At 39.1% G+C, this 576,716-nt stretch overlaps 2 protein-coding genes and 1 pseudogene across 6 annotated transcripts; 1 reads left to right on the top strand and 2 right to left on the bottom strand.

The window, feature by feature from the left end:
* Positions 1–90,522: 90,522 nt before the first annotated feature.
* NTNG1 (netrin G1) lies at positions 90,523–423,120 on the bottom strand. 4 transcript variants are annotated; one of them, XM_030327471.1, is made up of 7 exons: positions 422,766–423,120; positions 240,642–241,282; positions 174,231–174,403; positions 161,011–161,037; positions 150,376–150,441; positions 147,976–148,035; positions 90,523–90,752 (listed from the first exon to the last, which is right to left on the bottom strand). In XM_030327471.1, exons 1-7 carry the CDS (start codon positions 423,009–423,011, stop codon positions 90,523–90,525), a joined length of 1,443 nt encoding a protein of 480 aa, XP_030183331.1. In that variant the 5' UTR covers positions 423,012–423,120. The 4 variants fall into 4 exon arrangements, with proteins under 4 accessions (XP_030183331.1, XP_032450239.1, XP_030183333.1 ...); XM_032594348.1 differs by lacking the exon at positions 147,976–148,035 and adding an exon at positions 134,441–134,575; XM_030327473.1 differs by lacking the exons at positions 147,976–148,035; positions 150,376–150,441 and adding exons at positions 134,441–134,575; positions 140,241–140,408.
* LOC115521942 lies at positions 392,518–392,792 on the top strand (annotated as a pseudogene).
* A 79,065-nt stretch (positions 423,121–502,185) lies between the features above and the next one.
* On the bottom strand, positions 502,186–507,787 carry PRMT6 (protein arginine methyltransferase 6). 2 transcript variants are annotated; one of them, XR_003971089.1, is made up of 2 exons: positions 506,558–507,787; positions 502,186–504,273 (listed from the first exon to the last, which is right to left on the bottom strand). XR_003971089.1 is itself a non-coding variant. In XM_030326807.1 (1 exon), the coding sequence occupies exon 1, from the start codon at positions 507,780–507,782 to the stop codon at positions 506,655–506,657; it is 1,128 nt and encodes a 375-aa protein (XP_030182667.1). In that variant the 5' UTR covers positions 507,783–507,787; the 3' UTR covers positions 505,452–506,654. The 2 variants fall into 2 exon arrangements, 1 of the variants encoding a protein (XP_030182667.1); XM_030326807.1 differs by lacking the exon at positions 502,186–504,273 and having other exon boundaries at positions 505,452–507,787.
* Positions 507,788–576,716: the final 68,929 nt, after the last annotated feature.

Raw genomic sequence — 576,716 nt, 5'->3', positions numbered from 1 at the left:
GTTGAGACTTTTCGTCTGCCTCTGACTTCACACATTGATGCCAAAAATCTTCATTTTGTTTTTTTGGTGTGGGGTGGTGGAGAAAAGAATGATACTACGATATCTCAATTTATATAAAAGACAAAAAGATATCTGAACTGCTTCTTTACCCTCTCACCGGAAGTCTCCCCAGTTCACTCTCCCCTGGAGAGCAGAGTCTAAAAGATGCCTGACCTGCACTCTGTGATATGCTGTCCTGCCCTGGTTCCCTGGGCATCCTAAGGGTGGCAGTCATTGAAGGTTATGGGTTACTATGGGCAACTTGTTTGCTTAGATCCTTTGTTTTTTTAAGTTTATTTATTCATTTTTGTGAGACACAGAGACAGGGTGGGAGGGAGAGGGATAAAGAAAGGGGGAGACAGAGAATCCCAAGCAAGCGCCAGTGCAGAGCCCGATGTGGGGGCCAAACCCATGAAACCACAAGATCATGACGGCGAAAACCAAGAGTCGGAAGCCCAATCGACTGAGCCACCCGGGCATCCCTGCTTAGATCCTTTTAATCCAATTCTTTGGCAGAGTAGGCATAGGATCTGTGTCTGTGTCAACAATGCTGATAATATTAAACTAGCAAACACAATATAGCACTTCTTTTATGTGCCAGGCACCAGTTGAAATGTTCTGTGCTGATGTATTAAGTCATTTCATCTTTACTTTCCTGCAATAGCCGCACTACTAGTTTACAGATGAAAAGACTGAGGCACATCAAGTTTTCTTTCCACGCTCAAGATCACACCGCTAGCAAGTGATCCAACCAGAACCCCAGCCTCTCTCTGTAAGCTCATGCTCTGTTGCCTCTCTGGTTAGGCTTCTATACACTGATCAGAATGTCAGTATCACAGACACAGTTACAGAGTAATTCTCAGGACAGGGTCGCTGCCACCTATGACCACAGACATGTTTACCAATGTGCTTTACAATGAATAAAAATGTATTTATTCACAATATTTATTTGTCCCAGAGAAGCTGGCAGACCCTCCTGCTCCTCTCTCTGTGTGGGGATGGAGGTATGGGTCCTCTACCTGTAGCAGGTCAGCATTTCCAGGCTGGCGGAGGCAGGTGTGTTTTCTACAGGTTAGTTTTCCTCTCTGAGATTCTCATGCATCGCTCTAGGGATATCCTCATTTGAACCCCTGCCCTGGATATTGATGCAGAACAGAATGTACCCGAACCATTTTGATTGTTTGCCAAGGTTTAGATGGATAAAAAGAGTATCATGTGATTTAATAAATTTACCAATAAAATTACTCCATCTATTCTTATTTACCTAGTATATTACTTATCTACTCTATATGAAAGAATTTTTAAGCAGTAAACCTGTAGTGATTCTACATTCGAATGCATGTTATTGTCTTCAAGCCCCGCTCTATCACCATTTCCTTGCTGCTGCCTTTTTTCCTGAAGGGTCTGGAGATGTTGGTGGTTGGTCTTCTGCATTGATTCACAGTGAAACCAGGCTGGCTATCTGACGGACCCTCCTGTCCTGAGCACAGTGGAATGTTATTCCTCCATTCAAGTGTGAGAATAACAGACGAGGCACCGTCCAGGACTGCTGGAGGAATTCAACTGGAGCCCTTGCCCCATGAGTCCTTCAAGACGGGACCACTCATTCTAAATAGAGACAATAAAATTTTAATTGCCCCAGGGTCTGTCATAAGAACCTGCAGGTGGATGATGAACTGTCTGTAGAACTTGGCTATTTTCCTTGGATGCACTTTCGAGTCTGAGAAATTTGCACATCTTTTTCCTTAGCAAGCAAGTTATTTTAAGAAAAGAAAATGCACTCACCCATTTAGCATTGTAAATTTAAGGTAAAACTTTGTCTTTTGTCAAGTTGGGGTTTCGTGATTTTTTTTCACTTACTCATGGGGTAACATCTGTCCCCCATTTGTCCACAAAGGTCCTCTTAGGGACTCACTAGGCTTGGATATCCTGTCCTTAGGTCAGCAGTGATTTTCCTGCTGTAACAAGGCCTGAAAAGACATTGTCTGATGGTGTCCTTGGTGGGCCCAGAGCAATGATTTGAAAACATGCCCAAGGCTATCCTTTTGCCTTCTTTATCCAGACTGGGGTCCTCTCACAGCCCCATCTGGAGTGCTTGGCTCAGTGTTAGAAAAGGACAGATTCCTAGCAGATGGTTTATCAGAGGATCTGGCACATGGTCCGGCCAAGAAAACCTCATCTAATACCTTTGAGTTTGGGAAGCTTTGGAGCAAATAGTAGCTCCAAGCCTTCTGCACAACCAGGAATGTTTTGCTTATTAGATTTTTAAAATGATGCCCAAGTAAATATCTAGACAACAGCAGTTCTGGAGATCTGGCACCACAGCCAGCACCAAACTAATGTATCCCCTCAGATCAGCTTTGCGACATCCATGAAGTTTGGGAAAGGGCCAGCCTCTGGGGCCTGAAAGGAATGAGGCTAATCCTAAAGGATATCAGGCATTTTGACAAGTGATATTTTAATTTAAAAGACGCAACTCTGATCAGCACTAATGTCTTGAATATCTAATAGGCTGCTCAAAATTAATATGTTCAGACCTAGACCTTCCACAGCCTTCCTCCCTCTCAGTTAATGGTAACTCCATCTTTCCATTTGCTCAAGCCAAAAACCATTAGAGTCATTCTTGATTCCATTTGCTCTCATATACAACATCCAGTTCATCAAATTTTTTCAACTCTACCTTCGCAGTGTGTATCCCATTCAAACTGTGTTATCGCCCTGGATGGAGCTGCCATTGTCTACCAACCAGATTATCAGAGGTGCCTCCTAGCTGACACTTTAGTCCCCATTTTTACTCTTCTTAAGTGTATTCCCCAGATAGCATTTTGAGTGAGACTGACAAAAATCCGTGTCCCAGCATGTCACTTCCCTATTGGGACACTCTGGTAGCTTCCCTTTGCATACAATGTGAAATCTCCCACAGGCCAGCAAGGCTGTACATGATGGAGCCCCTTGTGTCTGCACTGGTCTCTCATTGCTCTCCCTGGCTCATTCTGCTCAAGCCACACTGGCCACCTTTTTGACCCATGAACTCTCAAAGCGTACACCCATCTAAGACCTTTGAGTTAGCTGTTCTCTTTGCTGGAGTGCTCTTCCTGAAAATATCCAACTCATTCTGCCATCCCCACCCCCTTCCTACCCCCTTGCCACTTATTTTTTCCTATGGCATTTATCACCATCAAGTATACTATAATATGCTCTATATTCTTCTCTCATTTTGTTTATTCTGTCTTTCTTTACTAGAATGTATATTTCTTAAGGACAGGGTGTTTTGTCCCCATTTTTAAAAATTATTTCCATATTGCCAGCACCTATTTTTTTTTAATTTTTTCAACGTTTATTTATTTTTGGGACAGAGAGAGACAGAGCATGAATGGGGGAGGGGCAGAGAGAGAGGGAGACACAGAATCGGAAACAGGCTCCAGGCTCTGAGCCATCAGCCCAGAGCCTGACACGGGGCTCGAACTCACGGACCGCGAGATCGTGACCTGGCTGAAGTTGGACGCTTAACCGACTGCGCCACCCAGGCGCCCCACCAGCACCTATTTTTGAGCTTGACACAGAGTAGGTGCTCCAAAATTTTTTTCTTGACTGAATGAATCATATATTTCCCAAATATGTGTCAGGCACTGTGCTAATTGATAGACTTTCAGTGGTGAGCAAAATAGACAAGGATTCATGATCTTGTGGATCTTAAAATCAAATGGGCAGGGAATATGGTCATTTAACAATTAGATGTAGAAACGAAAGTTGAAGCATTTTAAGAACTTGCAGAAATGGAAAATGTTGAATGAAGCTAGAGAGTATGGTTTGAGAAATGACACTGTGAGACAGAAGTCAAGCTATGTTGAGGTTTGGGGTGTGATCCTAGCCATGAGATGCCATTGAAGGGGTTTAAGCAGGTGAATGACATAGTCCCACATGTACTTTATAAAGTCCTCTCTGGCAGCAGTGTGAGAATGGGTTGGAAGAAGTCATCAGTGGATGCAGGGAGATGTCGTGAGAGATGATTGCTGCAGTACAGGTGAGGGGTGATGGTCACAGGCCGGGATAGTCTGTGTAAGACAGATGGGCAGGAGCCTAGTGCCAGCCTGAATAGAATTTGGATGGATTTTGGTGGTTAGAGAATAGGAGGGGTCAAAGATGAACCCCCGGTTCTGCCTTGAGCAGTAGGTGTATGCCATTTCCTGCAAGGCACACTGCAGTAAATGGGATACGGGATGCAGAGTGGGAATGGGAAGAAGGTCATGAGTCATCTTCTGACACATTGAGTGTGACATATACATATGCAACAGCCCTTGGTGGCTTCCCTGCTTAGGAGCAAGCCTGAGCAGGAACAATGGATTAGAGTCCTTAGTTTACAGATAGATGGTGATCCGAGTCACTGAGGTGGATGGGATCACAAGGAAAGAGTTAAGATGAGTAAGGAAGGTGGTCTGGGACAGAATGGCACCTAACTCCACTATTCAAGGCTTGATCATGTAGGCAGAAAAGCCTACCATGGAATTAGGGGGAAATAAAACATTGAATCTGTGAAGGCAAGGGAAAGGAGGATTCTATAGAGGAGAGTACAGTTAGCTGTGCCAAATATTGTTAAGAGATCAAGCAAGGCAGGGCTGTAAGTGGGACTCATCACATGGAGGCACTAGTGAGAACAGTCTCAGAGGAGCACGTGGCATAAGATGATGGGACGGTAATGAGACGTGATGGGAAGGTGAGTAAATGGAAGCAGTGGGTAGACACTCGGCAAGAAATGTAGCTGCGAATGGGAGAAGTGGGTATGGGAATTTTAAGGCAAGGGAGACTTAAGAGGCTGGAATATTTGAGGGAGGCAGTGGTCAGGGAGAGGCTGAGCATACTTTGGCAGTCATACAAAGATCAGAGGGAAAGTGTTCCATACAGAGAGAATGGCCAAGTCTCAAAGCACATGAATTCAGCACAGGCAAGGAACAGAAAGATCGGTGTGGCTGGAGCTAGTGGCAAAAGGGTGGGGGCCAGCTGGGAGAATTGGGCTGCTCACAAAGTCTCTAGACAGCCATGGCAAGGAGTCTGCATTTCATTTTAAATGTGATGTTCAGTCATGGGACAGCTCTAGTGGGGAGAGGTATGATATGAACTCATCTGAATGGGCGTATCACACAGGTAAGGGAGAACAGCATTCCTTGTCAACAGCCCTTCTGATGTACCCTACTGCCTCCTAATGTCCCTCCAGCTCTCTGCTGTGCTCAGAGACTATTCCACACCTTTAGAAAGAGATGAGAAAAGAAATAAACCACATCACCCAGAGAAGGTAGAGAGGGAGATGATATCCCACCATCCCCGTGAGATATCCTGTCTCTCCTCTTCTCAAAAGCACCCACTATCCCCACCTCACTGACGGGGACATTCAAAGCCCTCATCTTGACTCATGATGCCCAGTGGAAATCGCCCCACTCCCAAACCCTCTCCCCATACTCTCTCCCTTCCAGCCAGACTTGCCAGATGAGCTCCTGTCACCAGGGCTTTGAACCTGCTGTTCCCTTTGCCTCGCATGCTCTTCCTCCAGGCATCCTCAAGGTCCTATCCCTCACCTTATACAGACCTTCACTTAAATGTCACCTCTAGTGTGGCTTTTCCTGGGTGCCATATCCAAATTTTCAATACCTCCAACATATTGGCAGCTCCTTGCTTTTATGACATTCTATTCTACTTAATTTTGTTTATTCTCATATCCTCTACTGAAATTAAAACTCCATGGGAATGGATGGTCTGGTTTGGTTTGTCTTAGCATCTAAGACAAGTAAGTAAGATTTAATTCTGATGGAATATTTTAGGAAGGAGACAAGGACACCACCTTATCACAGGTGGTGACTGCCTTTGTAACACTGGCACATAGTAGTCACTCAGCAATTAGCTGTTGAGTGACTGAATGAGTCATGATTGGTCTTAGGTAGGAAAAAGGACATCTCTCCCACATCTCTTCCATTTTGGCAGGAGAGAAGAAGGAAAGGATGAGTGCTTGCCAATTTGTGGCAACGTTTGAGAACATTTCTATCTGATGGCCTCTACTTTCTTTGTGGAATGGCAAGTGAACGTGGGAGTGAAGGTAGGGTTAAAAGGTATAGGGAACATGCAGGGAGAAGCTTTGCAGGGGTCACTGTGGAGCCAAGAAGAGTGAGCATAGTATAGAATTAGAGCAATGGCAATGGGCAGTGCTGAGGGCAAGGCCAATATGGGTGACTAGGAGTGTATAGCAGTGCTAATGTGCTTGGTTGGAAAATGTCCTCCATCAGCAATTGGTGGGCCAGGTGCAGGCATGGAGGAGACAGGTAGGTGGAATTTTCCAGGTGCTGTGATGACTGGATTAGTGAGTTGCAGCTATTTGAAAGAGAGTCGTTGAAAAGATGACCCCCTGAACCTGAGCTGGACCAGTCAGGGGTAAATGCAGAAGGAGGCAGATGGATGGGGGTGGGTGGAGCACTCCATGGACTGAAATCATGGCTGCCCCTCCCGTGAGGGCACAACTCGGCCTGCTGACCTTTTCAGAAGAACCTATTCTTTGTCTCATTCCTGACATCTTTCAAGGTTGGGAGGTGAGGCCACTTTGCCCAAGCTTGATGAAGTGCTTGTTGTAGTCCTTCCATCATTCCTTCATGGCGGTCACAGGTTGGAAGTAGGAATTAAGAAATAGAGAACTCTATGATAGCCTTGGGATTTGTGTGTTATGATGGTTAGAGATAGGTGTCCAAGAGGTAAGGAATATAGGAATGGAACAGGGTTGGGGGAGTGACAATGAATTCCATTTATTGAAATGTTAAATCAGATGCTTGTGAGACACCCAGAGGATAAGATCAGTAAATAGTTGGATCTATGACTCTCGAGTGCAGCCTACTAGCTGGGGAAAGAGCTGTGGTTTGAAGATGGATATTTAGAAATTATCCATATATGGGTGGTGACTGGAATAAAAAAAAAATGTAGAGTGAGTAGAAAGGGCCAGGACATGCCATAGAGAACACCTGCATTTATGGGGGCAGGTAGAAATGTCCAACCAAGAAGACTGAAAAGTAAGTGAAGGAAATTGGGAAGGGTGTTATAAAGACCAAGGGAGGAGAATTTTGAGAACAAGGGAAGATTCAATAAGGACCAGTGCTGCAGTGGATCAGGTAACATGGAGACTGAAAAGAGAGGCCATAGGGCACCTTCATGAGGGGACTCTGAGGCAGCCACCCCCCCTCCCCCCAGCTACAATGACTTCAACCTCTCTTTCTCAGGAATGAGAGCCAAAAGTAAAGAATTGCCCTCCCCTGGGGAATGTTTTCAGGCTGGTTCACTAAAGCAGTCCCATAAACAGCCTAAAGAAACCTTGATCTCACCAAGAGTCTTTGTTGTAAATCAAAGGTATATAAACACACCTCCCTGACAGAAGAATGTTCTGGATACAGGCCCCATGTACTGCCCTCTGTCCACTGTGCACCTGTCCCTGGAAGCCCTGGGTCCCCAAGGGGATTCCAAACATGGCTCACCATCAGAAGTGGATGCCGCATGGAACACTGAGCTCCTGAATGAGGCCGGATGACTGCTTGTCCAAAACTTTGTTTGGAAAAATTCAGGCAATTGGTGGCAGCTGGACTAGATGACCTCTTGGTTATTTTCAACCCAACAATTCTTGCATCCTTTGAAGGAGAGCTCATTCCTGTTACTAAGTTTGTCATATTTCCCATGGGGATTCTGTTACAAAAGACTTCTGCCCTGATTTCTACTCACGGGTCCCTCGGCTGGCTTCCCTTCCCTGCCTATGGATCCTCCTCTTTAATCCGAGGATAGGTGAGGCCCTGACCTTGATGTGCCAATCAAGCCCAGTTTCTCTCTTCTCTCAGCTCCTCTTTGGACACTTTCCCTCTCCAGAGAGGTCTTCACCATGTGGGGTTTTGACTATGTGGGGCTTAAAGTCAGGGACTGGATCTCTCAGACTGAGGGGCAGAGGGTGGGTCCAGGGCCTAGTTTGAGAGGAGGCCATGGCTGTGCAGCCCCGGAGGAGGAGGGCATCCCCCATCACACTCCTTCTCCACACTTGCTTCTGCAGCCACTGTGCTGTGGGGCAGAGTCAAGAATGCTCCATATTCTGTCCTCAGTCCTCCACCCAGTCTCCCCAAGCTTGGGGTATTGCTCTTGGCTTCCACCACAATGCTGCAGCATGATAGGAACGTAGGTGAGATAGAAGTCAAGCCTCCCATTAGGGCCCCCAAAGTCCTGGGTAGTTAATGAACTGGGTTGTAGGTGCCAAGTGCAGGAGAGGATTAGCGGTCTACACGGCAGAGAACAGTAATGGGGTGAGGTGGGGGGTGGATGAGGGCTTGAAGAGGGCTGGACCCCCCCTAGGAAAAGGGGGCATTTAAACCCGGGCCTTTTCTGGATTTTTTCTGGGAGTCCTGATAATGAGCCTTTCCCCTGTTCCCAGAGACTTCCCTCATATGTACACGCCTTCCAGTTTGTTCCTCTCTGACCCTTCCAGCCTTGCCTCATCTCAACTGCCCTCTCAACTCGCCTCTGGGGGAGCGTCTCACTTCCTCGTCCAGAGGGCCCAGCCTTCAGCAGGGGTCATGGTGGCTTTTTACCAGGGTCTCAGTCTGGTCTTACATAGTCTCAAATCCACCTTTGTCCTCGTGAGAAGTTGTATCTAACTCCCCAGTTGCTTCTGGTCAGAACTAGGGGGCGGTGGCAGGGCAGGGCAGTTCCTGCAAAATGCCCTAGGTCAGTGTAATCCCTAAAATAACTAGCCAACTCAGGGACTCCCTGTGGGTTGTGGATGGGCAGTGAAAGCAGCCAAATCTGTTGCTTAATTAGTGTGTGTCACAGCATTCTACAGTCACCAGCAGGCCCTGGGTCTGGCCTCAGGTACTGATCATTTAAAAAGTGGGCAGCAGCAGGGCAGAGTCAGGAGGGAAGCGAAGCCAAAGCAGAACCAGCTCCAAGCTGTGGAGCCTGCAGCCACCAGTAACGTGGCCATTCAGAGTGGCAGCCCCAACCAGCTGTGATGAGACAGGCCTTCCTTGTTCTGCAGATGGGGTATTTATGCACTTTTTCACCCGCCTCGCTTCATGCATGCTGTATTTATTCACACAGAGGTTTTATTACAGCCTTTATACTGCAAGCGTCTTGTGAAAGGTGAGCTATGCATTAGGTTGGTCCTCACAGTCCCGTCCCTGGGAAATGCCGGTTTCTCCAACAGGAAATCCGATGGACAGGAAAGACCAAGAACCTGTAGTCTGAAATGCTAATGAACTAAAATGAATGGTCTTGAAATAAGAAAAAACCAACCAACCAATCAAAAAACGAATGAATTCTGTCCCACAGGATGATGAGGATACAAGGTCCTTTTTGTAGTTATTACGGAAATGAAGAGCAAGCTCCTAATTTATGCTGCTTCCCCGGTCTCACCCCGCCTGAGCTATCAGCATCCATTCCGCTGTGGAGCTCAGCAACCGGAGTAAGCCGCGACACCACCTCTTGTGCTGTGCCCTCCATCTGCTTCCTCATGGCATTATGCCAGCTTTGCAAACAGTGAGGTTTAGGGGTCAATCAGGGGGAGGGGGAACCAGGGCATGGTAGCCAAGGGGCACTCATGCCATTTGCCCTCACCCTTAGCTTGCCTACGTGCGCAGTGGGCCATGACTCACACAACCAATCCATGGCAGGAAATGCTAGGTCAGCAGCAAAGGTGACAATGGGTACCGAAGGTAGGCTAGAAGGTGCAGAGCTTTTTTATAAGCCTCTCCTAACTCTGCCCCTGCCATAATTTATTCCACAAATACTTATTGAGCACTTACTGTATGATAAGGGATGAGAATACAATGAGGTGATACCATGGTATAAGAAATATATATAAGAAATATATATTTGGGTTTTGTCCCAGGTTTCTGGCACAGAATTCATAAAACTGTTGGAGTTTCTGGAGTGATAGAGATGATAGGAGCACCTTTTGTTACTCATGATGCACCCCTTTCAACCAAAGCCATGTTTATATTAATGAGATGACTGGTGACTGAGTATGGTTGCCAGAGGGAACGGTTTAGAGGGTTGGAATTTTTAGTTTCACCCCCCGACCTCCCTGGAGGTCTAAACTAAAAATTGAGTTAGTCACCAATGGCCAATGATTTATCAATGATGCATGATGTAACGGAACTCCCATAAAAACCCTAAGTGAAAGGATTGGTGAACACATCCATGTGCTGGGACAGTGACACACCCCAAACTGTACTAGAACTCCTTCCAGACCTTACCCTATCTGCCTCTCTATCTGGCTGTTCATTTATATCTTTGTCATCATTGGGTAATAGAAGGCAATGTGTTCCCCTGAGTTCTGTGAGCTCTTAAAGCAAATTACTGAAACTGAGGAAGGGTTTATGGGAACCCTGATTTGTAGCCAAGTCTGACAGAAGTTGTGGGTAACCTGGTAACCCACTGGCATTTGAAGGGGCTGTAGAGGCAGTCTTGTGGGACTGAGCCCTTAACCTGTGGGGTCTGTGAGAACTCCAGTTAGTTAGTGTCAGAGTTTAATTGACTTGTAGGACATTCAGTTGGTGCCTGCAGAGAATTGGAGAATTGCTTGGTGTGGAAAATATGCACATTTGGTGTTAGAAGTGTGGGCAGCAGAAAACAGCCCATTAAATAGTGAACAAGGCAGGCATGGTCTCTGTCCTCACAGGTCTTTAGATTTAGCAGAGGAGCCAGACTAGCAAAGAGCAAAGCTCTCAGATTCTGTCTCTTACCACTTTCCCCCTTAGTTACCACATGCCAGTCATTCTGACCTCTCCCCGGTTGTTTATACACACCACATTTGCTTTGCTCTTGCTGAGACCTCTGTCTAGAATGCTCTCCCCTCCCCACAGATCTTCTCATGTCTCATCCTTCTGGTTTCATTCAGGTCTCCACTCCAATGACACTTTCTCATAGAGACCTTCTCCAACTTGCCTACCTAAAATAGCATTCCTGTTACTCTCTGTGTTCTGCCATCGCTTTATGTTTTTTCCCCTGAGCTCTTATGCTCCCTGTTATGTTACATGTTTATTTCTTTACTCGTTCAGGGTTTGGCTCTGCCAGCTGTAATGCAAGCTCCCAAGAGCAGAGAGTTGGCCTGCTTTGTTCACAGGTGTATTTCCAATGCCTGAAACAGTGCATGGGACATGCAGAGTAGATGCTCAAAAAATATTTGTTTATTAAACAAAATAAATAATAAGTGACCTGCACAAGTGGTATCTAAATTACAGTTGCAAAAAGTACCCCAAAGGAGACATTCCAGAGCTTTGTGAGACTACATCACCAAGAGTGGGAGCAGGTCTCAGGATAGAAACGGGGGCTCCTGAAGTGTCTTTCTTATTGCGTTTGATGGCTTTCCAAGCAGGTTGGTGGGTGTGGGATTTGGCCTCTGCTGCAGACAAGCCAGACCTAGTTTCCATTGGGTCCCTACCACACCAAGCCTATTGGGCTGTGCTGTCCAATATGTTAGCCACTAGCCATGTGTGCCTATTTAACTTTAAATTAAACAAAATTAATTCACTTTCTTAGTCACACATTTCAAGTGCTCTGTGGCCCCATGTGGCTAGTGGCTGCCATATTGAGCAGCACCGTTAGGTACAGGCTATCTCCATAATCACAGATAATTCCGTGGGGCAGAGTGTGTTTCAAACCAGCAGTCCTGTAAGTATGGCATAAGCTAACTGCCACATTGCCGTCTGTATCCATTCCCATCAGCAGTACTAGAGAGAGAGAGAATGGGGGATGGGGAGGGGCGGGGAAAGGAGACCTGGTTACCAATAACCCCCATGTAATCATAATCATGTATTTTTCCTAAACTTGCTCTTTCCCCTGAATCACAAAATGACCTCCCTGCTAATCCCGACCCCACCCCTTGCCCTAAGCAACAATATAACACATGGTTGCCCTCATTCATATGCTCCCTTTTCCTGCTGTAAAGAGGATAAGATGCTTTGATATTATCTGCATGGGAGGAACAAAGAGGGGAGCTCACAGTAGACTTTGGATGGAGGTCCCTCCATCTGTAATTTGAGACTCCATTGTTGGGAAGGCAGGAAGGCGGACACATTGCCTCCTTTCCAGGTTGAAGCATAACATCTTCAGGAGAAAACTGGAAAGAGAAGGGTCCTTTAGCCTCCAGAGCTAGGTGGCCAGGGCAGGCTCTGACATCTGTACTTTGTAAGCAGACTATTTTATGATTCTTGCTTTCTTTGTGTTTATCCCTTTTTTTGTGCTCCTTTTGTACTTTTTTTGGCAATCCCAGCCAGGCTTAGCTGTGCTAAGGATAGTCAGAGACGGAAGATTTTGTTCCACTTGTGCCAGAGCATGTAAGGGGGTACAGCCATTCTGGGGGCAGGCTGGTGGCAGAGGAATTTCCTGTGGCAGGGGGAAAGATAAACCCTGGCAGACAATGTTAGATCCACCTGGCAAATTACTTCTCCCCACCTGGAGCTTCATCTTTGAGGGCAAAAGCCTTGGATGTTTTAATAAGAGAAATGATGAAAGCAATAGGATCTAAATCTGAGGTCTGGTGGGATATGCCTGTGCCACACCCAACCACCGCAGTGAGTGGAAATCACACACCTGCATATCTTACAGGACCTGTTTGACCAGAAAGGAAGAAAACTCAAGGGTGGAATTAGTAACATCCATATGAATTATTTGTCATTCCCCATTTGTAATAAAAGTTAGAAAAATACGATTGCAAATATCCCTCATGAGATTATATGCTAATGTTAATTTCTTACAGTCCTCGAAGCGCAGGCTAGATTTTCCTGAGCAGCTCAGCGTGCAAGTTTATTGGTAACTATGTGTGAATATGCTTATTTCCAGGGATCAATTACAAGAGATGAGTTCCCTGTCTGTAATAGCCTTTGTCACAGCTATTGTTTCACAGGCCTCTAACTAGATAGCCCTCTCGATGTCACTGCAGTGACCAAGGAGCAAAAAGGAAAAATGAACCATCAATCAGTTTAATGCTATCCTTTTCTTTCCCAAGAAAACTTCCACTCAGTGGATGATGACTGACATAAAAACTAAATCCATCTGTTTTATCACTCCTCTACAAAAGGCCAAGTCTGAGAGGCAGGAAGAGGACAAAATGTGTAGGATTAGTCTTACCTCTAGTCACTGGTCTGCTGTGGTACTAGGTAATCTATCACTTGGGGGAAGAAAATCAACTATTAAAATAGCTGTCTTGCAATTTAGTGCACATTTAGTATAAAATGTGCAGATGTGAATCGTAAGCAAGATCTTTTGGAGTAGGATTCTTGGAATATCCTGTTTAATATTACAGAAACGTCTTTAAAAAGTGTCTGAGAATGCAGTTAGGTTATTCATTCATTCATTGAACAAATATATTTTGAGTACCTATTATGTCTGAAATGCATGCCAGACATCGAGGACATAGTGGGGAACAAGACAAAACCCAGTTCTTGACTTCATAGGGCTTACAAGTTGGTGGTGAGGACAGATGTTTAATAAGTGAGCAAGTGAGACAAATGTTACCAGAGAGGAAGCACAGAAAGCATATCACTCCACTGACAGTCCATGGTGGTGGCAGTGAGGGATACAAGGGTCCTTTCTGAGGAAGAGACATTTGAGATGCCATACAGAGGGTGGGTAGGATTGAGACAGATGGAAGTGGGGGAGGATGAGGGGTAAAAGTGAGGAGGGCATATTGTAGGCCAGAGGGCAACAGGGAACAGGAAACATTTCAGGAACTAAGGTAAGAATGGCTGGTGCAGAGAAAACAAGGGGAGAGTGGCACATAATGAAACCGGAGAGATGAAAAGGATCAGATCCCAGATGAGAAGTTTAAAATTCTACACAGGGAAGTGGGAAAACAGAATTGTAATCATAGGAATGGAATGCTTTATAAAGATCTGTGTGCAGCAAGACTGATTAGAAGGGTGTAAGACCAGAAGTGTGGGGTCCAGTTAGTGCTGTAGTCCAGGTGAGAGACAACAGGTGTTTAGACTAGAGCACAAGCTGCAGATATTTAGAGAAATGGTCAGATACCCAGGAGACAGAACCCGCCACACTTAATGATTAAGTTTTTAAAATATATATATTTTTATTTATTTTGATAGAGCACACAAGCAGGGGAGGGGCAGATACAGAGGGAGAGAGAGAGAATCCCAAGCAGGCTCCATGCTGTCAGCTCAGAGCCCAAAGCGGGGCTTGAACTCACGAACCTCGAGATCATGACCTGAGCCGAAACAAGAGTCGGACACTTAACTGAGCCACCCAGAAGCCCCATCACTTAATGATTAATTAGATGGAGGGAGAGGTGAGAGCAGAGAAGGATTCAAGGATGACCCCTGAGCTTCTGGCTTGAGCAGTGGGGTAGACAGTGATGTTCTCACTGGATTGAGGCACACGAGGTGGGGCAGGTTTGGGGAGTTGGGAAGAATGTGAGAAGAGTAGTTGTACAAATATTGAATTTAAAATACTTACGGAATATCCAAATAAAGATGTCTAATAAATGGTTTGATATATGGGTCTGGTGCTTACCAGAAACAAGGCTGTATAGGTGTTCCACTTTTACCTCTAGTTTTCTCGACTCATTTAAACAAAGAAACATATTTGGAAAATTACTTATGAGTTGTAAAAATGGAGGCTAAAATGTATCCTTTAACCTCCAAATTCAACCTCTGGGAAATTATCTCAAATAAATTACCCAGAAAAAGAGAAACACCATATGCATTGAATTCTGGTTTATAAGAAAAAAAAAAAAAAACAAAAAACTGGAAACATATTCATATCCAACAAAAGGGGCTAGTTAAATAAATTATAGTATACCAACAAAACAGAATATTGTACAGTTACCAAAAACAGTAATTATGGATATATTATAGCAGCTTAGAAAGATGCTTTGACATTTTAAGCTAAACTGCAAAATTCAAAATTCTATTTATGCTATGATTATAATTTTGTGGGAATGATCACACATGGACAACTAGAAGGGCGCATGAATAAACAAAGGGTTGACTTGCCAAGCAATGGAATTATGGTGATTTTTTTTATTTGCTGAAATGTTGTCTGTAAAGTAAACATGCTAAACAAAATGAAGATGGTTTTCTGCTAGGAATTTACCCAAGGGATACAGGAGTACTGATGCATAGGGGCACTTGTACCCCAATGTTTATAGCAGCGCTTTCAACAATAGCCAAATTATGGAAAGACCCTAAGTGTCCATCAACTGATGAATGGATAAAGAAATTGTGGTTTATGTACACAATGGAGTACTACGTGGCAATGAGAAAGAATGAAATATGGCCCTTTGTAGCAACGTGGATGGAACTGGAGAGTGTGATGCTAAGTGAAATAAGCCATACAGAGAAAGACAGATACCATATGGTTTCACTCTTATGTGGATCCTGAGAACCTTAACAGAAACCCATGGGGGAGGGGAAGGGAAAAACCAAAACCAAAAACAAAAACAAAAAAGAGGTTAGAGTGGGAGTGCCAAAGCATAAGAGACTCTTAAAAACTGAGAATTGAGGGTTGATGGGGGGGTGGGAGGGAGGGGTGGGTGGGTGATGGGCACTGAGGAGGGCGCCTTTTGGGATGAACACTGGGTGTTGTATGGAAACTAATTTGACAATAAATTTCATATATTAAAAAAAATAAAGATGGTTTTGCTATTGTTTTGTTTTTGGTTTGGAGGCAAATGGGTTTCCATCTTAGATAAGATGGAACCATCTTGCTGAGTTGGGGACATGGAATTCAGTAGTGGGGTGTGGCTTGATGCACTTTGTCCACAAGGATCTTGTCTCCCGTCTCTCCCCACAATCACATAGGAGCCTCATCTGAGCATGTCTCAGTTTCTCCAACTAAAGAAGTCCAAGCTCCTTGGAGCACATGTGAGTCTCCCCTGGGATCCTGTGGATTCAGTTCTTTACACTCAGATCTTTCTTCCCAGTGGCTTTCCAATCTCTGGAGACCGAGGAACTTGACACACAATTGATCTCATTTTTTTTCCCTCTGTTCCTTGACTTGCCTCAGGAACCTAGTAAGAATTAATGGTCAAATGTCGGAGACAGGTTCTCATTTTGTTTTCTCATCTCCTTCATTGAAAGCCCCTCAGTGAATATTTGCAAGCGACCATAAAGATGATGTGCCAATGGTTTCCAAAGGAGAAGTGTTCTGAAGATGCTGGATGCCCATTGTTACTATTCTTGTCTATTCATTTATGCCCTTTGCAGTCCACAGGGGATGCAAGGAGCTTTGCTCACAGGAGAATCTTGTGTGATGACAGTAGCAGCAAGAGCAGAGCCAGAATGCAAAACTCCTGGGTCAGATGTCACCCTGAAATAGGCTGTGACAAGATGGCTGTACTGGCAGGATCCTTTGTTTTTCCAAAAAGAGAAGCTCTGCCTGGGAACTAGTATAGAAAATGAACTCCAGTGGCATGTACAGTAAGGACGGATTTCACGCTTTTGAAATGAGCTGGGCTATGTGGCAAAGAAATCAATGCCAATGAAATAATGAAACATAAACCCTCAGAGGTAAAAGAGCTCTTTTCATTCTGGGAGGAAAAAACAAAACCAAGCAAAAATGGATTTAAAATGTCCTTGTCTTGGGTTTATGACAAATGGAGAATTAAGGAGATTGGCTGGATCGGTTCCCCTGGAAGAGAGAAAATGGCTGAGTGTTCAGATGCTCCCTTTTCTCTAGGGAAGCCCAACAAGAAAGTTGCCGTGAATGGCAGAGTGGGGCAGTCAGGTGAGAGAGAGGGGCTCAGCAGTGGAGCCAGGCAGGGCATTGATGCAGCGAATTCCTGTTCCCACTGCTCTCTGCCCCAAGCAGGGGCCATTTCATACATCCTCCTAGGATATGATGTTTCCGTGGGAAGTTTTGTGAGCTCTTGTATCTGTTAGGATTGACGGCAATGCATCAAGTAATAGTTACCTGGGTATGATTTACAGGTGTCACAGGGATGGTTTTGTGTGGTTATAAACATTCAATAGCCTTATTATGGTTTTAACTTTTTGTTTTCAATTCATCTGGGAGTTACAGAAGGATCACAAAGACAGGACAAAGAGTGCCATGTGCCCTTCCCTGAGCATTAGCACCATACAGAGCCGGGGTCCATTTTCCGAAACAGAGAAATTCACATTGGGACAGATTTTATTCATATTTCAGCACTGTTTCCACTAATGTCCTTTTTCTGTTCCAGGAGCGAATCCAGGATGTCACCCTGCATTCTTTTGCCTGGTCCCTTTTGTCTTTTCCAGCCCGCGATAGTTTCTCCATCTCTCCTTGTTTTTTGTGACCTTGATAGTTTTGAAGAGTACTGTCAGGTGTTTTGTAGAACATTCTTTAATTAGTGTTTGATGTTTTCTCATGATTAAACTAGAGTTATACATTGTGGGGAAGAATGCCACTGAGATGTGCCCTTCTTATCATGATATCAACACGATGTTACCACAACTTATACTGGTGATGTTAATCTCGACTTGGTCTAGGTGGGACCTTCCAGGTTGGTCCCCTGTAAAGTTACTGTTCTTCACTTTCTATACTCCTTTGAAAGTGACATTAAGTCCAGCCCACACTCAGGAAGGAGGAGAGGGGAATATCAAAGAATTTGCGCACACATGCTAAAACCACCAGAGTAATTAATACAGATTTTGGGGGATTACTTTGAAGCCAAACCGTTTGTTTGTATATTTACTATTTTAAGATTAAATTTCCTTTTTTGTTTTTGATCACAAAGTGTAAAGCAGGTGACCTAAATTTCAGCAGTCTCACAGACAAAAACCCAAATCTCACTAATCACTGGGTGCATGTGGATGTATAGTGTGTATTTACTATTTGGTAACTGGTTAAATTTATGACATTGTGAACATACTTTAATGCAAAGTGGTATTTGAGAAGACCATAGAGTACGATAAGCTTCCTTCACCGTCCAGCCCCTATCAAGAATGAGTGCCTAAGATCAACACAATTACCAGAGATTTAAAAATATAGGAGTTTTAAAAACTCAACACCCCCAAAATGAATACAACAATTAAAAATGGGCAGAAGACATGCATAGACATTTTTCCAAAGAAAACATACAGATGACCAACAGTCACATGAAAAGATGCTCAACACCACTCATCATCAGGGAAATGCAAATCAAAATTACAATGAGATATCACCTTACACCTGTCAGAATGGTTAAACTAAAAAAACACAAGAAGCAACAGGTGTTGGCAAGGATGTAGAAGAAGGGTAACCCTCGTGCACCATTGGTGGGAAGGCAAACTAGAGTGTAGCCACTCTAGAAAACAATATGGAGGTTCCTCAGAAAATAAAAAATAGAACTACCCTAAGACCCAGCAATTGCCTAAAGAATACAAATATACTGATATAGAAGATGGCGGAACAGCATGGAAATTTTTTGTGTGTCTCGTGTCCATGAAATACAGCCAGACCAACACTAAACCATCCTGCACACCTAGAAAACTGATCTGAGGATTAACACAACAATCTGCACAACCTGAACCACAGAATTCAGCAGGTACACGGCACGGAATGGTGAACTGGGGGAGATAGAAGCCGCAGAAAGCAGGGAGCCACTTTTGCATGCAGAGAGAGGACAGAGACGGTGGAGAGAACACGGGAAAAGCACCCCTCCCCCTAAAGCAGCTGGAGAGAAAGTGGAAAAGTGGAAACAGCCGCAGAGACTGAACTAAAAAGAGACAAAGGAGAGGGTTTAAATTCCATTAAGACTGTAAACAAGGGGAGCACAGAGTCTGAAACTCCGTAGCACAATACCTGACGGTGCTCTGGTGGGAAGGGCGAATCCTCAGGAGCACAGTGGAGTCCGGGGTTCTTCAGGCCACATGGGCAGAGGCGGTTCCCCTGCTGGGAGGACACCTGGTAAAGGCTGTGCGGGTCCCCCAAAGGCAGGGCCCCCGTGGACCCAGGAGAACAACCACATTTGCTGGTGCTGGAACAAGGTAGTTAAGGGTGAAGCCCAGTACCAGATGTGTGTTGTGATTTTTCATAATCCCTGAAAAGCTGCTACACTACCTCCTGAACTTTTTCTGGGGCGGGCTGGCACCCGGCCGCAGTCTCTGGCCATCAGCAGCAGCACAGTCCCGCAAACGTTCCTGGATGCGGCCGACACCCGGCCATTGCTAGGTGAGACCCTCCGGCACAGGGGCAAAACGCGTCAAAGCCGCAGTTCCTCAGAAGTAAGACATCGGGAAAAACAGCCACATCTGAGACAAAACTCAGGAGGGAGGTGCTGCCTGGGGCTTGGTCACGGACTGTGTAAAAGCGGGGAGTTAACGGCAGCCGAAGACAAAGGACGGGTGCGATATTGCTGACTGGGGAGAACAGAGTTCTGATACTGGAGACTGGCTGGGTGCCGCCATGGTCACCATTCCCGCGCATGCGCATATGCACGTACAGGCGCCACAACAATTGACCCCAGTAAGCTAAGCAGCGCCATCTAGTGGAGAACAGAGCCATTACACTAAGCCCCGCTCAGCTGCGCCAACTTTGCTCTTCAGGAACACGTCTCTCTCTGCCTGCTTAGCTTATGGACTATAAAGCGCTTCATAGTTTGACTTCTAGGGGAAAACAAAGTAATTTCAGTCATATTTCAGTCTGTTCACCGGTCCGTTTATTCAATTTTCTTTCTTTTATTTACTTAATTATTTTTCTTTTTTCTCTTTTTTGTTTCTTTTTCTTGAATACAGAAAGAGAAAAAAATTCATTTTTATTTTCAATTTTTATTAAAAATATTTTTGTTTAATTTTTTCTACTATATTTTCTACTTTTGTGTAAATTTTTTCAAATTCTATTTTACTTCCATCATTTCATTTTAGTCTACTTCAGTGTATTCATTTTTTCAAATTTTCAAACAATTTCCTTTTTTTTCTTTTTTCTTTCCTCATTATTCTCTAATCTATCAAGCCCCTTTCAACATATAGACCAAAACACACCTAGAATCTAGCATCATTTATTTTATTTTTGTGTGTGTGTGTGTTTAATTTTTAATTTTAATATTTTTTTAATTTTAATTTTTTTACCTCATGAATTCTTTTCTCACTTCAAAATGACAAAACAAAGGAATTAACCCCAAAAGAAAGAGCAGGAAGAAACAACAGCCAGGGACTTAACCAACACAGATACAAGCAAGATGTCTGAACCAGAATTTAGAAGTATGATAATAATACTAGCTGGAGTTGAAAATAGATTGGAATCCCTTTCTGTGGAGATAAAAGAAGTAAAAGCTAGTCAGGATGATATAAAAAATGCTATAACTGAGCTGCAATCTCAAATGCAGGCCATGGTGGCAAGGATGGGTGAGGCAGAACAGACAATCAGCCATATAGAGGACAAACTTATGGGCAATAATGAAGCAGAAAAAAAGGGAAATCAAGGCAAAAGAGCAGGATTTAACAATGAGAGAAATCAGTGACTCATGAAAAAGGAACAACATCAAAATCCTAGGGGTCCCAGAAGAGGAAGAGAGAGAAAAGGGGGTAGAAGGGTTATGTGAGCAAATCATAGTGGAAAAATTTCCTAACCTGGGGAAAGACACAGACATCAAAATCCAGGAAGCACAGAGGACCCTCAATAGATTCGACAAAAACCGATCATCAACAAGGCATATTATAGTCAAATTCACAAAATACTCAGGCAAGAAGAGGATCATGAGGGCAGCAAGGGAAAAAAAGTCCCTCACCTACAAGGGAAGACAGATCAGTTTTGCAGCAGACCTATCTACAGAAACTTGGCAGGCCAGAAAGGAGTGGCAGGACATATTCAATGTGCTGAATCAGAAAAATGTGCAGCCAAGAATTCTTTATCCAGCAAGGCTGTCATTCAAAATAGAAGGAGAGATAAAAAGTTTCCCAGACAAACAAAAATTAAAGGAGTTCGTGACCACTAAACCAGTCCTGCAAGAAATTTTAAGGGTGACTCTCTGAGGGGAGAAAGGATGAAAACAACAACAACAACAAATAAATAAAGACCAAAAGCAACAAAGACTAGACAGGACCAGAGAACACCACCAGAAACTCCAACTCTACAAGCAACATAATGGCAATAAATTCATATCTTTCAGTACTCACTCTAAATGTCAAAAGACTAAATGCTCTAATCAAAAGAAATAAGGTAACAGAATGGATAGGAAAACAAGATCCATCTAGATGCTGTTTACAAGAGACCCACTTTAGATGTAAAGACACCTTCTGATTGAAAGTCAGGGGATGGAGAACCATCTATCATGCTAATGGTCAACAAAAGAAAGCCAGAGTCACCATATTTATATCAGACAATCTAGACTTTAAAAGAAAGACTGTATCAAGAGATGCAGAAGGGCATTATATCATAATCAAGGGGTCTATCCACCAAGAAGACCTAACAATTGTAAACATTTATGTGCCAACTGTGGCAGCACCCAAATATATAAATCAATCACAAACATAAAGAAACTCATTGATAGTAATACCATAATAGTAGGGGACTTCAACACCCCACTCACAGCAATGCACAGATCATCTAATAAAAAAATCAACAAGGAAACAATGGCTTTGAATGACACACTGGACCAGATGGACTTAACAGATATATTCAGAACATTTCATCCTAAAGCAGCAGAATATACATTCATCTCTAGTGCACATGGAACGTTCTCCAGAATAGACCACATACTGGGACACAAATCAGCCCTCAACAAGTACAAAAAGATCGAGATCATACTGTGCATATTTTCAGACCACAATGCTATGAAATTTGAAATCAAACACAAGAAAAAATTAGGAAAGGTAACAAATACTTGGAGACTAAAGAACATCTTACTAAACAAGGAATGGGCTAACCAAGAAGTTAAAGAGGAAATTAAAAAGTTCATGGAAGCTGATGAAAATGATAACACCACAACCCTAAACCTCTGGGATGCAGCAAAGGCAGTCATAAGAGGAAAGTATATAGCAATCCAGGCCTTTCTAAAGAAGTAAGAAAGACCTCAGATTCACAACCTATCCTTACTCTTTAAAGAGCTGGAAAAATAACAGCAAATAAAAACCCAAACCAGCAGAAGACAGGAAATCATAAAAATTAGAGCAGAAATTAATGCTATTGAAACAAACAAAAAAACCCAGTAGAATAGATCAATGGAACCAGAAACTGGTTCTTTGAAAGAATTAACAAAATTGATAAACCACTAGCCAGTTTGATCAAAACGAAAAAGGAAAGGAGCCAAATAAATAAAATCAAGAATTAAAGAGGAGAGATCACAACCAACACAGCAGAAATAAAAACAATAATAAGAGAATATTATGAGCAATTATATGCCAATAAAATGGGCAATCTGGAAGAAATGGACAAATTCCTAGAAACATATACACTACCAAAACTGAAACAGGAAGAAATAGAAAATTTGAACAGACCCATAACCAGTAAAGAAATCAAATAAGTAATCAAAAATCTCCCAAAAAACAAGAGTCCAGTGCCAGATGGCTTTCCAGGGGAATTCTACCAAACATTTAAGGGAGAGTTAAGACCTATTCTCTTGAAGCTGCTCCAAAAAATAGAAATGGAAGGCAAACTTCCAAACTCTTTCTATGACTCCAGCATTTCCTTGATTCCAAAACCAGACAGAGACCCCACTAAAAAGGAGAACTATAGACCAATTTTCCTGATGAACATGGATGCAAAAATCCTCAACAAGATATTAGCCAACCGGCTCCAACAATACATTAAAAAAATTATTCACCACAACCAAGTGGGATTAGGGATGCAGGGCTGGTTCAGTATCTGAAAAAAACAATCAGTGTGATTCATCACATCAATAAAAGAAAGGACAAGAACCATATGATCCTCTCAATAGATGCAGAGAAAGCATTTGACAAAATACAACAACCTTTCTTGATAAAAACCCTCAAGAAAGTAGGGATAGAAGGATCATACCTCGAGATCATAAAAGCCAAATATAAAAGACCCAATGTTAATATCATCCTCAATGGGGAAAAACTGAGAGTTTTCCCCTAAGGTCAGGAATAAGACAGGGATGTCCACTCTCACCACTATTATTCAACATAGTATTGGAAGTCTTAGCCTCTGCAATCAGACAACACAAAGAAATAAAAGGCATCCAAATCAGCCAGGAGGAGGTCAAACTTTCACTCTTCACAGATGACATTACACTCTATATGGAAAACTCAAAAGATTCCACCAAAAAGCTGCTAGAACTGATCCATGAATTCAGCAAAGTTGCAGGATATAAAATCAATGCACAGAAATTGGTTGCATTCCTATATACCAACAATGAAACAACAGAAAGAGAAATCAAGGAATCAATCCCATTTACCATTGCACCAAAACCCATAAAATACCTAGGAATAAATCTAACCAAAGAGGTGAAAAATCTATACACTGGAAACTATTAGAAAGCTTATGAAAGAAATTGAAGAGGACACAAAAAAGTGGAAAAAATATTCTATGCTCATGAATTGGAAGAACAAATATTGTTAAAATGTCAACACTACCCAAAGCAATCTACATATTCAATGCAATACCTATCAAAATAACACCAGCATTCTTCACAAAGCTAAAACAAACAATCCTAAAATTTGTATGGAACCAGAAAAGACCCCGAATAGCCAAAGCAATCTTGAAAAAGAAAACCAAAGCAGGAGGCATCACAATCCTGGACATCAAGCTAAACTACAAAGCTGTAATCATCAAGACAGTATGGTCCTGGCACAACGACAGACACTCAGATCAATGGAACAGAATAGAGAACCCAGAAATGGACCCACAAACGTATGGCCAACTAATCTTAGACAAAGCAGAAAAGAATATCCAATGGAATAAAGACAATCTCTTCAGGAAGTGGTGCTGGGAAAACTGGACAGCGACATGCAAAAGAATGAACCTAGACTACCATACACCATACACAAAAAATACTCAAAATGGATGAAAGACCTAAATGTAAGACAGGAAGCCATCAAAATCCTCAAGGAGAAAGCAGACAAAAACCTCTTTGATCTTGGCCGCAGCAACTTCTTACTCAACACATCTCTGGAGGCAAGGGAAACAAAAGCAAAAATGAACTGTTGAGACCTCATCAAAATAAAAAGCTTCTTCACAGTGCAGGTAACAATCAGCAAAACTAAAAGTCAACTGACAGAATGGGAGAAGATATTTGCAAACGACATATCGATAAAGGGTTAGTATCCAAAGTCTGTAAAGAACTGATCAAACTCAACACCCAAAAAACAAGTAATCCAGTGAAGAAATGGGCAAAAGACACGAATAGACACTTCTCCAAAGAAGACATACAGATGGCCAAGAGACACATGAAAACATGCTCCACATCACTCATCATCAGGGAAATATAAATCAAAACCACAGTGAGATACCACCTCACACCTGTCAGAATGGCTAACATTAACAACTCAGGCAACAACAATGCGGAGAAAGAGAATCTGTTTTGCATTGCTGGTGGGAATGCAAGCTGGTGCAGCCACTCTGGAAAACAGTATGGAGGTTCCTCAAAAAATTAAAAATAGAACTACCCTACAACCCAACATTGCACTACTAGGTATTTATCCAAGGTTATATAGATATGCTGTTTCGAAGGGACCCATGCACCCCCATGTTTATAGCAGCACTATCAACAATAGCCAAAGTATGGAAAGCCAAATGTCCATCGATGGATGAATGGATAAAGAAGACGTGGATATATATACAATGGAGTATTACTCAGCAATAAAAAAAATTGAAATCTTGCTATTTGCAACTACATGGATGAAACTAGAGGGTATTATGCTAAGTGAAATTAGTCAGAGAAAGACAAGTATCATATGATTTCACTTATATGAGGACTTTAAGACACAGAACAGATGAACATAAGGGAAGGAAAGCAAAAATAATATAAAAACAGGGAGGGGGACAAAACATAAGAGACTCTTAAATATGGAGAACAAACAGAGGGTTACTGGAGGGGTTGTGGGAGGGGGATGGGCTAAATGGGTAAGGGGCATTAAGAAATCTACTCCTGAAATCATTGTTGCACTATATGCTAACTAATTTGGATGTACATTAAAAAAATAAAATTAAAACAAAAACCAAAACAAAACAAGAAAAGGAATACAAAAATACTAATTCAAAGGGATACATGCACTCTGATGTTTATAGCAGTATTATCTACAATAGCCAAATTATGGAAAGAGTCCAAATGTCCATCGACTGATAATGGATAAGGAAGATGTGCTACACACACACACACATACACACACACACACACACACACTGAACTATTACTCAGCCATAAAAAAGAAATTCACTATTTGTAACAACATGGATGGAGCTAGAGAGAGTATTATGCTAAGTGAAATAAGTCAGAGAAAGACAAATCCTGTATGATTTCACTCATATGTGGAATTTAAGAAACAAAACAAACAAGCTAAGGGGAAAAAACAGAGTCAAACCAAGAAACAGACTCTTAACTATAGAGAACAAACAGATGGTTAGAGAGCAAACTGATGGTGGGGGTGGGGTGGGTGAAATAGGTGATGGGGATGAAGGAGGGCACTTGCTGTGATGAGCACTGGATGTTGTATGCAAGTGTTGAATCACTATATTACACACCTGAAACTAATATTACACTGTATATTAACTGAAATGTAAATAAAAACTTAAAGAAATATATGCATTTTTCATTTAAAGCCACATAACCGGGTACAAATAATCAAGATTGAGGCTGTGTTTACTGAGGCGGGGTTCTAGTCAGGCACAAAGAGCAGTCCCAGAGATTTCCAAGCATGACACTTCAGTCTCAGCTCTTGACCTCTGAGGCAGAGACCAAAGCCACAAGTCTTCCGCAGTGAAAAATGAGACCTTTAGACATTCAAGAATGCCAGCTTAAATCTCATTCAAGAGTGTCTAATTTTCAGAACAGAAATTGCAAATACTTTCCTCATCATTTTAGGAGCCTGCACCTGGGGGCAGGGCAGTCCAGCTGGTCACAATTAAGACTCATTTCATAAATGCCATGTTTTTGAAAGAGTCTTCATCCGATTTTTTAAAATGTTTATTTTTGAGAGAGAGAGAGAGACAGAGTGTGAGGAGGGGAAAGGCAGAGAGAGAGGGAGACACAGAATCCGAAGCAGGTTCCAGGCTCTGAGTTGTCAGCACAGAGCTGGATTTGGGGCTTGAACTCACGAACAGTGAGATCATGACCTGAGCCAAAGTCAGACACTTAACCGACTGAGCCACCAAGGCAAGCCATGAGAGAATCATCCTTTGAATCTTTTTTCTAGTATTAAGATTGGAAGAATGAATAATATAGTGAAAGATGCAGGAAAAATTAGATGGCATAGAATGTATAAACACCTTGTAAATTTACGTTGAATGTCAGCCCCAAGGGAAGCCTGGAGTTCTGTCACCATCACAGTGTAGAGTATAAATAAATCTTAAAAACTTGTGAGTGGGTACAGGCATCCTTCCCCTGTCTCTCTCTTGATTTTCTTAAGTCACTGATCTGTCCGTTGTATTGAGGGTCAGGGAAAAAACCTGAAGACAATATTGCAACACCTAAGAGACCTGTTTACTTTTACTGTTGCTCCATATTGACTGGCAAAAATTTAGATCTCTCTCTCTCTCAATTGCTCTCCCTCTCTCAATCTCTCTCCCTCTCTCCCTCTTCCCCACCCTCTCTGGTTCCCCCTCTTTAGAATCCAGACAAGGGTAAGGAATAAGAAACAATGCATTTGCTATTGGAGAGGTTTGTGGGTAACTGAATAATTCTCTATGTCTGGAATTAACACTGTTGACATTGATGTTGATGCTAAGCAAGGTTAAAGGACCAAATTAGACTCCTGACACATTAAAAAAAAAATGTTAGCCATTTCTCTTGTCAAAAAGTCTTAGAGTGGCTGAACTTGAGCATAATCACCAAGAATCACGTGGGTGACATCTGAGAAGCTTCTGTGCATCAGAACCACAAAGAGAGCTTATTAGCAAGAGAGTCTGGGCTCCATTGCCAGAGTCTCTGATTTGGTAGGGCCTAAAGTGGGACCCAAGAAGTTGCATATCTAACAAGTTCCTAAATTATGCTGATAGTTTTGGTCCAGGACCGCATTTTGAGCATGACTTCTACAGACCAAGTTACTTGCGTAGATTATTTTCTGCACAAGTAGCAGGTGCTGACTAAGTGGATATGATGAACTAATAATGCAACACCAGGACAAAACAAAATTCAGCCTGCCTTGCTACAATTTTATTCTAATTAACATCTGCTCTCTCTTGGGCTCTGAAAAACTCTTTTGATGTTTGTATTTGAAACCACCACCAAAACGAGTTGATGCAAAAGTTCATTCAATTACCAAACATTTTGTTTGTGATGAGAAAGGAGTTTGCTTTCTCTAATTTGAGACACGTTTTGTTTCATCTTCAATAGTGGCTCGCGCAGGTGTTTCTTCCCTCTGACATCTGGCAGGCCACAGTGGCTTGGAGTTTTCTGATCTTCTCTCACCCTTTGTCCCTCAGAATCTTGAGGTTATGAGGCCTGGGGCTTGCTCTGAGTTGTAGGGATCTTTGACAGTTTCATCTGTGTACCTCTTTTAGTCTCAGACAAAAATCTGTGGCTTCTGGAAGTCATCAAGCCAAATGAAATCGTTTCCGATACAGTACCAACCTTGGCATTCCTGGGGGATGTGATCCAAGACTAATCAGTTCTCCAACTGGAGAATTCCAAATACAGTCTGCTCCTCCTCATTCTTACCTCAGTGAGGCCCCCTGGAATATAGCTTCGGAGAAACAAACCAAAACAATGCTGCCACCACCTTAAGAAAGCAGTACTGAGTGTTCAGCAGACACAGAAAATGAGGGCCAAAGAGGTTTTTCTGAAATATATCACTGGTGCCTAGAAAGGAAGGGGAAATTAAATAGTGCAAGACAAGGAGTGATTCCTTGCTTGCTGGATGGATGATCACTCTTGTAGAGGGAAATGCAAATGGAGACTTGAAAGGGCTAAGTTATTATCCTTGTGTTTTAGTCATAAGCAAAGTCGATGCCCATTTTGGCTACAGAAACATCTGGTATGGAGCCAAGGGCATGGTTTGTTATGGGCCTGGGCTGGGCTAGTGTCCAGCGTCAATGATCAGGCATGTAGAGCTGAGGCTGGAAGTTGGTCAGACAAGTAAGAACAGGACTGTGGTTAGAGACTCCTGACAGAGGCAGACAGGCAAAGGTGGGACAATGATTCACTTTACTGAGCAATCCCCATGGGCCTGCTTGGGTTAGAAGTGTGTGTGTTTGGGGTCTGTGTGGTTCAAGAGCCACTTTAGGGAATGAGACAAGTAAAGGCATGTTCCCAGATGAAATACAGGACACTCAGTTAAATTCAAATTTCAGGTAAACAATGAATATTTGGGACATTCCTCTGCTAAAAAAGTGTTTGTAGTTTATCTGAAATTTAACTGGATGTCCTGCATTTTTATTCACTAAATTTGGCAGCCCTAAATTCAGGAGGCCTGGCTTAGGTAAAGCAGGTGGGCAGCAGCTCCTGGAGGCGGGCCACGTGGCGGCCAAGGCCTCTGCTCCGGAGGCAGGCGCTGCGGGTGCTGCGGGGCCCTTGGGCCAGTGGGAGAGTCAGGAGACCCATTCTCACCTGGTCTAGGGGAGAGCCGTAGGCTGTGTCCAGTCAGACTTTGGAATGAGTTATGAACTAAACAGTAATTAAAAACATTTCACATTTTTCCAGAACTTTTTTTTTTTTTGAAAGCAAGAGAAAGGTTGGGAATCCTAGGGGCCAGGAGTGTGACTTCAGGCAGAGACTCTAAATGTGAATTCTCCACAGCTAGTTGGTAAGTGTGACCCAATTGGGCAGAGGAGGAGAGCAAAGTAATGAGCATCTGCTCTGAGCTAAGCATTTTCTATTTGTTTCTCTATTTATTTTCACAATAACCACTGTAATCTGGGGGGGGGGGTGGCAGTGCCTATTAACTTCCCAGCACCCCAGCCCTTATCAGGACCTGCCTCACTTCCTTCTCCTCCTCCACCTCCATCCCTCCCTCACCACCCCGTGCACATATCCAAAGATTGGACTTGGCTGCTCTAGTTCTCATGCAAATCTTACTATCTAAACTGAGCCAACAGGAAACCCTCTGAAGTCTTGGAATGAGACACAGAGACTGAGCTCCTTATTTGTGGGAAGAAAAGTTAGAAGGTCATATGAACTCAGAAGATTTCTTTGTCCTTGCGGGTGACCAGACTGATGGGTGCAAGCATTCATAGTGCAGATAAAGCCAGTATACAGAGGGTGCAGAGGGATGTGGAAGAGAGAGGTAGAGAAGGAGAGAGACACACAGAGATAAACTACTGGCAGCTTTCCAGTTCAGTTGTCCTTGCAACTGGCCTGGCAGAACCACTCCCTTATAGTTCATCTCAATTTTGTTTTTTAATTCTGAGTGGCTTCTTGTTCCTCATAACTCATAACTAGTGTGCTCTAAACCGGTCATTATTATTAATTCTTCTTTACAACATATCACATGGCAAATAAATGATAACACCTGTAAATGACCCCCATGTGGCCAACCACAATAGTCCCTGCTCTGTATGGTTCTAAGCTGCCAGCTTTTTCTGAAGCATGATCTCCTATCATGACATATGGTGAGTGACCCATGATTTCCTCTCTTGGGTAGACCACAGAGGTGGCAAAGGTTTGCCCAGACACAGAGACCAGAAGAATATAGTTGTTGAGGTCCACTGAAAGCAGAAAGCTGAGCTGGGCTGGGCTGGTCCAGCAGGTAAGGCCAGGCTCTTCCAGCCACAAGGCCATCAGATGAGCCAGAGCTCCCAGAGAAAGCACAGATGACTGGGGCCTGGTCCTCAGGCTGCCCAAACACTCAGAAGGTTTAAGTGAGGCAGCTGCAGGGTCAATGTAAGAGGCCAGAAATAGGATGGTTCCCAAATGGTGCCATTGATTGGCCAGTCACCTGGCATACAGTGATGACACCATGCTGAAGGGACTCTTGCATTCAAGAACTTTAGTGGGAAAGGACACAATAAGCAAATAAATGTAACTAAAAATTAATAAACGCAGGTGACTGGTGTGCTATGAAGCAGAAGTTCTGGCTATGAGGACCGAGGTAACACAATCACCCAGAGCTTAGTGTGGTCCAGCCCAAGAGGGAGTTGTGGCCCTCCCAAAGCAACCATTCAGACCAGGGGCTCAGAATTTGTTTTATGGGTTGGGGAGATCCACTGGTGGGATAAATGGGATAACTTACTGAATGGGATGGTAGGAGTGGTAGATAAAGACGAAACTTGAAAGTTCTTCTTGGATTTCATTTATCCAAGTTGGTGAGGTGAGGTGTTTGGGATCTGGGTCAAGTCATTGAAAGGAAATTATTCACAATTCACCTGAAGGTTAACTTGCTAAATTATCAAATTACCAAAGTTGGTCAGATACATTTTTTTAAGTTTATTTGAGAGAGCGTGAGCAGGGGAGGGACAGAGAGAGAGCAGAGAATCCCAAGCAGGCTCCCTGCCAGTGTGGTCCAACATGGGTCTCAAACCCATGAAATTGTGAGATCATGTCCTGAGCCAAAATCAAGAGACGCTTAATGGACTGAGCCACCCAGGTGCCCCAGTCAGATACACTCTTTACCTGGCTCTAGAATGGTTTGTCACAGCCATTTGGTGGGCATGGGCAAAGATGGGCACAAGACAGGAGTAGTAGAAGATAAAGAGAAGAGATAGGCAGAAACAGGGGTGTAAGGTCTCACATTAGGATAGCTAGCTGTATTTAAGGGAAACTCATTCTATTTGCATATAAAAACTGCAACGCTTGGAAAGGTCCTGGGCATTTACGATGTGAAATCCATAGGAAATTGACATTCAATTTAGAAGAGTCTGACTAACATCACAGCTAAATGCGAAAGTAACAGCCCGGGAGAAGCCATAGCTAAACCAAAGTGTGGGGAAAGCGTCAGATTTGTGACTAGGTCGTTCAGCAAATAGATTATTTGAGGAATTGTTTTTTGGCAAATTGGTTAATCAGACAGGTGGCTTTCAGAAACGTGGGGATTCAGGGTACTGTCCTGTTTTCATTTGATTTGATTCATTTATTAGTCAGGGCTCTTTTAGATTCAAGGACAGAAACTCAAAGTGGCAATGGCAAAAATAGTAATTTACTAGAAAGATACGCGAGTATCCTATGTAATCAGAGGAAGGATCAGGCAGCTAAAGGGAAGGGCAGAGCTGCAGCCGGTCCTCAGAAGCAGTGCCCAGGGTCAGGCCAGCCCACTGCTGGTGTCAGCCCAGTCCCACTTGTGGTATTCTGGCTTCTGCCATGAGGCTACTGATAGGTCCCAGCCTCATGTCTCAGGGCTCTCATGCCTGTGGTGGACTGACTTTTTGCCCAATTGTTGTTTGAACATAGCAGAGGAGTTCCTTGGCCAGCATGAGAAATGTACCCAAAGCAGGGGGAGGCAGAGTTTCCAGAAGAAGGGGGTGATGTGGACACACAAAAGAGTTATATGTCCACTTGCTGGCCTTATGAGAAGCTGGGAAAGACGTCCTCACCGTGTGGGCCCACAGAACAGTTCTTGTTGATACAAAAGGACAAAATTAGTCAATCCCCCAAATGAACAGGTCCTCAAGCCTCTTGTCTCCACCTGCCAGCTTAAAATGGTGATCAACCCTCCACCTTCTGCTCGGAGACATCAGAGTCCCCTCCAACCCTCAGCTCAGTGGACAGCAGATGGATATTGCTCGAGGGAACAGAAAACCTGCTGGCCAGATTGGGCTCCACTTTGAACATGGCAGTGGCCGGTTACCAAATTCCACAGGGGCTTCTTATGAAGGGGACGAAAAGATGGAGAGGGCCAGGAACACAGCTGAGGGGCTCTGTGTTGCTCACCAGAACTCAGTGGGAATCAAGACTGCCTAGACACCCAGCCTGGCACTGGGAGTGGGCAGGTGTCCTGTCTGCATAATGCCCTTGATCTCTAGGAAAAATGGTGAAGAACCAATCAGGTGGCGGTCTCCTGCCAAGGACTCCATTAGCCCGCTCCGGTGGCTGCTTCTGAAGTGGCGGCCGCTGGCTCCTTCTCGCTCTCTTGTTCACGGAGGACATATGGGCCAGGCAGGGATCAACGGAGGAACATCTGGTACAGGAACAAATCAAACAGCCCCAATGACTAATTTAGGAGGGTTGCTTCTCCATTGTTCTTTCCATGGCCCCATACAAAGGTCACCCAGTGAGGCAGGCTCAGAGAAGCCACCTCTCCACCTCCAGCAGTCCCCAGGATCCAGCTTGTTTTCCTTAAAAGTGAATCGATCGCTCTTTCTTTGAGGATAGAAACAGCAGCTACCTATCACTGAATCCTGAATTCTCCCAAGCATGGTTAGCCCCTCCTTGCCAACCCCCCAGGCACCCCTGTTTCTTATTAGCTATTTATCATCTTGCCTCAGAAGGCTCTCTTTTTTAAAAAAACTCTACTGAATTCAAGTGTGACATGTTCTATTTCTGCAGCTGAACTTTTTCTCCTTTTGGTTCAAATAAAGGAAACAGCAAATATTAAAGAGCATGAGAGAAAAGGCACAAATGCCTGGACCATTAACAGACAAGATTGCCTGTGGTTCTGATTTTGGTGGTTTATGTAATAGCCAGAAATGATCTTTAAATTAAATATCCATTTCTTTTAAATTATCTCTAATGGCACAGTACAACCATATCATTTTCAGCCTAAGAAGAGGGTTTGATAGGATATCTGATGCTTCTTCTGTCCTTTTTTTTTTTGGGTCAGGATCACACATCACATAGCTTATTTTTGAAGTTCTCTACTGGAAATGTTACAGCTTTCCTTCAGAATTTATTCTCATGTGTTAAAGGTGTGCTGTGGGATAAGCCAGGTCTTCTGTGTTTGCATCCTAACCCCCAGCTGGCTGTCACATTACCAATACCTCCTGCTTCACTCCCTCACCCGGTATCACACACTCCTGGGGCTCTGGGTGTCCCCAGTCATGGGATGGTCAAGATTATTGTGGTTAGTCACAATTATCCCTGGAAACACCTAAAAATATTTCCTGATCCTATTCCCAGCAAAGAACATATTCCACTCCTAAGGGAAGCAAATGCCAGCTTTCTTCCTGCTGTCCCAGGCCGGCTGGCTCTGAGCTCCCAGAAGTGATTCTGGAATTGTCTTACTGGTTATCTCCATTGGGTTTCTTCAGTGCAGCACTAGCTTTCTTTCCTCCCTTCACTGATGTAGACTGGTGTCCTTTGTACGACAGGCTGTCCTAGGCAGGTAGATGATCACTGAGTGACAAGACAAACGGAATCTAGTTCCAGCTCAGTCATGACCTTGCTGCGTGCTCAGAGACAGGCTACAACTTCTCTGTGTCCCTGTATCTGTACCTTCTGTTAGGACATACTATAGATCTTCTGATGTGGTTATCACTTAAGGTGGGAGTGGGCAACAGATTCAGTGAAAACTATCCTTCCTAAGCAAGGTGGTGATAATGAACCGACATGTGTTTTGAGGGCCCTATAGTCTAGTGTTCAGAGCATTCCACTGTGTCTTCACTATTCTAACCTACTACAGACATATTTGTCAAATGAGACTTCCAATGGGTTCCTCCAGATTTCCTTGGAATGGGCGAGAAGACAATGCAGGGCATTGTCTGGAGCCTGTTCCTCTTGGTTGCGTGACTGCCCATTACAGCTGTCTAATAAGGACAACATGATCATCTGTCTGGTAATTACAAAGCACTTTCATTTTACTGCCTCCTTTAATGTTGCCAATAACCCTGTGGAATAAATATTATTTCCCCTATTTTATAGATGAAGAACCTGAGGTTTAGAAAGGTTAATGACTTATTAAATGATGCCTGGCTACTAAGGGGTAGAGTTGGAATACAAAACTAGGAGTTCTGATTTCAGATCTAATAATTTCCATCTTCCCAATGGTTTTCAAGCTGTTCCCTCAAATGGCTAGGTTTGGGGAGGTACCTTAGGGGAACAAGGGAAGCTAGACCAGTGGAGTTTAGATCACATGATTCAATCAAAGCATCTTTTACCAGCTTTTTTCTGTTTTATATTTATAGGATTCCACAGTAAATTTGGTTTTGAACAAATTGTTCCCAGTGCTAAAAAACAAAGTTTGTGAGCCACAACACTAAACCATATGTGTTGAAAATGAGACCTTTTATCAGTCCTCTCTTTAGTACTCAGGGGATTCTTCCTTCTTTGTTCTAACAATCCCAGCTTGAAATCCTCTGTCCCAGAGGAGCTGACCACAGGTACTCTTTCTTCTCTCATTCCAGTGAGACACATTCTGTTTTGGTGGATCTTTCTCAGGAGAAGCATTGTGGCCCAGGTAGTTGACACTGAGCCAGCTGTTGTAGAGCCCAGATAGAGGCCCTGTTCCTTTCCTTAGAAGGACTGAACCGCATGTTCCAACCTGCCTCGTAAATATAAAAAGAAAAGGCTAGTTTCCATTTTTATTAGATGAAATAATTACATGTCACACATCTCCTAAACAGTTTTGTGTTTGCCCTAACTGTAATGCTGACATTAGCATTCAAAGATGCTGTTTGCACCGTGTACAGATGTTGAGTTTATAGACTGTCATGTTCCTTGTGGCCACAAGATGTCAGGCAAATATGGTCATGGGATGTAGGCACCAGAAGGTGCCTTGGCTCCTGAAAATGCCATTGATGAGTTCATTAGCTGATTAAAATCCTTCCAATACGTTTGTTGGAAGAATGTAGGGAAAGTCTATGAAATGTGTCATATTGTTATCCTGTTGATGGAGGTACTGAGCACCACTAGCTGGTAATCAGATTAAGATGAACAAATATTGATTGTACATGCCTGCATGATTAAATCCTGAATAATTAAAGGCCACTGAGTTTCCCAGCTCTTTCTCTAGTGTGTGTTACCATGAGCAATCTCCTTTGAAAGTTTGTTTGAAAATCTGGTAAAGTGAAGAAATGGGTTTTAATGGCTATCATATAATCATGAGACACTACATACACTGGAATATGTTAAATAAAGCCACATATCTAAACATGTGCGTATATCTAATGTATACTTGTTTCCTCAATGATTTGAATAATAGGTGTTGGGGGCGCCTGGGTGGCGCAGTCGGTTAAACGTCCGACTTCAGCCAGGTCACGATCTCGCGGTCCGTGGGTTCGAGCCCCGCGTCAGGCTCTGGGCTGATGGCTCAGAGCCTGGAGCCTGTTTCCGATTCTGTGTCTCCCTCTCTCTCTGCCCCTCCCCCGTTCATGCTCTGTCTCTCTCTGTCCCAAAAATAAATAAACGTTGGAAAAAAAAATGAATAATAGGTGTTGTTAATTAATGGCCGTCCTGACACCCCACCCTTGCTATTCTTTCAGTCTCCTGAGTGACTTCCTATAGCAGCTTCCTTGGGATCTGACGGAAGGAAGCCATCATGGCAAGCAAAGGCCGGGTCCAATCAATAAGCAGTTATTGAGTTCCTACAGAGGGCCAGGTGCTGGTGGGGATTCAGAAGACATTGAGGATATGGTCTCTGCTTCACCCTTGTTTCTATCCTCCTCATTTATTTCCTTTCTCTCATTTTCTGTCTTCTGCTCCTTAACCTTTCAAATGCTCTTTACTGCTAAGCTAGAAGATGAGGAGATGAGCCATTATTCATTTACCTTTGAAATCATATTGGCCTCCTACCACATGCTAAACTTTGGTCTGAAGATTCAAAGATAAAGTTTAAAATGTTGCTCACCTTTCTGGGATGCCTGGGTTCTCAGTTGCTTGAGTGTCCGACTCTTGATTTCATCTCAAGTCATGATCCCAGGGTCATGGGATTGAACCCTGAATTGGGCTCTTTACTCAGCATAGAGCCTGCATAAGATATTCTCTCTCTCTCTCTCTCTCTCTCTCTCTCTCTCTCTCTTTCTCTCTCTCCCTCTCTCTATCCACCCCTCCTTCCCTCTGCCCCTCTCCCATGCTCTCTGTCTCTCAAAAAAATGGTACTCATCTTTCTGTTGGAGGAGTACGGTCATGGAACAGACCATGGAACAAATGAAAAATCAAATGACAGTGGTCTGGTATTAGCAATGTCATCAAGTAAATGTGCTATGGAGAGCACAGGCAAGAAAGGATTAATTCTGCTGGGTCCTGCGAGAGTCGTGGCCTTTTGCAAAAGTGATGAACTGGAGCTTACCAAGTAAGCAAGTTGGGACAGCCTGAAGGATTAGGACACATGAGGGCAGGTGCCTTAAGACAAAGGCTAAGGGCTGTATCAAAGAGATCTACAATATAGCGACTTGAAAGAAGTCTGTCACAGAAGTCTCTCACACAACAGTCTGCAGAGGACAAGTCAGTGGGACAGGGCAGCTTTGCTCTGCCATGTCATTCAGGGACCAAGATCCATTCAACTTGGGTCCTCCAGGATTGGTGGGGCATCATATGGCTTGCTGCTAAGAGCACATGCCAGTTGCAAGGAGGAGAGAGGGAAGAGAAGGATATCAAGCTAGCTCATTTTAGCCAAGTGAGGCAGAAGTTGCACACCTGTCTTCCTCCTACATTCTGCTGCTGGCTTTGAGAACAGACGTGTGGCCAAATCTAGCTTCAGAGGAATGATGGCGGAGGGGTGTGGCAGGAAAAGGGAAAAATATATTTTTAATAAGGTGAAAAGGGGAAGAGTGGGCTGTGGGGACCAACCAGTAGCCTGCTGTAGCAAAGGGTTATAAAGGGAATGCTGTGTCTATGGTGAATCTGTAAGTGGGGACGTGTAGCCGGCTTATGGCTGGTGTGGCTGGTAATTTGCCTGGTGGGGTGGGGCCAGGGTATGGAGGAGTTTGAAAGCTACATGAGAAAACTTCAATGGAGCCAACACACTGACTTTGTTTTTGGCGTATATCACTCTATTTCCCGGTGGCTCCTTTGGTACGGCAAGACTGGAGGCAGGCAGTTGTTGTAAGTCCAGGTCAGAGATGACAAGGGCTTCACTCAGGGGTAGGGACGGCTGAGTGGGATGGTAGAGTAAAGTTAAGAGACATTTAAGCAAGACTTTGAACTGAAACTGGCTAAGGATCTACCAGCACCTTCATTAAAAAGTGTTAACAAACCAGACTGATAGTATTACCGCTATTAGCAAAGCCTCTCCCACAGAGAATAGTCCCACCTCTGTCCCCCACCTTTTATGAAATGTACACACTCTAGAAATCAAAGCAGCATAGTGGGCCTTTATGCTTTACCCACTTGGATCCATGTTCTTCTTCTTTTTTTTTAATATATGAAATTTATTGTCAAATTGGTTTCCATACAACACCCAGTGCTCATCCCAAAGATGCCCTCTTCAATACCCATCACCTACCCTCCCCTCCCTTCCACCCCCCCATCAACCCTCAGTTTGTTCTCAGTTTTTAAGAGTCTCTTATGCTTTGGCTCTCTCCCACTCTAACCTCTTTTTTTTTTTTTCCTTCCCCTCCCCCGTGGGTTTCTGTTAAGTTTCTCAGGATCCACATAAGAGTGAAAACATATGGTATCTGTCTTTCTATGACTTATTTCACTTAGCATAACACTCTCCAGTTCCGTCCACATTGCTACAAAGGGCCATATTTCATTCTTTCTCATTGCCACATAGTACTCCATTGTGTATATCAACCACAATTTCTTTATCCATTCATCAGTTGATGGACATTTAGGCTCTTTCCACAATTTGGCTATTGTTGAGAGTGCTGCTATAAACATTGGGGTACAAGTGCCCCTATGCATCAGTACTCCTGTATCCCTTGGGTAAATTCCTAGTGCTACTGCTGAGTCATAGGGTAGGTCTATTTTTAATTTTTTGAGGAACCTCCACACTGTTTTCCAGAGTGGCTGCACCAGTTTGCATTCCCACCAACAGTGCAAGAGGGAATCTGTGATCTTCTTATGACAACCTTGCAGATTCAGAACCCTGAGTGTGCTGGTACATTGAGAGTATATCTGCCTCTCAGGGACTGAAGCAGTTAAGTTCACAGAGACTGACATAGATAAGTCAGGACCGTCATTTAGTCATTTGCAATGAGCAGTGCAACCAGCAAGTAGACAAATGTCAACTCGACCAGCTCTCTAGGGGGCACTCTACGTGGGAAGTCAAATTACTAGAAGGTTGCTTTAGGGTTGTGGAGTAGAGCAGGGGAAATCTATATCTGAGTATTAAATGGCAGCTTGATGCATTCATCTCCAGGGTGGAAATGGTCTATCAGGGGCACTAACTTTTTGTGGTGGACTTATCCGGCATCTCGTCTGAGATTTTGTCCAAAATTGGAAGCCCTGGTGTTTCCATCACTACATCCACACTAGAGGGCATTTTTAATTGCACCCCACATGTGGAGATTCTGATAAGAACCAGGGCCCCTCAGCTCCAATTTGGGAGCTAATGGGAGTATATTTTATTTTGGAGATGTGTTAGAAGAGATCAAAGATTGGGAAATCAAAGGCTAATCTACATTAGGGATTAGGAAGTTTTTTCTGTAAAAAGCAGGATAATATATATTTTAAGTATTGTGGGCCATATGATTTCTGTCATAACTACTCAACTTTGTAATTATGGCACAAAAAGAAAAAAAACCCTGCCATAGACAATATCTAAGCAAATGTTCCAACAAAACTTTATTTACAAAAACAGGCAGCAAGCTGGATTTGGGTTGACTGACCCCACTGCCTATCCTAGATTATCTTTTTATTGACAAAATCTTTCTTGGAGGAGGATTCAATACTATTGACTTTTTTCCTACTAAATCTTATCTTTAAGTTTACCCACCCTGAGTTTGCATCCAGACCAACCTGATTGGAATTTGGGGTGTTTCTAAAGCTACAAGTCACAGAGGATCTTCTAGTTTACTATCACATATGCTTGTCGCATCCATCATGTGAAATTCCACTAGTTGAATTCTCAAAAGTCAATCTTATTTCCCTCCAAGTTCCAGAATCGCAACTCACTTTGTACCTATTATGAAACCCATTTCACAGATGAGCAATCCAAGTTACAGCAATGCTAATAAATGGGAAAGCAGAGATTAGACACCAAATTAGCAAACTCCAGGTCCAGGATCCTTCCCACTCTGTCACAATATCCTGGGTTTATTCTAACTCTGCAAGTATTTAGCCTGGCATAATGACAACACGGAAATGTGGTAATATGGGCAGGACAGAAAATTATTAGGATCTGAAGGCTATAAAAACAAAACAAAACAAAACAAAACTGGAATGTAAACCCAAGTTCACTGCCTAACACCTTCTTATATCTACACAAACATGACCTTTGTGGAACAAAGGATTTAGTCATCGAAGCTAAAGAGGTTTATGTGACTGTGTGTTTGGATTTAATCTCTACACTTCATTAAGCATACGGCAGTAGTGAACAATGTCTGCTTCCTACTGTACTGACGAGGGGGGATGTGACCAGAAATATCCTTCAGACGTCTGTGAGCGGCTCCTGGAAGCTGCCAGGCTTAGCAGATGGAACTAGGAAAATGTTGATTCCAAGGCCCCTTGTTGTTGTGGTAGTTGTATTACAAATTGGAGGTCCTCATTCTGGCCAATGGCACTCCTATGAAATCCTTCCTGCCTGAACCCCACCCCTGTAGGAATCAGCCGCTCCCTCTTCTCTGTAAATCCTGCTCTAATAAGGCCTACAACACTTTGTGGACCTATCCATTTATGAGTCTGTTCCTCTGTCTTTTTTTTGAGGCAATAATTAGGTTGCGTCTTTCCACCTAGCATAGGGCCTGGCCCTTAGTAGTCACTCTGTAGATTTGTTATGGGAAAGAAAGCTTCCCCATGCAACTTTTTTTTTTTAACCTTTGCTCTTCATATACACTTTCCAAATAATGAGTGTGTGACACCACTTACCTCCTCTTTCCCTCCTCCTGGTTGGTTCTATCCATGTCTGTCCCTGCGGGAAGCACGGCTTTGCCTGGAGTCTCACCATGTACATGTGCCAGGCAATGTTTTACATGCTTTGTATGTCTCAGCTCCTTTAACCTTCTCAGTACTGCTCTAGGTCCTACTTCATGAAGCTCTAGAATTAGACAGCTTGCATTTGGATTCTGAGTTATCTACTACTGAGCTGTATGGCTTTCCGTGTGTCACCTCCCAGTCTGTGACTTTGAATGAGATAATACACGTAAGGTGCTTAGCACAGTGTCTGCCATGCAGTCAGAGCTCCTTAGGTTTTTAACTCTTAATATTATGCTTGAGAGATGACAGATATTAGCAAATCAGAGTCTGTTTGTCTTTCAGATGCTTTATGCTAAATAGTGTGATTATCTACTTAGCATGCATGGAAGCCATAACTAGGTGGAGATGGGACTCCGGGGGGGGGGGGCAGAGAGACCTAAAGGAGAAAGGAGAGAGGAGAGGCAGGCCTCCCTCTGAACCCGAGGAGAGCCGTAAAGATCCTGTTTGTGCCATGCTCTGGCCTCAGCATGTTTGTGATGGGCTAAGAGTAAGATTGGATTTTCTCTGGTAATGGCTCATGTGGCCTCCCAGACATTGTGCAACATGGTCACAAGATTACAAATGTCTTACTTAGGTGGTTAAGCAGTGGATCAATAATTATTTATTGCAAAGCAACCTCCTGAAAGCCTATGCCCCATACCCTAAAAATGGTCACAGGTATTCTTGTTATAATGCAGCAAAGGTGGATTGGAGACATACCCAGAAAGTTCAAGAAGGGATGGGCTCCTGCCAGAAATGACTCCTAGGTGTAGTTCCTGGGCATGAGGCAGACTGTGGAGAGGAAATAATGACAAGGGTAAGACATTTCACCACACAGAGGTCTTCTGACACATACCATTCAAATGGAAATGAAAACCGAGACAAATTAAGGAAAATTAAAAGCTCTCCTTGCTCCCTCCCCCTGCAAGATGCATTCTGTGGTGCATGGCCCACTTAAACAGATGCGAGAGGTCAGAGCTTTCCACTTCCAAATATATATCAGTGCCTCACTGAGGAGGAAGCATGAGGAGGGCTTTGGGAGGGGGGCTCCGGAGGAGATGGTGTAGCAAGCCCACCCTGATGGTGGCTCCCCAGATCTTCATCCCCACCTCACCAGCTCTGGCTCCTTTAAGCCTATGCCACTCTTCTAGCCTTTCTCTTGCAAGGGGAAAAATCGCCCTTCATATCCCACGTGGGTATTGTTGGGAAGAGGTACGCTTCCTTCTTCCTTCTTGGCTATAGAGTTGTCTGTTAGGGTATGTTATAAATAAATAATGTTTCTATAAGAGAAGAGAAGACTGAAGCAGGAAGGGGGAGGACGAGGTTTATCAGACAGAATAGGTGCCAGTTAGGAGAACCTGCAGTGGAATGTTAACATGGACTAAACAGGAAAACACGCTGCCGGCCGGGCAAGCTAAGGTGTGAGCAGCCTTGACTGGGTACACAAGGGGTGGCCTCCAGGTGGACTGCCTTAAAGGGAAGCCTGGCTCAGACGGGGCAGGAAGGAGCTCCAGTCAGTGCAGCCCCTTAATTGCTTTGACAGTGCAGGCGGCTCTGGGGGATGTGGCTCCTGCGGGGAAATAGTGCAGGATTAAGGGAACCCAGGATCTCTTGAGAATTATTTCCATGAGGGGAAAAAACAACAACAACAAAAGATACTTAAGCAACTCTAATGTTATAAAAGATAACTGTTTGAAAGACTTAATTGCTCCCATGGATCTCGGTATAGGAATGATATCTACCATGCATCTATTTTAATCAACTTGGGACTTCTGTCTAGGGATGTGTTCATTCATTCATTCAACAAAATCTTGATAAACATGCCCCATGTGCCTCTTGTGTTATACCTTTGGATAATATAAGCAAAGGAGGCAGGAACAGATGATAAGTAATCAGCATATTAAGTACAATATATATTTTAGAAGATGATAAGTGCTCTGGCACACACACACAAAACCAACAGAAAAAAAAAGAGGGGCGATCCAAGAAGGAGGTAGTTGACATGATAAGTATGGTGGACACGGTGAGCCTTATGGAAAAAGTGACACATGGGCAAGGACTTAAAGGCAGCATAGAAGTGGCCACTGAGGGTATCTGGGAAAAGAGTGTTCCAGGCCAAGGAAACAGCAGAGCAAAAGCCCTGTGGTAGGAGGAAGCTTAGTCTGTTCTAAGTCAGCAAGGGCGCCCTGTTGTGGTGCCTTTGCCAGAACAGAGAGCGGGGGTGCAGGGTGGCAGACGATGGAGAGCTTGATGGTCTCTTGCCTCAAGCCCATTATGAGAACTTTGGCTTTTATTCTGATGGCAGAAGGAGGGAATGGCAGCGGCTGTCACTGGGAATCTGCTGCTTTTCACCTGACAGGATTTCTGAGAGGCCAGCTAAGCAAAGTTCTTGTTGCTACTGCAGAAGAGGACCTAGTATGTTGTAGAGACCAAGGTGTGTGGGAGCTGAGGGGTCGGTCATCTCCATGGAGGTGCAGAAAAATCCCTGTGGTGCAAACAGCTTCCAACCATTCAAAGCCAAATGGAATTTTCTTTGCTGTTTTAATTTCTTCCCCTAGTATTTGTCCAACCAATAGGTGGTGAGGTGTCAGGTGAAAAGAATACTGGATTAAGAGTCAGATACCAGGTATCTGTGAACTCTAGTCACCTTGATTAGTCTTAGACTTTTCTTCAACGTTTATTTATTTTTGGGACAGAGAGAGACAGAGCATGAACGGGGGAGGGGCAGAGAGAGAGGGAGACACAGAATTGGAAACAGGCTCCAGGCTCTGAGCCATCAGCCCAGAGCCCGACACGGGGCTCGAACTCACGGACCGCGAGATCGTGACCTGGCTGAAGTCGGACGCTTAACCGACTGCGCCACCCAGGCGCCCCAGTCTTAGACTTTTCTTAATGAGAGTGATTAAACCCCATTGAGCTTCCCTCACAGGGTGGGGGGATGTGAACAGTCTGAAAGGGGGAAGAGAAAGGGATGGGTCTGTCAGCCACTCACTGCATGGCAGGCTACAGGTGGAGCTCAGCATGGTTTGTTTCTCCTAGTAAAAGAAAACCTGTTGAATACTGAGAGATCTAATGCAAATAAAAGGGTTTTTTTTTTGCCCCCCCCTTAAGTTGATAACATAATTAGGCTATTGCTCTGGAGAGGCTTTTTCTCTGTGTATTTTGGAGACTAGGACCCAAAGCTAGGAATGCAGGATTAAGACAAAAAACAAGGAATTTCTTGTGTGTTTTTGCCAGAATGGAAATGGTGATTATATCTCAGAGAGAAAACTCATTGAAGATAAAAATCTTCATTTTATTGATCTATTCATGACTAATAACAGTGCCTTCATGGGATAAAGAGTGAATAAATAAGAATGGACAAAGAAATAATGAACAGACGAGAAACGAATAGGTAAGGAATGGTTGCACAGGTGGATGGATGAACCGATGTTTGTGATTCTCCACAGTTCATTGCTTTTTGTTTGGTTTTGTTTTACATGGCTTTGTCACTTAAGGAGGACTCTCTGGCTTAGGAAATTATTTTTTTACTTACAGAGTAAGAATTATAAAAAAAAAGATGTTGAATATATGGAAATATGCACAAGGAGACATTACAGAATCAAGTGCTCATTTCACTCTAGGCCACATTGAAAAATGGACTTTACGTGGAACTGAAGACATGGCCAGTGTTTTTCTCCCTCAGTGAAGTTCATCTTTCAGAGCCATGGGAACAGCATGAAAGGCAGTGTCTGAGCTCCTTTCTCCAGGAGCAGAAGTACACAGAAGGTCAGGGAATGGTGCCCTATCTACTTCCTTCTTGCGTTCCCTTTCTCCTCTTCAGCCTCCTTGCTTCACTCTGCCTCTTCAGCTTTTCTCCTCTTCTTTTAATGGATGTATTTGCCCTTTCCAGGGTGCTCCGCCTTGTTTTGTCTTCCCTGAAGACCTATCTGAATAATACCTGCATCTCCCGCTCTATTTCACTACAGTTCTTCTCCATTCTTTACTCCTCTGTGAGTTTGGCATGCTTCATCCCTTCCATCCGCTTCCAGCATGTGTCATGAAGAAGTTCCTGTTGGCTCATTTACCTTGGTAAATCTTTTTTTTCAAATAGTTGTGCTTTCTGCCTCCTTTTACTTTGAATACTTAGTGAGAACACTTTAACCTATGTTAGTGGATGACTGAAGAAAAAAATCAGTCTTAACCATCTCTGAGAGAAGAATATTTTCAGTTTTTGAATTTACCTGGTAATTAGAAAGTAAGGCTTATGTGGGTCTAGATGTCAAGAAAGTTTGGGGCCATATTTTTGAGATGTCCTGGAATGAAAATGGGCCTAATCTTCCATGTTCCAATTAAGTCAGGGACTGATGGAAAAGAGCCTCCTGTAATCATGCTCTGGGGGTGGGGTGGGAGTTGGAGTAGTTGACCAGACACATTACCTGGATCATGTGCTTATTTGTTTATAATGAATGACCCTGCCTTGGAACATTATCAGTAATGATGATTTTGGCCTACTTAAATCTTTTGGAGCTTGGAGCTAGGGGTGAAGAAAAAGAAAGGAATCTGTCTCCAGGCCACTCTGCTTTCAGCCAAGTCATAGCTAAATGTTTTGCCATTTTCCTCCATCATGTGTCTTTGCTTCCTCATTTGATCTATAAACTTAAAAAAAAAAAACACTTTTTTTAGTGTTTATTTATTTTTGAGAGAGACAGAGTGCAAGTGGGGGAAGGGCAGAGACAGAGGGAGACACAGAATCCAAAGCAGTCTCCAGGCCCTGAGCTGTCAGCACAGAGCCCAACGGGGGGCTCAGAATCATAAAACATGAGATCATAACCCGAGCTGAAGTCAGATGCTTAACTGACTGAGCCACCCACGCGTTCCTCATCTATACGCTTTTAAAGTCTGAAGAACTTCAAGTCAGGAAAGGCAGAGGCCCATGGCTTCTGTGCATACTCCTTGCCTGTGCCCAGGTGAGGGCAGAGTGGCTGCACCAGCAGGGTATGTAATGGAGCCAGACCAGTTTGTGGCTTCAGTGACACTGGAAGCAAGAGGAGAGTATCCAGTGTAAGATAATTCTTATCTTTTGAGTTGTTGCTCCTATTCCCGTTCTTGTTCCACTGAGAGAATTCACAATTTCATAGTCTCATCAAAAAAAAAAAAAATGCATAGTGACCAGCAGTGAATGTGGGCAATAAAGCACATAAGGCATTTTGACTAGAAGTGAGAAAGTAGTTTTAAAACAATAAAGAAAGAAAGGCTTAGGGATTGAATGAACTAAAAACATGCATATTAACTGTGGTTGTTTCTTGTGGCGGTGAGGATCTTGGGAGACTTTTTTATCTTTTAGTTCATCAGTATTTTCTCCACTGATATTTTTGTAAACTATGTAATTGTATAATTAAATATAGTAACTTTTTTTAAAGGAATGTAGTAAAAACTGTTGAAGTATGACTGACTTCTTATTAATGTCCAAGTGACCCCAACAATCTTAATTGCTTGGAACAAAACCTTTGCAAGACATGGGTGAGACTGAAGAATGCAGTTGTATGTTGGGATGCTAAGTGTATTGGCTTTAGGGTAATCTGTGCAATTCTGAGACATGTTGATTTATGAACTAATTAATGGCACACCACAAAAATACTTAATAGAAACTTGCTCTACCCCCAGCCTGAAAAAACTTTTGAACAACAGGAAAATGGGTTTTGCATGTTAGAAAATTAAATTCAATATATATTTATGAGGCCATTCAAAATGTGGAGTCCTTTCCTACTAAGTCCCGAGTAAGCAGAAATGTACATGCATCAAAACCTAATTGTGCCAGAGTCTAAGGCTTGGGGAATAAATTAAGTCTTAAGCCAGAAAAGACATTGGACATTAATTTTATGGCTCATTATTGCTCCAATGATATGGGCATTAATAAATCCAACAGGAAGAAAGAATAAGGAAAAACAACAAATAAGACATACCTATTGGTTTTCCTTGGCAAAATGTTGATTGTTGATAATTCATTTAAAGTTGCACAGATATTTCTGCACTCTAGGGTCATGGTTCCAGCAGCTTGTTAATAGGGACCGAATAGGGTGTTGAATATTTCATGTATTTTTGATGTCCCCACTTCTTGTTTCTGAGGTGAGAAGGGAATAGAAATTATTTTATACTGTGTAGAACATTCAACATTCATCCCACAAACCTTTACTGAGCACTTTGTTTGATAAAGTAGTATTATAGGCTATGGGTAAAATTTGATGGGCATTTAGAGGAGGGAGACATTATTTCAAGCTGGAAATAGAACTGTCTTTATTTTTTTTTTTTAATTTTTTTTTCCACGTTTATTTATTTTTGGGACAGAGAGAGACAGAGCATGAACGGGGGAGGGGCAGAGAGAGAGGGAGACACAGAATCGGAAACAGGCTCCAGGCTCTGAGCCATCAGCCCAGAGTCCGACGCGGGGCTCGAACTCACGGACCGTGAAATCGTGACCTGGCTGAAGTCGGACGCTTAACCGACTGCGCCACCCAGGCGCCCCTAGAACTGTCTTTAGAACTGGCCTTTGAAATATCTGTAGGACCTAAAAGTACAAAAATGTGGCTAAGAAAGATTTCATGATAAAGAAGCAGTATGAACAAAGATGCAAAGATTGGAAAATGTGGGGCATGTAATAGAAATAGTAAGTAACTTAACTGTGTGAGAAAATAAGGTTCATAAAGGCACATAACAGAGCCAACCCTGGAAAGGAGGTAAGGGCCAGATAATGGTTAAGTTAAGAAACCTGGAGTTTATGTGCTAGATAATGTAGTTATTGAACCAATTTTTACTGAGCACCTATTAGATGGGTCTGAGTAAGATACGAATATGAATATGAATAAGAAATGCTACCTATTCTCAGAGCCTCAGGGTAATATCACAGTCAAAAAAACAATTTCAGTACAAAATGAAAAATCTATGTTAATACAATAAATGCAGGTCTATGCAGACCCATTAACAGGGCATCTAATATGTTCTTGAGGGTCAGGAAAGTTTTATTGGATAGATAACCTTAATTATGAATCTTGGGAATTTAAGCAAGAATGTATGGAAGAAAGTCAAATTGTGTTTGGGAAAACTGGAATTACTGCAGGAAGGCTGGGACGTAGATTGTTGAAAGAAGGATGAGAGTAACCAAAGATAAGCTTAGCTAGAAAAGCAGGGAACAGACCATTCAAACATGTGCAAGCTGTGGCGAACTTTTTTACTGTTCACTGAAGTCTTGTTGCCCTCTTTTTCTGGACACAGGGAAGGACTATACTTACATACACCTTGAAATTAGGCATGGCCATCTGATTTCCTGTATCCAATGGAATGTGTATAGGAAGAAGCACTTAATTACTGGTATTCAACTCTATATCTGGTTGTGTTGTCATAAGATTATAAAAACATGTGTTGACATGGCAGTGTAATACTGAGCCATCTTGTAGAGGGCAGCTTCTGTGAAGAGTCATATCAGGTTCCTTTGAACCCATCAGACGTCGTGTGAATGAAAAATAAATGCTCTCTCTCACTGCCCTGCTAACACCAGCAGGGGTATACGGTTCCTGTGCTCATCCACTGCCCTGCTAAAGCTGGTGCACATTTGCAGACCACACAGGGGACTCTCCTTGATTGCCTGGTTTTAGTGGTCAGGGGGCCTTGCATTCCTGAGTCCACAGTACTGTAACAAACAGAGAGACAGCTCTTGGCAGGCCACCACCCCCAGGACACTACACAGCAGACTGAAACATATCCTCCAGTCTTCCTGTGAAAAAGGCCTATTTACTCGTCCTGGAGCTTCAACCTGAAAGGCATGCTTTAGGTTTTCTGTACACCTAGAGGCTATGGAGTAGCTCTCAGGGAATGTAGGAATCTAAACCTAACACTAAAGAAAGTCATCAAATCTCAAGAGAAGAAGAAAGGAACAAAGAGGAACTACAAAACAATCAGAAATAAATTAACAAAATGACAATAAGCATATACCTATCAATGATTAATTTAAATGTAAATAGACTATATTCTCTAATCAAAAGATACAGAATGGATGAATGTATAAGAAACCAAAACCCATCCATATGCTGCCTGCAAGAGACTCACTTCAGATCTAAGGACACAAACAGATTGAAAGTGAAAGAACAGGAACACACATTTCATGCAAATGGAAACCAAAAGAAAGCTGGAGAAAATATGAGATGAAACAGATTTTAAAACACAGACTGTGATAAAAGACAAAGAAAAGCATTACATAATGGTAAAGAGGTCAATTCAACAAGACAATATAACATTTGTAAATATTTGTGCTCCCAACATAAGAGTACCTAAGTATACAAAGCGATTGTTTTGTTTTTTTTTTTATTTTTTTTTATTTTTCAACGTTTATTTATTTTTTTGGGACAGAGAGCGACAGAGAATGAACGGGGGAGGGGCAGAGAGAGAGGGAGACACAGAATCGGAAACAGGCTCCAGGCTCTGAGCCATCAGCCCAGAGCCTGACGCGGGGCTCGAACTCACGGACCGCGAGATCGTGACCTGGCTGAAGTTGGACGCTTAACCAACTGCGCCACCCAGGCGCCCCTACAAAGCGATTGTTAACAGACCTAAAGGGAGAAATTGACAGCAATACAACAGTAGTAGGGGACTTTAATACCCTACTTACATCAATGGCTAGAGTATCCAGACAGAAAATCAATAAAGAAACATTGGTCTTGAATGACACCCTAGACCAGTTGGTCTTAATAGATATATGCAGAACATTCCATCAAAAAATAGAAGAATACACATTCTTCTCAAGTGCACATGAAACATTCTCTAGGGTAGATAATATGTTAGGCCACAAAATAAGTCTCAATAAATTGAAGAAGATTGAAATCACATCTAGCACCTTTTCTGACTACAATATTTTGAAACTACACATCAATCATAAGAAGAAAACTGGAATAGTCACTAATATGTGGAGATTAAACAAGATGCTCCTGAACAGCCAACAAGTCAATGAAGAAATCAAAAGTGGAATAAAAAAATACCTTGAGACAAATTAAAATGGAAATACAACATACCAAATCTATGAGCTGCAGCAAAAGCAGGTCTTAGAAGGAAGGTGATAGTGATACAGGCTGACATCAAGAGACAAGAAAAATCTCAAATAAACAATCTAACTTTACACCTAAAGCAACTTGCAAAAGAAAAACAAACGAAGCCCAAAATCAGTAGAAGGAAGGAAAGAACAAAGATCAGAGAAGAAATAAATGAAATAGAGATTTAAAAGACAATAGAAAAGAACTAAAATTAAGACCTGGTTCTATGAAATGATAAACAAATTGACATATCTTTAGCTAAATTCACCAAGAAAAAGAAGGCTCAAATAAATTGAATCATAAATGAAAAAGAACTTACAACTGATACCACAGAAATACAAAGGATCATACGAGACTACTAAGAACAATTACATATCAAAATGTTGGCCAACCTTTAAGAAATGGTTAAATTTGTAGAAACATACATTCTTCCAAGACTGAATTAGGAAGAAATAGTAAATCTGAATAGTCCAATTACTAATAAGGAGATTGAAACAATAATCAAAAATCTCCCAACAAACATAAGCCCAGGACCAGACAGCTCTACTGGTGAATTCTACCAAACATTCAAAGATTTAATACCTATCCTTCTCAAACTCTTCCAAAAAATTGAAGAGGAAGAAATGCTTCCAAACATATTTTATGAGGCCAGTGATATCCTACTACCAAAACAAGACAAGGACACACACACACACACACACACACACACACACACACACACACAAATTATACTCCAATATCCCTGATTAATATAGGTGCAAAAATCCTCAACAAAATATTAGCAAGCCAAATTCAACTATAAATTACAAGGATGATGCATCATGATGAAGTGGGATTTATTCCAGGCACATAAGGAAAATTGGACAGTCAGATACAAAAGAATGAAACTAAACCACTATCTTACACAAAAATTAACTCAAAATGGATTAAAGACTTGAATGTAATGCCTGAATCCATAAAACCTCTAGAAGAAAACATAGGTGGTAATCTCCTTGACATTGATCTTAGCAACGATTGTGTGGATTTGACAGCAAAAACAGAGACAACAAAAGGAAAAATAAACAAACGGGACTACATCAAAATAAAAAGCTTCCACACAGCAAAGGAAAATTAAAGCAACAAAATTAAAAAGCAACATACTGAATGGGGTATTTGCAAATTATTTATCTGATAAGGTATTAATATCCAAAATACATAAATAATTCATACAACTCAATAGCAAAACAAACAAACATTCTGACTAAAATATGGGCAGAGGATCTGAATTGACATTTTCACAAAGAAGATGTGCAGATGGCCAACAGGTACATGAAAAGATATTCAATATCACTAATCATCAGGGCAATAGAAATAGAAACCATCATCAGATATCACCTCACACCTGTTAGAATGGTTATTATAAAAAAGACAAGAAATAACAAATATTGGTGAAGATGTGGAGAAAAGGGAGTCCTTGTGCACTGTTTTTGGGAATGTTTTGAGAGTTTAAATTGATGCAGTCACTATAGAAAATAGTATGGAGTTTCCTCAAAAAATTAAAAATAGAACTGCTATATGATTGATCCAGAAATTCTGCTACTAAGTATTCAGAAAATGAAAACACTAATTCAAAAAGATATATGGACCCCTATGTTTGTTGCAGCATTATTACAATAGCTAAGATATGGAAGCAACATAAGTGTCCATTGATGGATGAATGGATACATATATCCATTATATATATCCGTATATACAAATACTATTCAGCCATGAAAAAGAATAATATCTTGCCATTTGTGACCACATGTATGAACCTTTAAATTATGCTAAGTGAAGTAAGTCAGACAGAATAAGACAAATGGTGTATAATTTCACTTATATGTAGAATCTAAAAAACAAAAGAAACAAATGAAACAATACAAAGCAAAGCAAAATTCATAAATACAAGGAACAAAACAATGGTTGCTAGTGTGGAGGGGGTAGTTAGAGCTGGGTGAAAAGGTGAAGGGGATCAAGAGGTACAAACTTCCAATTAAAAATAAATCAGGCTTGGGGATGTATGCACAGCACAGTGGCTATAGTTAATAATACTATAGCGCACACTTGAAAGTTAGCAAGAGAATAATCCTGAAAGTTCTCATCACAAGGGAAAACAATGTTTTGTAACTTTATATGGTGACGATTGGTAACTAGACTTTGTGGTGATCAATTCATAGTGTATACAAATATTGAATATCTTGTCTGCCTGAAACTAATATAATGTTATGTATCAATTTTGCCTCAATAAAAATAAAGGAGGAAAATAAAAAGAAATGTATCATTCAGGTATGGAGACATTAGAGATTGTTTGTTACTTCAGCAAATCCCAACCTGTCCTGATTGATACCATTAAGCCATAGTTAAGAGTACATATTTTATTATGAGGGCATGAGGACTAATTGGAATGTTGGATTAAATTTTTGAAAGATTGCTTTCGTGTCAATGTATAGGAAAGCAGAAAAGTATGTTCAATAATTAAGGTGAGAGATAATATGAAATTAAAATATGGCAGTGTGATAGAAGAGATTGATGCATAGGAGAAATGTTGTCATGATGGAATTGACATGATTTGTTGAGCAATGAGCTATGAGAATTGAGTGAAGGTTCTAGGATGACTAAGTTTCCCAGCCTCACGTACTAGAAGAATTAGGTTGCCTTTAAAAGAAATAAGAAGAGGGACACCTGGGTGGCTCAATCGGTTAAGGATCTGACTTCAGCTCAGGTCATGATCTCATGGTCTGTGGGTTCGGGTCCCCCATCGGGCTCTGTGCTGACAGCTCAGAGCCTGGAGTCTGCTTCAAATTCTGTCTCCCTCTTTCTCTGCCCCTCCCCTGCTTATGCTATGTCTGTCTGTCTGTCTGTCTGTCTCTCTCTCTCTCTCTCTCTCTCTGAAAAATAAACATTAAAACAATTTTAAAAATTAAAAATGAAAGAAATAAGAAGTGTAATAGGAGAAATGAATTGGGGATGAAAGAAGAATTCAGTCTATGAGCTGATTTACAATTGAAGAATTCAAGACACTTTAGTGCTTAAGAATCATGTACTTCTAGGTGGTAGTTGACCTGAGGAAAATGACTACCTAGAGAAGAGGGTTGAGAACAGAAGCACAGTCACAAATTTGGGGGACAGGAGCATATATAGGAGCATAGGAGCATAAGAAGTTGTTTTGCTGTGACAGAAGCTAAAGGAGAAGAGATTTTCTGGAAGGAAAAGGTATTAAATGCTGTAGAGACATTGAGAGAAATAAGGGCTGAAAAAAATCCATTAGAATTGAGGTTCAGTAACCACACTGGAACTCCATGAGGAAGGGGTTTCCTGAAAGAATTGGAGGATGGAAAGAATTGGAGGGTGGGTGTTGGGAATTGGGAGGCAATGGGTATAGATGGATATTTTAAGAAATTTGCCCATGAAGGGATTTAAGAAAAGGGAAGATGGACTGGAAAAAAAATAAAAACTATAAATAAAAAGTGGAAATTTCTAAAGAAAGTTGACAAAATGGTAATGAGTGCAATTAGGACATCATAATTGTTAAAAGCGTGGGCCAGGGGGGCAGGTAGGCCTGGATTTGAGTCCCAGCTTTGTCAATAACAAGCTTTGTGACCAATTTAAAGGGGATCTCTCAGGTCTCTCAAATCCCTCTAAACAAGTGTTTTCTTGATCTGGGCCCTATCTACCTGTGTTCACCTCACCTCATACCTCTCTACCCTTTGCTCATTATGCTCCAACCACACTAGCACATAGTAAAAGGCTCCATAAATAAGAGCTATTTACAGCCCTTTGGATACAAAGATCCTCTGACCAAGGTTTGGAGTGGGCTTAGAGAGTTTCTGATCTTCAAAGAACTTGCTGAAGATTCAATTCCATTTGATGTCTATGTTTTGAGATGATGGTGGCTAAGGCAACATCTGAGGATGCAGGGAATTTATCTCAAGAATAGTTTAGGGCCTGGCCTGACTGGGGAGAAGGTGGGTCCTTGCCTGGTCATGAGAATAGGGAGAGCCCAGGTAAGGCGGTCTCCATCATCTTCACTAGATGTGATGCTATTCAGGGATCAAAGACAGCATGTACAGGCCATGCCTGACGACTGCAGGGCATGGACGAGCCTCTGTATGGGTGTGTAGTGATGGCAATGCTTACCCAAAATTAAGCCTTTAAGTTGTTATCTAGGTCTTTGGAATGTGAATGCATTTTCCCGCCATATTGTGTGTTCAGGGTGGCACTGAATGGCAAGAAATGAGATTTTATCAATAAAGATTTCATGAGCATCCGGTACCTATGAAGTACACCATTATTTTAAAGGGCAGAGTGTTGGGGCGCCTGGGTGGCTCAGTCACGTAAGCATCCAACTCTTGATTTCGGCTCGGGTCATGATCCCATGGGTTCCGTGCTGAGTGTGGACCCTGCTTGAGATTCTCTCTCTCACCCTCTCCCTCTGCCCTTCCCCTGCTTGTGCACTCTCTCTCTTTCTAAAAACAAATAACAAAATAAAAAATAAATGAAAAGTGTTTGTTTTGTTTTGTTTTTAAATTACACAAATTCTTGGCAACTACAACTGCAGGGATCAGGCTGAGGACTACCCTGGAGAATGGAGCCTCACTGATGCTTCTGTATACACTGGCCTCTCTGAATCTATTTTGTTCTTAGGCAATTCGGGGGAAATAGAAGCAACACACTACTTGCCAAAGCTGGATCACCCCCCTGGGACTTTCTAAGCCATTACTCCTCTGATAAATTATTGCACTTAAGGGTTTCATTGGAATGCATCGTCTTCATTAAAAGAGATATTACCAAGAGGATGTCATTATAGGGCCCAAGGAACAATAGTTTCAGAGTCAGCTTTTGAGCCATGTAAATCCATGGTCCCACTTCTACTAGGCATATATGAATAACTTTAGCCATTTTTACATAGCATGTATCTCTATCATCTTATAGCAAAGTAGATAAAGTTATGCCCTAAACTTCACCTAGGGCATCCCAGAAACACAGTGTGTCTTGAGAGTCAGACTTGCTGACAAGGAGATATACATGTGACTCATGACGAAGAACGAAAAGTCTGTTGTGGGGACTGAATGTTTGCTCAGAATCCCAATTGTGGTCTAAAACCTGGTCCTCTCACAGAGAGGTTTATCTGACAAAGAAAAGGAATGTTGTCTCGTAGAAGCAGGAGGCTTCTTTGGGAACCTTAACGCAGATTATAGATCCAGACCTTTAGTGGAAAAACAAGTATGTAGGGACTTATACTTTTCTTTTGGTTCTACTTTTCAGGGACAGCCTATGTCATTAACCACTCATGACACCAGGCCATCCAGGAGACACATCCATTTATTCACAAATATTTACTGGTCACCTACAAAGCACCGGACATAAAATAGACAATAAAACAAAGCCCCGATTTCATGAAGTTTAAATTCTAACTGGGGAGTCGCTGGTAGATAAATGAGTATGTGTATGTAAACATTCATGCATACAGATAGTGTTAAACGATATGAAGAAAAATAAAACACGGGAAGAATATAGTGAAAAGGGGTGCAGATTAGCTAAGCAGATATCTGAGCAGAGACCTAGGTGATATGAGGGATAAACTACATGCAAACTAGAAGGAAACGCAAAAGCCCTGAGGTATGAATATTTGTGTATTTAATGAATAAGTAAGGAGTACAGGTGACAGAGCAGCATGAGTGTGGAGGGGGACAGTAGCTGGGGGATGAGTAGAGCTTCTCACCACACTTACCCATGACAGATGACAGCCTTGGGGTTTTGTCATTCCTTGTTCGTCTTTCCTCCATGTTACCTTCACCTCCGTATCTTAAGTGATGGTAACTGTACTTGACACACAGTAAGTCCAAAGCAGAAGTAAGAAAGTCTGGAGTTTTGAAAAAGAAAGTTTGGAGTCAGAAAGTCTTTACTACAAATGTCACTCCATTACTTATTATCTGTATGTCTTGGGCAAAGCATTTAAACTCCTTCTGGGTTTCCCTATCTGGATAGGTACTAAGGATCCCAAACATGAAAGCTGTCAGATGGATGAAATGCAATACACCATGTAAAGTCCTCAGCCCAGAGCCTGCTGATGGTGAGCTCTCAATCAGTGGTGGCAATAGATGGGTTATAGATAGGTTAACAGGGTTCTGGCGGGTACATAAGTTGTTTTAGGGACAAGAGGCTGATCTTTAACTTACAATACTTGGAAAATTTGCCTGGCAGATGAGAAATAACTTGGAGGCTGATCTTTCTAGTTTTTTAATTTAAAAAAATTTTTTTTTACTTCTCAAAACTCTATAAAAAAAAAAATAAAGAGGCACCTGGGTGGCTCAGTCGGTTAAGCCTTCAGCTCAGGTCATGATCTTGTGGTCTGTGGGCTCAAGCCCTGCATCGGGCTCTGTGCTGACAGCTCAGAGCCTGGAGCCTGTTTCAGATTCTGTGTCTCCCTCTCTCTGCTCCTCCCCTCACTTGTACTCTGTCTCTCAAAAATGAGTAAGTGTTAAAAATAATTTAAAAAAACCTAGCAATACCCCTTTACCAATTAGTTTCACTGTCTCCTTTGTTAGCAGCCATGATATGGGTCATAAACTAAAATGCTGAGCTGCATAGTATACAGCTTTTGGAAAGGTTTTTTTTTTTTTTGTCTGGTCCTAGACTGTTGGCTAGAGTAACCTGGGACTGGGTTCTACTTTCAATGATAACAAAAGTTTCCCTTATTCCCTGACAGGTATAAGAGGGATGTGTCTTCTATGTGTTTTCACAAGTAGTCCATATGCTCTTTCTCTATGTGAGCAAACATGGTATGGTAATTGCTGGTCTACCAGTTTAGACTGAAAGCCATTGGATGTGTTGCATCCACACAATTCCTGAAACAGAATGCTACAGGCACCAGTGACAGTCACAACAAAGTTTATTGTAATGAGAGGCAAGGCAAACCGCTAGAGCGGGACCAACACTCTTGACCAGAGTACGGTCTCGAACAGCCAAGGTTCAGAGCTTTTATAGCCGACCACATCATCTTATTATCACCTGGGAGCAGAACAAAGGAATAGTTCCCAGGTGGAAACAGTTCAAACAGGCCCTTGCCCCAATCCAATCAAACACTGATCCATCCCTTGATTGATAGGATAAGGCTGTTATCTCTTAACCTATAGTGTTAAAACAAAGCTGTTATTTCTTAAGGCTACAGGTTAGCCCTACACTACAATTTAACCCTTACATTTCCCTTTTCTTGTCCGTGAATCAATCCCTTGATTCATCATTAGGAACTAAGGGGACATAGTTGGATCTAATCATCATAATTTTTATTTCACCAACTCACCTCTTGACATACTGTACTAATGAATTGATAATGCATGGGCCGATAGTTAACCTCAGAAGTAACAATAGCAGTGGCCCAGCCATGGTGGTGAGCAGTGATGTGAGCCAGGGGGACCAAGAGTGATACCAATTATTGCTGGCCTCCCTGGCACGTTCCCTGGCTTTAAGATTGTTCCTTACTAAACTGAGGGTCTCTAATTGCTCCAGAATTGTTGGCATGAGACACTATGCACCAACCCTGCCCTTGGAGGTCCCCTAGGGTTAAAATTGGTCTCGAACTCCAAGGGCATAATGACATCATACATTCGGAGGCCCCAAGTGTGCCCAGTATCTCAGAATGAGGAGAAAATAGATGAGCTGGTGTTGGGTTACATTTTCCTTGGGCCTCACATTGGGGGTTCGGGGTTCTAAGGAGAGTAATTAGGGGGTCAAAGTCCCGTCCTGTTAACCAGTGGGCTAGCGTCTCACAACCCCATTTGGCACAGTGGTATTGACCCTCTCCTTCACATTCATTTTTGTCTATCTGCATCTTAGCCAAATTTTGCTCTAGTGCCCTATTTCCACATCCACAATTGCTCTCCCCAATGTTCCTGAGAGCTCTTGCCCAAGTTTACAACCCCCATCCTTCTCCTACCAGGTCACACAGGTCGAACAAGAAACAAGGCATAGTACAAGAGGCGTTAGATGTTACCACCTTCCGTGTGACAGTGTCTGAGTTCCCATTGGTATGGCCAAAAAGACAAGGGGTGCAGTTCCACAGTCTCCCAAGCTTATACAAACCCAGACAATTATTATTCCCGCATCAGTCTTATCTTTAAAGGATCCTCTGGGTGCCTTTTGACCTTCCATCGCTGTTCGTTCTCTGGTCCTGTATCAGTCCTGGGTGTTTCTGCCTCCGCACAGTTTTTCTTAACCTGAGAGTGATGAATCCAGGTTTGGACACCGTCTGTCTTCACAGCCATTGGTGTAGTCAGGATCACGGTATGTGGTCCTTTCCAGAGCAGCTCCAGGGTTTCAGGCTTGTGCCTCTTGACCCGAACTAAGTCTCCTGGTTGAAAGGGGTGGGGAAGAACAGGAGGATGGACAAAGGCTTCTTTCAAGGCCTTAGTTATTTCCTTTTGTACAAGATGCAGGGCCATGAGTGAAGCCAACAAGTGGTCCTGTTCTAGCTGTTTCTTTATGTCGTCCCCTAGCCTTGGCAAGATAGGTGGAGGTCTGCCAAATAAGATTTTGTAAGGGGACAATCCCTTGATAAATGGAGTATAACGCACTCGCAAAAGGGCAAAAGGCAGAACATCAACCCAATTTTCACCAGTCTCAAGGGACAATTTAGTTAAGGTCTCCTTTAGAGTCCGATTCATCCTTTCTACTTGACCGGAGCTCTGGGGTCTATATGCGTGATGTAATTTCCAATCTATTTCCAATGCTCTGGCTAGACCCTGCAATACCTGTGCTGTGAAGGCCGGGCCATTGTCTGATCCTATGCTCAGAAGCAGCCCGAATCTAGGAATTAGTTCATTTAATAATTTAACTGTCACCTGAGCCGTGTCTGATTTAGTAGGGAACGCCTCAACCCATCCGGAGAAGGTGTCCACAAAAATGAGCAGATACTTGTATCTGTATTTCCCTGGTTTAATTTCAGTAAAATCTACTTCCCAAAACCAGCCTGGCTCAGTTCCTCTATCTCTTTTAGCTTCTGAAACCTTATTTGCACCCTGATTTACTTGGGCACAACTTACACATTTTTCAACCATCTCCTCAATCTCTTTTCCCAGCCCTTGCGCCCTGAACTTCTTCCCGCACCAATTCCGCCATCTTTGGTTTTCCCAGAGGAGTCCCTTGGTGGAGCAGATGCACCATGCGTTGCCCAAGTGCCGTGGGTAAGAGTATCTTACCTTCAGGATCCTGAAACCACTTTTGTCCCGGTATCATACTTCTTCCTTTTCTTGAAATCCACTCCAAATCTTTAAGAGTGTAATTGGGCTCCTGCGGAAGCAGGGGGTCTATCAAGATCCATAGTGCCAAAGCACTTTTACTTTTAGTTAGGGCAGCTTCCCAGGCTGCCGCATCAGCCAGGCAGTTTCCGACTGCCTCTAGGGTGTTGCCTTGTTGATGTCCTGGACTGTGAATGATCGCAAGTCTCACAGGTTCCCAGATGGCTGTTACAAGGTCTAGAATTTTGGCTTTATTTTTGAGGTCCTTGCCCTCGCCGTGAGGAGGCCGCACTTAATAGATGGACCCGTGCACATGCGCAGTTGCAAAGGCATAGCGGCTGTCCGTATAATCATTAACTGACTTGTTTTTACAGAATTTCAGAGCTTTAGTTAGCGCGATGAGCTCTGCGCGCTGGGCTGAGGTTCCCGGGGGAAGCGTCTGTTGCCATAGAACCTCGCCCTCTGTCCTAACCGCAGCACCATCATACCTTTGCCCTTGAAACACAAAACTACTGCCATCTGAAAACATGTTGATATCAGGATCCTGTAGGGGAATGTCCGTGAGATCGGAGCGAAGGAACGAAACTGTAGCTAAGGTCTCTGGGAAAGAATGTAGAGGGGGACCTAGTCCTTCGGGCAGCAAAGTAGCTGGGTTTAAGGCTGCGGGGGCACAAAACGTATCCGGGGCTGGTCGAGCAGCAATGCTCGATACTGGGTAATCCAAGCATTTGACAGCCACCGTTCTGGGGGACCCGCAGTAAGGCCTCCACTTCATGGGGCCCTGTAACAGACAACGTCCCAGGTGTAGTTTATCTGCATCTTTGACTAGTAGCGCGGTGGCAGCTATCTGTCGAACGCATGTGGGCCATCTGGAAGCAACTGGGTCTAGCCTTTTGGATAAATAGGCCACTGGTCAGCCTCAAGTTCCCAGGAGCTGAGTCAGAACTCCCTTAGCTACTCCCCCTTTCTCAGCTACAAACAAATGGAATGGCTTAGTGGGATCTGTCAGGGCCAAGGCCGGTGGGGTCATGAGAGCCTCTTGTAAAGCTTGGAAGGCTTTAGTTTGAGTCTCCCCCCATGTGAAGGACTCCGGAGACCTGTTGAGAGTGGCATACAAAGGGACTGCCAGTTCAGCAAAGCCAGGTATCCATAGTCTGCAGTAGCCTGCTGCCCCCAGGAACTTGCGAGCTTGTTTGCGAGTTTTAGGCTGAGGAATATCGAGTATAGCATGAATTCTTTGTTCACCGAGATAGCGCTTACCTTTTTTAATGTTGTAACCTAAATAAGTGACCGCAGTGCGACAGATCTGCGCTTTTTTGGCTGACACTCAGTATCCTAGTTTTTGCAGAAGACTCAAGAGTTCTTTGGTGGCACTCAGGCATTCTGAATGAGAGGTGGCTGCCAGCAAGATATCATCAACATACTGCAACAGAATTACCTGCGGTTTGGAGATTCAAAATGGTTCTAAATCCTGGTTCAGGGCTTCATTGAAAACAGTAGGGGAGTTTTTGAATCCCTGGGGGAGTTGCGTCCAGGTGAGCTGTCCAGCTTTTCCCTCTTCAGGATTGGTCCATTCAAATGCAAATAGTGGCTGGCTCTGTGGGGCCAGTGGGATGGCAAAGAAGGCGTCTTTTAAGTCCAGAACTGTATAATACACCTGAGAAGGGGGAAGCAGACTAAGGAGAGTATACGGGTTGGGTACAGTGGGATGAATATCCATTACTCTGGCGTTTACTGCTCTCAGATCTTGAACTGGCCGAAAATCGGATGAGTTAGACTTTCGGACAGGGAGAAGTGGAGTATTCCATGGCGACTTGCATGGGGTCAGAATGCCCGAGTCGTGCAAATGCTTGATGTAAACAGCGATTCCCCGCCTAGCCTCCCAGGACATAGGATATTGTTTCAGTCTTACTGGAAACACGGACGCCTTAAGTTCCACAATTATTGGGGCTTGATGAATTGCCAGTCCAGGTGGATTGGTCTCAGCCCATACCTGGGGAAAGTCCGCCTAGAGACTTTTAAGGAGGGGATCGACTGTGTGAACATTTTCATTGGGTACCCGGGGTACGTAGGCCCTCTTTCCCAAGTGGCACAGTCACTATTACTATTGTTGGGCCATCCTGGCTGACTTTAACAGGCATACCCCCTTCAGTGAATCTCAAAGAAGCAGTTTATGTAATAGGTCTCTACCCAGTAATCCAGGGTAGGGGCATTCAGGCATGATTAGGAAAGAATGTGTAACAGTTTTACGGCCTTGAGGCAGCTTTCCCATAGTCCTGGAAATGGGTTAGTATGAGACTCAGAGGGGTGGGGGTACTCTGATTTTGATCCATGACAAAGATAGGCAAAACCGAGAAGGACGCCCAGACAATCAACAGAAAGAAAATAATTAAGACACGAAGAGAACACAAGTTCGAGATCTCGAGGCCAGTAGGCTGCGGTAGCCACCTGGAAATAGGATCCTTTCTAACAAAAACCAAACCAAATGGGATCCACCGGCGTTCCGGTAGGAACCCCGACTCTGGGTCGATAGCCGCGTCCAGCAGACCCTTCTTGAGTCATTCAAATTGCGTGCCCCAATCCTTACCTCTCCCAATCCCGATCCTCCTTCCAGGGGTCGGTGGAGCAATCCAAGGAAAGGACCCTGTTTCAGACCTTTAACTTTCCCGGCCAATGCACCAAATGTTGCATCCACACGACTCCTGACACAGAATGCTACAGGCACCAGTGACAGTCACAACAAAGTTTATTGCAATGAGAGGCAAGGCAACCGATGGATCCGGACCAACACTCTTGACCAGAGTGCCGTCTAGAACAGCTGGGTACAGAGCTTTTATAGCCTACCACATCATCTTATTATCACCTGGGAGCAGAACAAAGGAATAGTTCCCAGGTGGAAACAGTTCAAGCAGGCCCTTGCCCCAATCCAATCAAACACTAATTCATCCCTTGATTGATAGGATAAGGCTGTTATCTCTTAACCTATAGTGTTAAAACAAAGCTGTTATTTCTTAAGGCTACAGGTTAGCCCTACACTACAATTTAACCCTTACAGATGGTTTTCCAATAGCTACCTGATTTTCATTATTGAATCCCTACCACCTTAGATGCATTTACCATAAAGCTAGTGTACTTTAGGCTTCAGGTTCCTAACTTGCATTGTGCCTTTACTTGGGGGGTAGGGGGAAGAGTCCTTTAACAAAAGTTCACATGACCATTTAATTTTGGTAAAAGTTGCATAAGTTAGATATTTTAATCACATCAGTTACACTGCCAGGTCTTTCCCCACTGACTTCCCCTCTGTCACACTCCCTCTTTGTGGTGAGTCGTGTTGGTGTGGCCAGGAGTGAGTTTTGGATTCAGCTAAGAGAGGGTTGAGTTGCATAGATATTTAATTTTAGTTTAATAAGATATATTTCTGTGGCTCCCATTCACTTTTTTGGTATAGCTAAGTTATTACTTGCTGATCCAATCCAAGAACAGCTTCCAGATATAACCCCATTGCCTCCTGTGCCAACTCATCTGGTGTTGGGATATAATGATGAAGGGCCAGAGGTTGTGCTTTGAAATGAGTGTATTCCTATGGCTCCAAGCAGGGGAGGCATAGGGCGAGTAAAAGAGAAACAAGGTTTGAACTATATGGTGCCTGAAGTTAGTCTATGAAAAATTCTTCCAATCATCAGTTGTATAAAATCCTAAGGGTTTGGTTCTTGTTGCTGGAAGCAAATCAAAAGAGTTCTCTCCTTGATAAATGTTTTCCCAAATTTGCTGGCAATTCTGAAATTTTATATTACACTCCTTATAATTAGTTGTGAAGCTGAAAAAAAAAACCACTTCAAATTGCCAATTATCAGAAACAAATTTTGATTAATGATATTGAAGAGAAGACTAACATATCTTCCTTTTCTGTCTACAGAAAACGATATTATAAAATCATTGTCATTGAAAGGTGATGAGGAATATGTGCCCAAAATTGTTAGGGAAAGATATTATAGAGGTGTGATAGGTAGTTAATTAACAAAAATGTTATGCTATTTTTCTGGATTTTGTAATGTCTGTGATGATTGTTGGCTTCAGCATTTTTTTGTGTTTGTTGTTTTTCCATTATTCTACATAAGTATTCACTTTTTGACCTAACTTTACATTCTTTTCTTAAACTTATATAAGCTTCAGGATCCACAAAGCTGGATCTACTCCTGCCTACTATTCAGCCTGGCACCTGGCTCATCATAGGTGCTCATTAGACACTTACTAAGTGAATGAATGAATAAAAAATATGACCAGAGGAATCAGTCTCCCTCTTCGGACCATCGTCTCTTTATCTGAAAAATAATGGAGCTAGGGTAAGAGGGCTAGAGGTGATACCTACCCAGTATTCTTTTACTGCTAATGTTCCTAATTCAGTATTCTGGAATTTTCTTTGGTGAGTAGGAGTCACATTCCATGTGCTGAGTTTGCTTATGCAATCTGTGCCCCTTGAGTGATCACCTGAGCACTGGTCTGTATTTTAGTGCCCTAACCTGCTACCCAACTCAAGCAATTTCTGAGCCGTGTGACTCTATTATTCAGTGTTTCTGTTTCTACCACACACTCAGATTAGAATGCTGTCATGCAAATCACAGAATCAGATTTTGAGCTCTCTACTTCTCCAACACTTTTGTCAAATCCATATCTTTAGCCCACTGCCTCATTTCCCCAAAGAGAGTTTAAAATAGTATCTAAAAATCTCTCTCTTCCCACATGATTCTCTTAAGGATGACCCACAAGGATATAATAACTGAATGAGGACTGACATTGATGTCTTACCTCCTATTAGCAAATCCAAAACAAAGAATCACACCACACAGAAACCTGGCTGATGTGTATTTTTTTTAAAGAACACAATTTAACTCACTAAACAGTCCCCTCATGTCAAATTCTCCATCAGCTGAACATCCTACACACTTTTGCTGAGAACATCTGTGACAGTCTGGAACGTGTTTTTTTTCCAGTGTTTGACTTAATGCTTACTCTAAGTATCAGACACTTTCCCAGATCCTGTGATATATCTTAGTACAGTTTTAGTGAAGAGATGTCAGTTATGTCTGTATCTTCAATAGTGTCAATCTGAATTGAAAATATGCCTTGTTCTTACTAACAGAGCTTTTAATTCACTGGCTGATGGTGTCAATAATGCTGTCAATTGATGGCTCAAGATCTATAGCTGAATATGTCTTCTATTTAAATTTACAGCTTCTTTAGAACTAAACAATTCGTTTTTCAATGTGAATGAGAAATTCAGAAACAACAGGAAAGCGATTGATTTAAGTCTCTCAATATGTAACTGTCACCTATGAACTCCAGTTGCATTCATTATTTATTCTACAATTCCAGTATTTTTCATGACGCGTATTCTTGTCATACTGCTCATAAGAATTAGTTTTAGCAGAATGTCTTGGGATGGAAGAATGAGGATTGTACTTTTTCATTTCATAGAGTTTTAAATATACTTGCATGCAAGCAATTTAACATTTCTATAGTCTGGCTCATTTCTTCGATGTATTGCCCATACATAGGCTGATGTACAAGAGCTTGTCCCTCCCAATATGAAATGAACCAATGTGCTTTTAGGCCAAAGCTTATTGAGAGTCAGTAAAGATTTCCTTCCATGGCCTAGTCTTTTACACTAACTTGTCGACCTCTGCTTGGTGCCCTGAGTATAATACACATACGCCAGAGGTTGTAAGGGCAGAAAGCCAAGACCTGGGAAGAGCCAGATCTCAGCAGGAAAAGGTGAGAGGAGAGGAAGTCATTTTATAATTTATCAAAGTAGGAATACTCAGAGCACGGGTTTTATGAAGAACTAAAAATTGCCCTTTTAAAAAATAAAAAATATGAAATTCATATTTTACTTAGATTGAAATAAATTAAGCAAAAATTTTTTTGCTTTCACCAAAAAAATAAGAATAGCAGTTTATCCATTGCCCATCAATAAACTACAAAACTTTTTTTTTTTTCATTCTCTTGGCTAGCTATGTCAAGGTGAGTCCTGACGAACATGGCACAAACACAGACAGAAGAGTGTCAGTGTCCAGGGGCCTTGTTTCTGATTCCATGATGACGACACAGCAGGTATCAAATATATACCTTCTAAAAAGCTTGTAAAATGGTTTGCATGGAGGCCCAACAAAGGACAGGATGAAGTAGCAGCATCCAGATTTGGATTCATGTCTGCTGGCTACTGGTGAATGCTCAATAAATATTTATTGAATGAATTCAGTGACCCAGAAATAGAGGTCATATCTCTTTTTTGATGCTTGTTCACAGATATTTCCAGCCACTCAAGCTGAAACACATTTCCTAGAGGCTTTGTACCCCCTAAACTCCACCATCACCAAAAGTTTCTGCTAGGGAAAGCTAGGAACTCCCTTATTTCAAGATTTTATGGTCAAATGACTGGAAACTACTGTTTACCCAAGGAAAAAGCAGAAGCGCTTTTCCTGTTCTTTGTTGCTATATTCCTTCCATCATAGAGGAGACTATCTGGAAGGCAGAGGTACATTTTCCCCTCGCTTTTGCTTTTCATTTGGAAAGGGGGTGGTGGTGGTCAAATGTTATATTACATAAGCTGGTATTCTTTTCTCCAGCTCTCATCTGCCTCACTGCAGCTGGGTGTATCTAGTCCTTGAGTCTTTTTTTTTTTTTTTGAACATTTATTTACTTATTTTGAGAGAGAGAGAGAGAGAGAGATGAGTGCGGAAGGGGCAGAGAGAGAGGGAGACAGACAGGGAGAGAAAGAATCCTAAGCAGGCTCTGTGATGTCAGTGCAGAGCTTGATGCGGGGCTTGATCCCACAAACTGCATCATGACCTGAGCCAGATACTCAAACTTACTGAGCCACCCAGGTGCTCCAGTCCTTGAGTCACTGGATCTGCATTAGTGCTTGGGTGCTAAGACTAATGTCTCATAGGCAGTTCCAAAGTTATCCTTCATGAGAGTGCTAATGATAGCAGGTGCATTGCAAACACTCTGGGGTTTGGGGGGGACGGAGATAGAAACGCAACTTATGCAAAATCATAAAAACAGAGTTGCAAGGTGTTTCTTTTTTTTCCTAGAGTTTTTGAAGGCCATGTATGATAAATAAGGCACCAAATACCCAACCCTATAAGTTGAGCATATGTTAGGAATAAACACCTAAAACATGTGTATGGTTAATCCCCCATCCAGGGAGTCTCATTAATAAACACGCTAATTAGGATCCTGTTTACTTTGCTACTGTCAATAGTTGTTTGTTTTAACTATTCTATTCTACCTTCATTTAAAGTAAAGCAGCACCAGTTAGTGCATGAAAATGTGTTTCAATTTTATAAGAAATTTAGGACCCATACAGAAGGTCGATCTCTACACAACTTCTGATCATTCAATATTTTAAATATATGAACAAGGTATCAGGTTTATCTTAAGAACTGTAAATGAAACTGAAAATTATAGTATCTCTTCTGTGGACATTCATTCATTCATTCATGTAATTCATAACAATAAAACTTGGCTCCTGTTTTCACGTGCCTTACGATTTAGTATAAATCAGGAACATCAACACATATAACATATATGACCCCAGCCTTACCATCTTGTGGGTACAAATGAGGGCAGAATTATATCAACACCCTAAATTTCAATGTTTTAACCCAGTAGTCAGCAAACTACTACTCCTAGGTAAGATCCAGGCTGCCACCTATTTTTGTAACGTTTTGTTAGAACGCAGCCATGTTCATTTGTTTTCTTGTCAGTGGCTGGTTTTTTGGTTTTTTTTTGGTTTTTTTTTTTGTTTTTTTGTTTTTTTTTTTGTTTTTTTGTACTGCGACAACAGAATTGAGTAGTTGCAATGGGAAACATATAGGTCACAAAGTCTAAAATATTCACAGCATGGCTCTTTACAGAAGAACTTTGCTGAGCTCCATTCCCATGGAATGTTTGCGGTTCCTCCGGGGTGCTTACATGTCAGTCATCCTCATGGCTCTGAGGATGTCCTTTCTGGGGAGCTGGGATTTTGCATGTGCCCTTTGAGGCTACGTCAGAAACTGTCAGCCTCCAAACATCCTACAGGGGTGCCGCCAACGTATCATCCAGTGCTGCTGGCCCCAGTGGCCTTGATGCCATAGCTTTCACTGCCTCCTCTGCACAGGCTATTATGTTGCAAAATGTCCTACTTGCTATTAGTAGAACCAGAAACTCGTAAACCTTATGGGGAGCTGCCAAGCAAGACAGAACAGACCCAGAGAACGTCTTGGGGATATGCCTCATCAGGTCACTTGGGTTGGCCTCAGTGAAGCTTCTCCGATTGCCCCAGTCTGCCAGGATCTTGGGGAGAAAGGAGAACGATGCTGCACGTCCTCCATGTGCCACTCTCCACTCCTCTCCCCTGCTCTGTGCCTTGGGTAATCCTTTATGTTTCCTTCAAGGATCACCTGAGCAGGCTCCTTTGCTTTCTTGATTCCTGTTGGGTTCGGCCAATGGGAGGCGCTGGCAGGAGACTCAAGTGCAGAGAAATAGAGAAGGGTTTTTCCCGCCAGGATGCCTCCTGTAGGATGCAGGTTGGCAGGCACTGGTTCCTCTGCTAAAGTCCATATCTCCCCCAAAGCTGCCCGTCTCTTCAGGCTCTGGTGACAGCTCACTCCCTTCACCTGTCAGGCCTGGGGGTGGTAGCTGCTTCCCCAACCCAGAGACCTTACCGTTTCTTTTCCCTTAACTCTTCCCATGTCTTCGAACATAGTCCCTTCGTTAACTTCTCCTTAATTTCCCCTTTTGAATGTGCCATCTGTTTCCTGATGGAACCCTGACTATACCCAGAGCCATTTCCTCAAGGCACCTGCATGTCAGGAGGGTTACTGGGTTGAAATCCAAGTTTCTCCTCTGTGTCTTAGGCTGTGGTATTGACTCCAAATTTATTTTCCTCTTATGGCACATTAAGCCCTTTCTTGAAATTTGATCTTGGGTAGGATCCATTCCAAGTCAGCATTCTAAAAAGTCAGAGACTCAACTAGGTCCATGGGGGTGGGGGGACAGGATGGAGGACTTTGTTTTATTCCACTTCTTGGTAACACCTGAGCCGCAAATACTTGTGAATTGCATCTGAGTCCAGCTCAGCCAGATGCAAAAAGGGCCAGAGAGTGGTCGCCTACTCTTCTCCCCCGATGCCTCTCAGGCCCAGATCTGCTCAGTCCAAATGCCCTGTTTCAGAAGAAGTGCCTTAGAGAACCAGGAGGCCGTGAGCCCGTGTTGTCTTCAGTTCTAACATCCACGCAGAACTGGGAGTTACCTTTTGGGTCTAGGCTCAGAGAACAGATACGTGCTGTGATTACATTATGGTATTTGCAAGTCCACGGTATAGAGGCAGAAACAAAAAACAGAAGTGGAATACTCAACTGAGAAGGCAGCCTGTCAGCAAGAGAAGCCTTGGCAAAACTTATAAACACCTACCCATTCTGCTCTTAACTGATCTCTCAGGGGAACTTCAATTCTGCTTGATTTCCCAGACTGGCCCTCTGCCCGGCTGCTGGAGGTCTCAGTCAGGAGGTGCCTCTTGGGTTTGCCATTCTGACTGATTTAGTTTAGAGAATTTCTCGCTCTTCACATGGCAGCAAAGGTCACGTGGTTTAGCGATTATGTTGTTCAGGAAACAGCTTCTTTACTGCTGTGGTTCTGTAACACTGTTTGAAATTTCCCTTTTTATGCTGGTTTTGTTTTTTTTGTTTTTTTTTCCTCTTGGGCCTGAGATTATAAGGTTCTACCAAACAGTCTTATGACCACATCTTGGAAAACACATTTTTTTCCCTGTAAGTCTTTATTGCCAAAGGGGACGAGAATGTGTATATGCACTTACATAGTGTATTTCTATCTTCGGAGACAATTTCCCATCTCATAGAGAGAGGATCAGGAAGAGAAGCATCTGGAGACTGAGTTGGTATTATTTGTAGGCAGCTCTATTAAGGAGAAAGAGGTCTTGATAAAAAGAGGAGATGGCTTGGAAAGCAAAGGACCCCAGGTGCTGTTGCTTATGAGTAGTTTTATTTACGATGTTGAACTTTGCCTGTAATTGGGAAATTAAGGTGATATCAGGAAGCCCTTCCATGGTCATTGGTTTGGTTCTGTTTTCCTGATTTAATAGCATTCCCCTAATGGCAAAGGAATTCTACATGTGTGACTCTCTTAGGACTTTATGGAATAGGAATTGTTATCTCAGTTTTCAGAGAAGACTGTGGCTCAAAGAATTTGGGTCACTTGCCCGAAGACACACAGCTTAGAGGTGGTAGAACACCATCCTGGATGTGAAAGAGTCAGATATTGGTTTTTTCACTCCCCTGGGGCAGCCTGTAAAGACTGATAATGCCCTGCTGAGGGTTTGGGTTTGTCTGAGAATTTTGAAGGAAAATTGAATAAGAATGTGTCCTGGCATGACACGTAGTCCCAACCATTCCTGCCTGACTACGGACGGTGTTTCAGGTGTGGCCACAACACCGTTCTCTTTTTCTGTCTACACCTCACCCAAGCGCTCTCCATTCTGAGATTTTTTTTGATTAAACAAAGGTGACTCAATAAAATAACACTGACAGCATTTTATTTTTTTAATGTTTATTTATTTATTTTGAGGGTGTGCACACACATGAGTGGGGGAGGGGCAGAGAGAGAGAATCCCAAGCAGGCTCTGGGCTGTCAGGCTGATACAGGGCTTGAGCTCACGAACCATGAGATCATGAGCTGAGCTGAAACCAAGAGTCAGGGACTTAACCTACTGAGCCATCCAGGCGGGCCAATGCTGAGAGCATTTTAAAAGAGAAGCCACCTCTACCTGAGCACCACTGATCAGACATGCAGGTCCCATCTGCCTTTTCTTGGCATGCTTTACTGTTGGTCCCTGCTGATTTCCCCTACTATTCTGTGGCCTGGTGCTCAAGGACCCTAGCTTCTGCAATGGTATAAAACAGAGAGGGTGCTCAATAAATATTTCAGCTTTGCTAGTGGACAGAGAACAAGGTAAGGCATGTGGATTGTATTCAGTAAGAAAATAGGCATCTGTAAAGTTTTTGTCTGAAAGGCAGAACTAGAATTCTCAGAGTGTATTTTATACAGCCTCCCCCCGCCCCCTGCCCTCCACCACCAGCAGCAGGCAGTAGAGCCAACCGCCTCGGGAAACTTGAGCGCAGGCTATTGCAATGGTTCACAAGGTAGGCAAAGGCGGCAGATGAAATGGTGGGGGCAGGTGGGTGAGAATGAAAGAGAGGGGGCTCATACAAAAACACCTGGTGGCACTAGAATCAATAGGACATGTGGACTGAATTGAAAGGGAAAGTGAGGGCGATACCCAATTCTGAGACAAGTTGTGGAGCCTGGGTGACTGAGAGAAACAAATTGTCTTGTTATCACTGCTCCTCCTTCCCTGCCCCATTCCTCACATCAGCTGCCATTTCACTGTTTACTTACTTCCTGCATCTCTTGTGTTGGTATTGGCTTTTTCCACCCTTTTGAACTCAGAAAAGAAAAATTTCAGTGCAAGCTTTGATCCTTCAGAGCCCCATCTGACAAATTTGGTGGATAGTTTTCGGACATTCGTACTGAAGATGATGTCAGGATCACCCTGCCTGACTCAACCTCTACGGGCTGCAGTTCAGGTTGCTGGCTCCCATTTCAATCAGACCTTTCCTGGCAACTCTGAGGAGGGGATTAACTAGAGGGAGAGATTGGGGAGTGACCATATAGAAGTGGAGGTCAAAATAATGAGAGTGGACAACACCACTAAGGCAACGTCATAGTGATTGCCTTAATTACCTTGCTACTTTAACAAAACAGCATAGACTATGTGCCTTAAATGACAGTAATTTTTTTTACTGTAATTCCAGTATAGTTGGCATACAGTTTCAGTTATATTATATTCGTATATATATATATATATATATTCAGTTATATTAGTTTCAGGTGCACAATGTAGGATTCAACAATTCTATTCATGACTCAGTGCTCATCATGATAAGTGCACTCTTTAAAGTTTATTTATTTTGAGAAACAGAGAGAACCAGTGGTGGAGGGGCAGAGAGAGGGAGGGAACAGAGGATCCAAAGCAGACTGTGCGATAAGAGGAGAGAGCCCAATGTGGGGCTCGAACTCATGAACTGTGAGATCATGACCTGAGGCAAAGTAGGACGCTTAACCAACTGAGCCACCCAGGTGCCCGATAAGCGTATTCTTTAATCACCTTCACTGATTTCACCCATCACCCTCCCCTCCCCCCCACCTCTCTTCTGGTAACCATAGGTTTGTTCTCTATGGTTAAGAGTTTGTTTTTTGGTTTGTCTTTTTTTGGTCAGTATGTTCGTTTGTTTTGTTCCTTAAATTCCACATATGAGTGAAAGCATATGGTATTTGTCTTTCTCTGACTGATTTATTTGACTTAGCATTATACTCTCTGGATCCATCCATGTCAGTGCAAGTGGCAAGATTTCATTCTATTTCATGGTGGAATAACATTCCATTGTATGTATATGCCACATCTTCTTTATCCATTCATCAATCAATGGACACTTGGGTTGGTTCCATAATTTGGCTACTGTAAATAATGCTGCAATAAACATAGGCATGCACATATCTTTTCGAATTAGTGTTTTCATATTCAAACATTAGAAATTTATTTCTCACAGTTCTGGAGGCTGGATGTCCAAGATCAAGGTGCTGGCTGATTTGGTTCCTGGAGTGAGCTCTCCCTGCTTTCTAGATGGCTGTCTTCTTCCTGTATTACTACACAGCGGAGAGAGACATCGTGTTACTTGTGTTTCTTCTTATAAGGTCACTAAAATTCCATTCACGAGGGCTCCATCCCTAATTATCTCCCAAAGGCCTCACTTCCTAATACCATCCCAGTGAGATTAGGACTTCAACACGTGAATTTTGGGAGGACACAGACATTTGGCAGTAATAAAGCAATAATGAAAATAATGATGCCAATACTAAATATTTAAGGATTATTATGTTCCAAGCTTAAAAGATGTAGACATACATTCAATTCTTATAACAACATGAGGGAGATATAATTTTAAACCCATTTAGCAGTGAAGAAACTAAAAGTTAAAGTTTGAAGTCAGTGCCCAAGCTTAAGAGCGGAGAAGCTGGGCTTCTAACCAAGGCAACTTGACTCTGAGCACATCCTCCCAGCCAGTCTGGGAGCGGGAAGCAGCCAGCAGGGAGGAGGCTTGGAGTATGATGGGTATTGAGGGCCTGCTGGCAGTGAGCTGGTGCCTCTCAGGTCTAACAGCCAGCCTGCTCCTTCTGTGAGCTTAACACTCCCATGGCTCAGACTTGCCCACTGCCATCCTGGAGGGCTGGCTTTCTGCCCCTGAGGGTGCTGGAAAAGTGAGGGATTGGAGCTGCCGAGAGAGGGTCGTGAGTTCTGCCCTGCCCTGGCCAGAGGATGGCAGCTGTGGGTAATTGAAAGAATACGAAGCCTAGAGTCAGTCCAAGACTGAGCTCCCGCCACTTCTTTGAGCCACAGTTCCTTCATCTGTGAAATGAAACTGTCATGGGACTGAAGGAGATTGGGTATGTGAATGTACCCAGCGCAATGCCAGGTGTGTGGCTGGTACTTGGTAAAAGCTGATTCACTCATTGCATCACTCTGAGAATAAATGCCCGAGGGGCAGGGGGAAGCTCCCCCTAGCTCCTGTTACTCCCAGGGCAAGCTCTGATTTTGTATGTGTTCGAATGATAATGTTAGAACATTCAACCATGGCCCAAAGAGACGTGTAAGATTTCCTCACAATGGCAATGCTCATGCGTTACCCCCAGTTAGAGCAGAGCAGGAGTCAGCATCTAGAGGAAACTCCTCTTGTACTTGATGTGTTCTATGAAGCATTGTTTCCTTTTATTTGTCTCATGTAATGTGCTGATAATTTCATTGCACAAGTTGGCATTTCCAACTAATGTAATTACATTTGAAACTGTTATAAGAGGCTATTACTAAAGAAATCAAATGTTTCTCCTCTTTATGTAAAATGGGGATAATAATTTCTCTTAATGTTCCTACCATGCTTGGAGAGCCCTGACTTAAAGAAATTTTGCAAACACAAAGCAGCATTTTCTGTCTTGCTTTGTCCTTATTTAGCACCTATCACCAAGAATGCCTTTCTGGCAAAAAGTAAGGCAGAAAGCACAGCCTCTCAGGACCTATGGAACCTTCTTGCCACCTGAGTGACTGAGTGTTCACAGTAGAAGACGGGAAATGTCAAATGTAAATTAAGGTCTCCTGTCAGAAATTCCAACCATAATTTCCTAAACAGGTACACATAAGCACAAGATAAAGACAGTACCATTTCTTATCTTATCCCTGCAATTCAGGGAAAGATGTCAGCATGAAGTGACCACCCCCATCGCTCCAGTCCACACCAGGGGAGGAGGCTCTACTGATGAAGACAAGGATCCAGACACTCCTCCCTGGAGCCAGCTGCTTAGTGCCCAGTTAGCCACCTTCTCCTTCCTTCCAAGCTGTCAGAGCAGCCCTGGAGGAGACGGGGAAGGCACACGGGGCCTGGGGCCCAGTGCTTGACACATATTTGGTGTCAGTAAAATATTGGCAGAATTCAGCTGGGGCTCCCATATCACCACTTAGTTATTACATACGGTGAGGCACAAAGCCATCGCGTGGACTGCTCTTCGTCTCCTGAGCCATGAGTGCAGCAGACACCATTAAATGCCTATTATCCCAGACACTGTTAGGCTTGGGCAATAAAGAGACAAAACAGTCTTTGCTGTGAACAAAACAAAACAAAAGGAAAAGCATCCCATGGTTTAATGCAGAGACCGCACATTGTTTTCATTTCTTGAGCTAAATGCTTTCAGATTGTTGGTCACTTGGAGCCCCCATCTGAGGGGTTCCAAGGCCTCACCCAGGTTCTGCAGGCAGGAGCGCTGCCATCAGGGTCTTCCGTGAGCGTTCATTCACTTATTCATTAATTCCACAACTATTTATTTGGGGACCTCTATAATGCCACATGCTGTTCGGGATGCTTGGAAAGCAGCAGCAAACACAGCAGACATTCTAGTGGAAGGAGACAGACAATAAACAAATAATATAATGTCAGAGGTGGTAAGTGGGAGGAAGAAAAACAAAGAAGGCTAAAGGAATAGAAGGGGATTGGTGTGGAAGAGGGACCTCTCTGATGAGGTGACATTTAAGCCAAGTCCTGAATGAATTTTGAAGAATATCCAGGAAAGAAGATTCCAGGCAGAGGAAAGAGCAAGTAAGTAGGGGGCTTGAGGCAGAGCATGCTTGAGGGAAAGGTGGCGTGGGTCTGACGTGGTGTCAGTGAGGGGTGGTGTGGTAGGACATGCGGGCAGCAATGTAGCGCAGGGCTATTCCTGTAGGGCCTTGTGAACAGTAATCCCTTTGGACTCTACACGTGAGGAGAAGCCATTGGTGGGTTTGAGAAGAGGAGGGACATAGGCATATTCCCTTCTTTAAGGGGTCACACTGCCCGCGGAGGGGGCCATGAAGGGGGTGAGGCTGGATGAAAGGAAGCCAGTGAGGACACGGTCGCAGTAGACCAGGTGGGAGAGGTGCTGCGTCTGGGATGCCACGTGACCTGAGGATGAAGCCAGAAGGTCTTGCTAACTACATGTATGAGGAAGAGAGAAGATGCCCATTCTGGGGGTCTGAGGAACTGGGTAAAAGGTGGTATCATGACCTGAGATGGGGAGGTTGCTGTGGAGCAGATGGGGTTGGAGGAGGTGGGCAAGTGAGGATTTGGCATCTTAGGCATAATGGTTGAGCATTCCTATTAGACATTAGATGTCCATGCAGGCTGGACTCCAGGGAAAGGGGGAGACAGCAGTGGCACAGGAGAGTGACAAGATTGTCTGTGCCTTTTTTAATGTTTATTTTTGGGAAAGAAAGAGAGAGAGAGAGAGGCAGAGAGAGTGGAGGACAGAGGATCCAAAGCAGCCTGTGCTGAGAGCAGAAAGCCTGATGTGGGGCTTGAACTCACACACCGTGAGATCGTGACCTGAGCCGAAGTCAGATGTTTAACCGGCTGAGCCACCTGGGCGCCCCTGTCTGTGCCTTTTGACAGCCCTGGGGTACTTGTCGTTTTAGTTCATGGACACGATATTTCCTTGGACAAAATTCGCAGCATTGGCAAAGTTTCTCCTTTGCTTGTGAAGGAAATGCAAGCTACTCTGTACAATGTATTGATAATATTTTCTGATTAAAACCTGGCACAGATAAATAACAGTCTTTCAAAACTGAGACTGTTCAAAAAGTCTGGGTGTATTATCACTGAGTTGATTAACTTAAGGTTCATGAATTCATACACACCACCACATTTGTTGAATGGCTCCTCTGTGGTTTGCTAATTTTTTGTGTAACCTGCAACACAGAAATAAGACTAAAGCAGAAGAACCCTATAAGGGGACTACTTTCCTCCTTTTATGTCCTCTGGGCACCAGAAATCCTCACTCAAATATTCATATTAAGTTTATATGTCAGTTTGAAGACGAAATGGGTCCTGACCCTCTCTCACCTCATCTACATCCCCCCCTTGGCTCAGCCTATTCATTCTTGCAGCTCCTCACACATACTCTTGCCTCATGGTATTTGTCTTGGCTGTTCCCCCTGCCCATGATGCTCTTCCCCTACATATTGGCAACGCCCACTTCCTTACTTCCTTGAGGTTCTTGCGTAAGTGTCACTTTGTCATGATATCTCATCTCAGGGCCTCAACTTGCCAGTGCTCTCTGCCCTCATGTCATGTGTCACCATCTGACACACTCTGTGCTTTGGTTCTTGTTGGTCACCTGCCACTAGGATGTGATGTGAGCTCCGTGGGAACTGGGTTATCTTTTTCTCCACTGTATCCCGGCACTGGCACCCTAACCATTCCTGGCACATATTAAGTCCTCTGTAAACGTTTGGAGAATGAGGGACTGCACTTAGTAGTGGTCTTTTTTTTTCTTTTTAACACTCAGGTCTTTGGTGGCTTATTAGCTTGCTAGGGCTTCTATAACAGAATCCCATGGGGTAGGTGGCTGAAACCATAGAAATTTACTTTTTCAGAGTTCTGGAGGCTGGAAGTCCAAGATCAAGGTGCCAGTAGGGTTTGTTTCTCCTGAGGCCTTGCTCGTTAGCCTGCAGATGTCTGTCTTTTCGATGTGTGTTCAATGACTTCCCTCTTTTGTGCATGCATTCCTGGTGTCTTTTCCTTTTCTTTTTTTTTGTTTATTAATTTTGTGTGTGTGAGAGAGAGAGAGAGAGAGAGAGAGAGAGAAGGTGTGTGTGTGTGTGTGTGTGTGTGTGTGTGTGTGTGTGTATAAGCAGGGTAGGTGCTGAGAAAGAGAGGGAGAAAGAAAGAATCCCAAGCAGGCTCCACACTGTCAATGTGGAGCCCTACAGGCTCATGAACTGTGAGATCATGACCTGAGCCGAAATCAAGAGTCGAATGTTTGGCCAACTGAGCCACCCAGTCACCCCTCTTCCTTTTCTTGTAAGGACACATCAGTTCTAAACACTGATCCTAATGGTTTAGGACCTCACCCTTATGACCTCATTTAACTTTTAAAGGCCTTATATACAAAATCAGTCACATTGGGGGTTAGGGCTTCAACATATGAAACTTGAGGAAACAGAATGCAGCCCCTAAGAGAGGGGAATGTGCTGTGCTTACAGTGATAGACTCTTTCCCCCTGGCCTCTATGATGGGATTAGTTTTCTAGAACAGTGCTTTTCATATCAGGATTCCATGCCTTGATGCTGACACCAGCCATGACTGCAGCTAATGGGGGAGTTCTCTGTGCCTGGCCAGCATGAACCCTCTGCCCCGTGCCCTGTGTTATTCCTGTCCCCAGATACCTCTGCACTTGGAAGTCTGCTCTTTGCTTGGAGCCCTTGGCTTGATCACTGCTGGTATTTGTCTTCGAACAAAACAGAGTGGGGTATTACTCACCCCACTCTGGAAACATTGTGGGTGGTGGCCACTGGTGGCCTCTCTCACTGAGAGATCTGAGTCTATGTTCTCTTGGCCACCATGCACCCTGCCCATAAACAGCACTCTTCCATGTGGCATATTGGGACTGTGCTGGGGAGCGGGGAGGTTACATATCCTTTGGTGGAGGAGTTTCTGCTTGGAATCCAAACTTAAAACAGACCCTCTGTGTGAGCAATGCTCAGAGTGGTCTCATTAAGCACTTTTTTTTATCCACTATCTTATGTGAGCTTTGCTAGGCCCTGCGAATACAATGATGCTAGGAGGTCAGGGTCTAGTGTGGAAGCCAGTGGGCTAAACAGCCACACAGCACAGCCTGAGGCAGGTGTTGACAGAGACCTCAAGGTACAGGGGTAGGCAAAGAAGAAAGTACCACCCTATATGGGAGGGGTCAAAGAAGAAACAGGGTCCCAAATTCTTTGACACTTTTCCCAATGAGAGGCAGAGTCTGTGTCCTCTCCCCATGAATGTGGCTAGCTCGGGACTGTGTTGAGTGATGGAATTTGACAAAAGCAACACTATGTATTCTGAAGCTAGGTCATAAAAGGCATGTGGTTTCCATCTTGTTTGCTGGAATACTAAACCTTTCCATTGGATGTTTGGCTACCTGACAGCTGTTATGCCAAAGAGACCACATGCAGACACTCTGGTTGATGGTCCCAGCTGAGGCTCAGCCTTCAACCACCCCCAACGATACGCCAGACATTTAAATGAAGAAGTCATTTGGGAGTGATCTTCTAGTTCCAGCTGCCAGTCCCTCCAGTGTTTGAGTCACCCCTCAAGTGATGTGCCTGCCAGATATTTTGGAGAAGAGACAAAAGATCCTCACTTGTCTTGTTTTACTCCACTAAGTTCTAGGGTGGTTTGTTATGCAGTGATAGTAATGGGAGCAGGGCATCAAAAAGAAGGCACTTCAACTGAGTCTTAGGAATGAGCTCGCCAGATGGACACAACGGGGAGGTACATACCAGGCAGAAGGGACAGCAAAAGGAAACACACATAGAACATCCGAGCCTGGTGTCTTTGGGGAATCGGCGCCATTGGTACTTAGCTGGAGCACAGGCTGGTAAGATGGGGCGGAAGCAATACAGACACCAGAGGACAGGGAGTCTTACATGCCTTGCAAAGACCTCATCATGCTTGATTCCATTAAATCTAAATTTGCCACCGTTCCACAACTGCTGATGATTTCCTCAGGCAGTGATGACTTATTAGTGAAATTAACTGTTTTATAATACTTGAGATGCTATCTATAATACAGTAAATAAAGTCGCCTTTATTTCCTAAGTCATTGATCACAGATTTTAATTTTCCTGTGTTAACATTTTTTTGAAGTTTATTTATTTATTTTGAGAGAGAGAGAGAGAGAGAGAGAGAGAGAGAGAGAGAGAGAATGAGAGCATGAGCAGGGGAGGGGCAGAGACAGAGAGAGAGAGAATCCCAAGCAGGCTCCCCCATGTCCATGAGATCATGACCTGAGCTGAAGCTAAGACTCAGGCACTTAACCGGCTGAGCCACCCAGACACCCCTTGTTGTTTTAACATTTTAATCATGAGTGTTACTGTTTGTCCTCGAGTGTCTATTATGTTGTCCCCAAAAAGAAAAGGCACAGGTGTCTGACTTCTGGAATGCTATCACTTCCAGGGGACAGAGTGGACTGGAGCTTGGGGGTCTCCTAAGGGGACAGTTAATTCCCTGTGCTCTCAGAACACCTCTATTGCATTTTTCCCAACTGTACTTAACCACCTTCTTTTACTTTTCATGGGAACAAAAGCCTTTTCCCTCCTTGGAAAGGAGACTCACCATCCTGTATTCTTGTTGAGGCAATTTTAGAAGTACCTCGCTCTGTGCTGCAGGATATTGTAGTGCGTTTCCATAACATGTTTAAAGGCTCACTCCTTAAAATTGTCACGTCTGGAGAGCCCTAGATAAGTCAGCAAGGACACAGACGTGATCACTCTCTCCTGCCCCTAGTATTACAAGCAGCTATCAATTCCAGCTCATTTAGACTGATCCAATCCCGGCACCAAAAGCCATTTCCATATTATTACACCAAACTGGAAATTACAAGGCTGTGTATTCCTCTGCAAAGTCTCCAATTTAGGCTTATAACTTAGCACCAGGTTATTAGTGATATGCATCATTATTCTCAAGATACATTCTATCTGCAAAATTCTGTTCTCAAATCCTTTGGAAGATCTCAGCTGTGCTGCCCTGACTTTCTGAGAAGCAAGCTGCACTGTTCATGTTAATGCTCTCTTACCAGGGGCTTTAAAATTAATTTCTGATCATTGATTCCTTGCATTAGCCACCCCCTGATCCTTTCTAGTGGGCAGAGAAACATCACAGAGTGAAGGCACAGAGTGACTCAGTGGGCAAGCTGGCGTCAGGAGGAACTAGGCTTTCATTAAGCGGGAACTCACAGGGCTTCCGAGCGTCCGTGTGGAGGCTACCGCCATGACCTGACAAGAAAAAAGAGAATCTTATTTCTATTTTTCTTTTAGTCTGGATGTGTCTTGTTTCAGTCAAATAATTCAATTTTGGAAAAGCCAGATATTCAAGTTGAGGAATGACACATGCAACCAGTTCAATTGTTTTGATTGCTTTATTGAATCAAGAAAGTAAACAAAAAAGGCTTGACAATTTACCTGGTCCAAAACATTTAACTGCTTGCTCCAGAAAAATCTCTGAGGTCTTTGTCAACTGTAGGGTTCTATTATTTTATCATTTTGTCAGTGAAATTAGTTGAATTTAGAGACTGGAATTTCTCACAGATAGTTAGAATTGCATGAGTGGGAGAATCTAGTGAAATAAATGCTCTTGCCTTATTTTGTGGCTAAATTGAAAATGTGTGGCTTCAACTCACATTTCCTGAATGTGAACCTCAGATCAAACAGTTACATGTACATGATGTCATTCAATTCTTGCCATAGTCCTGTGGGGTGAGAGTGAAGATGGCCACTTTAATGTTAGGTGACTGAGCCTCCGTCCAGGAAGGGGAGTTAGATCAGCTTTGTGAGATTCTCAGTAAATTGCAGTGAAGGTTTTAACTACCTTAAGCCAATGGGTCTCAGACAGTGATGTCTCAGACCTGCAGCATCAACTTCATGTGGGCACTGGTTGCCAATCATACCCTCCGGCTTCACGCCAGACCTATGGAGTCAGAAACCCCAGGGGTGTGCTCCACCACACTGCTTCACCAAAGCCCTCAAGGTGATTCTGATGCATGTTCAAGTCTGAGAACAGTTCATTCAAGGGCGACGTGTGACAAAGATTGAGAAATACAGGTATTTCTATTTTAGGACAAGGAAATGTCTCAAAATGTAAATGGTAAATTAGGATACATTGATCACACTGTAAAAGACTGCTTACTTTTTAGGAAGCATACCTCACAAGTTTTAATTGGGGGTACTCCTCTAATGTTTAAACTGATTTTTTTAATGTTTATTTATTTTTGGGAGAGTGAGGCACAGAGTGTGAGCAGGGGAGGGGCAGAGAGAGAGGGAGATACAGAATCCGAAGCAGGTTCCCGGTTCTGAGCTGTCAGCACAGAGCCTGATGCGGGGCTTGCACCCGTGAACAGTGAGATCATTACCTGAGCCGAGGTCGGACACTTAACCGACTGAGCCACCCAGGCACCCCTTCCCCTAATGTTTTAAAAAGGAGATTCAATCTGCAACTCTTAAATGTAGACAACATTTTCTCTTTGGGAATTCAGTTTGCTTTAGTTCTTATTTATATTATTTCACAGAATAGTTTACTTGAATTGCTTTATTTAAATATAATGTGAGGGCCACACACTCAAACTTATATTAAACCCTGTTGTTTCAGTCATTTAGATCAGCACCTGGTATATAATAGGTGCCCAACAAACATTTGTGAAGGAATGTATGGAACACTACTCTACAGAAAGTCTTTGTGTGTGTGTGTGTGTGTGTGTGTGTGTGTATCCAATGTTAGTCTTAACAGTGATAATCTACTAGGAGAGATAACAAGTAAGTCATGGTATAAATCACATATAGCAAGAGCTAAGTGATGAGTCAGACCCCTAGAAGCTGTGGGGATAATTTGCCAAGATTTCTTCGAGAGGTGGAGCTTGACTTGGGGTAGGATTTTCATGGGTGAAGAATGTTTAAAGGCACTCCAGATTTTTAAAAAGACCTAACTAAAGTCAAGAAGATGATAACGGGCAGGGCATTTTCAGGTCTTGTGCACTGGAGAAATGCACCGGGACAACATGAAGGTGTCTTTTCAGTCTGAGGCTGTGGAGTGAGCAGTTTATTTTGAAAGATTGTTGAATGGAGGGATCATGGAGGTGCTATCTCATGAAAATCATTGTTTAAGCAGGTAAAATTTAAAGTAATTAAAGGTTTAACCCTTCTAACAATAGAAATCCTAACACCCTTCCCATTATAATGCTGTATCTCTATCATGCAGCCTATGTGCACATTATAGACTCACATTTGGCCTTTGTCCATTGGATTGCCACACTTTGCCATCTTCCATTCATTGTATGCATACACAGCTTAACAGAAGCAATTAAATGTACAGAAAGAAAAAATGTGGGTCAACAATATGCTCGTAAGCTGCGTTAGTAGAAATGTGGTGTATTATTTAGAATAAAGATGGTAAAAACACTTACCACTGCATCTAGCTCCAGGCTTTCAGTGAAGACTTGCTGTGTTGTTGCTAGTACTATTATTTTTCATCACCATTAGTATTCTTGTTGATTCTGTTGCTAACGTAAGATCCACGTTCAGGCTACATGACTCGTTTAAAACTCTAGAAGCCTAGGGGTGCCTGGGTGGCTCAGTTGGTTAAGCTTCCGACTTCGGCTCAGGTCATGATCTTGTGAGTTCAAGAGCCGCATCGGGCTCTGTGCTGACAGCTCAGAACCTGGAGCCTGCTTCAAATTCTGTGTCTCTCTTTCTCTCTGTCTGCCCCCCTGCCTTGCTTGAGTGTGTGCTCTCTTTCTCCCTCTCAAAAATAAATAAACATGAAAAAATTTAAATAAATAAATAAAACTTTAAAAGCCTAGCATTCGTTGTTGCAGAGTGCTTTTAGAGAAAGACTTGGTAAGACCTTTGGCTGAAAATTTTCCAGAAAAATCTGGAAATGTGGAACTGGAGCTTGAAAACATCAAGATTTTCACCATCAGATTCATCAGCACAGTCATCTTCCTATACTTTACAATTTACCAAGTAATTTCATGTTCCTTAGCTCATTAACTCTGGAGAATGAATTTCATGAACCCCATTTTAGAGATGGGAAAATTAGGTGTCTAGGGCATCGCTGTCCGATAGAAATATGACATGAGCCACATATGTAATTTAAAAATCTCTGGTAGCCACATTAGAAGAGCAAAAAGATACAGTTAAAATAAATTTTAATAATATATTTTATTTCACCCAGTATATCCAAAATATTATCATTCCAACATGTAATCAATATGAAAATTATTAAAAGAGAGAATTCACATTCTTTTCTCATTTATTTTGTACTAAGACTTTGAAATCCAGGGAGTATCTTACATTCACAGGACGTCAGTTTCGACTAACCACATTCAAGTCCTCAATAGCCATCGGAGGCTAGTGGCTACTGATTTAGATAGTGCTGGTCCAGAGGACAGGGTGGGAATGAAAATCAGTGCCCTGAAGAGTCAGAATAATGCCAACAACTTAAAGAACCATAGAGACACTTAGAAAGACCTTTGCTTCTGATGTAATGCTTGTAAACTAGAATAACCATAAAAATAAAACAAACCAGATGAAAGGAAAATGGTTTCATGCCATTCAATCCAAATGTGTTCTGGTGTCACATGTACTTTATTTTTCAAAATGTTAGGACAAGTATGGAAAAGAAAAAGTTTGAGCCCATTCCAGCAAAATGTCTGCAATAGAGAAATCAGGGTGGGTTGTGCTTTGCACATCCCTGAGAACAGAATCAGAACCCACATCATGTCAGACTTTTTCAGAGTGTTAAGAGTATTTTAGGTGATGGAATCTGACTAATGGGGAGGGATTTAAATCTATGTGGTAACATCCTATAATAGGCGAGTCTCAAATTAACCCAGTGCTATCTGCCTTTAATGAGAGGTAGTCATAATGTGATTTTAAATGCTAATATGTTGTGTGCATTAACGTGAAAATTTACATGGAAATATGCACATATTCAGATCAAATGAAAAATGGTATGTGTCCAATTGGCGGAGTTTAGTTATCATTTAATTGGAACTGAATATGCAGTATAGGGCCTTTATTATAAACATTTTTTTAATTGTTTAATTTTTTAAATTTTAAACACATGCTTCCATGCACACGCACAAGAGAGACAGAGAGAGGGAGAGAGAGAGAGAGAGAGAGAGAGAGAGAAAGCTGGGGAGGGGCAGAGAAAGAGGGAGAGGGAGAATCCCAAGAAGGCTCTGAGTTGTCAGCACAGAGCCTGACACAGGGCTTGATCTCACAAGCTGTGAAATCATGACCTGAGCCAAAATCAAGAGTCGGACGCTTAACCAACTGAGCCACCCAGGCACCTATGATAAATATTTTAATGCGAGTACTTAAATTACTTAGGAACAGAGATTCTCCAAGAGCTTTATTTAGTGGCTCTTTATGAAGCCACCAATATCCTTCAAACCCTAGAGAAGGTCTCCCATCTGCAGATACAGAGGATGTGAATCTCCATTTGTCTACATGCTGCCATGAGAAACACTACATAAAACACTACACAAAAGCTACCAAGACACTTGGATCATTTGTCCATGACATTACACTCCTGCTCTGGGCCATTTTCACTTTTACTTCCTGCCTGGCTTCCAGAACAACCACGCACATGTTAAAATAGGTACCTACAAAAGGGAATACAGATGCCCTTAGCAGCTTGGGAGAGATAAGGTCGGTATGAAATGAATAAAGAGCTGATTTCTGGAAAACATGTGCTTTCAAATACCTTCATGTTATTTTCACTCATCACCTGCCAACAATTTATTATTTAAAGAGAACTTCCAGGGGTGCCTGGGTGGTCCAGTAGCCTGGGTGGCTCAGTGGGTTAAGCATTCGACTTCAGCTCAGGTCATGATCTTGAGGTTTGGTTTATGAGTTCAAGCCCTGAGTCCGTCAGATGCCTAACTGACTGAGCCACCCAGGAGCCCCATTCAAAAAATTTTTGTAATTCAGTTCCCTGTGTATATATAGAATATTTGTAAATTTGGATAATTATTGCTTTATTTCAAAGAATAAAGTTCTTTATAACTTATTTTAATTATAAATTATGAATGTACCATAACAAATGTCCTGTACATATCTCCTCCAGAAGTTTCTTAATTTATTAGGAAATTTTTTTTACCATATAATTATACTACATAAAATTTGTAATCTTATTATCTCCATGAAAAAATGCCTCTTCAGTGTTCACCTTTACAAATTAATTAACAAAGATGTGGGTTGCCTGGGTGGCTCAGTCAGTTAAACGTCTGACTACCACTCAGGTCATGAACTCTGTGAGTTCAAGCCCTTGTCAAGGACTGTGCTGACAGCTTAGAGCCTGGAACCTGCTTCCGATCCTGTCTCCCTCTTTCTGCCCCTCCCCCACTCACACTCTGTCTCTGTCTCTCTCAAAAATAAACACTAAAACAAAACAAATTTAAAGAGAACTTCCATAGATAGGGTAAATCTCAATCTTAGGTTTGGGAGCAGTCATCCTTATACTTTTAGGCCTTTTGTAAATTAAAAAATAAATAGAGTGGGGTGCCTGGGTGGCTCAGTCGGTTAAGTGTCTGACTGTTGATTTTGGCTCAGGTCATGATCTCACTCAGGGTCATGAGCTTGAGCCCCATGGTGGGCTCGGTGCTAGGAGTGGAGCCTGCTTAAGATTCTTTTTCTCCCTCTGTGCCTCTCCCACATTGCTCACACAGTCTCTTTCTCAAAAAAAAAAAAGAAAGAAAGAAAAAAAAAGAGTGTAATAGCTCCTCTGCCAGAAAAAAATATATATGTATGCACACATATATATGTATATACATACATATGTGTATATACATACATACACACATACGTATAATCTTACACGTAATTTAAAGCACTTTACTGCCAGAATTCCTCCATTGCCCTCCCCAAATCTGGTTTGAAGTCTAGAAAGAAGTCTCACTTTTAAGAGTCCCTTGCTATAATGTGTGCTGCTGGGTCTATGTGGCAGAAAGGACCATTGATCAGAATGCATTTCGATTTCACTGCTTTCCCAATTATGAATTGTAATTACACAGGATGTAAACACGAGTTTAAGTGGTTGTAAAACTGCTTCAATTCTTGTCACACTATTAATTTAATAAACCTAAATATTTAGCTGGGGTCTTCATAATTAGGCATCAACCGACCAAAGGATTCTTGCAAATGTAGTCCTCCCATATTTGGACCCATTCCCCGCCCCCCCAGCGGGGACAAAAAGAGATAGAGAGTGATGACACTAATCTCTGCCTGTAGGTGTTTATCACACACCATGAAAGCCAAAACAATTACTCAGGGCTTCATGGGGTAGGCACGACTGGTAAATTTCAAAATGCTATTTCCTTGGAGAATGTTTTTTTGCGTGTTTCACACCGGCAGAGGGAAAGTCATTCCCCCACAGGAGCAGCCCCCCTTCAGAGCGCAAATACAAACGAACAAAAATGACATTATGTTCTTCCTTGCCTGGGGCAAAGAGAATCACCTATTCTTAACAGGACTTCAGGTGTGTGATTTTCTGCCATTTTCCTTCTTTTGTTAGATTAGAATGACTGCTCCTTGTAAGAGTAAAGCTGTAATGTGGTCATATCAGGGCAGGGCGGCTGGAGGATACACAGCATGGCACATTATGTCTTTAACGTAACTTGACACATTCTTGCCACACAGGAATTTTCAGTCTATTCAGACAGGTATAGGAGAGGTAGTCATTATGTTTTCTCTCTTCCAGGAGGGTTTTTTTTTTTTTTTTCACATACAATTCATGGTTCGCTAATTAAATAATGGTTAAAAGGGATGCCCCTGCAAAACTGGGACAGTGTTAAGAAAATGGGTATTATTTTTACTTCCAATTTTCTGCAGTTCACTTGAATCAGCCTAGCTGAATCTTCAGTGTTAACATAATTAGGTCTCACGGAATAATGGCCCATTTTACCAGCTATCATTTCAGGTTAATAAAAACATCACATAATTTTAAATGCTACTACTCCATTTTAATTCATCCATCAATTAAAAACAGCTCTTGGGTGACGGGAGAAGGTAGAAGAGGGATTCTGGCATCTGTTAGATGCTTAACTTGTACCATTGTAAACGATGCCCTTAAAATCATTTAGGTCTTCTTGACAGGCTTTTTCAGGACCTACTCTAAAAACGTGTTAGGAGCAGAATTTTTCTGCAGTAATCTATCTTAAATAATTGCATTTAAAAAATATTAATATGAGTTTTTCACAGATATCGTTTTCTCATTTCTAGCTAAATGCAATAATATGATTTATACAAGGGATATATCTGTTTCTTATATTTCTTATATTTGATTCTTCAGAAACAAAATGAAGATGATAATATGTGAGTCACACCTTCCCAGGTGTTGTGAAGATGAAAAGTTCTCCATGTTCCCAAGATTTTGGTGAAAATTCAAAACCCAATAGTAGTCATTCTGAATTCTCTCTGACATCATATTATGTTTATGTGTAGTTTATGCTGGGAGCTTATTGGCATCTGTTTTAGGTAACTAAAGGGAAAAATTACTTTTTAATGTAAAAACAAGGGAAAATGTAGTTAAAAGTGAAAAACTCTTCTCTATGGAACTGGTAAGAATTACAGGAATATTTGTGCCAGATCAACATTTGATATTTCTTAGACAGAAAATGGATTAGAATCTAGTCCTGATACCCTGAGGCACAGAAGAGATTGCTCACAACTAGACATTTGGATCAAAATTCTGGGGGTGTTCCTTATCTCTATGTTTCATTCTTACATATCACTAAGGCTGTCCAATTGGATTTCCAAAAAAAAAAAAAATCTACTTTTACCCAGTTGATCATATTTTGCTAACATGTAGCTTGATTGCTGCTACCATTCCCATCCTTGCCGATGAAGACTGGGAGGGACATGGTGGGGAAGGAATTCTAATTCAGATTTCTGAAGGTGAAACTTGAAATTGCCCCAGATCATAAGGTACAGAGTCCCATATGTAACAAATATATAGAACATGTAGTCCAAATTTCCCACATGTGCAATCCTGTGATCAAAGAAACTGTTGAACAGGTATTTTTTTTTTTTTTTTTGTCTTTAACAACAGATGAAGTACAACAACCCATATCCCACATAGTGCAGAGCACCTATTTCAGAATATGGGGTCTTTACATCCCAGCAATACTGGGTTATTGATGGTGGAGAAGGAAGGCAATGGGACAAAAGATCTGATTTTAGGGTTCCCCACAGCTGCCCCGTAGTCCATCCAAACTTCTAATAATTCCAGTAAGTCCATAGGTCTGAGAAAAGGTGAGGGAGAGCATTCATGACAGCAATGCTGAACTGTGGCCCACGCCTTCTCCAACCTGTGCCTTTCTGTTACCTGGGTGAGTGATTTGTGCCAACTTAGTGATTTAATGCAAGGGCATCTCGTGCAGTGTTTACCTCCAGGTAGAGCCACCAGGTGGGGGCCAGGACAAAAGTACCAACGGAGGCCCATGTGCCATATGTCTAAATATTTAAAAGTTATACATTAAGCTAACATAGTGTTGAATAAAATACATTCCAATCTGCCACACTGATGCAAATGCTTTCCTAAGAAATGGAAACCCAGTTGTAGATTTATAGTCCTTAGTCTGCTCAGGGTTCTGTACCCGACCATGGCCCTGAGGCAGCCCTAGTCTCTCTCTCTCCCACGTTTTAGACCCTTTCCTTCCATTTCTGAGCTCTGGTTTTCACTGCAAGGGGCTTCTTCTCACTCATGTGTGAATTCTCCCATGTACACTCCTAGGACCGAGTCACTTATCTACCCACACAGATTCACTGTCGGCCACCCCTTGTGTCCAGGAATATGCAGTCATGGTGCTGCTTGCCTTTGGAAGTTTGGACCCATAGAAGAGGTGCATACATGCCCTTTAAGTGGGTAGAGGCCATCGGGGAAGGGAATACTAGGTTCCTGGCTACTGAGATGAAGTGAGAGGAGAGTCAGAATGGACTCCTCTTTGCTGAGACTCAAGTACATGCTCTAGGCTGGTACAGGGACAGAAACGAATCACTTCCATATCACAGCAGGGCAGTCTAATTACTGTCCTAGAAATAGTGACCCTTTCTATAGAGCTGAATATTTGGATAAAAATTTTGTTGAAGTTTTATGCTCATTAATGGTGTTGATGGAATGAATTATATTTTTACTCTGTGGGAAAGTTGGGGAAGCAAGAATTGGGACCTTAAGTATGTGAACAACTCAGTACCCACTTTTCACCCCAATCCTGTTCTCAAAGGCATAATATTGCAGGTGAAACCCACATGGCAAGAATGCTGGAAAGCAGCAGATGAATAAAAATCCACTGAGTTGGGGTTTCTTCAAAGGAATAAACCCTTTAGAAGAACTTGAGAATCCAGATTAAAAAGAACATTTCATTTCCATTTGGTATATACCTAAAAGTGAATTTTTATTAAAAGCAGATCACATCACTTCAGGAAATTCAGAAAACTATATCTAAATACATGGAACGCAAGATATTCCTCATCAATTTAGATTCTTATAGCCTCATAAAGATAAAATGCAGATGAACTGATTTAGATCAAGCCTTCATTAAATTTTAGAATTAGATTTGGAGTCCCATGTATTGAAATGTGTGGAGTCTGATTCCTGAGCACTGTGACAAAGCCATGAGTGGATAATGATAAAGTGCATCGTTGCTAGAAATAACACAGTCTGCCTTTGGTTTGTGCTAATAAACTATAAGACAACGTAAATTCCAATTTTAATATGAGGAATCCACCTCATTAGAAGTAATCACAAACTCTGTATGTTATCAGCATTTTCATGTGTATTCTTTGGTGAGTCTGAAATATAATTTGCTGTTTATGCTTCTAACGTAAATCTCCAATTTCTGGCACTAAGCCAGAGCTCTAATTTATTTCCATCTTTCGTTATTTCTTACATCAAAAGAGACTGTTGGTTTGAATAACAAACATTCAATCGACTTAGACATGGGGTGGCAGGCAGCACAGGCATTACCTGTTTACCTTTTATTGCCTTTTTTGAATTGGCTTTTCTGGGAACAAAACCAGTAAGACATGATGTTCCTTCATCTAGTTTCTACCCAGGTTATCAGAAGACACCCCCCTCCCCGCCCCATGGTAGGGTAAAGAATTCAGACCAGAAGCGGGCTTCCAACCTAACACTATCATGGATTATTGCTCTGCCGAGTCAGGTAGGACTTGGTTGTCCTTAAGACTCTGGCTTGGGCTGAAAATTGTTTTTGATTCCAGGAGATGCTGCTGCTAACACGCTTGTAACCTGTAGGACAACAGTGTGCCTGGAACGGAACACACACTCTTTGAGCCACTGTGAAAGTTTGCGAGGGTTCTCCCGCACCCACCTCCCCTTGCTGCCTTGCACAGTAATTGGCCTGATAAAAGGCAGAAACAATTTATTACACCTCGGGTGGTACTTAAAACAAACTTTATTCTCAGGAACAGCAGTCATGTCTACTTGCTGCTGTATATTTTGATATTTCCTCTAAATACTAAGTCTGAATATATTCAAATTGCTAATCACTCAAATTCCCTGCGAATTTCCTGGTTCTCCAGGTTTTCTCTCATGATACTCCATGTAAACACTGTATTTGCAAAGATACATAGATCAGCATCCCTAGAGTCACACGATCACATCAATCTGTGAAAATAGCATGACTTAAAAAATCAAAGTCTCTTAGTACTCTGCCAACAGGCTTTGGCATAATCTTGGCAATCATTTAGACTTTTTTTTTTTTTTTTTTCTGTTATAATTTTTTCCCAAGTGGAAATAGTCTCATGTTTTGCAGAAGTTGTCCAAGCTAGTGAACATCAATCCATCTTCCTGGGTACTAAATTCATCAGCTGAATGTATTCAGTCCACAGAGAAACCAGTAAAGTGAGTGTGGAACTGCTCGCTGGCTGCTCCGTTCATCTTAAGAAATTGCAATACAAATTCCTGAAATCATTTACGCAGGAATTTTTATTCTTTAAATCTTCCAGTGTTAAAGCAACAAGAAAACACTTAGAATGTCCTTTGGTGGAATCTTATTACACTTGTTATTATATGTAAACTGATATTCTTTGATGCCAGCACGTTCGTTGCCCTTACAGAGAAATCTCTGCACAATGAAACAAAACAGAACCGAAGAGGACAAAATAAAATGTCAGTCTTTGCTGATTCGAATTAGATACATCAACAGATTGTCTGGTAACACAAATTGGCAAGAATACAAAAAATCTACATATTACAGTATTTCAAGAAAAATAACTTCATTTGAATACAAAAGGATAGATACACTTTCTTTTTTTTTTTTTTTCTTTTTTCTTTTTTTTTCCTATAGCCACTCTTGGACAGTGGATGTGTGCTTGCACTGGGATAACAGTGCTGCTAAGATATACGGGGTATGACTGGCTTGAGCTTTTGGAGGGGGTTGTTACACATGTGCATTACTAACATCAGACAAAGAAATCTTTCAACCAACAAGGGTTACAGAGCAACGTTCACTAAAGCACAGGTTGGAAGGGGTTCAGGGACTGAAGCAGGCCAATATGGCAGCTTGTAACAGATTTCCTTATACCCACAGTGCACTGCCAGCAAAGAATGCTTCTATTTGGTTGGTCCACACACCGGGCCAGTGGTGCTGGGGCACCCCGCGGGAGAGTAGCGAATGTTTTTAGGTTGCTTGATTTGTTTGTTGTCCTTCCTGTTTCAGGGGCTGTCACAGCCTTTCCGATCGGCAATATGCTCTGCAGCTGGCAATGTGATTTGCGGTGATGGTATCAACAGCTGCCAACTCCTCTGGAGTCAGAAAGTAACAGTCTTGACTCGGGATGTGCTGTCCACGGCTGATAAATATGGCTTAGTTCAGTTAGGCCTTCTTAGTTTGTACACGGTGTTTGAATGGGGGTGTCTGAGTGTGTGTTTCCTATGTTAGCAGCGAATGCTCGCGTTGCGTTGGCTCCCCCTCCCGGGCGGGCACGCGCCCCGGCCGGTGGCTGGTGGCCCATCTAGAACAGCAGGGGGCTGGCTGTGCCCAGCACCGCGGCTAGCAGCAGCAGCGCCGGGGAGCCGGGAGGGGGCGCCCCCTGGCCCGAGTCGGAGCCGCAGCTGCCCGCCTCCTCGCACCGCAGCTTCTCGCACAGGATGCCCGTGTACGCGGCCGGACACAGGCAGCGCACGTTGTTGTGGCACGTCCCTCCGTTCTGGCAGTGCAGGAGCTCGTTGTCGCAGACATTCGCTGCAGAACGAGGGGTGGGGGTGGGGCGGGGCGCGGGGAGGAGAAGCAGAATCAATTTAAGTTCATCTAGTACATCGTGTTTTTCAGCTTAAAAAAATCTCTATCGATCTTGTGCTTCCCCCCTCCCCTCCACAAACTAAGCATGTGACTCCAATTTCCAAACGAATGTAGTTCGCTGCCTTTTTTTTTTTAATTATCATATTTGTCCTTTTCGTATAGATTTTTGCTGCAATCCTGGATGGTATCATTGTCCATTTCAGGCTATCGAATACGAAGGAATGTAATACTCCTGGTTTGGCAGTATCTTCTCTTCAAAGAACTGGGACCTGTTGTGACCTCCCGGTTTTCTAAAGGGCGAGTGCCCCGTACAAGAATGCAGAGTTTTGAAGCCAGGTGAATGGAAGTTAAAATGCAAAGCAGTATTGCTGAAATGACCAAGAACCTCTAAGGGGTGGGCCATTCTCCCTGCAGGTGATTCCAGCCGCTGCATGCAGGAAGACCGAGCCAACAGGGAAGCACGAGGGGAGAGGGGACCGGTCAGGGGACAGGCAGCATGCTCCAGGCAGGCGGGCAGCCAGATCAGAAGAGAGAAAGTGGTTTTGTGGGAGGAGAGGGAGGAAGAGCGGTCATATTTGCCCCTGACAGCCCTATTAGGATATTCATTGCCTTGTAAATATGGGAAGTAGAGTCCAAGGTTACCTTGATTTCCCCGAATAGTAAAAAATGCGGTGATGAAACCCTGATTACCAAAATTTCACTCTGTCCATCAATTAATAGAATCAGTTTGAATAAATCAAGCAAGCAATTCCAGATACTGCAATTCATTCATGGTCCCTGTCATGTAATTTTCATCTCTAATAATTACTTATTTCAAAGTTCTGGTTATCCTCATTAATTCCATGTCTCCTATTCTTTTAGATAATCAAGGTTTCACTGATTTAGCAGAATGTTAAATAGGACCCAGGGAAATTAAAATAATAACAAAGAGTAAAAGAGCCAAGAACACTTCCCAGCAACATATGCTGCTTAAGCACTTAATATATAGAACCACTCTGGAGTTGGGGGTAGGGGCAGAGCAGAAAAAATAGATTTTTATAAATTATAACATTTTTCATTTTTAAAAAATGTCATGGTCAAATTTCCCCAGGGGTACCACGTGAATTAAACACAGACACACACATACACACACACACGCGCGCGCACTCACGCACACACTTAATATTACTATCAAGTGCAAAGTATTAAAAAAACCCAAAAACCTCCCAAGTAGTAATTCAATAGAGAATGTTGCTTGTCCATTAATCATGTTCAGCAGTCATGTCACCTTCAAAAGAAGCTTCTTACCCACAAATGTGCTAATGCCCTGTGTGCAAATGAGCTGAGGAATGATGGTAGCGGACACTCACAGAGTTCATAACAAAGTGCCCTAAACAAGGCCTTCTTTTACCTTCTTCCACAGTAACTCTTTGGCAACCTCTAAGGCAGCTGCATCACTCACTGGTATAATTTTCAAATGTACCCACATTTGCTGTCTGTAAATGTCAGAAGTGACTATTAAGGCCTACCAAATCCTTGAGGCTCAAAATATTGATATACACGGTAGTGTCTCAGGGGTTCTAATGATTATTTAAGCTACCTCTCATTGGGTGGTAGAAATCTTTAATATTAGACCCAAATGATGGTATTTTATGTGTCATGGTTTAAAAAATGCCAAGATCTGTGGCTGCGAGGCAAAATCTACAAGGGTAGAATGGTTACACCCATGGTCAGAGATGGTTGTTGTTAATTTGAGAAGCATACCTAGGTTTTCAGGATTTTGTTTTGCTTACACTTCAGGAAATATCTGTTTAATTGGGGCAACATGGAATAAACAGATCCAAATAACTGTTTCCATTTAAAGTTAAAGATTCTCAGCATTTCTTGTTCCCGGCAGCAGATTGCTGAATGGGATATTTCCTTTCATTTGGGCACTGGAGGTAGGGAAATATCTGTTCCATCAATATCGATAATTGCTTGCCTTGAATAATTGAGAAGAAATCAATAGTTAATTAAATATTGCTCCCCTTAAAAAAAAAAGCTATTTTTCTTCTTGGACTTGAATGTAAATCAGTTGAACAGAGGTTTCTTTCTTTCTTTCTTTTTTTTCTTTTTTCAAGAAGCTGGTGATTAAGTTCAGATTCAATACCTTTCCTACATTTAAATAATCTGCTAGTTGATGTTGGGAAGTGTGAAAAATTCAATAAATATGCAAGGAAGAGATGTAACCCAGGATTCATAATACCGTGAATTGGGGATATCTATTTTTCTGTAAGAGGTAAACAGAAAAGAAATCAAACCTAGAATATATTTCATCACTTTACAATTCACTATAAGACATTTTACATTTAGTCTCCCGATTGTGCTATTCAACCAACACAGAACTTCAGCATATGAACAGCACTCTGTTGGAGTCATGTGCTAGAAGCACGTCTAAACCTAACTACAGATCTTACCTGCTCTTCATACATCTATCCTCCATCTTCATGTCTTTTTGGACCAAATTTGTGATGCTTAACGAATAAACTAGGTGGTTAACAAATATCACTGAGCTCTTCTTCAGCATACGAAGCCTTGTACTGAACACCATGAAAAAATTTTTAAAAAATATTATAAAGCGTGAACTCTGCTCTTATGGAGTTCAAGTCTGGTTGGGAAGATAAAATATGTACAAGAAGTGATCTAATATTAATTTCATTGACATGCCTTTATTGATTCCATCCATCTCAGCCAACATCTGTTGTGTGCCAGGCACCCTGCTCCATTCTATGGTTGTAACTCTACCTGCCCTAAAGAAGTTCACAGTTTGGCAGAAAACAAATAAAATGAACATACACAAGTAACTGTGAGACCAAAGAAGACTAGAAAGGAAATATTTGCAAAATGCTAGTGGAAATAATTATTTGGGGGAAGATTAGAGAAGATTAGAAAGGAGATTGTATTTAAACAATGGTGCACTCCAGGCAGATATTGGTTGGAAGAGCATTATGGATGGGGAAGCTGTGTGAGTATGGATAAGGAGACGGGAAGTGCAGAGTGCTGGTTATTAAGCAATTGTCTCTCAACTCTAACCCACCCTTCCTTCTCCAAATTGTCTCCTGGCTTCCACCAACAGGGGGCACTAAAGGCACTGGAGAAGGTGAAGAGATTTCCCTTTTCCCATTTGATGGCTCTTCCTAACATTGTTGCCCCACGATGGCCCTTCATCCCAATAGCAGCATTTGGTCCCAGTGCATAGCTTTACTCAGAACCAGCTTTATCTCACCCTTAGAAGGTCCCTGCACCAACCCAGCAGCATTCCTTCCCTAGAGGTTTGAGCTCGGCTCCAAGGGGCCCTTGCCCATGTTGCAGAGGTACTAGGAGCAGCCAGGCATTACATCTCCTCAGAGATGCAGGTTCCATGTCTGTGTGGTCTCCCCCTGTACTTCTAGTTTCTAATAACCCATCCCCTTCCCTGTAAGCCCTCTGCCTGGGAGTGGTGCTGCTCCCTGCTTACACGGTTACTATCTCTGAGTGACTTCAGGGGCTCTCATTTCTAAATTCCAAAACACCTGTTTAATGATTTCCTTTGATAAATTCTCTCTGTCAAAATGCCTAGTGTGGTTTCAGTTTCCTGACAGGAGCCTGAGTGAGAGATGCATGGGACACGCTAGTGAATGGTGAGTGGACTGCAGTGGCTGGAATGTTGGATGTGCAAAGGGAAAATGGAGACTGGAAAGGTAGGTTGTGGCCTGATGACTGTGTAAGCTCTACATAACACACAACACAGTGTTGAAATAACAGGCAATGGGGAGCCATCAAAGACCTATGACCAGGGTGGGGTTTTAAGGGGGAAATAGACAGATGAGGCTTGGCCAGAGAAAGGACAGACTGGAGGCTGACCTTTGCATGGAGCCAGCCATGCAACCCAGATGCTTCAGTACAATGGGCTTGGTCTGGTTAGAGCACTGGGGAGAGAGAAGGGGAAGATTTGGACACAGGTGATTTGAAATGGGTAATTTTCAGTATTTGGATGCATTATAATGTAATTTATTAAGAAATGTAGATTGGAGGAAGACTTCGGTCAGGGATGAAAATGCACTTTTCTTGGACCTATTGACTCTGGGGGGTCTGTAGGCTCTTCTTCAGGGGTCTTGTTATTAGTTGGAAAAATTAGTTAACCATTCAGGAGGTGGGTCATCTTGGAGATACAGGTTTGGAGCAGGAGTGATGGTGGTCATCACCAAGACCTGATCTTGGTGGAATACACAGCAAGGAGAAATGAAGGCACCAGTTGGAAAACTGAAGAATATCAGCATTTAGGCCACAGGAAGAGAATGAAAGATCATGAAGCGTTCTGAGAAGAAAAGATGTCAACAAAATGCAGTGATCATATGAGGGTATAAAATTAAGCCTAGAAGTTTTCCTGCTGTGGTTGACTCTGTCTAGGGATAAACAGACTGGCAGAGTATGAGAGGAAGGGCACTTTGAGTTGGGTGAAAGAAATTGAAAAATAAGCATTTGATTCTCGATTGAATCTGGTAAGAAGGGATTTCAGAATAATTTAAAAAAGGATTGAAGAAATTTAAAGAACTAACATTTCACCGAGGTCTTTGGTTGTCAGTCTAAAGCAGTAGTTTTCCACAGTGGATGACATTGTCTCCCTGCAGACACTTGACGATGTCTACAGATGTTTGGCTGTCACATCTCAGGGCCCGCTACCGGACAGAGGCCAGAGAGGCTGCTAAATATCCCTCAATACACAGGACAGCCCCCACAACAAGAATCTCTCTTCAATTAATGCTGATGGTAACATGATGAATTTCTGAATGGGGGTGTCAGCCAGGCAACGAGGAGGAGTTGTCTTTACACATACTGGGCAAAGGAGAATGAAGATGTCTTGGTGATTCTAGGTCACAGAGGATTGTGAGTTTGTAGGTGTGCAGCTCGGGAGTTAGAGGCAACTATAAGTACTTGAAGTCGAAATGTAAGAGTGGATTATCCTTGGAGGGGAGTAAATACAGAAGCTTGGGATCTAAGACAGACCCTTGAGTACTGTTCATAATTAAAGAGTAGGAGAGAGGAACCAAAATCCGCCTTGTCATGTAATTTGTTCTACTTTGCCCTGTTAGAAACAGTAAAATCAGAGCTTGAGGAGACTCCAGAAACTAGGCAAGTTCTAGATGAGGAAACCAAATGCAATTTAGGGAAGAACTAGAGCTAAAATCAGGTCTCTTGATTTGCAGATTACTGCTCTTTACATAGAATAGAACATTCAGGAGAAATGCAGTAAATGGTGGTGTACAGTGTCCACCCTGTGCTCCTCAAGACAATATAATTCACCTCTGTAATCCTCAGTAGGTTGTCACTTGTATTGACCTTCATATTGTATTGTTGGCCGTTTTGCTGTCAGACCACATTGCACCTAGGTTGAGGTGTTTGTTGACAGGATCGAATCTCACATCTTCTAGACTTCTACCACATTCTAGGAGAGCCCCAAATACCAATCAGCTCAGACATAAAATATAACCAAAAATAGCAGAGGTCTGGTTTGGGAACAGCAAATATGCTGCATATGCTGCCATTTCCTCTTCCTCCATGGAGAAGACATAGCTACTTATCCACGGCACTCTCTTGCATCACACTTCCGGATTTCTTGCAACATAAGGTTTCAGGCATCCACCACCAGCTGATAGAACTGGCATGAGGATGAACAGCCATTTACAGTCCTGTCATCATCGCCATCTTGTCTGGCATGTCACTGCAGATTAAAAATCCAACCGGGGAGTTTTTGCAGTTATCACTTCCTTTACTTGGTGCCCTTCTGTGTGGATTTGTCTCAAACGAAAAACTCTGACCTTATTTTGGGAAGTATTTACATTAAACATGTTCTGATTTTTTCCTTACCACTATTGATAATCTAAGAGTGTGTGACCTCGGTAAACAGGGAAGGTTTGTTTTTCAATCCCTTTTCCAACACTTGATCCAGTATTGGATGCAAATTGCTATTTGCTAGACACCATTGTTTTTATTATGATACCTTTTATTATGATATCCTTAGATACTGGATAAGCTAATCCTTCTTTGGTAATAGTTTGGCCATATTCTGAAGGATAATTTTACAATTGATAAAAATAATTCATGTATGGTGTGTGCAATATCACACCATATAATCTATAACCCCCTGACATTTCAATATCAGGAATGCTTTCAAGTAGAGTGACCCAAATGATCTGTGGCCCTTGATAGAAAGGTTACAGTATTGTTAGACCCGAACAGTTACACGGCTAGAAGATGAAGTGTGGAATCCTGGTGGAAAGTTTGTGGTTGGCAAGGTGTTATAATAGCTCTGATCACAGCTTCAGTAAGCAAGCTACAATGGTAGATAAATAGGCTTCCACAATTGCTATGAGTTTCTAAAAACACTCAGAATTTTCAAAGTGAAAAAACAGGAATGTGCAGCATTTCTTTCTCCCTTTTTCGCTACTTATTTTTTTCTAGCTTGAATAATAAGCCACAGGGATGTAGTTAACTATTCAATTTTTTTAAGTTTTTTTTTTTTTTTTGAGAGAGAGAGGGGGCAGGGGAGGGGTGGAGAGAGAGGGGTAGGCAGAGGATCTGAATTGGGCTCTGTGCTGACAGCAGAAAGCAATGCAGGGCTCAAACTCACAAGCCGCGAGATAATGACCTGAGCCAAAGTTGGATGCTTAACTGACTGAGCCACCCAGGCACCCCCAAATTATTCAATTCTTTAACTTTTTTGTAGGTTCCTTGTCATACACATTTCCTATTCCCAAACTGCAATCTCTTGTCAAAATGTGCATTATGAGAGTTTGATTCCTTTTCCCTCTATTAGTCCTTTCTGGAAGGAATGGAAAAGCAGACATAGAGAAGGATCCCTATGCTCAAAATGGGCACCAGCCAGAACTTAATGCTGCTGCTTGCTCTAGTCTTCTTTTCTTTTCTGACCTGAAGGGTCACTTATTCCTGTTATGGTCATGATGATCCATTACATTACAAAAGGGAAGTTTTCTTTTCTCTGTTTGGGTCTTGTTCAAAGCTATACATTTAGGTTCACCCTGTCAGTGAGTTGCTATGCTTGAGCAATGCTGGGTCTGTATTTATAGACTTGAAAGTTTCTCTTTTTGGCTTTGTCTCAGGCACTTCAAGGGATCGATGCAATGTGTTGCCATGACAGCCTTCCTTGATGGTTGTATTAATAAAGTGACCTCTACCTTCACCACCTGAAACAAGCCCAGGATTGCTGAGGGAAAGATGTTCCAAATTGTTCCCGTCCTTTTCAAAGAAACGTCAAAGAGTGAATAACCTCTACCAAACAGGCTAATAACAAAGGCATGTGTGAAACATTCAATTCTGATTTAGACATTTGAGATTTTGTGGCAGGGAGATGAAGAGCTATGATTATGACCCATTTATTTAGCCTTGGTGGCTGTTATACTAACTTGTGAGCTGGGAGCTATAAAACTGAACCTACAGGTTAGCTCCTGGGGTATAGAAAAAACTTTGCAGACCATGGTCTAATGGGCTTTTTTTGAATTCTGCGTACTCTAACTGCATTTCCCTCCATCTCTTCTCACTTATGTCTGGCTATGACTGGTACATGTATGGTGGAGAAAACATTAAGAGGCATGAAACATGAGTTTTGGTTCTGACTAGCCATCATTATGCTGTGAGGATTTGGACATATCATGAAGCCGCTTAGTGACATCTATCCATCCATCCATCCATCCATCCACACATTCATCCATCCATCCATCCATCCATCCACACATCCATCCATCCATCCACACATCCATCCAACCATCCATCCATCCATCCATCCATCCATTCATCCATCATCCCACCAGTCACTGTTCTCGACGATGGGAACATAGCGGGAGCCAGGTGGACAATGCAGCTGCTTCTGGGGAGCTTACATTCTGATGACAGCTACAGAGTTAGGGGAAGAGCTTGACATAGGTATTTCTAAAGTTCTCTTGAACTTTATGATTTGCATGCATATTATCATGGTAAGCCTATTGTCTGAAAAGGCAAAAAGTGAGGAATTCCTCTTCTTTTTGATGAAATACGTGATGATTGTTGGATGTCTCCAGTATTAGTCCTGGTGATGACTCAGGTGGCTTTTTTTGCTTGACTGGTTTTGCTTGTCAGTCTTGTCTAGTGCAGGAATAGTTTTTCTCCTGACTTGTACTATAAGCATGAGATGGTATGAAGAGAATGAGGCAAAGAGAACTTGTGATTCAAGACTGGTCTCTGTAGTTAATGGGCTGCGTGAATTGGGGAAATCGTTTAACCTCTTTGTGGCTCTCTTTCCTCATTTCTGAAGCAAGAGTAATAACGCTTGTCCTGTTCACCCACCTCACAGTTGTTGGGACCCTCAAGATAAATTATGTGGAGGTGGTTTAAAAAAATATAAAACATAACCTAAGTATACTTTGTTAATGTTCAGTACCTTTCCAATCCCTGCCAAGTGTTAGAAGCCCGGGTTGAAGAGTGAGCTGTTGCTCCTATCTCTGCCAGATGAGGATTTCATCACTACCTATTCAATTCAAGGCACTGAAGTGAAAAAGGAAGCAAATGTCCTCCCTCAAAGATGCATCTATGTGTCCCCTGTGGGGTGAAATGTGCAGTCCTTGAATATTTATTTATATCCAACTGTTGTGTACTCCACAACAGTTCTGTGAGTTGGCTTGGGTGCACAGTTCCCGTCTGTTCAAAGGTGACTTGTGTACTCACAATGTGCCTTCTCGGGTACTGATCAGAGTACAGAAGGTGTGTTTTCAGGGGAACAGGGAGGGTACCACCCCACAGCCCACCTTTAGCCTCTGCTTTGGTGAGGCAGGGATAGATACAGATGCAAACCAGGATCTAGACTGCAACGTGGAGGCCATCCATTGGAAACATTTTTGCCTTCCTGCTCTCAGCCTACCTTGCGTGCTGCATCTCTATCCATCTGGGGACAGTGGTGCTGGTGGCACAATGCCTGTGTGACAGCATCCAGTCTACTTGGTTTCGGTGTAATGAGGCCAAGGAGCAGAGCTGAAGGGGCCGTCGGGAACGATGTGGGAGCTGTCAGCTGGGTGCTCAGACATGTGTGGGTAATGAAGTACAGCAGGTTCTGACATCAGAGAGAAGCCGTTCTATTCATATTCATCTAATCTCAAGGCACTGATTATGGGAGTGACACTTGCTCTTGTCCAGTTCAAGGAAACACTGCTCAAAACATCATAAAAACAGCCACGTTCATTTTGAAGGGGCCTGTGTTTGCAGCTTGCAGCAACACAGCCAGCGTGAGAGAAATCACAGATGACTCCAATGCAGGAGCGAGAGGCGCTGCCCAAACACCCCCCAAGTTTTCAGCTTCTGCAACCACCCCCTCCAAAAAAACCCCTCTGCTGATGTTGAGAAAGAATTAATTCACTGAGAATCCCACAAGCCAAAGGCTGGGTATCTTTTCCCAAAGCGATCACTAATGATGTATTGAAATCCTATTTAGGTCAACACCTTCAGACACAGACACAGGCAAGGTGCTCAAAAGACCGTGCTGAGAAATCACACAGTTTCTCATCTGGTATCAGAAAACACACTTGTCTAGTTTAATAAAAAGGTGCAGCCTCTACTCTTTTGCCCGAGGTGAAAGATGGCTCCTGTTGGGAGGCTTAGTCACACACGATGCAACACACATCAGGGTCTAAACCACCATTTCAAAGGGCATGACGCTATGTCAGGAGGAAAAGCAGCACAAATGTTTATCCAGCATGATCTCCATAAGCACAGACATACACCCCTACACGTGCCCTATGTAATACAGACCTTACAAGAAGTACTAGAACAAACTGTACCAAAATGCGACCAGTGTTTATCTCTGGCTGGTGGGAGTATGGGTGATTTTAGTAATTTTAATTTTCATCTTTAGACTTTTCACTTTTTGCAAATTGTCTAGAATATATAGTCCTTTGAAAGTATTAAAAATGTTAATAAAAGGAGCTATTGTTACTTGAGAACATAAAAGGCATCTTTTACAGAGATGATAAAGGTGATTCATGTAAGAAATGATCTGTGTGACCAAATTTTGCCACATTTCAGTATTTGTGCTATTCATATATATTTCTAGTCAAACTGCTGGTTATCTTAAATGTCTCCAAAAATTATCTTGGAGTACGTTAACTAACTGGGATTTAAATAAAAACTTGAAACTACAAAAACAAATTATCTCATAAAAGAAAAAAGAGTTCCTACATAGTCCCACAATCCTAAGAAGGCCGCAAATGTTTTCACTCATGTGTGGAATTTGAGAAACTTAACGGAAGACCATGAGAGGAGGGAAGGGGAAAAAAATAGTTTCAAAAGGGAGGCAAACCATAAGAGACTCTTAAATACAGAGAACAAACTGAGGGTTGTTGGGGGGAAGGGGAAAATAGGAGATGGGCGTTGAGGAGGGTACCTGTTGGGATGAGCACTGGGTGTTGTATGTAAGCGATGAATCATGGGAATCTACCCTGAAAACAAGAGCACACTGTATACACTGTATGTTAGATAACTTGACAATAAATTATATTAAAAAAAAAAAAAGAAGGCCCCAAGCACTGAGATTCCTTGCCTTGCCAAAGACTAAACAGTGCCAGGTATGGATGGAAGCTGTAGAACCCTTGGGGTTAAAGGGATCTGTAGCCTGAGGGCCAGCTCACTGCTAACCGGTGCAGATGATATGAAATGCATGGACATTCTTGTATTGGCAGATCACAGTGATGACTGTAACTGAATTCTCCACTACCATCCCAGTATAGGGGCTCAGAGTCCAGCTTAACTGCCCTGGAAGAAAACATATTTCATGTGCCTTGAGCCTGTGGGAGACTCTTATGGGCTCCCCTTGTATGTGTCCGCACCACATCTAACAGTCAGTAATGGGCACTGTCCCTGGCACCAAACTGATGCCCGATAAATTATTTACTGAACATGTAAATACAATGTGTCTTTTGTTCTCTGCCTTTTTCTGAACAGTGGGCATATATCTATTTTAGTAGACAGACAAGTAGATTGGTAGATAGATATTGATACACATGCATATAAAGCTTATTGGCTGGAATGGGAAGTGGAGGTAACTTTCCCTTAATGGCCTCATTTTGTTTCTGGGCAGTAAGAGGTAAGACTAGCTCCTGAGCTCAAGGAGACAGAGAGAGGTAAAGCGAGACATTGAAGGTAGGGCTGGAATATTTGGTAGGGAGTAGGACAGGGAAGTAAGACAGGAAGCTAACAGGGACACCTGGCAAAAGTGCTGAGCAGCTTTGACGTTCCAGCTCAGCCTGCATACCATGACTGGTCAGGCCTTTCCTGCTTTCCTGATGGAGAACACTAGAAGGAAAGGCATGGTGACTTATTTGGGGTTTCTTCCTTCGATGATACAGTTTATGCCTGGGGAAGGGATGGAGGGAGGTGAAGAAGCAAGAGTGGCCACCTGAGCTCAGTCATCAGAAGCACCCCTTCAATTTTCATTAGGCAAAATGGATTGGCCCTTAGTATCATCTTGGCATGTGAGTAACCCAAAGGTGGAAAAGACATGGCCCTAAAGGAAATTAGTGGCTTTCCTTTTTTTTTTTTTATACAATTTTATTTCAATGCTTATTTATTTTTGAGAGAGAGAGAGACAGAGTGCGAGCAGGGGAGGGTCCGAGAGAGAGGGAAACACAGAATCTGAAGCAGGATCCAGGCTCTGAGCTGTCAGCACAGAGCCCAAGGTGGGGCTTGAACTCTTGAACCGCGAGATCATGACCTGAGCTGAAGTCAGACGCCCAACCGACTGAACCACCCAGGCGCCCCTCATTTTTTTTTTTTTTGTTTTGTTTTGATTGGAAGGTGACTAGACAAATTCAGAACATAGGCTAAAAAAACATCCAGATGGAACTGTTCTATGTGGAACTAGGATGGAGGTGATACACCATCACAGGCATATGGAAGAAAGCAGGTAAAAGGATTTGGTGTTCTTTGAAATGATGAGGGAATTGTGAAAGACAATCCATATAGCCTCATTCCATGCTGAAGGCAAATCTGTAAAACAGTCCACATTCTGAGGAGAAGGTAGAGCAATACTACAGTAGGCCTTTGATATTTGGCATTAAGAATCCAAGTATCTGTGACTGAGAGGAGATAATTGTGTCATTAATTCACATGCATGTTTTTTTTTTTTTTGAGACAGAATTTCAATGCCTTTGAGCACTGTGTAAAGCTAAAATATAATTTGAGGTTCCTGTTTGTCAAGCTATAGCTAAATGACTCCTTAGAGACTTAATTTTTCCTATATATATTTGGCAGGAGTGTTCTAAATATGGTCTAAGCCCTCTTAGGATTTTTAAACAGCAGGGATATTTAAGTATGAAAAATAGCTACTGAAATCACACAGCAGTAACTTTTCTTAATGATTTTTTTTTTTTCCCTGAGAATCACTGTAATTCACTCTTGTCTGTTGTGGCCTTGCTGTCACCATAACCACCTCCTGACAATGTCGAACGAAGTCTTGGGAGGTGATTTTATAATTGGATGAAGCAAAGCCATTTCCCTGTTAATGCCAATGTCAAAGCAAAATGAATTGGTGTCAATAAATTCAAGGTGAGGAAAACAACATTATGGAATCAAGAGAATGTGCAGAATGATGACAGGAGTCATTTAGGGATGCCAAGCTCCAAGTAAAAATGACTGCTAATTTTCAAAAATGTACTTGCTACTGCATCAGGGACCAAACATTTAAGTGTTCTAAAGTACATTAACAAGGTTCCAAACAGACAAGGGGTTACAATTATAGATGGGTCATAAGCATATCTTTTCAATAAAGTCATTGGTGACCCATTGCAGTTCACATTGTCCTTTCCCATTGATAAAGTCCCAAGACACCTAAAATTTGAACTGCAAAATTTAGTATTTAACTGTTTACTTTGGTTTTGTCCAAAGGCCTAGGTTCGAATACTGACATCACCACTCATGGCTGAATTTCTGAGCCTCTATTTTTTCATCTGTAACAGAGGCCATCTCATAGGGCTGTTGTGAGCATGAGAGATCATTCAGCTCAATGATTATTATTAAGAGTTTTGTAAGTGTGGGCTCTGTTCAAAGTCCTGCAATAAAAACATAGACTGGGAGAGCCACAGGAATGGTGTTTATTTTTGTAGGTCAATATATTCCTTGGATAATGTAACTTCACATAGGGTATGTTCTTGTGTCTTCTAGTTCACTTTAATCATTAATAATTTCTAGCTTCTGGGGCACCTGGGTGGCTCAGTTGGTGAAGCATCTGACTTCGGCTCAGGTCATGCTCTCACAGTTTGTGAGTTGGAGCCCCGCCTCGGGCTCTGTGCTGACAGCTCAGAGCCTGGAACCTGCTTCAGATTCTGTGTCTTCCTCTCTCTCTGCCTCTCCCCTGATCGTGCTCTGCCTCTCTCCCAAAAATAAATAAACATTAAAAAATATCTGAATAAAAAAATTGTTTCTAGCTTCTTTGGGGCTTAATAAATACCTGTTGATTTAAAAAAATCATCTTTCCCACCTACAGTTCCTTACACAGAAAAAACAACTGCTTACCCATTGAAAAGATCTATTTGCTCACTTTTCTTTAATGAAGAGAAAGAGGGACAAAGCGTGTTCTGAGGAAAATGTTTTGGTAAGACAGGGATGCTAGACTAGCTCATAAGTAACTTAAATAATTCAGTGCAACATTACTTTTACCAAACCTAAACTTCAAACATGATGCAGAAGGTAAAGTTACTCAGTTCTTTCTTAACATCCAAGGGAATCTTTTCTTAATAGGTTAATAAAAAGGTGTAGGGATGAGAACAAATCCAGAGTGGATGATTTGAAAAGGGGAAATACAGTCATTGCAGGTATAGAGAAGGACATTTTAAGTCTTCTTAAATGCATAGCTGTTGTGTCTCAGGAGAGAGGTGAGCTAGTCAGCCCGAAATCAAGAGGCTAGCAAGCGACGTGTGTGAGCTGTGCCTTCTGGGGCTTTCAGATTCAGAGGCAGAAAGAAAAAAAAAAATGTAGGAATTGGTTTGGATACAGTTGGGAGGCTGTGAACATTATTTAAAACACAGTGAAAAGATGTTAGCCCTCCTCTTTGAAGCAGACTAAGGCACACCCAAAGTTAGATTAAGCAGGAATGAATACGATTTGGGTGGGCTGGTTAAAGAGAAATCACACAAGAGCCTTTGAAATATACCTTGTTCTTTTTTTTAAAGTTTTTTCTTTTTATGTTTATTTATTTATATTGAGAGAGAGAGAGAGAGAGAGAGAGAGAGAGAGAGAGAGAGAAAGCGCATGAGCGGGGAGAGGCAGAGAGAAAGAATCCCAAGCAGACTCTGCACAGCCAGCCTGGAGCCTGATACGGGGTTGAAACTCACGAACCATGAAATCATGACCTGAACTGAAATCAAGAGTTGGACGCTTAACCGGCTGAGCCACCCAGGTGTTCTGAAAAAATCTTGTTCTAACACGTTTCATTTTCTTGGACATTTATTATTCTTTTTTTGAATATACCATAATTTTATATTAATAAGGAGTTATTCTAGACTATCAATGGGATTTTGACTGTTTTGTTCCTTGATGCATGTGTGATGCCTAGAACCATGCCTAGTACCCGACTGTATTCAGTGGATGCCTGAGTATTCTCAAGTGAATGAATACATGAATTTCATAGAAAAAAGTCATATATCATATCCATTCCTCCCTTTCTACTTCTAACCTACCTTCCCACTGTGTCTATTCTCTCTCCCCAAATCAAATGTGCAGAAGTGCTATGGCCAGATTGAACTCACAGAGCTTACATGATACCCCTCGCTCACTGGGTAATGTTGTAGTCAGAATCCTTCACAATGTGCTGGGAATCTCCCTATCGTCTGTTTTTACTCCCCAACATAAACTTTCCAATGTTGGCTAATCTACTTACTGTCCTAAACACATACATATGCACAAGACAAACAAAAATAAATTATAATTAAGATACCTTTGCATATGTCACTTTGCCAAATAATTCCACTGACCTGGCAGGATAGCTATTATTATTATTATTAATTATTAATTATTATTATCATTATTTCCATTTTATGGGAGATGCGTGGATTTTACCCAAGCCCCACCAGCAACCCAGCAGCAGAGGCAGGACTAGAACTTAGGCCTCTCTGGCCCCAAGCACCATTGGTCCATTCTGACCTCCTGTTCCTTGGCTGCCACATGCTGGCCCCTGAGTCAGAGCCTCTACTCCTGGTGTGTCCTTTCCTAAACTCACACCCATCCTTAAAAAGCCAGTTCATGGACAACCCCATCATGAAGATTTCTGCTTCAGCCTTCAGACACCAGTCCTGCCTTTGATGCCTAAGATCTAGATCTAGACATAGATCTAACTCTAACTGTAGATAGAGTTTGAACAGCCTGGATTTAAACCTTGGTTCCACCAAATACTTGCTGGATGATCTTATGAAGTCGCTCAACCAATCTTTGTTTTATTCACAACAGGGAGCTAATTTAATACCCGGTATCCACTTCATAGGACTGTTACATATGTATTAAAGGAGTTAATACATATAAGGCAGCCACCACAGTGCCTGACACACAGAAAGTCCTTCAGTAAATGCCAAGGTTTGACTCTTCAAAACTTACAATGAACACCCCATTTCCACATGCATTTCTTGTCTCCTCCGTGAAAACACATGCAATTTAAGGGTAGGGCATTGTCTTGTACCTCTTTTCTTTGTCCGCACTGAGCAGCACGGGGTGCTTTGCACAGAGTGGAAGTCTAAACATTATTTCTTGAGGGCAGTGAACATCTCTTATCTTTGTATCCTAAGCACCTATTCTACTGCCTGGCACATAACAGGAGATTCTTCTTGGTGTGGTTTTTTTTTTTTTCCCTTCTCAAGCAATTCTGCATTCCTAAGATCATGTGAGAGTTAAATCACTCTTGAGAATATAACTGAAAATAATCTGGTTTCATTACTGACTCCAAATAGTAGTTTCAGCAATGTTCCTTTCCTCTGTAGTTTTTAATACCTTTTGTTTCTGTTCTTTTAATTCTTTGGAGTGAAAGCAGCAAAGACGGGGGGGGGCAGGGAAGGAGAGAGGGAAGGGTGATGCAGGGTTGGGTTGATCTGGAGGGAACCCCACACCAGAGATGTGGTGCTGGCTCTCCTTGGGGTGGGGGTGGAAGGTCTCCAGCTCTCCTTGTTTGGGAGTATGGATTGCATTTAAAGTTTAAAGCCTTCCAAAATCTTAAATTAAAACTCTAGCTCAGCTTTAGCCTCTATCCTGGCTATTTTATTCCAAGGATGAGAAGGATGAATACATCACATGTACTCCCTATAAAAAAAGTGCAGAAGGGCAAACAGGTTTTTCACTCCACAAATTCAACTTTCCGACTTCTCCTTAGGCCAAAGCCAAGACCCTGACTCCAATGAACACGTTTCTTCGCACTGGATGTGCTGCTTGGTATGCTGTGTGATCCTACGTGGGTCAATTTATCTGGCTTTATTGTCCGGGGTTCTAATTGTTTTGTACCAGTTGCTCCGTGTAGGTCTCTCAGTTAATCTAAAGTTCTTTGCTCCACTCACCCCCCTTCCTCTGGGTTCCTGCTACCTGTCACTGCTGCAGTAGACCTTTCATCTGTGTCCAGGTCACTCATTTCCATGCAATGCTTGCTTTCTACACCAGGTGCCCTTAACTAGTCACATCTTCTGAATATCACTTCAGTGTATTAGAATGTTTCAGGCAGGTATTTGACCTGTTCAATCAGGCAATTCCTTTGTGGTAATGATTGTCGGTTATAAATCTTTGTGCTTGTCAAATGTCCCTACAGTGTTTAAATGCTCTAATCTAAAGGTGCGCCTATGGCTGGCCTGGCTTCATCAAGACAAAACAGGGCAATTTATAAATAGATTGCAAAGAAAGAGAAGAATCATGAGGGTAGGGTGTGGGAAACAGAGGTTTTCTGACAATGTAATCATTTTCCCATGAGAATTCTTGGATTTTTTTTTTTTTGTCTTGGGCTAATGCTTAAATATCTAAAAATGTCTCAATTAATATTATGGGTTGTTAGTGTGCCATTTCAATTCATCAATTCTCTTTTGTGGGAACAAGTATAAAAAGAAACCCAAGGAAACAAAGGTACCATCAATTAAAATTGTGTCTTATTTTTTCTAGTATTACATAACTAATAAGATGAAAGCTTATGACAAAAATTCAGTCAGTAAAGAAGAATCATGCCAAAATTTCAAATAAATAAGTTTGTATGACCAAACCACATGATATAGATCTTCTTTACAATGCTAACATCAATAGATCCTTAACTATATGGCCAAAAGCAATTATGTGAGAATAATGTGAAAAGACTGAATGGCCACATGAAAAAGTAAAGGATTTCCAGTGATTTCCAGCCTTCATGAATTTATTTCCTAAGAAGCACACAACAAATTCCTGTTGATGATGGGTACTTGCCTAATGGCATTAAAGTGTGTCATCAATATGCACTAACCAGTCTGGGAATCTAGTCCAGGACATCCTTGATTGGAGACCAGTCAAGACACAAATGAAGACCTGAGCTGGCTGGCGTGGGGGGAAAACTAACTTCCTGGTTTGTCTGATGGATCTGAGAGATCGCTGGAAGTCACCTGGTATAGTTTGCCTCTAACCCACTCTTTAGAAGAAAGGGGAAAGGCTATGATGTCATACAAAGCTGGGTCACATTTTGGTTCTTCAGCTCTTCAGCTCACTAGTTGTGGGAACTTGGGAGGGCAAGTAACCTCCCAGATCCTTCCAACGTTGTAAAACAGGCACATAATGTTTTCCCAGCAGAGTTATTTCTGAGGGTGCAAATAGAGACTGCATATAAAAAGCTTACCAATAAATGGTAACTATTTTGATTACAGTGAGGTCTAAATGAGATATAATTGTCTATGAAACATCTGTCAAATAGCAAGAGCTTCTTCAATGTTAGTTCCCCTTCTCCTTTTAAGAAATTGAGAAAATCTCTACACAGTCTCTCTTCCTGTTTGGTAACTTAAAAGAAAAGCACATGTTGATATGTCATTTGATGTATCATTTGGTCAGGGCGGGGGAGGGGGGGAGAGAAGGGGGTTTAGTCAAACCACGATAATAGCAAAAGCTAACATTTATTTATTGAGCATTATTGAGTGCTTTTCATGCATTAATGTATTCGATCTTTTTTAACAATCTTATAAGGTAGGTATTCTTATCCTGATAGTTTTATTGTAGATGGAGAAACAAAGACTCAGGGAAGGTAAATCATGTATCTAAAGTCACATAGGTAGTGGGTGGCCAGAGCCTGGGATCCCACACAGTTTTGGGGACTTAGTCACTTTGTCTAATCTCTAGGCATTACATTAATACGCTGGAATGCTGTGACAACTACTACTTGTGTCCCTCTGTTTCCTTCTCTACCAAACAGAAACCAGTACAGCCCAACTACAAGGCATCCAGGTGGTGAGGGCAACAGAAAAACAGAAAATACAAAGCTGTGTTGCAGACCACCTCAAAATTTAGATTTAACACTGAGTTTCTCAGCAAAGGCAGGCACAGACTACAGCAGGTCGTGAATCCATCCACTTTCATTACTTGCTTTGCTGCCAATCCAGTTCACGCCACCAAAGCCTTCTGCCTAGACTACTGTGGCCTTGTTTGTTCGAAACGTGCCCTCTCTCTTTGCCCCCTCTACCATTCATTGCTCTCACTGTAGTCACAATTATTTATTATTTTTTAATTGAAACCCCCATATCATGTCACCCTACTGACTAACATCCACTGTGCTTAGAAGAAAAGCCACACCTCTTCTCCTGGCCCTTCAGGGACAGGTGAATCTGGTGTCCAACTCCCTCTCCCACCTCATCTCAGACCCTCTTCTTCTGATTCACCGCACCACACTTTCTTCTTCCCACTTTCTGAACTGGGCAAGCTCCTTCCTGCCTTTCTGCTTTTGCAGGACGAATTTCTTCTTCCCTGGAATACTCTTCCTTCAGAACTTCCCACAGTGGGCTCTTCTTGATACTTGGGTCTCAGCCAAAGTGTTACCTTCTCAGAAAGGCCCTCGATAACCACCTGTCTAAAATGGTCTACACCCACTGTTCATTCCTTGCCTTACTTCCCATCTGCCTCCCACCAGCATATGAGCTCTGGAGAGCAGGGGCTGCGTATGTCTTCCTATTACCATACCTTCAGCACCCAGAACAGCGCCTGGCACAGCATTCGTGCTCAATACATGTTCAGTGAATAAAGTGAAGGCATCTATGGCTTGTTTCACCTAGTATCCTTCCTTTAAGGACCTAAAACTATGATGGCAATACTGGATTTTGTGGAAGCTCTCCTGGCTGAGATGGATTTTAATTGCTCTCCTACTCCAGGATTAGATAAACTCTTCAGACTTTCTGGGCTTTAAGGCCCGATGATACCTCTAGAACACAATTAGCACTCCAGGCCCTCTAGAGTTACATATCATGCGATATGTCACAGCAGTGTCGTTTTATGCAGCCCCCCTCCAGCAGAATATTATGCACTTGGCAATCTGGTAGAAAATTCTCCTCAGAGAAAAGATCATTCCTCATGATGGATGAACAGTTTCCAACATCAGTTTCCACAGCTAGGCTACCTCCTAATTTCTAGTTCAGTATAAAACTGAGAGCTGAAGGATGTGGCTGCTTTCGAAAGAAAGAAAGAAAGAAAGAAAGAAAGAAAGAAAGAAAGAAAGAAAGAAAAGAAAGAAAAGAAAAGAAACAAAACTATCAAATGATTACAGCTATTATTTCCATAGAACTGCCTTTTCCCCCAGCAATATAGCTAAGATGCTAGGAATATAAATATTTGTAAGAAGTCAATATGAAACCACGGGCCATAGAGGAAATAATTTCATATCCCAAATAGGAACTATTGGATTTCTTTGTGAGATTTAATTGCCAAAGTTATTCCAAATGGTAAAATCTGTCCTGCCTGATAAATTATTATCAGCTCACCTCTTTATGAGTAACAGAGCAAAGGAGGGATGTCATGGTAAAAGAGGCTGCTAATGGCCCGAGAGTGCACTCCTGGGATGCCAGCTTGGCCCTGTGCAGGGGCACGGCTTAGTGGCATGGCACCGGGCAATGAGGCAAGCGTCATGACGAGAGCCAGGGCTAACCATCTGTGACGCTGAGATGGGTCTCAGCCTGCACGGTCATTGTGCTGAGAACTGTGTTTTGAGGTTTTTCTCTCCTGGCAAAGCAAATTGTTATCTACTCTCAATGTTCCAAAGACACAGAAAAGAACAAAGAGCAAAATCAGAAAAGACGAGCCACCACTATACTTGAACCCATCGATGCATCTCTGCTCCCCTGGTGTACCTCTGGCTAGCTGGGAGGCAGGGACCTTGATTTGTGGTTTTAAATCTCTCACTGTCAAATCCACAAGCAAATGATTTGCCCTGGGAGTACCTGGTTGGCTATGTCTGAAAATGCTGCTGTGAACCCTTTCCTTCAACATTCCCAAACTGTGTATTGGAACAGCTCCCTTGTGCCAAGTTCTAGGTTAGAGCGTTCCATCCCCAAAGGTGTTCTAACAAATTATCCCCTGCTGGCTTCCCACTAGCATCACTGCATAATGGGTTTTGTCAGAAGAAACTAGTAGGGAGGCTAAGGCCTACCCCCATCTGTAAGGAATCATTAATCTTTATTGTGAATAATTTTGCAAGACTTGACTAAATAGAAAAAAGCTCAAATTGAAAGTGTAGTTTTTTCTCTTGGCAACTTATTTTCCACTCCTGCCTTGCCTCTGTCCCCCTCCTCCTCCTCTGCCCCCATTCCTTTCCTTTTCTCAGGCTGACATCTATGTATACTGGCAAGGGTATTTGTGAATACTCTCCAACAGCAATGAATGCAGAGAATGGGATCTTCAGAAAGTGTATATTTTACTTTGCAGCTGAATGAATGGCATAACCTGAAGCTGGTAGCCTCTGTGTTCAGAAAACAACACCACACAACAGAACATGTTTGTTTTTTAAACAAAGTTTTGGGTTTTACAAAGGACATAGGCATAAAGTTATCCTAAGTTTAAGACTCAGACCAAATTTATCCAATTTCTAACTCACTCCTCTTAAACAATGTATCTTTGCAAAGTTGCCTTAAAAAAGGCAATAAACTGCTCTAACCATGTTGTCTTCAGTACAATTCAGGCAATAATAGATAGTGTGAGCCACTGCTAACTAAAAATCCAATAATGACATTTTTTAGAGGCCAAAGAGATTAATAAAAATAATCAAACAATATGCATTGAGGATGACTTTAAAAAAACATCTTTCTGCTCAGTTGGTTAAGCATCTGACTTTGGCTCAGGTCACGAGCTCAAAGGTTGTGGGTTTGAGACCTGCATTGGGCTCTGTGCTGACAGCCAGGAGCCTTGAGCCTGCTTTGGATTCTGTGTCTCCCTCTCTCTGCCCCTCTCCCGCTCGTGTTCTGTCTCTCTCAAAAATAAATAAACATAGAAAAATTTTAAAGCAACATCCGTCCTGTTTTGATGCCTTTTGAAATTATAGAAAGTACAGCAAAATTAGGCAAAAATTGAATCATATTCCTTTGTAAGAAATAACACTTCCAATTTGAAAGTAAAGTTTACATCTAACAAATAGGATTCTATATATAGGAACATTATAGAAATTGGAATGATAAATTTGGACCACTAGTTTTTGGCATGCAAAAAATGTTATGCAAGAACCCATCATATGGAAACTATAACTATAGTAATAGTAATGGTAAGATATTACAGATTTATGTTCTTTTTTTTTTCCTTCCAGAGTTGTTCAAAAAGGGCTCAAAAAGGCCATCAGGCTAACTTTTCAGTAACTGTTTCATGAAGACTATTAATTTGTGAACTAACTGAATTTGGAGGTCTTTAAAAGAGGAAGCTGTGGACCCTTTGCTCATTTCTGTCCGTGTCATAAATGATACCTATGTTTTAGTTTTAAGCCAGATGGTCAATGAAGGCAGTGACCTCAGTTATAGCCAATGTAATTACCTACTTTATTTTCACTGAGAGTGAAACTTCATTGAAAATAATTTTGTCTCTCAGTTTATTTATAGTGAAAAGTGCTTTTTACCTTTTGAACTTTAAGACTACTGGGCTGACTATAATGGCTGGAGATCTCCTTTAATCGTCTCTAATGGCTTCAGAGCAGGATGAAGTTAAATTTAAAATGATATAGAGTTCTTTGGCTTCCCCCAGATTGGCAGTACCTAATTTTAGAAGGCTGCCAGTGGAGTGATAGAACAGTGGAACCAATGTGCCATCCCTATTAATCTGACTAACAGATTTAAAGTAAGGGGACTTTTTATTATACTGTGTTTTTTAATATTTGACATCAGACGCATAAGGAATAACACTCCCAAACTTCCATATGAGGACAGATTCTTGGGCTATTAGGGCAAATGAGGTCAACTTTTAAAAGGAAACTGAAACTTTTCCTTGAATATTATGAATAAAAACATACCATCCCGGGGATGGGCTCATTTTCTAATGTCACAAAGGAGTCTGGGATAGATAAAAGTCTTCAGAAAAATTTCCTTACACTACTCATAACACAAAAAGCCAAGAAATTAATGTTCTGTTTCCTTAGATATTATGGTGAAGTATTAGATTCATAATTTTCTAATACTTTAGGAAGGCGAACACATCCTCACACTACAATATCATAAGTCTATGGATATAAATAATTTATTCTGGCAGCTTATGTATGATTCAAACTGTAATATTTATAAAAGGATGTTGCAATTTTCTTGTTACAAAAAACTTAATAAAAGATAAATTATTGTTAGATAACCCCCCAAACAAAATAATCTATTTGCCTCTAAGAACATTACATGAATAGCTGATAGACACATGTATGTCATAATTAAGCATGATATTAAACAATATTCCCAAATTTTGTTAATTGAGCATAGCACATTCAAAGTAAGCATTTGAATGAGTGCTCACATCTATGTATATCTACAGCACTGAACACAGCACTGTGCACATGAATAAATGTGAAAGGTGCAAATGGAATTCAAATGCATTGCTTCCAGACTTTTCCAAATATGTGCTGCCATAAAGTATTGGATAGAGGATTTTGTACCAAAAGAACCAGAAATTCATACTGGAAAATAAACTGAGTGATAGATGTGCGGTGTTTTCTTTCCAATCTGGATGCTGCCTGCTGGCCTTTATTTCTCTCCAAGAATGCTTTTCTAATGAAGGAGAACAGCCTGGAACAATTCTAAGTGCACGCATCTAAAACGGCACAAAAAGAATTGCGCTAGCCATACAGCCTGAGGCTTGAGATTTGTATTTTCCTCAAATGATACATCTTAGATGTGCCAGTAATTAGATTTGTGATAGAACAAAAAGGAAGACATTTTGTATGCAGAATTTCTGCAGACAGATTATTAATTCATCTGTACCTTGAGTTACACAGCACACAGTACTCCAAATGTGTAAATCTGTGGACCTACAACTTAGCATTCCAGTGCGATCTTACAGAGAACAGTTGCATGCTAGAACCTCTGATAGCTAACGGTACATCAAAGCACACATGACATCCAACTGGGGGATTAAAGTCTTGCATCATCATAAGGCAACAGTATTACAATGTATAGCCAGACAAAGGTATTTGCACACCAATATGAAAACAAATGGAACCTGTAACCCTGGGGTATAGGGTTTCTTGGTTGGTACCAGATACCCTAATCTACTTTGGGCATAAGGATTAGATGAAGCGCAGCGTGGTATCTGCAGATACATCAAAGGCTATTCTAAAATCCAGTTAGGAGTCCCAGTAAGCAAACAAGGTGGGCTCCTTGGGGGGTCGACTCACTTCTGGTGGCAGCTCTCAGAAAAGTTTAGCTGATTTATTTGACCAAGGGTGATTTTATAATACCAGGGTCTTTGGGAGTAGGCATGGACCTACAGCAGATTCCAAAGCCAGTTTGGGTGAGAGAGAACTTGCTTATGCCTATTTTGTCCAAGTCTCACTCCCTCTCCTAAAGTTTGAAAGCAGGGAGGTGGATATCTTCTTGGTGTCCAAGGGGTTTCCATTTTGCTAAGCCCAGGCAGCCAAATGAGCCAATGACTTACCAGAACAGCCCATGGAGGGCATAATTCTATTGCCTTACTACGTACCGTAAGTAATCACTCACAGCCCCAAGTGATTTTAGGATTCCCTCCATTGCACTATTTCATTTCCCCTATCCTTCATTGCTCATCCTCCTTTTCATGAGATGGTTTTCAGTTTTTGAGATGACATGAGTCTCCCATCATGATGGGTCACTGTGTCCAGGCATGGGCAATATTCTTATCTCTTCTAGAAATGGGTGCATCTTTCCAAACCTGATCGGAGATTATTCCATGACAACTACCCACGTTTTCAAAAATCCCGTTTATAGCATGTGCAGCCACTATATGGAGCCATCTCCATTTCATCTCATACACACTTCCGAAAGAGATGACAGGCACAGGACACAAGAGCTGAGACAGTGTCTGCTACCAGCAGCTAATGATTTGATGATGAAGAGATTCTTGCTATTCCTTGTCTCCAGGGCAACAGAAAGAGCCTGACCATGGAGCACTGACATGACATCATGAAAGCTGCTACCACAATCAAGGCTTGTCCACGCATTGTTCCTGCCATGCTACTCAGTGCTGTCACCTTATTTCACTGGAATGGTTGCAATGCAACAGCAGTTACTTGCCCTGCCCATCTGAGAATATTGGACCCTTACAGTGAATCAGGCATTTATTACTTTTCACAAGCACTAACACAGCTGGCGAAGAATAAGCCTGCTGCTTTAGAGAAGATGGGCGCCTTCCTGTTTCCAGCATCCAACATTCTGTTTCATTTGATCCTGAGGAGCACCACACCAGGTTAATGGACAACATTGTGAATAATGACTCTTTACTGCTCCTAAAAATCATCTTGCCAGTGTCTGGTGTTCAACAGTCTGCCTCCTTACACCTGACTTCTCACCTCACTTTCTCTGCAAGGCTCACCCCCGAGTGCCGTAGCTCAATGCTCTGCATGTGGCACTGGGCGGTGAATACACATTGGTGGCCTAGAGAGGAAGTGAACTGGGTTTGAGTCTCATCCTTTTCTTTTCTAATTTTGTGACCTAGATAGTTGGGTTCACCTCTCTAAGTCTGTAAAATGCAGGTGATATATTCTCTTACAGGGATGCCGTGAAGATTATTTGATCTTCTGCTTGGTGTCCACATAGTAAGGCAACAGAATGATGCCCTCCATGGGCTGATCTGGTAAGTCATTGGCTCATTTGGCTGCCTGGGCTTAACAAAATGAAAACCCCTTGGACACCAAGCAAGATGATGCAAACGGCTTGTCATGATGATGATGTCAGAATAAGATGATCTCTTTGGTCAGATAGGAGCCAGTGACTAAATATCTAACAGCTGTTTATGTACGCTGCTTCCTTCTTTGAGGTATTAACATGTGAAGTGACGTGGGATCAGCTACAGTTTGATGTCTTTATTTGAATTTCTGACTGGCTTGAGGAATTGGTCAGAAGGTATTTTCATGACCAGTTTGAGTGATTTTTCTGTGTGAAAAGACACAGGATTTTGACTTGAATGGAATGATTTGCATCCTTAGAACCCATCCTCTATCCTCTTTGTTAACCTCCTCCCCTACATGAGATGCTACCTCTCACCAGTTTGTATGTTATGGCAGCGCCTCTCTGCACACTTCTAGGCGCCGACCTTGAGAGCTAGGGATCTAAGAATATAGTTTGCTCCTTCCAAGTGAGCATGGGTGGATGAGCTGTGGATTCTGGGAAATAAATTCACTGCACACAGAGGGCGGCGAATAAACATTTGCTGCCATTGGCACATGATAAAGTGATACTGAGACACAGTCAGTAACCTTTGCCTGTCGATGCTTGTTTTTGTCCAGAAGGCTTTTTCTCTGTTGTGCGGTGGTGTCTGTGTTCATAAGCACTCCTATTAATGAGGACCGAGGACTGTTTCCATCTCACTGAAAGCAAACTGATCCTGTGGCTGGGCTGTGGTCCAAGACTACGACACCGCAAGTTGCTATTACCCTCCCAGTTCTGAAGGAGGATTGAGCTTAAGACTGCATCTATTTTGGACCCACAGCACTGAGTTTGCGTGGCAAACGGAACAAGGAATCAGATCTATATCTTGGTTTTATAATAGCTCTATTGCCTACCAATTGTTTGACCAAATTTAACTCTCTGAGCCTTAGTTTCCTCATGTATAAACTGGGTATACTAGCACTTCTTTCAGGGTTATAGGGAAAGCTAATTGAAATAACATGTGTGAAGTGTTCAAGCATGCTTATGGCACATGGCATGTTTATTACTGAAATATTTTGAAATACACCTATTTGTAATAGAGGTGTATTTATTTGTAACACTCCAGTGAATTTCCCTATATGGTATTCATCTTTCCTGTTATTAAAGTCATAGCAGTTTGAAAAGAAGGACACAGTCAGTGGGAAAAGCTTAAGTACATTGCAGGCATAGAATTGGACTTATGCTGGGCCTGAGGAGAGCCCCTGGGGGTTTTAGTCATGATCTCTAGTTGTGTTTTCAAACACATTTTTCAGTGAGTAATGCATACTCTTGAGCTGGAAACTAGGCACCTGCTGAGGGAAAGAAAAGATCCCCAGTGAACTCCTGTCTTCTCTTGAAAAGAAATGTGTTTTCAATGTCCTTTTTGACTGTCAGTTTCTGGATGAAGTTTTTTTAGACAGAAATCCATGCTCTAAAGGAACATTATTTTCTGTACTGATGTTAAATTTGGAGCTAGGAACAGATAGTGCCTGGCCTTTTTTGATTAAAAAGTGTAAGACTACCTTTACCTTCAGATTTATTAACAAATTTGAAGCTGACTGTGCTATTCCACAAAACAATAAAATTCTCATTTGAAACTGGGTACAAAGGAGAACTCTTTCTTCTACCACACAGATGGCTAATTCTGATGTTTTGAGATGCTAAACTCATGCCAGAGAAGTTAGCCACAATGAATGGAAGCTCTAACTTCTCCCTCAAAGACCGAAGGGGGAGTATCCAACAATCTTGAGCAAGGGTAGGAGGTTCAGGCATTTCATAGATCCTGGTCACTTCCCCAGCACAAGGGAGAAGACCTGTGATGTCAGATACCTCCTGAATATAGGACAGACTTTTCAACTACTTGTCTTTTCCACATCCCCCACAAATGAATTTCAGAACATCAGGGAATCCACGTAAAGTTCTCTGTCCCCACCCAGAGACTCCCCACTTTCCCTTGATGGCTTCTGAGCACACATGATTAATTGCCTTGTCAAATATTGCTTAGAAACCAACATTTATGATTGGAATCTCCATTTATAGCTGTAATGGCTCATTGACAGCTGCAAATCCTTCCCAGCTCTTCATCAATTGCTGTTACCTACTGCAGTTTGCTTACAGTAGAACAATCCCAATAACAGTGATCCTTCGCAGAGCTCACTGGGCCCCAGGAACTGTGCTCAGTAATACAACCATTTCATTTAATTTCCTGACAATTCTATGAGATGAAATCATCTCTTTTTTTTAGAGAAGCAACAGCTTGGGCAGAGAGGTTATATAATTTACTCAACACAGGATGAGGCAGGGCCAGGATTCCAACCACTATTCAAGACAGAGCTACTTACTCAGCTAGAATAGACCTAGAGTAGTTTTCAGTTTCCTTTTACAACCAGAGTCATTAGGAGAGAACTAAATACTCTGGATAGGAAACTTCATTTAACTCTCTAATTTATGTGCTTTACCCCAATCTCGAGTTTGATAACCTCCTTGAGGGCACAGGCTGTATTAACCTTGCTTTACATCTTATATAGCACCTAACATGATGCAGGGTTCATAGCAAAAGGTCCATAAATGTTTGGTTATTTATTGATGAATCCCTCAACCCAGGGTCTTTCCTCCAACCCTGCTTCTTTAGAGCCTGGTACTTTCACACCTTTTCTCCCTGCCCTGATAAATACTTCCTCAACAACTAGTACACTCATGTTAAAACATAAATTAATATGCCAATACAGCATACAGAGGGACAGCACATTTCAAATGCACAGACTAAACCAAGATTGGTTGACCCTGGCAGTGAGTCCCCTGCCTGTTGTGAGGGACAATCACACTTCCTTCATGTCCTCCTTACCCTTTGGAGGTTCTGTTTCCTTCTTATTTTCACATTTGGTAGTGACATTGCTAGGGCTGAAGAAATATCAACTCATCCTCTGTGCCTCAATGCCTTTGATTCACTGTTAAAATTCAGCCTTCCTTCTTTATGGGCTGGATGACATGTGGTTAAACTGTTACTCATATTATTTCTTTTAATCTTCTGCAAGAAAAAAAAACCCTTATTTCCTTAAAAGTAAGAGTCTCAACTTGAGCATCTTTGTAGTATAAGAAGAGAAATCTTTGATGAAAAAAATAGCACATAGCATGAATTTGCTAAGAATAGCAATAATAATACTAACAATAAAGTCTCCTGAGGAGTTCTAAAAAAAGGGGCGGGGGATCTGAATGTATTTCTGACATACAAATCCCTTAGGGTGTCAATAGTCACCAAGCTGAAAATGATCAATTGTCACATCCAATAGGTCTGATGATGGCACAATGGATTGTTAAGTGTCCAATCATCATCCTGAGAAACTGGTTTATGTCCAACCACAGAACCCAGTCTGCTTTGGGTTGGATTAGGGGTCACCATAATTCAAGACCTGGCTAGCAGGCAGGCATTTTAGCATTACAGGATCATTTCCAGGATTTAAGACGATCCTAAAATTGATGAAGAAGTGCTGCTAAGGTTAGGGTGAATCTAATGGACAAAAGTTTATAGTGAGAGCTTTACTTCTCTATTTGGAAACTGCAAAACTAAAAGGCACTGATGTTGGATAAAATCGTAACTAAAATTTTGCATTCACAGGGGGCAATGAGGACTTGAAAGAACCACAAGAAAATGACACCCTAAGTATTAAATCCCATCCATTTTTGAGTTTTTCTTTTTTCTTTTTTCCAGGTAGCAGCTGTGACTAGGATTGCTTTCATTCTCATGTCATTTTGTTTGTAACTTGACTGCTTTCTTAAATTTGTTGATCCAATTCCCACCATTTTCAATGAAACTTTGAGGGCGGGAACCATCATGTAGCTCACCATGTGATCTTACTGTGTGATAGAAACTGGGTTAAATATCGTTATATTATTGAATTCTCACAGATAGTGAGATGGATCTGATTCTTAGTGTCATTTTACATCAGCAAATTGAGGCTGAATAAAGCTAACTAATGGTACAGGACTGTAATGGCTGCGTATAAAATGTTCGATCGAGTCTATAAGGACTCAGGCACATTAGCCTAAGTTGCAAATGTTACATTTTGTTTCATTATCCTTAAATTTCTGTCATTGCCCAACCAAATGTTCTTCCTTCTTTATCCCAAGATTTAAAAAATTAATAGGTGTTAATGTCTTTTAATAATCCTACTCATTTTCAAAAAAAAAATAACTGAATATAAACATAATTTTTTGAAGAAAGAATATAAAGCTATCAACAGGAATAAAGCAGTCATATTTTTTATCTTCTTATACTTCCTTTCTCTCTGTCTCAGAAATATTTTATCAAGACACGTATGCAAGGGGGAAGTTGATTTAAAAAAATGGTAATTGGGAACCTTATAAAATATACTTCAGAGTAATGCTAATCATGTGTGTCAAGATAAAGGAAATTAAGGTAGCTTAAGTTTTCAGTTCTCTTCGGAAAAATCAATTATAAAGCAGTTACGCTGCTGACACTAAACAATAAATCCCTGGATTTAGTTCATAAAAAAAAGCCTTCCACTTTTTGAAGGTTTTTTTTTTTTTAATCCAACAGAAGAAACTCATAACATTGATTTTTTGAGAAAGAAGGGGCTATTTACATCAGGTATCTTGAAATCCAGATACATTCTTGATCTTAGCCTGTATGGATTAGAAATCACTTGCCATCTAGGGAATATGTCTTTATAAAGCTGCCATGGTTTACACTGCTCCTGGCCTTGGTTGAATGCCCTCTTACCTCAAACTCTAATGAAGAATGGCAAACTGGAACCCACCTTGCATTCACTTGGGGTTCAGAATATCGAGTCAAGTTCAAGGCTGGGTGAAATCTCTCTGACAACATGCAGTTACTGAAAATGTAGCCCTCAGTCCTGGCTGTATACTGTAATTGCCTGGGAAGTTTTGGAGAATGCAGATGCTTGGGCCTGCCCCCAGGAGAATCATACTTATGTATGCTAGAGGGGGGCCAGCAATAACTATTCCATTTCAATTGCAATTAACCTTTATACAGTTGCTGAGATGTTCACAGTCTTGTCACTTTCTAGTTTTGGATGATTAGAATCTTGCTGTCATTCTTTCCCTTTTGTTCTCATAAAACCAATGACACAAAGGTTAAAGCCACTGAGAGGGAAAGTTTTTCAACAAGTGCGGTTCTGCTCATCGCTTTTCAAATGAGCAATTAATAATTCATAACAATTAACTGAGTTATGAGTTTCTCTTTCAATACGTTTCCAAACATGAATAGATTAAATGGTAATTGCCATCAAATTTTATGTTCTATTTCATGTGCCCAATAAAAGTTTATCTTTCGGAACTCACTTTGTATTTCCTTTTGATATATTCATAACCAAATGCAATATACTATATTAAAATATTTATTAACCTATCAAATATTAACCACTTTTAAATTATATGGTGAAAGAAAACAAATAGGCTACTTGTTTAAGTTTTCATGATTCTCCTTCTTTTAATATGATTTGGATTTGTAGAATACATGCTGGTAAAAACTGATGACATGAGATACTATACGAGTTCTGCCCCTTATATAATTTTTTCCAACGCGTGCGTATGCCCTTGATTTCCCAGCTACCATCATTCTGTGAACACTAAGTCATAAAAACAAATAAGCAAAACACCTGGGCTGTAGAATCAGCCCGTCCTAGGTTAAAATCTACACTGACTATCTCATCCCCTAACTTCTCAAATTTTAATGCAAATATGCATATGAATCACCTGGAAATCTTGTTAAAATGCAGATCAGGAAGTCTGGGGGAGGGCCTGAAATTCTGATTTCTAACAAATTCCCAACTGCTGCTGAGGCTGCTGGCTGAAGGATCGCATTTTTAAGTTGCAAGAATCTAGACGTGCAGGGTACTTCGCCCCTTTGAGCCTCGATTCACTTATCTGTAAAGCGGGGATAACTGCTAATGGGATTTATACAGATTAAACAAGTCAGGGTAAATGGCTTGGCATAGTTCCCGGCACATAGTGCCTGCCCACTTAATAGTGGCCACTGTCATCATTAGTAAATGCAATAGGGAGAGCTTATTAAAGCCCTGAACAATTTAAAGACTAAACAATTTTCATCTATGACTGAAAAATAAGGGCTAAACTAGAAAACGTCTAAGACTCAAATCATATATAAGATCCTAAGATTAGAGGTTGGAGGAGAGATTCCTGTGACCAGAAAAACAAGCTAGGAAAGTGGTACAGGAGGTCTGTCTTCTCAGATTCCAACTAGAGTGGAGAACCCTCCTTAAACTGTCAGCCCTTAGAGGGAAGGGATCACATTTTCATTGCCTTTGGTGATAAAATTTAGCACAATTCCTGGTGCACAGTTGGGCTTTAATATTTTAAAACGATGACAGTATGAATAAATGAAGGAATGGATGGGTGAATGAATGACGGCGTGAACAAGTGAATGAATCAAACAATCCTCTAGCCAGCCTGGTTTGCTGGGGAGGAAAATTCAACAGGTTTTGCAAGACTCGGTTAAGAAGCCCTTCTATCACCTTGGTTAAATTGAATTTAGTAACCAAAGATGAAATTAAGGGTATAGATTTCCTATAGAGTATGCTACAATCTGACCCCATTTGTTGTATATGAAGGAACAGACTGACCATGATTGATTTAACCCATATTAGATGGGCCTTGTCAATAGGTGAAACAGAAACTCCTCCATCCCAAGACTCTGGACAGTCTTGAGTAAAAATGTGACTTCAGAAATCTTAAAGCCTGATATAATCAGACAGAATTCATATGTCATATCTATGTGTCTATACATAGTTTAGCATCCTTGGTGCAAAATCAGTTCCTTTAATTTTTATTTTAATTGGAAAGAAGAAGGGTATGATATCTCAGTAAAGACCTCATAATATATCCAAATATCTTCCATGTGGGCACTAGTTAAAGCTGGATTGGCAAGATCATTGAAAATGCAGCCACTGTGACATTATATCACTAATAAACTGCCAGATTAATCCTGGTAACAAGCCTTCCTACAAACTCCCAAGCTTTGTCTTTTTGTACTCAAAATCATGTGAACAATGTAGTTGTCTATATTATTGATTTTCATGATAAAGAATACAGATTAACATAAGACTAAGTCCATAGGGTCCAAATACTAATTAAAAAGAGGTCTCAAGGTGATTCTTAAAAATAATTACATCAATATTTCATTATTTTTGTAGTTTTGTCTCTGAGACATACACCCATTTTCCCCAAAGAGTTGTAGCACAGAAGAAACAGCTGCAATACATAATATTAATCCTGCACTTTTGTAGAACATGGGAAAGAATTTTGTGAAAAATACATTTTTGGCAATTGTTTCTGTTTTAAAGCATCCAGCAATGTCTGGATGATCTTGACTGCTATCTATGAGGATGAGTCGGTGACTGAAGTTGGACATGGAACAGATGAATCGTGTACGGGCCTCAATTTCTGCATGTATGTGCCTGTTTTCAATGAAATCCAGTCTCATCGGAATTTACATCGAGATAGTCAACTGTGCTGTATTAACGCATGCCTCTTCTCCCACCTTGCAGCAATGGAAAATTGAAGGTTGACTATAATTTTTAAAAACAGAAAATTTTACAAAGATGAGATGAAGAGCATATAGCCCTTAAGTCATGGATGGTCATGACATAATTCTGTTCCTGGAGGTAGAGCCACATGATCCAGAATGCCCTGGGTTCAGTGGACTCAGTCACACTCAAAAGGGCATTGGGCAGAAAAGGCAGGGGTTTATGGCCCTGACATACACTTTATTTAAAATAATTATCTCTGACATCAAAGCCGATGGTAGAAAAAAAAATTCTCAATGGGTTCTGTATGTATTTTTTTCCTGCACCCTCCGTGTTGTAGGTGGTATTATTACTATAATTCTCCCTTAGTAGAGCTTTTTGCTGATGTTCAAGGTGATGGGTTGTTCCTGTAGAATGCAACAGAATGATTCCTTACACCAACATGAGCAATCCTGATTGTATTATGGCCACCCTGACTTCTCTTTCATTAGTTGCTGATTGTACTAAATTGATGCTAAATTGACTCGGCTGGCTTGTAAGCCTTTAAACGGCTGGCACTGACTACGCCTGTGATCTTGTCCTGGAAATTATATGATTGCAGCCTTCATGTTTCTGGAAATCCTAACTTTCTTCTTAAGGTCAATTAGGGCCTGGTAAATATGAATCAGTTAGACCAGCCCCCCGTGATACCCATATCAAGATAGAAGACACACTTTAATGAAATGTGTGCGTTTTTTCTTAATGTCCTCTTCTGTCTCCTGCTTCATACTCTCTCCGCTTTATTAAACAGGTCCTCTGCTTTTTTATTTCTAACTGCTGTGCGAGCTTGAAATAAATCAAACTATGGTCTGCAGGCCAAATGGAGCCTGTCTCCTGTTTACTATGGCCTATGAACTAAGAATGTTTTTTACATTTTTACGTGATTGAAACAGAATCGAAGGGAGAATAATATTTCATGGCGTGTGAAAACATATGAAATTCAAATTTCAGTGTCCATAAACAAAGTCTGATTGGAACATAGACACACGCATTCATTTCAACATCATGTTGGGCTGATTCGGGGCTACAACAGCAGAGGTGAGTAGTTGCAACAGACTGTGTGGCCCAGGAAACCTGAAATAATTGCTATCTGACCCTTCCTAGAAAATGCATGATGATCCCTGGAGTAAATCACCAAAGTCTCTGTCTCCATGTTCGAAGTAAAAATGACAAAATCCTATAAAATGCTGCAGCAAACTCAATTAATAAATATTTGCTAATAACTGGTTTGCCATTTTGGCGGGGGCAGGGATTGCCCTCTTTAAATCTCGGTTTTTGGGGCGCCTGGGTGGCGCAGTCGGTTAAGCGTCCGACTTCAGCCAGGTCACGATCTCGCGGTCTGTGAGTTCGAGCCCCGCGTCAGGCTCTGGGCTGATGGCTCAGAGCCTGGAGCCTGTTTCCGATTCTGTGTCTCCCTCTCTCTCTGCCCCTCCCCCGTTCATGCTTTGTCTCTCTCTGTCCCAAAAATAAATAAACGTTGAAAAAAAAATTTTAAAAAAAATCTCGGTTTTTCTGTCTACAAAATATGGAAGATAATCTTAACCTCCCTTGTAGAATGAGATAATGCATACGTATTTCTGACACACATAAAATGTACAATAAATAACAACTTTTATTATTTTAAAATAGTTATTACTCCTCAGAAATTGGCCCAAATGCAAGTAGGTCAAACCATTTGTGAGGTTTCAGGATCACAGAATTTCAAACCAGCAAGGAGCCTGAGGATTTCACAGGAGATGCACAGAAAAGGCTGAGGTGTGGAACAAACATTCGTTGGAGAGCTGGTAGCAGTCACACCCAGAATCAGGATCCCTGATTTCATTGTGTTGACTTCTAAAATTTAGTTATCAGGAACCCTAGCTACCCTGGTTTATCTGTGGCTCCTCTACCCCAGAATTCTGTTTGATGGGGGCTGAGGACTGATTTTTCACTTACATAAATTTTTTTCTCCCACAAATTTCAAGTGGGGCGGCCCTTTTACAATTGGGCTGATTTACACACATAGACATTACCTTTATATACACAGCCTCAGAAGATTTTGAGATTCTCTTTCTCTCTCTCTCTCACACACACACACAACACTCACTAGTGGGTAAAGAGTGGCTCAAGGTGAAACTCCATTTATGTATTGTCTAAAGTAAGGAAAGAACTTCATGTATTGTATTTCTTCTTGGCCTCTCGATCATCTCACTATCAGATAGGACCAGGCTGTTGCTTCGAATCTGGGACACTAGTAGATAGAGTTGTACCCGCATTTCTCCATGAGTTTTGGCATTTCACACACCTTTCACTGTTTAACTTGTACAGTGGTGTAAAATTGTAGAGTTTGGGCATTCTTGTCATTTTCAAAATTCTCTTCAAATAAAGGGGGAAAATTCATATGGATTGCCAAGTAAATATGGAATGTTTCTTGTTGAGGTCAGAACTGAGGCCCCACTCTGAGCTGAGCACAGGGTAGCTGAGTAGCAGGCAAACCTCAGAATGTCAGGAAGTGGTCTGGAGTTGCTGTTAGTATACCCACCATCTGTATCTGTCTTATGCCAAGCTCTAACAATTCGAGAGTCACAGGTTTTGATTTTGAACATACTTAGGATATGATCCAACTGTGAAGGGAATTCTGAACAAGGCACTCCTTTCAAGCTGCCCCAGCCTTTGCCTCTAATGGTTGCTCCAAATGGAGTCATTAGTAATGTGAAGGGGGACAGCACTTTCCATGGCATGAGGGTAAGCCTTGGCTCCCCTGTTCATGGGTGGCATCTGGTCCCTGATGTACTGGAGATTGGTGGGATTTTTCTCCCAATCCCAAATTAAAGTTATGCTAAGAATGGAAGGGAAACAGGACTGGAATTGGAAAGTGATGGCTATTAGCATGACGGACTGCTGTGGCCACGTCCTGCTGAATCAGGAGAAATTTCACAACTGAGAGCAACCCTGGGGTTTGCTCTTCTAGATGACAAAATGAGCCTTTTCTCCCCAGGAGGACTACCAAGCCTATTTGTAATGCCTACAAATTGCCACTTTCTATCTTCTGTCGTCCTAATATTTTCCTTTTTAAATTACCTCAGGGAGGCTCCTACTGGTTCTGTTTAATGAGCACTTCCTTCCCACCCTTAGGAGTTGAACAACAGTAACATCAAGTACCCTTCCAACTATTTACTTTTCATCACTGTTATGTATGTGGTGCTCAGCAAGGGAGATGAGACTGTTGTTCAAGTTGCTAGCAAGGAAATTAAAAACTTGGATTCAGTGATGCCATTCACGTTTAGTGATAGAGATGCAAGAGCCAAAATGAGTGAAATCATATGTCTGGGCCTGCAAATGCGCTGAAGCATCACGGACATCCTTGTTTAAGTGACGTGCCACCTGTCAATGGATTCAAAATGTGAGGTCAACTGGTGAAATGTGAATTGGATGTTTTAATGTAACACAGCAAATAGCAGGTCACTGCAACTGGAGGCAATTGAAAAGTTACAAGTTAGGTTCACAGTATTTGTCCAGGGAGGTATAATCTTCATCTCAGTGAAGCAATTGGAAGCATCATCTTAATGATCACAAGTTGACAGGCCTGTAGACGTTAATCTCATACAAAACAAAACAACAATTAAAAAAGAAAATAAAAGAAAGAATCCTGATCTATAGTAGGAGAAAAGTTAGTTTCTAGAAAAAAAGGATTTACCAAGAAGTGAGGATGGAGAACATGGCCAGTGAGAAGCATGAGAATCTACCCATTGGTAAGGAAAGGCAAGAGCACAGAGGACAGCTGAATGGCCAAACTAGTTCTTAATACAACTTGAGGTATCTCATGATGCCTTCCCTTGGCCCACTGACTTGGTCTACTAGAGCCAAAAAGCTGGAAAGGTCCTAGAGGTCCTTTCACTCAACTATTCATTCAGGCAGAAACTCTCCCAAAATCATCACTCACAGGAGCCCATCCAGCTTCTCTCTGAACTCTTCCAGAGTCTGGGGATTTATCATTACCCAAGGCACTCTACTGTATATTCTTTTTTTTTTTTTTTTAGGCTGTATTATTATTATTTTATATATATATATATATATATGAAATTTATTGACAAATTGGTTTCCATACAACACCCAGTGCTCATCCCAAAAGGTGCCCTCCTCAATACCCATCACCCACCCTCCCCTCCCTCCCACCCCCCATCAACCCTCAGTTTGTTCTCAGTTTTTAACAGTCTCTTATGCTTTGGCTCTCTCCCACTCTACTGTATATTCTTAAAACAGCTGGGGAGAATAGTTGTTGGAAAACGCTGAGACCCACCTCTCTCTTTTACCTACTGGTCTCCATTCTATCTTCCTGAACCAACATGTCCACTTGTTACATAAGAGCCCTCTGAACCCTGGTTGACATGTGTCAACCTGTTTCAGCTTGCTTTATGAAAATCCCTTCACCAAAGATGGAACTCTCTTACATCACTATCTGCTGCATTATTATGTGGTCTCCCAGGACTAGACTCTTGACGTGGGCTGCTTGGGGCACATGTCAGAAGGACTATAACTTCTTTTGGTCTTTGTTCAGCCTCAAGTTGTGTTAGCTTCTTTGCTGCTCATGACATACTGCTATCTAGAATTGAGCTTGAATGTGAGCTGAGATTGCCACATCTTTGTGACCTAAGCAACTGTGAACACAACTTTATACCATCCTACATTTTTGCAACTTCTATTTTTTAGCCTTAATTTGCAGCACAGTGTATGGCACACAGTGAGGACTAAATGTTTGTCAAAACCCTGTTGGGAACCCTTGGATAGCCATGTTGGTTATTTTAGAAGTCTTCTATTTTAGGTCATCTATTGGGAACAATTTTTTCTTTTATTTCTTAAAAAAAAAAAAAAGAGCGTGTGTGTGTGTGTGTGTGTGTGTGTGTGTGTTTAATAAGGGTCTAAGATCTTACTCCCGCCCCTCAAGGATATTTTGAACTTTTCTTAAGGTTTGGGACAATGTCCCTTAAAGATTTTTATTAACATTTCTTCACTTATGTGATACTACCATCTCTGTACTAACCCAGGGGTAATACTAGTTTCCTGACTCCTTTTTCCACTCTTGTCAATGCAAGTCAACAATTAGTAGACCACATCTTTTAACAAATATCTTGGTATCTGAATTCCCTCATTTTGGAAGATTCCAGAGCATCTAGATTTTCTAATTTGGCTTTGAAAAATATCTGTATCTTCCAAATAGCTGTGTGGTCTATAATACACTTTACAATACCTTTTATATAAGCTTCTTGGTCTTGACTGAAAAATATTTCACTGTTTCTATCTTCTAATTCATAATGTGACTCTATACCTTCTCGACCCATGGCAATCTTTTCTAACCCTATAACATATTTTTTTCAAGTTAGTTTTATTCTTGCATATCTTTATTCTGAGCATCAGTTACATTCCATCTCCATGATGCCTGCGTATTTATCCTTGGCATTAAAAAATTGACATTATCAATGATTATTGTGGTAGGCAATGTTGACTGTCGTCTCAAAGATGTCTATATCCTAATAACCTGTTCTTTTACATGGCAATAGCAACTTTACAGAGAAATTACATAAGGACCTTGAGGTAGTGAGATTATCCTGGATTATCTGTGTGTGCCCAATCTAATCATGAGTCCTTAAAAGTGGAGATCCTTTCCCAGCTGTGGTCAGAGAAAGATGTAATAATGGAAGAAAGGCAAAGAGAGATAGAAAGTTCTTGGCTTTGAAAGTAGAGGAAGGGGGGCATGAGCAAAGGAATGCAGGTGGCTTCTAGAAGCTAGAAAAGGCAAGGAAAAAGATTTTGCTGCTAGAACCTCCAGAAGGGTACACAACTCTGCCAATAGCTCGATCTTAGCCCAGTGAGATTATTGTTGGACTCCTAAATACAGAACTTTAAGAGATACATTTCTGTTGTTTTGAGCCACTAAGTTTCTGGTAGCTTACTATAGTAGCAGTAGAAAATGAATATAACTATTGTGCTCTCTCTGGGAAGGAAAACATCTAAGCCATAGAGTATTGTTCCCCAACTTTCCCTTATTCTTCTGAGAATAACTGTTGTCTTCTTTTCTTAACTCTGTGGTTTGCCACAGTGTTCAGTTTTTACAGTTTTATAAAGGTATTTTCACAATACCCTACTCAAACTTAATTAAAAATCTTCTTGATCAGGCCATTGAGTCTTCTGCTAAACACTCATTTTTCTATTCACAGTAATATATGTACTGATCCCTTCCAAGAACCCATATTCTGATATTGTAGGCCATGATCCAGCAACTGAATCTCAGCCTTCCCCTTGCTATATGTACTTAGTTCTTGATTTCCTACATGCTCTGTTATCTTCCAAAATCATAACACTGAACTATGTTACCAAATCTTTGGACTTTAGTCCAAATATTCAGACTATAAGTTCTTTTGAAAGTACCATTAGTATTCATATAAACTAGGTAAAAATGGGAGATACTTGGTAGCTTAATATATACTGCATGATATTCTAATGTGTCTTATATGTCCTCCAGGGAAATGACACACCTTCTCTTCAGCCTCATTGGTTCTATGTGTGGCTATTTCCATTAAATTTTCCAAACCAAAATACCCCCAACCTCCCCTATGTCCATCTCCTTAGAACAAGTGTTTCATTACTCCCCAATACATGTTAACCCTCCGTGTTTTATGTGAAGCATGGAACGTGGTTTCCTTTTGGATGGTTTAACTTTATTCTCTGGGATGTGGTTCATCCCTCTTCACTAACTTCAGAGGGGCACATAAAAAAAACCCTCCTTCTCCTCAATATCTCATTCTTCTATTAGTAACCTCAACACTAATTTAGATTCTGCTTGGTGTCATTGAAATCTTTTTCTTTCTCCTTTCTCTCCTAGATTGGGTGTGCTCCATGCTGTCTAAAGACCATTCATTCCAATGGTTTTCAAGTGTTTCACCTTTTATGTCAGAGAGAGCAGCTTACATTTATGGAGCACACAATCGGTGGCCCCCTGAGGGAGAAGGTTCACTTACGAACCTAGAGTTCTTCATTTCGCCTGCTGAAGCCATAGCATTGTTTTTGGGGTCAGCTTTGCTTCAATCCCTTAAATCAGCCTTGCTTATCATAAAGGGCTTTTTAGAACTTCCTAAGTCCACAGTTTGGAATTTCAATAGTGGCCCAGCTTGCTGATGTTCTGCACTATCACTGTACAATAACTTTTAAACACAGATTCTTGCCTAGCATTTTGACACATCAACATGTGCTTGGAATTAAATAATAATAATCGAGTGCTTACTATGTACCATAAAGTCCACATTCATTACTTTCCTTGAATTTTCACAATTATCATATGTATTAGGTCCTAGTATACCCCCATTTTAAGATGAAAAACTGTGCTTAGAGAGTCCAAATGATTTCCTCTAAGTCTTGCAGGTAGTAGGAGGTGGAGGTGAAATTCAAACCCAGAGCATAAGTGTGTCTGCTTCCTCCCTGCTCATGGCTACCAGCACCACTGCCAGCCCTATTTACCACTGCTTTCTTCTTGGCATTGGTTTCTTGTTGTCAGGTTAATTACTGCCACTGATAATGTGGCTAACTCAAGGATGGGTTCATCTCAGTAGAAGTGTGTGGGGTAGGGTGGGGAGGAGGGTGGAGGGAAGAGAGAAAGAGAGAATTGACTTGAGGGACTTATTTTTAGTACATTCATGTGTGTGCAGACACAGAGTGATATGAAAAATATTTGTCAACCTATAATCGCCAACTAATTAGAATGATATCTGTTATATAATACTGGTGCTGGAGGCACCTTACTATGACAGGTATTACCCTAGTAGTTGCTGGATCTTGGGGGTGGTCTGAGAGATCCTGGGGAAGGCACTTAAGGATCCTCATGCCATAGCCATTTATCAACTGACAGCAGAACTTCTATATTTTTATGTAGAATATCAGCCCTATGTGGGTGGGTCTGAGGGAAGGAAGATATTTCAGAGTGAGAAAAAGCTATTGCATACTCAAAGGTGTATTTGAAATATGTTAAATTTATATAACAAATCCCATCTCATCCTGTTCCAGTCCTTCCTTTACAGAGCAGCCAGAATAATCTTTCTAAAACAAAATCTGACAACTTCATTCCTCTGCTTAAAACTGTATGATGGATTCCATGTCTGTCTCCTCCCCAGCGAGAAGAAATTCCTCAGCTTAGTGTTCATGAAGCCATATGATCTGGTCTCTGGTTGCCTTTTCAACATCTTCCCTCCCTCCCAACACATACACACATGCATGCGCGTGCACACACAAACACACACACACACACACACACACACACACACACACACACCTCATCCCCCGTCACATCAAAACTATTTGGTATTTCTGGAACATAGTGGGTTAGCTCACTCACTTTTGCTCAAGAAATTCCCTCCTGTAAAGCTCCTACTAATCCTTCAGTACTGAATCAAATGTCACTTCTTTGGGAAGCCTTACAATTCCCACCCGGGCTTCACTAAAAGCACACCTATAGGTCTTTCTTAGTTCTGATTATCTTCTTTCATAATCATTGGGTTGCAGGTTAGCCTCTTACCTCAGATTGTGAACTCCATGCCTATATGTCCACAGCAGCTATCTTTCTTCATCCTTGTAGCCTCTACTGTTACCTCAATGTCTAATTCATGGAAGGTACTCAAGAAATACTCAAGAGGATAAAGCATTCGCTTCCATAATCTCATTTATCCATACATACCAAGGATGTGAGATGCTGGAGCTGAGGTACAGAGTTTTCTATATTGCACAGCCTTTATGTGGTAGGGCCACGTGTAATACAGTCTTCCAATTCCAGAAGGGAAAATTTGATGACATTATATCGGTTTATAATACTCCAATAATTAATACAGAAAAATCAAGTTAGGACCTTTTTGGGATATATTTCCCCTAAGGTTAGATTAGTTTTCCTCTCTAATGTCTTTCTCTGATTATACTACAGGAACCCATTCTTCAGGTCCTGTTGCATCAGGAAATTTACATGGATCTTTCTTTTAGAGAAGTGTGTCTTAATTGTAAAGTCTTATGCCTTATGCCTTGAGTCTTGGACCTATTTTGGGTCCTTCCTTTGTCCCTCCTTCTCTCCTTTTGGCTGCTGGCATTCTCTGGACCTCCACATCCAGATGTTCCAGGACCAATGACTGTCCGCTGAGTCCTGGCTCCTCATATGGTCCTTGGGATCCACCAAGTCATCCATACCCCTAAGGTGCCTTCTAGGAATCTATAGCATGTAGGATTTTTAACCATGGCCTTATGCAGAGCTCACGTGCAGGTGTGCTGCATGACTTCTGACTATTTGTCTTCTAATGCTCCTCTCCAGCATGGCTGGAGATGCTCACCTCCAGCTCCTTGATCCCATATTAACCTTGGCATACTCAATGGCAAATTTCTCAAACTATCACCACAGTTTTCTGCCGCCCATGACAATAGGATGGCAGTTAATTTCACTTTGGCTTTACATTATGTAGAAGGGTAGCTTACAGATAAGTATAAATTTGACGAGTGGCTGGTGAAATATTCTGTAAGGCCCTGGACTTAGCTTTAGACAGCTTCTGCATGCTGACATTGTTTTCAAGTGAAAAGTAAGCAAAAACAAAAACAAAACAAAACAATCCCAAAAAGGCAGAAAAACAAACAAACAAAAAATGTCTAGAGCTGTGCTGTCCAATATGGTAGACACATGTGGCTATTAGGCCTTGCAATATGGTCAGTCCTAATTGAGATGTTCTGTAAGAATAAAACACACACTTGATTTCAAATACAGTATGGAAAAAACGTATCTTTAATAGTTTTGATGTTGATTTTATGTTGAATGATACTATTTGAGATATTTGGGTTAAATAAAATAAGATGTTAAACTCAGTTTCTTTTTCAATGTGGGTAACAAAACACTTAAAATTCCATATGTGGCTTGCACAATTTTCTATTGGACTGCACTGCTCTAGAGGATTTGCCTGGTGGCTCTTTAATATTAGTAAGCTAAATGTGTATGGATAGACTCACAAGTTAGTGCATAATGAAAAAGCAGAAAAGGTTATGAATGACAGAAGGAAGCTTCTGCTCACATTTTTAAATTTCTGTTCCCCGAATACACCGACATGCCACCTGCCTGACAAGCTTTTAAGAAGGTCTGATAATCCTCAGAGAAATGAGGCTGAACCAAATGGCATCTGTCTAAGTCTCACTGCAAGGTGCCTAACCTCAGAGGCTTAAAATCAATATTGATTTTTTTCATTATTTTACCCTGGCATTTAAATATCCCTTAGATTTATTAGCCTTAGGTTTCTGGTTAAGATTCAGTGACGGGTGTGAGAGCAGGGGTGGTAATAAGTTATGTAGATATCATTTAATTTATGAACTCTGGAGCTTTGAGGTAGCTTTCAGTTCAAGAAATATATTAACCACATTCACATCACCCTTCATTTTGCGGTGAGGATTTCCACGCTGGGTCCCTATTGTGCCACTTAATTTATGGTCTGGCCAGGTACATGGATCTGAGTACAATATTTCAATATAAGTTGCTCCTGCATTCAGAGGAGAAGAAGATGGGCTTCAAAGAAGCTGGCTGGACAGCTGATGGATTGCTCTCTCTCCTATACATAGGCTGGGGCTTTAAGTAGCTTTTAAAGCTTGTCAGTGGCTTGGGTCTTTTTCTGCTCTGAGAAGCTGCACACACCGGCCTGGACAAGCAGATCAGCCATGCTGCAGCAGGCAGAGGGCAGCTCCCAGAGTTACTTACGTTGACAGCCGTAGTGCCAGGAATTTCCCGGCAGACACTCATCACACTTAGGCCCTGTCGTTCCCGTCTTACACTCACAAAATCCTGAGCCATTACAACGATCATGGACTGAGCCCAAAGGGTTACAATAACACTCTGTAGAAACAAGACAACACACAGGCTGGAGACAAGTCTGCATGGCTTATAGGTTATCAACACAGGAGCGTCACTTAAATGCATCGCTTACTTAAAGAAAGATGTCCGCTAATGAAATGCTTTGGCAAATACAGCTATCTCAGGCCCCTTTATTTATTTCCTCAGCCTTCTGTGATGCTGTTTTTATGATATGGGAGGAAATTAACTGAAAACTTCCCAGGAAATAAGACATTATGCTCTTCATGGCTAACAGATCATAATAGAGATTCCATTTGTTAGGGCATTTTTAGATGGTTTAATGAACACCATGAGAAGTTTGTATATCAAGGATAAATCAATATGCCATCAGTGTAAAATCTGTTTTAAATTATTCAAATGGCCTTATCTGTTACACTCAATATTTGAGAACTGCTGAACATTTTTAAAGTGCAATATGAATGCACTTTGTTCACTCAAAGGCATTTTTACTTTATGATATGGGAAAGCACTTTAACTTATTTATATATATACTGTTTGGTATGAGCTTTTAGATACTCTATCTGCTAGGCATGTTAGTATGGTTTTTATGCAGCCTAGATTAACAATCATGAAAGAAAAATAAATTTTGTAATCCCAAGTAAATTTCAACATAGGCATAATTTGAGACATATATTTCATCATAATGTCTCCTGGCAGGACAAAACAACTTTGTCCAATGAAGAGTAAATAGAGTGTTTTCTGGATTCCTCACACACTCTTATACAGGATACTTTTGCTTCTGAAACTCTCTTTAGCTGAAAGGCTGAACCTGAAGTGGGGATTCCTTAGATTTCCTTTAGTTTGAAAGGTAATAACAGCTAGTTTGCAGCTTTGGGGACTTGGGGGCCAAAGTTTCTTTCCTTGTTACCCCACTGTATAATCTTGGACAAGTCATTATGCCTCTCTGTCTCTCAGTTTCCTTTATACTAAAAGGGTCCTATTAAAAGGTTTTCTGGTTAAAAAACCAGTAAAATCATACCAGCCAACCAACCAACCAACCAACCAACGGAAGCCCTGAGAGCTTTAGCTTAACAGCATCAAGTTTAGTGTTTTAGACTGGCAACAGAGATTCAAGGTTTAACGTTATAGAGAGGACTAGACATTTTGTTCTGGTTTTACTACAGGAATTGACTGGAGAATGTCTTCAGAAAATGTGGAAGACCTTACGATTATGATTTATTTCATGTTAGTCAATTTTTGAGTTCTGCATTATGGTGATATAAGCATTGATAAGACTAATAGTGATAGTGACATATGCAGGTAAAAATAAAACTAGATAAACTAAAATGTTCCCTCCTTGCCTGGCTTGGTTTGTATTTAATAACTAGAGTTTTATTTTAAGTCATCATTTTCTATTTTAATGTGTGTACATGGGAGTTGTTTAAAAAGATTTTTTTTTAAATTTTTTTTTCAACGTTTATTTATTTTTGGGACAGAGAGAGACAGAGCATGAACGGGGGAGGGGCAGAGAGAGAGGGAGACACAGAATCGGAAACAGGCTCCAGGCTCTGAGCCATCAGCCCAGAGCCTGACGCGGGGCTCGAACTCACGGACCGCGAGATCATGACCTGGCTGAAGTCGGACGCTTAACCGACTGCGCCACCCAGGCGCCCCTAAAAAGATTTTTTTTAAAATAGTAATTTTGTATGGCTTTAAAATGTTTTGTGTACATATTCATACTATAAGTCTGTGCTTATACTTATTCAACATTTAATGTTTCTTACTATTTCGAGTTCATAAGTTGACAGTGAGTCACCAGCATTTTGCAAACCAGGGAGTAGAGTTATATCTAGCCAACAGGAATCCACACACCAGTCTAGTCATTTAGCCCATAGCAATTATATTAATATAAGGATTTAGATGCAAAGAAAGTGAACAAATTTTTTTTTAAACATGGGACACCTAAACCAGTGATTGTCACAGGAAGGGTGATAAGTGTTATGTTATACAAACAGTAGGGAAAATAAGTGACAAGGAGAGGTTTACCACCTTATGTACAAATAACTTAGTTTTTTAAAGAATACCATGGTCAATGGTAGATATTGGTGATGGCCTTGGAGTATTATATTTTATTACATTAAACCAGGAAGAATATGCAGGACTGTTAGGCTAAAAAATAACATGAAATACTTTGGAGGTTTGATTAAAAAGTTACAGTACAATTGATTTATAGGTATTAGAAGTATCCTGTCTATAGAAGGTACCTCTGACTACCTGATCTTGGGTTTCAAGGGGAATAAAAAGACAATACTTCATAATTTGAGATACGTTTAGTAGCAAATGCTGAACCCTGTGTTTCATTCTGATGTCAAGCTTGTTACCAGAGATTATTAGCAGTGATTACCCAAGGTCATGAACCACATATCCTCTAACTTCCTGCTTAATGCTTGAGTTTATATGAAACAGAAGCATGCAAGGGTGTCATCTTCATGTAATTGCTGCGTAATACAGGGTAATTACATGCATCTTTGGAGACATGGCTGTGCTTGGAATTTGTATGAAAATGGGGAAATTCACCAGTAACCAATAAGCAGCAACCACTGTGGCAACACAGAATAGCCTGCATTTTATATTTGTCATAATATAAAATGACGCAAATAGTTTACGACATGTACTTCTATGCAGTCTATATTTTGTCGAGATTTGGCCTGTTCCCTCACAGCCAGTGTGGTGGATTTCATTGTCATTTGTTGAAGAGATGGCAAAATGCCTCTTTTCCCCCTTAAATTTGGAGAAGACTTAGATGAAGTTCAAATTTTCTGAGATTGGTGCTTAATTCTGTGAAAGTGAATTGGGTAAATATCCATTCATTTTCATTAGTGCTTTCTATACAAAAAGGTATTAAACTCAATTATTTGTGATGTATGCTCTTCAATTTAATTCTCAGTCCTGGCTCAAGCCCTTTGGGGAGCTTAACTGTGGAAAAGAGTGAATAAGTTCATGCTTTCCCTTAGGGCAAACTTTGGCAATAGGGAGCCACAGGCTACCAATGGCCCTCAGAGAGCAAACTCCAGCCTTAGCCTGGTGTGTAGGCAGCTCTTCAAGTGGGAAAGTGGAACCCATAGCTCTTATAGGACATAGCTTTTATTGTTATTGATTCATTGTACATATATATAGACTAAAGACAAAAGATAGACTATAGAATATATCAGCTAGCTACATTTTCCAATGCATTCTTTACAAACAATTTTACGCCTTAGAAAAAAGGCAGCAATTTAAGGAATTTTGGTATGTGGGGGAATATTATAGCCAATTTTAATGGTACCTAAAAGTTCTCATCTTTGTGTTTACCAATTTACTTGGTTTGGAAAGTATAAAATACTGAATAGAAACATGTTTGCTTCAATAAAATAAAATTCCCCAAAGATTTATAATTTTAACTAACAAACTGTCTAGAAATGGAGATAACAAATGCTCTTGATTTTTTTAGGCAGGAGAAGAAATGTATATTCAGCTTTTTCATATTTCATCACTAGTTGATGTTATTCAAAAGACAAAAGCTAAACAGGCTGCCTTCATGCCTGTAGATAATCAGAAATAGATTTACAACAGGACTAAACCTCTTAAAATTAAATAGTAAGTGCAGATTTTATGCTTCATAAAATTACTTTAGGACTGGAAAAAGGCCAAAGCTTATAAGAAAGAATACTCTGAGTAAAACACTTTGGGATATTGTTAAGTTACCTGCTATTAGAAATTTTATGGAATAAAATCTTTTCTTTTAAGGCCTTTTTCTCTGATTTGTTTAAAATACTATGAAATTAACACTGTAAAACATGTTAATCTTAGGTATTTTATGAAAATGATTTTTATTCCTGTGTTCCTATTTATTTTACCTTTTCTCTTGTTTCTGTATTTATAGTATGACATTTATATATTTTTACAAATGACATTCAGTGAAGTGTAGCTCTGCATTCAAAATTCAGACAGCTACATGTCTTTTGGGTTATTAATAGCCTCAAATCTTTGTAACCCCGATTGTTATAAAGGCCACTGAACTACTGTTCACAAACTCATGGTGGAATTGCTACTGTCATCCAAAAAGCATACCGTTTAAGTAAAAAGTCTGACAAGTTTAGTTTTGCTAATTATGTCAGGGTAGCTGGGAGAAGATGTTCAAGCTCTGAAGTCAGGAAGCTAACTCTTTGCTAAAGCTGTATAATTTGGTTCATTTCACCTTACTTTTCTCAACTAGAAAATAGAGGAAATTATCAGTGGAATACTTACCCCCCCCCCGGTTTTGTTAATGAGGATTAAGTAAAAACAAAACAAAACAAAACAAAAACAAAAACAAACCATATTTGCAAGTCAGTTCACAGTTTACCAAGTGTTTCCTGGGCATTCCATATGATCCCAGTTTGTTTGACTGGGAGTTCTGAAAGGACTTACCTAAGACATACAGCTATTAAATAGCAAAATGGGACTTGAACCCAGCTCTCCGGTCTCTAAGTCCAGTGATCTCTCCACTAATTCACAAATAATAAATAAGGAGGCACTTGGAAAAATAGAACATACTGTAGATATTAACAGTATTATGTAAACTTGGTCTAACTGAATTCACAACAACTTGTAGACCTAGTTTATGGGATTCTGGGCAAGTAGCCATATGATCTTGATGACCTAATCAGAAGACAATGATCTCAGAATTGCAGATTAGATTTCTTTTTTGATGAAAAAAACCATCTGTCATTTTTCTGCATTTTAAAAAAATTTACATTAGTCTTTATGTGAAAAATTCTATTTTGAAAATTAGTTGCCAATGTATTTACCTACTGGTATGGTAACAGACACACATGTACCTTGACCATTTCAAATATATGCATTTCTTCAAAGTAAATTATGAAGTGAAATTCCATTTATTGTTTCTTATTTTTCCATCAGCTCCCTTTCTTAAAGACTGGTTCCACTGTGCAAAAGGTGGGAGAAATTTTTTGTCTGTGAAAACAGGTTCTCTCTCCAGTTGACCTGAGCAGTAGTCATGGTGGGTAGGGGATAGTGCTCAAGGGAATCCTGTGGACCCAGTTTTTCCTTATTTACCTTGGAAGCTATGAGAATTCATTGCCTATAATAGTTCTGAGAAATTGCTTCTGCTTTGAGGGGCTAGGAAAATTAAATAAATGGAATTTCCTTGCTATGGATGGAAAAGTCAGGCAAACTTCTATATTACCAGTTGCTAATGATTTTCAATTCCAATTGGCAATATTTTTAATCAATCAATGTTTGTTGATTACCAGTTACGTGCAAGAGTTTATCCTAATTTCTCATATCTATAATTAAGTCCCATATAATGAGTTTCCATTTTAAAAGTTGAATGTACAACATAAGCCTTTAAGATCAGTTTGATATTACCAGGTTTTAAGATTTCATGCAAAAAAAAGGAAGAAAGAATAATTGATAGAAAATTCTTCATCTTCTAAACAAGATTTCCAGATCATCATATTTAAAGCAACAAAAACATAAGGATTCAGAATATATTCCCCAATTCAACCGGCACAAGAGAATTTTAAGTCTACCACAAGGATGTTTTCTCCATTGAGAAAGTTCATTCTGGCTCAGCCGTGGTTCAAGTTAACAGCCTCTTCACCTTGAATAGCTCCCCATAGCTCGAAAGGCACAGAACAATAGCTGAAATTATAATGGAACTGACCTATGCACACATTCTCATCGTCCAGCTGTGCAGAAGCATTTCTGAAGTAGCCCAGCCTGCATAACTCACAGTGCTGCCCTCTAGTGTTGTGTTTACAGCTCACGCAAATGACTGTATTTAGCAGATCGATATAACTGCATCGATTGGAGTGGCCGAAGCATTCACAATCTTGCAAGGAAGAACAGAAATGTATACAGAGTGTATACAGTAGCAGAGTAATAGCACACTACATGCTTGGATAAAATGAGGAGTGGAGAAAAGATGGCAGAATGGCATTACATCTATGTGATGCAACATGACACATGGCGACCACAGGTGGTTGTGACTGGCATGGAAGTAGCATCTGTTTCAAGCAGGATAGAAAGGTTGGACATTCAGAACATGACCGAAGAGTGTTAATTCTTGGCATACAATATGAACAGAAGCATTTGCAGGTGTACACCTTTTAAAATTTGGGAAGGCTCGGTCGCCATTGATGCAAAAGTCTAATTTTTGCACACTGAGAACTTTACTGTCTTTACATCACTTCCCCATTTTTTTTCTTCATATTTGCACTCTTAAAAAAAGGGAGGGAAGTATGTGAGCATCTAGGGCCTGAGCCTGCCATCACCCATGACTCCTTTGTTTAGTTTCATTATCATTTATGTTAAGACAGTAGCTCGGTCAGGGTTTCACAGAAATTGTGGCAAATTTAATAGGGATCTGGAGGACTAAACAATTCTCTATTTTTATTCCAAATGCTAACAGGAAAGAAAGCCTTTGTAAGCCTTTCATCAGGCCAAATATGATGTTTGTTTATGTGTGAGAGAAAATACAAAAAACAGAGAGATGATTTGTATGGGAAAAGTGCTCTGAAGATTTCCTTTTCATTCAAATTTCAAGCTGAGTCCACTACAAAAGAAGGATTAGGCAGCTAGTGATTATGCAGTACTCCCAGATTTCCTTTCTTTGTTTTCCCAGAATGTTGGAGATGCCTCTGAGGCTGAGGTCCTGATGGTGAGAAGAACTAGACAAGGAGATGGGGAAAGAGAAGGAGAGCAGGTGGGGAAGGATGGGGAGTGATTACATTTTCTCTTGGTTGCATCTCAGCTAAAGCAAGAAGTTGTTCATCTAATTCAACATTTTTCAAAAAAGTGGTAAAGACAAAGCCTTTACCGGTAGCAATCGCCATCAAATCAGATAGAAAAAGAAAAAAAAAAGACGGGAGAAGTAAGTAGGTGGGGAAGCTAATTTGTCTTCTCAAAATATGGGGGCAGGTGTAGCTGGATATTAATGAGGAAGGTCAACGGTGATACTGCAAAACCTTTATTTAGTTTATCCAAAAATACTCCTCTTTTTAGTGTCTGACCTTTATTTTACCTCACTAGGAAGCCAAAGACAGCCACTACTTGAACCCATTCATTCATTCATTCATTCCATATTTTATTGGGTTGATCTACCATGTGCCAGGCATTATGCAAGGGACTGAGTTACTCTTTTGGCTTAGATAAACTTTGGAAGTATCGCATTTGATGAGCAGAGTAACAATGAATAAGCACTGTCAAAATGAATAACGAAGATTAAGGAAGAGAGACTGGATTTTTTTTAAACATGCTGGTACTCATCGGAATGGTGTGGATTTATTTAGTGCAGAGCTGATTGCTATAGCAGAGGGTCAAGGTCCTGACAGAATAAAATAAAATGTGGATCAAAGCAGAGGAGGACACTGGATATAGTGACTAGTGAAAGATACCAAGATTAGGGTCAGCACCTTGGGGATTCTAGATACTCAAAAGGGAAGCAAGAAGAAGGGGAGGCTCCTGAAGACAAGCTGGTTCCTTTAGGGGAGGATAGCTCTGTCATGTGTGTGTGTGTGTGTGTGTGTGTGTGTGTGTGTGTGTGCGCGCGCGCGCGCGCGCGCGCGCGCATGTTGGGGGCTGGGATCAGGAGGAAGCCGAGGGGGAAGAGCAGAGTGGGAAGGAGGCCTATGCAGTAGTTAAGGCATGCTATATTAATAATAATAAAACAATAACAACAAAAATAATAGAATTACAGATCACCAAATTAAATTTTCTTAGAAAACAAACATATCACTCCAATACACTATATCTCCCTGAGTTACACCTTGTTTATGCTGGCAATTCTGACTTGCGAGGAAACCTAAAAGGTCTCTAGAGCCTTTCTTTGTTGAGGATTTGGAACAGGGAAAACCTTTCTGGCCTAGAGCCACCCAAGAGTAGTGGTTTCAGGAAGGAGACCCAAGTTCCAAATCTAATTGCTTCCTAAGGACTTCTTCAGAGCTGCCTGGAACTGCTGAGGGATGGGCATCAACAGCCCTGTCCTCTGGCTCTCCCTCCTGGAAGACGTTCCTTGGTGGTTGTTTCTCATATTCCCCATCCCAGGCTGGCCCTTGGTGCACCTAATATAATTTATCCAGCTTTGAAAAAAGCTGGAGCTACAAAGAAGCCCTTGTTGTCAAAAAACTAGTTTTGTGGGTAAGACAAACATATGGTTAGAATAACTAGAAAACAAAAGAGCATGTGCTAAGAAAGCCAAACAGTGACACAAAGTGATCTAAGGAGGAGGTCATTTAACTTGAGGGGAATTAGCAAAAACTACCTTAACACTGGACTTAACAATGGGTCTTCCATGAGGGCAGGTAGGGTTTGTTAGAAAAAAGAAGTTTGGGGGAGAGGGGATGAGCATTTCAGGTGAAAAGGGAATAGAACCTGCAAAGGTATGAAGTTGGGGAAAGTGTAGAGAATAAGGCTAGAGAAGTTTCATAAATCATTTCCTTTGTGGGTATTTGAAGGGTTCTGTAAGATCTGCGCAATGGCAAGAGTACATGCTGAGCTCTATCTGACAAAGTTTTATCCAAGAAATAAAACATATCTATAGATATCCAAGTTCAACACTTTCAAGACTCAGCCCATGAATCTCCATGGACACATCAAATGTCACACTATCATCTACTATTACTCTGAATTCAATGAGTAGTATACATTTCCACAATGACATTATTTGTTTCTGGGTCTTGTTTGAAGACCGATTTATTAATTTTGGTAGGAGAAGATAAATAATGTAAGTTGTATAATTATATATAGAACCATACCAGCTAAATGCCCAATATTAATAAATTTATTTTAGAAGATAAGTGGATATTTAAATATCTTTTAATCTAGGAAACAGGGTAGCAACTTGATTCTTTTAAGACTTCTAAGATTCTTCTGAGACTTCAATAAAGCTGTCTTCTCTGGCCACGATATATTTCAGAATGTAAAATGACAAAAAGATCTTTGAAAATGATTTGAAAAACATGAGAGCAGTGTATAAATGCAAGGCATTTCAAACGTAATTATTAGGCTGCTGTATTATTTTTCAGTATTCTGTTAATCTACCACTCTTTAGGAACTAGTCTTTCCACACAGGCACAGAATCCTTGAATGATTATTAATGATGTAGTCTGAGTTATATTACCATATTAAGACCCTGCAGGGATGATACTAATCGTTCAATAATTCTTTGATCTCTCAACTCATTGACCTGCCATGTCCTCCTTTCCCTTCTTACAAAGTATGGAGTCCATGGTCCGTCCTTACAGTGACTTCCTTTCATACACTCTCATCTCCCTTGACCCCGAGTGTCCACCGCAATCAGTCTCCTGGGAAAACCTGATCCTGCTTAAATCCACCTCTCCATCTCTCCATGCCTACACCCCAGCAGCTAAATGTGGCTGGAGTTTTTCTCCAACTATTTTGAAACAAGTCTCATGTTAAGTTTATAACCATAAGTCTCAAAGGGACCTTTAGGGCTGCCAGGAAATCCTTCCTAAAACAGGGGACTTCTGGGTCACCACTTTCTCTTGCTTCTTCTTCTTCTCCACCCATGATTGTTTTTCCCTCTCTTTTCCTCTTGGTCCTTTCTCCTCACAGGTACTCAGGGCTTAGCTCTTGGAACTCTTTGCCCTTTAGGCTCAACCTAGAGCCTAGGGCTCCTTACCCAGTCTCCGGACTTTACACATCATCTAGATGCTGACCTTTCCAAAATAGTTGTTTCAGCCTAGATCAACTCCTCAGTTAGTGAGACTTCCTCCAGACTGACACACTCATCTGCATTCTTAGTCTCCACCTGGACATTTACTAGATATCTCAACTTCAACATGTTCATAACAGAGCTCTTAGGTCAACCTTCCCAAACCTGCTACTCACCCAGGCAGCCCACCCTATCTCAGTAAATGGCAACTCCATTCCTCCAATTGCTTAGCTCAAAATTCCTGATGTTGTTCTTGACATGTCTTTTTTTCCTCATCCTTGACAACCAGTCAATCAGCAGATATTCTTGGCTATGCTTTTAAAATACACTCTAATCTCACCACCTCTTACTCTGTCACCTTGAGTTAAAGGCACTTGGATTATTGCAATGGTCCCCAAACTGCTCTCTTGGCTTCCATGCTAGTGATACCTCCTCTCCACACAGCAGTCAGAGTGACTCTTTCAAAACTTAAATTCAGTCATGACATCCCTTTGTTTATAATCCTAATGGCTTTCCATGCCATTCAGAATAAAACACAGAATTATATGCATTCATTCCCAATTGATCTGGCCCCTGGCCTCCCTGGTGGCTCACTGCAATCACTTTCCTCCTTGCTCTTGTACAAAGCCTCCATGTTGCTCTGCAAACATGCCAGGGACTTCCCTGGGGCCTTTGCTCTTGCTGTTACCTCTGTGTAGAATCCTCTTCCCCTAGACATCCCTGTGACTTGCTTCCTCACTTTGTGCTTAGGTTTCTGCTCAAAGAAAATTTTGTGACCACTCTATTGGAAATAACAGCAATGCCTAAACATACTAATCCTCAATTTCCTAATCCTACTTAATTTTTTGTAGAATTTATAGTATCTGGAAAGTATATTTAAAATAATTTTTCCACCATACTCTGAGTATAAATACACAAGTGTGGACTGTGTTATGTTTACAGATGTAACCAGAGAACTCAAAACATCTGTCACATGCTAGGCACTCAATGAACATTGTCAAATGAACGTATCTGTGAATGTGTGACGATTCTAAAGGTGCCATTTTTTGCAAAACACAGGCAGACACAAGAGGAAAGTTATGCTTAAACTCATGCCTCCCCCATTTGAATTCCATCAGAGTCTGGCTACATCCCTTATACCCAAGAGTTTAGAAAAACAACAGCCACACCAACAAGGTGTAACTGAGTTACTGATTATTTTAGCTGAGGGTTGTCTACCCGTCTATGCAGATCATTTTGGGAAGAAAAAAAGGAGACTTGTAAAAACTTCTATGGTTTTATGTAGTTTTTCAATCTCAGATTACACTGTAGATGATTTTTCATTGCTGCTGTGTAGACGAGCTAGTGGGGTCATCTAGAACACATGGCCATGGTGTGCAAGGAACCGCTGGCAGTACATATTTCCTGAGAATCACCTCATACCAGGGAACAACATGAGCCAGTCCTGTAGAGTCTAGGGTGGTTTCTCAGCCTTGGCACTATTTCCATGTTGGGCCAAATAATTCTTTGTTTTCCTATATGTTGTAGGCTATTTAGAAGCATCCCTGGCCTCTACCTACTGGATGCAGTAGCAACCCCCGAGTCGTGACAACCAAAAGTCCCCTGGGGGGTAAAATCCCGCATATGAATAGATGAGCTCATATGAAACAGTTATGATAAGATACTACAATACTTAGCAATTGGCTAGTTAAGACCAATTAAAGCTAGGGATACTTTAGAAGGAGTATTTTAGAAGGAGTGGTTGGTCTAGATCAGGAACGACCCAACCCTCTTAAGTAAAGGTTCTTTCTGACTGACACTGGCTGGAGAAGGGCTGGGCAAGGAGGAGTTGCCAGAAGCAAGAGGTTGGAGAGAAAGAGAATGGAAGAAAAAGAATGTTAGAATAGGAGGGGTTAAACTTCCCCTGGGTGTCTTCTTTCTTACTGTTTGCCATGTTGCCTTGCATCATATGTTACATGGCCTATGTAAATATAAGATCAAGTCCTCTGAATATGGCACAGGTCATTTTTCTTTTTGGCCAAATTAGGAAAGCTGATGAAAATTCATTAAAAAAGAAACAAAACAGATTTGGGGAAAAGAGTTTAGATAGAAAGTAAAGGAATGAGAACTCTCAAAAAGTATTTTCCTCTCACCACATTAATAGAGTCACCATGCCTCTGAGGGGCCTCCTCCAGGGGTGGCAGTGAAGTGGCTGTAGCATTTTGCTGGTCCTTACCCCACCCCTCCCCTATTTTGCAACCTTATGTAGCTTTTGAAGCTACATACAACATTTGATGACGATATGGATTTTTTTAAATGATAAGTCATTAGGTGGCTTCTTCCTGCCTCTGGAGATGTGTTTGAACCTCATTAGTGCTATGACCCCAGGAAACTGGAGATTCAATGATGCAGGGTGAAATTCCAGGTCAAGAGGCCCCTTGTATTTCCAGTGTACTTGACGGGACATAAGAGAAATGAAATCTATGAAAGTCCCTAATGCTTCTCTGTTTCCTCCACTTCCTTGGTTTCTTTGTGTGGATTTGCATTTTGGAGATAAAGAAAGATCTTCCCCCTGTGGCCTTAAGATGGGCACACTTGCCCAGATAGGCTTGATACCCTATGACGCTGTGGCCGGTCTGTTCCAAAGAACTTAGTTCCCCCAAATTCAAATACATTTGTATTCCCCTCAAAAGGGCACCATTAATGCTTGATATGTAAAAAGCACATTGTGAGGAAAGTTTAAGACATGGTATGAATACTATCCATTTCCCTTTTCCCATCTTTGGACCAGTTTCATCTTTTTCTCTTTACGTCACAGAAGGACCAACTCAACATTAATTAAAATCTGGAAAATGATCTGACTCTATTCGATAAGGAATAAATAAGCTATTACGGTCATTTTCATCAAGTGGGTCAAACTGAATTTTGACTTTGTTAATAAATACATTTCTTTACAAGAGGTGTTTCATGAAAAAACGAAGAACAAAAAAAAAAAAACCCACAAACCAAAAACATGACATAAGCCCAACAGTCAAGGGTGGAAAACAAGACACACCTGTCACAGAAGACATTTAAAGGAAAATGGTAAAATAAAAACAGAAGTCTTTATGTTTCCTGAAAAATCTTCATTCTGTGAATGACAGATGCTAGCTGGAATGGACTATTCATGAGTCACAGATGAGATACTGCTTGCTTGCATTTAAAGTAAGTAATGTAATTATTATTTTCAGGTCATAATCAATGCTAAACCCAGTGTAGATCTTCACTGGCATTCATTCAATTTCATTTCAAACAATGGAAATAGAAAATATAAGCTATTTCGTTTGTCCAAAAGTCAAATGGGCACAAAACACGGAACCTGCCATTCTGTTCTCATGAAAAGCATCCTTGAAACTCACTGTAAGTGGGTTTCCTTATTTTCAATGCCAATGGGCAACAATGTTAATACTCTAACATTCATGTTCTAAACAGGATCCTAAGCTGTTTGAATGTTTATTCACGTGTTAATCTTTCAGAAAACAAATGTTGCAGCAATTTTAATTTGCAGCAGTGAAATTTCTGAGTGAAGTTTTTTGTCTCTTACAGATGACATTTTCAGTACTATTTGATGCATTGATTGGTATCAGTCAACATGCCTCACCGATAAGCTGATGGGTACACTTCACAGATATTCCAGATTCATACAGTGCAATGTTTCACAACACATAACACCATGAAATCACTGTATGAATCCAAGAATTCCTACCTCTCTTGTGGTTTGCAACTTGAACAGAAGAAACTGTTGACAAAGCTAATTTGGGAGCAACTGGATAGGTTTAAAAGAATGAACAGAACATTAGAAACAATAGTGAAATGTTCAAACTGTAATAACTTATCATCAACCCACTTGAAAAGGTAGCCCTAAATGAAGAGACTATTTGTATCTGTTGTTTCTGGGAGATGGTTTCAGTCCCAAAGGAAGTCTTGTATTTGGCTGAAAATGGTTTTACATTGTCAGTAATAAAGTTTAGAAGCTTTATTTTCAGAGGCAAAGAGAATTACCATTTAAGAGTCCAGTTATGCAAGGATTATTCTGGTAACATTATGGATATTAGGATCCCCTATTGACCCTCTCTTAAAATAGTAGTTGTGCTGAGATAATTAGCAATCATTGCCTCAATTCACTGTCATTTTCTCTGTGTAACCAAAAGCTCGTCTGTGCCTCAGCCAGTTAGATTATTTTTGTTGAACTGATTAGACCTCACGGAACATAATCTCAGTGGCCAACCATATGGACCTTAGTCTCAGAGTCACCTTGAATCTGTCTACCTTTGAAAAATGTAGTCTCCTTCTCAATATTTATTACCTTTGTGGTCATATCAGTTTGTTAATGGCAGAGATTGCTCTGTATGCTGTCTGCCATTTCTTTTCCGATTATTCATGACGAGTTGCTTGCGAAAACAGCAAAAGCAGATAGAGCCTGACGTTCTTTGCAGATGTTGACAAGATAAATTATGGCTGCACAGAACTGGCCTCTGTTAGAAAGTGCCCCTTGAGCTAAAATTTCAAGTTTAAGCACTTTATCCCGTGCGCTGCTTCTCAAATAAATTCATTTGAACTCATTACCCACGTTCTAAAAAAACTGCACCTGGTATTAGCTGAAGGTATTTCTGAAAGTTTTCTGTGCAGTGACACTGACAGAAAACACAGCAAAATAATTAAGCAGGTGTGTTTCAGGTTTTGAACAATGCATAATCTTGTTCATCTCAAAACTCACTGTGGAGAAGTGTTAAGTCTTAGATCCTGTCTTGTATAATTTGTTGAACTCTGAAATTCAATGGGAAATACTGAGTGACATTTCACTGAAGATGCTCTCATTGAACCTGCCAAGGAATAAAGCCACTAAACCTCCCCCAAATCCTCACAGAATTATACTAATAGGGGTGAGCTTGAGCTCTATTTCTTCTTCCACATATGTATGCAGAAAGTTGAAAAAATTCATTTGGAGCAGATGATTAAGATAATTCTATTTGCTACTAATATATGTATCTAGGACAGTCTCGATTTCATCACCCTGATCAAGGACTGAAAATGCAGCCCTTCCAATTTGACTCCCCAACAAATTGCTAATATATTTTGTTTGCTTAGCAGCTATTTCCTGGTTCCTCCTTTCGCTCATTTCCTCCTCCATCTGTATTCATTAGAGTTTAAAAGGAACATCCTGTATGTAATGAAAGAAGGTGGAAGCCAAAAATGTGCCTTTTTTTTTGAGAAGAAAGAAGGCAAAAGAATACAATTTTCTATTAAAATAAACTCCTATTTATACATGTCTATATATATCTATAGGCTAGATGTTAATGTGAATTTAACATTGCACTGCCTCTTATGAATTTCATTGCCCAGTTTTTAAAAGTTCTATTTCTTCCTGTGTAATCACACTGCTGTCAGTCTCTCTCTTTTATTTATTTACTTATTTTTGAGGTTACAAGTCAGAAAATAATTACTGCTCTAAAGACAGACAGAGAGCAGGTTGTTCTTAATGCTGCTAGAAATAATTGTTAATTTGTAAAGGATTAAAAGGGGAAGCCCCAACAGAGAAAATATACTGTGATGTGGAAGAGAAAGAGAGAGAGAGAGAGAGAGAGAGAGAGAGAGAGAGAGATACAGAGAGAGAGAGAGAGATTCAAATTTCTGCCAGTCAATATGGAGAAACAGTAAAAGAAAACAAGTCTGTTAGGGGTTGCAATACTGCCTTTATGTATTTTTCCCCCCCGACCTTCAACACAACTGACGTACTGGTCAGTTTCGTTAAGAGGAGCAAAAGGGAGACATTGGAAGGACACCTGCAGCACTCGGAAGTTTTTAAGGCTTATTATTTATATTCCAAACTGTGATGGCAGCAAAACTCTAGGCTTCTCTTGGGAGAGACATTCAACCTAAATTTGATGAAGTGCTTGTAACTTCTATGCCATCTAATTTTCCCCTATATCTTTCACTCTAATATTTCCAGGGCACTCTTCATATTAGAAATAATATTTGAATCAGGATTCTTTCAAAGACATGGCATTCACAATAATGCTGTTATTCAGTGCTGAAAAATAGTATATGGGATTTTCCCCCTAAACATGTGGGGTTTTAAATTGCTAGGAATTTTACATGCTCCTACCTTGTTTTGGGTTAGAAACCTCAAGGGAAGAAATATTCGGCCATATCCTATTAAACTTTGGAAGATCTGCATGCATCAGGAAAAATCAGGGTATGTTATTTTCAGCTATAATGTCATTTGGTCTAAACAGAAACTTATATGGACAAAGACACAAACCACACATCTGCTCTTTAACTTGGCTGTGATGCACTTAACAAAACATGACTCCCGCACCAAACAAGAGCAAGCAATTGATGATTCCCAAAACATTGAATGGACATTAAATAGATAGCCCCTTCGCTAACAAAGCTATATACATTTACTTTTGCAATAAACTAGAGTGTTCTTACAAATAACCAAATAGGGACTTCGGCATTTCAAACTGTTATATAAAGCTGGTGCCTGAAACTAGAAGATAACGTGAAAGAAATAATTTCTCACTGGAGGATTCCATTCTCTGCAATTTATACTTACAGATATGAACTGGTTGCATTAGTCTTTCATGAGAGATTCTTTGGGGTATGTTTTAAGTGTGAGCCATTATCTCTGCAAAGAAGTGGATTTATTTCCTATTTTTATTTATGCCATTTCTCAGAGAAAGAAAGGGAATACTGGTGATTTCTGGCTTCTTAGTACAGCTAAGGTTTGTATGTACGGATGTGTATATGTCTTCATGATTTTTTTTTTTTTTTACTTCAACCTATGTTTCTAGAGTTTTTGGCTCCAATCCAGAGGTAATTATAAGCGTTGTTACCTTGAGAACTGATGTTCTTTCTTTCTTAGATTCACCAGTATATACATATTAAAAAAAAAAAAAGACTCTGGAAAAGCAGAACATCTAGGTTTAGGATTGGATGCTTTAAAATTATTTTTGCTAAGGTGCATAACTATTAAAGCAGGCATTTTAGGACTCCAATCTACCACCCATTCAGATCAGCTCAAAACTACACCTTCTGTGTGGTCCTTTGGGACTACCCAAGTCCACAAAAAGTGCTCTCACCTCCAAACTCCTATAGCATGTTACTGTCTGTGCTCCTGATTTCTCATTGATATGGGGATAAGGCATGAGTTTTAATATTGTTAATTTAAATTTCATAGGTCTATTTCTCATCTCTGTAATTAGATTGGATCTCTTTGAGGAAGGGCAAAGCTTTGCAGGAGGCCTCAATAAATATCTAATAATTGAATAATTGATATCAAGTGGCTAGGCCACTGTAAACAGGTATTATCAGATTGTTTCCTCCATAATTAGATTATAGCAAGTAACATTCTTGTAAGACATGGTACTTTCGCTATAACTTTGGTATTTTAATATTTGTTAGAAAAGCTGATCTACTGTGTGTGTGTGTGTACACAAAGGCAGATGAAATCTTAATATTGATATTACTCTGTCAAAACTGCAGAATGAAAAAAGTGTAATAATATTTTCCACATTTGTACCCAACTGTTACTAAATATATAGATACTTAGTAACATGTATAGGCAAAGTAGGCAACTAATGTTGCTTTTCACCTGAGCATTTTGGTGCTGGGTAGATGCTGACTTAACAGAACAAGGCTACTTAAACAGTGCTCATTACCTCTGAAAAACCATAAATTTGCATTTTGAGGGAATGAATATGATTTCTAGAAATTACTTGGAAAAAAATTGTGGGTTTATATAGAAAATATATTCCTTCACATTATTAGCTTCAAATTAAGAATATTTTAGTTTGTTGAAATGGTTCTCTCCATATTTTTCTTATAGGAGAGGCAAATACAGGTCATAGTGGGGCTGCTGTTTGTAAACTTGATGTTAGGTATTTAGTGACTTGATGAAATTAAGCAATATGATTGTTTGGTTAATAAGCTCTGCCAAGAAATTTAAGTAAAGACCGGCATTTATACTAAATCAATTTAAAAGTGAGTTTTGAAAATTAGCTTCATAAATTAAACTGTATCCCATATTCTATTAAATATTTGTTTATGCCTATTTTTAGCATACTCTTTTCCTAGTGTTTTATAATTTTTCCCCCTAGGATTCTGAGGTTCCATGTTAAGGAATGTATAAAATATATAAAAAGTTAACATAGGGCATTCTACTTTTGAATCGTTAACTACCTGACTGTATGGAATTATCGAAGTAGACAGCTCAGTCACAATCTGATCCGTACCTGGAGTGTAACTTTCTTCTGTATTGTGTACTTCAGATGGTTTCTTGGGGGGAAGGGGAGAAGGTAGCCCTTGTATTTGCCTGGGAATGTAATTAGACATTCCCCCCCCACCGCCGCCGCCCCCAAAAGTTCCATTATGTGGGATGCCTAACTTTCCTGAACACTCAAAACTCAGAACCACCAGCAGTGATCCCATTGGAAATCCCAATCTAATCTACACATATCTCTGATGGGACAAAATTTTATGTGCTGTTTTTCCCTTGGAAGGAAAAATGTCCTGAAAAAAAAGGCACTGAAATTTGTGCCCTCCCTCCCCCCAGACTCCTACAGCATGTTACTGTTTGTGCATGCATGTTCCAATATTTGGTCCCCAGGAGTTTTTAATTTAATATCTCATCTTATTTTTTAAAAATTTGATTTTGTCTTATAATTGCAAGGCTAAGTAAGAAAACAAAATTAGGCAGTTACTCTCCATTTACTCTTGTTACTCTAAGATCCTGGCTCAAATAAATATTTAATCAATATTACTAACAAATGTTTAATTCCCAGGAGTAAATTAGGCACATTGAAGATGATTTTAATAGTATAATTGAAACAAATTCTATGTTATCATAGCCAATTCTAATGAAAAATCTTTGCATAACATGTAGCTTCTGATAATTTTTAGCCAGGGGGCCACTTGTTTTGAGTAGGTGGAAATTGAAAATAGAAAAAAAAAAAAAAAAAAAAAAAAAAAAATATATATATATATATATATATATATATATATATATATATATTGCATTAAAACTATTGTATTGCCTCTTTGGGTGACCTGAGGCAGAATTTATTAATTTCACTTTTTCACAAATTAACTAAGGTATATCTTTGGGCCAACATGAAGGTCTTAAAGTGGTGGCTTGTTGCAGGGCAAAGGTCACCGTAAGTCAGAAGAATCAGGTTTGGTCCCAGTACTGCTACCAAGGAATTGCCTGGCTGTTAATTTCTCTGGACTTCCATTTCCTTATAAATAAAGGTGCTGGACTAAAAGATCTCTAAGGTTTCCCTTAGGTGTTAATTTCCATCCCTCTAGGAGTTCTCCAATGGTCTAGCAGGGCCCCCACTCAAGTTCATGGGAGGATGAGGCCTACTGGGATGAGGTACACGCTCTTTGGAGACTCTAGAGGACTAAGAGGGAAGGGAAAATTATTGCTGCATGTTTTGACAGTGGACCTTTCGACTGTCATAGTGAAACCCAAACTAGAGTTGAGAAATTATTATTGGGGTGAGGGGAAGGATCCCTCCATGTGTCCAGTGGGGTTGTAGATGGCTAGTCATTCAAGAATAGCCTTCTGTGGAAATCCCTATTTCTTAAGGATGCTGGCACAATACATCTGGGAAAATGGACTGTACTCATTTTGATAATCTCCTTGACTAGATTCCAAAGACTGGCTCTAGGAGTATAGAGAACATAATCACATACTCCACAGCTGTCCCCTTACAAAAAACAAAAATATCTGGAATGTCAATCAGATCCAATTACTCTCATTGTTGAATTTTCAAAGTGCATCTATGGGAAGCTTAGAAAATAACTATTTGGGGAAAATTTTTTGAGATATGGTGCAGGTAAGTAGAGCTTGGGCTGGATTAAAATCCCAGCTCTACCACTTGGACAAGGAACTTGTCTCTTTCTTGATCAAAAAAAAAAAAAAAAAAAGGAAACTCTCTTTGTCTTTCTCATCTGTAAGTTGGGGATGATGACACTATCTGCTGGTTGTTTTCAAGACTCAGTGAGTTAATACTTGCTCGATATTGTAATGAGCATTTAAAAAATGTTAGCCCTTATGATACCATTTGTGGTTGCTATTGTGACAAAAATCAGATTACTGTAGTATTAACAGTTCTTGCTGAATTTAATTAGAGAAAATAATGTGCTCTCCCTATTTTTTGCAATCTTAATTATTCCCAAAGTGAGTGGTACTGATAGGTAAAAAAAAGCTCACTTAAGATGTAGTTTACTTTAGGCCAGTTTTAGGGTCTCTATTGATTAATACTATTGTTCAGAAAGCAATGGAAATAGTTTGGGATACTGTGAAAAAGATTTGATTTTTAATATTAATAGTTAAATATATAATGTTAACTTTCAAATTTCTTTCAATTTGGGGGCACATCAGTTTAGGCTATGAATCAAATATATATGTCATCTGAATTCTGTTTTTCATCAGGGAGAGAATTCAGAAAACAGTTTGGTTGTGGCACTTGAAACTCACTTTCATGAATCAGAAAAAATGAGATTCTAGTTACAAGAGTGAAACTTTGGAGGAAAATTTTTCTCCTCTGTGCCCCAAGGAAAACTCTGCACTATACATAGGAGGGGACTATGTTGGAATGGCTGAAATTGACCATCTATTGCTGACGCCATAATTTGTCAAACTGGAAAACAAGCTTGAAGCAGAAGGCTGCAAATATGTTATTCACATCAAGAAAGCTTTAGAGGTAGGGTTGTTTTAGAATATTAAGTTGTCCTCTATCATCCATAGCACTCAGTTTGCATGAACTATAGGCAACTTTCAACTCACTTTGTGGGCACCCTTTAAAAACAGAGTAAATTGTGACCATGATTTCCCATCTTTTTCTAGAATGGTGCACCACATGGAATTTCATACTTTAGTAGTTTCATCAGATGAGAAGGTGAGTTCTAATATCAGGGTAGAATGTGAAGAGTCCTAATCTGGAAATTGGATATTGAGCTGGAATCCTACCTTGGTCACTGCCCTGATGACTTAGACATTTCATTTAAGCCTTCGTTGCCTTATATACTGTAAAATGATGATGTTGAATGAATGCTCTTTAAGTTTCCTAAAAATACTAATTTTTAAATAATTTTTTGGTTCTAAAATATGGTGGGAAGCCACCATGGGTGCCACCATGGATATGAAAATCGACTCCTGGGGGATGTTAGTGAGCCTTCATTAAACATCCTTCTTCAAGGAGTGTGAGAGGAAAATATCAGGTAGAGGCAAAGTCACAAGGTCCTTTGGGCCTTATATAGTTAATGCTTCTGTTACTCAGGGAATCTGGAAGCATTATTGATGCCTAGAAAGGAATCTATAGAAAACCCTAAAGCTTTCCAGAAGAAATCTCTACGGCCTTGGAGGTAATCTTACCATCTTCATAGCAAGCTGCCTACCCTCAGAACTACCATGTCATTAAACTGATGGGAAAGATATAGTTTAATGTGATAGTGGTAGGTCTGTCCTAGAGATGGCATATAGAATTTTATTTTTGCTATAAGTGACTATTTCAATAAAGAAAAAAATTTGGATTTTTACTGTCATACAATATGAACAAACATGTTTCATAATTTGCATAGAAAATTTCATGAGCTGTCTTTCTTGCGATCTATAACATACCTGACATCTATACATCTCCCCTCTTGCTCAGCATACTGAGGATGTTTAGGGGTAGAGGAAGGGCATATATTAACGTGGAGGTCACAGTTCCCTACCCCTTCTACTCAGACATGATGCTGGTAACTTCTATTGACAACATAGTGAAGTACCAGAAAATGAACTTCTGTTTTTCTCCGGGACACTAAATTTCTCTGTGCAAAAATGGGTCAATTCAGAGATCAACAGGTCTAAAGTGCAGTGTGGTGGACTAGAAAAAGTCCGAGGTAAGAGTCAATAAATCTAGAATTTTTCCTTCTGAGCTCTTCCATTTGGTGTAATGTTATGAGCATAACTTCTGGAGTCAAATGGGCCTTCCTGCTTGTATTACACTGGTCAAATGACTCGGCTCCTCTGAGCCTCAGATTCACCATTTGTAAAATGGAATTCTGTAGACATGTGGGAGCATCTCCCTCTGGTTGTGAGCAAAAGCACTGCCTAATTCTTCCTGGGAAGTGAAACACTTAGTTGACCAGCTCCATATCTATACTCCAAGAAGATGTCAATGATACCCACACTCTTAGCACAGGAATTCACAGTTACATGTTTGAGGCTCATCATGGGGCCTTTCAGAGATCTTGCTGAATCTTTGTTTATGCTAGGAATTTCCAGATGCCCCTACACAGAGATAATAGCAAAGGTGCAGATAGCAGCTCACACTTAAAAACTGGTCTGGCACTCTAAATTCACCTGGGAAAAGGTTAACACATGAAAAAAGTCAGTTTGCTCAAGGTGGGTGATTTTTGATAACATTACTAAACCTCCCAATTCTTTTTTCTTTAGGTAGGGGGTACTTTGCCTCCTTCACTGTAATACTTGATTTATTCTTCAGGATTAAAGCAGCAGCTATATCCTAATGTTCATTCAATTTTAGGATAACCACAAAGGTTTCATGAATGTGAAATGCTAGTTACACAAATATGAAATGGATCTGTGATGAGGATACTGGGTACATGATATAACAAAGTCCCAAAGGCATTTCACCTGGGACCTGAGCTTTCCTTCTAGAACATCAGCAAACAGTTCAAAATTAATGTAGCACACCATGCAATTTGCCATATAGCTACACTAGCCTGATAATTTTTTTCCTCATTATATAAAACCTAATTAGTTAAAGGGCAATTCAAATGAAACTTTTATTTGGGGGATTTAGAAGTATTAAAGCAAAGGGAAAAAAAAAACAAACACTGCAGATGTCTAGATAGATGAACATGATTACTAATAACCCTTGGGTGGGGAAATGATTAACCTCATTATTTTCCTCATGATCCAGGTTTCTACAGCAAATCGGTGCCGAACAGAAATATCTGGATGCTGTATGGAACACAACTTTTACAAGGTCTCCAACTGGCATCAAATATTTTCAAGTATGAAAACATCTCTGGGCTTTCTCAACAGGCTATTGGATCCCTGCAGCTAGCATCTCCCTTGTTCCACAGTCCCGTCAGTTAAATCAAATTAGAGATTAAGTTTAACTCCATGATGAAGGGAATGCTCATTATAAGAGAAAACAGGAAAATGGAATATTTCCTGTAAGTGAACCATGATTTCTAATTGAATGAGGTAGAGAGGAGAGGATATCCAAACACTTCCACCAATATTCTATGCTTTATATATCATGGTCTCAGCCACTTAAAAGTAATTTAAAGAAATAATGTATACTTGGGTTCAAAGAACGTTTACATCTCTCCTTTCTTTTGTTGCTTTTCTAAGAAATATCTTTACTTATTAAAAATTTTCAAGTTGTCTGAAATGGTGTTTCCTGATGTGATCTTCCATTTCAGTGGCTGGCCTACCTTTAACCTCGGACTCATCTGTCATCTGCTTTCTTAAGTGATAATAACCCACACAAAGCTATGTGCACATTAGGCCAGTTCTTATTCTAATTATGGTCTGTATAATGTTTAACATATTAGGGAAATCACTTGCTTTTCAGGACTAAAGATCAGATAATATATGCTAGAAGGTAATCATTAGTTTATCACTCTAGCAAAAACATCCACACCAAACCAACTCTTAATTTGCATCATCAGCATCAACAAATGTTCACTTGGGTAAAATTGTGAATGTTTACTTATCAGTGTGTGATACATTTTATTAAAAAAGAATGAAACCTGAATGAATTACTGCCCCATTAGGTAAAGTAGTAACAGAGATCACAAGGCTCAAATGACTATAGATATATTTTTGGGATTCATTAATTGCTGACAATATCACCAGTATTTTTTTCAGCCATGGTCAAAAACACATCAAAATGACCAAGTTTTAAATCAAGGACCTTTGAAATGATTGGGAAGCCTATTTCCTAATAAATAGACAATAGCAGGTACAACAAATGATCTTAATGAGAAATTTGTTTCAAAAACATTTTTAGCAGATGATCGGAAAGGATGACCACTCTGTCGATGCATTTGAACCGTAATACTGGTATTGACAGTTTGAGATCTATACTGAAATCTATCAGGGCTTGAAAATCTTTAGCCATTGTGTATATAGCATACGTATGTGAATTTATGGTTACATAAATCAATAATTTACATCAGTAGTATATATCATTCCCTTTCCTTGAAATATGCTTTGGTGATGGGAGTCTCATGGGTATTACATCTGTTATAATGGCATTGTCTATGTACTTGGTGGAATTATGCTCATTGCTTCTTTCTTTGGGATAAAGGCCAAAGCCCTGGGAAACACCCAAACTTAGTTAAAAACCCAAGCAACTCCCTCTTCTCTAGCTTATACCTTGGAAACCTCCTTCCTGCACCCTGTGGAATAGGCCGTGAGTCCTCTATGCAGGAATTCTTGCCCTTTGGAGAGGAAAGGAATACACTAGTGCACACAAGGAACACCTTATGAGGAGCACCACAAAGAAGGAATGTGCAAATGCCATTTAAGCAGCCTAGAAGATACAATCATGTTTGATGGTTTTATCGTAAATCTCTTGACTTTAAAGCCAGCAATAGGCAAGCTAGTTGTGTGTGATGTTGGGTGACTCCTGGAAGCTTTTACATCCTCCTGGAAGCTTTTACATCCTGTTTGCTGGAGAAATCTGAGGAAACACCCACGGGGCTCCAAAAGGAGCTGCCAAAGGCACAATGAGGTCAGGTTACAAACTATCACTTTGTTAGAGGGTTTTCGCTAGGCATTAAGGAGTTAAATTTTCCTAGGCTCCTGATTAAAAAAAGGTTGATACATTTGCCAAAGGCACAACAAAGCATCCTTTCAGGTCACCACCCATTTCAAAATAAAACAAAGCCAAACAAAAGTGGGATTTCCTGAATCAGGGTGTAAAAGGTCAACATCTGCTGATGCTCAGAGATGGGGCATGTGGCGGAGGCGGCCGAATGAAATGTCCAGTGAGCTGTACGGTCAGAGATTCCATGCAACACATGACTGACACCGTGAACAGAAACACACCCCAGCGCCAAAGAACTACTTTCCATCCATCCATTTCTGAAGATTGGATAGGCCAGACTGCCACAGCAGCCTCAATAGTCTGTGCCAGCTTGCTTCCATTTGGTTCCCTTTTGCTCACAAATGCATATGCAAATGAAATTGTCAAGGCCTGAAAGGAGCCTACTGTGGGGTATATGTATGTGTGTGTGTGTATACACACACACACATACATATGTATACACACACACACACACACACACACACAATTAGGCAAATGCCAGAGGAGATACTAAAGCAGAACCCGGAGACTACTAGAGCTGAACTTTCTCCATCTGCAAGTCTGTAGCACTGATGCCATTTCAATAAGATCATAAAGGCCATGCTGTAGCATTAGGCCGGTATCTAAAAGGATGTGGACACTACTTCTATTTACAAAGCTGCTGATTTTCATGGCATTTAACATGCCCAGTGCTTAACAAAGCTGTGTCGGGGCCTATTCACAAGCTTAAGTACACCGGGTTGCTTTACAAATTGGAAGACCTGCCTGTGCATTTGTAAGAAGGAGGAAGTTGTTTTTATCCAAATGATCAGAGTATTGCTTTCACGATGGATGTTGGGTTTTGCAACACCTCAGCGGCTGTTGTTTACACTGCAATCACCCTGGGTGGCACAGCACCCATGAGGAAGTCTGGGAGGGGTGAGACCACAGTGAAAATTCTTCCCTTCACTTACAGCACATAATCTTGGCTTTCTCAGTATTCTATTTTGAATCAGTTAATCTAACAATTGTTCAAAGGTTTTAGCCATCAGAGCGAAAGGCTGAGATATATAAAAACCCTGCTCCACAAAGCTGTGGGGCATTTCCTTAATGAGCATTTCAGGCTTGGTGTTGGGGTGTCATTATTTTCTATGTGAAGAAGGAGCTATAGTCTGTTTCTCCTATGACAGCTGGGAGGATGCTGTCTGCCATGGCAGTGGGAGTTTCAGTTGCTTCTATTTCTACTAAAAGATTTCTTGCAGGAATTCTAGTAGCCAGATTCCTAAATTCTGCATATATTTTTTAATACCCCATTCTCTATCAAACTTAAGCCTAAGTAGTCAGGAAAAGATGGATCGCTGTATTTTAGGAGGGAGAAATGGACATACATTCTTTCATTCCTCCAGAAAACTAATGGTCGCCAACCTGCCTCTTTCAGGCCTTCACAAAGACTGGAGTGCAATACATTACTAAAATTCCCTCCCCCTGGTTTTCTTGGGTTCTAATAAATATGCCTAAAGCATTTGTTGGTATTCACTCTCTGCTTTTAAAAATTACAGTAGAAATCCATACCCAGTCCTAAAGAGAAAGTTGAGTTTGTTGTTGGTTACTGAGTACGAGTACACAGGACTATTTATACTTTTGCTCATGAGCTATAGTTACCTCAGTAACTGCACCTCTGTAAAGGTAGCCTTCATTGATTAAAAGTAGTCAGGAAAACTGTGGTATTAGAGGAGTTATACATGGATAACTGTTTTATCTGTGCTCTCACCATATCTGCACAGAACAAACACAACAGTTCAGTTCACAAAGAAAATACCCTTTCCATCAGAAATGGACACTGGGAAAATAGGTCTTAGGAGCCCAACAAGAAAACAGAACTAGCCTAGACTTGGTTTGGTGATTTTCTTTTTTTTACTTACTACCAATACTGGAAATACTGGGGATACCTGGAAAGAAAGAAAACAATAAAGAAAAATTGTTAGACAGTTATTAATACATGATATCTTTAACTTAATATAAAAATCTCAGAAACTTAACACTAAATAACATTCAGATCATTAGGAAATATGCACAGAAACAGAAAGACATATATTCATCCATCAAAACCGTTTTTGCTTTCATTCTAGAACTCCTGAACTTATCAGGGTTGGGAAATTAATGCTCAACTTCAACAGCTGGTTCAAGACTGCTTCATGACATCAAACATTTTGTGCCTGCCTCTAAGGTCAATAAACATTTTGTGGCACTGTATGTGGTTCAAAACAGATTTTAAGCTAGGCTTATGTTCCGGGCATAGAGTGCCAAATATACACCGTGTGGACCTGTGTAAATATCTCCACACGTGCAACAGATCTCTTTAAATGTGTGATGAGACACATATGTTAGCTGTTGAAAGTCATTTGGCCCTTTATTTGATTAATTTCGCATAACCATCATTTTTAGCCCTCTTTTACTTGTCAGATATGTGGATTAAACTCTGTAATAGAAACTTAATTGAGCAGAATAATTCAAGAATACATTAGGTTGTTCATATTGATCATGCAGTTCATCAATTTTCTCAGCTTCCACTTTAATTTACAGGTTGTGCTAAGGTGGTGGCACCATTGCAGAATGCAATGGACTTGGTACAAAAGTGGACATGAATTTAGTCTGTCCTGAGAGCAGGGGCATGGGAGCCAGGCTGCCTGGGTTTGAAGCTTTGCTCTTACACTCACTGACTGTGTGACCTTGGGCAAGTTGCTTACGCTCTCTGTAGCTTGGTTTCCTACCTCTTAGGGTTGCTGCAAAGATCACACAAATTGATACATGTAAAATACTCAAAATGCTGCTTGGCAGGTAGTGTGGACTACATCCGTCTTTACTATGATTACTGTTATTGATATAGTGGGTTCATCAAGCAAGCAATACAATGAAAGATACTGCTAATTAAGAGTCAGAGATTTATATCTTCTCCACTAAAGTTGGGTAGGGGTATGGATGGGAGCATGAGATGGGAATCAGACAGAACTGAGAGGCCAGCTTTGCAACTGATTAGCTGGGTGATGACTTCAGGCAGGTTCCCAGCCTCTCTATGCCTGTTTCCTCAACTGAAGGGGGCTGATACTACCTACTGCATAGGGCTGCTGTGAGGATTGGATGAAACAATCCATAAAAATGTCTGACACATGGTACACTGTCAATAAGTGATAGCTGTTAAGGAGCTGTTCAGACTTGTTCTCCACATCACTGGAGTGTGCTCCAAACAGGTGGTAAATGTAGGAATCATTAAACTTCTATTTTAGTATTTATCTTTGAACAACTGCCCTCTGCTTGTTTTAACATCTGACATTTGGCATAACCTACTTAATCATCGTAACTTACTCAGAGATTTCTAGCTGTGTATTCTTTAAAACCAAGAGCCATTTTCCTATTTCCTAATGGGGAGGGGTATGAAGGAATTAAAGCGTACCATGATTTTTTAAAAACCTTGGAAGGAGTGAAATTTTATTTTCAGTTATTAAATACATTCAAAATCTCTTGATTTTTAAATGCACAGGGTTTATGGCGCTTCAGCTTAGTTACTGATTACTCTTCGACCCAAACTGGAAATCTAAGTTTCCATTTCTGTGTTTTAACTCTGTCCTCTGAACTGAATTCCATGCTGAAAGCAATCTCTTCAAAGGACTGCTGAGTTCCTGACCGATACTTTGGCAGACTATCTTTGCTGCAGCGTGACAGGGGACTTGTACTGAAATCAATCTTTTTAGGTGGGGGAGGGGGAGGGAGGGAGGGAGGGAGGGAGGGAGGGAGGGGGGGAAGGAAGGGAAGGAGGAAGTAAGGAAGGCGGAAGATTAAGGAAGGACGGATGCAAGGACTTAGGAGGACTTAAGAATTCAGGAAGAATGGAAAGTCTTCCTTCCTTGGAAGTAATTCCTGGCACTTCTTCCTTCTTCTTCCTTCTTCCTTTCTTCTTTGTCTTTCTTCTTTCTTTCTTTCTTTCTTTCTTTCTTTCTTTCTTTCTTTCTTTCTTTCTTTCTTTCTTTCTTTCTTTCGTAAATCCCCTGTTGAGTGAGGTATAATGGCAGCATCACAATTTTAGTATCAATGGCAGAAGCTCCAAATTCCCCCATGATTGAAAATCCTGCTCCATCAGAACTGCTTGCCTTTTGTAATCCGTCAATGAGAATGGAAGTTAGGATGGCAGAAAGAGACTTTTTGGGTGTTTTGAAACTTACATGGAGTTAGAGGGCCATGCATAATGCAAGGCGAAGTTCTCAGGATGTTTGGCCAGGCAGCTGGAGAGAGAGCGAACCGGCAAGACTATTTAATGCAGTACTTGCTGCAGCTGAGTACATTAGAACGATGCAGAAATGTTTCCATTCCTTTGGGGATGCTAGCGCAGGAAGAAATGTTCACTGCAGCTGTACAAAGCTTGCCAAGCAAGGCCATTCTGAGATCTTATTTTCCTCATGAAGATGTTTTCCATTACCTAACATTTTGGATGCTTAAAATTCAGCCCCTTCCTCATTTTGTGGCTTACAATTTTTTGGGGTAGTGTCAGGTGAGTCACTTTCTATTCCATTGCTGTAAAATGGGAATTCCTTAGAAAAGCCTTTTAAACTGTTTGCTGGCATAAAGATTTTTGAAGTAGAAAATATGTGAACACCAAGGGATAGCCATTAGTACATTTTTGAATGTTATTATTACTATTATTTTTCCAAATGTTCCTTATTGTACTGTCCAAACACCTTGGTCTGGGTTCTCTACAGACAACTAAAGAATTTAATAAACCCATTACAGTCATTAAAAAAGAGTAAGGTAAGCCATGAGAAGCCTTCCAAGAGTAAGACAAGAGGGCTGTCATTCATGAAAGGTGGGCTTCTTTGGGGTCTGTAAAGGATGAATAAATGAATATAATTTCATCTGACAACACAGAAAGTGCCCATGAACCACGGGGATGAGAGTCAGATTATCTAGACACATGTTGGCAGTTCTTAAACACTCCCTGTGAAGTAATAAGTATTAGGTAAAGAATATTTTTACCCTTAAAATTGAGCTTGGAAGTTATTCTTTCCCTTCTTTTTTCATCTCCCTGATGTGAAATAGCCACTCCCTGTGATCACACACCTCTTTGTACAGACCTCCCTAAAAAACTTATCAACTTACTTATAATTGTTTGTGTGTCTGTCTGAGAGGTCTGAAGGATAGTCACCATGTCTCATTCCTTTCTGTATTTCTAGTATCTGCCTGGGACAATGCCTGGTACAGAAAAGCTGCTCAAAGTATATTTGAGCAAAACTTTATCACTTGTTACCAAAATGGTTTCTATCAAATGAAAATACTTTTGGCCATAATATGATCTTGTCCCCTATAAAATGTTCAACTGAGATATTTCTCAGAGTTCAGAGTTAATGGGTACTTTTGTTCTCTCTGAACATTTACTTCATTCTGATAGCCAGAGTTATACGATATTCCTTGCCTTCTAGAAAGTGCAGTGCTTCAGAACACAACCTGGTGCTCAACTGGGTAAACTCATTTAATATTTGGCTTGTTTGCCTTCCATTCCTTCTTTCACATCTTTTTTTAACTCTCTATTTGGATACTCTTAGTTGTATTTGTCTTTTCCCCTAAGCCACCCAAGGGAAAGTACAGATTTTGTGGAGGTCTAAAGCATATTCAAATCTGGGAGCTCTCTTTGAGAAAAAGAATATTAACTTTAAAATATAAAATTAAATATAAAATTTATTTTTTTAAGGTTAGAAGGATTCTGATGAGGAATCCTAAAACTCAAGCTTCATTAGGTTAAACCTCACCTCTGAAACAACCTCAAAAATACTTGGGAAAGATAAACAGATGATAGGTAGACAGACAGGAAGCACGATACCAGGTAGGCTAATTCAGAAAGAGTAATTTAAAAATGAAGAGCAGACAGGGAGTTAAGAAATAATCTCATCGAGCTTTTCATTTTAGAAAAGAGGAAACTGAATGCACAAAGAGAAGAAAGAGAGAGCCTTGCCCAAGTCAACACTTTTAAATTCAACATTGGAACAGTTAATTCCTAATCCTTGTCTGATTAGACACTGCTGAACTTGCATTGAGGAAATGAAGCACAGGTATGCATGAGTTTGAGAGGAAGGTTCTGCAATACATGGTATATAGAAAATGCTCCTTCAGTCAGAGATACACACACACGTTGAATAAGCCAAAGGGTTTCGTGTATCAAAAGAATGAGAAGACACTTAGGGCTAGTCCTTCCTCAACTGTAGGCACTTATAGCTAGTCCTTCCTCAACTGGCCCTTCCACTCCTGTATTTAGTTTAATGTTTGTTTTAAAGGAATTTGCTACAATTAGGAGGATGAGAACTTAGTAGAATTATACAATCATTTTCTTCTTCCCGTTCTCCTCTTTCTCCTTCTCCTTCTCTTTCTGTTTTCAATTTTACTAACCCTCCCACCAAGTAAATGGCTAAAGGGGGCATAGTTAAGCAACATGATGGAGATCACAAAAATAAACATCCTAATCTTCCAAAGCAGATTAATGCAGTGCTAAGAGTCATAACTCCTTCTGAGAATCAATGCAAAGTCGGCAGCTTTTCATCAAGAGGAAATCAGAAGGGACACAGATTTGGCATGCCTCAAAATGAGAGGAAATATTACCACTGTTGTGATAGATGGTTTGAAAAAAGCCCATCAAGTAGATGGCTAGATCTTCAGGGGAAGCCAGGCTGTGGCCATCGGGAGCTATAATTTCAAAAAACCCAGTTGAAGAAGAGGTGGGTGATGAGGAAGAAAACACTCTGCAGCCTCATTTGTATTCTGGGGCAATAATTTCCAATGTCCTTCCAGCCCTAATCCCTGGTCCCACTGTGTTGATAGGAGGCACAGTGAGTTGTCTGCCGGGAACTTGAAAGTAAAGGAAATAAGGTTGCCTTCATAGAATTATAGTGTGAAATCACCATATAAATGATCCAATCAAAGATAGCTAAAGTCATCTTACAACAGAAGGACCTGAGTGTATGTGATTGACTTGATATAGGTGACATCAACCTGATGTAGCCTATTGGCAGATCTGAAGAATGGAAGACTGGCCAATCAGAAGGGGGAGGCCGAGAAAGGAGCAGCATCCCAAGGCATATGGTAGCACTGCTGGCCCAGCACTGTTTCAGGAAGAGGGAGGGGCAACCTGAAAGCTTTCAGGCCTGCAGTGTTCTGTTGGCATTAAGGAGGCTGACTCTGTGGCAGGATGGATGTGTCAGGATGTTTCAGTCTCATGTTATTAGCATTAGAGTCATTTAAATTTCCTGATGTCATGCTCACCAAGCAACCTTCTGATTATTATCTGGCTCTGCAAGGAGTCTCAATTACAAGGGAGAGAATACACTGGTCATGAGGACTTAAATATTCTGAATACCATAACAGTTATTTCATATTCTACGTGAATAAGCTGGGATCTGGACATAATTTATCTCCCTACATAGCTGTTATCTCCAAAAGGAGGATTTACACATCCGGCTGGGATGAGTCCATGTGTTAGATCTCAGTGAAATTATAATGACAATAGCATCTCATTCCATTGTGTGCTTACTATGTGTCTGCCTCTGTTCTAAATACCTTACATGCATTTGGGGCACCCGGGTGGCTTAGTTGGTTGAGTGCTGACTTCAGCTCAGGTGATGATCTCATAGTTTGTGAGTTCGAGTCCCGCTTTGGGCTCTGTGCTGATAGCTCAGAGCCTGAAGCCTGCTTGGGGTCTGTGTGTCCCTCTTTCTCTACCCCTCCCCCACTCGTGCTCTTTCTCTCTCTCTCAAAAATAAAATAAAAAACATTAAAAAATGTAAATACCTTACATGCATTAATCCATTTAATTTTAATGACAACATTATGAGGTCAACACTCAGGTTTATTCTATGGATGGGAGAAACTCAAAAACAAACAGCTTGCCTAAGATCGTCTCTTAAGGAAACTGATTTGAATCCAGAGATCCAGGTTGTAGAGCTTGCACCTGTAACAACCACTCTATACCATCTCTTAATTTATTTTAGGTCCCTATCTCTTATCTCCAATCTTCAAACAACAACTCTGAAAATTAAAAGTTTTTTTTTTCTCCCAAATTTACCTCCAGCACAACATAACATGCTCTGAACTAATTTGGTGGTAAAACCTGAGTGAAAGGGGCATAAGGTGAGAATAATCAGAGGTTTGCTGCAGAAATATTACAATGTTTTCAAGTGGTGCTACCTCATATTGTGCTGTGAAAATGGTTATAATATATGTCTACAATATATGTATTACCTTTTAAAATCCCAACAGTTTTGAATTCCAAGTCATATTTGGTCCCATGAGCTTCAGATAAAGACTGTGTGGATTGATGGTTATACATGAATAATTTGGTATTCTGGTTTTGTATATTGGGCTGACAGCTTGGCATGTATATATATGGCACATATATATATGGCTCTGAGAGGAAAGTCCTCTCTTATTGTGCTGTAGAACCAGGGGTCTCAGCCTGAAAGGCTGGTGGGCAGAATCTGACAGTGCTCAAGTCAGTGAGGCCATGAATGACATTTGCGGAAGTCTGGGAAGCTCAGCCAGCCAATGTGCCATCTCTAGATGGTCAGATGGGTTATGAGTACCCTTGAAAAAAAATGAGTCTTTTCCCTGTTGTATTTCCTCCAAGATGGCTGGCTCTTCCTGTAGGAGATTGTAGACCTTTGTGTTAGAGCTGCTGAGCTGTGAAGACCATACATTCCAGGAGACAGGGGAAAATGGATGGGAGGTCAATGTACCGCATGCACATTACAGCCTTATTTAGGTTTTCTTAGTCATTCACAAAATAGTTAATTCCACAAGCATTTATAAAGGCCAGAAATACAGTATGGTACTGTTCTTAAATTGCTAACATTTTAGCTCTTGAAGTCATATAGACCTGAGTTTAAATCTTATTCAGTAAATCAGGACACTATAGATGCTGGAGAGGATGTGGAGAAACAGGAACCCTCTTGCACTGCTGGTGGGAATTAAAACTGGTGCAGCTGTTCTGGAAAACAGTGTGGAGGTTCCTCAAAAAACTAAAAATAGATCTACCCTAGGACCCAGCAATAGCACTGCTAGAAATTTACCCAAGGGATATAGGAGTGCTAATGTATAGGGGCACTTGTACCCCAATGTTTATAGCAGCACTTTCAACAACAGCCAAATTATGGAAAGAGTCTAAATGTCCATTAACCGACAAATGGATAAAGATGTGGTTTACGCATATAACGGAATACTATTTGGCAATGAGAAAGAATGAAATCTGACCATTTGTAGCATTGTGGATGTAACTGGAGGGTATTATGATAAGTGAAATAAGTCAGGCAGAGAAAGACAGACACCATATGTTTTCACTCTTATGTGGATCCTGAGAAACTTAACAGAAGACCATGGAGGAGGGGAAGGGGGAAAAATGTTACAGAGAGGGAGGGAAGCAAACCATAAGAGACTCTTAAATACTGAGAACAAACTGAGGGTTGATGGGGGGTGGGGGGAGGGGAAAGTGGGTGATGGGCATTGAGGAGGGCACCTGTTGGGACGAGCACTGGGTGTTGCATGGAAACCAATTTGAAAATAATTATATTTTTAAAAAGTAATAAATCTTGTTCTGTGACGTATTTGCTGTGTGACCTTGGAAAAACTTACTTAGTGATCTTTGTGTGCCTGTGCTTTCTTATCTGTCAGATGGAGATAAAAATAGCACACACCCCATGAGGATTGTTATAAGAATTTAATGCAAGAAAGCACTTCACAAACTATAAAAGCCTGTGGTAAACTTAATAAATAGAAGCTACCATTATTATTATTACAGTCTTGGTCATAGAAAGTCAACCAACTGTAAGCGTACATACGCTATCAAAAATCTAGAGCGAAAAGAGCAGTTAATTTTGCGTGGGAGAATCTAGGTAGGCTTCACTGAGGAGTTGACATTGAGCAGCAGTCTTGAAAAAGGAGAATTAAAATAGAAAGTGACAGAAAGGCAATTTGGAGAAAGGAATAAATTCAGTGTCCAGCATGTGGACTTTGAGATCTTCATAGACAGCTGGAAAAACCAGTGTGGATTCATTAGAGCAATTCTAGGCTGTAATTGGCTGATTACTATCAAACCAATAATACTAAGAGCTAAAACCACAGGAATAGACAGGAATGGTAAGGAAAAAAAACTGTAGACTGAGAAGAAGCAGGGGTGGGGAGCTTGAAAATTGAAAGCAAGGGCAGATGGGGAGTCTCTGAAGGCAAAGAAATAACAAGCAGAAGTCTAGGAAGAGAAGTAGGAGAGACCAGGTTTAGAGAAGACTGACTTGTTTAAGCAGGTGTCAGAATGTGCATACCCCAGTGGAGAACAGAGGAAGTCATTAAACTTTAACCTGAGAAGCAATATAGTACAATGTGCAGTCCTTGGAGTCAAGATATATGTGGGTTCAAATCCTCCTGCTCACCCTGACTAGTCATGGAAACCTTAATACTCGTCCTCAGTAGTCTGCAAAATCCATGTCTGTAAAATGAAACTAACAGCATCTACCTTATAAGAATGTTGTGAGTTAAGAATGAGCTAATGCATGTAAAGCACTTAGGAAATTGTCTGGATAATGACACACACATGTGTACACCTGGGAAAATATAAATTGGTCAATGTGAATTTAATACTAGAGAAAATAACAGAACGATCATCAAATTATTTTCCATTACTCAGAGGAGACCTAGATATTGTGTAACAATTCAAGTTGGATTTCTGAACAAACAAATAATGTCAATGTCAGACCAATTTAATTTTCTTTCTTTGAAGAATATTAGACTGTGTAGGTAAGAAGAAAGTGAAAGATTGAATACAGTGGAACTAGATGGGCTTTCTGTCTGTCTTCATGACATTTCTATCACTAGGCTGTAGAAATTGTTTAGTGCAGCAGATCCCCCAAAGAGTGTTTTATAGAAAATTATTAAATGTTCCATGAACAGTTAATTTTGGGAAACACAGGGTAAAATAGGTTACTTTACTATCAGATTCTCAAGTTTTTAATAAGGTAATATGAATATCTTAAGAGTCAGTATAGTTTATAGCATTTTCCAAACTTATTTGACCATGGAATTCATTAAAGGGTCATAGAACACACTTTGGGAAGCAGAGGTGTGGATGGTATTGTACTATCTTTCTTACAGTTATAGTTCTTAAAAGTTAATTATTGAGTTTTTAGCATATATATGTAGAAAAATATTGTGTGTTATTCCACAGGGATCAGAAATTTAAAGATGTGCTACTTAATACTTTTATTAATGAGCTGGACAATAGCAATCAAGTGAATCATGATGAAGCATGAATTTGGACAGAGTTGCCATCTACTTTGAAGACAGAAAATAAATTAAAGGACGCTGAGAATACTATCAAAAATAGAATGAAGATCAATGGGGAGAAGATGCCTTACAGAGAAAACATAAGCTTTGTAGAAAAACAAGGAAAACATTCTGATATATATATATATATATATATATATATATATATATATATATATATATATTTGGCTTTAAAAGACCAAGAAGAAAACACACTGGTCTTGAATAAAAAACATGGTGAATAAAAATATAATCACAAGAGTTATTACTTCTGCCTCTGCCAAGCCTATGGCAGTGAAAAGCATAGGGAAATGTGATGTGTCTCACAGATGGGGTGTGGCTCTATTTTAGAATTTAAAAATTCTATTCCACCCCTATTTAAATAGGGGTGGCTCTATTTTAGAATGTTGGGGATCTGTATTCTTCTCTCCTGGCTCTACATGCTCCTTACAAAAGTGGCCTTGGAGATGCTCCAGAATTCAGGACTTCCAAAGTCATAAAATTCCCAGCAAACTCCTGGTTTATAGTACCTCTGGGTGATGGGTTAATTGTCTGTGAATGGAGATCTTCTAATTTTCTAGTTTAATGAAGTTCTCTTAGTTCTTTTGCTAAGAGTGGACAGGAATTGACCTTCCTACTAAAAAATTACCCTGGGGGCACCTGCGTGGCTCAGTCAGTTAAGTGTCCAACTCTTGATTTCGGCTCAGGTCATGCATGATCTTGTGGTTCATGAGTTCGAGCCCTGCATCAGGCTCTGTGCTGACAGTGCAGAGCCTGCTTGGGATTCTCTCTGTCTCCCTCTCTCTCTGCCCTCCTCTGCTCTCACTCTCTATCTCTCAAAATAAATGAAAACTTAAAAAAAATTATCCTGGCTGCGGAGATTCTGCTAAATCAAGAGATTATCCAGGATGCATAGCCTTTCGAAGCCATTGAGAAGTTGACGTTGAGGGCTCAGAGATTGTAGCCACTCTTTTTTTACTTCTTAGGTTTTGTACTTTTGTATTAGGATATGACATATCCTAAGTGTTCCTCTTAAATAACTGACCTGTGATGCACCACCTAGAGTTGTGTGTGTGTGTGTGTGTGTGTGTGTGTGTGTGTCATGCACACAAAAGCATGTATGCATGTGTGTAAGAAAAAGCCGGTATGAATAAGAATCACAACAGTGCCAGAGTCTTGAGCTTGGCTGACATTTTCACACTAAAAAATTAGATGACTTCTAGGGCAAGCAACCCCACAAGAGACATGAAAATCTTATTATATGAAAAAGGATGATGATGTTAACCTGGAGAAGAAAAGAAACAGGGATCATATACTCTTTCACTACTTAAAGAGAAAAAAACCCACTGGAAATTAGGAGATAATATTGATATTAATAAATAAGTTTTATAACAATGAAACCTGTCCAATAATGAACAAGCATGCCTTATGAAAAAAATTCCAAAATCAAAATTATTTTTGAACACCTATTTGGTGACAGGTGTTATGCTGAACACATTACACGCAGTAGGCCATTCAATTCTCTCAAAATCCCTATGAGGTAAGAACTGTTATTATTTTCACATTACAGGTGGGAAACCAAGTGTTGGAGAGGTTAGTTTAACTTTTTCAAGGTCACACAGCTAGTGAATAGATAAACTGTATTTGATCCAGGAACCTGTGTACTAAACCACTGAATTGTTTATTTCCGTCCTTGGACATTTTAAAGCACAGTCTGATGTATCAGAAATTTAATTTAAGGGGTTCTTTCCACTGTAAGGCTTTTCCATTGCAAGACTGAACCACTGAAGTCATCTCTAAAATCTTTCATTTAATTTCTGCATACTAAAGACTGAAAGAAACATTGACTTGGGCCCCCTTGGGCATTATGACCCCTGTCATCTTCCTACTGTAACAAAGATGGGGACAAGTCTATAAGTATACAAAAGGCCACTTGAAGAATAAGGGATTGATAAGCAATAGAATCCACAAAGAAAATTGGAAGAGGTTGCATTCCTTTGGCCAGGGAGTAATTGGTGATCTTCTGCAATGTGCAAAAGATGATGGGTAAGTAAATCATGTGCATGGAGAATACAAGAAACCCATCACAGTGAGCAAGCTTGGCTAGCACAAGAAGCTCTTCCTAGTGAAAAGGTCTTGAAATAAAAGACTTCGAAGCTCAGTTACAAGCAGAAGAAGTCATGTTAGAATAGCAACCAATGCCTTTAGTAGCAGCCCACTCCAGCTGCCTTTCTGGTAGCCTTGTCAAGTTGGTCAGCCCTGAGGATGAGCTAGAAGGCTGGCAGGTGTCTGTGAACTTTCCTCTGTTCCATCTTGTCCCACTAAAGAAGCAGCAGACACCAAAAATGAAATCCGAGCCACTTTCATTTTGGGAAACCTTTAAAGCAAATATGACTAGTATGGTGATAGGGACCCTTGGTAGGCAGCCACAGGGTCTCTCAAACAAATAACCTTGTGATTCTTTCTGAATTCATGAGTCTATGGCCCTGAACAATTGAGGATGGCCAAAAGAGTCTCTGTTAATAAAATCACCTTGAAAAATCAACATTTCTGTTCAATAGAGTTTTATGTATTAATTTTAGGAGCTAGACTGTCAATTTTTCTTTAACACAGAAAGAAACTGAATACCCTTACAAATAGGGATTTTAAAAAATCTTTTGAAGAATTTTTTTTCTGCCTCATAGAAATTTTATCATAATTTCATGCCCCCTTACTTCATGGCTTGTTTCTCGCTTCATTACTCTTACACTTAACTTGATAAGGTCCTGGTTCCTGTGATACTAGTTTTTAGATTTTGGTTTCTCACAGCTGCTGCTTTGAAGTACCTGATAACATTCTTAGCCTTGCACAGAGTGAGTGGCTTTTCAAGCCCTCATTCTCCCACTGCTCACTGTCCTGCTATTTCTGTTATTTCTCACTTACTAGGTATATTCTCAACCTCACCCCTCCTCTACTTTTGAAAGAGGGAAAACCTTTGGCTTTTACAGGTGGCTAATCGGTCCACCCATGGAATTGGGCAGTTTATTCTGAAAGTAATCATTTCTCTGCCTGAGCGTGTCAGAGTGTGTTTTCCTATGGATGTTCAGGGATTTTAGTGGGGCATACACATGAGTGGTAATGGGGCACCTGTTATGGTTCCTGTAAACACAGATAAGGCCAATGGTCTTTTCACATACACACAGACGTTCCTTAACTTAATGTAGCACCTGCAAGGCCTACAATCACACTCTGTGTCAAAAGGTGGCTTTTGCTAACAGGATCCATGCCAAGCATGACCTCAACTGCTGGAATTCGGAAAAAGCCAATTATTTCCCTGGGCATAGCTAAGGCTATGGTAAGATCAGACAGGGAAGCATCTTCTGGACAAAGCATCTCTCAGGTTACCCAGTAGGGGAAATGGGATTACAAACATTTAGAGAATTTCTGGAGTTGTTTATGGTTAAAATTAAGTTACCATTGGGAGTTTTGAACGCTGTTGTTATTTTAATTGGAAATTAATTTGGTGGAGAAAAACAAACATCTCCTGTTTCATCCACTTAGCAAAATTTCTCCTGATTTCCTTCATTTCCCAACACATTTGATGTGAATGTTGGAAGACTGAATTGAACAGATGAGCCAAGTGTGAAAATGTGCTTACAAGTGGTAAAATAGGGACTAGAGCTTCAGCTGCATTTTGAAGAGGAATGGGACAACGGTAAGAATAAAAACAAAAAAAGCACAATCGCAAGTGAAATTGAGCAGAACTCTCAGCTCATCTCATCGTGCACAAAATATGGTGTTACAGAGCAAAGCTACTCACAGGTATTTGCAGTGCCTTTGGGGATGGGGAGATAGGAGCCTGGACTCCAAGGCCGACCCTGATAATTCTTCTTGCATTTCCCACAGTCTGGACCTGTAGTGTTGTGCTCACATTCACAGGTCAATTTGCTGTTGTCATACACACACACAGTGGCGTGGAGATTACATTTGCACCTAAAGAGAGGAGAAACAAGAGTTCATTGTTAAGTCAAGTTGGTGATCACAGAGGCTTTACCCATCTATCTCCTGGGTGGTAGTTCTCACACCCTGCTGTGCTTGGATACCTGCAAGCTCTTGGCAAAATATAGATTTGGAGGCCCTACCCTCAGAATCTTTTCAACAAGTGCCCTTGGGGGAAGAGGTGGGGTTATGATACAGTCTGTATCCTCCCACACTTTGAGGAATCCTAATACCAGTCAGTCCGTTCAGTGGAGACCTGAATGTGAGGTAAGACAACTGTGCTAAAAAATCAAGGGCTTTCCAACAGGTATCAAACTACTTAGGGAGCAGTTTTCCTGTAATATTATCAAAATTATGACAATTTCATCTGGGTTGGAAGAACAATGTTATCTTCTGTTTTTCCTTAAACCAGAAAGGCAATCTTTCTTTGTTGAAAAGGAAATGTAACCATTAAGACAATTTGCTATTCAGACTATTTTATAGACCCAAGGAGGTCATAATAAGATATTCATATTCCGGGCTCAAAAATGACCTTACCCCAGATCCAAAGTTTTCCCACCAAGGCTTCTACCCAATCTGAGTAGTCCTTAGATTGCTCCCTCACAGCAAATAAGACAATTACAAAGTTCTCTCAGGAATGGTTCAAATGACTCAGAAAAAAAATGCTTAGAGGTCTAGAAAACAAAAACCTATATGTGGCTGGGTTATTGCCTTTGGTGCCTATGAATAAAACTGTGATCTATGAGAGGCCACAATGAAATATGCAATTTCCACAAAAATGCATCCCCCTATCCAAAATCCTGGACTGTAAAATTGCAAAGGCCAACTGGATATTTGTTGAGGTAGCAGATTATAAATTGTAACTTCCCAAGCACAGTTCGCATCCTGTGGAAAAGTAAAACCTAGGTTGACAGGATGACCATGGCCAGAGGCCAGAATAGTGTATGCAGGACGCCATGCATCCACACAAAGGGGAGAGCTAGGACACCCAAGCTGAAGGATAAAGGGTCAAGGTATGTCAGAGTCAGAATCGGGAAAATGTAATTTGTGTGTGTGTGTGTGTGTGTGTGAATTTTTAAATGAGTCTGGCCTCTCCCAAGAAGTAGGACAAAAATATAGAAAGCCAAATTTCATAAAGACAAAGAAATATTGTTGTGCTTTACATTTGTTTTCCTTTGTGGAAAGTGTCATGAATTAGAAAAGGTAACAGTAGTCTTTCTTAGGTAGGAAAATAAGGTTCTTTAAGAACTGATGTGGGTTTCTATGTTGTCTGTACAGCAACATCCGAGGTTCTCCCTTGTGCACTGATGATCTGTTTGGTAGGCTGGCCCACACTTATGGCAAGGAAGCAAAGGAATGGCTAAGACCATTACTGAGAGCTGTTGGGTTCTCTTCTAACCAAAAGGTGTGGCCCCTAAAGCAATGCCCACCCTGCCCCCCTCTCTCAAACCTCCCTGGGTAAAGACCATACCTCAGCTTCCTCAGGGGTCTAGCACAATTCGTAATACTTGTAGCTACACTCTGCTTCTGTATACTTATAAATTGTAGTAAATTGAAAGGCTGCTGTTTAAACAATACCTCTTCAACTTAGATACATAAACAAAGCCTTTAAAATTAACATGTATGCAGTCTCATAAAAAGATAAGAGAAAAATAATTCGGTTAAGTGAAATAGTGTTTAATTATGAGCTAGGTCTTACAGCAATCTCCTCTATGCAGGGAGGGAGTCAATTGTGCCAAATTGTATATGGAAGGATCTTTATCCATCAACATTAGCACCTTTATTTATGGGTGTGTTTGTATATATGGAAGATGTTAGAAACCTAAGTGATATAAGCACCAGCTTATACTGATTTAGCACCCTATCTGGTGTTAAAAATTCCAAATGGGGAAGAGAATAATGTGACCCCAAAGGATATGCTGGTTTCATGTAGGAAGACCAAGAATACAAGAAGTAATTGTAAGTTGGATTAAATGTCTTGTAACTGTTAATACCTTCATATACTTGTAGTCACTTTCTGTGTTACAGGCAATTTCCATTCTAAAGACCTTATATTTGCTGAGAAAATATTCTTTGAATAACAAAAAAAGGTGAAAGAGGAACGGATAAATGTTTAATCTTATTTCTTGCAGATTTCTTTCAATTAATGGTTCATCCTCACCTGTCCAAAAGCTAATCATTCAAAGGCTCAACTCAATTCAAACTCTTCCCAATCACCTATGCTACCAGTGTAGGCACCCTGAGCTCTATTCTTCTGATCCCCTTAAATGCTTCTGTGTATTTGGTTTTGTCAGTTGTTCCTTAAGGCTCTTTGAGCTTTTAAAATGTTGACTCATTGCACAAATCTCTCCCATCTTAAGCGGGGGTGGGTGGTGGGTGGGGGGAGGTGGATATCTACCCTGTACTTCTTTTCTACCTTGTCTTCATTTCCAGCTACTTCTTTAACAATCTCCTCTCCCTTCTTGAGTTTCCTGTACTTGAATTTTCCATTTTCTCATCTCCCACTCACTCTCTCTTTCTCACCACCACAGCCTCTCTTGCCATGACCTCCTTGTTGAAAATCCAATGGATACTTCTCTTTACCTCATTAGACCACCCAGGGGTATTTGAATCTCTCCCTTTGATTGAGGTATTGACCACTCCCTTTCTCCTGATACTTTGTCCTCACTGGATTCTCAAGTGCATTTTCAGAACCTTCTTCTGTGTGTTCTTTTTATATGCTGTTCTTGGGGTTCTGGCTCAGAACCATCAGCCTAAGTGAGTCTTTTCGGACACTCTTACAAAAGGCCGTCCCTTCAATTTCCTCTGTGGTACTTAACTACCTTTGGGTTACAGCAAACTTGCATTCTAAAACAAACTTCCATAATCTTCCCCACCCTGAAATAATAAGCACATGAAAGATAAGCTTTAACATTTGAAAACATTTTAGGAGATTCAGAGATTCTCTGTTACCCACAGAGATTGATAGAACCCTTCCCTCCACTATTACTAGGTGAAGATTACCTGATTGATAAATTCTGGATCTATCATGGATCTCTCTCCTGGGCATGTCAAACTCCACAGATCCTGAACTGAAGTCTGAGCCTCTCTTCCCCACTCACTCCTCCTTCTGAGATGTCTGTCTCAGTAAACTGCATCACCTTTGAGGCAGTTGGTTAAGAATGCCTCTCTTCCTTTCCTATCATATCTAAGTTGTCATTGCTCCATCTCACCAAATTCTGGGATTCCTTCCTCTTTGATAACTCTCAAATACACATGGTTCCAGCCACCCATTGCCACTGCCCTAGTTAAGCTTGTCATCATCTCTGATCTGCTTTATTACAATGGCTTCTCAACAGACCTTACTGCCTCCAGTCATGCTCCTCTCTAGCCCAGTCTCAACACAACAGTCAAAATAATCCTTTACACAAAAATATTGGGGTCACTGTGGCTTAGAACCATTTAAAGACTTGTCACTATTCTCAGAATAGAGTCCAAACTCTGTCATGTGGCCTCCAAGTCCCTTTGAAGTTGGTGTCTTCTCCCTTCTCTAGATTCATCTGCACTGCCAGCAACACTACTTAGTTTTTCAAACTTTGCCTTCAGGTAATCTTATAAGCTGTTCCTTCTGCTTGCAACATTCTGCTCTACCATTTCTATTCCTTTCATCTGCAAAATTCTTACCATTCAGGTGTCAACTTGGAAATTTCCGTGTCTGGCTGCTAACTGACATTCAAAAAACATCTGCTGGTCAATCATCTGAGTGCTTCTCTGACCCACCAGAATACCTTTCCCATGTGCTCCTGGGACACTGGGTGAGGCCAGTCGCATGATAAAGCCCACACTATCTCTGCCTTAGACTGCATTAAGGCAGTCTCATAGTTTCTTCTTCTAGCATGTTTACTACAGTAAACTCCTGGAGGCAGCAGTCATGTTTGCCTTATTTATTGCAACATCCCCAGCACATGTCAAGGTGCTTGGCACGTAGTAAGTAATAAAAAAAAAAAAAAAAAAAAATATATATATATATATATATATATATATATATATATTTGACAGATAAACAAATGAGTGTTAAACAAGTAAACTCTCTGAAAGCAGGAACTTCATGGATCTTTTCTACTATGTCTAGCACAGTAATGGACTAAAAACAGAATTAATAGGTATTGTAATAAATCAAAAACTCCTTGACATGTGCTCAAAACTACCACATGCCCTTATCATTGGTTTACATAACTAACCTCATAATGGGCAAAGAGAACTCTATAAAATTGGTAAGACCTTGTAAACACTATTCAAACTCCAGAGAATTTGCCAAATGCTGGAAACCTAACACAAGAAAAAAAAAAGCCCGAAAATAAATGCCTCAAAGACTCAGGAAAACAACACAGTTTAGAGGAGAAAGAAGAAGACAAAACAAAAACAAAGCATTTGTGTAGCATAATTATTCTGGAATGTTCATCTTTTGGCTTCAACTTCTCATGGAAGAATGGCCACTTGGTTCAGGTTCAAGTTTGGCAATCTTGCTTGGGTTCTGGCAAAAACTGGAACTTGTCTAGTATTCATTCTGCTGACCTAGCCTAGCTTCTGGACTGTGTTTCCTCCATCCTGGTGATGACTGTTGTACCTGGGCAGCACAGGTGAAAGTGGACATTGAGGTACCACAACACTGGCTGGTATTTGAAAATGATTCTCTTTCCTTCTCTACAGCTTGGTTTATTCGCATCAGCCCATTCCAACCAGCCACTAAGATTCTTTATTTAGAGCCCCTGCCAGAGTATCTTTTCCTCCAGCAGAAAGAAAAAGAAGAAATGGATGTCACAACGCCAGGAAATTGCTCTCAATTCCTGGGAATATGACCTCCAGCCTTGTGATGGGATGGAGGTCAGATTTCCAGGGCAACCACTTGTCTCTGACAGATTCATTATCTATTTCCATGGTCATCCAGCTCCCACGTCTACCATTACATTGGGCAGGGAAGGAGCTGTACAAATGGAGACCTAACAGGCTTTGCTAACAGTGAAATTATCTGATGTTCTGGAGAGCTAAAACCTATTCACTGATTCTGTTTACACACATAGAACTCACACCAACACACTCTAGATGGAATTGACTTGCTTGTACCTCAAAGATCCACTTGTGCATAAGTGACAAACTACATACACTGTCAAATAAAGGCATTGCTAAGACGGACTTACAAAAAAAGCGAGCTCTGTTCTTTGATGCGAGTGATGAAAACCAGTGTATTCTTGCTTTCAACCAGGTCTGCACTTCCTGTATTTTAGTGACCAGCTGTCATGAGTCAATTTAATCCTGCTTATAAAAAGGCTCCAACATTTAGATGTGTGCCACCTGCCAGTAGGTACGAAAAACCCATACAGTCTGCCTGTTTTTTTTTTTTTCAAGATAATTTAATATATTTATTCTGGGAAACATGTTATCCACCAGAATTTCCTGTGAGTTAGAGATCTATATATATAATCTATCACTAGTGTTTCAAATAGAGGCACCAAGACACAGAAGTTTGAAACTGGCCCTTTCTGAAGCAAAACAGGAAGGAAAGCCAGGCTTGCTGCTTTGCAGGTCAGGGATTTGACTACTTTTGTGCCAGAGGAGGATTCACCATGAAGCAAATGAAGTTTAGCATCACGGCCTTTTCAGGGCCTTAAGGAGGACCCTAGCAATGCTCTCATGTGGTCATGTGCTTTTGTATAATTTTCACAAATAAGATATTTTTGCATTTTTTAAATAGTGAAGGCTTTCCCTTAATGAGAGCACCCTTCCACTCCCAAAGGGTGTAAATTTTGGGCACGACAAAACCTGGCTCAGTCTCTGGTTGCACCCTCTGGCTTGGATTGGCAGCAGCCACACAAATGCTTCTAGAAAATGAGTTCGCACAAACACTGGAGCTTTGAAGATGTATTTTTCAAAAGGTGATAAATTACAAAATGCCTTTCACATATTTTTTCTGCCTCTGCAGCCCCTTGACCTTTCTCTTTTCACTTTGACACATGAATTGTTGGTTTCCACCTCAACAGATTATTTGAAATAGGAGACCCACAGCAACATAATTTAGAGATTATGAGTTATTGATTATTAAGTCAGATAGCCTGGGTTCAAATCCCATCTTTGCCACTTGTGAGGTCATTGGATAAATGACTTCACAAACACACACGTAAACAGAACGTGTGGAATACTTCCAAGTAGCGGGAATGGTGCTAAGCATTTTTTTTGTATAGTTCACACGGACCTCACAATAATACTGCGGGATTGGCATTAATTATAGATGATGTATTTGCATATTGACCAGCTAAGAAACCAAACCCATCTCTCTAGCTAGAATGAGACGGAACAGAGATTTAGACTGTGGGCAGCCGGCCTCCAGAACTCTGCTCTTACCACCAAAAGTGGAAGGCTGTCTAAGTACGGCTAGGTCTCAGCTGCCTCGTCTGTAAAACAGACACAATAAATGGATGTGTTTCAAAGAACGGTTTTGGGTATTGAATAGATAATGTACGCGTGCCTTTAGGATAATGTCTGACACAAAATTTTTAATAAATGTTATTACTTCTATAGTCACTACTGCTACTACCACGACTGAAATGGGCTTATTCATTCTGTAAGCCTTAATTAATAACATATTCTTGGGTAGCACCATGAGAGGGCCCATGGGATTCAAAACCAGAAGATGACAAGGAGTCCTAATGTACAAGAACATACAATTTTTGAGTAAATAAGATGAAATACACATAGACTACAAACCTTCAAGAGGGCAATACCGAGAATGCCAGGGACCATGGGAACAAGCCCCAGGTGAAAAACATTATATACCTGGGGCATTTCATGTTGACTATTATTGCTAAGCTGCTTCTCTTACAGTACAGAACTGGGATGCAGACTAGTATACAAGGCTGACTTAAAAACAACAGCCATAGCTATGTCCTGTTGGCACAGAAACCAACAGGCGCCACAAGCCTGAAAGACCCTAGCTCCAAAAGACACCAATAAACTCTTAGTTGCTTGCCAAAATCAACCAATCAGGACAAGGCACTTTTCTATCCTTTATTAGCAAAATGGACCTGGCAACTTTCAGGGGACTTTATATAAGCAGGGCCTCCCCTTTGTTTGGAGAAGTCAGACTAACTCCTGTGTGTTGGTGATGTGTCTCCTTCCAGCTAGCACTATAGCCCCAATAGAGCCTTGCCGGTGCCTTGGTCTGGCCTCATTTCTACCGTTGTGGGGCCCAAGATCTGGACTCCAGTAACAATGCTTGATCTAATCATGACAATATAGGAAAGTAGGGTAGTAACACTCACTTGTCCCCCCACTGATAATGCTGTATTTGCACAAAACAGAGGGACAGCCCCTAACGCTGAAGGCGGGTAGAAGAAAAAAAACAACACTTAACCACGTCCTAATATAGATCTGGAACTGTGATAGATGCCTTATGTATGTTATTTCACCTCATCCTCATTACCACTGGGAGAAGGAAGTATAAGTATCTGTAATTTACAGATGTGGAAAGTGTGGTGAAGAGCAGTTAAGTGATTTGCTCAAAGAAGCACTTCTGGTAAGTGGTAGTCAAGAGTCAATTCCAAAGGCCAGGTTTGAGCTAGGACATCAGTCTATTTGAGGCAGAAGAAAGCAAATTGGTTTGTAGAAGGAGAATTAGACTCATGGTTCCCAACAGCGATATTAATACTTCTACTAACACTTGCTACCTAAATTGAGGTCCCTGGATCAGCAGTTTCAGGATCACCTGAGGGCTTGTTAAAAATCTCAGGCTTTTCCCAGACTTGCTGAAGAAGAATCTGCATTTTAACCAGATGGCCAGGTGATTTATATGTGGAGTAAGGGCTAGAAGCACTGCCGTGTCACCAGCGTGTCAAAATCCTGATGAACAGGAAAACTAAAATCATGGGTGTGATCCATATACAAACCTTACTTCTGCCTATATTCTGTTGGGCAGTCTTTGGCCTAAAATCTGAGTAGTACTAAGGTGCTAGCTGTACTCACAAACTGAATTGACCATTTTTGTTTGTGAATTCTGTCAAGGCTATCAATCTGCAGATTCATATATCACAGAATACTTAAATAATTCAACTATATTAAAAACTGTTTATACTTACTAATCAAAATCATATTTCTATCCAGAATATATAAGGAGCTCTTACAACTTGAATAATAAAACGACAAAAAAAATTAGAAAACGTGTAAAGGATCTGAATAGATAGGTCTCCAAAGAAGATTTATACAAATGGCCAATAAGCACAGGAAAAAATGCTCAACACCATTAGTCATTAGGGAAGTGCAAATTAAAACCACAATGAGTTACCACTTCACATCCACTAGGATGGTTATAATTTAAAAAGATGGTAAACACTGATGATGATGTTGGTAGGAATATATTGTTGGTAGGAATGCAAACTATAAAAAAAATTTTAATGTTTAATTTTGAAAGAGACAGAGAGAGAGAGAGAGAGAGCGAGCAGGGAGGTGCAGAGAGAGAGGGAGACACAGAATCCGAAGCAGGCTCCAGGCTCTGAGCCATCAGACAAAGCCCGACGTGGGGCTCGAACCCACGAACTGTGAGATTATGACCTAAGCCAAAGTCTGACGCTTAACCTACAGAGCCACCCAGGCGCCCTGGAATGTAAACTTTTTTAGCCACTTTGGGAAACAATATGGCAGTTCTTCAAAAAGGTAAACATAAAGTTATCATAGGATCCAACAATTCTACTTCTAGGTATTTACCCAAGAAAATTGAATACATGCCCACAAAAAAACCTGTACACAAATGTTCATAGCAGCATTATTCATAATAGTCAAAAAGTGAAAACAATCCAAACATCCATCAACTGATGAACGGAGAAAGAGGATGTAGTATATCCATATAATGGAATATTATTTGGGAGGAAAAAAAAGGAATGAAGTACTGGTACATGTTACAATATGGAAAAATCCTTGAATACATAATGCTAAATCAAAGAAGCCAGACACAGAAAGCCACAAAATGTATGTTTACTTTTGTATGAAATACTCAGAATAGGCAAATCTATACAGATAGAAAGTAGATAAGTGGTTTCCAGGAGCTGGGGGGAGGGGCATACTGACAGTGACTGCTGATGGATGAGGTTTTCTTTTAGATTGATGGTAGTGTTCAGGAACTCAATAATGGTGAGCTTTGTACAACTTTTTGAATATACGAAAAACCACTGAATTGTACACTAAATAAATGAAAAAGTAAACTAAAAAAATATGGTATTTGTCCACAGAGATGGCAGAAAAACAGTGGATAAGAGTTTGGGCTCTGAGGTCAAATAGTCTGGCTTTAGCAGGAACTTAGGCAAGTTCCTTAAGCTCATTTTATTCCTCTGTAAAATGAGGATAATTAAAATACCTACCTTAGGGGTTGTGGGGGCCTTAAATGATAGATTACAAGACAGCAGAGACTGCTAATTGATGTATCTTTTCTTTTTCTATACCACTACAGTGTTAGCTGGGTGCACAGTCACACGTATTAAGACTATGTTTCCCAGCACCTCCTCTAGCTAGGTGTGGCCATGTGACTATGTCCCACCATTGGCATATTAGTGGGAGTGATGTCTGTGTGTGACACTCCTGTTGGGCTACACTCCTTCCTCCATTTCTAATTTACTTCATGGAACACGAATGTGGCGTTGATCCACTTTGGACAACATGGACCATGGCAGTAACCATGACTAGTGGAACCTGGGCCCTCAGGCAGCCTTCACTGCGGTCATAGGGTAGGTAAAGATAGAGCCACCATTCCAGCCATGGAGGACCTACCTCCCAAGAGAAAGGAGAGAGAAAAAACTTCTACTTTGTTTAAGGCTCTTATTTTTTTTTTAATACATGAAATTTATTCTCAAATTGGTTTCCATACAACACCCAGTGCTCATCCCAAAAGATGCCCTCTTCAATACTGTTTAAGGCTCTTATAATGTGAATCTATCTTACACACATCTGAACTTATATTTGAGCATAGCACCTGGCAAGTAAGCAGGTAATAATTATAAGCTATTACTATTATCACTTCTATCTCATAGCAAAAGGCCAGATTTTCAACTATCAAATGGGTCTGCTGATCCTGATCCCATGAAGAAAGAGAGAGCTCAAATCTTTCCAGCATTCTCCTACTCCTTCCTCCATTAATAAAACCTGCTAATTGCCGTCTGACAGTAGTTACCACTGGTAAGCAAAAATGTTTTCAGAAGATTTATTGTTATAAACTATGCAATGGCCAAAGTTCGATGTGAAATAGATATCTACTTACAACAATTTTTGGAAAGCAGCCACACACTAACATACTAACAAAGAGTCTGGGCATCTAACTTGGGTTTGCATTCCTGTATTATAGGAGAGGCATAGAAGAAAGAGAGGCGCTAGGACTGTAGGTATCTGCCCTGCAAACCCAGAGGACAGATTTCCACATAGCTTTTGAGCTCATTCTTTCACAATATATTGAGTATGTAATATGGCCCCGTGTTGATGGTGGCTTTCCTGTCCTGAGGAAACTAATTGAAAGAATTAGTTTTGAAAAGTTATTGGTACAGATCTTTTTTTTTTCTTTTTTCTTTTTTTTAAGCAAAGAAATATACAGTTACACAGTTTTCTCCAGGAGTGTGAAATAAAGCCAAAGATCCTTATCAAGTTCTTCACAGACACTGGGATCTTACCATCTTTTAAAAAATATGTAATTTATTTGCTCCAAAAATTGATGGAACAGGGGCTAGAAATCCTTCTTGTACATTTAAGCAATAAATGACTTAGACATCCTTATGACATTTAAGAAACCCTCTAAAATTACACTTAAATCTTGCTTGAAACCCTAAACCGACCTGTAGTGAAACCTCAGATTACATGACTCGCTAAACTACTGGTTCTTTTACATAATCTTAAAAATAGCTCTTTTCTATTTCTAAAGCTTGCCAGGGAGACTAGCATACCATGACTGTAAAATAAAATAAAAATAGGAGCTTATAAATTCGAGATAATGCATTCTCTAAGATTGGAGTAGGTATACGATGGTGCTCTGTGACCTGTTTATTACACTCACGAGGAATCTGGTTAGACAAGAGGTGCTGAAGGATAAAAGACATAACAAGATAATTATCTCAATTGAGACTGCCACTGTTCTCTGCACAACCAATCAATCTGGAGATTGGGAGGTAAAGAGCTTGTTAAATTAAAACTAAACTAATCCAAGGCCAATTAGCAACTAATAGATGGACCTAGATGTTTAATATATCCATGGTGAACCTTTCCATTCTAATTCTTTTTGAGAAAACAGAAAATTTAGGGGTCTCCGGTTCCAGAAATAGAGATGATCATTGTTCAAGGAACCAGATAAGAGAAACAGGGCAACATGGTGTTAAGAGCTTGGACTCTGGAGACAAAGGGTCTGATATCAAGTCCTAGTTCTGCCATGAACCTGGTGGGTGTCTCCATCTGAGTCTCAGTTTCCTCACGTATATTTTTGGACTGTTATTAGTACCTATCACATAGGATTGCTATGATGATTAAATGCAATAGTTCACGTAAAGTATGTACTACCGATTCTGGTAAATACGAAGTATTCAAGCTGTTATTATGGAGAGAGATGGGAAATTCATGGCTTGGCCATCTAAAAGTCCTTTTCATCCCTTTATCTCTTGATTTTTTCTACAAAACATGTGAGGAAACTACAATACTCATTTCCCAGGCTCCCTGCCTCTATGGTTGACCATGTTATATAGTCTGACCAGTGGGATGTGACCAGAAGTCACTAGGTGGGGTGTTCTGGAAGGTTTTTGTTTTTATTTATTTATTTATTTATTTATTTATTTATTTATTCATTCATTCATTCATTCATTCATTTTAAAGTTTATTTATTTTGAGAGACGGAGAGAGTGTGGGGGGCGGGGCAGAAAGAGAGGGAGAGACAGAATCCCAAGTAGGCACCACACTGTTAGTGCAGAATGCCATGCAGGGCTCAAACTCGAAAACGGTGAGATCATGACCAGAGCTGAGATCGAGAGTCTGACGCTTAACTGATTGAGCCACTCAGGTGCCCCTTGAAAGTTTTTAAACAGGGACAGCTTAAAAAGAATCATTCCTTCCCCCTTTTTTTTTCTTTTTTTTTTTTTCTTTTTTGCCCCCTTTCACTTTGCCATTTCTTCCTTCTTGTCTGGGATCCAGACAGAAATGCTAGGGGGACTCCAGGCTTTGCAACCACAAGAATGGAAGTTCCATTTAATGATGGGTAAGTGGGAGGCCAGAAGGAAACTAAGGCCTGATGGTGCTCTTATACCCTGAGCTCCAGCCTGCCCACTTCCCATGTGTTCTCACTTGAAGAAAACAAGCTTCACCCTGTTTAAGGCAGTCAGCTATCCTGTTTTTGGAAACCAAATATATTCCTGATATAAGAAGCCATTATAAAGGTTGTTGATGTAATCAGGTTATTATTTTCACACATATTCATCCATTTTGCGGTTTACAGTAAACAACTGCTAAGTTACATTTCTTTTTTTCTCTTTATAGAACTACATAAGTGAAATATTTCTTTCACCTATTTTTTACTTCCAGTTGATTTGGACTATACCATGATAATTTCTTATATACTTCTTGGATTAAAAAAATATAATTCTCCTTTTTCTAGGAGAAACTGGGACAAAAGAAAAATAGGACAGGAATAAACCTAAAGTCCTCTTATGCTCTGCAAAGCCACACTGTTCAGTAAAACTCTGGCTATAGACCTAAGAACCCTCTGACACTGTAGGATTCCGCTATCAGGTTAGATTGTCAGGTAAGCTTGGGGGTCTTTTAAATAAGTACACTCATCCATTCAAAAAAGGTCTTATTTCCTCAAATAGTTATAGTAGAGTCTGATTAAAAATGAACCAGGCTGAATAAACAGTTTTATCACATAAAAAATAAAGTCACACCTGTGCAAAAGAATACACTACAGCAACCTGATTTTATATTTTTACTTTTCACTACAAAATTTGAGAGGAAATTGAATTAGATTCCCATGGGTGGTATGGAAAATTGGGGGAAATAGCTTTCTTCTAATTCTCCCTTTTCTGAGAAATAAAATAATATCCAATAGAGAAGGGTACACCTAGCAAAGCCTTTGTTTTTTTTCCCCTTATTTGGTGGCCTACTTTTGTCAGCAAGCCTTGAAAAAGTTGAAGTTTAAAAGTAAAAAAAAAAAAAGATAGAAGAGAGAGAGAGAAACAGAGAGAGACAGACACACACACAGAGAGAGAACGGAAAGAAAAAAAAAACCCATCTGTTAAAAGAGACTGATCTTACTTGCTGTGGCCGATGACCTGAACTGTATGTCACTTAAGATTAGACACAAAGGCTTTAAAGCAAAGAAATAAAGAACTCTGAGAATAGAAATGAAGAACAGCAATGAACTCTCAAAAGATCCAACAGATAGGATGTGGTCAGGGAAAAATAACCAGATGGTAGCTACAAGATTAATAATATTGTCCCCATCACCATCTCTTCACTTATATAATGAAATATTCAGAGGTGGGGTCTGTACCAAATGTATGAGAAGTGAGGTGTTGTGAGAAGTGAAATTTCAAATAATTTAATATGGATCATGGTCATATTTTAGAGTCAAGTGATAGGTGACTTGAGACCCGGGCTTAATCACTAACTAGGTGATTCACTTTGGATGGGTTACACTGGCCTGAGGGACTAATTTCTTTGAATTGTGAAAAGTTTGGTCTGTGCTTGAGAAAAGGCTTACGTTGGCTGTGTGATTTACCCCACCTCTGGCAATATCTAAACTGAAATGGGGGGTGCACATTGCAGTTTTTGCACCCTGAAATTCCTACTTCTTTTTCCTTTGGTAACAACCCTGTGGGGCTGCCCTTTTTTCATCCTCATGTTGGGAGGTTGAGGTGGGGGATTCCAACCTACAGCTCCAGGGATGAGCAGAGAGGCTGAGCTGAGCCTACCAATCCATTCCATCTTCTTGGACACATGATGATTGGTTCAAGGATGGGAGTAGGACCTAATCCCTGTGAAAACGGACCTTTGGGCCTTTGCTGAGAGTATGAGGGTAAAAAAAGTCCTGTTCCTTGTGGTACTGCTACCCTGGTAGCAGGTGGCCTGGAACTGTTCATGGCCATCTTGTCCACAACATGGAGAATCTCGGCCTAGAATAAAGCCAAGACGGAGGAGAACAAGCCAAGAGATAGGGACAATATCCTGATGACTTTGTGTAGCTCATGCTGTCAGCCTGTTTGAATCTAACTGTGTCCCAGATTCCTAACTATGTGAGCCAAAATAGTCTCTATTTTGTTTAAACTAGTTTGAATTACTTATTTATTTATTTTTGGCACTAGCAACCAAAAGATCCTAATACAATATGCCATGTTAGTTCCCCATGATTCTTCCACCTCCCAAAATGATTGAACTAGACTGGACCTATTACCCATAAGCAGTCATTACAGAAATTGCTCAACAACCCAAAATTTATGGCCTGGCTTGGAAAAGTCTGGCCAACCAGATTTTTCTGCCAAGGATTTAGACTTGCAAAACAGACATATGTTATCATTAGGAGGTAGGCATTAGAATATGCTGGATAATTTCAAAGTATGCTGGTTCTAACCTTACATGATTTTTATAAAAAGTGTTTTGTTTTGTTTTGTTTTGTTTTGTTTTTGTTTTCTGTAAAATGAACTGACTTTTTAAGTTAAGGTGCAAAAATCGTGCTGTATTTTGGAGTTAGAAAAGACCTAGATTTCAATATCCCTATGATCACTTTTAAACTCTTTGACCTTAAGCTAGTTCCTCACCTGTAACATAGAGATGAAAGTGAATGACTTTGTTAGGCTTTATTTTATTTTATTTTTTATTTTTTAATTATTTAATTAAATTAATTTTATATCAATGAAACTAAGAGCTGGGTCTTTTTCTCTTAATGTTTATTTATTTTGAGAGAGAGTGCATGTGTGTGTGTGCCTTGGGGAGGGCAGAGAGAGAGAGAGAGAGAGAGAGAGAGAGAGAGAATCCCAAGCAGGCTTTGTGCTGTCAGTGCAGAGCATGATGCAGGGCTCCATCCCATGTAGTGTGAGATCATGACCTGAGCCGAAATCAAGAGTTGCATGCTTAACCACTTGAGCCACCCAGGTGACCCTTTATTTTGACTTTTGAATGAGATAGCATGTCAAGTGCCACCATGAACAGATCATAAAGAGGTAAACTTGGTAAGTTTTAATTCCCATCTGTCATCATCAATCATTATGAAATATTTGTTAAATGCTTATAATACATAAGATCCGGTGGCTAAGCTTATACTATTTCTGAATGATATCAGAACAATAATCCACAGAAAGAAGGGACCTGCTGTCTCACCTCAATTACTCTAAGGTCATGAGGTCTTCTCATTTTTGTTTTATATTTAACAGAAGAATGAGAAGAAACTTGAGTGCGTTGTGAGGCACTACAGTGTGAAGGAAAGGGATCAGGACTCTGAACTTCATGCGGTCAGGTGATGGGCAGGCTAAACCCCCAGTTCCTGAAAAGGACCTTTCATGGTGCCTGGTCTGGAGTAGGCTCTTTGTAAGTATTTGTTGAGAGAATTATCCAGTCCCATTCCCTCACTGTGGAAATGTGGGAAACACAAGATCAGAGAAATAATAATAGCAATAATAACAATAAAATAATAAATTGGCTAGCAGTTTTTGAGCTTAATTCTGTGTTTAAATGTACATTCGTAAGAGTACATTTTTCTAGCAGTGTTTTATTTCATCTGCATAGCAACGTTGTAAGAAAAAGGTGGGCAGGTATCACTCTCCCCATTTTATAGATTAAGATAAAACTCAGACTTAGAGAATTATATATATATATATATATATATATATATATATATTAGTAATATATATATTATATATAATATATATAATTATATATATATTAGTAATATATATTATATATAATATATATAATTATATATATATTAGTAATATATAAAAGCAAACTTATTTTAATATTCCCACTAGCAATACTTTAAACATAGTAAGCCAATATTTTTTTCTTCAAGTTTTCAAAAACTGAGCTCTACTTTGCTTTTAGTTCCCAAAGATTTTGGCTCTGGTTTTAACAGGTGATCAAAGCCTCTCCATAGGAAGGAACAGAGAGGGGGATAGGACTTGGGGTGTGAAAGGATACAAATGTATATAGTAAAAGCATCATCATTGTCCCTGCAATGATCCTCACTTCTTGCCTCCGCATGCTTGGTACTTGGCCAGCAAATTTTACAAGGGAGAGGTGAATTAACTCCCCAGGAGCAACCCCTGGGTGTTTGAGGATAAATACTCCAGTTTCCCTGCCTCTTAGGGAGCCAGTTCTGGGAAGAGCACCCTTATTGACTTTAATCCCTGCTCCATTTATTCCCCATTTCCTCACAATGCTTTCCTGAATTACTTCCCAAATATATCATTTGCATCCGGATCCTTGTCTTGGGTCACTCTGAACTAGGAAGACAGAAAAGCATTCGTAGACTGCAAGAAGAACCACAGAAAGGGACACTGCTAGATTGTTGGATCAGTGTTGTCCTAGTAGTAAGAAGCTCTCTGCACACATCATGTATGTCTGTTGATCGTTTAGTTAGCACATCGGAGCGTGTCTTGTTCCTTATGTAACAGGGTTTTACTGATTGACTACTTTTCCCTGGGGTTCTGAATCTCTCCTGGGGTGTTCAGGAAGGAGTCTTATACCTCTAGAGGCTAACAGATCCAGCTTGACAACTCTCTAGAAATAGGATGGGTAATTAGTGAAGTACCCTCATTGTATATACAGCTTGTCCAAATGCATTAGGATCCAAACTTGTATTAGGCTCTTCTGCCTCTCAAGTTCCAAAATGCCTCAGTTTGGTTTCTGGCTCTACTACCTGCTTGCAGTGTGACCTTGGGCAGGTTACCTAACTTCTACATGCATCAGTTTCATCATCTGTAAAACTGGATAATAATAGTACCTGACTCAAATGCCAAAATATTATCTTCAAAGCAGTTTTAAAAAATATTTATTTATTTATTTTGAGAGAGAAAGAAAGAGAGAGGGTCCAGGGTGGGGCAGAGAGAGAGGGAGAGAGAGAGAATCCCAAGCAAGCTCCACACTGAGAGAAAATCCTGACGCAGGGCTTGAATTCATGAACTGCGAGATCGTGACCTGAGCCAAAAATCAAGAGTCAGACAACCGACTGAGCCTTCCAGGCGCTCCTTCAAAACATTTAAAAACAATGCCTGGCACGCAGTAGATGTTGGCTGTCATTATCACCATCTTCATCATCACCATCATCTTCATTATTCTTGTCATCATTTTGGTTTTGGGAAGGGAACTAAAGGGGCACCAGAGAAAGCCAAACCTTCCAGATTCCTAACTTGTAGAGTTACATAACACTAGTGCCAAATTATCACACAAAAGATTTCTGGGTCCATGTGGCTGACAGAGAGCTCAAACTCTTATTGATAACACTAATATTTTCCGCTCTCACACAAATTGCGTAGTTTGGACAGGATTTTAAACTTTTTGGGTGCTTGAACTGAATCTGAAGAATGAAGCTGTTGATCCCTAAACAACAGCACTGGAGGCAGGGAGTGAGGATTTGTCATCTGAAACTGAGGTGGAAGGTTCCGGAAGTTGTATAGGCCCACGGTCCTTAGATTCTATAGAGATGGCCATAGAAATGAAATGACCTGTGCTTTTTCTAATAAAAACCACATGATGGTGGCAATAACTACCACAATGCAGTCTTGGGCTTTGAGGTTTCCTTTCGTTTGGGGGCCCGCCCAAAGAGCATCTCTGCAACAAAAGTAAATAAAAATTGCTTCTCCTGCAGGACTGGAAATATCAAATGCAGAGTGTGGTGCAGCCTTTTAATCCACAGGGTAGCAAAGTAAAGGTCAATTACCTCACTTAGAGGAATGAAAGGCATGTAGTAAAAGTCAAATAGATATGCCATTAGATAATATATTTCAAGCATGGAAATGAGGATTTTCTATTGCAGGGTTATATTTAATGCACTAGTAAACACAAGAGCTTTATGACAGAGAGTAAGATACGAGGCTGACAGTGAATCTGCCCGACAGAGTGCCCTCTGTTCGATGAAGGTGTCTGTGTGGGACCGAGCGGTCACCATTGATTGGTGTCAGGACCCTGCCGGGAAGCAAGCAGGCTGGCCCCACAACCTGCCAGACAGAGCCAGGAGGAACAGGTGCCTCTGCAGTGGCTCTAGGGATTTAAGGCTGTCAAGACACTCAGCTGTGCCAGACTAGTCTCTCTGTCTCTAGTCTGTCCTGATCTGTGAACCTCTACCTTTGTTTTTCTCCTTCCCTGATATTCTACTTGTGATCCTGACATTGGCTCAACACCCAGTTCTGCATTCCTGCATTGGCGCATTCGGTTTAATAACCTTATTCCCAATTCCCAGGGCTGTGACTCTATTCCAAAGCTGCTCCCCCCACCCCTTATGCATCTGAGATTCTAATCTCCACGTTTAACCAGGATTAATGTGCATGTATCCTGGTTTCTGAATTTGTTGACGATTTGATTTGGAGTCTTTGATCCTGATGTATTCATTCTGATCACTTCCAATACCCTTCTTCTTTAGGAAGGGCTCTTTCTCCTAAAGCAATCACATGGCTATGTCTCTAGATTGAGCTTCTCCCCCTAGCTATGGCCTCAGTTTTTCACCTCATCAAAAATATCCTTCAGGGTCACAGGCAATATGCTGAGAGGCTGTGTGTTTCTGTTGCTGACACAGGCAGTCCCCATGACCTGCCATTTTTTCACTTGGGGAAGCACCTTGTTTATTGGCCACCGCTTAAGAAGCTGTGTGGCTTTAGAGACGTTGTTTAATTTCTCTGAGCTTCAGTTTTTCACATTATAAGCATTCAAAAGAATCTCATTTTTCATTTTTTAAAAATAAGTACTTACATTAAATGAAGATATTTAGGAGGAAAGGTATGTTAATATTTATTGAAGCTGCAAAACTATCACCTGGGGCCTCAGCTAGAAACATCTGCAGTAGATTACATCTACATAGCAAAATCTGGAAAGCACACTTTGGTGAACTTTTCATTCAAGAAGAGGAATGCCAGGACCTGCCCACTGTTTTCAGGAAAGCCCCGATCCTGTGAAATTAACTCGAATGCAGATGCTTCAGCTTGATCCAGTAAGATTTCTGGTTGGTGTAAATTTGGTGTGTCACCACCTGCAGATCCAAGCCTTTGAAGAGCCTCCCCACTAAATCATAAGTCATGCTCACTTGCCCCTGGGAGACATGTGTATCCTTTTGCCCAAACATTTGGTCGTAGGAAATTAAGGGAGTGTATGAAACAGGAGGAATGTGATGGTCTGACCTCTTAAACACTTTCGGGATAAAATGGGGAATGGGACAAACTGGGCACACCCAACATGACTGGGTGTTGGAGGCAGACTTGAAGACACGCACTGTTGGACGGCTCATCTGTTTTCACAAGGGCCAGGAGGTGTGATCACATTCTCTAGGTAGGGGTGGGAATTTCTCTTGAAGGAACTGAATGTTCTCAGTCTTCCTGAGGCAGGAAGTTAGATGGGCTTTGGAGAGAGAAAGGAGGTTTTTCTTCCCTCTCTGCAGCCAGGAAGTGGGGAACTTGGAATGTGAGGTGTAGTGGTGGCTGGAGATTCCAGCTGGTGGTGACAGAGATGCTCCTCTCTGCCCAGGCCACCATGTCGCCTCTGAGTGACGCCTTTCGGGAAGTGGGAGCCACTTAAGATTGAACATGAACTCTAAAACTAGTCATTCACTCTCAGTGTGATTCTTCAGTATTCTCCAAATCGTCCACAGAGTGCTGTTAAATTTAACAACTTTGTTTTAAGGGAGACGGTGTCCATAATTGAGGGAAACGGGTATGTAGCAAGCACCTGATGAGCCCCTTGTAAGCAGGTGAGAGGGGTCAGAGGGACCCCAGATTCACATATATCAGCTCAGGGGACTTTAATCTCCTGGCAAAGTTGTATCTTCTAGCTCGCTCTGCCTCACTGTTAGTCTAAATGAGGCTGTGCTGTGAAACTAATAAATAAGGGGGAAAAGAAGAGGTATTATTTAATTGAGGAAGAGGTATTCCTCCAATAGTTCTGAGTGAACAGAGCTGTGAATATGAAGGGCAGGGGACAAATGTGAAGAGCAAGCACTTACAGGTGCCTGGGTTGCCAGCTGGGGAGCAGCAGAAGAAGCCTAGAGGTTGGGACCGAGAGAGCCAAGGAATTATTGAATGAAGTTCTTTGTTCAGCAACCAGGTTAGAAATCACCTCATCATACAAAATAAATTCAGAATAAAGCATGTCAGAAACTCAGAGAAAAAGCAGACTTCATGATGGATATACATTCTGAAGTGAAGAGGATCTGGGCAGAAGGTAACAGAGCAGAGTGGGTTGGGGCGTGGGCACCAGGGCAGGGTTTCCTGGTTGGAATGCTGGCCTTGGACAATCCTCTTATCGTCTCAGTGCCTCAGCTTCCCCTTTTATAAGATGGGCATAATAATAATATTAGTATTATATGGATGTTGTGATGATTAAATGAGCTAATAAGAGTAAGTGTTTACAAGAGTTACTAGCTCAATATAAATACTTAATACACATTAACCATTGCAATTACCATCATTATTTTCTAGGCAGAGATGAACTAGGAGCAACTGATTAATGGTCAAACAAATGCAGAAAAAGAGGAAAAGGAACAAAAAGAATGGGATGAATGGAAAATAAATATCAAGATATTAGACTTCAACCTAACCATTAAATCCAAATCGCAACATCCGATCACATTAAATCTAAATCCTAACAGCCTATTAAGATAGAGATCAGGGGCGCCTGGGTAGCTCAGTTGGTTAAGCATCCGACTTCAGCTCAGGTCATGATCTCACAGCTGGTGTGTTCAAGCCCCGCATGGTGCTCTGGGCTGACAGCTCGGAGCCTGGAGTCTGCTTCGGATTCTGTGTCTCCCTCTCTCTCTGCCCCTCCCTCGTTCATGGTCTATCTGTCTCTCTCTCTCTCAAAAATAAACAAACATTAAAAAAAAAAGAGAGAGATCAAAAAGAGCAACTATATGCTGCTTACAAAAGGAAAGAAAAAGATGTATCCTGCTAACACTAATCAAAAAGAAGCTGGGATGGTATGTTAATATCAGATAAAATAATACATGTGAAAGATCATAAGAATGTTGTTACACAGTGCTCAGTGAGTGCTCACTGTTAGTATATCACTTATGTGGTAGTTCTAATGAGGGAGGCAATGAATCATAGCAGACTTAGAAGTCAAACATAAGAGTAGACCAGGAGTCTTAAATTCAACTCTTAGCACTTTATTTATCATCTGTGAAACTTTAGATAAGTTACTTAACTCCTCTCAGCCCCTGTTTCCCTACCTGTAAAATGGGGTTAGCAACAATGCTTACCACACAGGAATGTTATGAAGGAAGGTGAAATAAGCAACATGTATTAAAAAATTCTGTCACCCATTCTTTTTTCTTTAGGTAAAGGAAATCAAGAAGTGTGGTATTTTGCACACCTGAGATTGCGGACTGAGATTCATCCCAGTTGCACACACTATGTTCATGTGGTGGAAAGGGGAGGGGAGGGAAGGGGAGGAGATGGGAGGGAAGGGAAAAAAGAGAAGAGAAGGGAAGGAGAGAGGAGAGACACAAGGATACACCAAGGGAGGAGAGACACAATGAAGATCATAGAAATAGGAAAATGGAACAAAAAGTAATTAGGAGATAGAAAAATTCTCTAAGAACCCTGGAAATGATGTATTTGGGATAGAATAAAGGGTTTCCTACTATATGTTGGATGGATGTTTTGGCCATTTTTATTTAAAGATCTAGTATAGAGTAACTAGGGGATACCTAGATGGCTCATATATATTGGTAATATATTTTGTTTTATTTATTATTTTATAGTTTATATTTGTACATTTATATCAATATATATTAATAAATATATAAATATAATATGCTATATTAAGTTTATAATTTATAATCATAAACTTGCCTGTTTTACAAAAGAAAAAAGCTGTCATTCTGTAAGAATACCATTGATATTCTTGGCTTGATTGTGATACACTAGGGACTTATATGTACAGTGATATTCTAGCACAGGAAAACATTTTCCTGAGGGTAAATCTGGTCACAGTTACACATAAAGTTTGCTAGGCCACAACAATAATGATTCAGTCAATAATTATTTGTTGGGTATCTGATATGAACCAGGCATACTGGTGTTCAATATTCAGAAGATTCAGTGCCCTTCTTCAAGGAATTTCAAATCTGCATGTTTCTACTTCCTACCTCCATTTCTTAGGGTCCTGTATATTTAAAAAATAAAAATCGTTTCTGGGCAACTATTAAGATCTACACTTCCTGCTTTGGGCAGGAACAAGTTTCAAATGCCCTAGTCCCCATTCAAGTTGCAGTTCCTTTTCCAATTATATCTGTAGGACAGTAGTGATTTATCATATGCCTTAATGTCATTAAACATTTATTAAGCACCCATAGTGTGCTAGACACACAGAGAACAGCTGAAAGACATTGTTCCTGCTTCGCAGCTCTTTGTAAAAGAGGACTAATGAATATATGCTTATTCAATAGATCAAGCAAGCAATATACATTTTAAGAAATTTATAAATATTCAATCAAGATGCTGTACAGTTACTCTGACAGAGAAACCAAGGCTTCTTGGATTACAAAAGTGGATTCTCAATGACTAAAAATGTAAAGGTCTACAGCTTTCATGGACAAAATGAGTTGAAAACATCTTGAAATAGGTATGTCAAAATTATTCCATATAATTTCTCCTAATTTCCCAGAAAAAAAGTTAAAAATTAGAAAACATCTTAAATCCCCAAGAGACAAGATGAATTAACTCTGCATCGTTTCAATCTAGATATAAAGTATGGAAGATTTCCTATTATCCCAGTAGCTTATATGTTAATAACTTGGAAAAGATTTGAAGTCTGACTTTATCCTTTCATTCTGAGTGACTTTAAATATAAATACTCCTACACGTGTGCACACAACCCCCCCCCCCCCCCCCGCCAGCCTTACTGGAGCTTTTGCCTACAGATCTATAACCCCAGGTTGGCATTTTGTGACCCTCTGGAATATCATCCTTGACTCTAAACCTTTTTGTTCTAAAGTTAATTTTAGCTATGAATTTCCAGGTCTCTGGAGAGAATGTGTCACAGCAAACTTTACTTTGAGACAGATTTTTGGGTCTATATTTAATTAAAAGTGCCCTTACATCTGCTCAGTAGCCATCCTATAAAAGTCCTTCTGAGATGGGAGTGATGACCCAAAACTTCCGATCTATATTTGTAGGTAGTATTCCATAGCAGCAACTGCCAGCTGGTACCCTGCACTCTTCTCCCTACCGTGCCACTGAAAGGGAACAATTCGTTGTGTGGGAGGTCTAAAATTGTAGAGATTAAATTACCATCTGACTGGACATGGTTACAATACCATTCAAAATCTTACTTAACTCTCTGCTATGTTTTTATTCTGCAACCCCCTACTCCCCCCAGCAGAACTACCCAGGAGAGTTGTTACAGATCTAGGCTGACTGCTATTGTTGCCTAGAACAGACATGGGTAGCAGGATCTTTATCTGTCATCAGCTTACTGAAGAGGTAAAGTAGAGAAGGTACTTTGACACAGTGGGGAATATAGTACATTTATGAACTGAAAGAAAATTGAATTTCTGTTGAATTGTTTACTGCTGCTGGAGAAACAAGAGAGGTTAATTTCATACTGTTTAATATAGCTTTGAAAGAATGTAAAATAAAATAATGCTTGAACATAACAGTGGTATGCTTAAAATCTGCCCTCCCCCAAGCAAAACAAACTCAATGTAGTTTTAGACCTTTAAAATACATTTTAAATTCTTATGAATTCAGATCCTGAGGGATTATGTTAAGTAGTTCTTACAAATCATACCTTATGCCAAGTGGCATATAGAAAAAATATGCAAAAATATGATTATGTTTCATTGAAGATTCTGTCTATTCCATATTATGGCTGAATTTGAATTTTTTTATTTATAGGCATCATTACATCACATATGGTAAGTGATGGTAAAATATGCATATATAAAGTTTTATTGGTTTACCTATATGCAAATGAATAAATACATTCATTCATGTGTATAATTTTTTTTATTATAGCTTGACTTCTCAAAAATAGGGCCTTTTTCTTTTTTCTTATGGGCTCTGGACTGCCAAGAAGGATTTATGTGTAGCATCAGTAAATCATTCACCACTGTGGTGGTCCTCTGGCTGTCTTTTATTGGTAGGTATCATCTTTTGAAATTTTTATTTATCTTTTTGATGAGGGAAGAGACAATTCTTATTGCAGGTTCAAGTTACGGAGTTATAGTGTGAATGAAGACAAATTCTAGGATTGACTTTGAACATTTTGAATGAAGTTTTTCAGGAGAAGAACTATGCTCCATATTCCTAGCCAATACACTGGATCTCAACTGTTTTTTAGGTCAGTACTTAAAAAAAAATTTTTTTTAATGTTTATTTATTTTTGAGAGACAGAGAGGCAGAGCATGAGCAGCAGTGGGGCAGAGAGAGAGGGAGACACAGAATCCGAAGCAGGCTCCAGGCTCTGAGCTGTCAGCACAGAGCCCGATGAGGGGCTCTAACTCACGAACTGTGAGATCATGACCTGAGCTGAAGTTGGACACTTAACCAACTGAGTCACCCAGGCACCCCTAAGTCAACATTTTGTAATAAAAATGTGGCTCACATCACAAACGCAGACACAAACACTCACATGACAAAGCCACAGACGCAAACCACATATATAACTTAGAATTTCCTAACTAGCTACATTCAAAAAGTAAAAAGTAACAGGTGAAATCAATTTTAATTATATTGTTAATCCAATGCTATTCAAGACACAATTGTTTTAATATTTTTTAAATACTCATCAAAGTGAATATATAACTGCATTGTGTAAAAATTTTTTGCTTCCCATCAGTGCTAAAGGTGCTATATTTTGCAAAATACTTTTTGAAATAATGAGTGTGGGTGATAAAAAAAAAGAGAGAAATTATTAGGTGTGTATTGGACAGATCTGGATTGGGACTCCAGGTTCTGTATTTGACGATATAATTGACCTTAGGCAGGAATGTAGTGCTCTGAGCCACTCTTACCTGTAAAAGCATAATAATAATAATACTTGATTCAAACTGCATAATCAATAAGTATTCAAAGCACTTAGAATATTGCCCAGCAGAGACAAATTGCTCAATAAATGCTAAGAATAAGATGATGGTGTCACTTTCTTGATTGGGAGGTAAGTTGTGGTCACTCCTCCAGAAGCTTCCCTTGAGAGTACTCTATATCCTGCTGGACACATTGTAAATGGTTGTATAAGCCCCTTGTGAAGCAATACATAACACTTAATATGAATATTAAATGTGTCTTCTTACCAAGTCAAGGCATTCCTAGAATGTATCTGAACGAAATAATTCAAGTGAAACAATTAAAAAAAAAAACCAACTCTTTGTTATGAAGGTCTTCACTGAAGTGTTACAAATGAAAAATAAATGGGAAAAGGTCAAAAGTTTAATAATGAGTGAATAGATTAATAAAACTATGGTTCTCTCATAAAGGGAATATTATGCTGTATAGTATTGTACAGGTAACATGATAATCATGGAGATTATGTAAAATTACTGAAGTGATTATGCCAAATACAAATGAAAATTCAGAATATGAAATGTAAGTACATTCTGATAATGATTATATAAAATATTTATAGACGTGGGAAAGGCGTGGAAGGTAATTTGCAAAAGTAGAAATAATTGTTTTAGAGTGAAGTGACTTAAACTATTATTTAATATCATTACATCACACTTTCAATACAAGAAGTATAAACATTTTATTACATAAGTCCTCATACATTCTTATTATTCAGTTAAGCACAAAGATTTATTTAGCATCTATTCTATCTATGTACTTCCCTTCACTGGTCACAGTGGGGCAATCCAAAAGAAAAAGAAAAAAGGGAAGTCCTCTACAAAATAACATAGTCAAAACAAAAATGAAAATTGTAAGACAGACATGTCATTGTGTCTTATTTAGTGATAAAAGCATTGTATATAACGTCTCAGGAAATATATATGTTATCTATATCTATACAGATGTAAGATGGTAAAGTTCGGGTAAGAAGGAAGAACTCAATGCAGATGTTATCTCTGAGTGGAGATTAGCTTGGAGCTGAAGTTTAAAGTAGGCAATCTCTGTATAAACGGAAAGAGAGGATCCACATTCTATTGGTGGAAAAAGTGAATAAAAGCATGATGTGAATGGAATTAATCAGAAAATAGACTAACGATATTAGAAAGTTTCTTTTTTGACGGGGAAAGAATAGTGGGGTAATTATTCAATTTCCTTAGCTAACATTTATTAAGTGCAAACTATAGTTCAGATAAGGAGTCATCAACTTAGGCAAGATATGGAAAGTAGCTTATGTCACAGGTTAAATCATGTGTCCTGTATTCTTTTTTTTTTTTTTAATTTTTTTTTCAACGTTTATTTATTTTTGGGACAGAGAGAGACAGAGCATGAACGGGCGAGGGGCAGAGAGAGAGGGAGACACAGAATCGGAAACAGGCTCCAGGCTACGAGCCATCAGCCCAGAGCCTGACGCGGGGCTCGAACTCACGGACCGCGAGATCGTGACCTGGCTGAAGTCGGACGCTTAACCGACTGCGCCACCCAGGCGCCCCTGTCCTGTGTATTCTTGATCCGTGATCAAGTCGGACTGGATGGCCCTCCATACCTTTCATGATTATGAGATTCTGTGAGGATACACCCCATGCCAGTTTCTGATGCAAAGACTACGTAATGCAGTATTCTCTACATAGGATTATGTCAGCATGATGCTCTACCACATCTGTACTTGAAATAGGGCTTTTTTCCATTGAGTTCTCCAGAAAACAATCCAAAATATAAGCCCTGCCTTTACTCGATCATATGCTAATGAAATTTATATGAGAATACACTTTAGTTTGAGATGTATGATTAATGATTAATGTAGATGACTTATATTTACAAAATGAAGAAAAAAACTAACTTCACTCGTTTGCGTAATTTTTTCAAAGAAGAAACAAAATGATGGAACAGTGATGGTTAATTTGACAATATACACAAAAGGTTCTTCAGGAATACTTGAAGTCAACTTCCTGCGTGACCAGAGAAAGCCCAGAAGAAATGCCAAGGCACATAAGGGAGGAAGAAGGTGAGACACTGAGATAAAACTCATGCATTTGTTCAGAAAAGTCTCCTGAGAAACTCCTCAAGTAATCAGCCATAATAAAAACAGATTGTCAAAAAAGGTAGAGAAACTTTAAAAAGAAAAATCTAAAAGAGGATCTTGAAATCTTCATCTGCCCTTATTCTATTTTTGCTTAAAATGAAAATAGCATCATTTGCCTTGTGCTTTACAGTTTACAAAGCATTTTAACATATATTCTGTGTTTAGATTTCACAACAACTCTGTGGGATTTTACAGATGACGTTAAGAGTCTCAGAGACTGAGGGACCTGCCCCATGCCTCTTTTTCCACAAGCAGTGGACATGGAGGGCTCACCTAGGTCCTTGAACTCCAAAGTTCTTTCCACAGCACCACACCAGGTGCCTGTCAGCTTTGGCTTCACGTGGGCTGGGATAAGGGACAGAAAAAGTTACTTTCCTACTTCAGTTCCTGTTTCACTGTAGTGGTGACTAAAATGAGGATCAACTAATGAATATCCAGTCTTCAGTAATGAAAGTAATAGAACTGCATAGCATTTACCATGTCCAGTCAGGGCAGTAGGCAGTAACATGTACTTAATAACCACACATTAGACATCACATGGTGGTATTCCAACGGGATCAAAAGGCATCTTGTCTGTAACTCTCTTATGTTGCCTCCTATTGCATCTAGAATGTCACCATTCAAGTTACTCCTTTGGAGAAGGCATAAGCACCTCTTTTAAAAAGCAGTTATGTTATTGAATGGAAATATAATGCAAACAGACTTGGGAAATTTATCAGAGAGAGGGCTCTGAGGAAAGCGGATAGAGGTCAGAGTAATTCTGATGGATGGGTTTCAGGGGTGGATGCTTTTGAGAGGAATATTCAATAATACCTTATATTATTGTATAATATAATATATGGTTATAATTTTATTGTGTATAATATAATATGTGGTTGTACAAGAGCACTGCATGTATGACGTGTGGATGTGAGACGATTCTTTCTGCAATTTTGTTCAGGGCTTTCCCTGTCCCTATCCTTGTCTCTGTCATATGTAAACCAGCCTGTTCTTGCTCAGCGTTCCATGGACCCTGCCAGTCACACTCAAAGATTCTACAAAATAGGGTAAGAGAAGCCATGATGCTAATTTGCTACAGCTCCACAATTATGAAGTGATCCTCAGAAGTGAAACAGCAAACACGATCTTTTATTGAGTTACTGCAGTAGGATGCAGACTTGTTTATTACTTCTTCCATATAGGAATCATTTCCTGAGCATCAAAAACAGTATCAGCTTTCAGCAGGATGAGGAAGTGTTGGCAGTGATTAAAGAATCTGTTTCCTCAAACTCATTTCAAAGTTCTTTTGCCTTTTTTTTTTTCTGGAGCTGTGAACCTTCATATTGCAGTATGCTTTCCTTTAAATCAAGGTAATTAATAAAAGAGTAAAAGGAGTGACATAGGAGCTCCATTAGAAGCAGGTTTATGTGTCATAGTTATTGATCAATAACAAAACTAAGGTTCTTAATTTGTTTTTTAATAATAGGAAGAAAAATGTAACAAACGTATTTTGGAGACATGGCAGAAAATACTCAGTGACCAGTGAATGGATGTTAGAAAATGGTGTCTAAACTTTTTGAGCCAGGCACCATGTATTAAGTAAACTTTATATTTCGAACAGAACTTAGCATAGGACTTTGCACACAGTAGGTGCTCAATAGATGTTTCCTAACATATTGTAACACTTCTCTAAAGAAGACATCCGGATGGCCAACAGGCACATGAAAAGATGCTCAATGTTGCTCCTCATCAGGGAAACACAAATCAAAACCACACTCAGATACCACCTCATGCCAGTCAGAGTGGCTAAAATGAACAAATCAGGAGACTATAGATGCTGGCGAGGATGTGGAGAAACGGGAACCCTCTTGCACTATTGGTGGGAATGAAAACTGGTGCAGCCATTCTGGAAAACAGTGTGGAGGTGCCTCAAAAAATTAAAAATAGATCTACCCTATGACCCAGCAATAGCACTGCTAGGAATTTACCCAAGGGATACAGAAGTACTGATGCATAGGGGCACTTGTACCCCAATGTTTATAGCAGCACTCTCAACAATAGCCAAATTATGGAAAGAGCCTAAATGTCCATCAACTGATGAATGGATAAAGAAATCGTGGTTTATGTACACAATGGAATACTATGTGGCAATGAGAAAGAATGAAATATGGCCTTTTGTAGCAACGTGGATGGAACTGGAGAGTGTTATGCTAAGTGAAAGAAGTCATACAGAGAAAGACAGATACCATATGTTTTCACTCTTATGTGGATCCTGAGAAACTTAACAGAAGACCATGGGGGAGGGGAAGAAAAAAAAAAGAGAGGGAGCGAGCCAAACCATAAGAGACTCTTAAATACTGAGAACAAACTGAGGGTTGATTGGGAGTGGGAGGGAGGGGAGGGAGGGGAGGGTGGGTGATGGGCATTGAGGAGGGCACCTGTTGGGACAAGCACTGGGTGTTGTACGGAAACCAATCTGACAATAAATTTCATATTAAAAAACAAACAAACAAACAAACAAAAAAGAAATATTTATGTACCACTTATGAATAAAAATTATCTATTTATTACCATATAAGTTAAATTACTTGATTTTCTTGCTGAAAATCTTCCAGTGGCTTTCCCTTGTCTTGAAGTAGCCTGTAAGACCTAAGCAATCTGGCACTTAAGTGCTTCATCACAGTGTATATCACTTTCTGCCTCCACTGCTCCACACTGGTCTACTTCCTGTTTCTCTTCAGGGTATTTACAGTTGCTACTCCTCCTTTTGGAAAGTTCTTCCCCCAGATGTTTACAAGGCTCACTCTTTTACATCACTTAACTCTTGCTCTGATATCCTGTCCTCTGAGAAGTCTTCTTAGACCATTCCTTTTTTTTTTTTTTATATATATGAAATTTATTGACAAATTGGTTTCCATACAACACCCAGTGCTCATCCCAAAAGGTGCCCTCCTCAATACCCATCACCCACCCTCCCCTCCCTCCCACCCCCCATCAACCCTCAGTTTGTTCTCAGTTTTTAACAGTCTCTTATGTTTTGGCTCTCTCCCACTCTAACCTCTTTTTTTTTTTTTTCCTTCCCCTCCCCCATGGGTTCCTGTTAAGTTTCTCAGGATCCACATAAGAGTGAAACCATATGGTATCTGTCTTTCTCTGTATGGCTTATTTCACTTAGCATTACACTCTCCAGTTCCATCCACGTTGCTACAAAAGGCCATATTTCATTCTTTCTCATTGTCACATAGTATTCCATTGTGTATATATACCACAATTTCTTTATCCATTCATCAGTTGATGGACATTTAGGCTCTTTCCATAATTTGGCTATTGTTGAGAGTGCTGCTATGAACATTGGGGTACAAGTGCCCCTATGCATCAGTACTCCTGTATCCCTTGGGTAAATTCCTAGCAGTGCTATTGCTGGGTCATAAGGCAGGTTCTTAGACCATTCCTAAAGTGGCTGTCCTGTGTTCTCGCTCTGTTTCCTTAACTGAATTTATTTTTCTTCATGGTATGTATCGCTGCCTTAAATTATAAAATCTTTTGTTTGGCTTGTGTCAGGTTCAGTACCTGGCATATAATAAGTTACATTTCAGCAACCGTTTTCCTCAAAAAGTCAATGTTTCCAAATCAATCTATTGGATGGTGTTAGACCACGGCGGGGGGGGGGGGGCAGGGAGGTGTCACAACTCAACTGCCTTCAGCTGTCAGGTAGGTAAACACACCTTGTATCAGACAACAAGGTGTGGAGGGAGATGGAACTACCTGGAAAGTATAGGCTCCATAAAAGGGCATTCAAATTTTAAATATAACTAAAACACTGTGTTGGCCACATAAAATACATCTAAGGACCAGATTGGGCCTTACCTCTTTGAGTTTATATAGTATATGAATTTATAGATAATGGTAGTTGGCTTTGGAGAAAAAATATTGTTTCCAATAAATATTTAGTCCCATTTCCCTTCCTCCCTTTCTTTTGTCTTCTTTGCCTTAGCATTTTAAGTTAGCACAGTTGATGTGCTTCATTCTTGACTATTCAGCAACCTAATGTTATAAGCAGTGACCACAAATGAAAATATCTCTAGGCTTTCTAATCACAGAAACAGGGAGCTCCAAACTCAAGAACACAGGGTGAGTTATAAAAATGAGAAGGGAAGGGGCTTGCCAAACACAGACAGAAAGCAGAAAATGCCACCTCTAACTTCTGGTACCTACTCTCACGTCTGCAGAGAAGGCTAATTGCCAGAAGAATGATCATCTTATAGGTATGAATAGGACTAATGAGGCTATGAAGGCTTCACTGGACAACTGGACCCATTCACTCTGTATTCGTGTGGTCTCTTCTTAGGAAGCTAAGATTGATTTTAGGTGGTGCTTGGATTTTCTGATGTCTTAACTGGTCTGTGATAGGGTTCAGATTGAGTCAATCAATCTGTTATCATCTGCTATTCATATTTCTCTGCAATCAATGTCCATGCCATGTTGCTTCAGGCTGTGATTCACAATCATAAACAGTGGTTTATAGTTATCAACCTTGGTTATAAGAAAAATTGAGCAGGCAGGATGTAATTACATTGTCATGAACTACTAGAAGACCAACACTGAGGATCACAGAAGTCAGGCACATTCTCCCCATTAGCTCCGTGTGTGTGTCCACATCTCTATTTCCCCACCAGCCTTGAGGGAGCTGCAATTTCCTGTGGTTTTACCTGCCTTGTTCAAGTTTCTACCAAATGGGAATAGCATTTTGTGATAGAGATGTCAGAATTTTCAATAGTACTTTATGATTTTTTTGCAAGACAATGATCAGGCTTGTAGAAGTCTGCCATCATTTAGATTAATTTATGGTGGAGCTGTCAAGCCTAGAATTAACAGGGAAAACCTAGCAAAAAATGAATCTGTCAGTTCAAGGCACAGACCTCAATCCTTTAATCACAGCTAAACTCTTACTTCTGGGGCACCAAAGCTGTCCCCACAGCAGGGTGCTATGGCAAGTTTATAATGTCTAAAGGGTAGAAATATGCTCAAATTTCAGTTCGCATTGTGTGTTTTCAAGCGACCTCAGCTTGCGGATATTGTTAAACTCTCTGCCTTTTTTTTTTTCCTGGAATGATTTGATTACCATCTCAAGGTGCTCTTTAGAATTCATTACTTTCAAAACAGATATTCGAATTTAAGCTTTTCCTCATAGGATATTACTTTGGGAAAAGATGACCACGTTTTTAGTGGGCTAAAGCAACACTAGAGATATAGCAGATGAATTGGAGATCAAGAAAAATGTTACTGTTGACAGAGTCATCCAGAACAAAAGAACAGAAAGCCCCCAGTAGTGACCAAACCTGTGTGCAAGCTGCCATGTGCTGTTGATTAATTCTAGCTTCTTCACAGACATCAAGAAAAACAAATTACATCCTAGCTCTTCACACCCATCTATTTTCCAATGTTCAACTGTGTGGAGTATCACCTTTATCAACAAGACTTGATAAACTAAACTTTAAAAATAACTCAAATTGAGGTGCTCCCTGAGTCAAGAAGACAGTATTTTCTCCCAATTACTTTTTTTCTCCACAAAGATAAAAAAGCCATATTTTGATATTTACTTTCAGATTTTGCATATTGTTGTACCCAAAATTTCTATCACATTCTTAGGATGTGTAAATATTTTCTCACAGAGTTTAAGATGGAGTTCACAATAATAGTTCATCTAAAATTCAATATATCTCAAAATCCTAATCTTATATTTGAATGAAATAATGTATTCCTTAAGAGTAGTCACAAATTTAAAAGAAGTAATTTGCCCTACATAGTTTAGGTTATAATGCTATAGATTCTACCATTAGAGTTTCCAAATGTTTCTTAGATATATGAAATAAAGCACAGCTTCAATATTCTAACTGAACAACTCCATCTATATTTCAAATGTTTTTGATCAATATTTTCCTTCATTTCATATTAACTTACCATTTTAATCACATATGATTGAAAAGCTTAGGATCAGATAACCTATTGTAAATAATTTATAGTTGTTTCTGTGAAAAACAAATTGTTACATACTATGAACAAAAACATTATGTTTATCCTTTTGTGTTAAAAAATACATTTTTGCCCAGTGTCTCTCCTTTTCTCTTAGCTTTTAAAACCAGCCCATCTTCTTTCTTTCAATGTAAACTTTGTGATCTAGAATTTCTGGTCACCTCTCAATCATATACTTGACTAGACCAGTCAAGTAAAGAATGAAATCATTTCAAATTTTTAATAAACCATGAAATGTCTATAAAAGAAGTAAAGTAGTGGGGCGCCTGGGTGGCTCAGTCGGTTAAGCGGCCGACTTCGGCTCAGGTCATGATCTCACAGTTCGTGAGTTCGAGCCCCGCGTCGGGCTCTGTGCTGACAGCTCAGAGCCTGGAGCCTGCTTCGGATTCTGTGTCTCCCTCTCTCTGACCCTCCCCCGTTCATGCTCTGTCTCTCTCTGTCTCAAAAATAAATAAATGTTAAAAAAAAAAAACTAAAAAAAAAAGAAGTAAAGTAGTTAAAATTTAAACTTGGCTAAGCTTGTGTAGGGATTCTGGAGCCCAAGACTGACAAATAGATACTAGGATTTAGGGGCCCAAAACAGATGTTATAATCTGGAATCATTTTCCACCACTGTGGAAAACAGTATGGAGGTTCCTCAAAAAATTAAAAATAGAACTATTCTATGATCCAGTATTTCCAGTATGATCCAAAGAAAATGAAAACACTAACTCAAAAAGATATATGCATTCTTATGTTCACTGAAACACTATTTATAATAGCCAAGAGATGAAAAAAACTTAAGTATACACCAATAAATAAATGGATAAAGAGATTGTGGTATGTATATATATATATATATATATATATATATATATACACATATATACCATATATACACATATATATGTATATGATACATACATATATATGCATATGTATATATACACACAATGGAATTGTACTTGTATTTAAAGTGAAAGAAACAGCCATAAATATTTATAAAGACTTCTGTTTCTGCCATTATGGCAGTCTAGTATACACTAGCCTTACAACACAAAATCTAAAAATATTTGATACATATTTTTAAAACTGTAAGAGTATAGAGAATCCACTGGAGTCAGGAATAAACAAACAAAAAACAAGGAATCAAGTGAATATCGGCACCACTGGATTATTAGATTTCTATGTCCTAGAGCTTGAAGGTGGTGGTGGTAGAATTAGACCGGTACTGAGACAAGACCTTGAGCCCGGTGGATCAAAGACTACCTTAAATAAAGATGGAATCCAAAAAGGATTAGGGTCTTGCAGAAAAGGGTAAATTCATGCGTGCATATATATGCAATGGAATTATTCATCCATAAAAAAAAAGGAAATCTTGCTATTTGCAACAACATGGATGGACCTTTAGGGTAACACAATAACGTTAAGTGAAATAAGTCAAACAGAGAAAGATAAAGTATGGTCTCACTTACATGTGGAATCTAAAAAAGCCTAAAAAATAACAACAAAAAGAAGCTCATAGACACAGAGAATGGATTGATGGTTGCCAGAGGTAGGGAGTGAAATGGGTGAAGAAAGTCAAAAGTTATAAAATAAATAAGTCACGGGGGTATAATGTACAGCATAGTGACTATAGTTAATAATACTATATATATGAAAGTTGCTAAGACAGCAGATCTTAGAAGTTCTCACCACAAGAAAAAAAATTCTATAACTATGTATGGAGATGGATATTAACTTGACTTATTCTGGTGATCATTTTGAAATATACACAAATATTGGACCATAACATTGCACAGCTAAAGCTAACATAATGTTATATGTCAATTATACTTCAATAAAAATAAATAATTTTTTATTTACTTATTTTTTTAATGTTCATTTATTTTTGAGAGGGAAAGAGAATGTGAGCAGGGGAGAGGCAGAGAGAAAGGGAGACAAAGAATCTGAAGCAGGCTCCAGGCTCTGAGCTGTCAGCACGGAGCCTGATGTGGGACTCAAATTCATGAACTGTGAGATCATGACCTGAGCTGAAGTTGATCACTTAATTGACTAAGCCAACAAGGCACCCCAATAAATAAATTTTTAAAAATAAAAATAAATAAATCCATCACACACACACACACACAGAAATTGGAGATTGATTCTGAGCCCAGATGAAACAGTCAGCTTTTAAAAGGAATTCTTACAAGTATCAATATGAAATGGAATGGGTCCAGCTCTAGCAAGGCTGATTTATCTATTTTAGGCACTCTAGTATACTAGTTTCTGGTGTGCTGTAGCATAGTCTGTGAAGAGCTTAAGTAATATTGCCTATTGATGTAATAATAAATATATTTACATAGATATTTCTTTGTCCAATTCATACTTTAATTTCTTAAAGAATAACAGATGATATCAACTTGTTTTAGATCATTTTTAATTAAAAATGAGATTAATACTAATAAATGTCATTGGATATCTATGAGATACCATATGTTCTATTTTCTACTTTATTTCCTAAATTATATTAATAGATTTATTAACCTCCTAATATTGAAAGACCTGACGTGTTAGAAAATCAGCTCTATTAAGTATGACCAAATCACCTCCCATTGGCCTTGAGAAGATAAGCAACATAATAAATATGGTCTAGCAGGCCTTGGGATGCTTGCCTTTTCCTATCACTCCATTTCCTGCTGCATATAGCGAGCGCTGCTGAGTAAGTTTTTACTATATTGGTTACTTTGACATAATTATATTTGAATTGATGTGGGATGATTCTTTAAATAAAACTCCCTTTCAGTAAGAAAAAGAAAAAGCAGTTGGAATATTCAGATCAAATACAAAATAAGTATGTTTGATAGCCTTAAGAAATAAAGAGAAAATTGAAAACACAAGTTGGGAATGAGATTATCAAAAGCATTCAGGTAGGTCTGGGGAAAAAAAAACTAAACACAATTTTAGATAATGCTCATTGAAATAAAATCAATGAGAGTTTTATCTAGAGAAAAATCCAACATAAGGCAGAAGTAGCATTGCATATCCAAAGGAAACGATGAATGTTACACACTAATCGTTCCAAGAACCCCACAAGGCCAGTTATTATTCCCATTTTACTGATGTGGAAAATATAGCTCAGAGAGACAAGGCATTTGCCCACATTATCCAGAGGTAGTAAATGATGGAGAAATGAATTTGAGCCATTTCCAATGGGTCTGTCCACCTACAAAGATGACCATTAAATAATACAAATGGTGTGACTCTGGTGTGAACGTTCTGTTCTCACTGGAAATCTACTCTTCCTGCTTGCTCTGTCTTGTTCTTGTTTACTTCCTTTGCCTTTGTCCCTAGTATATGCTGCAACTGCTTCTGGTGTACCATTTCTCAGGGTCAGTGCACCCCTAAAGAAAGAACACGTTTTTTTTTTTTTTCTAGGGCAGAAAGAGATGATGGCAGAAATAAGGGACTAAGATAAAACTCCTACTACGTGTAGGTTCTTTACATGTGCAAATACAAGATAAGAAAGTCCTGGCTGTTATGGGGCAAGATTAAAGACATAGTTAAGCAATTTGGAAGGCATGTTTTAAATAAAGATTGCCTCGCAATAACTTCCAAATGCTATTCTGGTCCCCTAAGCCTGATCAAAGCTTCTTTTTAAACCAGGCACTGAACATTTTATCTTGGATATAAATTTTTCACTTGTTTTGACATCTCTGAAGATTTTTTTTAAAACTTGCCAAAAAAAATCTAAATATATAACGCATTTGTGAGTGCACCTTGAGAGAAATGTATTCTGTATCCAGAACAGCCATCCCACCCCGTGTAGTCAAGCTGTTATCCAAGGAAGGGGCCACAGGCCGTGTCTGTGCTGCTGCCTGGAACACACTTTCGGGCTAACCTCTCACTTGACATCTGGGCTGCTTTCAAATGACTGGTCATCTTCTCAGCCTGCAATCCCCAAGGGTGCCAAAATGGCTTATTCAAGCCCCATTTTACCCCTGGCCAGCCAACTATACTAAATTCATGCTTAGAGCCAAAGAAATGCAGTTTCCTCATAGACCTGGTGTTTCCAGGGAGCAATCCTCTCCCAGAGCTGTGTTACTGATGGAGAAAACCTTCAGTCACTTTAGGTTGGCTGTAGGTCAGCATTTCTTATTCTGAGACATATCTCCTTTTTGAAGCCTATGTAAATTGCAGTGCCTGGGAAAGTCAGACTGCAGGACATCAGCCACACACACAGGGAGACTCCAGATCCCAGCCCAAATCCAGGTTTCTAAAGTGAGCCTGTTTTGTTTGTTCCTGGTTGCTACAGCTGTACTTTTTCTGATGTCCTGGGGCCTATGCAGCCTCAGGAACCCCTTCTCAGAAAACAGATCAGCAAATCACACAATGTATGCCAGGAGAACTGATGAACATCTTCAATTCTAAGAAGACTATACATACCCTCAGTCTAGAAATGGGAATCGGGTATTACTCACCATGTCAGATACATGATCTAGAAATAAAAATATTTCAATTCAGGAAGTTTTTTATTTTTTTTATTTTTTATTAAAAAAATTTTTTTTAATGTTTATTTATTTTCGAGAGAGAGAGAGAGAGACAGAGACAGAGATAGAGTGCGAGCAGGGGAGGAGCAGAGAGAGGGAGACACAGAATCGGAAGCAAGCTCCAGGCTCTGAGCTGAACTGTCAGCACAGAGCCTGACATGGGGCTCGAACTCACGGAGTGTGAGATCATGACCTGAGTTGAAGTCGGATGCCCAACTGACGGAGCCACCCAGGCACCCTCAATTCAGAAAGTTTTTAAAATAAAAAGAATAGCACTAATGTAGGGCAGTTAGCACACTTTTTATATGGGGATTTGTTTTGGGGAAGAGTCTCCAAGTTCCCTAAAAAATCTGCATTCAGACTATTGGCTATAAGGATAGTTATCCATCTACAGGTGGGTTTTCTAGAACAATGGTTCTCAGCTTGAAGGGTTGCCATCATGAATATTATGAAATGCCATCTGACATTCTCATCCCAGAAAAATGGCATTTCAAAGGATAAAGCCAAAGTAACTTGATGCCCCTTGCTGCTGTGTTGGTGACTTCTATGCCACAGCATCTCACACCTGTCCAGTAACCTGCTGATCATTGATCCTTACAGAACTGAAAATCACCCTCTGGGTTCTTTGGGTTCACACAAAGAACATCAAGGTTTGGTTATTCTGAACATTACATAACAAGATGGAGTTCCTGCTTATAACCTATTTTAAAATGTTAGCCACCCCCCCCCATTTAAATAACTAATTCTGGAAGCAAGCAGTATGGAGATCAGATACTACCCAGATTTTCCATATAGCTTTTGAACACTGGATTTTAATTCCCAGATAAATAAATCAGACTAACTCAAACATTTGGAGAGATTTTCATGATCAAATCTATGACACAATGTGTGATCCCTATTCTCTCTTGGAACTATTGAGTCTTACCCTTCTTAGAAAAAAAAAATTAGAAGGGACATTTTGGAACTACTCTATAACTATCAGTGTTTGAATGGCTTGGGACTGCTTTTCTTGTTAGTACAACAAATACACCGTTTTGATCTGTTTTAACTAGATATTTTCCTCACTAGTCAACCTTTCCTGCTATTTTAAAGCAGAATATCACATTGTAAAGGACACGGCAAGATTTTAAAAAATTACTCTTATTATAAAAAATGAATAAATGCCTGCCTTCACCTAACTAGACACCTTGAATTTGATGACCCAGAGGAGTTTTCAGAACGAAAGTGAGATAAGTATTTTGGAATTGAGGACATTGCCAGTATAAAAAAGTATTAAGAGAGGGCTATGAAATTCTGCTTTGCATCACTGAGATACCTTTGTGCCCAAGAAGAGGGCTCAAACCTCCAAAAGACAACAGAGTGACAAGTTTGCTGACAAATACCTCATCAAGTAATTTGAAAAAAAATTAAACCACCAACAGATGGACTGTGTCTGAATGCCCTCCCTGCTGGTGTGTGTGTCACTGAATATCAGCACAGTGTACTGGGGAGGCCCCATAGGATCCTGCCAAGAAGGAAAGCAGCAATGACCCAAATGCACTTCCCTATACAAAACACTCAAGGTTGATGAATACCATGTCTCTGCAACTGGCTTTTGCTGGCTCTTCATATTTCCCTGGGTGCCCTTTCCTCTCCTAAAAAAAAAAAAAAAAACAAAAAAAAAAAAACAAAAAAAAACACCACCACCAACAACTCCAGAAAATCAGACTATAATTTTGAATCAAAGAAACTTTCCATTTATATTTCCATGAAAAACTTTGGTAAATATCATCTGTAGGTTTAAAGAATCAATCCTCCTGCTCCCGGTAATTAAGTGGGAAAATGAATTAGTGAATGTTTCCAAACACAAGCATTAAAAACAATAAATATGCCTCCATGGTGAAGTTTTCCTTTTGGAGGGGAAGAAGTAACAAAATCTAAATTAAATTAAAGTGGTGTTCTGGGAGCCAAAGTGGTACTACAGCTCAATAAACTAATGTAATTAGACAACCTAAGATTTTTTTTTTCTTCTAGGCTCCAAATCTAAAGCATGGGCTTTGTAAAGGTTCAGGATCATTGTTAGAATCCAATTCAATATTCGAGCTTCTCAAATTCACAGCCGGCACACTCTGCCTTTAAGGTATTGCCTGTCTGATTATCCTGCCAGTCTCCCCATCTCCTAATGGTTTTGTGTAACTTTCAAGTGCAGCAGCCCCCTTTGGAAACTGACAAGTGTTCATTTGGAAATGGAGTCATCAAATGCACGCAGCCTTCAGGAGGCTCCTCTTTTCATGAGAACAAACAAAGGGAAATGTTTTTAGTACAAAATCCCTTTTTAACAAATAAAAAGCCTGTATTGCACTGCAGGGCTGCCCACCTCCACAAAGCCCCGGCTCTTTTTGGTGGCCCTCAGAAGCAAGCTTTTCATTGTATAATTCATCCACGGATAGAGCATCTGCTGGGCTAATGAGCTCTCCTGCAGCCTCTTCTCCCGCAGGCGAATCCCCAAAAGCACAGTCTTAAATCAGATACTGTAAAAGCCAAAAGAGAGAGGAGTGGGGGTAGGGAAGGAGAAAAAAAGTAGGGTAGAGAAAGCCAAGTTAGCAGTAAGCCAATAATCATACCTTGCATCTGGCTTTAGTGAAGTTGTATACTTAAAGATTTTCATACACACAGTTAATTTCTAAGCTTGTTCTTTCATGGCCAAAGTTCTATTTTGAGTATTGTATCACTGGAGCACACCTCCAATGGAGATTAATGTAATAGATCATCATGGCAGCTGGCTCTTAAATATACTGATAGCAACCTTGACCAGGAACTGATTAGAAAGGGCAGGATTAAGGAGCATTAACTTTTTGCCAGAAAGTGGAACGTGACATTGGAAACCTGATGGCTCTGATTCCTGTCCTATTACTAATTTTCTCATGTTTTACACTGTCATCAGTGAGTCTGGCGGACATTATTGGGAAGCTATGTGACAGCATCTAATAAAGTATGTTGGGAGAGAAATCATGGCTCCCCTTTGCACTGATGATCTTTTGGAGAAATACAGTATTGTGGATTATGGGAGGTGGAGGTTGCAAACGCTGATGATACCCATGGCAATTCATCATCAGCCTGCAACTCGCCAGTGATCTACAGCTATAAAGGAATACCTTCCAGGAGGGACGGGGATGGAGAGTCTGTCTTATTCATGTTAGCAAAGATGTTCCAGAGAGGATTGTCTGATTATTTATTGGTTGTTCTAAATCCCTGAACACAATTTTAGGACACTGTCCATCTCCGTGCAGTGTGAAGCCTCTGTAGAATGTTCTGCCTTTAGAAGTGTCCAACGGAGTTGCATTAAAACAGCACAGACTATGTTACGAGTGGTTTAGTAATGAATTTGTAGGATTCAAAAGGCCAGAGGAGCATTAGTAATGTTGGGGTTAACAGAGGCAGCTCATTTTAGAAATGTGGTATTTGAGTTTTTCAACATCATCCAAAGTAGGTTCACCACATTCTTTTTAACAAACTCTCCAGCACAGAGCAGATGGTTCCTCTATTAACAACCATTTGCATTTAACATATTGCAATGATTTATGTACCACATGCCACTGAGCAAAGCAAAAACATTCAGTAGCGACTAATTAGTTGACTGTAAAGACACATATCTCAATGTACAGAGCCCTCCTCTATGTTTTTTTCATTTTTTATAGTTTAGTATTTTATCTGTGTAAAGCATTTAAATCTGAACTATGACATTCATCTTTCAATTATGGTAATGGTGTAATTATGGTTTTATTAATGCCTTGGTTATACTCTTTTTGGGGTGGGTGGTTGAGATTTGTATGTCAAAATTTCTCTGGGGACTGATCGGTCAGTCACATTTTATTGCCAAGGTGGTAGAACGCTTGTAAGTTACTCCCAAACCCACCAAAATGCTTATTTTAAGAAGTCCACTTTGCCTTGAGAATAGAATAGAATAGAATAGAATAGAATAGAATAGAATAGAATATATACTAGAGATGAAATAAGACTACTAGTCAAAAAAGATGACTTACAAAGAGTGATTAATTTTAATTGGATTTGAGTGTCATTTATTAATACACAATACCTTTTGTATCAGATCTTCTCCACTATACTGTCTACCTTAGTGAGCTCACATAATTTTCTTCCCTCCCCTGCTAAATCCCTGCTTCAATTCCCTCACAACTCATGGGTTTGCCTCTGAACTGGATGTGGTTCTTACGTTGGTAAGCCCTGAACTTCCCCAGGACACAAGGGGTTTTGCTGCCTTTTAAAAGCAGATTACCTGAAGCCAGAGAAGAAACTGAAGTACAAATTGTATTAATTCTTGCAATCTATGGAAGAGAAGTCTTAAACTCTTTCTGTCTTAGATGATCCTGAGACATTTTCGTCTCCTTTTTGCTGACCAACAGGGTCAACGGACATTACAATACTGTCACTGTGTGTCAAGGTGACAGCATTAGGACTGTAGGATGAACCAATGAATCTTTAATATCTACAGTTTTCATTCTCAAGGGTTATCCATGCAAAATGTCAAAGTAGGCCATCCATCATCGGGAGGATACATGCATGTCTGCAACCCAGAGGAAATGGGATATAATATAACTGCATTTAGCCAGGACTCAAGGAGCCAACCTTAGAAAACCTGAACTTGCCCTGCTCTTTTTACAATTCCCAGTTTTAATTTTCATGGTGATCTCTACTGATAGAGAACCCTAGACATATGGTAATGATAAATTTAACCTGCTTAAGTCTTTAAAGGGAAAGGAAGCAATAAAGACAGAGAATGTAAGTGCATTAATGAAGGTACAATAGAATATGAATTATATATTAGTATAAACAGTCCAGCAATATAAGAAAGTGGAAAGAATTAGTAGACAAAAAAATATTAATGACTGAAGTCTATCAGGTACCAAGTGGAAGAGCTTAGATTTGAACCCAGGTCTTTCCTGCTTCAAGCCCCCTCTACTGCCTCTCCATGTAAACCAGAGTTGGTTAGAAGCATATGCTTCAACTTAATATTTTCTTATTTTAGTTTGTATCAAAAACTCAACTGTGGTGTGATTTCCTTTGGCATTTTATTTTGGTAGTAAAATAATATTGGAATCTTTAGATATGCTGTTGTTAGTAGCAAAATCTAATAGAATAATCAATATCAAGGAAAAGAGCAAATAATCAAATTGCAAAGAAGACTCTTGGTTTAAATTCATCAATGCTAAGCAAATATAAAGTGTATAACCCTGAGAGATATCTTTTTGCTTCTGCAGGACTCTAGTTTTCCATAAATAACATTTATATTTAATGAAAACAGGATTAACTTTGTATTGAAAATTGAGCCTGTCATTCAGTCTGATTAAACAACATGCGGTCTTGCAAATCCACATTTTACTCAGTATTTTTGTGTGTTTCTACTGTGAATAAATTTTCTGGATATACCTATATTAGGGAAAGAAGAAGGAAAACATGTCTTTCTAAGTGTGTACTGGTACTAAAATAGGACACTGGACAATTTCACCCATTAGATAATATTCAACCATTTTTAATCAATTAATAACAACTTCATATGGTTCAACCTAATATATGGAAGTAATTGTTTAGAAATAACCCCGATGCAGGGTGCCTGGCTGGCTCAGTCGGTTAAGCGTCCGACTTCGGCTCAGGTCATGATCTCACAGCTCATGAGTTCCAGCCCTGTGTCAGGCTCTGTGCTGACAGCTCAGAGCCTGGAGCCTGCTTCAGATTCTGTGTCTCCCTCTCTCTCTGCCCCTCCCCTGCTCACATTCTGTCTCTGTCTCTGTCTCTCTCTCAAAAATAAATAAACATTAAAAAACAAATTAGAAATAACCCCAATGCAAAAGAGACTATCAGAAGGTCCTCTAGAAACCTTCTTCCATCCCACCCTCCTCCTCCTTACTAGTGTTACTACAGTAATCTTATCTGTATCCCTATCACTACACAGATCACACGGCCTTATAATTTTCTTTGTGAAACGTCTATCAGTCTGTGCAGATGGTAGCAGTTTGAAGACAGGGACTGTGGCTTTTCATTTTTGTATCTCCAGGAATTGGCACACTATCAGGAACAAGTAAGCACTAAACATTTAAATGCTTGCATTTATTTGTATTGCATTTTGTGTCGTCGTCGTCTTCTTCTTCTTTTGCATTTTTCTCAATTCTTGAAAGGGAGGTAATATAGGTATCATTATTTCTCCAGTTACAGTGCTGGAACTAGAGTCTGTGTGATTCAATCCTCAATTAAATGATCCTTTACCCTTTTTTTCTTACATATTGTCATGTTCTCAAAAAGACTTGTAATATCACTTCTACTTAACTAAATATAACTAGTTTTTCTATTCACTTTTAAGATATAAGCAAATTATTATTAAAACTGCAAAATGTCTCCATTGCATTAGCATGTTTAATCAAACGGTTATGCTATTTCCAAAAAGGACTCCTTTCCTTTTTAAATTACCATATATTTCTGACATTCCCTTGGCTATTTGAAGTTTTTGTTATGCTTTATGGGATTTTGCACATTTTACATTCTATGTAGTGCTAAGGTTAAATAAGTGGTTGTCATGCTCTCATTTAATATCAACACTACATACTTTTCAACATGCTTTATCTCTTCCTCTAAATTGGTGACTCTGGAACTCAGCAAAGGCCCCACCTTATAGATTATGTTCTGCTGACTCCCAATCTCATAATGACTAGAGAAGTGGGCAGAGCTATGAGAAACAAAGAACATTTGAATGGCTTTGGTGAGTTGGGGACATTCCTCTCAACCAAGACGGCCATGTGCTCTACCCTTTATTCTCTCTGATGTGTAATCAGCCATGAAGCTGGCCTATAAAAAGTGCTTCTGAAGTGGATGAGATTTCCCAACTGATCTGCTCATCTTGGGTAGGAGTGCAGAAAGATGCAACATGCTATTAAAGACTTGCAAGTTTCAGCTTTCCTGAGAAACACCACAAATTTTTTTTTCTTCTTTTCAAAATGTTTATTTATTTATTTATTTTGAAAGAGAGAGAGAGAGAAAGAGGCAGAGAGAGGGGGACAGAATCTCAAGCAGGCTTCATGCTGAGTGTGGAGCCCAACATGGGGTTTGATCTCACGACCCATGAGATCATGACCTGAGCCAAAATCAAAAGTGGGACACTTAACCAAGTGAGCCACCCAGGCGCCCCTAATTTTTTTTCTTTACAAAAACTTTTTCCAAAGGAAATAAAACATTCCATTCAAAATATTTTTGTAATATACTTTCCATCTAAAATCCTATTTTTTATGCTTATGTTATTGGTATACTTTCTAGCTGAGCTGGAAGACTCATTGAAGAGTCCAACCATTGCCCTAAATACCAGTTATTAATGGTCTGAATGCATTCAAGGTTATACACAGGAAAAGAATACTTTGTAGGTATTCTGGTGTCATTCAGAATTACTGGGTTGCAATCAACAAAGATATTAATTATTGCTATCTGCTTGCTTCTAAAAAATATTTTTCCATTGATGGAATTTTAAAATGTAAAATAGCAATCTATTTTATTTGTAGGTCATCAATAAGCCAATTTGCTCATGTAGCAACTAACAAATACAAATACTTATCATATCTATATCTCCTGTTTCATGTTCTTACAGTCTCATGATTCCAATTTCCTATAGGTCATTACCACGTTTAAAAAAAAATTTTTTTTTTTGGGGCGCCTGGGTGGCGCAGTCGGTTAAGCGTCCGACTTCAGCCAGGTCACGATCTCGCGGTCCGTGAGTTCGAGCCCCGCGTCAGGCTCTGGGCTGATGGCTCAGAGCCGGGAGCCTGTTTCCGATTCTGTGTCTCCCTCTCTCTCTGCCCCTCCCCCGTTCATGCTCTGTCTCTGTCTCAAAAATAAATAAACGTTAAAAAAAAAAAAAATTTTTTTTTTAACATTTTTATTTATTTTTGAGAGACAGAGAGAGACAGAGAACAAGTGGGGGAGGGGCATAGAGAGAATGAGACACAGAATCCAAAGCAGGCCCCAGGCTCTGAGCTGTCAGCACAGAGCCCAACGCGGGGCTTGAACCCACGAACCATGAGATCATGACCTGAGCTGAAGTCAGACACCCAACTGACTGAGCCACTCAGGTGCCCCATTACCACGTTTAAAAAAAAATGTTTTTATTTATTTTTTGGGAGGAAGAGGCAGACAGAGAGGGAGACAGAGGATCCAAAGTGGGCTCTGTGCGGAGAGCAGAGAACCCGATGTGGGGCTCCAACTCATGAATCGTGTCATAAGCCAAAATTGGACACTTGACTGGACCACCCAGGCACCCCAGGCCATTACCACTTTTGAGTTAAGTTAAAATATGAGCTCACTGTAGTCTTAAATAGGTGTCCATCTCAATTTCTAAAATATTAATAATGGCCCCATGACCCTTCTAGCTCCCTGGGATGAAAAATTTGGTCATACATTGTAGATACCTCTGTCTCTTTCTACACTTCACCACTGATGTCCTCAGGTCCCCGCAGAAAGGGTCACTGCCCTGCACTCTGACTTTAGAAGGTCCCCTATATCACAGTATAGAAACATTTTTAAAAAATGTTGTTTTCTTAAAATTTTTTGAAAGTTTGGTAACAGATCAAGCAGTTAGGAATCATGGAGGGGGACTTGAGATTTTACCTGAACCTCATCAACATCTCACCAGAAGATTTAGGGCTGAGAGAGCTTCAGTAGCTATGTTGGGTGTAGGGGGAGTGGAAGGAGGGAAGAAAAATCCGAGCCTCTGCTTGTATTTTTGTTTTTACTTTTAAAAAATACTGCGCACCCCAAATTACCCAAAGTAGATGTCTAGGCAGATAGGCTCCCAGATAACTGTGCTTCTTCCCTTTCCTGACCTTGGGTGGTATAGTTTTGTCTTGATCACATATTCCATAAGATTTACATTTCAATTTGTCCATTGGTTTTTAAGATATTAAAATTATTGAATCCTATTATTTAATTATTGAATCACTGAGTTATTGTTATTGATAATTCTTCTAGAGATTATAATGTATACCCTTACTTTTTCATCACCTACTTGGAGATAACACTGTACCACTTCATGTCAAATGTAAGAACTTGCAAACATATAGATCCATTTATCCCCTCTTCCCATGCTTTATGCTGTAGTTACCTTGTTTTATATCCACATGTTATAAACCTCATATTAAAATGCTATACATTTTTTACACAACCATATATTTTAAAGAAATAAAGTGGAAAAATATTCATATATTTTCAATTTCCAGTGTTCTTCATTGCTTCCCAATGTTCTAAGATTTATCTGGTATCACTTCCTTTTGGCCTGAGAAGCTTCTTTCAGCATTTCTTCTGGTACAGGCCTGCTGGCGATGAATTCTCTTGGTCTTCTTTTATCCTTATTATTCTTTTAATAAGCCCTCATTTGTAAGAGATATTTTCACTGGACAGAGAATTCTGGGGTGAGAGGGTTATTTTCTTTTTCTTTTTTCTTTCAGCCCTGTAAAAATGTTCTTCCCCGGTCTTCTGGTCTTGCTTGCTTCTGATGAGATTTTCAGTGGTCATTTGAATTGTTGCTTGCTTATATGTAATGTGTCTTTTCACCTCTTTCTGCTTTCAAGATTTTCTCCTTATCATTTGATTTCAGTGGTTTGCATATGATATGCCTAGAGGCTGCTTTCTTGATAGTCATCTTGCTTGGGGTTCACTGTAACTTTATGCCATTGGGAAAATTTTGGACATTACTTCCTCAAATACTTTTGCTGCCCCATTTTCTCTCTTTTATCTTTCTGGGACTCCTATTACATATCTATTGGACCTTTAGATATTGTCCTAAAAGTCCCTGAAACTGGATTCATTCTTTTTTCTACCTTCTTTCTCACTGTTTTCTGATTTGGATAATTCTACAGATGTATTGTTAAGGTCACTGATTCTTTCTTCTATCAGCTCCAATCTACTATTAAGTATATGTGGTAAAATTTAATAGAAAAATATGCTTTTTCAGTACTAGAACTTCTGTTTGGTTACTTTTTATATTCTCTGTTTCCCTGTAGGTATTTCATATAATTATTTATTAACATCACATTCTCCTACATCCTTTGGTATTGTTATAATAACTGCTTTAAAATCCTTGTGTGCTAATTCTTATACTTTTGTCATATAGAGTTTGGTCTCAGTTGTCTATTCTTTAGAATGTGGGATATCTTTTTCTTTCTTCATATATTGTGTAATTTTTAAATTGTATCTGGATATTATGAATGATACTTTGTAGAGACTCTAGATTCTGTTATGTTCTTCTGAAGAGTATTGATTTTACTTATTTGTTTTAGGGGGCAGGGACTGTGACTAAATTCAAACTGCACACTGTAAACTGTCTCCTATGCGATATGAGTCAAAATCTCAGTTCAGTTCTTTTAGCTTTAGCCATGCTGCTTGGAGGCTGTCCCACACATTAGGGATTCAGGAGTTCACCAGAGATTTAGGCAGAGTTTATATATACAGTATTTGAGGTTTCTCCATCTCTGTCTCTCTCCTTTTCATATTTCTGTCTTGACATTTTAGTTGTTGTGGTGGCCTCAACCTGTCCTCTGGTATTTCAAGCCAATAAAAGAAGAGGATTTTCCATCCTGGTTTTAACTACACCCCGTTCCCTATCATGCATGGCACAGACTGAGGCCTGCCCTTAGGGGAAAAACTGAAAAGAGGTGAAAGTCCCTCAATGCCTTTGACTCCCCTCCAGTATCTGCCTGCTTCTTATCTCTCTCTAAAGTCTTCAAATAATTGTTTTTATTTTTAGTCCATAGTTTGTAGTTATTATTGGCAGGAGAGTTAGCATGATAGGAAATGCCATTACCAGAAGGAGAGCACTTGGTGTAATTTTGGGAGGTTCTTAGAACTACCTAGAAATCTTGGAATGGAGAAGTGAGAATGGAGAGAAGAACCTTCTTGCATTGGTTTGCTCGCCTGGGTAGGTTTCCATCCCAAGTTCAGGCAGATCAGTCACCACTTATGAGTCTTGGACCCAGATACAGTGTCTACTTTCCTCCAGCAGTACCATGTTGCCATCAATCTTTCACACAGCAGAACTGTCTGTGTTGAGATGGTGGCTCCTTTAATTACACATTGGAGAGTGGGCTATGGGGTCCACGGTGGGAAAATGGGCCAGTCAGAGGTGTAATTCAATGTATAACATTATTATTTAGGCATATAGTATTTCATTTGTATTCTTTCCCCACCTTGAAAATATTAGGGACAGACTTGGGTATTATTAAAACCTATTTTTCATCTCTCCTTCTATTCTGAATGACAGCTTTGCTAGGTAAAGGATTCTTGGCTACATATGTTTCCTATTCAGCACATTGAATATTTCCTGCCACTCCCTTCTGGCCTGCCAAGTTTCAATGGACAGGTCTGCTACTACCATTATGTGTCTACCCTTATAGGTTAAGGCCCATTTCTCCCTAGCTGCTTTCAGAAATCTCTCTTTATCTTTGTATTTTGCCAGTTTCACTATGATATGCCATGGAGAAGACCTATTCTGTTAAATTTGAAGGGAGTTTTCAGTGCCTCCTGGATTTGGATGTCTGCCTTCTTCCCTAAATTAGGGAAGTTCTCAGCTATAATTTATTCAAGTAAACCTTCTGTCCCTTTCTTGCTCTCTTCTTCTGGAACTCCTATGATACAGATATTATGTTTCATTGAATCACTTACATCTCTAATTCTCCCCTTGTGGTCTAGTATTTTCTTATCTCTTTTTCTTGGTTTCATTGTTTTCCATAATTTTATCTTCTATTTTTTTTTAACGTTTATTTATTTTTGAGAGACAGAGAGACAGAGACAGAGACAAGGCACAAGTGGAGGAGGGGCAGAGGGAGACGGAAACACAGAATCAGAAGCAGGCTCCAGGCCCCAAGCCTTCAGCACTGAGCCCGATTTGGGGCTCAAACCCGCAAACTATGATATAATGACCTGAGCTGAAGTTGGAAGCTTAACTGACTTAGCCACCCAGGCGCCCCCATAATTTTATCTTCTATTTCACTTATTCTCTCCTTTGCTCCCCCCACCCTTGATGTCATGCATCTAGTTTATTTTGCAGCTCATTTATAGCATTTCTTAATTCATCATGAGTATTTCTTAGTTCCTTGATCTCAGCAGCAATAGATTCTCTGCTGTCTTCTATGCTTTTTTCAAGCCCAGCTATTAATCTTATGACTATTATTCTAAATTTTTGCTCAAATATGTTGTTTATATGTTTTGAGCAATTCTCTAGCTGTCATTTCTTCCTGGAATTTCTTCTGAGGAGAATTCTTTCGTTTCATCATTTTGGTCAGTTTTCTGTCCCTTACGTGTTTTAATAGCTCATTATGTGTCCTGCACCTGCAAGCACTATTATATTAAAATGGGGTCATACACTGTCTGGGGCCTGGCCCTTCAGGAGGTGTTTTTGGAATGTGTTGCTTGTTCTCTGTTGTTGTGACTCTGGTTGCTTTATCTCCCTACTCATAATGGTGGTTTGGACCTACCACCAAGTGTGCTTTGATTTGTTTTTTGAAGTAACCCAGCTATATGACCTTGAGAAGACTACTTCATGTATATGAGCATGAGTCTCCACCTCTCAGCCTCTTGGAAGGGACTGACTAAGGTTTGACCCGAATGGGGTATAACTTAGGGTGCAGGCAGCCCAGGGTACTCTGGCCTGGATGCTGCCTGTGGGAGCTGTGTGGGTGGCCAGAGGAGTGCACAGCCCCAAATCAATGGCTCTGCCCATTTCCCTGTGCCTCCACCATGCCGGCTGAGGCTTCCTTTCTATTGTCACAGTCATCACCTTTCATGATGGTTATTGCAACAGTCAATAAGGTTCTTCTTTCAAGCCATTGTACACACAGACAGTAGTATAATCTTTTTAGTGTTTTTTAAAATATTTCCATCTTCCTCAATATACATTATACACAGACCTACAGTTTTTCCTCATTGCTTACCTCAAGCAATGAAATCAAAACTCAGTCTGATATTGAATATCCTCTACTACTATTACTGTGCCTGCCCTTTAAGCCCACTTTTGTAATTGCTCTCCATCTCTCCTGTACACAGAGAATCCCCTCTGCCCATTAACTATCTGTTTGACAAAATATGGTTTCCTCCAACTAGCATGTATTCCCTTCCTCATGAAGCCCCTTACAAACTCAAAACCCTGCTCAAAATCTTTCTTCATCTCAAAGCCAAGAATAATATTAAAAATAGCAAAGGGCTAAGAATGTTAAATATGTTAGAATTTCTGTGCTTTACTTGAGTCAATAGGTTTTATGTTTTTGCTGTTACTTAATTTTATTTACTTTTTACATGGTAAAATACACATAACATAGAATTTACTATTTTAACTATTTTTAAGTGTACACTTTTGTGCCATTAAGTATATTCTTATTGTTGTATGACATTCACATTTGTTGTTGGATTGTAAGTTTGTTATATTTTCTGGATAACAATTCCTTACCAGATATATGATTTGCAAGTATTTTCTCCCATTGTGGGGGTTGCCTTCCACTTTTGATAGTGTCCTTCAATATGTGAAAGGTTTTAAATTTGATTTTTTCTTTTGTTGCTTGTGTTTTTGGTATCACATTCCAGGAATCATTGCCAAATCCAATGTAATGAAGTTGTCCCCTTATGTTTTTTTCCTAAAAGTTTCATAGGTATAGCTCTTATATTTAGGTCTCTGATCCATTCTGATATGGTTTAAGATAAGGATCTAAATTCCTTTTTTTTTGCATGTGGATATCCAGTTTTCCCAATACCATTTGTTCCAAAGGCTGTCTTTGGCCTTTGAGTGGGATTGGCACCCTTCTCACAAATCATTTAGTTATATATGCAAGGGTTTATTTCTGGACTCTATTATATTCAATTGCTCTATAAGTCTATCTGTATGCTGATATGCACTGTTTTGATTACTATAGCTTTGTAGTAAGTTTTGAAATAAAAAAGGATAAAACTTCCAACTTTGTGCTTCTTTTTCAAGATTGTTCTGGCTATTCAGAGTTACTTGAGATTCCCTATGAATTTTATAATGAGTTTTTCTACTTTCGTAATAACTGTCATTAGGATTTTGATAAGAGATTGCACTGATTCTATAGATCTCTTTGGCTAATACTGACATCTTAACATCTTTCAACTCATGAACATGAGATTTCTTAATCATTTCTTTGTCTCCTTCAATTTCTTTCAGCAATGTTTCATAGCTTTTAGTGTTTTAGTTTTTAGTTTTTTAGTTTTTAGCCTTTTTGGTTAAGTTTATTCCTAAGTATTTTATTCTTTTTGATGCTGCTGTAAATGGAATTGTTTTCTTAATTTATGCTTTGGATTGTTCATTGTCAGTGTATACAAGCACAACAAATTTTTGTGTGTTGATTTTGTATCCTGTAACTTTGCTAAATTTTAACTTTATTTTTTTTTTATTTTTTTTTTTCAACGTTTATTTATTTTTGGGACAGAGAGAGACAGAGCATGAACGGGGGAGGGGCAGAGAGAGAGAGAGACACAGAATCGGAAACAGGCTCCAGGCTCCGAGCCATCAGCCCAGAGCCTGATGCGGGGCTCGAACTCCCGGACCGCGAGATCGTGACCTGGCTGAAGGTGGACGCTTAACCGACTGCGCCACCCAGGCGCCCCTAACTTTATTTTTAAAACTAATTTTATTCAATGATATGTCCTATGAATGAAATGTGAAAACTACAGAAAAGCACAAATAAATAATATTACCCACAATTCCATGATTCTGAGCTAGCCATGCACTATGTTCTTTCATTTTCTTCCCCCCCACCATCATAACTGTTAATAGTTTTAGTCTCATTCTGTTACTTAAGAGCATATAATGAACTTGAGTTATTTTAGTAAAGACATATGTTCATAAAAGGTCACTGCCTGTCTCCATGTCTCCTCAGCTCAAATTTCTTGAAACCCAACCCTGACTCTATCAATATTTAAAGGCCTCATTTACAAGTTGTAAGATGGTTTTTATATAATTTTTAGCTCTTTAGTTGCGGAACCCAAGAGACAAACCTCATTTGAAGACAGCTTTGGGACACATAGTGATATTGTAATTTTACTAAATATTTCTTAAGGGTGGACAAAAGTGTCCACTTCTTTTCATGGACTTGTTCTCACCCAGGGAGGAAATTATGAGTCAGAATTTTTGGTCTTAAAGCACGAATCAGATGATAATAAAAGAAACGTGTGTGTCTGGGTAGAGTGATACTCATTTATCCTGAATAGATATATGACTCTGATATCTGAGATAGATAAATTTTATTCTCTATCTTTTGACAATTGGTTGAAGCTTTGCAATTTTGGTGTTTTAGAAAAGTGGCATTACCGGGGCGCCTGGGTGGCGCAGTCGGTTAAGCGTCCGACTTCAACCAGGTCACGATCTCGCGGTCCGTGAGTTCGAGCCCCACATCGGGCTCTGGGCTGATGGCTCAGAGCCTGGAGCCTGTTTCCGATTCTGTGTCTCCCTCTCTCTCTCTGCCCCTCCCCCGTTCATGCTCTGTCTCTCTCTGTCCCAAAAAATAAATAAACGTTGAAAAAAAAAATTTAAAAAAAAAAAAAAAAAGAAAAGTGGCATTACCAAAAATTTGGGCTTGGCTCCAGTTCCCTTATGGTCTTATTAAGGAATACACAAATGTGGTCAAAGGATGTCAAGCGATCGCTTCTTGGCCTTTTGGCTAAAATCAAGTGTAGGATGTCAAGTGAAAGGGTATAGATGCTTAGAATTGTTGTTTTACATGATGTTCAAAAGGGTATTCTACAGACATTCATTCACTCTGTCAATAAGTATTTATTGAATCCCTACTACATGCCAGGCCCAGTTCTAGTTACTGGAAACAGGTCAGTGGATAAAATACAACAAGTTCCATCTGGCTCTAATTCCTGGTTATGCAACAGTATCATCCTTGGCTAATTGACTTAACCATTCTGTTTCACATTTGAAAATGAGGGAGTTAGATTATATTATCTCATGGTTTCTTTCAGTTCTAAAAGAAATTATTTCATAGTGCTAATGATTCTGACTATTTGGCATACACACTGCCTATATAATTCCAGTTCAGGAGTTCATAATGCTATCTACTCCCAATTTGACAAATTGTTGACTTCTCCTCCCATTATCTCTTGGCCCACCCTCCGCCTATCTGTTCTCTGTTCCCAGCAGCACTGGAAAACCTATAATTACACATGGATATCACCAGTATGTTATAATAGCTTCACTTCCCTGATATTCTGCTAAGACCAAATGAGTAAAAGCAGACAGGGCAGCAACACAATTCCCAGACAAGGTGATATCCCTTAGCTGTACACTATTTTTATTTTTACTGGGCTCTCATTTGTTATTCATTAGCACTCCTAAGGGACAAAAGAAAGGCAATATGCATTTAACTAAAATCAGCCCGTGGTTTCAAGAATATCTTCCAAAGCAAATGAAAAAAATAAAAAAGAATACATTAAATATGAGTTAATCTTATTTTCCTTTAAATACATGATTTTAGTTTATTGCTGTAATTAGAGTTTGAGAAGTTTACATTTGAGAGAAATAGAAATCTTCCAACATCTCTATTTATCTCTGAAACATACCAGATTGTACCACTTGGCATTTCATTTTTTACATCTTTGCTGACTCTTCCATCACAATTTCTCAAACTTAAAAACAAAACAAATATCCCTATCTATTCCAATACTGTACTTAATTTCCTATCTTAAAGAACGATACACAGTACTCCCCTAGGTTCAAAAAATAAGAGCAACAGTTAAAAAAAGAAAGGCACTCCCTATCAAGGCCATACTTTCCTTAAGATAGTCTCATTTTTTCACTCAAGGTAGCAACAATATAGGAAAGATGATAGCTAAAATTAGACTTTGCTGGGAAATATCAATCTGTTCTCAGCACTGCAAATAGTTCAAACACACACACAGACACACACACACACACATGATGTTTTCATTTTTTTCCTTATATCATAGGAAAAGTCCAATAATATTAGAGACTTAAGTGAAGAAATTTTGCTACCCACATGATTTCTACTGATGCTAGTTATATGGGGTATTAATAGAGGCTTTTTGGCTAAGTTTGGGAGGCTCTGGGTAAGTAAAATGGAAATGTTTTCCTTATTATAGGATAATCTGCTAATACATATTGTGATTCTCCTAGAAGGAAATACTGCAAACATTTCCAAAATATATTTGACCATTATGGGCTTTATTTGAAGAGTAATTCTCAGAAACTAATGTAGTGTAACATTCTTACTTTGTAGATGAGGAGACTTTGCTCACAGTTGCTGGGGCTTGCCCTGAGTTCACACAGTTATTAGCATAATAGAGCTACAACTATTTCTCTTGACTCCTAGTGAATGTTTCCTTCTAAAGAAAGACAAAAATGATTTGAGATCCTAATGTTTTGTCCTCTGTCATCTCAGTACATTCCTAATACAATATCAGTTGTCTTAGTACCAGTCACAAAGTTAGCAAGAGTTGACACAATAGCTACCCTAATTGAACAATTTTCTGGATTGGGATCTGTGAACCAATGGGATTTGTGAAGCTCCTATATCACAGACTTAAAACCTAGTCTATCCATTCACTCAATGATTTTCAAGTTGAATTTCAGGAGAAAATTCATTTCCCCAAACATAAGTATTTAAATTTCTTCCTTTTCCCCTTGCCACTGATTCAGTGACCTTATTTAGATAGTTTTCTTACCTATAAAAAGGAGGCAGAAATAGCAATGATTTATATGTGGTGTAGTCAGTTCTGGTTAAACTAAAATATTTAATTCTAAAAGTCACTTAATTGAAATACAGACCTATATTGCAATGAAATCAACATATTTTACATAATCAAATCACTATGATAAAACCCATTACTATGAAAAAAATCCATGACATTAATACATTTATTCTTGTATCTGGAGAATGAATGGAAATAGTGTCTCTACTGAACCATTGATTACTTATCTCCACACAAACTCTTGCACTAAATATCAACCAGTGGCCATGACCTCCTAATTTGTCAGGAAATACCTGTGATCCTAGGGACAAAAAGTCCAAGACCTTCCAAAGATGCCTACCTTGGAACTAAAATGAAAAGCATAGCCCCAGAAGTTGGACATAAGAGCCGAGTGCATCCCTGTCTTCCATTGTTCGGGCACGCAGATGCAGCCAGAATGTAGCTTTTTCTACAAATGCTAAACTAAGTGAGGGAGGAAATTATTTTACTTTTTAATTATGTGGTATTTTGCCTAACTATCTTTTTGTTTCTTAAAAAGGAGACAACTTTCCTTTAATGACCCACTAGTTTAAAAAAATCTACGGCACTGGGGAATTAAGGATAAGGAGACAAGCTCTTAAACTGGGTTGTTTTTCTGCACACTAATGAAGTTCATAATTTAATTGGAGGAATTATTAGAAACATTCTCTCTTTATAATGGTGCAAACCTCAGAGGAAAATGAGCTGCTTAAGCATATATTCTCCTTGTAATTCAAGAAATCCTCAAGGATTTAAGAAATATGCTCCAAATCAGAATGGCACTCAGTTGTCCACTTAAAATGGGTTCATACCATAAATCTTGATTCTAAGCATTTCCACTGGAGTTAATGCTTTGTGTTGTTTTTTATTTTCAATTATGGTTACTAAGCTTTTCATTTGAGTGCTCTTATTTACTGAACTTCATTCTCCCTTTAAAAGAAGAGGAAATTAAATTTTAAAAATTTGGATGGTAAAATGTTATTTATGTATTTAACTTGAATAAAAGACTTAAGGATAGGATCATTGACTGCAAATTTATGAAATGTTATCATATGAAAGAGGTAGTACACTTATTCACTATAGTTACAGAAGAGCTAATGTAGTCTAATACATGGAAGTTAAAAGGAAAAGCAGATCATTCTCAATTGAAAGGTAAACTCTTAAAATAAGCTGGTGTAGTTGCTAATTTCTAAGCTTATCCATTAATATTTGTGGTTTGTTTTCATGTTTGAGGATGCACCTTAAGCAGAAGTGGTTGTGGGTATTAAAATTTATGGGAAAATATGGGGAAAAAATTAACATTTAGAAAATTCAGTGCATTTCTTTATTTTTTTCTCCCCTTAGAAAATGAGACACTACCATGAGAATTTTATTTTAGCAGTGAAGCACCTAGAGCTAACACAATATGTCAAATAAGCCCAATCAAACATATAAAAATGAGTTAAGAAGTTAGGATTCAGATAAACACAGTGATCTGATACAGTGAAATACACCATATTTCAGCTGAGAGTCATGGAGAGGGTGACTCCCAGAACATTCCAAGAAGGGCAGAGCCATAATTTAAATTGTTGCCATTTAAAGATGGCTCCTTTAGGAATATTCTGGGTCTCCTGTATGGATTGGGCTCACTACAGGCTAGTGTGACTATATTAGCACAATGCAGAGAGCATGAGGTTTGTAATTAGCAACATGACTTTGTCACTTTATTATTATGTATGGGATGTTTAAAAAAACAAAGTCATGGAACTTCTCTGATCCTCAGTTTTCTCATCTGTAAAATAGGGTTAAACGATACCTGCCTTAAGTTTTTTTTTTTAAGTTTATTTATTTATTTTGAGAGACAGAGAGAGAGAGTGAGAGAGAATGAGCTGGGGAGGGGAAGACAGAGAAGGGAACAGAGGATCCGAAGCATATTCTGTGCTGACAGCAGAGAGCCTGATGCAAGGCTTGAACTTATGAGCTGTGAGATCATGACCTAAGACATGAAGTCATGATCTGAGCTGAGAGATCATGACCTGAGCCAAAGTCAGACGCGCTTAACCAACTGATCTGCCCAGGTACCCTGCCTCACAAATTCCTTATGAGGATTAAAAGAAAGAAAGAACCTGCCAAGAACCTTGTAACTGAGCGCCACACAAACGTAAAGGTTTGTTCCTTAAAATATTCATGGGGGCTATTAGAATTACTTAGTTCATTCCCCCCTTTTCTGATTTCCTCCTAGTTCTCAGATTATTTCAAAATTTCCTTCAGAAATTACCTCTTAAATGACAGTATTCCACAGAGTTCCGTAAATGTTCTGTAAGTGACCACAGTCATTTATAACTGCAAGGGAAAACACCATATCATATCATATCATATCATATCATATCATATCATATCATACCCTTGTCATCCATTCCTTAAACTTCAACCATCACATGTAAGGCATAATTTTCAAACTTATATTTCTAACTCAAACCTCTTTCTGCAACACCAGAGCAGTACTGTTAAATCCTTGACTAAACTCTCTACTTGGATTCCTACTGAAGTCTTTCCTTCAGCCCTTCCTTCCTCAAAATCTGATTGAGGCCATCAAGTCCTATTGACTTTGCAAGCAACTCTCAAACCCTCATGTGATGATGGCTTTTGTGGAACTTAGAGAGCTTTTCTGGACTCCTCATTTGGGCATCAGGACTTCGAGTTACAGCTTCTCCACCACTGAGCAATGTAACAGCTCTTCTTGTCTCTCCCACAGTTCCCTGCTAACCACAGCTGCACTGAAATATCCTCTAAAACCATTGCCTTAGAATGTTTCTCACCTGCAGGGGTGCCTGGGTGGCTCAGTCAGTTGGGTGTCTGAGTTCGGCTCAGGTCATGATCTCATAGTCTGTGAGTTTGAGCCTGCATCGGGCTCTGTGCTGCAGCTCAGAGCCTGGAGCCTGCTTTGGGTTCTGTGTCTCCCTCTCTCTCTGCACCTCCCCCACTCGTACTCTCTCTCTCTCTCAAAAATAAACATTAAAAAAAAATTAAAAAAAAAAGAATGTTCCTCACCTGCGCTTAGTTGATATGTGAGAATCCAAATAATCCAGTGAAGAAATGGGCAGAAAACATGAACAGACACTTCTCTAAAGAAGACATCCAGATGGCTAACAGGCACATGAAAAGATGCTCAATGTCGCTCCTCCTCAGGGAAATACAGATCAAAACCACACTCAGATACCATCTCATGCCAGTCAGAGTGGCTAAAATGAACAAAGATGTGGAGAAATGGGAACCCTCTTGCACTGTTGGTGGGAATGCAAACTGGTGCAGCCATTCTGGAAAACAGTGTGGATGTGCCTCAAAAAATTAAAAATAGATCTACCCTATGACCCAGCAATAGCACTGCTAGGAATTTACCCAAGGGATACAGGAGTGCTGATGCATAGGGGCACTTGTACCCCAATGTTTATAGCAGCACTCTCAACAATAGCCAAATTATGGAAAGAGCCTAAATGTCCATCAACTGATGAAAGGATAAAGAAATTGTGGTTTATATACACAATGGAATACTACATGGCAATGAGAAAGAATGAAATATGGCCTTTTGTAGCAACGTGGATGGAACTGGAGAGTGTTATGCTAAGTGAAAGAAGTCATACAGAGAAAGACAGATACCATATGGTTTCACTCTTATGTGGATCCTGAGAAACTTAACAGAAGACCATGGGGGAGGGGAAGAAAAAAAAAAAAAGAAAAAAAGGTTAGAGAGGGAAGGAGGGAGCCAAAACATAAGAGACTCTTAAAAACTGAGAACAAACTGAGGGTTGATGGAGGGTGGGAGGGAGGGGAGGGTGGGTGATGGGTATTGAGGAGGGCACCTGTTGGGATGAGCACTGGGTGTTGTATGGAAACCAATTTGACAATAAATTTCATATTAAAAAACAAAAGACAAACAAGCAAACAAAATAAAGAGAATCCATATAATTTTAGATTTCCTATGACATGGAGGGCTCAGAGGCCAAGATACAGGATTCCTTCAATGTTCTTGGAGATCCAAAGAAAGAAGATCCACAGAGAGAAGATGGAAGGGCATCTCCCAAGATTTGTCCATCCCACCAATTCCCAACTATTCAGAGGTTCTTAACATGCTGTATTGTTCTTAAACATAATTTTTGACCTAGAATATACATTCTGCCCTGGCTACTTAAAATTCCGAAGCACATATTTCAAGATACCATGCAAATGTCATATCCTCATCAAAACTTTTCTTAGGCTTCCCAGATTAAATTAGTATCCCCTTCCCTGTCATCAGGGCACTTTACACATTCACATGGTAAAAGCACTTAACCCAAGCCGTCATCATTTTTTGTTTACACCTCTGTGCCCACTCTGGTTTCAGCTCCTTGAGAACATTGACTATGCCTAGTACATCTCTGTTATACTCACTGTCTAGCCCAGCGTCTGTCCCAGGGTGGAGAAGGAATATTTTTTGGTGACAGAAAGAAGGAGGGTGTTATAAAAGCAGAATCTGTTAAGTAGTAGTACAGCCCAACCTCAATAATTAGGACTAATTGAGAAGAATGAACGAATGCCAGGTCCAGTGCTTCAAAAGCGCCTTGCAGGACGCCTCTCACAGGAGAAGTGAAAAGTAAATATTGTGGTACGTTTATTCAAATTGTGGCTAGGAAAAAGACAGAGAACTTGCAGGGTAACTGGTAAACCTTTGGTAATTGGCAGACCACTTTCATTTTACATGATTTTTCCAAATTATTTGAGAAAAATTGAAGGGATGCCCTTCTGCTTTGATACTTTTAAACTTCCCTAGTGTTCTTGCTTACCTAATATCACATGTTTCTGCACTAAAGATTTGAATGCCTAGCTTTAAGAAAGTGAATTCCAACCTCACTTCATACTAAGTACAGCAAATACCAAGGCAGTGACATTCAAAGAGTAAGCATTTGCAAATAGATCTGATTCCTCCTGAGGGTGAGAGTGTAGTGGGGGGGAGGGGGGTGTCTTTCTCACTCCAGACACCTAGTTAGAGTGGTTCTGTTCCTCTACCTTTGCAGATCTTGGGATTAGGTAGGGAGGGTGTAGGGAGGGAGAGTGTGGTTACGAGCTGGAACAATAATGAAGTGAAGGAAACACCCAAAAAGGTAGCACATGGAACTTCTGAGCTAGCACCCCCTGGCTCCTTCCTTGGAGATAAAAAATAAGGGGACAGAAGGCAAAATCAATTCTGTAAATAGTAACAGACAACCAACTACTTGTGAGGTGTTTGGTAGGTGCTGCAACGGGTAAGGAATGAATAAGCACCAGGGAGAAAAAATACATTGATAATTATTTTTAGAAATATTGTGTAACAAGGCAAGTAATGGAGATGTGGGTTAGAGTTTTCTAGGCCACTGAGAAAAGTTCTGACAATTCTGTCCTAAAGTTTTTGAGGTCAAAAATGATTTTCTAGGGGCACCTAGTGGCTCAGTCACTTAAGTAAGTGTCCAACTTTGGCTCAGGTCATGATCTCACAGTTTGTGGGTTTGAGCCCCATGTCAGGCTCTGTGCTGACAGCTTAGTCTGGAGCCTGCTTCAGATTCTATCTCCCTCTCTCTCTGCCCCTCCCCCACTCACACTCTTTCTTTGTCTCTCAAAAATGAATAAAAACATTACAAAAATTAAAAAAAAAAAAAGAATATGATTTTCTATTATCTTAAGTCTGAAACCAGTACCCTGATACATTGCTGGTAGCAAATCTTACAGATAAATGAGCACATTATCAAATGTTCATTTGTCTTTCAGATTTAACAATTATTACAATGAATCACATTACTTCCTTGAAACTGTTCATCTCAAAGAAACAATAAATTATGCTGAGTTTATATTCTATAAAATCTACACATCTGACAAATGTGATGTTCAACTTTTCAATTAATTTAGTTACAAAAGCTTGGAAGAAAACGAAACATTTAAAAATCAAAACTTCCAATTGTGCAACTAAGAAAACATTTTGGACATTATCTCTATTTAACAGCCTGTGACTTGAACTCCCTGTCTGTGTAAAAAGATGTTCAGAACAAATATCTACTCTTCATTTCTCCTCTCACCCCTCATCTGGGTAGATTTTATTTATGCATTAGATGACCTTTTTGGCCATTAGAACCATCTTGCTTCAGCAGTTAATTAACACAAGTACCATAATTTAATACAGTTAATGCTACTTGATGCCCTTTAATGTACCTTCCATTAGTGATATTATTGTAGTATTACCCTGTAAATTAAAATGAGATCAAGACTAAGAGAGCCACTCTTTAATTAAGGTACTGGCACACTGTACTTGTCTATTATTCACTAGAGAAAATCACCCTGATTTACTGAAGTAGGACATCCATAAGTCAGAATTAGTCCATGAAGATTATGAGGTTTATTGAACAATGTAAGTACTACAGAGTCGCTGAGATTGCCAACAGCCATGTTTCCTCTTTTCCTTCCATTATCTTAATAAATACACAATGAGAGGGAGTAAATGGAAGTAAAAGAAGTATGCGGCCAAAGAAGAATAAAATTTTTATGATGGGATTATCGTTTTTGTCACCAGTAAAACAGGTATGAGATGTATCACGTGCTAAAAGGAACATAAATGCTACATTAGTCTAATAACAATCAAAACATCACCTTTACAGCAAACAATACTAGTGTAAAACATAAAGGCCAGAGAGCCTGGTTCAGTCTGTTAAGCGTCTCACTCTGGCTCAGGTCATGATCCCATGGTTCATGGGTTCAAGCCCCATACTGGGCTCTTGGCTGCCAATGCGGAGCCCACTTAGGATCCTCTGTCCCCCTCTCTTTCTGCTCTTCCCCCACTTGTGTGCTCTCTCTGTGTCTCAGAAATAAATAAACATTAAAAAAATCCATCAAGGCCATGTGCACATGTTGCACAAGAATTGAGAATTGGAATTCACAGTCAAGTCAAACAAAGACTCTCCTGTTTTTGTTTCATAGCTTCATATACCTCCAGGTGAAAAATCTTGTATTGTTTGTCCACTCTTCTATGGATATTTGCCCACTTTCCCCAAATAATAATGTCAATTCCCACACTATGACATAGGTGGTAGTAGAGTGATAAGTCAATAAACATCATTATAATGATAAGATATGGACATGAAATGACACATTAAATATTGCAGCCATTTCATGGATGGCCAAGAGCAGGTTCAGGGCAACAAAGGGCTTCTTATATTTTGAAAAGTTTATAATGATGAGGTCTTGGAAAAGGAACCCTTAGAACTTTCTTTTGGACATCATCAATTAATCGTTTTGTAGATGATTTGCTCTATAAGAAAAAGTTAACCCTACCGAAGTTTTCAAGTGTAAAATGTACGTATCAGCTTCTGTGCTGAAAGGCCTGTGTACCAGAGGCAGCTCAACAGCTCTCTTTAGTGCCTCCATTTCCCTTATATAACTTAAAAGCTGGAGACACGCCTGAGCCATCAGGCCTTGCTTCCTTAGTCCCTCCCCTATGACTAAAAATACCCCAGCCATCTGGTGCCTAGCACAGTACACGCCAGCATCAGTTTTGCCCTGAGGAATTTGGACAGAGTTTAGAGGTGACAGAGAAGGACCTGATGGAAGGAGCTCACCTCTATTGGACCTTTCTCTCTTGCCCAGCTGCTTCCTCACTAGCTTACACTTGACTGGTGAACAGGAAAAGGCAGAAGAGGGGAGTCCCAGAGAAGGGAGGATGGTTCCTGCCAATTTCCCAGTCACCAAAATGCAGTTGGAGAATTCTAGTAGGACCAGGGATAAAAGAAAAGTGGTAAATCTGGTGGGAGTCTACATTTCAAACATGCCACTTTTAAGAGATAGTATGTCTGACCTCAGTAGAGAATGCATAAAAAATGCCTGTCACTTTATGGGGCGCCTGGGTGGCTCAGTCGGTTGAGCATCTGACTTCGGCTCAGGTCATGATCTCACAGTTTGTGAGTTCAAGCCCCACGTCGGGCTCTGTGCTGACAGCTTGGAGCCTGGAACCTGCTTCGGATTCTGTGTTTCCTTCTCTCTCTGCCCATCCCCCTCTTGTGCTCTGTCTCTCTCTGTCTCTCAAAAATAAATAAATAAATGTAAAAAAAAATGCCTGTCACTTTAAAGTGTATTTATACTCTCTTTTTAAATCAGAGGAAACAAGAATGAATGTGCAGTAACAGAAGTAAGTCCCAACAATGGTTATATCTCAACCAAAAGCTGCACAAGATTGCCTTCTTTACAAGTGGAAGATGACAGTGTTTGCAGAAGTTGGACTCTAAGGATTTTGGCTTGGATTAAAATTTCTCAAACTGCAAGAAAACTGAATTAGATGATACTATCTAACAGTGCCGATCACACTAGGATTCAAATTCAAATCTCAGTTTATTAATTCTGTAGCACTCATTCTTGTAGATGAACAGAATACTTGTTACTTTGTTGTGGAATGCTATTGTTAATAATACCAACATCAATTATTTTTATATATTATAGTCCCCCAAAATAAGAACTGGAAACTGATTATCTTTTGCTAAGATATTTATGAGTATGATAGCTACCTTTTATTATAAATAGCAAATTCATATTTAAGGCAACAGTTCCAGATTGCCCACTCGTGGTGCCTTGCTAATACATAAACATTCCTCTACACCCTAGAACCCATAAGCTCAATAATGTACCAATACATATTTCTCTCAGAAATACTACTTTGTTCTAAAGATATCTTCATATGTCACCAAGACCCTACTTAAAAGTTTTTATTTGTATTAATTAATTAATTAATTAATTTTTAAATATTTATTTGGGGGGAGGTGGGAGAGTGTAAAGGGGGAGAGGGACAGAGAGAGCAAGACAGAGGATCTGAAGCGGGCTCCGTGCTGACAGGCTGACAGCAGTGAGCCCAATGTGGGGCTCAAACCCACAACTTTGAGATCATGACCTGAGCTGAAGTAGGATGCTCAACCGACGAGCCACCCAGGTGCCCCCGGCCTTAGTTAAAAGTTTTTATTTTCTATTTATTTACTTATTTATTTTTTTATTTTTTAAACTTACATCCAAGTTAGTTAGCATATAGTGCAACAATGATTTCAGGAGCAGATTCCTTAATGCCCCTTACCCATTTAGCCCATCCCCCCTCCCACAACCCCTCTAGTAACCCTCTGTTTGTTCTCCATATTTAAGAGCCTCTTAAAGTTAAAGTTTTTAAAGAGGCGTCATTGCTAAAGATTCTAGACTCTTCCAGGAGGAACATGAAGCTGGAATAAAATTGAGAGTAGGTGGCTACCAGTTCCTGTTACTTCCCACAGTTAAGATTGTGAAACCTCTACTACTATACCGAGGTCATGTCCACCACTCCATTCTGTGTGCCTGCTACGGTCTTTACCTTAACATCAGTGACCTCTTCTTTATTCTCGTGCACAAGTACAACAACACTATCAAAAGATAGGTCGAGTCAACTCTTGGAAAGACTATGGAGTCTCAATTCTTCTCCAGTTTGTGAGGACAGGGTTGCCTTAAGGGATGCTGAAAGCCAGTAAACCTAATGGAGCCTGCCTTATTTGTTTGAATTTTATACTTGTTAATTAAATCTACATGATTTATGTACCATTTATATTCTTAAGTTCATATATTCTGACTTAAAGCTATCTTGGCATTGTTAGAATGATTATTGCTTTGCTTTGCTGTTTTTTTCCATTTTGCTGTATATTTCACTCATCTTTAGTTTTCCCAGCTAATTACCTCATGCTTCAGCTCCCATTAGTTGGTTATTTGGATAACACACCACACTTAGAAATCTGGTTGAACAGCTCTACGTTAGTAGCCCTGGTTCTTACTACTTGAGGTTTTCATTAACACATCCTCAAAATTCTCAGAAACTTGCTCATGTGTGTCTCTGATGTATTCTCAGAACCAACTATATGCTCAACTATGACCATTCAGGTGTTTAAACTCTGGTCCATCTGTAATTGACCCATAAAATGAAGCAAGCCTGCCTCAGGTCCATATTTAAATGGCAGCCTATCTTTTTAAGACAGTAACGACCAAAAGCCTGAAAAGTAGAGCTACTCCTTTTTAATAAATGTGTGACATTCCTATTTGCATTTGGCTCTGATTTAATATATTAAAGGAATATAACTCACATTTCTGAAACTTTTTGGGGGGCCATATAAGAAAACAAAAACAGAGTTGTACCATGCTGAAACCCTCTCTTGCACTTGAAAACAATGGAAAGACAAATTTCTTATCTTTCAGTATCTTTTATAGAGCAGCTGGCTTTGTTTCCCCTGGTTTCATTGTCTTAAAGACTTAAACCACCCCCTGGTCTAGGGAATTCCTTGGTCTCAAATAAGATGCTATTCTTTTTTCTTTTGTTTAAATTCTAAGAAATCCTGCCAGGTTCAGGCTCAGTGACAGGGAGTCTGGGATTGCAAATGACTGCTGAGTAAGAAGGGTCTCAAATTTCCCCAAACCTACCTCCAGACTGGCGTTCCTGAGAAAATGGTGTAGTAGAAAGTGACAAATGTCACTCTCCAGCTGTGGGGCCAACACACTGGCATTTTCTTTGAACAACCGTTCTCACTCAAGTCACACAGATGTTTTCTTACCTTCCGTGAACCTTTATGTCTGAGATCGCATAAAAGTAGCGTGCCAAGTGTAGCTCATCTACAAATATTTCCCCAACCGCTGGTCGCAAAAGCCGTATCCTCAGGTCTGTGACTGTAAAGAAATCTCTGAGTTTCTTGGTTGTATCCAGCTGTCCGTAGAGAGAAGCCATATTGCGTAGCCATGGTCCAGCAAAAAACGCAAACCTGTCTTTGATTTCAAAGTGGATTATTTTGCTATTTGTCATATACCCCGTAGAGTACTCTTCAGTGCAAATGATTTCTAAGACCGTATGCTGTGATAAATCCTTCACGGATTTAGGGTCCATGTGAAAAGCGTCTAAGCAGTCTGTGGCATAATACTGATAGGGCTGCCATGTTCGTCCATAATCGAGAGATTTCTCCAGGATCATTTGGTCTGGACGCCCCGATTCGAAGGTAATAACTATGTTGTCTGTGAGCTCAATGGTTTTGCTCCAAGACAGAGTGATGTTAACCTGGAGAGGCTTGGGATATTCCTTCCAAGTAGCAGACTGCCAAAATGTGGATGGATGTCTTCCTTCAAAATCAAACATCAGCTCAGGGGGATGTGCCAACTCGGGGGTACTTGCATCACACTCATTATTGCACATGTAGGGGTTGCCCTATGGAAGAAGAACAAAAGAGGGTGCATCAAAACACTGGTTTGACACAAGTCTTGCCATATTGCTGTTGCTGAGTAAAAAGCTAGGAAAGAAAGAAAGGGGGGGGGGACTCTGTCTACAGTAATCATTTTTATTTGCCCTAACTGGATTCTCCTTTTTAATAGCTTTAAAAAAAAATGAGGCAATATGGTAATTTTCTTGTCTTGTTTCCTTCCATGGGCTTTAAGAAATGAAAACAGTTTATTTATCCCATATGTGTTAGACCCATAATGCGGTCCCAGAAGCACAAAGACACTGAGCAACTGTCTAACAGCTCAATACCTCTGTGTCCTCTTAGAAAGATGCTATAGAAAAGCAAGGAAATTCCTCCATGCCTCAAGGACGTTCCTCAAGAGCATAGTTCTTTAAAAAGTCATTTTTCAAGCAAACCTTTAGAATTAGCAACGAACCGTAGATACCCGTGTCCTGTTTGGGAAACAATACCCCCCTACAACATCCAGTTTCTTTTTGCTTCGCCTCAAATCCATCATACTTAACTAGGTCTCTGCTTCATAAAGTCTTCTCTTAAAGCATTTACTTTGTTCACCACAAATCATTAAAATGTGGTATACTACAGGCTCTGGGGCTTGGTCCAAACATCTGCCATCCTATTAGCTAGAGGCAAGGGGATTGCACAGAAAAGACTTGGGGGCAAGGGTGTGCTCCAAGTTATCAGGACAGGACACCCCAGTACTTAATTAGAAGTATAAGCCATGGCTACTTGACGTGTTACTCTGTGCCGGCCCATAGTCAGCTGTCTGTCCATGGATGTTGGCCATTACTATAATTTCCCTCTCACAGAAGCTAGTTCCTTCACAGTCCACTCAGACAAGAAGCTGGAAATAAATCTTGTATCACAACAAGTTACAACACCACTTATGCTACACTTAATAGCTGCTTTCAAGCTTTCATCAGATGATTCTTTGGCAAACAGCTGGCTCCCGATTTTTGTTTATTTTGCATTTAAGAAAATAAATGGTATCATTTGGAGCCAACTATCCAGGCATTTCTCTCTAATCCTCTATTGGGTAATTATAAGCATGGATGGGTGAAAGAATCGACCCTTTGACATTGTCCTTAGGCTTTCTCTTGTAATTACAATTAGATTTTTTTTTTCTTTTTCATGAACTGAGAACTTTTCATCGTATCTGCAGGATGCATGAGCCAGGTCTCAAATAATGAATTTACACGATGGACCTTGGTGCTCAGTTACCAGCTGACTCCCATGAAATGTGAGATGGACACTGGAGAATTGCTTTGGCCTCCCCAGAGGCGATTTCTCCTACCCAGTCAGCTAATACTCTCACTCTCTCTTTCCCATTAGTGCAACTGAATCCTAAAGCTGGCAACAGGTTTGGGGGACTCAAGTATAATTGAGATGGGCAAGAGAAAGGAGAGAAGGTACATTATCTGAGGAACAGAACTGTTTTAAAAATACATCCGAGGCATCAGTGATAATGGAAATGTTTCTGTACTTCTCTCTCGAATTTCAATTCCCTATTCCTGATCCCAGCGTCTGTGGCACTATTTATAGTAACCCCTTCAAGAGGAGCCAAGGGGGGAAAATACGTTTCTGTTCCAGGTGGAATAAATCACCAAATTTATTATTATTTAAACTCTCTTAAGCATACCAGAGAGCCAAATGCAAAGCTCTGCAAACTGGCAAAGGCTTTTTATGGAGGGCTATAAATATTGTGGAATCTGTCAAGATTTATAAGTTCTAAATATATGTAAATGCACATTTTACTGGAAGGGGTCAGGTTTACACAAATCACACCTTCATTTGAAATTTACTGAAAAAATATGGTCACTTCAAAATCTACCAGCATGTAGCCATCTGCACAATCATTAACTTGGATGCTATCACCTTCCTCCTGACAAAAGTATCTTCATCTGAGGTCAAGGGTATCAAAACACAGGAAATCAACTCTGCAGGATACACCAAAGTGAGTTATCAGGCATTTGTATTAAGTCATGTTGAAAGATAGCATTTCTTCGACTTCAGCATTGATGTGCAGATCTTCTTAGATGGGCATAGGGTGTCGAGACAAAGAAGGAGGTACAGTAGACTGATTCTGGGTATGGGTCGATACTAGCAAACTCGTCTTAGGAAATATACTTGAAGGTATCTATCTAAAAAGCATTCAGTCCTACATTCAATAAAAGGCATTGACAATAACCACCATTTATTTAGCACTTATGGGTCACTTTACATCCATTATCCTGGGTAGTCCTTTCCACCCCTGCTATATGGAAGAGAAAACCGAGGCATAGAGAAGTGTTATGCAACTTGCCCAAGGTCACATATCAAAGTGAGTAAGGGACAGAGCCAAGACGAGTTCCTTCTGCCCCTGCCCTGACCTGCTTAATTCCCAAGTCAATGGGGTTACCTATGATGCAACCCAGTCTTAGAAACACAGTTGGCTGGTTAGAAAGCAAGGGCCTAAAATCAAAATAGGTTTGGGAAACAGCTTAAGAACTTCCTGCCTTAGAAAGCCCTAATGAGCATTATCATACATCTCAGATGTTAAGAATCTTCCTCAGCTTCATGTAAGACCTAGTTTCAGAAACTTAATTTGACCATGGAGCCCCTTTTTGCTTTAGTAACCTCTATTTATATGCCACAGAAGTAGGTTCTGGAGAACATCCTTTGAGATTCCCTGCTTTGTATTACTCTTAAAATTGTAAACGTGTGGATGCCAGAGAGCACTGCAAAACTCAAAGTTTTAGTCCTTTAGTGAAGACATGGCCATACAAAGCACTTAGTCTCTGCTTTTGTTCCATAAGGATACCCTTCCACAGGGGCTCAGCAGGACAGCCAGCTCAGGATAAATGCTTATATTTACATCAAATTGTCAGCCATCAAAATGCATGCCAGGACAAGGAGACAATTTTATTGCTTTGCACTGATCTGGTGCTGTAGGCACCTGAAAAATGAGAAAAAAGTTTCATGCATGCAATAATTATTTATTGATTGCCTACTATACTACTATATTTAAGGCACTTGTCTTGGCTTTCAAGAGGCAGTAGCGAACAAATCCAAGTCCCAGCTTTTAGCATGGCTTCCATTTTAGTTGGGGGAGATGTACTAAACAAATATATAATGTTCTATAATGTTACATGGTGATAACTACTAATAAACCAGTTAAAGGGGAAAATGGTGTTGGAGGAATACTGATTGTAATTTTATACTGGGAGGTCAGAGAAAGTCTCTCCTGGATAATGTGACATTTGAACAGATTAAGAGCAATTCCCAATTTACACTGGAGATGATCAGAGTTTGACCAGAATGACAGTGTTGTCCTTCATCTGACTCTACTCTTAGAGATAATTTCAGCAGCATAGCAATTTATTGAAATGGATGAGTAAACAAATCATTTCTAAGGAGATTCTACACCAAATGGCTCACCCCCCCCCCAAAAAAAATTAATTGAACCATTCTTATTTCATAGGCCTCATGCTCTTTTAGGAGATTCATGATTTGATGACCATTAACATAACTTACTGAGAGACAATGATACTGAAAGAAAATTGCTAGGGAAAAACAAAGATTTCATTTTGCTCCCCTCAGAAAAAAGCTTGCATTTGTGGTGAGAGAGAAAAAAAAAAAAAAAGAGAGAGAGAGAGAGAGAGAGGCAAAGAAGCTGAAAACCTTACTATTCTAGAAAGAGAAAGCTAGAGGAGAGATTATATGCTAAAATATTTCGTGTAAATATTTCACAAGGGTGTGATTGGTAATACTGTTGTTACAGAGAATTATCAATATGAAAACAATTGCTGTTAAAAGGATTAGATTAATTAAATTTTCAACGACTTCAACCCCACCCTAATCCTCCCTAATACCATTAACAATGAAATTTATATAAGAAAAATAACTTTCCCCTACTTGTGAAAGCAAAGAACACTTCTTGTTGCTAAATCTAACAGATTCAGGCATTAGCAAGTGTAAGTAATTATTTTGTGGCCAGCAGGCAGCTTTAAATAGATCTTAATTTAAGTCCTACAAGTAACAGATCCTTAACTGATTGTCTATGGACGAAGCAGAAAATATTTATGACTGTGTTGATAATATTTACACCATTAAGAGATGCCTAAATAATTAAACAGATATTGCTGCTAAATGTTTTTGTAACAATTAGAAGATGAAGATTGTGATGCTTAATTTCATTTAAAAAATGTTAATATGTTACCTCTGGGAGAATTGAAGTTAGTTATTAATTAGCACTTTGTAGCCAAAGTGGAATGTTATTCTTCCTTAATGCACTTTCAGAACTTAAAAGGATAAATAAAATTTGACATATTTCTATTGATGGAATTACCTTCCTTCTGTCAAGAGATACTCTGACAAGAATAGTCCTTTCAACTCAGATCTGCTAGACCCTTCCGAGTTAAAAAAGAAAACCTGCATAAGCAGTAATCCTTGTGGTTCCAACCATTTTGAACTTCTCCTTCCAAGTTTTACCCATTGGGAAAGACAGTTGGAAAGGTAGGGAATTCTCATGAGAGGTTTGCCACTGAACTGTACATTACATGCCAAGTAGGCATGTACTTACAAGTAGTCGTGAGAAGGATTTGGGTTCACACTTATACCGATTATGAAAAACAGTGAGACAGAGCTGCCTCACACCCATTTGCATCTGGCTCGTCCTTGCTTGTTTTAAGACTAGGTGCCATTAAAAAAAAAAAAAAAAAAAGACACATAGGTAAGGGAGCAGACACAGTATTCTGGGATAGCACTCCCAACCTGTTTCCATTGTGATTTTGAAATAGATATCACTATGTCGTTGCTAATGCAAGGTTTTAAAAGGGTGAAGAAATAGGTAGCATAGTCTACTGCTTGTCTCTCAGAGAGATGAACCATGAGCACCATGTTTTAACTGCTAGGCTGGGCTATCATCTTGAGGAGATGGCTTCCTTTTCTTCCCTTTCATTGGTGTAATTTGTGGTGGTTAGGAGCCCCTACTCCCCAGTCCCTTCTTGGGACTTCTTCGTCACTCCTTTCCCTGAGTCCTCGATTCTCGGTTGGCTATAACACAGAAAGGCCCCTCTTTTATGACTCCTTTTCTGAGGAGCCCCTCTCTGACTTTTATGACTACTCTGAGTCTGAGAGCTGATCATTGTTCAGGCTGAGGTGCCCCCTCCAGGTCTTACAGCTTTGTTACTCATGGTAGAAAGAACAGGAAGAAATCAGAACCAGAGGTGTGTATAATTCAAGATGGTGGATACCTTCTCCAGAAATCTGAAAGGTAAGTGTCAGCATCATCAGTACTGATAGGCCTTGCTGACCACAGCTACGGGGATAAACTCTTCATGTCCTCAGGTAGGTCCACAAGGCAGCATGTTTCCATTATCCCTCTGTACATAAAGGGTAGCAACCCCTACAAATGACAGTGCACTCTCACTTATAACCTGCCCTGTTAATTGGCATGTTGGATCCCAATGAGAAGTACACACAGGGCAACAATATAGTCTGAATATTTTGGGACTGTCCAAACTTCAGTCTGAAAATGTCGGGACAAAATTACCTATATATTTGTCAGAGCATAAGTGCCAATTTTTGCTTTGGAAAATATGGCCACTCTAAGAATAATAGAGGAGAAAGAGTTTTGTTTTTGTAACTCTGCAGTTAAAAACCAACTGCCCTGTTTTCTAATGGAACCCTCTGTTCATCACAAAGATTCCTTTCTGGCATAGACACAGGCTTAAGGCCTGATTGAAGCCATTGCTTGTTTCAATCTGCTCCCTGACGATACTAACACCATGCGGACTTTTTTACTCAGGAATAAAGACAGGAGGGCTTAACCTTTCTGCAACGAGAATTCTAGAGGCCATATCACAGAATATGGGCCATAATAGACACCTGTGTAAATCCCCACAGAGGATTATGGCCAGGATTTTCAAACTGGTGAAGGCTGCACAGATCAAGATGACCAAGCTTTTAAGAAGGAGCCAAATACATTCTCAAGCCACAGTAGCCACAAAAGTGGATTCTTATATAGCAACCCAAATCATTATTTTGCATGAACTGGAGAAGAAATAAGTATTCATGGAATCGAGTTAGTTTGAAAGTGAACGTCTATAGAAAAACACTGTAGTAATGTGACACTTTTATAACTGGTAGGGAAATTGCTTTTTAAAATTTATTGTCTTAAAAAATATTACTTAAAAATCCTTGGCACGGTGTTTTGCCTTATAGGTCATCTTGAAACAGAACCTAAGTGTTGATAACACCAAGTTGAAGTGGACTTTCAGCATTTTAAGTTAAAGTAACTTGAGGGGAGTTAAAATATCATGAAGGTGGGAATGTTCTGAGTCTGATACCATCATGCACTGTGAGAGTTGATTTGAACATTTTGAATCCTGAAAGTTCTGACTTTATTCTCAAAAAGTGGTTCCTTCCTCTCTCATATGAAAAAAAACAAGTCCAAGACCCACTTGAAGTCCATTTTCTGCAAGCCTCCAGCTTTCCTGTAAGAGAGTATAGGAAGACCAAAGCATTCTCTGTTGAAGTGATCACTAAACCATGAAAGGCATGAAGAGAACTTTCTAATGTGGCACTTTTCAAAAGTGACTGGTTTCTGGTGAGTCTATTCTGATTTCTCATACTCTATATTTCTTTCAAACTCCTCTCTTCCAAATTCATTAGCTGTTTACTGGGAACCTACTCTGTTAAAAACACTGTGAAGAACACAGAAATTATACAACAAAATGTTTGCAACTTGGTAATGGAGACTAGATCTATACACGCAACAATCATGTTTTTCCAATTGGTTATTCATGCTCCTAGAGAGGGCACTAGGTGCTCTTGAGGGTAAAAAGACCCACCAACAACATTGTGCAATTTTCTGGAGGGTTTATTTCACTACTTGCCACATAATTAAACAAATATTTATATTAAAAACAGGCATTTTAAAGTATGGAAAGAGCCCAAATGTCCATCGACAGATGAATGGATAAGGAAGATGTGGTATATATATATATATATATATATATATATATATATACACACACACACACACACACACACACACACAATAGAGTATTACTCAGCAGTCAAAAATAATGAAATCTTGCCCTTTGCAACAACATGGATGGAACTAGAGTGTATTATGCTAAGCGAAATTAATCAGTCAGAGAAAAACAAATATCTTATGACTTCACTCATATGTAGAATATAAGATACCAAAGAGATGAACACGGGGAAGGGAAGCAAAAATAATATAAAAAGAGGGAGGGGGCAAAACATAAGAGACTCAAATACAGAGAACAAACTGAGGGTTGCTGGAGGGTTGTGGGTGGAGGGATGGGCTAAACAGGCAAAGGGCATTTGGGAGGACACTTGTTGGAAAGAGCACTGGGTGTTATACGAAGGAGTCATATATGAATCACTGGATTCTGCTCCTGAAATCATTATTGCACTGTATGCTAATTAACTTGGATGTAAATTTAAAAAAAAACATTTAAAAATAAAAAAAAACAAAATAAGGTAAATGAAAAGTGAAAACAGGAATTTTATGGAGTAAAATGCAAAAAGTATTTGCAAGCAAATTTTTAGGAAAACACACAGAAACATTTCATGCCTGGGGCAAATTTGGAGGTATGTGTCAAAACCACCGAACTAGAGAAGGAGGGGATCTGGTGGTTTCTGCTCAGTGACAGTTTATTCCATTCCACCACCTTCCTGCATGTGATACTTCTTCCAAACCACCTTGGAGAGGTTGTGGCAATACTAGCTTTACCAACACTGAGAATGGTGATTTAAACAGTTCCAGCATCAAATTCCAGCCTGAAAATACTTGCTGTACTCTGCCATGGCAATCTGGGTGGGTACTCCATACACTAAAATCTCTACAAAAAATTTGCCATCCTTCCATCAAGTTGAACATACAGTATGTACTGTGGTAATATACAAACTTTAAGGTGCATAAGAAATACTTGGTGAGTCCAATCCCCTTCCATCAGGAATGCCACTTCAATAGATTGGGTGGACCCAGGAGCCTAATTTGACAACTACCCTAGATGAATCTAATGCAGATAACCTCTGGACTACACTTCCATAAACACTGGTGTAATGTTTCTAAGAATCATGGCTCTGGGTTAGATCTGCTTAGGTTTGAATTCCAGGCCTACCACTTAGTTATTAAGTAATTTTGGACAAGCTAATTGACTTCTTGAGCCTTGATTTCTTCTTCTTCAAATTCCATATAATATGTACTTCATGATATTTACTTGAGAAAAAATTACATAATGCAGGTTAAGTGTTCAGCATCTCCTTGAAATGCAGTCAGTGCTCAATAATTAGTAGTTAGCATTAAAAATGCTCCTCCTTCTGCATTTCTTGACTCTGAGAATGACATCAAATTCTTCCATGTCCTAAGCAGGAAACATGGAAATCATCTTTTTTCCTTCTCTTTCCTCAATCTGTTTACAAGCCAAGCTCTCTAGAACCCATCACTACAGCTTTCTTAACACTGCCAACGTTTTCTTTAGTTTTTTCATGTTTTAAATATTTAAAAACTATTTTTGTCCTGAATTACTGTAACACCTTCTTAAATGAACTCTCTCCAGATTATACTATCCTCTTACAATCTATTCTCTGTGTAGTTTACAAATGTACTTTTATTATGCCCCCTTCTTAAAGCTCTTTAATGGGTTTCCCATTACCTTGAGGGCTACAATTCAAATTCCTTAGCCTAGCTTGTAAGATCCTTCAAGATCTGGACTCTGTGCTTTTTTTCTTTTTCACTCACTCATGTTCACACCTTATGAGTCAATCACACCAGCCCATGAGTGTTTATATATATGCATTATTATGCAATTCATCATATTAAATTCTAATTGTTTATTTTTACGTCTTTCCAACTAGAGTTCTGTGAGAAGCATTGGCACATAAGAAGCAAACAACACAACTTTATGAATATAAGAAAAATAATGAAAGCAGAAAGACAGGAAGACAGGGAGAAAAAAGGATAAATTAACTTTGTTTGACAGTATGGAATAAGATGGGAGGGATTTGCCCATAGGTTGGTGATTAGGGATCAAACAGACCACCAAGCTTAAAGGACTATCTAACATCCTAAGTTGTAGATGAAATTAGTAATGATGTAATATATTGGGTAAAACAAAATAAAACCAGGAAAACATCAAGAAGTCCAACTCCAAAGTGCAGAGTGCCTGTGTCTGTGATTGATATAGTTACTGGGACTTCTGGTGAGGTCAGAGGACAAAGACAAATGGCATGACTACAGTCATGTCCCAGTCCTTTCCTGGTGTTCATTTCATCTTCATTTTTCTCCATCAGTCACAGCAGTGTTTCTTCTAGTGGCTTTAGGCTGAAGACCTCTTTTCTTCATCCCACCTTGCCTCACTTATCCAACCTATAGCATCCTTCTGAGTTTACAGGAGTGGCTGAACATCAAGGGTTTGATTGAGCAATTATGGAGAATAAAATAAAAATTGAGGGAAGAAGCAGTGAATGGGGAGGTTATAATTTAACAATGCTCAGGCATGGAAATGGTGCCTGGTGCAAATCCTTGGGAAATGTAAGATGTGGTAAGTGGAAATGGGTGAAGAACCAGGAAGCAGCACAGTCTGTTGCAAAAAAGGAAGTGGTCTTCATTTATTGTGCTGCAGCTTACATGGCTCTCCTAATTACAGAGGTCCTGAAACTTCTACCTGGCTCCAGAGGCTGACTCATTAGGAAGCTAATGAAGCTTACACCTCAGAGCCACTCAATTACACTAGCTGCCTCTTAGGTCTAGTACCTAATTTTGTGTTTGAAGCTTTGAATTTCTCTTTTTAAAAAAGGGCCCCCAGAACTGTATAGGCTCCAGGCTCATAAAACTTGGTCTTACCATGGTTTGGGCCATAGGTAGTGTTTCGGGGCTTGCTGAACTAAAATAACTCTCCCTTCTTCCTTCCTTCCTATTTCTTCTTTTCAATTGATTTCCTTCTCTTTTCTCCCCTAGAATGTTCTTTTCTCAACATTTCCAACCTTGAAATAAACTTTCTCTATTTTTTTTGCCCAAGTTCACACTTGAGGGGTGTGTGTGTATGTGTGTATGCGTGCAAAATAACATACCAATATTTGTTATATTAACACTCTTGGTATGTTGTCAACAATAAATGTAATTCATTTATTTGTAAGTCTGAATGACAGCTTACCAGAGCCACCATCATGAACCAGAGTAAATTAAATGACAAAAAATATCAAGCAGCTATCATGTGCCAAGCATTATGCTAGCTCTTATAGATTAGTTTATAATAAGGTTGATTCTTCCTTATCAGCTATAATGTAGTGGCAAGATAAAATTAAGGAAGGTGTATCAGTTGAAAAAAAGAAAATGTATTATAGAGGGCTATTTTTGGTAGGTTATATAGGAATGAAGTAGCAGCTAATAATATTCTAATATGCAGGTAATATATGCAAAATGTATTGTTAAAAAGAAGTATAAAAGTCAGGCAGTCATGATGAAAGAGTTAGAGTAGGCAGAATCTTAGTTTTCAAAGATGTCTCAGATTTGCATAGGTGAGGAAGGCATTCTCTTCCTGGAATAAAGAAGGGATCAATGATCATTGAATACCTTTTATGGTTAGGAATTGCAAAAGGGGCTTTATATGTGTCCTCCCATTTAATTCTCACCATTACCTATACAGCAGGTGTTATTCTAACTTTACAGATGAAGGAACTGAGGTTCAGAAATGTCATGGAATCTATTCCAGATAAATGGGATAAGTCTGTCTGTAAAATGAAGATGAACCTAGTGTTTGAGAGGCTGGAAGGTGTTAGGAGAGAATTTTAAATATACAATGTGAAGTTGATTTTAGAGGGTACTAAAATCTGGGTAGGCGTATTTGTGTGTGATTAACTGGAGAATAAAAAGCTACTGGTGGTTTTCAGAGTAAGTGACCTGTACAGTTAGCTTTCTTCATTAGTTTTCCAGATTCCTTTCCAGAGAAAATATCACCTTGAGTCCAATATTAGGAGTTAACTCAATCAAGTCATGAAGAAGAATCAAAAAGCAAGAGTTACAATTCTCAGAGTGGGCACGCAAATAGTTCTGGACACACCTTATTTATCTTTGTATCTAGCACAATTCCTGGCACACGGTAGACAGTCAATATATGAGGAGCTTACAAATGAATGTAAAACAAGCTGCTTCTCTAGCTTTTCTGTTTAACAAAATAAGAAAATTCTCAAAAATGAAGAAGAAGCAATTAAATGTCTTCTAATTCAACTATCTGCTGCGTAAATCACTTCTGGGACTTCAGGTAAAGAAGAAGCATGATCTTTGATTTTTCTCTTTATCTAGAGAGATACTGCCCAAATCTCAAACACTCGTTCGTATTTCACCTACAAATCAAGAGATTCATTATGGAACTGGAAAGGGTCCAGAACTGGCATAGGGCCTGATGACTCTATTTCCAATGAAGTCTAGGGTATGGACTGAGACAGCCTCAGAAATAGCAGAATGTCACAATAACTGCAGTGTGGGATATAATGAAAGGAGGTAAGACTGGAGGTAAGGAAGGAAGCTAGGAGGTAGCTTTAATAATGTAGGTGTGAGAACAAGGAGCTGATTAAACCGAACAGAAAGGTAATGGAAGAGTCAGCAGGAATTAGACTGATTGGAAGCAGAGAGCAAAGGAAAACAAAGAATCAATGGTGACACTGAGTTTAATGCCTGCAGACAGTAAAAATGGTGGTGATAAAGTTTTTGACTAAAACTAGTATAAGACTGGGACTCTTTTATTGCCCCATCACAGCAAAGTTCCATTTGCAAAATGTTAGCGTGACATCTAACATTACTGAAAACCAATTACTGAAAATGCCACAGAGATTCTATTCATAATGTACAAGATATTTATTTTTTATTAAAAAATTAAAATTTTTTTATCATTTATTCATTTTTTTAGAGACAGAGAAAGAGTGTGTGTGAGGGAAGGGCAGAGAGAGAGGGAGACACAGAAGCTGAAGCAGGCTCCAGGCTCTGAGCTGTCAGCACAGAGCGCAACGCGAGGCTCGAACTCACGAACCACAAAATTATGACCTGAGCCGAAGTCGGACGCTTAACCAACTGAGCCACCCAGGTGCCCACAACATGATATTTTAAAGTCCTCCATTCTCATCTCTCTCTAAATAGCCAACATGCGTACTTATTGATCTCCAAATATTTCCCACCTAACTTTAAGTTCCCATTAACTTGGTCCCAAACTTGGTCTGTACAGGCTTCCTCATCTCTCTTGATTTCTCCTCCTTCCCCTCTTTATCTTCTTTTAGTTGCTGCTTATTTCATTGCAAATCCAGCTATTCTCCTATGTACAACACTAGTTTATAAAATGAAAGCCGAGGAGCCTAGAGAGAGCAAAATAGAACCCTTAGGAGCCAGTGCAAGAAGCTATGAATATTATTAAGGGGCGAAGTGGATCCAACCGTATTTTAGACAAGAGGCTAGAGCTGGGAATTACAACCCAAGGAATGAACAAGGTATGTTATCTTCCCCAAAGTAGTCCACAAAAGAGTAAAAGGCCAAGGACAAATGTCCAAGAGGAAGGAACTTGGGTGGAAGTGTGACTAGGGCTAAGTGTTAGAAAGTAGAAACCAGTAAAAACAGGAGCAATAACTTAAAAATAAGCCCTGTTAGCTACAAACTAGTGATGCATGGGGGCATTAGTGCTGGACAAAGAATCAGCATTTTCAAGCCTGGACATTTGGAATAAATAGTTATTCTGTTAAGGAGTATCAGCCTCTTCCATAGTGAAGATGAGCACATGTAATAAGAATAATAAGGGATACTCTCACAGCATTTTTGTGAGGACTAAATAAGCTCATAAGTAAAAAGAGTTCAAGATGGTGCTTGGCCCATAGTAAGACCTCAGTACATGTCAGCAATTACTATTATCAACATTGCCATCTCTATGACCCTTACAACTTGTCACCTCATAAAAGCCCTCCTTTTCAGGGTCCATTGTGCCACCAAATAACTCAGCACTCAGTTATTCAATGTGAGCTGGTAAAATGGAGGTGTGAAAGTTAATCTCCTCATAGAATTCATACGATAAGTCAACCTCTTAGGGATGCACATGCAAAAATACCATTCCTATTATTTACAGTATAGCTTTACAAGGTCTCAAGGTACCTTTCATAACAAATATAAAAATACCTCCAGATGGCTCTTATTTTTAGAACATTTTTTTAATGTTTATTTATTTTTGAGAGACAGAGAGACAGAGTGTGAGTGGAGGAGAGGCAGAGAGAGAGGAGACACAGAATCTGAAGCAGGCTCCAGGTTCTGAACTCTAAGCTTTCAGCACAGAGCCTGATGTGGGACTCAGAACTCACAAACTGCGAGATCATGACCCGAGCCAAAGTTGGACGTTTAACCGCCTGAGCAACCCATGTGTCCCCCATGATGGCTCTTGTTGAATGCAATATCTACCTCTCAGGATCAAACCTGTTGTAGTAGCTATGGTCAATGTAGAGCAAACCCAGAATCCTCCCAACCGGACAGCTAACTCAGAACCCAGTGTAATTAAAATGAGGATCGGAAGAGGACAAGACTGAGACTGCATCCACACTCTTGAATTTATGAGAAGAATCAACCTGGGGAAATTATCTAACTTTTCTGAGCCTCTGTTTGCTCAGGTATACACTAGGGAGTACATCTCACTACCCGGTGAAGATTAGAGTATCCAACACATTAAATACACACACACACACACACACACACACTCACACACACACCCCATAGAAAGTGAAATAGAGCTGGCAATAGAGATTAATTTTCCTCTTTTTATTATTTTTTAATGTTTTATTTATTTTTATGAGAGAGAGACAGAGAGACAGACTATGAGCGGGGGAGGAGCAGAGAGACAGGGAGACAACAGAATCCAAAGCAGGCTTCGAATCCACAAACTGAGATCATGACCTGGGCCGAAGTCTGATGCTTAACTGACTGAGCCACCCAGGTTCCCAGAGATTCATTTTCTTCTACTTCTATCCATTCTGTCTTCTTTTTAATGGTTCACACCTATGTTTTCCAATATGGTAGCCATGAACCCCATGTGCTTATTAAGCACTTAAAATGTAGCCAGTAGGCAGTCCAAAATGAGATTTAATGTAAGTCTAAATTACACACTGGATCCCACAGACATAGTAAAGAAAGAAAAAGAATATAGAATACCTTGTTAATAATTTCATATTGATACATGTTAAAATGACAATTATTTTGGGTATGTTAGGTTAGATAAAACATATTATTAAAAAATTGTTTTAAGATTATTTATTTACTTTGAGAGAGAGAGCTGGGAGGGACGGAGAGAAAGAGAGAGAATCCCAAGCAGACTCCACACTGCCAGCATGGAGCCCGATGTGGGGCTCAAACTCATGAGCTGCGAGATTATGACCTGAAGTGAAATTTAGAGTCTGATGCTCAACTGACTGAGACACCCAGGCACCAAATTAAAATCATTTTTACCTGTTTCTTTTTACCTTTGATAAATTAAATATTACTTATATGGATACATTATATTTCTATCCGACAATACTGGTTTAAACAATCAACCAGATGTGATGAAGGAAACAAACATTTCGCAAGTGAAGGTTCATATGGTCCTTTTTACTTCTCATAGCCTAGATTGAACTGACTTTTGTCATTGATGCCAATAGGCACTTGAGGTCTCTTTTGGTCAGGCATCCAGAAAGGAGAATTAAGCACCCTGCCCACACACAAGATAACATTAACATTCATAATAATAATAATAATAATAATAATAATCAATATAAGTATGAAATGGCATGGAAAGCACAGCCTGACCAACTGGTGAAAACAAAGCCTAAGATGAGAATAGAGTGACAGGAGTCTTTGAAAAATTGTCTGAGCCTTGTGTTTTTCATGATTGTGAAGACCAAAGACAGATCAGCCACCAAGGACCAAAAAAATCTTTAAAAATTACATGAAAAAACAAATGAACTGGATGCTAAAAATGAAACTGCAACAAGAATGCATTTATGCCTACAGAAAGGTAATTAGAAATTCTTTGACTACAATATCAGCAAGTTATTCCAGAATTTAGGAGTATAAGAGGGAATTACTCTTTCTGGAAGAACCTCTTCTGGACCCATCATGTAGGCTATTGATCAACTCCCTTGGAAGAAGAAGAAAGAGTCCATGTATTTTGTCATAAATGTGAAAATACCATTTAGTTAGAGCTGGTTTTATTGGCAGCTTACAACCCATATTTGAGTTAATAAATGTAAGTCAGGGCTCACTAGATATTTTAATATATGTACAAGGAGAGAAATAAAAATTTAATCTGACCTTCAAGAAAATGAAAAGGCAATTCAATATCCTAGAGAATAAAAAACAAACAAAACAAACAAAAAACTTCAAAATGCCAGAAAGAAAAAAAAATTGTGTGATCAATAGTGCCAGATACTCAAAAGAAGATAAGGAGCAAGAAAAATCTTTTGCTCTGTCTTGAAAAGGGTTGTCAATGACCTTGGAAATACTTGTTATGATTGAGTGTTGATCCAGAGCCATTTTACTAGAGAATGTGAAATGCTAAAAACAAAAAGGGAAAGAGAGATTCAAAACACTCATTGGAAAAGTCTCAAAACAAAAGCAAGCAAAATGAGATAGCTTAAATGGGGAAGAAGATTAAGTAATGCACTTTTAAGAATGATCAGTGTTTGGAAAAAAAAAAAAAAAAGAATGATCAGCGTTTGCTGACAGAGTGCAAAGAAACGTAGCACAAAAAGAAAGAAGGGTTAAGTGTGAAACCAAGTTGCCAGTACCTACCCTGTAATTTTGGAAACAAAGGATATCTTCTCAATGCAAAAAACTTATGGCTAGATCTTTTCAGTGAGTAGCCAAGATGCTTTACAACTAGAATTATTGGATGAATGTCTCCTTTGTTGCTCACCTTCTAATTTCATTAATCTGCTGTGGTTAAGGCTCACTAACAGGAACCAATATAAGGATTGATTTTAAGCAATTTCAAATCTTCCTCAATATTAGTTCAGGACCATATCAGCGGAAAATTTACTTGTCCTGAATGGATTGCATTGGTCTACTCAAGTGAGTTCAGAACTGGGAAGTCAGAGATATTGAGTTTTAAATATTAGATTATTTTATATTGGACTTTGGATCTAATATTAGATATTAAAGTGTAAAATCACATTGTCCTTATTGCTAGCCTTCTTTTTTATCTTGCTGCAGGATCAGTATTATTTTAGTACAGTATTTGATGGCTCATGAGCCTACAGGGTAAGGGAAAATATTTACACTACTTACTGACTGGTGGATGACCTAAGCTTTAAGATAAATGTTGCCAAACTTCAAATGCACTAATTTATTAATGTCTGATGACCAAATCATATTTTACTAGTGTAGCAAAAATATCAAACAAAATGAAACAAATCCCAAGCTAACTTAAAGAAGTAATGAATGTGTTTATGAGTCATTTGTAATGATGCTTTCAAAAAGAAGCATTCTGCATCTATGCAGTCTGGTATGCTGACACCATAAAAAAAAAGGTAGTAAACAAAAACAAATATAGAACAAAATTATGAGGATCCAAACTTGAAAAGCAAATTGGGTCAACACTACTTTTCAACTATACTATTATGAAATATATTAAGAATAATCAGTATTAAGAAATACTTAAAATTGGGGCGGCTGGGTGGCTCAGTCAGTTAAGCGTTCAACTTTGGCTCAGGTCACAATCTCACAGTTCGTGAGTTCAAGTCCCTGCCTTGGGCTCTGCGCTGACAGCTTGGAGCCTAGAGCCTGCGTCAGATTCTGTGTCTCCCCCTCTCTCTGCCCCTCCCCTGTTCACGCTCTGTCTCTCTCTCTCTCTCAAAAATAAACATTAAAAAAAACTTTAAAAAGAAATATTTAAAATGACTGAAAGCAGAAACAAAACATGCAATTTTAGATCCTCAAATGAAACACAAATACCTGATTTTTATTGAACTGCAAAAACAGCCCAAGTCTCTTCAGAAAATACCCAATGCAATTGTTTAAAACAACAATAGTAAAAGTTTTTATTATATTATTATATTTATTGTGGACCTATTATGTGCAAGGACTGTTCTAAGTACTCTATTTCAAGTACTCTACATGTATTGAATCATTTGTCTCAAAACAAACCTGTGAGGAATATACTATTATTCTAACTTTGCTGATGAAGAAACGGACTTAATTGCCCTGCCAAGGTTGCATAGCTAGTAGTGCAGAATGTGGATAGACCAAATCTAAGTTGCTGTTGCTGTTGGGCTTTTTGGTTTTTTTTAATTTTGTTTTGTGTTTTGTTTTTTTGTTTTTTAATGACCAAAATACTGGTACACTACAGTTGTTCCTGAACAGAAGCTAACTTACATTTTACTTTGTTTGAATTCCAGATACTCATATTCCCTGTATAGCAAGGATTTAAAATATTTTTCATGAAATGGTCTGATACCAGGCAGGTTAGCAATCACCTGGTTATCATCACTGGAATAAAAAGTGGGGAATGGGTCTTAGGAATAAGAAGGTTGTCAAAAATAGGTGTTCCTATGCATGATCAAGACTAAGCAGGAAAAGTGAATTTGTGGTGAGTCGAATTGTGGAGTAGATGTATTTTAAATCCCTTTAACCAGTACCAAGATTCATCCTAGAAACTGGAGTGAAGCTAGGCTCACAAGTTTTGTCAAAAGCCAAGATAGACTAGTTTCATGGATAACAGGAAAGCTGAGGCTATGATTCAAGCAGGGCTTATTCAAAAGCATATTAGGTTCTGGGTGCAAAGGGGAAAACATGGTCCTAGAAAAGGAGACAATAAGTGAGATGAAAGGACAAAGAGGTTGGGAATTGGTAAGCACGATCTTTTCAGATTTATAGGGGAACCCCATGGAAAGAACTGGCAAACAGCAAGCAAAGATGATCTTCAGGAAACTTGAATAGATGGGGGTTTCCCAAAGGAATCTTGGAGGAATGCTAGCCCTATAGTTGTTCTCCCTTGTAAGGACTCACAAAGAGTCATCTGTATTGAAGATGGGAAGTCACATGGCAAGGAAACCTAATTTTAACCTAGCATTTCCCAAACTTACTTGACAATTACACCATTTCTCATACTTATAATGACACTAAGCTGGTGTTGCATAGAATAGACTCTGGGAAACACTGAAATGGACACCATTAAGAAGAGGGCACCAAGCCTATTAAGGGAGTTGAAGAAAATACTGGAACATCTATTTGTACTTGTGTTATCCTTTAAAATTTCTTATTTTGGTATGTTTCATAATGTACAAAATGTATTAGTGCAGTAGAACATATATTCCATTTTTATATAAATGAACATATGTATACTAGAGGCACATGTCCCCTACTTCTTACTGATTAGGTGCACATCAAGTGGGTTTGGACACAAGCAGGAGAGGGATAAGACCACTTTTCTGGTGAACATTCCCTACCAGAATGCAACCCTAGTCTATACAGATGGGGAGACTGATCTTTATTCTTCCTCTACTTCTATTTCTTTTGGTGTTTGTCTCGGATGAGTTCCAGCCCCCCAGAGTACCACCATCAGCCACCGAAAGCTGTTGGTAATAAGGAGCAATATCAACCTAACCAATGCTTTCAAAGAGAAGAATTTTTGTTCCCTCAGAGGAAATATGAAAATAAATCTAAATATTACATGGCATTTTATTGTTATTTCACTTTTTAAAGAAAATAAATAAGCCAATAATAGGACTGCTGAGTAGACACCAAGGTTACTTCTTTTCTTTCTAATACTGATATCTACTTAGGGTCTAATAACGGGTTTTAATTAGCAAAAAACCTTTTATTTTTTAAAGTATTTATCTCAAAAAGACCCCAGATTTTAGGTAGAAAAAATGAAAAAGAAAAGAAAATCCATTCAGTTACTGTAGTTATTTGAACTTAACAAAAATCTCTTTCCTCCCAAAGCCTTTAAAATTCCCTCTAGTAAGTTTGCTGGTGTGCATTTTATTTTATTATTTTAAAAAAATTTTTTAATGTTTATTTTTGAGAGAGAGAGAGAGTAAGAGAGAGAGAGAGAGAGAGAGAGAGAGAGAGAGAGAGAGAGACAGCCTGAGCAGGGAGGGGCAGAGAGAGATGGAGACACAGAATCTGAAGCAGACTCCAGGCTCTGAGCTGTCAGCACAGAGCCTGATGCAGGGCTTGAACTCATGAGCAGTGAGATGATGACCTGAGCATAAGTTGGACGCTTAACCAACTGAGCCACCCAGGCGCCCCTGCTGATGTGCATTTTAAAAATATATTCTGGATTCTCAAGAATATTATTAACCTTTAAATATCCAATTGTAGCTAGTTACTAAATCTCAACATTTTAATGTTGATCTGACATCAGGGTACCAACAAAATGTGAAAGTAGAATATAAAATCTGTTAACTTTTGAGATACAAATATAACTCCCAAATTTAGAAAGAAGTGCTCCACCGAGCACTTGCTTGATCTGGATCCCTTAAAAAACACAAAAACAAAAACAAAAAAAAACCCTACCAATATAATTCTGAACATCACAAAACAGATGTAACCACTGCTTCTAACTTAAAAAAAAACTTAAGAGTTTACGATTTGTCATAGTTTATGTTTTCAAGTACATGGCTGTCTGAATTATAATAATCATTTAGGTTTGAGGTCCCAGATCGAAAGCCCAGAGAGCGGCCAGGCAGGCAGAATCAACCCATGAAGTGCACTGGGTGCAAAAGGAATGGAGTGTTGGGGTTAAGTGAACTGGGGAACCAGAGCAACCGATAGGTCCATCGCACTGTTGCCATTTAAGAATTCAGATCCGGTTCTGCCCCAAATCCAGACTTTAGGGCATCTCTTAGTATTCAAACCTGATACAACTGTTAAAGAAATCATTGCATGTGACAGACCCACCACAAAGATAGACAGAATTGAACTGCGAGCTGCCAGTGTGTAACCTCTGCCCTGGCAACATGCTTCCCTTTGGCAATCAGTAATTGTATCTAATTATCTTTGATCAATCAAAGACCATTGGCTTCAGATGCACCTATATTTAAGTCTGCAGTCTTATTTTGCCACATACTAGTTCTGGAACTTGGAACAAGTTACCTATCCTCTCCAAGCCTTTGTTTCTTCAGCTGTTGCACAGGAAATTGGTAATGAAGCCCCACTGTGATGATTAAATAATATTATCAGCCCGACTCTTCTTTAAAACTGACTACATTCCTTTTCTTTTATTTCCTGCCAATGTTGGCAATAATGGGAAATTTGTGAGGTTGTGCGGTTGTGCGTGTGTGTGTGTGTGTGTGTGTGCGTGTGTGTGAAGGATCTGCATATCCACGATATTGTTTTTTGTTGTTGTTGAGGCCATACAAAGTAAAAAGAATGTAGAATAGGATTGGATATATTCTATCACTAACTTATTACATGCTTCTTGCTAAGATACTTAAGTCCTCTGGGCTTCAGTTCCTCACCCACATAAGTGTGAAGTGACCACTTCATCCTAAAGTCCTTCAGAGGCAGTGACAGAGTGATGACGGACTTGGCTACTGGAGTCAGACTGCCTAGATTTGAATCTTGGCTCTGCTACTTACTAGCTGTGAGATATGTATCACATTACTTATCTTCCCTGTTTTCAGTTTGCCCCTCTGTAAAGTGAAGATAGTAAGAACACCGTACTTTTAAGAAATAAGTAAGATATGTAAGGCCCTTCAAAAAGTGTCCAGAACATAGCAGATGCTTAATAAATAATAGTTATTTCTATTATTCATAGAATATAAGAAATGCAATTGTATGTATCTCTAAAGAAGAAAAAAATCACTTCAAATTAAATTGTGACACATGCTTTCTCATTAGAATTTTTATTTTACATTGAACAAAAATGGTTTGTAGGCCTTTTGTGCATCACATGCTACACTTTTGCATATATAAAGAGAAAAATATAAATTTAATTGACTAGATTGACTTTGCTGAATCAGTGCTTTTCTACCCAATATCATCTTCTGAGTAATGAAGAGTATTAGGAATGCATATCTCCTCTCCTTCTCTTCCTGCTCCTTCTTCCTTCTTCTGATTTGTGAAGACTTTTCATTTAAAAATATTTCCAAGATGCATATTAATAGAGAGAACAGTATAATGAACTCCTATATACCCATAACCCAAGGCAACACTCAACAAAGCGCTTTTACCATCTGCAGCTTTTTTCCCAAGTCACTAACATCTATTTTGCAACTTCTGATGCTTACATTTTCTTGATCTTTCTAGAAGATGCAAATAGAAGCTTTGTAGGCAAGAATCAGGACTCATATTTCTTCCTCTTATTGCCCTCAAACGGTTTGTTTTTTGAAACATCAAGGGGCTGCCCTTATTCAGTCACGTCAACAGGAATCCCAGCCAGGTTTGTGCAAGGGCAGGAAATGACAACTCTCTCACCTCTCCCACCTGTCACACAGCAACTGTAGGACATCATTGATTAGAAGACACATCCTGACTTCAGTGATGTTAAAATGAGGTGGGGGAGTGCAACTTAGGCTCGATATAGTAGAATATTATCATAAAATATGACCCAGAGGATATCAGACCCTTTTCTTGATTTCTCTTCAGTGACTTTAACTATTTGTTACCAACTTTGGCAAAACATGTTCTTGGGTAACATATTCTCTGCTACATTACATATCCGAGGATGTCTTTTTATATGAACAACTCATGATTTCTCTGTAGGAATGCTAGAATTAACCCAAAATGCAAATGAGGCCCATGAAGAAAGGTAATGATAACTCCTGTGGAAGAAATCTAGGCTTTTCTGTTCTGAAACTTATGGAATTCATCATCACCTTCTTCTGTAATTTAGAAATTATAACAAGAAACAGCGTGTGTCATTACCCTGATTACTAAGTTACCCAGGCCATGATACAGTCTTTCAGTTGCTATTTTTTGGGTCTCTTTTTTCCCCAGAATTCTAAAATACATGTTATTACATCTTTAATGATTAAGTTTGATCCATTTGTTAAGTCTATAAGCTTTATCTTCATGACTGACCTCTAGGCCCATTATATTCTGTCTCATCTTTTAAACCCATGATTTCATTTTCTCAGTATTCTGGGTATGGCTGATTTGATTATCTGCAATGTCAGGTCTGCTTTTTACTACTTTCAAATAAGATTTTTATTTCAGTTATTGTCATTTTCATTATGTAGTGTGCTCTTCTTACCCAGGCCTGCTTTTCCTCAATCGAGACAATGTCCTCTTTTATTTCATTAGGAATAAAAAGTAGATAATTTCTAAAACCATGTCTTCTATTTCATGAAATAGATCAGATTTATTTCTGAGCCTCTATAACATGGCTCTGTCTGTGCATCTTTGAGATGGATGCGTTGATATTTCTATCCGGAAGTTAAGGTTTTCTTTGGATGTCTCGAGTAGCAATTGTTGTTTCGGTTAGAGATAGATATGATCCTGCTATCTTAAATCTCAACCAGTGGTTCTTAAATATTAAAGCACACAAGATTCACCTCGAGAGCTTTCTAAGAATGCAGAATCCAGGGATTTATCCCCAGGGGTCTTGATTCAGCACAACTGAAGTGGGGTGCCAGGAACTGTTATTTATTAAATAGTTAATATGAGATTTTCAAACATACACTAAAGTAGAAGAACAGTATAGTGAGCCATCCTGTTCCCATGATCCAACTGTAATAATTATCGATAGCTTACTCATCTTGTGTCTTCTATCACTGGTGCCCTTACTTTATCTTTTTCTGTTTTGTTTTTTTAGTTTTTATAATTTTTGCTACACTAATTTAGAACATATTGCAGACATCAGTTATTTCACTTTTAAATCTGTAGAATGTATCCCTGATGAGGACTTAAAAAACAAACAAACACATAACTGCAATGACGTTATCTCAATGAAAATCACAAAAATTCCTTAATATCTCACATTGCATGATTGCATTTGAATTTCCTCTTGTGATTAAAAAATTTCTTTCACAGTTCGTTTGTTGCATCAGATCCCAACACCATGCGTAGTTTGCATTTGGTTATGTCGGTTATATTGGAGCAGCTATTCCTAAAACTTGTCCTCTAGAACCTGGATAAGATGCTGGCATAGGATCCTTCCAGAAGTGAAATGGTTTGGTTCACAACACAAGAAGATAAGGAAGACAAGGTTTGTCTTTAGCCCTGATGAAGATGGACATGGAGAGATCAATTCAAGATTTGAGTCAAGGAACACTGTCCAGGGGTACTCAGAGAAGGAACTATCAGTTCAGAACAGGCTGTAGCACAAAGGCTACTTGCTATTCATCCCTCATGCTATTAAATGATACAGTATATAAAATGTGCTTAGGATGACCTAGCATATGGTAAGCTCTCAATAAAATGCTAGTTGTTGTTATAATTACTCGGTGGGACACAAAAAATAAAGTTTAGAGGCCTGGTCAGTGACTGAAACAAAACAAAAAAAAACTAATCAGCATTTAAATGTCTTCAGTGATTTAGAGCAGAGTTTAATGGCAGGTGGCAGAGGGTAAGTGCAGGAGAGAGAGCTGAATGGAGAAGTGGGTGACTGGTTCTATAGTAAAAACAAGGCAGGCCCAGAAAGTGCTACACAGGCAATGAATAGAATTCTCTATGGTGTCCATACCTGTCCCGTTGGTATTTCAAGCACAACAGAGACACAACTTAATTCTCATTAGTTTTTACATATGCTGCTGAAGCATCTTTACTTAGTGTCTCATAGGTAGTTTAAGTGGAGTGAGGAAGGTGGAATGCCATAATTAATATGCAACACTGTGTGTTTTCTAGGCACTGGAAATGATGTGGGATAAATGATGTGAAAACAAATGAAAGTCATGCTCTCAAGGGGCTCATGCCCCAGTGGCAGAGAGGTAAGTGAGAATTTATAAAATAATGAGACTTTATGAAACAATGTGATAAATCTAATGCAGAAGGGAGTGCAGAGGTCTGTGGAGACAGAAAATAGGGCATGCTTAGCTTGGCCTAGGAACAAGGGGAGTTTAGGTAGAGTGATCAAATAATGTATCGTCCAATGCCCTGTGAGTGAAAGATGGTGCCAACATTAATCACAGGGAGACAGCAGCTAAGACAGTAAACTAAGACAATCCTTGACAAACTGGAATGGACGGTCACCTAGATTAGGCCAAAGAAGTCTTTATAAGTCAGGTGATCTATGAGCTCTGATGGGAGAGAACACAGTCACCAGGGAAGAGTGTCTTTCAAGTGCAGGAAGAGTGTATATAAGGACAGAGAGGTGTGAGAAACCTAAGATGGTTATGGGGTCAGGACATAGCTTAGAAGTGGAATAGTGCAGTATGAAGGATGTAGAATGGGCAATGATGAAAGAAGAATCTAGAGTTAGGGCCAGGCCATCAGAAAATGAAGTCAACTAAGCAGCCAAGACTGAATTTTATCTTTAGCGTTACTGGGCATCATTAAGGGGAATGTGGCACAGTCAAATTTGCATGGAAAGGTACCAGTAAATAAATTTTACTAAAGTCTCTGCCTATCATATACATTTCCAAATTTAATGTTTCAACCATCTGACAATATGCATATAGCTATCCCTATTTCACAACCATATACAAGTTCAACAATTTGCCCGTGAGAGATGGAACTGGCAAATATAGGTGTATCTAATCTAAATGTAGGTGTGTCTACCTCAAAATCTAATCTACACTCAACTGTGACTGTAGGTTTGAGAGCATTGTTGTGAGGAGCCAGGGGAGTCCAGTGAAGTGCCCGCTGAAATCCAGGTAGGAATCATGACAGGCATTACATGTGGAACAGGCAGGAGAATGACTGAGAAAGAAATAGGCATGCCATATAAAAAGAAATAAAAATCATAAGACTTGGTTTCTTGAGTGAGTAGGAGGGGCAATAAGTAGATTCAAAGAGTCTAGATTTCTAGTTTATATGTCTGAGTAAATAGTGATACCACTCACCAAGATGGCCAATTCACTGAAGGCAGACGTTTTATGAAAATTCAATAGGTTTTATTTTAAAATGTTGGTATAGGATTATTGGGTGGTACTTAGTCAGTAATTGGATATATGAAGCTGGTGTTTACCATTGAATTAACTGTCAAATCCATGGCAACAGATTATATAAAATGGAAAGACCAGAAGGCTGAAAAGGAAACTTGGATAATACCACCATTGAGAGGATGAGCTGAAGCAGATAAGAAAATAAAAGTTACAGGGGCACCTGGGTGGCTCGGTCGGTTGAGCATCAGACATTGGCTCAGGTCATGATCTCACCATTCAGAGTTTGAGCCCCGCAATGGGCTCTGTGCTGACAGCTCAGAGCCTGGAGCCTGTTTCAGATTCTGTGTCTCCTTCTAGCTCTCTGCCCTTCCCCCACTCGTGCGCTCACTCTCTCTCTCTCTCTTTCACTTATAAACATAAAAAAATTTTTTTTTAAAGTAACAGAGATAGATGAGCCAAAGGGATAAGAAGAAAATAAGAGGAATGACTCAACAGAGTAGGAAGTTTTGAGAGAGCAAAAGTGGTTGACAGGGACAAATACTGCAGTATAGTAAAGCAAAGATGTTAAAGTGTCTTCTGAATTAGGCATCTAGTAGACCAATTTGGGAACCTAAACTGAATACTATATCTTTGTACCTGTTAAATGCAATACTTGCTGAAACACGTTTGAATCTCAATTCTGTCATCTCTTATACTAGCCAGCTTTTTCTGCTTTATGTCATCCATACACTTTACACATTAATACCTATTTTACTTATACATTCATAATAATAGATACAATTCATAAAATGCCTACAATATCCCTGGTTCTTCATATAAATTATCATCTAATTTACAAACAAGCCTGCAAAATCCATATTCTCATCTCCATTTTAAAGATGAAGAAATGGGGTGTTCCTATAGCTATGATTCAAAGAAGAGGGGAAGAAAGCTAATTAGGGCAGATATTGAGGCCTGTTCTCTATGTACTTACACCACAAGCCCATCATTCTCTTCAGGTTTCAACTGCATTAAGCCCATTTCAAATGTATCTTCTTTACGGCACAGGAAAACTGGTGACAAACAGCAAAGTTATTTAATGTTTCCATTCCATGGAAGAAAATGGATTATTTAATCTACTATAGAAGCAAGAGGATCTGCTAACTGAAGCAAAGTAAACATGGAGATACCCACATCCACAATGAATGAACAAACAGAATGTACCGAAGGTACAGGTAATGAAGCTTAAAATAATCACATCTAAAGGGAACCAGAAGAAAAGAAACAGGGTTGGGTGAGACCTACAGGAAAATCAAAGTGACACAGCTCGCTCCATTGGGCTCCTTTTTAAAATGGCAAGAGCACAAATGATTCTTCCCGCACATCCCAACCAACTCAAGGGTAATTACAAAACTGCTTCCTGACACTAAAAACCAAAAACAGTGCAAAATCCACAGGATGATTTTAATTAAAAGTTATTTTCAAAGGCAAACATGAATGGATTTTACAAAAGGGCAAGTAGGGGCGCCTGGGTGGCGCAGTCGGTTAAGCGTCCGACTTCAGCCAGGTCACGATCTCGCGGTTCGGGAGTTCGAGCCCCGCGTCAGGCTCTGGGCTGATGGCTCAGAGCCTGGAGCCTGTTTCCGATTCTGTGTCTCCCTCTCTCTCTGCCCCTCCCCCGTTCATGCTCTGTCTCTCTCTGTCCCAAAAATAAATAAACGTTGAAAAAAAAATTTAAAAAAAAAGGGCAAGTAAAAAATCCGATGTGTAAGTGTTGCAAAGATTTCACTTATTGGGTGCACTTAGGTTGACACTATTTTGGATGGAAAAAACTTCTCACTCCCATGGGGTCAGCTTCATTTTATATGTTGGAACACCCTGAATTTCAGGTGAACTCATCCCTAATAAAGCACATTATGTGCTTAAGGTAATGTTACAAAACAGTGGACAAATAAACGATACCAATGAAAACATAAGGAAAATGCTGAGGGGTTCCAAATGAACACTAAACAACCATGAACTCTCACTAATCTCTATAACTCTGTTGGAAACGCCAGAGTACCCTGCCCTCTTAAACATGAACCCATTAAACTGATGACTTTTTAAGATCACCTGCTTCATCTGATCTTCATCTACCACCATATATAGCAGTCAGGTCTCATTTCTTCTTCAAACATGCCATCTTACTGTCTAGCAAAGGTGCTATTACTGACTTACCAATAACAGGACGTTACGTTTGGGGTTATTTGTTTAATAGTGTGTGGGGTGGGGTGGAGAGAGAAGGGAGGAGACAATTTGTTCCTTTCCATTCATGCTCCAAACTGGCCCAGCCTTGGTTAGACATATGGCAACAAATGGGCATGTAGCCTGCAGGCACACAAATGGCTAACTAGGGAAGTCCCTTGGGGATGATGTCTGGAACTTTGGCCTCATTAACACCATGCTTTAGCCCAAGGATTCTCAAATTTTGGTGTGATTTAGAATCACAGGTGGGATAGTTATTAAAAATTCAAGCGCTTGGATCCCACGTCAGTCCTACCAAATTAAAATCTCTGGAGGTGGGGCCCTGGCATCTCCACTGTCATCAGGCTCCACCGTTGACTCAGACACACATCACAACTGCAGAACCACTGCTCTGGCCACCAGGCTGCACCTCGTCAGCCAGGACTCTGACTACTCGCTGTGTGGCAGATGGTGCTGGCTGACAGTTGCTCTGTCCTGGTGGCCCACGTCCTGGCTTCTGCTGCCGCCTGTCTGATTTACATTTTCTTTTCAGAATCCTTTGTCTGCTTTCTACCATTTGGAAATGAAACCAAAACAAAACACAAAACCGGTATACTTTAAGAATTATGAAAGGAGAAAAAATTACGAAAGAAAAAAAATCACATAATTGCAACATTCTGAGATAACCACTGTTAATGCTGCACTCAATTATTTTCACTGTATATTTAGACAGTTACAACCGTCCTTTGGAGGAATCATGTGCCTCATTAAAAAAATAATAATTTTTATTGAGTGCTATGTGCATTGCGCTAAGTACTTTATATTCATTATTTCATTTAGTCCTCACGGCATCCCTGTAAGGAATGCACAAGTATGTCCCCTTTTATAAATTAAAAAAATTGATAGCATGGAGAAGTCATAGTAGATGGGGGGGAAGTGCTGGTTTCAACCCTGACACACAGTATCTTGTCTCATTCTGACATTTCATATATGTGTGTTTCAAAGATATTAAAAACACTTTGTAAATAACATGTATAATGACCACATACTCTTCTGCTTCAGGACTCTACCATTTGCTCACCCAATGCTTAGAATCCAACTATGGAGTGTAAATTGCTCTAATGCTGCAATACCTTCATAAATTTAGCTTTATCTGTGTTTCCAATGATTTCTTTAGGAGAAATGCCTAGAAAATGAATCACTATGTCAAAGAGTATAAATATTTAAAAAACATAATTCTTGGTGCACATTACCAAGTTGCTTGTAACAGAAAATTAGAAAAATTTCTGCATGCTTTTTTCATTTGCCCTGGCCAAAATGCTTAGGGTAGCCGTTTCTCATTTTTCCTGATTGTAAATAAATCCTAGGTGACTATATTTGTACATTTATCTTTGCCTACATTTCTGATTATTTCTTTAAGTTCCATTTCTAAAAGTGGGATTGCTGGATCAGTGGATACACATATTTTAAAATCTGTTAATACTTATGGTATTGCTGAACTGTCTGCCAAAAAGATCACAATGATACTCCCACTGGCAGGGAATGTGAGTGACCATTTCTTCACACCCTTGTCAACACAAAACATTTTGTTTCTATTTGAATTTTTAAAAGCTGAGGAAGTAGAACAGTTTTTCACATGTTTATTGACCTACTGCTTTCCTCTTTCTTTTTTTTTTCTTGTAAATTTTTAAATTTATGTTCTTTGCCTTTATTTAAAAAAAAATCTTTATGTTCAAGTCTCTTATTAATCATTTATTTGGAAGAGTTCTTTATATTAAGACTATTAGCTCTGTCAAATCCATTGCAAAATGTCCCCTGTTTCTCATTTGCATATTTCTTAGTAAAGTTTTTGATGTAGTACAGTTTAAATTTTAATATGGTCATGTCTATCAGTATTTTCCTATATGGTGTCTACCTTTCGTTTTATGTAGAATTTAGAAAATCTATTCTCACTGCACTAAATATGAATATTCACATATATTTTCTTTTATTTATGGCATCATTTAATCTTTAAATCATGTGGAACTTTTTTGGTGTAGGGCGTAATATAAAAACTCTAATATATTTCAAGTAGTTAATAAATTAAGTGAGCAATATTTCTGGAAAAAATATTTTTCCCTATGTGAAATGTTATTTTTGTATTTATGAAAAAGACCCATGCATGCACATACATATACATTGTGCATGTGTATGTATAAATATACATTGTGCATGTGTATGTATAAATACACACACACACATACACACACTTGTTTATATACATATAAAACACTTAAAAATATCTTGTGCGTGTAATAAATATTTTAAGCACCTAATTCATTGATTCATCTATCTAGACTTTCATTTATTTATCCAGTGCATATTCATGAATATATTCTACATGTAAGCACATAATTAGATGCTTTAAACTCAATCTCATTATTATTGTATTGACAGGGAAGAGGTCTTACCATTTAATGACAAGTTCTACTTTTCTCTAAACTCTATAGCACTGATGGTCCCTTCTGTTCATTAGGCACTTAATCATCTCAAGTACAACAGCATGTCTTATTTAATTTTAGACTGTTTTGGTGTGGGTCCATATGAAGAAGATAAGCTTTGTGGAAAAGGACTTTACGTATCATCTTAGTATCCCTTACAATGCTTCAGAAATGTATGCTTATGGGGTCCCTGGGTGGCTCAGTCGGTTGAGCATCCGACTTTGGCTCAGGTCATGATCTTGTGGTTTGTGAGTTCAAGCCCCATGTTTGGCTCTGTGCTGACAGCTCAGCCTGGAGCCTGCTTCAGATTCTGTGTCTCCTTCTCTCTCTGCCCCTCTCCCCCCACTCTCAAAAGTAAACAGTAAAACATTTTTAATAAAAAAAGAAATGTATGCTTATATGCACAGTACATTTTTGAGATAAATGTATTCTCTTAACTAAAAGTTAAGTGTAAATCACTTACACTAATTTTACAAATGAAGCAGATTCAAAGGGATCAAATGACTTATTCAAGATCATACAGCTAATCGATGATCATGTTAGGATCAGGACCCTGTTTTTAAGCTGTCACTTTAGGGACCCTTCTGTCACCACATTCTTTTTTTTTTTTTTTCTGGCATTTTACTTGGCTCTTCTAGATGGGCTACTCTTCTAAAAGTCTTGGCATAAAGGCAATGCCAGTGGCTCTTGAGCCATGAGTGAGTGTCAAATCATGAGGAAACTCTCCTGGGTTGTGAAACAATTCTGTTCTATATTTTAATATGTGTATACATAAGCATTATGTGTCTGGTTGACTAAGTTATTAGTAGCATAGAAGAATTAAATACACAAACTGAAAAATTAAATACATATGGCAAAGAGATAATGCTTGTTAAAGTAAATATAGAAATGTTAAGGATGGTTATATCATATGTTGAGGTCAACACTTTCTCAGTGGAAACATATTTGAAATTATAATTGTGCTTAGTGAGAAAAATGACTTCATATGAAAATATTCCTTGCTTTCCTCCTAAAATGAATGTAGAAAAATCAATTAATGTAAAAATCAATTAAATCTAAATTTATTTTTTTGATAAATTACATTATAATACATGTACTAAGGAATCTATTAATGAGAATCTGCAAAGAATATTCAACAAAAATTTTCTGAATGCTTACTCTATGCCAGCCTTACTCTATGCCAGACTATATGTAGTATTCACTATATAAGAATGAACAGGACATATTGCCCTTTCTTTATGAAACTTAGAGTCTCTTAGGAAAGAACAAGAAGTGACTAGAAGTGTAGTAGGTATAATAAAGAAAAGTTTCAAGTCTAGGACTGAGACTCTTATGAAGAAGTGACGTTGAAGACTGAAAAGGTGAGTATGAAGAAGCTCGAGGGGTTAGAGAGGTTGGGGGCAGGAAAGAACATTCTAAATATGGACATTTTAAGAAAAGGCAGAAGGCAAGAAGTGGTGCTATATGTAAAAAGTTGGCCAAATGTTATGAAGCTACAGAATTAACATCAACTTCTCTATAAAACAGGAGCTGGAGGAATATAAGGAGTAAAAAAGGGGGGGGAGGCTTTAAAAAAGTGTGGTAGAGACCTGAGCTTCCTTGATGACTGATATAAAGAGGTCAATGTGAACTTGCATATATGTGAAGTGAGGAGACGACTCAGCACAGATTCTTGAGAAGGAGGGAGGAGAGAAATCCCGTGTAGCAGGTGCCGGGGTCTGCCTGCTGCATTGTGAAAAGGGAAATGGAATAACCAGGAGACTCAAAGGCACATACGTTTCTAGATTTGATGGTGGAAAGTGGAAAGAGTCAGCATCTCTGCTGGCTTGTGTTTTCTCAATGAAGTAGATTGCCTGATGGGAATGAAGAGAAGGAAGAGAAAGCCGGAAGAATGCAGAAATTTTGAAATAATCATTGATGGTCAATGGAAGAGACAATGTGAGGCTTCTTGTGTGTATACCTGTATTATACAAAATTTAACTTGGCTTTAATATATGAGGTCATCTGAGAAATTGGGGAGAAAAAATAATACAAAGAAAATCATTGAACCCTGATTCAAAAATCACGTCAAAACAACCCAATGCGATTGAATGTATATACTTCCTGTAAAATAAATCAATCAAACCTCCTCAGAATATAAACGTTTTTTGAGCTTCCATTCACTACCAAACTTCTTGAAACAATATTTCATACATGTTTCCAACTCATTCCTCAATCCCTTGCAAGAGCAATTGAAGTTTTCAAAGGATATAGCTGAATTAAATGAAAATTCTTCGGATTCATCCTACACTGTCTTTCCTCAGAACTTTACATCCTTGAAACTCTCTTCTCTCCTACCATCTTGAAATGTCCTCATTGACTCTTAAGATTATTCTTTGGAGAAATTTATGTTTACAATAAAATTAAGAAGGATGTCCCATAACTCCCCCACTCCCCACATTTATAGCCTCAGTCTCCTCCATTATCAACATCACTTACCAGAATGGCATATTATTTCTAATGTTTATTTATATTTGAAAGAGAGAGAGAGAGTGCAAGTGGGGGAGGGGCAGAGAGAGAGGGAGATACAGTATCAGAAGCAGGCTCTAGGCTCTGAGTTGCCAGCACAGAGCCTAAAGCGGGGCTCGAACTCACACACCGTGAGATCATGACCTGAGAGAAAGTCGGACACTTAACCGACTGAGCCACCCAGGCGCCCCATAGAATGGCATATTTTTTTTTTACCAAGGATTACCAGAATGATTTCCTAAATTACAGGTGTAATCATGTTACTTCCACATCAGAATCCTCCTATGGCTTCTCATTAGAGATAGCTGTCATTTATCAAGCTCTTCCTTTCCTAAGTTCCAGTCAGTTTACAAAGCTTGCCTAATCTTACCATATATTAGTTATCTGCCTCATCATCACCTAAGAGTATCATCCCCATTTTGCAGGTGACAGTACTGCAGATCATACAGCCCAATTAATAAGAAAGCCAGAATTAAAACAAAGCATTAGATTAACTTTATTTCCTTGCTCCTAACTCTGACTCTCCTACCTGGAGAACAAAGTAAAGGCAAATTCCCTGCTTCCCATTCAAGGTCTTCAAGATGGGTCTCAAATACACATCTTCATCATTTTGTTCTACTTTCATTCTTCCCAACTTCATTGAGTTTAACTACATTTCTGGCAGGGATCTCAAGCACAGGAAAATCTTTGAGGTGCTAATTCTCCAAAGAACATGTAGTTATTAACCAAGGGCTATGAAACTTCAGTATTCTATGCTACGCCTGATTGAAATAGTAGTGAAGAACTGGTTATACTTCAGGCCAAATATTTTTAACAGTTTATTACCTCTACCTTTTTTATTTGAAGGGATATTCTAAAAGATGGTAAATAATTATTGTAATACTTTATGCAGAGTAATATTATTACACACGATGCATATTTTGTTGGGCTTCAGCTTCCACAGCTGGTAGAATTTGTTCTTCCTTTTATAGATGAATACACTTATTACTCCTTTGTATCAATAAAAATTCTACATGTGCAAGAGGAGTCTCCAACATGCTCTAGAAAATCAAATGCTGTAAGTAACTATACAGATTTTAAGAGTTTTTAGAAATGTAAAAGCATCCTTGTACCTATGTGTGAAGGATACATTGCTTAGTGTCATGTGAACACCCCAAATCTTGGTTGGCCTGAAAAGTGTATTAATATTTTGCGTAAATTTGGATGATGAGATTTACACTTTTTTTGGAAAAATCTCTGGAGTTGGAATAAAAGAGATTATGGATGTCATGATGAATCATATTGATAACCAGTAATTAATATTTATCTGTAAGCTTTTCTATACAAAGAAACCTACTATCAGCAGACAAAAGATAGCAGATTTACAAAGGCATTTACTCTGTTGAAATATTCACCCTAAGGAAGTGAATTTATAATTCATTTCTCTCTTCTTGTTTCCACCCATTTATTATAAAATCCTATTTGCTTCTCAAAATGTATAGCTGCAACAAATATTCATACAACACTGCTGCATAATCTGTGGGAAATCAGATATAAATTACAGAAAGACAATGAATGAGAAGCATGCAATCCTCCATGGTGTTCATTAATGGGTGTTTGTGACAAGGTATTGTCAGCTTTAGTTTGCTAATTTTTCCTTGGATGGTTCCTATTTCTTCAGCAGAAGTCACAGGCATTACTAAGTTAGCTCACCATTGGTAGCAGGAGTGAAATGACTCTTGTTAGAATGGACATGCTACAAAGCTTAGCGGTATAACTGAAAGACATGAATGAGGTCCTCAGGTCTCACTCAATTAGTGAGTAGGAGAAAACTGTATACCAAATAATCCTCCTTACACCTTCAGCCACTTCTACACCATTGAGTATTTCTCATTTTCCCATGAGCATTTGGATATTTACAGAATTAGCTTGGGAGTGGCTCCTAGATCAATCCAGATATAGAAGCTGAAACATAAATAACTCCCATGGCCTTACATCCTTCCTGAAAGGAATTTGCAACAAACACCTTCACAAATGACAAAGCGATTACAGGTCTCTATCTTCACAGTCTCTTTAGTGTGCTTCCTTCTTTTAGGAGGAAAAGCTGACATTTATTCTTTATTGTGAATTCTATTGCTAATTCCACTGGGTAGAGGTGAGAAGCTCCACAGATCCAGATGAAAAAGAGAACAAAGGCAAAAACAACAAATGAAGGTTCTTTCCCTCCACTTGGGATCTTTGAAAGGTACTGCTGGGATTGTCTGCAATTGTGAGCGTTATTTGTGGACTATTGATTCCACACCTGTGGATTCCATGCACAAGTCAGGTTTCTAAAATAACCACAATTTCATGGCTGATCATAAAGCTCTCATTGTTTTCGACAATTTCTGACCTGCTCCTATGCTGCCAATATGTCTACTGCCATTTTTAATAAGCTTTAGAGCTGGTGGATTAACACTGAATGTCAAGCACCACAATTGGAATTGCTGATCGTATGCAGAAACACTATTTTCATATATTAAAAAGCTGCCTTATTCTTGCCATAAAATTCAGCACTCACTTCTGTTGTATTTGATCATTCTTACATGTACTTTTTAGCTCTCAATAACCCTTGTGTGAATACAAGCCTTTGAAAGGGAAAGAGAAAGTCAACATAAATAAAACTGACAATCATAAGTGGAACCTAATTTCCTTTCACTTTTCTAAAGGGCGCATGGATTCTTTAGCTGTTCATTTTTCCTATGATTCATCATCAACAACCACATAACCCAAAACCTATAAAAGAGCACATTTGAAAGCTGGACCTTGACAGAGTACAGTACACTTCCCTAGCATGAGTTGGAGTTGGACTTCTTATATTCTCAAATTATGGAGTATATTTCTCTAGGCAGGGGTGATGTCACTTACCCACTCTACTTCAAATTATTCTAGATACTCATAGAAAACTGTTTCTGCATTTAATCCATATTTTTCTACAGCATCCAGTAGTATAAACTCAGTTTGGGGGAGAACTCAGCATTTTCCAACTATCTCACAAAAACTTTACATATGTCAAAATATTTTTGCTATGTGTGAGTGGCAATCAATGAGATACAAATTACTTATGGAGATGTCTCCATGACTAATTTAATGAAAAACAGATTTAAAGCAGAATACTATACTCCTCCCTGAGGGACTCCATTCTCTGCCATTCCAAGTCAGAGGACTAATTAACTTAACAATAGCTATCAAAGAGTTAGATTTCTATTGGATATTTTTTCTTCCCTTTTAATCCATTTTTAAATACAGTATTGTATATCCACTAAAGAAAATTTAGAATATGCAAAATACTATAACAGAGAAAACACTCATCCTTGTGGCACCACACTTAAATATTAACATTTTAGAAGTGTTTCTATCTTTCTCTCAAATCTTTTCTTATGCATATTTTTACAAAACAATCACAATTAAACTATACATACAATTTTTATCCTGCTCTTTTCACTTGCATTATGTAAATATTCTTCATGTTTTTGTAAACTATGAAGTATAGTTTTTAATGGTGATAAAATTGACCACAATGTGAATAAATTATTAGGTCAATTATCTTAAGCATAGATTTGGTAAAGATTCAGAGACAAAACAAGCATTTCTAATTTTCTTCAGTTCAAATACTGTTATTTGCATGCATATATTAAAGGCTTCTGAAAAGTATCCGTAAATAAATAATTTAAGATAAATTATTGGAAGGGTGCCTGGGTGGCTCAGTCAGTTGGGCACCTGATTTCGTCTCAGGTCATGATCTTACAGTCCATGGGTTCAAGCCCCACATCAGGCTCTGTGTTGATAGCTCGGAGCCTGGAACCTGCTTCGGATTCTGTGTCTCCCTATCTCTCTGCCCCTCCCCTGCTTGCTCTCTTTCTCTCTTTCTCTCTCTCTCTCTCTCAAAAATAAATAAATATTTTTTAAAAAGATAAATTATTAGAGGGGGGGATGCTCAAGCCTGTAGTTCAGTATCATAAGAATTAAGTTCTGTCACCAAGAGTGGCCCCTTTTCACTCCTTGCTTTAGTTCAAACTTTCACAAACCTACTTCATTAAGTGCCCATCTTAATATTTACTTTCTTGGTTCTTCCTTAGTATGTAACAATCAATAAGTAACTCACTATCTATTTATTGAGTGTTTTCCATATGAAAAATATGTTAGCCACTATGAGTGAACATTGATGCATGAAGAGGCAACCCATGCCCTCAAAGAGATAATACCAAAAAGAAAGGAGATAAGTGCACTAATAAGTAAGAGGAAATTAAAGTAAATAAAGTAGTTCAAAAGAGAGAAAGATCACATTTGGATGATCTAATCATATGAGGTTGTCCTAAAGAGACATCTGAACTGAGCTTTGGAGGATGCATAAAAACTGAATCAGTAGAAAAGGGGAAGACACATATAACAATATGAGCAAAATTAAACATGATAATTAAGGGAATGTGACTAAATAACTGAATTAGCCTAGAGTGTAGGAATCAGTGGCTGAGTTAATGATGTAGCTTAATCATCAGGCAATGATTCTTGGACTCCATATGTTATGCCATAGGGAGCCACTATAGGTTCTTCAGCACAGATATAAGGATTCATGCAGCAAATTAAGAAACTTAGTATCTCAGGAGTACATACATTGGATTGAGCAGAGAAAAAGTAACAAGATATTTAGGGGTCAGATCTATTGAAATGGCCGAGGTCTGACAAGGCCAAGTCATTGGAAATGGTAAGAAAGCAACTGATCTGACTTACTCATTCCACTGCAATTGTTAAATATAAAGGAATAATGTTACCATAAAAGTCAGTAAGTGACAAACTAAAGAAGTTATTTCTTGTAACATGACTCATGTTTCTTTGGCATTCCTAATCACAGGTATTTGTAGAATACCAATTCCTACCAATTCTACCAAGGTAGAATTTACAGATTAAAGATTTGCAAGGCTGGAGCAGGATCTATGAAGTTGTCCCAAGCAGTGCCCTGCACCAAAAAGGCATCCTGGGAAAGACGAACAGGTAGGTACCAAGAGAGAACAGAGCTATAATGCCTGAGAAAGGTCACAGAGACTTTAACCAAGTTAAACTAGGGTGTAGCCTATCCAGTCTTATGTGAACTGAGTGGTAAAAGTCTGAGGGAAAGTGGTCTCTATAGAGAAGGATTACATGCTGTTCTGTGAATGGAGTGCAAAGATGTAAGAGCTCCATTTAGAAAGTAGGCCATTCCAGGATGGTCTAGAATGAAACTGAGGACAGGACCACAACATGACCTCTGGAATCTGGAGCTAGCTGAAACCAGTGGTAAACTGGCACTAGACAGTGAGCTATGGTTTGGGTGGGTTTTATCCCTAGGAGAAAAAAGTGTTCAAGACAAGAACCATGGAACTCTGAGTGCCTACAGAAGGGGGCTGATCAGTGCCTGGTTATGCCATAGCTGTTTTCAGGAGCTAGCATCTGCTCAATGGCATTGCAAAAAAGTCTTGCCTTTCATCCATGAGGAGAGATGGAGAGATTATTTCCAAATTCTGAGAGGACTTACAATGGAAGACAGATATTGATATACAACTCACTACCCACATCACTATCAAAATAAACACAATGGTTTGTAGATGTCAGAGTATTAGTTAGCATTAGCTGACATGAAGTCTCAGGATGGGAGCTCTCAGGAAGAGATCTAGGACAGGCAAGGGTTGGCAACAAGTAGAGCTCTACAACAGTTATCACTATTGTCTCATTGTCAACTTCAATGGTTGTTTTCTATTGAATATATCAAAGGAGTTTATAAGGTTTTGCCAGACTGAAAAATAACAAAACTTGCACTGCGAGAAATTAGTAAAGTTCCCTTACTGCTTTATTAATGAGATAAGTAACTAATCATCCTATCTGTGAATGATCATGGTAGTTTTCAAATTTTATTCCAAGGAAAACATGTGTCAGATACAACATTTCTTTAATGCCTTATCTGCTAGGCACTGTTCTGATTTCTATCAGTCTTCTCAAAGTGTGGCCCAAAGATTGGTGCTAATCTGCAGACTGTTACTTGTCTGTGATAAGATAAGCAGCTTTTCCCAAAATGTTAATCAATGTGCTACTTCTTTCATTGAAAAATCTCATTAGGAAAAGATGTCAGTTAACTATGGCTATGCTTAGTAACCTAATTGATTTATATTCTGGAACAAATTCATTATATCATCATGAGTAGGTAAAAAATAACTCATGGACATATAGTAATCCACAAACCAAATTTTAAGGAGGTTTGATTTGTAAACATTATCCCATTTAGCCAAGTAAATAAGTCAAACTGAGTTGAGAAAAATGCAGGGCAACACAGACTTCTATTTACATTTCTTCAGTCCAATACCAACAATATGAAAATTCCACAACTCTTTAAACATTTGTTTGGTGGTTCAAGTTTCTCAATTATTTTGAAAACTTGAACATAATCATTGAGTTTTCCAAAAGATAAAAACCAGCAAACAAATGCATTTTTTCTTTTGATTAGGAAGACTAGATATAAAAACTATAATTACTTAATATAATTATATTGATTTAAGAAGCTTCTACATCCATGACACAAGAACAGAATACTATGAAAAAGGAACAAGTGGGATATAATAAAGAGCTCTTCAGTTTTAAAAATATATAGTCAAAATGAAGTCAACAGAAGAGTTGGAAATAAAGCTAAGAAAATTTCTTGAAGATTGAGTAAAAGGAAAGACATATGCACACATGAGAGAGAGACAGAGAGAGAGAGGTTAAGTGATACAATTAACCTGGGTTAAGTGAACCCAAGACATCCAAAGAATGTCCAATAGAGTTGCAAAAATAAGAGAATGGAAAACATGTAGAAATCATCAGAACATAAGAAATTATCAGAAATAAAAATGAAAACTTTCCACAACTAAAGAAACAAATTAACCTTCAGATTGAGAGGTTTCAAAGAATGGCTAAAATAATGAGTAAAAAGTCCAACACCATGATACATCTGTATATCTTTAAGAAATCTAAGAAAATCAAGACTAAAAAGATTATCCAAAAAGCTTCCAGATTAAAAAAGAAACACACACACACACACACACACACACACACACACACACACACTTCTACAAAGGAACAGGAATTTAGAAAGCACCAGACTTCTCTTATTAGCAACAGAAAGGCCAAAAACCAATGGAGAATGCTTTGAAAATTCTAGGGAAATATTATTTTCAACCCAGAATTCTGTTATCAGTCAAATGATCAATCCAAAATAAAGAGAAAATAAAGGTTTTTCATTCATATAAAGTTAATTTCCAAATTTCTCTTCTGAAGAAGCTAAAGATGTAATCTAGAAAAATGAAAAAGAAACAGAAGTCAGGGGAGAAAAAAAAATTATTAAGTCATCCCAGGAGAACAGAAAGGAGGAATCCCACTGTGATGGATGTGCTGCTGTCTGAGAAGCGGATCCTTCACACTGAACTTGGTAAGCAGGGCTGCTAGTCCGTATACACTAGAATGCCCTGATTGGTAGTTTATCAAGGTCCTCTTCCTTGATTGGTCAGTGATGATAACATGTTAGGTGTTAAAATTGACTCTAGGATGAATCCAAGAGGGAGGTCAACAGGAAAAGAGGGGTGACAATATGCAATAGATTTCATTTTATATTTTATAGAATGAAAATCTTCAGGCTATGATAAACAATTTCTATTGTCAATAGGAAAGCAAAGAAGGAAAGGAAAAGTTGTAAACGAAAACATGGAGATTTTATATAAAGCAGATATGAACCAAAAAAAAAAAATGTGGCATAATCTTAAGCAGTTAGACGTAATTTGAAAAGAATCTATTTGACTTTGTGGTAGAAATGCTCTTCTCTGAGTGACTGAACTGTCATGACATTGGTGCTCTAGAGAATGAAATGTAATCATAGTACTCAGTTCATCCATGATTAACATCAACACAGCCATAGTGACCCCAATCTACTTGAATTCTAACTTTTAAAAGCAACTTAGGGGTCAAGCATGAAAGCCTTGGTTATGGTTACAGCACAAAATGTAAATCTTTAGAATCCTGACAATATAAAAATAATTGGAAGGTGATCAATGCAATGAGAGGAGGAAAAGTAAAGAAAGTTTCAGGGCATTAAAACTCTCACATAGGGGCGCCTGGGTGGCGCAGTCGGTTAAGCGTCCGACTTCAGCCAGGTCACGATCTCGCGGTCCGTGAGTTTGAGCCCCGCGTCAGGCTCTGGGCTGATGGCTCAGAGCCTGGAGCCTGTTTCCGATTCTGTGTCTCCCTCTCTCTTTGCCCCTCCCCCGTTCATGCTCTGTCTCTGTCCCAAAAATAAAAACGTTAAAAAAAAAAAAAAAAAAAAAAAACAACAACTCTCACATAGGGTTAATTAAGGTGCTTACTGAAGTTGATGGAATAAGAAATCAAGAAATACACATTTTTTTTAAGTAACAAAGATAAAAAATTATTAAAGGTACAAAACTAATCAACCAAAGACTTAAATTAATAAAATCACTATCAAATAATGGGAAAAAAAGAACACTTAGTAAAAATAATGATTTATTATTAGATCTTTATATTTCATAATGGGGAATGAGTAGAAATTGTCTAAAACTTCTAATGAAGAAAGAGAGGTAAGTGCATTTTAATTATGTAGGTAAGACCACCATAAAAATGAAAACAGAAATAATTAAAAGAGGCTATCTCTGGGTAGGTAGTGAGATAGAATGAATTAAAAAACCCTCAAACTCATGTTTTTTTGGTCATAAACACTTATTTGGATTTTAAAAAGGCAAAATATAAACACAACAAAAGCATTTGTTGAGGATCTACTGCAGAATGGGAATACATTCCCTGAAGGGTTTTTAATCTAATTACATGACACAAGACATAAAACAACTTTAGGAAAAGTAAACCTGTGATTGAGTGCCCAGCATGGTTGTGAAATGTACCTGTATAGGAGTTAAAGTATGCAAGTACCTAGTGACATTATTTCCTCTTAGTTTAAAAAAAAAATTGGGGCGGTTATTTATTTTTTGAGAGAGAGAGATAGAGTGTGAGCAGGAGAGGCAGAGAGAGAGGGAGACACAGAATCTGAAGCAGCTCCAGGCGCTGGGCTGTCAGCACAGAGCCTGAAGCAGGGCTCGAACCCACAAGCTGTGAGATCATGACCTGAGCCAAAGTTGGTCACCCAACTGACTGAGCCACCCAGGCACCCCTATTTCCTTGTAGTTTTGTAGCTTCTAAGAGAACAGTTTTGTAGAAAAGACTTCATAAAAGAGAGTAGTCTACCAGCTCAAGGTATCTTCAAGGAAGTAATGGGTTCATATGGGTTGGGAGGAAATAAAAAGGCATTTTTCAACAAGATGAAACCCAGGAGAAAACAAATCCAAAGAACAAGGAGTGAACATGTGGTTGAGTGTGGGGGACAAGTAGAGTAGATACTGAACAGAGAAACCATATCATGTAGTTTTATTAGCACAACTTTCAATAAGTTCTACCTATATTATCTTGAATCATTTCTTTCTGGCATGAAAAAATGTTATATGAAATAACAGTTGGGTTTTATTTATTTATTAGACTTGAGGTTGCTTCTAAGACAGACTGGTTTATTTATAAGAATGCAAATTTAAAAAGCCTTCTGGAATTTAGAAAAGGCTTGTCATTTAAAACCTCTATAAATTAGATATGCTCTATTCTACACAACAAACTTTTACATGTTCTTTCTCACAAGATATGCAGCATCAACAATTTGTTAAATGTGATTCTTCTGAGGAAGACTTTTGAATTCAACCTCTAAAATCCAGCAAACTATGACCTTAGTCAAACATCTACTCACTAGAAACTGCATGTAAAAAAAAAAAAAAAAAAAAAAAAAAAAACAAAGAAACCAAACTCCTTTGATTGTTCTCTGAAACAATTTCCTGTAGTATTTTAAGTTTATTCAGTTAAGAATTTTATTTTTCTCTAAAATGTCAGAATTAGCTAACAGCCGAAGCATACCCAAGACTAAGTAACCTGAAATGTATTTAAGATGCCCAGTGCATTATGTATTGTTCTATTATTTAAAGCCTGTTTCATGTATTTAAAATATGTTTTGCTGCAAATCTGTAGAAGAGATAAAGAACCATCCCTACTGCATCAAGAGTTCCAAGCCTTCGTGGTCACCATGAAAATGTGGGCTCTCATATCTCTAACTGCAGGGAGTGTGATCGACCAAGAGCCTCAGCTGTTGGGCTCTAAAATCCATCTTTGAGTTTGACCAGGGAGTTTACACTTCCCAAGAGCTGCTCCTAGACAACTGAACACAGAGGGGCAATAAGGCAACCAGTTCGTGAGAGATGTAGAGCTCCTCTGTTGGATGACTAGTGACTCAGAGATTCCCCACTAACTTTGTTGAAACTTTCTTGGAACTGCACCATTGTCTAAACCTTTTCCTACCCATCCTTCATGTCTTCTCTTCCTCCTCCACAGGGGACCTGCATGGTTATCTGACAAGTTTTCCAGCCTTCCCCAGCTTCCTCTCCTTTTTCCTCCATGCAAGTTCTCCCTACTAAATTGTTAATAATAATTAGGTAATGAATATAATTGTTAATAAATGAATATAATTGTTATGCATGTTAATTATGCATCCAATAATTATTGATTACTTACTGTGTCAAGTACAGTCCTAGGTGCTTGAGATGCAGAGGTGAATAGGACCTAGTCCTTGCCCCCTACAATTTCACTGGCTGGCAAGGAAGGCCAGTCCTGGATAAACAGTCAATGGATAAACTCTAATGGGAGTAGGTATCCAGTATTATGGGAAATCATATGAAGACACAATTGATTCTTCTAGCAAGAGGAAGGTTGAGGGTAGAGGTTCAGTAGTCTGAGCCTTGAAATTTGAGTAGGAGTTCGCCAACGGAGAAGGCAAGAGGAAACATTTCCAATCAGAGGGTATGGTGTAAGCAAAAGCTGGCAGCCAGACTAGTTCATGTGATATGTGAGATGTGGTGAATAGTAGGTGTGGCCAGAACTTAGAGGGGTGTTTGGAAGGGCACTAGAACTGAGAAAGGGGACACTAATGGTTTGATGGCACAATGACTGACTACTATGCTGAATTCTAGTAAATAAATGTCTTGATACACTGTCTTCCTCTGCACACAAGGGAGGATGCCATTGATATGGAATTACAGAGTCTCCTTAGGATGGAATCAGCAGAGAGTGTTAGGGGCACAAAAGAAAAGGTCTGATCCCTACCCCTGATGTGCATGAGACTTCACAGGGATGTATTTAAATACATACACTCAAGATAACTAGAGAATGAAACAAAATTAGTTAATATCTAGATCTTATTTTGTCCAGAAAATGTTTCATGTGACTAACCTGATTATATCTAACACCTCCTATATTCTAAGCTTCCTACTAAGTTCTGGGGGATTCATTCATAGGAAAATAAGAGAGAAGCTGTTCTCCTCTGTCATTAGAGCTCATCCTTTGTGGACAGAATGAACAAAGGAAATACAAAGGCATGATGAGAGCTATAAGGATGAGGACCTACTGGTTCCTCAGGGAACACAGAGAGGCATCTATCCCACAGGTAGGAGTGGATAGTCAGGAAGCTTCCCAGAGAAAGTGTCTAAGCTGAGCCTTAGCACAGTAACTTCTATCTATAATGAAAAGCTAAATAATAAATGCTCAGGATAATGTTAATGTTACTCTAATACCTGCATAGACTCGAGTGTAAATTCCTCAGCCAATGCATCTAGTGCCCTCCACAATTTGTCAGTAGTAAGAGATAACCTGTGTCAAGTGCTTTCTTATTCATTGCCCAGAGAAAGCCCTCATATGGCAGAATATGTTTGATTCTTTCTAAACTTCCTAGATATGGCTCTCATCTGGACAATCTATCCCCACTCTTTGCTGTTCCTCTAAACCCTTTTCTCACTGGCTGGGAGACCTGGACAAGTTATTTAACTGTCTATGCTTCAGTTTCCCCATCTGTAAAATGGGCATACTATGTGCCTGTCTCATAGAGTTATTGTGAAGCATACATGAGTTAATTATAAACAACTGATCTCTGGTAAGTGCTATATAAGTGTTTCAAATTATTACTATTGCCCTTACTTACTGTTCAAACTCAAGTTCTATCTATGCAACCAAGTCTATCCAAATAACATGCCCACAGAGGCATTTCATTTTTTGGAAATCTGATGGTGCTTTAATGTGGACACTTAGCATATAACACCTTATAGTGTTACTTGTCTTCCCTGAAGGGGCCTGAAGACAGCCTGCTGGGGTTAGAATCCCAGCACCACCTCCTGTGGCTTTGGCAAAGTTACTCCTCAAGCCTGAATTCCCTCATTTGTAAAATTGTGAATAATAATAACGTCCACCTCCACAGGTTCTTGTGCAATCCAAGTGGTAAAACATACCCAAAGTCTAACAGGGTGTCTGGCACATAAGAGGTCACTAAATGTTTGATATTAATAAATTGTAAGTTCCGAGTGCACAGAGTGTGCCTGAATTCTCAGATTCCCAGCACCTGGTCTAGTTATTGATAATAATGATAAAATTGTTGTAATGGTAACATTCAGGAGAGGAAGAAAGCATTAGGAAAAAAAAAGTCATTGAGAAGTAAGATGCCAAAGGTTGGTCAGTTTATACTGAATGCATTCCATTCAGTTAACAGGTACAGTGAGCACTGACTGGGGCACTCTGGAGGACGTTGACTGTGAGTGATATACAGTCACCAAGAGCCCCACAGACCAACATATGAGATGGCCCGTGTAAACCTAAAGCCATTATAAGGAGGTATATAATTCACATTCCAAATTGAGAAAAACATTCAGAATTGTGAGGAAAAAGAAAACTTTACTCATTTTTCAAATATTGTTTCAGCACCTATTAGTCAGAGTTAAAAGGCACTCTCATGGAGATTTCATGGAAAGAAGGAAGGGGAAAGAGGGCAGGAATGGCTGCTGTTCCAGTCCCACAGGTTTTGTGTTAAAAAAAAAAAAAAAAAAAGCAAAGCAAATACATCCCCTTTGCCACCAAAACATCAAATCAAATCAAAACAAAAACAAAAAACAAAAACTACCAACAAAAATAACCATGATGCTTTAGATTTTGCACTTCCAAAGGCATACCTCATATAATTTCCTTAAAAATTCTTAGAGGTGGGGGTGCCCTGGGTGCCTCAGTAGGTTAAGCATCCGAACCTTGATTTCAGCTCAGGTCATGTGAGTTTGAGCCCCATGTGCTGACAGTGTGGAGTCTGCTTGGGATTCTCTTTCTCCCTCTCCACCCCCCCACCCCCTGCTGCTTGCACACACAGGCTCTCTCTCTCAAAATAAATAAATAAATATTTTAAAAATATTCTTAGAGGTGGGTATGAATTTGTAATAACTTTAGGGAGTGTATACCGTGCCCTAATTTACAAACGAATAAATGCTTTCACCAGGATTCAAACCTCCTAATGTCTGAATTCAAGTTCTCCCTTCCAGTTCTATGCATTTTCTTCTACACCACTCAGCTGTTCTCTTCCCTCAGGTCCCTCACAACCTTCCCGCCCTTTTCAGGACTTGCTTGTCTTGATATCTGTCAGCTCTGGGTCACCCCCACCATTTATCAAGGCTTTATACTGTTAAAAGAGAGAGAGAGAGAGAGAGAGAGAGAGAGAGAGAGAGAGAGAGAGAATAAAAAGAAATAACCTTCATAGAAGGGAAAAATAGATAAGCATTTTATTCCTTTACTAAGAAATGGGAAATTATTGATCTTTACTTCTTATCATCATATAAAAAGCAAGCTGCTTGAAATACAATGATAGTAAGGCATATGCTAAGTAATCTTTAAGTATTTATGATGCTGTAGATTAGTTGTGTACTATAGACAATTTTACTAGAGCTTTTAAGTGCTTCTGACTTTAGTGTTCTAAACTGCTTAAGCATTTATACTTAATGGTCATATGATGATAATGCCTACTCTCTTGATACAACAGCACTGAAAGCCAAATTCATACATTACAGATCACTTTTAAAGACTGGCTTTTCAAGTGACTTAAGTGAACACTATCAAACCTCAACACCATCCCTCAACAACTTTTCCTTAAATACAAATTAACTTTCACTTGCTCAAATATGTACATATGGGGGGAAATGGTTCCTTCTGGGGTTTATGGCTGCCTCTGAGGGTTTCCAGGTATTCCACAGAGCCATGCTAAAACACATAAATAACCTTCCCAAGGGTGAACTTCTTCATCATTTTGCTCCATGTACCTATGGGAATTCACCGTAACAAAATGCCCTGGAGGGCTGATTTGAATACCATTTCCCAGTGGAATTCTCTGTAAAATGCTCATTTATTAGCCACCGAGGACACTGATGCTCAGATCAGTCCAGCGGAGAGCTAAAAAGTTGTGCAGCAAATGCAGAGAGTCATCAGTTTGTAATATAAACTCCTCAGGGAAGAAACAACACCCATTATTCTATATTCTGAAAGGAGCTGCAGAGAAGGAAACATTTTACCACGTTAAAAAATATTCAAAAACAATACTGAGTAACTGCTTTTAGTTCCTTTAAGAATACTAGAATTAGTATTATTATTCAAAAAGCTGGACGACGCTATTGTTGATGGTAATAAGTAACTAGGTCATCTGTAAAGGCACAGAATTGACACCAGGAGGCACTCTATAAATATTTGTTGGAGAGTCCCTTAAAAATATTAAGGGTATTTTACTGAAACTGATTTCCATTTGACTTTTAAAAGTTCTCTACATCACTATTTGGTCAGAAGGGAGTTTTAACTAGAAGAGATGGTTTTAGCTTAAAATTCTGAATCATTGTTTTTAGAACAGGTACTAAACTTGACAGAACAAGGTCTTACCTCCCCATAATTCCTTCTTTTCATTAATGTCATTTTTTTCAACGCATTTAAAAGACAGTGCATGCCCTAGATTCTGAAGTCACTAATATATATTCATGAGCCAAACATGATTGGAGTGTTATCCTGCAAAGCTCTATACCTTATCATGTTCTTGTCTCAGATTAGCAGCACTTTTTTGACCCAAAGATGGGGAAATGTCTATTTAACCAGACTCTGGAGGGTCAACAACACATCTCTGTGTCATGTCCTTGTTCATGTTAACTTTACCTCCATTACCTAGTTTTAATTAAATATCCATCCATAACAAAATAACTGTTTCATTGGAATATATCAGTTTGATACTATAATTAAGTTATTTAGGATTCCTAGTCATCAGCAGGTTGGGTTTCTTGAGGTTTTTGGTGTCTGCCAGTTACCAAAACATGCTTTCATTATTTTTAAATACAACCTCTGAGTATCTGGTGTTCATTTTTCATAAGCTGAATCTGTAATAAAATGGAAAAGGGAAATTTGGAGGTTATAAACAAAAGTAATAAATGCTTGAAGAAGATAAATGTTTAGATCCAATTTGTTGATTGCTAACTGGTTTTGTCTGATAATAATGCTTACAATCTCAATTAAAATATATTTTGAATCGATTTATGCTACCTAGAGACTAAACTCATAATCTGTGTTTATATAAACAAAGTGATTGTAACCATTTAAATTTTCTTAGTTTTAGATTTATGTCTAAATATTGTGGTAAGCGATTAGCCTTTCAAATCCTTTTGGTTGAATATGTAGAACATCTTCTGTTGCTTAATCAGTTCTTCAGCACTTGTAATGAAATCACCGGATGTGTAGTCCATTTCCTCATTATTAGAATCATCCTATAAGGTGTATGCTTCTTATAGGTAAAGGGCGCTTTTGCTATATGAGGGCCTTCTCTTAAAATAAATCATATTTATGCAAATAAGGCAAACCTAGGAGCATGCTAACTTGTCTTCTTTTCAGAAGATACACTATCACTGAAAAACTTAATTCTTAATTTCAAAGAAATATGTCAGGCCTTGACAAGGAGAAAAGAGAAGACGCTGCATTTTACGGGGTCAAGTCAATGCATTCAGGCTGATAAGCTTCATTTAGGAAGGGAGCAAAAAGTTTGCATTTTAGAGGTGAATGCAGCCCCAAATTAGGAGCTTTTAATAAATAGTCTTTCTGACAGTATAATTAATAATAACAGAAATACTAAAAAATGCATATTAAATACTAGTAAATGCTATATACCATTTATTTCCATCACTGTAACAAACTTCCTCTTCCCATTTCATAAATGAGGAAACCGAATTTTAGAAACGTTACATAATTTTATGACTTTGCGGAGATGAGAATTCAAAGAGCATTGTTTCAAACTGAGATCTGCCTGATGACAAAGCCTGAGCTTTGAAATCACGATAGTAAATTAGCAAATAAGGCACCTATAGCAATCTACAATGGGATTTTTATATTTTACAAAACTATTTGCAAAAATGATAAAAATGGTTCTGGTTAAAGGATGAAAAACTCAATACAAGTGACAGGTAGAAAAATGTTAAAACATAATACAATAAAATGCGGCTCTAACTGGCTGAATGCGTTGTTTGTTTTCTGCTTTGGAAAGTTACTTGCTGTTTTGCATCTGTCTTCCTGCTTAAGGTGACTTGGATTTGGTTTTCACCAAATTTGGAACAGTTTGCTGTGCTGAAGCCCAACTTGAGATAAAATGGCAGTTGATGATATTTTTCATATTGGCATACTTTGTGTAATATTCAGTGGCTTTTCAATGGCATTTGGAACATGAATAGAAATTACAGAACCAGCCATCCTAAAAGCAAAACAACTGCTTAGACCATCGTTGTGAAGGCATTAATATAAGGCAGCTTTAAAGCTGCTGATGTCTACATGCTTAGTTAAATTGATGAGCAGAAGTCGGAACAAGGAAAGAAAAAAAAAAAAACCTCTGTAAAGAACTCAGAGAAACTGCTAAGTATTTTAAAGACATGAAATGTAACATGCCCAAGAGTGTGTACATGCTAGTATATTTGTGCTGCAGAGCTAGAAGGAATGACTGATATACTAATCTCCCATGGTGAACTAAGGGCCTCATTCATTCATTTGTTCATTCAAAGAATGTTTTTCCAGGGGCGCCTGGGTGGCCTAGTCGGTTGGGCGTCTGACTTTGGCTCAGGTCATGATCTCACAACTCGTGAGTTCGAGCCCCGTGTCAGACTCTGTGCTGACGGCTCAGAGCCTGGAGCCTGCTTCAGGTTCTATTTCTCCCTCTCTCTGCCCCACCCTCTGTCTGTCTCAGACCCTCTGTCTGTCTCAGACCCTCTGTCTGTCTCTCAGTCAAAAATAAACATTAAAAAAAATTAAAACAAAGAATATTTTTCCATCACACTCTATGTACTAGATATTCTTCTAGGTGTTGGGGATAATAATAAATGGGGGTGGGGATGGGCATTGTAAAGGCCCCGTCATCACAGAGTTCCCTTCATGTGGATAAAGGAAGACAATAAACAAATAATGTATCATGAAAGAGTAAGTGCTATGAAAAATAATAATAATAATAATAAAGCAGGGCAAACAGAATTGAATACGCCAAGGGTAAGGGTGGGAATACTAGTTTACTTAGGTGATCAAATAAGATTTCACTGAAAAGGTAACAAGAAAGCAGAGAACTGTGGAATAGGAGAGTGACCCATGTCAACGTGGGGGGTAAAAAAAATTCCAGGCAGAAAGAGTAGCAGACACAAAGGCCCTGGGGTGGAGGAATGCTTGAGTGTGTAGTCAAAGCCAAAAAGAGGCCTATGGGGTTGCAAACTAAGAAAAGGAGAGATAAGCAGGAGGTAAGTCAGAGAGGTAGTAGAGCCACCATACAGACTTTAACTTTGACCCTTATTTCTTAGAGACAAGAAAAAACTGGAAAATATTTTAATAGAGGAATGGCACATTATGCTTTACGTTTTACAAGAATTGCTCTGGATGTCATCTTGGTAAAAGACTATCGGGTAGAAACAGTGAGACCAGACAGGAGGTTACTGTGATTATCCATATGGGAGATGACAGTGGCTGGGACTGTTGGATTCTAGATGTATTTGTTAATAAACTGGCTGTGATAAAGAGAAGAGTCCAAGGTTTTGGAGGTGATGGGGAGAGGTGATTTAAAAAGAACCCTAAAGTTTGGTGACAAAGCAACTGGCAGAATAGAGTTGCACTGACTGGGGACGTATGTGGATGGAGTGGTTTTGGGTAGGAAGTGAGAATTGGAGTTTTGTTTAAGATAGTTCAAAATGCTTAACAGAAACTAAGCAATAAGAAGTTGGCAGTAAGTAAGTACTAAGTAAGTAAGTAGTAAGTAAGTAGGAATTCAGTGGTGAGGATGAGATTTGAGCTGTTTGGGGCTTATCACTCACAAAGGAGAGTGAGAAAGAGTGATAAGAGAATCAAGATAGAACAGGCCAATAAGCCAATGGAAGACAGTGTTTCAAGAAGGGGGTAGTAATCAACTAAATCTACTGTGTCAAAAAATCAAGAGAGGTGAAGCTTGAGATCTTATCATTAAATGTGGCAATGTGGAGATCAGTGGTGATCTTGATAAGAACTGATCTGTAAAAATGGTAGGGACAAAAGTCTAACTAGTGTGATCAAAGAGAGAATGGAATAAGATGTAGAGAGAAACACAGTATAGACAACTTTTTCAAGGAACTTTGTTGTAAAAAGGAAGAGAGAAACAGGATGATGGCCAGAAGGGCGAGACATTAAGTTAAGGTAGTTTCTTTCTTTCTTTTTTTTTAAAGATGGGATGTAGTTTAGCATATTTGCATACATGATGTTAGAGAGGAAAAGTGATGATGTAGGAGAAAAGGTAGAATGTCTGGCACAATGTTCTTCTTTGGTGAGAAGGGATGGGATCTATACATGTAGAGAGAAGTTTGTTGTGGATAGAATGGGGGTCAACTCATCATCCATAGTAATGGAAAGAAAGGCAAAGTTTGGGGGTTAGATACAGGAATATTGTTAGACATGGCACTGGGAACTTGTGGAAATTGATGGTTAGCGGAGTGACTTTTGTGCTTATATTGAAGTGAAGGACAGAGAGAGATAAACAGGCAACCAATACTATACTAAAAACTTACTGGAGGAAAAGCTTCTAGGCGCAAGTATATGTGTGTTTAGTGTGTGCTCAGTGTGGAGAAGAAAAGGTGGCTGGAGGCTAAGTGTTCTATGGTTTTTTTTAATGTTTATTTATTTTGAGAGAGGTAGAGAGAGACAGAGAATGGTAGGGGTAGAGAGAGAGGGAGAGAATCTCAAGCAGGCTCTGCAATGTCAGCACAGAGCCTGACATGGCGCTCGAACCCACAAACTATGAGATTATGACCTGAGCCGAAATCAAGAGTCAGATGCTTTACGGACTAAACCACCGAGGTGCCCCCCCCCCCATAAGTGTCCTATGTTAAACAAACAGCATGTTCAAAGCCCTTGGGGCAAGACAGTGAGGGACACTGTTGGGACTGAGAGCAGCTAAAGGAATCATGGCTGAAGAGAGGTTCTGGGAATGGAGGGGTACAGTAAGAATTGAGAGGACTATGTAAGTTTGAGACACATTTGGAAGTCAAAATTGATAGAACTTGGTAGTGAATTGAGTATTAGAGTAAGTATGAGGGGAAGAAAGGAGCTACAGTTGATACCCAGGTTTCTAGCTTGAGTACTGGGTTTATCTTGATGATGGTATTGATTCAGTTACCTCTGTGCCTTCTTCATTTATGCTTTACCTCTACGCAAACTTGGCTTCTGCCTCCATATCTAATGCACACTGTAAGTCCCTGATAAAACCCCACCTGACTTTTCTCTTCCTTGGATAATGATCAAAATTGCTACCATTGGTTGAATGTCTTCCATATATCAGGCATCGCCATTGGCGTTTAACATGCATTTCCCATTAATCTCTTTACAGCCCTATAAGGTAGATCCTGTTATCCTTTTTGCAGAGGGAAGACAATGGAGGCTGAGTGTGGACATTTTAACAGAGGTCTACATGTCTTGCAAATCCATGCTGACTTGGTAAAGTAAAAGCAGCGGAGGAGCAGTCTCTGAACTTCTACTCTCTCTATTTGTTGTACACCGTACTACAATGGGTCATGACTATAGTCAGACTGTAGTTTATGAAGGTGCATCAATGCCCTTTAACTCATCATAGCACTGTGAACATACTAGGGATTCAATAAATGTTAACATGAAGGAAAGGATATTTGTGGATGAGACCCCATATCTTGAAACTTTAGGTAAATCGATAATTTTTGCGGACACATATTAAGGTTAGGGAGGCGAAAGTGCACTTCCACTGGCTAAAATGTTAACATGATTATAATACCAATTGAATAAACATGTTAAAGTTCTGAAAGCAGTCCACACATCATCTTACTTTTGATTCTTTGTAACTATTCTCCTCATCTTATAAAATTTTTTAAAAATATTTATTTATTTTGAGAGAGAGAGAGACAGAGAGTGAACAGGGGAGGGGCAGAGAGAGAGGGAGACACAGAATTCGAAGCAGGCTCCAGGCTTTGAGCTGTCAGCACAGCGCCTGACACAGGGCTCAAACTCAGGAGCCGTGAGATCATGACCTGAGCCAAAGTCGGACGCTCAACAGACTGGGTCACTCAGGCTCCCCTTTCCTCTTCTTATAAATGAGGAAACTGGAATTCAGAAGGCTAAATGGCTTGGCCATGTGACAAGAAAGCTAAACTTGGAACAACTGTACATCCAGCACACTTTTCTGATATGTCATTTTATCTCCCAAATCACCATCAACTGATACTTCTCAGTGGTCCCCATCCCAGCTAACACACACTGGATATTTACAGGTAGAAAAACATTAAAGACATGCAGAACCTCACATTCCAGCAAAGGGAAAAAGATGTGGTTAAAACAGCATTCTGAAATGTGATGAACACAATTAGAATTATCTACAAAATATTACAGACGCACAGAGATTGGACAGATTAATTTTGCTTGGGGCAAGGGAAAGAGAAATGGAGGAGGTTTCAATTTGTCCATTAATTCCAAGATGCATTCTCAAATATATTGATCATTTCCAGTTACTGAATTAAAGAAAAGCACCCACTAGTAGTAGGCCAATCAGAACACCAAAGAGGAAGCTCTGATTTTTTTTTTTTTGCTATGCTTTCATAGTTCTGCTTTATTTTCTTATGTATTTCTTAAACAAATAATTTCTTGTACTTCTAACAAAAGAGAAGCATGACTGAAAATCTTAAGACATATTTGGGGCTCATATTTTTTACTCCTCATATTAAAAATTTAACAGAAAGCCATTTGGCCTAGAGTAAGTTGTAAACAAGTGATTTCAAAATAACTAAGGGTATTGACCAACCAAATCACCTAACAGAAAGAATGTGCTGCTTTTCAGAAGTCTCCATGTGATATTCATCTCACTGTTTAGGCTTGCAGCCCTGCAAATCTTAATTCATGACAGAGAATTTTCAATGCCTTTGATTATTCTGTTAATCATAGTTAGCTGACTACTTGGTTGACTCGCTTTCAAGAAATCTTCCCACTTCCAGACTCTCACCATTCGGAGAAGTGCTGTATTTGAATTTTCATTAAAGAAAATCCTCTAATTTCTGAAAAAGTAATTTATAGAGCCTGGAGGGATGAATCCATAACAGTGTACCAGTCTACAGACACAGAGAATTCTGGGTTCCTGTCCTTGCGCGCCCTCCTCACCCCCCCCCCCCCCCCCCCGCTTTACTATACATTTTCATCAGCTCTGCCCTTCCATAATTCTCCAGGGAACTCAAGGAGGCAGTCTCCTGAGAGAGGGCAGTGAAATCTAATATTGGAATAATGAGAAAACAAGCTATAATCACCACCCCAGGATTAGTCCTTCATGCAACATTCATTCATTTGTACATCCATTCATTCATTCATTCAGCAAATATTTGTTGATGCCTGCTGCACAGGACACTGGAGAGAAAGGTGAGTGAAGACACAGTCAAGGAAGGTGTTCCTCATCTTGTGAAAGAGGTAAATCGGCAAAATTCTCACTGCACCCAAGACACATGAAACATCTTGCCTGAATATTTGATCAAAACCTTTATGTCAGTGGAGGCAAGCCATGTGTAACGGGCAGTGCTTCCCAAGGGAATTTCACAGGTGCACAAAGGGACTGAAGTCTGCACCCAGCCACTGCTTCAGCCCTCCCTTATCACAAATGCAGCCAAACACAGAGATCAAACAGGAAAAAAAATGAGAAGGAAGTGACCCAAAGATGCTTTAAACTAATGTAAATAGAGAAAATGTTGAGATCAGCCCAATAGACACAAAATGATTTCTATTTTTAAATCTGCCAATATATAAAGAAACAAGAACAAAGAGCTATAGCCAGTAATTCTGCTCAAAGAATAAAACATGATATGGTATAAAAGTCCAAAGAGTATTCATAAAAAAATGAAAGAAAAATCCATATATAGTCTTTTAACTTCATAAGGAAAGAATGGGGGGCATCAATTACCATAGGATAGTGAAGGATTTTATTCTGTAGCTAAATGGCTTAATCCACTAGAACTCTGGGGTTGCTTTTTTAATGAAGCCATTTCTATAATGAATGGCCTCTTCAATCCTCACAAAGGAAAAAAAAAAATGGCAGGGAGGAGTAAACCTCCAATAAATTGTGTGGGAGGTAAGATGATCAATAGGACCGTCACCTTAAGGAACAACCAGCTACAGAACTGAGCAACAAGGTGGCAAAATGATATTGGAGGTGGGGGGGGTGTGTGGTTAAGGATTCTGAAAAACAGAAGGGTGTGTGTGTGTGTGTGTGTGTGTGTGTGTGTGTGTGTGTTCTCCAGGCAAAGGGAAAGAAGGTGCTGTGGATCTGTGTAAACAAATAACAAAGGGATTCTAGATTAATCTCCTGTCATCCACTAACAAATATCAAACAAGATAGTTTAGTATCTATAATGCCTTGGAATGTTTGGCAAATTACGATAAGAAGACTCCTAAGAGAAATACTGTATTTTGAAGAAAGATGTGGAGTTTTGTAATATTTAATTAAGATGCGTTTGGTTCACGATTCATATACCTTACTTCTATTATTTTTCTATGAAATTCCAACAATCCTTAAATCTAACCCCAGATTCTTGAATTCTCAAACGTTAAAGTGAATGTTAAAATGGGATTTTTTAAAAAATATTAATAAAGGCAAGTGCCGTAAGCATAACTCTCAAATACATCTTTCCCATAGGGAATATCTGGGACTGCCTCGGGTTATAAGGCTTGTAGGGAGACAAGAAACGCTAAGTGGGAAGTTACACGTACAAGACTTGGGAAGCATTTTTTTAAACTTGCCTTGTTAAAGCTAATTACCATAGATAAAAAGTGCTAGATAACTTAGAGTATTCATTAACTCTCTCACTCTGCCAAGCAGCCATCCCCCAAAGTGCTAATATCTTTCCTACTCCATTCTTAAAAGGTTTCATAGTCACTATTCATGATTCACACTTTGAAAAGACCAACTTCCTGATTAATGCCTAAATGGAAAGAGTAAAAATGTGCCTCAAAAATTAGTACAGGCCTCAAAGGTGAAAGCCTGCCTATCTTAAAGGTTTCCAGAAAATTTAAAAAAAGAAGAAAGCTAACTTAGAGATGTTACTAGCTTTCTCCACAGCTGCACTCCCTCTCATATCCATACACCCATTCTCCCAGGAGCCTTGGCAGCCACGTACTTGAGGTAAACAATTGGGATTTGCCAAAACTTCGGGCTATATGTGCTCCCATTCTCCTTGGCAACAAAGGCAACATTGATTCCAAGGCTTTTTCCCCTCCTTGATCAGAACCTTTTGCAATAGTAATTCACACATAAGTCAATAGCCAACTTTGCATTTTTTGTGCTACATAATGCATTCCAGTCCTTTGTCGCCATATCTTCTAAATGGATGGATTCTCAATCCAGTCATATCTATAGCAGTTCCCTTAATTATGAACATTCACAGCCATAAATACAGTTGTGCACCAGAGAAAGTGTTTACCACCAACAGATGGACTTACAAACAGGCCTTTATTTTGTCTTTTACCTCCCTCCTTTTTGGGGTGAAGGGAGGGATTCTTTTTCCTTCTTTTTTTTTTTCTTAACAGAAGGTCAATATGCTCCTGGGAAATGTGCATACCATATGCTCAAGTCAACATAAGTGATTTTTAAGATCTTCTAATTCATGTATTTATTCCTCAACTCCCAGCTACTACCTTGAGTAATTAAAATGTACAATGTCACCCTTGTTATGTGTGTTGCATCCAGATTGATTTTTCTACTTTGATCATAACACTCTCCTACCCCCAAACCATTGTTTAATGGCATTAACTATCAGATAAAATATAAACTCCTTAGTCGGGCATTCAAAATTCACTGCAGTTAGATCCCAATCTAATTGCGTGGTCTATTCCTTAACAATAAAATAAATCTGTATTTTAACCAACTGGCCTACTGCTCGTCTCCAGGCATACCTTGAATTTTTATTATAAAATACCTTTCATTGTTTCTCTTCCCTGAACTGCCCTCATTATCACATCCTTCACACAATGTTGCTAACCTATCTAGTTCCCCTCCCCATCTTCACTTATGTAACCCTAACTATCTGGAATCACTGATTTCATATGATTTACTCTTGGTATGACAATATGTAGTTTTTTAAAAACACCTTAATAAATCTTGATCTGTAAATGTATCAATCAGGACAAAAGTATTAGTCTATGCACTACCGTTTTTCACTTCACATTTATAGCACTTATTATGTACATTAGCTCCCTTGGGCCTTATTTCATATTCTTTGTTGGATGATTATTTTACTCTGTATCTTATTTCTCTTCCATGAGGATGAACTCCTAGAGTGTAGTTTTTCTATAGTTCACAGTGTACCTTATACAGGTCTTGTGTTTCCCTTATACAGTAAACGTTGGCCCAACAAATGTCATTCTAAAAGAGTTTACCCTTTAAAATAAATTTTCCATTTATTAACAACAGACATAGAAATAAAATATTAATTATAATATTTATTCAAATTTTTATGAAGAGACTTTTTTAATCTTATAAAACGTGCAAATGGAAAACAAAATTTTTTTTTAATTTAATTTTTTATTTTTTTAAATTTACATCCAAATTAGTTAGCATATAGTGCAACAATGATTTCAGGAGTAGATTCCTTAGTGCCCCTTACCCATTTAGCCCATCCCCCCTCCCACACCGCCTCCAGAAACCCTCAGTTTGTTCTCCATATTTATGAGTCTCTTCTGTTTTGTCCTGTTCCCTGTTTTTATATTATTTTTGTTTCCCTTCCCTTATGTTCATCTGTTTTGTCTCTTAAAGTCCTCATATGAGTGAAGTCATATGATTTTTGTCTTTCTTTGACTAATTTCACTTAGCATAATACCCTCCAGTTCCATCCACATAGTTGCAAATGGCAAGATTTCATTCTTTTTGATTGCCGAATAATACTCAATTGCACATATATACTACATCTTCTTTATCCATTCATCCTCTGATGGACATTTGGGCTCTTTCCATACTTTGGCTATTGTTGATAGTGCTACTATAAACATGGGGGTGCATGTGTCCCTTCGAAACAGCATACCTGTGTCCCTTGGATAAATACCTACTAGTGCAATTGTTGGGTCATAGGGTAGTTCTATTTTTAATTTTTTGAGGAAGCTTCATACTGTTTTCCAGAGTGACTGCACCAGCTTGCATTCCCACCAGCAATGCAAAAGAGATCCTCTTTCTCTGCATCCTCGCCAACATCTGTTGTTGCCTGAGTTGTTAATGTTAGCCATTCTGACAGGTATAAGGTGGTATCTCATTGTGGTTTTGATTTGTATTTCCCTGATGATGAGTGATGTTGAGCATTTCTTCATGTGTCGATTGGCCATCTGGATGTCTTCTTTGGAGAAGTGTCTATTCATGTCTTTTGCCCATTTCTTCACTGGATTCTTTGTTTTTTGGGTGTTGAGTTTGACCAGTTCTTTATAGATTTTGGATACTAACCCTTTATCTGATATGCCATTTGCAAATATCTTCTCCCATTCTGTCAGTTGCCTTTTAGTTTTGCTGATTGTTTCCTTCGCTAGGCAGAAGGTTTTTATTTTGATGAGGTCCCAGTAGTTCATTTTTGCTTTTGTTTCCCTTGCCTCCGGAGACGTGTTGAGTAAGAAGTTGCTGCGGCCAAGATCAAAGAGGTTTTTGCCTGCTTTCTCCTCGAGGATTTTGATGGCTTCCCATCTTACATTTAGGTCTTTCAGCCATTTTGAGTTTATTTTTGTGTATGGTATAAGAAAGTGGTCCAGGTTCATTTTTCTGCATGTTGCTGTCCAGTTTTCCCAGCACCACTTGCTGAAGAGACTGTCTTTATTCCATTGGATATTCTTTCCTGCTTTGTCAAAGATTAGTTGGCCATACGTTTGTGGGTCCATTTCTTGGTTCTCTGTTCTGTTCCATTGATCTGAGTGTCTGTTCTTGTGCCACTACCACACTGTCTTGATGATTACAACTTGAAGTCTGGGATTGTGATGCCTCCTGCTTTGGTATTCTTTTTCAAGATTGCTTTGGCTATTCGGGGTCTTTTCTGGTTCCATACAAATAAATGGAAGAAAAATTTTAATTGCCAGCCATTCTTACATGATGTTAATGAATTAATTTATTGTTATCAAATTGGCTTCTGTAAATTGTCCGGTGTTTTACGAAAATCTTAGATGTTTACATGGCATTTATCACATACGTGATTAAGTAATCCTGTATTTATTTGCCTAATGTCTTTATTTTGTACTATACTGCTCATTCCATGAAGCCAGGGACCATGTATACCTTATTTCTTTCCATATCTCCAGTACTTAGAATAGTGCCTAGTACAGGCAGGATGTCAGTAAATATTTGTAGGGTCAATGAATTAGGAATGAATAACTTTGAAAAATGGAATGAATTAAAGAACAACTAATATCACCAGGACTCCTCTTCTTTGGGTTCTGATCCATTGTCACTAGAGTAACTAGAGTTCTTCAGATGTACTTTTTTGGGCTGAGGGTTCTCAAAATCCCTTGACTCACTTGCACGCTCCCCATAAACAAAACTTGGGAAGTGGTGCCAACTGGGACCTCCTTTCTCTATGTAAAATACTGGCTTTTAAATGGTTTTGTTTGTTTGTTTGTTTGTTTGTTTGTTTGTTTTTAGAGAGCCAGTGCAGGTGGGGGGGGGGCAGAGAGAAGGGGGACAGAGGATCAGAAGTGGGCTCTGTCCTAACAGCAGTGAATCTGATGTAGAACTTGAACTGATGAGATCATGACCTGAGCCAAAGTCGAACACTCAAACAACTGAGACACCCAGGTGCCCCTAAAATACTGGCTTTTAAACACTGACTTCCAGTTACCTGGTCTATCAGGCAGCAGAAGCAGCAGAAATGCTGACAGAAGAAACCAGAGCAGTGTGTGTGTGGTTTGGGAGGGAAATCTCAATTGAGTAAGTTCTGGGGATTCCTAATCACCAGCATCTTGACAATAGTATTGCCAGCTGACAATGGTGGAGATGCTCTTAGTTTGGAGCCTGGAAAAGCTAGACAGGAGGATGTCAAAACAGAGGTAAGTCCGCCCTGGCATTCTGAGCCGTAATGTGTTCTGGAAATGATGGTAGTGACTGCTGCCAAAGATCCTGTTCACAAGTCAGAAGCTTCAGTGGGTCTATTACCAGCTGTAGTTACTTTTGTCTCGCTGCTGATGCTCCAACTGAGTTTCACACTGTGAAGGTCATTGATGCTACTACAGCTGTTGGAGGCAGGGTAGACCCTCTCCTCACTGAATAATGTCAGAGTGAAATGGGGATCTTCTTGTCCACACATTTAGCTTCTGAAGTAAGAAAAGAGGTCTCAAAGCAGCCCCCAAAAAGTATCGAATAAGAATTGAATCATCTTGTCCCCATCCCACAAAGCATCTTTATAGTCCATATTAGTAGAAATTGCTCTTGTCAGGGACCAATCCAAGTAGGCTATTTGGAGAGCTGGGAAGGTCAATAAACTCATTCATTTTTATGTGATGTTATCACAGAAAACTACTATTGTGAAATGATCAAATGAGTGTTTTCACTTTTTAACTATTGTTTACTATCATGGATACATGGCCAAAATTTTAATTTTCAATGTGTGTCTTTTGCATTCCAGAGTTATGTTTCCATAACCTAGAATTTGCATCCAAAAGGAGAGAATGAAGTGTTCACACAATCATAGTTCTGTGGTGTCTTTCTCTCATCTAGCTTAGTTTCCGACCTCAATAATAAGTTTTTGTTATTCTGGAGTTTGAATCAACATGACTATAATTAAAAATAGCAGAATTTAAAATTATATTTCTGACTCAAGATATTAAAAGAATTATAAAGATTTTAATAATTATTAATAAAATACAGACTTAGTGAAATGAAATCAGTCTAAAAAAAAACAAAAAACAATAACAAAACCCCCCAAAACTCTGGCATCTAAGGCACACACTAAAGAGAGGTAGTTGATTGATATTTGAATGAAGCAAATAGCAAGATTGAGGTTTTTATCTTGTGGGGAACATATAATGAGGGTAACATAGAGGTAGCAAACATAAATTATTCATTACCAGCAGAATAATAATGTTAGAGAGGGAAAATCAAGAGTAGAACTTAAGGGAAGAAGACCTAGAAATGAGTTCTAACAGATTCTGGATTTAGATCTATGAAAATTAGGGCACCTGGGTGACCCAGTCGGTTAAGTGTCTGACTTCCACTCAGGTCATGATCTCACAGTTCACGCGTTCAAGCCCTGTGTTGAGTTCTGTGCTGACAGCTCAGAGCCTAGAGCCTGCTTCAGATTCTGTGTCTCCCTCTCTCTCTGCCCTTCGTCTGTTCACACTCTATGTCTCTCTCTGTCTCCCGAAAATGAATAAATGTTAGAAAAAACTTTATATCTATGAAAACCACGCAAAGCAACAAGTTCAGAGTTCAAATAAATGACTTTAATAAGTGTTTTCTGTGTCTAATTTTAATGAGTATATGGGTTAGTAAATCAAAGCTATAATACATTGTATGCCTTATACAGTATGATTCCTAATATCGAGGGTCCATTCCAGGACCTTCGTCAATTTATTCCCGTTATGGATAACACTGTTTTCCACAATGAACATATTTGTTACCTTGACCCAAGTGAGAATTTTAGTGTGAAAGGTCCAGTGATGCATATGGAAACAACTGGAAGTTGTAAAATTGCAATCTGCTTTGGAATTTTGGTTGCACAGAAATATACCAGAAAACAGAGGGGAAAAAGAGAAAAAAAGAAAAGAAAGAAAGAAAATGGCAATAATAAGACTCATATAAAAATTATTGGTTTCCTTAGAAACTAGTGTTTACAATTTTAATGGCTTTCTGGTTTTTAAAACCCAACAAATTTTTATAGTGCATTATTTTAAGACCAGCATTTCCTAAATATTTTTATTTCCTGTCCCTAATTCCAATCAAATTTTGGTCACCCCTGTTACAGAGCTGATTAGTTTTTAGAGCTCCTTTGAAGTATTCCTTTACTTAGTGTCCTTCCCATTTTCCTGTTGGGTTTCTCAGATGAAACATTTTGTGTTCTCTGAATCCTTTTTTGTTGTTTCCTCCATCCCAAGGATCAAACCAAATAAACCATAACAACAACAACAGTAGCAGCAGCAACAGCAAAATGGCTTACTTTCTTTGTACGAAGATGGTCACATTATCAAATGAAAGTCTTCTGCTGTGTAGATCAGGCTTGCCAAAGTGTGCCCACTGCTTGGAGTCTGAACTCTCCCTCTAGGCAACAGGAACTTGGTGAAGCAGCCCATTGGAACCTGTGAGGTGAGCCCCTGAGATGCGATCCCATTCTGCCACTCAGTTGTTCATGAACTCCAGTGAGTTATTTAACTTCTGTGCCTCAGTTTCCTCATTTGGAAAGTAAGGATAGAATAATAGCAACTTTAAATAGGGGTTTCTTTTTTTTTTTTTTTTTTTAATTTTTTTTTTTCAACGTTTATTTATTTTTGGGACAGAGAGAGACAGAGCATGAACGGGGGAGGGGCAGAGAGAGAGGGAGACACAGAATCGGAAACAGGCTCCAGGCTCCGAGCCATCAGCCCAGAGCCTGACGCGGGGCTCGAACTCACGGACCGCGAGATCGTGACCTGGCTGAAGTCGGACGCTTAACCGACTGCGCCACCCAGGCGCCCCTAAATAGGGGTTTCTTGAAGAAGTAAATGCTTGGACAAGTAAATGGGCACATTAAATTGCCATGTGAGTCTTTGCTGTTATTATACACTGTATCTGTTTATGCATGCCCCTGAAAAAATCTAAGTTGACACCCCAATTGTTTCTCCTTTTTAAATAAAATAGTCTATTATGGAGCTGTTTTTGTTTTTATTTTCATTCAATTTTAAAAATTATTTTGTCTAGGGAGTAGATGAAGGAACATGTTTTAATTCAGAGAGGAGAACCTGCATTATTTTTAAATACTGACAACTTTTCAGCAACATCAAGTGGACTTTTTTCCTCAGCTACTATTAAAGTGGAAAAGAAAAACAAAAACACTTCATAGGGCTATTAAAACATTTCCTATGAGTAGCCCTGAGCAAAGCATTATATAAAAGAGCATACAATCTCAGTAAGAACATTCAGCTTAACAAGAGTCATCCTATAAACCCAAATATGGATGATCCTATCCTACACGGCAACATGGACAGTGCCAAGGTAGAGAAGGGATTAGTCTGACAATGTCTTTCATGTAATGCTTTAATCCCACTTGTCCAAAATTGGAAAATGGGAATGGAGGCCCTATTAACACTGATAATGTCCTAAATAATAAAATATCTTGGGGTAAAAGGCTCTTTGTGTTGCCATAGGCCTGAGGCTACTGAAACAGAGGAAGCATGGGAGGGATGCTGGATTATTAAAGTGAAAATGCAGGATACTTTCTCACTGCTAAGGTCATTAAGAGAATAAGATATTTGGTTCAGTGAAATTCCAGCAAGCTGTGTCTACACCTTTGTTCTCTGCCCTGCTCCACAGGACATTTGTCATACAGCTTTGCTTCCCTCCTTGCTATGTGTCTCCACAACTAACATGTGGGAAAGGTTCTTTCAGTGGGGGCCCGGACAAAGAGGGCTCTAATCCTCCCGGACCTGAAATCCTCCACTATCCTTACAGCATGTCAATGGATAGGGATCAAATTGTGTATGTACAGTCAGGCTGGTATTTTGGGATATATTCACAATCACTTCTAAGTCAAGTGAGTACTACAGCTGAGTAGCGACTCAATGTTTTCATTAAGATGTCCAAAATAACTGTATTGATGGCTTCTGGTCTTTTCATTGTTTTAAGTACAAAGGGGGAAAAATTCTCTATTTCTAAAGAGCTGACTGGGACAAATATGAAAGAGATAAGATGCATTCCTTAAATGTAGACTCTTATTTCCTCATCTGCAGTGGAACTACAAAATAAATACCTAAAATGAACACACATCAAAAGACAAATTTTTCTCAAATATTTCTGTAGACCTAGTTGTTTTCTAGTCTTAAGAAAATGTTAACAAAAGTGGATTTCAGTGATATTCTGAGCAACTAAAATATCTTCTGTTTTCAGATTTATGAATTATGACCTACACTGTTTTCTAAACTGATTTATTGAATCCAAATAATTATAAAAGCAGGTAGTTAATATATGAATAGCATATCATCTTTTTAAAAATCCTGTACAATTATATGTTGAAGCAGATTCACCTTTCTAATTTAACATGGGGAAAGATATCAAGCAGGAAGCTGAGGAAGGAAGATAGAAGTTAGAAATTCAAGCCAGAAAGAAAAATCTCTCTATCTTTGAGATAAGCAAAAACATTTCAAAGTCAAATCTGTCAGAAATGGAAGCCAGCTCAGTTTGGACAATAAAAAAAAAAAAAAAAAAAAAAAAAAAAAAAAAAACAGTTTGGACATTTTGACAGGTAAAGAAAAGGCGTAAAGTATGGCTGATTAATTCAGTTAGAATATGATACTAATTGGACAGAAGTCATTCTCCTGATTAAATCCTTCCTTTGCTCTCCAGTTTCTGCAGAATGAAAACCAAATGCATGGCTCATAGGACCATCCCAGTCTTGCCCTACCTTCCTTTCTTGTCTCCTGTCCATCTTCCTGCTCCTCTAGGTTTAAGGAACATCTCAAGCAGGGTTCTCTCTGCAACTCCAGCAAGTGCAACCAGCCCTCTTCTGCCTGGACCACCCTTCCCTCAGCCCTTCCTCTCCAAGAGCTTTTACTATGTCCTCCCCAAGGATGCTTTCGCTGACCTCTCTGGGCTCTGTTAGGCTCATTCCAAACACTATGCGAATTGTTTGTTCCTTTGCAGCTGCTCTCACAAAACCCTGAGTTCTTTGAAGGTAGGGATTATAACCTTCATCCAAACAGAAAATAAAAACATGGGTTCTGGAATCTAGTAAGAATTTCATACATTTATTCATTGACTGAGTGAATGAATGAATGAACGAATGCTGCCCCAGAAAATACCCAGTAATCTTCAACCTGTTTAGTGTCTCCCAAGAGATATCCTTCGTTACATGATGAAATTGATGAGAGGCCACTGTCCATAAAGGGAAAAGGCAATTAAACCAAATTGTGGGTCGAGAGTAACAATGAATCAATAATGCCATTTTTTTTTTGTTTTGTTTTAAAAGGACAACCACATTTAGCCATCAAATAATTACAGGGATCTTTAAAAGTCTGAGGTGTGACCATAAAGCAATGAAATGATTTTAGTAAACAATACATGGAAACGAGTTTCATTAATTTATAGATACATTTAGCTCTTACAGATACATTTAACATGCTGCTTTTATAATTAAGACAACAGCTAAAACACTCCGGTGAGGTTCCAAACACATATTTTCAATTTTCTCAGAGTTGAATAATTCAATAATATAAGCAACTTATTTATTAAAATAGGTCTGAGTTGTGAAAGCTATAATACTATATGAAAAAGACAAGGAAGATATTGGGGATACTTTGGAAAACAGGGTTCATTTCTCAGGATTCCAGTCTATTTCTAAAAATGCTGAACTTAGAGTTTTCAAACCATGGATGATTTGTTTTAAAGCAACTTTATTCCCATAATAGTCTCAGCCCCACTTCCCAAGATACCAGTCTGTCAGAACTGAGGGATTTGGGGCCTGAAAACTTGAATTACTAGAATTTCCTACTGGACTTAAGAAAGTACCCACAAAGAAACAACAGGGCAGTCAATGAGAAAGGAAAATGTTTAAAAAAAAATTAATTCTTGTCTAGTTCCAGTTTTCAAGTCACAGAGGAAAAGAAGAATTTAATCAAAAAGGCCCTAAATATATTTTCAGCTGGGCTAATGCATTTCCTCTTATTTCTAGTCTTTGCACCACTGGAGAAAGCCAACCACCCCCCAAACACTGCCCATCTCTCATCATCTTCTCATTTATCAATGTCCCATACCTGTACTCTAGGCTATTTCTCCTTTGGTAATTACTCTACCTTATGGAGGAAAACTATCTTTGCCATAACAACATAACGATTGTGATGTTTAATTGTCTTAAATTCAAAATGATGTGAAATGCTAAAAAATACTTTGTGTTTGCAAATAGCTTGCCTCCTGAAGTCTCAAGCCATAACGGAAGACTGATTGAAACATGAGGCAAGTCTTATTTCATTTTCATTATTTTACTATTGTTTTCTAATTTACTGGGATGCATGTTAGTTAAAATGCTTGCTTAGTTTTAATCCATAATATCCCAAGCCTTAAGCACTTTCAGAGGCTTATTTCTAAGAATCTGTGTTATTGTAGTCGTTTATGATTACAATTAATAGACCTAAATAATAAAGTCAAAAGAGTAGGAAAGAGAGTAATCTTGAATCTCTCTCTTCTGGGGAAAGATATAGTATATTCAGCAGACATGTACGTAGCTTCTTTGGGTCCTAAAACTGTTTGTCTAATACAGCCATAGGCATTCAAAGTCACAGATAGGTGTAACATACAATTATGTTCAAGCAATGTATTTTTTGGTCCCCAAATAGACAGATTAGTCCAACCTTCCACTAAACAAAAGGCTGCTCTATTTTTAATCCTTAACGCATTTGTTTCTTTCAAAAGTACTTTTCTATTTAAATTTGTACAATTCCCCCATTGCAACAAAATCCTATTATCGTAAATCCTTCCCTAGTGCTTGCAGTCAGCCCTCAAACACATTAGATAATGCGTGCTCTTATGCATCACATAACCCCCTGTAGTTTGCTATCCGGAGGCAAGCACCTCAAAGGGCTGCAGTATGGGCTCTTCAGGAGGGACCAGGGGGCTCTCAAGCCCCATTGCAAGGGGCAGACTCGTATAGCAGTAGTACCTGCCATGTGACAGCCACTGGGAAGTGAGGTATATGACAGTCAAGAAGTAAAATAACAAAGTCACAGACCCTGTTTTTGTTTTTGTTTTTGTTTTTTGTTTTTTGTTTTAGCTTACTGGAGACCAAGAACATCCTGGGAAGTGCTTATTCACCTCAATTTTAGAGTCCAAGTGGTGTGCTGGGTTTTCAGATTGTATAGTCTGTATTAACTCAATTTTATCATTGATTGTTTCTCCTGATGTTAAACAGATCTGATGGCTACTCTAGCCACCACTGTAGGTGTTTATTTAAAGAACACATTTTTCCACAGCCTACTCTCCATTTTACAGCTCTACTGGAGCATTCTCACGTCAACCCAGCCCCCTGGGCTTTTAGAAGTGATGAATCCTAAAAGATGTTTTCCCCACAGAAACCACAAGGTAAATGCAACAAGTAATCAATCTTCTGAGCAGCAATCAGGCAACCACTTAACGAACATACGACACAAACAAAATAATTAATCTAAGCACTGTCCTGAATAGTAATTAATCTAATCGGCCCCAAATGATGTGTTTGTTCACGGTACACTATTTGGTTTCATAGTTGTCATAGTTAAAGGTGTCAGAGACAGTACAAATGTGTTAACCAGTTTAAAAGAATACTAATTTCAGAAGGAAAGTGTGACACAAATGTTTATGCAGTGTGGGATGTTCATTCCTTTGTTTGCAGAGAGGAACAACACATATCACTGTCAGACTAAAACAAAAGGGACAAATACTTTAAAATAAAATAGGAAACAGGAGGGACACCACCAAACATCAGGCAAGCCATTAAAGAGCTTAGAAAATTATAATATGATCTAGACCAATAATTGCCTCTTGGGGAAGAACAGGTAAATTTAATTTTAAATCTCCTGATGAATGGAAGTGAAATGAAATGGAATGAAAAATACAGACAGCCAAAAGAATCTCTTTCTCTAAGATCTCTGACACACAAACTGGGAAGAATTTGTTGCTTTTTCTAGGAAAAATGGGTTGCATGCAAACTCATTCTGATAATTTAGAATAAAAGGCTAAACATAAATCCCTTATTAGTGGTTTCCTTTTTTTTTTTTTTGATCCTAAATTCAATAATTTCAAATGCTCTCAGCTACCTCTTATTGTTGAACTTCACTTTATGTCATGAAGACCAAACCTTTATTGCAGGGTGGCCACTGCAACAGTTACAAGGAGCCACCGGATTTTATTTGTAGCTGACATCTGACCCGGGAGTGTGATATATAGTGGTAGTCAGCCTCACTGTAGGTCAGACTCTCTTGAGTAACAGGGTCTTTCTCAAGACTGTATTTTTAACCTCTGAAAGCTGAGTGAAGCCACCTTCACAATTTTAAGCTGTTTTTGAGAAATTTCCATTAAATTAGGATTGTGGGTTTCAAATGCTCGGTTATAAATCATTTTCCCATTTTAGTTCTTCTTGGTGAGAAAGTGAGTAAAGAAAAGAGGAATTTTAGAGGAAAACACGAAGACATACCTTCCTACCGCAAAGGTGGGAACAGGTTGTATGGCCATTTTGTGGTGTCCATACCACCAATGCCCATCTCTGGTATTGGGGATATCCTTCCCCCCACCACTAACCCGACAGGAGAGCTATTCTAAGTGGTCATATTTGTACCAGAAAAAGCTACAGTTTTGACTATAGCTAACTGAAAAAAGAGTGAACCCTTGAGACAGGGAACCAGACCGTAGTCTGATCAGAGCCCTTAAGATACTCTTTCCTAAGAATTTGGAATTCAGACACTGAGAGATTGAGTTTGTTAGTTGTGGGGATCCCTGATGCTAAACCAAGTGGTGTCCAGGTATAAATCAGTGCCTTAGCAAGCTGGGCCCACCAATGTGCAAGGATATCGGGAAACGGCAAAATCGAACAGAGAAAATCAGTCGGCTGAGAGAACTAGGGTAAGGGCCCAGGACCAGAAGAAAACAGCATGAAATGCCCCAGAACTGGAAGGAGAAGTCTCATTTCAGTCTAACCCCATATGGTCTAGCTGTCTGTAATTTCTTGTTTTTAGAAGTTGGTGTGATTGCCTGTTAGATCTATTCAGTGAGCGTCATGTTTACATACATTGGCTTCTGTGACTTTCAATATAACATTTCTTGAATTAGAACAAAAAAGAATCACCAAATAGAAAATCTGGGACCAGGCATACAATTAGCAAGTAGCAAATCAGCTGCTAGGTTTAAAAACAAAACAAAACAACAAAACAAAAACAGTGTGTTATGGACCTTCAGTAATAGATTTCACACAAAAAGGTATTTCAGTGAAGAATTTAACTTGGCCTGGAAAAAAATAAAACAATAGCCAACATTCATCGAATGCTTACTTTAAGTCAGGTATGCTTCTAAGCATTTACTTACACGAACCATTTAATCCTTATAATATCCTCTGACACAGATGCTATTATCCCCACTTTACAGGCAAGGAATCCCCATTAAATTGGCAGAAAGTGAACCTTGGAGGCATATAAGCCCAAGGCATCTGTTGTTAAAAGTAGGTAATGCGAAAAAAACACAATATAGAAACATAAATTATGACAACTTTCCCCAAAGTGTATCTCTTAATACATTATACTTACATAGTGTAACTATTAATTCCAGGAGACACTCTTAGTTGTTCTTTTACAGGAAAGGTCTTGGTAGTCAGACAAATGTGGAACATTATAGGTCAAATGATGTAAAATAAGTTCATATATATAATAAATATATGAACTAATAATATATATGAGCTAATACGTAGTGCAGATTTTCAAGAAGGAGATGTTTTATGTAGTGAAAAAATCCAAATTTATTTGTCCACAATATTCTTTTTTAGGGTAGTCTCATCAAAATAATACTTTTTTGGGAACTTAAATCTTATAGAATAATTAAAGCAGTAATGTCTTTTGAGATAAAGTCCCAATACATGCATAGCTCCCCAAGCTAACTTTCTAATCTCAATCAATATAATGTCTAAACTTCTGATGAAGTAAACTGGGAACATTCTTAAAATTTTAGAAGTAGCTAGATATATGCACAACTATCCCCATTCTCATTCATGAAAGGAAAATATGAAATTCAGCACCGTGGATATGAAGAAACACTGTCTTCCATTTTTAACACTCTCCTGGACTTGGGATGTGACCAGAATAAGAAAACTGAATAATAATTGACAGGTTAATAAAATTGCTTATATTGTGATCATCATTATAGATTCAGTGAACTCAATTTGATAGCCACAAGCAATGAAAACCGCTTGTCTTAAATCACAGAAGACTTGAGGACAAGTGGATAGCGAATATACATGTATAATCTTAGTTCCTCGGTAATATTAACCCCTCACTACCTCTCACATCTGCTGTAGTGCCACATTCGTAATGGCAGCTAAAAATCCCAAACTTCCCTAAACCAAAGCTATCTTTACCACTTGTTATGCTCCTCCTAGCAACTGAAGAAGTCACCATGTTATATACTTGAACATCTCAGTAAGTACATGATGCTGCCACAGACCATCACTGAAGTGATCATGAATGAATCCCCACCATTCTCCCTCTGGAGGGAAGGCCTCAAACAGAAGCATCCTGATTGGCCAAGTCACAGTCATATGATGGAGCCCTGGCTGCCAAGGGGACTTGAAAAACAAGGTTCATTTTCCTTTCTTGACTTCTGTACTCAAAGTACCATATTTTAACAATATCATACAGAGTGGGATTTTCCCTTTAAAAAAAAGGCACATTGGCAGTACAAAGGAAAAAAACTGACCAAAGTTCATCAGGGTGACCAGGGACCATTCTGAGTGACAACCTCAAGTTCTGCAGGAACCTAGACTATCGACCTAAATAAAGAAACATTTGGTAGCTGAGGTTGTGTCTCAACCTTACGCAAGGAGCTGTAGCCTCTGACTTCCTGGTTTTGGCTATACTTGAAAAGGTGGATGCCAGATACATATTAATTGAGCAGAGAACTGCAGCCCTCCTCAAGGCCTGGCTGGTTGGTGGAACCCACAGCTGAGACCCTTGCTTCACTTGGCATTGATACTGTTTCTCTTGTAAGAGATGTCATTTGATAGAAGTAATTAAGATCCTCTTAAATAGCAGATGGTTGGCATTGCAACTTTGACATTTAGGAAGCCAAGAAAGAAAAGCTGACCACATGATCTGGAGGGAAGGGACCAGATGAAGTTCTAAGATTGGGACCTAATCCCATAGCACCCAGGCAGAAATCCATGCTTCCAAGTATAGATCTGTCTAGAAGTCATCAACGCACACTGAAAGACACCAAGCTTATAACTATATGTATCATCTCATTTAATCCTCCCAACAGTAAGATTAGGTGGATGTTATTATTATACCCATGTTACAGAAGAGACTGAGTCTTAGGTACTTGAAGTCACTCGCCCAAGTTGTATAGTTCCTTAGTGACAGAGATACCTTTCCTCTCCTGACGCCAAGCCCTGTGCTGGCAATCAATGATCCCTTTAGCTCGCTTCTCTCCCATTCATGGTTCTGAGACCTCATTTTAAACATATGACTGAGAAAGAAACAGAGAAAGACAAAGAAATGACCAGCTAATTAAGTAATGATTATTTCTGGTAGGACTGAGGGTGCAATTGTAGTGTGACTGACTAATGGAACAACACTTCGCATTTTGTATTCAGGAAACGACCAGTCTGTGCAGATGGAAAGCCTCAGAGGTATAAGACTGTTCTTATGGAGAATTACCCTTTCAGCTTCTTCCACCAGAGTCTCACAGTGGTCTCCTGAAATGTACCTCAGTGAAAAATCAAGCAGAAAGGCAGCCTCATCTCTGAATTCACTGGGTTTCTAGGGTGACAGTCACATCAATAAAGCCATGGTGAAGTGGCAGAAAATGTGACACGTCTTTCTAGGAATAAGCCAATGCCTAGCTGAAAGCTGTAATTCTCTCCAAGAAGGAAGCATACAATAGATTTTACAATTTACGTGTAGGTGTTGTATATTGTGAAAAATTAAACTTACTATACAAATACATTTGCCTCTTATAAAAAGGATCTTGGGTTTTATCAAATCCACTCGAAAGCTCTTTTAAGTGGCCAGTTTCTCTATTATAGGTAAATGGGCTTTGTATAACTTAGTACACAGGGGCCCTGAGATAACAAAATTTAAGATTTTAGCATTAACTGCTACTGCAGGACAAATTTTAGCATAAATAAAAAATAATACTTTTTAAATTATAATATATAATATTACAGGAAACAGGAGTACATGAGAAAAATCAAATTTAAACTCAGTCTCCCAAGATTATGCCTATTCTATGAATTGAGGTTTAGATCTTTTTCCCTATTATAAAACGGGGATTAATAAATTTATAATAGTATTCCTTTATGAACAATTGCCTTTATTTAAGCTTTTACTTCCCACATGGGCCTTTTTTGGCTTAAACAAAACAAAACAAAAACTCTAATGTAGACACTAAGATACAAACAAGTTGAATGCACCTAACATGCCCCTAGGTTATCTACCTACACACAAATTTGCATAAATTTGTCATAAAGCCATAATTAAACAGCAATTAGAAAACCAGTGTTTCTAAATACTTTAGAGCCTACTACTAAGAGTTAAATAACTTCCCATATAGAAAAAACTTTTTTTTAATGTTTATTTTGGAGAGAGCAAGTGAGCATGTGAGCAAGGGAGGAGCAGAGAGGGGGAGAGAGAAAATCCCAAGCAGGTTCCATGCTGTCAGCACAGAGTCTGATGAGGGGTTGAAACCCAGGAACTGTGAGGTCATGACCTGAGCAGAAGCCAAGAGTTGGACACTTAACTGACTGAGCCACCCACACGCTGGTTGAAATAAATGTTTTAAACTACTAACTTCGGGATTTAGAATTTACTGTTAGGCATATAAAATCAATATTGTTTTAATAAGATAATATAAAAAATACATATTATTTACTAAACACCTAGCATATGCCTAGCTCTAAATTAGGCTCTTTACATTCATTATAAAATTTAACACAACCACTTGTGGAAAATGTAGGACTATTCCCCTTTTGTAGATGAGAAGATAGTAACTTAGTATTACTGACTAATTTACCCAACAGCTCATGAGAAATAATACCATGTGAGAAGTCATTCATACCCTGATGTGTTTCTATCACCCTCATTTCCTACTCATTTGCTCCTGGCCCTGCTCTACCTAAGTGCAGTGAGAGTATTTTCCTAGGTTAGCATTCTCTGAATCATTCAAATCATTTGATGCATAGCAACATCAAACCAGAACAAGAAAATAGTATTGATTACAAGCATGGGTAAAAATCAACACAATAAATGTGAACAAAAAGAAATATATATAAATGGTGAAAAGCACATTAAACTTGAAAAATCATTGCAATTTAAAAACTAAGCAGTGGTGGTATGAGCAGAGATTTTTTTTTTCTTATAATAGCTGAGTAGGCTGATGGCTCATTTCATTGTGCAGCAATATTCTGATTTTTCTCCTGAAGCTGGAAATGCCTATTTACCAGAATGAGAAAAATACTTACACTTATGTAAACTGCGGTGGTAAATTATGCATGCTCAATTAATCCGCAAGTACAGCTCTGGGTTTGCTTAAGGTTTTTTTGAGGCATAAGATGCAGGTGCCATAATGATAATTTATCAAACCCTGGATTTTTAGTCATCTATCCAGATTAGGCTGATTGTGTAAGAAATGCTCACTGCTTAAAACAAATTGGACAGGTAAATTCCTGCAGCTGCCCCTCCCCCACCACACAATTCATTACTGAGCTCCATGGATGTGAAAGATGAACACTTCTGGGTCTCTTTTGATATAGTTCTGAGAAAGCACTGTTAGCTAACAAATCCAGTCCATAATAAATCTTTTTTATTTACTGCCCACCTGGCTATGGCTCTATCAGTATCAGCAGGAGAAAAGATAAAATCTTATCAGTAAACTGCGCTGACACCAGATGCAGTTTCCCTTTCAAGACTTGGGGTATGTGAATGGCATACTAGTTCCAGCAGGCTCCAAAGTGACAGCTAAATTCTCCAGCATGAGATGCACTGGCTGGCATGTGCCACACGAAAGGTCCTGCTGCCTCCTCTCCACACCCTTCACCTTATTCCAAAGATCTAGGAACGGCATATGTGTAAGAGAGAGGCTGATAGAGACAGAGAGAAAGACAATGAGCCAGCAAGCAGGAGAAGGAAGAAGAAAGGGGAGAGGGTTAAGAGAGAACAGAACCCCCAAATAAAACAATATACAAAATTACTGAAATAAAGGATCACTTATTTCATAAGGGAAGCTAAAAATGGAAACACAGAGTGGAAAAATATAAGGCTCTACCACAATCACACATAATGGTCTTGTCTGAGAATAAAAGGGGGTGTATTATTTCTAAGAGAGCAGTATTGGTTTATATGGAGCAGCAGATGTGGGGACATAATACAAGATACCTCACGTGGCACATTTTGAAACAAGTTAAAAGGATGGGGGTGTGAAGGGAAAACCAAATAGTCAACACTTCACAATTTTTCAGAATTGGGAGTTTCTGAAATTATGAGCAACATAAAAGAAAAAATAGTTCAAAATTTTAAAGTTTTATCTATTTAACTAGTATTTTTATCTCCATAGGTTAACTAAATGTAGACAACACTCACACTCTTATTTACAAATTTATATCTACATAAAGAATATATTTAAAAATAGATGACCTCATATATGAAGTTATTAACCTACACCCTATCTGCAATAATAGGTATACTTTTCTAATTTATTTATTGTATCAACGTATTTTTTTTCTTCTGGTAATTATTGCCACATATTGAAAAATGCTAAATGCTTACCTCCAAGATATTTCCAGAATGGAAGCTGGCAATTTATTTTGCATTTCTAACTAAAACAAAACCTTCCTAACTTGTTATATATCCACACTTCCACTTTACTGGACAAAATGCCAAGTTTTGATGAAATTTGGAATATAAATAATATACTTACAGAGTGAAGGAGGTGTAAAGAATTGAATAGCTCTTTCTTTTATCTATGTATCTATCTTTATATTAAAATAACTCAGCACAAAGTGTCATACAATGAGAAACAACTCTCTGAGTCTCTTGAGCCCAACATCTTTCCCTTGCTCAAAAGCAGTGCTACTAATTTATTACGTAATTATTCCAAATAGATTCTATGCATATGTACACAAAAATATTGAGTGAAAAAAATCAAAGTACTTAAGAGTGGGGCAGTTTTTTTTTTTCATTCATTCATTCAGTATGTCTTGAAGACTGTTCTGCTCTTTTAAACTGGTAAATAGAATTCCACTTTAAAGATGCACCATAATTTATTTAAGTAGTCCCAATTCATGCTCATTTAGGTTATTCTCAGTCTTTTTTGAGCTTCAGCATTTTTAGAGCCAAGTTTTGGGGTCACTTTTCCATTTCCAAAACTTACTGCTTTTTCTAGAAATGCTCAAATTCAATTCTGATGCTACAACAAGTATAAAGCCTGCACAAGAATAGTTGTAAAGCTACAAGGAGAAGCATACCACATGGAATATAAATGTGAGCAAAAAACATTTTGTATAATTTTTCAAAGGAATAAAAGTCAAGTTCACAAGTTATGAGGATTTTCAACAAACCCCTTGATGCTCTGATCAAGCCTTAGAAATTTAAATCAGAAACCCTCTGGCAACCTTAGTTCTAAGTAATCAAAAGCTCACTTTCCCTGTATATGACATATTGACATATGGTAACCTCTTATTCCAAAAAGTTATTTCTTCTCAAATAAGGCTTTTCATTATTTTGTTCCCTAGTTGCATTTAATCCTTCACTACGAAATCTCTTTTCTCCTTTAATTTGGAAATTCAACAAAACAAAGGTATTTCTGAAGCACAAATGTTCACTGAAGTAGCTCACTAAGATCCAGACCAGACACAACATTGAGTAGATGAGGTGGTCAAGTAGCGAAAGGAAAAGATCTTTTGTTTGCTGTAGAAAGCAAGTCCTACTTTTTATTCATTTTCGACACAAACGATACAGCAACCAACTTGTAAGTACCGAGCAAAGTTAGGATCAGAGTGAATCCAAAGCTTGAGATATGTTCATCTTGTAGACCACATACATAGAAAGCACAGGCTGGCTTGTTGTGTTAATTAACATATCTTACATTTTTTACAAAAGCTCTTTGGCTTTTGTAAAACCCAGAAGCTGATCTGCATTTGTCATATGTTTAATACAACCGTGTGATAGTTAAGACTTTCTCTTGCCACAGATTTCTAAAGCCTTCGAGTTAGATGTGATTTGGATATTTGTCATAGTATTTTTTTTTATACCAGTTATGTACATGACAATATACAACTACCGTGGTGCAGGCGGTCAAAAGTTCTTTAAGTCCATTTAGACTTTTAAAGACAACTATATGAATCCCTTCCCCTTTTTGCCCTAAAACATGTTCATGGCATCAAATAATCCCCCAAACTGAGTCAAGCAATCAGTCAAATCTACTTAGGGCATGCTTGGAGTAGTAGTAGTAGATGGAATTTTCTTGAGGAAAGAGGGTGGGTCTTCTCGGGAGAAATGTGGTACATACTGATATTTTGTTGGTTTGGTCAGTACACTGCTTTGCCCTGTGCGAGCTGTTCTAGTTATAAATGCCGGTTTAGTGTGAGGTTCTCCAGACGACTTTTAGTATGGCTCAAAGACCGTGGTTTACGGTTTGCCTGGCCCTGCCTCTTTACTGATATCCTATCACAACCTATCCTATCCTATTCAATTATATTTGGACATTCTTTGTATAGAACCTTCACCGAAGGCAATTTTTTCTGCATAATAAACATCACTGCTTCACCCTTGCAATTTATACCCAGGCTCGGCTGTTCCAGGAGGTCTCCTGTCCAAGAACCCATTAATTCATCAAAACAGCAAATGTCATTATGCAGGAAGCCACGGGAACTACTTTGCATTTGATTTCTGGTTCTGATAGCATTATTATTGATTTAGTATTCTCCAGCATGACATGGGCTAGACACAACAGATCACTGTATTTCTGAACTGTCAATCACAAATGACCCAAGGCTTTCCAAAATATTTGAACATATGAGAGTCAAAGGTCCATCTCACAGCCTGAAAACGATCAAACTTTGAAATTCTCCAGCCCCCAAAGGATTAGTAACGAGTTGCTTTATTTTCTGTTAAGAAAGAAAGAAATTTTTAAAAATGAAATCTCAATAGTAGTTTCTAAAAATCTTTGAAGCAAATGAAGAATAAAGTAAGAAACTGTTGGAAGAAAAACAATGCAATATAATTAGTTCTTTAAAAAGATAAACAACAACAAAAAAAGTGACTTTAAGGATATTTATTTTGAACTTCTTATCTTCCTAGAGAAGAGACTAAAAACAGAGAGGGCAGGTGAAAATTAAGGCACTTCACATAATTTCTAAATTAGTGAGAAATTGAGGAATTTTCCCGCTATTTGGTAGTAAATTTATTTTTAATTTTTAGTTGGTCAAACATACCTCAATTTCAGTTATTAAAAAACAAAACTCAATGTTTTTATATTATACAGAGTTTTCTCACTTTTTTTCACAAACTGAACAATGAAAAGCAAATTAGACTCATGAAAATCAAATGTTTAGCTGGGTATTAATGGAAAGCATTAAATGGATATGACATTTCACAAAGATCAAGGTGATGTGAATGTCCACATTTTTGATAAAAGTGATATTATAAAATATCTAACAACTGCTGGTGTCCAAGCAGAATGCTCAGATGCTGGCTGTAAACATCTAGAGGTGCCCACCCCCATACCCACTAGTGGCCTCTCAGTCCTGGAAATGGCCTTCAGGGCTATGTTGGAGTCCAAAGGTCAAGTGAACAAACTTTGGAACTAAGCACCCTGACTTCAACTCCTGATTCTACCATCTTACTACTAGTATGAAGTGACTTGACTTCACTAAAATTAAATTTCCTCATCTATAAAAATTAGGATATTCCATTCCACTTGAAAGGGGGAAATACCCCTACAGATATTTGTTGGTAACGTCAGACAATTATGCTGTAAGAGCTCTACTAAGCTTTACTCCTCACTGCCAAAATAAAAAAAATTTTAAAGCTGTTTTGCAGTTGTTTCTGGGAGATAATAAACTGCATTTCTCTGTTGTGTCATTACATCCCACACACTTTGAAATACTACCATTTAATAGAACTTCCTGCGTGGATGGAAATCTTTGATTTTTCTGTGCTGTTCAACATGGTAGCCACTAGAGATATGTAACTATTGAGCACTTGAAACGTGACTAGTGCAACTGAGGACGTAAGTGTTTAATTTTATGTAGTATTTTAAAAATGTTATTTTTTTTTAATTTTTTTTTCAACGTTTTTATTTATTTTTGGGACAGAGAGAGACAGAGCATGAACGGGGGAGGGGCAGAGAGAGGGAGACACAGAATCGGAAGGAGGCTCCAGGCTCCGAGCCATCAGCCCAGAGCCCGACGTGGGGCTCGAACTCAGGGACCGCGAGATCGTGACCTGGCTGAAGTCGGACGCTTAACCAACTGCGCCACCCAGGCGCCCCAAAAATGTTATTTTTTAATTTTAATTCCAGTATAGTTAACATACAGTGTTATATTAGTTTCCAGTGTACAAATAGTGATTCAGTAATTTTATGTCATTTTAATTAATTCAAATTTAAATTTAAATAACTAGTGACCATGTTTTTGGACAGCACAGTTATAGACAGCCTAGTATTACAGGGCTAGACTCAGTTTCCCTCACATTGAGCTCCTCCTCCACAAAATCAAATATAATTTTTGCCCTTTTACCATCTGTCCCTTAAATAGATCTAAATAAATAAACAAGTCTGAATCTTGAGTGCCCATCCCATCTCAACTCTAACCCAACCTGATCGCCATGTCATTAGTGGACTCTTTCTCTCTCTCTAGTCCCATGAAACACCAAGCACCAAAGGTCACACACCTATATTAGTCTCTGGTCTAATGGCCCTATTAACAGATGATGAACTCTCATTTCACTGGATTTCAGTTTACACAATTGAGAGATTTTTTATCTATCATCACTGTGGTTTTCAGAAGGATAGGACTCACTCCCTGGCCAAGAGTTAATGTTCCTCCACAAAATAGACTTCTAACTCCAGGATCAAGAATGCTAAATTGTTTCCATCTCAGATGGTAATTTTTTAAAAAAATGGTAGTATCAACATGAGTAGGTCATAGTACTTAAACTCAAAATGATATGTCAGGACCTGTCCTACCCTTTCATTTCTATTCTGATCTAGTTTTCTTATTGTGCGATCTGGCCTTTGGGCCCTGAGCTACATAATTCTTGGGACTGACTTGAGACAAAGTATGAAACATTCATACAGTTTGCTAAACCAGAAATTGCTAATGCTCCATGTCTGCCATTCATGTTGCCTGTTTAGGTTCGCATCTGACATGTTCTATTCCTCCTTCTAGTCCTAAATCTCATGGAGCTTTCCTTCACAATTTGAGACATGACTATTTGCTCTCTCACTTCTTATTTTATAGCACTTTCTACACTTTATTTCAGCAATGATTACATTGCCTGATATGGAGAAGGTACTCCGGAAATACATGTTGAACAAATAAATGAACTTAGATGTGTTTAACTATGACTTCCTAAATGCATGGACCATATTATGTATTCACCTTTTTATTCCTAATAGGAAACAGTGCATGGAACATAGTGAACATTAGAAATCATCTTTCACCTAAACGACATGCAGGGGGTTCCAACACTCTTTTCTGTTCCAACTACTATCTGACTAGGTTCTTCAAGTCCTAAATGTCTGGACTCTACTTTCTGTGCTTTCAGTGCCCTGGTTTCTGACTCTCCGCCCAGATCTTTAATGGCTTGAATGTCTTTGTCTGTTTGCCTATGTGGTTGCAAACCCACTGCCAGACCTTATTCAATAAGAATTTACTAAGCACCTACTTTTTGGACTTTGCCTTACTAATCATAGTTAAAAAGATATGAGTATATTTTCCTAGTCATCTGTTAATAATTTTTAATGTTTATTTATTCATTTATTTTATTTATTTTTTGAGAGAGAAAGAGAGAGAGAGAGAGAGAACATAGGAGGGGCAGAGAGAGAGGAGACGTAGAATCAAAAGCAGGCTCCAGGCTCTGAGTCGTCAGCACACAGCCTAATGCAGGGCTCAGACTCACAAACAGTGAAATCATGACCTGAGCCAAGGTCAGATGTTCAACCAACTGAGCCACCCAGGAGACTCTCTCTTTTAATAATTGTATATTTGATTGAGCTCAGAATCTTAGTTCTGTCATTTTGAGCTTTTAGGGAAACAAAGTAGAGACATCAGTAATGTGATTAAAAACACACCTTTAATCTTGCCTCACACTTCCTCATCTCATCTTTTTCTGTTTTCTATCCTCCTAACATATCAATTATATTTACTTTAAAATTTTTTCTAGTGTGTTGTCCATGTTTCCAACAAATCCATCTTCCAATAACACGACATACACCTAGCTTCATATGTAGTACAGGTACCTACTTTACAAGGGGGCTTCCCGATCCCTCCCTCCCATCCCTGGTGACATTGCTGCCTTCATTCCATTTATCCATATGCTATAATCACTTAATACACTTAAAACATTGTTACTATTATTACCTTGAAGTTAACTTTTATATTAAGAACAAAAACTGAAAATCTTTATTTTACATTTATTCATTCTTCAACACTCTACCTTTGTTTATGTAGAATGTAGCTTTTGACCTGTAGCATTTTCTTCCTGCCTGAAGCACTTCTTTTACTTATCCTGCAGGGCAAATCAGTTGGTGATAAGTTCTCCCAGTTTTTGTTTGTCTGAGAAAAGTGCTTATTTCTCCGCTACTTTTGGGGAATAATTTTGATGGATACAGGATTCTAGGTTGGTGGATCTTTTTTTTCTAGGAACACTAAATATCTCACTCCATACTCTTCTGTCTGGCATGACTTCTGATTGGAAGATTGCTGTAATTCTTGCACTTGTTCCCCTGTAGGTAGAGGCAAAGTATATATCCCCCTGTCTTTTTTCATAATTTTCTCTCTTCGACTTACTGCAGTTTGAACATAAAATGCCTAGCTATGCATGTGTTTGGCATTTTTTTCTACTTGGTGTTCTCAGGTCCCTGGGTCTACTATGCCATTGCTACTTCAAATATGTTTTTTTGATCCCTCCCTTCTCTTTCTGGCATTCCAATTATGTGTATTTTCCACCTTATGAAACTATCTCACAGTTCTTGAGTCTGTTCTGTTTTTTATTTGTTTGATTTGGTTAATTATTTTTTCAATGAATTTTTTAGTTTTTGCATTTCAGTTTGGGAAGTTTTTCTTGATCTGTCTTCAAGCTCACTGATTCCTCAGCTGTGTCAAGTCTATATCTGAGCCCATCAAAAGCATTCTTCACTTGCATTATAGTGGTTTTTATTTCCAGTCTTTGATTCTTTCTTAGAGTTTCCATCCCTCTGCTTGCATTACCTATCTGCATTACTATTTTATGGTTGCCTTAACTAACAAACTATATCAAACTTAGTAACTAAAAACAACACAATAATTTATTACCATACAGTTCTGTAGGTAAGAAGTACAACACAGATCTCACTGCACTAAAATCAAGATGCAAGAAATGCTGTATTACCTTCTGGAGGCTCTAGGGAATAATCCCCTTCCTTCCCTTTTCCACTTCTAGGAGCTGCCTGCATTTCTTGGATCATCTCCTCCTTCCTCCATCCTTAAAATTAGCAGTGGTGGTCGAGTACTTCTCATACTGCATCACTCTGACTTCCTCTTTTCTCTCCCTCTTCCACTTTTAAGGATCCTTCTGATCATATTGGGCCCACCTGGATAATGTGGGATAATCTATTTCAAGACCCTTAACTTACTGACTTTTTTAAAGTTCCTTTTAACTATATTCATAGTTGCTGGGTATCAGGATGTAGACACCTTGGCATGGAAGGAGGGCATTATTCTGCCTCTTCTACCATCTGTTCTTGCATGCCATATACCTTTTCCATTAGAGTACTTCACATATTAATGATAGTTATTTTAAATCCCTTGTCTAATAATTCTTGTATCTGTGTCATCTCCGAGTCTGGTTGTGAAGAATACTTTGTCTCTTCAGACTGTTTGTTTTGCCTTTTGGAATATCTTGTAATTTTTTTGCTGAAACTTGGATATGTTGAATCACAATAGGAACTGATGTAAATCAATCTTTAGTGAGAGGATTTATGTTAATCTGGCTAGAAGTAGGTCTGTGTTTAATGTTTTCTATAGGTGGCATGTGAGTAAAATACATATGAGTGCCCTTGTTTTTGTGTTCCCTCTTGACTTTAAGAGTTTGTGTCTTGCAGTTTTTTTCACTTGCAATCCATGGTTATTATGCTGGTTGGTGTACTGGCAGGGTGTGGGGGAGGGAGAGCATTATGTAACATTCAATTACACTCAGTGTTTTAGTGGGGTCTTCCCACTTGGGCTGTGTCATTAACCCAGTAGCCTAGCTTGTTTTCTCCCCTTTTTCCTACATCCTACTTTGGTTGCAGTGCTCCTAATATAGTTCCTTGAAGACTTGACCCCAGCAAACAACCTCCCCCCCCCAACACACACACATACCCTTTAGATGAGAATGGAGGGCTAGAAGGATCTGGGATGGGAAGAATGCCCTTTCCTTAGCTGAGCCATAGATAACAGCCATTGTTATGGAGAAAGATCTTGGCATATTTCACAATTACTCCCTGCCAAAGCAATGACGGAATGTTCACTATGAGAGTCCCATGGGATTTCTGGAGGTAAAGTCCATTGGATCTGTGTAGGACTATCTGAGATTAAAGTCCCCCAGAATTTCTCACACTCATGCTAGTCCATAGCTCACTCATCAAAATGGTCATTTAAGTGTTCCTACTGGCTTCTGCTGTAAGTATGCAGATCTTCTATGTGTCTCTCTGAATGAACTTGTCTTTTTAAATTTGGGGGTAGCAACTGGTCCTGTAACTTCATCTCTTATGAGTTCAAGAAAACTCACTGATTTTCAGTTTGTCTGAATTTTTCTTATAAGGACAGAAGTGATGACTTCAAACTCTTTACTTCAGGGTTAAACCAGAAGTCCTAGTGCAAAGTGCTCTGAATTCAGACCAATTGAGTTCTGCCATTGTCTTTCAGCAGCTATGTAATCCTGGGAAAACTGCCTAACCATTTTAAACCCCAGTTGCTGCATTGATAAAATTAGAATAATTATAAGAAGCTAACATTAAATAAGGCATTGCATTACATTGGGTCTAGCACACAGAATTGCTCAATAAAAGTTAGCTGCTGTTATTTCCCAAGGGTAGCTTTCATTTGTGCTTATCCATGATCCTTTGCTGGAGGCCTTGCCCCAACTTCTTGCAACCTGCCTCTTTGTCCCACATGTGAGGTTTGATACTGCATGAGCAGTTTCAGTATAGACAAATTTGGAAGCTGTGGGCTCAGTAGCAGTGTCCTCATTTTAATCATTAGCTTTCATCCAATGGAAGATAGTAATTCCTGACTACCAGTGTTTTATCTATGGGGACCCATTGACCTTGGGCTTCTCCAGGCATTAATGTGCTGTTAAGAGTAGGTGGAGAAGGGAGTCAAATATTTCTTCTGTCATTTTCAGCTATATCACCGTAGGTATGTTACTTAACCTTTCTTTATACCAGTTTTCTTGCCAGTACAACAGGGTGGAAATAGAGCCTACTTTATGGAATAACACTACGGATCAAAAGATGTAACAAATACTGAATTTAGAACTGAGTAAGAACTCAATAAGCATTAAGTATTATTTTCATTGACCATATACATCTGAAAAAAAAAAGTAAAAAGGCTTTCTTGAACATCTAACATTCCTGGACTATTATTTCATTATGTTATTAAACTTATAAGTTATTCCTTCTCTATTACAAACATTTATCCCATATAAAGATAAAGATCAATTACCTAAAAGGCCTATCTACAGAGTAGAGAGTGACAGAACAACATAGACAAAATTAGCATAGATAGTTCTTTGTCCTTTGACCTAACACACCTCTAACTCTGAAACAACCTGTACTTCTTTAGAATACACGGCAGTGAGGACAGGAATGTAATATGGAAAGGTGGTTCTCATTTGATGGCTTCCAGTGAGTAGAACTCCCAGGAGCAAAAGAATGGGAAAAATGCCGAAAACCCAATGCTCATCTCCATTAACCATCCTGAACAGGCAACAGACTATTAAGTAATTAATCTGTGTGATGAGTACACTCCCTAACCACTGTATTTGAACACTGTCTGGGAAGGAATTCTTGCTTCCAAGTGTAGGGAATAGTAGAAGACTATGATTGTCAGGGAACACACTAAAAGAACTTGACTACCATGCTTAATGTTTTCCAAAGTTCCATGAGCACATTTCTTTTCCAATAGAGGATGTATTTTATCAATTGTTGATATTGATTTTCTCAGTACAGCTCCTTTTTGGATGGACTTTGAAATTATACCCATCACATTTCTTTTTCAAAACCATAATCAAGGATGCTTGCTTAAGGACCTAAAATTTTGAATGCCATTAAATGATCCAAAGGCTACTTTCAGTAGGATACCTGAGTTTAATAGACTTCATATAAAACAACAATCATTGTGGAAATATTTAAGCTCAATGAAATTTTTTTTCTGAGACCCATAAAGCATAAAAAATAGGGAAGTGCAAATGCTTAAAAAATAGTTGATGAAGTCTTCTACTTGCTGGTAATGTTTCTTATCTTTTATCTCCAGGGTTTTGCTGATTTATACAAACCTGAAATTGAAATCTGTTATTCTCAGCACAGGTCTATATGCTTTAATGTTTTCATAATCTCATATTGATGTATTTTAGGCAAATGCATTAGTCATATCAGAGACAATCTTGAAACAAAGGTAAAAGTGTGTGAGTGGTCCCTGAAAGGATATGTAATTAAAATGATAAAAAGTTAATAAAAATTATATTATTATCCATAAAGTAGTAAAAATACATAGTCTGATGAGTTTTGTGTATAAGCTTCATCCTAAATAAAATAAAGCCTAATATTTGAGCTTCCAACCTTAATTTCTGCCTCTGTAATCTGAGCTATACACACTGTCATTATCAGATAATGTCTATGCAGCTGAATGCTATTAGTACTCTCCATTCTGACTAGACTATTATATTATAAAACATGAGATTAGGCAATTTTACATCTACTCCTTTTATTGATTCTGACTAGTAAGTAGGCAATCAATGGTGATTACAAGATGCAAAGCATTCTAGAGTAGAAAGAAAATTAAATTTGGCTCATCACTTCTGTTAACTATACAAATATAATACCTTCAAGATGAACAGCAGGCAGACTTTAATATAAATAAATATACCATTTAAGGTCCCAAATCAGCAACAAAATTTATGAGACCACTTCAAAATGATGATGCATTTAAAAGGAGATTATATTTTCAAAGGAACTGCTCTCTTTAAACTGTTAGCGATATAGGCACATGGTGACACTAATTAGTGGGTGAGAGAATGCAAGGAATATTTATTAAAAGAAAAGAGAGAAATCAGGGGAAGCACAAGACCCAGGGCTTCTGGTTTCCACAGAAGTAGGAGAAGATATGCAGAGAAGAACTGGTTTCAGCAGATCATTCAGGGCTTCCTCTAAGAATGAGAAACAGCCAACATATTGTTGACTTTTTTTCACCTTTAAGAATTCTGTTCTAAATTAAATATCCTTTATATGTTGTTTCTCTGGATCCGAACTTTGCTTCACTTGAAAATATATTCTTACAGTAAAAAGGATTTTATCTTAAATGTTTTAGTAGCTATGAAATGAAGGTTACATATGGTAGCCCTTTATTCCACTCACCTTGATTTAATGGCAATAAAGACCAGATGAGACTAATCCTGAAATTCAGTCTGTTGAATGTTCACACAATATAAGTGTGCCATCCAGAGTTTCTGAATCAAGAAGCCATTATTCTTTCCTTCTATAGGAAAACTGTCCAAAGTACAAATTGCCCACAGATATATGGAAAATGCCTGGTGAGTCTTTAGACTGAGTTCTTTTAAGGCTTCCTAATGAAGGGATCAATCTATGGAACAAATGTGTTTCTTCTATGATAGCCTTATATTAATTTCATCTCATCTTCTTTGGTAACAGTATGCCTTCCATGACATAGCAGGATCCCAGATGGAACAGACATCACTGAGGAGGACCAACTAACAGATATTAGGAGTCTGATCTACTTCAATCTGCACAGTTCATTGGCCTGAAGTGGCCAGGTACCACTCAGGGGTGAATCTGTTTATTCACCTTCTGTTTATACACTTCTGTGTAAGGCACCATCATTTAACAAGAGGTGAAGTTCTCAGAATTGATTAATTTGGTAATATAGGATAACTTAGTGAGCTTAGTGAGTTAATGATTAGCCATGTGAAATGAATTAGCCTCAAAATACAATAAATAATCCTAGAAAAAAGTACGTGATCCGATGTAAAAACACACAGAAATGTATTCAACATAAATAACTTATCTGAATTAACCAGCATTTACCAGTAGTAAATGCCAATCAGGAGCTGAAATCAGACTGCTGAAGCCTAAAGCCTGTTTATTCACTTGACCTTTGCATTTCAAGATGTGCCAGAAGGGCATATCAAGGATGAAGAGGCTGGCAGTGGGGTAGCGGTGGGCATCTCTGGTGGTTTATGCCAGCATCGGAGCTTACTAAGTAGCGTGAACTTTCATGGCCATCATCATGGCCATCATGGTCCTTGTATTCATCTTTTATTATACAGGTAGTTTATGTACATTATCTCTTTTAAAAATCTGGAAGATAGGGATATTTACCTTTTTTTCTGCAGGTCAGGAAATTGAGGTTCTGAGAGTCAAGTACTTTGTCATACATTCAATAATTACCAAAATCTGGTTTCAAACCCATCTTTATTTGATCCCAAAGTCCAAACTCCAGTGACTCCAAAGTTCCCACTCAACGACAATACCTCTTTCATCCATTAGAAGTCAAAATATGTATAACACATTAAAAGTTATCCATTCTAGGAGGCATCCCATATGGTACAAGGAAAGCTGGACTCACTGATTTTTGAAATTCATCAGTAATTGTACCATAATGCCATGTTATCTACCAAGGCCAACTAGTGGGTTAATGTTAACTAGCCTACATTTCTAGATTCTGAATATTAAACTAATATGTGTTCAGTTTTTCACAGACCTGGAAATAGTAACTCATTTTTTCTGATACAGTTTAAAAAACATATTCTTATAAAATATATAATTTGAGGATCACAAAAATTCATCAATTATTATCATTAACAACAATGTTATTATATAATATAATATAATATAATAACAGGATATTATTACTAATATCCCCATTTAAAAATTTTTTAATGTTTATTTATTTTTGAGGGCGGGGAGGGGCAGAGACAGAGGGAGACACAGAATCTGAAGCAGGCTCCAGGGTCTGAGCTGTCAGCACAGAGCCCCCACGTGGGGCTCAAACTCACAAACCATGAGATCTTGACTTGTGCCGAAGCTGGACACTAAACTGACTGAGCCACCTAGGCGCCCCTAATATCTCCATTTTAAATATAAGGAAACATACTCAAGGCAAAAAGAAAAAGAAAAAAAAAAGTGGGGACCCAGAATTTGAGAACACTTAACTCTAAAATACATACAGAGTCAGTACTCAGTTCTACTCTACTGACTCAGTCATTCCAGAATCCTAAAAATGTCCAGCCTCCAGATGCCCTGTACCCACTCTTCAGCCTACTCATTCTCCTAGAGCCCTCCCTGGTCTTCCACATGCAACAAATCCTACAAAGACGCGGACTTTCTAGGAGTCTGTCTGCCGGATATAGGCAGGACCTCAGTGACTGACTGGAGCCTGGAAATAAAGGATACCATAGTTCTCTTTTCTTTCTGCAGTAATACTGGCACCTTATATCATTGTGAGGCCCAGGGATGTCCAGAAGTAAAAATGTCTTGTGATGTCACTAATTCTTAGGGATTTGGGATTGCATAACTTACTTTATAAGGGCTTGTAAAACTAGTACAATAAACAGGTGTAATAATCCAACAAATAATAAGAATCAGAATAAGAAACTATGCATATTGGGATCAGTACTGGCATTATCACTCGTGTTTCATACTCAGTTTCCTTAATTTATATTCCATATTTTGCCTTAGTGATGAATTCTAGGATGAGTCTTACCATTTTTACAAATAAACCAAATTCCCAGAGACCACAGAACAGTGTTTCTTCAGAAACAAATTCACTTTTCAGGGTCATTAACATATTCCCATGGGTCTGCAGAGCAGAGCAGCTCTAAGGGAAAATGCATTTCCTTCCTCTAGGAGAGAAACCACCATATTTTTTTCCAGCCCCTTCTCAGAGGATCATCATCATTTCCAATAGAATTCACAGCAAATGCAGAAATACACAATATGACTTAAGTGAAGGAATCACTTGGGATTCTAAAAAGAGTATTTGTTCAGCCAAAAAAATAATCATGAAAAGTTTCTGCAAACTGTCATGGCAGAGAAAACTTTTTAGCAGTGGAAGGAAAGGGGAGATATTACAGGGCTCAGCTTCCCCACTCCTCACAGAGCAGACCAACACACCAATACCTCCACCTCTGAGCCCTTTTCCAATTGCTTCTTCTTTCAGAGCAGAATCCTTTTCAGAAGTTCTCATTTGAAAACGAATGAAAACAACTTTGAAATGTACTAAACACACCCTAAGTTCCTGCAGTATAAATAAGCTGCTTGGGACAGGCAGGATTAAGAGCCTGTGAGGCCAGCAAAGGGATCCTTTCATTGTGGCTTCTGTATTACTTGCTATCTTTGATTGCCTGAGAAGGCATACTTGATGAGAGAATGACATCAAGTGTATACAGATGTGGCTGGAAAGGCCAACTCTGGATCAACTGAGGACATGCTCCTATTGAGTGAAGTATTGATTGTCCTTCAATCAATTAGTAGTGGGACTGCTAATCTAAAATGGGGCTGCCATCCAAAGAGCCCTTTTCCGTTTGTAACATTTCCACCTCCTGGACTTGCTGCCAAACCCCAAGTCCTTGCTCAATACGAGCAGTTCCATTCTGTCTGGCCTCTTGCAAGGCTGGTTGTGTAGCGACCCTTCCTTTTATCTAGCGCAAAGCCCGTCTGAGCTTTGGTATCACTGCATCCTCAAGGCATTCTTACCAATTCGCTAGTTAGAAGGAGGGTCTTGCTCTACTCAGGGAGGTTACTTGGATAGCGCGAGCCTTGATCTGCCCGACAAAGGTGCACTGGGGAAGCAATGCTCCCATGCCTGGTGGGCTGACCAAGGCACACGACCTCATTCATTACACTGTACTCCCGGCCACTATGTCTATGTCCCCATGACACCAAATAAACTCCTCATGAGAGTGATATTTTTGGTTGCTCTAGACCTTACAGCCTCATCAGAAGCCACACCTGTGCCATATTTAACTTCCCTAAGCCTAGTTTCCTCATCTATAAAACAGGAATAATAACACTACCTGCCTCATTAGTTTATTGTGAGGTTATTGTCAAGTATTTAGCCCAATGGGTTGCATGTAGTAGTCACGCCGTCAACAATAATAATTATTGTTGTGTCTCAGCTTCTAAGAAATTGTGCTGGCTCCAAGTGGCTGAGATAACTTAACATGGAAATTATAGCCATACTTTCATAGGAATGAATTTTCTATACACATGGAAGGGGCTTACTATAACCGAGATGGCAATTTTCACTGATGTGTTCATCAAAAGAGATTGTATAGATACATTTTATAGTCCACGAGAGAACAATGGAGTCTGATCACACAGATTTAAAATTTCCTAGTATGTAAAAAAGCAAGCACTGAAACAGTGCTTTCTCAAATTTAGAGAGATCAAAAAAGTAAGAAAGAGAGAAAGGGAAGAGATTAATACCTAGGTTCAAATGAATTACTGGTGAAGGGGTTAATGTTTCTGTCTTGGAGGTGTTGCTTCAACTTTACTCTTAGAAAAGAATCCTTGTGATCATGTCTTACCGAGAAAAAGAAATTAAATTAAATCTTTTAAAGTTGATGCAAGATTAGCTTATATGGATTACCTGCTGCTTACTTGAATAAGAACATGAGAAGCATAGATTATCTACTATCTAGAAGTCATATAAATAAGCGTTCTTTAATAAACAACTGAAGTACATGTTTTCATTAGCCTTGAATTCTGGCCTCAGGTAATTCAAGAAGAACCAATTAACAACAATGACAGATTATTTGGGAGGTTTCATGTAGGAGACTATCATCTCACAATGATGTTCTGTTGAAACTCCAGTGACAAAGTATCTTTGAAAGAAATTTAAGAAGTCAAGTGTACAAAATTGGTTTAATAAGAAAATTATAATAGAAGGTTTCTGACCTGCTGAAACAATATTAAGTCTTTGCTTGTATATGAGAGTGGGGGAGAGAATGCTGGTTTGCCCCTTGAACCAAAAGTAACTTTAGCCAAGAATTCAAAAATACAGACTTATCTTGGTCTATTTGGATGCCTGCTGGAACAGTCCCAATAGGATTGATATGCTGAAGGGAACTGGGGAGCTGACCAGCAAGGAAGAATCACAAGGAAGGAACAGTAAGGCACACACACATAATTTAAGGTTAGTGCCACAGAGTTGGAGAGCAGGGCATTTCTGAATAAAGCCAAGTGCTTCCTACTTATAGCATCTCCCAGTTCATCACTGAGTCCTAAGGAGAGGAGCTACCAGTACAAATTGAAATAGCAGATTAAAATCTCTGCACTATGCTGGGAGACTAAACCAGTTTGAGCCTAATAGGACCAGTGACCAACATGTACTGAATCTTTACTCTGGACTGGGCCAACCCCAAGAGGTAAGGACTATTGGTAGCCCCACTCTATGAAGTGAAGAAGAAAACCCAGGTGAAGAAACGTGGGCAGAGAGAGATTAAATAATTGCCCCCAGTCGCACTACAACCTGAAGGAAGGGCTGACACCCAGACCCAGGGAGAGGGCAGTCTGACCCCAAACACCTACTCTAATCTACTACAGCTTATGAAGCAAAATCTTCAAGTGGTGAACTGGATTTCCTGCATTATCCAAAACATACAGAAGTAGTTTTAAGACTTCAGAAATGCCAGAGAACACAGGAAACCATTGGTGCTTCTTAGTTGCTGGGTTCTGCAGTACTCTTAAGACTACATGTCTTTGCTAGAGGCCCCAAGAATGGAGACAACCTCAGAGACATCCCCAACCTCCATAGAGCCATGGCCTCAGGAAGTCTGACTATATGAGGAGAAAACCAGTTGGCAATCTTTGGTATCAGAGGAGACTGTGAGTAAATCTCCTTGGAATAACTGAAGGAATCCTTACATAGAAATGGAGGACTAGAAATAACCAATGGGCAGATACACCAAGAAATACTGTTACTAGTGTCCCAACACTTACTTCACCTTTAGTGTGATGAGGCCTGGTGAAACCTATTTAGGTGATAAGGAAAGTAAGGTTACTACAAATACAGTCGAGGAGGAAATTGCCATTTGTGTGCCTGCTGGGTGCTGAACTCCACATCAGCACACAATTGCCCTGGAGGCATGTGAATCTACCTGTCTTTTATTCCTGAGAAATAAAACTTTTGTCACATTAATGACAAAATTCGTCTCTTACACAATGAGAGACAGAAGAAAAGGAACATGAACATGGCATTTATCTCAGATGCAACATTTTACTTTCTGACTGTGTTAATGATTGTATTTGAATAGCAGGGGGGCGGGAAAGACCTAAAACAGTGCATCGCATTTAGCATTTAACATCTGGGATCAATTCAGTCAAATTGAGACTCACAAAGTTCACTCGGATATCATGGCGGTTCTGTTGTTGTTCTACAATATAGTCATAATATATTACATTTGTATTTCCTACAGCATTAACAGTGGATAAAAAGTGGCTTTAAAGACAACTGACTCTAGTTCAAATCCTGCCTTCTCTTGCAAGCTGTATAACTTTGGGCAAGATACTTTATGTCTCTGAGTCCCATTTTATTTGCCGATAAGGTACATATGATATTTGCCTTTCCCATAGCATTAATGTGAGGTTTGCCTCAAACATTACTTGCCCAGTGCTTAGAACAGTACTGGGTCAACAGTGAGGGGTATGGGAATAGGGTAATGAGTGTCCCTTACTGTTTCAAGAATATAAGAATACTTAACCACATGAAAAAACATTATTATATGTTTTAAGTAAAATACAGTATAAATCACCATGATCCTATTTTTTTGTTTAAAAGCATTTGTGTACACACAGATAAGGGATTGAGGAATATATTCTAAAATAATACATAGGTTATATCTAACTAGTTGCAGTATGGTGACAATTTCATCTTTTTGCTTTAACATATTGATTTTATACAAAAATTAAATAATAAACGTTGCTGTTGAATAGTGTAATGAGTGAGAAAGATTGGTATCTCTGGGATAAGGGGACTAAAAGAAGGTCTTTATATATTTTTATTATTTTTTTAATCTTTATTTTTGAGAGAGAGAAACAGAGTGCAAGTGGGCAAGGAACAGAGACAGAGAGAGAGACACAGAATCTGAAGCAGGCTCCAGGCTCTAAGCTGTCAGCACAGAGCCCGACGCAGGGCTTGAACTCATGAATCCCAAGTTCATGACCTGAGCAGAAGTCAGACGGTCAACTGACTGAGCCACCCACCCAGGTGCCCCTTATTTTTTTTAATTACAGAATATGTTTACAGCTTTTAGACGAGGCAGAGGCAGAGTGAGCTGGGGATAAAATGTTGGAAGAATCAATTTGGAATTGTGTCAGATTAAGTAGTGAGCCTTGGAATGGAGAAGAGAGTCATCTTGTGAAGGAACGGGAGGAAAATAATAATGACAGCTTGCAAAATAAAGGCATTATTTATATCCAAATTTTGAAAATGATAGTTCAGTTGTTTTCAGATGCTTTTATTAGAGAACAAAGTTATGGATTTGATCCCCTTATGGGCCAGTTAACTTCTCCCTGTTCCTAGAGGCTAAATAATTTACCCTAATATCACCTGCCTGTTTTGTGGAAAGATGCCAACTACCCATTGTTAACGTGCTTCAGTCTGACACAGCAACAAACCTTACCTGAAGATCTGATGACTCTGGGTTTGAGGCTCATGGTCTAGAGGTTGCTCTCCCTGAAAAGCACTGCCATCAAACATTTGCCCAGACCTAAGAAACACATCTTCCAGAAAACTGATGCGTATGTAGACTTGCACTGGTCACTGATTTCTAAGGGTGGCAATTCAGGACATCATTTCCAATGTAATGAACCTCAGTTTCCTGGGTATTTAGACTGCCTCGTCTTCTCTACAACATCACCACACAGGGAACTCGTCAAGAGGATCATGGAGCAAAGCCTCCTGAGAAGCAGCTATTTTGGGAAAGCTTCTGTGGTCAGACATTTGTTGGTCCCCAAAGATTTTACTAAATGGGATTTGATTCAGTTGTCTTGCCTGGAATGCTGCAGATTTAAATGCTCCCTACTGGATTACTGTCTGCTCTTTTTTCTGAGGTATTGTGTGGTATTTAACAGAAGCTGCAGGATTGCAGTGTGCTTATTTAATTATGCAAGAATAATGAGAAATTAAATCGCATCTTAGTTTGTATTTTACAACCGAGGAGAAATCTATAGCACTTAAAAAAGTATGGATGTTTATGTCCTACAGAATCCAGCTTGAGACCCACTTCTGCAAATTGTTAGCTCTGAGACTGTGGCTCAGTTTCTCATCCAGTGTCTAATAGCCACTTCCCTTATAAGGCTACAGCGAGTAGTGAATGAAATAACACATATTTACCAATTAGTATAGCACCTAGCAAACAGTAAATATTTCATAAATGTTAGCGATTACTGCTTTCACTTCTACTACTGCTCTTAGTGGATATATCTAGAGGATGCCTCTGAGAAAATAAAAGAAGACTGTCCCAAGGGAAATACTAATTTACCATTTAACCAGAACATAAGATTTAGAGGGGATGAAAATGGAAGAATTAGAAATTTCCTTTAGTGGCCCAAGATTCTGGATAAAAGCTTGATTTTGGAAAGGGTTTCTCAGGGGCATTTCAAGGATCATCAGATACCACAAAGATATTTACATCCATCTGTTCGGTCAAAGGCAGGTGAGAAGCTCCTATATATAGGCCAAAGGAAAATCGAGTGCATATTAAAAAAAAAAAAAAAAACAAAAAACAAATCTTGTCTGTGTTCAGTGATAAATTCTGTGTAAAAATATGTAAATATACCAGGGCAGGCTTCTGGGGGGTTGAGACAACATGGATTAAAGTTTCAAACCTGATTTTGGAAGTAAACAGATCTGGGTTTGAATCCCAGGTAAATCACTGTATTAGCTATAAGCCCTTGAGCAAGATATACAACCTATAGTAAACCATATCTTCCTCTTTTTGTGGGAATTAATTTAGATGCTGAAAGCAAATTAGCAGAGAGCATGGCATGAGCTAAACAATCAATAGATGTTAGCTCTATTTTTCCATGTATGAGAATGGGCCATTGGTGTGTATCCAAGCACATAAAACCTTTCTATCCCAAGAAAGTTATCACAGGTGTCAAGATAAAATTGAGAATTTGTATTTTAATCCTCAATTACTCACAGCTACATCTTCCCCATTTCCACAGGCATTGTTTCAATCATCCGAAAATATGTGGCACATCTATTATGTGCTCAGTAGCATATGGTGTGGGGACTCTGGGGGGCGTGACTGTCACTACCAAGCAAAGTTTTAATGGGTGCTTATGATGTTTTCATTACATTACAAGCCTCGTGCTAAGGGCTTTAAATTAGGCTTTGTTATTATTCCCATTATACAGATGAGGATGCTGAGAGTTAGCTAGATAAGGTAAATTGTCCAGCGTCAGTCAAGTATTAAATGGCAGGAACCAGGATTCACAAGAAGGCTTACATGTAGCTCTCAATCCCCACTTTGAACCAATAGCTTATTTAGTCGTCACTCTGCCAGAGCTTTCATTCTGCAGTGGTTAGGAGGCGGGTACAGAGAAAATGAGCAGAGGAAATGTTAGCATGTGGGAAATATGGGCTACCATGGGAGTACCCAGGAGAGACATGATCCAGACTTGGTGGATGATAAGTAGTCAGAGAAGGCTTCTTGCAAGAAGTGATGCATCAACCAAGATGAATGATGAACAGGGGTTGACTAGCGCTGAGGAAAAAGATATTCAGGGCTTATGTAACCACATGTAGAGACATTTGAGGAAAAGCTTGGCAAGTTGTAAGAACTGAAATAAGCTTAGCAGAGTTAGACCTTAGTGTAGGGGGGTGCATGGACGCAGGGGAGGAGGAGAAGGAAAGGCAAGAGATAAGGCTGGAGAGCTTAGAGGGAACCTGATTGACAGTATGCACAAGTTCAAGCGCACATGGGTTCGAGAGAGTTCCAGATACTAGCCATGGGCCAGGCACTGTACTGAGTGTGAGACCCATGCTTTGCATTTTACCTTCCACCTGCAGTCCTCATGCACCCTAAGTTCTAACCAAGTAAATTACCCGCTCTGTACATTCCCCCCACTCTTTCTTTGCCCCAAAGTTCTCTCTACCTAAAAAGCCTTTTCCTTGCATTTTGATAGGTAGACACAAGGCAAACCTCGGGACCGAGCACAGATGTCACCCTGTCTGGTAGCAACCCTGGATTGACCAGACAGTGGTGGTCCACCTCTGCTGAGATTATCTACCACTTAACCTGTGCCTTCACTAGGGCACATATCAGTTTTGTCTTACAGATGTTTGTTTGCTTGTTTGTTTTTAAAAGAATGTTTTCTCTTGCCTAAAGGACTGTGGCCTCCCTGCGAGCTAAGACCCCAGGGTATTCTGGAATTCATCTAGGAACCATCACAGCCTTGCCCAGCCTTATCATCAAAGCTAATACAAATTGACTCTTCTCATTCCTCTGTCTGTATGAAAGCGACTTAACTCAAATATGGTGGCTATTAGCAATTTCATGTGGTTAAATTCGAATATAGGCCAACTACTGAATTAAGCAATTTGCATGTGATATCTCAATTGATCTTCACAACAGCCATATGAAGTAGACACTATAATCATTTCCATTTTACAGACAACGCAACTGAGTCTTAGAGAACTTAAGTGATTTTGCTCAAGGCTACACTGACAATAACCGGAAGAGTTTAATTAAGCTAAAAACTGATTAGAATAAAACTGCTTCCTGCTGGCGGGAGTAAGGGAAATATATACTGTTTTCACTCAGTTTCTGTATTTTTCTTTTCTCCATAAGAGGAGTATAATGCCTGATTGTAAATAAGAATGCTATTAAATTAACTGAAAAATGCATAGTTGTAATAATTATTTTATTTTATTCAGCACTTACCTTGTGCCAAACACTACTCCACATACTTTAAATCATTTCATGCTTATAATAATCCTATGAGACAGAGTCTGACAAATGAGGAAACTGAGGCTAAGAGGGCAGAGACATTTGCCTAAGGTCATACAGCTGCTAAGTGGTGGGGCCAGGCATCAGCAGGAGTCTGACCTCAATCCCGTTCACTCCACCTTTATGCCATGCAGACGTACAAAAGCCCGCACCATATATAAAGGAGATATTTTAAATGGCAAGAAACACAAACATATGTTAATCTAAATCAAGGTTTAAAATGCATGCAAAAATGTGAATGAATTTGATACTTTAATTCCCCCTTGCTATGGCTGGCATAAAATCACCGGCTGGCTCCTTTTAAAATGTTCCACTTTCAAAGGCAAAATTACTTGTTTACTACCCTCCTCAAAGAATAATGATTAGAAAAAACATAAAGGCATAGAGTCATACTGAGGCACACTTGATGGCTGAGAATCTTGAATACAGAAGTTATTTCTAACTCTGCCACAGGAATTTGTCCGCTAGACCTAACTGGGTCCAAAATGTCACGAAGGAACTAGTCATAGCTAATTTAGTAAGTGGCCTAGGAGGATAAACCAGGCAGGTGAGGGCAAGGGAGGGCTTAGCGGGTACCTAGAGAGCAACCTGTTTGGGGGAAAAAGCAATTCCCAAGTAGGGCTTTAGGAACTACCTTCCATGCACACTCCAGCCCTCAGTCTGTATTTCTGTCTGAGATGTGGAATACAGAAACAGAGAAAGCAAGGCTGAAGTTTTATAGCTTATGGTTAGCCAAGTCTTAATATATGTCCTTTAACATGATTTCTTGTGGCAGTCTCTTTAGACAAGCTGTTGTGCTTTTCATAGCTTCCAGATGTTAGAGCCATGATGCAAAAAATTGAAACAAGTGTAATGGGCTTGATTGTGCAAAATCAGATCGATTCAAATTAATGAGCCCACTAAACATTAACAGTCAATGAGTTTACAAGAGATTAAAACTGAAAACAGCACTAACTACAGTATTTCATGACAGAATAAGGAATGTAACAGCTAAAATGAAAATATTTTATTTCACTTTTATCTAGCAGCAATTTTCAAATCACTCCAGAATATGCTCCGCTAAGAAGCATATTGGCATTCACCACCATGTCTTTTAAAAGCAGAATCCAAGGTAAGCGGGAGCATTGCCCTGGGGTGTTCCCAGTAGGCATTGCCTCTGAAGGGCCACCTTCATCACCCACATAGCTTGCTTCAAGCGAGTTAATACATGCAAAATGCTGAGCATATAAGGGGCACATAGCCAGTGTTCAATATGTAATGTTTTCTTTCTCCTTTGCCTTATACCACAGAAGCTAAGAAGCCTTTTCCTACTTTCTGTAGAAACTACTGGACACAAACAAATGTATTTCAGGTTAAATGGAATCATACGCAGCTGGAGTTTTTCTTCTGTAAATTCATGGGAAGGTGATTGTTTGGGCTAAATCCAGAAGCTTCAATGAATAATTCACTGCTCAAAGCTCAATAACGTCAAGATTTTCTTTTAAGAAAACAAGATACATCTATGGACTTTTCATACGTTCAGTGACATTGAATTAACCAGCAGAAAAATGGCTTGACGTTACTGCTCATATAACAAAATTAAATGAGCATGGATTTTAGAGCCAAAAGGACTTGGATTTGAATCCAGATTTCAACACTTACTAGCTATGTGACCTTGAATAAGTCCCTTAATCTGTCTGGAAGTCATTTTAAAAGGCATAATCCTTTCCTTGCAGTGTTGTTATAAGGATTCAAGATAAAATATGTAAAGCACAGTATAGTCTCTGGCAAATAATCAGCACTCTTAAATGATATCATATTATCACAATGGGTATTTAAGCATACTCCTTACTATTAACTTCTTAATTGATAAAACAGCAATATCACAGATTTAAAAGTTTTCAACAAAAATGTGTGGGTTATTGTCACTGAAATAAGAACAAATGGGATTACTTGGTCTAAGGATCTGACCAACCCTTAAGCCTTCTAGTTCTCATAGAACACTTTCCTCCAGGAAAACAATAATATCTAGTGCTGATTTTCTCCATAGAGATTTATGAGTATTAAATATATTTTAATATATCTATAAAGAGATTTAAGCTCTTTTTGGAAATAAAGCTGAGGGAGCCATTGATCAGAATTTGACGTGGGAATAATTTCACTGCTGGGCTGCCTTTTTCCAAATACATTTCTCCCCATAAACTGATGGGAAATTCAGTCTTTCATTTTCTGAATATTGCCCAAATGAATTGTGGAAGTCCAGCAGAAGTGCTTGATTGTACTTTCATTAGACTTCTTTTCCTTTAGGCCATACAGGTGCAATGAAAGAAGAAAGAAAATTAATTAAATTTATGGGCATGTTTATACCCTCCAGGTGTCATAAAATGTACTGGCTCAGACATTTTTCAAGTAATTAAGCAGACATCTCTGTGTTTCCTAATGAGTTGCTGCCCTTCCCTTTTTAATCTGGTGAGAGATCTCATCACCTGCCTTCTGTCAACTGATGGGCTTATTCCCTGGACAAGCTCAGCCTTTTCCTCACGCTGCAATGTGCCAATGGGACTCCATGGATATGAATATGAGATCCTCTTTTCCACAAAAATCTTTCCTAGGGTCAATTAGTGGCTTAAAGATATTAAAAGTTGACTGGTTTGTCTCTTATATGTATTATTAGAGATGCTGGTTCAGATTATTTGAGAAATAATATGAATGAAATATGTTCATATGTTCAAATATATACACATATATATATGCTCAAATATGTATTATAGATTGTATTATATGTATTGCATATTTTATATATGTGTATATGAAAAAAGCGTGACTACTATTTCAGTCTGGGGCTTAGATGAGACAAAATTTAAACTCCAACTTAGAGGATATATTAAAGTAATTTGGACAAAGAGAGTTTGGCAGGATTCTAGTAGAGGTGAAGACCACATATAACTAGTTTGTTTGTTTGATGTTTATTTATTCATTTGAGAGAGAGAGACTGAGAGACCACAGGGGAGGGAGGAAGAAAGAGACTCCCAAGCAGGCTCTGTGCCACCAGCACAGAGCCCAATGTGAGACTCGAACTATGAACCGTGAGATCATGACCTGAGCTGAAATCAAGAGTCGGATGCTTCACTGACTGAACCACCCAGGCACCCCCACATGTAACTAGTTTATATCATGCTCTGTAATTCACCTAGCACTGTTCCAGGCACCAAAGGTCTTTATGGAGCACTAGGTTCAGTTGCGAAAGCAAACTAACAAACATAAAATAAATAAGGCTGTAAGTAATAGAGAACATGCATAAGTGACAGCGTTTCACAGCGATGGTTGAGTCCAAGTGGATGTTTGGAAAAGATACACAAAGGCTACAGAACAGAGGATGGTATGGAGAAGGAAGGCACCCCAAAGGAAGGGAGGCTGAGCTGAACTCAGCCACTGGATAAATAAAGAAATGGGAGAGGGCATCCCAGAATAGGGAGTATTATGAACTTAGCATCTTCAGGGGCAGGGAAGGTACTGCTCTCCCTAGAACAGAGTGTGGCATGGGAAGGAGCTACAAATAAGATTATGGAGGCACAGGGGGCCAAATTAAAATGGAAGGCTTAAGAGCCAGGAAGAGAGGTTAGAATTTGAACCTTTTGTGTGGATTCCTCGGCAGTGACATATAATCAATTCTTTAAAAAAAAAAAAATCACTTGAAGAAATCTTAAAGATCAACTAATCTAAACCTATCCTCCCTGCACAACCTTTTCACAGATGAAGAACTATACTGAAAATAGTGTTTTATTAAGATTCATGTGGCAGTGACAGACGCCTGAGTTCCCGGGCACTCATCGTCCTCCAGACCTTCTCTATTTCCGGTATTCCCCATCTTAGCCAAGGAGCACTTTCACCCAGGGGTACCCCAGTCCTCCTTCTCCCTCTACCCAATGACCCTACCCTAGAAGTGTTATCCCTTTATTCCCTCTTACAGCTGTCTCTCTCCTCTGTCCCCAGGGCCACTACCCCGATTCAGGTCTTCATCATTTCTGACTGAAGTGCCACAGGAGATGTTTACCTGTTCTCCTTGCCTTCAGTTTTGTCCCACTCCAGCTCGTTCTACAGATGACTGTGAGTGAAACAAGATTAGGGTGCCTGAGCCATACTTCTTTTGTAAAAATGTATATTTTAATAAAAACTCGATATTAATGTGTTCAAAATGATGATTTGATATCCATCCACATAGTGAAATGATTACTATAGTCAAGCTAATTAACAGGTCATCTGCTCATATAGTTACTATTTTTTCGTGTGTGTAATGAGTGCACCTGAAATCCACTCTCTTAGCATATTTCTAGTGTTTGATACCAGATTATTAAGTATGGTCACCAAACCATCATTCTTAAATATCTTTTTTTTTTATTTTTTTTTTTTTTATTTTTTTATTTTTGGGACAGAGAGAGACAGAGCATGAACGGGGGAGGGGCAGAGAGAGAGGGAGACACAGAATCGGAAACAGGCTCCAGGCTCTGAGCCATCAGCCCAGAGCCCGACGCGGGGCTCGAACTCACGGACCGCGAGATCGTGACCTGGCTGAAGTCGGACGCTTAACCGACTGCGCCACCCAGGCGCCCCAAATATCTTTTTTTTTTAAGTTTATTTATTTATTTTGAGAGAGAGAGAGAACAAGTGGAAGAGGGGCAGAGAGAGAGGGGACAGAAGAACTGAAGCGAGTGGGCTCCATGCTGACAGCACAGAACCTGACAGGGGGCTCAAACCCACAAACCGTGAGATCAGGACCTGAGCCAAAGTCGGACACTTAACCAACTGAGCCATCCAAGCTCTTTATCAAGCCATCATTCTAAAATGCATTATTTTATTATTGTCTTCAGAGTAAAACTCCAAACTCCTGTGCTTGACTGCCCCTAACTGCTCCTCTTACATCCTCTCAACCGATTTCCCTCCCCCATCAGGAACATCCCCACTGTTGATGTTTATATATTAATGCAGCCTTTGCTCAAAGGGTTTCTCCTTCCTGGAATGCTCCTCTCCTCCTCCTTGAACATGAAGCTCTGGCATCAGGTCCTTTAGGAAATATTTAAATCACACCTCTTTTAGTTGCGAATGACCAAAATCCTAACCTATCCAACTGAGAAGCTCAACCAACTTAAACAACAACAACAAAAGGGATGTACTGACAGAGAGGACCACCATGGACAGGGTACAGGCATTGCCTGATCTAATGACACACCTCTTATCAGATCCCTCTCTGGACCTGGGACTCCTGCCCGATCCCCCATTATGGGAATGGTTTCATTTTATGCTCCTACAGGCAGGCTTTCTTCATGTGGTAGCAACACGGCTATAATCAATTTCTTCTTGAACAGAGATAAGAGAGAATTCTAAGGAAAGTTCCAGGGAAATGTGTTCAGTTGGCCTGACTTAGGTCCTATGTCTATTCCTGGGCTTATTACTGTGGGAAGTTGGATGGGGTGCACGAAATCGGCTCAACCAAGGTTGTGTGTTAGAGGCTGTCACTGGGAGGTGATGAACAAATGAGTACTGAGCACAGGAAAAGCAAGAGCCAACACAAGAAGCTTTTCTTACCTGTCCAGGCTGAGTCACCCCCATAGATGCCCCATTCACACCTTTTCCATTCTGACATAAGTCACCATTATATCATGATGCTTCCTTTTCTGCCTCCCCCAAGGATATACTCTCAGGCATATCCTCACATGACTGCAGTGCTTAGCATACAGTAGTCTCTTGAAAAAAACATTTATTGAATGGACCACAAAAATGTCAAAATTTGTTACTAAAGGAGAATAGATTAATTACCACATAGTGGTAATCAAAGCAGTAAATAAGGTTTCGAACAGAGACAGACCAGAACAGAGGAGCAAGGAGCCAGGACTAATGGCATGAGGGTATTTGCTGTTGAACAGAGTGAGGAAAAAAAGTGAATTCACCAAAGAATAAAAGGCAAGCAGAAAGTTATTAAAAAAAGAAAAAAAAGTAACAGAAGAGTTTGTGATATCAAAAACCAAGCAAAAAGCTTGCAAATACAAAATGTAAAATTTTTAGGTTTATTTGTTCGTATCCTGAATAACTGGGAATGTTTTCTAATTTCCTTAAGCAGCTGTATTTCCTGGCTAGAACAAGAATCTCACAAATCAGTTGGTGGCATGTGGGCAGGGGCATGGAGGCAGTAGTGGTGGTGGAGTCCCAGAAAAAGCCTATAGAGGCTGCAAGCGTTGTTGAGAGCGGGCAGTCTGTCAGAGGAACTAGGGGACAAACCTCCACAACAGACCATCTGGCTGAGAGACTTAAGGCGCCTTCTAGGAGTGAGATGGCCCAAGGGATGGGGAGGTGAAGCAGACAAGCCTAATCCAGGACGAAAGCCTGGGTTGGTGGAAGGAAGAAAGTCTGGGTCAGCACAGCATAGTGCTGGTCACTTACATGCCTCTCAGCCAGCTCTCTGGGAATAGGGGATAGGGACAACAGATGGAAAATGACAGAGTTCCCTTGCTGTGCTGCTTGGGGACATACATGATAAAAGTTAACGTTGAAGTGAGCAACGAAGCTCTCCTGCCACTTCCACATGAGTCAGACTCTGATCTTAACGCTTTGAGGTCTCGAGACAACACACAGTCCTCTGGCATCTTCGGGACTTCAGCATCAGCTCTGTCACCCCTCCAGTCAAGGTGAGGAGGCGGGCAATGGGATGTCCTGCAGAAACCATTCTACTATGGATTCCAGAGGCAATGACAGCACAGTCACTGGAACCAGAATTGTATCTGTTGATACCCGTCACCTCATTTTCAGTAGGCAAAGTTTTGAACCATTTTGAATATTAAAAACAAAAATTAAAACAGGGGTGTCTGAGTGGCTCAGTCGGTTAAGCATCTGACTCTTGATTTCAGCTTAGGTCATGATCTCAGCTCAGGTCATGATCTGGCAGTTCGTTGATTCAAGCCCCACATCAGGCTCTGTGCTAACAGCTTGGAGCCTGCTTAGGATTCTTTCTCTCCCTCTCTCTTCACCTCTACCCCACTTGTGCTCTCTCTCTTTGTCTCTCTCTCTCTCTCCAAATAAATAAACATTAAAAATGAAAACAGCTGGGGCACCTGGGTGGCTCAGACAGTTGAGCATCAGACTTCGGGTCAGGTCACGAACTCTCAGAGCCTGGAGCCTGCTTTGGATTCTGTGTCTCCCTCTCTCTCTGCCCCTCCCCTGCTCATGCTCTGTCTCTCTCTGTCTCAAAAATAAATAAATGTTAAAAAATTTAAAAAAAATTAAAACAGCTAGCATTTATACCCCAGACACTAAACATATGTATAGTTTCTCCACAGAAAAGTTCATTTTTGTCCTTAATTTTTGAAGAAGTTGATGGAAAGAAAAAGCAGAATCAAGAGACTCTTAAAAATGAATAATGAAGTACACGATGGGAACTCTCGCTAAGCACCGTAAAAACCTTGGCTTCATGCCATCTCCTTCCCAGTTACAGTATTCTTCCTTTAGAAGGTGGTGATTCACAACTGGAAAGCATTTCTTTAGCATGCATACCTACTGTAATACGTATCTGACTCCTTAGAGGAATTTTTCACAGATACAGGAGGAAAATGGGAAAGTGTTCCAAGCAAAATGAAATCTCTAGGTCTCATAGTTACTGCTAGGAAGAGTGTCTCTTCAGAGTGCAAGCCACAGAACTACTATTATAGAGGATAATAAAGCTGTGTCGGACAGAGAAGAGGATTTCTCTCATAAAACCCATACTGACACTTATGACTGTCCAGGATACCTGAGAAATTAGGAACCAAGTAATTGGATGTTTCATCTCCAAAACATGCTCCATACCACTTTTGAAAAAAATGTCAGTGAAAAATCTTTTTTCTTCCTTCTAGAAAATTACAAGACATAAATCTCTCAAGACCAAATTTCAAAGTGGCTGCCATGTTCATATGCTTAAAGTGCTATGTATCAGCTTCTGCCCATCCAGTTGCACCAGAAAGGTGGGAAAACAGAGCCAAGGAATTACACTTAAGGAAGGTTCATCTGAAACTAGCACTTAAGCTAGGCTGGTACATGATCTAAAATCTCCCTGAGTAAAGGAATTATCTGATTCACTCATATGATCTCCCACAACCCAGCCTTACATAGTAGCCAATACATAGTAGGTGTTGAACAAATACTTATTAATTTTTTTTAAATGGTTAAAACCTAAAACTTATATACTTGATTCTCCAGGAATAATGTTTGAGATGGCTACCAGGTGCAACCTCTAGCAGGCCTAGAAGCTGAAAGCCCCATATTCATTCACTTAAGCAGGCATCTGTGTAATGCTGCATGAAAAGCATTAGAAGACTTTGTGGCAGACTTTGTGCAAAGGTGAATGATACAAGCCTTCTCTAGACAGAATTCCCAGCCTAACTAGGAAAACAGACTTGATTAAAAGTTCATCATAGGGGAGCCTGGGTGGCTCAGTTGGTTAAGCTTCCGTCATGATCTCACGGTTCATGAGTTTGAGCCCCACAACGGGCTCCATGCTGACAGCTCAGAGTCTGGAGCCTGCTCAGATTCTGATTCTGTGTCTCCCTCTTTCTCTGCATGCTCTTTCTCTCTTGATCTCTCTTTCAAAAAAAAAAAAAAAAGTTCATCATAATAAATGGCACCTTCAAACGGCCAGAAAACATAAAATGCTCAATTTTATTACCCACCAGGGAAAGGAAAAGTAAAACTACAGCAAACTATCACGATACACACCAGAATAGCAAAAGTGAGAAAATATGAGATATTGACTGTTGGTATAGATATGGAGCACCCAGAATTTTCATGCATTGCTAGGTGGTGTGGGCAGGGTGGGAGATGAGGGAAAAATAGGTGTGGCCACTTCAGAAAACCACCTGTCTATATTGAGGAAAGCCAGAAGTAAGAGTAAGTTATGACCCAGCAATTACACTCCTAGGTATATACATGTTCACCCAAAAAACATGTATTAGAAAGTCCCAACAGCCCTGGAAAACTACCTAAGTCTTCATTCACTGTAGAATGGACACATAAATTATCATATAGTCACAAAATGTGCAATGAGAATGAACAATCTACAACTAACACAATAAGGCAGATTAAATCTAAAACACATAATGTTAAACTAAACAAGTCAGATGTGAAAGTATGCATATTGTAAGATCCCATTTCTATGAAGTTCCAAACAAGCCAGACTCATTTATGCTGTAAGAAGGCAGATTAGTAGTGAATAGTAGTTATCTTCTGGGACTGGGGGCAGTTAGGAAAGTGTTAAAGGCAGTTGAATGGGGAATGAGAGGTATTCCTGGGCATATTGGTAACGTTCTGTTTATTTATCTGGGTGATAATTGTGTAGGTGACTTTTTGTTTGTGAAAATGCATTGTTCTATATGTGATTTGTGCACATTTCTGTATAAATATTAGACTGATACAGCAATTTAGCAAAAAGCCTCTTTTATATACTGAAAGAGAATTATAAAGAAAGTGCTCAGGGGGTGGTTCAGTCAGTTAAGTATTGACTCTTGATTTTGGCTCAGGTCATGATCCTAGGTTAATGGAATTGAGCCCTGCATTGGGCTCTGGCTGAGTGTGAAGCCTGCTTAAGATTCTGTCTCTCTCTCTCCCTCTGCCCCTCAATCAATCAATCTCTCTCTCTCTCTCTCTCTCTCTCTCTCTCTCCCCCTCAAAAAAATAAAAAATAGAAAATAAAGTATTCAGGATTTGTGGTCAAGGGGGTATTATAATTTCATACTTTGGGGCTCAATATCTGAGTCCAAACATTGGACAATAACAGATACATTATAAAAATCATTATAAAAATTTTAAATAAAAAAGGAATGACTGACCTGTGGTTTTAGCTCTCAAAGAGCTTAGAAGTCATCACTCCCATCCTTATAAAAGAAAAAAACTGAATAAATTAAAAACCTTTGACTTTTCTTGGATCTGTCAGAGAACTGTGGTTGCATGGGAAACCACCACGCTGAAATTTCCAGAAAGATACTGCTTAGATCCAGAAAGACACTGCTCAGATCCACTTACCTGGGGCAGAAATCCCTGAAGCCATAAACTGATAGGGGCACTTAAAAGGGATTGTTGATGGATGTCTGGAGGCTAAGTGTGGACTAGCATTAAGACTGAGACAGTTCTGGGGGCCAGAGCCTTAATGGGGTCTCCACCCTTCCATAGGCTTTATCTTCAGAAATCCCACCAGGTTCTCAAGATTCTCTCTGACTCTGATAGGGGAAGGGAAGATAATCTTTGTGCAATGTGCCCAGAACCTGCCCCATAGAATACTTAATGTTGAGGAAAAGACTGTCAGAGCATTACTCCAGCTGGAAGAATGGCATTTCCCCCCACGCAGCCCTCTCTAAGATTCCCAGATTACCTGACAGAGGAAAAAACATAGTCAATAGGGGTGAGGACTTTGTGGAAATAGATTGGTAACACTGAAGCCAGCAATGGAGCAAGAATGGGGGTGGGAAAAAGCTAGGCCATGAGAAAAAGCCTTCTGAAGGTTACAACCCCAAAAGACATAGGCAATGAAAGACACATATTTAATCAGAAGATCAGAGAATTCCCTTTCCCTGACACTTTACAATCACAACAGTGCTGCTGTATAAAAATGGTGACTCTTAGTTGAGAGAGCTCCAAGATTCAGTTTTTCCCTGAGAAGGAGTAGTTAGGGAAGCCCAAGATCAAGAGGGGAAACAAAAATAAGAACACTAGAGAAATCTGAAGCTTCTAATTCCTACTGCTACAGCAAACATTAAACACAGCCCAAGTCCTAGACAGATTAATGTAAACACTCACACTAAAGAACTATTTACCTCAGTTCTTATTACCCAGTGCATCAAATCTGGCTTTCAACAAAACAACACATGGCATACCAACAAGACAAAACACAGTCTGAACAAAGGAAGCATCAGAATCAGATTCAGATATGACAGGAATTATCAAAGAATTTAAATAACTATGATTAATATGCTAAGGGTTCTAACAGAGAAACCAGACAATGTGCAAAAACAGGCAATGTAAGCAGAGAGAGTAAACTCTAAGAGAAGAAAATAGAAATGCTATATATTCTGAAACCACTACACAGGTATCCTAGAATGCTAAAATTAATTCTAGTTAATTTTAAGATTAAGAAAGTGTAGAAGCGCCTGGGTGGCTCAGTCGGTTAAGCATCTGACTCTTGATTTTGGTTCAGGTCATGATCTCATGGTTCGTAGGTTCGAGCCCCCAGTCGGGCTCTGTGCTGACAGCGTGGAGTCCATTTGGGATTCTCTGTCTCCCCTTCTCTCTGCCCCTCCTGCACTCACTATCTGTCAAAATAACTAAGCAAACATTAAAAAAAGTTTGTTAATCAAGAAAGCATATAGCAGATAGTGGAAGACAGGTTTCTTACCAGTAGAGTGGGAAATTACAGATAAGCAATGGGAGAATGCTAGTGTGATTTGTGTGCTAAGATTAAAACTGGAAACATTAGGGGAGCCTGGGTGGCTCAGTTGGTTAAGAGTCCGACTCTGATTTCAGCTTAGGTCATGATCTCAGGGTTCCTGAGTTCGAGCCCTGCATTGGGCTCTGTGCTGTCAACGGCAGAGCCTGCTTGAGATTCTTGCTTTCTTTCTCTCTCTGCCCCTCCCTTGCTCTCTTTCTCTCTCTCTCTCTCAAAAATAAATAAATAAACATTAAAAAAAAAAAGAACTGGGGACATTAGATGAATTCATGTTTAGCTAATATAGATATAGATGGTTTCCTACAGAAATAGTTATGAATACGTGTGTATACAGGGGTTACTCTATACATGACAGTTTCATTGCTTTGTCAGCTGAGACGGCCTTGAAGCAAAAACAGTCTAGTAGCAATAAGCATACCTTAGCACACAGATCTTGGTTTCTAATACCATTCTCCAGCAAAAAGAGCCGGGCTGCTTGGGGAAATGGTTGATTTTAGGGCTGGAACTGGAAATATACTTTAAGGCATCTTGTAGTGTCAACAAGTAAAGAAATGTTAATACACATGCCATACACACACACAATGATGAGTGTATGTCAAAGGAACCTAGGAGCCAACTGAAGGAGCTCCCAATGGTCACACTTGTACCAATTTATGTAAATACTTTACCCTCAAAGAAGTGAAACAGAACTCCAGGTCCTTAAGCAGGGGCTATGTGCAGTAAGTTTCTTTTTTTTTTAGTTTTTTGTGTGTTTTTGTTTGTTTGTTTTTTAAATTTTTTTAAATATTTATTTTTGAGACAGAGAGAGACAGAGCATGAACGGGGGAGGGTCAGAGAGAGAGGGAGACACAGAATCTGAAGCAGGCTCCAGGCTCTGAGCTGTCAGCACAGAGCCTGACGCGGGGCTCAAACTCACGGGCAGTGAGATCATGACCTGAGCCGAAGTCGGACGCCCAACCGACTAAGCCACCCAGGCGCCCCTAGATTTTTGTTTTTAAGTTTATTTATTTTGAGAGAGACAAAGACAGCACGAGTAGGGGAGGGGCAGAGAGCGTGGGAGACCAAGAATCCCAAGCAGGCTCTGTGCTGACAGCACAGAGCCCAATGCAGGGCTCGAAGTCACAAAACTGCAAGATCATGACCTGAGCTGAAACCAAGAGCCAGTGCTTAACTGACTGAGCCACCCAGGTGCCCCCTGTTTTGTTTTGTTTTGTTTTTTTAATTTATTTAGTACTTTTGAGAGAGAGAGCACAAGCAGGGGAGGGGCAGAGAGAGAGGGGACAGAGGATCTGAAGTGGGTTCTGTGCTGACAGCAAAGAGCCTGACTCGGGGTTTGAACTTTTCAACTGTGAGATCATGACCTGAGCCGAAGTTGAATGCTTAATAAACTGAGCCACCCAGGTGCCCCAGTAAGTTTATTTCAAAGAATACAGTATAAAAGAGGGATCAAAGAATAACTTTATAGTACAGAAGTCTGACAAAGGCTACGTTGACCAGGTGATCAAGGTTAACAACAGCAGTGATAGGTCATGTAAAGTACGTAGTATGTAATCTTCATACAATGTGATCAGAATGGTAGTTTATCTTTGTGGTCTTCCTACCAAAATACATAACCCCAGTCTAATAATGAGAAAATTATCAGGCAAATCCTATCTGAGAAACAATCTATAAAATACCTCACCAGTATTCCTCAAACTGTCAAGGTCATCAAACACAAAGGAAGTCTGAGCAACTGTCACACCCAAGAGGAGCTTACTGAGACATTGACCACTAATGTAACGTGGTATCCTAGATGGAATCCTGGAACTAAAAAGGGACATTTGGTAAAAACTTTTAAAAAATCTTAATAAATTATGAACTGTAGTAATAATTATATACCAAGACTGCTTCATTAATGGTGAGGAACTTCTCTCACTAATTAGACATGTTAATAAGAATGAAAACCAGATACAGATATATAGAAACTACCTTCTTTACAATTTTTCTATAAGTCTACTCTATTATTCTAAAACAAAAAAATTATTTCAAAAAAATGAAAAAGAAATCATATGATAGAAAGGAAAAGAAAGAGAGAGAGCACAAAAAAAGAGATATGGCTAATCTCCCAAATAAGCTAAACTACTGGGGTCAGAAATGAAAGAAACACAAAGAGTAAATGCGACTGCATCTGAGAGTTTACTGTGTTTCAAGTCTGGAAACCAGCACATGTAACTGGGCAGGTTTCTTGTGTGGTAGCTGGAAGTAAAGTGCCTACACAACAAGAGAGACTATACACAAGCATGGCTCCCTCCATCTTGGAAGATGGCTCCAGAATCAAAGCTGGTGCTCACATGAAGTTGAAAACCTAAGGAGTCATGAGGAAGCAAGCACAACATGGAAGCCAACTCCTGGGCCAAGCTGCTTTTGGCTCAGTGGCTTCATCTGCAGTATCTCCAGTATCACCTGTAGACAGGGACCTGAAAGCCTAGGGGTGGACTGGTGGAGTGCGGAAATTTAGTGGAGTATCCCCTAAACCAGTAGTCATGATGAGTGTGTACAGAGAGTATGGGACAGGGTAGGAGGCAGGAAAAGCCAGATTCAAGATAAGTCATGTTTCCATTATCTATTGCTATGTAACAAAGTACTCTAAAATTCTGGCTTAAACCAATTAACATTTTATTGTATCTCATAATTTTGAAGTTTAGGAATCTGAGCAGGCCTCAGCTGGGTGATTCTTCTGCTCTACCTGGTATCAATTATGGTCACTTGATGATATTAAGATGGTGGCTAAGTGACAGGAGGGTCAGAGACAGCTTTGTTCACATGCCTGATTCATTAGGAGGGACACATCGAAAACCAGAATACACTCCCTTTCCACATAGTCTCAGGGCCTTTTCACACAGTCATTTGCATGTAGTTGGACTTCTTACATAAAAACTCAGATCCATAAAAGGACTATTCCAAGAGATAGAAAGTACCCAGAAACTGGCTCAGTATTACCCCCATTGCATCTTGGTCAAAAGAGTTACAGATCCCACCAAATTAAAGAAGAGATATATATCCACCAGTCAGTGAAATCTGTGACCATCTTTAATTGACCATTGTTCTCGATCCAAAACTCTAAAACAGGTGATGACAACTAATGCTAAAAATTCCAACCAAAGAAATCAACAAGTAGGCTATAAAATGTGTTCCAGATGAAATGAAAACAAGAACATCTGATAACTTCAACATAAAAATGTTTGGGATATTCAAAGAGATACAGGAAAATAGCATCAATAAAAAGAAAACCTAGGGGTGCAGCGATGGCTCAGTCAGTCAAGCATCTGACTTCAGCTCAGGTCATGATCTCGCGGTCTGTGAGTTCAAGCCCCGCGTCGGGCTCTGTGCTGACAGCTCAGAGGCTGGAGCCTGCTTCCAATTCTGTGTCTCCCTCTCTCTCTGCCCTTCCCCTGCTCATGCTCTGTCTCTCTTTCTCAGTCTCAAAAATAAATAAAAAAAATTAAAAAGAAAAAGAAAACTATATCACAAAATACAAAGTAGCTAAGAAGAGTAAGCAGATTAGAACACTTGAGTATTAACCTTGTTTAGTAGAATAAACTTTATAAATCTCGTTTAGTAGAATAAACTTTATAGAGTAAATGCAAAAATTAGTGAACTGAGAGATACTATTGAGAAATTCACCCAAAATGCAATGCAGAAAGTTAAAAATATTTTTTAAAAAGTTTGAAAAAGCAGTTAAGAGACATAGATCAGTCGAGACTCTCTGACACTTCAAAAAATAATTCAAAGCATAAAACAAAAAGAATGGATAAAAATTTCCAAAACTGAACAAAAATAAATGCTCTCATATTGAAAATATGTGGCCAAGATGACAAACTAAAAATAAAACCATATTAAATAGAGCTTATCAAAATTGATGAAGAATAACTATAATTATATATATATATATATATATTCCATGGGGAAAAAAATCATTGTCTACCAAAAAAAAACCCCAAGATTGATAAAATTTGCAATAAATTGCATTAGTAACAATAGGTATCAAGAAACAATAGAGGGGCACCTGGATGGCTCAGTCAGCTGGATGTCCAACTTTGGCTCAGGTCATGATCTCACGGTTTGTGGTTTGAGTCCCATGTCGGGCTCTGAGCTGAAAGCTCAGAGCCTGGAACCTGCTTCGGATTCTGTGTCTCCCTCTCTCTCTGTCCCTCCACTGCTCACACTCTGGCTCTCTCTCAAAAATAAACATTAAAAACATTTTTTTAAAAAAAGAAACGATGGAAAATATTCTTCAAAGATGGATGGAAAATTAATGTCAATTTGGAATTCTATCTCTGGATATATTACTACTCTAAAGAAATAGAGGGAGAAAAGACTTATTCAGACACAGGCTACAAGAAATTAGTACTCATAGATTCCTACTGAAATAATTTTTAAGGAATGCATTTGAGTTTCAAAAAATTGTAAATTCACCTGCGTGGCTCAGTCGGTTGGGCATCTGACTCTTCATTTTGGCTCAGGTCATGATCTTACAGTTTGTGGAATCGAACTCCATGTCAGGTTCCTGCTCACAGCATGGAGCCTGTCTGGGATTCTCTCTCTCCCTCTCGGTCTCCCCTCCCTGGCTCTCAAGCACACCGATGTCCATGCTTAAATAAATAACCTTTAAAAAAATCGTAAATGCAGAAAGATAGAAGGATGAAAAAATGAATATAAGTAGTCAAAGGAATTGGCAAACTCTTGCTAAATTTAATTACCTGCAAAAACAAAGAAATACTATTACGTTTTAAACTGTACAATCAAAATTCTAGACAATAGCAAAAACAGAGAGAAGGATGAAAGGTCAGAGGGTAGGGATCTAAGATCTTTTTCATTTAAAAATAGTGTGGACATATTGAATAATTTTTTAAAGTTTATTTCTTTATTTTGAGAGAGAGAGAAAACGTGTGCATCCACGAGCATAAGCAGGGGAGGGGCAGACAGAGATGGAGAGAGAGGATCCCAAGCAGGATCTGTGATGTCTGCACGGAGCCTAACACGAGGCTCGATCTCACTAACCTCCAGATCATGACCTGAGCAGAAACCAAGAGTCTGACGCTTAACAGAGTCACCCAGGCACCCCATATTGAATAATTTTAAATTTGGATTGAAATTTTTGCAATTAAGATACATTTGATGTAGCTTCACATGCCTTCACAAAAGGCATTAACCTAAGTGAAAAGGAAGCCAGTCTCAAAATACTACATGCTGTATGATTCCATTTAGATGAAAAAGGGAAAACATTTGGGACAGAAAACAGATTTGTCGCCTTAGATGGTGATAGGAAGGGCTCATGGAGGAAAGACAATTGACTTTTGAAATGAAAAATCAAGCCCTCCTTCACATCAACAAATTATGTGAAGAAGCACTGAGCTATTAGAAAAAGGCGCAACCAGTTCTTCTAACTTTAAAAAGGCTTTGAAAATTTCCTCATCAAAGAGTATTAAAAAGACAATGAATTAAAAAGACAAAGGAATCTTCAAAGGGCTGGCCAAGAAAGAATGGAGAATGATTTGGTCAAAAAACTCCCTTGGAGGAATATGGGGGAGGAGCCAAGAGGGCAGAACAGCATGGAAGATTTTTGTGTGTCTCGAGTCCATGAAATACAGCCAGACCAACACTAAACTGATCTGAGGATTAACACAACTATCTGCACAACCTAAACACAGAACTCAGCAGGTGCATGGCGCCAAGAGGTGAACTGGGGGAGAGAGAGGCCGCAGAGGGCAGGGAGTTGTTTTTGCCTGTAGAGAGAGGACAGAGACGGGGGGCGGGGGAGAATACGAGAAAAGCACCCCCCCAAAGCAGCTGGAGAGAAAGTGCAAAAGTGGAAACAGCCGCAGAGACTGAACTAAAAAGGGAGAAAGGAGGAAGGAGAGGGTTTAAATTCTATTAAGATTATAAACAAGGGGAGCACAGAGCCTGAAACTCCGTAGCACAATACCTGACGGTGGTCTGGTGGGAAGGGCGAATCCTCAGGAGCAGAGTGGAGTCCGGGGTTCTTCAGGCCACATGGGCAGAGGCGGTTCCCCTGCTGGGAGGACATCTGGTAAAGGCTGTGCGGGTCCCCCAAAGGCAGGGCCCCCGTGGACCCAGGAGAACAACCACATTTGCTGGTGCTGGAACAAGGTAGTTAAGGGTGAAGCCCAGTACCAGATGTGTGTTGTGATTTTTCATAATCCCTGAAAAGCTGCTACACTACCTCCTGAACTTTTTCTGGGGCGGGCTGGCACCCGGCCGCAGTCTCTGGCCATCAGCAGCAGCACAGTCCCGCAAACGTTCCTGGATGCGGCCGACACCCGGCCATTGCTAGGTGAGACCCTCCGGCACAGGGGCAAAACGCGTCAAAGCCGCAGTTCCTCAGAAGTAAGACATCGGGAAAAACAGCCACATCTGAGACAAAACTCAGGAGGGAGGTGCTGCCTGGGGCTTGGTCACGGACTGTGTAAAAGCGGGGAGTTAACGGAAGCCAGAGACAAAGCACGGGTGCGATATTGCTGATAGGTGAAAACAGAGTTCTGATACTGGAGACTGGTTGGCTGGGTGCAGCCATTTTCACCCTTCCCGCGCATGCGCATATGCACCTACAAGCGCCACAATTCACCCCAGTAAGCTAAGCAGCGCCACCTAGTGGAGAAAGGAGCTGTTACACTACGCCCCGCCCAACTTGGCCAACCTTGCTCTTAAGGAACACAAGTCTCTCCGCCTACTTAGCTTATGGACTATAAAGCGCTTCATAGTTTGACTTCTGGGGGAAAACAAAATAATTTCAGTAGTATTTCAGTCCATTCACCGATCCATCTATTTAATTTTCTTTTTCATTTTCTTTTTTCTTTTTGCTCTTTTTTGTTTCTTTTCTTTTTCTTGAATACAGAAAGAAAATTCATTTCTATTTTCAATTTTTATTAAAAATATTTTTCTTTAATTTTTCTACTATATTTTTTATTTTGTGTAAATTTTTTCAAATTCTATTTTTCTTCCATCATTTCATTTTAGTCTAATTCAATGTAATCATTTTTTCAAATTTTCAAATGATTTCCTTTTTTTATTCTTTCCCCTTTTTTCTCTAATAGATCAAGCCCCTGTCAACACCCAGACCAAAACACACCTAGGATCTGGCATCATTTATTTGATTTTTTGTGTGTGTTTATTTTTAATTTTTTAATTATAATATTTTTTATTTTAATTTTTTTACCTCATTAATTCCTTTTATCCCTTCAAAATGATGAAATGAAGGAATTCACCCCAAAAGAAACAGAAGGAAGAAATGACAGGCAGGGACTTAACCTACACAGATACAAGCAAGATGTCTGAACCAGAATTTAGAATCACAATAATAAGTATACTAGCTGGAGTCGAAAATAGATTAGAATTCCTTTCTGCAGAGATTAAAAAAAAAAGTAAAACCTAGTCAGGATGAAATAAAAAATGCTATAACTGAGCTGCAATCTCAAATGGAGGACAAGGCGGCAAGTATGGATGAGGCAGAACAGAGAATCAGCGATATAGAAGGCAAACTTATGCAGAATAATGAAGCAGAAAAAAAGAGGGGGTTTAAGGCAAAAGAGCACGATTTAAGAATTAGAGAAATCAGTGCCTCATTAAAAAGGAACAAAATCAGAATCATAGGGGTCCCAGAAGAGGAAGAGAAAGAGAAAGAAAAGGGGGTAGAAGGGTTATGTGAGCAAATCATAGCAGAAAACTTTCCTAACCTGGAGAAAGACACAGACATCAAAATTCAGGAAGCACAAAGGACTCCCATTAGATTCAACAAAAACCAACCATCAACAAGGCATATCATGGTCAAATTCACAAATTTGAGGCAAGGAGAGAATCATGGCAAGGAGAATCATGGCAAGAGAATCATGAAAGCAGCAAGGGAAAAAAGTCCTTAACCTACAAGGGAAGACAGATCAGGTTTGCAGCTGACCTATCCACAGAAGCTTGGCAGGCCAGAAAGGAGTGGCAGGATACATGCAGTGTGCTAAATCAGAAAAATATGCAGCCAAGAATTCTTAATCCAGCAAGGCTGTCATTCAAAATAAAAGGAGAGATAAAAAGTTTCCCAGACAAACAAAAATTAAAGGAGTTGGTGACCACTAAACCCGCCCTGTAAGAAATATTAAGGGGGACTCTCTGAGGGGAGAAAAGAAAAAATACATACATAATACATACATACATACATACATACCTAAAGCAACAAAGACTAGAAAGGACCAGAGAACACCACCAGGAGCTCCAACTCTACAAGCAACATAATGGCAATAAATTCATATCTTTCGTACTCACTGTAAACATCAATGGACTAAATGCTCCTATCAAAAGATATAGGGTAACAGAACGGATAGGAAAACAAGATCCATCTAGATGCTGTTTATAAGAGACCCACTTTAGACCTAAAGACACCTTCAGATTGAAAATAAGGGGATGGAGAACCATCTATCATGCCAATCGTCAACAAAAGATAAGCCAGAGTCGCCATACTTATATCAGACAATCTAGACTTTAAAGACTATATCAAGAGATGCAGAAGGGCATTATATCATAATCAAGGGGTCTATCCACCAAGAAGACATAAAAATTGTAAACATTTATGCGCCAAATGTGAGAGCACCCAAATATATAAATCAATTAATCACAAACATAAAGAAACTCATTGATAGTAATACCATAATAGTAGGGGACTTCCAACACCCCACTTACAACAATGGACAGATCATCTAATCAAAATATCAACAAGGAAACAATGGCTTTGAATGACACACTGGACCAGATGTGGACCACTTAACAGATATATTCAGAACATTTCATCCTAAAGCAGAATATACATTCTTCTCTAGTACACATGTAACGTTCTCCAGAATAGACCACATACTGGGACACAAATCAGCCCTCAACAAGTACAAAATGATCGAGATCATACTGTTCATATTTTCAGACCACAATGCTGTGAAACTCGAAATCAACCACAAGAAAAAATTTGAAAAGGTAACAAATACTTGGGGACTAAAGAACATCCTACTAAACAATGAATGGGCTAACCAAGAAGTTAAAGAGGAAATTAAAAAGTTCATGGAAGCCAATGAAAATGATAACACCACACCCAAAACCTTTGGATGCAGGAAAGGCGGTCATGAGAGGAAAGTATATAGCAATCCAGGCCTTCCTAAAGAGGGAAGAAAAATCTCAGATACACAACCTTACCTTATGCCTTAAAGAGCTGGAAAAAGAACAGCAAATAAAACCCAAACCAGCAGAAGACAGGAAATCATAAAGATTAGAGCAGAAATTAATGCTATCAAAACCAAAAAAAAAAAAAAACAGAACAGATCAATGAAACCAGAAGCTGGTTCTTTGAAAGAATTAACAAAATTGATAAGCCACTAGCTAATTTGATCAAAAAGAAAAAGGAAGGGCCCAAATAAGTAAAATCAAGGATGAAAGAGGAGAGATCACAACCAACACATCAGAAATAAAAACAATAATAAGAGAATATTATGAGCAATTATATGCCAATAAAATGGACAATCTGGAAGAAATGGACAAATTCCTAGAAACATACACTACCAAAACTGAAACAGGAAGAAATAGAAAATTTGAACAGATCCATAACCAGTAAATAAATAAAATCTGTAATCAAAAATCTCCCAAAAAGCAAGAGTCCAGGGCCAGATGGCTTTCCAGGGGAATTCTACCTAACATTTAAGAAAGAGTTAACACCTATTCTCTTGAAGCTGCTCCACAAAATAAAAGTGGAAGGAAAACTTCCAGACTCTTTCTATGAAGCAAGCATTACCTTGATTCCAAAACCAGACAGAGACCCCACTAAAAAGGAGAACTGTAGACCAATTTCCCTGATGAACATGGATGCAAAAATCCTCAACAAGATATTAGCCAACCGGATCCAACAATACATTAAAAAAATTATTCACCATGCCCAATTGGGATTTATACCTGGATGCAGGGCTGGTTCAAAACCCGCAAAACAATCAATGTGATTCATCACATCAGTAAAAGAAAGGACAAGAACCATATGATGCTCTCAATAGATGCAGAGAAAGCATTTGAAAAAATACAACATCCTTTCTTGATAAAAACCCTCAAGAAAGTAGGGATAGAAGGATCATACCTCAAGATCATAAAAGCCGTATATGAACGACCCAACGCTAATATCATCCTCAATGGGGAAAAACTGAGAGCTTTCCCCCTAAGGTCAGGAACAAGTCAGGGATATCCACTCTGGCTGCTGTTATTCAACATAGTATTGGAAGTCTTAGCCTCTGCAATCAGACAACACAGAGAAATAAAAGGCATCCAAATCAGCCAGGAGGAGGTCAAACTTTCACTCTTCGCAGATGACATGATACTCTATATGGAAAACCCAAACGATTTCACCAAAAAACTGCTAGAACTGATTCATGAATTCAGCGAAGTTGCAGGATATAAAATCAATGCACAGAAATCGGTTGCATTCCTATACACCAACAATGAAGCAACAGAAAGAGAAATCAAGGAATAGATCCCATTTACCATTGCACCAAAAACCATAAAATACCTAGGAATAAATCTAACCAAAGAGGTGAAAAATCTATACACTGACAACTATAGAAAGCCTATGAAAGAAATTGAAGAAGACACAAAAAAATGGAAAAAGATCCCATGTTCCTGGATAGGAAGAACAAATATTGTTAAAATGTTGATACTACCCGAAGCAGTCTTCATATTCAATGCAATCCCTATCAAAATAACACCAGCATTCTTCACAGAGCTAGAACAAACAATCCTAAAATTTGTATGGAACCATAAAAGACCCCGAATAGCCAAAGCAATCTTGAAAAAGAAAACCAAAGTAGGAGGCATCACAATCCCGGGCTTCAAGCTATACTACAAAGCTGTAATCATCAAGACAGTATGGTCCTGGCACAATGACAGACACTCAGATCAATGGAACAGAATAGAGAACCCAGAAATGGACCCACAAACGTATGGCCACCTAATCTTTGACAAAGCAGGAAAGAATATCCAATAGAATAAAGACAATCTCTTCAGCAAGTGGTGCTGGGAAAACTGACAGCAACATGCAGAAGAATGAACCTGGACCACTTTCTCATGCCATACACAAAAATAAACTCAAAATGGCTTAAAGACCTAAATTTAAGATGGGAAGCCATCAGAATCCTTGAGGAGAAAGCAAGCAAAAACCTCTTTGATCTTGGCTGCAGCAACTTCTTACTCAACACGTCTCTGGAGGCGAGGGAAACAAAAGCAAAAATGAACTACTGGGACCTCATCAAAATAAAAATCTTCTGCACAGTGAAGGAAACAATCAGCAAAACTAAAGGGCAACCGACAGAAAGGGAGAAGATATTTGCAAATGACATATCAGATAAAGGGTTAGTATCCAAAATCTATAAAGAACTGATCAAACTCAACACCCAAAAAACAAAGAATCCAGTGAAGAAATGGGCAAAAGACATGAATAGACACTTCTCCAAAGAAGACATCCAGATGGCCAATCGACACATGAAGAAATGCTCAACATCACTCATCATCAGGGAAATACAAATCAAAACCACAATGAGATACCACCTTACACCTGTCAGAATGGCTAACATTAACAACTCCGGCAACAACAGATGTTGGCGAGGATGCAGAGAAAGAGGATCTTTTGCATTGCTGGTGGGAATGCAAGGTGGTGCGGCCACTCTGGAAAACAGTATGAAGCTTCCTCAAAAAATTAAAAATAGAACTACCCTATGACCCAACAATTGCACTAGTAGGTATTTATCCAAGGGACACAGGTATGCTGTTTCGAAGGGACACATGCACCCCCATGTTTATAGCAGCAGTATCAACAATAGCCAAAGTATGGAAAGAGCCCAAATGTCCATCAGAGGATGAATGGATAAAGAGGATGCGGTATATATGTACAATGGAGTATTACTCGGCAATCAAAAAGAGTGAAATCTTGCCATTTGCAACTATGTGGTTGGAACTAGAGGGTATTATGTTAAGCTAAATTAGTCAGAGAAAGACAAATACCATATGATTTCACTCATATGAGGACTTTAAGACACAGAACAGATGAACGTAAAGGAAGGGTAGCAAAATAATATAAAAACAGGGAGGGGGACAAAACATAAGAGACTCTTAAATACGGAGAACAAACAGAGGGTTACTTGAGGGGTTGTGGGAGGGGGGATGGGCTAAATGGGTAAGGGGCATTAAGGAATCTACTCCTGAAATCATTGTTGCACTATATGCTAACTAATTTCGATGTAAATTTAAAAAATAAAATTAAAAAAAATCTCCCTTGGTTACACCTTCCCTTAATATACTGATGGGAATCCTCATGAAAATAATCCACATGAAAGCACCTTCAGAAAAGAACTACAGACACAATGAGTAAGACCATGCATACTGTTTGAACTCAACCACACAGCATGTGATTAGTTGATATGCTACCAAGGATAACCAGATTTCATAATATTATGTTACTTTGAAAGTAGAGGTTGCTGAGATTATCTTTCTTACTCTTGCACTCACCCAGCACACAGTGGATTTTAAAAATATCACACACAAAAAAGGTCTATTGAATGAATGAATGAGTTAGCTAACAAGGAGCCACAGTAATGTGTCAGAGACAGGAGTAAAAGAAAGAAATGGTTACAAAACGAGTGTCCAAGAACCTGACATGGTTACTGGAGTACGTATCTGACTAAAAAAGGAATGGATATTACTTATCATGTCAAGTACTTCTAACAGGTTGATGGAAGACCCCATGATTCCACCAAGATCAAAGAGAAATTAGCCCTGAAAGACTCTGGATAAAAAGTATCATTTCACAGAGACCATACACACAAATCCTGGTCCAGAAGGTTATTGATTGATAAAATGGATTATCACAAACATATTGAATAAGCAGAGAACATTTGTTTTGAAAAGCGATAATGGATTTCATAAAGATATTCCATTACGGCTTTGCTGAAATAGTCACTTCACTTTACGAGGGCCTGAGTTGGGACTCTGAATTAATTATGGTAATTTTGAAGTATCTGTGCAAGAGGAAGACTGTGTGTATGAATAAGTAAGTGTCTCTTAGTAACATTTTCTGATGAATAAATCAGTTTAAAATTGGAAATCTGTGTCCTCTGGTAATTTGTTCTAAGCCTTCTTTCCTGTGAGATCCCTTTTCAAAATTAACACACCTAGAAGACATTCATTAAACATTTGTTGAATGGATGAATTTTGATGTGACATTGAGATAATACTTTTAGCATCACTATAACGTAGTGCCCAGTGCATATTTTTCATAAGCAGATGTTTTGCAATGATTATAGAAATGCAAAGAAATTGAATCCTTGGGTGGAAGTTACAAGCATACAGGTTTGCAGTGAGTTAGGGTTGCACTTCACATATTCAAAAGTCTCACCTTTGTTTGAAAAAACATGACATAAATACAATATGCATAATGTATGCCAAACTATGGAACTAGGAGCAGTTCAAAAAAGAGACAATAAAATTGGTGAAGAGGGCAACGTCCTGCTACATGAGAATATATAAAAGATTTTTTCAAAAAGGCTAGGGACATAACTGAACGTAACACAATCATAAAATGATATATAGACAGTAAATATGGGATTATCCTGGAATCCTAAAATGAGGATTTGAATTTTGAAAGTTTATCTAAACACCACACCAAGGATATTGTTCAATCTTTCAAAGTGGAAAACAATTTCTATAATTCGTTGACTAGGTAATAGCAGTAAAAAACATCAACCAGTATCAGCATGACTTAAATAATAAATTCATGCACAGGAAGCATCCATAGGAAGCATATAATATTTTATATTTTATATCTTTCAGTTAAAATCAGTGGTTCCCAGAATAGAGCCCATTGCTCCATTACTGGGGACAGAATAAAGGTTAAACACACCATGAGCCAACTTAATGGTGGACTTGGAAAGCCTGCATGTGATATCATCAAGTCAAACAATTTTAGAGCTGAACACCCTAAGAGACTACTGCAATGTTTTCATTTCACATAATGAGAAAACTAAGGCCTGAAGAGATTAAGTATTTTGCCTGAGGTCACATAGCTAACAAAGGCAGAGACCTGTTAGGATTAAACTCTTTTGAGTTCCCACTCCTAAGTTCTTTCTATTACTGTGACTCTCCCAAATGAACATGAAGGGTAAAAAAAAAAAAACCAAAAAAACAAAAACAACAAACAAAAAAAAACCCAAAAAAACAAAGCAAACAAGTATTGGACATTAAGGCAAATGTTATTTCTGTCCTCTCAATAGAGTCATTAAAATGGCTCAGTCGGTTAAGCATCTGCCTCTTCATTTCAGCTCAGGTCATGATCTCACAGTCATGACATTGAGCCCCACATTAGGTTCCATGCTGAGTGTGGAGCCTGCTTGGGATTCTCTCTCTCCCTCTCTCTCTGCCCTCAAAATTAAAAAAAAAAAAAAAAAAACCTTTGATTTTGTGATACAACTTTATTTAATTTCTGCATAATCAATCTAGAGATTGGGAAACAGGAGTCTAGTTTTAACTTTTTATTATGGAAAATTTTAAGCATAGATATTTACAGGCAGAATGGTATAATAAAAGCTCCATGTACCCTTCATCCACCTTCAAAAATGATCTCATGGCCAATCTCATTTTAGCTATTTCCTACCTAATCCCACCTCCTCTCACAATGTAATTTTGAAGCAAATTCAAGAGCACATTCATAAGTATACCAGCATGTGCCTCGAAATGTGACTACAATTACATTATCATACCTATAGAATTTCTAATAATTCTTTAACATCATTTTAAAGCTAATGTTCAAATTTCCACTTGTTTCATACATGTCACTTTTAGAATTTGTTTTGAACTAAAAATAAGTTAAATTTTACTAAGTTATTAAAAAAAAGAATAACTAGATAAGCTATAGTCATGAAAGTCACAATAGAATCTATCTTTGATAAAAATAATATATCACTGCACCTTGAAAAATGGGGAAATGTGTACTATAAGGGTCTGGGAATAAGGTCATTATTTTTGTATAATCAAATTCAGTGATCCAATTTAATGCATAGAAGAGTATTTTAATAGAGATGAGTATATGATTAAAAATGCAGTGGCCAAATTGATGGCAATGTTTACGCACTATGGTGCACCAAATTATCAATTATGTCCATATATCCAAATGATCCCGGGCAAGGTGCCATGCAGAGAAAATGAAACGGATCCTACTCTGTCACTGCATGCATGTGTATTCTAACAAGTCATGGTGGGGATTAGTTAGGGTACACTGCAGGAGAAACTCTGCAGGAGAAAAACCTGCTGAAGTTGGAATCAGGGGGTTGAAATTCCAGCCTGGGCTCAGCCAGGATGTAGTTGTGTGCAAATCTGTTGAACTCCTTGGGGTTCAGCTCCTTATGGCTATATAACAAATAGTCAAGATGACCTCTGAAGTCCCTTCCATGTATAAGAGTTGATGATTTTAAGTATCGTCGACTTATTCCTATGTATTATGCTGAATTCAGATACCATAATACTACTAAATTGAACATTGAAAAGTCACTTCATTTAGCACACAGTTTCTGAAGAACAAATCCCAAAGCGGTGACTATTATGATCTCTCATTAGATGGTTTAATGGCAGGGAGTCTATGACTATGTAATTTGCTGAGGTAGAGGGTGGCATTTGGGAGTAGTAGTAAGCAACCCGAGACTGACTCAGTTTCAGCATAGCTGACCACTCTAGCTAAAGGCTGCAGAAGGAATCCCATCCATCATATTTCCTTTATCACACATCTCTGGGTATCATACAGATATACTCATGCCCCCTGCAGGTTTGCAAGATTTAGCAGATGAAAATACAACATGCTTAGGTAAATTTAAGTTTCAGATAAACAATGAGTATTTTCATACTAAAAGGTTATATACTAAAAAATCTCTATACTAAAAATGCCCATTGTTTGCATGGGTTTCAAATTTAACTAGATGTTCTGTATTTTACCTGGCAACACTAAACCCCTAACCCATGCCCTTGGGAGGATTTATCTTCATTTTACAGATGTGGCAATGGAGGCTTAAGTAAACTATCCATTAACAGGGAAAAAATAAATGGCGGCAATGGAATTCAAATCCAGATCTGCCTCACTCTAAAACACAGGCATTTTTCACTACCTCTTCATTATTCCCTAAGCACCTATGGAAAACAATTTAAATTTCCTGTAAATATGCAAAGAAACTTCAAGAAATTCAAATGTAAGAAGACCACAGCTTGCATAAGGGCTATGTCTCAAAGTCTCTAAGGCAGCTATTTAGAATTTGGAAGGCATCTTTCCCACAGAAATTCTGACAAATGGTTGTTAGCTTCCAGGTCAACCCATAAAGCCCTGTGTAAACCACATTCTAGCTGAATCACCATAGATATTCTTAATCAAAAACACAGTAGAAACTAAGTATGTTAGTAATAGCCATATTAGTAACTAATAAGTGCGAATTAATAGGAAATATGTTCTTATTTATGTTTTAATAGTGATGTAGGAAGGAGGTAAAGGAAATCATACTGAGACAGAGAAGGTAATGAAAATATTGTGGAGACTTGAAAGAGACTTCTAGAAAATTTTATTGATTTTATTTTTATTTTTTTTTAACATTTTTATTTATTTTTGAGACAGAGAGAGACAGAGCATGAATGGGGGAGGGTCAGAGAGAGAGGGAGACACAGAATCTGAAACAGGCTCCAGGCTCTGAGCTGTCAGCACAGAGCCTGACGCGGGGCTCGAACTCACGGACCGCGAGATCATGACCTGAGCCGAAGTCGGATGCTTAACCGACTGAGCCACCCAGGCGCCCCAAGACTTCTAGAAAATTTTAAACACATTGCAGATGGATGCTGTTTGTGTACTCTGCCAGTGTCACTTTTCAACACTTTAGATTTTCTTTTCTTGGAAACAGATGTTGACTTGCACATATGAACTGTAACTGGGGCTGTCTCTGGACTCAGATGAAAGGATATGAGGGGAAGAGAGAAAGAAAGAACAAGAACACTGACAAGTATTCCCCCATGTGCCTGAATTAACTGGAAAGAGTTTTAGGAGAAAAGGGCGGACTGGTACATATTTGTGCTTCTGTAAGGTGGCTTTGATTTAAGATGTAATTAGTTAAGGAATGATAAAGAAAAACCAGGACATTGCTGTGAATGCCAGAGGGGAACAAATTTCAAATCAAAGTATTCCTTGCACTGGTCAGCACCTGACATCATCATCCAAGAGTATTTGATTATTGAAGAAGCTCAGAGTATCACAGGAACAGAGGGTAGGGGTGGGGGTGCATGGCAGGGTGAGGGGACTAACCTTCCAGAGGAGGAGTGACATTCAGGTTGAGTTCTGTAGAATGATAGTAGTTAGCTAAGAATACAGGACTTCTGGGCAAAGGAAGAAGTGTGTGCAAAGGCACAAAAACCAGAATGCATGATCTATTGACAACTTCAAGCAATTTGGTATACGTGGAAGCTATGTGTAAGAAAATAAATGATGAGACACAATCCTGGGCAGGATTTCGGGGACCTGACCATAAAGGGCTAAGGAGTCTGGATTTGACTGGGAAGCCATGGTGGAGCCTTTGAAAAGTTTAAGCAGGAGAGAGACAGGATTGGTCCTTTTTTCTTTTCTTTTTTTTTTTTTTTTAATCACTCAAAAAGGAAGGAAGGAAGGAAGGAAGGAAGGAAGGAAGGAAGGAAGGAAGGAAGTCTCGTAGCAGTAAAGAAAATGAATGTATATGGTCAAATTGAAGGCATATTAAGTGTGGGAATATTCCAGGTGAAACTTTGCTGACTTGAACTAAGATAGTAGTAGAGGAAATATAAAAGAGAGATAAATTCAACAAACATTATGATGCCATAGGACTTAGAGACTATTGGTAAAAGACAACATTGAAAATATGAGCCATGTGGTCTTAGTGCCAGAGCGTCTTCAACTGGAAGTCTTAGGCAAACTACTTCACATCATTCAGAGAAGAGTTCCTCAACCGTAAACCGAGGATATAATTAAATATACTTCCAACAGCTGTTTTGTATAAAAGTGCCTGACACAGAGTGAACGCTCACTAATACTAGTTATGACTTGCTTTTAGTAGGAGTGTAAGGAAGGCCTTCTGGCCAGAGAAAGATAGGGAATCCAGGAAAAGTGGGCAGTAAGGAGGGAGAGATTGAATTCAGTTTAAAGTATCCAGAATTTCAATGTGTCCTGAGATGGAAATGATTGGTTGGCAGTTGGTAATCAGGGCTTGGAGAACACAAAAAGGTTGAAGTGGAGGAAATAACAGCAACTAGGCAGAACTTGTAATTGTAACAGTAACACTGTGAGAAAAGAGAAGAGCAGCCAGCAAGAAATTTAATATGAGAGATAACAACACTGAAGAAGTTGTGGAAGAAGTTCTCAGAGAAGTAAGAAGACTACCAGGGGAGAAAATCATCCCCCCATGCAGGAAAGTTCTCCTATCAACAAAGGAGAAGACAATTTGGCCACCTATGAGGTACTTTTAATTTCTGAACATAAAAATTAAGCAATTAATATATGTTTAAGGGCATTTGCCTTATATTTAATACCAGTATATTTTGAATTATAATCCTCCTATACCTTATCTCATTTTACCTATTAGTCTCAGTTTACTTTGTTTATGATACACATGGAATTTAAAAGGAAGAAAATTTAATTCTTTGAAAAAATTGTCAGTGGTTCTCATTTTTCAGGAAACCACTGTAGTCTAACTCCCATTATTCAGAATTAGTCAGATTTTATTGTATAATGTGAGCCAACTGAATTAAAATGAACATTAGAACCAAATCCCATGGCATCGCCGGTAATTTCCAAGCATGCAAAATGTAGTCACACATGTGGAATAGCAATTGTAACAAAGACCATTTCATCCATCCAGGAATAGCAATTGTATCTTAAACTTTAAAACTAAATACACATTTTGGAAATAAAAGGAAAACAAGATGGGGAAGATGTGTCAGAAAAAGAGTAAATACAACTAAAGAGAGGGAGATTACAAGCTAAGGTATGTGTCTCTAGACCCCTGAATTGGAAGGAGGAGGGCTAACTTCCAGACACTGACCTTTTGGGCTAATGGTTGGAATCTGGGTCTCGGGAGTTATGAAGACTTCTGGGAAAAGAATATAGTGAAACACACTGGAACTGAAGTCATTCCCTGGGATAAGGCTTTTGCACAAAGTCTACCCACCTTCCTCTTAGGAAACCCCAAGTGATCTTGTCCATCCAGGATTGGTGTCTGAAAATAAGGAAGCCAGCAGCACAAAGTGGGAATCAGACATGAGGGACACAGACTGAGTAGAAAGTGAGAACATACAGAAAGATGCTCGTGGACTCCTGACTTCTTCCAAGGCACCTTTGTTGTTGTTGTTGTTAATTACGGCAAAATATACACAGTACATTTTAATCATTTCTGAGTATACAGTCCAATGGAATGAAGTACATGCACCTTGTTGGGCAACCATCATCATTATCCATCTCCAAAACTCTCATTTTCCCAAATTGGAGCTCCCTATCCATTAAACAATAGCTCCCCATTCCCTGCTTCTCCCAGCATCTGACAGTTACTGTTCTACTTTTTTTGTCCCCATGAATTTAACTATTCTAGATATTTCACATAAGTGCAATTATATGATATTTGTCCTTTTGTGTGCAGCTTATTTTACTCAGCATAATATCTTCAAGGTTCGTCAATGTTGTAGTATGTGTCCAAATTTCATTCCTTTCTGATCATATTCCATTATATGTATATACCACATTTTGTTCATCCATTTCTCTGTTGGTGGACATTTGGGTTGTTTCCACTTTCAGCTATTATGAATAACACTTATAAATATTGGTGTATAAAAACCTGTTCAAGTAAGGCACTTTGTTTTCTTAAGTTTTGACTTGCATTTACCTCCTTGGTCATAGTGTTTGCTCCCACTGTCTTAGGACATTAAGAACTTTCCATTTTTAGATGTGTTCAAGCTGGAACTGTCTATCTGTCCAGGGTGATATATAGGAAATTTTTATACCAGATATGAAGCTGGAAAACTGATGAATTATATGCCTATAAGGTTCTTCTAAAAAACATAGAATATTGCAATCTCTTATGAACCTATCTATACTATTAGAGTACTATGATCAAATGGCACAGACAAAAAAATTGATATTTGAGCAGCAAAGAGTAATTTGGCAGGGCTGGGAAATTTGACTCCCATTTTTATCTTTAGAGACTACTCATTGTTTATCTTCTTTAAAAAAAAAAAAAAAGCTAAGAATTACAACTTTGTCCTTAAGCTCCATTTACATTTCTAAATTCACCCAAACTGTTAGAGGCTCCAAAATATGACTGGCTATCAATGTCCATTCTGTCATAAGAAGCCCCTCATATGGGATAGAATTAATACTCTTAAAAATTTCATTGATTTGTATGCCACTAACCAAAATGAGATTACCAGAAAGGACCATTTTAAATTTAAATGAATGCTGCCTTAGATGGAACAACTTACTCTTGATCCTCACATTTGTAATCAATAGGGAACTCTTCGGCTGCATCTGATTTTTCACATTTTTCAGCTAAGTCAGGAATCCTAATGCAAAAATCTGCTCTGTTATGTGGATTTGTGAACTGTCTAGAGGGCTCTGGGTCCATTAACCAATGGATAGATTACCATGAGACATAAATATAATGTTTTTGTCTCCAACCGAGACAGTCTTGCTCCAATATTATTCATGCGATTTCAAGAAAAGTGGTTGCTGTTTTCTTTAGACTCACACCTGGAAATTAATAAAGAGCAAGGCATTTCTCTTGGTATTAATTCAAATTACTAAAACAAAATTAATTACACATGCACTTTTAAAACTCTGCATCGTAGAGCTGGCAAGGAGAGCATCTTATAATATATTCACTCAAAACCCCAGAATGCATGTGCGTAATAGGAGGTATTATTCCTACAGGGTGTGAACCAATTAGAGCAAATGGGGCCACAGTATAGACTTGTCAGTTAAATCAGAGACACATTACATCCTGGCCATGACCGAGACAAGACATCTAAGCACCGCCCTTTGTCTGAACACCTAGTGTTGCAATCAGCCAACACGTCAGGACTTTCATACCCAATGTGATAAATAAAATCCCACCAAATGCTATGAATTCATTTGGATCTATTGTCAGATTCACACCAGTGTGGGACTGCTGATCAAAAAAATATTTTTTTTAAATTTAAGAATTGTCAAATAAACTACTTTCAGCAATGCTGAAAGTGGCAGATATTGATTTAAAAAATAATGCCTATGTTATTCCATATTACACACAGAAGTAAATAATTGGACCAATTATAAATCAGTCTTTTGTGTGATCATTCAGCATAGAAATCTAACAAATATTCTCAAGGAGATTTCTCTTCCTAGCCAAAGCTGTAACTGAGCATTTTTACGCCTAATGTGAAATATTAATGGCTTTTTTCCCCATCTCCTTTTTTTTCACTCCTTCTTGCTCCAACCCCTGCCATCCTTTCCATATAAAGGATAAAACAAAGTCATCCTGCCCTTGCTTCTGAATCATATGTGTCCTCGCCAACACCTGAGGCAGAGGAAAAAAAAAAAAAAAAGATGAAGAAATGACAGTATCTGGTCTCAGTGTTTCTCACTACATTGTTGTAGAGATATCTAGTATTTCAGATACAGCATTAACTCTTCATTGTCCTTGTGCAGCTGTGAGAGAGAACAGCTGTGCTCTGAAACCTCACCAATGTGCATGATGATCTTTTTGGAGCTAAAGCAACAGAGGCTTGTGGAGAGAAGGAAAGCCCCTGCCCTTTTGGAAACCAGTTCCGGTGGGGGAGCCACCATGTTCTTTGCAACATTCATGCATTCATTTAGCCATTCAGTGCTTAACTTTCCGGGATCTTATGAGTCACTTGTGAAACTGCCAACTGAAATCAGCCCTGTGGCGGCAGTATGAAAATTCAAAAGAGCTATAAATCAGTCCCCAGCCCCTACCCAAACCTAGTGGCTAAACATTTACCAACACTTGTGTAGGGATACCAACATAAGTGTAGGGATCTACACTTATTTATCAAATACTTATTAAGTATCAGCTATGTGCCACACACTGCGTTGGGTGCTGGAATACAACTATGAACAACAAAAAATTCTTTGGTACTGGTGAGAAAGATAGGCAATAAATAAATAGACACATACTTAAAAAATTACAGAGAGTGATCAACAAAATGAAGAAAATAAATAGGTTCTATGTCTAAGAATAAAACAAGGGACACATCTTTCTGGAAAGGCAGCAGGGTCTAGTGGTAGAGAGGGCAGTCTCTAGAGTCAGATAGTCCTGGGTATAATTCTAAACTCTATCATACCTGGTATATGTTACACAGCAGATGGTAGTATGATTCTGGGAACATTATTTAAACTCTTAACCTAAGCCTTAGTTCTCTTATCTGTAAAATAAGAATGATAATAGTACTTCTTTCAAAGGCTGTTATAAAGATTTAAAGAGATAATTCAGATAGAATGACTAGGGCCAAAGTCTGGCAAATGTTTTGAGATAACTCAAAAGAATGCTAGCCATAATTATTATCATCACTATTGTCTGAAGAGGTAACATATGACACTTGGAGTGTGCAATATGTGAGCCCTAATGAGGAACCGAAAGAGAGAGATTTCAGGTAGAAAAAAAGTACATGTGCAAACTCTTTGAGATGCAAATGTGGTTGAGTTGGTCAAAGAATGGTTAGAAAGCCTGAGTTGCTGGGGATAGTACATAGGGAAGAAGAAGTTATCATACCTTTTTACTGAGGCACTTGGAAAGACAGGTTAGGGAAAGATTATGCACAGCCTCTTAGGCCACCAGGAGACATGTGGATTTTATTGTGCATGCAATTGGAAGCCTCCAAGGATATTTAAAAAGAAGACGCTATGAGTCAATTTATAGTTTTAACAACTCTCTTCTTGTATATTGGTGGTGAACGAGTTAGAAGAGGCACAAGTAGGTACAGAAAGATTGGATAAGAATCTAACATAGTAATTCAGATGGGAGACTATGCTGCTTTACATGAGTGGGTGGCAAAGGAGGTAAGTGGACAGATTTGGGGTATATTTGGGATGTAGAATCAATAGACTTTGGTCATGGACTAGATAAGGACATGGCAGAGTGTGTTTTTTAAAGATGAACAGAACAACACCTCATACCCCGCCTTCTTCTACAATGTGGTCCTCAAAGTCTCTCATTAATAAGTGGTCTAACTCTTCTACCTTTAAGCCTAAGTGAGCATTATCATGACTGTGTCAACCGATTGAAGAACAGCACAAATGATGCTATGTAACTTTCAGACTACGTTATAGAGACAGCATAATTCCAGTTGTACTGGGTTGAAGAGTGTCGCACAAAAATTCACATCCAACTGGAACTTCAGAATATGACCTTATTTGGAAATAGTCTTTGCAGATATACTTAGTCAAGATGAGGACATCATGGATTATGGTGGACCTTAATTCCAATATAGCTGGCATCCTTCAAAGCTGAGAAGACGCAGATACACAGAGGGAAGAGGGTCATGTGGCAAAGAAAGCAGGGATTGAAGTGATGCAGTTATAAGTGAAGGAACACCAAAGATTGTGGGCAAGTACCAGAAAGCAGGAAGAGTAATGGAAGGATTCTTTCCTAGAGCCTTCAGAAAGAGTACAGCCTTGCCAACATTTTGATTTCAGACATCTAGACTCTAGAACTGAGACAATAAACTTCTGTTTTAGGCTACCTGTTTTGTGACATTTTGTTATAGCAGCTACAGGAAACTGGTGCACACTTTGTTGGCTATGACGCTCACTTTTGAAGCTCTGAGCTTTGATGTAGAAAGTTCAACTACGCTGTGTCAACCATGCAGTAAGAAAACTCTAGGCCATACAGGGATCCTATCTCTCTCCTGGAGAGATCCCCTATGTGAACAGCCCAAGAAGTCCCTACTGCTAGCCAGCATCAACTGCTAGATATGTGAATGGAGACACCTCAAAACGATTCTAGCCCCAGCTGTGAAAATGTGCCCAGCTACTGAAGACTCCCAGCTGAGATCCTAGATACTGTGGTATAGATAAGCCATCTTTATTGTACCCTGTCTAAATTCCTGATCCACGCAATCTTTAAGCATAATAAAAGGTAAATGGTGCCACTAAATTATGTGGTGGTTTCTTACGCAGGAACAGCAACTGAAACAGAAATTTCATGTCAGAATTGAGTTCTGCCACATCAAAAGCTTAAAACATATGGCATTACCTTTAGGACTGGACAGTGGGCAGAAGTCCTTAAGGAGACAGTAGTTCAGAGTAAGTGAAAGCTAGTGAAGCAAACAGATGTTAAAAAGGACTTCTGGGGGGGGCACCTGGGTGGCTCAGTTTAAGTGTCCGACTTTGACTCAGGCCATAACCTCGCAGCTGTGCTGACAGCTCAGAGACTGGAGCCTGTTTCAGATTCTGTGTCTCCATCTCTCTCTGCCCCTCCCCCACTCACGCTTTGTCTCTCAAAAATAAATAAACATTAAAAAAATGTTTTTAATGAAAAGAAAGGACTTATGGAGTCCAGTGACAGCTAGGATGACAGAGAGGAAACTCTTATTGGAAGCTGGGAAAATACTGACCTCTGCTTTACAGCGGCAGAGAGTTTGGCAACCCCATTGCCTGTATTAACATAGAAAATAAAAAATGTACCTAATAGGGGCACCTGGGTGGCTCAGTCAGTTGAGTGTCTGACTTCGGCTCAGGTCATGATCTCTCAGTCCTTGAGTTTGAGCCCCGCATCAGGCTCTGTGCTGACAGCTCAGAGACTGGAGCCTGCTTCAGATCCTGTGTCTCCTTCTCTCTCTGCCCCTCCCCCACTCATGCTCGCTCGCTCTCTCTCTCTCTCTCTCTCTCAAAAATAAACATTAAAAGAAATTTTTTTAATAAAAATAAATGTACCTAATAAACTGGTGAATTTGTCTAAGGATACTTCTCAGGCAGGATACTGAAAGTGTCCATCTATTTCTTTTAGCCATGTGCAAGGCACAGATACAAAGACATAAGGAAAAAAAGTACTAGACAACTTCTAAGCAAGCTTTAAAGAAAATATAAAAAGACTTAGTGGGTTTGAAAAAAAAACAAAACTTGTTCTTTCAGTGTCTCTTAGTAGAAGATTCTCAAAATAAGAAAGGGCCTCAGTGCAAAGATCAAATCAAGACCTATTAGGAAAATGTCTCATCGTTAAGATGAAGACAAGAGTGTGGCTGTAAAATTTTTCATTAAAACCTCAGGAAGATGTAAGATGGTGCCTCATAAACCTTTCAAATACATACAAAGCTTCTGGATTTAAGGGCATGCCTTTTTAAACAATAGACACCTAGACTCTTAAGGGTTTGTCTTATGGCAGCTTCACAGGGAGTCCATGGCAGAAAAAAGCCTATAAACTGAAGAGATTTCTGGGCACGTTTTTTTTTTTTTTTGTTTGGTCTAATATGATAGATTTCTATATTAATACATTGGAAGCCGAAAAATTTTAAAGGAAATGTATCAGCTTGGACTGAAAGGAGTAGATACACCATAAAATAAAAGGGGTTTGGTCTTTGGACCCATGGACTACTTTGGGCAGGAAGCAGGATGAGAAAACTACTCAGCTGCAAACATGGAAGGTGGAATAACTCAGGGAGTGAAACCAAATGCTGAAGAAGGTGGATCCAGCAGCTGGAGAAAACAACGGCTAAGAAGTAGATTCAAGCCCATATCAAGGAACTGGCAAGATGTGCCCAGCCAAATTTCAGAATTGCTATTGGACACTGATTCTGTGTGCCTCCCACTCCTCCTCCCTTTTTCAACAAGAATATTTATAGTGGTCATCCTGCACTGCATATTGGGTATATGGAAGGAAGATCATTGGAGTCTCTTACAGCTCTTCAGAGAGTGAAAAGAACCATGCTAAAGGAATTGCATCCAAAGAGCCTTGTTGGCACTTGGAATTGATTTGGATGACCACGTCCTGGACTTCAAGTACTAAGATGAGACTTTGGGAATTTTGAGGGAGGGGTCAGATGTCTTTTGCATGTGGAAAGGATGTGAATAGCTGTGGACAGAGGATAGACAGCAGTTGATAGTATTTTCCAAAAATGGCTACAATATCTTTCATCCCCTACTCTCTTCTACTTTATACAGCAATAAAGTGATTTGTTATACAGCAATAGTACTCAGGCCATAAAGATGAGAGAAAAAGGGGACCAAGGATGCCCACTAGCGTTTTGACTTACACAAATGGGGGAACGGTGATACCATTTGCTGAGATGATTAGTAATAGTTTTTGAGTGAGGGGAAGGGAAGTGGGCAGAATGGTAAGTCACAGTTGTCTTTTGGCCATGTTAGTTTTGAAATGTGTATGAGATATTCAAATGTAATCTCTTTAGTTCATTCAGGATTGTGAAATCACGGTAACACTTCTACAGTGGAAATAGCTCACCAGTGACATTTTTATGAAGCATGGCACTACAACCCTATTATGACATTAACAAATATAAAAGACTGATGTCGTCCAAATGGCATAATCATCCCAAACTAATACAACTAGGTATAAGCTGCCCCAAATTTTTAATATTAATGTTTGTTACTTGAAAGGTCACCATTTGGCCCTAATGAAATAAGTGCAAAAGAACTTCATTATTTGAAAACGTTTGAGTGCTTGAAGTGGAAAAATATCTTTTAAGAATCATGCTTGCAAGAAAAACACAATTTGAAGTTGACCTAACTGGTCACTGGCCAAAAATAAAATCTTGGCCAGGATTCCAGTTTCAGTCGGATGTAAATGAGGGCTATTCAAAAATGGTGTTCCTTAAGGGGATGCCAAAAAACCTTAAACATTGCAGTATGCCAGAAACAGCCATAAAGGACAGAAGTAGTTGCTTTCCTTCACAGCATTAATCACAGGAACCAGACAAGAATAAACAGCAGTTGGGGGAAGGGATGCCCCATGAACAAGGATAATAAATGCTTGTGATGACCTCTTCCACCAGTGAATTAAAGGCCTTGAGAGACACGAAAAAGTCGAGCAAAAGAATCAATTTAATCTTTTGGTACCTGTGTTGAAACAGTGTGCAATTTGTATGAAACCTCTACTCACAAACAAACCATTCCGGCCTGCCAGACACCATGCTCCTGGTTACAATGTCACCCTGATACCATAGAAATTCCATTTCATTTTGGGATGTTGTGATTGATCCACGACACTAGATTTGCTGTAATCTTCTACAGAATGCCATCACTTGCTCAGGGGGCAACTGAACAGCGATAAATCAGCAAGTGAGAGACTGAGTCTCTGACTCCTCTGTTCCCATCTCTCCTGAGAAGGATAAAGAAGGCTGCCATCCACAAGACGCCATGTTTCCCCTTTGTCAATGCACCAGTGGTTCAAACTGAAGGTGAGATTGTGGGTCAGATTGCACCCCAGAATCCTGAAGAATCGCTTAAGTGCATAAATAAAGCCCTACATCACCCCTGCCAAGGAAATGGTGAGCGCTTGGAAGATTACTATGACTACGGGATATTAAGACTATAGGCCAAGGAAAGAAGGATATTTTATTGCTTTTCTTGTTCCTATCACAGGAACTCTAGAGACCGGCAGAGCTCTACCCACAGTAGGACATCATCAATAAACTTTTTCTTTTATAATGATAGGGCTATTCTTAATTGGTCATTGCTTCTCAAGAGAAAATGCAAGGCAAAATTTCATCACTTGGATTTGACCATCAAGAGGGGAAGAATTTATTACCAGCAGTATCTTCTAATCTGTGGCATGTTCTGTTGCTAGGAAATTTCTCTAAAATGAGATTTAGGGAAACTCAAACGTTGTACTTGTGCCTGTATTTTTTTCCCACTCCCTCCTCCTTCTCATTCCTAATGTTAGATATAGATCATAAATAAATGTCTCATTTTGCATTTCAATAAAATATATTTATGTATTCAGATCTTTCATCAAATGTTAAAGCTTTAAATATTTTAAACACAAAGGGGAAAATCACATTGGTTTGGGAATTTGGGGGTGTTTAGGATTTTTTAAAGAGGAATTGCAAATGGTGCAGGACAAAATCTAGGACAGCAATCAAGCATAATTCCCCTAATAATTATTATTAATATAAAAAATTGGGGGAATGTGGAGAGTTCTTCAGTATTTTTTCACCTAAAGGAGACAACCAGAATGAGATGCAAATCAGTGCTCTTATCTAATGAATAATGCAAATGAGTGTTCTGCATATAGCAAGTCAGTCTGCAGGAATTCTCTCTGCCTCACCTCACATTTCTTGTGGATTTAAGCACCGTGTGTCACAAGAAATTAGAGAAAGGTATTGCCAAGTAATGACAGAGGTTTGGAGCCCCAAGTCAGTGTAGACCGCAAGGACATTAAGATGCATGGTTCAGCAAGGGAGGGAGCTGACATCTCAGTAAAATGAAAATGTTGCTATTTTTCCTTCACCTGGTTAATGGAGTTGTATGACACCATAATCTGTGATTATTTGTGTGGCTATTACTTAAAAGAATCTACAACAACACTTCTTTGGAAGGGTTCTGGAAAACTAAAAAGCAAGCCACTATCTTCCCAACCCCCAGTAGAGGTAGAAAAACCTAGAAGTAGTTTACTTTCTCTTTTGTGTAAGTTAACCAACACTTAAGATTTTTCAGTAACATGACAGAATCCACTTAAAACTGAGCACTTTCTGCAACTTTTCTTGCTACTTGAAAGGTACTCAATTCCCCAAATAACAATTGAAAACAAACCCTCATTTACTCAACATATAATCAATTGATGTTAACCATGGGTGTGCTCACAGTTCCTTTTCAGTCATGGGTTATTTCACTGCAATGTATTTTTGATTTAGAATTCACTGCCATTGTCTCTGGTTTTCTAAGAAAGCTGTCCTGAATACAGAGTTATTTTCCTTGTATAACATAACACATGCCTCATGTTTTCTGTTGAGTCATTTGCTCTGCCAGTCCCAGATTTTAATCAATCTTAAAAGAGTGCTCAACTTAATCTTGTGCAAATGTGATACTTTTTTTTTTTTTACCAAAATATTTAGGAGAGGTTCAGGCACAGCCACCTGGCAGAGGGGAATCTGTAGCACAGTCCTTGGGCTATTTGTTTCTAGCCATCCTTACAGTTACCTCAACATATAGAACTGGACCAAAATTGAGCAACAACACTTAAATCTTCTTAATGAAAATTGTTTGATGTATGTTGCAAATCCCATTCTCCCTCAAACAAACAATCTGACCATACAATATCCCAATTAAGACAACGACCACATATATTATTACACTAAGCAACCATTGGGGTCAATTCTTCATTTTAGTTTTGTAGGTTTTCCTTTAAGTTTGAATTTTGGAGAAAATACACAGATAACAAAGCTTGCTAAGAATTGTTATGTTAAACACACATAATAAGACTGAGCTTTAAGGGGCACCTGGGTGGCTCAGTCGTTTAAGCATCCAACTCTTGATTTTAGCTCAGGTCATGATCTCATGATTTCCTGAGTTCAATCCCCTCATCAAGCTCTGTGTTAATAGTGTGGAGCCTGCTTGGGATTCTCTCTCTCTCCCTCTCTCTCTCCCCTTGCCCCCCAACTTGCACTCTCTCTGTCTCTCTCAAAATAAATAAATAAACTTAAAAAAAGATTCTGAGTTTTAAAATGATGTTAAAAAATGAAGAAAATATCTTTAGAGTAGGGAATTTATGACATTTACTTGAAAACCCAGAGAACATTTTTATTTACTTCATAGAATTTCTATAGCACTGTTTTATATATGATAAAATATTAGTAAGTCATAAAACACGTCTAGTAAGTGTTGATCAGAATTTTAATATCTGAAATATAAAGGAAAATATAAAATTGGTTTGTATATAGTATGGCATTTTGTGAATTTTTATTTCCATTAAGTGCATATTTATGTTTATATGCATTACTGAGTCTTAATGTAAAATGCATTACAGTTAATCTTAGATTAAAAAAATGTGAAAGCTTGTGCTCTAGGGCCCTTCATCAAATCATCTAACATTCACATTGACATTGGGAAAGAGCACAGACAAGCAGACCAGCTTAATTATTATGCTTACTAAGTCAAAGGGTTGATTGAGTCTTCTATACCAGTATAAAATACAAGCTTTGTGAAATCCACAACCTTATAGAAATGCAAATACATTTTCATTTCTTAATGGGCTCTTCAAAGAGAAGCAGGCACTTTGCAATTCGTAGCTTATTCCCAAGGGTGGGTATCAATCCATGTTCATATCTTTGGGCAGGAAAATATATGGCACTCTCTGGAGTGTATCTGGTAAGGGTTAGAAAAAAACCTTGAGTTAACTGTGTGAGCAAAGGTGAGGCTCCTGTTTGGACACTGTAGTCTCAAAGTGGAGCCTTGGCATTCTGGTCTATCAGACAGACATCACCAGATATACTGCTTCCGGAGGCCAAATTAGACTAATTCCTTCATAGTGCTTCTAGTCAGAAATTCTTTTTTTTCTTTTTTTAATATAATTTATTGTCAAGTTGGCTAACATACAGCATATACAGTGTGCTCTTGGTTTTGGGGGTAGATTCCTGTGATTCATCGCTTACATAGAACACCAGTGCTCATCCCAGCAAGTGCCCTCCTCAATGCCCATCTCCCATTTTCCCCTCCCCCCACTTCAACCCTCAGTTTGTTCTCTGTATTTAAGTGTCTCTTTCGGTTTACCTCCCTCTCTATTTGTAACTATTTTTTCTCCTTCCCTTCCCCCATGGTCTTTTGTTAAGTTTCTCAAGTTCCACATATGAGTGAAAACATATGATATCTGTCTTTCTCTTCTAGTCAGAAATTTTTGAAAAGACAGACAAGGTAAACAAGCAGAAAAGTGCACACTGAAGGAAATGGAGATAATTCAGGAAATAGAAAAGGATATTAAAATGAGCAGATTCATCTACTCAGAGATTCAAGAACATTTTATATTCATAAAACAAGAACAAAATATTTTGAGAGAATAAAAATCAAAACAATAATTTGTTATTGTCAAATTTGTTTAAAGATCAATTGAAAATAAATGTCTCAAAAAATATCATAAGGCAAAAAGACAAAATAATGGAATATATGTCTAAAAAATAAAAAAGATAAAAACATACACATAAAAGCAATTCAGGTGGTTCGATTTCCTGGAAGAATGAGTGAAAAACAGGAAGGAGGATTTACTAAAGAAAGAATTGAGGAATCTTTCCCACAAGAAGGATATGAGTCTTTGGATTATAAAGATCCAAGTGCCTAGCATAATGGATGAATAAAAGAACCATCTCAATACACAGTCATAAAATTTCAGAACTCTAAGAATAAAGAGAGTAAACCCTAAAATTCTAAAATGTGGTATATTATATTATTATTCCTATTTATTCACTGTCACTCTGTATAAGGCCCATCCCTCAGACCCTTCCCTGGGGCTCCTTCCCATGTGATGGGTATGGGATGCTGGAGAAGGAAGACTTTTGGAGGCAATGATTCCTGCTCCACTGGTGTCAGGTTTGGACATGTGACTGGTTTCAATGTGAATGGTAATAATGCTAGTAGGAGCTTGAAGTGTCAACATTTTTTGGTTCTATCATAGTTCCTTTCTCTTGTCAAAAGTTGAGCATTCTCTGCTAGGGACAACTTCTGGAGTCTAGATCCCATACTTAGAAGACAAATGAGGCCAAAATAGAGATACCCACAGTTAACATGTGACAAGCTACTGACATTTTGGCACTGCATATACCGTAGCCTAACTTATTGACACCAAATACAAGAGAGAGAAAAATATGTCAAGAAAACATGTATGCTTTCAGCAGCCCTGGGTCTAACTGTACCTTTAGAATTGTAAACAAAATTATTTTTAGCTTAGAATTTTATGTTCAACCTACTGATCAGAGTGAGGGTAGAAGAGAGAAGTTTTTTTGTTTTTTTTTTTTTTAATTTTTTTTAATGTTTATGTATCTGTGAGAGACAGAGAGAGCATAAGCAGGGAAGGGGCAGAGAGAGAGGGAGACAGAATCTGAAGCAGGCTCCAGGCTCTGAGCTGTCAGCACAGAGCCCGATGTGGGGCTAGAACTCACGAACCATGAGATCATGACCTGAGCTGAAGTCAGACGCTTAACTGACTGAGCCACCCAGGCGCCCCGAAGACAGAAGTTTTTAATCACTCAAGACTCTTTTTATTTGTAAGTTACTTGCAGCTATACTCAGCAAAATGAAGATAAAACAAAAATTACAAAGACATGGGATTCAAAACAAAAATCACAAAGACATGGGTTTCGGGCATCTGTGGGTCCAACCTAGGAAAACAATGAAGAGAAGCCCTAAGGGTGGGGTTGGGCATGTGGGAAAAGAGATTAATCAGCATGATAAATGTGAGGATATGGTGAAGAAAAATAGACAAGCAGTGCAAAAACAAAGCAAATAAAAACTCACAAGATCTAATGCACAGTGTGGTGACTATAGTTAATAAGACTGGATTGTAAACTCAAAAGTTGCTAAGAGAGTAGATCTTAAAAGTTCTTATCACAAGAAATGAACAGACTCTTAACTATAGAAAACAAACTGATGGTTATCAGAGGGAAGTGGAGGGATAGGTTAAATAGATGATGAGGATTAAGGAGTTCACTTGTCATGATAAGCACTGAGAGATATATGGAAGTGTTGAGTCACTATATTGTGCACCTGAAACTAATATAACATTGTGTATTAACTAACTGGAATTAAAATAATGACTTAAAAAATAAAAAATAAAAAAGTTCTGGTTGTAAGAAAAACAGTATAAATATGTATGGTGATGGATGTTAACTAGACTAAAACAAAAGCTCACAAGAAAGATATGGGCTATTTATGAATCAATGTAAAATATGCCATGATTTTTCGGAGCTATGAGAATTGAAGAAAGAAGTTCTCTGACACTAACACTGATCTTTCTCCTTCAAGTGAATCAAGGATCATGCCATTGAACAATGGAGAAGGAAATAAAATTATAGCTCTATACTTGACCTGGTAGGGAGAAATGTTTGCATTGTCATAAAATGTAAATTTGGTTTTTTGGCTTTCAACTTAAAGGGTCAAGCTAAGAATATGGCATAGAAGACTTTGTTGTATTTGCAAGAAAGAATGAAAATGTCAACATTGTAAATGGGAACGTAAATAAAAGTATTGCTGACAGAAGGTGGATATGGAAAAAGAGGAAGATAAGGTAAAAGCAGTGAAGCTCCCATCTTACTAAGTGGGAAGGTTGAGAGATATTATCAACTTGGTCTCTATCTCACTCAGCTTGAGGGGGTGCAACACTGTGGTCTTGAAAGTTGGTTGACCAAAAATATATTATTTTTTAAAGATTACCATGTATGACTAGAAATAATCACCTACATGTCAAAAAATGGAAAGGAGAGAGGGTAAAAGCCAAATTATATACCTGAGCTATAACCCCATCTTTAAAACAAATAGCCAATAGATTTTTGCCTAAAATTGATAAGTCAAATAAACAGAAGTGTAACTAAACCTAGAACTATGGAGAAAACTGCTGGAAGTAAGTCAGAAACAAAGTTTTTAAAGTTGCCTCTCAGACAGGAGAGAAGAGAGGAATAGAACAGGAGGCCTCTTTTCATGGCTCTTCTGTACTCTTTTACTCATTAACATGTGCATGTACTATTCTGCTAAAAATGAAACTTAAAAAAGATAGGGGTGAGGGGGATAAAGGTCTGAACTAGGGTAAAAAGTCACTAGAAGTTTAGGGGCACAGGAGTAACAGAATGAAAGCAAGGCCTAGAACCATTAAAATGGCAGCTATCATGAACAGAAGTGAGACTGAGGAAGAATATTTAGAAACCTGCCTTAGATGAATTGTTTTCCACTGGGGCAATTTTGCCTCCCAGGGGGACATGTGGCAGTGTCTGGAAATACTTTATTTGTCACAGTTGGGGGTGTGTACTCCTGGTATCCAGTGGGTAGAGGCCAGGGATGATACTCAACACCCCCACAATGTACAGGACAGCCATTTCCAAGGAATTATCCGGCTCCAAATGCCAACAGCACCAAGGCTGAGAAACCCAGGTTTTGGCTCAGGTCATGATCTTGTGGTTCATGAGATCGAGCTGTGCTTTGGGCTCTGTGCTGATGGCATAGAGACTGCCTGGGATTCTCTCTCCCTCTCTCTCTTTTCCTCCCCCCTCAAAATAAATAAATAAACTTAAAAAAAATCTCTGCTTTAGACTATGTACATTTGTTCAAATGTAAGGTAGAAAGTCATCAAAATAGGCAAATGGCAGTAAGAACTGAACAGAAGAAACATGAGGAAATGGCATTTGGAGCAACCAGGATGTGTTACATGAAAATCAGAAACCCTTGCAAATACAGAGTGTGAACAATTATATTCCTTTTATCCACTTTAGTGAATTCCCTATTGTAGTACAGCACTGTATTTAACCTGCAAATTTTTAGTATATTCCAATTCAGATAAATACCATGACATCCTTAAGCCTTACTGTAAGGAGTATATGCAGTTCATTCCTGTCAGCTAATAAACTTAATGGTGATGTTAAGTACACACTTTGCTAATAAATGAGTATAGGTAATCCTTAAATTCCTTAGTTGAGAATCAATACAACTGAGTTATTTATAAGAGTTAATTCAGTAAAAATGTTCCTCCAAGGCATCTTGGATTCAGATACCTAGAGTAAAGGTATCTAGACACATGGATATCTAGATACATAAAGATCTATGAAAATGCTTAGTGATTTTTACCTTATTTCAGAAACAAATAATGTATAGAATAGACCACCTTATCTGTGGTTTTGCTTTCTCAGGTTTCAGTTACCCTTGGCCAACTGCAGTCCATAAGCATCAGATGACCTCTTCCTTCTGACATATCATCAGGTCAATAGTAGCCTAACACTATGCCACAATGCCTACATCATTCACCTCACTTCATCTCATCACGTAGGCATTTTGTCATCTCATATCATGACAAGAAGAAGGGTGTCTACAGTACCATAAGCCATTTTGAGAGAGAGAGAAGGAGAGAGAGACCACATTCATATAACTTTTATTAAGGTATACTATTATAATTATTCTTTTATTTTCAGTTATTGTCAATCTCTTACAGTGACTATGAATTAAACTTTATCAAAGGTATAATACATATAGGAAAAAAACATTGGGTTTGATACTGTCTGTGGTTTCAGGTATCCACTGAAGGTCTTGGAACATAACCCCCACAGATAAAGGACTCCAGTATCTTTCTTATCAGATGAGTTGCTGACTACAGTTGAATGGGGGAAAAGGGGTATCCATAGGGAATGGGCAGTCAGTTGATTTTCCCTAAATCAATCTCCGTGCCAACGTGCTACTCTATAAGCCATTAGTTTCTTTGCAACAAGACTTGACTTTATAATCAAAAGCTGTCTCTTTCCCATGCCAGAGAAAGTTCTTTGAGGGTAGGAACTTTGCCTTACTCAACTTCCTTTCCCTCTCAGTGCCCAGCATTGAAAATAGACGGTCCTCAATAAGTAGTTATTGATTTGTACTGAATTGGTGAATTTAATTTCAAACTGCCCCCAGCAAGAATCTGTACTTGTCAACACTAAAATTACTTATGATCCTATGAAGAACATAACCAACTGACAAAGTTATGAATCTTTCCCAAACTGGCCTTAGAACTTCTTGTGATTCTCACCATGCATGTTGTAAATGAGTTTGGAATTTGCATGCCAAGTTGAAATATGGTGACCTAGAGAATGTCTATGATTGATCTCATTCAAGCAAATTTACTCATTGTCCCCCAACACCTCACTATAATTAGACACTGGCTTTTTGTTTCAAATTACATAATGGTTTTTCATAGGAGACATCTGTCTTGTAACTTGCCTGATTCTCTTAGGAAAAAAAAAAAAAAAAGAAAAGAAAACAAACTGAAAGGAAAGGGAAAAACAATACCTTAGTGACATTAATTATACCAGCATGTTTTCCAGTGCTTTGAAAGGGGGACTCTGAGCATTGACTACCATTGAAATGAAGCCTAAAGGGTACACTACAGTTCTGAAAACCCCACTTAATGTTCTTATCGCTCCAAGAAATCTAGTCATATCCTGATGGCTACCTAGCGTGACAATCAATTTCTCCTATTAAGTTGCCCAAGGCAGTAGCCTGGTGTGTGCTAGTGCCAGGGTCCCTCTGCAGGTTGAATTCCATAATGCCTCTTGCTTTCCAACAAAAATTGAGCAGGATATAACATACCAGTAGGTAAAGGTCCTTCCAACCCCAGGATAGGCTTGAAAAGAAACCTTATACTCTGATTGCAGTATTGCTGTACTTCATACATCCCAATAAACTGCTGCTTCTTGTGTTTGGAGTTTTTATGAAGCATCCGAGAAGAATTACTGTGTTGAGGTCTGCTGGGCAAGTACAGCTTAGTTGTGAAATTCAGAAAGCACTAGCTTAATTTGAAGCTAGTAGTATAAGTGCTCTTGAATACTTCACAGTATTTGAGCATTCATACATTCATCAATCAAACATTGATCAAATAAATAAATAAAATATTTATAATGCAAAAATCAGGGTAGATCAACATTTTAAAGTTCATTCATTCATTCATTCATTCAAGCAACCACTATTAAGTAACTATTATATATCAGGTATGGTACTAAATTCTATGAATATGGCTGAATTATCCTTGCCCTTGAAAAATGTATAAGCTGATATTTCACCCTCAACTCTGAACTTGCTTTAAAATTACCAGAGCAATTAAAAAACAACCTGTGTACTTCATCTCCAAAGGTAGGTCCCAAACACTGGCACTGCTTTTTTTTTAATATCATTTTAATTTGTTTAATATATTTTCAAGTGCTTTTTTTTTGGGAAAGCATCCATCATCTCTTAACCATGTGAAACTTAGTCGCTTGAAGGGGAACAGGCTCAAATTTACTTCCATTTCACCTATATCTTAGAAGTATCTAATTGTTAGAAATATTAAATATAAAATTAAAAACAAAAGAATCTTACAAAACAGAATATGCAAATACATTTAAATGATTGACTTTAATATTTATATTTTTCAAGAATATCTGCAAAGCAGTAGAATATAATGGTTAAGTAAACAGCATTTAGAATCACATATTTGGCTTTGAGTCAGTCAGCCATTAATTATTGGCAATAAAAGTTCAAGCTAGTTTAATAATTTCTGTAAGGATTTAAACATTGGCATTTAAACACCCAGCAGAGAACAAAATCCTTGCTCTAATAGGTGAACTACACAAACAAACAGGAGATCATAGTATAGAGTAGTAAGTGCTATCACAGGCATAGACAGGATGCTTCTGGAGCACTTTGGAAGGCTGTAAAGATCAGCCTTGCAGGGATGGGGTGGTGGTCAGGGAAAGCTTTATCAATAAAAATAGATTAAAGCTTCTAAAGAAGAGGAAAAGTCCTTCTAAGAAGCGTCAGAGAAGGAGGGAGACAAGAAAGCAAAGAAATGAGAAAATAAACAAGAAGAGGGTCACCTGGGTGGCTTAGTCGGTTGGGTGGCCAGCTTCGGCCCAGGTCATGATCTCACCGTCTGTGGGTTCGAGCCCCGCATCGGGCTCTGTGCTGAGAGCTCAGAGCCTGGAGCCTGCTTTGGATTCTGTGTACCCCCCTCTCTCTGCCCCTGCCCCACTCATGCTCTGTCTTGCTCTGTCTCTCAAAAATAAATAAAAATAAATGTTAAAAAAATTTTTTTAATAAAGGAAATAAGAAAATAAGCAAGAAGACATGCATATTTTAGCATATTTTTGAACAAAATATCCAGCCAAATTGATGGATTCTACAGTGGAAATTCATGGAATTCAGCTCAAGCATCAGTAGTGTATCCCTACACAAGTCACTAAACTTTTTTGATCCTTTATTCATTTATAACTTGAGGACAATGATAGATACCTGACAGGGTTATTATAAGGAACAGAAAATGTAGCATGAAACACTCAATAAATGCCATCATTAAGCAGATAGAGATGATTCAAAAACAAATACTATTCAAATATTGTTGTAGTAATTGGATTAAAATTATAGTTTGTTATTTTAGAAGACTGAAATCTCGGGGTACCTGGGAGGCTCGGTCGGTTGAGTGTCCGACTTCAGGTCATGATCATGTGGTTTGTGGGTTTGAGCTGCACGTTGGGCTCTGGGCTGACAGCTCAGTGCCTGGAGCCTGCTTCAGATTCTGTGTGTGTCTCTGTCTCTCTGCCCCTCTCCCACTTGTGCTCTCCCTCTCTCTCAAAGATAAATAAACATTAAAAAAAAAAGAAGACGACAGAAATCTCAAGATCAAATAAAAACAATCTTGACATACCTTTCTCCAGTGAAATATAGTACATATTACTTTTTAAGCTACATTAATCCTGAACAGGACTCAATTTTCCTCTTCCAATAGTGATATTGACTAGTGTAATGCACTGATTAATCAAGATCAGAAAATTCTGAAGGAATTAGAATGGAATTTAAATGCTATACAGAAATGGAATTCTAAAACTCAAATCTCTCTTCCAGCACTGAGAATAAACATTCAATGTGACACTGAAGTATTTCGATGCTTAAGATTTGCTTATCTATCTTAGGATGGTGGGCAAGAATAAAGAGCTATGATTGTTGTCTCATTTTATTTCACTGCTCTAAACAAGAATTTCTTAAACATCTCACACTACTTCACCAGATGGGTATGGTCTTCCTTAAAATCCAGACAGCTATAAAACTTTACTTTCTAGGTAGCAAATGTGTTGGATCATTATTAAAAGGTGTTGGGCATGGCATATAATTTTTCAGGCAAAGCAAAGTGTTATGGGTCATATTTTGTTGTCAAAGAAACACTGGCCCAATTCTTTACTTCTTCCTTGCCCCTAGCAACAAACAAAAAAACAAACAGATGAAAACAAACAAACAATATGACAGGATATTCAATTGATCTATTACTGAAAAACAGAAACACCAATCCCTTTCAATCAGGGCTTTGAAATTGGTATTTCTAAAGAATCACACAAGTCTTTCTGTATTCTAGGCTACACTATATCCAACCCTAGAAATAAGTAAGTAAGTAAGTAAGTAAGTAAATAAATAAATAAATAAGAATAAAGGGGAAAAGGAACAAAATAGAAAATGGAAAAGACTTCTAGAATAGTGAATTATGAGGAAATTTTAAGGTGCTATGGAAAAAAAATGCAGTATGGCTGGATATATCTCAGTAAATCTATGGAGCACACCTACTTTTATTCTTTGATACATAACACATTATGGCTTACAAGTGAAGTATAATTTCAATTCCTACTACTGAGCCATTATGATGTTCTTGGGGACCAGTTGATTTATTACTGAGCTTTCCTATACCAATCTCATACCAGTCTGGAAACAGAAAAGTCCTCTCTTCTGAATAAGGTGATTTCTGTAGAAACACAGCTGTTCTCAAAAGTTCACAGCACATAGATCGCAGGACACTACCAAGTTCTCTACTTTAGAGTTTCCACGAAAAATTATTTTCACATACCACAAACATTCTATCAAGTACCTATTGCTTTTTAAAATGCTAGGTTTTTTTTTTTTTCAAGTATCAATTAGTGAATTTATGTTTATGAGAGTCCCTAGTGAGAGGATATGGGAAAAGCAGTCTACAATTTAAGGCAAACGCTTTTCAGATTGGTTTCACAAAAATTCCTTTTCTCTTAAGACAACTTTTAAAAACAAAGCCAACGGATGCCACATTCTGAGAATGGCTGAACCAAATGACTGGTCACTTTTTTTTTTTCCTAGTAACAGTATAGTTAAGTATATGTTAAGTCTTGGATTCTAGAATTTTGACTTCATGAATTATGCCATAGTATACAAGTTAAACATAAGAAGTTTAAACCAGACTGCCGAGATTTTTGCTAATTTTGTGGCTTTGGGCAATGACATAACTTTTCTGTGCTCTACCCTCTTCATTTGAAAAATGGGACACTACCTAGTTATGGAGTTGCTATGAGTTAGCACATCTAGAAGTTCTTATAATAGTGCCTCACACATAGTAGGCACTCATTAGAAGTTAGCTTTTAATATATTATTGCAGTCTCCAAGAATTCGCTTGGCAGAGTACAGGTTTTGGAATTAGGGATGAATCCCACCCCAGTCATTCATCAGCTTTGTGATGACAGACAAAACTATTTGACCTCTCTGAGTCTCCGTGTTCTCAAGAGTAAAATAAGGACAATAATACGTACCTCATACTGGTTTGAGGATTAAACAAGCAACAAGCAATATGCTTGCTGTATAGTCAAGTGGCTATCTGAAAAGCATACAACAACTAAAGCAAATAAATAGCATATATACTAGATTGTCAAGTTGGTAAAGGAAGGAAAGCAAAAGACTGAAGAACAAGTTAAACATTTGGTTCTAAAGACTCCTGGATCTCTCATCTACCATGTCCCCTCCTTTCCCCACTTCCCCAGGAAAATCCAGGCTATTGATAAAAGTATTTCTATGCCCCAAAGTGAATGTGATACTTGAAAATCAGTCAGGAGTATTGTCAGCCTTTGGCAATCATACTGAATCGGACAAGGTTAATCATGGTCACTTTAGAGCCTCCGGAAATACCGTGGGCCTTCAGAGGGTGGGTGGTCAGTCATGTCTATGAGGGTCGGGGAAATGGAGTTTAGAGTGATAGACGCAGCAGGTGTGTAGTGACTAATGCTGGGAACTGCAGCACTCACAGAGCCCCACGGAAGCTTGGCAAAGAACAGCGGGAGAGCCTCTAGGCCTCTGCCGGGCCACTCAATGGCAGACCAATGCAAGCCACTGAGACTCAAAAACAATCCAGTGTCTTTGAAGCAGCCAGACACCTTGAGGGAAGAAAAACCTTAATCCCAAGTCTTAAATCTCCTTTCCGTGCCTTCTGCCAATGATTTTGAGAAGATGGTGAAAGGCCAGTGGGGAGAAGAAATAGATGTTTCTAAGTCCAAGACTCAGAGCTGGTACAGAATGATTACAGAAAATTAGGAAGTGTTTAGTTAAACGTGTACATAATGAGAAAAAAAATTTAAATACTTGCTGAGCATTTTAAAACATCAATAACTCAGCCATTTATATTTTTAAATATTAAAAAGGGCACAGAGTGTGGTATTGATTTGAAATACAGGAATGTCATGCTAAAAAAATGTATCTGGTTTTGAACTGACAAAATAAGGCCGATCAATCTGGTTTTATTCACATACTAAGGTCTACATTTCAACATAATGAAATTTTGCCTTATTAAAATGTAGGTTAGGATACTCAATATTTGTATGGTACAACAAGTAATAATGGCCCCATTATTAACCTCCTATTCTTTAAAAAGTTCCAAAAAAAAGAAATAGAAATTGAGAGCCTAGATGTATCTATAAAATGACAAACAGTTGCCTATTATCTTATTTTGGGGTCAGCAATGGTAACTCAATAAATTGTAATGTGTTTTCTAAACCTGACCTATAATTGCTGTTTTAAAACAAAACATAAATAATACCAAATGGTACATCCAATTAATTCATTTCCAACTGGTTTTGATTATCAGCACCAATAATTATGTTCAGTTTGTATCTGGTTATTAGCCTTAATGATACTATATCTGCCATTTAAGTAATTACTTTTTTACCAGCATCATCAGTAACAATAATTTTTTGCTTGTAATTAGTTGATTTGTCATTAATTAAGGCTGCTAAATTATCCTATTAAATCATCATCTACAAGATGATCATAAAGATAAAAAAAATATTGCATGGGTACTGAAACCTGTCACTCACTTGAACTTCGAAGTATGACATAGACAGGGCCTAAGAAAAAAAGAAATAATTTATTGATCTTCTTTAGGCTCTAATACGCCCTTTAACCTCACTTCCTTTACGTCTTAAAGTATATATATATATTTTTTTTTAATTTTTTTTTTAACGTTTATTTTTTTTATTTTTGAGACAGAGAGAGACAGAGCATGAACAGGGGAGGGGCAGAGAGAGAGGGAGACACAGAATCGGAAACAGGCTCCAGGCTCCGGGCTGTCAGCACAGAGCCCGACGCGGGGCTCGAACTCACGGACCGCGAGATCGTGACCTGGCTGAAGTCGGACGCTCAACCGACTGCGCCACCCAGGCGCCCTTAAAGTATATTTTTTAAGTAAAAAACCTAAATAGCAAAACACTTTGAAAATAATTTTCTTAATTTTCTTAAAAAGCAGATGTGATGGTCTTTTTGAAGTGTAAACTCACTATGCTACAGCCACCAGTTATTCAAACACTAATTTAGGTGTTGCTATGGAAGTGTTTTATAGATGTGATTAAAACCCATAATCAATTTGACTTTTAAGTAAGGAAGATCACCCTAGATAGTCTGGATAGGCCTAATTCAATCAGCTTAAAGGCTGTAAGAGCCGAGGCAAGGCTTTCCTGAAGAAGAAATTGTGACTATGGAAAGCAGCTTCAGAACATGCTTGAGAGTTCAAGCCTACCCTTCCTGATAGTCTACCTTACAATTTTGGACTTGCCTAGCCAGCCTCCATAGTCACATAAACCAATTCTTTGCAATACTTTTCTTTTTTTTTTTTTTTTTTAATATATGAAATTTATTGTCAAATTGGTTTTCATAGCACTGGGTGTTGTATGCAATACTTTTCTAAATACAGAGGCACCTGAGTGGCTCAGTTAGTTAAGCATCCAACTCTTGGTTTTGGCTCAGGTCATGATCTCATGCTTTCCTGAGTTTGAGCCCCACACCTGCCAGCACAGAGCCTGCTTGGTATTCTATGTCTCCCTCTCTCTCTGCCTCCCCTCTACTCATGCTTTCTCTCTCTCAAAAATTAATAACTAAACCTTAAAAAAATTTTAAAATACTTTTCTAAATATATATCTCCTACTAGTTCTGCTTCTCTGGTTGGACTCTGATACAGCACACTAGCACGAGGTGGCTTGGTGTTGTATCAGACAGAAGAGATAGATAGTAGAAAGTACTCCTTGACCTAAAATGGAGAGCTTGCCATTTAAAATTTCATGAGTGGATAGCCATTCACTTCTTTGTGTGATCCTATAAAAATGTAGACGTTTCTAGAAGGGGTAGCAGCATAAATATTCCTATTAAGACCTTCCCCTTTAAAGGTCCTCAATTCCCACGTGAGGCACTAAGAGGATAGAACCCATAAGTTGTAAAGATCAGGGGAGGAGTAAACAGCAAATGGAAGTGTTGCTACCTCATAGCTTGGCCAAGGGCCAGTCTTGTCAGAACTAGTATTGATCCCTTTAAGTTACTGTAGATTTCTGCTCCGTTATAAACTTGCCTTCTCCCAGGCAGGCAAGACCTTAAAGAAATGTACACGCATTAGGATTCCATTATCAAAAGAACAGTCACGCCATGTTTCAAGAAACTCTGGAAGAAATCTGGAAAGAACACAAATACATGGAGAGTAAATAACATGCTACTAAATAACGAATGAGTAAACCAAGAGATCAAGGAAGAAATTTAAAAAATACATGGAGGGACAGTGCTCACCAAGGCCGATGCCTGGCCCTCTAGCAAGACCAAGCCCCACTGCATTTTATTTTATTTCATTCGTGGCTTTGCATAGACTAAAGTTTTGTGGGTTAGGTTCAACTCTGGACCTCCTTAAAGAGGACCCATTTTTTTTTTCTTTCCAAAATGACAGCTTCCAGCCATGCACTAGTGTTAGATTTGCACTGGGTGATGCTGAGAGATAGCAAGCATTGCAGCTCCTATAATTACAGGACTTATGTGGTAAGGAGGATAAGAGATGACTTCAGAGAAAATAAGAAGGTAAAGGATCCCGTAGAAATTCAAACCCTAGTGAATAAAGTCAAAATAGGCCTCGGAATAATCCATTGCAGGTCCACATTGGCCAACTGTATTTGACTGACAAGTTTATGAATGAGAATCAAGAGAAGTCCAGGACTTAGGGAGCTGGGACCAGGCACCTCCAACAGCTGTAGACCACCTTCAGCATTCATTCTCTGCTTGGGATGGGGGCTCTCAACAGAACACAAGTAGTCTCTTACATCAGCTTAAAATAGCTTCTTGCTCTGTCTGCTGTAGGAGAAGCTCAGTCAGGTTTCCATTCTTCTGCAGCCTTAGTGGAAAAGGATGGCTCTCTCTTGGTTTGAGTATTAGAATGAAGACCTGAAGCTCACTCGGAATAATTCTGTGTATTATTGTGTCACTCCTCTTTTATATCTCATCATCACCTGTTTAGAGCACTTCCACACTTTGTTTTTGCTTCATTGACAGTAAACAGAACTGTCTCTCTTAAAAAAAAAAAAAATACATGGATACAAGTGAAAATGAAAACACAATGGTCCAAAATCTTTGAGACACAGCAAAAGCTGTTCTAAGAGGGAATATTATAGCATTATAGGCCTATCTGAAGAAGCAAGAAAAATCTCAAATAAACAACATAACCTTACACATAAAGGAGCCAGAAAAAGTAAAACAAACAAAGCCCAGGGCTAGTAGAAGGAAGGAAATAATAAAGATTAGGGAAGAAATAAATGAAATAAAAACTAGAAAAAGAATGAAACCTGGATCTGGTTCTATGAAAAGACAAACAAAATTAATAAAACCTTTAGTCAGTCTCATCAAAAACAGAGAGAGAGAAAGATACAAAGGATAATAAGAAAATATTACAAAAAAATTGTATGTCAACAAATTGGACAACCTAGAAGAAATGGATAAATGCCTAAAAACATATAATCTTCCAAAACTGAAACAGGAAGAAATAGAAAATTAGAACAGACTGATTACTAGCAATTAAATTGAATTGGTAATAAAAAAAAAACTCCCAACAAATAAAAGTCTCAGACCAGGTGGCTTCACAGAGGCATTCTATTAACATTTAAAGAGTTAATACCTATTTTTCTCAAGCTGTTCCCAAAAAGAAGAGGAAGGAAAGCCTCTAAATTTATTCTATTAAGTCTGCATTACCCTGATACCTAAAACCAGATAAAGACACCACAATAAAAGAAAAATACAGGCCAATATCTCTGATGAACACAGATTCTAAAATCCTCAACAAAATAGTAGAAAGCCAAATCCAACAATACATAAAAAAATCATTCACCACAATCAAGTGGGATTCATTCCAGGAATACAAGTGTGGTTCAATATTTGCAAATCAATCAACATGATACATCACATTAACAAGAGAAAATATAAAAACTATGTGATAATTTTAATAGATGCAGAAAAAGCATTTGACAAATTACAACATCCATTCATGATAAAAACTTTCAAAAAAGTAGGTTTAGAGGAAACATACTGCAACATAATAAAGGCCATATATGAAAAACTCACAGTTAACATCATATTCAATGGTGAAAAACTGAGAGGTTTTCCTCTAAAATGAGGGATAAGACAAGTCCACTTTCACTACTTTTATTCAAAATAGTAGTGGAAGTCCTAACGGCAGCAATCAGAAAAGAAATAGACATCCAAATTGGTAAGAAAGAAGTAAAACTTCCACTATTTGCAGAGGACATGATACTCTATGTTGAAAACCCAAAAGACTCCACCAAAAAGCTATGGTAACTCATAAATGCAGTAAGTAAAGTTGCAGGATAAAAAATTAATATCCAGAAATTGGTTGTATTTCTATACACCAATAATGAAGCAGAAAGAGAAATTAAGAAAACAATCCCACTTACAATTGCACCAAAAATAATAAAATACTTAGGAAGAAACTTAACCAAGAAGACAGAAAAGATCTGTCTTCTGAAGACTATAAAGCATTGATGAAAAAAGTTCTAGATGACACAAACAAATGGAAAGATATTCTATGCTCATGGACTGGGAAAATAAATATCGTTAAAATGACAATATTGCCCAAAGCAATCTACTGATTTAATGAAATCCCTATCAAATTATCAACACTTTTCATAGAACTAGAACCAATAATGCTAAAAGTTGAATAGAATCACAAAAGACTCTGAATAACCAAAGCAATCTTGGGAAAGAACAACAAAGCTAAAGGTATCACAATCCAAGATTTCAAGATATACTATAATGCTATAGTAATCACAATGGTGTGGTAATGGCACAAAAACAGACACACAGATACATGGAACAGAATAGAGGGTCCAGAAGTAAGCCCACACTTATATGGTCAATTAATCTACAACAAAGGAGGCCAGAAATATGCAATGGAGACAAGACAGTCTCAACTGATACTGGGAAAACTGGAAAGCTACATGCAAAGGAATGAAACTGAACCACTTTCTTACACCATATACAAAAATAAACTCATAACAGACTAAATACCTAAATGTGAGACCTGAAACTACAAAACTCCTAGAAGAAACCAGGCAGCAGTTTGTTTGACATAGGCCATGGAAACATTTTTCTAGATATGTCTCCTGAGGAAAGGGAAACAAAAGCAAAATTAAACTATTAGGAATATACCAAAATGAAAAGCTTTTGTACAGCAAAGGAAACCATCAACAAAACAAAAAGGCAACCTACTAAATTGAAGAATATATTTGCAAATGATATATCCAATAAGGGGTTAATAACAAAAATTTGTAAAGAACTTACACAACTCAACACCACAAAAAACAAATAATTCAATTAAAAATGTGCAGAAGCCCTGAACAGACATTTTTCCAAAGAAGATATACACATGAGTTTCTTAGGAGCCAAACTTAGGAGTTTCCTCAAAAAATTAAAAATAGAATTATTGGACAATCCAGTAATTCCACTATGGGGTACTTACCCAAAGAAAATGAACACTTAATTCAAAAAGATATATGTGGGTGCCTAGATGGCTCACTTGATTAGCACCCAACTCTTGATTTTGGCTCAGGTCATGATTTCACTGTTCGTGGGTTTGAGCCCCATGTCGGGCTCTATGCTAACAGCTCAGCGCCTGCTTGGGATTCTCTCTCCCTCTTCCCTGCCCCTCCCCCACTCTTTCTCCTTCTCTCTCTCTCAAAATAAATAAACATTTTTTAAAAAAGAGATATGCTCCCCTATGTTTATTGCAGCATTATTACAAGAGCCAAGATATAGAAGCAACCAAGGGGATCCATTGATAGATGAATGCATAAAAAAGATGTGAGATACACATACACACACACACACACACACACACACACACACTATGGAATATTCCTCTGCCATAGAAAAAGAATGAAATCTTGCCATTTGCAACAACATGGGTGGATCTAGAGGGTATAATGTTAACTGAAATGAGTCAGTCAGAGAAAGACAAATACCATATGATTTCACTCATATGAGGAATTTAAGAAACAAATGAACAAAGAAAACAAACAAAAAACCAGACTCAAATACAGAGGACAAATTGTGGTTGCCAGAGGGGAGGAAGGTGGGAGGATAGGTGAAAGGATAGGAGAGTACACTTATCTTGTTGAGCACTGGGAAATATGTAGAATTTTTGAATTATATTGTATACCCGAAACTAACACTATATATTAATTATGCTTTAATTTAAAAATCTCTAAAATACTCTATAAAAATATCCACTCAAGCAAACAGTTTGATACACAGACTACAGAATCAAAGAATATATATCTAGATTAAACTCTTTTAAATGGATAGTTTCATTTTTGCTATACCAACAAATGTGGGTATGGGTTTGGTAGGGAAAAAAAAAAAGGCAGCCTACATAATGGAGGACTTCATGATGGTTTCAGTAAATTTTGGACTATCAAAAACATGATGCATATTTAAAATTGGTTAATTTGATTAATTTTTTTAGATATTTAAGATATTTCTATAGATTTTGTTTCTGGTCATTTCTGTGATCAGCCCTCTATGGTTGAGCGAATGACAGACCTGTCCCAAGATTGGAGGATTCAGTTAAATAGTAGAGAGATCAAAGACCTTGCTATAGATTTTGGGGAAAAAATTATACCATGTGCTTGTGCTTATGTCCACCCAGGATGCCATTCAAAAGAGAATGATTTTAAAATAGATTTACCACTGGGTTTATTTTGTTGACCTTGGGAAATGTCACCTCCATTTCATTCCACCTCTATTTTCCTCAAAGGAGCAGAGCTGCTCACGGGAAGGTGAAGGCAGAAACACGTGGCCAAGTTAAAGTAAAGATATTGCAAGTTTCTACACAGAGAGAAACATTTTCAGCTATCCAGAATGTTAACAAGGAATAGGATTTGTGTATCAGAAAAGTACTCTCCTGAGCATAGTGTCTTAGTTTATAGATTAGTGACTACTTCATTATAAACACAAATTTAGAGCTTTCTGAAATTATTTATATTAGAGTCTAGTAGTGAAGTCTTTTTTTTTCCTTGACATTATTCTAAAATGGAAGGGAGAACATTACCCATGATTTCCTATGATAATTGTGGACTTCCACTCAAGAGAAGGAAAGAAAAGCAAGCAGAAGCAACATTTGAGAACTGTCTTCCTCATTTCAGACTGCGACTACATGAATAATCTTCTATTTTCACAGTAAAGCACCCATTAGTTATACTGTGAAATTGCAGGCTACTTTTTCTCCAGCGATCTCAAAGTTCTTTTCTGGTATCAATTTGTCAATAGGCCAATGCCTCTGATTGTATGGAGCCCACAGGAATCTGTGAAAGCCTTTCATAGGCTTTATGACAACCAAGCTAAGGAGTATCAATAATGACTGCAAAGTTCTTTTGCCAAATGCTTACTTAACTAACAAAAGACATTTCCATTAAAAGAAAAAAAGTATGGCTTTGAAAAAAATTCAAAACTCAAGGGCGACATATTTACATCCTTCTTAAATCTACTCAAGCTTTCATTCAAAGATTAAATTTACGCATGTTATACACTTATACAGTGCCTGGTAAAGTATACTCAATAAAATTCATTACTATTAACTTTACAAATATATGATAATCCAACATCTATTATTTATTAGTTATTGTGACTTAGAAAAAGTCATTAACCTTTTCAGATCTCAGCTTTCTCATTTATAAAATGGGGCTTTGCCACCTACATATTAAGATTAACATTATTCAAGATGTATGAGATCATTTTTAAGTTGTTTTTAATGGAAATATGAATTTTTAGTATAATTGGCCTGGGATTTGAACTTTAAACACTTTAGAAATTCAACACAGATAATAATGAACTATATGTAATAACACTGTATATCACAAATATTTAATAAACTGGGAAAAATGTAACACTGATGTTCTACCATTTATGGCTAGATTCCTTCAGAATAAAGTTTTTCTTGGTGATCACGCATAAACTCATGCCACTTTAAGGATGGCTGTAGGCAGATTCATGGAGTTATGAAGATTTGTTCTGGAACATTCTGAAGCAAAATTTAAAAAGGCATTTAAGCAGTCTTATAAATGCTTTTAACTGGAAAACAATGGTAAAACCAATAGTCCAGTGTGCCAGTGAAAATGTCATATAGTCTTAAATGAGTATTTTGGGAGAAGAAGGAACATTGGGGTTTGGGCTAGGATTATGGAAGACCCTCTGAGCATCAGAATTTATAGATGTAAGCCAGATTAGGTTGCTTGTATTTGAATTCTGTGTTCACTGTGATCTTTCTGACTACTCCCACATCTGAACAAGGACACAAACCCATGATACTCAATGACAATAGCAGTGACTTTGATATGTAATCACCTATTGTTAGGAATTATTATATATCTCACTTATGTAAGTGTCATCTCTCCAGCAAAGCTTTTGGTATCAAAGGCCTAAGTCAAGCCAAGGGTCTGGTATGTATTGAGTGACTTTTTCTTATACCATATTTTACAGGTTTCAAAGTTAATGATGTCAGTGAATCTTCACAAAAACCATGCAAAAGAACCCGGAGCTCTGAAAGTTTAAATAGGCAACTTGTCCAAAGTTATTGGGGTAGGCTTCAATAAATACTTATTGAATTGAATCTCCATATCATCTGTTAAGTACCATGATTTGTGATCACTGAGCTTGCAAATACATAATAAGAGTTATAGTGCCTTGTATGGCACTTTCCCGTTTTATATAGTACTTTGCATTTTATAAAGTGCCTTCACCCACATAATTGTGTTTAATGATTGATACCTTAGAGAGTGGGAGAACATGCCAAGTGTAAGAAATGATGTTCCAGTATTATGTGGTAGGAAACATAAGGACAGCTGAGCAGGATTTAGATTAATTCATGGATGGCACAGTCATAACATTTGTTACTGTTGAGATAGATCCACAAAAGGAAATTATTTGAAAGGAAAGCTAAAGACAGGGCTTTGCTTATCTCCTTAAGCTATAATGTCCTTCTCTTTCTTCCTCCATCTCAGAACAGTTTACTCTTCCTTCAAAGCTCAGCTTAAAGACCATCTCCTCTATGAAACTACCACTGAGTTCTCTGAGTTTGCAATGAATCACTTCCCTCTGGATTCTCGCAGCTCTTTAAATGTAGCTCTTGCATAGAATTTATTTCCTTCTGCTTAGTAAGTAACTGTTTATAAAGCTTCTTGAAAGCAGAATCTCCCGTTATCTACCATTTTGCCCACCACAGGGCTCTGGCAGTATTAAATGAACTGGAGGGAACCCACTATTTAAAATACTGAATACTCCCACAAAATATCCCGAAGGGTGGTCTCATGCCAGATTCTGCATGAGGTTACTTCGATACTGTAAATGATAGCAAGGACAGTGGAAAGAAGAATCGAAGAGGCAGAAAAGATTATTGAGAGACAATAAAAAAATTAAAAAGTAAAGGTGCACAGAGCAGAGATTTGGGAAAGCAGACTGTTAGAAGAAAGCTCATCCCACAGTTATATATTAAGTGTCCACTATACCTCCGGCACTAAACTAATTTCTGTGGATGAAAAAGAGAACAGGGCTCTGTCTCTGTTCTTCAAGGAGCTTCCAACCCAGTGTGGAAGGCAGTCAAATAACCCATAATTACAAAACTAAGTGCTAAATGTATTAAGGGTAACTACCTATTATAATGTGGCAGTTGCAAGTCTTAAAAATTCTTGTTTTTAAATTGCCTTAAAAATATGAGGAAATGGGCTGGCTGGGTGGCTCACTCAGTTAAACATCTGACTTTGGCTCAGGTCATGATTTCATGGTTCGTGAGTTTGAGCCCCGCATCAGGTGAGCTTAAGCCCCACTTTGGGCTCAAGCCATATATATGCATATGTATGTATATATACATATACATACACACATGGAAATGAAGTTGGGGCTAGACTTCTAGTCTTGTGATGACAAAATTATTTTACTGTAGGAGTTTCAATAATAAAGTTGCATGTTTCCTAGCTCAAAGAATATACTATGCTAAACTTATAACATCATTGAGCAAATCTAGCACTTGACAACATCCAGACTTTCTTCAAGAAGAATCAGTTTTACTTTCCTATCACCACCAGCATTATGATTATATACTCTCATAGGAACTTTAATTTCTTCCTTGAAACATTTATCACTGTAGTAATTACTGGTATACTGTGTCATGTGTTTCTCCCTGCTTTGATCATGATGAGCTCTACGAGGCTGGGAAATGTGTCTGTCTTGCTCATCCTTACAGCCCTAGCTCAGCACCATGCACCTACTACAGGCTCAATAAGTATTTGCTAAATTGGTTAAATTACTAATATTTGTTACTTTTGTCATTCAATAACATAAAAATAAAACTTCTCTATGGCTTGCAACAGCTTTTTCCCCACTGTGAGGTGCTAATTCCAAAATGCAGTGTGAGTCCAGAACAAGATCAAATTATAACTGAAATCCACATAGTGCACAAAACAGCAAACACAGTTGGGCAGCCTGTGCCCAACACAAAGAAGCCAATCAAGTCTTAGATGGGGGCTGAGATCCAACCTATTTTCTCTTTTCTAAGACATGGCGCAAGGATGCATTTCTTGGAAACAGAACCTCTTCCTGATTCACATAGTAGCCTTGATAATACAACTTGTTGGCTGCCCTAATTGAACACACTATCCAAATACCATGTGTACTGAAATATAGGGGGAGAAGGTGAGAATCATGGATCTAGGTTTCACTTAACAATGTTATTTTTAATAAAGGTGTAATTGACATACAACATCATATTAATTTCAGGTGTACAACATAATGGATCAATATTTATATATACTGCAAAAGGATCACCACGATAAGTCTAGTTAACATCTGTCACCATACATAGTTACAGAATTTTTTTTCTTGTGGTGAGAACTTTCAAGATATACTCTCTTAGCAACTTTCATATATGCAATACAATATTATTATAGTCACCACACTGCACATTAATTACATCCTCATGACTTGTTTATTTTATAACTGCAATAACCCCCTTTTGACCCCTTCAACCATTTCTCCCACCCCACACTCCCAGCCTCTGGTAACCACCAATCTGTTCTCTGTATTTATCAGCTTGGTTTTTTATTTTCTTTTTTTCTTTTTCTTTTAGATTCTACATGTAAGAGAGATCATATGGTATTTATCTTTCTCTGCTTAACTTATTTCATTAGTATAAGACCCCCAAGGTCCATCCATGTTGTCACAAATCACAAGATTTCATTCTTTTTTATGGCCGACCAATTTTCCATTATATATATATATATATAATTTTCTCTATCCAGTGTTAGACATTTAGTTTGCTTCCATATCTTGGCTACTGCAAATAATGTTGCAAGGAAGAATGTTTCATTTTGTTGATCAGGACTTAGTGCAGGTGGAAATCCATTGGATATTTTTGAGGAAGGAGATACTGTAGGTAATATGGCAGCCAAGAATATTGATTTGGGATCCAGCATTTCCATTTCTCATACTGAATTTCTCTCTTCTACTTCAAAGCATCCATGAGAGCCAACATATTGTGCCCATTCCAATATTTGATTAATAAAATAGCTTTTATTTAATTTATTTTCACATAGGTAATATTTGTTAACATTTTCTTTTGTTTTTAGACAGAGTGGTTATGCTCTCATTAGACATGTCTAGTGCATTTGTTAAAACACTATCCATTATAATCTCAGTGCAAATGCCATTGCATCCATGAATGATTATTTTAATACTTTGTTATTTAGAACACCTTTCATTTATTTCAAAACCACAATTGTGAAATTGTTATTTTAAATACCTCATTTGGAGCTCATAAGCAGTTAGTTAATAGATGCCATTGGTAACATCAGGAAAGGCCAGACAGTTCACAGATAGGGGAACTAAAGGGAAAGCCTTCAGAACATCCCTTCAAAGCAGAATATGAGAATCAAAATGCCTTTAATTTTTTATCAACAGAAATGATCACAATGATAAAAATAATATTTATTGGGCATCTTCTATGTGCCAGACACTGCTAAGCACATCATTATCTTACTGTCCCTCAGAAAAAAAAGTGAAATAACTTGATTAAGTTGGAACTTGAACCTGAAGACTGTTCGAATTCAGTAAAATAGCTTTAAAGGCATGTACTTTCCCAAGTTAGACAACTCCACTTCTAAAAATACCTGGTTCTAAATGCCCAAGACCCAGGGATCTCGGAAACTTCCCATCTAGAAGGGGCAATTGACCCTTTCTTAGGAGGCCATAAAGAAGTACAAAGCTACTCCTTTACTGTTACTACTCCTAAAACAATCCCAAGTTGCCCCAAACAAACAAGCAAGAGTATAAAATATGTACCAACAGTGTACCTGTACTGTCAGTCTAAATGGAAACTTCCTGGCTGTGGTTTTAATTGGAAATGGAACCCTTCCCTTGCTGCCCAAATTTATTACAGTTACACATCACACTCAGGTTTTCATCTAGGAGACAAGTCATTCTGGTGATGGATGAGGCAATATTTATATATCATCTTGCAAAGTAAGCAAGGAGACTTCCAGTTTAAAAGCACTATCGGCTATTGTTATACTCTAATAATGAAAACAATGATTTTGGAAAAAAGATTACTTATATATAAACAATTTTTTAAACTGCGAATTTTGTATTAGTCATACAGATCAGGGTATACCTATCAATTCAGGTGGCCAGATGCAAGATGTTACTCTTAAAATTCACTGCCCTCTGTGGAAAGATCTAGTCAAAGAAGGTTCTCATAGTTTAGCTCAATATTTATTCCTCCAAATTTCATGCTTCCTCCTGTTGATTCACCATTACGAATATTCATTAGCTTTGTTCATACAACTTCCAAGTGATTTACTATTAAATAATTAAAACAAAAATGAAAGATTAAGAGCCATGGTACATACAGTTTTATCAAAAATCCTGTTAATTATGGTTGCTATGATACATCATAAAATCCAACTATGAGTGCCCGGATAGCTAAAGCCATCAAATAGACAGGATTTTTAAAATATTCTCCATTTAATAAAAAGAGGAAACATATAAGAAAACAACACAAAACAAGACTTAGAAGAAGCCTTATAATCTGCTGGTAGGAACGCGACACAGAGCAACTACATTTGATGAAAATGCCCACACTCTACAGACCACAGATTGGTTTCTGGGTGCACACCCTGAGGTAAACAAAACAAAATGCAACAACTCTTGATCATATGCACCAAGATCTAGGTACAATGGTGGTTCTTGTAGAGTGGATCGTAACTGCAAAAATCTAAAACTAAAACACACACACACACACACACACACACACACACACACACACAAACTTGCTAAATTCTCACAACTGAACAATGTATTTATCCAGTGGAACAGGTAGGTAGGTAGGTAGGTAGATAGATAGATATGGATATAGATATATATCCTTTTAATATGAAGGAACCATATCATATAGATCAAACAGATAGTTTACAAAAATAGTGTTGAATGAAAAATTTAAGCTACAGAATAGTTTTTTCAGGATGGTAACATTAAAAAACCCAAAGTCAAAACCATAAGCTGTTTATGAGCATATAAGCTTCACATAAAAAATATATATTAACATTGACTGGAAGGAAATACACCAAATTTATGATACTGGTTCCCTCTGGAAAAGGAAGGCATGGAAGGGATCCGAGGATGGAGACAAGATGGTTTCAACTCAGTCAGTAATATTTATTTTTTAAAATCCTAAGAAAAACAATGTAACATCATCATTGTTAATTTTAAGTGGTGGTTGTACATACATCTGTTATATTAAGTACCTTTAATTTATAAAAAACTAAAAAAGGAAAATATTTATGATACCTTCATGATTAAGGACCTCCAACATAGCCTAAATACTTTAAAGAATATATTAGAGCAATAATCTTTAGTATGAATGCCATCATCATATTAACATATCTCTGTTTTAGCAGCTCATTTATTCATTCAACAAATATTTATCGAGCCCACCATGGACATAAGACAAAGTTCCTGCCCTCTGGAGTTTATATTGTGGAGGAGAAAAGAGACAGAAGCAGTATATAACATAATAAATATCCAGTCATTAGAACGAATGTTCAATCAGATGGTACCCAGTAAGGTATAGCCACTAACGTCTTTTCTGATTGGTTTGTATTGATTCTGTCCCAGTTGTTAAATAGTTTGAGTATCTCCCTTATAATAAATTCAATGAAGAAAAATTAAGCAGGCTCAAGGAATGGATAAAGGGTGTGAAAGAAATGCTATTTAGTTTTTAGTTTTTTAAATTTTATTTATTTTTGAGAAAGAGAGAGAGAGGGGAGGGGCAGAGAGAGAAGAGACAGCGAATCCCAAGCAGGCTCCCTGCTGTCAGTGCAGATGTCAATGGCAGAGCTCGAACTCACCAAACACAAGGTCATGACCTGAACTGAAGTCAAGAGTCTGACACTTAACAACTGAGCCACCCAGGAGCCCCAAGAGATGCTATGTAAATAAGGTGGTCAGATAAGCTTCTTTGAGAAGGTATTCACGAAACAGAGTCTTGAATAAAAGGTGGGAGGGAGCTATGGGAAGATTTTGAGAATGTGGGTCCAAACAACGAGGCAAAAATAAACTTAGTTTTATGCGCAACACCAAGAAGTTGCAGGCAGAGCGATCTGAGCAAGGTGGGAGTGATCAGAATGGACTTTAGAGAGGTATTCAAAGACCAGACTATATAGTACCTTTCAGGCATTAGTAAAACTTCAAATATAGGGGTGCCTGGGTGGCTCAGTCGGTTAAGCATCAGACTTCAGCTCAGGTCATGATCTCATGGTTCATGGGTTCAAGTCCCACATCGGGCTCTGTGCTGACAGCTCAGAGCCTGGAGCCTGCTTTGGATTCTGTGTCTCCCTATCTCTCTCTCTCTACCCCTCCCCAACTCGCTCTCTCTCTTTCTCTCTCTCTCTCAAAAATATATAAACATTAAAAAAATATTTTAAAAAATGAAGAGTTTGGATGTAATTCTCAGTGGGACATAACAATTAAGGAGGAACTTGAACAAGGACCTGACTGATTCAGATTCTTAAAATTTTATCTCTATGTATATTATATAATTACATATCTAACTATATAATATTCATGCTATACATCTATATGTATAATTTTTATATATTATAATATTTATATTGTGCTCTATATTATAATACTATAAAACCTATGTGAATTTGGTAACAGGGCAAGAGTTAGGGAATACTGCAGAAGTCTAGCCTAGGTATAAAGCTGTTTGGGACCTGGTTGGTAGCAGTAGAAAGGGTGAAAAGCAACTGATTTGGGATATATTTGGAAGTTTAGCTAACAGGACTTGTTGATATCTGTTGTGAAGGACATAAAGGAGTTAAGGAGGATTCCTAGATTTTTCATCTTGAGCAACTAGATAAATATAAGCTGCTGTTTATAGATATGGGAAAGACTACAGGCAAAATCCATTTGGGGAGAAGAAATCAAGAGTTCTATAATAAATGTGTTAAGTTTAAAATGCCTACTAGACATCCGAGTGGAGACAGCATGGAGGGGGTTGGCTATATAACAGTTGTTATTGATAGTGTTAAAAAAAAAAATCAAAAGCATCATGCTAACTACTTTTCTCAACACCTCCCCCACAAGAATATGATTTTGTTAACTAGCCAACAGTTGCTGACTTATTATTCTGGTTTTAGATGGTGAACACAATATGTACTCCGCTCTGTATGATTTCTAACAGCTTATTTCCATTTATATGAACACGTTAATGGAAAAGAAAGCAGGAATGGAAACAAACACTGTTGATTGGTTCTCTTATCCCTGAATGAAGACACTCATCACATAATGTGTATTTCCAACATTCCACACACTGTTTACAGAATCCAATTTTCTGAGGTTATTTCAGATAAAAGGCATTTTAAATAACAAAATCATAGTATTGTGTTCATAGTCCAAATCATAAATGTAATTTTAAAAAAGGTTTTTGTGATGGTTTTATCCCACATACTACAAACAAAATTAGGGAGGAATTTATAGTATGGTTTATGAGTAGGGAATGCATGTCATACTGTCTGGGTTTATATCCTGTTCCGACTACTTGGTTGGAAAAGTTATTTAACCTCATGCCTCAATTACTCCACCTGTTAAATAAGGATAATGATGGGATTGAAGATTATATGAACCAACAAAGGCTGATGTTTAGTCAGTACAGTGCATGGTACCATGTAAGCTCTTGATAGATATCAACTACAAACATTATTTGTAAAAACATAGCACACGTTCAGTTCAACAAGCATGCATTAAGTACTATTAACTGCTTCACACTGTGCTAGGCACTATTTAAAGCACTGTCTCCAGTGATGGCTAAGTAGAACGCTATTCTGAGTCAGACAGTAGACACATTGATGAGAATGCTCCCTAACACCACGTATGTTATTAGTCTTCTAATCTTTGAAATCAAAATCCTTATTGAGTGGTCCAGGCATCACAGCCAACCTCAGATTGCCTACCAGCTCACTCTCTTTATCATGCACATATCCTCTTCTTGCAACTTGAGTTGACCATTTATGTTGAATTCTCCTTTCCCTTGAGGGAGAGTTGCTTGGAAGTGTATTTGATTTCTTCCTTTCATCATTTCCAAGAAGGAAAGAGAGCAACAGGAAAGAAACAAAAAGTTACATGGAATGGTGAAAAACCATTGTTCAGACAAGACCTGATTATAATGTAAGCTGCTAGACTTCTCAATGGACATCAACCCTCTGGAACAAAAAGAGCTATTTCTTTGTACCGAAGCAATATCCAGTTCAATTCTTCATTTAATATTTTAGAAGTCAGTTTCAAAGTAGGTCAAAGAATGAAAACCAATTCTGGCTCTTTCTTGGCTCACATCTTTAATTTTCATGGAACTGATACTATGTGAATCTATCTATTCCCAGAAAGATGGGAAGAAACTTACAACCTGCCAATCTCAGTAAGTTCTTTTCCAATATTATGCGTGTGAAACAACTTTCAGCACTTTCCCCTTTTGTAAGAAAAGAAATTCTGAAATCTAAAAATGGCACATGAAAAACCAGTCTGCCCATTGGTCTGGTGAAATAAAACTAAAGCAGATTTCACACCAGCCACTTTATACAATTAATATGCTTCAGTATGCAACTGTTTCCAAAGGATGATACTAAATGAAAAGGGGTGCTTTACTTAGGGTAAATAACAACTTCTCCAAGCTCTGACATTAGGAACAAAAGATATGAGGGGGCACACAAATAAATTTTTCTCAGCTTTGAGATGATGACACCCTGCCACCAAAATCTCCTGCAAGAATATATAAAATTTCCACAAGATGAAGGGTGTGCAAAAGACCCTGAAACAAGACCTGTTCTTCTGGAAGAAAGGATACTCGCGATTCTGGGAAGATGGCGGCGTAGGAGGACGCTGGGCTCACCGCGCGTCCTGCTGATCACTTAGATTCCACCTACACCTGCCTAAATAACCCAGAAAACCGCCAGAGGATTAGCAGAACAGAGTCACCGGACCCAAGTGCAGACGAGAGGCCCACGGAAGAGGGTAGGAAGGGCGGCGAGGCGGTGCGCGCTCCACGGACTGGCGGGAGGGAGCCGGGGCAGAGGGGCGGCTCGCCGGCCAAGCAGAGCCCCCGAGTCCGGCTTGCAAAAGCGGAGGGGCCTGACGGACTGTGTTCCGACAGCAAGCGCGACTTAGCAAGCGCGACTTAGCGTCTGGGAGGTCATAAGTTAACAGCTCTGCTCAGAAAGCGGGAAGGCTGGAGGACAAAGGGAGGGTGAGCTGCGGAGCCCCCGGACGACAGAGCTCAGTTTGGCGGGGAACAAAGGCGCTAGCCAGCGCCATCTCCCCCGCCCATCCCCCAGCCAAAATCCCAAAGGGAACCGGCTCCGGCCAGGGAAATTGCTCGCTCCGCGCGAACACCCAACTCTGTGCTTCTGCGGAGCCAAACCTCCGGCAGCGATTTGACTCCCTCCGGCTGCCACAGGGCCCCTCCTGAAGTGGATCACCTAAGGAGAAGCGAGCTAAGCCTGCCCCACCTGCCGCCGTGCACCTTGCCTTCCCACCCCAGCTAATACGCCAGATCCCCAGCATCACAAGCCTGGCAGTGTGCAAGTAGCCCAGACGGGCCACGCCACCCCACAGTGAATCCCGCCCCTAGGAGAGGGGAAGAGAAGGCACACACCAGTCTGACTGTGGCCCCAGCGGTGGGCTGGGGGCAGACATCAGGTTGGACTGCGGCCCCGCCCACCAACTCCAGTTATACACCACAGCACAGGGGAAGTGCCCTGCAGGCCCTCACCACACCAGGGACTATCCAAAATGACCAAGCGGAAGAATTCCCCTCAGAAGAATCTCCAGGAAATAACAACAGCTAATGAGCTGATCAAAAAGGATTTAAATAATATAACAGAAAGTGAATTTAGAATAATAGTCATAAAATTAATCGCTGGGCTGGAAAACAGCATACAGGACAGCAGAGAATCTCTTGCTACAGACATCAGGGGACTAAGGAACAGTCACGAGGAGCTGAAAAACGCTTTAAAGGAAATGGAAAACAAAATGCAAACCACCACGGCTCGGATGGAAGAGGCAGAGGAGAGAATAGGTGAACTAGAAGATAAAGTTATGGAAAAAGAGGAAGCTGAGAAAAAGAGAGATAAAAAAATCCAGGAGTATGAGGGGAAAATTAGAGAACTAAGTGATACACTAAAAAGAAATAATATACGCATAATTGGTATCCCAGAGGAGGAAGAGAGAGGGAAAGGTGCTGAAGGGGTACTTGAAGAAATAATAGCTGAGAACTTCCCTGAACTGGGGAAGGAAAAAGGCATTGAAATCCAAGAGGCACAGAGAACTCCCTTCAGACGTAACTTGAATCGATCTTCTGCACGACGTATCATAGTGAAACTGGCAAAATACAAGGATAAAGAGAAAATTCTGAAAGCAGCAAGGGGTAAACGTGCCCTCACATATAAAGGGAGACCTATAAGACTCGTGACTGATCTCTCTTTTGAAACTTGGCAGGCCAGAAAGAATTGGCACGAGATTTTCAGGGTGCTAGATAGCAAAAATATGCAGCCGAGAATCCTTTATCCAGCAAGTCTGTCATTTAGAATAGAAGGAGAGATAAAGGTCTTCCCAAACAAACAAAAACTGAAGGAATTTGTCACCACTAAACCAGCCCTACAAGAGATCCTAAGGGGGACCCTGTGAGACAAAGTACCAGAGACATCACTACAAGCATAAAACATACAGACATCACAATGACTCTAAACCCGTATCTTTCTATAATAACACTGAATGTAAACGGATTAAATGCGCCAACCAAAAGACATAGGGTATCAGAATGGATAAAAAAACAAGACCCATCTATTTGCTGTCTACAAGAGACTCATTTTAGACCTGAGGACACCTTTAGATTCAGAGTGAGGGGATGGAGAACTATTTATCATGCTACTGGAAGCCAAAAGAAAGCTGGAGTAGCCATACTTATATCAGACAAACTAGACTTTAAATTAAAGGCTGTAACAAGAGATGAAGAAGGACATTATATAATAGTTACAGGGTCTATCCATCAGGAAGAGCTAACAATTATAAATGTCTATGCGCCGAATACCGGAGCCCCCAAATATATAAAACAATTACTCATAAACAGAAGCAACCTTATTGATAAGAATGTGGTAATTGCAGGGGACTTTAACACCCCACTTACAGAAATGGATAGATCATCTAGACACACAGTCAATAAAGAAACAAGGGCCCTGAATGAGACACTGGATCAGATGGACTTGACAGATATATTTAGAACTCTGCATCCCAAAGCAACAGAATATACTTTCTTCTCGAGTGCACATGGAACATTCTCCAAGATAGATCATATACTGGGTCACAAAACAGCCCTTCATAAGTTTACAAGAATTGAAATTATACCATGCATACTTTCAGACCACAATGCTATGAAGCTTGAAATCAACCACAGGAAAAAGTCTGGAAAACCTCCAAAAGCATGGAGGTTAAAGAACACCCTACTAACGAATGAGTGGGTCAACCAGGCAATTAGAGAAGAAATCAAAAAATATATGGAAACAAACGAAAATGAAAATACAACAATCCAAACGCTTTGGGACGCAGCGAAGGCAGTCCTGAGAGGAAAATACATTGCAATCCAGGCCTATCTCAAGAAACAAGAAAAATCCCAACTACAAAATCTAACAGCACACCTAAAGGAAATAGAAGCAGAACAGCAAAGGCAGCCTAAACCCAGCAGAAGAAGAGAAATAATAAAGATCAGAGCAGAAATAAACAATATAGAATCTAAAAAAACTGTAGAGCAGATCAACGAAACCAAGAGTTGGTTTTTTGAAAAAATAAACAAAATTGACAAACCTCTAGCCAGGCTTCTCAAAAAGAAAAGGGAGATGACCCAAATAGATAAAATCATGAATGAAAATGGAATTATTACAACCAATCCCTATGAAATTATACTATGAAAAATTATATGCCAACAAATTGGACAACCTGGAAGAAATGGACAAATTCCTAAACACCCACACTCTTCCAAAACTCAATCAGGAGGAAATAGAAAGCTTGAACAGACCCATAACCAGCAAAGAAATTGAATCGGTTATCAAAAATCTCCCAACAAATAAGAGTCCAGGACCAGATGGCTTCCCAGGGGAGTTCTACCAGACGTTTAAAGCAGAGATAATACCTATCCTTCTCAAGCTATTCCAAGAAATAGAAAGGGAAGGAAAACTTCCAGACTCATTCTATGAAGCCAGTATTACTTTGATTCCTAAACCAGACAGAGACCCAGTAAAAAAAGAGAACTACAGGCCAATATCCCTGATGAATATGGATGCAAAAATTCTCAATAAGATACTAGCAAATCGAATTCAACAGCATATAAAAAGAATTATTCACCATGATCAAGTGGGATTCATTCCTGGGATGCAGGGCTGGTTCAACATTCGCAAATCAATCAACGTGATACATCACATTAACAAAAAAAAAAGAGAAGAACCATATGATCCTGTCAATCGATGCAGAAAAGGCCTTTGACAAAATCCAGCACCCTTTCTTAATAAAAACCCTTGAGAAAGTCGGGATAGAAGGAACATACTTAAAGATCATAAAAGCCATTTATGAAAAGCCCACAGCTAACATCATCCTCAACGGGGAAAAACTGAGAGCTTTTTCCCTGAGATCAGGAACACGACAGGGATGCCCACTCTCACCGTTGTTGTTTAACATAGTGCTGGAAGTTCTAGCATCAGCAATCAGACAACAAAAGGAAATCAAAGGCATCAAAATTGGCAAAGATGAAGTCAAGCTTTCGCTTTTTGCAGATGACATGATATTATACATGGAAAATCCGATAGACTCCACCAAAAGTCTGCTAGAACTGATACATGAATTCAGCAAAGTTGCAGGATACAAAATCAATGTACAGAAATCAGTTGCATTCTTATACACTAACAATGAAGCAACAGAAAGACAAATAAAGAAACTGATCCCATTCACAATTGCACCAAGAAGCATAAAATACCTAGGAATAAATCTAACCAAAGATGTAAAGGATCTGTATGCTGAAAACTATAGAAAGCTTATGAAGGCAATTGAAGAAGATTTAAAGAAATGGAAAGACATTCCCTGCTCATGGATTGGAAAAATAAATATTGTCAAAATGTCAATACTACCCAAAGCTATCTACACATTCAATGCAATCCCAATCAAAATTGCACCAGCATTCTTCTCGAAACTAGAACAAGCAATCCTAAAATTCATATGGAACCACAAAAGGCCCCGAATAGCCAAAGGAATTTTGAAGAAGAAGACCAAAGCAGGAGGCATCACAATCCCAGACTTCAGCCTCTACTACAAAGCTGTCATCATCAAGACAGCATGGTATTGGCACAAAAACAGACACACAGACCAATGGAATAGAATAGAAACCCCAGAACTAGACCCACAAACATATGGCCAACTCATCTTTGACAAAGCAGGAAAGAACATCCAATGGAAAAAAGACAGCCTCTTTAACAAATGGTGCTGGGAGAACTGGACAGCAACATGCAGAAGGTTGAAACTAGACCACTTTCTCACACCATTTACAAAAATAAACTCAAAATGGATAAAGGACCTAAATGTGAGACAGGAAACCATCAGAACCTTAGAGGAGAAAGCAGGAAAAGACCTCTCTGACCTCAGCCGTAGCAATCTCTTACTCGACACATCCCCAAAGGCAAGGGAATTAAAAGCAAAAGTGAATTACTGGGACCTTATGAAGATAAAAAGCTTCTGCACAGCAAAGGAAACAACCAACAAAACTAAAAGGCAACCAACGGAATGGGAAAAGATATTTGCAAATGACATATCGGACAAAGGGCTAGTATCTAAAATCTATAAAGAGCTCACCAAACTCCACACACGAAAAACAAATAACCCAGTGAAGAAATGGGCAGAAAACATGAATAGACACTTCTCTAAAGAAGACATCCAGATGGCCAACAGGCACATGAAAAGATGTTCAGCGTCGCTCCTTATCAGGGAAATACAAATCAAAACCACACTCAGGTATCACCTCACGCCAGTCAGAGTGGCCAAAATGAACAAATCAGGAGACTATAGACGCTGGAGAGGATGTGGAGAAACGGGAACCCTCTTGCACTGTTGGTGGGAATGCAAATTGGTGCAGCCGCTCTGGAAAGCAGTGTGGAGGTTCCTCAGAAAATTAAAAATAGACCTACCCTATGACCCAGCAATAGCACTGCTAGGAATCTACCCAAGGGATACAGGAGTACTGATGCATAGGGGCACTTGTACCCCAATGTTCATAGCAGCACTCTCAACAATAGCCAAATTATGGAAAGAGCCTAAATGTCCATCAACTGATGAATGGATAAAGAAATTGTGGTTTATATACACAATGGAATACTACGTGGCAATGAGAAAAAATGAAATATGGCCTTTTGTAGCAACGTGGATGGAACTGGAGAGTGTGATGCTAAGTGAAATAAGCCATACAGAGAAAGACAGATACCATATGGTTTCACTCTTATGTGGATCCTGAGAAACTTAACAGGAACCCATGGGGGAGGGGAAGGAAAAAAAAAAAAAAAAAAAAAAAGGACGTTAGAGTGGGAGAGAGCCAAAGCATAAGAGACTGTTAAAAACTGAGAACAAACTGAGGGTTGATGGGGGGTGGGAGGGAGGGGCGGGTGGGTGATGGGTATTGAGGAGGGCACCTTTTGGGATGAGCACTGGGTGTTGTATGGAAACCAATTTGTCAATAAACTTCATATAAAAAAAAAAAAAAAAAAAAAAAGAAAGGATACTCGCAATTTTAACTTAATCAACTGACAAAAAAATGGTATCTGTTTAAAAGGCCCAAATATACATATTTTTAATTGCTGGCTTCAACAGAAAAAATAGGAGGAAAAAGGCAATAAGTGCAAAAACTACTACAATTGGGAATAAGAAATTTTAAATGGCCTAGAAACATTAAAAATCAATCTAAACATTAAAAAAATTTTTTTTGAGAGAGAGAGAGAGAGAGACAGAGCATGAGCGGGGGAGGAGCAGAGAGAAAGGGAAACGCAGAATCCAAAGCAGGCTCCAGGCTCTGAACTGTCAGCACAGAGCCGGACAAGGGGCTGAACTCACGAACTGCAAGATCATGATCTGAGCTGAAGTCAGAGGTCCAACCTACTCAGCTACCCAGGTGCCCCTGGCCAAGAAACATTAAAAATCAGTCTAATCAAGAAGCAAAAAATACATCCTTAAAAAATTAAATGTAATCTCACCTTCCAATATTTCCATTTATCAATACAAAATCACAGAAGTTATTACCTCGGCAGAAAAGATGGTGGCAATAAGGATAATCTTATCATTATTCTTTTTGGTAAAGTACATATTTTCACTTATCTGCTAAGGCCCTACATTAGAAGAATATTTAAGAATTTCCAGTTGAGAAACTCACGCCTAGCACATTTTTTGTAAAATGCTTAAAAGCAAAGTGTGAACTAATCATCTTTCTGGAGGACAATTTGACTCCAGTCAAGAGCCTTAAAATGTAAAAATCAAACAAACTAAATGTCTAGAAATAGAAGATTGATTAAAGAAAAATCCATATGGTAGAATACTACATAGCAGTAAATCTCAAACACATAATGTTGAATTTAAAAAAGGAAGTTATACAATGATGCGCACAGAATTTTCCCATTTATTCAGAGTTTCAAGAACAATCCTACCTATAATCTGTGGATCACAATCAAAATATGATTTTCAATTATTTGCTAAAGGTGAAGAAGAACTATAAGGGGAGAAAAAATTACCAGAGGGTATAGCACCCAGGAAGGGTTAGTACTTTCTTTGTGAAGCTTTTGTTTTGGTGGTGTATATGGAAAGCATGTGTTTAATGAGTTGTAATATAAAATGTATTTCTCACTGAGGATCAATTTAAAGCAAGTTTTAAAGCCACAAGTACTGTTTATATGGTGTAATTTGCCCATTTTTAGCTTGTTGTTCCCAAAGAGGTCCCCTGACTTTGCTCTCTACTGTGTGGCAGAAGCTGTCTTCCTCCTATCTCTAGAAGCTCTCTCAAGTCCACGTAAAGGAGAGCAAGGCCCAGAGAGGGGCCTGCCTAAGTCACACATGCTGATTTCAGTCCCCCTGACTGACAAACAGAATGTCTATTTCATTCCACTCTAGGGAATGCAAGAACATAGCCCTACTCTATAGCCTCAGCCAAATACAATATAAGGAGCTCAACAATCAAAACACATGTGTGGGTGCCTAGATGGCTCAGTCGGTTAAGCTTCTGACTTCAGCTCAGGTCATGATCTCATGGTTCATGGGTTAGAGCCCTGCATCAGGCTCTGTGCTGACAGCTCAGAGCCTGGAGTCTGCTTCAGATTCTGTGTCTCCCTCTCTCTCTGCTCCTCCCCTGCTCATACTCTCTCTCTCTGTCTCAAAAATAAATAGACATTAAAAAAAAATTTTAGGGGTGCCTGGGTGGCTCAGTCGGTTGAGCGTCCAACTTCAGCTCAGGTCATGATCTCGTGGTCTGTGAGTTCGAGCCCTGTGTCGGGCTCTATGCTGACAGCTCAGAACCTGGAGCCTGCTTTGGATTCTGTGTCTCCCTCTCTCTCTGTCCCTCCCCCGCTCATGCTCTGTCTCTCTCTCTCTCTGTCAAAAATAAATAAACATTAAAAAAAATTTTAACATGTGCATTTAATATGGGAAGTTTTGAATGTGGGAGAAGAAGGATATGTTCAATAAAAAAGACTACATTGATATATGTTCACCACTGCATGTAACCGATAATATATAACCAATAGAAAAGAACATTAAGCTGTCAAGGTGAGAGGGTAATTAAATAAAATACTGTATATCCACATAATCAGATCTTTATAGCTATCAAAACCATATTTCCTAAGAATATATAATGATACAAGTAAATGCTATAAGTGTAGCAGTAAATGGGAAAAAAAGATGAAAAAAATGTATGTGATACGATTCCAATTTTGTAAAACAAAATATATATTTAGAGAGAGAGAGAGACTCATAAGAAATATGACAAAATCACTTCAATGTTGCATGTGAAGCTCTTCTAATTTTTTTTTCCAAATTTTCTATTTGGAAAAATACATTTCAAAGATTCAATGAGAAATGGAATTTAAAAATCCCTTATATACACTTTCAGTGTTGGAACTGTGAGTAGATTTTTCTTCTCTCACCTCTCTTGAGAACATCATCATAAGCTGCCCAAGTACAGCAGCCAAACTTTTCCAGTTGTTTCTTTTTTTTTTTTTAATTTTTTTTTTCAACGTTTATTTATTTTTGGGACAGAGAGAGACAGAGCACGAACGGGGGAGGGGCAGAGAGAGAGGGAGACACAGAATCGGAAACAGGCTCCAGGCTCTGAGCCATCAGCCCAGAGCCCGACGCGGGGCTTGAACTCTCGGACCGCGAGATCGTGACCTGGCTGAAGTCGGACGCTTAACCGACTGCGCCACCCAGGCGCCCCCAGTTGTTTCTTAATTTACAGAGGAAACAGATTCATGATAAAAGTTCCCAAGAAACAGAAAACATTCTAGAAAATCAAATACTACATTGAAACAACTGATCAATTAATCAATTAAAAGCATGCTATTATTTATTTGTTCCCTAGGAATATGTTAAATGCTATGAAGTAGGAAAGCAATATAATGCACAGTCTCTGTTGAGTCCCGGTAGGCTTTCTTACATATCATCTCATTTAAAGAGTGGTGATCCAGATAAAGAATCAGGATACAATAAACACACAAAACAAATGTGCATGTGGGTGTATTAATCAGTAAGATGTAATAAGTGCTAAATGGTACCACACAGTGCAGTACACAGGCAGGGCTAACATATATACTCAGTCAACAAAATGATATGTGCTGAAATTGGCAGGAAGTACATATAAAGAAACACACAGACCTTGAAGGATGGGTGGAATCAACAGAAGTGCAGAGAAGCACAGACGATTCCAAGCAAGAGGAATGTCCTCTGCTTGTCCTCGCAGAGAAAACACATGAGATGAGGGACTTCCTGTGTGATGACACTAGTTTTCAACATCAGACGATCAAGATGCCAGCCTAGGACCCGTGTACAGTCCCAAAGCTCAGAGAGCAAGCCCACCTCACCAAAGTCTGGAGAATATGCCTGAGAGACCCTAAAACAATCTGGAAGGGCTATGGTATTTTTAGGATATTGCTTTTCACACTTTTCAGTGATATTCCCCTCCACAGAGAGCAGATAAGATTACTCCTTGGGGGACTGAGGAGTGTTTCATCTTTAAAAACCTTGCATTTGTGCATCCAGTAAAATGCTTCTCCTAATCTTTGTGTAAAATTGGAGCTCCAGGTAGATGAGCCATGCTTATCTTAGCACACTCCAGCACCAACTAAGTTAAAAAAAATACATACATACATATATATTATGTATGTATGTTACATATATATACACACATGTGTATATGCATATTTATATATATGGCATATATATAGGTCTAACTCAACACGTTTTATGATTTTCCCTCCTATTCCATCCTGCCAGACATAAGGAGCCATTCTACCATTAACCAGGCCACTAGGCTGTCATTTAAACACTGTGCTTGCATCTGACCCACGCAGCCTTTTTCTATCTTTTTCAGACATTGTTGAGCATCAGGCACTTGGCTACCAGATAGTATTCTCCAAGTGGCCCTTTGATATGCAGCAAAATAATGTTTCACCTTTAAATTCTGAATGCTGGCTTTGCTGCTCTGCTCCCCCAGCCTCTGAGTACACACTACTTTTTTATTCATTTTTCTTAGGACTCCTTGATTTCCTTTGGAGGCAGGGAACACATGTTATTTGACTTTGATTCACACCACCACCTCTCAGTTTTGCATGTGCTGTATGACTCTGCTCACTTCACTCTGCATTCAGTAGTCTGGAATACTACTTGTGAAGCCTCAGCCCAACACAGACAGAGGCACTTGCAAACACAGAGAACACTATCTGAGAACATTCAGTGACATGACGTGGTTTTAAGTTTTGTTAGCCCCACCATAATCTTTACCAACTCCCTCCCAAGCTCCCTCCCCATAATATTCTGTTCATGCCATGCCACTGAACTTCAATCCAAATGCAGTAGCCCCCTCCCAATCAGATCATTAGCCATAAGTCCCCTGAAGGTGCCGTACACAAGGTCCTAGTGGGAATGGGAAAAAAGGTTGAATACAACCAGATTTAAAACCCAGCTACAGTACTTTAGACTTGATGCAACAGACAATAAGGAACTATGGTAGGCTCCTCAACAAGGAAATACTTGATACAGTGATAGATCAAAAAGATTGATCTCCATGAAACTGAATTCATTTCAAACGTGAATTAAACTTTTCTAAGAAATGAGTCTAAATAATGAACTAAATAACAATGAAGTGTTAGTAATGAAGGAACTGATGGTTTTTATTTTTTAAATTCCATTCTGGGATAATTAAGGGATAAATCAGTTCAAATGAAAGATGTCACTGTTATTAAAACTTCATTCATTTATTGAATTACATTTCATGTGAACAGAGTTATTTTAAGATTATTCGATTATCATATAAGTCAATGTCATTTCCAGTTTTCGGAAAATTGATATTAATGCCTTGTCACTGAAAATGTAACTCAGTTTATCAAACTAATTTCTCAGAGGCCACCTGATAGCCACCAGATGGCAACCTGCACTGATGTCAAATTCGAAATTTAAGTTCTGGATTGCCCTGCAACTATGCATTATCCCTCACCATCCCGCTGGGTTCCGTTAAAATCATAAAACCCAAAGGCTTTCCACTACTTTCCTAAATTCCATTTGAACAAAATGAAATATGTTCTATCCACAATGCTTACGATAATTAAGGTATTTTTTTTTCTTAATAGGAGTCTATCTGGAAATAGCACAATATGGAACGATCATTAATAGGCCTGTTATGGTACTTGAGTAAACGCCTATCAAGAGCAGGGGCACACATTAGTAAATTTCCTAAAGAAAATCCATTTTCATTTCAAATTCTGACATTTTATTTAGAAAAATTACATCCTTTCTTTTAATTATTTCAGTAAACATAATGAGGGTATTGCTAACTACACCTCAGAGTACTTTATTTTCTCCATTTTTTTTAGTAATATGAGTCTACTTGTAATTAAAGGCGCACTGCATTCATGATGCCGAGGGTCTCCAAGGGAAACACTTAATGTCCACCTCATAATATTATGCCACAATTACATGCACAGAAGACTTTTTAATAATCTTTGTTTCCTAATTTAGTTTTGATTGGCTCTGAAATCCACAGCAGCTCTCAAGGGCTCCCATTTCCACAGTCATCAGCACTGCTGCACCATCAATTGTACAAACGCACATGACTTCTTCCGTCTGTGGGCTTCCTTTCAAAGCTTCTGTTTAACTTATCCAGAAAATTAGCTGCAGGCTGGAGATAATTGCAGATAATTTTGCCATTTTTAAGCCACTGGGGTGTTGCGTGCAGATATGACAGCTAAGTTTGTCTAAACACAAAGAACAAGTCATAGCTTTGTGTTGTCACTTCAGCTTTACACACGGGTTCAGATCATCCTATTTGCTCTTTATGCAAATTGAAACAAATTGTCGTCACTGGATGATCCATGTTTTCTGACAAAGCTGTGCTATGTGAAGCTTTTATGTGGCTGGAAGAAGGACATGATCTATACTAACATATTACCCCAGCCTAAAAAACAAAAAGCCTAATCTATGCTTCTATGCTTCAGATTCTTCCTCCTTAGCAGAGATATTTCTTGGGCCACCAACAACTTAAAAAGAATACATTAAATTAAAAAGAAGATGTATGATCTCAACATATACAATTCATATATATTAGTCTCAATATACACAATTCATATAGATGTGTGTATATGTGTATATGTTTCCCCTATTTTACTGTCATGAATAGGAACGGCAGAGTTCTCCCATAAAATTTATGTTCACAAATACTGGTAGTACTAATATACAGCAATTTAAAACCACTATATATTAAAGAGTTATTAAACAGGTCATCTGGGTTAGCAAGCTGAGATCTATTGTCAAACAGAATCACGTGGCCCTTTTTTCCCTAAAATTTCACCATAAACTATATGCTGCATTCCTGGATAGTCACAGCCACATAATGATGGAGCAAGTGCAGAAAGCGGCAACACTGACTCTTAACACATTGCCAATGAACTTCAACTTTATACAAATCAGCCAGGGGAATTTCAGGGTATTTCTCTCATCAAATGTGCCCTTAGTGTTCAGAATTGTTATACTCACAGCTAATAAGGGTGTCAGTAACTGAGCAGGTGATTTCTGAAACCATTTTGCAGCAAACATTTACATATAAGGGCTAAGTAGTGATTGTGCTTATGTGGCAGCAACGCTGATGTAATGGGCCATAACGACTCTGGGGGAGCAGGAAGGGATGGATGTGTGTGTCAAGGAGGAAAGTGTGAAAATCATAACACAAATGACTTTATGGATTCCCATTAGACCTTGGGCTAGGGAGCACCTAAACAGGTCTGATATGACAGCATCCTGAGACAGCTTTACAGCCTGGTGTCAGGAACCCTTACACTAAAGAGTTTTATGGAAAATCCAAAACTACAGAGAGGAAGTGTTGCCCTATTAGGCCATTATCATTGACTTGGCATATAATATGCATACAAATAGCCCCAAAGTATGTGCTTAAAGGATAGATTATTAAATCTGTTCTGCCAATCATATGCATATTAAGGAGTCCAAATTAGGCACTGATAGGTAACATCGCACAAATCGTACACTCTCCCTTGAAAAACGTTTCTGCTCTGTGACAAGTTTACATGCACCAAGGCTTCCAAATATCTGCCTCATACTCAGATGTAGCCTTTGAAAAGGCGGTCTTGTAGATCTTGGGGTAAACATACAAAGTATACATATTATTGCACTTGAGAAAGTTGAGGGATATCACTTTAATTCTTTTTTCTCTCTTGGTCTCTAACATCACATAGCTAGGGAACTGGTAGGGAACTGACTTGCTTAAAGACCTTACACCATGTGCTGTGAAAGGCATGAGAAGCATGAGAAGTTCTGTAATGTGCCCTTTCCCACTCATGATCGGAAAGAGAGGCACACTAAAGACACCCAGTCAATAAACCCTTCCCCAAAAGGACAGGAACAGTGCCGAACTTGCCTTTTCTTGCCAGGGGCTGAGATCAGGAAAGCTGCATATTTAAATTACAGGTTGAACACACTATACAGGACCCATGCAAGTGGAAACGGCATGCTGCAGAAAGATGTCTGCTCTTTTACTTCAATCTGTAAATTATTAAACAATTCCAGAAGAGGCATATTGCTACAAGTGTCATGCAAACCAATATATAGAGCTAGAGTGTTCTTCATAATATGAAGAGTTGGCCCAGAACTCATTCTCTGCTGTGAGGAGTGCACAACTTATCACCTGCACAGCAATTTCACTCCAAATTTGCAATGAGATCTTAAATTTGACCTTTTATGAGAGATTATCAAAGACCTTATGCAAAGCCAACAAAACGTCCCTGCTCTTTTACAGATTTATTATAGTTTTGCTAATGTGTTTGAATGAAGTACTCTTCTAGAAGTCTCTGGTTTCTAAAATGTACGTTTTTTTGGTTTTTTGGTTTGTTTTTTGTTGTTTTTTTTTTTGCAAAGCACATACCTGTTTCCCAGACAGACGGGTCCTCTCTTTGAAATATTTAGTCTTTCAGGGCACTTTAGTCATTGTGACACCTAATAGCCAAGATCTTTTTCTCACCCTCCACAAAATCAGGTTTAGACTATAATTCAAACCAGTCCCCAAAGGCACTTCTGAAAAATGGCAAGCCGTTAGCTTTTAGGTAAAAACACTCTTTATTGCTCAAAATTGTTTCCTGTTACAAAACCTTTTCCACAGTGCTAGGTCTAAGATGATCTTATGCTAATTTAACTCACTGGGGACTGTGAACAGATGCTACTTTGATTAATAGTTTCACTATCCTGAAAATGCCAGGCCGGGTTCAAGATAATAAAGTCAGATAAGAATACTATTAAAATCTGCCATATGATTATATCTGTTACGTGGGGGAAAATGGGATCACAATTCCTCTACCAAATAAAGACCGCCTGTGATAAAAAAAAAAAAAAATGACATAAACCAAATGAACACACTATCTGGACTCTCTAGCACCTTCATTTACATCAGCTTAATCACCAAACTCATGACTAGTACCTTTAGGTAAACTTTCAACCATGTCCTTAGTGAAAATCCCATGTGTCACTCCAAAGTTCTCCTTGCACATAACATTTAACTTTTCACCCCGGAAAAGACTGATGTACACCACGAAAACAATGAATTCTTTAACTTGGCCTCTCAAAAGGATAGTATCTGAATTTGTATGACGAGGTCATTACTTTTCAGCAAATATGCTTTCAACATTCCAACACTCTTATTTAAAATACTCATAGAAAACCAGGACCCTTGAAAATAAGGACCCCACATGAGTTGACAAAGAAGACTTTTCTGGAGGCATTACCTCCTCTCTTCTTTGCTTCTCTTCTCACTGACCTCCTAACCAAGGACTTCCACATCACATCAGTTTCCTGATGAGGAAAACCATGAACTCTAACCTAGCCTTGAACAATGAACCTCAAGGGTGGCCCTATACAGGCATGTGAAGAGAACTTTGTTTTTCTAAAGTTGGTTTACCAATGGATTTTATCCTTTACTATAAGACATTTGGCCTAATCATATTCCCAGACTCCAATCTGAAACTGAACCCAGCCGAACTCTTTCTTTTCTCAGTTATATACAGTATGCCTGTTTCAGTGGAAGCTTGGGTTTGTAAGGAAGGCAGAAGGCACGTTCCAGTGCATGAATCACCCTGCGAATCGTAATCCCAGGTCCTGCAAACCTCCACCGAGAAGAAGGCTAGCCTATTAGCACCAATCTGCCACCAGCAGATTCAGCTCATTGCTTGAGTTTTCACACTCACCACATCTGTACACGTAAATGACATGCCTCCACTTAATATGAAACATTCTATTCAAAAGGGTTGCCTCACCATTGCACAGAATGTCTCAGGAGGGTCTCCACAGGTAATGTCCGGAGGATCCAGTTTTACTTTCAGATATTTGGTCATGTCCGTGGATTCCGGCTGACAGGCCATGTAATCCCAAACTTTCCCTTCTTCTGTGTAAATCTGAGTCTTACACACATCGTAATGTCCCCATACCAAAGGGTAGGGCTGCATCACTGAGGACACTGTAACCCAAAGGGCATGAATTGACAGGAATCTTGACAAATACATCTCTAAATTCTTGGCAATCTTTGTGGTAATAAAGCAGGGTTTGCTTATTTGTGATCTATGTCCCTTTTACATATACATATATGTGTATATGTAGGTAAGTCTATATATTAAAAAAAAAAAAAAGAGGATGAAATCTCAATGTAGATTCCAAATCTAAAAGCCAAGGGTTGATATTGTGCGTGTTCAGGTATATCGAGGATTTGGGTGGAAGTCTAACATACTTGTGCGGTAGGCATCACCAACAACGTGCAGCTTTTTCGTTGTCCTAGAACGTATCTATTACACTCAGGTCTAGTTTGGTTTTTGTAAAAGATGTCCAGGAGCAAAAGATGATTTAGCGATGTGATGGCTCTGCCGTTGTACATCCGATAACCCTGGGTGATCCTCAGTGCTCGTGGCTCACAAGGGATGCTCAGATGTACTGATAGTATCTGAAGCAAAAGGATGAGTGTCTATAGCCCGGTGTCTGCTTCTCATCAATCATTCTTTCCTTCTGGCACCAACACCCTTTAAGAAACAGGAAGAGTAAAAGTTATTGCCCCAGAATCGATGCATTACAAAATGTTTGATATGTTGACATTTGGGAGGGTTGATGCAATATAAAGCAAATTGGTGTAATATGGATAACCTTTACGCCGATGCTTTGCTAGAATGAGCAAACCACAGAAATCATTCACATTGGAGAGAATTTTGATACGAAGGACTTAACTCTTCCGTAGCAAAGACAGATGTGCATGTTCCAGGTGAGTTACAGGTTTTCGCTTCAAAAATCATATTTCCATCTTGACAAAACTGAGAGCAGGCAGCTAGATTTAAACATTTCTCATGGATTGCAATGCTAGAAAATCTTACAGGAGAACAATGGGGGAAAATGAACGCTTTTATAACAATGACAAAGAAGTGACAACTACTTGTATGCCTTTTGTCTATTGGCAAAGAGACCCTAAAAATCTCTAAATTCCTTGTACATTTCTTAGCTTTTGTTAGCCCGAGTGAAAAACTGGCATTGTTGGCACAAGGCTGTCCCTCTGGATTTGCTCATTATATGGAAGAATTTAGCCTCTTTTGTTTAGTTGCATTTAGTGATAAAGATAACTTGGCTCTCTGGAAAAAATACTCAAAAATAAAACCAAAGGAGCAAATTTTCCTTTCATAAGAATTTTCTATTTTCTTACATCTTTTTATAGCCATTACATCTGCATTTGCACTTACTTTTTGTAACAGAAGAGAATTTGTCCCAAAGGCAAATATTATACGCTGCCTTAAAACTAAAAGCTCTGTAGTAAAATGCACAATTTAAAATGCACATATAAAAACAGCTGAGGGTGAGTTAACAGGCCATGAAGCAGAATAATATGGCACTAATTCTAACAGAAAATAAAAATTACTGTTTAAAAGTACTTTTGGTCAACCGATAATGCAGCCTACATAACTATGAGTACTAGTCATTGGTGAGTTTAACTGGCAACTTTTCTCTTTAGAGATCACTGTCCAAATCTAAACAAAAAATAACATTTGGAACCCAGGTGTAAAAAAGAGGTATTTGTGTAATTAGTTGGTTCATCATGTCACAGTCCCAATAATTAACTATTTTTTAAACAATTGAAAAGGACAAAAAAGGCCACAGTTTAGAAAATACCATTACAGACCCTTTAATTCACATTAAGCAGTTTAAATAGGGAAGTTCACTATCTTCAAACAATCTTGTAAAAGGAATTCAATATATTTAAATAATGCACCATCTTAAAATGAACTAAGCCACAGAGACTATGAAATGCCAAGGGATGGCTGAATAGTGTTTCCATAGCAAAGTAATTTATAATAATTGCTTTATGGATGCAAGTGCAATTTTCATTATATTCAATTCATAAAATGTTATCATCCAGCTGCAATTTGTGATATTTTCTATTAGGAAAAGTGTTGAATATTTGGGTTCCTACGAAGCAATAATTAGCAGTTTGTCTAAACATGTATAAACTGCTGATTTGAATCTGCCTCCTCCTTGTGACATAAAGACTATACTATACCGTGTTGGGCACATTTTGATATCTTAAGCTAAAAAGAAAAAACATCACAGAGAAGCATGTGTTGTGGCTAGCACAGCCTTCTGCTTTTTCAGATTTGGTGGTAATTTTAAGTTGATATTTTAAGAAACATCCAACAATTTAACAATTAATAATCTGAAAAGGTTGTGAAAATAATACACATGCACATTTTCTAGATGCATTTTCAACTGTGTGTACTACTTTGTTATCACAAGAAGACTCTCATGGGGTGTAGGGGAGCTGGGCATCACAACAGACAGCAGAAGTGTAAAATCTACTAGACTAGAACTTATTAACTTCAATTCTTAATTTCAAATATTTAGCAACTTATTTATCAAGAACAATATAATCTTGAAGGCCAGGAATGGACTGCTCTGAGTGTGAACCAAGTGAAAATTATGAATCAGTTTTTAATACTGTTTTTCAAATGTGACCTTAAGTATATATTTGAATGCTCTCGGAGCTTAATCTTCAGTTTTTTTGTTAAACAGTAAATGTTATCCCCTAATCTATTTATGTCTTATATCCCTTTCTTTATCCACATTTTGCCTTACTACAACCACAAAATAAAGGATGACCAGGTGGCTGTACGTGAAAAATTTGGACACTAACGAAATGTATGTGAGCCTGTTACTGTTTCATGATACAACAGCAATCCCAATAGAACGGATTCTCATTAAAGTATAGCAGAATTATAATGATGGTCATTACACAGAATTATGGACTACACCATTGATCGAATTTAGAGCACTGACAAGGAAAAACGCAGAGGAGTGCAAGATATTTGAATATTAGGCAGTTGCAGGACTGTGCGACAGACATTCTTGACAAGAAGCAGCCAATTATAGCTTAAATTTCTGGCACATAACCAGTTGTGATTAATAGTTTTCCATTACATTACAGACATATTATTAATGTATTAAAAATGTCAAGCTTTGGCAAGCACTAATATGGCATGGCTCAGTTAGTCTGCAGAATTTACATTTAATGAGCTCCCATTGACACAGAAAAAGATATTGACCACGCATATTACAGATCAGGAGCAGAGGGTCACTAAGCTGTTCTTTAACATAATTGCTTAATTTCATTCTAATTTTTGTATTTGTAGCATGTATTCTAGTGTGTATTCTTTATATAAGGTCTCCTTACTTTTTTCAGTGCCACATACACTTCAAAGAAAATCCTCTTAGTTTAAAATTAGTAAGAAATTAAATTTGTGAACTGTCATGACACACAGTGGGAAAGGAAGCCTCTGTCAAAATGGAAAAGTTGCCATTAAAGTATAATTATGGAGTTTTCAAAGAAAACAAAATGATATGAAAATAGAATATTGTTTACCCCCTAACCTCTATTGTCTTAATGGCACTGGTTCCCATCTGGCTATGCTTTCAACCAGGTTAAAATCATTATTGCTTCTTAAAAGCTAGGTCATCACAGCAAATATCGAAGCAAACGGATTATGACAAAGACAGTCAATGACATATTTGAAGGTTTAATATATAGTAAACCAACCCCTTCTGGCCCATAACTGAACTGATTGCCAAATAATATGGGCTTTCAATTGTATCAGGTGTCTGCATCACCTAAATGTGAGCAGCTTCAGAAGAGCTCTGGGCAGCCCCAGTTCTAGTTCTTTGCTTTGCAAATCTTGGAAACTCACTGTACTCAAATAATGCCATCATCTCTACCTACACACTAAAGTACTGAGAAGTCCTCTTTGATAAAAAATAACCACTAATATGCTATGAGAACTCCAAAGACTCTCACTGGTATATAAATGTGCAGAGCCAATGTAAAAACATAAAATTATGTCATGTCCTCAAGTTGACAGATATTACTGATCTGTACTAAAATGGGCTATAACATGGCTTTGCATCCATGAGACATCTTTCTCCAGGCTTCTGTAGCTAATTCCCTTCCACCTTGGATCAACTTTGCATAAGATCTTTCACAGGCCCTTTCCCTCACTAGAAGAGAAGTCTTACAAAATATTACACGGAAGTAATAATGATCAAAATTATAGACAATTATATTCTAAAAACAATCGCCAATTTCATCAACTGAGAGAAAAATATTGACAGTAAATCTGTTAACTCCAGCTCATTCGTTTTATTATATAATTTCACTAGGAGGTGGGGTTGGTGGTAGTAGGCTATTTATTCCATAAATATTCAGCTATTCAGGGGCACCTGAAATAGACAGCTATTGACTCATTCCTCATAGACATTAAGACTTTTATAAATATGCATGTTTCTGAATGGGAAGGAACAAAAAGAACATGGACTATCATCACATCTCATTGAGTGAAAAGTATAAAGAGATAAAGATATTACCCAAATTCTATAACCCACCAAAATTAGCAGATTCAAACACTGTCATAATGAGATGGACTAGACAAGACATTTAAGATATACTGAATGCTCTTTGCATTTATTTATTTGTTGTGAAGAAAGCATTTCCTAGTCATCTTAATGGAAAACATTTGCTTCTATCCTTTTGCTAACTGTCTCTCAAAATGTAAGGAATTTAACATGTATTACAACGCCATTGGCATATCTTATTCATTCTTGATTGGGTATTATGAGCAACTGCCTATCATGAGATTCTTAATAAAACCAAATAGCACACCTTCGTATTTGAAAAATCTCGGTTTTCACAGACAGAAGAATGATTAGAGAAATCAGATAGCATATACTTGGCAGGATGTTTGGGGATGGGATAATAATAAAAATTATTTCAGAATCAGTTAAGCCTAGAAGAAATCTGGGGTTTCATTCCCATACAACAGCAAATCTTGCCTTCTTACATAGGGAAGTTCAGACATCCAAGGTTTCAAACACACATTTAAGAAAATGTACACCCACCTGAAGTTCTGAAACAAAACTCTGGATTCTGAAGATGAAATTATTTTTTTAAAGTATGCTACATCTCTTACTGACCTATAATATGATACACACACACACAGACACACACACACACACACACATACACACACACACACATACATTTTTGTTAACACAATAATTGACTTTCTGAGTTGCATGAAATTTTTTCTCTCCAAGCGCCCTGATGCTCTCGTAACTCCAAAACTCTCCAAATCTTTACAACACTTAGAAAACATATCAACTAAATGTGTAATGGTTTAATTCTTTGACATATTTTTTTTTCAGAATAATAATGGAAGCAGACAAGTAGTTGCACCAACTGCAAATATACAAAAGGAAACTGCAAAATACATTGGCTTCCTCCTAAAAAAGCTAACCTGAATCACTTTAACACACATGCCCTGTGAAAGCTGACAAAACAAAAATTTCAATAGAAAAAAAAAAAGCTTTGTGTGCAAATAAATTGTTTTCTTACAAAATTTTAGGATTATATCTCTTAAATTTCACAGTAGGAAGTATCACCAAATTAATAGCCAGTATGTGGAATTCTGAATGCCCTAATGTTGGTCTTTAGTGGCAAAACAGATGTCACTTCATGGCTTCCAGAAGAGAAAAGGAAATACATCCCTTACGTTTATAAACTGTAACAACATTAAGTGTAAAACACTTGATGCATTTTTTTCCCTTTGTATCCTTATCCACATGCAAAGGCCCAAATTTTATCTTCATGAAAAACTGAAAGTTGCTTATCTTCCAAAAGAATCTTGGACAGTTATTGAACGGCCTTTCCTTTGCCAAAGAGATAAGGGCCGGGGGGGGGGGGGGGGAGGATAAGACATTCAAAGTGATACAGTTCAAAATACTTAAAGAAATCTGAGGTTGCTAATTCCCCACAGGTTAGAGATACTCTCAAGGTCTAGGCAAATCAGAAAAACCTGGTCCCGTCTCCGGAAAAGACAATTTCTGGGAAACTTTTTCTAACAAGCTTAACCATTATGTAAATTTGAATAAAGCATTTTGTTGGAGGATCTTTCTGGGTAGTCCCCCACCACCACCACCATTTCTGTAAGATAGGAAAACTTTTAGTGTTTTCAGTCATAAAATAGGGCCTTATTTCTAGAGCAATACGAGTGCCAGATATGCCATATGCTTGGTGGAATTCTGAATCTTACTCAGAATTTTCCATTCCAAAGACTGACAAACTGTTATAATAACGAGGGGCTCCATTACCGTTCTGAGTGCAGAGAAGAATGGAGGGGGAGTTGGGTAACAAAAGCCTCTACTCTCTGGAAATCTATACCTGATGCGACGATGGGAACGCAACCTCCGACTTCTCCAAATAAAGTTCCTTTAAAATCCCCGCTAGGAATTTTCCTGCAAGCCCTGCAAGATGACAACCTAAGTGGATGGGGTGGAGGGTGGAGGTCCCCGGGTGAGGTTACTAGAATAAACAGCAGAGGGCGCAGTTTCTTTTTTTATCGAACTTTTCGCGTGTATGAATCACTTAATTGGTTATTTTGGGCCCAATAATATTCGGGATTATTTGTATTATATATAGATATCCACAGATCCATATAGGACAGGAATTCAGTGTCCCTAGACGATTGCGCCAACCGGTTAATGTCATGCCACCAAAGAATCTGAGCAAAATATTCCACACAGCATTCCTACATCAAGTCTTTCCCTCTTTGAATTTTCCCTTCTCCCCAGCTGCACACCACGGGATAGTAATGCTTTAATCTCGCACCAATAACGGAGATTAAAAGAAAGAGACTTCAAAAGCTCTCAGTGTGGCCACCGGCTCCACAGGGCCGACAAGAGGGCAAGTTTTCTCCCCAAGCAAAGACAATTGGCAAAAGGAAAAAAAAGAATCCTCTGGCGCGTTGTGTGTGGCCAGGTGTGTGCGCGTGAGAGGGGGAGCGCGCAGGGTGCCCGTCCGTGCGTCCGCCGAGGCACAGACCCCGCGCCCGGGCTCCGGAGGCAACACTCACAGACACGTAACCCGCTCGGGGCGCACACCCAGGAAGACTCGCGTGTGGGTGTGAGAGTGTGCGGGTTGTGTGCGCGCCGCAGCTCCGCGCGCTGCCTCCTCAAGGCGCTTCGCAAAGTTCCTCGCCCACCCGGAGCCTCCCTCCCGCCTGTGGATCACAGGGGCGGGGTGGGGGGGAGGGGGGCGGAGGGAGGGAGCCCGGGGTTGGGGGTGGGGGGAGAGGGGCCAAGACGAGACGCGCGGGTCTCCGGAGGAGGGGGACGCCGGCTGCACTTACCGTGTGGCCCGCTTGCCCTTGCGCCGGCCGGGAGCCGACCGACGGCGCGGGGCGGCGGCCCTGCCCAGCCGGGTGCGCCTCGGGCGGCGGCCGCAGCAGCGGAGCCCGCGGGCGGCGCACGGGCGGGCGGCGGCAGCTCCCGCCGAGCCTCCTCCCGGGCGCGTGGGGAGCGAGAGGGGTGGGGTGTGGACCTGAGCCGCCGCCGCCGCAGCAGCAGCAGCCCCGGGGTCCCGCTCGCGCCCGGCCCGCCGTGGGAGAGGACTCTGCGGACCCCCAGCCCCGCGCCGGCCCGCCACTCCCCGCCGCTTAATTACCTTGGTCGCGGGCCCCAGAGGGGGAGCCTCCTGCGCGTCGCCCCCTCTCGGAGCCCTCGCCGAGAGGGGGAATTCCTTTCCGTTGACGTCCTCTTCCGAAATGCAAAAGATCAGTGACTTTGACAGGTAGATGAGGGGGAGGGAGCAGGGGTGGGCGGAGAGGAAGAGAGGATGAGAAAGGTGCCTCTCCCTCCAAAAATATAGTGATATTAATAATGAAATCGCAGCCTTCGGGAGGTCTTGCCAGCCCAGTCCCCCGCTTGCCGGCTCTCCTCCGCTCCTCCTCGCGCCACTGCCTCTGCCACTTCTCGCCTTAAACTTTTACTGGGGGATTTTTTTTTTTCTATTTCTATTTTTTTTCTCTCCTTTTTTTTTTTTTTTTTTGTAATTTTTTTTTTTTTTTTCAGCTGCAGGACGATTTCCTGATTCCTGGGGATCAGAACCAGCGGCCGGGCGGTTCTACCCCGCTTGGCACAGCTTTCATTTTATTTCAGATGAAGACGTTGAGCTTAGTCAGAAGGGACATAAATCAGGACAATTAGCATTGGCGCCAAGAAGATCCTCTAGTAACAATTTCGCCCGGGCTTCCTTCGCGCATTCCTCCACTCAAGTCAGAAATGTCACTGCACATAGCGTTGATGGCTGTGAGACGCGACGCACCCAAAGTCCATTTGATGAAATATACATGGCCCACGACGCTTCTGGATTGCGGTTCCCGGGCTCCCCGCCCCCGCCCGCGGCGCCTGGCCGGAGCGGCTCCGAGCGGGCAGCAAGCTCTCAGCAAACTTAGGGGTGCGTGCAAATTAAAGAGTGAGCGTGAGGGCCGGTGAAGAGAGAGAAAGAAGCGAGCCCCGGGAAGCCGCAGCCCTCAGAGGGGTGGCTCGAACGTTTCACTTAAAAGCAGATCTTCTGCAACTGCCAGCAAGTGGAAGGATTGCAAACCTTACGCTACCTCGAGACCTGGGCGCTCCGAGCGGTCCTAACTCCGTCCCGTTCGCTGTTGCTGCGGCTGCTCCCGCCGCCCGTGCCGCCGCTCCACGACCTCCCAGCGCTGAGGCTCTGAGACCACCCTTCACCTCCCCACACCCAGCTCGCCCACGGAAGCGCCCTTTCCAGTAACTCTTCACGTACCATCCACTCGAGCCCCCGCCCGTCCCATTCCTCGCTGCTCCTTCTCCTCCCCCAAACCGTTCCTTAAGCGCACCCCTCGCCCCTAGCAGGGATCCCTACTGAGCTTTTCAACCAACAATCCCCAGGCCCTGCCAGCGGCCCCTAGAGCGCCAGCCTTGAACCTCCTTATTTAGAAATCCATTCCCCTTTGGAAAGTTGAAGTTCAAAAGAAAGCTTGTCAGATCTCCTTGCCTTTCCCGAGAAAAACGCAAATACCCCGACCCCAAGACTTCATTCCCCACCAGTGGGGGCTCAGACTTACCTGAAATCACTCTTAGCTACAAGCTAACGTCAAAAAATAAAATAAATACAAAATCCAGACTTAGATAGGGAGACACTTTAATTAGAAAGAAAGGCTATTGCAATATAGAGAGAGCTCTGATCTCAGATATCTGTAAGCATCTCAAAGCCAAACAAAAAAAGCCTTGATACGGTTAAGGGGAATACGCGGCAAGGGAAAGTTGGGCAGAGGAGAGGAAGTAGACTGAAGGCATGACTGACCTGCGGGGTTTGACAAGAATGCGTCTCTGTGGTCCACGGATTTGGGGAGTAAGCGAACAAGGAAACATGTTGTGCATTTTAGTGCTTGCTCAGATTTGCAGGCAAGCTAACGTTCAGGGTTGGGTGGGGAGGAGAGAAGCCTGACTCAAGTTCAGTCAAGGCAGAGCAGAGAGTAAGAAAGGGGTATCTGTGAGCACTTGGGTCACTAACTACACACCCAACTATGAAGGCACAGAGCTAAGAGCAGAGGGATCACTTTTCTGCAATGGCTGGGGGGTGGGTGTGTCAGAAGAGTGTTAAAGGGAGAAGTTTGTTGAACTGAGCCTGTAACCAGACCCTCTTTGGCCCCCAAGCAGCCAGAAAGGAGGCAGGAACCCCAGGCATCCAGCCCCTAGACCCTCTAACACGGAGAGGTCACAGTGAATCCTCCTTCCCTTGACTTTCTCCAGTGCCTGAATCTATGTTTTCCTTGCTTTCCTTCTCCCCGCCTCTATTTTTTTTTTTTTTCAACGTTTATTTATTTTTTGGGACAGAGAGAGACAGAGCATGAACGGGGGAGGGACAGAGAGAGAGGGAGACACAGAATCGGAAACAGGCTCCAGGCTCTGAGCAGTCAGCACAGAGCCCGACGCGGGGCTCGAACTCACGGACCGCGAGATCGTGACCTGGCTGAAGTCGGACGCTTAACCGACTGCGCCACCCAGGCGCCCCTCCCCGCCTCTATTCTTAAGCACTGACATTGCCAAAAGGGATTACCTAATGGGTGAAACTCTTTAAAGGCATGCTTAGACAGTGGCCATTTCCTGGCTCTTCATTCAGTCCCTGTCTATGCTCCTCCAGGATTGAAATATACTGATTATATGGAGATACTATTCACCATTTCACCCTTCCTGACGGGCTCCAGGAAACTAGAACCTTCAGGGAAGCCAGTAGGAGTTAAGAAACAACACCCACAGTGGTGCTCTCACTTCTCACTTCTCACTGCTCCCCCTCCCCCTTTCTCAACACTGAATACAAACAGCTCTCAGCCTTACCTCTCCCTCTTGTTCTTTCCACTCAAGCCAAGAAAACCCCTTCTGAGTTTCTATCCCCAGTGTTGTCTGATATTTTAAGGTCCTTTTCTGGGAAAAAGTAAAGAAAATTTATCCATGTAGAGATTAGGAAATTCCCTCCTGGGATATATGAAGATCTTTGTGATATTGGCTCCCAACCTGGAGAAACGTTCCTTTCCAGATGTCAAAGTCTCAGAACTAAACCCCTTCCCCTCTTGCTTTACTAAGACCCTCTCTCATCGTCAAGGCTCCTTTAACTATGAGGCACACACCAGTCCCAGAAGAATATATTTGTAGGGGGACCCTTTCCAGTTAAGTAGCCTCTTCTGCTCCAGGAATGGGAGAGTCTTCCAGAGGTGAATTTTTTTTTTCCCCAAACATCTGCTCTGATCTTTTCACAGGCTCAGTAAATCACCAGTTTTAAACATGTGGATTTAAACTTTGGCCAGGAAATCAGAATCGTCAGAGGAGACTTTTCAACATTAAAATCCCTTCCTCTCCAGATCATGATCCCTCCTCTAGTGGAGATGGAGTGGGAAGGACCTTATCTCCAAAAAAGTACTTTGGGTGGATCTGATATACTCCCTCAAACAGAGAACCCTTGAATTTATCTATCAAAAGAGCTTTCCTGAATGTATCTTTGCACATTTGTTTATATAATACAATCAGAAATTTACTTTAGATATATTACAATTGTATTATATAATACAATCAAAAATTTACTTTAGATATATTCTTGGCATCAGAGAAAATAAGTTAGGGCATACTTACTTTTCCTACCATCCTTTGCCTTCTCCACCTACATATATATTTAACTTTCTTTGGAAAGAACGATTTTTCTGTTTTTATTTAACCTTTCGACTCTACTTTTTTTTTTTTTTTCCTCTCTCCTTTAGAAAAGAATTGTTTGATCTTTCAGTTCTCCAGCTTCAGATCTCTGGCAGATTTTCGTGTATTCCTCATTCTTCAACTTAGATTTTCATTTATTTGTAATCCCATTAGGTCTCTAACTATTGTTCATCTTGCTAGGTTATTAGCTTCTTAAAAACCTTCTTTTTAGAGATTCGGCAAGGCTGTTCAATTACTTGTAACGTCAACATGCCAAACTGGTAGTAGTGACATATTTGCAATATATCTAGTCCAAAAAGATATGTCTTCTTGTAAGTACTCTAAAGTACTTAACATAAAGTAGGTATAAGATCAAGATTCGTTTCAGGTGTGAATAATTTTTGCCCATTTCCAGGATTCAGCCATAGCCTCCTTGGTAACAGGAACTAACTCCCACTATGTTAAATTAAGACTTCCATGTCCGAAATACCCAAATCAGGGACAAGTTCTGTTTGGCCAATTGTGTACTACGTGATAGATGCTTTTTATAACTGCTGCTTGTGTCCCAGTAGAAACATCCTAGCAGTTGTAAAACCTTTAGTTGTTTCTTGCCTCCACTCTGTGCTCAGGGACATGTTTTATTACAAAGCCATTAGCAGTGTAGTTTTGACAGGTTTTGAAGTTACTTACCTAACAGGATTTTTTAATGCTTAAATATTTTGACATTTAAACCTCTCACAAGCCCTAACCATCTGGTCTGGGCTCTATCACCGGACTATATTGGCACTTTCCTGCTGTTGTAGGTGTTCCAAGTACACTTACCTTCAAACTTTAAATTTACAAATCCAACGTATCCAAGTACCAAGCATGCCCAGCATAGATATATCAGCAATCTCATTTAGGTTTTCTGAGGACTGATAATATACCAAAGGGCATATTGTTTAATGTAAGAAAACACACATATTTACTGTGCTACTGATTCTAGAACATGAAGAATAGCAGATGGTATAAGCTATTGATAGTTAATGACTAGTGCAGGGAACGTGACCTTTGGTATCCATGTGCTTTCTAATATATGGCACAGTATCAAATGCTCTGGAAATAATAAAATAAACTGCTTGGTTAGAGTAATATAAAAATTTAACAAAATGTAGAATCTGATATTTTTTTTTTTTTAGGAGAAAGCATTCTAACCTAAACGATAACTGTTTTTAGTCAAAAACTTCATGTCTTTTTTCTATTTTGACTTCCCAGACCTAGAAGTGTTTGAGGGAGAATAGTTTTCTTATTTTTTTTTTAATTTTTTTTTCAATGTTTATTTATTTTTGGGACAGAGAGAGACAGAGCATGAACGGGGGAGGGGCAGAGAGAGAGGGAGACACAGAATCGGAAACAGGCTCCAGGCTCCGAGCCATCAGCCCAGAGCCTGACGCAGGGCTCGAACTCACGGACCGCGAGATCGTGACCTGGCTGAAGTCGGACGCTTAACCGACTGCGCCACCCAGGCGCCCCAAGTTTTCTTATTTTTGTTTACCTAATATCACCCATAAGAAATCAACAGAAATCACTTTTTTTTTTTTTTTTTTTTTTTTTTTTTTTTTAATTTGAGAGAGACTGCATGCAAGAGGGGCAGAGGAAGAGAGAGAGAGAATCTCAAGCAGGCTCCACGCTTAGCTTGGAGCCTGAGGCAGGACTCGATCCCACAACCCTGGGATCATGACCTGAGCCGAAATCAGGAGTCGGGGGCTCAACTAAGACTTCTAGGTGCCCCACTTCTTAGTTTTTATGCTTTCAGAGTCTATGACATTAGATGTTTTTATCCAACCAGTAAAATCTGTCAAAATCATGACAACTTGAATTTTTTTTAACCTATTTCAGTGTTTTTGAGACTCAGAACACATAGTCAATATTTGTTAAACAGTTTTTCTGAGGCTACAAAAAGAGGGCATCCCACCAGCAAGTTTGGAGAATGCTATGGTCTGAACAAACTCAGGGTCTATGAGCTTGTATTTTGTTGTAGTTTGTCGGTCTAAGATCATAAATTTACTTCTTGAAAAAAAGGAGATCTTGCAATTTATCTAGTGTGTTGGCTGGAAAATTCATCTCAAAAATCAACAGCTGTGTAGATTTCTTCAAATGTAATTTTCATATTTTCAATTATTTTTCAACAACAAAATCAGGATCCTTTTCAAATTGAGAAAGAAAATATATGGAGGAAGACTAACACCCTTTGCCTAATTTAGAGATCTTTCCACAACTCCATCTCAATGGTTCTTCTCTCCAATTCAATACATATTGATGGAACCCACACCACCTTCGAGGAACTGTATTAGGTGCTGGAGGCAATGCAAAGCTCTCAAGACAAAGTGTAGACTATCATGTTGGGAAAACAGAGTTGGATTAATTGTAACGTGCATTTTTAATGTTATACTACAGATTGCTAAAAGGAAATGTAGTTGTAATGGTCAAGTCTGGAGACTCTTTTTGTACCCAAAATGGGACAAACATGCACACAACTCAGATGATGGCATCAGCAATCTCTAAGAGGCCACTGGCCCAAACTACAGTAGAGTGTAGACTGGTTTAGCAACCTCTGCAAGAGGCTCCTGGACTATCATACAAATGCAATAATGGCTGAGCCAAAATTCATTGGCCCACTGCAGTCAAAATATCCATGATGAAAGAAATTCCAATAATAGAAAAACAGTAGACAAGGAAGAGAAATCTAAGATCACAGAGTGCCATTGGTTTGAGTTATACTCTATCCAGATGTTTCTCCCCACTTTTCTTGACTCCCTGCTTCTGGGTTTAGTTTCAGGTTTACTGTTCTGAAATGATTACCTTGGTTGCCGTTTTTATCAGCTTTATGGCTCCCATCCTTTAGCTTCTATGCTGAATGGAGGCAGTGGACATAAGCTGGTGTTGGCTTCTGGTGAGGAAGATGGATTTGTGCCAAGCGGCCTTTACTTTGGCAAGAAGGCTCCCTCTCCTACAGAAGATGACTAATTCTCTTAAATTCTGCCTCTATTTGTAATGGAGAAGAATGAAATCAGAGGCATTGTGAATTCTCTTCTTTCTCCCATAAGCCAGGAAGAAAACTCAATTATCAGTTCTCCAAACTGTGAAATTCCATAGAAAATAACACAACTGTAAGATAGCTATGATATCATAAGAATTCTTTCTTGTCCCCCTCTCTCTTCCTTTTTCCTTACTCTCAAACATGAATTTAACACCTACCATGTGCTAGGGACTACATTAGAAATGATAAGATGAATAAGGCAGTCTCTGTCATAGTTTACAATCAACGAGAGAAAACAAATTTGGAAACTACCAATGTAATACTACTACAGGAGCTGAAATTGAATCCACAGGGAGCAGGTGAACCCCAAAGGAAAATACCATATGATTCTTCTTGGAGAATCCAGGGAAAAGCTAGGTAGGTTAAGTGGTGTATGACCTACAAAGAGCCTCAAGAGATGTGTAGTGTTCACCCAGCAGACAAGGGAGCAAAAAATGCTTCTGACCAGGAAGCAGGGGGTGGGGCGCAAAGTCAGGAGTCCTAACCCAATAGGGCATTTTTTTTTTTTTGTCAGTAGTTTGGTATGATTGAAGCTCACTGCCCCACACAGATAGCCTTTGAGGTGAATGCTTACAAGCTTTCGACCCTGAAAATCCATAACAAGACTTGAGAACAATAGGAGAGAAAATCAAATGAGAGGAAGTATCTTATATTATTTAGGCTGAGACTATGAACACGCTGATAATTTACCATTAACGACCACAGAAATGGCAACTTTACGTGTCAATCTTGCGGGACCAAGAACTTCCCATTCATTTTTCTGTAACCTCTGTGAAGGCAAGAGCATAATCTAAAACAAAAAATAATTTTTAAAGCTTCTGTATTTGCTTTTGGAGTACATTATATGCCTCTTTTTGGCAGGAGATCTACTTTCCTAATGAGGTTTTGTGCTTAGATTGGTATTAAAATTAGTCAGATTTCCCTGAGTAAGCACTGAGAGCGGGAGAACAGGGCTGCAGAGCAGACTGGTGACCAGGAAACCCAAGGTTCAACGATGTAACCAGGGATAAGCTACACATGAGTAATGGAAGTTGACTAATTAGTAATTATAGATACCAATTGAGCCTTAGATGAAACAACCAACCCCCAATCATTCCACCATGGTTTACATTTTTGCAATCCTAAATAAGTGTATTTCAAATTCCTGTTGGGGAATAACTATTTTTTCAAAAAGAAAGGGGAAGAAAATAAAACAAGCTAGAAAAAGATGCTAACATTCAAGAAATTTAGACATCGTTATGCATAATGGAAAAAAAGAGCAACAAATTGCTATTTACGTGAACCAGTTCTTGTCTAAATCAAAGTAGAATTCAGGTTTTTTTTCTTTTTTGGTGAAGATGGGACCGTTAATCAAGCTTTTTACTATTTATGATTAGAAAGTCAGGAAGTGTATTGATGAGAAAAAAATGAATAATCTATTTTTGTTTTTTTACCTGCCATATTCCCAATTACCTTCTGCATCTATAAGTCTTAGTTTTCTTGATATCTATGTAAAATGAGACTTAAAAAAATTACCCCTCTCCTCAGCCACTTCCCTGAAACTATATTTTCCCCAACTAGTAATCTGAAGGCTGAGTTTGCAATGAAGAAAGAGAGCTAGACTGTTAGTTACTGTATATCATGGTATACACACCACTGTTAAATGTTGCAGTTATCCTCATATTAAGAACTGATTGAGGGGTGCTTGGCTGGCTTAGTCCATAGAGCATACTACTCTTTTTTTTTTTTAATGTTTATTTATTTTTGAAAGAGAGAGAGAGAGACAGAGCTCAAGAGGGGAAGGGCCAGAGAGAGAGGGAGACACAGAATCCGAAGCAGGCTCCAGGCTCCAAGCTGTCAGCACAGAGCCCAATGTGGGGCTCAAACTCACAAACCATGAGATCATGACCTGAGCCGAAGTCGGACGTTTAAGTGACTGAGCCACTCAGGTGCCCCAGAGCATACTACTCTTAATGTCAGGGTTGTGAGTTCAAGCCAAACATTGGGCATGGAATCTATTTAAAATTAAAAAAAATTTTTTGATTAATAGACAAAGATTGCTGAATGTTCATAGTTCATTTAAGCATTGAGAAACAGAAGCCCAAACTTCGGCAATAGAAAATCTGAGACTGATATATATATGTGAGTTTAGCTTAAAACTATTATATGTTTGGATCCTTCAAATAATTTTTTTCAGAAAGTCCACTAAGATATAGTGTCAGTCTGGGTGCCTGGGTGGCTCAGTTGACTCAGCATCCAACTTTTGATTTTGGCTCAGGTCATGATCTCATAGTTGTGAGATCAAGCCCTGTGTGGGCTCTTAACTGGGCATGGAGCCTGCTTAAGATTCTCTCTCTCTCCTTCTTCCTCTGTCCCTCTTCCCCACTCATGTACGCTATCTCTCTCAGAAAAGAAAAAAAAAGGAAGGAAGGAAGGAAGGAAGGAAGGAAGGAAGGAAGGAAGGAAAGAAAGAAAGAAAAAGAAAGAAGAAAAAGATGTAATGCTAAGTAGCATTGGACCAGGAGGAGACCAAAACCTTGCTAAGACACTTTTTGCTGTGAGAATTTGCATAAGTCACTTTACTTCTCTACACCTTAACTATGTAATCTGTAAAATGACGAAGGTGATTTAGATGAATCTAAGGGAGTAGTTGCTAAAATGGGCTTCGTGGACTTCGTGCCTTAACATAACTTTGGGGCTTTCTATAAAGCAGGTCCTGAATCAGCACCTTGATAGGTGATTTTTATTTAAGCATATTAAGTTTCAAGGATCACTACTAGCCTAAGGTTTCTTCTAGCATTTGCATTTTGAGTCTTCCTTTGAGGTTGGGCTTAATTTAAATGGAAGCTGAGACAAAAATAAATGTATCCTTCAGATTCTTGGATAATAGAATAGGAATTTTGATTTCTAAAATATTTTTTTACACTTCTATACAAACGTCTATGTATTAGAATTAAGTGGGGTATATGTTTGATTCCCTGCAAGATTAGATGGAATGAAGGCCAAAGACTTTGAAACCATATTGTTAGGAAAGGAAGAAATCAAGCATTTGCTACATAATACAGTTCATTTGTAACCATGCTGAGGCCCAATTTCTGGAACATATGTATTAGCTATAAGCTGCCATAAATCTCTCCTAGAAGTATATTCCTCAACTTGTAAACATCAGTTCTTTGAAACCTACCATGAGATCTAGTCATGAGGTGTTAAAAGCTTTTTTAAACATTTTATTAAGGCTGAGTTTCTTCAAAATCAGTCAGTGATTATTGGACTTTCTTTACCAGCAGTAACTAATACTTGTATACAAAATGTCCTAATGAATTATTACCATCAGCTTCCATAAAAGTCAGAACTTCCAAAACAGTTTAATTAAAAACTTAACAAACTATATATAAGGATGTGCATACATTATGCTTATGTATACATTTTCTGTGTATTTGAGTTAAAGTCATTCTGAAATATAGTAGGATGTATTGGTAAATCGTTGAAGACCAGCATTCAAGTCCTTATTACATTGCTTAACAGTTGCATGGCCTTAGGTAGCTGACTTAATCTTTCTGGACCTCTCTTTCCTCGGCTATAAAATGGGAATAATGTTGAGTATCTTATAATACTGTTATGAAGAATAAATATATTTGGTTAAAAAACACTTTGTAAATGTTAACTATTATTTACTTCTCATATTATAGGACTGGACCTTCCATTATTAATGTCAAGATTAATTTATTTATTAGACAAGATTTTTGGGGGGCCATCTGAGTCTAACACTGTACCAAATACCCTGGAAAGTAAATATAGAAGAAACACACGCTGTAATTTTTGTGCCTAAGGCACTGAAATTTTACTTGAGGATTTCACAGAGCAATATCACTGAGTGAAGGATAAAAACTGAGGTACATATTTTAAAAACTGACTAAAAATGAATAAAATTGGTCTTCAAAGATCAAAGAATATTTTATGGGAAGGGAGGTAGAAAGGTAAGAAGACCTTTTAGGGTTTGGATGGGTAAATGATAGAAGGAATTTCATCAGGGGACTGAACAAGAGCAAAGGCAGCTGAACCAGGAAAGTCAAGTCATTTCCAGAAAATGGTAGAGAAGCAAATTACTTGGAAGTAAGGTATTATTCGAGGGAATTGTGGGTATCTGCTTAGAATTTAGGTGGGAGGACCATGGGTCAATGTTCCTTGAATCCCCAGTGAAGAGTTTTAAAATTTATCCAGAAGATGTTATACAGCAGTTAAGACTTCTGAGCGGGCGGTTGTGGGGGTGGGGGGGAGACCCCCCGGGTGGCTCAGTTGGTTAAGCCTCCAACCTCGGCTCAGGTCATGATCTCAGGGTCTGTGAGTTCAAGACCCGCGTGGGGGTCTGTGCTGATAACTCAGAGTCTGGAGCCTGCTTCCGATTCTGTGTCCCCCTCTCTCTCTGCTCCTCCCCCACTTGTACTTTGTCTCTCTCTCTCTCTATCAAAAATAAATAAACATCAAAAAAAAATTGAGAGTTCTGAGCAGGGTAGACCCATGAATAATATGGCAGGATTCTTTATATATGTATGAATTTATCTGGATATGAATCAGAGCAGGGAGATACTAAAAACAGGGAGAGCAAATAAGAGGCAGACAATGATTTGGTAGCTGTAAAATAGAAAAGCAAAAAGTGGATATGTGAGGCAATGGTGAGATTATTGACACAAATTATTTATTAAAAAATAATTTTAAGCTAACCGATTATTTTGCATCAGAAAATGAAAATAATTCAATAGAACTCTTATATTTTCATTTATCTTCAAATGTTCAAAATGCACACACCTTTCCTTCATTCAACCAAATATGTGTTGAATGCATAAGACAGGCATTGTTCTAGAAGTTTGGGATTCAGTGGTGAACCAAATAAAGATAAGACTCATAAGCCTTATATTCTAGTTTGGGGATCCCAGTGATATAAACAACAAATATAATAAGTTATCTACTATCTTTGAAAGAGAAAAATATATGGAAACAAGGAAAGTAGATTAGGACATGAGAGTGATATGTTGAGAGTGAGTTGTACAGTGAAATAGAGTGGTCATCACAGACCTGCAAAGGTGATGTTGAGCACAGCATTAGGGAGGAAAGAGAATGAATCTTACAGAGAGTTGGAGGAAGACTGTTTCAGGAAGAGGAAGCAACCAGTGAAAAAGCCCTTCACCTCCCTGGCATGTTGGAAGAGGCCAGCATGATTGCTTTTAAAGTCTGACAATTTACAGCAAATCACATTAATTCATATTTTTGCAATTCTTTGAGACTTAGCCATACTTGTACTGTTTTGACTGTGTAACACAGCCCTCTATACAGCAATTTTGAGCCTTTAGGGAAAATTATTTTATTTATATATAAAATATGTATAAATAATAAAATTATTATTATTTATATATTATATATATGTATATAAATCATGGAGAACAGTCCTTTTCACACTTGATGTCAGTTACCATTATTATTTTTTATTAAATCTTACATGATTTCTGTATGGTGATTTCATTTCTATAGTTTTCTGGAAAGTGGTTTTTAAACTCCCTTGCCCATTTTTAAATTTGTGCTACCACCATATTTCAGAGAAGATTTAAGGCTACTTACAAGAATACATAAAATATGACCCCCAAAAAAGAGCAGAAGCAAAGGAATGGGGAATAGGGCTTAAAATGGATGACACAGTGTCCATGTAATATAAGGTTTTCCCTAAGCTGACTCGTGGACAATAAAGACGGAAAAAAATCTCATAACCTAATTGACCATCTCTATGAGATTTAAAAAAACACAACTAGATATACCATAGAAAAATATAACTGTTCTTTTTAATAAGACCGGGCATGCATTTTTCCTAGGGGTCCTGAAAAAAGAGGATACGTGATGAAATAACATTTTTTACAACATCCTTGCCAATGATATGAATAGAGAGGAAAGGATGTTTCATAGGAAAGGCAGTTTAATTCAAGACTTCAATTGATTATCCTGAACACCTCTGGGAAAGGTAAGGCATACACATGAAATAATATTTGTTTTAGCAAAAAAGAATCTCATTTTCTCACTTAGGATGTCACATAACTATGTGTTTACAAACTCTACAAATTACGTCTCTGTCCCTTGTTCCATATTAAGATCCTGAAATCAAACCAGGGAACCTGGGATGGGATTTCTTGTTTTGTTGCACACCTTTATAGGAATGCTAAAGAATAAGAGACTGGAACATTTTGTCTGGGATGCTGGTAATCCTCTGAACCGGCAAACCACAGAACCTAGAAACCATAACGTCTCAACCACTGGAGTGCTTCCTTGTCTCACAATCCCATTTTCCCAAATTTGTTAAATCTAGGGTGTGGGAAATATTAAGTATCATTCATGTATGTGGCCAGGAAGGAACAACCCATTAACACTTCAGAATAATCAGAAAATAGTATCAGTAGCTGTAGAGCTGATACAGAGCAGCAGTAAGATAAATTTCAGAAATTAAGACCCCCTACCCACTAATAAACTCTTACAAGTTGTTTTGAGGCTGTAGAAAATCTTCTCAGTGATATTAGAGCATGCATTTGATATGGTGCCCATTACATATCTGTCATGATTTATAATGTTTGCCTCACTATCATCTCTTAATTATATTTCATGGATTAGATTTATGTGAGAATCTCTACTCCCTGACCACAATGAGGGCACAGATGACCACTTGGATATGTAAGAGAATATTGAACGAACAAGCAGGAAATTCCGATGAACCTGGTTTCAGGTCAGAGAATGACAACACACAGAAAGTACTCCAAGCTTCTGTGAGCCCAAAGGTGAAGAAAAGTTATCTCAGATGGCTCCCTGTCTGATCTTCACAAATACAAGTTATCTGAAATAATGCATAGCATATGGAGATCTTCACACCTTTGACAACTAACCATGAGTCGTGGTTTGTGGTACCACTACAAACCAGTAAAGGGCAGCAACAGCCAACAGCTTTGTAACATGAAACAATAAAGCTTAATTGTTATTTCAAGTTGTAGATAAAAGACTGACACTGTTATATGTAAAGGTGTTTACTAAAAAATTAATTATATTATGCTAATAGTTCTGATAGGCTATCTTTAAACAATATCATCTTAACCCAAAACGCATTTATAATCAATTTGTCATTTCAGAATCAGTTCATTCTTACAGAACTTAGAGGTAGAAATTAAAGATTTTTCTCCAGTGATTCTGGGAACATTTAACGAACAAAATATCTGCTCACCCTCTAGTCTGTCATCTAAAAATGTATTACTGAATAGCAGAAGCATCCAAACCTGTATTGATCTGAAATTGAAAATAAAAGAGTAATCACATTCAATGAAATACCAATTGATAGAGTTCTAAATTCAATGAATTCACGTTCAGGTATCAGTTCAGATCATGACTGGAACTCACTTTGGCCATAGATTCATAAAGTGTGCAAGGAAAGGGAACACAATCTTGCCACAATTTTACACTTTGCCAAGGCTTTCTAATTAAATTAATTTGTTGATGCACTATGTTGAAAGGTGGGGGGAGGGAAGGTGTTTATCCTAAGTGATGAAAATGAATCAAGCAAGGGAAAGGAGACTTGGAGCCAAGTCTCACTTTAATTTTCTTTCACTGGTTATAAGCACGATGTGAGGATTCCTACTGGCTTTAAAAATTCCAGGATTGGGGCGCCTGGGTGGCGCAGTCGGTTAAGCGTCCGACTTCAGCCAGGTCACGATCTCGCGGTCCGTGAGTTCGAGCCCCGCGTCAGGCTCTGGGCTGATGGCTCAGAGCCTGGAGCCTGTTTCCGATTCTGTGTCTCCCTCTCTCTCTGCCCCTCCCCTGTTCATGCTCTGTTTCTCTCTGTCCCAAAAATAAATAAACGTTGAAAAAAAAAAAATTTAAAAAAAAAAAAAATTCCAGGATAGCCATTGAAGACTTTGTCTAGAGTTTGGGATTGTTTTGTTTTGCATGGAGCCCAAACCAGGGCTTGAACTCATGATCCGTGAGATCAAGACCTAGGTGCTTAATCAACTGGACTACCCAGGTGCCTCTAGAGTTTGGGCCTTCTTAGAGGGGACATCATAATCTCTGGAGGCAAACGACTTTGTTTTGATCTACAGCTATTCTATTTAAGACCTGTGTGATCCTCAGAAGTGCCCTCATCCTCTCTAACACCGGTTTTTATGGATTAAAAAGGGGATATCACACAACGCGTACAGTTACAAAAAAAACATTAAGTTACATGGCCTATGCGGGTAATAATGTTGTTAATGTTTTTTGTAACATAAATATAGGAGCAAATCAAATAGACAATCTATTATTTGACTTCCATCACTTTGGATTGTTTAAAGATACAGAACATTTGTAAATGTAATATTTACACTTAGAACCTTTATTTAGTGTAATAAGACACTGTGTAAATTGTATTCACTATTACAAAATAATTGTTGCACGTACTTATAAATTTTTATGTCATTTGTCAAATTTTTTTCTTATTAAAAAGCTTCATGTGATAATGTTAAAAAAGAAATAACTGGGAAAACTTTGTTGATCTTTACACATCATTGGTTGTCACAGGTTCCAGAGAAACAAAGCATGAGGATACTGTACTGCTCACCCGCAAGAGCCCAGCAGGGTCATTTATTTGCTGTGGCTCTGCCTGCCTTATCACATTTCTCTCTCAGTGTGCACATCTAGAGTGTGTCCGCTCAGTAGTAAATGAGCATGTCCTATAACATTTGTGAAATTTTCACAACTTGAAATAGTCTCTGACAGAGTCATTTTCAAATTGCCCCATGAAGATCCACACTGTGAATAAGAGATTGAGCCACGGTAGTCATTGTTCCCATTACCTAGTCTTTCTTTCTGTCCTTGTCATATGACTGTAGCTGAGGACATTTCCTAGCCTTCCTTAAATAGTATGCAGAACATCCAAGAAATCCCCTTACAGGAAATGAGTCATCCTATGTTCCCCTTTTCTCCTTCCTTTTTTGAATGCAGATGTGAAGGTCAGAGCTGGAATAACCATCTTGAACCATGACATAGAAGCTAGGTGTTGAGGGCTACAGAGCAAAGGATAAATGGTCCTGGCTTCCTGACATAACACACCAGCACAGGAGCCCTGGACTGCTATGCTCTGATGATTATAGGAGATTATTTCGGGTCTCCTTGCAATGGCTAAACTGTACCTTAATGAATAGAGCTTCTGTTGCATCAGGAAAGCACCTGTATAATTCACAGAACAATCACCCTGTAACTGAAATTACCACAAATCATATTCAAGTATTATAGTAAAATTTGTTTTTTTTATTATTATTTTTTTCAACGTTTATTTTTTGGGGGACAGAGAGAGACAGAGCATGAATGGGGGAGGGGCAGAGAGAGAGGGAGACACAGAATCGGAAGCAGGCTCCAGGCTCTGAGCCATCAGCCCAGAGCCCGACGCGGGGCTCGAACTCACGGACCGCGAGATCGTGACCTGGCTGAAGTCGGACGCTTAACCGACTGCGCCACCCAGGCGCCCCTAAAATTTGTTTTTAAAATGTATAACAAGTCATTTAAGTATTTTATATTTATTATATTATTTGGATCTTCTAACGTACATGGTAATTTAATTTGTTCTTTTTCTCTCCACTTAAAAAATTTCTTCTGCCCTGAGACTCTCAACTTTTTAAAGTTTCATATGATAAATAATTAAGAGGAAACTGTTATATCTTTTCCTAGTGAACATATTCTAGACTCTTTGACCCGTGGGTTTTAAAAACTGGTTAAAATGTGTTTTCCTATAAAACATAATCAATTACTAAATGCTTCCTACTATAGTCTTACTCACTGATTTGCTATTTGGTTTTTCCCTAGTTCATGAGTTATGGAATCTGAACAGCATACCTTTAAAACCGTGGTCAGTCTACTGGTTTATGATCAGATTATTATAATCCCAACTACTCATACTCAAAGCTTCATTTGAGTGGGCTTAGCCATGACATGTTGAAGTGAGTAATTCTGGGAGGCTGTGAGTGCAGTGAAGCCAACTCCAGCTTTGAAGTCAGATATGCCTAGCTGTAAATCTTTACATTGACACTTACTACCCTATTTCCTCTGGGTTATTTCTTTGACTTCTCTGAGCCTATGTCTTTAAATGGGGGTAATAACACCTTTTTCACAGTCCAGTTGAAAATAGTGCTTCATTCCTGGTAGGTGTTCAACAAACGTTAACCCCTTTCCCCTACTAGAGTGCTCTGACAGAATGACCATACATGAGCATGAGCATTTTGACCCTTGTTTCTTAGGACTTGCTGTATTTGCCTATTGCTGGGTGCACAGAGATATTGCTGGCTTTGCTCAGCAGCCTTTTCAGTAGTTGAAACACTCACTTCCTTTTAAAGTTGATTGCAGCTGAATTAGAATGAAATCCACTGGGAATGGAAAAAGACCAACTTTGCATCTTCAGATATCCTACAGATGTGCTCTGTTGCTCTCCTCTTCCCCTACCCTGTCTTGTTATCTCTTGGTGGATTTGACACAAATTTCCCCAGGTGCTTGACCTTCTGTGACAAAGGGTGTGTTTAAGTAGATCAGCTACAGCTCAGCCCGTCTAACTGAAGATGGGATGTTGTGTAAGTGGGAGTCCATGGATGCGTACTACCATTTCCATTCAGCCACTGGCTAGGGGTGTGTCCCAATCCAAGGGAAGAGAGGCAAAGAATATACACTGAGTGCTTATCATGCACCTTGTCATGTGCTAGGCATTGGTGTCTTACTTTCATCCTTAAAAGGGGCCTGCGATGTAGGCATTCTTACATCCATTCCAGGTGAAGAAACCAAGGCTTCCCTGCCCTGAGTACTTGCACGTAATTATGAAGCCATGAACTGAACCCAGCACTGTCTGGCCTCGAAGTCCTGCCTCTTTTGCTATAGAATGCTGCCTCTTCGACCTGAGTCTCCTTTTTTCCTCTGCAAAATGCTGTAGGGTAGATGCTCTCTAAAGTTCCTTATATGCTCAAATCCTATAATTCCATGTTCTTTACTTTGAATGCAGGAATACAAAACATACTAAGCTTTGTAAAGACTTAAGTCTTCCTCTGATAAATGTTCATACTACACTTGCCTCAGTACAGTAGTCACTTTTTAATGCAGAAGACAGAAAGAGTAAATACATATAATTGGGGGTAAAGAGTAAGGAATTAGGTACTTATCACTTTTTGTAGACATAAATTTTCAGTAAATTGCTGTTTAAAATCTAAATACTCTTATCCTTTTTTTTTTTTTTATAATTCTGATTATACAACAGAACACAAATGAAACAATTCAGAATCCATGCTGTGTTCAAAGAAGAAGGGGTTTCCACAGGTACAATTGAGCCCAACAGGAGATGCAGTTATAGACATGTTACAGCTGAAGGAGCCAGGATACAAAAGATTGTGTTGAAAAGCCCCTTCATTATTAGCTTAACTCCACTTTAGTCTTCCTGGGTTGGCTGGGCAGTTAACACAGCCAAATCCAACACTTAACTTCCTTCATTTGTCACATACATTTTAAATTTGAAGATGTCAGTCTCACACTGATTTATTAAAAAAAAAAATCTTACCTTCTTTGGTATCATAATGCTTTATTTCTTTTCTCTCAAATAGCAAGACCAGTTCTAGGGAGATTTTGCAGGGCTGTGCTGAAGCTCTACTATAATACCCTTCGAGTGGCAAATTCAGTTTTATATTTAATGGATAGATCTGCCTTAGTCATAATCGGTAAGCCTCCTTCTGGGTCACCAAGAAATGTTGCATTTGGTTGGGATTTATTATTCCTATTCATTGCTCTTTGTGTACCTCTTTGAACAATAGGGGGAGGATACTCTTTTCTTTCCTTTTATTATCATCAAGTCTGTGCTTTTGTGAAACACACATTTGAATTTGCATTTTTGCTCTAGTTCATAATATAGTAATATTGCAAGCTGCTAGGAATTAAAGGTATTTAAGAAAGCGACAGAGTACATTTTCTCAATTATTCCATAAGCTGGAGAGGCAGAGTCATGATGGAATGGGCATTTAGGTAAAGTGACAGAGGTGCAGAGGCTACAGCTTCTGAGGCAGATGCTCTGTGAAAATGTAACCTGGCCCATTTAACTGCAGTTTCTTTAACTGTACTATTTACGATATACTCTAGCTGACTCACTTTATGGACCGTTTTTTTTTTTTTTTTTTTTTTTTTTTTTTGCGGATGTAAAACTCAGCATTTTGATTCCGCATTCCAGGTTTTATTGCTGCCTGAACCTCCGTGGCACGATGCACGATTTTCATGCACATGAGGTTTCCACTGGTGTCATGTGCAATGTGAACTTCGGGCAAGGACAAATGACTCAGCTCTCCCCTGGAAATGGAATTGCAGGGCCCCTTACACCCCTTCCAAATGTTGCAATTAATCAGCCCCACAAATATGTTTTGGGTGTGGACTATGTGCAAGGGTATAAATACCGTGGAATGGCTTCTGGGGTTATTTGATGTACCAGCAGCCTGCTTCAATTCTCCCTAGCCTACCCCCAAGTTTTGACCTAATTAAACACTCTTTAACACCTGGTGCTTAAAAAGGAAGGCTCACTTAAAAAGTGTGCGAACAAAAAGGAAAGGATAGAAAAGACACCGCTTCTCTTCCCCTAACACGCCATCCCTGCTTCCAATATGGAAGGCTCTCAGAATCTAGGCAGTTGGATGTCTCCAGAGGGATGTGGACACCACAGCCTGTGATGTCAGTGATCTCCCTGGGATTTAACACTGGTGCTGGGCTCCCAAATTCATTTGCTTTGTTTATTTTTCTCTGATAAAGTCAAGAGGGATGCACTTGGGTCTCCAAGCATGGTCTGAACCAGATAAATGTGGTGCTCCAGCAGCCCCAGTCTTAACTAGAGCTCAGTCCTCAGCTGCATAGGAGCCATTTTATTTAGGCTAACACCTTAACAAGAATATTGCAAAGTAGTGGGTTAACATTTTGGGGACTGTTTCCTTCTCAGTGAATGAGGGAGGTTGGAGGACTCATAAAAGGGTGGATCCCAGACAGGAAGGGAAACGCTGCCATCCACATCTTGTTTATTCAGAGAAGGGCTTTGAGACCCAATTTCATCCTTCTTGACATTCCCTGTCAAAACCACCATAGCAACCTACAAGGGGGAACACACACAGAGTTCAGGAAAATCCCAGCGGAAAAGCCCTACCATATAGGTTGCTGCCTCTGTGCCCTTTCTCTTTAAAACCATGGTCGAATAATTGCAACCGAACTTCAAAACTACCCTGTAATAAGTGTGACTGACACCCAGGCATATGATTTGTTCGACGGATCACATTATAACTTGGTCAGCATGATGCTTTAAAATGTATAAAGGATTTTCTATTTAATAATCATAACAGTAAGTAACACTTAATGGGACTTTACACCAGGCCAAGTGTGATTCTCAGCATTTTATGAGCATCTTCTCATTTAATTCTTATGGCAGCCCATGCAGGGAGAAGCTGTCAAGGTCACATAGCTTGAGTTTAATCTTAGCTCCTCGCTGTGTGGCCTTGCTGCCTCTCTGTGTCAAAGTTTCCTTTCATCTTCAAGACTACTGTGTGTGCCGTAAGTACAATTTTCCTGCCTTACAAATGTGGAAATAGAGTCAAAAATACTAGTGTAACGCTCTGCATTTGAATTCAAGTCTCCGAAAGAAAATCTCACATATGTTTGCCTGCTCTCCCTCTCTACTACCAGAAACTGGTTCAAATAGCTATTTTCACCAGACCACTGCAGTAACTATGAGTCTCCTGGCGTTCACAGATGCCCAGATTCCTAAACTCCCACCAATTCATTCTTGACATGGCAGCCAGCATGTTTAGAAGCACACCTAATTGTATATGTTATAAACATATCTCATCCAATATTGAATCTGTGATGAACCTATCTAATCATGTCATGTGCTGCTTTACACCCTTGGTGGCTTTCCATCGTTCTTGAGACGAAAACTAAACCCTTAGCGTGACCTGTAAGGAAAGATTTACCTACAGGTGCCTAGCCAAACTGATCTCATGACATTTTGCCTCTTGCTCTCCTTACTGAGTTAAGAAAGATAAGACAAGTAAGTGGACATCTTGTCACCTGAACTGCTTTGCAGGGACAAGACCCAGTTCAGAAAATACTAGACACGATCAGCTCTCCTCGGGCATTTTTCACAAACTGCTTGGTTCAGACTGTCTGTAACTAATATGTGCATATATGCCTCAATTTTGGAGGGAGGATGCATGTTCCCATAGAGTCAGAATTATAAAAATTAGTTTAAGTTCCTGTTTTGCCTATAAGGTAGCAAAGCTATTGCCAAATTACAATATTTGACGAAATAATGACAGCCAATGCTTATTTAATACTTTAGAACCTACCAGGTGATATTTTCCACATTTGGCATATATTTACTCCCAAAATTTATTAACTCCCCCCCCCAAATTTATGTGGTAGTTACTATTATAATTCTCATTCACAGATTTAAAAAATTAGACACCTCGCAAATTCCAACCAGGAAAATAAATGTAAGAGATGGTAAACTACACCATAGTTTCAATAAGAAAATACATATTCATATTCTTCCTCTTTATACCTCTAACATTAGTAGGATAGCAGTTTAAGTTTTGGTAACCGAACATAGTTTTGAAGATTTTTTGCTCCCAATTTCATACTTTGAAAAGAAAAAAAAAAAACAATTACAATCATTTCCTGATTAAGAATTCAGTGCTTGTTTCTCAGCCTTTGAAAATTCTCCCATAACTATGACAATAAAACAGTTTCTGCTTATTGTTGATTTACATTTTGCTTCTGTCTATTCAAACCTGTGGTAAGATACCCACCATTGTGATCCACTCACTCAACAATGTATGCTAGTGTCTGACTAGGTAGTGGGACGGCACGCACACAGCCCTGTATCTATAGCAGAGTCAATTTCCTTACAGCCACCCCACTTAGGACATATTCTCTAGGAATGCACAGATATAACAATCCTCAGTGTCTTACAATTGTCTAGTTCTTTCTTCTACCAAATTGGGATGACTTCCTACTGCATGGGGCTAAGTCTCTGTTTAGATTTTTTATTTTTTAAAAGCTTAAGCAGATTCTGCAGGTTTAAGAGATCAAATCTCAAGTTATTAATATTTGAGCAACTACAAAAAATTAAGCTAAAATTCCAGACAGTATCACTGATTCATTTTTATCTATTGACTTTGTTGTTTCACACTTTGGGGAATATTTGGCTGGGGTCTGTTTGATTTGAGGAGATTATTAAAAAGTGTTTTCATTGCCTACAATGATTTTCAATAATAGGTCAGCAAATGAAGGGATTTAAATACATGTTTTATTGAAAGTTGAAAAATATTTTGGATTTAAAGAGATGCTCTAATATAAAACTGTAATGTTTTGCAAAAACAGAACTGTTTCTTAATTGTGAATTAATGTAAGGAAGGTAGGTAATTAAACAGTGCTTATGTATTTGATATTCTCAACATAGGCTATAACCAAGGAACACGTGATCTATTATTTCATTCCATCCTCTGCCCCACTATTTCCACAACACCATGGCCCCCATACCATCCTGGTGCACATTTCTTCCAATAAATATTGTAAATACACCATAATACAAAAAAAAAAGATGTAATGTGATATTTAAAAGAGTCTCTCTCTCTCTATACACACACACACACACACACATATATAAATATAAATATGTATATAAATGCATAATATACATGATAAAAGGAATATTTGAGCGCTGATTTCTAATCTTAATAATGGGCTTAATAGACTAAGACCCTTCAAAATATCAAAATGCTAAACAACCAGGATAGCTCAGGTCCTTACCAAATAGAACCAACATGGGCTCCTGTTTAATGCTGTGTCAACAATTAAAACTTCAGTTGTGGAAAGACAGGATATTGCTCACTGTAATGGCTGTTTACCAACTAGTGCAAAAGTATTTCAACATTTTAACTAACTGAATGTCTACAGTGGCGCATTATTTACTGGGGGGGAGGGGGTCATCAAGAGGATGTGACCTCCAGTTAACCTATGAGCTGGACTGTGGAAATCAGAGGCTTTCCATCCCCTCCCTTGTCCTTCGATTTTGCACTCTTCTCACCTTCCCAGCTCACAGAAGCTGCCCCAGGGACGTAGCCTTGGGATAGTGATATGGTGTTGAGACCATCTGGATGGTACACATGACTCAACAGTACACATGCCTGAACCCTTTTAAGGCCTCTATAGAAACTTTCAAGATCTGGTGAGTGGGTGCATAGATCTACTCATCTTGCAGCCACCAAAGACAAGCCTCATATGTAAGTTCCCTTGTTTACTGCACTTGCCACCTACCAAGCTAGCATGGCCTGGGTCTTTCTTCAGTCTCTCCTCCCTCTGTGTATGGAGGCCAGTTTCAGATTGCACCTGGGAAGCTCCCGAGGAGGTTGCCAACCAAGGCCCTGGCTTATGAAGGTGAGATCAGCTTGTGATATACAGCATAGGAAACCCACCACTTTGCATTTACCATTTTACAATCCTGTCTTTGCATTACTATGTGAGAGCCTAGTTCTAGAGCAACACCTCCAGCTCTGGCTTACAAAGGAGAGTCCACACCAAACACCTCATGCTGCCGATGACCAGCGTATTCCTTATTGCGTTGGTGAAAGAGTATCTCAGAACATAAGTGGTGGGTGGGTTTTTAGACTTCATATAACATAGCCACTTCTATACACTCACTTCTCTGAGCCCTTTTTTCCTTCTTTTACCAACTGCCATGGCAATGCACCCTTCTACTTAACATGGGTCATTGCACCTCCAAGCATGTAAGCATTTTTCCTGAAGGTCCATGTCAGGATACTAAACCCTGTATTCTAGGAGAATGAGCTCACAACAACACATTCTTTCTTACTTAACTTTATATCCTGCCTCTCTTGATCCAGCATCCTTAACATCTGTTTCCAGACATACTCTTTTAGTTCCTTCTGGTATATGCTGACCAAGTCCTACATCTTCTTTGATAGCCTTTTTCCTCACTTAGTGCTGAGATCTAGCCCTTTCCTAGCCAAGTTATGTTTGGTTCTATGTGGTTTCAACCTTAATTATTGTTCTGGAGGCCAGGATAAATCTGGAGGGAGTATGAATGTGGTGTCTCATATTGCACCGGCTTTCGCATCTCCGCCAAGCAATGTGCTATCCTCAGAGAGGGAAAGTGGGCAACTTCTGCAGATCTAGATGGTTCACTGGAAACTAGGTATTTAAGAATTTCAAGTGCATCTTATTTCTCATGATCTCATTCTTCCCCAGTTAAGGTCCTAACCTTGACATCGCTGACTTGCTTAGGTTGAGAACTCAATCTTCTTTGGAGTTCTGCTGTTTTTTAAATTCAATTTGGGGCCTAGTTCTCAGCATTTCTTTTTCCAGCCAGCTCTATGAGATGAGAGTCTCTATATGCCATCAAAGAGGACATCAGGCTTGCATAGCTCCCCCTTTATTGTTCAGAATTTTATTACTTTTTTTAAAAGCATCAGTTATTCCCATCAATAACCAAATAATACAATTATCCTTATAATTATAATAATTAATACTTTTCATACACCTGGTACATTGCACCCACTTATGCATTTATTTCTGTTATACCAACTCTATTCGCCGCCAGGGAGCAATTTAACAGTTTCACTGCTACTTTTTGCCAGGACCTCCATCTGCCATCAGTAACAGGGTCCTCATTGTCAGGGGACTGGCAGGTGGTAAAGCTCCAATATCCCGTCTTAGTGTTTGAACTTTCTGGCCACTCCTGGTATCAACTATTACTAGTTGACTTCCTAAGGAAGCAGAATGTGAAGCGATGATTAGCAAGGCAGGATAAACATCCATGCCAGAAGGAAAGCAAACATAACTGGGAAAAGAGGGAATTTGGGCCACAAGGCAATGCAGTCTTAGTAAAGGTTTCAACTGACATGGGGCATGATAAAACTGGGGTAGCCCTTTAGAGTTGCTCTGAGTTGGGACAAAGAGGTAGAAAGGAGTGGGATTTTGGTCAAGGCAATTCTTATTAGAGTGGGTCAATGGCTCTCAAACTTTAGCATATATCAGAATCAGAACCCAGGAGAACTTAATAAAATCAATACTTGGATCCTACTTCTAGAGTTTCTGATTAGGTCTGGGATGTTGCCTGAGAACTTGCATCTCTGACAGGTGACGCCAGTGATCCAAGTGATGCTGATACTGCTGGTCTAGGGATCATACTTTAAGAATCACGGATATGATTTATTTCTTGAGAGGGCTTGTCAACTGGCAGCACTCCAAACATCTGGGGGAACAGGTCCTATAATCCTGAGAGGGGATGTGGGAAGTATATCACAACATCTACTACCAGCATAGACTCAGGAATGAAGTGTATACTATCAACTCTATCACTTACTTTTCTAAGTGGGAAGTTCATAGTTAGGACAGTACCTATCATAGTTATTTTCTCTACCAAAACTGCAAATGATTTAGAAATTTTCATCTTTTAGACAATTTTTTTAATCCTAATTTCACTGGTAAAGATATTAGTAGCATAAAAATATTGCAATTTTATAATCTACCATGGAAATGAAAACCATAAATAATACCGCAGGAACATAATAATCTGGCCCTAATTATTGTTAATTTACTTTTCAATTATTATTTAGTTATATTAATGATTAAGTCAATTTTTAAGTATTGATATAACACTTTGTGACCAGTATGTGCTTCATAAATTCAGCAATTTTATGATATATATATATATATATATGCCTATTATTGTTTTTGCAAATGAAGAAAGAGTTACACAGGAATAGCTCAAAGGCAAGAAAGAAACAGAAGTCAAAGTCTGAATTTTTAACCACAGGAATCACATATCCCAGCTACATCTACTTCCCATGAGAAAGAGAAATCTTTATCACAATCCATGGGAAATAAAAAAATTGCATCATTTTGGGTAAAACATCAATAGAAGAAATCAGAAGCCTATATAGTGTAATAAGGTGGATAAATTTCCGTTATGGTACACAGGAGAGTCTTCTGTTTACTTTCTCCATTAAAGATATTTGCTATTTACTATTATATCAGCCTAGTCACTCAGCACTGCTTTACATCCTTCTCTTCCTATCAACTGTCAAAAATATCTTCAGAAAATTTCTGATGGAACACTTCTCCCCAGGGTGTATGGGGACTTTATAAGTATCAAGTTATAAAGTTCTTATGGGTGTCAGATTGGTTAAACTGAACTACATTTCCCAGGATTCTCTTTCCTACATGTTTCCAGTTACAATGAACCCAAGAGATATTCCTTTGAGAGATTTGGAGACATAAATGAAATGGCAGTCATTTTGTAATTCACACACAATGACAGATCTGCTGATGCACTTTGTGAAATTTAAGAAACAAAACAGATGAACATATGGGAAGAGAGAGGGAGGGAAACAAACCATAAGAGACTCTTTATGATAGAAAACAAACTGAGGGCTGATGGAGGGAGGTGGGTGGGGGATGGGCTAAATGGGTGATGGGTATTAAGGAGGGCACATGTTATGATCAGCACTGGGTGTTAAATGCAAGTGATGAATCACTAAATTCTACTCCTGAAACCAATATTACACTATATTATAACTAAAATTCAAATAAAAATTTAAAAAGAAAAAAGAAGGCTATGCTCTGGGTGATCAAATATTTACAGCTTTAAAATATTATAGTAAAAATACAGAGCATAATGGGATTGCTTGGTTCCTTTTAACTGCTGGAGAACTTGAAGCACAAGGATAACGAACTCATAGTGCTTTACATTCCCATCTCAAGGTCTGCATAAAGGACCTTGTATGACTACTCCAAGGAAAACCCCTATTTTCTGTAACAGTGGGACTAAGATTGCTAAAAACTAGACGCATAGTCCAATCCTGTGTGTGGCTAAACTATAATGCAAATTGAATTCTCAATCTTGAAGGGTCTCTTCTCTGAAAGTTATGGCATTGATTTGGCAGGAAGGAGATCCTGAAAATGAGAATGGGGCATATGGGCAGATTCTGATGACCCAATCTCCTAAAATATTTTGAGTCTTCTATGGGGGTGGAAGTATCCCTTCCACCCCTTCCCAAGTAGGTGAGTCTTTCTTTTCCTGAGGAAGCTGTCATGGCCGCCCCAGATATAGTTGCCTTGTAATGCACTGCTGATCATCCTCTTGACCTACCCTTGCCCTCTTCCAGATATATAGCCAGACTCAAGTTCCAGAAGGTCCCAAAGGGTAGGGCACAAATCATTACCTGTGATAAGGTGAAATATTCACCAAGACAATTGCATAATTTGCTAATTTATTTTGACACAGACCTGAAGGATATGTGTAAGAATAGATATTACAGGTGTGGAATCAAAGTAGAAGGAATATAAAGTTGTATCAGGCCTAAAATATTGCTATAGGTCTGCTAAGGAGAGAGTCTAGATTTAATGTCTTAAGCAGAGAAGCTAGAAATGGCCCTAACTTTTTTTTGTAGGCTGGTTGAAATATGGATCTGAAATATCCTATGCCAACTAAGTGAAAATGCCATAACTTTCTTGGAATACTGTAGAGGAAGGCATCCAAAGGTGTAGGGTGATTAGAATATTAAAGTGGTTTTCTCATATAAGACCTACTCACTCACCTCTGGAGGGTTCCGAGGAGGTATTTTTCATGAAGTTATGAGAAATAAATTTGTGATGAGACCCTAGGATCCCTGAAAAGTTTTGTGGTAGCTCTTCTTCATAGGTCGGAAATTATAGTTAGAACTGCTCCCATAAAACTGGGATGCTGACATGCAATGGGGTTGATGTTATCACTGGGACCAAGTAGCAGTACTTAATCTCCCAAAGCAAGCTGGTGGCATGGTTACTCTAATGGACACTGGAGCCAATGCAGTCATTAGAATGGACTAACTCACCATTTGGCCAGATTGTCATGATGTCCCAGAACTGAAAATGATGTGTAGCCTAATAAAGTCTTACTTAATCTTTATAACTGGAAAAGTCCTAGTGAACAGAAATCTGAATTGAATTTCCAAAACAGAGTCATAACTCCTCCATTGATTCCCAGTCTTGAGCCAGCTCACACAACAAGGATCCTTTGAGAAAAGACCCTGCTACACTGACAATGAGTTATACTGTTACTCTTTTTCCCAGAATTCCCCCAAGGGGATCTGTGGCCATTTTCTCAGTATGACTATAAATTGTGAGGGAAAAATAATCAAACTTTATAAATATTAATGGAAACTGGCTTAGACCTAATACCTACTCCTGTAGACATAAAACATTACTGTGGTCCACCAGTTAGAGTGGGGTCTTGTGGAAGTTAAATAATCAATGAAGTGGACCCTTTGGTGCAGGTTACTCTCACAATGAAACTTGGGGTCTCTAAACCAACTCTGTGATTATTCTCCTTGTTCTAGAATGCATAATTGGAATGTGCATATTTAGTGATGGGAAGGATCCCCACGATGGCTCCCTGACCCATGGAATTAAAGCTATTATGATAGGAAAGCTCAAATAGAAGCCATTACAACTGCCTCTAGTTATGAAAATGGAAAACCAAAAATAATACTGCATTGCTGGAGATATGGTGTCATAAGCAAGGACTTGAAAGACTTAGGGATGGTTATTCCCATTGAACTTGCCTGTTTGGCCAATATGGAAGACAGATGAATTTTGGAGAATGACAGTGGATTATTATAAACTTAACCAGGTGGTGACTCCAATTGCACCAGTTGTTCTACAGGTTGTTTTTTTTTTTTTTTTTTCTTTTATCTGGGCCAAACCAACACATCCCCAGCACCTGGTATACAGCTATTGATCTGGTGAGTATTCTTTTTTCTCTATACTTGACAGTAAAGACCAGTAAAGAAACAGTTTTCTTGCAATTGACAAGGCCAGCAATATACCTTCACTGTCTGATCTGAGTGGTATGCCATTACTCCAGCCCTATGTCAGAATTTAATCTGCAGAATACTGATCATCATTCTCTTCACAGGACATTGAGCTAGTCCATTACATTGATAAAATTTTGTTTGTTGGACCTGGTATGCAGAAAGTAGCAACTATCTAGACAAGCTGGTAAAACACTTGCATGTAAAAGGGTGGGGAATAAAACCTATAAAAATTCAGGAGACTGTCACCTTGGTGGAATTTCTGAAGGTGCAATGGCTTGAGACTTACTAAGTTATCCCTTGCAAGGTGAAGGAAAAGTTGCTGTAACTGACCACTGAGAAAGTGGCATATCACCTAGTGAGCCACTTGAGTTTGGGAGCAACATATAGCCCCATTTGGGCATGCTACTCAGACCCCGTACTGAGTGATCCAAAAAGCTGCCAGTATTGAGTGAAGCACAGAATAAACGAAGGTTCTGTAATGAGTCTACACACCCTTGGTAGCTGCTCTGCCACTTAGTCCATATGGCCCAGCAGATCCTACGGTACTTGAAGTGTCAGTGATGAATAGAGATGCTATGTGAATCTTTTGGCAGAACTTTATCACAGTGAATACCCTTAGAATTTTGGAACAAAGCCATGCTGTCCTCTGGTGATAACTTCGCTTTTAAGAAACAGCTTTTATGTTACTATATAGGTCTTTAGTAGAGACTGATCATTTAACCATTGACTATCAACTTGTGACCTGAACTGCCCATCATGAACTGCATGTGGTGCCTTGTTCAAACCATAAAGCTGGGTGTGTACAACTACACTCCGTCATCAAACAGAAAAAGTACATACAAGGTATCGTACAAGCTGGCCCTGAAGGCACAAGTATGTTACACAAACCCAGATGCGCTTTGTCCCTCTACCTGCTACATTACCTTCTGTTTTTCAACATGTACCTGTGGTCTCATAGGGAGGTCCACAAGACCAGTTGATTGAGGAAGAGAAATCTTGGGCTTGTTTTATACATGGTTCTATGTAGGTATGACCCCAAAGACGACAGCTACAGCACTGTAGCCTCACCCTGGGATGACCCTGAAGGGTTGTAATGGAAGAAAATCCTCCTGCTTCAAGAAGTGCCCCTGGATGTCCATTTTTCCTGGAATAAGGGATGTCATGACATATAAATCTATACAGATTTATGAAGTAGAGCCAATGGTTTGACTGGAAGGTCAGGGACTTCTAAGGAATTGATTGAAAAATGGATTAGTAGGAGTTCTAAGAAAGAACTGTGTGGTGGACCATTCCAAATATGCAGAAAAGTTAAAGATTTGTGTCCCTTATAAATGCTCACCAAAGAGTGACTGTGGAAGAAAATTATTTTTATAATCAGGTGGATAGGATGACTAAGTGTGTGGATAAAGTTAGCTTACTTCTCCAGCCACTCCTGTCCTTGCCTAGTGGGCTCATTGATACATGGCTATGGCAGCAGAAATGGAGGTTATGCATAGGCTCAGCATCATGGACGTTCTCTCATCAATGCTGAACTGGCTATCCCCACTGATGAGTGCCCAGTTTTAGCAGAGAACTGCTACAGAGACCAAAATAAGCCCCTGATGTGACACTATTCCCCTGTGGGGTCAGCAAGCTTTGGCATTTTATTTACATTAGGACACTTGCATTATGAAAAAAGCATTTATTTCTTACTAAAATAGATACTTAAACTCTGGATGTAGATTCGTCTTCCCTAATGCATCTGCCAAAACTATCAGTCATAGACTTCAGGATTCCTTATCCACCTTCATGGTATTCCACGCAGCATCACTTCTGACCAAGGAAATCATTCTGTAGAAAATGAAGTGTGGCAATGGGTTCATGCTCATGGAATTATCATTACCTCAAAGGAGCTGGCTTAATTGGGAAGAATTTGAAAACTTGTGCTAGGGCGATGGCAACACCTTGAGGGACTAGTGTGATTGTCTTCTTGGATTGGTATACGCCTAAATTGGCATCCAATGACATTATTTTCCTAGAACCAGGATTCATGCATCCATCCAGGAATCCAACAGCAGAGGTAGAAGTGATTTCTTTCAGTATGACTCTAAATGATCTCCTAGCAACACTTTTTTGTTTCCCATGTCCACGTTCTGTTGGGGACACAAAAATGATTCCATTCCAACTGCTGCCTGGATATTGGTTTCTTTAGGTCTCTGAATCATGGGCAAAGGAGAGGGTTATTCCATTGGCTGGTGTATTTGACCTTGACTATTAAGAGGACATAGACCACTACTATATGATGTTCTAGAATCAGATGCAAAGTCAACAGCCTTCCAGAGACTACTTAAACAATATGAGCTTCCATATTATGTAAGGTCAAATACTTAGAACAAAACTCTATATCTATCTGTTTATCTATGCATATATCTATCTTTATCATGTATAGTTTCCTGATAGTTCTGCTTTTTATTTTGACCCTTATACAAAGTGTAAATGTAAATAATTACAAAGTAATTACAGTGGTACTTTCTAATAAGAATCAAATCCTTAAGCCATTAGAGAAGATGAGAACTACTTTAGGAAAAGGGCTTTTGGACTAATTGCCACTAAGGTCAGATTACTACTAAGGTCAGAAAAGATATTTTCCCAGTAGGATCTAGTAGGTGTTTTTCACTGAAACAATGTGTGTTAACCTAAATAGACCTGCTACTTTATTTGCTAAATTGGCAGGTAGCTTGGGTGAATCTAATTAGTCTAATAGCACCAAATCTTAGGAAAACGTTTTCTGTGTTTCAAACAAATGGCTGCAATATGACCTCTAGGACAACTTATTTTATATTGGGGATTCTCTATGTGAGGCATTCTATGGAAAGAACCAGAAAAGGTGATCGTTCAATAGAAGGGAAGAAAATCAAAATGGAATTTCTTTGAGAATGTTTCTTTCTGATAAGAAGACATTCTGTACTATCCCTTGGCCTGGGAGAAATTGACAATTTTCTTCAAACCTGTTTAAGACCACATTTTCAGATCTGTAAACAATAACGAAGATGCGACTTACTCTGTGATATCATGTAATTACTGTGATGAGATAGTGGGATCAAAATTTCACTAATACAATGAATATTCAGCTACATTTTTCAGTGTCAGTAAATCTGAAACATACAAAGACCGTCCAGTAAAGGCCATGGGACTGCATCACGAACTCAGGATGAAATAGACTTTGAATGTGGCTCATGGCCCTAGTGTCAAGACTTAATCTGTGATTATGGTAAATAAATGAGGCTGCCTAACGTTAGCTTCACAGTCACTTCACAAATAACCTATTGTATCTCAGAATTTATGTAAACAATTTATTTTTGTCATTTAACACTTTCATGTTCAAACTTCAGCCATCTGCTTTTATCGGTTTCTAGGGCTTTCTGTCCTCAAACTAGAAGCAGGTATGTGTGTTCCATGTTTCATCTCCCCTTTCAGTAACAGCCTCTTTTAATCGCTTCAATCCATCACAGTCCAACTATGATTAAAATCGTGTCATGAATTACCAGTTGTATGCTGGACTCCAGGAAACAAGTAGCTTGAGAAACATTTATACTGAGGAGCGCAAAATAAAATATTCAGCCCCCTTGTCCTCACTCTCTTCTTGAGTCAACGAAACTGTCAAAGCACAATAGCATCTGGAAGATTCATCCAAGGATTCATTTTCAGAGGATGCCAGAATGGCCTCCATCCTGTAGGAATTTCTAACTCCAGAACTATATTTCCAAAAGGCTTACAAGCCTCCTTACCATATTTCTTTGAGTATAATATCCCCTGGTATTTTCCATCCCACTTCAGTTTTAAGGAACAAATACATTTTTTTATTTGGTTGGTTGGTTTTTACTCCAAGTTATTTTCACAGCGGTGAGCTGCTTTGGTTGTTGACAAAAGTAGTCGCTGCTCTGAAAGAGGCAGGAAAGACCCTATTTGCGGAAAGAGAAAGCAAGAGTGTGTAACAGACTTTGTAACAATGCTTGAGTGATTTGAGACGCAGGAAATTTAGCTGTAAACTGCCGTGGCTGTAGTCCCTGGGGCAACCATAATCTATTCCTCTAACTTGTATCTTCTACTGACCATCTTCTCTGCCTATTCCTGTTTTAAAAATGAAACATTCAGGGGCGCCTGGGTGGCTCAGTCGGTTAAGCGTCATGATTTCACGGTTCATGAGCCTGAGCCCCATGTCGGGCTCTGTGCTGACAGCTCAGAGCCTGGAGTCTGCTTCGGATTCTGTGTCTCCCTCTTTCTCTGACCCTCCCCCGCTCATACACTGTCTCTCTCAAAAATAAACTTAAAAAACTTATGAGGCCACAGAAATTAAGCCCCATGTACACACAAAGTGTGGGAGGGACTAGGGTCATAAAGCAATTCTTGTTTTGAAGACTTCCCTCAGTTCAGAGATTTCAGAAATGATTACAGAGTTCCAAGCATTCAGTTCATCTCAGCAATTTAAGAATTCAGAAGGTAACTTTCTCAGGATGAAAAATATAAAATATATTTTGAAATAAAATCATTAGAAATACTGTTTTCTAATACATTTCTCAGCTTATCCATTCTGAGCCATGTAAAAAGGGGGAGAAAATACAACTAAATGGCGTTTTGCCCCTGACCATACTGATAATTAGAACATGATAAGACTAGTAAACAACTTGTGAGTTGCAAATGTTAATGTGCTCTAGCACATTATTATCAGTTGCCATTGCATTTATTTAAGCTACTAATTAGAACTTTAACCATTGCCAAATAAAACACATATAGCCTGGTGGCTTACAAGCCAAAGTCATTATGTAAAGGGCTATGAGAAGGAGTGTTAGAGAAGTCATTTTGTGTTGTCTTTTATAATCAGTGGAATATGAATGCAATACAGCATGAAAAATGAGTAAAGGAAAGATGATATTGATATAGAAGAGAAAAAAAGATATTTCTGCCTCATTGGAATCCGTTTGTTTGTTTATGATCTCTATTCATTTGGGAATTTACCAAATCATAAGATATTTCTGAGTGACAAAAAATGCTCTCTTCTGTTCTACGTTGTAAATTAAAAGAATGCTTGGTTCTGAATGTACACAGGTCACTTATTTGATAAATGAATTGTGGTAAAATTCCTCTTTAGTGGCCACAAGTAATAAAGACTATTTGGTGTGGTCCTTCAGAACATAAGCCGCAATGACAAACACAACTGGCTATGAACTTCAACTCTGCTACTTACCAAATGTTTGACCTTGGGCAAATTTCTTGGGCTGTCTGAATCTTAGTTTCTTTATCTATAAAATGGGGCTAAAATGATAGTCTCTATTCATAAAGTTATGTGAAAATAAGCAGTAATATAGAGAAAATGCTTAGCACAGTGTCTGGCACATAATAAAAGCCCAATAAATGTTTGCTATTTTTAAAGTTGCAAGCTTATATAACCTTGCAATATTCAGAGTATGCTTATAAAATGTAGATCCATAATAGGTTGGTCTTTTAATGGAGCAAGGACCCACAATTTTAGATATAGTATGATGACGTAACAAAACTTTAGATTGGGTCAAATGAGTTCATTGTTCCCTGAAGGTCCAAATGAGATGAATAGGGACATCCAGAATTACGCGTGAGGCTAATCAGCTGATAATCTAAGCCTGAAGGTAGGTAACAGTAGAGAAGAGCTGTTGAGGCAGGAATTCCTCTTAGGAACAGGCACAGGGTTAGACAGATAGGATGGAGCATTGGTAAAATATACAAAATCTTCAAGGACACGTTACAAGGAGGGATTGCTACATCAGATCACAAGACAATTATATTGGAGTCAAAGCCTGGAAGAAGAATCAATCATCAAGCAATAGTTGAGAAATGAAAGCAAACCCTGGAAATGGACCAAAGGGCTAGCTGACAACCACATCGGCTGAGCCACAGCAAGGAGTAAGGGACACACTGATGGTAAGTAAGCCCATCTATTCACTCACCTACTATGTGCCAAACAAAACGAGTTAGGAGAATAAAACAGTATATTCAGAGAGAGAGAGTGTTGGAACTCTAAAGCATTTCTCAAATATGTTTACTGACCACTTATTTTGTGCTAGGCTATGTTCTAGACACTGACCATGCAGTATTAAACAAAAGCAAAATTATACTCTAGTGAGAGAAAGACAGACGTTTAACAAAAAGTAAAATATATTACATGCGAGATGACAGTGAGTGCTAGGCAGGAAGGGAAATAAGAAGTGCTGTGGGGGATGTGATTTTATATAGGCCTTGCTGAAAAGTGACCCTTGAGTAGCAACTGGCAAGAGATGAGGGAGCACACCAGGTGAATATCTGAAAGGCAGCATTCCTGAGGGATGTGAATGCTGGTTTGAGAGCCTGCTGGCTTGCTATGAAACCCACTGTGTCAGGGGCTGCAGGAGAACCAGCAGTCTAGGCTAGATGAAAGGTCTGATGACACCCAAGATGTCTTCAGTTAGTGGAAACCACACTGACGTTGAGAAATCAGGCAGGGCTACCAGGCTATGGCCAAACCAGACTAAATCATGGGCACTCTAGTCAGAAACTGAATCACAAACATCTCAGCAGTGCCAGTATATCCCTTGCTGGCGGATCCGAAGCTAGACCTGCATGCAGGCAGTAAGCCTCATCTCCTCTGCCAAGTCCACAAGGACATAAAGGCCATGAAACCCTTCTCCCTCTTCCAACTCCAACCACATACCCGGACAATATTTAAGGGCAGGGTTCTGAATCACTGAGTATTTTTATCCAAGAGAAGCTGGACCCTACCTAAACATTATAGTATACTAGGTTATGTAACTTATATAAATTATATATGAATTCTTTAAGTGGAAAAAGCTTTAAACTGAAGAGCACTTTTTATTTTTTTGGCTTATTTTCCTCCTTCCTTTGCCTACCCCACATCAGCGGGTGTGGCCCCAGAGGAAGACGTTGGAGTTGTACTATGAGTAAATGTACGACTCCAATGCATTTAGATTATCAGAGGAAAAATATGGGGATAGATGTTTCTTCAACTGCTACAGTATAAAAAAAGACTTAAGTGTTTTCTTCTTAATTATCTATAAGTTTGTTCTAATTGCCCTTTTCTTTCCTCCCTTAGACATATGTTTCATCTTTTTATTTTTCCATTTAACTATTTTTATGTTCTTGTTCCAAGATGAGTTTTGGAATAAGATGTTCTAGCAGCAGTGCAAATAACAAATATTATTTGGCTCATTCAATACTTTCTATTCTTCTGAGGAGGATACCTTTTCCCTTTCTGATTGGTGTGATTCTAATGGGAACTTTGGTGATGATGGTGATGATGATGAGGATGATGATGGTGATGATAATTTTAAAAAACTACTGGGGCGCCTGTGTGGCTCAGTCGCTCGGGCATCCAACTTCGGCTCAGGTCATGATCTCGCGGTCCGTGGGTTCGAGCCCCGCATCGGGATCTGTGCTGACAGCTCAGAGCCAGGAGCATGCTTCAGAGTCTGTGTCTCCCTCTCTCTCTGACCCTCCCCCGTTCATGCTCTGTCTCTCTCTGTCTCAAAAATAAATAAACATTAGAAAAAATAAAAAAAAATATTTACTATTTTGTTAAGCATTTTTTAAAACAAGTTTTTTTAATGTTTATTTTTGAGAGAGAGAGAGAGAGAGAACGCCAGAGGGGGAGGGCAGAGAGAAAGGGAGTCACAGAATTGGAAGGAGGCTTCAGGCTCAGAGCTGTCAGCATAGAGGCTGATGCAGGGCTCAAACTCATGAGCCATGAGATCATGACCTGAGCCAAAGTCAGATGCTCAACTGACTGAGCCACCCAGGAGCCCCTTTATTAAGCATTTAATATGTACCAGATACTGTGCTAATTGCATTAGGTACATTAATTCATTTAATACTCACAAAAACTCTGTGAGTTGAGAGCTAGCATTTCTTCTCTGTTACAGATGGGGAAATGGAGACTTGGAGAAGTTAAGTAACTTTTCCAACATCACAGAGCCAGTAAAGTGTTGTGCCCAGACATGTTCTCGTATCACCATCTCTCTCTGGGGGCAGGTGCTTGTTCTGTGGTAGCAGCCAGCACCAAACTGGCCCAAAGATCTTACCTTCCCTCAAACCTCAGCTGACTGTTCTAAAGGGAAGCACATGACCCAAGCCAGTCACTTGTCTTTTCCAAACTGGGGATGAGGAGGAATTAGTGGTACTAGGGAGAGGAAGTGAAGGAAGATAGTTGAGTTTTAGGTGCTATCAGCCGCCATGTTTTCTATCAAATGGAAGAAGCAGGACTAAGAAAATGAAAACAAGATCAGCGATTTAGAGAATGTGGGAAGATTCTATTGTTCTAGCCTTAGGCTTCCACTGTCCCTGAGGTCTAGCAGCATTCCTGCTATTACATAATACGGTTCAAGTTGGGTTTCTTTTGCCACCAAAAGTCCTGAACAAAAGCAAATGGAGAAAAAAAAAAGGAGCTTAAATGTTAAATGCCTCACCTTTGTATTTGTGGTGATCTAGTAACTTCAGAGTTTCAATTTTAACATCATGCTACACATTAAGATTTTCATTATTTCTAGTAAAGGTAATACTGCTTTGTTCAGAATACTTGATGGTGAAGATCTCAGTATATATTTTTGAATTTTAATATGTGAAGGGACTTGGAGAGGGCATCTTTGTTCATCCAAATCTGCAAAAGATTACTCATCTTATAAGGTCTAACTCAACACCCTCACTGAGATTATTTTTTCTATGTTCCACAAAGATTGTGTTCATTCTTCCTATTATCTTTAAGATATTTTTTTCTATGATACCAATATAGTATCTCTTATATGGGTATTTGGATAGGTTTATAAAATGTATGTTGTAGATTTTTGTCTTTGTGTTTTTAGATTTAGCATATACCTAACATTCTCTAGATACTTAAGACACATATATTACATGAATTAAAAAATTATTAAATTTAATTTAAGATAAGGAAACAGATAAAAACGAGATGTATGGAGAACCTTAGAAATCATCTGCTGCAAACTTCTTAGTTTATACATTTGCAAATTGAGGCCTACAGAGTTGAGGTTTTTCTTCCATCCTCACATAACTAATTATCGGCAAAGTTAAAATTAAAACACAGCTCTCTGTTCAGCTATGCCAGGCTGTATCTCCAAGAAGGTGTTTTCTCAAATTAAACCCTGTGTGACACACTTCTGGTTTGGGAGAAAAGAGAGCTCATCTACCCATGAAGCATGGCCATCTTCATCCTCCATAGAGTTCGACAGAATGGAAACTCATTCTCCCTCTTGATTTGTCATTTGGTGAAAAATGCTTTGGCTTCATAACCCTGAAGGGTGAATAGTATTCTGAGCATGTGTCCTCTGGTGGCATACTCTCTATTTTGTGTTTGAAATATTTAATTGCCATACAAAAAAATTGCTCTATGTTGGAGATATTTAAAAATAAGATATTTATCACAATAAGTGTATTCTTAATCTCCTTTATCTATTTTGCCCATCCCCCATCCACCTCCCCTCTGGAAACCACAGTTTTTTCTCTATTTGTCCAGTTTTTTTGTTTGTTTGTCTCTTTTTTCTTTGTTTGTTCATTTTTTTCTTAAATTCTATATATGAGTAAAATCATATTATATTTGTCTTTCTCTGACTGACTTACCTCACTTAGCATTATACTTCTAGGTCCATCCATGTTGTTTCAAATGGCAAGATTTCATCCTGAGTAATATTCCCTTGTATATCTATACCATATCTTCTTTATCCATTCATATATTGATAAACATTTGGGTTGCTTCCACATCTTAGATATTGTAAACAGTGCTGCAATAATCTTAGGGGTGCATATAATACTGTTTTTGTTTTCTTCGGGTAAACAGTAGTGGAATTACTGGATCATATGGTAATTTAATTTTTAATTTTTCAAGAAACCTCCATACTGTCTTCTACAGTGGCTATACCAATTTTCATTCCCACCAACAGTGCACAGGGGTTAAGAATATCATGATGAGTACTGAATAATGTATAGAATTATTGTATCATTATATTGTACACCTGAAACTAATATAACACTACATGTTCATTATACTTCAAGTTTAAAAAGAAGATAAGGTATATAAATACAATGGAGTATTAGTCAGTCATAAAAAATGAAATCTTGCTATTCATAACAACATGAATGAACCTAGAAGATATTACACTAAAGGAAATAAGTCTGACAGAAAATGACAAATACCATGGGATCTCACTTATAAATGGAATATAAAAAAACAAAATGAACAAAAAAATAGAAATCAATTCATAAATACAGAGAATGAACTGATGATTGTCAGAGGGAATGGGGGGTGGGGAGGATAGCCAAAATAGGTGAAGAGGGTTAAGAGTTACAAAGTTCCATTTATAAAATAAGTCACAGACTGAAAAGTACAGGAAAGGGAATATTGTCAGTAATGTAATAACTTTGTATGGTGACAGATGGTAACTACACATCATGGTGAACATTCAAAATGTATGTAATTGTCAAATCACTATGTTGTATACCTGAAACCAATATAATATTGTATTTCAGCTATACCTCAATTAAAAAAAAGATTAAAAAATATGTAAGTAGTAGTTATGGGTATGTTTTGGATGTTCCAAATGTGTTTCGCAGATTTGATCAGACTTCTTGGTAAGATTCTTGCATTTTCTTTTATTTTGGAGCATTGCATAATTTTCTTTGTAATTAGGGTAGAGTTATATCTGGGAATCTGTTTTATTTCCATGTTTTGTAATGATGATGGATATGGAGAACACTATGGCACTGAGCAGGAACTCTGATAATAAGAGGTTGATTGCACATTGGCCCAAGTGGAGATTGTCAACTGTTGAATGCTTGAAGGTCTATAAACTTAAAGAAATAAATGTACTTATGAGGATAAACACCTCTGAATTGGGAATAATATTTCCCCTGATTACAGACTCAGATATTGTGGTTTGTAGATGCAGATCACAGAGGAAATGAGAAAAGGCTAATCTGAGAGTGGATTATAAATGAGATACAACACATACAGATTACTTCTATGAACTTTCAAAAAAAGTTTACTCTTTTGAACTAGAGTTGAGACATGCATCATCTATTCCCAAGTTGTTTGTGAATCATACATTTCTTAAATTCTATAAAGTGGGTAGGACTCTTGGAAACCTTATGGGGACTACAAATACTTCAAGCATTAGGTATAAATTCTGGTACCAGTCACACTATATGACAATCAGTATAGTTGCTGAGATTGTAAGAAGAAGACAGATAGATACACTTATCCTTTTGTGTTGTTTGTGACCTCTAAGACATTAAGGAGAGAACTGAATTCCTACATTTATATCAGAGCCAGTTATCAAACCTAATTTTTGTTAGAAGATTTCCTTTCTCTTCTTTTATATTTTTTGCCACATTATATCAACAAATTTAAGAAATATTTTTTTTCATGTATGAGCAATATATTTTGAGTACAGCTCTTATTAAATATTTATAAAAACACAAACACTTTTCTGTACACTGTTACTAGACATTTTTTTCTTGGTATATATTTAAAATGATACATTTTTAAAAAAATTATGAGAGCATAGACTTCAATTTATACTAATGCTCTTGAAGGAGAGAGATTAAAACTCATATTCCAACTATGTTTGAGAAGACTGACATATTTTATGTTTCTTAATTATCTTTAAAGTTCCCAATTGCATTACTGTTGAAAAGACTCAATTTACTATGTGCCAATGAAAGAATAAAAGAACCTCCCAGACAACTGCTATTTCAGATGAGAAAGTATTTCATTCCTTTGTGCTGTCAGAATATAAAACTTTCATGTGAAGGGCGTTTTTAACCTTCTTTTGTTCTACTCAAAGTCATGGCATCGTTTGGGTCAAGACTGACATTCAACACAAGTTAAAATATTAATTTAATAAAATTTTCCAGTATATAGATTTTCTGCACTTATTAATTGGCAATGCCTTTAGGTCTTTGTCTCTCAAAAATATTTTAAAATATATGAAGGCAATCTCAAAACTAGCTTGACAAAATTGATCAATCTCTTGAGGTCTTTTACTAGCCTACTGAGATTTTTTTTTAACCCTTCCACATTTCCTGTTCTTTCACCAGAGGGTCACTTCATTCAAAATCTTATATTGTACCCTCTGTGACCCTTTTCAGTATGTGCCTTTTGGAACTACTGGGGAGAGTTTGATGAATCAATAGTAGCCTGGAGGAATGGATGCTGAATTTTTTCTTCATCTTAAATGGCTCAGTAACAGAAAACCTACCCTCTTCTCCATTTGCATGTGGGCAGATTTCAATCTTCTGCAAACTGTCATAATTATAAACCTACTTGCATGTTCATTATATAATTTTTTGAATTTCTTGTTGGTTATATTGGCTTTTATCTTTTTTGGATGGCTGTACAGAGACTTCTTTTAATCACAGGTCTGAGTTCAAGGCATGCCATCACCATCAGTGCTCTTTTCTTTTTTAAATTGTAATTAATTATCCCTCCAATAGCCGCTTGTCTCATTCCTCTCCTGTCCCCTCCTCCCACCAAAGACACTATTTTTTTTAAGATATTGTTCATTTGTATATCCTATCCATGTTGTTTTGAATCTTTTTTAAAAAAGTATGTAACTGGTATTGTACTATAGATTATAGTTCTCTTTTTGTTTCTTACACTTCCTAAAACTCAGGCATCTATTCATGTCCATCCATGTCTGTGAATGTGCACTTACTTCATTGCTTCTAACTGTGGTATGGTATTTCATAGTGTGTGTTCACCATATTTAATTATCCATTCTCCCAGCAATGGACAACCAAGTTGTACCAACCCACCATGATCCCTCGGAGTTTGAGGGGTGGAAGTAGGAAAGAACCATGGGTGGAGGAAATGCCCAGGACCTAGACTTTCTGCCTGTATACCCTTTGTCATGTCCTCCATATCATAAATAGCTTTGAACGACACTCTGTTTTGCCTCTACCACCCCTGGTGCTGGCCAGAGATACTTTTCCCTGTTTCACAGTGAGGAAGTAGCCAACAGTGATGTACCTGGGGTTCTTTTTTATTGTTAATTTTTCAGTGAAAAATTTTATCTCACTTCTGTGGCATATCAGACATTGGATATCAATAAAGGGAGCTACCAGCCTATTCCTAGTGTTTCTAGGAACCATAAATCCATAAATATTTTTAGAAGACAAATTCTTGTTTATAAAATAGGGACGGGTTTAAGCCTTTGGGAGATACAGACTTAAAAAGGTACTTTCATTGGGCACTTTTAACATGCATATGTACTCTAGATAAACATGAGTGCTATTAACCACATTAAGAACCACAATCCTCATAGGAAAGAATGAATGGCTGTACAAATGACCACAAATTTATTTGAAGTAATAAGGGAAAAAAATGACTGTGGGAAATATTTCTCAAAATTATTGCAACAATATATTTTCTGGTCATGTTCTCACCTTCTAAGCAAATTTTGATCTTTGTGATCTCTTTTATGCCTTTGATCTCATACTTTGAAACAATTCCTTTTTCTTGGTAGAAGGAACAGGACTTGACATACAAGCACTCATCTTTCTCTGCTCAGTGAACTCTGACTAGAACGTTCTAACGCTGCCTAGAGTCTTTCAATGGTGGGAGGGGGGAGGTGGGGGAAGAAAGAAAAGAAAAGAAGAAAGGAAAAGGAAAAGAAAAACAAACAATAAACAGTAAGATATTTTCCTTAATCTTATATCTCCCCTTGGTTACTGTCTTATATTCTTCACAGCCTAATTTCTTCAGAGATGTCTTCCCTTCCCACTGTGACCTGTCCTTAACACTTCACTAAAATGAATGTCACCCTAGGGGGTCAAATTCAACACTTCATTCTTTGCTCTACATTTTCCCATGTCAGCTAACTGACATTATGAACTGCTTCTTCCACCTCAAACTTTCTCTAAAACCCTGTCTTGTCCAGTTTCAACTGCTATCTCTTGAGGAAATTCCTGTTTCCTTTGTCTCTAACACCTCCAGCTCAGAATGTTCTTCAGCCCTCTGTCCAAGGAGCTCCTCTTGTCACTCTACTCTCCCTCCCTGGGCAATTTCATAACCTCATCTACCGTGTGTCTATTTTGTCAGGAATTTTCAAATCTGTATACTCAATCCAGACATCTGTATGTACAGCTATATAATAACTCTCACCTTGGATAATTCATAGGCATGTCAAGCTAAGCTTGTCCAAATTGAATTTAGGATCTCTCCAGCACCCCACTCACACTCTCCAGTCCTCCCCCACATCCTCACTATTCCTTGTACACTTTTCTGACATGTGCCCTGTTGGTTACCACCACCTCTCCAGTCAAACATATATAAATGGATGAGCTGTTCTTTAAAATGCCCTTTCGGGGCGCCTGGGTGGCTCAGTCGGTTGAGCGTTGGACTTTGGCTCAGGTCATGATCTCGTGGTCCGTGAGTTCGAGCCCCGCGTCGGGCTCTGTGCTGACAGCTCAGAGCCTGGAGCCTGTTTCAGATTCTGTGTCTCCCTCTCTCTGACCCTCCCCCGTTCATGCTCTGTCTCTCTCTGTCTCAAAAATAAATAAACATTAAAAAAAAAATTAAAAATAAAATGCCCTTTCTTTTTTCAATCTTGATAGGTAATCAATCAGTCACCAAATCTCATCAATCATATTTCCAAAACGTATTTAAAATATATCCACCTTTCCCAGTGTTTCCTCACTTCCATTCTTGTGTCCTTCCACACAGTGGCCAGAGTGAATTTAATAAACACTGTATCAGATTTTAAAATACTTTCAAACGGTTCCATAGTCCACATGATACCATCAAACTCTCTATGGATTAGGCCTTGCCTTTCATTCATAATTCTGCTCAGCACTATCTTTCTTGTCATCAGACTTGCCATATGGCAGTTCCTTGTGTTCTCCCACCTCTCTGCCTGCCGGGGTGACTTTCTCTCTGCCTGTATCACATTCTCCCACTTTACATGAATAGCTCTTACCCTTTAGCACTTGGGTTTTTTTAATTAAAAAAATCTTGCTCACTTTAGAGAGAGAGCGCAAGCAGGGAGAGGGCTCTTCAGCAGGCTCCCTGCTCAGCACGGAGCCCAACACAGGGCTCCATCCCATGACTCTGGGATCATGACCTGAGCTGAAATCAAGAGTCAGATGCTCAACCAGCTGAATCACCTAGGAGTCCCATTACTTGGTTTAAACCTTACTTCTTCAGATTAGATGACAATTCTTTTTTGAGGGGCTTATATAGACGGCTGTACTTCTCCTTTACTTCTCCTTCATAACGTTAACTTGTTATTTGTTATTGTTTGTTCATTGACTCTACCTGCTACAAGTTAACTATTTCTTTTATTCTCCATGTATAGGTGCCTGACACCAAAGGTGCTCAAAAATATTTGATGAGTGAATGAATTGGAAAAGTGGAGTCTTCAAGCATTCGCTTGAAGGACAAACTGCATCCTTTGAAATTCACTCACGTATAATCTCCTCAAGAAAGCCTTTCCTTAACTTTCTGTTTTGGTGGTGCCCTTCCCATTATAGTACCATCACGCTTTCCATGACACTATATTATCCGTTTCTAAATGAGAGTGAAAATATCTGCTTTGGGGTCTGCAATCACTAAACTCTGTCCTACAACCTGTAGTTTTAATTAGAACCGACTGCCTTGGATTGAATGCCAGCTTTGCTACCAAATAGCTATGTAATTTTGGATATAGTCTTCCTCAATTTCCCTCAACATAAAAAAGAGATACTAACAATTCTTACACTGTAGTTTGTTGTTAGAATTAAATGACAATACACATAATAAGTGTTCAATAAATGTTAGTTACTATTATTATTAACTTTGTGTATTCTGTGTTGTTTTGCTCTGAATGATAAGGCAAACTGCTTAAGGCAGTAAAAAGAGAGAGAAACCAAATTACAATTTAAATTAATCCATTTATTCTTTTCTATAAAATATGTATTTGAGTACCTATTTCTAAATTCACTTCAATTCATCTTCCACACTGCAAAATTATATTGTAAAAATGCAAGCTTTCTTTTGCTACTTCCTTCATCAAAATTTCTTCTGTAATTCCTTATCACTTATTTAAAAAAACACAAAAGTTTTAGCATGGAATAAAATGGTCCGTGCAAACCTTTTATCATTTGCCTCCTCAAAAAATTTTTCCATCCTTTAGTCTCTCTTGCTTCAGCCATATTTATCTGCCATTAAGAGAGAGGCGAGGGGGGGAAAGAGACAAAAAGAGGAGGGAGGGAGGGAAGGAAGGAAGGAAGGAAGGTAAAAATAAATCCAATGTTCTCTCACTCAAGCACATGATCTCTACATGAACAAATTCTCCTTCCTTTTCAAAGTCTTTCTGAGTCTTTTCTCTTCTACCCTGTCTCCTTCTCACCCAACAGAGAATTATATTTTCTCTCTTCCAAATTCTCATGACGTCTTATGAAGCCCATATTATGATACTTGTCACGTTTTACTATAATTATTAATGGGTTTATTTCTCTACTGGATTAGGAACTCCTTGAGGGCAGAGATTTCGCAGAGTATAGCAGATCAGAATTCAAGCCTTGCATTTTAATTCTAGCTTCATCTCTTCTAGGCTCTATGATCTTCAGCAAGTTTACTTTGACCTCACTAGAAAATAGGGATCATGTTAATACTTACCTGAAAATTAAATAAATACTTAAGACCTAAGAAGAGCTGAATAGATGCTGGCGATTATTAGGCGATTATTATTATTATTACCTATTGGCACATAGCAATCCCAAACCCAGTAGTTTACCCCAATAACAATTGTTATAATGATGTGGTTAGAAATCTAAGAAGGGCCTGGACAATTTCCTATCCTTGTGGCACTAAGACCAGCTATTTTGCAGGGTCCCAGATAGCTTCATTCAACATCTGATGTTTTGGTGAGGATGGCAGGAAGACTGTGCTTAGCACAACAGTTGACTGGAGTGCCTACACATGGTCTCTCTACCAGGCAGCTTCGGGGTAGTCGGACTTCTCACATGTTGGCTGGCTTCCCCCAGAGCAAAAGTTTCAAGAGGACCAGGGAGAAGATGCATTGTCACGTATGACTGGCCTCAACATTCATGCACTTTCATTTCTACTACCTTCTTTTATTTTTTTATTTTTATTTTATTTTGTTCTTGTTGTTTATTTATTTTTGAGGGAGAGAGAGACAGAGCATGAGCGGGGGAGGAGCAGAGAGAAACAGAGACAGAGTCTGAAGCAGGATCCAGACTCTGAGCTGTCAGCACAGAGCCTGATGCAGGACTTGAACTCATGAACTGTGACATCATGACCTGAGCTGAAGTCAGACACTTAACCAACTGAGCCACCCAGGCGCCCCCATTTCTACTACTTTCTATTGGTTATGAACAAGTTTTAAGGCTAGCCCAACTGAAGAGCAATCAGACCCCACTTTCCGACAACAGTAGCCCCGTCACATTATGGAAGAGCATGTGGGAGGCAAATATGTCTGCTGCCGTTTTTGGAAGATAGAGTTCACCACAGCATTATCAGTGGTTAGCAGGAGAGCCAGACACTCAGTCAATATTTGAAGAATGGATAAATAAGAGATTCTAGGAGAAGAAAAAAAAGAACACAATCCTTGCTTTTTAGGATATTTTAACTCTGTTCTTGCTAGCTGCTGGGAATCAGAGATAATCACAGTCTGCGTCTGCGTGAAACTGAAGAAATGGGCTCCATTCTTCTTTTTTTGTCTTTCACTTCTAAAATAAATCTCAGTGCATAGTGTTTTGAAACTGGAAATGAAACAGAGCTTTTTTTCCTGGTCTGACATCCAATGTTCAACCCCCTCTCCCATACCTACCATGTTTTCAAATGTAATTAAATTTTGTAACAGTTGTCTTACTAGTTTAACACAAAGAAATAGTCTTTCTCTTTTACAGGGAATATTACAGGAGGTTTTATGATAAAGCATTTACTACTTAATTATCTGTATGAATGAAAACTATAATTTTAAGATAACTAATGAAACTTGTAAGTATCATAAACTGTTTCAGAAGTCCAAAATTATATTTTTAAATGAATAAAAACTAAAAATCATTTATTTAAAAGTCTCTGATCAAATTCTTCATGCAAAACAAAAACCCTTAGAATAAAATACCCCGTGTCCATTCATGGAATTCCCTGGCCCATGTGCCCAAGTGAGTGTGTTTGTGTTCCACTCTCTGATGGGGGTACTGCTGATAATTACACTACCAGAGAACATATTATATTTTCTAAGTTCATAGTTAGTATACAAGATACTATATTGGATTTGGAAGTAAGTTTTTTTTTTAATTTTTTTTGAATGTTTATTTTTGAGAGAGACAGAGACAGAGCATGAGCCAGGGTGGGGTGGGGGTGGGGCAGAGAGAGAGGGAGACACAGAATCCGAAGCAGGCTTCAGGCTCCCAGCTGTCAGCACAGAGCCCAACGCAGGGCTCGAACTCATGAGATCATGACCTGAGCCAAAGTCGGACACTCAACTGACTGAGCCACCCAGCCGCCCCTGGAAGTAAGTTTTTTGTTTTGTTTTTTTTTTTTTTAATTCCAGCAGTATCAATAGAAAATACTGACCCAAAGATATATAGTACATGATAAAACGCATGTCTAAGTAATGGCACAACAACCTGTAATGTAACAAGACAAAAAAAAATTATTTCCCAAATTGAGTATGGTGTCCCATGCCCAATGAAAACAAGCTCATTTCATTATTTACACGCACTGGTTAGTTGCATCTTTTTTAAAATCTGGAATGTCTTGCTGAGCAGTAGATAAGCCAAGACTCTAAATTCAAGATTTTCCTTTCTCCTGGACCACAGCCCAGCTCACTGAAGTAGAGAGTTGCATTTATTACAATTCAACAGCACCTAAGGGACTTAGATGAAGAATATGCATTGATTTAATGTGACTATTGGCTGCTATGATTTGGCAGAATCTAAGGAGCACAGAAATTATACTACTTCTTTAACATAAACTCAAGCAAATGCCGAGGAAAGCAAACCAGTTCAGTTGTTTGAAATTTAATGATATGTTTTGCTTAGTTACTTGTTTTGCTATTTAATCTCTGCATTTATCATTTAAACTGAAACTTGGTGAAAATATACATGTTTGACCTTTCTATTGATTGTATCTAATTGTGTTTAAACATAAACGAGTATAAACAATCCCTGAATGAATGTATTCAAACAATGAATATGGATGTACCTAGTTTCTGAGTGAGATTCAGTCAAACATTACTGGGTCCTTGAGATTTAAGCAAGTACACATAGCTTCTCAAGAGATGCTAAAGAAACTCAACCAGGTATCTGTTCAGCAGAACTATCTGACCATGCAATGAATATTGGAGACATTCTACTCATTTGTCATTGAACCATCCCCAGGTTAACTTTATGCATGGAATCCCTGTCCTCCTTCATGCCTTGGAACAAAAACCAAATAGCTTGTGGCCATGATACATCTCATCATTAAGTCTGAAGAGAAATGGGCATTGGTTTGATCTCCTTTCCTTTTCCTTTCTCCCTCCCTCCCTCCCTCCCTCCCTTCCTTCCTCTCTCCCTTCATTCCTTTCCTTTCCTTTCCTTTCCTTTCCTTTCCTTTCCTTTCCTCTCCTCTCTCCCTCCCTCTTTTTCTTTCTTTCTTTCTTTCCTTCTCTTTCTCTCTCTCTCTTTCTTTCTCTTTTAGTTCTTTAGTTTTCCAAAGTCTCAGGTTTATCTTTAAGGTATAAAGTACTCTTCATTAATAGATGAGTATTTAACTTGATCATGAATTCAGAGAACATTATTGAACTATTATGTACCAGGCACCCTAGAAGGTAGAATCATTATTCTGAGTGTCATATTATAAACAAAAGAAAGCCATTAAACTTCAGTTGCTCATGTGTGGGGCAGACAGGCACTTACATTGGCGATTGGTAATTACAGGCAATCGTATTGTGCTGTATATGATAAATATGTGACATACACACCCAAGTGCCTATATTAACCATAGAAGCCCACAGGAGAAGGACACTTATTCTTTCCTTGGAAAAAAAGTATTTTTAGAGAAGATAATAACATGTGGAAGGAAGTCTTAGGAGATACAAGGAAGGATCAGAATATGCTTTAATGTCTTACTATTTTATTTTTAATCAATATCATTTTATTTTTAATCAATTATTTTCAAACAATTTTATTTTTAATCAGATAGTATGTATTGCTGAATGGAAATGGTCCTTATTTCTCCATTATTCTCACCTAAAGAGTTAGTATTAGTATGCAAACTTTCTACTTCCTCATCACCATTGGAAGAAAATGTGTACAAATTATATATGGAGTTTGTGTGCGGTGCAACATAATTGATTTTTGACATTTTAGAAGTTAGTTACTTGCAGCTGAGACAAAGATGGGAAAGGAGGAGAAAGCTATTAAAGAAATCATAATGGCTTTTTTTTTTTTAAATCACCATTTAACTCACTGGTTCTACAGTGACAGAACAGGAAATGAAGTCATTTGGCACCATTTATTTTATTGGAAAGGTCTTCCTTAAAGGCAATTCCTAGGTGGCTCTTCTTTCAAGAAAGCAGTCCCCAAGGCCCTTTCTATTAATATATATTTCCAGATAGTGATATCAGTTGTCACTCTTAAATGTTTTATATCCATTTTTCCATTTATTCATTTGATGACTATTTATTAAGAGCCACCAGGTCAGGCACAGTATCAGGTGCTTGGGATACAGTAAATATTTAATAATAGTGAGAGGGAGGGGGTCTTGATTTGTAGCACTTGCTGCTTTCCCTGGTGTAAATACTCTCATGATGGTTGATTTCAAGTTGCCAACAGGATGCCACTGAATGAAGAGTTGGGAGAAGATGTATAGGATCAATTGTTGTGAGTTTGTGCGAGCTGACTTCAGCACATCACTGGATACACCAGTGAACAAAATACATGAAAATCGCATCCTCATGGTGTTGCAGGACTTTTTTTTTTAATCTCAATGCCCGGGGTTGGCTGTCTCACTGCTTCCAAGAATGAAGAGGTGGACACAAATGAGCAGCAGGCAAAAGCTTATTAGAGTATAAGATTAGAAAGGAAGAGTAGTAGGAAAGCTCTCTTTACTGAGAGGGGACATTCAAAAGTGAATGCTCATGACTATAGGCAAGGGTCTTTGTTTTATAAGGTTCTGGTCAGTCCTTCCTTCACTTCCCCACGGTTCTTCTCAGGTCCTACCCTTATTGCCTGGATAACTCTAGGTGCTGGGTTGTCCATTCCTGAGAGGCTTAATTCCATTGTATAAGCAGTGAACTATGGCCAAATCGTTCCTTGTTTGTGGAGGGTTTTATGGCCTACTACTTATTTTTAGTCAGGTCTTCTGTCAAATTCCTGAGAGGAACCTGATGGGGAGTAGGTGGTGTCTGTTACATTCTTAAGAGGAAACTTATGCCTGAGGGGGTTTGCTGTGGTCAAATGCTCCCAGCATTGTTCCAAAATATGTGTTTTTCCACAGCCAGCGATCTCAGGTCCTGTCCTTTCCCTCTCTGCCTACTGAATCCTATCTTTTGCTATCATAATGGAACTAACATTGTACATTGAACTATTTAATCTTGGGACCCTGCCACACCCCTCTGAAATATTAACCTTCACAAACAGGAAGCACAACCAAAGATGTTAAGTAACTTGAACTAACTCACACAGCTAAAAAAGTGTTGAATCCAGGACTCCTCTCCAGAGTTTCCAATTGTGATCACTGTGTGTCACATTGTGTAACCAATTCCTCATGATAGATCATTGCAGTGTTTTGAAAACTCCGGGGTGTGATCAGTCAGCATTATTAAAATTTTTTTTAAATTAAAAAATTAAAATACATTGGTATAAGGGATAAGTATTGTTTGTAAAACTTTATTTTCAATTATGAGTGAATATTGAATCAGAAATTAAAATCTGCTTTTTCCTCTGGGTTACAGTCCAAGTAAGTTTGAAAACAGCTTTCCTGACTTAAGCCTCCTAGAATTACCCTTTAATTGATGTGGTACAAAGGAAATGCCCACAGGGCATAATTATTGAGCACCCTAGTGAATTGAGTGTCCTTTCTTGGGAGAGCCTTAGAAACACAATTGCCCACGTGAGGTCAAAAGGGCAGCTTTTCTTCTACCTTGAATCCACATTTAGGCCTTAATTATATCAATGTTACTATCTGAACCCCTCTCAGAGTAGCAGGGGAACGCTTTGGTTACAGAAAATGAGTCAAAGCCTCTGTTGTAAGAACATTTGCAGGCTTTTAAATTCTACCTCCTGGCTTTGCGGTTGACGATATTGTAATTCAGTGTTAGCAGTGAAAATATTAAAAGAAATTGAAACAGCAAGAAAGAGGAAAGCCTATCAAGGCCAAATCCATCGTATGACTGGTCTTGAGGAATGAGGGGGAGATTGGACAGTGGTTCTGGAACAGAGAAAACAAAGCATTGCTGAGCTCTGCGGCTAAAAGGGTGACCCAGAGGAGAGGGTCTGGGGCTGACCCTGACTCAACTTTTGACCCAGAGTTAACTTTACTGTGAATTTCTTTTGGAACTCTCATTCTACTTGACCAATTTTCATATAAAATAACACTCAATGAAGTGAATTTTGTGACTTTTCTGGTCATAAATCTCTGAAGAACAGAAACTTTGCCTATTTTGCCCCCCACCATCTCCTCAACACCAAGTTAATAATAGCCGTTCCAGAAATAGTTGTTGATTGAATAATTATATGCTTGAATAAATATAAAAAAGAAAAACTTTGGAAACTTTGTATATTTTTAGTATAGCTTTTAGGCTGTGAATTTCCTAATGATAATGGAATACTAACTTCTTTGATTTTTTGCTGGTTTATTATTTGCTAATTGTGGGTGTTAGGATGTCCTTGGAACCACAGTAGAGGGGATGGCCATCTTGCCCGCGCAACCCAATGAAAAGCCCCTAGTAGCGTGCCAGAACGAATTGGAGGTCAACCAATCACCGAGCGACAGCACAGCCTGACTCGAAAAAAGGCCCACCTGGACCTAAACCCGGAACCGCTGCAGCTTAAAAACCGCACCCCACCACACCTGGGGGCGACTTCCCTGACTCCTCTCTCTCTCTCTCTCTCCCTGAGTCACGGACCCTCACCTGAGACCTTAGTTCCCAAATAAAGCCTTTGCTAAAATTTTTTAGCCTCTGACTCCTCTCTTTACCCTGCCTTACGCCTGACCCTAACAGTGGGTACAATATTTTATTTTTCTTTGTTAATGTTTATTTATTTTTGAGAGAGAGAGAGAGGGAGACTGCAAGTGGGGGAGGGGCAGAGAGAGAGAGAGACACTGGGCCAGAGGATCTGATGTGGGCTCTGTGCTGACAGCAGACAGACCAGTGCAGGGCTCGAACTTATGAACCATGAGATCATGTCCTGAGCCTAAGTTTGACACTTAACCGACTAAGCCACCCAGACACCCCTGTGATTACAATATTTTAAAAACATAAAATTGGTATAGACTCTGTAACAGTTTTCTATTGTGGTAGGGTCCCCTCCCTAAGGAAAGAAAAAAACCCTCAAGGCAACCTGGTTATATGGATATGTGACAACATCCCTCAGGACCTTGTAATATGAGACCACTTAATCAGATTACATGTTTGTGTGGTACCATATATATGGAAGACAAAGAAGTGGAAAACATGTGTAAAAACTATGCCACGTGGTGTTCAGGGCCCAGTTCTTCGGATAGGAACCAACTGAGTGGTGCCGGCAGGAATAAAGTTGCTTCCTGAAAAGAAAAGCCTGTGTCATGACTCTGTGAGAATCTTGCTGCATTATGGCTGCTATAACAAATTATCACAAACTTAGCAGTTAAAAAACAACATAAAGGTATCATCTTACATATGGGTTCTAAAGTGTAGAATATGTTTCACTGGGACAAAATAAAGGTGTCAGCTGAGCTTTCTAGAAACTCGAGGGGATCCTCCATTTTCTTTCATTTTCTACCCTGTAAAGGCTACCTACACCCTTTGGTTAGTATGTTGCCCTCTTCAGTCTTCACAGCCAGCAATGGCCAAATAAGTCCTCATATCATGTAAGGCTGACACTCACTCTCCTGCCTTCTTCGTCCACACTTAAGGCCTCTTGTGATTATGTGGGCCTGCCTGGATAACCTAGGATAACTCCCCATCTGAAGGGGATTAGGATTGTGGTGCCATTATTCTACCTACTATAACTAAACACTGGGATTGAAATTCTTGTTCTGCAGTCAGCAAGGGGTAAATTCAATAATAGCATCTTGTCCTTCATTGGCTCATCCATCCAATCTGAAACTTTTACAGAATCTGAGAGGTTTGGGTCACAGAGTTGGGCTTCAGTCCCAGTTCTGCTCCTTCTAGTTTTCTGACCTTGGGCGAGACAGCTAGACTTTCTCAGTGTCATTCTGAGTCTGTGAAATGGCAATGTGTGTTGCAAAAGTTTTGTGAGGAATAAAGAAATATGGGTAGAGGCAATATATATATAATTTATAGGCTTATTAAAATATTGATTTATTCTCACTGCTAGGAGAGAATAGAAAGAATGAAAGAGAAGCTAAACCTCTTGGTTCTTGCTTCCCTTGCCTCAGTGGTAATTGATAGCCACTTTAAAGATCTATCTGAAGCCATCTTGAAATTTTTTTTCCAAGAAGAAGACAGGGCTGCTCAGGAAGGGGAGAAATGGAAGTGAGCATCTGAGAGGATGACAGAGGTGGCCGAATTCTGAGCCTAAGAGGACACAGGTATTGTTAGGCCAGTAAAAGAGTTTTGTTTTCCCTTTGTACTAACACACTAGGACCAGGTAGGACCTCAAATGGTGATGGCTGCATGTATCCCAACGGAAATTAGGATTCATGAGGGAAATCATGTACTCACACTAGCCAGGTTGCCTTCCCTTATCTTGAGGTCTATTCCTTTAGGGAGGGGACTCTATTCCAGTCACACCTGACACAGTAGTAAAGTATGTGCATGCCATGAAAAGCACCCTAAAGATCTGGGCAAGAAGAAGGGGCAGAGTGGTTCATATAGACTTCACTATTCTTGAATTGTAGGAGGATGAGGAATGGATTGAAAATTTTTGATTTCAGGGGCACCTGGGTGGCTCAGTCAGTTAAGCATCCAACTCTTGATTTCAGTTCAACCCATGATCTCACTTTGTGGGGTTGAGCCTTCTGTCAGGCTCCGTGCTGACAGTGAGGGGCCTGCTTGAGATTCTTTCTCTCCCTCTGTTCCTGCCCCTCCCCTGCTCATACTCGCTCTCTCAAAATAAATAAACATGTAAAAAATAAAATTTTAATTTCATAAAATAAGGGTATTTGTAATTTTCAGTCTATGTGATCTAATTTGATTCTTTCCAAATACTATCAGGCTGAGTGCAAAATAATAAAAAAGTTTCTGATTCCTTTGAATATTTTTCCATCAATGTCCTTTGTAAATAAGGCTTCTTGAAAACCAAATGGCAACAGATGCTGGATTTTTACTCTTCATGAAGCTAGTCAGGTAATACTCTCTTTTTATTTGAAATCTTCATTCCTGTTCCTGGCATTTGCCAGTGCCAGTGTACCATTTGCTATTTGCTATAAAATGCAAAAGCAACATTTCTGAAAGTCTCACTCAATATGATGAAGAATGTATCTGAATGACTCGAAGGACACTCACTCTATTTAACCAAAGTGTGTATGCATTTTGATATTATTTTATTTTAATTTTTTAAATGTACATTACTTATCCAACCAATTGGAACTATTCTAGTATGCATTTATTTATGAATGCTTTTAAAATTCCAAATGGCTCATAATAGCATATTTGAAACTACTAGAGTTCGTGCTGTAAGTGAATATTAAGACTCATAACCCAAATGAAAAGCTGTTATTGCAGAACACTCAAGTCATTTTCTAGAGCATAACATCTCAGCAATTTTAAAGACGTTTATTCAAAATACCAAGAAAAATTAGACAACATGATGACAGTCCCTTTGCAAACCTCAATTGTTAAAATCACTCTTGAACCATCCTACTGGAAAAGATCAACCAAACCCAAAAGCATTCATTAGCATTACAATAAACAAACGTTGACTATGGTAATAAAAATGCCATAAGAATTTTAATAGCTAAGAAAAACAATCTTCTAAACAAAAAAGCCTCAACACTCTAGATATATAGCTAGATTATTCTATAAAAGGTGAGGAGGTATAAATCTCTTCTATGGGCTTGAGAAAGACAGTCATCTGGTTAATACAGTTCATGGGGTTAACCACCAAACAGTTCTTGGAGTATCATTCTCCTCACTGGAGAATGTTCTACATAGTAAATATCTCATTCAGTAATACGTGTATTCTATGAACCATCTCATCCTATTTTTAATACATTGCATGATTTTTGGGCTGGAATGTATTTTTCTAGTAATTATTAAATATCAGTTTTAAAGAATGTATACAATCTTCACTCTGTTTGAATTCCTTTTAGAGAACTAAAACTTGCCAAGCAGTGGCTCTAAATGTGTGAGTCTCAACCTTGGGGGGGGGGGTGCGGATTTTTGCCTTCAGGGACATTTGGCAATGGGTGGAGACAGTTTTGTGGGTCAAAATTGGATTGGGGGTGGGGCTCCTGAGTGGCTCAGTCAGTTAAGTGTCTGACTTTGGCTCAGGTCATGATCTCAAGGTTCCTGGGTTCAAGCCCCATATCAGGCTCTGCATTGATAGTGTGGAGCCTGCTTGATATTCTCTCTCTCCCTCTCTCTTCCTCTCCCCAACTTGTGCTTTCTGTCTCTAAAAATAAATAAAATGAGCTTTAAAATTGGATTGGTGATGTACTTCAAGGTCCTGAAGGGTAGAAATCAGAAATGTGCTAAACATCCTACAATACATAACACAATCCCCACAACAAAGAATTATCCAGTCAAGGATATGTGAATAGTGACAAGACTGAGAAACCTTCCTTCCTTCCTTCCTTCCTTCCTTCCTTCCTTCCTTCCTTCCCTCTCTCCCTCCTTTTCATTTTTCTTTTCTTTTCTCTTTTCTTCTCTCTCCCTTCCTCCCTTTCTTCCTTCCTTTCTTCCACCTTTCTTTCCTTTTTTGTTCTTTCTTTCTTTCTTTCTTTCTTTCTTTCTTTCTTTCCCCCTACCTCATCTACCTCTCTTTCTTTCATAATGCCAGATAATTCCAGCAGGAATTGGGAGCTGAGTGCATTTTTCTCCTTCAACCGTGCAGGAAGAGATGAATTGTTTCGCCTTGGCCCAGTCTTCTCAGAACCCAACTGTCCCATCCAGAGCTCAGGCAGCACTGCTAGAATGTGATAACCTGGCCATATAGTAATAGATGGAGATGGGAAGATAAACTGCTTCTAGAGAGGACACAGAGGAAGCAGATAATACAAAAGTATTGCAGGGCGCATTCCGAGAAACCATTTGAAAAGAAATATTTATTTATGAGAGTTCCAGAGAAAATGTCATTTATTGAATCTCTTGATTTCCCTGCATAGATATAATAGAATAAGACCATTCAATCTGTTTTAACGTGGGAAGTTAACACTTTTATTTTTCCTCCTTTTCTTTGCTATCCTGGGACTGTTTCAGATAGCCTGTATTTATATTTCTAATGATTTCAGATCTTGTTTTAGTGGACCAGCACTGTCTATTATTAAAGGAGAAGATTAATTTATTTGAATAGCAAATCTGGTGGTGGGAGAATACATGGGGCATGGACCATAGGAAGAACTTTGGAGATGAGAAACAAATTTGTGCTTTTGGAAGTGGAGTAGTCAACAGATGAGGTGCCTAAAATTTAGGAAGTACTTCCGGTAAAACTTTCAAAAAGCGAAAAGAAAAGGAAGAACTTGATGGGTGGGCATAACGGAGAACGGCTAATGAACTGGAATCTTCCGGGGGATTGGTCTCAGTTCATCATCTGCTCATCTTTCAATCAAGAAGAGCATCTCAGGGCCAAGCCCCGAGGGACTACATTGGCTGAATCTCGTGAAGCCCTAAAGAGAAACTTTTATGGCACAACCGTCCACTTCCACTTTGAATGCCCATCAGGATAATGGCTATTCTTGATAGAAATATTTATTTGGTCCTGCCATGTTCTGTGCATACACATGCAATGTCTCAGAACACCCGCCAGCCCATAATCTCGCTTTTGTGAGTTTGAGCCCGGCGTCGGGCTCTGTGCTGACAGGTCAGAGCTGAAACCTGCTTTGCATTCTGTGTCTCCCTCTCTCTCTGTCCCTCCCCTCCTCCCACTCTGTCTTTCTCTCTCAAAAATAAATAAACATTAAAAAAAATTTAAGCAGGGCTTGAAAGAGAAACAAACACTTTTCTGGGACAAAAAATGGGATGAGCACATATATAGATTTTTTTTTTAATGGTGGTTATTTTGCAAAAACAAACAAACAAACAAACAAAAAGGTGAATAAATCTGACCCAGTAGTGATTTTATTGGCAGTAACTAGAAAATTATTTCAGTCAATTAAGGGATACTTATCTTACATAAAGAGAAATTAGTGATTTAACTTATGCAATGCCAAGTTTTGGCATTGGACTCCCCTGAGTGCAAACGGATGAAATAAATTTAGGGTACCTCACAACATTGCTGCTAAGTGCAGAATGTTATGTGGCTGGCAGACATTCTATATCTGTGGTTACTTTTCCCAAACTAAAAACAAAACTGAAAAAATTAGTAATAAAGGCTGGGATATGAAGTAGTTAAATATTTCTCAAAGGAGAAAACAATCACTTTTTTGTTCCCTTTGGGGAAAAAACAGTTATATGAAATAAGCATTTCAACAAATAACGTTATAGTATCCCCAAGCAAAAGCTTTCCACAAAAGCGTGCATCCCCTTTCCATACTATATATTTGTATCGAAATATGGATCTAATTTTCCAGGTGCTATCTGTGAACACTGGAGAAAGTCTTGCATATTCAGTTCATATGTCTCTCAGCTTAGACTATATGCACACTATGGCCTGTGCAGTTTGTTGATAAGAATGCCTGTTGCAAAAATATAGATTTGCTTCTGCAAATGCATGTCTGAATAAAAGCTGTCAATAACTATTCATCAATATGTTTTACTGGCCAATTTTTTTTTCAGCATATGCAGTTCCTGTAATTTGTTGTGATAATGCCAGTTTAAAATAGCTATGATTCCAGTCAGTTCACATTAATAGTAAACAAACAGACGGCTCACCAAAAGATGGATCTTCTTTTTCAATAACCCAAATATGCCACATTGCTTACTTTTCAAAATATGAACACCTATGAAAATTATCTTCTGTGGTGGTTATTTTTTTTTGTCAACCTGGCTGGGCCACAGTGGCCTGGTATTTGGTTAAATATTAGTTTGGATGTTTTCTGTGAAGGTGTTGTTTGGATGAGATGAACATTTAAATCGATAAACTTTGAGTGAAGTAGATTACCTTCCATAATGTTGGTGGGCCTCATCCAATCAGTTGAAGGCCTCAACAGAACAGAGACTGACCTACCCCCAGCAAGGAAAAATTCTTCCAGTAGGCTGACTTTGGACCTGAACTGCAACTCTTCCCTAGTCTCCAACCTGCCAGCTTACCCCATCAGATTTTGGACTCTTCAAGCTGCCATAATTGCATGAGCCGACCTTTTAAAGTAAATTCCTCTCTTTCTCCCTCTCTCCAAGGACAGATAAACAGACAGACAGACAGACAGATAGATAGGTACAGAGATAGAGATAAAAATATGTTTCCTCTCCAATGTCACTAGCTTTCTTTACCTTTCTGTTTACTCAGCCAATGACCTTGATATTTTGGACTTCTGAAAAGCAGTGTAAGTCTATTTTCCACCAAAGGCACAACCCTCTCTGATAAAGCAAGAAGATTTGTAATCCAATTATTTCTCTTAAAGTGACCAGTTTCTTTTCTTTTCTTTTTTATCTCTTCAACTGACATATTCAAAAAATCACTTCCAATTTTCTTTGGGTCCTTAACTAGTTTAATTGCCTACCCAAACTCTTTCCTTTTTATAGAACATTCCTATAATTCAGAAATGTTAGATAATTTAAAATTAATCAGAATTTATTGAGTACCTAGTACATCTAAGAAATTGTACTGATTAGGGACACAACAAAATAACATGAGAATAAGCATCAGTCTTCAATTAGCAACTATGTCGTTACATGTATCAGTATAGAACTAGCCATATCAAGTATAGGAGGGAGCCCCTCCCCCACTGGGAAGGAAATGACTGCTGATTACCCAATTTGGAGCCAAATATGAAACATGTAGTTACAGTTTTATTTCGTTTTTCTTGAATGGGAGAAGAATTTTGAACAATTCTGTCTGATGCACTGAAAAATCGGCAAATTAGAATTTCATGATTATTGCTAGCAAAATAACAGGAACGAAACTGCTAAGTCTAATGGCATCAACATAGGTAGCCATCTGTCAATTTTAATTTAAAAAAATAAGACCTACTGAATGAACTTAATATGTTTGGGCCCCAGGTTTCTGTTTCAAATGATCAATAATTGATGTTTTTGACTTCTAAGTTCTAAGATACCTAAGTTCTAAGTTCTAGACACCTTAAACGTGGTAAGTCTTCAATCCATGCTTGCTGAATTAAATGGAGTCTTGCGAGAAATGAATTCAGAAGACAGAGCAGGAGGTGTGTGAACCTCCTTTCAATGGTGTCCTAAATGCTCCATTTAGTTTACATTTTTATGCTTACCCATACAACTTTTGTGATATAAGAATTAAATTCTAAGTCAAATAAAACTGATAGATCTGGGGATAGTGCTTTTTTTTTTTTTCAATGTTTATTTATTTTTGAGAGAGACAGAGAGGGACAGAACATGAGCGGGGAGGGGCAGAGAGAGGGAGACGCAGAATCTGAAGCAGGCTCCACGCTCTGAGCGGTCAGCACAGAGCCTGACACAAGGTTCAAACTCCCAAACTGCAAGATCATGACCTGCACTGAAGTTGGTCACTTAACCCACTGAGCCACCCAGGCACCCCTGGGGATAGTGCTTTTTAATGTCTGTGCCTTACTTTCTTTTTCAGAAAAATGAGAATAGTAAACTTTGTCTCTTCTAAAGGAAAGATTGTAGGAAAAAACTTCTCAAAATCTGTGAGCTTTGCATTATTCAGAGGCAAAATATTAATGTTGTTATTTGTAGTATTCAGGTAACCACAGTAGACCACATCCAGAATTCAGAGATATAATCAGGTGTTATCTTATTAAAACAAAATTAGTTAAAAAAAAAAAAAAGGAAAAATCATCATGTAGCTGATATTAACTACCTCTAGAAAGAAACCTCTCTATCCCTTAGGAGACAGTCTGCCAATACTCTTGACTCAAGTTATTTCCTGGATCAAATAAAAAAAAAATCCAGATTTCTTCTGTGAATATAATCAAAGTAACCAAAATGTTTGTTGAAAAATGCAACCTATTTGATAGTATTTTAATAAACAATCCTATTACGCTTTCCCAGTAAAGTCTTTTTCTCCAGATAACTATCTCATACCTCTCAGTCCTTCCAAAGAGAAGAGACTGAGACACATATCCACATCTATGATAAAACTGTGGTTCTGCATTGAAAGATACTCCCAAGGGTTTGTACCCCTCAACACAGAATTCAAGTACACTAACTCTTTATTGCTGCCACTTACAGCCCTAAGTCCTAAGCCTCAAGATAGGGCTGGAGGATTTTAGTCCAGGGACAATACGCTTTTGCCCCTCTGATGTTTGTGTGATAATTTGTATCTACACAGCCTTGAGCTTTCAGCCATTATAACATCTGCTAATGGCTTGGGAGGTGATGAGTGAAATATTGTTCTGTCTGGAAAGTGAGACTGTTCTATCTTAATTGGAATAAAGTAGCTACTTTTATGGGGCTCTGGGGTGTTAACTGATGTCACTACTTAGGGACAAATGCTCATCTAAGGCAACACAAAGAGTCTATCGCTTTTACATACTTTTAAGTGTACTTCTTCACAACTCATTAAAAGATGTTGAACATTTAAATCCTTACTGCACAATGAATTTCAAGCAGCCAGCATAACACCCACTGCATCACCTCAAAAGAAACATTTTCTTCTAATCAATTTGTTTATTATATTTGACTGTAATTGAATTATCACTGCAAAATCATGTGTTTATAAATATCAGATGTAGGAAACTGACCTCTCACTCCATCTCATCACAAGGGGAAGGCTTCTTTTCATCCTGCCCCCATTTTTTTTGGTAGCAGACAGATTGGCCCTTTAAATGGAATTTCACAGTTACCTCCCTTGGTGGAACAATTCTCAAACCTTCCCTCACCAGCTGAGTCCTCCACTCGCTGCTCCCAGAACTAAGGAAATAGAGCTTTCAAAGCACGTATGCTTCATGATCGCTCTGCAAACTGACCCGCCAGCCTCCACTGGTACCCATCTTTCCTGCTTTCCCTTCTGTATGCCAGGAGAAGTACTCTGCCACCATGAAAGTCTCCTCTTTTGCTGTAGAACCTTATTGGTACTTTGCCCCAAATTTCCTACCTTCCTTTAACCCTTCATTAGCAACCCTTCCCTCTCCACCAGATGATTTCTGTCAACAAATAAACGTATTCTCTTATCTCTTGTCTTGAAAGGAAAACACCTCATCCTTGACCCACGTTGTCCTCTAGCCTTTCCTTATCTTCACTGCTTTTCACATTGTTCACAGAAAAGCTCTGCCAAGGCACTGCCCTCATTCACTGGATCCATTTCATTCCCCCAAACCACTTTAGTTATGTTGGAACTGCTCTTGTATACATCACTGACTTTATCTTTGAGGCCAAATACAATGCATACTTTTTTTCTTGCTTGACCCCTCAGCCACACTCAACATAGTTCATCCTTCATGTCTTCATGACTTTCTGGGTGCAGCATTTGCCTAGCTTTCTGGACTCTTCACTCTCAAGTCAACCAGGATGCTTCACCCTCTAAATTTGGAAGTTCTCAGACTCAACCATTCCTTGGTTTTAGGTCATGTCTGTACGCTGATGACTCTCAAATTCAGTGTCTCAGTTCTCTCTTTTCTGGCCTCAACATTCTAACTATCCATCTGACAGCCTCCCTAGAACACCTAAGAGGCACTTCAAACATATTAGACCTTGAGGCAGGGTGAATAATGGCCCACCAAAGATGTCTATGTCCTAATCCTTAGAACTGTGACTATGTTACCTTACATGGCAAAAGAGACTTTGCAAGTGTGACTAAATTAAGAAGCTTATCCTGGATTATTATCCCAATAGGCGCAGTGTAATCAAAAGGGTAAGAGGGAGTCAAGAAAGCCAAAGCCAGAGAAGGTGATGTGATTATGGAAGCAGAGGGAGAAAAGAGGATGTGATGTGAGGTCACAAGCCAAGGAATGAGAACAACATCTTGAAACTGGAGAAAGAAAGGAAACAGATTGTCCCTTGGAGGTTCCAGAAGGAGCCAGTCCTGCTGACACTTTACCTTAGCTCAGTGAGACTGATTTTGGACTTCTGACCTTCAGAACTGTAAGACAATAAATGTGTGTTGCTTTAAGCCACTGAGTATGTAGTAATTTCCTGCAGCATCAATTGAAAACAGGTCTCAATATCTGAAATTGGGTTTTTAATCCATCCCCAAACCTGTTCTTCTGCAGTCTAAGTGAATTCAGCAAAGAGCACCATTATCTAACCAGTTGCTCAAACCAGCAACCAAGGAATCACCATTGATTCTTCTCTTTTCCTTCAGCTTCTCCATCAATTCATTAACAATTCCTAATAAAATAGATCTCAAATGTGTATATTTCTCTCCCTCTCCACTGTGACCACCTTTGCTAAGTCATTGTCATTTCTTTCCCATAGGACTTAAATGATCTTCTAAAAATGATTTATCTGGGAAAATTTGTCATAGACACAAAATAAAGAAAATAGTTTAATGAAGTGCTGTAATAGCTTGCTGTAACACTGATCAGCATATGTTGACCTCCCTTCTTCACCCGTCCTTTTTTTCCCCTGGTCTATTTAAAAGCAAATTCCATATATCATGTCACTTCACCCACAAGTACTTTATTATATATCTCTGATATAAGATTTTTTTATTAAATTTTTTTTAATGTTTATTTATTTTTGAGGGAGAGAGACAGAGACAGAGACAGAGACAGAGCATGAGCATGAGCATGAGCATGAGCATGAGCAGGGAAGGGGCAGAGAGAGAGGGAGACACAGAATCCAAAGCAGGCTCCAGGCTCTGAGCTGTCAGCACAGAGTCTGATGCGGGGCTCGAACTCACAAACTGTGAGATCATGACCTGAGCCAAAGTTGGATGCTTAACTAACTGAGCCACCCAGAAGCCCTTTGATACAACAATTAAAAAAAAAAAAAACAAAAACAAACAATCTCATTGTCATTTTCATATGTAATGTAAGGATAATTTCTTTATTTTTGATACAGTCCATATCTGAATTTCCCTCATTGCTTCAGATGTAATTTTTACAAATTGTTTGTATCAGACCCAATTAGGTACTCATATTGTATTTAGTTGTTATGTCTCTTAAGACTCTTGTTCTATAACAAACCACACCCATCATCTCTACCTTTTATACACCATTGGGTTTTTGGAGGAACTAGGCAGTTGTTTTCTTGTAGAATACACACATTCTAGATTTGACTGGTTGCTTCCTCATAGTGTTGTTTAACTTATTTCTCAATTCCCTATATTTTCCATAAATCTCAAGGCCTGACTAGATTCAGGTTCAATATTTTAGGCAAGTATACTGCCTATTGCATTCATCGTGTTTTAAGACACATAATAACTGTTTTTTCCTACTTTAGGGATTAGTACAGTTGATGGGTTCTGAACGTGGAAGCCTGTTTCTTCATTATACAATTATCCATTAACCACTCCCCTCCTAGTGTTTGCAACTACAGATGATCATCACAAAGACCCATTATTTCATTATGGGTTGCGAAATGGTGATTTTTAAATTTTATTATTCCCACCACTTTATTTGCTGGAATTCTATAAATGAGAACTTTCCGTCATCAACTATTGTTTATCCTGACATGCAAATGAGGAGGCTATTGTGACGGGCTTGGCCAGACTTTTCAGTGGCATGGACTGAGGTGATGGCACACTGATGATAAAAAATAAATTTTTTCAAAATATATTTGGGTAGTAAAACCCTCAGGATTCACAACCAATCAGAGGTGGTGAAGAAGTAACACGACTTACAACTGACCTCTCATTTTTTGGCTTACATAACGAACTGATGGATGGAGACGCAGTGGGCCCAAGTGGGAAAGCTTTGCGGAAACCAGCAATGGGAGAAAACGAGATCACTAAGTAGATGTTATTGGAACAGAAGAGAAAGGGAGCCTTTGTACTCGTTTCTTATAATGACATTTTAGAGAAAAGGAGTTTCCAAAACAAGAAATGGCTTTTCTAAAATTTTAGAAACATAGGAAAACTGTTCAGCAAGTATTCAACCAGTTTTATATATGAAATACCACATCCAGCACCCAAATCGTGTTGCCACACTGACATCAGCAAATGTTATTACAGCAGCACATTCGTCCTTCCGAAGTTAAGGGTCTGTCAGTATTTCCATTATAAACTCCAATTTTCAGAGGTTTATAACTTGGCTATTTTAAAATCACATCAGGCTGAAACTTGCAAGTAATAAAACATTTTAAAAAATAGATTTAATGCATTTTTGTCAAAATCTAGTTAAAATATTGCCTATTTTTTCTGAGATAAAGTGACTTACAGTTAATATATTGTGAGGTGAATGTTTAATTAAAGACACTTTCATTTCAAAGTTTCTGGAAATAATTACACTTTATAATAATGTCACATTTCATATGTATAGATTAGATAGGGATGGACCATAAACATTATACTGAAGCAGTTTTAATTATAATTATTTAATTATAATTTACTTTAATTTTATCAGAAACTGGCACATGCATTGTTTTGAATGAATTTCTTCCCAGTAAAACTTGTAGATTGGTTAAGGTTTTCATTTATTTTGAGGGATAATAACATGTTCAATTTTATTTTTTAAATAGTTATTTTGCTATTTTGTCAGAACTCAGTCTCAAAGTTATTGTTCAATTAAAAATACACCATCTTTTGTTTGGGATAGAGTATTTTGATGCTCTTTTAGTAATAGAATTTTCTAATATTATGGATGCCAAGTTCATCTAAGGTCTTTTGTAGAATCAGTTAAGCCAGGAATTCTGCCTTAAAGTACAAAAAGACTTTCTTTCCTTATAAGGAACAGGAAGAAACACATTGTTACAGAATAAAAACAATCAAATACCATATGTTGGGTAAGGTAGAGCATGTAAAGATGAGTAAAAAATGTGCCCTGCCCTTATAAGACTTTAAAACGAATTTAAAGTAAACCTGGGAAGTCTCCAAAGAATAAAGCAAGTAGAATATAATGTGAAGTTGTGAAGAGATTCCATCCATCAGGGAGAATGAAGAAAGACTTAGTATGGGGGTAGAATTTAAGCAGGACCCTAAAGGTTGGACACGGAAGGAAAAGGGAGAAGATGGGCATTCTAGCTAGGCAAGGGTGGCAGGAGTAAAGGAAAGGAGCTAGAGAATTGCATGGTTTATTGGGATGATACCACCATATTGCTCAGAAATTGTATCACATTTCCCCAATAGATGTTTGCTCTTGGTCTGTTTCAAAAGTTTCTTAAGGGGCGCCTGGGTGGCTCAGTCGGTTAAGCGTCCGACTTCGGCTCAGGTCACGACCTCGCGGTATATGAGTTCGAGCCCTGCGTCGGGCTCTGTGCTGACTGCTCAGAGCCTGGAGCCTGTTTCGGATTCTGTGTCTCCCTCTCTCTCTGACCCTTGCCTGTTCATGCTCTGTCTCTCTCTGTCTCAAAAATAAATAAACGTTAAAAAAAAAAATTAAAAAAAAATGTGTGTGTGCGTGTGTGTGTGTGTGTGTGTTATTGTGCGTATTTGATGAACACGATAAATTAGATAAATGCAAAATGGACTCCACGAGGTAAGTTCCTTGATGGCCAAATTGAATCCTAGAAAGAAACTTTCACTTTGGGGGAAGTTTGCTCATGGATTCTTCCTTGTGGTGACAGAAATATTCCAGTCTAATATAGAGAACACTGATATCATAAAAACAGGATTTTTCAGGGCTCCTGGGTGGCTCAGTTGGTTAAGCATTGGACTTTGGCTCGGGTCATAATCTTACGGTTCATGAGTGCAAGCCCCATATCGGGCTCTATTCTGACATCTCAGAACCTGGACCCTGCTTTGGATTCTGTATCTCCCTGTGTCTCAGCCCCTCCCCTGCTTGGACTCTGTCTCTCTCTTTCAAAAATAAATAAGCATTAAAAAAAATAAAAACAGGATTTTAAAATATTTTTAAAGTTTATTGTTTAATATACACAAATTGTGTCAATATATATTTTAAATGGCATTGCATTGTAAACATAACCCAAATGACTCAGTATATATAAAATATTTGTCCCATTCTGTTTGGAAGAGTTTCATTCTTGATTGTAATCTCATTGAAGAAAACCTTTATGTGTGCAGAAATAAGGTCCATAGGATGTGTTTGCTCATATCATTTAAAGATAAATTAAGCACTGAGACTGACAATGAATGAAGAGCACCCAGGCTTGTGATTCCTTCAGTGGCTTTTGGGCAATTTTGTGGGATCTTATCTACTCAGGCCTGGTCAGCGAGAGAGGACTGGCAGATACCTACCTGTCAAACAATAACTGGGGAGAAATCTGAGTAAAGTGTTGTCAAAATAATAGCTTTGAAAAAAGGATTTCATCAAACTTAGTAAATTATACCTTAGTTTCGTTTTCATCCTTTGTCATAGTTTTTGGTCTTTCTCTTTTGTTCATGGAAATCTTGAGAAATAAACCAATCATTCTGAAAGTCTTATCAACTCTTATTTTTCTTATGCCTTGCAAAATTTTACTTCTAGAGATCCAACTGAGTACTCTTTGGCAAGGTTTATTTTGTGTACTCAAGCAATACTGGTAGACCCAGGAGACGTCTCACTGGCTATAAACTCACTAGAGATTATTATAATGCTGGCAAGCCCAATCATTTGCACTGTCCATCTGTGATATTTTCAGTATGTCAGGTATCACTGAAATTTTCATCTATAGACTGTGACTGAAAAAAACTAAGCACTTGTTTTTTCCATCCATTGTCCTTGCCTAGAATGTTTACTCTGCCTTCTTACGTAAGTTGCATTTGGTTTACAAGGCCCATTTACTTAACAAATATTTATTGAATATCAAATTTGTGCCAGATAATGTTTTAGGCAATGGATAGACCGTGGCGAACAACAGAGACAAAATTCCTATTATCACAAATCTTATATTGTGAGAAAGACAATAAACAAGTAAACAACTGACTTTCAGCCAACAGGGGGAAAATGGTATCTGCGGTGGGGAAGAGGACTATTTTCATTATGGTAGTCAAGGAAATGTCACTCTCAGGTGACATTTAAGCAGAGAACTGAAAGAAGAGAGAGACTGAAGCATACAGTCTAAGGAAAAGACATTCCAAGTGGAGAGTAAATAAGATAGAATCTTGACATGATTGAGAATCAGAAAGATCCAGTTCCATTCCTCCATTTTCAATGAGAAGCTCTGATTTCCCCATCTTTCAGTAACAATACCCTTATAATCGTACTTGTCCATGTGACTCATTTGGCATTGAATGTATGTGTTGTGTTATAATTCTAGTTATCTTTGAAACATTGAGAGGCTAACTCTCCACTTAAGACTCCTCTCCTCCAGGCTCAAGACCTTGCCCTAGGGGCGCCTGGGTGGCGCAGTCGGTTAAGCGTCCGACTTCAGCCAGGTCACGATCTCGCGGTCCGTGAGTTCGAGCCCCGCGTCAGGCTCTGGGCTGATGGCTCAGAGCCTGGAGCCTGTTTCCGATTCTGTGTCTCCCTCTCTCTCTGCCCCTCCCCCGTTCATGCTCTGTCTCTCTCTGTCCCAAAAATAAATAAAAAACGTTGAAAAAAAAATTAAAAAAAAAAAAAAAAGACCTTGCCCTATACTTCTTGACATGCCAATATAAAAATAGTAGTCTTATCAACAAGCATTCAATAAACACCCATGATCATTAATCTGATGTAATGATTTGTGCTATTGTTGAGTCCTCAGGAAGCATATTAACCCTTGACTAAAGATTGAGTTGAGTAGAGGATTAAAGTTCTGAATATTTAAAAACTATATTTAATAAATATATATTGGTTTTAAAAAACAAGCAAAACTTAAAATATGCTGCTTAGAGATATACACATAAATGATAAAAATTATGTATATAATTATATACATGTTATTTATGTAGACTAGTTTGGTTATGTTAGGTTTGAGATGCCTATCATGTCCAAGTGGAGATGACAATTAAGCAGTGGTACATATGAGTCTGAGATGCAGGAGAGATGTCAAGGATGACGATATAAATTTGGGAGTCATTGGCATATGGATGGTACACTACTTAAAATAATGTGACTGGATGAGCTGAGCTCACCTAGAGAAAGAATAAAGTGAAAGGTGAGTATAATTTGTAGTAGCAAAGAATTGCAAACAACTGTCCACCAATAGAAAATTGGTTGGATAAATTATGGATTATACTATTAACATTTTCATATTGCTATTAATAAGAATAAATTATAGATACATACATTGACCTCATGGGATATTTAGTATATGTATTTTAACCCTCAAAAAACAATTTTCAGAGTAACATGGGTAATATGCCTACACATTTTTAAAAACAACCGCGTAGGCTGTATATAAGAGAATATAGTAGAAAGATACACTCTAAACTGTAGGGAATAGGTTAACTTTTTCCTTCTACATATTTATTATATTTATACCTTATTCATGCAGCTTTTAAAAGACTAATGAAAGAGGGACATAAACAAACAAAGTGTCTGTAACTATTTATTTAGAATGTAAAGGAATCTTAGAAAAGATATTTATGGCAGGAACAATATCCTATCGGTGCTCCATTTATTTCCCATGTGTGCCACTTGGCATCCCTTTTCTTTCTTGTATATCTGCTCCTCCAGTATTTTTTACCATCAAACTTCCTCACTGGTAATCCTTAGCTGGGGACTGTCCTTAGGCTGTGAAAACTGCTGCACACATCCACAGGAGAGCAAGCAAGTGCCTAGGAATTTACGTCTCTCCAGGGGCAGGAATTAACCAATGTCCGGTGGGTGAGAGGGTATGAATGCTCCAGCTCTCTTGCTCCCTAACTGGGGACATTCTGAGATGTGATCTATGCTGTCCCCAGAGCATCTCTGCAGGACTGAGCCAAAGTTCCCTTTCTTAGGATTTGGTTTAATGTTACACTCTAGTCTTTTCTCCTTCCCTTCTTTTCTGCTTCTCAACTGCCCTTCTGGCCTGTTTGGGGAACACCTGATAAACACCATTATATGTATCCTTGTCTCAAGGCCTGCTTCTGGGGATTGTAGCTTAAGACAATGACCAACCTATTTTAAAAGACTATAGATGTAACCTTAACTCCTGAGAGCCCAGGCATCATAGATAGGATAGTGTAGTAAGTCAGATGCTCAGACTTTAGGAGAGGAGTCTGGAGCTCTGTCACTTACTCTCCCGGTGGCCTTGGGCAATTCACCAAACACCATGCCTTTTTTTTCTCATCTGTAAGATGGGACTGATAATAGAACTACTTCATAGAGCTATTTCAGAGTTAAATAAGATAATGTACTTAAAATGCATATAGAACATTAGGCACTCAATAATGATTTAAAAATTAATATGGATGTTTTATATAAGTATAGGGACTATCTCTGTGTGCTGTGGCCTAACAAAAGGAGGAGTTTCTCTTAAATGAAAACTTATAATAGATATGGAGCTTTCCTTAGGATGAAAGCCACTCTTTGAAGAACGTTATTTTATTATGTGTTACTCATGTGAGGTAAACAAAGTTAATACATCATTGATTTTAATGGGACTTTGCACAGTTTGATTAATATACCATTATTGCATAAAAGCATTCTACGTGCTGAGAAGTAGTAGCTGGTGCATTGGAATAGTGTTTGGTCTAAAGTTTCAGCATATGCTATTTTCACTACATGCCTCCATGCAGGCATTATCATCCGGTATACAATAAATCAGATAATGAATCAAAAAAAAGAAAAATGGTACCTCCCTAACAACTATATCACGTATTTTAGCACTGAATATCATTTTAATGTCTTCAATGACATCACTGTGACGATGGCACAATGACCACATCTAGTTTTACTTTTACAAACCTTAACCGATTGCTTAGAGTAACTCAACTAACTGTTCTCTTATCTATTTAAGAACTTACCATCCTGAAGCCAATTTTTCTTGGGCCCAATACCATGGAATTAATTGATATGTGAACCAGTTTTACAACAATGTCTGGGCTCTGTAATATCCCTCTGATTGAGAGATCAAGCAAAGCTAGCCAATACTGAATTCTATTTATTACAAACAGCACATTTCCTGGTAGTTTTTCATTTCATTTTGTATAAAAATCCCCTTGTAATTGCTGTCATTCTCTTTATGTTTTCCCCTAATTATTCTGACTAAATTCTCAATTATTCAGGGACTGTATAATCTGTAGATTTTCCAAATCCTCTCTTTTTAATTCTGTCTTTTACTGTGTACATTCTTAACCATTTAAATGTCTCCCATTTTTATAATTCACCAGGTGATAAATGATGGTAGAGTGAGAAGCTCATACTAAAATAAGCAGTTTGTGGGGCACCTGGCTGGCTCAGTTGGTAGAGCATCTGACTCTCAGGGTTGTGAGCTTAACACCACTTTGGGCATGGATCCTACCTAAAATAGTAATAATAAAATAAGCAGTTTGTTATTTCTATTGAAATTCCTGGTAGAAGGTCTGATTCCAATGAATGCATAAAATGAAAGTTTTAATCATTTGTGGATCTTAATCTGTTCTCCAATACTGTTTATAAAGTTAAAACCCTACACTTTGTTTTTTTGTGTGTATCAAATTATTCACGTACACTTTTTTTTATGAAGTATAGTTGACATACAATGTTACATTAGTTTCAAGTGTACAACATAGTGATTTGACAACTCTATACATGCTTGCCTTGCTAAATATAGTCACCATCTGTCACCAAATAACATTATTACAAAATCACCATATTACCTATGCTGTACTTTTCATCTTAGTGACTTATTTTATAATTGGAAGTTTGTACCTTTTTTTTTTTAAAGAACCCAAGTTTAAATATGATAATTTTACCAAGAGCAAAGCTGTAAGTGGGTTGTTTTATTTTATTTTGTTTTATTTTTTTTAAGGCCTAAAGTCATCTCATTCCATACAACCCATTACTAAACTGCACATAGCTTGAGATAATGGAGGTTGGTGGTTTTGTTCACAAATTTGAAAGGGTTGAGTTCTTAAATAGAACAATCCTTGAATCTGTTTAGAAATTAAGCTGAAATGAGGGGTTAAAGACAAGTATCAAAATAAGCAATAGTCTGTAATCTATCAAAACACTCTTGCTTATGTTCTGAGCCCATGACTTCAGCAAAACCTTACCCTAAGGATATGGTGATGTGGGCAAAATGTATGCATTGGGATCTTGATCTTCATTTATGAGCTTCTCTCACTAACCTCATGCCTCCTTGACCCCAAGATATCTTTTATGTTGTCCTCTGACTCTGGAGAAACACTTACTGTCCTCAATCACATTATCTAACCATCTTCTGAATACTCAACTCTTCCTTCCACTCTACACAGGTCAGCATTTCTAGTCCCCTTTCCTGTTGAACTTTTCCAGTGACCAAAATAATAAAATACATAGATTCATACTAAAGGATAGTTTTGTGACCTGTAAGCCTCCCCACCTCCTTTCCATTTTCCTTTTAAGACAATTTGCATTAAAAAGAAAAGCTCTATGGGGCATCTGGGTGGCTCAGTCTGTTAAGCATCTCAGGTCAAGAGCTTGGGTGGGTGGGGTTCCTGAGATGAACCCCACATCCAATGGGGCTCTGTGCGGACAGCTGGAGGCTGGAGCCTGCTCACACTCTATCTCTCTCTCAAAAATAAACACTAAAAAAAAAAAAAAAGTTAAAAAAAAGATCTACAAACCCAATGGAATTTCAAATTGGTTTAATTTCTGGAAATAGAACAAAGGACAGAATGTTCTACTGTCATGCATGTTTCTATAAATGAATAAACTCAAATGGTATTGGTAAGTAGAGGAACAATGTCAGAACATAATGTGGACGGACATTGGTTAGTCGGTTGACTCCTCTCACCAGGCAACAACCACCTGACATAAGGTATATGGACACAGTTGATGCGAGTCAAAAATCTGTCACACCCTATATTCTTCCTCTTGGCACTGTTTGGCCACATGCTGTATCCTGAAATGTTTATTACACCTTCAATCCATTTTTGTGCATTCTGCTTTCTCAGTAACTCTTCCTTTTTTTCTTCCATCACACTATCTTATTTACTGAAGTATTATTAGGACTAGCATCTTTTTTTTTTTTTTAACTGCTGCTATCTTTATTGGTATTCTTAGTACTCTTGGTTACAAAGTTACATAAGTTTTAATTGTCCACCCAAACTAATTTTCCCTGAAGTTCGCCATTTTTAGTGCAAAATATTACAGACTGGGAAGGTTTTCACAAGTACCTCTTTCATCTGATTGCAAGAACACTGGTAAAGCACTTTAAAAAAGTGTGGGGAAGATTTACCTCCACCCCACCTTCCTTTTTGTGCAGGGGGCAGCATGAACAAAGGAGGAATTTTTTTCCTTCCTTACAGCTTTCTGTATTTATTGTAAGTTAAAAAGCTACCCAATCAACTAAAAAATTCATCAGTCTTTATTCCAAGTTATTATAAATAATGAACTTAATCATCAAAGCTCCCAGAGGAGCACAATTCCAATGTTACTGGTCATGTCTTACTTTTTATTACAATTTTGTGCTTAGGTAGATCCAGATTTTTTGTTTCAAATGTCTCATCCTACATGCATATGCAATGTTTTGAGGAATAGTCTCATTATATCATCTTCCTCTTTACATCACATCTTTCTGTGAGGTCCTCATAATCTATGTGATAAGTAACATAGAGAGGAATTCTGCACTTGAGAGGAATTTTAAGGTTACAGTTGACAAAAGGGCTGGCTTCTCATTCTTGCTTCAGCAGAGGTTAAGATTTAGCTGGATTGAATTCTTCCAGGTTAAATAATGTATGCAAATTACTGGTCTAGGTGATTTTATTCCCCTCTTGTATTCCAGTTGAGGGTACCATTTGCTTATTTATCATAGAAGTTGTTAGATAGTTGGTGTTTATGAAATCATTAAATTAGTGAACACCTCACTGGATGCCTCTCTGATCTCAAGCACAAAGTACCTATAACCAGAATGGCAGAATGTATCTACTTTTCTTTGCTACTGCATTGAGAATTTTCTCCTGGAGGCTTCAGAAAGAATGCCACACTTGATCAGCCCTCTTAGGGAAACGAGTACACGGTATGTTTCACAAGTCCCTAGTAATTAGTAATTGTCAACCTTGAGATCCTATGGTGGCTCTTTGAGGCTTATGACTTAGATCCCAATGGAACCTTCTTAAATTAAGAGGTTGTTTGGGGGTAGGAACTGAAATACTTGTGTTCAACTGTCAAGAATTAGCTATGTAAACATAGGCATCCTTCAGTAACGAAGTCTTTTTCCTACTATGTAAAGTGACCTGCCTTTCCTAACACTTACACCATCCCAAGTCTTTAGCCCGTTATCATTTATGTATTTTTCTTTCTGGTTTATCCTATGAACACATCTATTTGGAAGCAAAAGCTATGTTTTATTGGTTTGTATCCTAAGTGCTTCTCACAATGACTGTTACCTGGTATTCTCAATAAAATGTGCATTGGTCCAGTGAATGTAAATATTTGGAAAGTTTCACAGTGCTAAATAAATGTAAGCTGCCTGAAAAAAGCAGGTAGAACTTCACCGTTTCTTTCTCTTCTTAGGGCTGACAGTTCTTCCTGTGGCCCAAATGACCCTAGGCAATCAGTGCCAGTTCACACAGAGACTGAACAGTGCCTGGATATTGGAACAGTTCACATTCTCATCCTTCTGGAAATGTTGTCACTCCAAAGGGCTTGGACTTCCTTTGGATCATCTGGTGTCCAGTCATACATTGCTCATCACACAAAGCCATGCTGATACTGCCAAACACCTGTAAAAAAAATCAAAATGTTGAATATTTATTCTGTGGTACATTTTATAGGTGTCCAAATGCTTCAGGTTTGCATAGCACTTTTCTGTAATTACAACAGCTAGGAATCACTAAGATCTTACTGTGTACCAGGCATTATATCCTTACATGTATTAACCACATGTATCACATGTGTCACATTTCTATGGAGCATGCATGATTGTTTTACATTTTGCATGAGAATACTGGAGAGGAACAGAAGTTAAGTATTTTGCCCAAGTTCACAGGGTTAAAGAGTGGTGGAGCCTAGGTACCAGCAGGATATGTCTGGTTCAAGTCCTAGCTTTTAATCCTATGCTATGCTGCCTTTCCACTAATTGCTTTAGTAGCTATATTTTTTTTATTACAATTCATTTTTCTTTTGGGAAACAGTTACAAGAATATTACAGCTTACTCTGCCTAAGTATGAAATCATTTCCACTTCTATGGTTACCCTAAGTTTTAATTGGTGTTCTTTGCATGTTTACACTGGTGATGAGAACTCTATAGTATACATAGATTTATAAAAGATATACTGTATTTAAAAAAATGGAATTCGGGGAGAATGCTTTTGCTTGCCCAAACAGTAAAGGGATTGTTATAGGAAGTTAAAAAATATTAGAAATTTATTCAAAACCATACAATAAAATTCTAAATACATGTTCAACTTAAAAAAAGCTGTTCACCCTAAAAAAAAAAAGGACCTAGATTAGATCTCCAGCTTAAATCAGGCCCAGCTTGCTATGACTGTTCCATTTATATAGACTGTTAACTATCAAAATGGTGACAACTATCACTACTGTTGCTTGCTATTCAAGGATCTTATAAAGTCATGATTTTGTATGTTTCCCTTCATAACTGAAGATCTCATGTGTTAACACTAAATTTTAGCAAATTAGTTATAATACCTTAGGACCTTAATATGCGATGAATAAAAGAGAAAACTTGGTTACAATGAACAAAAAACTATGTTAGACTATTTCAGACCACTTTTTCACACCTGTTTTCTATTAGCATACAAGCTACCAGTATGAAGAAAAAAGATACATCAAGCATAAATTACCCTTAAACTATATTCTGAAGGGGTTGTAACACTCTTAAGAATTGACAATATTAAAAAGGCAAAAAGCATTATAAGTCACAGTACACAAGACTTCTTACTTCATCTATAAAAATAGAATGAATGCCAATGTTTTATTTGCCACAGGGATAAGGAGGGAAACATCCGTGAAATAAATTTGATAACATGACTCACACTTCATTACAAATGATTTTCCTAAATTCACAACTTTCACATTTGGCTGAGCTAAAAAGAAGAAAGAAAAAAAAAAAAACTCTAAAAAAGGAAATTTCACTTGATGTAAGTAGGCCAGATCACATGATCTCTTTAGATGAGAGTTTAACAGAGTGCACTTCTCCAGCTGGGAAAATATTTTCCTTCATTTAGAGAGGCTAAATAATTTACCCCAAATGATGAATAAACCCTTGGGTCAGGTTCAGAAAAACCTTCTATCAGCCTGTTTAGTAAGAATCACACAAAACTTTATTATGTAACAAATATGAAATAAAACATTTCCTTGAGTCTTAAAAGATAAGAATTAAAAAATCCATAATAACTTCACCATCTTTCAGATCTTTTCTCCTACATCTACCTTCTAGGTTTCTTGGGTATGCCACACAACTGTATACAGCCAATTTTACTCAATGGAGAAAAGTGTTCAACTTTTTAGCACCCTATGGAAGTAGTAAGTGTAAGAATAGGGTTATTCAAACTGCTTCCTCTTTCTCCTCCCTCTCATTACCAGCAGCAAAGTTTATTTAAAAAACAATGAGGGAGAAGTACTGAAGCCTAGAGGCACCTAGGAAAGGAGGGAATTCAGAGAATGATAGAATATGGCTCTGGAGAGCTATTTAAGTCATACTGGAAATTTATGTACTCTAACAAAACCCTTTACTGTTCTCCCTGGCTACAGATTTAAACGTGAGGTGTCAGGGATGTGCGTGGAGCCTTCATAAACTTATATTTTCTTCTGTGTTTTTGCTTTCTTCCCGTGTAACAAAAGAAATAGAAATACAAGTGCTTGGTACCACATGCTTTTAAGGCTCAACAAAGCCCATTGATAAACAAGCTGTTTCCAAAGTTGGGGGCCTCGGGATTTGCTTTTTAAATAAATATCGACAGAAGAATCTCCTCGAAGAGAGGCAAGTCACTCTCCCTCCCCAGAAGCCAAGGGGGAAAAAGGAGACAGAAGGTATTGCCCCCTACTTGCACGTGGAATCTCCCTTTCTCCTCCAGAACCCCCCTCCGCCTCTACCACGCGGGTCCTGCAGATTCGGGAGGTAGTTGCGAGAAAAGGCAACGATCAGTCCTCCATGGCAAAGTCTTTGGTCTTCTCCTCCTGGTCGCCTACTTTGTAGCGCAGCAGCACGCGCAGGAGACGGTGGTTATCCCGGGAGGGCAGCAGCGTGATCTCTCCGGAAATGTCCGTATCTTGTTCCACTTGCACAGGTTCGTTCAGGTAGAGGAGTGCCTGCTTCCAGTGCGTGACCGGATGAAAAGGCGAAGTGGACAGCACCAGCGGTTTCTCCGAGTCCCCTCCGGGGAAGGTCACCTGGAACCAGATGGCAAAGCCGTGCATGGGCGCCGAGCCGTAGCAACTGAAGCGGAAGCGTCCGCCCACCCCAGCCTCCAGCTCCTGCTCCAGGCCGGTGCGGGCCAGCTCCAGCTGAGCAAAGCGCTGCGGCCGGGCCAGTACATCCTCCCCAGACAAACCCTGCACCACGATCTCCGAGTGGCCCATAAGGCAGCGCGTGGCGAAGCTCTCCAGGCAGCTCATGTCCACACCATAGAGCTGCTTCACCTGGCTCCAGAAGCCTAGGCGCAACTCCAGCATCTGGTCGCTGATGGGCGCCACGAAGAGCTCGGCGGAAGCCGGCAGGAGAAGACCGCCCTCCTTCAGCCACTTGGTCCGCGCGTAGAGCACAGAGCTCAGCATGGACTCGTGCAAGAGTCCGTAGCCCATCCACTCGCTCACGATGGCATCCACCTGCTCCGGCAACTCCACCGTCTCCACTGGCCCCGGCAAGACGTGCACCCGGTCCTCCAGGCCGTTGAGCCGCACCACCTCCCGGGCCTGTTGCCAGATGGCGCTGGCCTCCACCGCGTACACGCGCCGGGCCCCGGCCTGCACACAGAAGATGCTAAGAATGCCGGTGCCCGCGCCCACGTCCAGCACAGTCTTGCCCCGCAGTGCTGACCAGTTCCGCAGGATGCCCAGGCGATAGGCATCCGTGCGGACGCGGTCCGCAATCATCTCCTCGTGGACGGATATGTCCGAGTAGCACTCGTAGTACAGCTGGTCCCGCTCCCGCCTAGCCCTCCGGGGTCGCGGCAGGGCCGCCTCCTGCTCTCCGCCATCTTCCTCCTCAGCTCCCTCCCCTCCTTCGCCGCCGCCCCCCGACTCAAGCTTTCTTTTCTTGGGCTGCGACATCTTGGCGGCTCCGACCGACTCCCAGCGGGCGTTGCGCCGCCCCTCGCGGCCTCCAGGAAGCGGGGGCTTCTGGGACTTGTAGTGCGCGCCCGCGCCTCCCACTTCCTGGGGGTTCGCAGCACAGGTGCCAGCTAGAAGCCTCAGAGCTCTACTCAACTCTTTTAATTGCTCCTTGGAGGTACAGGAATCCCTTTCCCACCCAACATACCCAGATTTTACGAACCTGTACCTACGCCTCTTTTCCTTAGCTCAATTCCCTTTTGCTTTCACTCCCTTCCTGAAGCCCACACGCGCACAAGACTAAACATCCATGTTTGTCTTGTCTGCTCAACTTTGTCTTGTCTGCTCAAGTGTCTGATTTTATTCCACCGAATCATCCGGGCGACGCCCTTCAGACACTGCCACCTCACCTGGACCATTACTACTCTTAAAGTTTTCCAGGTGGATATTTAAAAATTGCACTCACGTTTTCTTTTCTGTTTTCAATGGCGTTAGGGTGCAAAGAAGGTGTAAATACAACAAAGAAAACCTCTCACGGTGTAAAACTTTGGTTCTGATTCCGGTGAGAGCACAACTTAACTAAAAAGATTAAGACGGATTGTACGACCACTCTTGCCTTCAATTACCCACCCACACCAGCAACAAGGAATCTTCATTGCAGTCTGAGAATTATGTTGCTCGTCTCTATTTGAGGAGAATACTTACTTAACTCAGTCTTGCTCTGGTAATTCAGTGGCTCATTCAAAATTTAAATCTTGGAAGGGTTCAGACTGAAGAACAGTTGAAAAGCAAGGGTGATTTGATACAGTGAAACCCATTGCCAATTGTATTCTGGTAACCAATTAAAACTTTTTCCCTCAGAAATAACTGAGTCCTTCCTCCCTTATGCTCACTTTTCCACTGCAACTCAGTTTTTTTCTGTGTGATATTTTGTCTGGACAAGATTGATACTCTCCCTCTTCTGTTTTTCTTTCAGTCACCTATCAGCTATTAATTTCTTCCCTCTGTGTTGTTCATAGTAGCAATAAAATAGCTTTAAAATGTGATTTCTGTATGAGTGTCTGTATTTTTAACACTGTGAGAATAAAATTTTCTCCCAGCTTCAAAAAAATCACATTGAGGAAAATTGACTTTTATTTTCTTGTAGTCTCAAGCCATGTCTATCTAAACAATGGGCCTATATGCCTCATCTGGGGAAAAAAGTTCCTTTACCTTTACTTCCTTCTACTAATCTCTTATTTAACGAAATAGGTTTGTTGACCAGACAAACCTCGGCTCTACTTCTAACTCAGGGCTCTCACTTCTTGCTGCTCAGTGGAATCATCTGTGTAGCATTTAAGAAATACCTATCCCTGTGTCCCACCTCAAAGTTACCAAAACAGAACCATTTCAGTGGAGCCTGGGCATATAGTTTTAAAAGCTTCCCAGGGAATTTGAATGTGCAGCCACTGTTTCTAAGATGATCTTAGTTAAATCTTGCTTCATTATTTTCATTGGGTAAAATTATCTTTTTTTCAATGGCCTGGGCTCAACCACTTAAGACCACAAGTCCTCAAAGCAGCTCTTCTATATTTCTGCCCAGTTTGATAGCTTGTTTGTTGTTGTTTTAAATAGAGACACAGAGCAAGCCAGGGGATTAGAGTTTTAAATGTGACCACTTTAATGTATGACTTCTAGGTTGTTACTTTGTGCATACCTCTCCTTTCCTTCCTCCAAATCCTTCCCTTCCCCTTTTAAATGCACTGACTCCTCCAACCAATTTTCAATGCACTTAGTTATAGTCTCTTTTAAGAAAATTCTGAATATAACTTTCATTGGTTCTCCCTCCAAAATATATCTTGAGCCCATCTTTTTTTCCTTCTCCCTTGCCAGCACCCTAGTCTAATCTTCCATCTTTGCTTTGCTGGAAATCAGTCTCCTAAAAGATGGCTCAGCTTCTAAACATACCAGTATCCAATCCATTGTCCACGTAGCTATGAGCTTTACAAAACCCAAATTAGACCATGTCACTCTCCAGTAACTTCCCATTCTAGGTCCTGAAACAATCCAGTAACTTCAGATAACTTCCAATCTCATCTCATGATACCCTTCCCAACTCACTGGGGTCCAGATGTTCTCTTTCCTGGCTCAGGTCTTCACTTCTGCTCTTCTAGGCTTGGAACGTTGTTTTTCATGTTAGTACTTAACCTCAGTGGCTTCTTCTCCTCCATTAGGTCTCAGCTTACATATTGCCTTCTGATAAAGGCCCTCTTTGGCTACCTTAAATATTATTTTCTAATACTGATTATTGCTTTATTTTCTATTGTTTACTGCTTTTATTATTTGTATTTGTATTATTAGTTTATTTCTGTATTTGTTTTTTTGTAAAACATAAACTCCAAGAGGCTTGGACTTTTGTTTCCCCCCTATTGTAGTTCCTAGCCCTAGCACAGGTCCTGGCATATAGAGTGCTCAGGAAATAGTCTTCAATGAAGAGTATTGTGGAAATAGTTAGATAGGAAATAGTTAAATAGTTAATTATTCATAAGGGAAGCAGAAGAGTTTTGCTTTTTTTGTAGTTCGTAGTATGACAATTTGACTCTGATAAATGCTGAGATAAATCCAGATATAGATTGAATTTAGGATGCTCCCAAGTGTGAGAGTTGCTTTATTTTCAAACACTCTTAACCCTTCTAGACAGAATAATGTTAAGCTCTACATTTTATGCCCAGACTAGAGAAGAAATGGCCTGTGGCTCTCTCCCCTCCTGCACATTGGCTTGATATAGAGAGGGATTTCTTTACTCATCTTTTCTACCACACTGAGTTGTTTTAAGTAGGAAAGGGGCATAGATCATCGTTCTCCTCTACGTCATGTAGCTCTAGCAAACCACAGGGATGGGAGGAGAGTTGGAGCTCAGCTGACAGCATTCTTTGTGTTTTTATTTCAGTGGTCTACTCACCACATCCATTTGATGCTCAATCCCAATGTCTTTCAAATGAATGGATCTTCAAATTGATTTAATACATCTTTACCAGCATTAAAAAAAAAAAGAAATAGAAAATCTCAAGTACATGAAATGAGTAAAGGTGAGTTTTATTTCAATACTCACTGGTTTCACTTAAGTATACTATATATGTATTTCTTGCTCCAGATTATGGTTTGAAAGTTTGAAATCCACAGCTTGTTCTCCAAAGGTGCTGTTAATTTTACATTTCTGTACCTTTCCTTTGGGTTTGTCCACTCACTCATCTATTTAGATTATGTTCAAATGTTATCATTTATTTGTAGCTTTTTTCAACCAGTCTGTGACTGATAATACTTACATATAATTCTTTTTTCACTTATCCCATTGGACCACAGCTACTTACATATCTGGCTTTTCCATGTTAGATGGTGTATATTTGAACACCAAGAGTTTATATTTTTCACTTTGATATTGAGAATCGAGTGTATTGTGCTGGAATCTGAACCATTTTGACATTCTCAATTGTTGTTCCTGAGTGCACATGGCATCATAGATGTGTTTTGTATGACTAGGAGAAAAATGATTGATTTTCTGTATCACACGCATTGATTTATTTATCCATTTATTCAATAAACATTTGGACTTCTCCTCTGCATTAAATATTCTAGAAACAGGGGCTCCTGGGTGGCTCAGTTGATTAAGCATCTGACTCTTGATATTGGCTTGGGTCATGATCTTGAGGTTGTGAGATTAAGATTGAGCCCCACATCAGGCTTGGTGCTGATAGCATGGAGCCTGCTTGGGATTTTCTCTCCCCCTCTCTCTCTGCCCTCCCCATGTCCCTCTCTTGCTCTCTCCCTCTCTCTCAAAATAAATAAACATTAAAAAAAGATTCTAGAAACAAAGAACATATCAAGAAACAAAAGACAAAAATCTCTACCTTCACAGAGCTTATATTTTTGTATTAATATTATTTTATTTACCATTCTTACATTGCCTTACTTAAGCAAATTATTATACCACTTTTAATTCTCACATTTTTTCCTATATTAATTTATTTGTGGAATTTGCTGGTGTGATTGCCTCTCACAAATATTTAAAAATTTTTCCTCTTTAATTTGAAGGTCTGTTTAAAAATGTATTTTAAAGCCTGGAATTAGAATTGAAGGCAGTTCCTTCAGGATTTCAAGATTTCATTGTAGTTCTCAAAGTGTGTGTTGGGAAAGGGTAAAGGAGCAATGACATGAAAAATGTTATAAATATCTCTCTGATATGAATATTCATTAAGTGATGTAGTTCTTACCATTCCATAGTTGCTTGGAAGCTGTCAGCATTGAAAAAGGCACTTCTATCTAAACAAACAAACAAAAAAACCCAAAAACCCCAAAACAAACCTTTGTAGAAAATGAAGGTAAAAGATGGGGCACCTGGGTGGCTCAGTCGGTTAAGCGTCCGATTTCGGCTCAGGTCATGATCTCATGGCTTGTGAGCTTGAGCCCCGCATGGGGCTCTGTGCTGACAGCTCAGAGCCTGGAGCCTCTTCAGATTCTGTGTCTTTCTCTCTCTCTGCCCCTCCCCCACTCACACTCTGTCTCTGTCTCTCAAAAATAAATAAAGATTAAAAGTAAGTAAATAAACATTTAAAAAAAAAAAGAAAATGAAGGTAAAAGATGATGATTTTTCTGTTTAAACAAATTGGAACATCAAACATAAAAAGCATAGGTATATGTAATTCTCTTGATGTACATAGTGTCTTTCCATGGTGTATTGGCCCAGCTATTAAACCAAATACTAAAACAGATGAATAGTAAATTCATAACTCCCTGATGATATTATTATTAAAAAAAATTTTTTTTAATGTTTATTTATTTTTGAGACAGAGAGAAACAGCGCATGAGTGGGGGAGGAACAGAGAGAGAGGGAGACACAGAATCTGAAGCAGGGTCCAGGCTCTGAGCTGTCAGCACAGATCCTGATGTGGGGCCCAAACCCATAAACCATGAGATCATGACCTGGGCTGAAGTCGGATGCCCAACCAACTGAGCCACCCAGGCACCCCTCCCTGATGATATTATTAATAGTTGTAATTCTTTTAAAAAATGTTTGTGTTAAATTATTTAGGTAGTCACAACAAAGATATTATGAATGTAATCCATAATTATCAATTTGGTTTAAAATTTGGTTTATTGAGCCCTCTTGAAATATTGAATGCATCATTTTAACAATTTCAAGTACAAATATTGGCTATGACATTTTAACTATTTCTACTACAAATCATGCCACTATAATGGATATAGTACAAAAACCCCCAGGAATGTTCGTTATAATATGGGGAAAAGTAATATATCAGTGCATCTATGGAAATTTGCTTATCTGCCACAGGAGTAATAAGAATCAGGTAGCTTGAAGAAAATTAGATATTAAACTTAACTAATATTATTTAATAAGCTCTTCCTCTCTATCTTTTTTCTTTTATGAAAACCAGTATAAAGAAAGTCAACCATTTTCTTCAACCAGATGCTTATGATCTCATAGTATTTTGCTATTGAGGACATTTAAAATGCATAAAAGTAAATGTAGTCACAGTAGACCTGTGATTCTCAAAGTATGGTTTCTAGATCAACAGGTTTTTTTTTTTTCAGTTTATTTATTTATTTCGAGAGAGACAGTGAGCATGAGCAAGGGAGGGGCAGAGAGGGAGAGAGAGAGAATCCCAAGCAGGCACCACACTGTCAGCGTGGAGCTGGATGCAGGGTTTGATCTCACGAACCGTAAGATCATGACCTAAGCCGAAATCAGGAGCCAGATGCTTAACCGACTAAGCCATCCAGGCTCTCCTCGAGATCAACAGTAATAGTATCACCTGGAAAATCACACAAGCGTGGATCCCGCTCTATATCTAATGAATTAGAATCTCTGGGGTTAGGGTTCTGCAATCTTTCTTCTAATATACCTTTAGGTAGTTCTGGTACATCGAAATTTGAGAACAACCACACCAATTTGAAGAGTGCCAGGACCAGTGTGAGGCCAGGTGGAGTTTATGGAATGGAAGGTCTATTTTTTCCCCCTATTGCTATGAAACAAATTATTACAAATTTAGCAACTTAAAACAAACTTTTTTTTTCTTTTATTTCCTAGGGTCCATGAGTCATGAGTTCAGGCACTGCAAGGCTGTACTCAACATGTCAGCCCAGCCACATTCCTTTTTGGAGCTTGGGATTCTCTATCAAGTTCACATGGTTGGCAGAATGCAGTTTCTTGCAGTTGTAGGAATGAAGGTTCCTTCCTCTTCCTGATTATCTGATAGGGGCTACTTTCAGCTTTTAGAGGCTTCTGGCAATTCCATGCCATGCCCAGTCTTTCTCACAACATGACAGCTTACTTCTTCAAGGGCAGCAGAAGAAGCTTTCTGACCTTGGGGAGGGCTCTAGCAAAAATCATTCTCTTGTTCCCACCCACCCCCATCTCCCTTTTAACTAACTAAAAATCAACTGGGAACTTCAATTCCATCTGAAAATAATATTTTTCAGCTGCAGAAAATGGTTCTGGGTAAAGAGACAAAGGGTGTGTTCCTACTGAAGCTTCATAAATATTGTGAAATATCTGTAAATAAGTGTATGTCTCAGAGAACTATGGGTGTAGCTCACGGCATGTGGAGATGACTGTATCAAATAGATCAGAAACAAAGTTTTGAACAAGCTGTGACCATATCTGAGCAGAAAATTTTAATGCCATTAGCTGCACACATTGTCTACTACTGTTGAGTTTCTGAATCCTGCTAGGTGAGGAAGCACACTCCAACTAGTGACCACTTTTCTAGTCTGGGTCCAAGAAGTGAATACTTTCAGAATAAAGCCAGGTGGAGCTGGGCCTAAGTAAACCCAGGAGAGCCGACTAGATTGCAACTCCCATGTGGTGGAAGCAAGGAACAAATTCTTTTGTTACAGTGAGCCACTGAGATATTGGGGTTGTTGCTGCAGCAAAAAAAAAGCTGACTTATGCAATATATGTACAGAATGAGATCGTTAGAGAACCACCACCCAGGTCAGGACATTTAAAACACCACCAGTGACAGAAGTGTCCCTGTGTCCCTCCAATTCTGTACTTTTCCTCTTCTCCACAGGTATATATCCTGATAATACCATAAAAAGATTCAGTGAACTTCCTGTACATCTGATCACACAGTATGTGTTCCCTTGTGCCTAATTTCTTTTGCTCACCATTATGGTTGTGAGATTCATCCCTGTGACTATGTGTAGAAGTATTCTCTTCACTTTCATTGCTTTATTTTATAGTATTCCATTGTATGAATATACCATAATTTGTTTAACTGTTTCTGCTATTGTACAGATCCTCTGAGGTGGAAATAATCATTCCTACAAGGAATTTTATAGTGTTATTTTTTCTTGTACAGTTCTTTTGACCCTTAAAGTTTTCTACTTTATATAAATAACTTATTTTTATCATCCTATTATATAAGTGCCTAATAATATTTAAAACTTATTGTGTTTAGCATTGCCTAAATGTTTTATATGCATTATTAATTCATTCATTCATTGAACAAATATTTTTTAAATTTTATTTTTTTAATTTGCATGCAAATTAGTTAGCATATAGTGCAACAATGATTTCAGAAGTAGATTCCTTAATGCCCCTTACCCATTTAGCCCATCTACCCTCCCACAACCCTCCTAGTAACCCCCTCTGTTTGTTCTCCATATTTGAGTCTCTTATGTTTTGTCCCCCTCCCTATTTTTATATTATTTTTGCTTCCCTTCCCTTATGTTAATCTGTTCTGTGTCTTAAAGCCCTCATACGAATGAAATCATATGGTATTTGTCTTTCTCTGACTAATTTCACTTACCATAATACGCTCTAGTTCCATCCATGTAATTGCAAATGGCAAGATTTCATTCTTTTTGATTTCTGAATAATACTCTATTGTATATGTATACCACATCTTCTTTATCCATTCATCCATCCATGGACATTGGGGCTCTTGCCATACTTTGGCTATTGTTGATAGTGCTGCTATAAACATTGGGGTACATGTGCCCCTTTGAAACAGCACACCTCCATCATTTGGATACATACCTAGTAGTGCAATTGCTGGGTGGTAGGATAGTTCTATTTTTAATTTTTTGAGGAACCTCCATACTGTTTTCCAGAGTGGCTGCACCAGCTTGCATTCCCACCAGCAATGCAAAAGAGATCCTCTTTCTCTGCATCCTGGCCAACATTTGTTGTTGCCTGAGTTGTTAATGTTAGTCATTCTGACAGGTGTAAGGTGGTATCTCATTGTGGTTTCGATTTGTATTTCCCTGATGATGAGTGATGTTGAGCATTTTTTCATGTGTCAGTTGGCTATCTGGATGTCTTCTTTGGAGAAGTGTCTTCATGTCTTTTGCCCATTTCTTCACTGGATTCTTTGTTTTTTGGGTGTTGAGTTTGATCAGTTCTTTATAGATTTTGGATACTAACCCTTTATCTGGTATGTCTTCTCCCATTCTGTCAGTTGCCTTTTAGTTTTGCTGATTGTTCCCTTTGCTGTGCAGAAGCTTTTTATTTTGATGAGGTCCCAGTAGTTCATTTTTGCTTTTGTTTCCCTTGCCTCTGGGAATATGTTGAGTAAGAAGTTGCTGCGGCCAAGATCAAAGAGGTTTTTGCCTGCTTTCTCCTTGAGGATTTTGATGGCTTCCTTTCTTACATTGAGGTCTTTCATCCATTTTGAGTTTATTTTTGTGTATGGTGTAAGAAAGTGGTCCAGGTTCATTCTTCTGCATGTCGCTGTCCAGTTTTCCCAGCACCACTTGCTGAAGAGACTGTCTTTATTCCATTGGATATTCTTTCCTGCTTTGTCAAAGATTAGGTGGCCATACGTTTGTGGGTCCATTTCTGGGTTCTCTATTCTGTTCCATTGATCTTAGTGTCTGTTCTTGTGCCAGTACCATACTGTCTTGATGATTACAGCTTTGTAGTATAGCTTGAAGTCTGGGATTGTGATGCCTCCTGCTTTGGTTTCCTTTTCAAGATTGCTTTGGCTCTTCGGGGTCTTTTCTGGTTCCATACATATTTTAGGATTATTTGTTCTAGCTTTGTGAAGAATGCTGTTGTTATTTTGATAGGGATTGCATTGAATATGAAGACTGCTTCGGGTAGTATTGAAATTTTCATAATATTTGTTCTTCCTATCCAGGAACATAGAATCTTTTTCCATTTTTTTTTTTGTGTCTTCTTCAAGTTCTTTCATAGGCTTTCTATAGTTGTCAGTGTATAGATTTTTCACCTCTTTGGTTAGATTTATTCCTAGGTATTTTATGGTTTTTGATGCAATGGTAAATGGGATCGATTCCTTGATTTCTCTTTCTGTTGCTTCATTGTTGGTGTATAGGAATGCAACTGATTTCTGTGCATTGATTTTGTATCCTGCAACTTTGCTGAACTCATGAATCAGTTCTAGCAGTTTTTTGGTGGAATCTTTTGGGTTTTCCATATAGAGTATCATGTCATCTATGAAGAGTGAAAGTTTGACCTCCTCCTGGCCGATTTGGATGCCTTTTATTTCTTTGTGTTGTCTGATTGCAGAGGCTAAGACTTCCAATATTATGTTGAATAACAGTGGTGAGAGTGGATATCCCTGTCTTGTTCCTGATCTTGGGGGGAAAGCTCTCAGTTTTTCCCCATTGAGGATGATATTAGCATTGGGTCTTTCGTATATGGCTTTTATGATCTTGAGGTATGATCCTTCTATCCCTACTTTGTTGAGGGTTTTTATCAAGAAAGGATGCTGTATTTTGTCAAATGCTTTCTCTGCATCTATTGAGAGGATCATATGGTTCTTGTCCTTTCTTTTATTGATGTGATACGTCACATTGATTGTTTTTTGGATATTGAACCAGCCTTGCTTGCCAGGTATAAATCCCAGTTGGTCATTGAGATAATTTTTTTAATGTATGTTGGATCTATTTGGATAATATCTTGTTGAGGATTTTTGCATCCGTATTCATCAGGGAAATTGGTCTATAGTTCTTTTTTAGTGGGGTCTGTGTCTGGTTTTGGAATCAAGGAAATGCTGGCTTCATAGAAAGAGTTTGGAAGTTTTCCTTCCATTTCTATTTTTTGGAACAGCTTCAAGAGAATAGGTGTTAACTTTTCCTTAAATGTTTGGTAGAATTCCCCTGGAAAGCCATCTGGCCCTGGACTCTTGTTTTTTGGGATATTTTTTATTATGAATTCGATTTCTTTACTGGTTATGGGTCTGTTCAAATTTTCTATTTCTTCCTGTTTCAGTTTTGGTAGTGTATGTTTCTAGGAATTTATCCATTTCTTCCAGATTTCCCATTTTGTTGGCATATAATTGCTCATAATATTCTCTTATTATTTCTTTTTATTTATGCTGTTTTGGTTGTGATCTCTCTTCTTTCATTCTTTTTTTTTCAATATATTAAATTTATTGTCAAATTGGTTTCCATACAACACCCAGTGCTTATCCCAAAAGGTGCCCTCCTCAATACCCATCACCCACTCTCCCCTCCCTCCCACCCTCTTCTTTCATTCTTGATTTTATTTATTTGGGTCCTTTTTCTTTTTGATCAAATTAGCTAGTGGTTTATCAATTTTGTTAATTCTTTCAAAGAAACACCTTCTGGTTTCATTGATCTGTTCCGTTTTTTTTTGTTGTTGTTTGTTTTGATAGCACTAATTTCTGCTCTAATCTTTATTATTTCCAGTCTTCTGCTGGTTTGGGGTTTTATTTGCTGTTCTTTAAGGTGTAAGGTTAGGTTGTGTATCTGAGATCTTTCTTCCTTCTTTAGGAAGGCCTGGATTGCTATATATTTTCCTTTCATGACCGCCTTTCTTGTGTCCCAGAGGTTTTGGGTTATGGTGTTTTCATTTTCATTGGCTTCCAATACTTTTTAATTTCCTCTTTAACTTTTTGGTTACCCATTCATTCTTTAGTAGGATGTTCTTTAGTCTCCAAGTATTCGTTACCTTTCCAAATTTTTTCTTGTGGTTGATTTCGAGTTTCATGGCATTGTGGTCTGAAAATATGCACAGTATGATCTCAATCTTTTTGTACTTGCTGAGGGCTGATTTGTGTCCCAGTATGTGGTCTATTCTGGAGGATGTCCATGTGCACTGGAGAAGAATGTATATTCTGCTGCTTTAGGATGAAATGTTCTGAATATATCTGTTAGGTCCATCTGGTCCAGTGTGTCATTCAAAGCCATGGTTTCCTTGTTGATATTTTGATTAGATGATCTGTCCATTGTTGTAAGTGGGGTGTTGAAGTCTCCTACTATTATGGTATTACTCTGGATGAGTTTCTTTATGTTTGTGATTAATTGATTTGTATATTTGGGTGCTCTCACATTTGGCACATAAATGTTTACAATTGTTATGTCTTCTTGGTATAGACCCCTTGATTATGATATAATGCCCTTCTGCATCTCTTGATACAGTCTTTATTTTAAAGTCTAGATTGTCTGATATAAGTATGGCTACTCCAGCTTTCTTTTGTTGACCATTAGCATGATAGATGCTTCTCTATCCCCTTATTTTCAATCTGAAGGTGTCTTTAGGTTTAAAGTGGGTCTCTTGTAAACAGCATCTAGATGGATCTTCTTTTCCTATCCATCTGTTACTCTCTGTCTTTTGATTGGGGCACTGAGTCCACTGACATTTAGAGTGAGTACTGAAAGATATGAATTTATTGCCATTATGTTGCTTATAGAGTTGGAGTTTCTGGTGGTATTCTCTGGTACTTTCTAGTCTTTGTTGCTTTAGGTTTTTATTTATTTGTTGTTGTTGTTGTTGTTGTTTTCATTTTTTCTCCCCTCAGAGAGTCCCCCTTAAAATTTCTTGCAGGGCTGGTTTAGTGGTCACCAACTCCTTTAATTTTTGTTTGTCTGGGAAATTTTTAATCTCTCCTTTTATTTTGAATGACAGCCTTGCTGGATAAAGAATTCTTGGCTACATATTTTTCTGACTCAGCACATGGAATATATCCTGCCATTCCTTTCTGGCCTGCCAAGTTTCTGTGGATGGGTCAGCTGCAAACCTGATCTGTCTTCCCTTGTAGGTTAAGGACTTTTTTCCCTTGCTGCTTTCACGATTCTTTCCTTGCTTGAGTGTTTTGTGAGTTTGACTATGCTATGCCTTGTTGATGGTTGGTTTTTGTTAAATCTAATGGAATCCTCTCAGCTTCCTGGATTTTGATGTCTGTATCTTTCCCCAGGTTAGGAAAGTTTTCTGCTATGATTTTCTCACATAAACCTTCTACCCCTTTTTCTCTCTCTTCCTCTTCTGGCACCCCTATTATTCTGATGTTGTTCCTTTTTAATGATTCATTGATTTCTCTAACTTTTAAATAATGTTCTTTTGCCTTAATCTCCCTCTTTTTTTCAGCTTCATTAGTCTCTGTAAGTTTGTCCTCTATATCACTGATTCTCTGTTCTGCCTCATCCATCCTTGCCGCCTTGTCCTCCATTCAAGATTGCGGCTCAGTTATGGCATTTTTTATTTCATCCTGACTAGCTTTTACTTCTTTTATCTCCACAGAAAGGGTTTCTAATCTATTTTCAACTCCAGCTAGTATATCGTGATTCTAAATTCTGGTTCAGACATCTTGCTTGTATCTGTGTTGGTTAAGTTCCTGGCTGTCATTTCTTCCTACTCTTTCTTTTGAGATGAATTCCTTCATTTTTCATTTTGAAGGGAGAAAGGAATTAATGAGGCAAAAAAATTAAAATTAAAAAAAATTAAAATTAAAAAAAATTAAAATTAAAAAATCAAAAACAAACCCACACACACAAAATTAATAAATGATGCTAGATCCAGGTATGTTTTGGTCTGGGTGTTGGAAGGAGCTTGATAGATTAGAGAAAAAAGGGGAAAGGAAAAAGGAAAAGAAAAAGGAAATCATTTGACAATTTGAAAAAATGAATACACTGAAGTAGACTGAAATGAAATGATGGAAGTAAAATAGAATTTGAAAAAAGTTACACAAAAGTAAAAAAATATAGTAGAAAAACATTAAAGAAAATAATTTTTAATAAAAATTGAAAATAAAAATGAATTTTTTCTCTTTCTGTATTCAAGAAAAGAAACAAAAAGAAAGAAAATTGAATAGATGGACCAGTGAACAGACTGAAATACGACTGAAATTACTTCGTTTTCCCCTAGAAGTCAAACTATGAAGCCCTTTATAATCCATAAACTAAGCAGGTGGAGAGACTTGTGTTCCTGAAGAGCGAGGTTGGCCCAGTGGGGCGGGGCTTAGCATAATGGCTCTGTTCTCCACTAGATGGCGCTGCTTAGCTTACTGGGGTGAATTGTTGTGCTCGTAGGTGCATATGTGCATGCGCGGGAGGGGTGAAAATGGCATCACCCAGCTACCCAGTCTCCAGTATAGGAACTCTGTTCCCCCCGATCAGCAATGGCACACCCGTCCTTTGTTTTTGGCTTCTATCCACTGCCTGCTTTTACACAGTCCGTGACCAAGCCCCATGCGGCACCTTCCTCCTGAGTTTTGTCTCAGATGCAGCTGTTTTTCCCAACCTCTTACTTCTGAGGGTCTGCGGCTATGACACGTTCTGCCCCTCTGCAGGAGGGTCTTACCAACCAATGGCCGGGTGCCTGACACAGCCAGGAAAGTTCATGTTATTGTGCTGCAGCCGATGCCCAGAGACTGCATCCAGGTGCCAGCCCGCCCCAGAAAAAGTGCGGGAGACAGTGTAGCAGCAGTGTTTCAGGGACTATGGAAAAATCACAACACACATCTGGCACCAGGCTTTACCCTTAAGGACCTTGTTCCAGCACCAGCAAATGTGGTTGTTCTCCTGGGTCCACGGGGGCCCTGCCTTTGGGGGACCCGCACAGCCTTTACCAGGTGTCCTCCCAGCAGTGGAACCGCCTCTGCCCATGTGGCCTGAAGAACCCCGGACTCCACTCTGCTCCTGAGGATTCGCCCTTCCCACCAGAGCACCGTCAGGTATTGTGCTATGAAGTTTCAGACTCTGTGCTCCCCTTGTTTATAGTCTTAATGGAATTTAAACCCTCTCCTTTCTCCTTTCTCCCTTTTAAGTTCATTACCTGTGGCTGTTTCCACTTTTCCACTTTCTCTCCAGCTGCTTTTGGGGTGAGTGCTTTTTCCGTATTCTACCTGCCTCCCCCTTTACTGTCCTCTCTCCACACGCAAAAGTGGCGCCCTGCCCTCTGTGGCTTCTGTCTCCCCCAGTTCACCTTTCCGTGCCGTGTACCTGCTGAGTTCTTTGGTTCAGGTTGTGCAGATTGTTGTGTTAATCCTCAGATCAGTTTTCTAGGTGTGCAGGATGGTTTAGTGTTGGTCTGGCTGTATTTCATGGACACGAGACACACAAAAAACTTCCATGCTCTCATTCAACAAATATTTAATGAACAGCTGATACTCTGTATCAAAAATGTAGGGGTAAACAAGACAGGCAAAAATCCTTGTTTTTATCGAGATTACATTTTAGAGAATAATCTCTAATTCCCAAAATCTATGGAATATTAGTACCCCATTTTCACAATTTGGGAAACTGAGGCACCTAGCAGCTATTCCGTTTCTTATTTATCTTTTGCACTGGATTGTAAACTCCTTATAGGCAGGAACCAATTCCTTGTATATGTCCACAGTGTCTAGTTGAGCAACATTCGTGTAATCGTAATATTAATTATTTGATGGTTATTAACATTTATTTCATGCTTTCTATTTGCCAGACATAACTCAATCTTCACAAACCTATGCAGTGAATATTATCATTAACCCCATTTAGAAATCAGAAAATAGGCAAAAAGAGGCAAAATGACTTGTCTTTGCTCTACATTATGTGTATTGAAATCAATCCATGTGGTTGCATGTAAGTGTCATTCCTTGATTTCCATTGCCATATGGAATTCTGTTCTTTATTATCTCTACAGTGACTATGGTATACACTGTGCTAAACCTATGAATGACTTTGCATAGGGAATGTAATTCAGCTTCTCCTTTCTTCCATCTCTGTTCTGCGGCTACTATATTTCTATACACCAAAGGAAAAAAAAAAGCATAACAAACATTGTGTTTTTATCTAATCTGTACATGTGTTTTACTCAGAAGTGTTGTGATGTGGGAATTGTTAGTTATGCTGTAGTAGACTGTATTGAAGAATCTTAGTTTGTTCACTTAATATTGTTGAGTTTCTTCCCACATACCTAGGAGTGTGATGGGCTTTAAGAAAGGGAGGAGAAAGCAGTCTCAGTTTCCATCCTAAGGAGCTCCCAATTGTTGGAGGAGGTCATAGAGGGAACATGAACACTGGTTGACACTTGAGCTACATCAGGGCAACCAGAGGCTCCTTACCCCTCCTTGTCCTTAGAATGTATATTCTGCCCACTGTTCCCATAGCTGGAGCCACTTCAAGAGTACAGATTTGAGAGTGTCATGTGTTGTTGAGACCATCTGAACTATATCCAACAGAACCCATTCGAGACCTCTATAAACTGTTAAGATCCTGCCAGGTGGGTGCAGAGATGGACCAGTCCTGTGGCAGCCCAACACAAGCCTTGTATGTAAGTTTTCTTGCTTATCAAACCTACCAGCTACCAGTCTCCTTTCTTCAGGCCCTCTGTGACTGGGGGCAAGTTTCAGATTTCATCTAGGAAACTCTCAAATTTGTGAACCAACAATTGGCAAGCAAGCCAGGAGGCCAGAGAAATGAATCTTGGGAAAGAGGCATGGGAGCAGAACTTCCAAGTTGGCCATCAATCTGTAAGTGAGGAGGGGCAGCATGTACGTTAGATGCTTGTGGACCCTGTATGAGTACAGCAATGCCTTCAAAATGTGTTGGTTTGAGGAACTGGCAAAGAAGGGAAGTGAATGATTGCTGCAGTGGGCTCTTCTCTACTGTGGGTACTCTGGCTGGCTATCAGCGACAAATTAGAGACTGAAGCCAATTTAGAAAGCTGAAAGAAGAACTGAGTTAAAAAAGGGTATGTGGGTGCCTAGCTTCAGGGCTGGCAGAGAAGGTGGGGGAACAGGACAGTAAGTTGGAGAATTTAGCATACTATTTTGCAAAGCTAGGAGGGTGCAAGCCTCTGTGGATTAAGGTCCAAGTTCTTATGACAAAGCCTGATTGGGGCACTAAGAGGTGGAATCTCGGAGAAAGCCAGGAGAATGAAGAGGAGGATGTTGTGGTGATTGACAGTGAAACAGACAAAATGTTCCCCGCTGACCAACCCCTAATACAAACACAACAGCACAGTGCAGCCAAAACAACCCCAGCCAGCAGGGCAGACCCCAATTCAGGATACAATCATGATGAAAGAATATACTCCCACTGAGCTTATTGATTTAGCTGCCAAGTTCCAGCAAAAGGCCATGGAAAGTACTCCGGCGTAGTAAGTGTGGCTATGAGCTCGGGGGTTGGGGGGCAGTGATGACATTTTTCTGACTATGTAGGAGGCACAGAAAAGGAACAACATCACCACACACCCTGTCCTCTGGCAGGACCTGCGTGGTGCTCTGGTGTTCGAGATACTCAGTCTGTTATAGATTGGATTGTTCTAACCCACAGGAGGCCTGGCCCAATAAAGGGGATCTCTCTGGGCACATGGACTGCTGGAAATCTATAGAGGGGGTTCAACAAATTCTCAGGAAGTTGGGAATGAGAAAGGCCATCTATACCCCTGTTTTTGCAGGCTCTCATTGGGCCACGTTCACTGCAGGAATGGAAGCCAATATACTTCAGTCTGCGCCCGGGACCTGGTATGGCACACTGGTGTCCATGCTGAGCCCTGTCATGGGACAAGACATTTATGATGTTGGGCAATCCATTGCTAATCTGGGGGACACTAACAAATCCCAGGAAATTACCAGCTATGGGAAAGACTTGAGACAGAGATGGAACTTGAAAAACCAGAAAGCTCTCCCAATCAGCTGTGAAGGATCTTGTAAAAGTAACTTGGAAACAAATGTGGTTTGACCTCCTGGCTGCCGGACTCCACCTATAAAGGTAGACTGACAACCCAATGCTGTGTTGGTCAACCTTCGGAAAGCCTTAAAACCTGAACAACAGTTCAAACCTGTCCCACCTGCTCCTACCATCCCTGATGCTCCCATCTGCTCCAGCAGGGCCTCAGGGGTACAGTCCTATTTGGGGTGGGTGTCTCCCACACCCCAAGTATAAGATGCAGGCCAAGATTGCCTCTAGGTGAGGGCCATTGGGGGTGACTGGAGGCCTCAAGTTGAGTTCACTATTCACTGATCCCCCTGAAATAAACAAAAGGTGATGGCTCTGGTTGACACGGGGACCAAATATACTCTAATACATGGTAATCCTTAGACGTTTTCTGGCCCCTTCCTCACCATCTATGGTTACAGAAGGTGAATATCTATGGTAAGGAAGTTTCCTTTAACACTGCAAGTTGGGCATCCCCCCCCCTTTAAAATATGGAGTTTTAATCTCTCTAATACCAGAGAACACATTGGGCATTAATATTCTATGAGGGGTGTCTGGGTGGCTCAGTTGGTTAAGCACCTGACTCTTAGTTTCCTCTCAGGTCATAATCTCGAGGTTTGTGAGTTCGAGGCCCATGTCAGGCTCTGCACTGACAGTGTGGAGCCTGTTTGGGATTCTCTCTTTCTCTCCCCATCTCTCTGTCCCTCCCCTGATCTCTTTCTCTCTTTCCCCCCTCTCAAAATACATAAGCTTAAAATTAAAAAAAAATTCTATGAGATCTGCAAAACTCTATCAGTGAATTCTGCCTCTGGGTTAGAGTAATCAAGCCAGTGCTGAAGGGAAACACCAACCGGGAACCAGTTAGTCTACTACCCCCATGAGAAATGGAAACTGTCAAACAATATAGATTGCCTTAGGGCCTAAGAACCTAGGAAAAACTTTCCAAAAACTGCATCAAAGGGGTATTCTGCACTCTGCCGATAGCACTTTCGATAGACCTGTATGGTCAGTGAGAAGTCGGATGGTTCATGGAGGATGACTGTGAAGTACTGAGAATTGAAGAAAGTAGTGCCCCCCATCCCTGCAGCTGTGCCCAACATTGCCACCATCTTAGATACATGGCTATGATCCTAGGAGTGTTCCATGTTGGGCTGGACTTAACAAGTACTATTAAGTACTTTTTTTTTTTTTTTTTTTTTTTTTTTTGGGATGAGTACTTGGGCCCACACGGACCAGAGGTGGTTTATTAAGCGTGGAAGAGAGGAAGGGAGAAAAGGGCAGTTGTGCCCCGCAGAGAAAAAAAGCCCAGGAGCTCCCGGGTGCTGCCAGGGAGCCTCTCTGAGCTCTGACCCCTGCAGCCCCACCCTGTCTTCTTGGAGGGTTGTGGAGTCAGTGGACCTGATAGGCCAGGTCCAGGTAGGCAAGGATGAGGCTCTCAACCAGCTAGGTACAGTCCAGTGGTGGGAAGGCAGCCAAGGGTACTGACCCATGAGGCCCTACACAGCAATGGAGCCATCTCGGAAGTCTGGCTGATGAATCACAAGATCAGTTTGCCTTCACATGGGAAGTTTAACAATGGACTTTTCAAATGCTTTCCCAGGTAAACCTGCAAAGTTCCACCATATGTCATGAGGCCTGTCCCTGTTCTCCTTCCCCACATCGGTAAAATGGGCCCATTACATTGATGATATAATGTTAACATGTGAAGACTTACCTTTGCCATAGGGCATTCTGCAGGCTTTGCTGGAAAATATGTGAGGGAGAAAATAGGTCATGAGATCCCGAAAAGTTCAAGGCTGAGACACCACATAAAGTTTTTGGAAGTCATATGGTCAGGTAAGACATGCATTGTCCCAGAAGCTATGATTGACAAACAACATACAAGCCTACCCAACCCCTAGAAGCACAAAAGAGTTGCAAGCTTTTGAAGGAATTTGGGGGTTTTGGAGGAGTTTTATTACCCACCTGGCATGGTGTCTCCATCCCGTGTACCACTTGGTAAAGAAAAAGCAAATGTGAGATTGGTGATTGAAGCAGCAAGCCACCTTTGGGAGGGCAAAGGAACTAATGAAACACTCTGGGAATCCCCCAAGCAGGGCTACCACTTGAGTTGATGTGTCTGTGACTCTGGAAGGCATGGGTTGGGCACTGTGGCAGAGACAATAGAAGGAGAGAGTACTCCTAGGATTTTGGTCCCAGCTCAGAAATCTGATGCACCCCCAACAGCTCCTAGTGGTGTACACAGCATTCCTCCAGGTAGACCCTCTCACAAAGGAGCAGCATATCATGGTAAGACCTTCCCTTCCCATCAAGGGATGAGTTGAGAATATGGTCCATCCACCCATCTCTGGCATGGCTCAAACTTCCGTGTTAACCAAGTGACAAGCCCATTTTCAATAGAGGCAGCCTGTGCACCACTGTCTCTAGAAACTCAGGTCCTGCTGAACCCAAATGTCCCATCAGTTTCCTCTGGTAGCCTGTGTGGCCTGTAGAAAGGAGCTGGGGAAATTCCTGCTGATGCCTAGAATACAGGTGGATCTAGTCAGGCATCTGGATAGAAACAGGAACTAACTGCAACAGTTAGTGGGCTGAACTCAGAGCCATTTGGCTCATACCACTCATGAGCCCTGGCCATTAATGCTTTGCACTGAGAGTTGGGTTGTTCTAACTATATGGCTTGGGCAGTGGGAACTGAGGGATGGATGACCATGAATCAGCCCTTGTGGAGTCAGGATATATGGAAAGACATTTGGGTCTGCCTGCAAAAACTGAAGTGGTCTTCACTATCTGCCACATCCCGACTCATGAAGTCCTGACTCCTACTGGCAATCAGGAAGCCAATGCCCTAGCTCAGTATAAGCTCTAGCAACTGACCGTTCACTAGATAGTAGATTGGGTGCATAGAAAGAGTGGCTAACAGTGCTTGGATGAAATGGCATATTGCTAGGGATGCTGGATTTCCTTTAAAATACAGTGACTTGGTAAATGCAGTAAAACATTATTTTATGTGTTCTAAATAATGTCCAAGGCAACTGCCAAAGAATTCTGGGGCCATCATCCTAACTCGTGAGGGATTGGCAAACTGATTATACTGACACCTTCACTCTGAGTGAGGGTTCTAAACATGCTTTGATTTGTGTGAACAGTGTTGTCTAGCCTAACCCAAGTTTTCCCTTGTCCCCATGCAAACCAGGCTGCTACTATTAGAGGATTAGAGAACCTGAGTACCATGTGTGGATAATCTTAGCAAACAGATAGTGATTGGGAGGTCACATTTCAAAGGTCATAATATGCAAGACGGAGCAAAAGAACATGACATTGAATAGAGGTTCCATCACCCCTATAACCTATAAGCAGCAGGGTTGGTAGAAAGGAAAAATGGAATATTAGAGCAGCAGATAAAAACACGCATTAACTGTGGGAACTAAAGGATTGCCCCAAGCTCTAATACATTTGAATGCTCATCTAAAATGGCCTGTTACCTCATCTTCCAGACTGCGGACCCTTGCCAAGACACACAAAAATGTAAAGGTATGGAAATGACCATTGCCCAGATCCTCACCAAGGATCAAGATGCTATGCTGCTGAGAACACCAAGCCCCAAGATGCCTGGGAAAGACATTGTCCACTGGAATTTGCAATGGGATGGCCCTCAGGATGAATGGGTTACTTTGGTGAGGGGGAACTAATCAATTTCCACTGGGATCCTGTTGTCTGGCTGCAAGCCAGAATGAAACATGCACCACTGAAGAAGGGAAGAAGGTGGGGATCCTGGTCTGGCAAATTCGACCCCCTATCTGTCTTCTCATGCCTGACGGTGGTGCTTGCTTCAGCCAACATGTATGGTATGCATAACTAAGTCAAATTCCTAAAACTGTAGCTGTCTTAACATCTAAGGATCAAGCCACAAGTATAATTTTTAGACAAGGGGAAGACCTTCCCATACAAGTTCCTGTTAAATGTCTGTCTTTTTGACCTTAGACTTCTGCTGCTCCAGTGGTATCTGGTCATGGACTGGGTACAAGATGGAAATACCTTTCTGCACTGGGTCCCTTCATATGCCTGGCAAATGAATCAGTCCAACCTTTACATGGGAAAGATGCCCCTCAAGCTTAACAGGATTACCATGGTGGGTATCACCACTCCAGGGAAGGGACTGGAAGGCCTAACACAGTACATTAAAGAACAAGCTAGGTCTAGTACTCTCGATTCAACTGGTACCACCAGTACTGATGCAGAAACCTGGCCTGTGATACACACCTGGCCTGTGTATCAATAACACTGGGTGTAGGTAGTCCTCTTCTGTCACTCAAATTATACACCCATTCCTAAAAATACCACTAGTAGAGCCATGGGTGGCTACAGTCAGATTTGGGATGGGTTCATCTGGCTTATAGACATTTGAGTACCTGGATACCCCTATTTTGGAAACAGAAGAATCAATTTAAACATAACTGGCTCAATTTAAACATACTGGAGTATGGGATGGATGTCACTGGCCCATTCTGTCACATTACAGGATAGTGACTAGTTTGGCACTAAATGGTCACACTGCCTAGGTATTTCTTGGGTAGTCCCAAATGGGGCCACATGGGTGTGTGACACAAATCTTTGGCCATGGCTTCCACCTGGTTGGTTGGGCCACTGCAACCTAGGTTTTTGGTGGGCACAGGGGAGAATCTGCCCCATGGTAGTGAAAATTGCCAACCTTCCTCTTTGCAAGGTCAAATGGGCATATTCTCTTTTCCACTGGTATAATCATTTGGCTGCCGTCTTTGTCCCCTCCAATGACCTGGAGGACCAGTACACAGAAACCCTTACTACATTCACCCAACAAGGCTTAAATGGTAGCCAGCAAGCCTGTCTTTACTGAACACTGAAATGTCTTTAATGAGAAAAGCTGTTCTCCAAAATAGAATGGCTTTGAACATTACTGCTGCCTTGCCAAGAGGTACCTGTGTCATTATCCAAAAAAGAAGGTTGTGTGTTCATACCTGATGAGTATGCTAATGTGTCATCTTTATTAAATCATATGAGACACAGTGAATGTCCTGAGTGATCTGACACCCAGCTTAGGGGACTTAGTAAATCAATGGTACGGATCACAGGGCTTTTGGTGGAAAAAGCTGTCACTGATTTGGAGCATCGTTGTCTTAATCTGTGTTTTCTCTTGCGTGTAACTGTATTATTGGTATGGTATCTTCCTCCAGGCAGCCAGATAGCTGCCAAAGGAGTCACCTCCATGCTAATGAAACACCTTGCAGACTGCTCAGGTCACACTATAGAAGAGGGGGGCTTGGGGCGCCTGGGTGGCTCGTTCGGTTAAGCGTCTGACTTGGCCCAGGTCATGATCTCATGGTTCGTGGGTTCGAGCCCCACATTGGGTTCTGTGCTGACAGCTCAGAGCCTGGAACCTGTTTCTGATTCTCTGTCTCCCTCTCTCTCTGCCCCTCCCCCGTTCATGCTCTGTCTCTCTCTGTCTCAAGAATAAATAAACGTTAAAAAAAATTTAAAAAAAAAAAAAAAGAAGAGGGGGGGCTTATGAGATTATAAGAGCCAGTATAGAGGAGTGAAGTGTTGGAGGAAGTTATTGACAAGATGTGACCACTGATTGACTGAGGAGTTGGACCTCCACAATGGGAGGCTCCTGTCTTTGGAATGTTCCCTCTGCTCACTGTTCCCACAGGTGGAGCTATTTTATTTTATTTTATTTTATTTTATTTTATTTTATTATTTTATGATTTTTTAAAATGTTTATATATTTATTTTGAGAAAGAGAGAGAGAGAGCGAGCGAGTGGAAGGACAGAGAGAGAGAGGGACAGAGAGAGAATCCCAAGCAGCCTCAGCTCTGTCAGTGCAGAGCCCCACATGGGCTCATAAACTGTGAGATCATAACCTGAGCCAAGCTAACTGAGCCACCCAGGCGTCTCTAGGTAGAGCCATTTTAAAAGGACAGAGCCTTGAGCATGTGTTGCTGAAAGCATCTGGAGGGGACAGATGAAGAAACCCAGTTAAGGCCTCTATACAAATTTTCACGATTCTGGAAGGCAGGTAAGGAGATCTGTTCATTTCACAGCAACACAAGAAAAACCTTATAAGGTCTCTTGCTTATTCAACCTGCCATCTACCAATCTGGAGTGGCTGGCCTGTTTCTTCAGTCTTTCCTTGGCCTCTATGAATGGGGGCCATTGTCAGGTTTCCCCTGAGAAGCTGCCACAGGTGCAAACCAACAATACCAAGAACTCACTGTCCACTGTTCAGTTTTTTTTTTTTAATTTTTTTTCAACGTTTATTTATTTTTGGGACAGAGAGAGACAGAGCATGAACGGGGGAGGGGCAGAGAGAGAGGGAGACACAGAATCGGAAACAGGCTCCAGGCTCTGAGCCATCAGCCCAGAGCCCGACGCGGGGCTCGAACTCACGGACCGCGAGATCGTGACCTGGCTGAAGTCGGACGCTTAATCGACTGCGCCACCCAGGCGCCCCCACTGTTCAGTTTTTTAACCCAGGCTCATCTATGGTTTGCAAATGATGCTGAGTGCCTTTTCAAAAAGGCGAGGATAATTCTTGTATTATCCAGATATCTTTCCTACGTCTCTGCAGATACTTAATTGGCATTGAACCTTGTTGCCGTTTTGAGGAACTATTGTGCTACTCTTGTGATGAATACTGTTATGGGGTCTGCTTAGTTTTATATGCCTTAGGATATAATTGGATAGTGTAATGGCCGTACTTAAGAATTCACTTTTATGTATATTAAAGCCCTTTGTAAAGTGCTATGAAATGACAACATAATTGTTATTGTTGTTACTCCCCACAACTGTTGAGCTGATGCTTTCTCAGCGTAGTCACCATGAGGAAATACCTGGATGATTGAATCCATTCTTTGTTTTTAAAATGTCCATTGACTTGAAGACTTTTTCCAAGGACAGGAAGCAAAATTTAACACATGCTTCTAGGCTTCTCTTTATATTCTCAAGTATGGTTTACAGCCTCGAGCATGGTTGTCCTTTCTGAGAGAACTATCTTTTATCTTCTTTTTACAAGATAAGATTGATCTATTTTTTAAGCTAATACACCACTGGCTTTATATCCTTGTTGTAGGCTTTGGGAATAGGTTAAAGCTTCTTTGTGTTGCATTATTTACTGTGCAGCTACATTCAAAAACACAATGAGTATACTGAAATTAATAACTCTAGAAGGGTGCAAAGTGATAGTATTCACAGTCAATTATAGAGATGATCTATTACATTAATATAATACTGATGCTATTTGAATGCAATATAGTGAAGAAAAATAAAGTGGCAGGCTAACAGAATTTCAGTTTTTGAGTTCAGAAAAAAAAAGACAAATGGTTAGCGGGCGTGGTTTAATAGCTCAAATGCATATGCTATAAGCTCTTATTTCAATGTCAGCTCTTAGCAAAGGACACCAGGCAAATGAACTTGAATATCCATTTGATTTACTAGCTTCTTAAAAACTGAATAAGGTTTTATATACTTTGTAAAGACTTACTAGCAAAAAGGATAAGAGGGTGGGTTTTAATGGAGGTAATCCTCTAAGAAATTACTCCTTAGCAGTTAGAAATACAGAAAAGCAAGATAAACTTGAAATAAGCCTGATAAATCCTATCTTACTCATTGTCTTCACTTAATAGGTACCTTGGATTTGGATTAAGCTGTGCTTAGTAGTCACCCTGAGAAATTCTATTCTTTATGTATTCTTCTTCCACTCCTCCTCTTACTGAGCTAATGATTACTTTCCCACCTACAAGTTATGAATGAAGTCTCTGAATGCAATTATTGGGTGGAGTTCTTGGATTAAGATCACAGATCTTTAATGAGCCTTCATGGGTTCTATAAATGGTGATTCTCAGACCTGCCTGGGCACCAGAATCACCTATGTAGCTGGTTAGAAATACACATGCCTGGGTCACCTTCTCATAGGATTGATTCTATATATCTGGGAGGACCCAGGATAGATGTAGTTTATGATACAGAAAGAGGATTGAGAACGCTTACCATTGTTGGTTCAAAGTACATTTTATTAAGAGGTGGGAATTGAAAAAAAATAAGTATGCTATAACATTGATTTGAATTTATATTATTTTATATATTTTATGCATATAAACTAATTTTTATTATGCAAGTATACCTGTATACTGTAGAAGCATAAGAAAATACAGAAGCACAAGGAACAAAATAGCTTCAAATATGACCAGTTAATTTTTTAAAAAATACAGATGGACACTGAGATTTTAACTATAGTAAGAGAGCATTTGCCTTTGAAATTAGAAATAGAAATCCAAGGGTGCTCCATAGAGTTGTTGTTCTTGTGTATTGGTTGATGTTCTTTACTGAAGGGAAGATCTTATCCACCCTTTCTTCCTCTACCCAAATATTTTTCTGGTTTTTTTTCTTCAAGGAATTGGCATATATGAGTTAATAAGGGGGTTCAGCAAAGCTAATAATGGGCTTTTGGAATTATCAATTCTGGAGACAGACCAAGCTGGTGATGGCAGTTCACTCATTCATTCATTTATCTATTTGACAAATATTTATTGAGCACCTACTAATATGCCAGACACTATGCTATGTGTTGGGAATATTCAATCCCTTCTCTGGAGAAACTTCAGACTGTAGTATAGGATATAGACAAACAGACAAACAGAGTGTTTATGTGCTGTGAAAGATATGTATAGGATGTGTTTAGTACACAGATAAGAGATATCTAAATCAGAATGGAGAGTCAAGGGGGATGAATATAAAGAAGGGACATGAAAGCAGGGTATCAGAGGTAGAAGACACAGATGGCCATTTAGAGATTTTGGAAATCTTCATCAAGGGGTCTTCACTTACTCTATTTACTGGGAAATCTCTTCTTTGTTCCCTGATACTATTATTATTTTTTGTAGTATTTTGGTTTCTTTTTCATAGATGCATTATCTTTTATTGTATTTCCAAAGGTCTCAATAATATTTTGAAATTTTCTTTTCCTTGCATAGTTTGTTTCTTCTGAGAAGCATTTTTAGTTTTGTTTGTTTTGGTTCCCGTCTTTCACGGTAGAGGTCACATAGTTCTGAGAAGTCTCTTGCAATCTCCTGCCAGATGAATTATCTATCTGCCTGACTTTCAACTTCTGTGAAGGGCAGGGGGTAAGAACATTGGGGGTGCAGCACTCACAATGTAAACATTCACCAGGGAAAAGGGGTCACCCAGCTAATCTGGTTTTATAATGGTAGGATAACTGGTTCTTAAAAAGATTTTCCACCAATTTTCATATTTTGACTTTATTTTCACCTACACCTCAGGCAGGGGTGGGAGTGGTGCAGTCACATGGTATAAATGAGGCTGCTTCTGAAAGCCCCCTTACCTGTTTTGCATTTTGCCTTCCTGTGCCTGCTGTCAGTTACCATTTGTCAGGTATTTACTTTCTGGCTTCAAAATGTTTGTTACTTTTCTCTAACTCTGCTGTTCTCTTTGTCTTTGTAGCTTTGTGTCTTAAAGTAAAGGAAAACAAATAAAACACCACCATTATGAGATGGTTTCAGGAAGGGGAGAAAGTGAATTCATGTATTCTGTTTGCCTTTTGACCTGCACCTAAGTGCCTCGTTTTTGTAGGATACTGTGCTAAGAATTTAATTAATAATAATTCTAGGTAAAACAGGCATTATTATCGTATTACTTTTGCAGATTGGGGAACTGAATTTCAGAGTGATTAAGTGGCCAAAGAACAGACAAATGGCAGAGATGTGGCTAATAAGTGGCTCTCCAATCTGTGGAGTGGTTCACAAAGATGGTAAGATTTTGGGCTAGCATTGCTTCACAGGCAAGCTCCTTATCCTGTCCCTTATCAGGGTTAACCCTGATCCCAAACCCAGTTTGGGGGACTATGATAGTGAGGGCCTGTGAAGAGAACATTGGGCGTAGTATGCCATGCGAGAGGCCCTGTTCCCTAAAGAGCTGACTTTTATCAGGTCTATCATTAGTATGGATCGGACTGTTTTCTGATACAAATTCTTTCTTTTAGGAACTTGACAAAGTTGCATTTTGATGATCTATTTTAGTATTTTGCTAATTATGAAACGCAGACCACCTGCTTTCAAAATAAGGTGCTGGAATGGAGAATAATAGAGATGTAAATATGGTGCCTTTTATGGGCAAAAGCAGATTTTTTAGCAGCATGTTTTAAAAAATTAGAAATTTAACAGCTGTTTTGCAAAATAAGTGAAATGCTTTCATCTTGCTAAAGAATATGCACAGGTAATTAATTTTAAAGAAAAACTTGTGACCTCATTTGACAGTATTAGCATCACTAAATTAATTAATAAACTAATTTTATCTGTCAAATTATCGACTAGATTCTGAACCTCTGTTCACTAAAAGCACTGCGTTTTTTTTTAATGAGAAGTAAGTATAAAATAATAAGACCAATTTTCTGATGGAGTTTGTGAAATTGACATCATAGTTTTATGCACATAACTGGTATGGAGTGGAATATACATTACTTTTGTGGTAGGGGCACCTGGGTGGCTCCATCAGTTCAGTATCCAGCTCTTGGTTTTGGCTCAGGTCATGACCTCAAGGTTCGTGGGATTGAGCCTCACATCAGGCTATGTGCTAGGGACCTGCTTGGGATTCTCTTTCTCTCTCTCTCTGTCCCTCCCCTGCTCACACACCCTCTTTCTTAAAATAATAAGCTTTTTAAAACAAATACGCTTTGTGTTAGATGATTTTTTCCAAGTGTAGGCTAATGTAAATGTTCTGAGCAAAACTGAGGTAGACTATATTAAGCTATGATGTGTGGTAGGTTAGATGTATTAAGTGCATTCTTAAAAATGTTTTTTTAAATGTTTATTTGAGAGAGAGAGAGAGAGAGAGGGAGAGAGAGAGAGAGAGGGAGAGAGAGAGAGGGAGAGAGAGAGGGAGGGAGGAGGACCGGGGGAAGGGCAGAGAGAAAGGGAGACACAGAATCTGAAGCAGGCTCTAGGCTCCCAACTGTCATCACAGAGCCCAATGCAGGGCTCAGACTCCCAAAACGTGAGCTCATGACCTGAGCTGACATCAGTCGCTTAACCAACTGAGACACCCAGGCCCCCCAAATGCATTTTTGAAGTATATTTTCTACTTATGATGAGGTTATTAGGTTGCAATCCCATTGTAAGTAAAAGAAGATCTGTACACCAAATTTAAAATATGAAAGAGGAAAAAGAGATACTTGAAAAATCCTATCTCTTCCTACCAGCTTTCCATAATTTCCATGCAAATTTCTTAGCCAGCAAGCAGTTTACCTTGGCCCCTTGTGTGGACAGAATGTTTTTGTCCTCGCAAATTCACCTGTTGAAGCCTTACCCCATGATGCCATGGTGTTTGGAGATGGGGCCTTTCAGAGGTAATTAGGTTTAGATTAATTCATGAGTGGTGAAAGTCTTATGTTGGGCTTAGTGCCTTATAAGAAGGGAAAGACAGACATGAGACAGAGACAGAGACAGATTGCCATCTCTTGCTCATGTGAGTTGACAGAACAAAGAAGAGAGCTTTTACCAACACCTTATCATGCTGGTACCCTGATCTCAGACTTTCAGCCTCCAGAGCTGTGAAAAAATAAATTACTGTATTTAAGTCATCCAGTTCATGCTATTTTGTTATGACAACCCAAGCTGACTAATATACCTCTCAACATTGCTTTTTGTCTTGTTCTAAGCTTCCTCTGTTCTCAGGGTAAAATATATCCCATGGAACCTAAAAAACTTCCTCTTCTCAACACTTGGTAAACCTCTATGTCCCAAATTTTGAGGAGAAGTTTTGAAAATCCAGATTTTTGTATATACTTTTAATATAGAAATATTATCCTATAATATATTTCTATGCTGGTCTACCCACAAACAGCACGTTTACAAATTTTGTTTCATTGTGTATGTCCTATCTCCTAAGATCCTTGAAGGGAGTGTCTGTGTCTTATTTTTATTCTATCATTCCCAAAGGTCTAAAATGATTGATAATCAAATACTATATATTCTAGTTGATGCTGAATCTACTTGCTCTTTCTCTGATCACTTTCTTCTTTAGGTAAATTATTCTCAATTACATGCATTCCTCCATTCTTCTTCAATTTTTTTTTTTTAATTTAATTTGGTTCTCCTTTGATTTTTCAGATTTTGGTGAACTTCTGTTTGGAAACATAGTGGGGGAAATCTGATTGTCCATACTCACCACTTTTTAACCATATATACACTTTTGGACCCAAAGGTGGGAGCATTGGCGTGGAGATCTGTTTTCACACGAGGGCCTTGAATTGTACATAGAAAGGAATTGACAGATACTAAATATAAGGACGGTTTTCTCCAGTTCTACATTTTCTTTCTGTTTTCATCACCCACTATCTTGATTGATATTTCAACAATAGTGCTGTGCTACTGCTCCGTGGTCCAATTTCTCTCACTCTCAGTGGGAAGGCTTCTCTTTTATTTATCTATTTGTTCCTATTATGTAGAAATTAAGCTTTAAGTGGCTATACACCTGTTTATTCATTCTGAAAGTGGTATTGCTCACTGTTACTGGTTGTTTTTGATGCTAATACTGCTTCTTGCCTTGTTTTATTTGGAGTCCTGACATGTTTGCAGGTCTACAGTAGCTAATAAATAACAATAATGAATTCTTTACCAGTTCCTGTTCCTCCCTCACCACAATCTTCCTGGAGTAAAAATGGAGAAATGTTTTTTCCTCTCTGGTTTCATATTTGTTATCTACAAAGTGTTCAATCAGGGTGTTTATAAAATGAAGTTAGTTGGCATTTCAATGATGTAGTGCTGATATGATTTTCTTATGATCTATTTTTCTGCAACTGTTTTCCATCATTTGATTTTTAGGATACATAATATGTTTTCATAGTTCAAAATTATATAAAAATGCAAAAAGATACACAGTGAAAAGCTTTATTCCCACCTTTTCTTCCCGTTTCCCCAATCCCTACCTCCAAAGTCTACAGGTAACAACTTTTATTAATTTTTTTATGTATCCTGCCATGTTTATGTACATGTAAGTAAATACAAATATAAATATTCTTATTTCTCCTTTTCTTAAACACAAGTTACCATTGTTCTACTTCTTTTACTTTACACTTAACATTACATCTTAGAGCTTTGCCATATCAAAATACAGAGTTCCATATTGTTTTGTACAGTTGAACGGTATTTCAGTTGATGGAGATGCCAGCCTTTATGTAACTAAGGTCTTACTGATGAACATCTGGTTTGTGTCCAGTGTTTTACTAGGACATGCTACCTCCCAACAAAAAACCTCTAACAGACCTTATGTCATATGTATCCAAACAGATTTGTGTATTATAAATCCCCAGAAGTGATAATAATGAGGTCCAAAGGTCTATGCATTTGTGATTTTGTCAGATTTTGGTAAATTGCCTTCCACAGAAGTTTTACCAGTTTATACTTTCAGCAGTAATGTGTGAGAGTGCTATTAGAATTCTCAATTTATCAAGCTTTTGGATTTTGTCAGTCTGACGTGTAAATGTGGTATCTCAAGACAGATTTAATTTGCATTATGAGAGTAGTTGGACATCTTTTCCTATGGTTAAAGCCATGATTATTTCCATTTATGTATGAACTATATGTTGATAGCCCTTACCTATTTTTTCACTGGGTTGTTAGATTTGTTTGACAAGAATAAACATTTATCTGTACTATAAAAATAAAATTGCTTTTTGGTGATTTGAGATTTTTCTTGGCTTATGGTGTTTTTCTATGCTTTTTTTTTTTTTTTTTTTTTTAGTATTCATTCACATTTATTTATCTTTGTATGGATTTGGGGTTTTGAGATACAATTGAAAGCCCTTTCCTACAAAAGCCCTGTCTCCTGCCCCCAGCCTAAAGCACAATTTTCTTCCACCATTTTATAATTTAATTTTTTTAACATTTAAATTTGTGTTTGATTGGTTGATTCATTCATTAAACAGATGTTTATTGAGTGTCTCTCATGTACTAGGAACTATTTTAAGTACTTGGAATGTATCAGTGATCAAGACAGACAAATATCTTTGCCTTTATAGAGTTCACCTTCTAGTGGAAGGAGATAGATTAGAAACAACAACAACAACAACAATAACAACAACAACAAAATGAGTAAATTACATAACATGTCAGAAAGTGATGAATGCTGTTAAAATTAAAATAGGAATAATGCATTGAGAGGAACCAGAATACCAAGTGGTGGGTATAAGTTGCAATTTCAAATAAGGTAACTGGTACAGACCTCATTGAGAAGGTAACATCTGAGCAAAGGAAGGAAGGGAGGGACTTTCATGCAGACCTCAGGGAGATGAAAGTGCTAGGTTGAGGCTCTAGGTCAGGAACATTCCTGAGAAAGAGCAAGAAGCCAGTGGGACTGGAGTGAAATGAATGGGAAAGAGAATAGTTGAAGAGGAAATCAGAGCTTTCTAGACCCTTGTAAAGGCTTTAGCTTTTACTTGAGTGTAATGAGGAATCACTGAAGAGGTTTGAGCAGAATGATAAATAGGGCATATTTTAAAAGGATAACATCAGGGGATGTAATTATTGAGAAATTAGGGGAAATAATCCAGTTCATACAATAGGTCAGCAAAAATGAGGAGTAATTAGTGATGTAGTCTGATGACAATAGGTTCAAAACTGGGGTGTTTAATGAAGGAACAGTCTGAAAGCAGCCATAAGGACTGAGGGTGACCTCTATCACTCAGCTCACTGATAGCCTGGTGGCACTAGAGTTATGGGTCAAATCCAGCCATCACTTGAGAGAGCTGTAGAGAATGCAGGGTCCACTGGGCAGAGCCAGGTTTCAGTTAGGTGAAGAAGGTGAAGGGAAGAGGATTTTGCTGTTAACAGAGCAAGGAATTTCAAAGGGTGGAGTAGAAGAGTTTTGGCCACTGGATGGCCTGGGAGAATGAGACAGAGAAGGGAATGTAGGGATTCTGTGACTGGAGTGTGGGTATTCTGAGTGTGGTGGTAGTCGTAAATAGAGATGCTTCATGAAATAAGTTGAGAATGTTTAAGGCAGGGAGCCCCTTCAGGACTTAAGAGTTTAAACTGGAGAGCAGGGGGGTGGGTGAGTTTCTGATCAAGGGGATAGAGGCCCTAGGAGGTATATTTTTAGACTCTTGACCTTGATTGGACTGAAGGTGGTCTTATATTCAGAATGTGCTATGTCTTGACTCCACGTGGATAGTCTTGAGGGCTTCTGGGGAAGCAGAGTGTTACACAATATATTGGCTGCTTCACTTCTGATTATTAGGAAATTAATCCTGTTTTAATGTGTGAAGTGTGGAACCAACTTCATTTTGTTCTAGACAATTACCAAGTTGGCTCAAAACCTTTTTTTGGATAATCTATATTTCCCCCATGGATTTGAGATGGCATTTTAACATACAAATTCCTGTATGTATTCTGGATTTTGTGCATCAATGTATTAATGTATTTACAGTTATTATGATTGATAAAATAAATGTCCTTTAAGAAGTGTTTACATAAGTTATAGAACCCTTTTCTTAATGTGATTTTCTCAAAATGGAATTCATAAAAAGGTACAACTGTTATTTATCGGAGGGACATGTTAAGTCATTAACATTTCTTTGTTATAAAAGAACTCTTATACCAAAATGTTATGAGAATAACCTTCTTTATTATTTTCCTTCACTGAGTTTATAAATCTGCAGATGGTTGGTCACTGTTTGTTCTGTGCTAGCATGGCCTTCACCATCAAATAATGATACAGCAACACAGCATAATTCCCAGGATTAATCTTATCACAAATTGCCATCTGCCATAAGGTCAGTTAATAATGCAAGGTTGAGCAGGTCTTTCTCTAAAGTATCCAGTAGACCCTGGCAGGGGCCAGTATTACAGTTTCACCTGGGGCATGGTCTTTTTGTGCTGCTATCAACAAAGTGAGACTTACAAGTGATTAGTAATAGTGACAAGGGTAGTAAAAACTTACTATAGTAAAAAATTACTACCACTACTACTACTACTTAAATAGGCATCATTTTTTGAGTGCCTTATTAGATGTTTGTTAATGTGCCATGGCTGTTGATGGCGTATGTTTAAAACAATAAGGACTTGTTATTTTGGTTTTACCAAAGAGTACTAAGGCTCAGGTAAGTTCGGTACCTTGTGGAAGTCACGTAGCTGGTAAGTGGCAAGCCAGAACTACATAATGTCTGTAGTCTACTCTGAAGCAGAATTTTTTTTTGTGTCTTCTCACTTTACTACCAAATATTGTTAATTAATTTATTTTTTAAAATGTTTATTTACTTATTTTGAGAGAGAGGGAGAGAGAAGGGGAGGGACAGAGAGAGGGAGAGAGAGAATCTTAAGCAGGCTCTGCACCATCAGCACGGAGACATAGACGGGGCTCAATCTCATGAACTGTGAGATCATGACCTGAGCTAAAATCAACAGTAGGATGCTCAACGAACTGAGCCACTCAGGCAACCCCTAAATATTCTTTAGATGAGATAAATGATAGAGAAAATCTCATAAAAGACTTTCAAAGCAATTAACATAAGTACACCTTATTTTAGTTTTGCAAAAATAATTATGATTGCCATTTAATGTTCATAAAATCAATGTACGTATACTTTAATTCATCTGTCATCTATTTATCTATCGCCTGTCCATCTGTCTATCCATCTGTCCATCCATCACCTATGATAGAATAAATTTGTATAAATGATTATAAAGATAGCAAACACATGAAGTAAAATATATTATTCTTTTATTTTTTTATATTTTAATGTTTGAGAGAGAAAGAGTGCACAAGCAGCAGGGAAGGGCAGAGGGAGAGAGAGAGAAAATCCCAAGCAGGTTCCATACTCAGCGTGGAGCCTGACGTGGGGCTCGATGCCATGACCCTAGGATCATGACCTGAACTGAAATCGAGTCAGATGCTCAACTGACTGAGCCACCCAGGCAACCCTAAAGTAAAGTATTCTAAAAAATTGTTTTTAAAAGTGTTTTGTTTGGACCTTGTAAAAACCAAGATTATGGAAACCCCAATGTCAAAATATATAATCGAGTGTCTTTTACCTGGTTATTATAAAACACACACTCAAGAGACAGCAGCTGTATTAATAATGCTTAAGGGAGCTTAAGAATGAGTCTAGTTTTATCAGATTGTGAGGTCTGTATTCTGATTTCTCACAAGTAATGAGAGGATTTGTAAGAATTTTTTTTTCATTTCACATTAAATATAACTTGGATTTTAATTTTTCAGAGAAAATGCGTTAATTTTCTAAGGCATCAGAAAAAAAAAGCAGTGCCTTTGTTTTTCTTTTATAAATCACAGTACTGTTTTTTCCTTGACATAAATGTGTTCTGCATATTGTTCAGATTATTGATTTTTACTCAGTATGCTTATGCATTTTGTTCAAAGGCTTTTCTCTTTTTGCATTGTGTTGGGCAATAGGCATTTTTGCCCAGTGTGGGGCAATGTAACAGTCATGGCGACATGAATTCTAATAGAAGATGGATTCCCCATTGTGTTCTAGTTACAAGTGCCTCAGTTCTGTTCCTTGAATATGTTAATCACTCTCTGGCTTTAGGGAATTTGTATTCGTTTCCTGGTCCAAGAATCCATCTACCCCAGATACCCACATCTCTCTTTCCCTTACTTCAGTCAGGATTTCTTTAATCTTTTAACTTTCTGGAGTCTTTTTTGACTGGACTTTCTAAGAGTGTCTCCTTACTCTGCAGCCCCGAATCTTGCTCTTCTTTGTGAACATAGTACTATCTCATGCTTTATTTAGTGTATTTATTTGTGTGTTGATGTCTTTTCCACTAGAATATAAATTACCTTCTCTCACAGGTTATTTTTTGTACACCAATGTGTCTATAGGACCTAAAACAGTGTCTGACACCCAGTGGACACTCCCAAAACACGAGTTAATTGTGTTCTTTTTGAAATGTACAAGCACTTGTGGGTTCTCTTCCTTTCGTTTCCATTTCCCAAATATATGATCCATGGAGAGCAGCTTTTGATTTCTTTTTTCTTTCCTTAAAACAAAGTACTCATATATTGTATCTTCCTTCAGTGGTTCTTCTGCAGTGACATATGGAATCAAATGATTTCCTGAAACAAATTGTCAGAATTTCTACCAATCCTTATGTTCTACCCAACTTGTAAAGAATTATAAACATGTCATTGAAAAGAAATAAAGAGAATATTTATCTCTGCATAAGAATCTTTAAAGCATCTATATTCCACTATTTATTGAAACATTTGAGATTCATTAGGATGAGTAATGCTTATGAAAGCAGTTGAAGTTCTTTTTAGTTATAAGATATTATTGTTATTTAACATTTTGGCTGTAGTAATTTAGAAAATGCCTCTTGAGCCAATATTAGCATTTTATGTCTGTTTTTTTTTTTTTTAATTTTTTTTTTCAACGTTTATTTATTTTTGGGACAGAGAGAGACAGAGCATGAAGGGGGGAGGGGCAGAGAGAGAGGGAGACACAGAATCGGAAACAGGCTCCAGGCTCTGAGCCATCAGCCCAGAGCCCGACGCGGGGCTCGAACTCACGGACCGTGAGATCGTGACCTGGCTGAAGTCAGAAGCTTAACCGACTGCGCCACCCAGGCGCCCCTTTATGTCTGTTTTTAACAGAACACTTTATACTGCTAAAAGCTCACTTCTAAATATTTAAACTTAAAATCCTACAAAGTATGTTCTTAAGAGATTTGAAATTTCACTGTGTAGGTTATTTGCTTGTTTTGGTGATATATTCTAAATATTTGAACTTAAAATCATGGGGGAAAACATTCTGAGGTTAGTAGTCTTTTTTACTGATAGGTAGTCTGTCTCTGTTGGGAGTTGGTCTTTGTGCAAAGTCATTTAGAGCATTTAACAAGAGAGCAAACCCATTAAAAATATGGAAGCTCTTGGAAAACAAAATCCAGTATACTAATTAGACCTATTATGGCAACTACAGAGCACTATAAATGATGCAAAAGTTATGTTGGGCTCCTCATGGTACCAATGACAAAAAGGCAAGGAGTTCCTATTTTTTCTAGAGATAAAGAGTGTGATTAATTTCAGCACCATTGAGTTAATTTGCAATGAGTCAACAGCAGAAGACATTTCCATGGGCATAGAATAATGGTAGAAGATGGTTTGTTTTTATCACTTAATGGTAATACAGCTATTTGTCAGAGAATGCTTTAGTAATGAAGGGAAAAGTAAAACCACCTATTGACAAGAAAGAAGAAATATAAAAAGTTTCCTGAAACTGTGGTTTTTAGTTGCAACCAAATCTCTGAGGTTTCCTTGACTAGCATGCACATTTGAGAAGATTGTTAAATGCTACCTTAATATCTTTTGATGGGTGATCAAAACATTATGATCTCTGTTTCAGAAGACAACTTCAGGCTGATGAACTAGTAATAGGAATTTTAAATCTGTTCCTTGAATGGCACTGATAATTTGTGTGGTGCTATGGAAAACCACTTCATTTAAGGAATATAAAAATGAGGTTGTGGTCAATAAAACTCTAGAGGAAATTTTATCCCAATAGACTTGTGAGAGACTTTTTGAGTACTTAAAAAAAAAAAAAAAAAAAAAAAAAGGAGAACCTCAGTTAATGTGTATAAGCACTCTGAAGCAACTGACACAGGGGATTTAACTCTTCAGATGAACAATTGAGGCAGAGAAATTAAGAGATATCGTTCCCTAGGAGCTTTCAGTAAGGGAAGAGAAATATTAGATCAGGGCCTGGCCTTCCAAACACCTAGTCTGGCACAAGATGGCTGCAGTGAGGTGGTCCCTGATACCAGGTGATTGTTTCCCCAATCTCAGTTGCCTAAATGATTTTTTAGTTGAGTGTGCCTTGAAGCATCACACATTGCAGAAGTGTATTTATTATTATTCACCAAATTACAACAGATGTGCAAAGTCAGCTAGGGCCGAATAAGCGTGAAGGAAGGACGGCCAACAGCGTATGTGCAGATGTAATATCTATTAGAGTCCTCCTCAGTGTTTTTGCCAGGGGATGGGTTCCATCAGCAGATCTGCTTGAGGCTGCAAAATCTCATACAATGCCCCCCTCCACAGCCAATCACAGCAGAGCAACTTAGTTGTTTTGGTTTTGCATTAGTGATTGTCATTTCCTTTTAATGTGTTCATAAAAACAATGTGTATGCATTTTAATTGGTATATGCCCCATGACAGAATAAAGTGGTATAGGAAGATGAACCCAAACTGAACATAATTAATGGACTGTTTTAACCTCGTAAAATCCAGGACTTAAGAATCCCGTTGCAAAAACATAGCTAATTGAATTGCTTTTCCCCAGTTGCTGCAGCACACATTCCTTGAGTGGATATTTCTTAACTGAGGTCTTATGAAACCTAACAACTTTGTTTTATTCTTCCAACAAGATGCAGATTAATAACATTGTAAAATGAATTCCTCAGCCTATGGACTTAACAGTTCAGTTCTTGGTCTATCTTCAAATTGCCTGTCCCACAGAGTTCATAATCTTTTTTTTTTTTTTTTTAAATTTTTTTTTCAACGTTTATTTATTTTTGGGACAGCGAGAGACAGAGCATGAACGGGGGAGGGGCAGAGAGAGAGGGAGACACAGAATCGGAAACAGGCTCCAGGCTCCGAGCCATCAGCCCAGAGCCTGACGCGGGGCTCGAACTCACGGACCGCGAGATCGTGACCTGGCTGAAGTCGGACGCTTAACCGACTGCGCCACCCAGGCGCCCCAGAGTTCATAATCTTAAAATGTACTGGCCATATAAGGCTTTTTTGCTAAGTTTCCACTGAAACTTAGGCTGAGAATCCACTGAAAGCAGAAACTTTCTATTTCCTCTTTTTAACACTCTTGCTTAGTATCACACCACAGGTATTGAATAAATGGTGCATGAACCAAACAACTTTATATCAGATTGATTAACAGTCAAAATATTGAACAAGAGAGCGCTAAATGCAGTCCTGACATGGCTAACTAGAAAGAGGACTATGTCTTTGGAGCAATTACACAGGAGACATGGTGAAAGTTGTAGAAGATTATTCTGATTTTACTATTTTTTTTAATGTTTATTTATTTTTGAGAGAGACAGAGACAGAGTGCGAGCTAGGAAGGGGAAGAGAGAGAGGGAGGCACGGAATCTGAAGCAAGCTCCAGGCTCTGAGCTGTCAGCACAGAGCCTGACACTGGGCTAGAACTCACAGACTGCAAGAACATGACCTGAGTTGAAGTTGGATACGTAACTGAGCCACCCAGGTGCCCTTAATTTTACTATTTTTAAAGGATGAGTAAAACTGCTGAAAAAGACCTAGGGAGACTGTCTAGAGTCTATGAAGCTTTGGGTTCTTATTTCTCCATATAAGGTATAGGCTATGAAAGAGAAAGGAGGATATGTTCATTTAAGAACTTGATTGTGAGGGCGCCTGGGTTGCTCGATTGGTTAAGCAGCTGACTTTAGCTCAGGTCATGGATTTGAGCCCTGCATTGACCCCTGCACTGACATTGCGAAGCCTGCTTGGGATTCTCTCTCTACCTTCCCTCACTTGTGCTTTCTCTTTCTCTCTCTCTCAAAATGAATAAATAATAATAATAACAATAATAATAATAATAAATCCAGCTTGGTTGCTAGATGACGTTATTGCTAGGGAATGGTTTAAGATTATCAAAATTATGTGCTCATAATGGAAAAGTGGAGCTCCAAAGATTGAGAAAATCCACTTATTTATTTATTTTGAGAGATTGGGGCGGGAGGAGAGAGAGAGAGCGAGAGCGAGTGAGCATGTGTTTGAGGGAGCAGGGGGAGGGGCAGAGAGAGAGGGAGAAAGAGAGAAATCCAAGCAGGGCCTGCACTGTCAGCCCAGAGTCCGACATGGGGCTCGAACTCACAAACCATGAGATCATGACCTGAGCTGAAATCAAGAGCTGGACACCTAACTGACTGACCCACCCAGATGACCAAGATAATTCATTTACTAAGAGATGTGCCAGCTGGATCAGTTGAAAATAGATGAGGGATTTTTTTTTTTTCTGGTTGGAAATTATTTTATTTTATTTTTTTTTCAATATATGAAGTTTATTGTCAGATTGGTTTCCATACAACACCCAGTGCTCATCCCAACAGGTGCCCTCCTCAATACCCATCACCCACCCTCCCCTCCCTCCCACCCCCTATCAACCCTCAGTTTGTTCTCAATTTTTAAGAGTCTCTTATGCTTTGGCTCTCTCCCACTCTAACCTCTTTTTTTTTTTCTTCCCCTCCCCCATGGGTTTCTGTTAAGTTTCTCAGGATCCACATAAGAGTGAAACCATATGGTATCAGTCTTTCTCTGTATGGCTTATTTCACTTAGCATCACACTCTCCAGTTCCATCCACGTTGCTACAAAGGGCCATATTTCATTCTTTCTCATTGCCACGTAGTACTCCATTGTGTATATAAACCACAATTTCTTTATCCATTCATCAGTTGATGGACGTTTAGGCTCTTTCCATAATTTGGCTATTGTTGAGAGTGCTGCTATAAACATTGGGGTACAAGTGCCCCTATGCATCAGTACTCCTGTATCCCTTGGGTAAATTCCTAGCAGTGCTATTGCTGGGTCATAGGGTAGGTCTATTTTTAATTTTCTGAGGAACCTCCACACTGCTTTCCAGAGCGGCTGCACCAATTTGCATTCCCACCAACAGTGCAAGAGGGTTCCCGTTTCTCCACATCCTCTCCAGCATCTATAGTCTCCTGATTTGTTCATTTTGGCCACTCTGACTGGCGTGAGGTGATATCTGAGTGTGGTTTTGATTTGTATTTCCCTGATGAGGAGCGACGTTGAGCATCTTTTCATGTGCCTGTTGGCCATCCGGATGTCTTCTTTAGAGAAGTGTCTATTCATGTTTTCTGCCCATTTCTTCACTGGGTTATTTGTTTTTCGGGTGTGGAGTTTGGTGAGCTCTTTATAGATTTTGGATACTAGCCCTTTGTCCGATATGTCATTTGCAAATATCTTTTCCCATTCTGTTGGTTGCCTTTTAGTTTTGTTGGTTGTTTCCTTCGCTGTGCAGAAGCTTTTGATCTTCATAAGGTCCCAGTAGTTCATTTTTGTATTTAATTCCCTTGCCTTTGGGGATGTGTCAAGTAAGAAATTGCTACGGCTGAGGTCAGAAAGGTCTTTTCCTGCTTTCTCCTCTAGGGTTTTGATGGTTTCCTGTCTCACATTCAGGTCCTTTATCCATTTTGAGTTTATTTTTGTGAATGGTGTGAGAAAGTGGTCTAGTTTCAACCTTCTGCATGTTGCTGTCCAGTTCTCCCAGCACCATTTGTTAAAGAGACTGTCTTTTTTCCATTGGATATTCTTTCCTGCTTTGTCAAAGATTAGTTGGCCATACGTTTGTGGGTCTAGTTCTGGGGTTTCTATTCAATTCCATTGGTCTATGTGTCTGTTTTTGTGCCAATACCATGCTGTCTTGATGATTACAGCTTTGTAGTAGAGGCTAAAGTCTGGGATTGTGATGCCTAGATGAGGGATTTTAAAACACGTGAATATATTGTTACCCTAAACTGACCTAGAAGGAGGAATAATATGGAGAATCTTCCCAACAGGTCATATTGGAAAGGAAAAAAAAAAAAAAAAAAAAAAAAAAAAGAAGAGAGAGAGAAATATTTAAGATGGCAGAAAATGGCATAATATGATTATCTGAATCTAAAGATATTACTGAGATTTAGTATGATAGGATTGACTGCTAGAATTCTGGCTATAGAAAGATAAAGATAAGTATTATTTAATAGAACTATAATATGAGCCACATATCAAATTTAACATTGGCTAGTAGCCACATTGTATAGTAAAGAATTTGGCATGGCTCCAGGAGAAGATTTGTCCTTTCTTCTAGGACTAATCTATGTTATACCTGATAGGAGTATCTTTGTTTAGGGTGGGGGTCAGCCACACCAGATATAAGGTGAGACCAGCCATACCCAGTAGTCTGAGAGTGGGGGCTGGCCCTGCCAGAAAGACCAACCAGGTAATTTAGGGTGGGGACTTTGGGTCGCATGGTATTTGTTTACCTGAAGCCTGAGTTCAACCATGTAGGACATCAGTTAATAAATCTTGCCTTTGTAATGAAGCCTCCATAAAAAATTCTGGACACCAAAGCATGGGTGAGCTCCCCTGGTTGGCAAAACTCGGTGTGTATTGTCATACACTGATGCCAGGAGGTGGTAGTACATCCTGACATGAATGGAAACTTCATCTTTGGAACTTCCTAGATTCTGTCCTATGAGTCTCATCCCCATTGCTAATTTCACTTTATATCTTTTCCATATAATAAACCATAACTGTGAACATGATAGCTTTCAGTGAATCTGCAAACTCTTTTAGTGAATTACCAAAGCTGGGATTGGGTTTTGGAAACCCTACAGATTGTAGTTGATGCCTGAAGTGAAGGCTGTTTCCCCTCTAACATTTAGTTGGACTGTAACTCCTTGCAGTTGGTGTCAGAAGTCTTGGGCACATTTGTCAGTCTGGAGGATTGTGCCTTCAACTTGATAGTTTTGCTAATTCTGGGTACACAATAAAGTAAAAAAGATAGAGGTGAATTAATATCACCAATATATTTTATTTGTCAATATGCCAAAAATATTATCATTTCAACAGGTAATCAAGTAAAAATTATTAATTGGCATATATATACTATAGTGCACTAGCTAAGTGTATTGGCTACTGGCTTACCATGTCGGACCGGGAAGTTATAGATAATTCAAAAATCACAGAGCTTTAAGCCAGTGATATCAAGTACTGTCATATGTTAAGACAACATTTATCTACCATAAAAACTCATGGAAAGTATTGAGGCTCTGAGTAAAAGGGAAAGAGAATATAAGTAACAGAGGACTGAGATGCTAGGTCAAGTACATGGATTGTATATCCTTGAATCTGATTATAAATCTGGCATGGAGATTGGGGGACTTTAGCTATCAGATCATCTGCTGATACTATCATTTAGCTAAATGCAGTAAATAGGATAAATTCTTGCTATTCACAGGAATCTTTCTACATCTCTGCCTCTCTCTTTCATCCTTTTCTCCCATTTTCCCTCTTCCCTCTCCTTCCCTCCCTTCCTTCATCCTTCACTTTTTAAAAATTAATTTCCATCCTTTCAAAAACTATTTATTGACTTCTTATTTATATGTCATGCATTATTTTTGCCCTAACAATTTCAAGCCCTGAACCTAGTGGACATCTGACTATATCTGAAGACATTTTTAGCTGTTGTTACTTGGAGCAAGAGTGCCCCAGGAATATAGTGAGTAAAAGGCAAGGACGGTGCTAAATGTCCTTACAATGTACAGGACAGTGCCCCCCCCCCCAAAATTGATCCAACCCCAAGTGTTAATAGTGCTGAAGTTGAGAAGTCCTGTCCTAGAATATTTTAGAGATAAAGGGAACCAGTTTTTCAGGCATAATTTTGATTAATAAGGAAAAAAGTAGAAGTTTAAAAAGTCTTTAGAGAAAGTAGTAATTAATAGTAATAACTTATAATAGCTAACACTAGTGTGTTTACCATTTTACAGGAACTATGATATACATGTTACTCATAGTAACCTCTTTAATCTTTGCAACCTAGTAAATACGTATTCCTATTATCCTCATTTAATGGAAGAGGATCCTGAACCCTTGCCCACTACCTGAAGCTGCAAGTGGCAACATTACCATATTAGAACAGTGGGAGAAAAGGACTATTGAATCACCTGAGTGTTTACCGTGGACACTAGAGATATCAGTTTCAAAAAATGGAAGGAAAGATAGTGGGATTCTGTGATCTGAGGCTGTAACAGCGGATGTCTTGGAAGGATTTGGAATCTCTGAAAACACATTCTAACAATGATTTAGAAAATGATCTCATCCAAATAAAGAATGGCTGTTTTCTAAAGAGACGTATTAATCCATCTTAGCATGTTGTAGTAGATGGACTCAGTATCCTTGTTCCTGTCTACCGGACACATATAGGTCTTGTGCTTGCAGACCTGACCCAAGAGCTCTCTACTATAAACCCCTGAAACTCTTTGCTTGGGACTTTTCTCGGGAAAGTGGAGCATTCTTAGCCTACAAGATGCAGCCTAGACATGTTTTTACAATCAGTTTCTTTGGCAGAGCCTTCACTGGTAGCTGACAAGAGTGCATCACACGTCTGCTTCCTTGGCCCTCTGAGGTGGCCTCTATGCAGTTTCCTAAGCTCCTCAGCAAAATCGAGCCTCTGCTGTCCACCCACAGTGGTATCCTGCTTTTTTTTTTTTTTTTTTTTTAACACATCTTACATTGAATTACATCCTTTCCCTGCCTCATTTACTCTGTCTTCCATAGGTGCTTCCCAGGATGACCTTGTCCTCACAACCTTTCTTAGGGTCTTCTGCCAGAACCCAGCCTAAGATGGGTGTTGTCAGATTGGGTCAGATTTTGGAAGAACATGACAAAACAAAAAGTGAGGGACAGCCATGTAAGGATGAATATGAATAAACCAAAGAACTGTAAAATCTAGAATAAATTAAGTCTTATGAAAATTGCTGTAGACAACTGAAATGGCTGTCTTAGGAACTAAAGGAAGAATGATAAAGATTTGAGAAATATAAGTTCCAATGTCAAAGAAACAACTAATGTTGCTTCTAAGAAAAAAAATAGCTTTATTTTTAATAAAAAATGTAGGACAGGGGCACCTGGGTGGCTCAGTTGGTTGGGTGTCCGACTTTAGCTCAGGTCATGATCTCACAGCTCATGAGTTAGAGCCCCGTGTCAGGCTCTGTGCTGACAGCTCAGAGCCTGGATTCTGCTCCGAATTCTGTGTCTCCCTCTCTCTCTCTATCCTCCTCCGCTCATGCTCTGTCTCTCTCTGTCTCAAAAATAAATAAACACTAAAAAAAAAAAAATTAAAACAAATGTAGGACAAATATCAATGAAAGGAATTGAAACCCAAATTCCTTGGAGAGGTGTAGACTTCTCAGTCTGAATGGGGCATTCCAGACAAATTTGAGTTAATCTATTTGGGGAAAACCTTCAACTAATGATTGACAAGAGTTTGTGCATAATGGCCCAGCTTTCTTGCACCTCTGAAATGCCCTCTGTGCAATCTCTGAGTGAGTTAGCAGTCAAAATTCAGAGAAATTATTTTGCAGGAAATAGGAATTTGAAAACGATATTGTAGGGGCGCCTGGGTGGCGCAGTCGGTTAAGCGGCCGACTTCAGCCAGGTCACGATCTCGCGGTCCGTGAGTTCGAGCCCCGCGTCGGGCTCTGGGCTGATGGCTCAGAGCCTGGAGCCTGTTTCCGATTCTGTGTCTCCCTCTCTCTCTGCCCCTCCCCCGTTCATGCTCTGTCTCTCTCTGTCCCAAAAATAAATAAACGTTGAAAAAAAAAAATTTAAAAAAGAAAACGATATTGTTGAATCTCTGTCAGATATCTTACAAGAATCATGAAAAATATGTACAAATAGATATAATGTATATTTTCATAAGGGTAAAGATATTTTATTGATCAACTATATTTCCCCTAATGCATCTGAGCAGGATTCTAAAATGAATTATTAAAAGAATGGTTTGTGAGCGTTTGTCAAATAAACCTATAATCTTTTGGAATCTATGTGGATTATTTGACAATTTCTATTTTACCTGGATTTATAGAAAGTAAAGAGAACCAGAACTCTCCCTATCCAGTGTCAAAAATTTGGTAACACCAATTATCACCCCATTACAGTTTTTAAATGATGAGAAAATTAGAAGTATATATTAAACCACAGACCTGACCTTTACCTCACAGAAAAACGGCAGTATAAAGGGTCTGAAGTAGATGGACATAAGTCACTTACTTAAAAAAAAAATAAAACAAAACAAGCTTCAAAAGAATTAAAAGGAGTGCACTTTGAAACTTTATTTCATTTCATTTTTTTCCCCTGTTGATTGCTCAGAGTTATACCCTAAAAGAACAAAGGAAATAAATTAACCCAGCAATGAAAGAACTACATTAATTATAAAATAAACTATTTGAAGTGATTCTCATTGTATTATCTTAAATATTAGTATAATGATGCAACTTAGAATGATGATTAATGTTTTCCAACATAACATTAGTGACTGGAATGTCTGGTGACAGAAATCAAAATAATGGTATTCTACTGTTACTTTTGTGCCCTGAATTTTAAACTCATTTAGTTTAGACATCTTTGCATTTCTTTTGAACTGTGTGGAAGGAAGTTTCTGTGTGCATATTTATGATTTCGTATGAGCCCTCTATACATATTAAATATTAATCTACTTAAAAGAACACACTGTTCTCACATCTTGTCAGACATATTCCAAAAGAGGGGATCGAAGGAGTACAAACAGCTATGCTTCTCATTGCTACATTGTTTTCACTATGACTTCCATCACAGTTTACTCATCTCTAAATGTCTATATTTTAGTTTTTAAATGTCTGTATTTTTAGTATTTCCTGGTGGTGGTGGAGATAGGAAAGAATGAGGCATGGGTGCTGGTGCACATGGCGGCAGTTAGAGCTATCAGTAATATGTCAGTAATTTAAAAAATTAGGTAGAGGAAATTAATAATTTAGCCACAAAGGATTCAGAGATCTGCTTCTCGTCAGCACATAACTCAGAGTGGGGCTGCAGCCAAGTTGGTATTCTCCTTTAATGTTAAGTCTCTAGTGGCTGAAAATCATCATCTCATGATTGCCTGCTAGTGGTTTTTAGAGCTCCATATTCCTCTTTAAGCTCCTCCCAAGACAGAGTATATGTAGATAGAAACTGGTTGTAAGCAATCCAACAATTTACTATCTCAAGTCAGTGTTTTGTAGGATCTTCTTCAGAGGTAAAATTGTTGAGCCAACAGGAAGGTCTTACTTTGTCAACACATTTCAGCTAATTAAGTGTTATTTGCCCTGTGGACATATTAAACATTATGTGGGTCAGTTGTTTTCTGTTTCACTTTTCATAACCTTTGTCAAAGCTCAATCTCAGATCAGCCTGGTAGCAGCTTTCTCAGCAGTGTGAGAAAATGGGGGGTTGGATTACAGAAGGAGTCTCTCCAAATGAAATTAACCCAAGTATCGATTTCCAAGTAACACAAAGGTAGAACAAGGCTTCCTTCCTCCCTCCCTCCTTCCCTCCCTTCCTTCCTTCCTTTTTTTGGAAACTTCTTTCCTTCCTTCCTTCCTTCCTTTTTTTGTCAATGTTGCAGTTTTAAAATTTTAAGACAAATTTCAAATGTTGAAATGTTTCAAATGTTCATCAAATAATTAAATCACTTTAAGAATCAAACTAATTCAGGGGCGCCTGGGTGGCGCAGTCGGTTAAGCGTCCGACTTCAGCCAGGTCACGATCTCGCGGTCCGTGAGTTCGAGCCCCGCGTCGGGCTCTGGGCTGATAGCTCAGAGCCTGGAGCCTGTTTCCGATTCTGTGTCTCCCTCTCTCTCTGCCCCTCCCCCGTTCATGCTCTGTCTCTCTCTGTCCCAAAAATAAATAAACGTTGAAAAAAAAAAAAAAAAAAGAATCAAACTAATTCAATAAATTAGATTTGACGTAGAAAGCATTAGTCTTCCTCCTCTTTCTCTTGTCCATTTTCCCCTTTTCAGAAATGTCACTTTCACATTTTATGTCTAGAAGATAGATATTATTAAGACTAGGGAATTTTATCCAGAGCTGGACTGTGAAGTAAACTGTGAGTTACTGGAACACTACTGTTGAGAATCCAAGGCTATTCTGATTCCTGTTCCTTTGAATAAGAACTCTTTCTTTTTATCCCCTCTCTGGAAGCTTTTAGGATTTTGTCTTAGTCCTTGGTGTTTAGAAATTTCATGGTGATGTTCTGTAGTGTGTCTATATTTTTACCATTTTTCTGGGACTTGGTGGCCTTCTCAATAAGTTCTGAAAATTTTTCTTTTATTCTTTCCTGGATGATTTTTCTCTATGTTCTTTTTTTCTATCATTTGAAGTTTGGATCATTTAGATTGATCTCATTTTTCTTATCTTTTTTATCCTGTTTCCTTCCTTCCTCTTCCTTCCTTCCTCCCTTCTGCCTTCCTTCCTTCCTTCCTTCTTCTTTCTTTCTTTCTTTCTTTCTTTCTTTCTTTCTTTCTTTCTTTCCTCCTTCCTTTTCCTTCCTTCCATTTGTGGCATAGGTACTCAGTGTTAGCTATTAAGTTTTGTACATCACCTATCATATATATTTTTTTATCCCTAAGGATTCTCTTTTTGCTCTGTGAGTGATTCCCCCCCCCTTTTTTTTTTTTCCAAAAATGATATTCTATTCTTGTTTCATGGTTGTAATACCTTCTTTTATCTCTCTGAGGATATTGATGATAGAGTGTTTTTTTTTTTTTTTAATCCTCTTTCCACTCTGTAGTCCATTTTCCTTCAAATGGCTTTTCCTGTTTGATTATTTTGATCTCAACTTCTTATGTAAGACATTTTCCTTAGGTACCTGCTCTCTGTTGTTTCTTATTCAAAAGTAGTGACTTGAAACTCTGATTGGGAGCTTTGAGACTATGAAGGGAGTTTACCATTTGTGAGCTTTGCTGTAAGATGACCTGACTGGACTGTTTAGTTGTGAAGACCCTGATATATCCATCTTTAAGGCTTTTACCTTAGGTTGTTCAGATTCTGCAGAAAATGATCCTCTAGTCATCTGTGTGGAGATGAAGGATGGCTGTTAGCATTCTGAGATTTGGAGTTTTCCATTCCTAAACTCTCTGGAGATTCAGAGATATAAATGGGGTGGGCTTTCAGCTTTGCCCAGTTCCCATTTAGGATTCAGTTGTATGCCACTCTTCCATCTGTTTCTGGCCTCCAAACCTTACAGCTATTGTCCTCTCTCCCATACTCCTGGTTACTATGGGAAAATACTTGGGAAAAAAAATCTAGTTACTGCTGCCTTGGTGGGTTTTGGAGGAAAAAAATTAGATAGGTGTGTGCAATTTGATATTTTTTTTTGTCTGGGATCTTACTCTTCCTGGAGTTATTCTTTAGAGACTGAAGTTAGAAATCCAGAGATTATCCAGGCCATGTTCAGGCTTTCTGAGGAAGCTGTTCAGAAATACATCCAGTCAGATAGCCATTACTCAAAATTAAAACATATTCAAAAAGCAAGATTGTCTTTGTGATGATAATGGTTGAAATTGGGTAATACATATATGTGGGTTCATTGTACATACTCTTTACTCTTGTAGCTATTTGAAATTTCCCATAATAAAAGGTTAAAAAAAGGTTATTGTACAGTCCTCAGTAAAAGTGTTTCCAAATCCAAGAATCAAGTAGTTTTTTTTCTCTAAATTTTACCTGTCATATATGTTATGTATTCAAAAGAATTTAAATTATGTGCCCTAGGCTTTTGGGATGAGCACTGGGTGTTGTATGGAAAGCAATTTGACAACAAATTTCATATATTGAAAAAAAAATAAATTATGTGCCCTAGGAAAGCTGTGGACTTCAATCAAAACATCACCAGTCTTTTTGAAATAAATGAACTTCCTAATAGTCTAGTGTGCCACTGTTATTGGCTTAAGTAGACAGTTAATTGCTTACCAGTCCATCTTTTTACGAACTACTATTTCATTTTCTTCTCTTCTGCTTGTAACTCTAACTTAAGGTAGTCAGTCTCCTTTTCAACTCAGTCCAATATATTTCTAGTAGTCCAATTTAGGTGATCAATTTTTTTGCCATTCACTGCTTGCCTTCCATGCCAACTGACATATGCAAAAAATGAGCTTGGAAAGGGTTTGATTGTACCTTAATAAAATAAATTCAAGGTCACTTTAAAAAAAATCTGTGGAATTACAATTTGTCTGGGAAAAAAAATCCTCGTCATGGAATACAATTTTACTTTAATATTTTATAAAACTTGATTTTTTAAAATATGGAAGTTTTAGTATTCTACTCAGAATAGTACCAAAATGTAGTTATGATATTCTGTAGCAGTATTGCTAAAAGTAACTCTTTAGACAATAATGCACCTGACTAAAATATGTCATGGAGATTAGGAAATTTTGGCTATTTATAGCAATTGCTTTAGGACTTGGAAATTAGAGGCAATCAGGCAGAAATTCAAGATAATAACAGTAGAAAGAAATGTCAAATTTATGAAAATGCTCTTACCAATCACACTATGTCAACATTTATTAACAAACATTCAGTTCCACTGGCTGCACTTAGAACGTTAGTTATGATCTATTGTTTTGTCTCTCCAATTTAGTTTGGTTTAATTGATCAAAGCCCAAGTATATTTATAAAATGACATTTTTTTTCAACATGAGAAGTCTGAGAATATTGATGATTCTATTTCAGGAGCATGTCTTATTGAAATGGAAGAATCAGGACAGGCTTTTTATTTGTTTTATTTGTTTGTTTGTTTGTTTTGTTCTGTTTTTGTTTTGTTCTGTTGTTTGTTTTTTCATTTGGTATGTGGGAGATGAAAGAATCATAAGATTAGAACAAACCATTAAAACCACTTAGTCAACTGATTCAAAGCCAGGGTTATTTGAAATGTATTTGGGCATTTTTCATTGTTAATATGACTGAATGGAAGGGGCCCAATAGGCAGTTAGTAGGTAGGGATTCAGAGATGATAGAAATCTCACAATGTTTGGGATAGTTCAGGATAATGAGGAATTGTCTTTCCAATTTCTGATCAGACCAGTTACCACCTGATGCTTGAATTCTTTCCACATCATGGGCTCACTTTAAGAATGATAAATAGGAAGGGCACCTGGGTGGCTCAGTTGGTTAAGCGACCGACTTTGGCTCAGGTCATGATCTCATGCTCCTGAGTTTAAGCTCAGCATCAGGCCCTGTGCTGACAGCTCAGAGCCTGGAGCTTGCTTCAGATTCTGTGTCTCCCTCTCTCTCTGCCCCTCCCCTGCTCGTGCTCTGTCTCTCTGTTTCTCTCTCTCAAAAATAAACATTAAAAAAAGAATGATAAATAGGAAATTCAGGTTTTAAAAAAATATTGTTGAAGCATAATTGACACAGGATATTCTATTATTTTCAGGTTTACAATGTACTGATTTGACAGTTCTGTACATTACTCAATGCTTACCATGATAAATGTATCATCAAATAGCCAAAGCCATCTTGAGAAAGAAGAACAAAGCTGGAAATGTCATAATCCCAGGTTTCAAGATATATTGCAAAGCCATAGCAATCAAAACAGTACGGTACTGGCACAAAAATAGACACATAAATCAATGAAACAGGATAGAAAGCTCAGAAATAAACCCACACCTATAAGGTCAATTAATCTATAACAAGGGAGGTAAGAATGTACAATGTGGAAAAGACAGCCTTCAATAAATTATGTTGGGAAAACAGGAAATTTAGTTATAAAATTACAACAATGCAATTCTGAGAAGTTGGGGAATAGTTGTTATAGCAGAGAGCAGCACAAATTTACTAGAATTGAAAGGTCACATAATAGAGCAATATCATCTATCTACCTATTCCCAAGGTTTTCTGAATATCTTTGATTTAGATTTATTCAAATAGATTAAATAATTATTTATTTCAAATGGAATTTCCTTTACTCTGATTAATAAAAAACAAAACAAGCACCTAGTTTCTATAAATAATCCAGAATACAGAAAATCACAAAGAAGGGACAGCAATGACTATTAATTTTATTACTCAGAAACATTATTATTAACAATAGAGATGAAGGTTTCTCAACATTAGCACTATTTAAATTTTGAACTGGATAATTATTTGTTATGGAGGTTGTTCTGTGCATTGTAGGGTGGTTAGCAGCACTCCTGGCCTCTACTTACTAGATTCCAGGAGCACCCATACAGTTTTGACAACCAAATATTTCTCAAGAAATTGCCAAATGTGCCCTGGGGGAGAAAATCACCCCAAGTTGAGAACTGCTAGTTAAATGTATAATCTTTCATCCGTGTGTGTGTGTGTGTGTGTGTGTGTGTGTGTGAATGGCATCAAGAATTCCAATATTTAACCAAACTAAACAAACTAGCTAGATGCCATAGTATATTTTGAAACATTTTTCAGGGCTGTGACTTACTTAATGGGACCCCTGTGGCCCAGTGAATTACATGCATTCTTTTACATATGTGACAGGAGGGCCTTCCTACGGTTTATTCTTTATCAGTTTCCTCACATTTTAGATGTGAACTAAGTTGGCAAGGATGATGATCTGCATAGGTGAGCCAGCTGAACTAACCTCAAGGAACATCGTGTCACACTAGAGTAATTTAGTTGAACTGCTATTGTTTTTCCTTTTCTCTGCATATTCTCTCCATTCTAGGCTGGCGTCCATTTTAGCTCAGGCTGAATATCATCCATTGGTGGTTCTGGGTGCTACCCACATGAAATTGAAGATGTTTTTAATATAACAGCACACATTTCCTCCTGTACTGTATTGGCAATTTCATATTCAGTTTTGCTTAAGCTGGTCGCTAGGCTGGTTGATGAGAATTCATTCTCTGAAAGAGCATGATAACTATTTTCTACTTTTTCCAAGAGACTCAGACTGTGAATGCTGTTTTGTGATTTATTAAAACATGAAAAATATATGTTGGCAAGTAATAACACGTGGTAGATTTACAGTGGTGCATTCTAACAATGTGCATCAGGACTTTGTCTTTTTTAACTCTTTTGCGTCCGTAGAGCTAGACTTACATGACAAACTCTTTAGATAAATTAAAAGAACCCCTCCTGCCTGAGCCCCACATTTCATTTCCTTTGTCCATGAAAAAGGAGGCAGCCAGGCTTCAACTGACAAGCTACTCACCTCCACCCTGTCTTCAGCCTAACTCAAATTATCTTGACAAAAGTAAACTTTACTAAAAACTGTGTTACCAGGTTACTGGGAAATTCAACGTACTCTAAGAGTAAGAGATTCTAAGATTGTAATGAAGCCACACACACACACACACACACACACACACACACACACAAAATGCTCTTTCACAGTGAACAAAACTGTAACATTAGGAAATCTCAGGTTAAGAGAGAAAGTGTGAACATATCTTCAGAAGTTCACTCTTGTATCAGATATGAGGAGTTTTAGGGGCACCTGGGTGGCTCAGTTAGTTAAGCGTTTGACGTCAGCTCAGGTCATGATCTCACAGTTTGGAAGTTCGAGCCCCACATCTGGTTCCTCACTGATAGTGGAGAGCCTGCTCAGAATTCTCTATCTCTTCCTCTCTCTCTGCCCCTCCCCCCCCCAACTCTCTCTCTCTCTCTCTCAAAATAAATAAGCTTAAAAAAAAAAAAGAAATGATGAGCTCTCCACTACTACTCATGCACTCCTCTATCCTTCCCAGCCTCTCTGGCATGTACAATCGTAGCCAGTGAGAGGTGAGTGTACCCCTTGCAGGATGAAAAAGAGCCAGTGAGCTACCTCATCCTTATGATTTCCTGCTGTGGTAACCTTAGAGCCTGCATGTTCTGGATTACATGGCTATAAGATGGAAGCAACCTATGGGGCGCCTGGGTGACTCAGTCGGTTGATTATCCAACTTTGGCTCAGGTCATGATCTCAATGGCTTGTGAGTTTGAGCCTTGCCTCGGGCTCTGTGCTGACAGCTCAGAGCCTGGAGCCTGCTTTGGATTCTCTCTCACTCTCTCTCTGTCCCTCCCCTGCTTGTGCTCTCTCTCTCTCTCTCTCTCAAAATATAAATAAACATCAAAAAATAATTAAAAAAAAAAGATGGAAGCAGCCTAGATCTTTGAGTTACCACATGGAAGAAAACTATGCCAATCCTGACCTAATACTGGAATAAGAAATTATTTGTAATTGCGGTCTGGCCTCTCCTAGCATAAGATATCAGTCAACCTTAAAGGATTAGAAAATGAGAAGGAGGACATATGATTCAGACACAGCCAAATAAGTGATGTAAAGCAGAGCAGCAATGACTCAGTTTGAGAACTACAGAAACGTTTTAGGCAACAATTGTTTTCCTTGGAAGCAGAAACACTGATTTTGTCTCAATCTATGGTTTGTGGATGGAAATAAAATTTCCCAGAAAATTTCTGGGAGAACTTCACTGTGTTGGTATTTAATGCTTCTGTTTAAATTTTAAACAATTTTTTTTGTTTTGTTTAGCATATCTATGTGAAAGAGTCCTCAAACAGAATCACAATCTCATAATCAATGATGACCTTTTGTGTCTATTTTGTTATGATTCTGTTTCTGTGTGCTGGGAACTTAAAGCAATGATTTACTTTCAAAATTCAAATCAATCCTCACTCTTATTACAAATCACACAAGTTAGAAAAAAATAGCTTAAATTTTTTTTTAGTTTATACTTGGTTGGGCTCTTTCTTTTCAACTTGTTATATCTTACACATAAGTGAAACCTCCAAGACTAGCTCCATTGTTATTTTACAGTTTTGTCAGGGATTTACTGGTATTATAGCACTTGATTTCAACTAATTACAGAGACAGTCAGAAGATTGACAGATAATTTAGAGATCCCAGATATTTTCACTTTGATCTTCTTTAAAAACAATCTTACAACATTTCCAAAGTTACAAGAAGGAAGGATTCCCCTACTTTGTCCTTCTCAAAAGTTGACAGAAAGAGTTGGCAAGTGGATTAAGCCTGGGAAGAAGGCCACCTGGCATTTGTACATTAGGCAAGAAGGAATAAGTCAAGCCAAAGGGATTTCCCCATAAGGAGACTGTGGTAGTGAGGAGGATTCTTGAGGTTGGATAGGGATAGGGAATATAAGAAGCTGGAATCTAGCCTAGATCCACACACAGTTTGAAGAGTTTAATTTCACACCAAAATGAGCCAAGGATTATTGGAAGCTTTATACTTTAGAAAATGTCAATTGAGTTTCAGATTTCAGAAAAGAGCCTAAAAGAAAAAAACAGAACATTGGCAATGATGGTGACTGGCTGCTGATGGCTGCAGATAAGTGGTGGCCACAAAAATTGCATTACCCTTCCTTCATCACTGAGTCAGTCCAGTGACGCAGGGGTCCGTGTTTAATTTGTGAAAGTGTGTAGCACTAGAGAACATAATGTGTTCTTAGCTCTTTGGATGGTCTTCATATTAAAAAGCAAAGACTCCATTAATGATTTAAGAAATATAGAGGAAATTGAAGGCTTTTTAGAAAGCATCTATTTAGTTATCCATTTATTTTATAAAAAATATCTTGCCATCCACAATCAAACAATTAAAGATTCAGTCAGCTCTTGGCCATCAGCTATAAAAATCTTTCCCTACAGCAGCTGTATTGTCATAAGGTAAATTGGCCATTTGAAGAATTTTTCTGGGCAATAAACAGGTGTGTTAAATTCAAGAATTTGGGTGTGTAAGAGTAGGGATAGGCAGGGAAATGTCAAGTGCAGGCGAGTAAGCACATCCTCTACTGAGAGAGGGACCAAAGTTTTAAAGAGAGAAGCAAAGCTTTTAGATTTAACTGCCGTGTCTTGGCAGAACCGTTAGAAATACACTGGAAGGGGTGCCTGGGTGGCTCAGTCAGTTAAGCATCTGACTCTTGATTTTGGCTCAGGTCATGATCTCACGGTTCATGAGATAGAGCCCTGAGTTGGGCTCTTCATTGGCAACATGGAACCTGCTTGGGATTCTCTCTCCTCTCTGTCTTTCTCTCTCTGCTCCTCCCCAGCTTGTGCTCTCTCTCAAAATAAATAAACAAACTTAAAAATACACTGTCAAACAGACAACTTCCTGTTTATCATCTGTAAAATATTTGCTGGTTGTAGCCTATGAGGTACATCTTTAAGAAAGTGACCGGGACAGAGGAAAAAAAAGTAAGAAATAGTTGGAGTATTAGATTCCAATGGATGTTCCACATTTTTTTCTGTTGATTAGAGCAAATTGCTATTCTTCAGTGTAATAAACATTTAATATCACATTTTAGGTTTTAATTCCAGTGTTTTTTAGGTTCCAATGTGATGGACCTTCTGTTTAGCAGACACATAAATATTGGTCCCTTCTCTTATGTGGCTGTTTTGTGGGTTTTCAGAGACTCTTCTTCATGAGGGAACTCTTCCTCCTCGTGCCCTAACATGAGAAATGCTCTTTCTACCACCAGAGAGATGTTATCTCTCTCTCTTCAGGCTCTGTCTTCTGGTAGTTCATCCTTCACAGATTTTCCTGTTGGGTTACTTTGCCCCTCTTGAGCCTCTAGGGTAAGGGGGCTTTGCTTAAAAAACCACTCGAGTTTGGCTTTCCACAGATCCATGAGGCCAAGTGACAACTTGCTGCACCAAAGCCCAATCTATGTGCCCTGACATCAGGGTGGCTCCATGTAGCCGCCTTCAGACTTCTCAAGAGAGAGTCAGGTTCCAGCAGCTTCATGATCTGCAAACTCCAAGTGTAACGAGTTAGTTTTCCAGGTGTTTGTGTAAGTGGCCCCTAATTCCGACTCACTTGGCTTGGTAAAGATGGGGCAAAGGGAAAGTGAACAGCACTGCAAAGACATCTTCCAATGAACTTTCCAATTCTGATCTACTGCTAATGAATCCCTGGCCTTCTCTCATATGGCCTGGAGGTAGCCTATGTGGTAGCAGAACAGGTTTACAGATTCTTCATAGATGATCTAACATATCTGTTTTTAAATATGGAGGTACTTGCATCTATTGCACTTGCACAGATTGGTGGGAATGCACATTGATGCCGCCACTGTGGAAAATAGTATGGAGGTTCCTCAAAAAATTAAAAATAGAATTACCATATGATTCAGTAATTCCACTACTGGCTGTTTACCCAAGGAAAATGAAAACACAATTCAAAAAGATGTATGCATCGTTATGTCTATTGCAGCATTATTTACAAGAGCCAAAATATGGAAGAAACCCAACTGTCCATCAATAGATAAATGGATAAAGAAGATGTGGCATATATATATATATGTGTATATATGTGTGTGCCATATATATATATGTGTGTGTGTATATATATATATATACATATATATATATATATATGGATATTACTCAGCCATAAAAAAGAATGAAATCTTACCATTTGCAACAATATGAATGGACCTAGAAGATATAACACTAAGTGAAATAAGTCAGAGAAAGACAAATACCATATGATTTCACTCATATGTGGAATTTAATAAACAAAACAAATGAACAGAGGAAGAGACAAAAAACAGACTGTTAACTATAGAGAGCAAATTGATGGTTGTCAGTGAGGAGGTGGATGGGGGGATAGGTGAAATAGATAAAGGAGTTTAAGAGTACTCTTATTTTGATAAGCACTGAGAAATGTACAGAATCTATTATGAAAGTACTTGTGTCTATTGGCTCTGGTCTTGGGGTTTTCTAAGCTGAAATTCTAAAGAGAGAAAGACTCCCAATTTAATCATTGGTTACACATGTCAAACTGCTTAAAGGAGATTATAAACATGAAAATAATAAAAATGGAGGGAACAACTCTCAAACCAGGTGGGGAAGGAAATGGAATAATAATAGCTATAATTGTAGTAAAAAATAAAATTGATGAATCCAAAAGAAGGTAGGAAATGACAAATACCAAAGAATAGAAATAAGGCTAATAGAAGTAACAAAATGAGACAATGTCCAAATATAACTATGATCACAATAAATGTGACTAGATTAACCTGCCAGTTAAAAAAGTAGTCAAACTTGAATTTGAAAAAAAAACTATACTATTGAGAAAAACAACATACTTAAACAGAAAGACAAATATTGGAGGTGAAATAATAAAAATGTACAATAGACAAATATTAAAAAAATGAGGCTGCTATATTAAAATCAGACAAAGTAGACTTCAAGGTAAAATATTATCAAGCTATTAAGACATTTATGTGTGGTGCTGGAATAGACAAATAGAATAGAGACCTCAGAATCAGACTCAGAAACCTGCTTTATGACAAAGGTGGCATTTCCTATCAGTAAGAAAAGGTTAGAAAAAATGGTACTCAAACAATGATTCACCCATAAGGAATAAAATATATATTGGATTCCTACCTGCCATCATACCCAAGAGTTAATATGAGTAGATTAATAAAACCTACTGTACAAATTAAATCTTTAGATCTTTTAGATGTTATCAAGAACTACTCTGTTAGAAAAATCTCTTCTAATAATTCTAGGAGTGGTATATAATAAATAGGACTCCAAAAGAATACACTATAAAGAAAAAATTAAGTTTTATTATGTACAAATTAAAATGTTAAAAAGTATATCATAATAATAATAACAGAAAAGGAAAAGTGTAAGCCATATACTAGAAGATAATTTCAATGCATATAACCAGAAGAGAATTAGGAAGCAGGATTTACAAAGACTGCCTATAAATCATTATAATAAAGATTAACAACCCAATAGAAAAATATGATAAGATATCTCAACTTAAGAAGAAATTAAAATGCCCAAACATGTAAAAATATGTTCAGCCTAACAAGTAATTGCAAAATGCAAATTAAAACCAGAATGAGATGTAATTTTGTACCTATTAGATAGATAAAAACCCCTCGAAGATACCATGTGTTGGAGAGGATGCTGAACCACAGGAGCAGTCATAACTAGTAGTTGAAATACATATTGATAAACCACATAGCGGATTGTTATGGACTGAATGTTTTCCTCCCAATTCATATGCTGCAGCTGTAACCCCCAATGTGATGGCATTTGGAGGTGAGCCCTTTGGGAAGTACTCGGGTTTAGATGAGATGTTGACAATGCCCTCCCCACCCCCACACCATGGGATTAGAGTCCTTGTAAGAAGAGGAAGAGATACAAGGACTCTGCCATATGAGATCACAGTAAGTTGTCCATCTATAAGATAGGAAGACAGCTCTTACCAAGAACCAAAAGGCTGGCACCTTCATCTTTGACTTGGCAGCCTCCAGAGAGGTGAGAAATAAATTTCTGTAGTTAAAATCACCCAAGCTATTGTATTTTGTTATGATAGCTCACATTGATTAAGATGGAGATCTGTTTCACAATGTGTGATCAAGTTTAAGATGCACAGATACTATGTGGTGGAAATAATGAAGGCGCCGCAACATTCATTTCCACGTTGGTGCACTGTGCCATTCTGTTCTGTCAAAGTTTGAGAGCTGAAATCAACATTTCTCAGACTCTCATGAAGTTAGACATCTAGAAGCACATTAGGTTTTGTCGACTGATATAGTTGGGCAATCTATAAAGAGTAGAAATGATAGGGGGGCAGTTCCTGAAGTACTGTTTCTGATGGCAGGCAAAATCATGCAGACATTGGTTCAGTTTTTGTTTTTTATTTTGTTGCAGCAGCAAATGTCAAGTCACTAGGTTCATCAGAGTTAAGAGATAGCTGTAGTTCAGAGGTTATGGTTTCCTGATCCTGGGACAGTGACAGTGGTTTGTTTTCCAATTTAATGGTTCCAGTAGTGGCCTATTGATTTCCTAGCTTCTTGGTTGTAGCCATGGTGAAATTCTTTGGATGGGTTCATTTGATGGCATGGTTCTGAGTCATTCCCAGAGGTCTGGGGGCTAGTCTTTCTGCTCCTTCAATGATTTTGCAATCACTTAATACTCTATATCCCATACTTCTCTCCTTAAATAATTGGAGTTGTTTCTGTTTCCTACAATGGAACACTGACCAATATAGCTTCAACCTATGAATTCCACATTTAGATACATACCCTAAGGAAACTTTTGCATATGTACCCAACTTCTCGATAAGGAAAATGTTGTGTATGTGCCCAAGGAGACATGATGGAAGAATATTCATAGTGGCATGGTTTATAAAATCAAAATATACTTGACAAGAAAATAGATAAAAAAGTAGTATAATCATGCAACCCCTTGCATTTTTTATAATAAACTAAAAATAATAATGAAACATAAACACACAAGACATAATATCTGTTCTTGGTTAACTTAACAAGATAGTGGCCATTTTTAAGTGCAAGACTTTGGAATCAGATGATTTAAAATGAGTTTTCTCCTCCTTAGTTCTTAGTTACATAATCTTGAGGGTTTTTTTTTTTTGTTTTGTTTTTTAATCAACTTTCTTCTTTCCATGCACACTCTTCCAGGCCTTCTCATTCACTCGTATGGTTTTAAGTACATTGTATGTGTTGATGATTGTCAAAGATATATCCCTGAGTTTCCAACTCATATGTCCAGCTGACTACTGGGTAGCTCTCCACTTATGTGTGAAGACATTTCAAATTCAGTGTGGCTGCAAATGATCTTTGTTCCAAGATCAGCTCTTTATTCTCCATTCCTTATCTCAGTTTAAGAAAAATGCTACTCTTTATTACCATAAACGAGAAACTTTGGGATTATCCTTGTCTACATTTTTTCCTGAACCCCAAAGACCCTCACATACAATCACTAAGTCTTGCCAGTTCCTTCTATTTCATATTGTTAAAGTTTTCCTCGTCAACTGTACTGTCATTTTCTTCACATATGTACTCTTGAAAAGCCTTTTAACTCATTGTCCCCTTGTTTTAAATCTTATCCTACCTATCCATTCCACACAACACAGTTTAAGTGTCATTTCTAAAGCAGAAACATCATTATGTCCTCCTCCTGGTTAAAATCCTCCAGTGGTTACTGATATTAGTGGTGAAATGGAGGTTAAAATCCTCCATTATGTCCTCTCCCTGGTTAAAATCACTCCTAATCATAATATTTAAGGCCCTTTATGACACAGTTTCCAATTACTTCTCAGTGTTCCCACTTACCTCTTGCCTTTCAAGCTCTGCAATACAGTTATACTGTATCTTTTGGTTTCTTGGCTACACTGTGGTCTTTCTGATATTCACAGCTTCCCATGTGCTATTTCTTTCATGTGGAGAATGCTTCCTTTCCCTTCCTACCCAGTTAGTTGGTCTCAGGTAAGACATTAATAATTTTCAGTAGCATGTATCCCTGACATTCTCCTCCTTCCTCACATTACATTCCCTTTTCCACAGTCTGTATTATAATAGATAAGCCCTTTAAAAAATCATCACCATTATCACATCTACTGTATTTAACAATTATTTCTCAATATCATCTAATGTCCAGTCTGTGTACAAATTTCCCTGATTAACTCAAGATAGTGTATAGCTGATTTGCTTGAATTAGGATGAAACAAAGTCTACATGTTATAATAGGCTAGTATATCTTAACTATAATAGTTCCCTTTCTCATTTTAATGCCATTTTTTTTTTTGGAAGAAACCCGTTGATTTTTCTGATGGAATTTTCATATACTATATTTCACTAATTTGTCTCAGGGTGACATTTAACAAGTTTCTCTACCCACCACATTTTCTATTAGCTAGTAGTTAAATCTAAAAGCTTGATTAGATTCCCATTATAATGTTGGTAAGAATATTGAACAGATTGTGCTGTGCATTTCCTTTTGAGTTCATCAGGATCCATGTATTAATTGGTTGTCTCTCTTTCAGGGCTATTAAGGTTATCAATGCAGTTCAGATGGCTCCAGCCCCATATATCTTTTACAAAGTTTCCCACCAACCTTTCATCCAATGGTTTTCACAGTCATTGATGATTATTGTCTAAACCCAGTATGCCATGAGAGCTGCAGTATGATGTTGCTTCTCATTCTTTCATTTTTTCTGCATTTTTGTTATTCTGGAATATAACTGATATAGGGAAATGAGCATGAATGTTTGATTCTTTCTCTTCATTTACTGATTTTAAGAATATTGGCTTGGTGCATATCATGGTCATCCCATGGGAAATGGGCTCAACTCCCTACTCATAATTTGATTTAATGTTGAGACTGATAATGCCACAAATGTGTCAAGAGGGTATGAAGAGTTTGTTATTCACAGTCTTTCTGAGGAGAGCAGAGCAAGCTCTCAAGCAGGTCTGAAAATAGCTTTAGGGAGAGCAAGGAGGACATGACTGGCTTTGAGTTCTGTTGCGGTTTGGGAGTGGGGCTGAAGTGAGGTAAAGAGTGAGTAAAGAGGCTGGGGCTTGCCTGGTGTAAGCATTGAAGGAAGGGACACCTGGGCTTGCTCAGAAGCGGGACAAGAGAAGAAGGCATGTGTGGGGGGAAGAGTAGGATTTGAAAGCTGTGAATAATCAAAACTAAAAGAATAGAGTCAGACTCTTTACTACCATTCACCTTTGATATTTGACTGACAATTGAAATATATCATGTTTTATTTAATTACATTTGAACTTATTCCAGCCAGGTCTGGCATTTATGAGGTCTGAAGCCTGAGACTGCTAAGGGAGGTGAAATTTCTACTGAATGCCTTATTCAAGAACCCAATATTGTATATTCTGAGAAGTGAAATGAGTGTCTTTACTTATTTTCTAAATAGTTCTTGTATAATACATTTCAATCCTTGAAGGCTCTGTTTTAATTTACATTGGACCACATTAATTATTTTTGACCAGGGGGTACATGGAATCCAATTTTATCAAGCTGATTGTAAGTTCTAAAGATTAATTTTATTTAAATTTATCACTTGCTGGATCTGAGTGCCCATGCCCATCCTGAAATATTTTAGGACAATGGGTGCTATGGCTATAGAGAATTTAGGCATGCAATACTTCTGATGGCCAACGTGAATCTTACCTGTTTGTCCTGTATTCTATGTATGGTGACTACCCTGACTGTATACAGTATACATTATTGAAACTTATTGGGTTCTCAGGTATAACTGTAATTTGAATCCCAGTATAAATTAAGGTATGAAGATTTGTCAACTTGTAAATTTCATCATATGTTACAATTAACCCAGAACCTATGCTATGAAGACACAAAAGCCAATCAACATGCTTTTATATTGGGAGGAGGAGGATTTTTTAAAAATGAACTTTATCTATTTATTTATTTGAGAGACAGGAGAGAGAGAGAGAGAGAGAGAGAGAGAGAGAGAGAATGCATTCAAGTGGGGGAGAGGGGCAGAGGGAGAGACAGAGAGAGTATTAAGTAGGCTCCATACTGTGGAGCCCAACATGAGGCTTGATCTTATGACTGTGAGATCATGACTTGAGCCAAAATCAAGAGATGGACACTTAACTCACTGAACCACCCAGGAGCCCCTATATAAACTTTATTTTAAAATTTTTTAACATTTATTTATGTTTGAGAGAAAGAGAGACAGAGCATGAGCAGGGGAGGGGCAGAGAGAGACAGAGACACAGAATCTGAAGCAGGCTCCAGGCTCTGAGTTGTCAGCACAGAGCCCAATGCGGGGCTCCAACTCACAAACCATGAGATCATGATCTTAGCTGAAGTCCAAGGCTTAACTGACTGAGCCACCCAGGCACCCCTTAAGCTTTATTTTTTAAAGCAGAATTAAACATAAGCCACAAGATTTCCTACTTCTCCTCCCCCAACACATGCATAGCCTCCCCCATTATCAATATCCCCTACCAGAGTGGTGCGTATGTTAAACGATGAACCTATATTGATACATCTTTATCATTCAAAGTCCATAGTTTATGTTTAATGTTGTATATTCTATGGGCTTTGGCAAATGTCTAATGACATGTACTACTATTATAGTATCATACAGACTAGTTTTACTACCCTAAAAATTATCTGTGCTCTGTCAGTTCTTTCCTACTCACCACCCAACTCCTGGCAACCACTAACCTTTAAAACATTTCCATATTTTTGCCTTTTCCAGAAGGTCTTATAGTTGGAATCATACAGCATGTCAGCCTTATCAGACTGGCTTCTTTCACTTAATAATATGCAGTTAAGATTTCTCTATGTCTTTTCATGGCTTAATAGTTCATTTTTATCACTAAGTAATATTCTGTTGTTTGGATCTACCACAATTTATTTACCTTCTCACCTACTGAAGGACATCTTGGTGGCTTCCAAGTTTTGGCAATTATGAATAAAGCTGCTATAAACCTCCATTGCAAATTTTTATGGATAAGTTTTTAACTCCTGTAGATAAATACCAAGAATCACACTTGTTGCACAGTATGTTAAGAGTATGTTTAATTTTGTAAGAAATTGTCAAGCTGTCTTTCAAAGTGGCTATACCATTTTGTATTCCCACCAGCAATGAGTGAGAGATCCTGTTCCTCCACATCCTCACCAGCATTGGTGTTGTCAGTGTTTTTGATTTTGGCCATTCTAATACGTAGACTGCGGTATATCGTTATTGTCTTAATTTTCAGTTCCCTAAGGACATATTATGTTGAGCATATTTTTGTATGCTCTTCCTTGGTGAGGCACTGCTCGGAACTTTGGCCCATGTTTTTAGTTGGGTTGTTTATTTTCTTATTGTTAAGTCTTAAGAGTTCTTGGTATATTTTGGATAATAGTCCTTTATCGGATGTGTCTTGAACAAATATTTTCTACCAGTATGTAGCTTGCCTTCTCATTCTTCTGACAGTGTGTTTTGCATAGCAGAAGTTTTTGATATTAATGAAGTCCAGCTTATTTATTTTTTCTTTCATGCATCTGACGTTTTTCCTTCATTTTTCAAAAAAGTCATCGCCATACCCAGGTTTTCTTATCATTTTGAAGTTTTATAGTTTTATATTTCACATTTAGGTATAAGATCCATTTTGACTTAATTTTAACAAAGAATAGAAGTTCTGTGCCTAAGCTTTTTTTATTTGTTTGTTTGTTTTGTTTTGCATATGGAGGTCCTGTTGTTTCAGCACCATTTATTGAAAAGACTGTCTTTGCTCCAATATATTGCCTTTGTTCCTTTGTCAAAGCTGACAGATATTAAGACTCTATTTGTGTGGGTCTATTTCTGTGCTCTCTATTCTGTTCCATTGATCTATGTTGGCAATTCTTTTGCTAATTCTTTTGCTAACAGTCTTATCTTGGTTACTGGGGTTTTATAGTAAATATTGAAGTTGGGTAGTGTCAGTCTTCCAACTTTGTTCTTCTCTTTCAAAATTGTGTTGGCTATTCTGGCTCTTTTGTCTCTCCGTATAAACTTTGGAATCAGTTTGTTGATGTCCACAAAATAACTTGCTGTGATTCTGAGATTACATTTAATTTGTAGATTATGTGGGAAGACATCTTGACAGTACTGTCTTCTTACCTACGAATGTGGAATATCTCTCCATTTACTTAGTTCTTCTTTGATTTATTTTATCAGAGTTTTGTAGTTTTCCTCATATACATTTTGTGCATAGTTTGTTAGATTTACTTTGAAATCTGTTTCATTTTGGGATGTTAATGTAAATAGTATTGTGTCTATGTTGATGATCATGTTGATTGCTAATAAACGGTTTTACTTCTTCCTTTCTTATCTAGATGACATTTATTTCTTTTTCTTATCTTAATGCAGTGGATAGAACTTCTGATACAATCTTGAATAAAAGGGATGAGAGTGGACATTCTTGCCTTTCAGTGTTTCACCCTTAACTGTGATGTTATCTGTAGGTGTTTTGTAGATGTTCTTTATCAGGCTGAGGAAGTTCCCTTCTATTCTCAATTTGCTGTCATTTTAAAAATCAGAAATAGATGGATTTTTGTCAAATGCTTTTTCTGCATCTATTGAGATGATGTTTTATTTATCTATTGCTATCTAACAATAACATCACAAACTTAGCAGCTTAGAACAACACATATTTATTATCTCACAATTTGGGTGAATCAGGAGTATGGACCCTGCTGACTTAGCTTAGTCTTTTGCTTCAGAGGCTCACAAGACTGCAGTCAAAGTATCGGCCTGGGCTACTCTGACGTGAGGCTACAATCAGAAAGGATTGTATTCAAATTCAAATCCAAAGTCAAATGTTTGCTGGAAGTATTCAGTTGCTTGCAGGTTGGAGGACAGAGGCCCCCACTTTCTTGCTGGCTGTTAGCTGAAAGCTGCCATAGGCATCTCTCTGAGTGGCCCTCTCCCAATGGCAACAAACAGGACGACAGTTTCTTCTTTGAAGCCAGCAGCGAAGAGTGTCTGTTAACTGATATCACAATTTTATGCGATGTAATCATATACATATAATCACATACATCCTTTCATCTGTGCGACATTCTATACATTAGAATGAAGCCACAGATTCTGTTCACACTCAAAGGTAGGGAATTACACACAGGTGTGAAATGTCTTCTGGTCAGGATATTGGGAACCATCCTAGAATCTGCTCATCACAGATGGTCATATGGATGATTTTATTTTTAATCAGTTACTGTGATGAATTACACTGATTGCTCTCAAAAGTGAAATTAACCTTGTATTCCTGGGACTACTCTACTCCATTATGATTTATTATCCTTTTATGTATTATTATATTTGATTTGCTAAAATTGTGTTTAGAATTTGTACCTTGTGTAGTTTTTTCCATATTTCTGGTGTTTCAGATGCATGTGTGGGTTTATAGTTTTAAAATAATTCGAAATTTTGGACTTGTTGGGGGGGATTTTTTAATAACTCTCTGTCTCTGTCCTCTGCTTTTGGACTTCTGTTATATGTATATCACATCATGTGAATTTTCCCCACAGTTTACTAACACTGTGCTTATTCTTTTTATTTCTTTCGTTCCTCTGTGTTTTTCATTTTGGATAGTTTTATTGCTATATCTCCATGTTCTGATCTGCTGATTATCCCTTCCAGTATTTTTCTTCTCAACACTGTATTTTCATCTCTAGATGTTTACTTTGAGTCATTTAAATATTTCCTATTTTTGTACTTAATTTTTGGAACAAATAGAATATAGTTATTATAACGATTTTAGTGTCCTTGTCCATTAATTGTAACATTTGTGTCTGTTCTGGATCAGTTTTGATTTATCAATTTTTCTCTTCATTGTGAGTTATTTTCCCTGACTTCTTTGCAAGCTTATTATTACTTTTTAAAAAATTAGACTCCGGACATTGTAGATCTTTCCTTGCTGTGCACTGGATATTTTTGTACTGCTCTAAATATTCTTGAGGTGTGTTCTGGAATGAGGTAAAATCACTTGAAACAGTTTCATCTTTTGGTCTTGTCTTTAAGATTTGTTGTATGGAAACAGAGCAGCATTTAGAACAGGACTAATTTTGCTTCACTACTGAGAAAAAATCTTTATGAGCACTCTGTTAAATGTGATGTTGCCCAGCTTGACTGGTGGGAACAGGCACTATTCCCAGCCTTCTGTGAGCTTTGGTACTGTCCCTTCTAGGCTAGCTCTTTCTTAGGCGTTAGGGCCTCAGTTTCCTCACACATTGTGGATCTCTGGAGTTTCTGCTCTCTGTGGCTCTTTTTACAGTGTGCCGTCCCGTGAATTTTAGCTTTTTTGGTGCCCTGGACTCACAAATCCATGATTTTACCTTAGGGAAACATTGTCTTCTGCCTGGGCTCCTCCCCACCACCCCTTGTCATGCCTTGGAAACTTCTCAAGACAGTAAGCTGGGACAATCTTCAGGATCATCTCATTTAAGTTCTATTCTTCAGGAATTTATATCCTTCATTGTCTGATGCCCATTGTCTTCAAAACCATTATTTTATGTATTTTATTCAGTTGTCTTATTGCTTCAGGCAGTAGGATAAATCCAATATGTTATTTGAACTTGGCTGGAAGCAGAAGCTTCATAGGTTTTTTTAATAACTAAATGAAATAGCATGTTAAAATATGTTTGAATATAAAGCTCTCTACATATACTCATTATTTATAGAACAATGTATAAAGTGTAAATATCATGTTATTACTCAAAAAGCAAGTATGAAATTCTATTTTAATATAGTTTTTTATTATAAAACCCACAATGTACATATTGTAGATTATTTGGAAAATAGAAGCACAAAAAGAAATATTAAAATCACCTATAATCATACCACCCAAGGTATAATCACTGGTGATATTTTGCAATGTATGCTTCTAATGTATATTTTGTATATATCAGGATCCTTCTCCCCATAATTATGTAATGATATTTCTTTTGGTGATATGAACTATTTTTCAAAACATGATTTTCAATGGGTTGATGAAAATCTATTTGTAGATCCACAATTCTTTATGTAACCATTATACTTTTGTGGGGTTATTTGGAGAATTTTGTTATTATAAATAACATATTTTACATAAATTTTTGTTCATAATTCTGATTATTTCTTTAAAAATTATTTTTAGATAGATAATTACCAATTCAGTTTTTGTTAGAAAGAAAGGAAACTGATAACTTTTGTTTGTAAAAGTTACTTCTGCCTCACCTTAGTAGATGGAATATTTTATCTTGTGGCGTTGGAGTTGATTGATGCTAAAGATAATTTTGCCATACTGCATTGTAACACTATAGGTATAAATAAACTTCATTTAGTCAAGACACTTCTCCGTATTCATGCTAGTTAATTGAAAAATCTTATAACCAGGAGGAAGATTCTGAAAGATTAATGAAGGTTGTCAAAGCAGCTAGCAGACAGTGATCCAGATGCTGAGATAATTTGTCCTGCTTCCTTTTCTACTTTCACCATATTAGAATAAGTACATCAGTGGAAAAGAGATGACTTCAGCAAAAAATACATATTAAAAGACTTGTGTGTCTATAATGAATGGAGTTATGATCTATGATCTCACCATTGGTATTCAAATTCTGGCCTTTTCATTTATTAGTTATGCCAACTTATTAATCTTTTTGGGTCTCAGTTTTTGTTTCTGTAAATGGGGGTAGTGTAATACCTCAAATGGTTTTTAGGATTTTACTTTTTTTTTTTGTCAATTAGGTGTTCTAAATGTATAGCACTCAGAACACTGCTTGGCAAGTAGTGAAGACTTAAGATTTAGTAGATATTATTAGTATCCATCCTTTGTAATACTTTTATAAATAATTCACTTTTCTTTAGTAAATAATTGTGAAATCTATATGGATGAAGCAACTGATTATTTTCTAGTACTATAAAAAAGAGAGTATATATTATAATCTTATAAAATCCTTAGATTTTACTTAGTCTCCTTGTCATAGACTTTATTATGAATCAAAGACTTCTATATGGGAAATTGTAATTTTCTGTCTACAGTGAGAATCCCTTTTAAAGTATCTCTGACAGCTGATCTCACCACTCTCATCTGAGAACCAAAGCTGAGTTCCTTCTTGAAATGGTATGCTTCATTGTGGGGCCGTGTAGATTAGAACAAAATGTTGCTCATGCTATATATCCCTAATCTCTACTTTGGCCTTTAGGTTCCACTTTGAGCAAATCAATAACCTCAACTTTTATCTACACTATAGCTTAGTTTCCACTCTCCAAGCAATTCATTAGATTTACTTAATCCTTTTCTAATATGGATAAGATTTCCTTATCTATTACCACCATCTGGATCAACTTTTCCCTGAGAAAAGCAACCTAACTCCATAGTTTTTAGCTTCATCATCAAGTAAAAATGACAGAAAACTTAAATTTAGCTACAAAAGGCTTAAAATTGATCTATTAAAGAGACATTCTATTAAAATTATATATTCTTCATGTAAGTGAAATAGAGATTATCATGGGTATAATTAGTTAATATTCATGCATTTGTATTTTTGAATAGTCATTTTCAATTCCATAGTGATATATTTTATCACTAAATCTATTTTTAAAACTGAATTTTGTTTCTTAGAAATTGTTTTTTCTTTCAACAACATAAAATACTGGAACAAAAATTTTCTTTAAAAATCAAATTCTTGCTACACACACAAGATGTTATATATGAACCTAATGGTATCCACAAATCAAAAACCTATTATAGATACACAAAAAATAAAGAGAAATGAATCCAAGCATAACACTAAATAAAGCCATCAAACCACAAGAGAAGAGAGCAAGCGAAGAAAAGAACAGAGAAAAAAACCCACAAAAACAACCATAAAACAAGTAACAAGATAGCAATAAGTACATACCTATCAATAATTACTTTAAATGTAAATGGACTAAATGCTCTAATCAAAAGACAGAGGGTGACTGAATGGATATAGAAGAAAGACCCAGCTATAGGCTGCCTACAAGAGACTCACTTCCTTCCTATTCTTTAATCTTTTTTCAAATATTTAATTACTTGACTTCAAGGTTCTTTTCCCACACATCTTTTATAATAAATGTTAGCCTCTTCAACTTCTACTTTTTATGGACTCAACATACTTACTCTGAACATCTCAATTTCATTTCTACAAAC

The sequence above is a fragment of the Lynx canadensis genome, chromosome C1 (assembly GCF_007474595.2).
Source record: "Lynx canadensis isolate LIC74 chromosome C1, mLynCan4.pri.v2, whole genome shotgun sequence".
Taxonomy (NCBI): domain Eukaryota; kingdom Metazoa; phylum Chordata; class Mammalia; order Carnivora; family Felidae; genus Lynx; species Lynx canadensis.
This window is presented reverse-complemented; position numbering and strand designations above follow the sequence as displayed.

Bases quoted from the DNA above. Each gene is read 5' to 3' on its own strand.
- NTNG1 (XM_030327473.1), bottom strand. From the start codon at position 423,011: ATGTATTTGTCAAGATTCCTGTCAATTCATGCCCTTTGGGTTACAGTG. The intron at 241,283-422,765 runs GTGAGGCAACCC...CTTCTTCCATAG, and splicing joins CTGAGACATTCTGTGCAATG to GGCAACCCCTACATGTGCAA. The intron at 90,753-134,440 runs GTAAGTAACTCT...CTCGTTCTGCAG, and splicing joins CTGGCACTACGGCTGTCAAC to CGAATGTCTGCGACAACGAG.
- PRMT6 (XM_030326807.1), bottom strand. From the start codon at position 507,782: ATGTCGCAGCCCAAGAAAAGAAAGCTTGAGTCGGGGGGCGGCGGCGAA.